General features: G+C 33.9%; 23 protein-coding genes and 9 long non-coding RNA genes across 71 annotated transcripts in view; 15 read left to right on the plus strand and 17 right to left on the minus strand.

Moving 5' to 3' along the window:
• LOC105342740 (hypothetical protein) overlaps positions 1–5,114 on the plus strand; it is a 10,343-nt gene extending 5,229 nt beyond the window's left edge. For 2 of the 3 annotated variants that reach the window (XM_034453948.2, XM_034453946.2), the window contains exons 2-4: positions 763–938; positions 1,350–1,442; positions 4,277–5,114. In XM_034453948.2, coding sequence (XP_034309839.2) covers positions 763–938; positions 1,350–1,442; positions 4,277–4,579 — 572 coding nt within the window. In that variant the 3' untranslated portion in view covers positions 4,580–5,114. The remainder of the gene's footprint in view (positions 1–762; positions 939–1,349; positions 1,443–4,276) is intronic. The other variant, XM_034453947.2, reaches the window with a different exon arrangement.
• Positions 5,115–8,325: 3,211 nt separating this feature from the next.
• LOC105342756 (PAT complex subunit CCDC47) lies at positions 8,326–21,698 on the plus strand. Its single transcript, XM_034453944.2, has 14 exons — positions 8,326–8,399; positions 9,605–9,715; positions 10,017–10,144; positions 10,595–10,711; positions 13,274–13,448; positions 13,764–13,948; positions 15,021–15,122; positions 16,858–16,965; positions 17,266–17,348; positions 17,727–17,785; positions 18,022–18,131; positions 18,589–18,756; positions 19,371–19,440; positions 21,374–21,698. The coding sequence occupies exons 2-13, from the start codon at positions 9,607–9,609 to the stop codon at positions 19,437–19,439; spliced, it is 1,413 nt and encodes a 470-aa protein (XP_034309835.2). The 5' UTR covers positions 8,326–8,399; positions 9,605–9,606; the 3' UTR covers position 19,440; positions 21,374–21,698.
• Positions 21,699–24,124: 2,426 nt separating this feature from the next.
• Positions 24,125–136,097, minus strand: LOC105343045 (uncharacterized). 3 transcript variants are annotated; one of them, XM_066072883.1, is made up of 82 exons: positions 135,916–136,091; positions 134,073–134,095; positions 89,520–89,567; positions 87,110–87,182; positions 86,880–87,001; positions 86,436–86,531; positions 85,813–86,001; positions 85,396–85,410; positions 84,942–85,149; positions 84,537–84,708; positions 84,132–84,309; positions 83,453–83,562; positions 82,694–82,856; positions 82,051–82,288; positions 81,307–81,652; positions 80,857–81,163; positions 80,311–80,481; positions 79,722–79,968; positions 79,102–79,410; positions 78,336–78,583; positions 77,851–78,035; positions 77,139–77,404; positions 76,724–76,854; positions 76,003–76,309; positions 75,459–75,577; positions 74,846–75,184; positions 73,749–74,564; positions 72,884–73,525; positions 71,910–72,409; positions 70,849–70,993; positions 70,119–70,199; positions 69,728–69,851; positions 68,799–69,124; positions 68,471–68,515; positions 68,086–68,224; positions 67,294–67,688; positions 66,982–67,117; positions 63,235–66,506; positions 62,650–62,779; positions 61,919–62,286; positions 61,456–61,606; positions 60,968–61,225; positions 60,232–60,647; positions 59,603–59,950; positions 58,625–58,823; positions 58,064–58,260; positions 51,126–57,809; positions 50,621–50,953; positions 50,012–50,065; positions 49,241–49,476; positions 48,699–48,813; positions 47,822–48,106; positions 43,949–47,659; positions 43,575–43,661; positions 42,978–43,300; positions 42,129–42,264; positions 41,505–41,864; positions 40,948–41,340; positions 39,872–40,264; positions 39,051–39,440; positions 38,233–38,628; positions 37,783–37,959; positions 37,340–37,507; positions 36,656–37,053; positions 36,355–36,505; positions 36,170–36,250; positions 35,477–35,767; positions 34,779–34,966; positions 34,550–34,645; positions 34,196–34,346; positions 33,389–33,520; positions 32,801–33,085; positions 29,926–29,976; positions 28,782–28,991; positions 27,972–28,018; positions 27,646–27,700; positions 27,111–27,187; positions 26,661–26,768; positions 26,268–26,354; positions 25,444–25,569; positions 25,196–25,247; positions 24,125–24,632 (listed from the first exon to the last, which is right to left on the minus strand). In XM_066072883.1, exons 1-82 carry the CDS (start codon positions 135,978–135,980, stop codon positions 24,289–24,291), a joined length of 30,534 nt encoding a protein of 10,177 aa, XP_065928955.1. In that variant the 5' UTR covers positions 135,981–136,091; the 3' UTR covers positions 24,125–24,288. The 3 variants fall into 3 exon arrangements, with proteins under 3 accessions (XP_065928955.1, XP_065928953.1, XP_065928954.1); XM_066072881.1 differs by lacking the exons at positions 134,073–134,095; positions 135,916–136,091 and adding exons at positions 89,863–89,885; positions 92,280–92,452; XM_066072882.1 differs by lacking the exon at positions 39,872–40,264 and having other exon boundaries at positions 135,916–136,097.
• LOC117686789 (uncharacterized) lies at positions 108,871–113,348 on the plus strand. The gene is made up of 5 exons (XM_066073650.1): positions 108,871–109,138; positions 109,214–109,275; positions 109,483–109,602; positions 110,527–110,581; positions 111,729–113,348. Exons 1-5 carry the CDS (start codon positions 108,897–108,899, stop codon positions 112,114–112,116), a joined length of 867 nt encoding a protein of 288 aa, XP_065929722.1. The 5' UTR covers positions 108,871–108,896; the 3' UTR covers positions 112,117–113,348.
• Positions 116,503–128,164, plus strand: LOC105324007 (uncharacterized). Its single transcript, XM_066074298.1, has 7 exons — positions 116,503–116,618; positions 117,188–117,250; positions 117,558–117,647; positions 118,771–118,862; positions 119,481–119,641; positions 126,967–127,084; positions 127,436–128,164. The coding sequence occupies exons 1-7, from the start codon at positions 116,516–116,518 to the stop codon at positions 127,508–127,510; spliced, it is 702 nt and encodes a 233-aa protein (XP_065930370.1). The 5' UTR covers positions 116,503–116,515; the 3' UTR covers positions 127,511–128,164.
• On the minus strand, positions 128,331–132,160 carry LOC136272068 (epidermal growth factor-like protein 7). Of its 2 annotated transcripts, XM_066072891.1 has the most exons (5): positions 131,845–132,151; positions 131,475–131,516; positions 129,633–129,705; positions 129,377–129,498; positions 128,343–128,591 (listed from the first exon to the last, which is right to left on the minus strand). In XM_066072891.1, exons 1-5 carry the CDS (start codon positions 132,029–132,031, stop codon positions 128,524–128,526), a joined length of 492 nt encoding a protein of 163 aa, XP_065928963.1. In that variant the 5' UTR covers positions 132,032–132,151; the 3' UTR covers positions 128,343–128,523. The 2 variants fall into 2 exon arrangements, with proteins under 2 accessions (XP_065928964.1, XP_065928963.1); XM_066072892.1 differs by lacking the exon at positions 131,475–131,516 and having other exon boundaries at positions 128,331–128,591; positions 131,845–132,160.
• LOC136272069 (uncharacterized) lies at positions 129,413–132,934 on the plus strand. The gene is made up of 3 exons (XR_010709955.1): positions 129,413–129,547; positions 131,859–131,966; positions 132,704–132,934. It is a non-coding gene; the product is annotated as an uncharacterized lncRNA (long non-coding RNA).
• Positions 136,098–141,836: 5,739 nt separating the features above from the next.
• LOC105343044 (cytochrome P450 3A11) lies at positions 141,837–156,396 on the minus strand. The gene is made up of 14 exons (XM_034462528.2): positions 156,186–156,396; positions 152,824–152,920; positions 151,722–151,774; positions 149,530–149,626; positions 148,547–148,663; positions 148,239–148,327; positions 147,782–147,927; positions 147,316–147,443; positions 146,243–146,354; positions 144,781–144,938; positions 144,129–144,217; positions 143,294–143,431; positions 143,001–143,163; positions 141,837–142,169 (listed from the first exon to the last, which is right to left on the minus strand). The coding sequence occupies exons 1-14, from the start codon at positions 156,257–156,259 to the stop codon at positions 142,092–142,094; spliced, it is 1,539 nt and encodes a 512-aa protein (XP_034318419.2). The 5' UTR covers positions 156,260–156,396; the 3' UTR covers positions 141,837–142,091.
• Positions 156,397–159,396: 3,000 nt separating this feature from the next.
• On the minus strand, positions 159,397–169,579 carry LOC105342825 (fatty acid-binding protein). 4 transcript variants are annotated; one of them, XM_011449881.4, is made up of 4 exons: positions 162,019–162,242; positions 160,835–161,016; positions 160,260–160,376; positions 159,397–159,831 (listed from the first exon to the last, which is right to left on the minus strand). In XM_011449881.4, exons 1-4 carry the CDS (start codon positions 162,089–162,091, stop codon positions 159,778–159,780), a joined length of 426 nt encoding a protein of 141 aa, XP_011448183.3. In that variant the 5' UTR covers positions 162,092–162,242; the 3' UTR covers positions 159,397–159,777. The 4 variants fall into 4 exon arrangements, with proteins under 4 accessions (XP_011448183.3, XP_065929922.1, XP_034318422.2 ...); XM_066073850.1 differs by lacking the exons at positions 160,260–160,376; positions 160,835–161,016; positions 162,019–162,242 and adding exons at positions 166,664–166,780; positions 167,262–167,443; positions 168,514–168,742 and having other exon boundaries at positions 159,428–159,831; XM_034462531.2 differs by lacking the exons at positions 159,397–159,831; positions 160,260–160,376; positions 160,835–161,016; positions 162,019–162,242 and adding exons at positions 165,535–166,181; positions 166,664–166,780; positions 167,262–167,443; positions 169,431–169,579.
• Positions 169,580–172,210: 2,631 nt separating this feature from the next.
• Positions 172,211–179,789, minus strand: LOC105342835 (cAMP-responsive element modulator). 3 transcript variants are annotated; one of them, XM_011449890.4, is made up of 7 exons: positions 179,648–179,789; positions 178,165–178,340; positions 176,904–176,986; positions 176,159–176,295; positions 175,752–175,916; positions 174,829–174,982; positions 172,211–174,317 (listed from the first exon to the last, which is right to left on the minus strand). In XM_011449890.4, exons 2-7 carry the CDS (start codon positions 178,336–178,338, stop codon positions 174,173–174,175), a joined length of 858 nt encoding a protein of 285 aa, XP_011448192.1. In that variant the 5' UTR covers positions 178,339–178,340; positions 179,648–179,789; the 3' UTR covers positions 172,211–174,172. The 3 variants fall into 3 exon arrangements, with proteins under 3 accessions (XP_011448192.1, XP_065929925.1, XP_011448200.1); XM_066073853.1 differs by having other exon boundaries at positions 176,165–176,295; positions 179,541–179,700; XM_011449898.4 differs by having other exon boundaries at positions 179,541–179,700.
• Positions 179,790–179,925: 136 nt separating this feature from the next.
• LOC105342862 (17-beta-hydroxysteroid dehydrogenase type 6) lies at positions 179,926–201,712 on the plus strand. 4 transcript variants are annotated; one of them, XM_020073114.3, is made up of 5 exons: positions 179,926–180,065; positions 196,774–197,097; positions 197,952–198,213; positions 198,804–198,967; positions 200,456–201,711. In XM_020073114.3, exons 2-5 carry the CDS (start codon positions 196,785–196,787, stop codon positions 200,665–200,667), a joined length of 951 nt encoding a protein of 316 aa, XP_019928673.3. In that variant the 5' UTR covers positions 179,926–180,065; positions 196,774–196,784; the 3' UTR covers positions 200,668–201,711. The 4 variants fall into 4 exon arrangements, with proteins under 4 accessions (XP_019928673.3, XP_065929923.1, XP_011448232.3 ...); XM_066073851.1 differs by having other exon boundaries at positions 179,937–180,082; XM_011449930.4 differs by lacking the exon at positions 179,926–180,065 and adding an exon at positions 192,253–192,485 and having other exon boundaries at positions 200,456–201,709.
• Positions 201,713–202,099: 387 nt separating this feature from the next.
• On the minus strand, positions 202,100–207,591 carry LOC109620483 (uncharacterized). 4 transcript variants are annotated; one of them, XR_010710363.1, is made up of 5 exons: positions 207,425–207,591; positions 206,077–206,873; positions 205,894–205,935; positions 204,457–204,607; positions 202,100–203,292 (listed from the first exon to the last, which is right to left on the minus strand). It is a non-coding gene; the product is annotated as an uncharacterized lncRNA (long non-coding RNA). The 4 variants fall into 4 exon arrangements; XR_010710365.1 differs by lacking the exon at positions 205,894–205,935 and having other exon boundaries at positions 206,077–206,236; positions 206,442–206,873; positions 207,425–207,590; XR_010710362.1 differs by lacking the exon at positions 205,894–205,935.
• A 1,300-nt stretch (positions 207,592–208,891) lies between these two features.
• LOC105342874 (alpha-amylase) lies at positions 208,892–213,919 on the plus strand. The gene is given in 8 exon segments (XM_011449947.4): positions 208,892–208,994; positions 209,706–209,842; positions 210,493–210,644; positions 210,892–211,413; positions 211,532–211,650; positions 212,121–212,341; positions 212,663–212,993; positions 213,802–213,919. Coding segments are annotated over 8 exon segments (1,563 nt in total). The 5' UTR covers positions 208,892–208,951; the 3' UTR covers positions 213,840–213,919.
• A 1,785-nt stretch (positions 213,920–215,704) lies between these two features.
• On the minus strand, positions 215,705–221,055 carry LOC105342880 (alpha-amylase). The gene is made up of 8 exons (XM_011449962.4): positions 220,896–221,055; positions 220,064–220,200; positions 218,357–218,508; positions 217,680–218,201; positions 217,471–217,589; positions 216,853–217,073; positions 216,156–216,486; positions 215,705–215,837 (listed from the first exon to the last, which is right to left on the minus strand). Exons 1-8 carry the CDS (start codon positions 220,936–220,938, stop codon positions 215,800–215,802), a joined length of 1,563 nt encoding a protein of 520 aa, XP_011448264.3. The 5' UTR covers positions 220,939–221,055; the 3' UTR covers positions 215,705–215,799.
• Positions 221,056–224,286: 3,231 nt separating this feature from the next.
• LOC105342885 (melanocortin receptor 4) lies at positions 224,287–280,480 on the plus strand. 7 transcript variants are annotated; one of them, XM_066072887.1, is made up of 3 exons: positions 224,287–224,410; positions 271,003–271,207; positions 277,851–280,480. In XM_066072887.1, exon 3 carries the CDS (start codon positions 277,883–277,885, stop codon positions 279,416–279,418), a length of 1,536 nt encoding a protein of 511 aa, XP_065928959.1. In that variant the 5' UTR covers positions 224,287–224,410; positions 271,003–271,207; positions 277,851–277,882; the 3' UTR covers positions 279,419–280,480. The 7 variants fall into 7 exon arrangements, 6 of the variants coding, with proteins under 6 accessions (XP_065928959.1, XP_065928961.1, XP_065928958.1 ...); XM_066072889.1 differs by lacking the exon at positions 224,287–224,410 and adding an exon at positions 232,121–232,217; XM_066072886.1 differs by lacking the exon at positions 224,287–224,410 and adding an exon at positions 258,843–258,920.
• LOC105342900 (DNA mismatch repair protein Mlh1) lies at positions 224,555–302,209 on the minus strand. Its single transcript, XM_066072884.1, has 20 exons — positions 302,102–302,209; positions 300,169–300,312; positions 299,553–299,643; positions 298,860–299,032; positions 298,424–298,496; positions 296,901–296,992; positions 293,105–293,147; positions 292,406–292,494; positions 256,493–256,605; positions 254,449–254,542; positions 234,087–234,240; positions 232,712–232,787; positions 230,256–230,421; positions 229,780–229,880; positions 229,415–229,523; positions 227,053–227,116; positions 226,242–226,406; positions 225,679–225,771; positions 225,291–225,407; positions 224,555–224,742 (listed from the first exon to the last, which is right to left on the minus strand). The coding sequence occupies exons 2-20, from the start codon at positions 300,282–300,284 to the stop codon at positions 224,578–224,580; spliced, it is 2,094 nt and encodes a 697-aa protein (XP_065928956.1). The 5' UTR covers positions 300,285–300,312; positions 302,102–302,209; the 3' UTR covers positions 224,555–224,577.
• LOC136272343 (uncharacterized) lies at positions 237,013–241,511 on the plus strand. Of its 2 annotated transcripts, XR_010710324.1 has the most exons (4): positions 237,013–237,978; positions 238,373–238,471; positions 238,866–239,485; positions 241,190–241,511. It is a non-coding gene; the product is annotated as an uncharacterized lncRNA (long non-coding RNA). The 2 variants fall into 2 exon arrangements; XR_010710323.1 differs by having other exon boundaries at positions 237,015–238,471.
• On the plus strand, positions 247,655–249,327 carry LOC136272348 (uncharacterized). Its single transcript, XR_010710332.1, has 3 exons — positions 247,655–248,139; positions 248,533–248,623; positions 249,031–249,327. It is a non-coding gene; the product is annotated as an uncharacterized lncRNA (long non-coding RNA).
• Positions 302,210–302,414: 205 nt separating the features above from the next.
• Positions 302,415–312,901, plus strand: LOC105328686 (cilia- and flagella-associated protein 221). Of its 3 annotated transcripts, XM_034462538.2 has the most exons (22): positions 302,416–302,696; positions 303,047–303,234; positions 303,509–303,604; positions 303,833–303,933; positions 304,274–304,377; positions 304,612–304,768; positions 305,178–305,316; positions 305,868–305,985; positions 306,115–306,164; positions 306,543–306,695; positions 307,289–307,315; positions 307,786–307,974; positions 308,307–308,403; positions 308,717–308,844; positions 309,076–309,264; positions 309,523–309,714; positions 310,212–310,364; positions 310,594–310,694; positions 311,104–311,193; positions 311,695–311,808; positions 312,000–312,071; positions 312,406–312,901. In XM_034462538.2, the coding sequence occupies exons 1-22, from the start codon at positions 302,552–302,554 to the stop codon at positions 312,530–312,532; spliced, it is 2,730 nt and encodes a 909-aa protein (XP_034318429.2). In that variant the 5' UTR covers positions 302,416–302,551; the 3' UTR covers positions 312,533–312,901. The 3 variants fall into 3 exon arrangements, 2 of the variants coding, with proteins under 2 accessions (XP_034318429.2, XP_034318430.2); XM_034462539.2 differs by lacking the exon at positions 307,289–307,315; XR_010709953.1 differs by lacking the exons at positions 312,000–312,071; positions 312,406–312,901 and having other exon boundaries at positions 302,415–302,696; positions 311,104–311,262.
• Positions 312,902–316,157: 3,256 nt separating this feature from the next.
• LOC117686786 (uncharacterized) lies at positions 316,158–319,086 on the minus strand. Its single transcript, XR_010710182.1, has 2 exons — positions 318,800–319,086; positions 316,158–316,994 (listed from the first exon to the last, which is right to left on the minus strand). It is a non-coding gene; the product is annotated as an uncharacterized lncRNA (long non-coding RNA).
• Positions 319,087–320,543: 1,457 nt separating this feature from the next.
• On the plus strand, positions 320,544–322,924 carry LOC105334090 (membrane progestin receptor beta). Its single transcript, XM_011437413.4, has 2 exons — positions 320,544–320,694; positions 321,063–322,924. Exon 2 carries the CDS (start codon positions 321,233–321,235, stop codon positions 322,229–322,231), a length of 999 nt encoding a protein of 332 aa, XP_011435715.2. The 5' UTR covers positions 320,544–320,694; positions 321,063–321,232; the 3' UTR covers positions 322,232–322,924.
• An 8,378-nt stretch (positions 322,925–331,302) lies between these two features.
• LOC105328612 (tyrosine-protein phosphatase non-receptor type 4) lies at positions 331,303–400,605 on the plus strand. Of its 13 annotated transcripts, none has more exons than XM_066073531.1 (27): positions 331,303–331,463; positions 345,551–345,705; positions 346,086–346,238; positions 346,729–346,771; positions 347,404–347,478; positions 348,172–348,273; positions 348,593–348,713; positions 349,020–349,107; positions 349,529–349,570; positions 350,336–350,380; positions 351,990–352,078; positions 352,304–352,367; positions 352,631–352,791; positions 357,083–357,151; positions 358,369–358,644; positions 377,067–377,208; positions 390,067–390,156; positions 390,471–390,614; positions 390,887–390,956; positions 391,280–391,440; positions 392,262–392,352; positions 392,705–392,778; positions 394,890–395,165; positions 395,295–395,443; positions 395,683–395,818; positions 396,960–397,005; positions 397,905–400,605. In XM_066073531.1, the coding sequence occupies exons 2-27, from the start codon at positions 345,562–345,564 to the stop codon at positions 397,940–397,942; spliced, it is 2,889 nt and encodes a 962-aa protein (XP_065929603.1). In that variant the 5' UTR covers positions 331,303–331,463; positions 345,551–345,561; the 3' UTR covers positions 397,943–400,605. The 13 variants fall into 13 exon arrangements, with proteins under 13 accessions (XP_065929603.1, XP_065929596.1, XP_065929599.1 ...); XM_066073524.1 differs by lacking the exon at positions 331,303–331,463 and adding an exon at positions 338,399–338,608; XM_066073525.1 differs by lacking the exon at positions 331,303–331,463 and adding an exon at positions 338,405–338,608 and having other exon boundaries at positions 347,404–347,479; positions 348,176–348,273.
• Positions 353,162–355,035, minus strand: LOC136272255 (uncharacterized protein KIAA1958-like). Its single transcript, XM_066073534.1, has 3 exons — positions 354,136–355,035; positions 353,936–354,002; positions 353,162–353,846 (listed from the first exon to the last, which is right to left on the minus strand). The coding sequence occupies exons 1-3, from the start codon at positions 354,812–354,814 to the stop codon at positions 353,297–353,299; spliced, it is 1,296 nt and encodes a 431-aa protein (XP_065929606.1). The 5' UTR covers positions 354,815–355,035; the 3' UTR covers positions 353,162–353,296.
• A 1,380-nt stretch (positions 400,606–401,985) lies between the features above and the next one.
• On the minus strand, positions 401,986–405,982 carry LOC105328611 (isopentenyl-diphosphate Delta-isomerase 1). Of its 2 annotated transcripts, XM_011429556.4 has the most exons (6): positions 405,871–405,982; positions 405,062–405,231; positions 404,552–404,644; positions 403,166–403,296; positions 402,662–402,854; positions 401,986–402,266 (listed from the first exon to the last, which is right to left on the minus strand). In XM_011429556.4, exons 1-6 carry the CDS (start codon positions 405,918–405,920, stop codon positions 402,127–402,129), a joined length of 777 nt encoding a protein of 258 aa, XP_011427858.3. In that variant the 5' UTR covers positions 405,921–405,982; the 3' UTR covers positions 401,986–402,126. The 2 variants fall into 2 exon arrangements, with proteins under 2 accessions (XP_011427858.3, XP_065929798.1); XM_066073726.1 differs by lacking the exon at positions 404,552–404,644.
• A 41,682-nt stretch (positions 405,983–447,664) lies between these two features.
• Positions 447,665–452,179, minus strand: LOC117683805 (uncharacterized). The gene is made up of 3 exons (XR_004597684.2): positions 450,456–452,179; positions 449,604–449,712; positions 447,665–447,981 (listed from the first exon to the last, which is right to left on the minus strand). It is a non-coding gene; the product is annotated as an uncharacterized lncRNA (long non-coding RNA).
• Positions 452,180–457,560: 5,381 nt separating this feature from the next.
• On the minus strand, positions 457,561–459,503 carry LOC109621017 (uncharacterized). The gene is made up of 2 exons (XR_002201618.3): positions 459,281–459,503; positions 457,561–457,901 (listed from the first exon to the last, which is right to left on the minus strand). It is a non-coding gene; the product is annotated as an uncharacterized lncRNA (long non-coding RNA).
• Positions 459,504–465,185: 5,682 nt separating this feature from the next.
• On the plus strand, positions 465,186–469,593 carry LOC136272149 (uncharacterized). The gene is made up of 3 exons (XR_010710097.1): positions 465,186–465,322; positions 469,007–469,409; positions 469,530–469,593. It is a non-coding gene; the product is annotated as an uncharacterized lncRNA (long non-coding RNA).
• A 1,558-nt stretch (positions 469,594–471,151) lies between these two features.
• Positions 471,152–499,084, plus strand: LOC105346394 (adenylate cyclase type 5). Its single transcript, XM_011454937.4, has 19 exons — positions 471,152–472,168; positions 474,418–474,567; positions 475,689–475,810; positions 483,021–483,260; positions 483,640–483,798; positions 484,147–484,291; positions 484,627–484,745; positions 485,255–485,411; positions 486,055–486,152; positions 488,037–488,121; positions 488,589–488,705; positions 490,010–490,162; positions 490,503–490,678; positions 491,502–491,643; positions 491,889–492,008; positions 492,457–492,603; positions 493,211–493,412; positions 494,152–494,276; positions 497,627–499,084. Exons 1-19 carry the CDS (start codon positions 471,407–471,409, stop codon positions 497,807–497,809), a joined length of 3,402 nt encoding a protein of 1,133 aa, XP_011453239.3. The 5' UTR covers positions 471,152–471,406; the 3' UTR covers positions 497,810–499,084.
• A 3,476-nt stretch (positions 499,085–502,560) lies between these two features.
• LOC117683712 (uncharacterized) lies at positions 502,561–506,186 on the minus strand. Its single transcript, XM_066073224.1, has 7 exons — positions 506,046–506,186; positions 505,346–505,457; positions 505,137–505,195; positions 504,603–505,013; positions 504,413–504,500; positions 503,295–503,433; positions 502,561–503,070 (listed from the first exon to the last, which is right to left on the minus strand). The coding sequence occupies exons 1-7, from the start codon at positions 506,077–506,079 to the stop codon at positions 502,603–502,605; spliced, it is 1,311 nt and encodes a 436-aa protein (XP_065929296.1). The 5' UTR covers positions 506,080–506,186; the 3' UTR covers positions 502,561–502,602.
• Positions 506,187–514,217: 8,031 nt separating this feature from the next.
• On the minus strand, positions 514,218–515,525 carry LOC136272107 (uncharacterized). Its single transcript, XR_010710013.1, has 4 exons — positions 515,430–515,525; positions 514,863–514,974; positions 514,643–514,701; positions 514,218–514,510 (listed from the first exon to the last, which is right to left on the minus strand). It is a non-coding gene; the product is annotated as an uncharacterized lncRNA (long non-coding RNA).
• A 6,960-nt stretch (positions 515,526–522,485) lies between these two features.
• Positions 522,486–571,742, minus strand: LOC105334499 (uncharacterized). 2 transcript variants are annotated; one of them, XM_066073078.1, is made up of 8 exons: positions 571,566–571,742; positions 532,784–532,885; positions 532,560–532,618; positions 532,060–532,434; positions 525,127–525,238; positions 524,906–524,964; positions 524,408–524,782; positions 522,486–522,957 (listed from the first exon to the last, which is right to left on the minus strand). In XM_066073078.1, the coding sequence occupies exons 2-8, from the start codon at positions 532,798–532,800 to the stop codon at positions 522,833–522,835; spliced, it is 1,122 nt and encodes a 373-aa protein (XP_065929150.1). In that variant the 5' UTR covers positions 532,801–532,885; positions 571,566–571,742; the 3' UTR covers positions 522,486–522,832. The 2 variants fall into 2 exon arrangements, with proteins under 2 accessions (XP_065929150.1, XP_065929151.1); XM_066073079.1 differs by lacking the exon at positions 532,784–532,885 and having other exon boundaries at positions 522,488–522,957; positions 571,566–571,732.
• LOC117684866 (uncharacterized) lies at positions 550,158–552,505 on the minus strand. The gene is made up of 3 exons (XM_066073745.1): positions 552,262–552,505; positions 551,726–551,895; positions 550,158–551,408 (listed from the first exon to the last, which is right to left on the minus strand). The coding sequence occupies exons 1-3, from the start codon at positions 552,424–552,426 to the stop codon at positions 550,355–550,357; spliced, it is 1,389 nt and encodes a 462-aa protein (XP_065929817.1). The 5' UTR covers positions 552,427–552,505; the 3' UTR covers positions 550,158–550,354.
• Positions 571,743–576,716: the final 4,974 nt, after the last annotated feature.

Here is a 576,716-nt window from a genome sequence, read left to right on the forward strand (position 1 = left end):
GTGAGCTAAAAAGCGAAGGAAAATGACTGAACCCTCAAGAATTCATAAGCATATTAAACATACACTCAAGACATTGGATGAACACAGTCACACAAGTCTTACTTATGAATTTGGGTGCCCACTGGATGAAGCTCTACGATTAAGTCTACTGAAACGTGACTGAAAGGTATCTAAAAGATGACACAACAACAGAGTTTTGCCAATCACTCACCTTACAGACCTTTAACTTAACATTCAGTTGACTGAATGGCATGGTCTCATCCGGTGGTGTTTCGTAGTTTTGTCTTTAAGGTGCATAAAAGTTAATTGGGTATCAGCCACAGAGAACCAAAGACTGGTTCACTTTCGGTATTGTTTGAAACAAATTGCGAATTTTGCTTACTAGGTACTTACCAAGCATGGATCAGAATGTACCTGTATTTCCTTCTGATGAATATATATCTCGCCATGGCGTAAATGCAACTACTCATGTCTACATATTTTTCATAGCGTAGTCTAATCTTAGACATGCATCTATATATTCAAAACTAAACATTTTTTTTTTCATTCATGATATTAGTATATGTTTTCATAATTATTGAATTCATTCGTTGTCAATACGCATACGCTACACTGACCTTAGGTTTCAGGATTCAAATAACTGACAAAGTAACTTCCGCCAGAAAAGTCTTAGAATTCACAGATTTAACGTTTTTTTTCTCAACTTATAATAACTTTGTAGCAGTTGGTTCTACCTTTATAGTTTGATTGGGTTTTTTTCAGAAGCACTTCTTGCACGCCGCAATGCCTCTGTGGTCGTTCTATGGAAGCACACCATGGTATCCGCCGGCCTGTCCCTGTTTGGGGTTGCTGTGGGGATAGGTAACATCGTGGTAGGGGCGGACTCGGACGACGGACGCTGGCACCTCTCAGGGGGATCACTCGTCCCCGCCATCTTGGTGAGTCACATTCTCAAACGTTTTGCAATACATATGGTCAACTGTCCATCAGTACTTGATACATTTTTTGTTTCACAAAAATGAGATTCAAATCTTCAATTTCCTTCAGTAAAACAAATTAAGGAGGATGTCAACCAACATTCCTTGGTGGCGACCATCTAACCCCAGTTAGATCAATAACAAAGCAATGCATCTGTAAACAACGCTACCGTATCACAAAAGACCAGACAGTGCAATATGCAACATCTACAGAAAATGAAAACAAAATTATCGATATTAAATTATTTATCATCATATATAATCAAACTCAATGCAAATCAAGGCATAAAGCACATGCTCACGTCTTTATTTAATAATAATTAGTTATAGTTGAAGTTTGGGGGTTTTTTGGGTTTGTTTTTTTTTTTGTAGATGGCTGTCTGTGTTATTCATGGATATTTTCTATGTCAGATCGGGAAGGAGAAAAATTGCGAACAAGATATAGGAACAACGGCAAAATGCTTGGTATGCAATTTTTTTTTTTTTTTTTTACCAAAGAACTCTTCTACATTTCCATCAATTTCTTGCCTTCAGCCATAAGGGGATGTGTGGCCATCTTGTACATTTGAGGGTGAAAATGTAAACATTTCTCGAAGTGGTTTGTTTCTGCTAAAAACGGACTAAAACTTTTGTCAAAAAATAAAAAAACAATAAATACATGGTTCTACATGTTGTTTTGTATGCTAATTACGCATACAAGAGCAGAACAAATCGTTTTAATCACTTAGAACTGCGCAGCTACAGACTTAAAATCAAGATTTAAAATTCTAAAAAAAAATATGAAGGAGGCCATTGGTGACCACTCTACAACCATTTGTTGAGAAAAAGGTCTAAAATTGCTTATTTAAGTTGTAACTTTGTCTCAAAAGAGGGTATCCTATTCTTAACAGGGGTTTCAAAACCCAAAAATTTCCCACGAGATATATTTGTGTCTAAGGTAGAACATTTAAGTTATATTTTTATCAAAAAATTAATGTTTTTATATAAGACAATTAACTTTTTGGACCCCAACTCCTCTTCTTAAATGAATTAGATTGAATTTATACACACAGAACTGAAGAAATCATGAAACTGGTATTTAGATGTCTGTCACATTCAACACAGATTGTTTTGAATTGATATTTATTTTTTTATGAAAAAATAACTTCAATGTGCCTCCATAGACACAGGTGTTTTAAGTATAGACTGGATTTTTCTTGTTCTAAAAATAGATCCCATGCCTACTGGTAAAAAATAGGGAACCCTATTTTTAAGCAAATGTACTTCAATATTGTGCAATATTCAACCTTTTTCTCAACAAATGGTTGTAGAGTGGGTAGCAAGACTTTTAGGCCCCAAGATGTTTAGGCCCTTCATTGATAAGACGCTTAGGCCCCAACATGTTTAGGACCCAAGATGTTTAGGCACCAGTCTACATTTTTCTAAGTTAATTATAATTTTCATTTTATTTTTTAAATGAATAATGGTTTAGGCACCAGCATACATTTGTATAAGTTAATTATAATTTACATTTTATTATTTAAAACTTCATTTACTTTAAAAATTATACAGAAGTATAATCTGCATCTTATGCATAATTTATTATTTTTTAAATATCATATTATTTTATCACATCATATTATTTTCTATAATTAATTTTCTAATTAGAAATCAAAGAAACGGTAAATACTTTCATTTACTGCTTTTCATGTAAAAATTATGTTGAAGATGAATTCCGTTTTATTTTAGTGTGTCCAGTATATATTGAATACCGTCAAAAATACATTAAAAAGTATTTTTATGAGAAACCATCGATGTTCAAGCTGTTGCAATTGTTTAATAACGAAAATTTTAAAGATATGTGTAACCTCGGCAAATACATTTATTATAGTATGAAATTAAGAAACGATATCTGTAATTAAGGTTAGATGTTGTTCTTTTTTATTCTTTTCGTCTTTACTTATGTCAATTTTTCATATTTATGTATGTACAGTGTAATAGGGTCTCCTGTAAAATACCCACTTCTGTACTTTAATATGTTAAATTTGTAAAATCTGATGAGCTGCAAAGCTTAAAGAAAATAAAGAATGAATACTTTGTGTATGACATGAATGAAATTGTTAAAACAACACCCCCACCGTATCCTGCTCCCTCTCTAGATAGGTGCTAATTAGGAGAAGATAATGAAGAGATCCTCTAGTAATACAATAGGGTTTCACACCTCACTTTGGAAGTAAACCATGAGGAGACGGGTCTCCAAAAGAAGACAGGTCAAATACAAGTTAAGCTTCATTGGCAGAAAAATTACATAATTTGGGGAGATATCCTTTAATTGTACAAATATGGTCACAGAAATAATATTTCACTCATGAATACTTTTAATGTACATGTAGAAAAACTTGTCAATATTTATTAAGAAAATTTTCGAAGTCTGTTCTTCCAGAAACCAACTTTAACAACCTATTGTATTGTGATTTTAACCTTTTTTTGTCATTATTACTCCTACTGTACATGTGATCCTTGACTGTGTTCGTGTACATTTGTATGATTTGATCACGGTATTAACTGAATTAAAGCACGGACACATAACCATGCTGGATGATACTATCATTGATAGCGTGTCCATGCAAGTTTATAGCATAATGTTTTTCGTGATTAAAGTTTTTCAAGAACTTGTACATAAAGTAAACAACGCCATGTTTGCGTAACGATTGTTAGTTTACTACAAATTAAAGTAAATTGCATTTATTGGCTCCAAAGTGCTTAAAAGCCATGTTCTTTCAACTATCATTTATTATTATAAACAACAGGTGCCTAAACATCTTGGGGCCTAAACATCTTGGGGCCTAAACATCTTACCTGGGGCCTAACCGTCTTGGGGCCTAAACATGTTGGGGCCTAAACGTCTGCAATTCGTAGAGTGGACACCAATGATCCACTTTCTTACTTTTTTTTTTTTTTAGATTTTTTAATCTTAAAAATAAGTCTGCGGCTGCGCAGTTCTACAGCTGTTCTATGTGATTTAAAAGGCATTGTCCTGTACTTGTATGCGTAATTTGCAGAAGCATCAACATGTATTTATTACTCATATTCACATTTATTGCTTTTTCATCTTTTGACAACAAATTCGGCTTTTTGGGGGCAGAAACTAGGCAGTTAAAGAAATGTTTACATTTTAATTCTCAAATGTACAAGATGGCTGCATATTCCCCTAAATAGAGCCATATTTAGCTAGTGTTCCTGAATATATTTAGGATAATTATGTTGAAAAAGTTATTCTCATTAATCAAAATGACGAGTTATTTCCTTTTTTGAAACAGTTTATAAGTCACTACACCATGAACTGGATAGTCCTACACGCCGGCCTGGCTTTCTTCGCTCTCTCCATTGTCGGCATCCTCTGGTGTAGTGGAGCTGTCACCACCTATACTACCACAAACAAGAAAACCCGCATCACCACTTCGCACAATACCACGTGTCCTAACGACGAGACTGCGGCCATAGCAACGGCTAGTTTGGCTGTGGTTGACTGTGTGGCCATTACTGTGTGTAGTATTGTGGGCCTAGTTCTGTACCATTTGTACTTCCGGTACTACGGCATCAAAGCAAGAGGAGAGTACTAGCAACTGACCAATTTGTTGTTTGGATTTTCTTTCAGTCACTTTGCAATGACTTGGTTTTGTTTGTGATGCAATCCGTCTCAGCTCCATCGTTCAAACAGCTGTTTTTTTATTCATGTGTGTGTGTGTGTGTGTGTGTGTGTGTGTGTGTGTGTGTGTGTGTGTGTGTGTGTGTGTGTGTGTGTGTGTGTGTGTGTGCGTGCGTGACACTCTGGAGGCTTACCAATTTCATTTTGGATCCTTCGTTAATATAGGAAATGGTCGGTTCAAGACTTGAAGTTCAAATTCACGATCATGCATTGTCAGTCTGGTAATAAATTTTTGTATTTCATGTATTTATGAATAATGCATGCTTTATTAGTTCCGATTGGTTTCTCTTTGCTTTTGGGATGAAAGTCTCACCAGTCAAAGGATCGCTAACCGCTAACATTTTACGTAGGAACTTTTTATGGTATTGTGACATTTGTTTTGTTTTCTTTTGTTATCTAGCTTTGTTTTCACATGGTGAATTTGATAGTAAACGGGAGGAAAATTAAAATGAGTTTAATTTTTTTCATCCAGTTTCTCTGTGGATAATCTTTTATTCATTTTTTTTTATTTCATGGGATTTCAACTTGCATTTTTCATGAGAATACTTTTAATGTTCTTATTTTAAACGCGTGTAAAAATGTTTGTTTTTATCGTAAGATATTGTCACAATTGATTCTCAGCTGTGTTTTAAAGCTTAAAGTATTGGAAAATAAAAACATAAAGTCAAATTTTCTTATATAAATTTTACATTATACAGATACTTGTATTACATGTGTTTTGAAAATAAAGTTGCTTTGTGATTTTATATAGTTCATTGTTTGGCCCTGACTATAAGCATGATTAGTACAAAATTTACATGTCAAATGGAACTTAGACTTTTTCGGTGTAAAGAATTCCTGCTTTTATTTTACGTGTACTCTATCTGACTTAAATGTACCTTCTGAAGAGGGTTTTGTAGCAAAACGAATATAATAATGCATAATGTAATAAACTCCCATTATTACATTTTGCGTTGCATGTTACATTTTGCACTGATATCGACGCACACTGTTATAAGATAGAAAAAGTAAATTCAGAATTGTAATAGCTATTTGTAAATATAATACCTAATGTTAACCAAAGATATTTAAAGTGGCATGGTCACGATTTTGGTCAAAAAATATTTTTCCGTTTTTGTTTACAATGCTTTCAGTAAGGCAATTTTAATAACCAAAATTTGAGTTTTAAGCTAGTTACTAACAGTGCTTACAATTCCTACTATGTAAACAAAGCTTTTGTTTATATTTTGAATGTTGAAGTGAAAATTCCATTTTCAAACCTGAAATAAATGTTATAAACGTTAGGAACTGATAATTTATGCCTACGATGAATAAGAAGATAGACAAATCAGCATGAAAAGGTCTAGTTTAGTTGAAAAAGTTTACTGGTACATTGAACCTATGTAAACAAAAACAGGGCACGAGTCTTGTTTACATGACAAACAAATTGTGAGCCATGTAACTTGCTTATACGACTGACTCTTAAATTTCACTTGATCATTAGAAATGCATTTCTAAAGCATTGTAAATGATTAAAACAGTCAAATTGAATTCGACAAAAATCGTTACCATGCCCCTTTAAACAAAACCCGAGGTAGCGGGTTATATTATTTTTTTTCTGAAATGATCGCCACCTTCATAAACCGTATCAATCATAAAAAAGTGAACTATTGCTGACAAGTTCACAAAATTAATCTTGGTATTAATCTTATTCTATATCTATTTACCTCCCTTAAAATGATTTCTATATCAAATTAAAATATCTAAATTAAAATCAAGAGTCGTAAATATTTATTACGTTATTGGGCAAGCATATTATATATAATTAAGCTTTCACTGCTTTTGCTAGTTGCTCTTTTAATATTTAAATTTTCAACCGTCTTTGTCTTCGATAACATAACGAATTAATTTTGAAGCATATAGCTTGATAATTTCATAACAGATGAGCGACACAAAACAATGCAAAATGGGCGTGTCTTTTAAAATGACCGACAGACGGTATTGGCTGTGCCGTGTAGTTGTACATAGCATGTGCTACATAAAGAAAATAGTGGTTATAATTTTAAAATGTTGTTTTAAGGTGTATATACTAATTGGAATATAATATAAATATAAGTAAGCATGAATGATAATTTTTGGTCGGGGCGAGGTCAAATCCAATAAAGCCCGAAAGGCTTTATGACAGATTTGACCACGCTTCGACCGAGATTATCACCTCATAATATTCAAAGAACAATTCCTCAATTATTCCTTAATTGTTATATTACTTTTAACATTTATTAAATTGCAAGAAAGCAGCTATTTGAAACATTTGGCAAATAACTGTAGATCATCATGATGGCTTGAGGAAAAAAGGTAAGTAGACATGTGGGTTGTCATTTTATTAGTAGGCAATCATTTTTTTAATTAAAAGTACAATTTAAAAGTACACAATTTAAAAAAGTTTATGTTGTGGTTTTTTTTTTAGTAAAGCGATTTATTGGATAGATTCTTAAGTTCTTAAATATGATTAAACTAGATATAAAGATTGAATACAGATCTCTACAAGTAAAACAGCGCAGCGCTGTCTGCTGATGTAAATATATATGTATTGTAATCAGATTGCCCCCCCCCTCTCTCTCTCTCTCTCTCTCTCTCTCTCTCTCTCTCTCCGGTGGCAGATTCAAGGGGTTGGGGTGGGGGGGGGGCGGACTCGGCACCCCCTAAAATTGTCAAAATAAATCATAAATCATACTTTGAAAATGAACAACTTCCGAGTTTTAATTATCAACATTTTACAAAGTCATGAGGTTTCTCTACATTAGGCTTTCAACTGAGTAGTTTTAAGAAAACCCGTGGATTCATTGATGTAAGGTATACGTGTACATAGAGAGTCCATTTTAGTTACGCTCTTCTAGGGTTTAAATGTGACCCGTCACCCATCATTTTTAAAAACTGATTAATTTGCAGCCATGCATTCGTAAAAATAAAAATAAATAAATGTTTCTTCATATTTCTGCAAGGCAGATGGTTTTGATGGGATTTCTGTAGGTCTTAAATCTACAAACCTCTAAGATTAAAAATAATTTTATTACTTTCAGTATGATCACGAGAAAAAATATCAGAAAAGTCTAAATATGAAGAGTTCAGTTTTACCTTACAAAATCTCTAAAATCCATGAGCTTCCGGATCTTAGCCCCCCTGGACCCCCCCCCCCCCCAAAAAAAAAAAAAAACTAAAAGGAAATGTTTCTTTGTACATGTATTTCTGCAAGGGAGATGGTTTGGATTGGATTTCTGTAGGTTTTAAATCTACAAACCTTAAAATTATAAGTCATTTTATTTCAAGTATAATTACGAGAAGAAATATCACAAAAGTCAAAACTTAAAGACTTCATTTTACTAAAAAAAACTGGTGCCCCTCAAACTTCGATTCCTGGGGATCTCTCTCTCTCTCTCTCTCTCTCTCTCTCTCTCTCTCTCTCTCTCTCTCTCTCTCTCTCTCTCTCTCTCTCTCTCTCATTACAAGATTTGCCTTTCAGAGTGGTGAATATATTTTTGATATATTATTATCACGTTTGAACGTGTATTATAAAAACAACTCATTTATGTGACGGTGCATATATGAATTTCAAAGTAAAATTTACGTTTTCCGGATTAATTTACCGCAACTAGGGTGGTTCTAGTATTTAGAATTATCATTGGTTTGGAAACGAGGCTGTTTAAGGGAAAAAAACGACGCACTGTCAGGGCACGCGTCGAAAGTCATCTTTGAAGGTAGAGAAAATCAAAATATATTTTTATTTTCGTAAAGAAAACCTTAAGTAATGCTTTCGACCATTGATTACACCAGTAAACGTTCTACAATGGTAGGAGAAGAAAATGAAGCAACCGGTCAATTTTGCTCGAATTTCCTCAATATTCCTGTCAGCAATCTCGCGTTTGGAAAGTGGAAATATATTTACGACCAATAAGTTTCCATATATTGCGTCTGAAATTAGAGTTTCGGACATTTACAATATTTGTCAGATCACTTGCAACAGTTCCTTGCTTTTATTCTTTAAAAAAAATACTCTTGTGATGATTTGTTACACTTATAGTATAGATATAGATCATGTTGATCCTCATACATCCTCATATCCTCATTCTGGGAAAAAAGTTTAAATATGAATTTTAGATGAAATTTAATATTTTTGATATACTTAAAAATATGTTATCGTAATTAATGATCATTTTTGAAATACCTTATAATAGGGAATGAGAATTTAGTTTATGAATTTAAAAAACGCACAAGCATGACATAATTGATCAATGACAAGACATCAAAATTCTAACGAATAAGTTTTACAAAAAATGTGTAATGTATTTGAATGCGGTGATTTAGATTAGTCAGGGACATTTGCATTGTCAGTGTTTTCCCCAGGCCGTTTTTGCATAGTGGTACTGCCATGCATTGAAGATCCCCCGCCATGCATCACACAGTGCCACCATGCCGATATGCACGCTTATTTTAAAGCAAAAAATCTTAATTATTTCACATCCTAACAGTAATTAAAAGATATAAAATTGTACTCTGTTCAAACTTCATAAAAACGCTTGCACCCGCATAGTGTGATGCTAACTTCAACATTGATCTCAGCAAGGGGGCACACGTGAGAAACAGTTAAAGGACCTAGCTAATGATTGGGATGTATTTAAACTAAGTTTATTTATCGGTAATAAAGGTAAGGACTAACAGGGATGTGATCACTTTTTGTTTTTAACATAGTGTGGTTTTTTTTACATTGATCTGAATTTTCCCAGATCTAAAAAGCACAATGCCCATTGGATGGTTTTAGCTTGGTTTTGATATGCTTGAACTGTTTAATTGGTGTAAGGATATTGGAATTTCTGACTTGAGAAAATATATTCAAATATGAAAAAATTACCATTATTTGGAGTAATACACAGAAACAATGTCACATGCTTATTTTTGGCTGTAGGCATGAAGCTGTGGGTGTTATTATGCCTGCTGGCTTGTCTCACTCCACTGACGGCTAGGCAACAAGATGTCGAGGTCGACGATAACGAGTTTGCTGAATTTGAGGATGAAGGTAAGAATACTGAATTTGTCCCTTTCCTGGTGAAAAGAATGACTTTGAAAAATTCTTTGAGTTGCATACTCATAATTAAGATATGAAAATTTTTCACATTGCTATGAAGATGAAACTATACTGTTTAAACTTGAAAGTTAAGTTAAAGAAATCTTGCCAAATTGAAATTAAAGAAAACGAGATACACCATATACATTTGTTAGCTTTTTCAGTCATATAGTATGATATGGTTGTTAGTAATATAAATATAATTATTAGTGATTTCCAATTCAAAATTAATGCCCAATTATATTCTTTTCAGAGGAATTTGTGATGGAGACAAACAATGAAAAATCGGAACAGGCTGCTGGGAACACAAATAAACCGACCAGTCAAGATCAAAAGAGTGCATCGGTGGAGGACCCCGAGGAAGAGGAAACCACTGTAGAGGTATAAATCTTCAAATAGAATGCTGCCGTCTTTCTTTGTCAAACAACATTACTCTAGATATGTTTCTCAAGACAGAGATTTTGATATGACAGGCTGATGTTTTTATTCTTTTCTAAAGATTTGAAAAGGGACAATATTTAATGGTGTTTTTTTAACTTTAAACTGAAATTATATTTACCAGTACTATGCCTATTGCAATTTACGTATTAAATTTAAATATTCAGTAATTCTTCTTTTCAAAATAGCAAAAATATAATTTCGAGAAGCAGAATTTGATGCAATATAGTGGTAACAGAGAAACTAAACATTAAATATTTTTTGCTTTTTGGTTGGAAAAGTTTTTGTTGTGTTGATTTGTTTCATCCTCAAAATTTTATTGGAGTGTACTTGAACAACTGGTATAACATCCTATGGGAAAACTCACCCATTGGAATATTCTTGACATTGTAGACAGAAGATGAAGAGTTTGAGCACTTTATTGATGAAGACGAGTTCGAAGGTTTTGAGAAAGACAAAAGCCAGTCCAGTAAATCTAAGGAAGGACAACCAGAGCTCAAAATGGCTGACGTAAGGAGTTCGCCCAATGGGATATTATTGCCCAATTGGGATATTATACCCCAAATGGGATATTAATTTGTTTTTTTTAAATTTTATGTCAAATTGGTAATTTCCTGAACATTTGTGTTACAGAAAAAATTATTTACATTTGTTTCAATTCATTTATTCTGATGCAGATTTACCATATTTATACCAAAATCAAACATTTCTAAAAAAAATTTAATTCAAATTTATATCCTATATGTTATAATACCCCAAATCTGATATTATATCCCATTTGGGCAATTGGTCCCAACCAGATTAATATATTAATACATGTCTGATTCTGATTTTTATAAGATTTTTTCTTTAAAAAAATCATTTTAAAAATATTAACTCAAACACTGAGCATTTAACTGGATATTCATTATAGAAGGTTCAAAAGAAAATAACAAAAAACATTTGGATGATAATAGGCTAAACTGTAAATGAAACAAATGATCATTTATTTCATAATGGAGAATAGATTTTCAATGCAATCTGACCATATAGCAATTTCTGATAATTGTGGATCATGAACTTGATCTTCCTGATCTTTTATTAGGTCACCTGAGTCACTCAGGTGACCTATTGCAATTGGTCTTCGTCCGTCGTCGTGCGTCGTGCGTTAACAATTTTACATTTTTAACTTCTTCTTGAAAACTACCAGGCCAATCGTTACCATTTTTGGTGTGAAGCATCTCTATGGTAAGAAGAATCTAAATTGTGAAATTTATGGCTCTACCACCCCTGGGGTGCCACGGGCGGGGCCAAATATGCAAAAAAAGCCAAATTTTCAAAAATCTTCTTCTCTACTTCCACACATGTGAGGAAAAAACTGAATGCATGGTTATGATGTCCATGAGGCCCTCTACAAAAATTGTGAAATTCATGACCCCTGGGTCAGGGGTTCTGGCTCTAGGGTGGGGCCAATATGGCCATATAGTAAAAATGTATTAAATCTTAGAAAATCTTCTTCTCTACTACCATATATATTTGTTAAAAACTAAATGCATGATTATGATGTCCATGAAGCCCTCCTCCTAAATTGTGAAATTCATGACCCCTGGGTCAGGGGTTCAGGCTCTAGGGTGGGGCCAATATGGCCAAATAGTAAAAATGTATTAAATCTTAGAAAAACTTCTTCTCTACTATCATATATATTTGTTAAAAACTAAATGCATGATAATGATGTCCATGAAGCCGGGTTAGCCCTCAACCTAAATTGTGAAATTCATGACCCTTCGGTCAGGGGTTCAGGCTCTAGGGTGGGGCAAATATGGCCATATAGTAAAAATGTATTAAATCTTAGAAAATCTTCTTCTCTACTCTCATATATATTTGTTAAATACTAAATGCATGATTATGATGTCCATGAAGCCCTCTACCTAAATTGTGAAATTCATGACCCCTGGGTCAGGGGTTCAGGCTCTAGGGTGGGGCCAATATGGCCAAATAGTAAAAATGTATTAAATCTTAGAAAATCTTCTTCTCTACTCCCATATATATTTTTTCAAAACTAAATGCATGGTTATGATGTCCATGAAGCCCTCTACCTTAATTGTAAAATTCATGACCCCTGGGTCAGGGGTTCAGGCTCTAGGGTGGGGCCGATATATGGCCAAATAGTAAAAATGTATTAAATCTTAGAAAATCTTCTTCTCTACTCCCATATACATTTGTTAAAAACTAAATGCATGATTATGATGTCCATGAGGCTCTCTACTAAAATTGTGAAATTCATGACCCCTTTGTTTGGTGTTCATGCTCTAGGGTGGGGCCAATATGGCCATATAGTAAAAATGATTTAAATCTTAAAAAATCTTCTTCTCTACTCCCACACATGTGGGCAAAAAACTGAATACATGGTTATGATATCCACAATCTCCTTTACCTAAATTGTGAAATTCATGGCCCCTGGGTCAGGGGTTCAGGACATTAGGGTGGGGGGGGGGGCAATATGGCAATAAAGTGTTAATGCATATAATGTTTAAAAATCTTCTTCTCTATTCTCACACATCTGTATAAAAAAAAAAACGACAAATAATTATGTTTACCAGGAAGTCCTCTACTGAAATTTTAATTTTCATGTCCCCTGGGGTATGGGTTTTGACTCTAGGGCAGGGCCAAAATGGATGTATAGATGTTAATGCATATAACGTTAAAAAATTATCTTCTTTACTCCCACACAGCTGAAAGGAAAACTGAATTCTTTATTTTGTATACCAGATCTTTTAGTTTTTCACCAAAATTATAGGTTTCACAGTTCTTTTTGAATTAAATGTGGTTGTCATTACAAATTTATAATTTTTCTACTCCATTATGAAACCTAATTAATTAGATGCATATATGAGACTCCATGACAAGTTTGTGTATTGGATATATGCTACTCAGGTGACCGTTATTGGCCAATTGGCCTCATGTTGCACAATGCATTTAATAACATGTAGGTCATCACTCTTCAACAGCAATCACATTACCACTGTTTAGATGTTTAATTACTGGTATTTACAATTCGGTCATCAAAATGATTAGCTACTGTATATTATACAGGTGCCTGTCCACCTGCGGACAAACTGGGACAGTTTCTACGTGGAGATCCTGATGTTGGCCGGACTAGGGGTCTACTTCCTGAACTTCCTGCAAGGGAAGAGCAAGAACCACAAACTGGCTCAGTCATGGCTGAGCGCCCACCGCGACATACTGGAGCAGAACTTCAGCATCGTCGGTAAGAACTTAAAGGTTTTGACGACTGTACACTGCCTTGCTTCTATTAACTTTCTCTTTCTGAAGTTTTCAAAGACTGTGACTTATAAAATGTAGCACTTTTTTTTATTTCTGCCTAACAAACTCCGTAATTAATGACTTTGCCCTCAGTCTCTATCGAGATTTGTAGAGTTCATCAATTATAACCTTGATTCATGATCATTTAAAAATAAACCCAAAGAACGACTTGCACAAAGTGGTTGCTGTTTGTTCTGTCAATAATGTTAAAGATTAATTACCACTACCAACATCCTTGCCATTTGACCTTCATTTGTAGGAGATGATGGCACCTCCAAAGAAGCCTCGTCAGGCACACTGATGAAGGAATCGGAGAATGTCTACGCTCTCTGGTGCAGCGGTAGGACGTGTGTGGAAGGCATGCTGGTGGAGCTCAAGTTCCTGAAGCGACAGGACCTGATCAGCTCCATATCAAACATGCTCAAACCCTCCTCTGATCAAATTGTAAGTACATGTATTAGTAACCATTGAGAGGGTAGGGGTTTCATTTATTTATTTTTTTTTTTTTTATTCAAACTTTCATGTACAAGTTATTTACATCTTGTTATATATTTAGTTTACAGTGCATACACATCACATATTCACTTCATTTGAGATTTAGAATATAAGTATAATATAAACACAGTCACATACCGAAGATAACAAAGCACATGTACAGACAAGTGTATACACCGACAGACAGACATATACATGCACAAACAATCTCGAAAACTTGCTTTTATCACCCATGAAAGTTTGAGTATTTTTAGTTATGAGGTTGGGGGGGGGGTGAAAGAGGGTAGAGAAAGAGAGGGGAACATCAATCAATCTAATCTATCAAAAACTCATACATATGCAAGAGGATACATAAAAGTAGACTTATATTTTTTTGTCATTATTTGCTTACAATTTCCTTGCAGCTATTATAAACACATTTTATAACAAATCGCAAATAGTTTGCCAATACTTTTCATACTCAGCAAATTTACTATTCTTCAACAACAGTAGTTTCTCAATATGTATTCTGTCAGTGACAGTTTGTTTTAACATGAGCGTCGAGAGGTTTGGGACATTCTTATATTTACTGGCAAAAATAAATTGTTTTACGGTAAGAATCAATATGTTTTGAAGTCTATACATATTTCTGTTTTTGAATTTACCAAAAAGTATAGTTTTTTTATCAAATGTCATTAAAAAATTAAACTTGCTTCTTAACCATTCATTTATATTGGTACCTGGTTAGCTCTTTATGAAACATGCTCAAACCCTCCTCTGATCAAAATTTAAGTATATTGGTAACCATTGTCAATTGAGGGGAAATTTGTTTGTATCTTAGGCCTTACTACCCTACTTAAATTAAAGTGTTAAAGAGATAAGAATTCTATAATAGGATTTTCATTTTTGTAGGTTTAGTAATTTTTTTTTTGAGAATATACCCTTAGGAACAAATAAGGGATCCCCATAAAATTCAATTATCATGGTTTGTAATTGAACAAAGTGGTTGAAGGTACTGTATAATGAATTTTTTAATTAACAGGTGATACAGGTAGATTTGGAACCCAAGGTCATGGACAAATTTGTGTTTGCCATTGTTCAGAAGAGGAGCAGTGGAAAACTCCACAAGGAATTGCTGGATCTGGTAAGTTAGTGTTACGTAGTGATCTGTGAACTGGTTTGTCTGGTAAGTACTGATCTGGTAAGTTAGTGTTAGGTATTGGTAAGTTTGGTAGTCAATGTTAAGAACTGATACATTTGGCAAGTTAGTTTTAAGAACTGGTACATGTATATCACTATATGAGGTAAGTTTATGTAAATTACTGAGAAGTCGTTTAAGTAAATTTCTGGTATATCAGGTGAGTTAGTGTTAAAAGAATTTTTATACCCCCGCTCCGAAGGAGAGGGGGTATACTGTTTTACCCTTGTGTGTCTGTCTGTCCGTCTGTCTGTCTGTCCGTCTGTCTGTCCGTCCGTAACAAAAATTTCTGTCGCATTTATCTCAGGAACTATTTATCGCAGATGCTTGAAATTTTTACACAGTGTTGGTTAAGGCATGCCATATCGTGGGATATATTTTTGTACCAATCGGACGTCAACTTCCTGTTAAATGACGACTTTGCTTATTTTTTAACCAAAATTTTCATACAAATTTTCGTCAAAGATTTCTCAGCAACTATTTATCGCAGATGCTTGAAATTTTTACACAATATTTATATAGGCATGCCATATCGTGGGATGTATTTTTGTACCAATCGGACATCAACTTCCTGTTAAATGACGACTTTGTTTATTTTTAGCAAAAATTTTCAAACAAATTTTTGTCAAAGAATTCTCAGCAACTGTTTATCGCAGATGCTTGAAATTTTTACACAGTATTTGTATAGGCATGCCATATCGTGGGATATATTTTTGCACCAATCAGACGTCAACTTCCTGTAAATGACGACTTTGTTTATTTTTAGCCCAAATTTTCAAACAAATTTTTGTCAAAGAATTCTCAGCAACTGTTTATCGCAGATGCTTGAAATTTTTACACAGTATTTGTATAGGCATGCCATATCGTGGGATATATTTTTGCACCAATCAGACGTCAACTTCCTGTAAATGACGACTTTGTTTATTTTTAGCCCAAATTTTCAAACAAATTTTTGTCAAAGAATTCTCAGCAACTGTTTATCGCAGATGCTTGAAATTTTTACACAGTATTTGTATAGGCATGCTTTATCGTGGGATGTATTTTTGTACTAATCAGACGTCAACTTCCTGTTTAATAAGTACTTTGTTTATTTTTAGCCAAAATTTTCAAACAAATTTCTGTCAATGATTTCTCAGCAACTGTTTATCGCAGATGCTTGAAATTTTTACACAGTGTTTGTTAAGGCATGCCATATCGTGGGATATATTTTTGTACCAATCGGACGTCAACTTCCTGTTAAATGAGTACTTTGTTTATTTTAGCCCAAATTTTCAAACAAATTTTCCTCAAAGATTTCTCAGCAGCTATTTATCGCAGATGCTTGAAATTTTAACACACTATTTGTTTAGGCATACCATATTGTGGGATATATTTCTGTACCAATCGGATGCCAGCTTTCTTTTAAATGTCGACTTTGCTTATTTTGCATATTCACATCAGAGCGGGGGTATCACTAGTGAGCATTGGCTCACAGATATCTTGTTATTTCTGGTAAGTTAATATAAAGTACTGGAAAGTTGATATAAAGTACTAGTAAGCATAATACATGAAAGAGTTAAGTAATGCTGCATTTAGTAAGTTTCTCTGCTTAAACAATTTCACTGTTCGCATTGAATAGAATTGATATTTTTTAATGCTGTTTTCTGTGGATAGATTTGATAGTTCTGAATGCAATTTTCAGAGTCAGTTCACAGAGAAGAAGAATATGGATAAGAAGCTCGACATTCCGACCTGTTTTCAAGTCCTCAGCGAGATCATGGAGGCCACAACAGCCGTGCTTGACAAAAAGGTACTGCAAGAACTGAAAAAAATAGCTTTACTGTAATACTGTGTCTGTAGGAAATATTACCAAGTGAGCAAGAACAGAATTAATGGAAGCAAAATGAACCACTAAACTGCCTTAAACGGCACAGACTCGACATATTTCTGTCAACAATCGAGCATACTTTTTGGTTGAAATCCATTTGTTTTGAGATCTTTTTCTATTAGACTAAAAAACCTTCAGTTCTTTAATATAAGTCTTCTCTATAGGTGTGCTATAATATAAGTCTTCTCTACAGGTGTGCTATAATATAAGTCTTCTCTACAGGTGTGCCAGGTCCTACAGAAGTACGAAGCCTGCGTGGAGTACATCCACTTCTCTGACCAGTACTCAGGAATCAAGTCCACGGAGTATGTACTTCTCTATACAACAATTATAGTTTGTGCTTCTTGGTTTGGCCAGAAAAGTCTCATGTTTAGCCTCTGTGGCATACACCCCTACCCCTCTCCAGGGAAATAACTCATATATTCACTTTTAAGTCCAAAAAATAAATGTTTTGTTTTTTTTCTTTTTCAAATTTAGCAGTAAAAGTATACATAACCGGCCTACTGTGTTTTATTTCAAAATGTTTGGTCCAAGAAACTGAACATTTATTTTTGGGGCCTTATTTGGGAAATCTTAAGAAGTGTTGCCTGTAGATTTCTCTGAATTAACTAAAGAAGCATGTGTCTTCTATGATGTAATATATTTATGTGTCTTGTATCAATGCATTCTGTTTTTGTTTTCAGTGACAGCCAGCCCACTAAGTTGCCTCAAGTGAAGCCAGTCCTGATGTTTGTGTTCAATGGTAAACGTTTCATTCATTGCTATCCTGTATTCATTGTAAATCTCCAGTTTTTATAATGTTTATTGACAACATATTTAACTATTAAATAAGTCCAGATTATATAATTCATAACTCAATTATTATATTTTTTGTTAGGTTATTGAAAAATTACATTATAATTATATAACTATGTATTTTTTCAACAAGCAACATATCTAATTCTGATTGGTTCCAGTAATCATCCAATCATTTTTCAGTACCTGGTAAGGGGAAGAGCAAGCCATCCGACATGGAGTCCATGAAACCTCTGCTACAGATGGTGTTTCACTGCATTGACAAAGTCAGCCGCCTCCAGCTCAGCAGAGAGGTAGGCTCAATCCAGCTTATACTGTAAACGTATTACATTTAGCTGTGTATTCTATTCAACATTTTTGGCTTGTGGCTTCCACTCGAGTACATCACTAAATGCCATGCAATCCAATTCACTTCTGTAACATGAATTGTGATCAGGCTTAAATTTTACTTGTTAATCCATTATAATTCTCTTATTAGAGAGAGATATACTAGCAATCTAGTTTTTCATACACTATGAATCAATATTATTACATGTTTGATGAGGTTTGAATGTTTCTTGCCAAATAAGCATAGTTCTCTCAAATACAGGGTTTTGGAGGTGTAAAGTTCAACAACTTGGGAGGATTTTCTATTGATAATTGGTTGATACATGTATTTCTATATCTTCAGCTTCTCTGTTAATGAACCATTGATATTTCTATGTCTTTAAGATTCTCAATTAATCCATAATTAATATTTTCATGTCGCAGGCCAAACAGAAAGCGGAAAAGAACCGACAGAAAGCAGAGGAGGAATATGAGCGCCTGACTCACAGCCAGCGACAGGAAGCGGCCCAGCTACGCCGCGAGGAGAAAAGACGCGCAGAGAAAGAGCGACTCCTGAACGAGGAGGATCCGGATAAAGCTCGCAAGCTGGAGGTGCGCTTCATAATTTATGATAAAGTCACTGATATATAAGCAATCTTATAAAATGATTGCCAAAAAATATTTAAACAATTTATTCCATACTTTTTCAATCTATTTCTCAATATTTTACTGGTATAAGTGAAAAGTAGCTGATTAAAGAAGTTGGTGAATTATTAGCAGTCTAAATTTTTGAGTTGTTAGTTCACATGTAAAAAGCTGCTCAGGAAGTTGAAGCAGTGTTAGTTTGCACTCCTTCTCAATATTCTTTACAGTTACCAGTTGCGTTCATATCTCAATAAATGCAATGCTCACATGAAGATATTTTATTAAATTATTGAAAAGTTTTTTAAACGAATAAATACATATAAAAATTGTATGCTTTTTTTTTTGCAGTATTAATAGATAAATTACATAAAATGCTAATTGATACACTAGAGTGCATCATCAGGTACACTATACATATGTAGATATTTCAGCAAAGTGATAACTATTACCGATCTTCCTGACATCACAGTAAAATCATAATAAAGTTAAGTGTTATTCTGATTTCAACAGGAGACTTGCTAGCTGTTCTTGCTTGAAATGACAAGAGAATAGATTTTCCAACTCATTTTTAATATTTTCAGGAAAGAGAAAATCGCAGGGAAATGAAGCGTAAACAGCCGAAGATGAAAATGATGAAAGTACAAGGCTGAGGTAAGTACCTTAAACTGAAAATAAGTCATTAATATATATAAAGCCCTTATTCCTTAAACTTAAAATAAGTCATTAATATATATAAAGCCCTTATTCCTTAAACTTAAAATAAGTTACCGTATTTTTCGGGGCATATGTCGATGTGGGGCATAGGCCGAATTGCTAATTTTTAGACAAAATTCAAGAAAAATCATTAGACTAGCCGAATTGGGGGATAGGCCGATTTTCAATCGATGATTGCTTTAGTGAAAGTATGACCGCTGATTCAGGAAGTCATCATATTAAGTATATACATTCAGAATATCGATGTAGAAAGTCAAAAGAGTAATTAAAGTTATTAAATTTGCTTAACATATATATTTCAAGCAATTTTTAAAAATTAATCTGTGTTTTGTGGCTGTTTGGTCTCTTCCGTATTCGTCGGTGTATCGTTATGTATTGTAATTTTACATAGTGTAAATTTTTATTGCAACACCAACCTCCGTGGTTCTGTCTGGAAGAACTAAGTATTAATTAATATTTTGCCAAACCTTTTATATTTTATTAATACCTTATTGCTAAATCTCATTTAATCAAGTTATACTTTGAAAGCCACTTGTATATACGGGGTATGGCGTCCATTAGCTTAACACGTGGTTTCATATTCAAATAGAGTTATCCCCCATAATCGCTATGAATGAGAAAACGAAATACCAAACATAAAATATTTAATTTGTGTTCTTTCCATTAATTAATTAAATAGTGACTTGCCGTTATGCAGAGAAGTTGTAATGTTAAAAACACTGTAGTCAGTTAATGCAATGAAGTGTAACGGTGTACACTAGACTACGTGCCCCCAGGCTGTGTTTTAGTCACAGGTTTCACACCTTTGTATATACACACAACACCAGAATACCGTTATTTCATCCAACAGAAAATTAATTGTAAAAACACAAAGCATTTGATTTATTCTACACCCAAGACCAGTGATTCCCATGAATGCAGACATGAAGAATTCACAAAAATTCCGTCACATTACATTCTATCTGGTTTCGTTTTCTTTTTTACTACGCAATAATAGTTTCCAGGGTTCATACACGAATGTGGGAAAAATTCTTTTGATTGGGATTGTAAAGAAATACCTCGTACAGTACTGTACATTTTATTACTCACGATGTCATTACAAAAATTATCAACGGGACAACTATCAAACAATAGTTCAAACGGATAAAAAAAAAACCAACCCTCATAATAAACTGCTACAACAGTACAACGGATAAAAACAGTGCATTTTATATTTTACTGTTAATTTTTTTCAACTTTGAGTCTAAGAATAGCCGATCCCGGGGGATAGGCCGGGGCTCGCTCATCGGAGAAAAAAAATACCGGCCTATGCCCCGAAAAATACGGTATTAATATATATAAAGCCCTTATTCCTTGAACTTAAAATAAGTTATTAATCAATAGTATAAACTCCGTATTCCTTTAACAAATAATCTAGAAATAATTTTGCAGGATATTTTGTTCAAATATTTATAGATAGTTTTAACTAAATCTATGTTAAAGAAGCATGACCTGTTTACAGTTGAAAAGTTTTCATTATAACAAAATGCCATGTTCTGTACTTGAGCTGCATCAACAGAATAACAATACTTCTTGTGGTATAAAACTAAATCTAAAAAATAAAAATTAGCACAGTGAAGAACTGAATATGGTGGCGTATGCTACTTCAGCAAAACTAGTATGCTTGTATGAGTTATTCCCCCTAACTACGCATATAGAATTAATCAACAGTGTATTAATGCTGTATTAGTTGAAAGTAAAGCAAATAACTAATATTTAAGAAAAAATACTTTTCGGGAATTAAATTTATTTAGTTTTTCGGATACCGGTAACAATCTTTCAAGCTCTTTCGATCCAAAAAATCTAATCTCTTTTTTTTCTTCATTTTCAGACAGTCAGATTTTGTGCAATGGAGAAGTGTTAGAGACCCTATTAATAATATAATATTTTTTAACTTGTCAGTGAGTGAATGTATGTATGTTTGTATAAGCTAGAGTGGCAAAATGATCAATAATTACAGCTTTTATGACTGTGTCATGTAAAGCAAAGTTTATGAATGGTAGTACGAAACTTTTTAAAATAACCTTAATTTTATAAAAAATTTATGACTTGTAGTTGAGTGCATTTCATGATAAAACTAATGCAATGATATCATGCTCTATTTGAGAAACTTTCATGTTCACACACATTGCAATAAAATTGTGTTTTTAAAAACATTGTATTCTTTTCTTTTCAATTGCTGTAGCATGATCAACTCAAATACTGCTACAGGGGTATTATCAACTAAACTCAATGCAAACAGTTCAACTTAAAATTATTTAAGTGCTCACAAGAAAACATTTACTGGAAACGCATCATATTCAGCATGACATTTGATGGAAATACATGTAAATTTTTCAACATGATACATGTACTTTATTTAGCAGGATCAAGATGGAAGTTAAGTGGCAAGAATATGCCATATAATTGCTTTTAACCAAAGTTATGGACCTTACATGGAAGTGAGATTGACATACTGATACGTAATGGAAATAAAGAGACTGATAACTAATGGAGATAAAGAGACAGGTTGATTTCATTACACTAATTTTTATATGCATACTAGATACTTGTGGGATATCATGTCAACACAAAATCTTTTATAAAATTTCAAGTAAAATGTTCCAATAATTAAAAACCAACCGTATAATTAAGAGGACTGGATGGTGGTGGCCATTTTTTGACTATATCAGTCTCTTTCAGATAAAGAGCTTTGTATAAAGATAGAAAAAAATATTCAAATTTAATAATCTAAAATATATGGAAATTTATTAACTAATGAATTATTTATGGCCCAAAAAATCATAAAGAATTTTAATAGGTAGCTCTGATGGGTGTAACAAAAATGAATACTGTAGATTCCTAATTAAACGTGAGGAATTAATACCTTGGTGAAATTGCGAGAAGCACTTCTTGCAAATTTTAATATCTCACTTATCTATTTTTCGAACATGTAAACTACATGAAACTACAATTAAAATTTGGCCTTCATGATTTTATTTTCTAGTAATTTGAATGAAAATGTTTGAATAGTAGAATTAAGTACTCGTGTAAATTAGAAATCTTCAGTAGGATAATGAATTGATTTCATAAAATTAAGAAAAAATCCATGCCATGGTTTCTTTATAGATGTGAACCAAAATCATGTGTATAGACAGGTGAGTGTGGTGATTCCAATATATACCAGCAAGCTTTGTTTGCAGGGAGGTTAAAAAGTTTTTATCTCTGTAAACTAAATAGAGTATTTAAAAATTTTGGAGGATGCCTTGATGTCCCGATAGGTCCTTCGCCCTTGGAAGCTTGCGAGTTTTCAGAATATCAGACACTTCATTTTGTGTATCCAGAAAAAGAAATTTCATCAAAATAACCTCAGTTTTTAATGTGTAAAATACTTACTTCATCACCATCATAAAATCAACAACAAAGGAGGAAAAGTAGTGCCTAATTTATGATGAGATTAATTTAATTACATATAATTATTTAATAAGTCTTGTGTTCTCTCTCTCTTACTGGTATATAACATTTTTGTCTACAAAAATACTCTATAGCTTATAAAACAAAAAATCCCAACTATATATTAAAAGTTTAAGATTCCGTTAATTCTCGATAATCTAACCATAATTATTGTCAACCTGTCACTGCTCAGGTTATGAAATGTATGCAAATAATAATAGAAAATATCAGAAGAGCAATTCATTATTTCTTTAGATATAGAAGAAGACAGGCAAGTCGTCTTTGTTTTGTTTTTTTTTTGTTTTTTTTTGTTTTTTTTTTTTGTCAGCATATTCTGAAATAATTTAATTCTGGTTGTAACGCACTTTCTGATTGGCTAAAAAATTATTTTATATCGTATAAAGAATGTTGCCTACGTCATAGTTAGACTAACGTCAAAAACGTATCAATACGCCTGACGTTACGTTTGAGTTTTGTACAATTTTAAGTCATTTTTAAAGGTCAAATGACCGTTTTTATCTACAATGAAGAGTAAAACAATTAAATTATAAGCAATGAATTCAATATTTATTAGTTTAATACGATATAAAATGGTTTAAAACAGTTTACGCTTTTTTATAAACTGCTTCGCAGTTTATAAAGCGTAAACTGCCCCAAACCATTTTATATCGTATAAAACTAATAAATATTGAATTTATTCCTTAAATAACAGCAGCTACATTGACTGATCGGTGGAATAATAAAATTCCGGGATTAATAATATGGTTTAGTTTAATTGTTATTCACACAACAGAGTGTTTAATTTATCAGCATTATAATTTAAGTTTTATTTTTATTTTTTATGTGATAATGATGTGGAAGCACTTGTGTATGCCTAGCTACATGCCTGCCATTATAATTTGAATGAGAAATTCTGTCCCTATCACACTGACAATGAGTCATTGTTATTTTCAAGTCACAGTTTATGGTCTATATTCTTTCCTTGCTTAAGTATGATTCCAATGGGAGGGTAAAGTTACCTGTAAGTGTTATAGTTTTTTTTTTTATATTAATAACTTATACATGTAACTTATCACCATTATTAACACTCCTTAAGTCAAAAAATGTCTCATGATCTTTAGTAAAATAAATAATGATGGTCAAGAATAAGTAATATGATTGCATTTATTTGATAAACGCACAACTATACATAAAAACAACAATGCATAAAAGAGGAAAATATTCAAAAAGCAAAGTATAACTGGTTAAAAAATATAAATGTTTAACAGTGATGTAAAATGTCTATGAAAAAGATGCCATTATAAAAGTTCAAGGTCATGTAGTTCCAGAACACGCACTACATCCGCACGCCTCGGGCACAGAGTACGACCTACTTCTGGTGGATCCGTCAGAACACGTAAGCACCGCTGTTCGCGTGACAGTCCGCGATGGCTGACAACACTGACAGTTACTGTCAAAGCCCTGCATGACAGCGGTGTAGGTGGCTCTAGATTCGCAGTGACCGGAGCACTGCTTCAGGTCGGGCAGCGGTTCCTTGTTCTGACAGGTGGTGCTGTTACCCTCCACCACGGAGAAGTACCCGATGGTCAGCGACGGGCTGTCAAACTGAGGGACGGGCTGACATGTGGTACAGGTGTTAACCAAGCTGGAACTTGTGGCTGAAAGGAAAGAAAGTTTAAGGTTAATTTACTATACATTTTGATGTATGATAAAGAAAAGGTACATACTGTAAATGTTACAGGTGTTAACCAAGATTGAACTTGTGGTTGAGGGAAAGAAAAAAGGTGTATAAATTATGATATACCGGTACATGTATCATAAAGAAAAACCGTGTATACTGTAAATGTGTTCTGTATGGCTGTGTATATATATTACATGTATAAATTATACAGTTATCGTGATCCTCAAAGAAAATATGTATATGTAAATATCAAATACTGGTAAATACATTTATATGCTTTAATGGAAATTGACAACAAAATGAAATATTATTAAATAGGCGAGATGGTTTTGGCCTTTTGTAATACAGGTAATTGTTTAACCTTCAAAGAAAAAGTTGCCAAAAGTAATTTGATGAATTAACAAGGAATTGGACAAATAATTCAGCTGAGTGCAAGGAATGTTTACTACCAGGTATGCCAAGATGTCAGTAATTATTTGAGGAGTGGATATAGTAATGGAGATGATGTGATCTGTACATTTGGTTGCTGTGTATACTTACGAGTGATGACACACCTAGGGCAGCATCCGGAACTGTCGTATTCTAAAGATTTCTGTCGAAAGAAAAAATGCTTTTATGAAAAACTATAAAATACAGGGAAAATGATGATTTCTTACAAAATCTTTATTTACAGGGACTGAGGATTTCTGCCATGTGCTTGTACTCTTTCAGTAGACAAAGTATACAATTTCAGATTTTACATAGACAGTACTGAAATAAAGAAATTTGGTTTCATTAGGATATCTTACCCCAGTGCATGCTGGGAGATTGTCGTTAGGACAGGCTACTTGAGTTTCCCTGATGATAAACCCAGATGTGCTAGCGGAACAAATCTTCTTGTAACACTTCATTGGGTTTGGCAAAGCCTCACCATCCTTTGGAAAATAAATGGAGCTCATTTTGAAATAAAAGTTACAAGCAGAAAATAAATAAATACAACACTGAAATCTGATATGCTCATTTGAATTTTAAAATATTTGAACAATAAGAATGTCACAAATGACATTAAAAGTGGAATGAGATCCGAACGAGGCACTGTGGAATCATTTGATATTGTGAGACCAATAAGACGGCAAAAATTAATTACCTGAGTATTACTGTGAAATCATTTAAATTTGTGGGGGCCAATTTTTGTGGATTGTGGATTTTTGCCAATTTGTAGGGATGTAATTCATGGATGCGTTGATTTTTAGTTTCAGTAAGAAACTTACTCTTTCCAAAGTTTCTGCCTAGGATGTAAATTTGTGGGGAAGGACTATATAACTCTTTCAAAATTTGTTTTTGTCAAGGATGTAAATTCGTTGGGGAGGCCTACTCATGCATGAATACCACAAAAATTGAGCCACCACAAAATAATTCCACAGTAAGCGTAGGTAAACCATTTTACAAGTGACTGTTTGGTAAGGAAGATAACTTCTAGGTGTATAATGCTGCAATATGTAGTAAATTCCAGGAATGTATATTCATGTGTAAGTTGGTTACTTACTCATCAGTCTACAGTACATGAGTACTTACTCATCAGTCTACAGAACATGAGTACTTACTCATCAATCTACAGTACATGAGTACTTACTCGGTATGTATGACCGTCCACCACACACCCGGTCTGTCGACAGGTCCCACAACAGCTGCTGGAGTCACTGTGGTCAACAGTCGTACCCTGTAACCAGACACGTACAACACAGTTTATAGCCAGTGCCTTTACCAGTGCTCAATATGGTTGCCTCTGGTTAATTTATTACAAAAAATTGATTTATCAATTATTATTTGATGTAGTTACACATGTATCTAGACCATTCACCATTGAAAATGAGTGAATAAATATGTCATTTTATTTACGGTAATCTTAAGTATAAACTTATGATTTTTTTTTTTTTTGCATTTACATTACCTCTATATTTTTGCTAATAGTATTTCTGTGAATTTCACTATAGGGAAGAGTTATTTCTCCTAGTTAGCTACTCACTAGGGGGCAGGCTGAGCATCGCTCGGTGTGACACACCGTCTCCACCCCTCCTGACAGACCATGACATTGACACGACCTACACACTCCCTCCGTCCAGCTCTGATTGACCTGAAGCACAAACAAAACACAATCAGGTAATGCATCCTTAATCTATACAATAGGGATACTTAAATCCAGTGAGGTTTTAAGGTTTTTTGCATACTTTTATCTATGTATGTCCTATAATATGTGCAATTATTGTTTAAATTCAAAGATTTGTTTCTTTAAAAATCGTATAAAAAATATTGGGGTATTGCTAATATCTTTTTCCAATCTGTGCAGATAAGTTATGTAAAGAGCACAATCAAAGAAAGATAGCGCAATTGCTTTGCACTCAAATATCAAATGTATGCAAAACTGATTTCCACTTCATACAAATCATAAAAAACAAATCTTATGAAGTATTCTTACTTGGAAGGAAAGGGAAGTCCCATTTGAGTATTTGTACCAGCAGAGTTGTGGGCCTTGATGTAGAGGAACTGGGATGACTGCAATTAGAAAACAATGTTCAGCACACAGCACTAAATAATTAGAATGGGAGACAACTCATTACAGGGAGTAACTCATTAAGTACTGTAACAAAGGGAGACAATTCTCATTAAAAATGGGAAACCAATCTGTAAGGGAAGCAACTCATAAAGTACTGTAACAAAGGGAGATAATACTAAACAATCTATTGAAATGGGAGACAACTCATTGCATGGTTCATTCAGTAATGTGACAAAGGGAGCATTTCTCAATACATGTATTTAGTTTCCTTACTGTAACAAAGGGAGAAAACTCTCTCTCTCTCTCTCTCTCTCTCTCTCTCTCTCTCTCTCTCTCTAATATATATTGTTTACCATTACCATTTGAAACTGCTTAAAAAAGGAGTTTTGGTTTTTTTTAACCGTTTTAAAAGCATGGAATTCATATATAGTTATGTAAAAGTCTTAGAAGTACTTACGGCACATGTAGGTGGAACAATTACAGGAAGTATCTATTACCACAGGAATCTTCCCCTGGAAATAAATGTTTTAGTGTGGTGATACATGAATTGTGGGAATCAATGGCACAGTGACAAAACAAAAACTTATCCTTAAAAATATCATTATCTATTGATAAAATTGTCCTCATGGAATATTATTTACTTCGAAATGATAAAACTCTTGGTATAAATTCTTAATCAGTTCATTATTTTCATCAAAGTCGTGTGTTTGATAGATTTGCCGAGTTACAACAGAATTCAAATTCCTCCAGCTCTGTCTATAAATGTAACTAGTATATACTTACTGTTGGACATGATGGCTTCACTAACATTGGACATGCTAGGGGGCACTCTAAAATGACAGGTTACAGATATATCATTACAGGAACTGTTCTTGTCTGTCTGAGGTACATGAAACTACTTACTAGACTGGCTATTATAAAGTACATGTTTCGTATATCCCGTAATTTTGCGATGACCTAATTCTAATTTTCACTTTTTTCTGCAATCTTTCACCTTGCAAAACATATCCAATGCACAAAATTATATCCCGTTTTGTTTGCAATAAGAATTTTCTGTCGCTAATAAAAAAAGTTATGTTTGAGATATCAATATTCATGAATTACAAAGTTCTTCATCCTAAAGAGAGGCATTATCATTTTAATTAGTTCTTGTCTGTCCCAGGTACATGCAATTATATAACTATTCAACTCATTCTGATATATTCATTATATTTCATTAATTTACTGGCTAGTGTCACTTAATTGGTACTTGCAACAATTACTTATTTATTTATTTATTAAGTATTTAGAATAACTGAACTTTCAACACAAATATAACTACGATAAAACTATTACATGTAAAACTTTGTAATCTTAAATTCAAAAGGACCCAATAAAATCATTGAGATATTTTATTGTATATTTTATCAATACATGGAGGATAACATTTTTAAAGAATAAACAGTGGAGGAGACTTCATCTCTCAGAACTCTCAGTACATGACATACTTGTGGAACATGGCATTTAAGATATCAATATTTGAGAGATATCTAAGTTCAACTGTGTTTCATCCTTCAGAGAATGGCGTTAAAATGCCCCGATTGAGTCACTTACCACACTTGAATGTGGGACAGCAGGCCCCGGGGTTAGAGTTCCTCATGACCTGGGGGGGTGAACATGTCGGGGGCTGAACAGCACAGGTCTCTGGTTTACACACCACTTCGTACTTGTCACAGCAGCCGTCGGTCGTCTTGACAACGTGGGCCATCTCCCCCGGCATTAGGGGAGGCTTTACAAGACTTTGACAGTGGATGGAATCACAGGCTTTGTAAAAAAAAAAAATGCATTTAAAGAGCTGCAAGGAAGTTCCATAGCTTATCTATTAGTATCAGATATGTCAATTTGAAAAAGTTTACTTGTCTAAATGCTTGCATTAAATTTGGGGGTTGGGGCGGGTGGAGGGTATTACAGTGATTGTACTTTATACTCATATGATTTGTGGGCTTGGGAAGTGAGGGTATTTATACAGTAGTAGTTCTCTTATGATATACAATTAAGTCATTATACAGTACTTACATGATTTGGGGGTTGGAAGGGGGGATGTATTGAAGCAGTTTTACAGTTACTTTACATACTTGCATGGTTTGGGGACTGGGAAGATAAAGTAAACTGGTTGTAAAGTAACTCTATGTACTTGCATGGTTTGGGGACTCAGGAGATAATGTAAAGTGGTTGTAAAGTAACTCTATATACTTGCATGGTTTGGGGACAGGGGAGATATATTAAAGGGGCTGTAAAGTAACTCTTTATACTTGCATGGTTTGGGGGTTTTGGGTTGAGGGGTATATTACACCTATTGTAAAAGTTAAACCCTTCTCTGTGCCATGAAGGCACATAGGGCCGGTGCTTATCTCCAGTTTCCGTCATCGTGCTAAATGGACGAGAGTCATTGACCTCTCTTGGATGGGACACCCATCCATCACAGGTTAACCCCCAGCGTAAGCAGTACCCAATTTCAGCTGGGTGGACTGAGACAATGTAGATATAGTGCCTTGTCTAAGTGCACAACATCAAGTGACCACAGCGGGGGTTTGAACCAGAGACCTTTTGGTTACTTGCCTAACGCCCATAACCACTGAGCCATATGCTCCACATATCTTATATAGTTGTACTCTGAATATTACTGACATGGTTTTGGGGTTGGGGGAGGGGAGATGTATTAATTAAAAGTAGTTGTACAGTAACTCTGTATACTTACATGGTTTGGGGGCTGGGGTTGTCAGTGGGGAGACCCCTGGAGTGCTGATAGCTAAAAACAAATTTCAAAATATATTTCATAAAAGGTTGTTAATTTAAAAAAAAAAAAAAAAAAAAAAAAAAAAATTTCATGACATTAATGAATATATTTATACACTTCAATAAATTTCAAATAATTTTGTTGAAATTGACTGGTAAATTTCTGTGCTAAATTTTGAGTTTCCTTCTTAGTCAAGGCTAATAGAATTATAAAATATTTTGATGGACTAGCTAAAACAACTAATTTAAAACACTATACAAGATTTACAAAAGACTAAGACAAAAGGAGTGGAATTCTGTGAATTTTCAACCAATGGCATATAAGCGCCATCAACAGAACTCAATGTCCTTGTGATTTCTAAAGTTAAATTTGCTTTTGAAAATTGCAGTATTTTTGTGAATTCACATTGATTTCCAAAGTACCATGGAATCATAGATTTCGTGGTGGCTCAATTTTCGTGGAATTCGTGGATACCTCTCATCCACAAATAAACATCTTCCACGAATTAATAAATTAGGATTTCAAAGCTATATTTCCTTTTGTAGGTAAAAGAGAAAACACAAAATTACGTCCCCATGAACTTGTAAATTTTAAGCAATCCACGAAAATTGGCCCCCACAAATTTTAATGATTCTATAGTGTTGATTCTGACATGCTGATATTCAATTCATTATTTCTTATAACTTATATATATTTGAAGACTTCAAATATAGAGAGATCGATACACAGTTTGTAATGTACTCATTAAGACAGAAAATGTGATATTTAGACAATATATCAAATGGATAACTGATAAATATTTGTTGCGATCAATTTGTGATTATCTTGGAGCAATTCAGTATTTACATGAACAGTACAAACTGATTTTTTTTTTCACTGAAGTTTTTTTCAAATCACTTTGCAAACTGCAATTTAATCATTCATTACAAGAGATTGACATGGATAAGAATTTGCTAGGGATTCTTCATTGTTGAGATTAAAACTAGCCAAGGACTTCAAATTCCAGACAAGACACAGTTGAACTTCAATATCTCAAACACTGATATCTCGAACACAATGGATATGTCGAAGGGATTTGTAAGTCCAAACTACTTATTCTTTAAGTATTTTACCCTCAATATCTTGAATACTCAGATATCTTGGAAGTTTTTGAACAGTCCGAGATAACAGTTCGAAATAATGAAGTTTGACTGTATATAGTTATACCTATATAAGTTCTATACAAAACTATACATTGAAAAACATGCACATACATTCACAAAACTATATATGTATATATTATCTACTAACTATCCCTATTACTTTTGCCATTGTTACCTTTCAAACACTGGAGTTTTTCCGTCAACAGCATGCAAAAAAGTTATAAACATTAAACAAAAGTAAATCAAACTTTTCAAAGATGGCTTCCACTTTAATTTTAATTTGTTAAATTTCAAAAGTTCACAGGCTTAAAATTTAAAGGTATTTCTACCTAAAAAGTATTGGATAAAATAATTAGACTTTTTTCTAGCCTGAAATGTAAGTTCTTTATTCATTTTTTTCATATGACAAAAACGTTTGAATATGTTATCGTTATCAACAAAATATTTGCCTTTTATTTTAAAGATCATGTTAGACAACTCTGTAGGGTAAAGTGCAATGTGACTAGATGTGACTACAAGATAATCCTAGCAATACATGTACAATAGGGATAGGTGACTACAAGTGACTACCACTGTGAGCTAATGTGACTACTACAGACTAGAACACACTAATTAAATTGAACAGTAATATTTGTGGTTATTTTATACCATCATCTAGGAACTTCTCCGCGAAACCAAGCAGCAACTTCATCTTGTTGCAGCAGCCTTACTGCCAAACCAAGCAACAACTTCATCTTGTTGCAGCAGCCTAACTGCCAAACCAAGCAACAACTTCATCTTGTTGCAGCAGCCTCACTGCCAAACCAAGCAACAACTTCATCTTGTTGCAGCAGCCTCACTGCCAAACCAAGCAACAACTTCATCTTGTTGCAGCAGCCTCACTGCCAAACCAAGCAACAACTTCATCTTGTTACAGCAGCCTCACTGCCAAACCAAGCAACAACTTCATCTTGTTGCATGCCCGCTTTGCCACCAACCAAACTCTTAAGTTCCAACAAATCTGGTTTTGCCATGTACAACTGGACAGCATCTTTGGCAATATATGCATCTTCATCTGATTTTTAAATCTATTTTTCTGTTTGTCTTTTTATGGCAATTTTTGACAAAGATCCCAATTACCATGCACTACATGAACACTGCTTGTTTGAAGTGAGGGATGGAAACAAATCTTCCAAAAGTAATAATGTAAATGTAATAGAACACCTTGACAGTCCTCGTGTTTACGTACTGGGTACTCTCGTTTTGTGTATGTTTATGCACAGCATATGCTGAGAGATTAGGGATAACACCTTTATACTTCTGCACCAGACACTTTTAATATTTTTACTGAAGGTTAAATAAAAAGATTTTCCTCCCATTTTTGAGATTAAAAGAAATTTTTTCCCCCTGATTTTTAGTGCAGTTCTTACTATGCTGTTTGTAAACTTTGAAATATCCTTTTCTTGAAAAATTGATATTGAAAAAAAATGAGAGACTGAGGTAAATAAATTCTTTTATTGTAAAAAATTTATATTTTTACAAGGTAGCCATCTTGAAAATTGACATACTTTTGGCACGCAAGTGTCCATAGGTTGTATGAAAACCTTGGTACAATAATAATAATAACTGTAATAAAATCCCTAAAACATTGAAACAACGTCCGTAATTAACGATTATAACAAGTTAATGAAACTACTTCCGATGGTTTGACGTACCACAATCACAATAATACCGGATCTTGTAGTCCCCGCACGGAATCGGGAAGTTATCGGAGTCATCGCACACGAGTCCTTTACTGGGAGTACACACCAGGATTTCCCCGGACGATTCCGCCGGAGCCTCCATGGATACAGAGTAACACTCCACTTTGGTGATGTTGCCACCGTTACAGAAGTGGTAGTTGGCTGCGAATTCGGCGGCGCTCGGTTCGTGGTCCCCAGTGCTTCCTGGGTCTCCAGGGTGATGAGTGTTCATCCAATCTGACCATCGTGGTCGGCATACTGAAGAATATAAAGCACCACAATTATTACTTGAGTATGATGCTGTATAATACAAAACACCTTATTTAAATTTTGAAGTACACATATAATGCTGAATAATACAAAGGGCCACACTTATCACTTGTAGCATAATGCTGACTACAGTACAGTAATATGATAAATATATGAGGAATTTTACAGCAGACAAAAGGGAATACCATTTCTTGAATCAATCATTCTGTCTACTGTTGACTGAAATAAGTCAAAGTGAAATAAAATGATTACAGAATGTAAAATGTATCATGTTTCTTTTCTCTTACTTACCTGGGTGCTTTGTGTGAGTAATAGCAACATGTCCGTCATGGAAGGGTGTGGTCTGATGGTTGGGTGGGGCGTGAGATCCGGCCTGGGGGGACAGGGTTGGGATCATTGGAGGGGTGAAGTGAGGCTGGACCACTGTAATAAGGAGAGAGACAGAATAAAATAACGGAACCACAGTGTAAGGGAGGAGAGAGTCATAATTAAATATCAGAACCACGATAATGATTCAACAGTGCTGGACTGATATTGTGGACAGATATGATTTACTTTATTCTGTTACATGTATTTCATATGTGAAAATATATATGAGGATCTAAATTCATAAGGAATTACTGTATACAGGGTTATATTCGCCCCCGTTTTATTTTCGCCCTTTTCGTCCTTGTTGTCAGAGGGTGAATTTAAGACTGGGTGAATCCCAAGGTATCAAATTTTCTCTCTTTAAACACAACTGTGTCTAGGCGAATTCAAGACAGGGCAAAACTGTTTGCAAGTGTAGAGGGGCGAAAATAACTCAGGGAGAAAATAACCCTGTATAAAGTATATGTACATATCTGACTGTTGATCGAGCCATCTAAAAAAAATTGATCTTGAAAAAAATGGTTCCTTGTGATGGGATTGCTTTAAAGAAACACTGAATCATGCCCTATCATCATACTATCAACTTGTCCTATCCACAGAAAAAAGATGATGCACAGTCTTCTTAAAATGTGGGAACCCTGGCCCTTTTAATCTTAAATGCCACCAATATCAATTGAGACCTTCAACTTAAGCTACATACACATGAAGTAGAACATGTAAGAAACTTACAGCATCCAACTTCATCGTTATCACAGTCGATGACGCCATCACATCTGGATGAAGATGAAATACACTGTCCGTTTCCGCATCGGAACTGGTTGGCATCACAAGACTTGCATGAACAGCTACAGGTGGTCATATTCACAACTTTTGTCTCACCCTGTAAAAGGATATAATTGACAATTTATTCCATTGTGTATTTATATACACACAATCCAGCATCCTTAATTTAGAGAATTTTCCTGATCAACCCTTAATTGGCAAATTTTATGGTAACTAAGGCTTCAGTGATGTTCTTTGAGTGATGTTATTTCTAAGACATTCTTCGGAACACATCTAAGTTTATGTAATACATGTACTTACACTAGCACAGGCTGGGCAGCTCTTCGGAACACATCGGAGTTCTCCACTGTAGCACTGGCAGGTCTCGCACGTGTCTGTTGTGACAATGTCCGTTTTCTGAAGAAAAAAAGACAAAACTCTTAGAGAAAGAGTTATATGGAGAGGCCTGATGAGAAATAGATATCGAGAGAGAGAGAGAGTGAACGAGAAAAGAGAAAGATGGGGAGAGAGAGAGAGAGAGGTTCCGTACCATGATGATTTTGTTCTTGTACTGACAGGTGCAGTCTGCTTTCTTCACACAGTGCAGTCCATCACAGTATAATCCACCAGTACAGTTGGGGCACTGGGAGGTGTCCAGTCCCTCAAAACAAGGCATGACGTGGGGGTTCAGTGCGGGGGCATCTGTCTTGTGAAGGTTGGTGTTGGGGGTGGGTGGTACTGTAAATGAATTAAAAGTATATAACACTGAATAAAAAAGTACAACACTAAATCAAAAAGTATAACGCTGAATCAAGAAGTATAACGCTGAATCAAAAAGTATATAAAGCTGAATCAAAAAGTATATAACACTGAATCAAAAAGTATAACGCTGAATCAACAAAGAGTCAACCCCAGCCCTGTGTGAGGAATGTTTCCCTGTTTGAGCCTTTAGATTTTCCCCATCCCTTGGGTGATATTGTAACCTTAAATTCATATCCACACTAAGGTATTACTGTTTTTCTGATTCATTATAAACTTAAAAAATATATATTATCAAACATTTAAATAGAAACTCAGAAGTTTGTAATATTCCATTTCTCAGTGCTTCATAACTATTACCATAAGAGACAAACAATTCAAGTTTTACCATTTAACCTTCCCCATGCCCATGCATATCAAGTAGTGTATCAATTCACCAGATGAGCCCAGCTTTGGCCTAGTCTGTGTTATAACTGGGTGAAGACTTACCACACTCGGGGGTCTTCTTCAGACAGCCCAGGCGGACCCTGTAGTCCAGACAGCCCGTGGGGTCAAACTGGTCCATATTGTTACAGGTAAGTCCCTCCCACAGGTTACAGGTGACGATCTGACCGGTCTGGTCGTAGTCCACGCCCCCGACGGTCTGACACTGAATCCTGAGGGGGTTCTGACAGGTGTGAGAAAGCTCCTTTACCTTGGCGATGGGCTCGATGTCACCTGAGGAGCCAGGTGTGTTGTGACCTACATTGACCCAGGTGTCATACTCAATGCAAGAGTCTCCTGTAAAAAAAAAGTGTAACAAATGAATGTAGTTGAGCCTTTGCGCTTTGTGGAGAGAATTTTATTTTTTTTAGGGGGGGGGGGGGGGGGGGTGTGGGTGGCAAATTTTTATGGATGGTAATCTTAAAGAGTAGGGATATGATTCTATGAAAAGGAAAATCTTTTGTATGTTATTTTTTTAGGCTGTTGGTATTTTTCAGGAGATGGATAAAAATGTCAGATGTGCCAGTTAGTTTATGTATTATTCCAGCTCTCTATGCAACTCTTTTATATTAAAAATATTGCATTGTATTTGTGTGATTACCTGGGAAGACTGAGCATTAATAAATTCAACTCAAAAAAAATAATTGAAAACTATTAACCAGACAAATGATTTATTTGGTGTTGGTGGAACAGACTTACTGATGGTCGAGGTGACTCCAGGTTTCAGGGCTGGGGTCACGGCCACTGTGGTTGGTTTAGGGGTAGGTGGGGGTGTTGTTGCTGTAAGTGAAAAAAACAAAACAAATATGAAATCAATTTTTCATACTTCATTGCAAACAAAATTAAAGTTTCACTGAATGTAACTAAGAATTTTTGGAACTTACTTGGATATGTTACAGGACATCCGATGACTTCTACTCTAAGTGCTATTTTTCCTTGCCAGGTCTGTGGAAGGATACGCAAGTACTGGGCGTGAAGAGGACTAGTGAAGTAATACGTCACTGGGGTTGAGGAGTCAAAGTTGCCACTGAAGATCTGAAGTAGGAGAGTTTGCATACATCTTAATAGGCAAAGAAGATCTGCATTACCAATGAACAAAAAAATTTAAGACAAGTTTTAAGTATTCTGATAACTTCTATAGAGAGAGAAAGATAAAGACTGTTAGAGAAGGAAAACTAGTCCTACCTTCTCTGCATTATTCTCCCGATAAGTATTCCAGTTGATTCCGTCAGTGGAGAACTGTAGTTTATAGGAAGTGATGTACGTAGGAGCGTCAGCACGGCCCTGTGTGGAGATTCCGGTCAAGTACGCCTGCTGTAAGAAGTCGATCTGTAAATACTCTGTCTTGGAGTCGGTAGCCGGCATCCAGAAACCGTTGGTGTTCAGTCGCGCTTTTTCAGGACTACTGTTTCCGTCCCGGAAGCTGGAAGCGGTGATCATCTCGTCCCGGATCTGATTGGACTGCATTCCCATCGGAGCCTTACACACGGTCGGGATGTGAGTGGCCGGTTCGGTGGAGGTTCCTGATTGGTTTGGACTCGAGGTGGTTCTTGAGTTACCACCAGGCTTCACTGGAGCCGACGCTATTAGAAATAGAGTTTCATACAGTAAACCAACTAAAATTTATTGCTTGTAATAGAGAGGCAAATATTTCCTGCCAGTCCATGCATATCTTTAAATATTGATTAATTTAAAACTCTTTATAAAAAAAGGGGCCAATAATCAGAAACACTGAATACTTATCTTATAAACGAAATTTTCACTAATGTAAAAAATCATGGAAAAGCTTGTATAAAAAATCTTCATCTCAGAGAGAGAGAGAGAGAGAGAGAGAGAGAGAGGGAGAGAGAGAGAGAGAGAGAGACTCACCACACTGGCAGTGGTAGCGAATCTTGTAATCCTGACAGTCCACGGGGAAGTTATCAGCGTTTCTACAGACGAGTCCACTGTCGGGGTAACAGGTCAGCATTTCTCCGGAGCTGTACGACGGAATGTCTCCGTCCACGGTCACACACTCAATCTTGTCCACAGTACCACCTGATATCAAATAAAAAATACCGGGATCCAAAAATTGACAATGCTGGTTTTCAACAATTCATTTCAACAAACACCAGGATTACAATTTAAAAGTTTACTCCAAGCATTTCTATTAAGCACCGGTGCATAAAGCTTGCTTTGAGTATTCTAATGCAACAAGATTCTACTTTAAAATTTGTACACCTTGCAACGGAAATTTCCAATCAATAAGATTGCATAAACTTAAGGCAAAAGACTGAGAGTTCTTTTTACACTTTTTTTCATGTACTACAAACCTGGGCAGAACTGGAGTTTCTGAACAGCAGTCCAGTGTTCATATTCCATGCCCTCTGATGTCGGATTATCCGTGTTTATCCAGCTAGACCACTGAGTCTGACATTGCGGCGCCTGTGTGGTTGGGGTCGATGTTGTTTTGACAGTCGGAGCATGTGTGGTTGCACCACTTCCATTGTCTGAAAGAAAAAAGGTTAGATATAAAATTCATGGGCAATTTTTTTCAATTTTCATTCATTGGAGTAGAATTTAATTTCAAGTAAACCTTACAGAAGAAAAAAATTACAAATTGATATTCAGTGAATATTAATATAAAAAAAAAAAGAGTCCTTTTTGAATATCTTATATTTTTAACAGAACTAATGAGTTTTTATTAATAACACTAAGGAAATATTTTTGTTTTCAAAATTATATCAAAGGATGTCTTGTAGTCTGAACAGGTGATTTCTTACCTGGGCACTGACAGTAATATCGGATCTTGTAATCTGTACAGGTAACTGGGAAATTATCGGCGTTGTTACAGGTGAGACCTGTGGCTGCATCACATGTGAGCACTTCTCCTGAGCTGTAGGACGGGATATCGCCCGCCTCAGCGTAACACTCCACCCGTGTCATGGATCCTCCTGGACACCGGTCCGCCTTCTCCGCATCAGTCAAGGCCTCATGGTCACCATTTCCGGATTCAGGACGGTCCCGGTTGATCCAGTCAGTGAATCCAGTCTTGCAGATTTTGTGGGGTGGGGGTGTTTGGGTAGTGGAGGAAATGGGTCGGCCACTGGAGTCTGTCACCACTGGCTTGGTGGTGCCACCGTGAAGAGCTTGTGTCCCTGTGGGTCCTGCTGTAGTTACTGTGGATTACAAACACAAATCATTTTAAAATGATGTCATGTTTTTTTAATCCATTTTTAGTAAAACATGCTTTAAACGAAGTGCCAGGGAAGGATGATTTTGCTTTGTTATTAGCGTCATTCGTTATATCCATCAAGTTTACAAAAGATTAGTCAGTCACAGGAAATGAAAATCACTTCACTGTAAGTGTCAAACCATTATATGCATGTTTGCTATATCTGTGTTTTACTGTATTTTACTTTAAGTTTCAATTCTGGATAAGATGACAAAGTGAAAATGGCAGAGAGGTTAAAAAGTAGACACAATTCAATGACCATCATCCTCAAGTTTTAGAAAATGAAAGTACATTAATATCTGATATAATTTCTCCTTCATGCAGCCATTCTTATATAGAATAATGGATAAAAAAATCATTCCCTACCTGGACATTGGCAGAAGAAGCGAGCCTTGTAATCGGAGCATGGGATGGGGAAGTTATCCGCATTATTACAAGTGAATCCGCGATCTACAGAGCACTCGGCCACTTCTCCAGAACTGTAGCTCGGGATGTCCCCATCTACCACGTGGCACTCGATCTGGGTGAAGTTACCGCCGGAACAAAGCTGGAGTTTCTCTGCGACGGTCAGCTGTTCTCTGTCGCCGGTGCCACTGCTTGGGTTGTTGTTGTTGATCCATGGGGTCCATCCAGCTTTACAAGGGATTGGTGGTGGTGTGTTTGAGGTGGTGGATGTGACTGGTCGACCATTGTCTGTCACTGGCTTGGTGGTGCCACCATGAAGAGCCTGTGTCCCTGTGGGTTGTGCTGTTGTTGCTGTGGGTTATGATTTATAATTTTAATATTTCCTATTTTTCATAACTTTAATGACAGTATGTAAATTTACAAATCCATCCCCCCATTCCCTTGTGTATGTTCTAATTTCAAGGTAAATAAAAATTCAAATACAACTTCATGATAACCATGCTTGCAAAAAATCTAGCCTCACATCAAATAGTTAGGAATGCTGTATTCCCTCCACAACAAGTTGCACAGGGGGATAAAAATCATATATGTGTTTACGTTATATTCTCATTTCATTCTTACGCGTGAGATGTATTTAAGGTCTACAGAGAGAGTCAGAGGCTCTGAGATAGACAGATAGACCAAACACAGTATGTCTTAAATCCTCAATCCACAGAACATAAATAAAAACAACAATCTGTGATCAAACATCAAAATACTTGATGGCAAAGATCTCTCCCTACCAGGACATTTGCAGAAGAAGCGAGCCTTGTAATCGGAGCATGGGATGGGGAAGTTATCCGCGTTATTACAAGTGAATCCACGATCTACAGAGCACTCGGCCACTTCTCCAGAACTGTAGCTCGGGATGTCCCCATCTACCACGTGGCACTCAATCTGGGTGAAGTTACCGCCGGAACAAAGCTGGAGTTTCTCTGCGGCCGTCAGCTGTTCTCTGTCGCCGGTGCCACTGCTTGGGTTGTTGTTGTTGATCCATGGTGTCCATCCAGCTTTGCAAGGGATGGGTGGTGGTGTGTTTGAGGTGGTGGAGGAGATTGTTCGACCACTGGAGTCGGTCACTGCTAGCTTGGTGGTGACGTGATGGTTCTGGGTCCCTGTGGGTCCTGGTGTAGTTACTGTGGTGTATGATATATAATTCATTTTATTTAAACTTTAAAAAAGATACTGTAGAATCATTTAATTTTGTGGGGCCAATTTTCGTGGATTGTGGGTTTTTTGCTTGTTCATGGGGATGTAATTTCGTGGATGAGTCAGTTTTCAGTTTCAGTAGGTAAACTAAACCTTTTATAATTAGTTTTTTTTGAGGATGTACATTGATGGGCAAGGGCTACCCAGGAATACCACGAAAATTGAGCCACCACGAATTTTAATGATTCCACCGTAGTATATAAATTTATGAATCCACCCCTTTTGCTTCCTATTTGAAGGTATACAAAAATTTTGATACAACATCAGGTAAAATGCTTGAGAAAATTGCAAAGTTAAATGCTTCTAAATGCTAAGGTTTCTTTCAATCTTGCCAGCAAACTTTTCTCACTAACACACTCACATCTTATAGTTAGTGCGCTATATCCCCGCCACAACAAGTTGCACAAGGGGATACAAATCATATATGCATTTACCCAATCTTCTCATTTCATTCTTACTATGAGATCAGTTAAATTTCTACATAGAGAGTCAGAGGATCCAAGGTAGAAAGATAGACCAAAAACAATATGTCTTAAATCCTCTATCCATGGATCATACAACAATCTGTGATCTGACATCAAAATACTTGAAGGCAAAGAACTTTCCCTACCTGGACATTTGCAGTAGAAGCGAGCCTTGTAATCGGAGCATGGAATGGGGAAGTTATCCGCGTTATTACAAGTGAATCCGCGATCTACAGAGCACTCGGCCACTTCTCCAGAACTGTAGCTCGGGATGTCCCCATCTACCACGTGGCACTCAATCTGGGTGAAGTTACCGCCGGAACAAAGCTGGAGTTTCTCTGCGACGGTCAGCTGTTCTCTGTCGCCGGTGCCACTGCTTGGGTTGTTGTGGTTGATCCAGGCGGTCCAGCCCTCCTTGCAGGGTATTGGTGGGGGTGTGGGGGAGGTGGTGGCAATATCATGACCGCCCGGTTTTGTTGGTACCAGGTTGCTTGATTTGGCATTGGCATCCGTTCCAGATGTGGTTGGTGCTGGTGTGGCTGAAATATCACATACAAAGGAAATGCAGCTTTAGATAATCCATAAGCACACAATTCTATTGCTCATCAGAGCATTACTAATCCCTCTGCTTTCCTTGTATAAATTTTAAGGGATCTAGAGATTTAGCAAAATTCTATCATTTTCATGTTTAAGCCCAGCTTACCTGGACAGCTACAGAAGAATCGAGCCTTGTAGTCAGAGCACGGCATGGGGAAATTGTCAGCATTGTTACAGGCCAGGCCTTGGTCGGGATAACAAGTCAGGATCTCCCCGGAGCTGTAGCTGGGGATATCCCCGTCGACAGCGTGACATTCTACTTTGGTCACATTACCGCCTGGGCAGAACTGGGCCTTCTCAGCGTCGGTCATTTTTTCGTAGTCTCCGAGGGCACCCTGGGTGGTAGGGCTGTTCTTGTTCAGCCAATCAGACCATTTCTCTACACACTGGGGCCCGGGGGTGGGGGTGGAGGTCACAGCAGGGGTCACGGTGGAACCTTGACCTGTTACCACTGTTAATGGTGCAGCTGCAACAGAATAAAAATTGATTTTAAAAGCTGATTATTCTATTCTTAAGTTAACTTTAATAATTCATAATTCAAAAATCTCTCATAAAAATCATAGATAAAAATTAAATCAAATATGTAGGAGAGATGGAAAAATAAAAAGAGTGTGCAGTAAGTTCTAGTTACATGAATTTTTTTAAATTTTTCTTTGACAAATTTTAAATTTCATTGAACAATTAAAATTGTGATCCACAACCACTAAGAAGTAAATTCAAATTTGATTACCTTTACAACCAATCAGTTGCCAGCGGAGTCCGATGCCTCCATTCCATCTCTCAGGAACAATGCGGATGAATTTTGCAGCGAAAGGATTCAGGGTGTGCGTATTGACAGTGTCAGAGTCGAAATTTCCAGAGAACACCTTAGAATATAGAATTCTCTAATCAAATATAATGATATTGGGGGAATATACAATGTCATGTACTTTGACATCATATGGTTAATTAGGCAGTTTTCCCAGAATGCTCAAGTCCTATGATCGATAACTTTTGAAAAATGAAAATTTAACAAGTAAATCTTAAGAAATTTTGAAGCGTGATTAGAAGGAAGTACCGGTAATACCAGTATATGCATACACACAGATCTCATTGAACTCGTATGTATAATATTAAAGATCTGATTCACTTGTATTAGGTACTCATAATGAACTAAAACATTTAACTTGTTTGATTTACAACTTAACTTATCATACTCAATTTGTTTTGCTATCAACTCTGACTGCTTTTAATTCACTTTCTAAATGTATATTTTCACCAAATACTATTTCAGACATTTTTCAATCAGATTTCAGAAAACAACATTTATACTTTGAGATGCAGAGTTTATTAGCTGTCAAAGATTCAGTATACATGTGTACCGTAAATTCCTTTTTAAATGCAAGGAATTAATATCTGCATTAAATCGCGAGAAGCAGTCCTTGCAGATTTTAAAATCTTACTTTTTTTCCAGACAGTTATATGAAATTATAACAAAAAATTGGTGCTTGCGATTTTATATTCTCGCGATTTAATGCAAAAGTGCGGAATCGAGAAATAAAGAACTCGTGTAAAATAAGGAATTTACAGTGTATTGTACCTTTCTCTGGCCAAGCTCCTGGTAGAAAGTAAAATTCAGTCCATCCATAGAGTACATTAGGTAGTAAGCCGTCACCCAACTCTGGCCCCCGTTCAGGCCGCGAGTTGAGACGGCGTAGATAATCTCAGGCTCAGTGAAGCTGATCATGAGCCACTGGTTCTTGTCGTTGCTGGCTGGGACCCACCCACCTGACAGTGAGGTGGTGCCAGTGGTGTCTAGGTGAGATCTCTGGGGACCAGACTCGGGGCGGAGACTTGAGGATGCAGATAATTGGCTATCGTCCATGTGGATAGGAAGTTGGGCGGAGTTACCATCAGCACACACTGCAGAACCAAAGGGGCAAAAATTATCTATTATACATCCCTACCCCAGATTGGATATACATCTACAGTACATCCCTATCCACAAAATGTGTTAGTTAAATTATACTACAGACTAGCACCCCTATACCAGAGTAGGTTTGTCTTGTCAATCTTTTTTTACATTTAACATATTCAACTTTTTTGGGGTACTGCTTTTAATACAAGCACAGTTGCAAGGATCATCAGAATATTTCAACCAATCAGAAATAATATTTTAATCAATGGTAGAACATACCCAGTGAGGTTGGCTTGGGTGTGCTGGTTCCCACGTTGATTGAGGTAGATGGGACAGGTGTAACATTAGAGCCAGGTGTCACAGCAGCTGAAAACAGAAAGATAAAGGTATGGACCATATGTATGGAAAGACTGCATGAAGAAACCAACCTAATTCTACAGAAAAACTCTGCTGATGATATCTACATCCAAAACCTTTAACATTTTTTGGGTTTTTTTTGTGTTTATTATAAGATCAAAACTTTAGCTTCCAAAAAATATTTCTTAAAATATCTGTGTATATATCAGTTAATGAAATTAACACTGTACTACAAGGAAAATCAGAATCTAATTTATCAATAGTTACAAAGGTGGATCACAAGAATAAAGACTTACAGCAGATGTCACAGAAGTAGCGGATCTTGTAGTCGGTGCATGGCATCGGGAAATTGTCCGCATCAGTGCACTCCAGTCCAACCTTGGTGTCACACTTAATGATCTCGCCTGTGGAGTAGGATGGAGCATCCATTGTCACACTGTAGCACTCAACCCTACTGATGGACCCACCCTGACAGAAGCCAGTCCGGGCGGTGTACTCTGCAGGGGTTAGCTCTTTGTCCCCGGGGAAAGATCCTCCTGGGTGGTTCACATTGGACCAGTTGGACCAGAATGTGGCACATGTGGTGACCACCACGCCAGGAGTGGTGGTAGGTGGCAGGGTTTCCAATTCTGTCACAAGCTTGGTGTGGCCAAGTTGGTCAGTTACAGGTATTCCATATCTGTCAGTTTCCGGGAAGAGAAGTGGGTTTCCAAATTTGTCTGTTTTTGGCACTGCGGTAGGTATTCCCTGGGAACTTGGCACAGGTTCCAAGATGGTGACCATCTGTGTGTGCCCATTGGCATCAGTTACAGGTATGCCAAAGGCATCTGTCTTTGGTACCAGCAGAGGATTCCCATAGGCATCTGTCTTGGGTCTGGCAGTGGGAACTCCTTGGGGCCGAGTGAGGGGCTCCAACACTGTGACCATGATTGTATTCTTGTTCTGGTCTGTGACTGGTTGTCCATATATGTCAGTCTTTGGCTCCAATACAGGCTTGCCATACTTGTCTGTCTTGGGGACTAGCACAGGGGTACTCTGTCCATGAGGCACAGGCTCCAATACAGTGACCATGATGGTGTGGCCGTTTGCATCTGTGACTGGTTTACCAAAGGCATCTGTCTTTGGTATCAGCACCGGGTTTCCAAATTTGTCGGTTTTTGGAACTGCTGTAGGAACAGCCTGTGAGCCAGGAACTGGTTCCAACACTGTCACCATTACTGTGTTTCCATTGGTGTCTGTCACTGGTTTGCCATAAACATCAGTCTTTGGTACAAGGACTGGGTTTCCAAACTTGTCAGTCTTTGGTACAGCTGTTGGCTTCACCTGAGTACCAGGCTCGGGGACAAGGACAGTCACCATTTTAGTGTGCCCATTACTGTCAGTCACTGGTTTACCAAAAGCATCGGTCTCCGGTTCCAATATTGGGTTTCCTTGTGCATCGGTCTTTGGTACCAACTGTGGTGTGTTAGTTCCTTGGGGAATGGGTTCCAAGACTGTGACCATCTTTGTGTGCCCATTAGCATCAGTCAGTGGTTTGCCAAAAGCATCGGTCTCTGGTACCAACAATGGATTTCCAAACTGGTCAGTTTTGGGACGAGCAGTGGGGATACCTTGTGATTCAGTGACTGGTACCATCACTGTGACCATAACCGTGTTTCCATTGATGTCTGTCACTGGCTTACCAAAGGCATCAGTCTTAGGCACCAGTTCTGGGTTACCAAACTTGTCTGTCTTGGGAACAGCTGTGGGCTTATCGGTCCCTTCTGGTTTGGGTTCAAGGACTGTGACCATCTGAGTGTGCCCATTTATGTCTGTCACTGGCTGTCCATAGACATCAGTTTTGGGAACCAACAGTGGGTTTCCATATTTATCTGTTTTGGGAACTAACATGGGTGTATTTGTGCCTTGTGGACTTGGTACCAAGACTGTCACCATCTCTGTATGTCCCTGTAGATCCGTTACTGGCTGTCCATAGATGTCTGTCTTTGGCACAAGGATTGGATTTCCTTGAGCATCTGTTTTAGGCACCAACATTGGTGTATTTGTACCTCCTGGACCTGGCACCAAGACTGTCACCATCTCTGTATGTCCCTGTAGATCTGTTACCGGCTGTCCATAGATGTCTGTCTTTGGCACAAGGATTGGATTTCCCTGAGCATCTGTTTTTGGTACTAGCATTGGTGTATTTGTACCTCCTGGACCCGGCACCAAGACTGTCACCATCTCTGTGTGTCCCTGTAGATCTGTTACTGGTTGTCCATAGATGTCTGTCTTTGGCATAAGGATTGGATTTCCTTGAGCGTCTGTTTTTGGTACTAGCATTGGTGTATTTGTACCTCCTGGACTTGGCACCAAAACGGTCACCATCTCTGTGTGTCCCTGTAGATCCGTTACTGGCTGTCCATAGATGTCTGTCTTTGGCACAAGGATTGGATTTCCTTGAGCATCTGTTTTAGGCACCAACATTGGTGTATTTGTACCTCCTGGACCTGGCACCAAGACTGTCACCATCTCTGTATGTCCCTGTAGATCTGTTACTGGCTGTCCATAGATGTCTGTCTTTGGCATAAGGATTGGATTTCCTTGAGCATCTGTTTTAGGCACCAACATTGGTGTATTTGTACCTCCTGGACCTGGCACCAAGACTGTCACCATCTCTGTATGTCCCTGTAGATCCGTTACCGGCTGTCCATAGATGTCTGTTTTTGGCATAAGGATTGGATTTCCTTGAGCATCTGTTTTTGGTACTAGCATTGGTGTGTTTGTACCTCCTGGACCTGGCACCAAGACTGTCACCATCTCTGTGTGTCCCTGTAGATCTGTTACTGGCTGTCCATAGATGTCTGTCTTTGGCACAAGGATTGGATTTCCCTGAGCATCTGTTTTTGGTACTAACATTGGTGTGTTTGTGCCTTCTGGATTTGGAACCAAAACGGTCACCATTTCTGTATTTCCTTTCAGGTCTGTAACAGGTTTTCCATAAATGTCAGTCCTTGGCACAAGGATCGGATTTCCAAACTTGTCAGTTTTAGGCACAGCAGTTGGAACAATGTGTCCACCAGGAATGGGCTCCAGCACTGTCACCATCACTGTGTTTCCACTGCTGTCAGTGACTGGTTGTCCGTAGATGTCTGTCTTGGGAACAAGAACTGGGTTACCAAACTTGTCGGTGGCCGGGACAGCGGTGGGAGTTCCTTGATGGGAAGTCACAGGGACCACTATGGTGTGCCCATCTTTGTCAGTCACTGGTTTTCCATAGATATCAGTGAGCGGTACCAGCAGTGGTGTAGCATTTGGCTCCGTGGAAGGGCCACATGGCACACCTTTTGGTTCACACAGCACGCGGATCTCGTAGTCATAGCACTGACCACCGGTAGCCAACTGCTTGGTGGCGTCACATTTCAGGCCTCCAGCATTGATGTCACAGATTACGCCACTCTGACCCGCCTCCATAGAGGAGAGGCCAGTGATGCTGTCTCGGCACTCAATAGCAGTGATTTCATCAGTGTGGCAGAATCGGTACTTGTTCTCAAGTTCAGACAACAACTCTACGTCTCCGTACTTATCTGGATGGTGGCCATTCATCCAGGTGGTCCAGCCACAGATGTCCACTGTCTTGGTGGTAATACCACTGATAGGCCTGGTGGTACCTCCTGGTGGTGCGGTGGTGACATTGCTACAATCACAGTATGCACGTACCTCATAATCCATACACTTTTTGTCAGCTTGAAGGGCATTTTTACACCTCAATCCGCGGATCCTGTCACAAGACAAAGTTTCATTTGTCCTGTCTGATGGAATATGCCCATCTGCTGTGCGACATTCAATTCTTGTCATGATGTCGTAGCCACATGTCTTTTCTCTGATGGCTGCCATGGACTCAATGTCACCTGCGAAGGGCTTCTCAGGTTTCATAACAGAAGGATTGTCCATGTTGATCCAGTTAGACCATCCGCAGATCGATTTGACGGGAGCTGGAGTTGTACTTATCCTTGGACTGGGAGTGCCTAGTAGTAGACCACAAGAGCGTTACTCAAAAATTATCATACTCCACTCTAACATTAAATCAGAAAAGCAAAAGATCAAATCAACAAAATATCAAAGGCACTAGATTTACTGTTACTGAATTAATGTTTACTCTGGTGACTACAGATTCTTAATTTGCTTACTTGCACATGGACAGTAGAAACGGACTTCATAGTCACAGCAATGACCACCATTTTCCCAGTTCAGACATTTTAATCCGGACTTAATGTCACATGAAACCGATTGTCCACCCTGTGTGGAAGCCATTTTTGTTTCTGCATCACGGCATTCAATCTGGACAGGGGCGGAGCAGAATGAGTGGATGCTGCGGATCTTGGATAGAGTCTCTAGATCCCCATCTCCACTCAGTGGTGTATCCACATTTATCCAGTAAGTCCACTCGCATTCAGGATGTGTCACTGGGTTTGCTTAAAAGAAAGAAAATTTTGTTCACAGTAAAATCTGCAGTTGAATTCCACTGATGGCTGAATTCTCTGATTTAGATTCCATGAAAGAAAGATCAGTAACTGTTTGATAGCCTTGAAGAACCTGTTTTTAGATTTCTTTCTAATGAAATATTAACTTCACAAATTTTGCCAGCCACATTTTTAATACATTTCTTCCTGTCTTGTATATTAAATGGAGTAAAAATTTTGTCATGAAAATTGAGACACAAAAATTAAAGATAGAATAGTGTCAATATATTTCATGTCTTCATTAACTTTATCAAGATGTAAAGAATTCACCTAGTGAAGAAATCGAGTCAAAACTCCAAATTCTTTACTTTACGCAAGTACTTAATTCTGCTGTGATTCCGCTGCTTTGCATTAAATCGGGACAATATAAAACTGCAAACACCATTTTTTAATTTAATTCTATATAGCTCAAAACTGTGTAAAAAATGAAAGCGAGATTTTAAAGTCCGCGAAGACTGCTCCTCACTATTTTCAGCAAATATTAATTCCTCACTTTTAATAATGAATTTACAGTGTTAACTTCATGAAGGTGTGAAGACCTTACCTGGTGTGGGAGCTGGAGTAGTTACACAGCTTTCATCACGTGAACAGGTAACAGTGTTATTGAAGCAGTGACAGGTGGTGCATTCATCATAAGGGTTCGTCCAAGTCTCCATAGGCTGAAAGTATGGATAATATATTCATTCTGTTATTTCATAATGGCCCTTTAATTTCTTATCAATACTAATACATGTATATGCAAACAACAATTCAGTGAGAGAGGTGGATTACTTTTATGTTGACAAATACTAGGAGCAAAGATTAATGCTAGAAGTGTGGATAAAAATCAGAAATAGGGAATAATGAAATACAAATTCATGGGGGGCTGTCAAATTAACAAGTCCTTTATCAGGGTTGTCTCTAAGACCCTGGGGAAGGGAATTCTCCAACCTATAATGCCTTAATTACCCAGCTATTACTGCATTTCAAACACAATCTAGCTATAAGCTAGACCCCCAGACCCCAGCTCTACTTTTTTATTTCATCCTTCTACTTCAATTTTTAGAGACAACCCTGCCTTCATGTAAATATCCTGCTGGTACTTACACCAGCGATGGTCCCGTTCTGCATGCGACATGGACAGCGACTTGCGGGTACACAGGTGTTCTTGTCCTTCAGCTTCTCCCCGGGGGCACAGGTGAGCCCGGCGGGCCTACAGTAGGGCACACAGGGGTTGGTGGCAGGGGAAGTGGTACAGGCCGAGGACTGCTGGGCAAGAACATCACAGAGGTCATCACATCGGTATGGACACGCCTCATAAACCTCACCAGGGGCACAGATCGCTGAAAGGATACAATATAATACCTCATCATTAGATTTAGGTTGAAGTTAGTTCCAAAGGTGGATACTCTATTTGATGCTTCAAGCAATATGAGCTGTATTTTTAAGAATTTTATTTTGTTTCAAAAACCTGCTAGTATGCTAATCTGCATGTAACTTAAACTTAAATGATAAATAAGATTTGAAAAATCTTTAATTTTTGTCAGTAGAAAGATTTCTCCTCTTAGGAATAAATAGCAGATCAATTTTTTGTACAGGACGACAATAATTCATTTTTGCTTCAATTAAGGCTTCTTAATGGCTTTTACCACAAAAATAAGGCTGACAGAAATTTAAAAACCATGATATTTTTTGTCATTTTAGTAGAAAATAACATTTCAGCATGAAAATTGCAGCTCATATTGCTTTAAACAAAGACCCATCAAAAGATTTACATAGGAGGCAGTAATAGTTTGTTATTCTATTGGATGCTAAAGGATGAAAAATAACATGCCAGTAGATATCATATTAGTAATGTAGCAGTAATATCACACTTACGAGTTGTGGAGTGCAGAACATCTGGAGTCGGTGTGGTCAACAGATCAGGGTTGCCTTGGAAACAAAAATTACAAATAAATTAATAAAATGTTCATATTCAAAGCATATAACTGGTACCCATTCAATCCTGCAAGTTTTACTTTCGTTACACTTTTTCCTTTTCTTTTACAATTATTCAAACATGCTCTGTCATTTTATAATATTAAATGAAAATAGCTATAAAAATAAAAAAATAATAAAATAAATATTTGCCTTTTTTCAAAGGACCAAATTTATATGTCAAATGAAATATGCTACTTGTATATACATCAATATTTTCTTTTATGGATCACAATTTATTAGATGTAAGGTAATTAAAAAAAATTGCTAATAATGATTTTCTTTCATTGCAATATTATTTTCTGCAATGATATCACAACTGTACACAATAATCTTTTCTACAGTTATTTACCATATATTGCCAAAAAATACAAAACTGGGAATCATTTTGTTTTGAATAGTTGTATTCTGTAAAGAGTCTTATCTATTATCTTTTGGCTTCTTCATAATTATGCAATATATAAAAACACAGTGATCTATCAATAAAATCTAAATTGCTGAATATCTTACAAGTATCAGCCCAGCACAGGACTCGGACTTCATAGTCGTAACAAAGACCGGATGGTTGGTCACGATTGTAGCATCGCAGTCCATTTCTGACATCACAAGCCACGCTTTCCTGACCAGCTAATGAGAGTGGGGTTTTACTTCCGGCCACTCGACACTCAATTTTCCTGATTTCCTTACAGAGTCCGTACTTGGCCTTCAGATCGTAGATGGACTCAAAGTCTCCAGAGGTGAGCGAGACAGAGGGAGAGTTTGTATTTAGCCAAGAGGACCAGCCGCATTGTTTAAAGCTTGGGGCCACAGTGGGGGTCACTGCTGCTGGGCTTACTGTTGAATCTATCACAAAATAATTAAAACAATTCAATTATTGAAACATAAATGCTGAGGCTGTTTGGCATCAAATTCATAATAGTATTACACATCCAGATAATGATTTAAATATCACTTCCAGAAACATACTGAGGTTAAATACAATCTTAAGTTTACATTTTTAAATGAGAAATCTTACCACGATCACACTGGCAGAAGTACCGAATCTTGTAGTCTGAGCAGGGCACAGGGGCGTTGTCAGCATTCACACAAGAAAATCCCTTCTTGACGTCACATGTCACGATCTCGCCTGAACTGTAATGGGGAAGTCCTTCGTACGTCATGCACTCAATCTTGGTTATATTTCCTTCCTGACAGAACATGTGCAGCTCTTCAGGTGTCATTTTTTCATAGTCTCCACCTCCGAGCTCTGGCTTGTCACGATTCACATAAGGTGTCCAATGACTTTGGAGACAGCTGGAAAGTACTGGATTTCCAAAAATGTCTGTTTTAGGTGTCACCATGGGTGTGTATTGTGTGGCAGGTAAGGGCACCATCTGTGTGTGTCCGTTGATGTCAGTATAGGGTCGGCCATATTCATCAGTTCTAGGTACCATGATGGGTTTTCCAAAGCGATCCGTTTCTGGGGCCGGGGTCGGGGTTCCTTGATATCCTGGTAAAGGCACCATTTCCGTGTTTCCAAATTTATCTGTGTAGGGTCTTCCATATTCATCAGTTCTTGGTACCAAAATTGGGTTGCCAAATTTGTCGGTCATTGGTGCTGGTGTTGGTTTGCCCTGTTCATTTGGCAGTGGAACCATGACTGTGTGTCCATGTTCATCAGTGTATGGTTGGCCATATTCATCAGTCTTTGGAACCAGTATTGGATTTCCAAATTTGTCTGTTTGAGGTGAAGGAGTTGGTTGCTGTTGTTTCACAGGCAGTGGCACCATTGTTGTATGTCCCTGTTCATCTGTCATTGGTTTTCCATAGGAATCTGTTTTGGGCACCATGATTGGATTACCATGCTCGTCTGTCTGTGGGGCTGGTGTGGGAACACCCTGCGTTTCTCGGAGTGGAACCATGACAGTGCTACCTTGATTGTCCGTCATTGGTTTGTTGTAGGAGTCTGTTTTCACAACCAGGATAGTGTGGCCTGAAGCGTCAGTGACAGGTTTGAGGGTAGGAGAACTCTGCTTGTATGGTACTGGTACCATTATGGTTCTTCCCTGGTCATCTGTCATAGGTTTACCATAAGAGTCTGTCTTTGGCACCATGATGGGGTTTCCATATTCATCAGTCTCAGGAGCTGGAGTTGGTTTTCCCTGCACATCTGGAACAGGAACCATCACAGTGTGGCCTTGAGCATCTGTGAAAGGTTGGCCATATTCATCTGTCTTGGGAACCAAGATAGGGTTACCATATTTGTCAGTTTTTGGAGCTGGTGTAGGCAGACCTTGAGTGACTGGTTTTGGAATCATGATTGTATGGCCATTCTCATCTGTCATGGGCTTACCATAGGAATCAGTTTTTGGAACCATGATAGGATATCCAAATTCATCTGTCTCCGGTGCAGGTGTGGGTTGAGTTTGTTGGTATGGTTTAGGTACCATTATAGTGTGGCCCTGTTCATCTGTCATAGGTTTTCCATATGAGTCAGTCTTTGGAACAAGAACAGGGTTTCCAAATCTGTCAGTTTCTGGTTGAGGTGTTGGTGTAACCTGCTTCATAGGACCTGGGATAGTCACAAGGATGGGGGTGCCGTTTTCGTCTGTCATTGGATGTCCATAAGAGTCAGTCTTGGGGACAAGAATGGGTTTCCCTTGGGCATCAGTCAAAGGAGCTGGTGTTGGGCTTCCCTGGTTGTATGGCAGTGGAACCATCTCTGTCTGACCAAACTTGTTTGTGTATGGTTTGCCATATTCATCAGTCCTTGGCACTAGGATGGGGTTTCCAAATTTATCTGTTTGTGGAGATGGAGTAGGTGTACCCTGGTGATAAGGAACGGGTACCATAACAGTGTTACCATGCTCATCCGTGTATGGCTTTCCGTATTCATCTGTCTTTGGTACAAGCTTAGGATTACCATATTTGTCTGTCTCTGGAGCAGGAGTGGGCACACCGGGAGTTTCTGGTAGAGGAACCATTATAGTTCGTCCCTGATCATCTGTCATTGGTTTACCATAGGAGTCTGTCTTTGGCACCATGATGGGGTTTCCATGTTCATCAGTCTGAGGAGCAGGTGTTGGTGTACCCTGTGTGGCAGGTAATGGCACCATTATAGTGTGTCCTTGCTCATCTGTCATGGGCTTGCCATAGGAGTCTGTCTTTGGCACCAGGATTGGTTTACCATTCGCATCTGTCTGAGGTGCTGGGGTTGGTGTGCCTTGATAATAAGGAAGAGGCACCATAACTGTGTGACCATTGACATCTGTGTAAGGCTTGCCATATTCGTCTGTCTTTGGTACAAGTATTGGGTTTCCAAATGCATCTGTCTGTGGTACAGGTGTAGGTTTGTCTTGTCCAGCTGGGACAGGCACCCATTCAGTTTGTCCAAACTTGTTCGTGTATGGCCTTCCATACTCATCTGTCCTTGGCATCAACACAGGGTTTCCATATTTGTCTGTTTTGGGAGCTACAGTGGGCAGCTCCTGTGTTGCTGGCAGTGGAACCATCTGTGTGTTTCCGAACTCATCTGTGAAAGGTCTACCATACTCGTCAGTTCTTGGCACAAGAATTGGTTTTCCAAACTTATCTGTTTGAGGTTTTGGGGTTGGGACAGTTTGAGTCTCAGGAAGTGGTACCATCTCTGTTTTTCCATAAATGTCTGTGTATGGTTTTCCATATTCATCTGTACGTGGAACCAAAATGGGATTGCCAAATGCATCTGTTTGTGGTTTTGGTGTGGGAACATTCTGAGTCTCATACAAAGGCACCATTTCAGTTTGTCCAAATTTATTTGTATATGGTTTACCGTATTCATCTGTTCTTGGCACAAGAATGGGATTTCCGAATTTGTCTGTCTGGGGCTTGGGTGTTGGTTTTCCTTGTACTTCAGGCAATGGAACCATCACTGTGTTTCCATTCTTATCTGTATATGGCTTACCATACTCATCTGTTCTGGGAACCAAGATTGGATTTCCAAATTTATCTGTCTTAGGGGAAACTACAGGAGTACTCTGGTGTTCTGGAAGAGGCACCATGATAGTTCGTCCCTGTTCATCTGTCATCGGTTTTCCATAGGAATCTGTTTTTGGCACCATGATTGGATTTCCAAATTCATCTGTCTGTGGAGATGGGGTTGGTGTACCCTGGGTTGCTGGTTTTGGTACCAGAATAGTGTGTCCTTGAGCATCAGTCATTGGTTTTCCATAGGAATCGGTCTTTGGAACAAGGATTGGATTTCCAAATCTGTCTGTTTCTGGGACTGGTGAAGGTGTGCTCTGTCCAACAGGTAGAGGGACTAGGATGGTATTTCCAAATTTATCTGTCATTGGTTTACCATAGGAATCTGTTCTTGGAACAAGAATAGGTCTTCCATATTTGTCTGTCTGTGGGGCAGGTGTAGGCAATCCTTGTGTTTCTGGAAGAGGAACCATTATAGTTCGTCCCTGATCATCTGTCATGGGTTTACCATAGGAGTCTGTCTTTGGCACCATGATGGGGTTTCCATGTTCATCAGTCTGAGGAGCAGGTGTTGGTGTACCCTGTGTGGCAGGTAATGGCACCATTATAGTGTGTCCTTGCTCATCTGTCATGGGCTTGCCATAGGAGTCTGTCTTTGGCACCAGAATTGGTTTACCATTGGCATCTGTCTGTGGTGCTGGGGTTGGTGTACCCTGTTTCTCAAGCAAAGGAATCATTATAGTGTGACCCTGGTCATCTGTCATTGGTTTGCCATAGGAATCTGTCTTTGGCACCAAGATGGGGTTTCCATGTTCATCAGTCTGAGGAGCAGGTGTTGGTGTACTTTGGCCATAAGGCAGTGGAACCATTACTGTGTTGCCATGTTCATCAGTATAAGGTTTGCCATATTCATCTGTTTTGGGAATCAAAATGGGACGTCCAAAAATATCTGTCTGTGGTGATGGTGTGGGCTTGCCTTGTGTGTATGGCAGAGGCACCATGACTGTCCTTCCTTGGCTGTCTGTGTAAGGTCTACCATATTCATCTGTTTTTGGTACCAAGATGGGATTTCCCTGAGCATCAGTTTGTGGGACTACTGTTGGTGTGTTAGGGTTTTCTGGTAGAGGTACCATAATGGTATGACCCTGTTCATCTGTCATGGGTTTTCCATAGGAATCTGTCTTGGGTACCAAGATTGGGTTTCCATGTTCATCTGTTTTTGGCACTGGTGTTGGTATACCTTGAGTTGCTGGTAATGGCACCAAAATAGTGTGTCCTTGGTCATCTGTCATTGGTTTGCCATAGGAATCTGTCTTTGGCACCATGATGGGGTTTCCATGTTCATCAGTCTGAGGAGCAGGTGTTGGTGTACTTTGGCCATAAGGCAATGGGACCATTACTGTGTTGCCATGTTCATCAGTATAAGGTTTGCCATATTCATCTGTTTTAGGTATCAAAATGGGACGTCCAAAAATATCTGTCTGTGGTGAAGGTGTGGGCTTGCCTTGTGTGTATGGCAGAGGCACCATGACTGTCCTTCCTTGGTTGTCTGTGTAAGGTCTTCCATATTCATCTGTTTTTGGTACCAAGATGGGATTTCCCTGAGCGTCAGTTTGTGGGACTACTGTTGGTGTGTTAGGGTTTTCTGGTAGAGGAACCATAATGGTATGACCCTGTTCATCTGTCATGGGTTTTCCATAGGAATCTGTCTTAGGCACCAAAATTGGGTTTCCATGTTCATCCGTTTTTGGCACTGGTGTTGGTGTACCTTGAGTTGCTGGTAATGGCACCATTATAGTGTGTCCCTGTTCATCTGTCATTGGTTTGCCATAGGAATCTGTCTTTGGCACCATGATGGGGTTTCCATGTTCATCAGTCTGAGGAGCAGGTGTTGGTGTACTTTGGCCATAAGGCAATGGGACCATTACTGTGTTGCCATGTTCATCTGTATAAGGTTTGCCATATTCATCTGTTTTTGGTATCAAAATAGGACGTCCAAATATATCTGTTTGGGGTGATGGTGTGGGCTTGCCTTGTGTGTATGGCAGAGGCACCATGACTGTCCTTCCTTGGCTGTCTGTGTAAGGTCTACCATATTCATCTGTTTTTGGAACCAAGATGGGATTTCCCTGAGCGTCAGTTTGTGGGGCTGGTGTTGGTGTGTTAGGGTTTTCTGGAAGAGGAACCATGATGGTATGACCCTGTTCATCTGTCATGGGTTTTCCATAGGAATCTGTCTTGGGTACCAAGATTGGGTTTCCATGTTCATCAGTTTGTGGTGCCACAGTGGGCACATACTGATCAGACGGTAGTGGAACCATGATGGTGTGACCCTGTTCATCTGTCATGGGTTTGCCATAAGAGTCTGTCTTTGGCACCATGATGGGATTTCCCTGCTTATCAGTGGCTGGTGCTGGAGTGGGTGAACTCTGCTGGTATGGTTTTGGTACCATCACAGTATTACCATGTTCGTCTGTGTAAGGTTTACCATACTCATCAGTCTTTGGAACTAGAATAGGGTTTCCGTATTTATCAGTTTCTGGTGCAGGCGTTGGTTTGTCCCCAACGAATGGGATTGGAACCATCTGTGTGTGCCCTTGTTCATCTGTGTAAGGTCTGCCATATTCATCAGTCCTGGGAACCAATATAGGATTTCCCTGAGCATCTGTTACAGGAGCAGGTGTAGGTTTGCCCTGTGTGTAAGGCACTGGGACCATCACTGTGTGTCCATTCTTATCAGTGTATGGTCTTCCATATTCATCAGTCTTTGGAACCAGTATTGGGTTGCCAAATTTGTCAGTCTCTGGTGATGGCGTTGGATTGTTTGTGACAGAGGGAAGTGGCACCATGATTGTTTTACCGCTCTCGTCTGTCATCGGTTTCCCGTAAGAATCTGTCTTGGGCACCATTATTGGGTTTCCATTCTCATCGGTCTGAGGCGCTGGGGTAGGTGTTCCCTGATACTCAGGAAGAGGCACCAATATTGTGTGACCCTGCTCATCAGTCATTGGTTTACCATAGCTGTCTGTCTTGGGCACTAATATTGGATTGCCATGTGCATCTGTCTGTGGAGCAGGTGTTGGGGTGCTCTGGTCATATGGTATTGGAACCATCTCTGTTTCCCCATATATATTGGTATAAGGTCGCCCATACTCGTCTGTCCTTGGAACTAAGATGGGTCTTCCAAACTTATCAGTGACAGGAGCAGGGGTTGGGGAACTCTGAGTGACTGGTAGAGGAACAAGAACTGTGTTTCCATTAGCATCTGTATACGGTTTACCATATTCATCTGTCTTTGGTACCAAGATTGGGTTGTGGAATTTGTCTGTTTGAGGACTTGGGGTAGGTGGACTCTGTGAAGCAGGTAGTGGAACCATTATAGTATGTCCCTGCTCGTCTGTCATGGGCTTCCCGTATGAATCAGTCTTTGGCACCATGATAGGCTTTTCATTTACATCAGTCTGGGGAGCAGGTGTGGGAGTACCAGTTGGAGCTGGTTTAGGCACCATGATAGTATTACCATGATCATCAGTCATGTGATTGCCATAGGAGTCTGTTTTGAACACCATGACTGGGTGACCCTGTTCATCTGTTGCAGGTTTTGGGGTTGGGGTGACTTGTACATAGCCGATAGGAACCAGCGTGGTATGGCCATTCTCGTCAGTGTAAGGATGGTGGTAGGCATCGGTTCTTGGAACCAGGATTGGATTGCCAAATCTGTCTGTGACTGGGACATACAATACGGTGGGTTCTGGTGCTGTCGAATTATAAAATAATTAAAAATAAAAATTTGGAAATAGTGCTTACCTATTGGTTATCTTTTATCTTTCACACAATTGTATTAGAGATTCAACAGGTCACAATTGATGGATAAAATGAAAGAGTAATGATTTAAGACAGAAAATGAGGGAGGGAAAATAAAAGGAAAGAGAAAGACAGAGAGGAGAGAATGAGAGAGAGAGAGAGAGAGAGAGAGAGAGAGAAAGAGAGAGAGAGAGATGTTGAACTCACTTGTACAGATCTGTTGACATGTGTATCGGATCATGTAGTCCTGACATTGGACAGGGAAGTTGTCGCTGTTCAGACAGACTGAGCCCAGTTCTTTGTCACAGATCATGGTGTCCCCTGTACTGTAGCTGGGGATCAGGCCATCCACTGCCACACACTCAACCTTCTTAATGTAGCTCCCTCTACTAGCAGGGCAGAACCTTCAAGACAAATCTCACAGTATGAAAGCATTCAGTGATGAAGTTACACTAAAACTTATAAATGGAAGGATATTTTTATGTCCTCATCAGCAGCAGAAAATTTAGAACATTCAGATATGTTTCTTAATAAGGATTGTTGGAAATGGATCCAAAACAAAAAAGTCTTTTAGTGTTGTTGGGAAAAAATTGGGGATGGGGGGATGAGAAGGGGGGAGATGACCCTGCACATTATAATAAACACCAAATGTGACCGCAATCAAGATTGGGAGGGGGTCAATATCAGGCACATAATGAATAAGAAAGACAAAACATCCCTGGACTTTGACTGTGAGGACACATGGAAATGGTTGAATTCATGCAGTACCTTTCAAGCTCCTGTGGTGTCATGGCTTCCTTATCCCCCTCGCCTTGGTAGGGTTTGTCCCGGTTGATCCATGGTGACACGGTTATTTCCTCGACACACTTGGTGGTGGTAGGAACAGTGGTGGTAGACTGTGTGGTTGGTGTGGTAGGACTAGCGGTAGTGATAGTGGTGGTGGGTGTGGGGCTTGTTGTGGGGGCCTCTGTAACAAGAAAGATAATTATTGTATAATATTCTACAAAAAAATCATTGTGTGGTGTTTGTTTTAGGGGTCTATGTAAAACACTTATTAGTAACAATTAACCTAACGTCTTTGTAATATTTTATAAAATAATCATTATGTGGTGGTACTGGGTGTGGGGCTTGTTGTCGTGGTCTCTGTAACAAGTAACATAATTATTGTGTAATATTCTACAAAATATACATTGTGTGGTGCTTGTTTTAGTGGTCTATGTTTAACACTTATTGATAACAATCAATGTAACGTCTTTGTAATATTCTACAAAATAATAATTATGTGGTGGTACTGGGTGTGGGGCTTGTTGTGGTTTCTGTAACAATCAACATAACCATTGTGTAATATTCTACAAAATAATCATTATGTGGTGGTACTGGGTGTGGGGCTTGTTGTTGTGGTTTCTGTAACAAGTAACATAATTATTGTGTAATACTCTACAAAATCATTATGTGGTGCTTGTTTTAGTGGTCTATGTTTAACACTTATTAGTAACAATTAACCTGACGTCATCGTACAAAATAATCATTATGTGGTGGTACTGGGTGTGGGGCTTGCTGTGGTGTTTAACAATTACCACAGTAAACAAACATATAATTCATGTAAAACTCTATATACATGTATACATAATCAATACCAGGTGGTTTCTTTTAAACAAATAATCCAAATGGATGCTAAAATTAACAAGTACCGGTAGAGTCCATCTCTAGATCCTATTATTGAGCAGAATAGTTTTTCTACAGTACCTTTACAGATGACTTGACACTGGTAGCGGATCCTGTAATCCTTGCACATGTCTCCGAAGTTGATGCTGTTGTCACAGTTCAGTCCGTCCCTGACGTCACAGGTCAGGATCTGATTGGTGTCAAACCACGGTTGACCGGTCACGGTCTCACACTCGACGCCATTGATCACACCCTCCGGACAGAACGCCTTCTTCTCCTCGGGGGTCATGCTCTCAACTTCACCGCCCGGTCCAGGGGACTGCTTGTTGATCCATGGGGACCAGAAGCTCTTGTTTTGGCATGGCTCTTTGGGGGTGGAGCTTGGGGTGGGTGTTGATTGGGTGGGCGGGGCAGATGCACCTGTTGTGGCTGAAAAAAATAATGCTATTATATTTTTGGACGAGTCATTTACTTTTGATAAAAATACACAAATTTTCTCTTGCTAACTAACAATAATTATATAACTTATGACAAAATTTCAAATCAAAATCTATAATGTGAATTTTAAATAATTATTATAATCTGAGAAATCTCAGCAGCTGTAAATATTTTACAGTGTAGAAGAGTTTAATACACAATTTTTTAAAAATTTGTTTAATTCTGAATAGAAATAACCTGATAACTAAGAGAGCCTGATTTGGAGTTCTTACTTGGACATTCATCACAGAAGACTCTGATCTCATAATCCTGACACTGCCCACTTCTCTGCACCTTGTTGAAGCACAGAAGTCCTTGAGAGTCAAGGTCACATTTGACGTCCATGTCACCCGCTTCATTCCAGGACTTCCTGCTTCCCACTGTGCGGCACTCAATGGCTCGGATACTCGAGCTGTTACAAGACTGTACCAGGGAATTCAGATGCATGATCGTCTCGTAATCACCAGTGGCATCTGGTGTGTTAGTGTTGACCCACGGGGTCCAGTACATACAGGTAGCAGGTCCTGGGCCGGTAGTGGTTGTTGCTGAGGATGGAGGGAGAGAAACAAGTGGGGAGGGAGTGAGTTGTTTGCAGCCCACAAGCTCAAATCGCAGACCAATGGCCTCAAACCATTTGAGTGGAACAATTCTGGAAAGATTTCATTGGAGCAACTCAAAATTAAGGAAAGTTCAAAAGATATACAAAAACAAAACAGGAGCCACTTTAACTTTGCTAAATACTTCCCAGTTTTTTTTTTATTGTACTAGTATTTGTGTATTCAAAATAAAAGAAATTAAATGCATTAAAATTAATGAAATATCGAATAGGTTTATCCCAAATTAAGGATAGTTCATAAGACGTGCAGAAAAAAAAAATTCAAAAGCTACTAACAATTCTTTATAGTACTGGTTCTTTACGCAATTATTTTTTATAATTAACAACACTGAGTAAGTCAAACATTTCCATACCTAATGAACCTTGCCTGGACTTTCTGGTTGAAGATATTGGTGACCGGGTTATGGTTGTCAGAGTTACCGTTGAACGTTTGGGGCGCTTTGTCCGCTGGACCAGAGGTCACCGGTAGGAATGATTTTCCGTCCGTACTGTAGTAGACCTGGAACTCGGTGACCCAGTAAGGAAGGTCGGAGCGACCTTGTGTGACGACCCCATAAACCTCTTCTGTGGACAGAAGGTCAATTTGGATCCATTGGCGGTTATTGTTCACACTGTAGGGAAAAATTATTCATGATATTTAATTACATTTACCATTTTATTATTTAATTACCATAGATGTTTTAATCATCATGCAGGCATCTTTATATTTATTTCTATAGCAATCTTACAAACACATAAACTCTATACAAAACCAAGAATGTAAAAATGTAAAAAAAAAAATCTCTTTAAAGAAGTCCGAACAAAGCAGTTGTAAGATTGGATTTGATTGGTGAATTCTGACCTGGGAGTCCATCCCCCTGTGTAACCTCCATCTCTGTGGCTGTACAGGCGAGCGCGCTCAGGCCCGTGGAAACTGTCCAACACACTGGATGCTTTGAACTGGGCGTTTGATACGATCAATCCGTTAGACAGGCCCATCTTGACATCACAGACTACATAATAGAAGCATTATATGTTAAACCCGTTGTACCATACAGCATGTTTAGAAAATTTTCCAAAAATAATGTATTTCACATAGTTTGCTTTAAACTGGTTTCAATTGATGAATCACAGTTAAAAATTGAAGCATAAATCCTCTGATAAGAAAAATAACTCCGAGATAAATGACATTTGACCTCAACAAATTTTTCAGGGTAATCATTATCACTGAAGAAAAATTCAACAAGTCATATACTTGAAATTGCAGAAAGATTTCCAATTCTATATTTACAAGGAACTTCAATCACAAACAATTTGCTAAATACCTGGTGTTTGTGTTCCGGATGGGGTTGGCTGAACTGGTGTTGATGGATTACATCCAAGGATATTCAGTCGGATTGCTGTTCCAGCAGCAGAGGTGGATTGTGGGTAAATTCTGACATACTGGGCTGTCATGTTCCTGTTGAAGAGGTTCCTTATGGGGGTATCCCCATCTTTGTTGGCACTGAAGACTTTAGGAATTCCTGCCCCTGGGGTGTCGGAGTAAGGAACGAAGGTCTTTCCGTCAATGCTGGTGTAGACTGTGTAAGTCTTGACAAACTTCCTGTTGATGGTGTCTCCCTGGGTTACCAGACCAGAGATCAAGGACAACTTGCCAAGGTCAACCTGTATCCATGGTGATGTGTCATTTGACCTGAAATAAGATATAAAAACAGATTGATTCAAAGACTCTCCTAGTAGTACATGTATAACATTTCATTTTTTCATTCACTGAAAGATTAAAGTTTTACATAATATGAAATTCAAAAAGAATTTCTAATATATGTACCATTAATTAGTTTTTCACAAAAAGTAAATCAAAAATATTTTCTATGATTATAGACATGTCTTCTTCTTTTACATTTCATTTCATCAGGAAAATGTATAAAAAACTTAAAAAACGTAGTCTTGAGAAATAGTCTTTGAAAGATGAATGGATAAAAGAGTTATGGATATTTCAAAATGTTAAACATTTCACAGAGATTTTTTGCTGGAAACCAAATCTTTAACCACTGACCTTGGTTGCCATGAGTAGTCGCCAAAGAGACGGCCTTGACCTGGGGTATTTGTGCCGCTGAAGGAAGAGGCAGACATCTGGCTGTTCTTAATAACATAGTTGTCGTCTACTCCCATATAGGTCAAACAGACTGAAAGAAAACACAACCAATCAAATGTAAAACCAACTATAATCAATGCAATCATCTAGCTCAGAACAACCAAAACATTACAAACTTGTTGATTTAAGGTGGCCGGGTGGTCAACAAATTAACCATCAAACCTATCTTGAATTATTAAAAATGATTTATTTGGCTATAAACTATTATGTTGAAAGAAAAATTCAATATCTTTTAACTTTAAAATTTGATTTGTTTCATACGTCTTTATATAGAGAGCTTTTCTTCTTAAGGAGATTCATATAGTCTAAAAATGGCCACTACCAACGGGTCCTCTTAATCCTGATTATAGCAATCATTTCTTATATGTAATTTTGTAACTAAAACCCAGTGAAATTATAGTACATCAAAAAAATGAAATGCCAGTATGAAACTTAGATTTCCTTTTCTCTTTTCTAATTAACAGAATCTTTTTCTTTTTTTTTTACCTTTGGGCACCCTGGTTGGAACTCCTTGCGAAACAGGGATCAAAGGAATCATTGTTGTTGATCCAAATTTGTCGGTGTAGGGGCGGCCATATTCATCCGTCTTTGGAACAAGGATTGGTCTTCCAAATTCATCTGTCATTGGGATAACAGTTGGAAGGCCAAAAGTTCCCGGTTTTGGAACCATGACAGTGTTGCCATGACTGTCTGTGTAAGGTTTGCCATATTCATCAGTTTTAGGAATGAGGATAGGTTGTCCGTATTTGTCGGTTTCTGGTGCTGGAGTTGGCTGACCTGTGTAACCTGGTTTTGGAACCATCTCTGTGTTACCATGTTCATCTGTATAGGGTCTTCCATATTCATCGGTTCTTGGAACTAGGATTGGGTTACCGAATTTATCTGTTTCCGGAGCTGGCGTAGGAAGGCCTTGTGTGGCTGGTTTTGGAACCCATTCTGTTCTACCATACTCATCTGTGTAAGGTTTTCCATATTCATCTGTTCTTGGCACCAAAACAGGATTACCAAATTTGTCTGTCTCAGGCTCTGGTGTTGGCTTCTGTGGAGTGGCGGGTTTTGGAACCAGTACAGTTTTGCCTTGTTCATTAGTGTATGGCTTTCCATATTCATCTGTCCTTGGTACCAATATTGGGTTTCCGAATACATCCGTCTCTGGGATAATCTGTGGCGTGCTACCATTGGCTGGCAGTGGCACTAGGATGGTGCTGCCTTCAGCATCAGTCATTGGCTTTCCATAGGAGTCTGTCCGTGGAACAAGGATGGGGTTTCCATGCTCGTCGGTGGCTGGTACTGGTGAGGGTGTAGCCTGTGTGGCAGGTTTAGGAACCAGTATTGTGTTACCATGATCATCCGTCATGGGATGGCCATAGGAATCTGTTTTTGGAATCAATATTGGATTTCCAAATTTATCAGTTTCTGGAACAGGTGTAGGCTGACCCTGTGTAGCAGGCAGTGGAACCATGATGGTATTTCCCTGATCGTCTGTCATTGGTTTGCCATAGGAGTCTGTTTTAGGCACCATTATTGGTTTGCCATAACTGTCCGTCTGTGGGGCTGGAGTGGGGCTCCCCTGATTGGCAGGGACCGGAACCATGATAGTGTGGCCCTGTTCATCTGTCATTGGCTTTCCATAAGAGTCTGTCTTTGGCATCAAAACTGGGTTTCCAAATTTGTCAGTCAAAGGTGCTGGTGTTGGTAAACCTTGAGTAGCAGGCAGTGGCACCATGATGGTATGTCCCTGCTCGTCTGTCATGGGCTTCCCGTATGAATCAGTCTTTGGCACCATGATTGGGTTTCCATGTTCATCTGTCTGTGGAGCAGGAGTTGGATTTCCAGTTGGAGCTGGTTTAGGCACCATGATAGTATTACCTAGTTCATCAGTCATTGGTTTGCCATAGGAGTCTGTTTTTGGAACAAGGATAGGGTTTCCTTGTTCATCAGTGAGAGGCGCTGGAGTGGGAGTGTTCTGGTTTTCTGGCACTGGAACCATTTCTGTGTTTCCATGCTCATCTGTATATGGCTGTCCATATTCATCTGTTCTTGGAACCAAGATGGGTCGACCATTAGCATCAGTTTGTGGTTTTGGAGTGGGTTTGCCTTGAGTGTATGGAATAGGTACCATCTCGGTTTGTCCAAACCTGTTAGTGTATGGCCTTCCATACTCATCAGTTCTAGGAACCAACACTGGTACTCCAAACCTGTCTGTGACTGGGTTAGGAATAGGGGTGCTCTGTTCATAGGGTATAGGAATCATCACGGTATTACCCTGCTTGTCTGTGAAAGGTCGTCCATATTCATCAGTCTTGGGGACCAACAATGGTTGTCCAAACTTGTCAGTCTTTGGTGAAGGTGTTGGTTTAGCAGTTGTTTCTGGCAATGGAACCATGATTGTGTTTCCTAGGTCATCAGTCATAGGTTTTCCATAGGTGTCAGTTTTTGGAACCAATATTGGCTGATGGAATTCATCAGTCTGTGGTCGAGGAGTTGGAGGTCCCTGTGTGTAGTAATCAGGCACCATGATGGTTTCTCCAAAGTCGTCTGTCATAGGTTTACCATAAGAGTCCGTTTTTGGAACCATGATAGGATTGCCGAAATCATCTGTCTTTGGGATTGGAATGGGAGTCTTCTGTGTCACATACAGAGGAATCATTGTTGTGTGACCTTGGGCATCTAAGATGGGTTTTCCATAGGAATCTGTTTTTGGAATCAGCACAGGGTTCCCTTGTATATCAGTCACAGGCTCTGGAGTTGGCTTTGCTGTTGAAACTGGAAGAGGTACCATGATGGTGTGGCCCTGCTCATCTGTCATGGGCTTGCCATAGGAGTCTGTCTTAGGCACCAAGATTGGATTTCCAAATTCATCTGTCTGAGGTGATGGGGTTGGAGGACCATGTGTATATGGAATAGGCACCATTACAGTGTTACCATGCTCATCTGTCATTGGTTTTCCATAAGAATCCGTTTTTGGCACCAAAATTGGGTTACCTTGAGCATCTGTTACTGGCACCACAGTGGGTTTCTCTGGTGCCTCAGTCAAAGGAACCATTATTGTATTACCTTGATTGTCAGTCATAGGCACTCCATATGAATCGGTCTTAGGTACCAAAATGGGATTTCCGAACGGATCTGTCTTGGGAACTGCCTTTGGTGTGGCTTGATTCCAAGGGAGTGGGATCATTATAGTATGCCCCTGTTCATCGGTCATTGGTTTACCATAAGTATCGGTTTTTGGTACCAAGATTGGATCACCATGTTCATCTGTAGCAGGAGCAGGTGTGGGCTGACCCTGGGTGTAGGGCTTTGGAACCATGATCGTCTGGCCGTAAAAGTCAGTCAGAGGTCTTCCATATTCATCCGTTTTTGGAATCAAGATCGGGTTACCGAATTCGTCGGTCTCTGGAACCACTGAAGATGGTGTAGTTGGACCCGGCTTCTGGGCGGGGTTACATCCCAGAACATTGAACTGTAGGGACGTTTCTCCATTGACGGACTTGGGATGAATTCGTACATACTGTGCAATGACCTGCCTGTTGAAGAAATTAGTGACCGCTGTGGTTTTGTCTTCATTGCCGTTGAACAGCTTGGGCTCTGGAATTCCACCATCGCTGTACGGAGAGAAGTTGGCTCCATCAATGCTAGTGGACACTGTGAAAGTGCGGACCCAATTCTCGGTTTTTCCATCACCCCGCGTCACAACTCCTGTGATCAGTTTTGGCTCCAAAAAGTTGACCTCAATATATGGAGTCTGGTCAGATGACCTAATTTTAAAAAAATCAAAAATAAGTTTGATTCCACTTTTCAACATACTGTAAAAACTGCAGTATTGCTGTTATTTTCCCTAAAATAACAATAATTCTTATTACTGATCAAATTTAAATCTACCATATATGGTACGTTTATGATGTAACAAAACAATATGCAAAATTCTATGAATATGTAATAATATATATATACTCGTTATATTATGATTATGGAAATAAATGTACCAGGCAGTTTAATTAGTCGAATCATGTCATAAAGAGTAAAAATTACAAAAATACATTAAATTGAATTAAATTAAAAGTATGTCTGATAAAAAAAAAAGATTGCACAAATTTCAACATATCATCAAAAAATAGGGAAAATTTTGTATTTTATATTAATGATATAAATAATTTGCATAATAATACTTGTATTTTAGAAATAACAACTTGATACCTAGGCCATTATGTCAGTTTAAAACAGGGTACTTACGACGGTTGCCAAGAGTGACCGTCTCCTGTGATGCGTCCCTGCGAGGCTGAAAACGTGGAATCTTTCTCTGACGAGGCTGTCAGTAATCGGTCTGGAATTATTTCCATATCTTGAACTCCCATCAGCTGATTGCAGACTGAAAACAATTAGTTATCTTATAATATGATTCTATAAGCCAACTATGCTATGGTAATTCATTCTGCTAGATTAAGTTCCTGTAAATTACTGAAGTTACTGAAAATATCATTCTGTCAAGTGACAATTCTGCACTTGTATCAAAACCAAGAAGTCTTCCTTCTCTGGGGTACTTACTTGGCTCAATGGTTGACACAGGACGTGGGGTGGCGGTCGGAATGGGTGTTGTTTGAGGGGAAGTCTTGGTCGTCTCAGAGCTACAGCCCAGTAGATTAAAACGCAGTCCCGACCCTCCGGACCCAGCTTCGATCACGACGACGCGGACATAGCGCGCCAAGATCTGCGAGTCGAACATGTTCTTCACCACAGACTTCTGATCCACATTCCCGATAAACATGGCCGCCTTGCCGTCTGCTTCCTTGACGACAAAGAAGTTACGTCCGTCCAGACTGTAGGACACTGCGAAGTTTGTGACCCAGCGCTCCTCTCGGGGGCTTCCCTGGGTCAGGATCCCCGAGATTGTCTGGGGCGACCCCAGGTCCACCTGAATCCAGCTCTTTTCTGCATTGTCCCTGGAAAAGACATATATGACTTAAACCACAACTCCTGGTTATTTGAGCATCATTTTGAAAAAAACCTCCATCACCTTTATGAATGTATGATATTCTGCTATCAAATACTGATTAATTCTAAGAAGCCTACAACTTTCTTCCTATATCCATCTCAACCACCCTGCCCCCTCCCAATAAATAAAGAGAATGAAAGGAATCAAAAATAAATGAAATAATCAATTTTGAAAATATTTAAATGTCAACCATTGATTAACAAAACAAGTTACCCCTCCCTCCCCAATAGCCCTGAATCTTGGATTGAATGTCACCCTCATTGCTTTATTTTACAAAATTAAAGTTCCCCATCCCCACACTCTGTGACCCACTAACTCTAACTCTGAGTGAGAGATTTACTTACTGTGGTACCCATGCTCCAAACTCATTAAACAGACGTCCCGCTGAGGCCCCAGACAGGGAGTCCCGACTGGATGACACCAGAAGCTGACCGTCAGTGACCTTGGCACCGTTCTCAATGCCCATAGGATCCAAACAGTCCACTGAAATACAACCATTGCAAAAATATGGTAAAATATCGTGCTAAAATCAATCAGGCATACAGTTTCAACATCTAGTTACTTCACTTCTTCACTCTTTTCTTCATGCATTCTCTCTCTCTCTCTCTCTCTCTCTCTCTCTCTCTCTCTCTCTCTCTCTCTCTCAATATAATTACATAATTATTTACATGTATGCAAAAATTTTCTGATTGCAATCATACAAAATCAGATACATAATAGGATGCTTACACTTAGGGGTTGGTGATGTTTGAGAAACTGTGACTGCAGGTGTTTCTGAAAAATTAATGGAATTCAATCTTTTACATGTATATTCAAAAATAATGCTGAAATTTATCAAATTGTTGGTTCCCAAAATGTTCTGTACAATATGTTTAGGGAGGCTGAATGAACAACAAGTTATGATAAACATAAGATCTTCCTTAAAATTTTAGCTATTAGCTTAAAATTTGAACATCTTTCTATATATCTTGATACAAAACTCGAGACTAATAAAGTCTTAAAAATGGTCCTGACCATTATGCCCTCTTAGATAACACAGTTTTTTGAACATTTATACCTGTGGGAGTCGGACATTCCAGAGCCTCAAACCGTAAGGCGATTCTGTTGTGCCACTCTTGCGGGACAATGCGTAGGTATTTAGCTGTAACTTCCCGATCGAAAAATGCAGAGGCAACATTATCCTTGTCCATATTTCCCTGGAACACCTTAGGCTCAACAGCGAAGCTCTGGTAATACGGAGTCCACCTCTGGCCGTCATTGCTGAACTTCACAATGAATTTGGTCACCCAAGATTGGGAGGCGGGGTCGCCTTGAACTCTGACCCCAGTCATTGTAGTTGGCATCTGGAAGTTGACCTGGATATACTGGTGTTCATCACTGTACCTGTAGAGTTTGGGACATTGTTAAAGTAAGAGGTTAAGTTCATGGTTAAAAATAAAAGAATGAGCTAGCACAGAAATTTGTTACAATTTAATTCAAAAACAAATGAAGATGAAAACAGGTTTTACTGTCTGTGTTTTTTACAAAATTAATACAATGAGTGGTAAAATGTAGTGCTCAGCTTTTACACAAATATATGCATTTCAATAGCTTTAAATTTCTGTTTAAAAAAATCATTTATTAACTTTGCATACAATGGATTTTTCAATAATTTGTAATGACCATTAGACCAAGCTCTGGTTTAAAAATGTCATTTCAAAAGCAACATTTAGTTCATTGTTTTGGTTTTACAATGGCTTACTTTGGATAAAAGCAGAAACAAAATTCAACGTAATCATGGAAGGATACTCTAAACCAGCATCATTTTGAGATTTATCAAAGATAATTTCCACAATCGAGATGTAGATTATATGGAAAATGAAAAACCAGAAGGATTTGAGGACTGGTTCACGGCGAGAATTATTCAAAATGACAGGGCTCCCGCGAACATTGCTAAAATTTCCCATACATGAATAAAAGTTGCTTTTATTATAGAGAGATACGAACCTTGCGACCCAGGCGGTCGGTTTGCGGAGCCTGGCCTTGTCTGCGTCGTGATCAACGTCAACAGAAGAGGAAGCCTGGAACTGATCGGGGGCAAAGTCTGACACCCCCACCTCATGGTCGCATACTGGAATTAAAACAGAAGAGTCAGGTAATACAAATAAAATCTCAATTTTTACATGGTTTCGAATCCATAATATTAAAATATTTTGTCTCACTAATATGATTTAGCATTTTGATTTTTAGATTTGGATAGTAATCCATCGTTATCAATCAATAAATCATCCTAAATGCCATTAAAAATTGACTAAACAAATCTTTCAGAGTAAAATCCTAACGTATAGGATAGAACAATAAACACAACGATGAGTTTATAAATAATTCTAAATGTTACCTTCGTGGCCAATCGTTGGAGGCATTGTTGATGTTGTCACTCCAGGTGTGGCAGGGCTCGGAGAAACCGTAGAATTCACATCTACAATTATTAATTAATTGAGGAATTACATGTAGAAATCACCATCTACGACAGTTATTTAATCGGTAAATCAGGTGTAGAATTCATTCCTTCGGTCAAAGAAGTTTAAACTTAATGTTGGCTTAACCTTTAATTTGCGCAAGTTATCAATTCAGTAAATTTAGTAATAGAATATTTTTTTTTTATAGAAATAAGATCGATATCAAAATATCTAGTGTAAATATAATCCGACTCATCCTCGTTAAGCTTTACAAAGAAAATTGTCACTGAAATTGAGATTAGAAACGTAAAAAAAAATGCAGCAAATACAAAAAGGCCACCATGTTAAAAAAAATCATAATAAGGAAATGGAGAGAAAGGGAAAAGGAAATACATTTAAAGTATTCCAAAATAGCAGAAAGTAAATACTGTAGATTCCTTATTCTTAAGCAAGTACTTAATTCCGCGATTCAGCCATTTTCCATCCATTTGCAAGAACACAAAATCATAAATGCTGAATTTTTATAATAGTTTTATGTAGTTTACATATGTCCAAAAAATAAATGCGAGATTATAAAATTCACCACGATTCTCGGAATTTTATGCGGATCTTAATTTCTTGCATTCAAATAGGAATCTACAGTAGTTGTGTAGTTAATTGGGACCTTACCAGGCTGTTGTTTACAGCTACAGTAGAACTGTACAAGGTAGTCGTGACACTTGCCGCTCAGTTGATTGGCATTCACGCAAACAAGTCCGTTCTTGTCGCATGTCACAGACTGACCCAAATCAGCTGGAAGCAGCCCACTGTCTTTCTGTTTGAAAAAAATGAAATATAATTAATAAAAACACAATATACTGTAGAAGCACATATTTTCGTTGGGTCAAAATTTTGTTGTTTTTAAATGAAATAAAATTACGTTGGGATTTAATTTTGTCATATCGTCATCTCTTAAATGTATCACGTATCAACTCTGTATTTATTAATACACGTACTTGGGTTAAAGATTTAATTGTCATGGATTTAATTCTATTGATATATACTGCTAACGAAAATAACAAAATTTAATCCTCATCAACTATTTCTGCTCCTACATTATATTCCTAAATCTCAGCCAAACATCGAATACTCAAATGGGAAAGTTATTTTCCTGACTGTTACAACATTTTTGATTATCATTTTGAGTCCAACATATTGTAGCTGCATAAATAAAGTAAATTGCAAGATAATCAATTTTCCTTGTTGTCATTGTTATGATTTTCTAAACAAAAAGAAATTAATTTTAATTTAAAAGTCAGACCAATATCTGTCTTTCTGTAAATAATATGCAAGAGATATTACAAACATTGCTTTTAAGCAAACTCAATTGCCTCCTCTACAAAAATAGGGTAATACAGTGTGGAAACAGAGTTCTACTTTGATTGAATTTCATGAGCCACCTTCTCTAACAAATTTACTTGTACATATTCAAACAATTTTTACTTCTGAAACAATTAAAAAAAACTGCCCCCCCCCCCATTTACCAAAAAAAAAAGTTTTGTGTAGAATTTGGTACTAACTAATATGAGCAACCACAAATTAGAATGATTCCAAAAGCAAGTATTAACCATAACATAAAAGTAGAAAGTGGGTTACTTGATTGTAAATGTACCATCTTTTTGGAATAAAGTTATGGAAATTTGTTAATTATTGAATCATAAAAGTATATAAAGTGTGTCACATGATCCTACCTCTGTGCATTTAACAGCAACAATGTCATCTTCGTGGCAGAAGGAGAACTTGGTGCGGAGTTTAGACAGGGTCTCCTCATCCCCCGCCCCTGAGGTGGGCGAGTCTGCATTCATAGGGAAGGTCCAGCCCTGGTTGCACACAATTTTCCCTGGTTCCGGGGTGGATCCAGAGGTTTGTGGAGTGGTGGTGGGCGTAACTTGAGAGTACGGTTTTGGAACCATGATGGGGTTTCCGGATTTGTCGGTGACTGGTTGGCCATACACATCTGTTTTTGGTACTAGCACCGGGTTGTGGAAAGCATCGGTTTCCGGTTGTGGAGTTGGGTGGCTGCCATTTGAAGGAACTGGAACCAGGAAAGTGCTTCCTTGGTTGTCTGTGATAGGCAAGTGATTGTAGGCGTCTGTCAGAGGTCTCAGAAGGGGGAATCCAAAAGCATCCGTTTTAGGAACTGCGATTGGAATTCCAAAAATGTCCGTCTGTGGAACTGGTGGGTTGGAACCTATAATCAAAAACAAGGGAAATTGCAGGTATTCATATTTCAGTCATTGGGCACATTTCAAAACAAGATCAATGTCAATTATAATACATATATTAGCATTACCAAACACATATCAATGAATTGAAAGAAATCTTTCATTCAACCTCTATTCATATTAGTATATCCACTTATTTTCCCGATTATCTAATTTTCGTTCTTTTCGTGATCTCTTTTACATTACAAATATTCAATAAGCAGAAATTACATCTGGTATTGTTTGTAATAAGGAACTATTTAAAATCGCTGAAATTGACTCACAATTTTTTTTAAAATTACACATTTTCCCCATTTTTGCAAATTTTGTGATGCACAAAAATAACAGATATATTTATACGATATGCTCTGACAAATAAAACAATCATGAGGAAAAAAGGACCTTAAGCCACAGTATTTCCAGACTAAGCGTCTGGTCTGTGCTTTTGCTCCAAAACTTACAGTCACAGTAGAACTGGACCTGATAGTCCTCGCAGGTTTCGCCCGGTTTGGGGGTACACTTCAGTCCGTTGGTGGTACAGATCACATTCTCTCCCTTACTCTTGTAGTCCAGACCAGTAGCTGCCACGGAGCACCGCACAGCAATGACGTTATTACAGGTGTCTGGGTATCCCAGAATACTTCTGGGTACTTCCACATCCGTTGGAAAATCTGAAGATGGATGGACGTTGTTGATCCAATCCGTCCAGCCCGGTTCACAGCGAGGAGACACGGTGGGTCCGACAGTCGACTGGCATCCGTCCGTACAGTACACTCGAACCTCGTAGTCACGGCAACCCTCCACAGAATTCTGGTAGAGATCTTCACAGATGAGGCCATGGTTGATGTCACAGGTGACCGCCAGATCCCCGGTTTTGTCGAACGTCTGTCCAGTCTTTGCGTCGCGGCATTCGATCTGGGACGGGAATTCGCAGAAGTCGTAGTGCATGCGTAGCTGGCTGAGGGTTTCTGTCTCGCGGACGTCCCCTGGCATCCTGCGGTGGCTGTTCATCCACTGTGTCCACTCACAGGATGGGACAGGGGGGTGGGGCTCTCCAGGCTCGGGGGCCTTGGTTACTTGGTCTACTGGTTTTGTTGGGGTTTCTGCAAAGAAAAAAATGAGGAAAATTGAGATCCATTCTCATATCAGTGTTAAACAGCTTGTACCACAAACAAACAATTCTTATACTTGACAATGGAAAGATAAATTTCACATCAAAACTGCATTAAAAAAAAACACAAATATTAGGTTTGTTCTAATTACCCTATGTTATCATTTTGATATTTATTTTTCTACATTTATTTAAAATTCAAGATCGTTTTCTACCTCCACAATCGCAGTAGACCGACACCTCATAATCTTCACATTCCCCATCGGCCTGTTTTCTGTTCATACACAGCAGTCCCTTCTTGACATTGCAGATGACGTCAACATCTCCAGTCCGTGTGTACGGGTACTTGTCATTCACTGACTGACACTTAATGGAGGAAGGCTCGGCACAGAAGCTGTATTTCTGTCTGAGTGCACTCAAACTCTCGATGTCTCCTCCCCCGAAAATCTCACTGGCCACACTCTTGTTCTTGGGGTTGTCCACATTCATGAAGGGGGACCATCCCTGAACACACTTATAAGGCTGAGGGATCAGGGTGTTGTTTGAATAATGAGGCTGACCAAAGGCATCTGTGACCTGAGGATTCAACAGGGGTATTCCAAACTCATCGGTTTTGGGAGACAGGATGGGGTTTCCAAATTTGTCTGTGGGTGGTTCAACAGTTGGAACTCCTTGAGTCACATACTCCGGGACCATTGTTGTTCGGCCAGATGCATCCGTTACTGGATTTCCGTTCGCATCTGTTTTCGGAACTAAAATGGGATTCTTGAATTCATCAGTTTTTGGATACATGATGTATGGTCTGCCAAACATATCGGTCGGTGGGGATGGGGTGGGTCTTGTTTGGGTGATGTACTGTGGTACCAAGGACACCGTCTCTCCAAAGTCATCCGTCACTGGTTTGTGGAACTGGTCCGTCAATGGAGCCAAAATAGGTTGACCGAAATCGTCAGTGATTGGGATTTTTCCGGTGAAGAAGGCAGTGGTTGGTTGGGTGCTTGCGGGAGACTTTGTTGTTACTGTGGATAAATCTGAAGAGGAAACCAAAATAGTAGTATTGTTCAGCTTACACACTAGATGGATATAATTGGCCTTCAAAACCATACATATCTAAGCTTGTACATTAAAAAAAAAAAACCCAGTGTCTCTTAGTAACATTTGATTGGATTTGATGACAAAAATTTATGCATGTCTAAAAATTTCTGCACACAAACGGCAAGATTTGAATTCAAACAAATTTCTGAAAAATTGATTGTGATTTGCTTAAAATCTTCAGTTTTCAACAGCTGAAGATGTACAGGTTAATACTTACGACAGTTGCATTCAAAGCGGATCTCATAATTTGGACATTCAGTTCCGTTTTTACTCGTGCATTGTAAGCCCTCCTCTAAGTCGCAGAGATAATCAGCCCAGACCGGCGCTGTTGTCTTGGTTGGCTGGTTTGCCACTCTGCACTCAATAGCAGTCTGCTGACTGTCATGGCAGAATGAATACATCCTTCTCAAATTTTCAGATGTTTCCCGATCATTAGGGTCGCTTGTGGAAGGAGAGTTGCCACTCATCCATTGAGTCCATCCATCAACACACCTCACTTTGTGGTGAGGCTTCGTGGATCCATCATGACCGAAATGGCTGGTAAATGTCGGAATTCCTGAAAGCAAAGAATTCCATCATCAACCACTAATCAGATGAACTCCTCCTAGATATGTGCAACTAATATAAGTATCAATGTAGTGTAAGCCTTATATCTAAAAATGGATGTGTTTATCATGTTACAACATAAGCAGTACGAAGAGAGAGAGAGAGAGAGAGAGAGAGAGAGAGAGAGAGAAATTTCAAAACATTATTATTCCTTACCGAAAATGTTGAAATAATGGATAATGGTGTCAATTTTTTTAATTTATGTAGTGTTAATACATTCAAACCTTGAGGGTAGGTGTTGGGAGCCAGGGTTTTGTAGGTCACAGGTGGGAATCGGGTCACCGGTGGAGTGGTACTCTGACAAACACTGTTCCTCATGACATCTCCATCTGGACCACAGGTACTGTAACAGTTATGTAATCATTACATGTAATGTAATAGCTATGTAATCACAACATGTATTATAACAGTGATTTATTTTAGTCATGTAATCACTACAGGTGTTAGAACAGTTAATCAGTTCATTACAAGTGCTGTGACTCATGTAATACACTGCTGTAACAATTATGTAATCATTACAGGTATTGTAAATAAAGTCATTTATTAAATACAGGTGATGTAACAGTTATGTTACCATTGCACGTATTGTGACAATCATGAAATACAATACACTGTCAGGTGCTAAAACAGATATGTACTGGTGTTGTAAGAAGGAGCTGTTAACATACATGTATCCATAATTCTCTGAAGTTCTTCTCTTAATAGTTTTAATTTTTTTTCTTCAGACCCATGAGTCTGAGATCAAGATGTTTGACTGTATACACCTACCAGACTTCACAGTCTTGTCTACACACATCCGGGTCTTTAATCTGCTCATACAGACGATACTGTCGGCCATTAACCATGCAGGCGGGGGTGTTACAGAATGGCTCAGGGATACACTTCATGGGGGAGGAGTCTTTGTCATAGACCATCCCCGTGGAGCAGGGCTTGACGTCGCACCCTTCCACACAGCTCTCCTCCTTGCAGCCCGAGTCCTTTGTGATCTGATCGTAGGTCAAGTAGTTCTTGCACGTCTTTTTAGGGCAGGCCGAGATACAGGGGTTGTAGGTGGCGCATTCCTCGCACTGGATGGCTAAAAATAAAACTCAGGGTGAGAGAGGTTTAAGCTTACTTTCAAAATATACTACGATACATTGAAAACTTTTTTTCTTTCGAGTATAAGGTTCTTATATTTCATAATATCATGAACAAGATTTTGGTAACTTTGATCTTGAATTGCTTTAAATCACATTACATTACTAAATGTCATGGACATAAAATTCAGAAATTTGCAAACTCAAATTATCCACACTAACTTGTTGGAAGTCAATTTTCTCCAGATATCATAAGCACTAAATATAACCATGAATAATTTGTTTACAGTAAAAAACACACAATATTGAAGTCAAATATCATGGACATGCAGAGAGAAAGTCTCTGCAGCTTATAGATAGATTCTTCCAAATCAAAAACTGCCACTAGACCAAACAGTACGGCCACAACTTACGACAGAGGGTAGGAGTTCTCCACTTTATGGGGACGCCCTGAGCGGCACACTCATGAGCGAAGGCGGCAATAGCGGTACAGAGACACTCACAGTCTCCTCCAGAGTCACAGGCGCACGCATCAAACATACATCTGTAACACACACAAATGTAATACATGTAATCACAAATGGAACATACACATTAAATGTAACAATACAAATGTAATAGACACAAAAATTTAATATGCATACATGTGATAAATATAAATGAAATACACACATCTGCAATACACACAAATGATATAATCACAAATGTTATAAACATAAATGTAATACACACAAAAATGTAACAATCACAACTGATAGACAAAGAAGCTGACGATGAATTGACCTGCTGGGGATCAGACAAATCCTCTGAGAGGGCACCAGTTTTTACCTGGCTTGGTAGGCGAGGTAGTCAGGCATCACGCTGTGACAGGGCTGAAACAGTGAGCTGCTGATGATGCTACACTTGCTCTTGGCCCATTGCTGCCTCTCAGGATTCTGCTTACACGTGTCAGTCACTATCTTGGAGGGGTTACAGAAGTCCGGGTTCTCCTGCCAACCATCTGCAAAGGTCGTGACATTGACAGCTTGGAGGCCACCCTGGGTCACAAGGTCGTTTCCTTGGTCTCCGTCAAAGTTACCACAGAGACCTTCCACCTGGTGAGGATATCAAAGATTAGCAATCAATCTAATGACATCTTAATGTGCATGCAAGTTTTTATTTCATATCAAGTTAACAACATTAAGTAAAATTAGATAATGAGCACCAACTTTTATTCACATGCAAAAAAAAAAATCTCCCTAGTTTTCAAGAATCTCTAAATGCTGCAAAAAAATTTTATTTTTTGGTCTTACATGTAATTTGTTTAGATTTCACAAAGACTTTTAATCAAAAAAACAAAATTGTTGCCACAAATCTATATATCCCGAGTCAATCACAATATGAAGTCGTTCTGAATTCAAGTTGGTTTACAGTTAAGTACCTTTAAATTGAGATCATTACTGAGGTCTAAAGTCGGATGAAGGGTAAGGTAAGGTTTCTGGTTGTAGAGAAAAGTTAAGGAGGGCGTGGGGGAGTGTGGGTATGGGTAGGAGGGTCTTACCTTTCCTCTGTGCTGTGTGCCCAATTTGAGGTACACTCGGGTCCCCTTGTCCCATGTAAGGGTTATTCCCGTGGGAGTCTTGATAACAAAGAAGCTCCCGGTGTCCTGTATAGAGAATGGGGTGTCTGAGTCTACCTGCGGGGATTTCCCACGTATCAGGGTCAACTGGAAGAAGCTGGATGTCCCTATAAAATGGAGAATGGCATTGTAAGGAAATAGTTAGGAATGGCATCGTTTGGAATAATGCTAGGGCATCATCATAAAATTTATGAATGACTTTGATTTCAATAGCCTATGTATTAGAGAACCTTGAACACTTTCACAGTCGAAAGCTTTCATCACCTTGCTAAAACTAACTGTAAACATCATACACAATAGATTAGTAGTAACATGAGGGAAGAGGCACTTCTAAAAATCAACAGAAAAATCATTCCCAATGAATTTGACTATGCATTGAGAGAGATAAAATTTTGCAGAAATCATACCTGGTTCTCCGATGTTGAAGTGGATGGATTTGGTGCAGGCAACCCCTGTACTTCCGCAGGGCATATTCTCTGTCGTGATGACAAACTTGTTGGGATTATCGCTGGTGGACTGGGCCAGAATGTAGGTACAGGTGCCTTGGAATTCGTAGTGCTTGCCATCAAAGGTGGTGTAATGGCTGTCGCCAAACGCACTGCAGACCGCGGGGCACTCCTTGTGGGTACACACCCAGTTCTGACCGCTGCAGGTGCTACAATTACACAAGTATATGTACATGTAATGAAGTTAACCTGGCAAACAAATTTATACATTCTAATTTCAGCCATCCCCCCCCCCCCCCCCCCCCAACACAGATGAATCTCCCAATTCATTCCTTTCACGTCTCCACCCAACACAGATAAATCTCCCAAACCATTCCTTTCACCCCCCCCCCCCAACACAGATGAGTCTCCCCATCCATTCCTTTCACCCCCCCCCCCCTCCCACACACACAGATGATTCTCCCTATCCATTCCTTAAACCCCCCCCCCCCCCACACACACACACACGATTCTCCCCATCCATTCCCCCCCACATGATTCTCCCCATCCATTCCGTTCACCCCCCCAACACAGATGATTTTCCCCATCTACTTCTTTTCACACACACAGAGATGATTCTCTTTATCCATTCCTTTCACCACCCCCCCCCCATCCCCCAACACAGATATTTCTCCCTATCCATTCCTTTCCCAACCCCCCCCCCCTACCCACCACACACCCAACTCACCATTCGTTACACTCCTGATAGTACTTTTCCCCCTCCTTGTACGGCTTGCCGCCATGGTAACACGGACACTCCAGTCTTGGCACGCAGTCTTCCCCGTTCCATATGTATCCGGCCTTACAGACACACCCAGGGACACAGTCGTCACCGGTGGCGGGCAGACAGGTTGGGGGAGCTCCCATGTTCTCACAGGTGAGCGGACACAGAGAGGTGCAGTTGGTGAAGATCTCCGTCTCCTTGCAGATGTTGGGGACTTCCACTTTGGTTGTGTTGGTGATCTTGGTACAATTCCAAACAGCGTTCTCACAAGTACTGTAAATAAATGAAGTTTTGGTTTAAAGGATGACTTCCACACTTGTACTTTTCCAAACAGCTTTCTCATCAGTACTGTTAATAGAAACAAGTTAGTTTTAGTTAAAAGCATGTCCTCCCACATGCATACAATTTGGCACTATATTCTTGGAATTCTGAAAATGAGAGATTGCCAATCTACTAACTACAAGTCTACAATGCGAATTCTCCATTTTTAGAATTCAGTAGACAAGAAAGAGTTAACTTACCACATCTAACAGATCTACAAATTTCCAGTTTTGGAATTCAAACAAAGGGGGGGATCAACTTACCAGATCTTGTCCTCCATTTTGGTTTGTACCCCGGGAGCATACTGCTGGTTACCGAACTCACAGGGGCACTGGCTGATGGGGATACAGTCTCCGTTGTCATTCAGGGCCTGACCCTGGGGGCAGGAACAGCCCTCAGCACAGCGGGTCAGGTCTTGGGTACAGACTGGGTTGTTAGAGATGATGTGGCAGGTACGCACGCACTCATTGGGACAGTTCTGGTACACCTGACCTCCCTTACATGGCAACTCTAGAGGGGAAAGGTTAAAGTTTATTCAAACTATGCTAAGGAGGTGAAAGGTCAAAGTTTATTCAAACTATGTTCTGGAGATAAAAGGCCTTAACCAGTTTAATGCGTACAATCATGAATAGGGAATATCTGGTACATGTATTACATGTTACATGTAACTACTTAGAGTAAAATAAACTTTAAAACATATTTCCCAATATGCAGCCTTTACATGCAGTTACCAAAAATGAAAAAGTAAACAAATTCATAGACAAGGTCTACAGTTGCACCTTAATGTAGCCCCCAAACATTTTATTAAAGGGCCTTTGATTTCAGGTTAAAGGTTGCATAGAATTAACTTACGACACTCTGTAATGTTGGACCGCCATTGTAGGCTGATGCCTTGGGCGGCACAGTCCTTGGCGTACTGGGAAAGCATAGGACAGAGACAGTCCTTGAGGTTATCAGTGCAGGCACACATGTCAAACATACAGTTGTCATATATGTCGGTATAGTCCACTAACGTATGGCACGCTGTCAACAGAATCAACAATTTAAACAGAAATTAATATTATTAAATATACGTAATGAATTGAAGAGACAAATGGAGAGAGATAGCAGAAGAAATAGATAGAATGAGAAAAAATCAAATTAAAATGGCAATTAACGACAAAAAATGAAAAACAAGTACCTGTAGGAAGAGAAATTGAGAAAAACAAAGAAAACAAGGAAGATAGAATTTGATATAAAAATCGGAAAGAGAAAAATAGCAAGGAAGAGAAATGGAAAAAGCATGAAAAAATGATAGAAAAATGGAGAAAGAGAGAGAAAGCATAAGAGATAGAGAGAAAAATGTTTCTATATGTCTACAATGCATTAATGAACACAGGACTACAGGTGATAACTCACGCTTAAAGACGTCTCCTTTCAGATAGGCGCAGTACTTCTTGGCTTGTTCCTGGCCCTTGGGATTGTTGTCGCATGGATTGGTGAAATTCTCCGGTTCGTCACGACAGGTCTTCTGAAGTTTCCAGTGGTTTCCGAACAGGTTGGTGTTTGGTTCGATGGTTCCCTGTGGAGTCAGGTATTCATTCGTCCGGTCGTGATCCCAAGTACCACACATACCCTTGGTGTGGTTAAAGTAGGTCGTTGGCATAGTGATGTAGGCTCTTGTTCTTCCGTCCCATAGGATTTCGGCACCATTTCCGAGGACAGCCTACATACAACAGAAATAGTATTTCATTTGCAAACTTTCTTTATAAAGGAAAAGAGGGCAGTAAGTTTTGCAAACAATGAGATGAAATATTCATTCAAATCACCAATTGGAGAATAAAACCCTTTTTGCTAAAGCGTCTTTACCTTCATAAACAACGAGGACACCATGAAGATTTGAATTCCGTTTTGCTTGTACGGCAGTCGTGTGATGTCGTTCCCGTCAATCGTCAACACGTGGTTGTGGTCCATCGTGACGAAATGGTTATTGTAGTTGAAGCTGATGGACTTTGTACAAGAGGCGTGGCCGTGCCCACAGGCGATGTTGTTGGCAATGATGTCAAACTCAGGGTCCTGGACCATGTAGTAGCTACAGATGCCCATGAAGTTGTATCGCACGCCGTCGAAGGTCAAGTAGTGGGGATCTCCAGTAGCAGCACATGTTCCAGCGCAACGCTTGGTGGTGCACTCCCATTTGGCAGATTTACATGTACTGGAATATCATTATGTTTATATATTTACATTTGCAACTGCAAATAAGTTTCCCTATATGAACCTATAGAATAGCGAAAAACGTTCATTTCTGTATGAACTTTTCATGATTATTGGATTATTGTAAACATAATATCTCTGTAATTTTAACATTTGTGAAAGGTTTGTCTTTTTCAAACGTATATATATTAAGTAATAAACAGCAATGTTAAAAAGTTCACCAGGATATGAACTTGGTTGGTATTTGATCAAACTAACTGCTATAAAAATAATGGTACAAGGTTTCAAAACAGGCACATAGAAACGCAAGAGTTTTTATCCCAGACTTGAAGTCAAGAAAATCTCCAATACACAACTTCTCAAAATTTTAATTCACCCCAGTATCCAGTTGAAACTCACCATTTGTTGCATTCTTTGGGTACGACGGACCCGGCTGGTAGCATCTTGTCTCCATGGAGACACGGACACTGCTCGGGGTACACACAACGCCCCTCGTTAAGGACCATACCTTGGGGACAAAAACATCCATCAAAGCAGGTGGTCTCCTTACACCCCGCCACATTGGAGCCGGAGCCACATTTCAATTGACAGTTGCCGCATTCTTTATGAATCAGATTGTTCGGACAAGCTGGTGCAGCTAAAAAGAGAAATTTACATACAGTATGAAAATGTGCCTGTTGTAAGAGAATGTCTAAACGTCTCCACTGTTGATTTGGAGACTTAGTTTCTTATTTTTTATCACTGATATTTCTATATTATTTGCGATAATGCATTTCATATCTTTATGGTATGCATCAATGTACGTGTATAGATATCATTGTCAAGTAAAACTTGTAAAAAACATTTATTTTGTGATACATAAATGCATTAAGTCTAGTATACAGCTCTTGGGAAGGCTATCCCATGGTTTTTATTTCTGCTCTCACATCTTAATAACAGAGCATAATCCACTTGGAATAGATTAATTATGCCCAGAGAACAGAGTAGCATCAACCGGAATTGGATCCTGAAGATACCAATGTGTCCAGCATAGTTTACTTACGACATATCTGGTCCGACCTCCAACTAAGGTCACGGAGTGTTGGGGACGCATCCATACAGGCGCGGGCATAAGCCTCGAAACTCTTACAGCCACATGTAACGGCATCACCTCCACCACAGCAGTCTAGCTTACAAGCCTCCAGGTATGGCGTTGGGTCAACTTTCTGATGACGGAAATATTGAGATAAAAAGATATGAAGTTTTATTCTATAGCTATCCTTATTTTTGTTTTTTCCATATACTGAAGTTCAATGCAAAGACACCTTGTAATAAATAAACACTAGAGCAGGAAGCTATTGTCAAGATCAATTTTCTCCTCTTTCTGCTTTGACTGTTTACTTAAGTTTTAAGTTTATGAAGCAAAATTAACACTCCATAACCTATCTCAATAGTTTTTAAGGTCCATAGGGTGGAACCAATGTATCTTTTGCCCATATTAAATCCGTAACGAAATGATGTGGTTTTTTGAACTCTTATTTCTCCTTACAAAACAAGATACTGAAAACCAACTTTTATTCGTGTGCATGAAAAATTTTGCGATGTTCGCAAGAGTCTTGTTGTTGCAAATATTTCTCATCACGAACAAGTCCTTCTGTATGGTTATATCATAACAATCTTTGTCTAGATAAGGCTTGGTCGCAAACATTAGTCGTTGCAAATCAGTTTATCGGAAGTAATTGTGAAATCAAGTTGTCGCGAATAAAAATTGGTTTCAAATACTACAGTACTGGTGATATATGAATTATACACATGTACTTACAGAATTACACGGCTGGAAACTCCCACTGGTCAGATGGCTGCACACACTCTGTGCTTGTGTGCTGCCTGCGGCTGTGCATGTTTTCTGTGCGCTGTCTGGACAAGAGCCAGCTGATGAAAAAATAAAAATCACAATTGTTGTAATGTATTCAAATGATATTTTTAAGTCCTAAGATTTGTTCAGTATATTCCAACTTTGAGCAACAAAATGAAACTACATGCAGTACATGCTACACAAAAATCAATCTAACATACTATACTGATCATTAAGAAATAAGTCATAAATGTTTCATTTCTGAAGTGTTCTATTTCTGTTATAAAATTATCCTTCATGATAAATAGAACTTCCAAAACTGTAAGGTTAAATTCATGCATATAAGCCAAATAAATTTGACCAGCTATTTCTTTAATTTAATCTCAATCGCAATTTTACAAAAAGAGTACATGTTTATTAATGGAAAAGTGGGACTGAAATAAAAAGTTATCTTTTGAAAATGTGATGACCCATTGGTCTGTTATTCAAAGGAATTCAATTAAACATTTCAATGAAAATACGAAATTTTTTGTGAAAAAGTGAGACTATGATCAAAAGTGAGCTTTTTAAAATTGGATGGCCCCAGTGTCTGTCATTTGCAGGAATTTACGGCTAGTCGTTGTCAATGCCGAAATACTGTACTCACCTCCTTCCTTCCATGAATTGCCGAAAGTTGCAATGTTAGCGTTGGTCACTGTTGCACCCTGGGAAGTTTTGAAATCGTTGGTTTTGTCCCCGTCGTTCAGACCACAGAGTCCGCACATCTTTCCCTTCAGATCCGCATTAATGGAAACAAAGACAGACTCGCGCCCGTCCCATCGCACCTACAACAAAAATAACATTACCATACTAGTAATGAGAATTCAGAGGTCTGGGTGATTGTGGCCAATTTTAGACTATGTTAATCTCCTTCAGAAGAAAAACTATGTACATGAATAAAGATACAGCAAACCATTCAGAACATGGATTTTTTCTTAAACAAATTATAGTTTCTTGTCAAAAAAAAATTCATATCTTTAAAAATATGGTTTTAATTAATTTTTTTCTTCACCTTGAATCCGAGTGTGGCATGAGTAAGCAGGGTGTAATGGCCGACTTTGACGATCTCCACTTGATTCTGACTGGCCGGAACCGATAGTTCTGCTCCATCAAACAAAACCTTTGCACCAGATGCCTCAGCACGGAACTGCACTTTGTGAGAGCCGAAATAAATGTCTACGCTTCTGTGAGTTTAAAAGAAAAGTCATGCTCTTATAAATTTACTATTGTTCATAAAATGAATAATGTTCCGAATTTGTTTTGAAAATTTGAAGAGTACGGTTTGTAGATTTAGTAAAGGTATACGACAGGAGTGATTTTTATTATTAATTTAAAAAAAAAAACATGCCACTGTTTAAACACAGATAAGTTGAGCACTTAATTGAAAAAAAAAAATCTTCAATTTTTGGGATGTTACCTATGACACGGAGCCGCCTGAGTACAACTATGGTCGTTGATCACGTTCACGTGGAAGGAATCGCCGGTACAGTCTTTAGCTAACACATATTCACACTGTCCCTGAAAGGCGAACACTGTGCCATCAAAGGTTCGGTAATGATCCTGGCCCCAGGCCACACACATCGCGTCCCTCACAAAGGAAGGTACTGGCTGAGTGGGGGGGCTCACTGCTCAGAGAAGGGAGGAAATATATAGGTATTACTTATATTTAGACCATAAATTATCAGTTAAAAATCATTTTCTATGTTATAAGTTACTTTAATTAAAAAAATTAAGTATTTTGGTTACTTCTTCAATTGACTGATATGTAATGAAGATTTTTACATTTAGATTTATAACGTACATTCCATTCCTTCTGAAATCTACTTTGATATGATGATAAAAGAACATTGTAATGAAAAAAAAACAATTACCTGTTGATTGGCTAGCTGTGAAAAAAGAAAAAACATTGAGAGATTATAAAACTTACAACCACACAAAAACATAATACATTTAATCTTGGAACTGGTGGGAAAAGGGCAGAAATTTCTTATGTAGTAGTAATCAATACATGTATCTATCAGCCATAAAATTAAAGTTCACATAAACAATTAAACCTGTTTATACATAATCTTTAAAGAAACTTTTAAAGTTAATTTTCCATGAAACCATGCTCAGCTGTGTATCAACAGTACTATTTATTAAATTATCAAAAATGCCACGGACTTAGGAACTACGTGCAATCAAATTCATATGAGTATATCATGTATATGCAAAACCTATCTTTGTAGGTTTATTCTTAACCTGAAATTTCACTTTATGTGTACTTAGGTACAGGTGAGAAGTTTTACCTGGAATACACCTGGGGAAGGAAGGCTGGGGGCTCCAGGTCCCGTCCCTGCATACATACTCGGAGGGGGGTGAGTACTCAAACTTGAACCCGCTCTGACAAGAAATTGAACACTGCATCGTGGTGGGAGTACTCTGGCAGGTGGCCACTCCGTTGCTGGGGTCAGCCGGTTTGATACACTTCCCATCAGCTACAAACAACACAGGAAAATCAAGTCAGAGCTGATACAGAACACAAGAAAGTATTGTACATGTATCATTCAATGACAATATTTAATCACACGGTGCATAACTTCAGCGATTCAAATTTATACATATCTAGTACATTCAAGTTTGTTTTGCCTTAAAAATTAATTGAATCATATAAAGCTTCCTTTCACTAACTGACTATCCATAGGTGTTCCATTTTTACCTTTTTTCTTCATGCAACTCTCTTTAAGAATTTAACCCCTTAACGGTTTTGAGCATTAAATTTTCCCTTTCACATTTGTTTCAGTTAGATATAAACTTTGTTGTCTATCTCTGATTCAATAATAACACTTAGCAAATCTTCCTTTTTACATCAAGCAAAATAATTCTCAGTGGTGATCTAAATAATAAGACGGCTTTGCGATCGAGTACTTACGACTTTCACAAAACGTCCCCCTCCAGCCCGGAGCACAGGAGCAGACATTGGGCTGAACACAGGTCCCTCCATTTTGACAGGCTGGGCTACAGGTGGCTGAAATCATAACAAATGAAAGCAAGGTCATAAATAATATATATATACACAATGTTCATTTTATAGACTGTTCCCATGTTACTGAAAAAAGATGAATTCATGCATACACTCATTTGTGCAACTTCTGCATCATTTATTTCATTACAATTACCTAGTACTGTATATACTTGTTACTTTTATTGTATCATATATAACTATCTTAATTTCTGCTAAAAGAAATTAAATCACCATATATATCTTCAGGGTTGTTGGAGCAATTTTTGGACTAATCAGTACTGATTCGATCAGCAGTCAACATTTGAAACCCCTGATTTATCTACGAAGGGTCTGTTTTTAAAATTTACTTACGTATACATTTTGGAAAAGCCGGGCCATCAAAAAACTGCCCTGTCATTGGGTCACAGTCTTTTTGTATGGTGGTGTCGCCATTATCAAATTCATAGCCAGAGTTACACTGGGCCGTACACCGACTGAAAAAAAAGTACATATCACACATGGATACATTGTAGCCAGAGTAAACATATACATTATGTGACAATCATGCTTGTGCAAAAATCCTGTACATATATAGTACTCACTAAAATATAGTAGAATCTCCGCAGTTTATTTGTCCATCTGTCGGAGCGGCTAATGGTTTACAAGCACCTGAGGCTGAAGAAAAAACAGAAACCAATATTTATACAATATCTATTAAATGATTGTATAGCATTTAAATATATAATTATCACTGGTCAACTTGCCCATCTAGAAATCGTATTTATCAGGTTGGGACCAATTGCCAAAATGGAGAATAATAGCCCGTTTGGTATATAGTATTCCAAATGGGATACAAACCTATTTAAAATGCATGCAAAAATATAATTTCCTTTTGGTTAAAAATGGTAAATCAATTGATCCGCATTAGACAGTTAGAGTAAATGAAATAATTGAAATATACAACAAATGTAACCCAAATGTTAAGGAACTTCACTGCTTGATCCCTCAGTACAGCTGCAGAATATTAAAAAATCTTACAAACTGATTATAAAAGTCCATCATGTGAAACCTGTGAGAGGCTACTCTTCATCATTGCACGATATTGCCAAATAGTTTACTCCGTTTTCGATTTCAGAGTCCGCCCAAACTGTTCATCGCAGTATTAAGCTGTTGAGAGAGAGAGAGAGAGAGAGAGAGAGAGAGAGAGAGAGAGAGAACGAACTGCTCAGCGACAATAAATTAACAGGAATTATATTTTCCCGCCATTTTTAAACCGGATGCTGGAGTAGCAATGTACACGATTAGATCGTACCATAAACGATTCGGGCATCAATTTCCGTATTTCTTTCTATTCACTTTATCTTTAATAGATTATTTCATATATTATCAAGTTAAATTGTTCGTGCAGTTATCCGTTGATCTAAATCATCTGATTTTTTTTCAGAATAGATAAACGACACCAGGGACACCCGCTACCAATTTAAAAAAAAAACAAAAAACGCCAAGCATCGATGATATAATTTTGATCATATAGCGCACGGGTACATGTGATAAGAAGATTTCATTACCTCTAAAATAAACTTAACCTTTAGAGATAAAAATACATCGATAAAATCTTAAATCACGCATTTTGTAAAACTGTGAATTCAATTTTGCCGGTGATCTAAAAAATCTAGGACAAAAAGATATTTTTTGAACTACATTCAAGTGCATTGAATGTCAGAAAGCACTGTGTTGTGATGTTATTGATATCATACGTCTAGATAGTAAATGAGCTCTTGTAAAAGGTCGTATTGCGATATCTGAAACGGGATTTTGGTCTGTCGTTCTAAGCAAATAATGATTCATCCATGTTCCTATTTTATAAAGCAATTTATTTTCGCCGAACAATAACGGGTCCATTCTTGAATCTCCCGACTATAAGGCTGCGATTAGACGGTCTCTGAGGGGTATTGAAAATGTTTATGGAGACACGGCAAACAGTGTTTAGACGGTGGAATATGGAACAATCGATACCAAGTGATTTATCTCAGGGTCCTCTAAACTTAGGGTCTAGGGCTAAGGCGAAGAAACAAATATAACACCTGATAAGGTGATACTAAATACCCAATACACAGTCCCACAATCCACTGTGCACTCTACCCTCACCCCTGACCTGAATATGATTTTAAAGTACTTTTTTTTTTTTTTTTAGCTTTTTTTGGAGTGAAATAATTAAAGCTGAAAATAAACGGTTACTCATGTATATATGTTATGTACATGTAACTTATAGCGAAAAAGAATTATATATTTATGATTTATCGATATAAGAGGACGCAATGACATGGTTTTTCATGCAGCGATGATTGCAAGGTTCCAATAAAACAAAAACTCATATATTTTTTTCATCTTTAAATCCTTTGAAAATATCGCAAAAAAAAGAACGCCGCACAAGTAGTTCCTTTCTAGTAAAGAGATTTTATGATTTATTATTTGAGACAAAAACATTGGTCATTTACTTTATTACTGTTTAAATGTTTTCCAAACTTCTTGGCACATGATTTACATAGAATAAAAAGGATATGTTCAAAGTAAGTAGATTTTAGACCCTATAACTTTAATCCACTCGGTTTTTGTTTTTAATTGCTGTTTCTTTGTGTGTGTGTGTGTGGGGGGGGGGGGGGGGTGTTGCAATACAATCTTTCGTTCAACAATTTTAAACATATTCTAATAAATGGGGACATTTGGCAAAAGGGCCAACTATAGCTGCTAGAGGCCGGAGGCGTGTCTTACATTTTTCAGAGGCGGGTTTTAAAATAACTACCTACGCTATTCATTCAAGGGTGCATTTTGCCGAAGTAATAAGATGCTTTTTTTTTATTTTTGCGTTTGAAATGTAAATCCTATAAGTGGATAAATTGTCCAAAAGACGAAAATATCATCGACCTCGTGGAATGCATTTGTATCATTTACCGGAAGTCAGAGTAAAAACTTCCTGTTTCCAGTAATTGGACCGGTATTAAAATTGCTTACTTCCGGGTCCAAATGGATTCGATCCTCCTCCTCCGAAGCCACCATCAACTATAAAAATAAAGAAGATCTAAAGTATAACCGTGCACGTATGACATAATTGTACAAGCTATCAAAAGTTCAGTCTCGCTGATAAATGTGTCATGTTATTGATTTTGAATTAACTGGGTGGGTGTAAATACAAAAATTTTTTGTCATGTTATAAATTTTGTATTTACACCCACCCAGTAAATTCAAAATTTACAAAATGACAAATTCAAAATTTACAACATGACAAATGTATGAATAATAAAACTGCATGAAAAATCGTAACTTGATTTAAATTTGTTGTGGTAAAAATACTTACACTGTCTTTTGTGTCGTCCTGCCCTGGAATAGGAAATATATAAGAAAATAGTTAAAGGAATCATAGTACTATGCTATAGTTTTTAGGAACAAAGTACGATAAGAGATATGTTTTAAAAAATGATTTAGAATGGAAATTTAAATGAAAGCGGTTGTAGACCCAACAAAATCAGCTATATATGCACAATCGTGTATATTTTTAAAGTTTAGAAATGGGTCTGTTCTCTCTTTCATTGAAAATATGTGTTTGATAATATGACTTTCTTTAAAGAAATATTTTTAAGTCCATAATCTAACACGATAATTAGAATGTTTATGTAAATGCTCGCGGTTTCATCGGACTTTTCTTTATACGTCATTATTTATCAGGTAGTTCCTTTTTTTTCAGATCTATTATTACGGGAGTTTTAGAGACCAATAGATCTTTCTTTGACATTCTAAACACGTATTTTGTTCATGTAATGAAGACTGGACGTAAATTCACAGTTTGAATTCTGCGTTATAACGAAATATGAATTCATTTAAGTTTAATTAGTTTCTGTGCAAATCATACCATAATGAATTCATTTTTTGTGTGTAGAGGGTTCGCCATTTCATTTTGAAAATTGAAATACGATGCACATTAAAATTCTTTCTTTGGGGTTCATGCGGCAATGAACGTAGCAACATTGCAGAAAAGGTACATAACCCGCGTCAGTAAAAGAAGACATCTATGAACAATGTAGAAATTATCTAATATAGCCACTTGAATTGAAATTGGAATTCGTTATCTTTTATGCAGTAGCATATATAGATATTTTCCCTTAGAAAAAAGCGTAGTAATAAACAATGGATGTGGATATATACTGATAGGTTTTTTTTTCTAAAACAAGCACATGGCTTGCGCTACACGTTATTAAACATGTCACATGATCAGTGATCCGTGCAGACACTTACATTAATTATGTAACGTTTTATATGTTGTATTTTATCAGATTTTTTTTTTAATGAAATATACAACAATCAAATTTTGTACAATAATTAATAATTTTAACCACAATAATGTAATTTTGCAGCGAACAGTCTTTAAATATAGCACTACCCGTAAAAAAATGAATTACAGACACACCGGGATAGTTTTAATCATTTTAAAGTAGTGTATCACTACATGACAATAAAAATTACAGCTCACAGGGCTTATACACTGTATGTATAGGGCAAATTTTCCATTTTCGTTCTGGAACTTTCATCACTATTGATTGATTTTTGATTAATTGATTAATATTTAAGAATTTTTCTCCAGCATACACGTGTACTTAAAACTTAGCAATAGATATTTAAAAAAAAGTATAATCATTCAAGTAAATGCGTCAATTTTTGAACTGTAATCTAAATCTTTTATTCTTTTTATTTCCACAAAAAGTCTGAAATATGAATAAACCGTTAACTCTTTCTATTTAACAACTCGAATCTTTGCAGGCAAAAGATTAACGACCTACTTCCCTCCAACAAGGTTTTGAAAGACTGTAAATCTCTGACTTGCAAAGATGTAGCTTTTAAGACAAAATATAATGTTTCAAAATTCTTAAATATATTTTGAAATCTACCAAGATACGAACGACAAATCAATATTCAAATTTTTTGGGTGAAATCCTTTAGATTTATAATATCAAAAGCAAATCATCTCAAATCAATCATTGCGTGGTCACCGGTATCCTACGATCAAAACTACTGCATCTGTAGAATACAACCCAATACATAAAAAGGGATGGGCGACGGTTCTACAGAAAAATAAGAGATTGAAAATGCATGCAACTAGAACTAAAAGGGGTTTGGGATCAGGTGTTTAAAAAAAGAAAAGAAATCATTATTAATGAGTTTATATATTTTTTCAGTCCTAGTTCGTTGCCTTAATTTGAGTCACGTGACGACTTTGTGGGTTCTAAGCAAGTTCTATTGTTGGAATCTCTTAGACCATATATATTGTACATGTTGTATTCACTTTATCCTTTTTGAAAGTTTTTTTTATTCATTCTAAATATCTTCCCATTCTACTATGGCAACTCAAAATGAAACACGTGTTTTAGATCTGAAAACCTTAAATGCGCAACTCCTTTAAAAAAATTGACAAATCAATTCAGCGATGCAGATCATCTTATTTTTTTCTTTATGTAAGAAACATTAAAATTGTTTTAATGAACAACTTATGTAAATTTAATCTATCGTTTTCATTGCAAAATCAATGCAAGAACAAGTATTATGTCCTTTCTAGGGTTTTCTTCTCTTTTCTTTCTTTTTTTTTTTTTTTTGATTAATTTCTTTTTTTTCTGATATCAATATAAAACATATACAGTTTTCCAAATTTTGAATCATGCAAACTTTCCTGCGAAAATGAAGAAAAAATCTAAAAAGTTGAATGCACAGTAAAATAATTCCTACCTTGCATCTATTTGGTTGATGGCGGCACCTAACACTATAGCCCAGGCTAGGGCCCCTAAATTCATGACTCGAAAAAACAATCACTCCTCTTTGGATTTGAAGCAGGGACCAAATCTTGAAAAGAAATTGAAAAACCCGTTTTTTTTCTTTCGCTCTTTTGGGGTCGAAAAATATCAGAGTTCTTACGAAATCTGTCCCTCTCTTCAAAATTTAACAGTATATAAAGACCCTCTCAATCACGTGACTTTTACCAAAATCATAACAAAACGTTTATCTCTCCCCAATACCCGTCCGTCCGAGATTTCATTGAGAGCCTGCTTTTGGTAACACACAGGGGTTGAAAAGATTTTGATATCACCGTTATGTCGCTGGGTGATTAATGGATTTGATCGCGGATTTGGATTTTGAGTGTGTACCCCCTGTTATTATGTGAATCGGGTACATCTCAAAATAGCCGTTTTGTAACTCTGTTACGAAAGTTCTAATGAATTGAATATATTTGATATAGAAACATTTTATTTTCATTAACTTCTAATGATTCATGCATGTACATAACCAATAACTATGTAAGATAAAAAACAATTTTATTACCGTTTACAGAAAGTCTCATTTTTTTAAAGATTATTTTGTTTAAGTTTTCCTTTTTCATTTTACTTTACAATGGGGTAATGAAAACCTAGATTATAAAACTAATGTTAGAATGTTCACTGCTGTGCAGAACTTTATTACCAATTATCGCAGATTTATATAAGAATGCTATTTTGTGCTTTACCATTTTTTCCCGATATATATTTATGTAACATTTTTATGACAATCGCAAATAACTTGTTTTAGGGTGAGAACCTAGTAAGTTGCAAGAACTTGTGTTCGAACCCTTTGTATTGTATATATATGCATGCAATAAAATATGTTCAAACCAATCCTTTTTCATTCTTTTTTTTATTAGATTGGATTTTTTAGGGGGATGGGGGTGTGTGTTTTCGTTTGTACATTTTAGTGAAAATAAACTTTCGACAGGTCTTTAAGTATTTGAAATATATTTTTTATTTTTCGTTTTGTTAGAATAATAGAATTTATCCTATTTATCTACTGAGAGAGAGAGAGAGAGAGAGAGAGAGAGAGAGAGAGAGAGAGAGAGAAAGAGAGAGAGAGAGAGAGAGAGAGAGAGAGAGAGAGAGAGAGAGGACTTATCAACCTTTATATTTATTACAAATAAATCACAAAACGAATTCTTAAATAAATATCTACAAATATTACCACATTTATTCTAAGAAAATTATTTATATATACGTATATATCTACGTTTCAATTTTGATCATCAGATAAAATTAAACTGCGTTTTGTAAGCAGAATTTTAAGCATACCAATAGCTGTGTAGCATAGCAGATATGAAATCGATACTAAGGTGGTAAAATTATGTGTATATTAAATGGAACATCAACCAAACTATTTCTGATTGATAAACCTTGTTTCACAACCACACTGCGGGACAAATTCCCCTTTTATAGATAAACAGATACGATAGAAAAACTTGACAGACAGAAAGAATCATTATGGATAAATGGGTAGATAGATAGACAGAAAGACACATATTGGTGTATAGATAAAGGGATATGCAGACGTGATATGACAGACAGATAGACAGACATATTGGTATATAAATAAATAGTTATACAGACGTGGTAAGACAGACAGATAGACAGACATATTGGTATATAAATAAATAGTTATACAGACGTGGTAAGACAGACAGATAGACAGACATATTGGTATATAAATAAATAGATATACAGACGTGGTGAGACAAACAGATAGACAGACATATTGATATATAAATAAATAGTTATACAGACGTGGTAAGACAGACAGATAGACAGACATATTGATATATAAATAAATAGTTATACAGACGTGGTAAGACAGACAGATAGACAGACATATTGGTATATAAATAAATAGTTATACAGACGTGGTAAGACAGACAGATAGACAGGCATATTGGTATATAAATAAATAGTTATACAGACGTGGTAAGACAGACAGATAGACAGACATATTGGTATATAAATAAATAGTTATACAGACATGGTAAGACAGACATATAGACAGACATATTGATATATAAATAAATAGTTATACAGACGTGGTAAGACAGACAGATAGACAGACATATTGGTATATAAATAAATAGTTATACAGACATGGTAAGACAGAGAGATAGACAGACATATTGGTATATAAATAAATAGTTATACAGACGTGGTAAGACAGACAGATAGACACACATATTGGTATATAAATAGATAGTTATACAGACGTGGTAAGACAGACAGATAGACAGACATATTGGTATATAAATAAATAGTTATACAGACGTGGTAAGACAGAGAGATAGACAGACATATTGGTATATAAATAAATAGTTATACAGACGTGGTAAGACAGACAGATAGACACACATATTGGTATATAAATAGATAGTTATACAGACGTGGTAAGACAGACAGATAGACAGACATATTGGTATATAAATAAATAGTTATACAGACGTGGTAAGACAGACAGATAGACAGACATATTGGTATATAAATAAATAGTTATACAGACGTGGTAAGACAGACAGATAGACAGACATATTGGTATATAAATAAATAGTTATACAGACGTGGTAAGACAGACAGATAGACAGACATATTGGTATATAAATAAATAGTTATACAGACGTGGTAAGACAGACGGATAGACAGACATATTGGTATATAAATAAATAGTTATACAGACATGGTAAGACAGACAGATAGACAGACATATTGGTATATAAATAAATAGTTATACAGACGTGGTAAGACAGACAGATAGACAGACATATTGGTATATAAATAAATAGTTATACAGACGTGGTAAGACAGACAGATAGACAGACATATTGATATATAAATAAATAGTTATACAGACGTGGTAAGACAGACAGATAGACAGACATATTGGTATATAAATAAATAGTTATACAGACGTGGTAAGACAGACGGATAGACAGACATATTGGTATATAAATAAATAGATATACAGACGTGGTAAGACAGACAGATAGACAGACATATTGGTATATAAATAAATAGTTATACAGACGTGGTAAGACAGACAGATAGACAGACATATTGGTATATAAATAAATAGTTATACAGACGTGGTAAGACAGACAGATAGACAGACATATTGATATATAAATAAATAGTTATACAGACGTGGTAAGACAGACAGATAGACAGACATATTGGTATATAAATAAATAGTTATACAGACGTGGTAAGACAGACGGATAGACAGACATATTGGTATATAAATAAATAGATATACAGACGTGGTAAGACAGACAGATAGACAGACATATTGGTATATAAATAAAGACGTGGTAGAAAGTTCAACAGACAGAAAGAATGGATATATGAATATAGATTGATAGATAGAAATAATGGATCAAAGATAGATTGATTGATGGATAGATAGATAAAGAGAGAGAGAGAGTCATGTAGATAGATAGATAGATAGATAGATAGATAGATAGATAGATATATAGATAGATAGATAGATAGATATCGACATAAACAATAACCGTATTATCAACAATATAGAGTATCAAATATTAATTTAAGAAAGAAAAAAAGACCAACCAATTAAAAAACCAACTCAAAATGTAGAGAATATATTCACCCATCAAACAACGATTTTATTTTGTTTGCATCTAAATATTCAGTATCTTTTTAAACCCCTTAAAATTCTGATTACAATTGAATTAAGGATCTTAAAATGTTTAAAAGTTCGTTGTATAATTGCTTGATATATTCTCTACATTCTAAGTTCGCTGTTAAATTGGTTGTTTAATTGGTTGTTTGATTGGTTGATATATTTCTACATTTTAAGTTTGTTGTTCAAGTTGGTTGTTTAATAAGTTGATACATTTTCTACAATTAAAGTTCGTTGTACAAAGGATTCCCGTTTAGTAATTATGTTTGTTTATCTCGTTTCAAGATCGTTGGATGATTGGTTGATATATTTTTACATTCAAAATTGTTGTTTAAGTGATTAATTCAAAAACTGAATATTTTATATTGATTGACATGTCAAAGAAATAACTGACCGGTACAATGAACTCTAAAATATAGAAAATATATCAACCAATCAAACAAAAAATTTAAAATGTAGAGAATGTATCAACTCATCGAACAACCAATCAAACAGGGAAATTCAAATGTAGATGATAAATCAACCAATCAAACAACGAACTTAAACAACGAACATAAAATGTAGAAAATGTATCAACCAATCAAACAACGAACATTACAACAACGAACATAAAATGAAGAGATTATAACAACCAATCAAACAACGAGCATTAAATATAGAAAATGTATCAACCAATCAAACAACAAACTTAAAATGCAGAGAATGTATCAACCAATCAAACAGCGAATTTAAAATGTAGAAAATGTATCAACTTATCAAACAACCAATCAAACAGCGAATTTGAAATGTAGAGAATGTATCAACCAATCAAACAACAAACTAAAACAATAAACATAAACTTTAGAAAATGTATCAACCAATCAAATAACGAATTTAAACAATGAACATAAAATGAAGAGAATATTTCAAACAGTTAAACAACGGACTTAAACAACGAATATAAAATGTAGAGAAAATGTCAAACAACCAACTTTAACAATGAACATAAATTGTAGAAAATGTATCAACCAATCAAACAACGAAACTTAAGATTATATCAACCAATCAAACAACGAAATAAAATAAAGAATATATATCAAACAACAATACAACAACTTGAATTCAAATCAAGGGAGAAAGTAACCACAGAATGAACTTAAATAAAGAGAAAATCAATCAATTAGTCAATCTTCAATCAATCAGTCTTTCAATCAATTAAATAAACAACAAAATCATTGCAATCCACTCTATGACAAGCCAAAATGGTCTAAATATATTTCCCAATCAGCCATTAAAATATATTTTAAAAATATATAACTATTCAAAAACTGAAAATAATGTTTTATTGAAAACATATTACTTATTCAAGCAATTAAATAAAAAGTTAAATAATCAATCATGCAAAGAAAATATTTTGAATTGGTTCAAATAACAACCATTCAAACAGCTACCAAAAATTAAAACTCATCAACAATAGCTTCTACATGTTAGCAATTAATCAACAACCCCTAAATTCACGACACCAGACATGTGTCTGTAAAAAGGACAGCAAACCAATTATTCAAACATCAGTGACAGCTGTAAACACCAATCAAATCTGTAAACAGCAATCACAGCTGTAAACACCAAACAAAGCAGTAACACCAAACACAGCTGTAAACACCAATCACATCTTTAATCATAAACACAGCAGCAAACACCAAACACTGCTGTAAACACCAAACACAGCTGTAAACACCAAACAGTTGTAAACAGCAGCAACGGGGGGAAACAGTAGCAGTTAATATATCTATAGGTACTATGAACAGAATAAATTTACAAAGTAAAGAAACCATGCAAGCACAGAATGAATATATTACATAAATGACAGTGACCTTTTGCCTTTGCTAATATCATTAAACTGTAAGAGTAATGTACCCGTTCAATCCGTCTCATTCTGGAAAGGGATATTTAATTGATTGTTGTTTATTAAATATTTTCAAAAAATATCTATATCATATAGATCATGTAATTTAAGTTGAATGCGGATAAGACGAAGAAACGAGTTAAAACGATTATCATTTTGGACACTTCTAACGTGTGAAAGAGAACTACGTAAACAAATAAAATGTGCAACAAAACATCTTTAAGTAAAAGACCGTTGCACCAAAGTGCGCAAATTACAGAGAAAAAAAATATTTGAAATTGCATAACAATTTAACACTTTTGTTTATCTTCGCTAAACAAAAAAAGATAAGAATATTTTCCTTCGTTGTATAACTTTGAATTGATATTCTAACATTCGCCAACGATTCTACCATTTGATCTCATTACATTCACACGACACCTTCGGAAAGAACTGCGTCGCTTTATTGTAACTACAGCGCAATTCACAGCTGATACTACGATATGTTAAATCACGTGGATTTAAATCTGTTAATATACATGTCCATATCTACGGGACATGGATCTACATAACCTTTGCTTTTTTCTCCTTTCGTATCTTTAAAATTCATAAACATAAGATTAATGATGCATTATCTCTAAACATAGATCAAACCCGTTTATTAGGTGTTTTGTTTAGTTTTCTTTCATAAAGAACTAAAAAATGTTAGCAGTTGTATTATCAAGGAGGCTGAATAGTCCACAAATTAACCGTCAGATATATCTTTAGAATATTAGAAATGATCTTTAAAGCTATGTACTGATGTGGGACCAGTTCTCGCCAAGTACCATTTTTCATTGAAGCTTTAAACTTTTATGTGGTAAAGAAAAATTCTAAATGTTTTAGATTTAAAATTTGAATATTTTCTCATATATTTTTTTTCTTCTTTTTTATGGAAATCAAATCTGTGTTATAAATTGTTTAAAATCTAAGATGAACTTTTCGATAAAATTTTTTATAAAATGCACCAATTTCAAAAGGTAGTTGAATACCTATTATAAAAATATTTATTAAGAGATGCTTTAAAATTTCATTGTATTCAATCTTATCAAATAAGCGTTGTTAAGAAAGGATACAGTCAATTTGGTACAAAATAATTAGAAAAAAAAATGGAAGATCTTGATACATATATACTAGAACTGGAGTTAATCGTCATCCTTTTATACGCTGTAATTTCTAAGATATCATGTTGAAAGGGTTCGATAATCGTGGCCATTTTTAGAATGTATTGGTCTATCTAGGAGTAGAGCTCTATACACAAATATAAGAAAATACCAAAATCTTGGCAGTAAAATGCATGGATTTTTTTCTTTACTTTATGACACATGTAGTTAATAGCCGAATAAAAGACTTTTGTAGGTACACCTGATAGTTAAACTGCCTAAAATATGATCTGTCAAGATCAATCCTGCTCTTTTCTATTATACAAGTGCTAGTATGTTCCGTTTTAATTTCGATGTATTTTGTTTTTTAAGGGTATTATACAAACATTTTCCACAATCTTCAACATTTTGAGTTTTATACTTCAGCTTGTTAATATACAAACATCGTATATAAGTTGTATTACAATGTACTTAAGGGATAAGGAACCATTCTGTTGTCAATCGTGTCGTCATGTTGTAAAGGATTTCTCACTTCAGGTAACTTAGTGAATACAAAATTCTATCACGTGACGTGTAAGCTAGAATGTTATGTGCTAACAAGGACAATGTTTTCGAACACGTTAAGTTGTCAAGCATTGATTTAAAGCCTTCTGTGCTTACATGGGCGTGGTCTTATTGTTTAAGCCATTGTAAATAGTATACTTGTACCATATAGAATGGATAGGGTTATGGTGAAAGAATGACCACATAAATTTATACATGACATTGTTATTCATGCTAGTCTAATTTTAGTATCATTCTGATAATGTCAGCTCCACCTCTCATGCATATTAATATCAATCTTATGATTGATCAAGGCCAGATAAGCGAAAATTCTCCTTTTTTTCGAAAGTTGTAAAGAGAAATACATAGAAAGAGCGTATTGTATCCCAGTCTAAAATCTTAATTGACGTGGAAATTGACAAGACTCTTTAAAAACTTTAACAAGAGTGATATTAGGTTAGGAAATAAACGTATTCTCAGCCATTTTCTTTCAAAAATTTTGGAATACTAAAACATATATCATAGTGTACATCCACACCAAACAGCATTTCTTTAGGAGGGTTCGATGGTAGTGACCACTTTTAGCTGTATTTACCTCCTTATGCTGAAGAGTTATGTATAAATATTACATTTGATTATTTTCTTTATTGAATAATAGTTTATGGCCAAAATATGATATGACGAAGTTTTAAGGCAGATCTGATGGCTCCTTTGTTGACCACCTAGCTTCCTTAAAACCGTAGATTTATTCTTATCATTATCTTGTTTGATTAAAAGAGTTAAAATCCAAAGACACCCTTACAACTGTTCAATGATTTTCATTATTAAATAACGATAACTATGTATATATTTATGTAGACATATCTTTTGCACATTTTGCTGAGCTGTTTTCTAGAAACGATTTTGTAATGTACTGATAATCCTTATTGATCACGAAGAGAATGGTTGATCCAAAATAAAGTGCAAAGACGACGGCATGACCTAGATTGGAGTTTTATCAGGTGAGTTGGTGTAAAGGTGTCACAGGTGGGGGCCTTACCTGTCGATTACCTGAAATATCAAAATAAACTCTGCAAGGTAACGGATCTACAATGAATTTAAGTTAATAAAAAGTGATGATTGACAGATTCATGGTGACAGAAGATAACCGAATTGCTGTATCTTTTATATTATCATGAAACATGACCAGGGATTTGGACATCCCATTCTTTAGAAAATATGTATTGTAATTGAGCAGACATATATTATCTTGTGGCTGTATTAAAACTACAACACAATTTCTACGAGCAAATCCATGTAAAAATTAAAGATTAAAATTATACTTACTTTCCATAAGTACAGGTGTATACATCCTATTTAAAAAAATACAGTAAGGACAGATTTTAATTTTTAAGAGGATAAACAAAAATCAAAATTTGATTATTTTAAAGTAGTAATGTTTGGTTAATCAGAGTTTAATTATGATTTTAAGAATTGGTAAACATAAGCACAGGGGACTTTTCATTGAAAACAATGTTAACATTTGACAATAATAATAATAATAATTGCATCAAAACTTTCCTCTGAGTTATTATATGGTCATTAATATTGCTGAAACTGATGTCTGGAAGCTTTGTGCATGTACACCTAAATAACAGTTCAATTCTGATAACTATTAAATCCTCGATCATTTGCTCTTCGTAGAACAAATATTTTGCATAATAACCCTTTCATATCGTTCCTAGAAAATAAGATATGTACACTAAGATTTGTGACAGGTCAAGCTATATGCGGAGAAAAATATCTATTTTTAAACACTTTGATAACAGCAAAAAGTATAACAGAAAGGGTTTACAGCTTGCCCGACATGACCTCATTGATAACATTGGATAAACTTGGAAGACAAAAAGGAAGGTAATCAGTTCACATAAAAGACAAACTTATAGATACAATGTACTTGTTGAACTTTGTTTTTAACAACAAAGGAGCTCTTGTACATATTAGGGGGTGGAACGCCAAAAATATGAAATATAATAAAATGTTACTTTGTAAGTTAAAGAGAGTTTACTATGATTTTTGCTGAGGTCACCAAATATTGCGTAGATTGTATTATTATTCATTTTTTGTTAGGTATATCGACGAGTAATCGACTTCTGGACTATTGCTCAGCCATCATCTTCGACATATTTTTTTCTTATTAATTAAGATGTAAATACTTGTATATATGTAATTGGAAATATTCATTTTTAATGCTTCGTAGTGTCATAAACGGATGAAATTTCCTGCTGTGAAATTCAATGGAACCGATTCTTTAGCATAATCATGGTTGATAAAGAAATAAAGATAATTTGCCTGGCGAATTTTTTCTTTTTTGTTGATACATGTAAACACTCAGAACTTTAACCAACATTTGCTCTTACACAAACTAAAGCTGTATTTTATTTTTTATTACTTCTAGAAGTGAAAAAAAACCGAAGAAAAATTTAACACCAATTATAAGACATTTTTTTCGATAAAGTGACTTTGTTTGACTTTTTAGGTGGGATTCTGTTACCCCCACATTCATAAGCATTATTTATTTGTAAGTCACTACCTGTAAATGTCACCATACAGAACGCTGATTTTTATTTTGCTGACCAGTTTATTGATATTTAAAGTTTTTAAAATTGCGTAAATTGTTTTAAAGGATTACTATTGTTCAAAATGCGCAGAAATTCCTCTTATGGCAATAATAAAAACTAGTACCGATTGTACATTTAAACCTTACTTTTGTACGTAGTGCCATTAATGACTTTCAAATAACTAATTACTTTTCATGCTACTGACCTCGAAATGTTTTTTGATAAATCACTCTTCTACATTCTACATTGCCAAGGTTTTTTTTAAAATGTAGAAATTATTAAAATCAATGGAACGCTTGTAAGATTGGAAACAATTAAATGTATATTAATAAACTATTTGGAGACCAAAGTTTAAATTTAGTATCCATGTACTCCGAATATTATCAACCAAGCTTATAAATCGTCTAATTTTCAATTAGATATTATAAAAAAGATTACTAATAGAAACTATAAACTACTGTATTATTTGTCTTGAATACTTATACTGTCGGTATTAAAATCATCTGAGGTCAATGGTAAAAAGTTTTAGATTTTATGTATTTTCAAACTTTGTTCTATTGCATGTAAATTAGTTGACTTAAATTATACTAAAGATTATATTGTACAAACACAAAATATGCAAAATGATATAAAAAAAAACACACATAGATACACACAGAACGATCTACATTATGTCGCTACAAAAGGGGAAAAAGTAACGAAAAAGAACTATATATGATATAAGTCTTTGGCCACTGTAATTCTCTATCTTTAAAGTGTTTCAGTCACATTAATTTGTGCTATTTTTTTTTTAGAAGAGTTGACATAAAATATGTTTTCACCTATATATTTGATTTATATGCACTCACTGGTAGTATATGACGTTCGAAATGACGCTTTTTTATAATTCAGCCAAAAATTGAAATTTTTCTTATCTTTTTTTCGAATGGGAAATAAAGAACGACTCTTTGACCAAGAACAAGCTTGTTGTCACTTATAAGTACTGGAGAGATACATCTTTAGTGAAAATATTTTTTTTTCAAGCAATCACTCACTATTTTCTTGAGGAGAAAAGGGCTTGAAACAAACCGTTCTACGTTTAAAATGCGAAAATGGTGGGAAAAGGTAAAATTTATTATGTCATATTTTAAATTTTGGGCACTTAAATCTAAATAAAAGTTATGAAAAAAACTTCAAATGTAAATCTGTACAAATAAAACCAAGAATTTCAGTAAAATTAAAATATTCATTTAAGGGGCCATTTTAGGCTCAATCTATAAATAATCCTCTATTTCCAAATTCCTCTGTTTCATTTTAAATCTACCTGTTGCTTCAAATATTCTGCAAATATATAAAAATTTGTATGTGTTAATAACATTATTATTTTGTGTTTTTAAAAATGCTTGATGGCGATGGCCATTTTAAAGCTATTTAAATCTTCTTTTAAAAAGAGCTTTAATTGAAGATATAGAAAACAATTAAATTTTAAAGTGATAATAAATAAAATATTTCTTTGCTAAATAATAGTTTATAGCTAAACAAATAATTTTCAAAAATATGATGCATAACGTTAATCTAAAGTTTGGAAGTTTGAACCAAATTCTGTTTACACAGAACACCGATAATTTTCACATTTTCCTATTAATTATTCACTACTAGTACTTGGTTCCTTTGTCGACATCTTCTTGAGTATTGTTTATTTTAAAACACGTTTTTAACATTAATATTAACTATATAAAGTTTGAGATAATGATTACAAATTCAAATAACTTAACGCTCAATCGACTGTATGTCGCTTAAAGTCCTGATTATTTGAATAGGTTATCCGAGTACAATTGAGACAGAGATTGAGAGAATACCAGTATGTCCCTAAAAAATTCGCAATGTTAAGTACACAATATAGAAGGATAAACCAAAATGACCCCAGCCATTTGATAAGAAGACAGATCTGGAAAAGGTCATTAGGTACACATTGCCGGTGTAATGAAGAATAATGACCCCCGTAGAATAATGACCGGGGGTCATTTTTCTACGTAGAAAAATGACCCCTTTGCCTGAAGAATAAGTGTCATTTTTATAAAAATGAGCACACTCCACATGAAGAAAAGTGACCCCTGTAGAATAATGACCCCCTTGTAGATTTTTCAGTATATTATTTTATTATTTGTGAAATAGTCTTTACACTATTGTAATTTTTACTGCTGTAGTTTACAGAAAGTAACAGAAATTATAATTCATATTCAAATAAACTTCAAGTGAAAGAAGGGGTATATCTTAGAAAATAAAAATCCTTCCGTTATAACAAGGTATTGAGGTATTGCATCGGGGTATGGTTGTCATCTTAACAATTACATTTACATATATCTATGGTGTTCCGATAGGGCCACTTTGACCTAAGTTGCAAGGGCGATAGTGCGAAGGCGAAGGAGCAAAAGTGCGAAGATGCGACGACGAAGCGCGAAGATGTGATGCATAAAGTGCGAAGGCGAAGGAGCGATACTACTATCGCTTCTTCCCAACTTTGCACTCTGGCCTTCGCATCTTCGCACTTTCGCCCTCGCCTTTTTTTATTGCATTCAGTAAGTCTCGGTCGATTACATAGAATTTAATACAGGCACCGTACTCGCCAAGTTTTTCCGATTAATCCATGCTATTATTGGTACGCATGCGCTAGGCCATCGCGCTTACTATAAATGTTTATAAATATTTTAATGTGTACATGTAACATATATGTTTACCAGTGCTGGCTATGCCTAATCATTATATACTCCACATAAAATGTAATGTCCGCCATAATGTATACACATGCACTTCCAGACTCCTGTCACTTACCAGCCGTCTGATTACCGTGGACCAAACACAGTAACATTCTAATTTCATTATGCGACACTCCTTGCTGATGTATGGATCTAGAGGCGGAGAGGGGGTCCCCCCCCCCCCTGGAAAATTCAATATTAATAATTTTACGCAGTAAAACAGAGATAGTCCGGACCCTATCCCCCTGGATAATTTAATTTTATTAATTTTATTTTTTAAAAATCCCAAAATATGCCTTGCAACCCTTTAAACGATGGAGAGCTCCGCAATTATAAAACATAGGTAATCACAGATTACAAAGCTCACCGAGACGAGGCACCACCTTTATGAGGCATCACCTTTATGAGACCACCTTTATCATATTATTTGAAAACCATCCTTTATGATCTTGGATATTCATGGATTCTGTTTTGACACAAAATCGTATATCATCTGTTAAAAAATTGTATGATAATCATATGTCCATATGTTAATCAATACAATAATATACAATTAAAAGTGCATCTAATCATACTTACAATATATATCATATAAAACCATAAAATACCGTAAAAAAATGTGAGATATGATATTGTAACGTATGATATGACATTGTATTGTGTTATACATTATAATTGTTTTTGATCAAATAATAGAATATCATAAAACATAATACAATATAGTATTATATGAAACAATATCATATTGCAATAATACATCATAACATTGAAACATATGATATTATATTGTATAATTAAGCATTGAATCATTATTTTTTGAAAGATGTGGTCTCATAACTGCAACGTATTTAAACCTCTTATCAACGCTTTTAGAAACAATTTTTTCTTATTATAATCGATTAGTGTTTATTATTTATTTAGATTTACTATAGTCAGATACTCTTCACAAATTTGCTCCAAAAGAAAAAAGTCTATTCATGATCACAAAACAACATTACAACAAATGTTTAGAATATTGATGTTCAAGTATTACGTAGAAGAAAACAAAACTAACGCAGAATGATTTTTTTAAAAATCACTTTCCCCAAGAAATGTAAATAAGAAGTATTCATATTCCTACGTTACCTGCCCCTTAGTCTTTTTTCATAAAGATATATAGATGTATCATTCTTCGATTGACAATTCATTCACCAATGAATATTGCTTATATCATTACAACAATTATTCTTTCATGATTATCGTTCGTTCATTACCACACATATCCTCATTGTGTATGAATTTTTCTTAATTTGCGTCATTTCCCGCCGTATGTCGACGAGAGAAGTAACGTAACTGTTAACAATCATGCAATTTGTGGCAATGTCAGAATGTTTTGCGTGTCCTTGCTACGGATATGAAAAACTATATACAGCGATATATTTACAAGTTCGGTGTTTATAACTTCAAAATCAGTTGAACAAGGTGAAAAATTAAGTAACTTCAAAGTCATTTCTTGGATACGGGGTAACCAATTTCTATTCATATTTACGGGGGGGGGGGGTCATTTTTCTATGGGGGTCATTTTTCTTCATGTTTAACATGAAGAAAAATAACCCCTGGGTCTTTTTTCTTCAGAAAAATCCAATTATTCTTCAGCTAGGGCGGTCATTATTCTACGGGGGTCATTATTCTTCATTACACCGGAAAACAAACAAGCGAAATCCTGCTCGGTTCTCTCAACTTAGCTTTGAAAAAATAATTTAGAAAATATACATGATAAGAAACTATTTTGGTCTCCATGATTCAACATTTTTTATTTTATTCTGGAATATTTCTTTTCAAAATTAACCATGTTTTTGGACTGTCTTTTCATTTTTAACAGTCCTGAGGAAATGGGTCTTTTGTAAAGACTATTCTTACTAGCAAGTACTGGATACTTTCAGGAAAACATGTTGCTGTTGAAAAATCATATAGAGTTTTGGGGCGATTTTATCAAGTCAATTGGATCTGAAGTCAACTCAAAAACTTTTAAATCCATTGTACCTTCCATAACATTTGTAGTAAAAAAATCTTTATAAGAGAAGAGCAATAACCAAAGTATGCAAATTCCGAAGAATAATATATTTTTGATTGCATAACATTGTTACACTTTTTGTGTATCTTCGCTATTCAGAAAAAAGATAAGAATATTTTCCATTGAAATTTACTGGATATAGATCTGTATATTAAATAATCGTTGTATTTGTTCTTTTATATCTAAAAACGTTATGACCAATTTTTACTCTTTCAAAATATTTAAACCATACTCAAAATAAGATAACTGAAATCCGGATTTCTTAAATGTCACATATTCACATTTAAGAACTAATCGTTGAATGCAGTGATTGTGAAGAAACAGAGGCTATGAGACGAATTATTTCATGGCAGCTGATTGACACCAATCTGCATGTCATGTCTAGCCCATCAAAAAAATAAAGGTTATAAAAGTTACTCAGAATTCAAAATTAAAGAAGTTCTAAATTGTTCTAACACCACTAACCACTTACCTCAGTAACTAAAACATGATAATTTTACTTGTGCAACATTTTTGTGTTTAAGTTCACCTAATGCTGCTGGAAATTCACAATGAAAGCTGATAATTGATTTGATTATTTCGTAAAAAACGATATTCTCTCGAACACAGAACATGCAAACTGAATAATATCATTACTATTATTACGTAGACTACTTTAAAAACATTGTGAAGGAGAGATGCGTAGTAGGGGACTTGCACTTATCGGGACTTGTCATCAAACATAAAAAAAACCCACTTCCATGGTCTTAATGATAAAATGTAGTTTTCTTTCTCCTTTTTTATGTTTTTCTTATTCAGCTGTTCTGTTTATTCAACTTTCTTCTCTATTTATGACTCCCCCTCTAATAATGAATACAAGACCAAACAAGTAGACATAGGTAAATCTGATCTATTAATAACCATCGAATCTATCCAGTCAAAACTTCCAGTGCGTTTTAACTTCCTTGTCGTTGTTTTTTGTTAGGAAGTATATTAAATAGTATAAATAAAAATGAAGAAAAACCCTGCAAAAACTGTGCAAAATCTTAGCGTTGATTTCAAACAGAGAATTTTTGGATTGTAATGCTGTTGTAAAATTAAGTTTAAATTCATCAGGTAAGTTGTTTTATTTTTAAAGAATATCAATGATATTGATGTTTTATTTCTATTTTATAAACAAAAGCCAGTTTTTACCGAAATAAAATTATTTTTAATGTTTTTGATTTAAAAAAAAATTAAAGTTATCATAGTAAGTACAACACAAATATATTTGGTTTCTCAAATCATATGAAATAATTAAACTTTTGGCTAAGTATATATTTTAGGGCTACTGTGTGTGGTTGTTTCCGAAACAAATTCACTCTCATTTATTTAATTAGTTTATCATGGAAATTACTTTTCAAGCATTTCCAAAAGTCAACAATCAATAAAAAGGACTACTTTTTAAACAAGACGATATTCATAGACTATTGTCTTCAGGTGTTCCGTCTCGGAATGATACACGATGAGAACTGGGTGGTTTACCTATGTAACGTTGGTGGCGCTGCACAAAGTCTGTTTCCCTGTTACCAAGGCCCGAAAGATGCGACAGTGGGTCCATACACCTGTGAAGTGTGAGGCAAGCTCTAACACGTTCTATCCTTACAGGCGAGGGTGTGCATGTACTCTGACGCTTGTACTGAGAGATAATCTCAATTTCCTGCAAATGTTCAGTTTAGTACCTCGAAATTGAGGGAAATCTGATGAAGTCGTATGTAGTTATAATCATTTTTATGTCTGCTTTATTTATTTACAATAAACTATATATATAATGCTGATAGAAAATCTAAATAGTGGCGTAGCATATCCAATCACAGACGCTTGAAAAATAGTTGAAAAAGTGAGTATCTCGGAAAAAAAGATAACCTTGAGGTACATACTTTTTTAATGCTGTTTTCACAAGCCCCTGTGATAGAATATGATACGTCTAGATCTAATGGTTTCCATGGTTTGTTCACAGGAGATAGGTCTGGAAAGAAACCCCAAATACAGAGTAACCCATGGTTTTACATGCAAAATAAGCAAACTAGGAACTCATTACGACAAACGAACATTTGAGTTCCGCTGTAGAACTTGCAGGAACTGTACCACTTTATGGAGAGTCGACAAGGAAAGCCGATGTACACACAGATCTGATGCTGCATGTGGAGACACAATAGAGTAAGTTTCTTAAACCAAAGGATTGATCTGTCACCTCATAAAACGGAATTAATTCCTTTTAATTTTAACATGCAGGTTCTTGAGTATACACAAACTGCAAGCGTCATCAGATGAAGTAAAAACAAGAACATATCAAGGTGATATACCAATTAGTTTATTATATAGATTGATGTCTTATTTAGTTGCAATGTACTGGCTTCCGCTCTACCCTCTCACTAAAAAAAACAAATGCAAAAACTACAACTAGATACGAACGTTATATTCAAATAAACTACATTGGTGATTTTGATAAAAGCTCATTTTTCATTGAAACGAAATTCGGCAAGCTGTGTTTTGTTTTTTAGACCCGTCATCTCAAAACGTTATACTCCTCATTTTACTGAGTCTTCTGACGCTTCTCTTCATCACCACTATTTTTGCGGTCCTATGCCTAGCTTACAATCGCGCATCCATGCGGCACTGCAGTAAGTAAGACAATGATGTTTAAAGGTGTGCAAATTATGATAAACTTTGTAGAGAGGGGTGTCAAGAAACATTTATTCATTAAAAAAACGTTTTATTCAATATCACATAATCTATCAGATTAGGCAGCAGATACCGCCTTTTTTAGCTTTCTCCCTATATCAAGGCCATCAAAATCAAAGTACTGAAGTACTGTCGGGAGTTGATTTTTTTATTATTAAATTTAAAATTAACGAAATGCTATTTTTCCTGGCAAGTAGTTTTTAATCTGTATTTGAATTTCGCACATTTTTATAATATGAATTCTCGAACTTTTCCGACAAGAATTTCGAGAAAACCCCGTATGAATCACGTTGTGTAATATTTGAAGATAGAATTAATTCCATCAAACTGTTAATCAGTAATCGAAATGTTTCTAAAAATTGTACACGTTTGGATCCAAGCAATATTGAACTCTAGTCTCGTTCAACCAGACGCTCGGCTGTCTCCTCTGCTTGTCGGAAATTTACGGAGACAGCCGAGCGTCTGGTTGAACGGGACTATATTTAACTATGGCGTAGGAATACATGCAACTACAAAAAACAATTAAATTGTTCGTACCATATAAAATCTTACTATTTTCAAGGTATTTATAATAACGTTTCTTTTGAAAAACAATGGTACAGCATACAGTACACCGAATTTATCTATTATTTTCAAGATCTACGTCTTGTAAGCGGTGATGATTTGTGCTTAGGTCCAAACACTGTTTCACTTTCGGTTTGCCAGAGTAACTGCATAGGAGATTTGATTAAAATCAACTCCCAATAAAAAAGATTTAGTTATAATTGAGGAATCTTGAAATTGTACATCACTGGTTTTTAGGTTATAAGTGTGAACTGGTGGACGTTTCAACTTGAATAAACGTTTAGCGTCCTTTTTTGTAGTTAAGGACGCTACAAGGGGAAGTGGACACAAGGAGACTCTTCAATGTCTGAACAAGTAAGGGCTGCAATCATATACCGGTGTAATATATGGGTATACGTTTCTTCGTATTTAATGATTTACCTGTGTATCCATGTGATATATTTTGTAATTAACTAATTATCGTGTACATGTTCTTCACCGGACATTCAATAAATTGTTAAATGTTATTATATTCCGATAGTTTTTAAATTTCAACGGCGTTAATCCAACAAGAGACACGTGATAGTTAATGTCTTAATTTACGTCTGAGTATATTTGCTGACACAATCTTTCGCTTAATTGATTCTTTTATGTAAAGTTTACTTAAATATCATAAGTTTTTCAAAAGCTGTTCGATTATTGATTTCTTTACACTTTTGAGTTCATTGTAATTGTTCACTTTGTATGAAGTCGAACTAGCAGTCATATGCAGTTGAAATCAGATATTTGGTGTTGATACACCCCAAACTCATATAAAAGTATCTTTCATGTAAACAAAAATAATAAAACCCGTGTCGGTTTATTGGAATATTCACGAATCTTAGTTCATCAAAAAGAGAAAAAGGAGGATTAGTTTAGTTTTAGTTCTGTACTGGAGAGAGCATTCCGATATACCTGCTGTATTGATTTTTATTTTTTTATTTTATTTAAGTGTAAAAATATTTCGTTGTGTATATGATTATTGAAAATTGTTAGGAAAACACTGAAGGGGAAATTATTTTTTTGTTAAGGGGGATGTGCGGCCATCTTGTACATTTGAGGATAAGAATGTAAACATTTCTTGAACTAGCTTAATTGTTTCTGCCCGAAACTGGCCAAAAATGTTGCCAAAAGATATAAAAGCAATAAATATGAAGTCCTACATGTCATTTTGTTTGAAAAGTATGCATTCATGAACAGGACAATGCCTTTTTAATCATTAGGAACAGCTGTCGAACTGCACAGCTACAGACTTACTTTGAAGATTTAAAAACCTGAGAAAAAAATTGAAGGAGATTAAATGGTTTCCTCTCTACAACCATTTGTTTATATCTTTTGGCAACCGTTTTGGCTAGTTTTGGTCAGAAATAAGACAGTTTAAGAAATGTTTACCTTCTTATCCAGATGGCCGCGCAACCTTTTCGAAGATTCCCGACTTTATTGATATTATGTATGGTAACTTATACGTGAAACTGCTTTCCAGCTTTCAACCAAAGATCTTTCAACCTTTTTCGTCATCAGAGTCAACAGCAATCGACATAGATGTTCCGAAAGAAAACGGAGAGACGCGTCCAAAAGGAACAACGCACAATGCTCAGCGCAACGTTGTAGAAAATGAACGAAGGAACAGACCCCCAACTTTACACCTATCCTCGGGGTCTACCATAGAGCCCGAGTTCAATTGTAGCTCGTGGAACTTGGCTGCTTCCGATTTATTATCAAGAACACAGTTCACCGTTGGGAACACGAATATTGCCCTTTCACGTTCTGTCATTTGTCAGTTCAGCGACAGGCGTTCTGAACCTGGCAACGAAGACGAATCCTTGGATATGTTATCTCAGTTTTCCTCTGTTTTAGAATTAAGATATTAGCCTTTAGAAATGATGGAGGAAACAAAAGTGACATAACATGAACATGTTTATCTGGTTTATGCGGTTCTATTTTGGTCGTATATTGAAATAGTTACATCAAACAGGATTTTTTTAAAAAGATAGGTGCTTACTGACTGGCTACGGAAATATATCTTGTTTATCAATTTCATCCTACCTCCAATGTTTTGGAGGTCCGTGTTGGCTCAAGGTTTGTATTTTGACCATCACAAACAAACAAAATCATCAACGTTTCGTTTTTCCCTTTTATGACACTTTCCCGATTTTGACATTTACCTCGATTATGACATGTCCAGTTGTGACAAGGAGCATACGGCGGGTGCGACCGGTCAGCAGTGGATGCTCACTCCTCCCAGGCACCTGATCCTACCTCTATCTTTTTAGAGGTCCGTGTTGCTCTGCTTTAAATTTGTACTTCGTTTTATGGATTTTTGAGATGGTCGACAGTTTGTTATTGTCATTTTTTCACAGACGGCGAAGATTTTCACCGCGCCGTCTTTCAGATTATCATCTCGATATATTTCCGTTCTCAATTCATTTTCTCCAGTAAGACTTTTAGCTGAAACATTTATTCACCAAAAGCGATTATCTACGTAAATCCACGCACATGATGAATGACCATCTTTAAGTTATCCGTAAAGGTGGCTTAAAGATGCTTAAAGGTAGCTTAAAGACGGTCTCTCTGCCACCTTTAAGCTACCTTTAAGTTTCAATGTGGCTTACACGTGTACATATAAGCTTATATAACTTAAACGTAACATGACCCTACATCCGTCCAATTTTACAAAGTTTGAATATTACAAGTCTCACTTTTTAAGTTAGTTCACTTAAGTTGAAAGCTCAAGTGAGCTTTTCTGATAAATTTTAGCCCGGTGTTTGTCTGTCTGTCCGTTTGTAATTATTATTTTTTATTTTTGAAGTCACCTTCAGAAACACTGGGTTTAGTTTAATTAACATTTTTCATGCACATCAATTTTTTTCAAATGACAAAGACATATTTTTTTATAGCCTCCGCTACAATTTTGAAAATGTCTACATCTAATTTGCCGCAAAAGAGGTCAATGCATTATAAGAAAAGGTATTTTATGATTTAATATAAAAAGAAACTTTTATATTAAGTTGTGATTTAAGATAATATTCCGTTTGTTTAATAATATTTGTTATAAATTTTATGTCTTTTTGTCCGGAAGTCCTGCTTTCTGGATTTACAAATATTCGGGCAATATTTTAAGTTTTTTCTTTAGTTTAAATGTTTTTCTACGTTGATTTAGTTTTATATTGTTTAAGCTAGTAAATTTAATAAATATTAAAACAAAAAAACAACCTTTTTAATTTTTCATTGCTGCCTTTTCTATGTTCAATCCTTAGTTACGATGTTTGTGGATGTACTTTTTGGATTGAATTACCATAAATACAAAATGAAAAAAGACTACTGTGCAAAGTTTGATTTCCTTAATGAAGGTTGTTTTTCTCTATAAATCTAATGTAACAGTATCCCTCAACTCTTAAAATTGTTTTCCATACTATGGTTTTGATTAATGTATCATAACGACACCATTACTATTTTATAAAAGTCCACTGGCGGTTATATGGAGTGTTATGATATTTAATTTATTTTGATTCTCGACGTCTTTGTTCCAACATGTCCACACCTGGCGGGTGCCCTAGCCAAGGTGTTTCCGGAATGTCTCCCCCTTTACCTGGGGAGTAGCCCGTGTCTCAGTCTGTATAAAAAGAGGTGGCAGAAAGAATGTTCCCAGATGACTACTTTCATTTAGATATAACAATTTAATATGACATTTTAACAATAAATATCAATATTAATTACAATGAAATTTATCAACATTTATATTTATTACAAAAATCTCTGAAAGTAAATATATTAGAACCCTCTGAATTTATTAACTTTACATTTGAGAATTCGCACAAGCTTTATAATATATCTTACCTGTATAAAAAGAGATGGCAGAAATACAGCTTCCAGATGACTACTGGAGAGCCGTGTTTCCCGCACCCCCATTTTACACGCATGGACACTGCGCTACAACATTCTCCTCCTAATAAGTAAATGCGATCAAGTGCATACTAATTATCTGACGCACCGTGGTCAGTTGTAGCGTTTTAACTAGATTTCTGACCCGGCGTCGAAAGGCTCATCACTGGACTTAATAACACATTTCTCCATAAACATAAATAAACATACGTTATCCATCTAACATGTACTTTATCAATTTCTATAGAATTTCCGTTATGATACATGTATGAATTACTGTAAACGTACTATATTTGGCTGTGTATTCTACCTAGCGTTTTATGCGGAATACGGCTTCCGCTAAATCAAGTATATCGCTAAATGCCATGCATATATGTATAAAAGTAGTCACATTCAGGAATAAGCTCATTCAAATCCACCCCAACTTGTTCAAAAACTAATTTCCGCCAAATATCATACAGGCCAAATGGGTACCTTGAGTAACCTCACAGTCCTCTTCAATTTGAATGAAAGGCAGAGGTTTGTCTTCTTCACTTTATGTTTTAGCATTTTAATAATAATCTGCTGATATGAATCAATTTCTCTGCAGAAAAATCCAGCGAAACAAGCAACCCTCTAAATATATGTGTGACGTATATTTAATGTTTAAACTATAAATTTAAAATCTTAATACGTGCATTATAATTGAAAAACAAACATCAACACCATTTCAAAGGAATTTAAAGACAAACTGACAGCTAATGTAAATGTTTACAAATCCAATGATAAACTGGCCAATTTTGGTATGTCAATCATAATATTACTGGGTATATAATTGTACACGCATGACATATACGCAGTAAAGGTAACAAATCCGATCCTATTTGCTGACGTTATATGCATTCTTATCCATGTCAGAAAAGATTAAATAGTTGTCTTCGTTTGGCTGTTGAATTTGTCCCAGATTGATTTAATTCTTAACTGTAAGGGGGTAGATATAATCTACCTGTTGTACGTCATCCACGATTTATATTTACATTTACACAAAGTTTATGACTATAAATGAACTATGTTAAACATATTAATTTATATTTTATGTTATTAAAAATTCTTATGAAGAAGATTTGCCTTGTCAGCTTAATCTACAATTTTGCAAACTATCTTAAAGCAGCATGATAAGATAATGTCCCAAATGTAAAAAATCTCCATAAGGTTATTTTAAAAGAACTGGCTCCATGAAAAAAGACTATAACAAACTGTCAAACAATTTCTTCCTTTTATATTAGTCTTTTATTCAGGATATGTTTTATGACAGGTAAAACCAATCCAAGATGTTTAAGTACTAAACATAAATTATACAATTTCACTATTTGTGATTCCTTTTTGCTCAGTTTGTGTGTGGTTTTTTTTTTACAACGTCTGTTTAGTTTTGTTGTTGTTTTTTGTTTGTTTTTTGAACATGTGTTTTGTTTTTGTTTTTTAAATTATTTTTTTTTATATTCTTTACAACGACTGGAAAACGTCCAGAAGTATACTGTTAAAACTGTAAAAATATTATAAGATACATATAAACGTAGATCTATTTAATATGTTTGAATATGTCTCCAGTTTTTTTTTATTAATTTAACACTGTCTATTATGATAATTGTCTTGAAACATAATCTAAGTATCAAATAGCTAAAAGAACACCTTTTTTAGCCAAATATGAAATTACGATTTTTTTATTTGTCCTTAAGCTGAATTTTATATCGATTGAAATATGATTATCAAATCAAAATATGACTCCTGAAAAAGCATTGATATATAAATGCCCTTTCATTTTAACCCCTTCCCCACTAAATTATCTTTTTGTAACGATGTTTGTTGTGTTTCAAGTTCTCATGCTTGCCTTTATTTATTTATTTTTTGTTTATATTCCCTATTGTATGATAATTTGAACAAAAAAATCATTACAATTAACTTAAATAAATTTATAGCATAAGAAAATAAGAAATAAGTAAAAGAACTATCTGTAATTGAACCTAGCTAACTTGCAGACAAATATACTAAAGTATTTTAAAATAGTGTCAAGTTAGATGAATAACTAATAAGTAGATTTAAAAAAAAACCCACAATGAATAGCATACGCAGAGGCTGTATGGGTCAAGTGTGTTATAAGTACATACGATATGTAGTACGGATTAGACAGATACTGCCCAAGAAAACAAAGGTCAGTGTGCTCTTAATGATGTTATATAAGTACTTTTCAATGTCAGAATAGTAACAGTTAATTAGTCAGGTCTCTGAAACAAAAAAAATTAATCCTATCATTGACCGAACAAGTGCTTTTAGTATGAATTGGCAAAGGTTGGTGAACTTGAATGGAAATGTTAATCGTTTAATCGTATAATGTTGACCTCATTACTTAAAATGTATATAAAGCATGAAATGTTGATTCGGTGTTTATTTTCCGTGTTAGAAATTGTAAAGATGTTTAAAACAATTGTTATAATTTCATTGGCGTTAATGGCAGGTATGTTACATTTTTAGTCTCAAACCAAATCTGAATTTACATAAAGTTTTATAATAATATTTCTCTTATTCAGACTATTGTCGTCTTTATCGATTTACTAATTTCAATATTTAAAAAATGTATTAATTATTGGAAAAACAACGAAAAATTAGTAATCTGAAATTTTTCGGTTTGGTATTTGAGTTTTTGGTTTCTGATTTCAACATATCAAGCGCACTTTTTAATGCAAATTAAGAACTGGTGTTTGTCATATACTTTGAAATTCAACTTTCCCAACCCTTTTTCCAACTTTGTGACTCTTGTTGTCATATTCATAAATATGAACAAATATTTTTATTATCACTGGACATAAGTGCGAAAAACAAGCAAATATACAAGTATGTTAACATTTTAGTAACTATAAATACGTGTTTTATAAAAAAAAAATTCTGACCGAGTCTAATTATTATTTTGTTTTGGTTTTAATTTGTTTATGCTGAATTTGTTGTTGTAGTACATAAGCATCTAAAGATGTCACGATCTTTTTTTTTCTATGCTTGAGTTTAGTATTTGTTGTATGTTTGTTTAAGCCGCAGCCTATACGGAACATAAGAGTCATAACAACCACCATCTTTCTTCACATCACAGAAATGGTAAAGCGTATTTTATATCCGTTCAGTTTAATGAATAATTGTTTTAACATTTAATCAGTATTTTAATAAACAAACCCTAATAGTTGAAATGACTTTATTTTGAAATTTGAGGTCCAAGTGTAACCAAAATTTTGTGATATGTGTGAAATATTGTCCAATGGGCATATAAATATAAGCAGACTTAACTTTTCTTTAATATTTTAAAGAAAACAGGCAATAGTTTTTCCCTTCTAGACCAACAATTTATTATAACCTATAAATATTTCTCATATCTTGTTACACACTATACTTTTGATCTTGTGCGCAGCTCACAGAGAATTACACGTTCATCTTCACGTGCATCAAGAGGAGGACCATCACCATTCTTCGGATCACGAACAATGTCACGAGGCCGCAGGTACTTGTATACAGCACTTCATCTATGTCAATAACTTTTTGTCGTTAAAATTTAAAGAATGAAACCGTTCTCAGAGTAGTAATAAGCTAAGCTCAATCATTTGACAATACACTAAAAGAAAGAGACACAACTCAATTAAATAGAATTTAACTGTAAAAACTTATTGGTGCATCCTGATGATACACTTATACAAGCGACTTCATATAATTAATGCTCATTGTTATACCGGTTCATTTATGCACATATTATCATATTCTTATCAGATCATGAATGAACTAGATGACTTAACCATAATTGCTAGCGCTCTCGAGCGCTAGTAAATACGTTAGTCTTTTTCACTGGAATACGCATGCTCGACTCCATAGTGGGGGATTCTGGGAATACTGTACTACCGTAGATAAACTGTACTATTTGAATTTCGTTTTATCATCATCACATGAAGTTTTGTGTTGTATTGAAAATGTCAAAAAATAACAGTAGCTTAGGTCTTAGTGCAATTTTTTTTTAAATATAATAAATAGCTGGCTTTATCTTAAGCTCGGAAAACAACCTCGGATATGTTTTTCAAGCTTGCCGGAAAGGCCCGAGAAGATACGATTGCTACACAACAGTACCAATGGTTCTTGAAAATTTTCACTTCGAAATTGAAAGGACAGTAGAAACATAATGATTTGCTATGCCATTGCCGATGTGAAGCCCACTCTAGATTCACAATTCTAATCAAACTGAGACCCACTCCAGCACAGTTCCAGTACACCACTGTGCCTTCTTATTGTTAATTAATCGATTCAGGAATTTTAATCAATGATTTAAAAATCTTATTCTTGTTTTAGGGAGGCTACTGCACTAGCTCACCAATCTTTTTAAAAGATAAGCTTGTTAAGATATAAGCTCTGCCCCCCTCCCCACCCAAACATCCATAAAAAACTATACAAAGGAGTGAAAAAGTACTATAAGTCGTCATGAATTCATATAAAATAATGTAAAAATGAAAAAAAAAACTAATATAAATCTATAATAGAAATGACGACTTTAACCCCCCCCCCCCCCCCCAAAAAAAAAAAAAACAACTGTCGAATTTATCATTGTTTAAAATAACTGATATTGTTTATGTTATTTACAGCCGAGCATTTTGCTCACTGTGAAGTTAGACCGAATTCTCTCCTCAGTGATTCTGTTCATCAAATACACGGAAGTATTAAAATGTCACAGAAGGTACGTTATATTCATGGATTTGGATTACCGTTCAAGCGCATGTAACACTTCAGTTGTTTAAAAGATTAACACATTTATTTAAAATCAATTTTAGGTAAAGTAAAGAAGAAAAAATCAAATAAAAGTATAATACATACTTATATTGTAAATCATAATGAAATAGAGAAAACTGATTGAATGATGTGTTGCTTAAATATGATTTAAAGGAAGATTAAAGATGAACATTGTAGTTAGGTCTGGTGTTCTAAATATCTGTTTTCATTATGACCGATAAGGTTTTGTCCAAAATTTGCCAGCAGGTAGCAAAAAAATATTGCATTTCCAATGTTTTATATAAAGAATACTAACTTCCTATAAATGAGCTCAACAGTTTATAGTTGAGCTGGAAGGTAAACAAAAAAATATCTAATTGAAAGACATCTGCTGTTTACTTTAATGTATAAGTACTGACAGTCTTCTTAAGTACTTAAATGGATCTAATTTATATATCTGCGAATCTATTTCTCGTTCAATTTGGCTACTAATTTCACACAGAATATGTTAAAAAAGAAGCAGACATCTAAATCAAGCATCACAATTATAATAAATTTGCATTCACTCTTCTATCCTCTTTTTCAGGGCCACGGACCACTGACCATGAAGATTGGCCTCAGCGGTTTTAACGTTAACGCAGAGTCAAACCATAAACATGGCTTCCACATTCACGAGTTTGGAGATCTAAGTAACGGTTGTGATTCTGTCGGAGAAATGTATCATGTTCGAGATAGCGGATACCATAGGTACGAAAAATAATATTAACTTTTATATCATGTGAGACATAGTGAATATCATAGGTAGGCAGACTATTGTAGACCTTCGTATCATGTGAGGTATAGCGAAGACCACAGGTAGTAAAAATAATTTAAAACTTAGTACCACGTGCGACGATAGGAAAATTATGGAAATTTAGAAATTTGAACGTTTTTGACTCAAATACTTCGTCGCATGAGAACCATATTGTTCTATCACCAAAAAGTTGATTTTGAGAAAATTGAACTCAAAGTTTGAGACCCTATATCTTTTAATGCATATGTCCAATTGAATTAAACCTTTAACATTTATATTTGTGGGAGTTATTTCTGTTAAAATAGACACTGTAGTTGGCTGTAAGGGTTCCAAAAATATCAAATTCGACGTTGTTCATTTGGAGATAGAACACTGTTACATAACCTTTTTGCATATCTATTGATAGTTACATTGTATTTGGAAATAGCACAAATTGGTTTTATGTATTATATCAAAATAAAAAATATATTTGGAGATACACCATATTATATGAAAATAAAAAGTGACTAATTAATAAATAATACTTTTATTTTTAAGAAACTAATATATTTTCATAACTGGAGAATGGTATGCAGTTAGGTTATATAGCTTAGTTTTCTATTTTTTATTTAAAGTCGGGGGGGGGGGGGGATAATATGGATTCAAAAATAATTGAAAAAGAACCACAAAAATGTTTTGTTCTACTTTAATAGTAATGCTCAGAACAATGAGTTGCTTTTCTCAACATTAAACATAAGTTTGAACATCTAAATGATGCAAAATTGCAAAACTCAAAATGCTAGAAATTCAAAAATGCAACATTTTCTCATAACTAATTTCTACGTAGGAACAATTCAATGTTTTTCTGCTTGAAATATAAGTAGGTAGCTATTACTTCCTTTTCAAATGGCAAAATACCTCAAAGAATTCACGGTCTTGAAGGGGCATGAATCTTAACATAGATTCGAAATCATGTTTTTTTTCTTTGGAAAGAACAGGAGACTTTGAGATATTCTTTGGCAAAGGAAGATAAATATTTGGACATGGGTCCTTGCTTCTCGTAGTCTGACTTCTTATGGAAACATCTGTAAACTCTATGTCTGCAAAGGACATTTTGAACTGCACATGAAAAGGTTTCCCTGATACATACTGGATATGCTTTACTTTTGAGTATGGCACGTTACTAAATTTCAAAGTTGATGAAACTCTCTGAAAATTGTAGAAGTGGGATTTTTGTAATTGTATGACCTTTGAGTGCTTAGGCCTGATATTTCTTAAAACTCGTAGCAAAGAAACAGGACTGTAAATTTCAGATATTCGGAGGCCTTTTTCCAGGTGACTGTGAATATTGTCAACTTCCTGGATGGAAGAGTGTCCAGGTGTACAGAACTTTTGAGCTATCTTATTTATGCTAGGGTTTTGGGACATAAAGGTCTTTAAGGCTAGAGACATCACAGAATTACGATTCTGTGGGACACAGGAATCAGACCACAGAATTATCGAGTTGACTTGTGGATGGTCCTTCAAGACAGCACTAAGGATAACTTGGAGGGCACTTGCAATTTCATTTGCGCCTCTACCGGCAATGCATTCTGCCCATATTGCATTATATGCTGTTTTATCTAATGAACAATGGGCAGTTAAATTGAAAACATTCAGTTTTCGCTTGTAGAAAAAATTAGAAACATTTGCTCTCGGACAAGTCAGGACATTCTGCAAATCAAAACAAAGGATGGCCTCTGTTTTGTTAGTTGATTTTCTGTCACTTTCACGTGTTTCAGATTTATCTTTTTGATGCGCATCGAACTTTTCTTGCAATGTTCTTGTAACCTTGTTTGCCGCCTGATACTCCATACACTGATTACACCTATCTTTTTTTGGTACATGGAAGCCTAGGTTAAATTCTGTATTAAAGATATTGCGATACATGTGAGACTTCACAGGTACAACATCATTCTCAGCACACTTCTCAACGTAGAGATTATACATTTTAGACAAATTAAGATCTGAAGCAAGGTATTCCTTTGAAGAGGATGCTCTACAGTAATGAGATGGCATCCTAGGGAAGGACTCAATATGCTCTCTTATAAAGGTCCGTGCATCATCTGTAGTTCGTGATTTTGTGAGTTTACCTCTTTTGTCTGTGAACTCATTTCTAGCTGCCTTGTCATGAAACCACTCAATTCTTCTTTGACTTATGTCAATGGAACTTAAGTAAAATTCCTTACAAACTCTAACTTTTCCTCCCCCTTTACAAAAAAGTATCTATATGAGTATTTGCGTCTCGATTTAGCAGCTGTAGTTCTCACACGTTCTTTCACCGTCCGCTCTGTTGTTTTGGCATAAAATGCATTCTTTCCATCATCTGATAAATTCCAAAACTTGGTGAATATAACATCCCTTTCCTCGGATGTAATGTTTAAGCTACATCGAAATTTACATTTTCCATTACAATCTCTTCTGTTCTTTATTTCTCTTTTTCGCTGGATATTTCCTTTTGAGTCCTTGTATTCTTTCCCTGATTGACGTTGTCTCTTTCTTATATTCTTTTTCCATTGATCTTCATTTCGTGTCCGCTTTCTGCTTTTTCTTGCACCTATATCCTCTCCTGAACTGCTATCACCAATTAGAGTATTTTCTTCAGTATCATCCCTAGTGGTGTCTTCTGACTGAACATTTTCTGAAAGGCTTTCTTCCTCAGTGGCTGTTGACGCCTCAAATTCTTCCTCAGTGGCTGTTGACGCCTCAAATGCATCCAAATTATTGGCCTCTCCATCTGATGAATCGCCATTCTCCTCATTTATGTTAAAGTCTGGATCGTTGGGATCTTCAATAGAGCTTTCTTCTTCAAGACTTTCAAATAAGTTTTCAGGATCCTCGATGTTAAACAAATTGTTGTTGCTATCAATAGTACTTTCAATGTGACTATCAGAATTAAAATCTGTTGTTTGCTTATCTGGATTTGAATTCAAGTTGCTTAGAGATAATGTGGCATCAGAAGACAACGCTATGACAGGGTCAACTTCGTAGGTCTGATTGCTTGAGTTGTCATTTTCACATAAGCGATCAAGCAACATCAAAGCTTCTTCAACATTCATATTTTGTAAATGTTAAATTGACAGTCACAAAACACTGATGTAATCTCGCTTTCAAACAAATAATGGTTAACTGAAGCAGCTAGAGATAAAGAAAAGTACTGAAGATATCTGCAATTTTCTTTTAGAATCCTTTTACACTGTGACACATTCAATTCTATTCCACACCCATCCAGAGTAATAAGATTCTGTTTTGATGCTACTGCAACAAATGTATATGGCGTTATATTTGTAAATGATAAGAATAGGTGGTCCAATTTTGTGCAGTTATGAATTTCAAGAAATTCACTGTCATGCAGAAGTTTGCAGCCTGTTAAGTCTAACACATCTAGTTCTGGGGTCTTCCGAAGGAATGAGAGCGAAGTAATTGTACTGTCAGATAGATCCAACCAATATAAGTACCTACACCTCTCCAAGGAACCCTCAATAATTGTGTTTGGAATCTGGATTTCAAAATTTGAGCGTGGTAATAAAAATCTTCTGAAGCAGCTCGAATGTTGCAAAATTCTTTCAAGATCCGATGATTTTACAGCAAGTTCTATGTCAAATTCAAAGAAACGCCACAGTATTGAATTCTCTTCAATAAGTGAATGTAGCCGCTTACATGTTCTATTGACTACTTGGAGTAAAAATTGTAGATCAAATAATTTGAAAATAGACACTAATATGTTGTCTGGGAGTTCCGTCAACTTTAACCTATAACAGAAATACATAAATTTATTAAGTTATATCAGAAATTGTTTAAAAATCCCACATTTGCTTCAAATCAATAAAAATGAAAAAGCATCACAATATTGGTTTAATGTTCCAATTTCTAACAAAAGATAAATATGTTTAAATTCAGAATGTTCTATCTCCATTTGGAAGTTTGTTGCCTGTTAAAACTGCTTTTTATTGATATTTTGAACATTATGTGAATATTATTTAACGCTGATACTCCTCCTGTGTCATAATATTATAAGAATTATGATAAACAATGAAAAAAACATTAAAAATAATAGAATTATACTGACCCAATCTTGTTGTCGTCCATCTGCATTGAAAACACATAGCCACAATGTCATGTGGTCAAGACACAATGCCATTGGTCAATGGACATAGAACATTTTGGTTCTGATCAATTTAAGGGTTTTGGAGATAGAACAGAAAAGAATTGTTTATACCTTTGTATTTGATCATTTTCTCCATAACTTTGTATTGTGTTAAGAAAGAGCTGATTGTAAGGATATCAGTGATGTATAGAACTCATTTTTTTCAAAAATGGCACATAGAACATTATGGTTCTCAAGCGACGACTTGTCGGTCGTATCCTGAAGTAAACTCCAGACTCATTTTCAGGTGTTCCTGATCAAAATTTTAATTACGTTTTTACTAAAGCATAAAGTAGTTGTTTACAATGGATTCAATGTGTAATGGAGGATAGTTCAAGAATTCAAAACTCGTAAATACCGACTGAACAACTCTTGTTGAATATTAATGAGAATTAAATGCCTTCAGAATAGCATACAGTTAATATTAACTGACGAGGACTGGGTGGTGTTTGAAAAAATTAGACAACTGTAGACGTGGAAAACATTACGATGTTATGAATTTCACTATGTTTGCGATTAGACAATTTTCCGTGAAGATTAAGCCACAGTGAATGTTGTGCATTAATAATTTAATATTGTTTTCGTATCAATTAAAGGCTTTAAGGGGTAAAGACAGTTACTTAATCGTGTAATTTTCACACGTGAAACTAAGGACGTTTACAGTGTATCAATCATCGTGGGAAGAATAGCTTTGTATAAAAATGATATGTGGTGACAGGCTTGGGGTTATGCTAAATATAATGGTAATGCATTGCAATGCATTACATGTTTTCAAAGTAATGCTAGCAATGTGTAATGCCACAAATTTAGCATTACAAGGAATGGTATTGTAATGCATTACTTTCCAAAATCTAGTGTAATGCTGGCATTACATGGCATTACTTTGCATTGCTATGCTTATTTATGCATGTTTATTTTTAAAATTGTGATGAATTAAACAACTTGAAATTGCATTTGATTAAAACTTATTTGAAAGAAGAAAGAAATAAAACTTGAGATAAAAATATTTTAGTTGTATTATTTAAAAAATATAAAACAACACATTTTTAAATTGTCAATATTTTTAGTTATAAAAACATAATTTAAAAACATTCTTAAAAATGTTGTAACAAAGAGCATGAAATCATTTGAAAAATTTACTCCAACTAATTGAACATTTAATTAATTCTGCATTGTGAAGAATATGTCAAAACAACTCATTTAGATGACCTCTGGGTAGTCTTAACATCAAAACAAGCTGTTGTTTTAAAAAGTGCTAAACACCCCGATCCCCTCTTTTGGGCTGTGACCCAATTGAACAGAGGACAGACATGCACCTTTAAAAGCTAAAATAAACGAATGCGTTGTCCAACCATTCTTTCTGGAAGCTTTGAATTCACTTCCATAAATAATTACCTATTTGAAAATAATTTCTCTCTCTCTTTAATTTCTCTCTCTCAATATATGTGTTTCATATTAAATACATTAGTTTGGACTGATAGAAAAGTGATAAAGATTGCCAAACAGTATCTTTTGATTCCACTATTCCTGTAGAAGTTTATTTAATACAACTGGGAAGATTTTCAATCCCGACAGAATGCAGTTAAAAGATAGAAACCTTTGAAACTTTGATGATCAAAAACTTCAACAGTAATCTTGTATAGGTTATTTAGTTTGAACCTGATAGTAAACATGAACCTGTAGATATGTTAATCTGTGCTTTATATTTGAAACATTTGCTATAAATCTCTAAGGCTTTAGTTTTTAAAAAACTTACTATTGACTTTTCACAAAGTAATGGTAATGGTCATTCGTTACTTTACTCAAGTAATGGTAATGTAATGCATTACTTCAAGAAAACTAAGTAATGGTAATGGTAATTTAATGCCCAAATCCATGAAATAATGGTAATGTAATGCAAATACTTTACAATGTAATTCGCCCCAAGCCTAAGTGGTGATAACGAACAGTGTTTAAAATCAAAAGTCCGAAGGCAAATACTAAACAGGAGCAGAGCAAACACGGACCTCTTAAAAAAATTAGAGGTAGATGCATGATCAGGTGCCTTGAAGGAGTGAGCGTTCTCTGCTGACCGGTCACATCCGCCGTGTGCTCCATGTCGTAGTCAGGAACCCCCCCCCCCCGGAAAAGTCCGTATACAATTAGGTGATTAATTATGGTCTAACAATAAGTATGAAAAATGTCAGTCAGCATGCTACCCAGTGGAAGATTATATTTGCTGACAAGGTCGTTGTATCAACCATAGAACTTAAGTAAAGATGACTTCAAACGAGAATTTTGATAGTCCTGTTTTATCAATTTGTTTGTCGGTAGCTTGCGTCGCCTTAGAAATTGTTCATACGTAGAGCTTGCCCTTGTGTATCGAAATAACTGAAAGACAAAAACTCCATAAAATATAGGAAAATATCTAAATTTAAAGATAAGATATTTGGATTTGTTCTTTACTGAGTAGGTCATGACTAAATAAATCATCTCTAAAATTTTAAAGTGGATCTGTAGGGTAGTTGTAGACTACCCAACCTCCTTAAACTAAAATGTACGCGTTTGAAACTTTTTAAACATTTATGCCTTTCATTAAAGATATATATCCTACTTTTGAAAGCATTATCAGTCAGTTATCAAGTGATGGAGAGAAATCGAAAGAGTATTGCATAAAAGGATTAGTAAGAATTTTAGGATATTATCTTCGATTTCTTTCATCCATAGATCTTGCTGTAGACCACAAGGCGATAAATTAGTTTTTAGACGATCAGAAAATTTCAACTATGAATCGAATGACATAAACATTTGATGAAAACTTAAAATGATAAAAAAAAAAAGATGCAAATGATAAATACTTTCTGTTTCGTGTGGCGTAGAAATCAGAAAACCGTCATCATACATTAAATAAGTAATAAGTTCTACTGGAATGCCCTTGTGTATCGAATTAACTAAAAGACAAAAACTCCATAAAATATAGGAAAATATCTAAATTTAAAGATAAGATATTTGGATTGATTCTTTACTGAGTAGGTCATGACTTAATAAATCATCTCTAAAATTTGAAATACACTGGAAAATTGAATCAATGGTTACTGTCGGTAATTTGAAATATTTTTTTGGTTTCTTAAACAGTCATTCAGGCGACCTTGGGGATTTATTCCATGATGAATATGGATACGTCAATGATACCAGAAGTTTTGATTGGATATCAATGGACCACCATGACGGAATCTTAGGACGGTCATTGGTTGTAAGTCGTAAAAGTGCATGTTTAAGGAGGCCGAGTGGTCAACAAATGAACCATCAGATCTACCATAAAGTTTCACACGTGGTTATTTTAGCCATGAACTATTATTTAGTAAAGAAAATTTCCTAATAGTTGAGCTTTAAAATTTGAATATTTTCCTATATCTTTATATAAAAAGCTCTCCTTCTGCATGTAGGAGTTTAAAATAGTCTAAAAATGGCAACAACTATCCATCTCTCTTTAATCATGTTATCAAAGGTGCGTCACACTGAATTCGTTGTGAGTACAATTTTACTTCTATAACTATTAACAAGATGAGTACCTTAATTACAATATTTTCGAATTTCATTCCAGATATATCAAGGAAATCATAGCAGTCACACAGGAGCGCTCGCTTGTTGCATAATTGGTCGCTGCCATGGTCACTAAGTGATTGTTATGAACATATTACATTAATAGTGTACGGGGTTTGGCAAAGATTGATTCTTTACCCATCTATACACATATATGTATTACATTTAACGATGTATATTTGTTAACGGACGTCAAATTCCATCAAAACCGTTTGATGAAATACTCAGGTTTATATGATACGTTCACACTATACTCATATGAAAAATTGTTATTTGATTTTAATCATTTTCATAATATGTATACTATATTTTTCTTTATATAATTATCATATTTTCTTATATTGATATCAATTTAAGGGTGATTACTAGAAATTTGTTTCTCGATTACCTGCTCAAACGTTGATCATAGTGACATTTTGTTTATTATCTTATCTTGTAATTTAATTTTTGGTTTCTTTGGGATTTAATTTTGAATTTCTTGCAACTTGTTTGGAGTTTATTCCTTCATGGAGTCGGATTGCCAGAGCTGGGCGGACGTTGTAGGAAAACAACCTTACAATTCGAGAGTGATTACTTTTGACACTATTAAACTGCTAGATCGTTGAATGTATTGACGGATTGTTCTGTACTTCACATTAAATAAATATTCAAGTTTAAAGATGCTTTTTTTAACTCTTTAACTTGTTTGAAGTGTATTTCTTATACTCCGTATTACCATATGGTCAATGAATTCTAGAGGTTGCCAAAATTGATATACTTTTTTCGGGGGGGGGGGAGTGGGGTTCGCATGTTAAAACATAAATTGACGATCTTCTATAATAATACAAGTAAACTAGGAAATATGCAGTATATGCAGCTAAATAATAAAACAAATTTCAATAGTTTACCCTTTAAAATTCTCCACTCATTCGCTTTTCACTTTGAATAAATCCATCGGTGTTGAAACAAATTATTTAAAATATTTCTCGCCCCTTGATGATCCTGAGAATTTCATTGGAGAATTGAAAAACCTTATCAAGAAATAACCGTACCCTTTCCGTTCCATCAACCCCTCTTTATTTGAATGAAAACTGATATACATGTATTATGTTAAACTCTGGAGCAGACATTGGGCTGTACACAGGTCTTTCCATTTTGACAGGCTAGGCTACAGGTGACTGAAATTGTAACAAATAAATGCAAGGTCATTAATAATATATATACACAATGTTCATTTTATAGACTGTTCCCATGTTACTGAAAAAAGATGAATTCATGCATACACTCATTTGTGCAACTTCTGCATCATTTATTTCATTACAATTATCTAGTACTGTATATACATGTCATTGTATCATATATAACTATTTTAAATTCTGCTAATAGAAATTAAATCACCATACATAACTTCAGGGTTGTTGCAGGTGGCTGAAATTGTAACAAATAAAAGCAAGGTCATAAATATATATATACACATTGTTCCTTTCATAGACTGCTCCCGTGTTATTGGAAAATTATGGATCCATTAATAGACTTACATGTGCAAATGTAAATCATTTTTTTCAATCATTTATTTTACAAAGTTACATATCGTAACTAATAATGTTTTTTCTCAGAGAAATTGAGGAAGCTGTAGGTGGTCAACAAACTATAGCCAATGGATTTACCTTAACTTTGGATATGATCTTTAAAGCTCTAATCTATTATATAGGAAAACATTTCATACATTATAGCTTTAATATTTGAACTTTTGATTTTCCTGTATCGTTATACAGAGCTCCTCTATGTGGTCTAAATACAACCATGGCCATACAGTTCTCTTAACCACCATATAAAATATGTATCGTCAGGGATTTAACAGGAAATTAAAAGGGGTCAATCAGTAGTCAAAATCTAAAACCATAGATTAATCCTAAAGTTTGTCTCTCAACGTGCTTAAGGTCTGATATTTTAATTTACTTACGTATATTTTTTGGAAAAGCGGGACCATCACAAAACTGCCCTGTCATGGGGTCACAGTCTTTTTGTATGGCTGTGTCGCCGTTATCAAATTCATAGCCGGAGTTACACTGAGCCGTACACTGACTGAAACAAAAATGCCACTCAAGAGTTTTACAATGGACCTTTAGCTAGGGTAAGTGTTCACTTTATCAATCATATTATGGCAGACTAGTTTACAATCATGCTTGTGCAACAACATGTACTTCTATATTACTCACTAAAATATATTAGTATCTCCGCAGTTTATTTGTCCATTTGTCGGAGCGGCTAATGGTTTACAAGCACTTAAGGCTAAAGAAAAAAACAGAGATCAATGTACAATATCTAATAAATGATCCTATACCATTTAGATATAAGATCACTTGTCAACATGCACTGTCTATATAGAACTATAGATCCTATATCTGAATGTCCATCATGAATGTGAAATCTGGAGAGAGAGAGAGAGAGAGAGAGAGAGAGAGAGAGAGAGAGAGAGAGAGAGAGAGAGAGAGATTGTGGAGATGCAGCTTAAAAAAACAAGTGAAATTTCACAGGAAATTTATATTTTCCCGCCATAGAAAACTGGATGCTGGTGAAGGTAGCAAGGGGCAGTTTCGATAAAGTCAATATATTTGTTAAATTAACAATTGCTTTATTTAAAAACTTTTGAGTTTTGCTAAAATTTATGACTTGATATTTAATGATTTTCATTCGTTAGACGGATGTCTCTTGTTGAAATTGGTATGCAATATGAAGGCAGCTAATGTTTAAGGGGCTTAGTCGCGATTTTGATCAAATATTATTTTCCCGATTTTAAATTGTTAACAGTGCTTCAGTAAGGCATTTTTAATAGGCAACCAACTTTTTTTTAGTGTTTTGTTTACATTTTGAATGTGAAACTGAAAATTCCAGTTTTTGATCTAAAGTGAATGTGTTAAAGGTTAGGAACTATCTATTCATGCATAAAATTAATAAAAACATAGACAAATCAGCTATAAAAAAGATTTTTTACTGGTATATTGAACCGATGTAAACATAAACAGAGCACGAGCCCTGTTTACATGACAAAGAACTGAGATCCCTGTATCTTGCCTATAACTCTACGACTGACTCTCAAATTTCATATAATCATAAGAATTGCATTTCTAAAGCATCGTAAATAATAAAAACAGAAAAAAAGAGTTTGACGAAAATTGTGACCATGCCCCTTTAATTAAATGAGAATCAGAGGTAAAATGCGGAACTGACGACTATGACGGTTGTGTTGAATTTTACACAGTGAAATTACAAGTTACAGACTGGCGGTAAAAAAACAAAAAGTAGGTAGATGGGACAAAGGAAACTATACACAAGCATGTAAAAATGCAACATCCACACATTGCGGAATATCAACCCTTTGCAGGGAATGAGCTAAGGAAGGTCTAAAAAGCTGAAAAATCATGAAAAATGGGCAATATGAAAGGGTTGAAATTCATTTGAGGCGGAAACATTGGTAATTGACTGAAGTATATCTTTTAAAACTTCTTTGTATATGATTTATAAAATATATATACGGTGTTCAATGTAAGAATATTAGGTCTAAACGTTGTTGTACTCTGTTTTTGTTTCAGCTATTATTTTTAGGGGGGGGGGGAGGGAGGAGGGATTCTGCGTTTTGCAATATATATACAAAGAAGTTATATACTTCAGTCAATTCTCAATATTTCCGTTTATTTTTTTTTTATACATATATTTATTTTATTTTATTTTTTCATATTATTTATTAATTTATATATTTTTTTTTATAATTTTTATGTTAAGGTCCAAACGTCGTTTTGTTTTAGTTAACATTTTAATTTCGGGGGGGGGGGGGGTCTACGTTTTGCGATTAAAAATTAATATTTTCTTACAACAGTCAATTATACGTTAAAATTTTGCGATGTTTAGCAAATGAAAAAGACCATCAAGCAGAAAATGGGCGTCTTCATTTTTTGGGGCGCGTTTTTAGAAGGGGCTCTAATCATTTATTGAACTAATTACGCAATTCATAGTACAAATTTCCCGTTCTTAGTCATTGGACTGGCACTATGATTACTTTCTTCCGAATCCAAATGCATTCGAACCAGGGCCTCCACCATCAACTATGGGGTGAACAAAAAAGTAATAAAGTTTCATAGTGCATCTATCACATTGTACAAGCTGTCAAAAGTTCGGTGTTCACGGTTCCACACACGGGGGTTAAGGTGGGGAATGTTCATTAATGGGAACATCTTCGAAAAATTAATTAAAATGCGGTTTTTTTCTTTTATCACAACATGATAACATCTTATGAAATTTGCGTTACAAGAAACATTGCAAACAAAAAAGATTTTTTGTAAAGTTGTAAATTATATCTAAAATAAAATGGGGATACATGTATGAATAATAAAACGGAAAAATAACAAGATGATTTAATTTGCGAGTACTTACGACTTTCACAAAAGGTCCCGTTCCAGCCAGGAGCACAGGAGCAGACGTTGGGCTGAACACAGGTCCCTCCATTTTGACAGGCTGGGCTACAGATGGCTGAAATCGTAACAAATAAAAGCAAGGTCAGATATTCAAACAATAAAATGCTTTCTTTGGTGATCCATGCGGAATATGAAGGCAGCGACATTGCAGAAAAAATACGTAACCCGCGTTAGCGTGTTATGTAAACTTTTCTGCAATGATCGCTACCTTCATAACCCTCATGAATCATCAAAAAAGCATTTTATCCTTTATAATTACATCTTCCTTTTAAATAATTATATAATTGATTTTGAAAAGTAAATAAAATCTACTAAATAACTGTAAGGGTACAATAGTACGTTAATTAAAGAAGCAGCCAAATCATTTCGTTTGAGACATTGCATCTGACATAATCATGATTATTTCCTGCAGTCCGTGATCTTTCTTAGGTCGCTGTAGTTTTTTACCAATGTATGAACGGGGCGTGTAGATTTCAGTCCTGTCAGTTTCCCTTTCAGTTTCAGTCTCTGTAGATTTCGACCAACCGATAAACAGGGCGTGTTGATTTCAATGTGGCTGTTCTCATAGAACTATGACTTAACTATAGGTTTCCGTAATAAATAAATAGAGGGAATCATACTCGGTAGATGTAAATATAATATACATACACATTGTTAATTATATATAAGACTACTCCTGTGTCACTGCAAAAAGATGGCTCCATACACTCATTTGTGCAACTACTGCATCATTTATTTCAATATTACCTAGTACTGTATATACATGTATCATAACTATTTTTTACTAATAAAAATTAAATCACCATATTTATCTTCAGGGTTGTTGCAGCAATTTCAAAAATGACCTGGGCTAATCAGCAATCGAAATCTGAAACCACAGACTTAAGGGTCTGTTTTGAAAATTTACTTGCGTATACATTTTGGAAAAGCCGGGCCAGAGAAAAACTACCCTGTCATGGGGTCACAGTCTTTTTGTATGGTGGAGTCGCCATTATCAAATTCATAGCCGGAGTTACACTGGGCTGTACACCGACTGAAAAAAAACATATCACAAATGGATACTTTGTAGCCAGAGTAAACATATAAATTATGTGACAATCATGTTTGTGCAACAATCCTGTACCTATATAGTACTCACTAAAATATAATAGAATCTCTGCAGTTTATTTGTCCATCTGTTGGAGCGGCTAATGGTTTACACACACCTGAGGCTAAAGAAAAAAACAGAGATCAATGTACAATATATTAAATGATCGTATAGCATCTAAACATACAAGTAATTATTGTCGACATTCCCATCTAGAATTTGAGATCGCATTTAATTATCTGATTGGGACCATTTAGCGAAATGAGATATAATAACCCGTTTGCTATATACATGTAATATCCCAAATCGGATACAAAGTTGAAATGAAATAATTTTTCCCCTAAATATGGTAAATCAATTGATATGCATAAGAATATATGAAATATGCAACAACTTTAATTTGGTTAGCAACATTTTCTGTAAACCAACTGCTACGGACATAGATCCCTCGGTATATTCAAAACTTCTTGGGGGTCAATCTTACGAACTATAACGTTAGGCTGATAGGAAAACTTGCAATTTAAAAGTTGCTTTACTACAGTTAATTGTTGAATGATATGCATTTATCATGTCTATGCAGTTTCAGGTTTTAGAAATTATCAAATTAAATTTTATTACTTGTTACGGGCTATTTGACCAGTTTGGGCTAATGGTACTGAGGCAACCTGTTTATGAATATCCATCATGTGAAACTTGTGAGAGTCTCTTCTTCATCGCAGTATTTATCTGTTAAGAATCAGAGAGAGAGAGAGAGAGAGAGAGAGAGAGAGAGAGAGAGAGAGAGAGAGAGAGAGAGGTTTTGGATCTATGTCTGCTGCTCACTGCTCAGCAGTATAAAATCCAACAAAAAAATCACAGAATTCTAGTTCCCAGTAATTGGGCTGAGGCATTACGATTACTGACTTCCGGGTCCAAATGGATTACAACCTCGTCTGAAGTCACCAACTATAAATTAAAAAAAAAAGTAAACAATAACCGTCAACAATCAATGATAATGTACACTGCAAGCTGTCAAATGTTCAGTGTTGCTGATAAAATGTATGAATAATAAAACTGAAAATTGGTAACTTGATTAAATTTGTTATGATAAAAATACTAACACTGTCTCTTGTGTCGTCCTGTCCTGAAATAGGAAATAAACAAGTAGATAAATTAAAGGAATCATAATACTATGCTATATTTTTAGTGACAAAGTACAATCAGCGAATGCACAAACGTGTATACTTTTTAAGTTTAGAAAATGTGTTCTCTCTTTTATAGAAAATATGTTTTTTAATAATATGAACATTTTCTATGACCTTTCTAGAATCCATAACCTATCATGATAGTTAGAATGTTTATTTAACTGCTCGTGGTTTCATCGGGCATTCCTTTAATTTTACTTCATCATATGCATCAGACATTTTTTTTCTTCAAAGCTTTTACGTTTATCACGGGGGTACTCAAGACCAATGAATCTTTAGTATTCTAAAAACGTAATTTTGTTCATGTAATGAAGACTGTACGTAAAATCCTCTTCTGAAGCAGTTTGAATTTTGCGTTATAGCAAAATGTGAATTCATTAAAGTTTAATTACACTTTTTTACAAACCATACGCCAAATGAATTCTTTTTTGGGTTTTTTTTTTGGGGGGGGGGGATAGGCTCGCCATTTCATGCATGTATGCAGCTTGTTTTTGCATGAGTTAGATACAAATAATTATTGCAAGACTTGTATTTACATTCATTTGTAATTGATAAAAAAAAAAGTATTCCAGTCTTGCGCAATTGCTGTCGCTTCAAATGCGTCAGTATGAACAATGTCGAAACTTTGATGATTTCAAATGAATTAAGAGGAATTTTATCGAAATATCCGTTAGATAATGTCATAACATACATTTCTTTTTTCTTGTGACGCTTACACCTAATTGAGCTCCATGTCATCTTAAGCAAATCAAATATGTTATTTCATTGTCCCGTGCCGTGCCAAATCAACAATTAATCGTGAGCCCTGGACCGATAAATGTCCGAGTAAAAATAAACTGGCGACTTCGAAAGAATAATGACGTATATCTCCGTTATTTTAAGACCCATCAACTTGAAATTCGGCATAAGTATATCTTAGACATTACTTTTCTGAAAAATACATGCATATTGAAAGTGTTATAAAAAATAATTGATTTATTAGGCTTTTGAAGCGAGCTGGTAGTTTTTTTTTTATCTGGGTCAGAGTTCGACCCCTTTCTCTATTTATGGTAACATTTAAATTAATGTTAAAACGGGCTTGGCCCCTGTGATATTGGGTTGTATTTTAGAGACACAGACGTTTTGACGTTTTGATTTCTGGATATCGGTAACCATGCATTGGTTGACTTTAGATTATAAATCTAAAGGGTTAAAACGGTCTTGGCCCCTGTGCCCAATATATAAAAAAAGAAAAGATGATTTTACAGAACAATAAAAGAGTTTGAAAATGCATGCAACTAAAACACAAGTGATTTGGATTTTTTTAAAAAATCAATATTACTGCGGATATTTTTTTCAGTTCTAGTACGTTGCCTTAATTTGAGTCATGTGACGATTATCCAATCGATTAAAACACGTGTTTTAATCCTTGTATGCGCAACTACTTCTTAAAAATTTTACAAAACAAATCAACAATTGCAAAATTGTCTTATTTTTTCTTCATTTAAGGAATAGTAAAGCAATTGTGATGAACAACTTACGTAAATCTAATCTATCGTCTCCTTTGCAAAATGAATGCAAGTACAAGTATTATTTCTTTTCTATGCTTTTCGTTTCTTTTCCTTTTTGAACAAAAAAAAATAGTTTATTTTCTTTTTCGTATATCAGTGTAAAACACCATTTCAGTAATTCTGAATTTCAAATGTCACGCAATGCAAATTTTCGTGTAAAACTGAACCAATAAGCTAAACAGTCTAATGTAAAATGAAATGAGTCCTACCTTGCATCTATTTGGTTGATGGCGGCACCTAACACTATAGCCCAGGCTAGGGCCCCCAAATTCATGACTCGAAAAAACAATCTCTCCTCTTTGGAATTAAAGCAGAGACCAAATCTTAAAAAGAAACTAAAAATCTCGTTTGTTTCCTTTCTCTTTTTTGGGGGGTCGAAAAATATCAGAGTTCGTACAAAATATGTCCCTCTCTGAGAAATTCAACAGTATATAAAGACCCCCTAAATCACGTGACTTCTACCAAAAACAATAAAAAAAAAGTTAATATCTCTTCAATACTCGTCTGCCGGAGGTTTCATTGAGGGGTTGAAAAGATTTTGATTTCCCCGTTATGTCGCGGGTGATTAATGGATTTGATCGCGGATTTTTGATTTTGAGTGTGTACCCCCTGTTATTCCTTACTTTGATTTATGAATCTGGTACACCCTAAAAGAGCCGTTCTGCAACTCTGTTATAAAAGTTCTTATGAACTGAATATGTGTGACACAGAAACAATTTTTTCTTATATATCATTTTTGTTTGGTTTATTTCTCATATATATAATCCAAAAAGAGTGAAAGAGAAAATGAACAGTTCCAAGGTTTCTATTCACTAGCGCTTTCTGGAATATAACATTCCTCTTCAGGTGAACATACATAAGATAAAAAAGTTTATATCTCTTCAATATCCTCCGATAATTAACTGTGTTTTCGTTTAATACTTAGAAAAAATGTAATGGAATTCATCAAATTTATCTACTCTAATCTAAAGAGAGACAGAAGGCAAAAGAAAGAGAGATTTCAATTGTCAACCTTCATGTTCATTACAAATATGACAAAAAACAAATTTTCGAACCAATATCTACAAATTTCACCACATTTCATTCCAATTAATGTTATCAAAGTATATGATTATATATATCTACGTTTCAGTTTTGAACTTCTGATCAAATGAAATTGCGTTTTGTAGGGAGATAGCGTACCAATAGCTGTGTAGTATAGCAGATAGGGAATCGGTGTAATCGGTACTTAGGTGGTTAAATTATGTGTATATTAAATGGAACATCAACCAAACTATTTCTGATTGATAAAGCTTGTTTCACAAGCACACTGCGGGACAAATTCCCTTTTTATAGATAAACAGAGGAGATAGAAATATCAAAGACAGAAAGAATGAATAAATGGATGGACAGACACACAGACATATTGATAGATAAATAAATAAATATACAGACGCGGTAGAAAGTTCGACAGACAGAAAAAGTAGATATATGAATAGATAGATAGATAGATAGATAGATAGATAGATAGATAGATAGATAGATAGATAGATAGATACTGTTCAGAGTTTGATGTAGGTTTATTCCCATAACAATTGTTTAGAATCTAGAATCTGTTTGAGAACTACATTGCTCAACACGTGAAATGACTGAAAAAATCATCCTGTTAGATAAAGGAACTTGATTTTAAACCTTAGAATATTCAAGGGAAAAATGAATTTTTATTTATTCAAGTTCTGCTTGTATCATACTATATTGTCCAGATATTTTGTATTATGACTCCATTAAGCTGATTTTATCGTGCCTATTGTTGCTCAGGTGAGCGATGTGACCCATGGGCCTCTTGTTCATATTATTCTTAGACCCTAAATAACTTAATTGTCTCCGGATATTTTCGTTTTTCCCGATTACGATAGAAGCACACGGCTGGTGTGACCGGTTAGCAGAGGATGCTCACTCTTCCGTGGCACCTAATTTGAACAAACCTCCAAATTATAGTGTGCTCAGTCCTGTTTTGTATTATTCCTTTTGACTTCTGATTTTGAAAACCTTTCGTTATCAACATATGTCATTTTATTCAAAATTGTCATAGACGTAAAAGGACGTATCCAAATATGGAGTGAAGCCTGAATATACTTGTTATCACTGCTCCCTTAAAACAGAATGACACACAAAACAAAAAACACAAAATTACCAATTCCCCGTGTTTACAGGGAGATTCTTCCTAGTGGTTAATGCCCCTAAAACATTTGAGATTTTAACAGTATAGAATTCAACCATTTTGGATGAAATGTCTAATTTTACCAACTTTTCGACAACAATGCCAAAGTTTATGTTCATTACAATCTGCTTGTTCCAAAGAGTTTTTGTAATAGTTTTTTTATTAATTTTTAAATAGAGTTCAAAAGAAAGAAAATCATCATTTTAAAGACTTTCCGAAATTATATTGTTGGTTTGCCCTAACCTAAATATTTTTTTCGAAATTCCTTTTATTTTATTTATAAAAGATACTAATATGACTTGTTTTAATAAAATTGTCTTTTTTATTCCGAATAGTAGCAAAAATCACACACTGTCAGACACAACTTAAAGTTTTTGAAAAAGACAAAATAATTCCAATTTCACCTGATGATTTTCGCTGTTTTTTTTACTGCGATATATGATATTTTAATGAGAATATAATTACAATACTAGGTGTCCTATTGTCTCATATTCCTAATAATACGATGTCTTTTTAAATTTTTGATTTGAGGCCCGAGGATAAATTTTTTAACACGCACATGTTCAACCTCGATGTAAACAAATTATCTTGCCACACTGGATTGGCTTGGGGTTTTTATTGTATTTGTATCGTTTTATGCCTTTTAATTTACTTTAATTTATCATGTCTTTTATATCATAATATTTACTTTTCCAGTGTCTTTGCCTGTGATAACACTACATATCGATTTTGTACTATATAACCCATAATACAAATGACGCACCGGCGGGGTTTGCTTATTAATATTTAAATATATAATCGTACGATGGCTTAAAATTATATAAATATAAGTAATAAGGAATCATTCTTTGAATATAATGAGATGAAAATTTCGGTCGGGGTGTGATCAAATCTATCATAAAGCCCTTCGGGCTTTATTGGATTTGATCACACCCCGACCGAAATTATCACCTCATGATACTCAAAGAATGATTCCCTATTCCTTATACAGTAAAACACGGTTATAGCGAACACGCTTATAATGAATTGACGCTTACAGCGAAGTGAATTTCATTCCCCAAGTCTCTTTTTCATGTAGAAAACTTGACGGATATAACGAATTACGCTTATAACGAAGTTAAATTGGCCGTTCCTGGGACTTCGTTATAAGCGTGTTTTACTGTATAAGTTTGCATATCACTTTATGAGATGCATATAGTTTTTTTATTTGTATCAATAAGACTACACTTAGGATAACATTATTTTCATAACTTATGACCCGTAAATACGTATTTCATTTCTATCCAACAAAGACGCATTTATAATTCTTATCCAGGCGAGCTTTAGTTGTCAATGCTCGTACAAATTATTGGGCATTAATCATTTTGATATTAATTAAAATATGTCGATAATTAAGTAAAATATAATTTTCTGTTTGAGTACTCTCGGTACTTTGAAGAATTTCCTTATTGGCTGCTAGCTTCTACGGGCTTAGTGGCTGCTGTTAATGGCTTCTAGCTTCAGCCTGGTAGTGGACTATACCCATACGTCATCCATATGAATAGTTGTTTGTTTTTGTTTTTTTTTCATTGTTAAAATGTCCCTTGAATCAAAACAACTTTGAAAGTCTTAAAGGTTTAATTACATTGAAACTAATATTTAAATGCTTATAACAAACATGGTAAATTTATCAACTATTAAAAGATTATTTATGAAATAAAGTTGAAAGTTTTTAAGTCCTTAAGATATTTATTCGATAATTATAGAAACCCCTTACGGGATCTTTATTATTTAAAAAATATTTTTTATAAAATTTGTATATTTATCTATATTCATTCATTAAAATATGCAGTAAAGTAGTATTTAAAACTTATTGACATGTCCAAATCCTTTAAATATTCAACCGATACATATGTAAGAATTATTATTATTTAATTTAGATATCTATCAAATCATAAATTCCTCTATATTTATGCAGTAAATTAGTTATTAAAACTATTAAACTCTATGTTTATCATTTTTATAGGGTACGTTTTCTCCTGGGTCGTTTTCTCTTGGGTACGTTTTCTCGTGATTGTAAAAATCTGCAATTTATGTTGCACAAAAAATGCACTAGTTTTCGACTGATTAACCTTATTTTTGCACTCATTCTCTACCAATTTTCGATGCCAAATATTTCCTTAGACATTTTACTCAAAATATCATCACTTTACTTGCCTCTGATATTCTTTTAAACACCATCACCAGCCCAGTAAAAAGAAGAGGTCCAGTTCGTTTACATGTAAAAATAGCGACCGTTTGTTATCATCGTGAATTTAACAATTTTCGATGTTGGTTTGCGTGTTTCAGAAAAAGTCTTTGACAAGTTAATGACGATATCGTTAGTAAATTGGCTGACGAATTATTTTACAGAATTTGTGTGAAAATCAGGTCAATCAGTCTCAAGCCAGAGCAATTCTTTGTGCGCCGTCAATTGCAAAATTTTACAATGGGGGGCTCCCAAGTCGTCCATCTAAATTTTTTCAGACCAGGGGCTACAGACTTGCAACTTCCTTCGATTCTATTCCTTCACAAGATCTAAGATTATCACCTATTGGTATCGTACCAAAAGAGATGGTGGTTGGCTCCTATTTCATTATCTGGCTTATCTAGCAAATCTTAGCATCAAGGATTTTATTAACCTAGATTTCTGTTCTGTTACTTATCAATATGCATCATTTGATGATGTATTGTCAATGATTTGTTCTAAAGGTAAAAAATGTCAGTCGGCGAAAATGGATGTTAAGTCTGTATTTCGTTTGCTACCAGTACATCCTGATGACTATCAATTATTAGATTTATAAATTCGACAACATATATTACTACATGTACAACATGTGTTTACCCATATGTTGTTCGATCAGTTGTGCGTTGTGCGAAAAATTTACACATTTTATTCAGGAGTTATCTAAGTTAAAACAGGTTTAAAGCAAGGTATTATTTTATTTCGGAAGATTTCACCTTTTTCCCTAAAAGCCATAGTTACATAAAACAGAACATTTTCTTTGAGAAAGTGTAATTTTAGCATTTACAGGTGTAATAGAAGAAAATACACAAATTGCTATACTCTGTATTTATTTCATTAATTTATTTGTTTTAAATTTTATTGTTTTGTATATTGTTTGTTTGTTCTTTCTTTGATAAATTTTCATTTGTATAAATTAGATTTGTATGACAAATATCCTAACATCATCCGGTAGAAAAGGGTTGGTTAGTTTCTCACCTTAAAAAAAACCCTCCCCCCCTCCCCCTGCCCCAATTATCCAATTTAGATATGAATATTTGATCTGTAATACGAAAATCATCTACACAAGCTGTAAATCTACCACTAAAACATCGATGAAATTGTCTGGAAGCAACAATCCTCCAATCTGAATTGAAATTGTAACGAAGTGAAGGCTCAGGTATGTGACAATGCGAGGGAACGAAATTCTGGCTATAACGAAATGACTACTATCAACACTAACATAATCCTATATCCGGTCACGGCTTTAAAAAAAACTCACCGATTCCCGATTTACAATAGAACATAATAGCCATAATTTGGGCGTTAAAAAAGTTGAAAACATTTAAGATTTTAACAATGTGTTGTTAAGAATTCGACCACTTGGAAGAAATATCTAATTTCACCAACCTTTCGACAACAAAATTTATGTTCATTACAATTTTCTTGTTCCAAAGAGCTTTTATATTAATTTTTTTAATAGAGTACTTAAGAAAAATACATCAGCATTTGTAAGACTTTCCGAAATTGTATTGTTGGTTTGCCCCAACCTAAATATTTTTTGAATTCCGTTATATTTCATTTAAAAAGAAACTAATATGCCCTGTTTTAATAAAAATGTCTTTTTTATTCCGATTGGTAGCAAATATTACACACTGTCAGACACAACTAAAAGTTTTAAAAATAGATGGAAATGTCATATTTATTTCTATTGTTTATAAATGTATAAAAATAACTGTCAATATTACATGCTACCTGCTAATTGTACAAAATATAGAGGCATCTGTACTATGTTAGCTACGAATATTGCCGTGCCAATATATAAATGTCTATTCTAATTGGTCTTTTTATAGTGTTTCTTTATGCTTCGCATTTGCTAAAGTATTCATAAACAACACGACTCTTGCGTTTTTCTGATTTTAGACGAAATCTTATTTCGCCTTTCAGGTGCGTGGTTCTAACAGTAGCTTAACTCCATTCTCTGGCTTCAACAGCCCGGCTTTAGATATTTTCAGTGGAATCTGAAAAAGAATATACAAAATGGTTTATGAATTATCAGAGAGATGATATCATGTATGGGACATCTCCATATTGTGACGTACATGTAAATTCAATCGAAATAAACAATAAAATAAAGTATGATTTTATGATTCTTTTCTTTCTCAAAATTGTTACCTAATATTTAGCTTAACTGGTTAGAGCGATAACTGCAAATCTGTAAGCCAAGAGTTCGAAGCCCACTTGGGCTTTTATTATCTAAACTTTCAAAAAAAATTTAAACTTAATTTTTTGGTCAAAATATTGTAAAATCTGAAAAATTTAAAATAGCAAAAGTATTTTGATTTTGTGCTCTTTTATCGACATTAATATCGACACGTGTCTCATACCACCTTAATTAAAAAACTCAAACAAAATCATTATGATCAACATTTTTTTCACTATAAAAAAAATAAATTATTTACATGGTAAAGAGAGTAAAACAACATGATTTTACACAATGTAAACAACAAGTATTTTGAAAACAATATTTACTTTTATCTGTTCTCTAAATTCTATAAGGTCTTTACTAGTAATTAATACATGCATCATCACAAAAAAACAGACTGGTATTCGTAATATTGTTTTTTCAATATGATAATTACTCTGTTGAGGTGTATTGTTTGTTTGATTTCTGTGGGTTGATTAATCAATAAGTAAAAATAAACTAATACATGTATTCTCCTTTCATGCATTTTGATGAAGATATATTTATATATGATTTGATCTTTTTGCAGTGATAAGGATTTTTTTTAATAATTATTGGTGTATTCAATGTTATTGCTGGAGAAATTTCATTAATTGTTTCATCTCACCTCTGTTTCTGAGCAAGTCCTAAATCGAAAATGTTGAAGGATGTAAACCATGGCGAACTTCATCTCAACTTGAGCCAGGCGCATGCCTATACAGTTGCGGGGACCGTGTCCGAAGGGCAAAAATGCGTACGGGTGTCGTTTGGCCTTGTTTTCTGGTGTGAACCTATTTTCCATAGAACAAAATTTTGAATAATTTCAATCATATGCTGTATTTATTCTTTAAGGCATAGAATTTAGAACTTGAGTAATAAATACATATAATATAAATTTATAAAGTCACTGTTTATATATACCTCTCAGGGTCAAACTTCGTCGGATTTTCCCAGAAGCGTGGATCCCTGTGGATACTGTAGATTGGGAAAGAAATGTCTGTCCCTTTTGGAATAGTGTATCCTTCGATAACAATATCGTTCTCTGCAAGGCGGTTGGTTCTTTTAAAAATAAATATTTTTGAAAATGAAAAATCCAACAGTAACATTGGTTTAAAAATACATACAACATTTACTCAATATTGACGTAAAAATACTTCTTGTAACAATAATAATTACTGTAGAATCGTTAATTTTCATAGGTGCCTATTTTGATGGGATGACTAATTTTTTTTTCAGGATGCTTAATTCTTTTCGTGAAATAACTTGTTTGTGATATATCTTTTGAGTATTTATTGTTGTTAATTTACTTGTTTTGGATTAACAAGTAAATTTGCAATTTAGTCTACAACAAGTAAATTCACTGTGACTTTTTGTGAATTCATTGGCCGCAGTAGATTTAGTTGCTGTGGATTAACTTGTGAATCATACGTAACTTGTTGCGGATTATATTGTTGTTGGTTAACTTGTGGTTGATTTACTTGTTGTTAATTTACTTGCTGTGGATTTATTGTTGTGATTTTTGCTTACTGTTAATGAAATTCTTTTTTACATGTTGTGAAATTACTGTTGTGTGTTTACTAGCTAAATGAATGGATGACTACTGTGTTTTATATTAATGGTTAATAATTTGAATTTGTGAGTAAGGAAGAGTCTCTCAAAATCCAAATAATAAATTACACCAAAAAGAATTTCAATTTTTCTTCGGTTCTCTGTATTATGAATGGATCACTATTAGAGGTAAGTACACATGGTATACCTGGCGGCCGATGGATAGAGCCTCAGAGATTCACAGAACACTCTCTCCAGGTAATCCAGTTTCTGGACGTTGTCATAATTGGGGCATTCCTATCAGTGTAAAAGAAGCTTTGATCATTTAACAATTTAAGGAAACGTAGCATGATCATCAAAAACATTTTCTTGTCGCCGAATCTCATTTCCTACTTTTACAACAAAACTGTAAATTTAAGCTAGAGAGGCAAGTCAGCTTTCCAACGTTAGATTGCATTAAGTACATAGCTTCCAGTTAAAATCTTGCATTTAGTTCAAATATTTATGTAAATCTAAAAACTTAAATGTAATTCACCCTTTTTGCTAGACAGCACCAACGACATATAGTGTCGTTCATATAGTGTAGAAAAGTATAAAAGTATATGCAAAAATAGTTCAAGTGTTCTGTAAAAGATATACTGTATACTGGGTTATTTTTGCCTCAACGTGTAATATTCGCCCTTCTACACTTGCAAACAGTTTCGCTCCGTCTTCAACTCGCCTAGACATAGATGTATTTAAAGGGAGATATTAAGAATTTGCCGTCTTAAATTCGCCAGCTGACAACGAGGACGAAAGGGGCGAAAATAAAACTGGGGCTTATATTTCCCTGTAAACAGTATCTTTAATTCAGCTCTGACCTTGCCAAGAACAGTGTCAATTTCGTCGATCAGTTTCTCTTGACATTCAGGATTTGTAGCCAGGTTATACGCTGTGAACGTCAAAGCATTTGACGTTGTATCGTATCCAACCAACATAAACAGAATGGCGTGACCAAGGACCTCGTCCATTGTTAAACCTGCAAAATAGGGTGGGCTTTTATTTACAGCGTAATTGAACACTAATCGTCAAGATGCTTTAGAATTTTAATCTTAATATTTGAAAAACGTAATATAAGTTCTCTCAGAGTTTCAACATTTATATACACATGTTTTGGTCAAAAAGTATGTTTATGTCATGTATTGAACTATTTTTGTCGCAAGGTTCCACTCTAATGGCCGCAAACTTCCATTTAATCGCTCATGGTATACATGTATCACTGATGCCTGAACGGGTCTTTTTGAATGGAGAGTGTTAATTGATTAATCATTTGACAAATTACTCGGGTCAGTTATACGACAACCCTTTAAAAAGATGCATTTTTTTTAAAGTTGTGTTATTTATCGCGCTTCTATTTCTTGTATGTCTATAAAGTATGCAGTTTTCTGTGCCTTTTTGTCTACCGCTTTGACTGTTTGCCTAATTGGGCCTTACCAATTAAAATCTGATAAGTTTTATCATTCAATCTAGAAACAAAGACCATGCGACAATATGGTTGTTACAAGGTTGTCTTGTACGTGCAAAGTGCACCCTAGTCAAGCTGTATAACAATTCACAATTAAACTTGAAAAACTTAAAGGAACGTAATTCCAAAAAAAAAACTTCAAATAAAACATATTTAAGTTTAAAATGTTTTTATCACATGGTATTATATATAAAATTACCGTACCCTTCTGTATATCAAACACGATGAAACAGTCTTATTCGATGAAATACATGTAGCAATGTACTGTACCCTTAAGTATATCTAATCGATGAAATAGCAATTTACGGTTCAACACAATAAAATAGAGATGCGCCGTAACTCTCTGTATCTCTAATACCATTAAAAAGCAATGTCTGCATGTCTTGTATTATGAAATAGCAATGTACCATACCCCTCCGTATGTCTAACACTATAGATAGCATTATACCGTACCCCCTGTATGTCTAATACGATGAAATAGAAAATACACCGTACCCCTCTGTATGTCTTATCGGTGAGATAGCAATATACCGTACCTCTTTGTATGTCTCATGCGATGAAATAGCAATATACCGTACCCCTCTGTATGTCTAACACGATGATACAGCAATATACCGTACCCCTCTGTATGTCTAACACGATGAAATAGCAATATACCGTACCCCTCTGTATGTCTAATCGGTGAGATAGCAATCATTATCATGTTTATTACAATGGAATATCAATCTATGGTACCCCCTGTATGTCTAATACGATGAAATAGCAATGCACCGTACCCCTCTGTATGTCTAACACGATGAAATAGAAGTATACCGTACCCCTCTGTTTCCACTTGTCGGCACCTTCCTCGTAAGTCTGAGCTTTCTGGTCTTCATTAACGTCAGTATCATGGTGAGCATTCAACATTAATTGCAGCAGATCTTTTCTTGACTGTAAAAAAATTGAAATAATTTACTTACTTATTAAGTAAATTATTTATTTTACTAATTTGGTTAGCATGATATGTAACCAACACAATGTATAGATATTGAATAACAATTATTCCCTTTATCAAAACAAAACGAACTAAAACAAATTATTACATATAAAAATGACACTATGAACAATAAACAGATGAAACTGCCAAAAAAATCCTTCCTGAAAACCTAGATAAACACGTACCGGGGTACCCCCTGCCTGATATCTTACACAAATCACGTACAGGGCTATTCCTCTCTAGCTATCGTATATAAACATGTAATAAACTATCTTCTTTTCTGATATCACTCATAAATAACGTTTCAAAATATCCCTCTCATGATATCTTACTTAAAACATGTACCTAACTATATATTCCCCTTCCTGATATCTGACGCACTGACATACCTCTTTTCTGATATCTGACTAAAATCACGTACTGATCTACACCCTTCCTCATATCTCACAATATCACGTACTGATATACCTCTCTCCTGATATCATATACAAACCACGTTCTGATCTACCCCTTTTCTGATATCTAACAAAATATGTTGTACTATTTTCTACTTGTACTGAGCTACCGCCTTCCTTATTTCTTACACGTAAGAAGTTCCCATAATGAATTACTCCTTCCTGATATCTCATAAATATCACGTACAAAACCGTTCCACTTATTTCATTTAATTTACGTATTGAACAATTACCCTTCCTTAATTCTTACCTAAAAAAAGTACATAACCCCAATGTCGTCGCTGAAATTCACATACAATACGTAATTAACGTTGTTTCTACCTGAATTTTAACATAAAATACGCATCGATTTATACATTATCTCACATTAATTACAAACAGAACTATATCCCTTCCTGATATCCCACAAAATCACGTATACAAATATCCCTGTTCCTAATATTTCACATAAATCACGTACCGAACTATCCTCTTTTCGGATAGTGACCGCCTGACTGGCCACGCTTCGGAAGAATGCCATTATGCTCCTGCGATTCAAAGGAGAGATGTCCAGAAAGTTTAATAGTCCGTCTATTTTGGGAAACATCACTGTTAGGGAAAAAAAGATTCTACATTTATATGAAACACTTTTCACGAGAAAGCCTTTCACCAAAACCTCAACATGCACTCCTAGCCAGTATCATAATAGAAAAAATTAATCGTGTTAACTTTTTTTCTGTAAAGTGCCATTAATTTTTATTAATAATGCATAATGCATAAAAATTTGTCACTTTTTGTTTAAAAAAATATATGTAAAGAAATTGGATTTTCAAAAATAGGTAGTGAATAAAACACTATCTTTGCTTTCACATTCTCACACATTCATCTGCACCCAACCCAACCTCCAACAAAAACATATATACATGCATACTCATTAAGAAACTTACATATCAATAATAAAAGTGGGTTGAAGGTAATGTTGAAGAATTTCTGGGCATTTTTCACGAACTCGCTGTCCGGATTTTTCTGGGAGTCGATGTCCACACCAAAGCCAGTGGAGGCAATGACGTCCAAGGTGTAGGCACCGAAAACCCTAAAGGAGTTACGAAAAAACGAAATACATTATCCTTATAATTATAAGCGGAGGATAAATATATTTTGGAAGTATAACTATCTTGCGTAAAAAGAAAGGAATTTTGCTTGTAAATATTATTCATGGCAGTAAAAAGATATAACAAGTTAGATAAAGATTCAAGATAACGTAAGGGACGCAGTTTCATTGTGTTATCAAAAGTGGTCAATCAAATCAGAGAAAATTTTTAAATCATTGATTTAAAAGTCAACAAAGATGTAAAACATGTTAACAGATAAGACACTATCAAGGGTTGACGATATAAATCTCACTCTTTGAATTCTACTGGCTCCCCAGTCTTTGATCTTTCTTTCAGATTGGCCAAAAGTTGTTCATATTTTGCTTTAAACAAGGGTTCCATCTGTAATGTAACATTACTTATAAATGCATTTTCATAAAACAATTGATGACATCTTTGATTCTAATCATCAGTAAAAGTCGATTGTTGCTATTTTTGGTAACGTCACTTTTGCTATGAATTGAAATATTTTTTTCTGAGATTTTCCAGAGCTAAAGGGTTGACAACGTTTCTAGTTTGAAGTTGAACCACCGGAAGTGTTTTGTGACACGTGACACTCACCATCCTCATCTTGCCGGAAGAAAATGTTGGTAGCAGCGTGTTTCTAAGGAAACGCCAATGATCTCCGTCTGTATTTAGAAGAGTGTGCGCCATTTCATTCCTGGGAACAAATGTTTTCTGTAATAATAAAACACTTTAACATTACACACATATATAGGTATTCAATGGCAGCACGTTTCACCTCACGATAGCAAATCAAACAATATTCATGTATATATCATGATAACAGTTGTCTTAATACTAGAGTTGTCAATTATGTCTGCATAATCATATTATACACTTGCTGTAAATTCCTTACCAACAAATTGCGTTCATAGCTTCATAAACGCAAGCGTTTCCAATGAAATGTTTTTAGTAAAAAAAATAATCAACGTAGAAACACATGTAATAAGCAGTTTGTTTTATTGATTGTGCATTGCACTTGATCTGCTTGATCATTTTACATGCTAATGCGCATCATGTAAATCTCAATGTTGAGGTTTCACACCGGTAAATGACCAAACATAAATAGTTTTAGTTATATTATTCAAAAGTTGTTTTTTAACTAAAATTTTACTCTTTTTGTTACAAAAAATTGCATTTTTATGTATCTCGTTAGATTACGACTTTTTTTTATAAAGACTACTTCCTGATCAAAAAATTCTCAGTTATATGCACCAGCTTCCCTGAATTGAACATATTTTATTGATTAAATCAAATGGATTAGACACAAGTTCCTTCAGAAAGTGCAAGCTGCATTTATACAAACGGAAATGCGTGGTTTAGTTGGTGGACCTGTTTAAAGCTACATTCTTTAAGTAAACTGTCTATCTATTGCCCTTTTTGTAAAAGCTGGAACAGATCTAATGTAAAAATTGTCGAACAAACCTACTTATTTTATAGATTTATTAATCTCAATTAGTCCTTTATAATGAGAACAATTACCGGTGTGTAACCTTTTAGCGTCACTGCTAAATGTTGCTCAATGTTTAAGATAGACTTACGGGTCGATTTGGGGTCCTAGAGAAATCTTTGACCATGATTTCCTTGATGGTTTCAGGGTTCGAAACCAACAGCAACGGTGAGTGTCCCATGTAAACACTGTCAATTTAATTTTGTAACAAATTAACGTAACAAACTTGAAATCCAAAAAAAATTTTGTCTTATAAATAACAATCGTATTTTCATTACAATATACATTAAAGTTGGCTGGATGCATATGGTAGGCCAATTTTAGACTGTAATAATCTCCTATATAAGAAGAGCTTTGAATAAAGATATAGGGAAATTACTCAAACGATAAAATTTATGGAAATTTCCTTTGCTAAATAATAGTTTATAACTTTACAAATCATTACTAAAAATTTCAGCTAGATCTGATAGTTAACCTATTGACCATCCGGCATCCTTAATAAAATACGAATTAATATTTCAAAAAACCAAAATTATAAGAAAGTATTTTTTGTCCTTCCAAGTTAACTATGACTTCAGATTTGATTTTAAAAAATCATTGTATTCAAAAGGTATAGTCAATATACGATATTATTTTTATAATCCATACTTTATACATTTAATTGGAATGTTTTATTTAAAAACCTCAATTTTATTAGTGCTAATTGCAAACTTTAGATAAGACAGAGTAGAGTTCGGACTAAGTGTTGATGGGCATTAAGAAATAATATTATATTGCAACCAATAAAAATACGGAAGCGTATTAGTGCCACTTTTTTCTTTAAAGTTGAAATTTTTATCTCTTAAGTCGGATTTTCCAATGTTAACCTTGGAATTAACAACTTTTTTCTTTAAAATTCCAACTTTGATTTCAAAATTTCCATCATTTAAGTTTTCATTGATTTCTTGTAAATATGTCATTATACATTATATCACAGGCAAACTGGGCATAAACTTATAATCATGTCTGTTTGAACTAAAAATAAAATGAAGGTTCCATGTAAAAAAAAATATTGAACCGTACACATGTATACAATTTCAGGTATCAAATATCAAAATAATATTGAAAATTTAGCATTATCTTAATAAGTTTTTTTTTAAAATGTGTCGTTGATCAACTGTAATATTAGAAGAAACATGCAAAAGGACAATTAAAATCATAACAAAGCCGTATGATTTGTATATTTACTATATGTCGTTGCTAAAGATGACTTCTGTAAAAGCATTATTCTGAAATTGAGAAACTTATTGTAATATATGTATCATAAAAAGATAAAGGTTGGAAATTCCAAGATGATGAAATACCATAGGTTTCTAACTTTCAAGTTCAAGAAAATTTAACTTTAAAGTTGTAAAAATAAACTTTAAAGTAAAGTTGGTAAATCCAACTTTATAATTGGTAAATTGAACTTTAAAATTCCAAATTTAAATTTGTGAATCTAACTTTAAACATGAAAAAATCAAATTTAAAGTTGGAAATTCTAACTTTAAAGTTGGAAATTCCAAGATTAAAGTTGAAAAATCTAACTTTAAATTTTGAAATTCTAATTTTCAAGTTGGTATTAAAAAAAAAAAAAGAATTATAACATTGCACTTCCGTAGGATTTCATTAAAATATGTTTTTTTCAAGATTTGCAGGCAGTGTTAGGGTTGACTTGTACAATATTTTCTTCAATTCTAAAATTTTGAATAATAAAGTGATTTTTAAAAGAACGTGGATAAAGGATTTACCTCTGTTGACTTGACCTGGATTAGCCTTTGTCGTATTGACCTGGATTAATCTTTGTCCTATTGACATAGATTAATCTTTGTCAGATTGACCTTAAACTTTTTTATAATGACATGATTTTTCCCTTATTGAATTACTTGGACTTTTTTGTCATTTTCCATGATTTACATATGTTGTATAAACCTAATTTTACTTTTGTTTTATTAAACTGACTTAACTTTTGTTGTCATGACCTTAATTCACATTTATTGTATTGACCTTGATTACCTTTGTTGTCTAATCTGCATTTACCTTTGTCGTATTAACCTGGATTCACCTTGGTTGTATCTAAATTTACCTTTATTGTGAGTACTTTGTTGTACATCTTCGCTAGCCAAAGGTTTACGATCCTCTCCTCTCCTCTACAACTCTTGTAGAGGAGAGGATCGGATCGTAAACCCTTGGCTAGCGAAGATATCTGTTGTTTTGGTCTGGATTTAAGTCTGCTGAATTTTTAAAAATTTTATGTTTACTTACCCAACCACGTCTCCATACGTCTTTGCAAGGTCTTGGTCTGTCAGAGCCAGTCCCTTTAAAAAACATGTAATGAAACATTTTGTAAATATGAAAAAAGATCTAAAATCTATATAGATTGCAAATATCTGGAGCACAAAATATGAATTTTGGATGTCGTTGAGATTGCTAAGCAAACAAAAATGTGTATTCAGTTCGCAGAACGTGTGGTTTTCTGATAACAAATACAGTCTGATATATATAAGTTGTCTGCTACCGACTAAATACCTCCATTTCCAGACCTTTTTGTCCGTCTGTCTGTCCGTAATTGTGTCAGTCTGTCTTTCTGACCTATTGCATGTGTCATAATGTTCAATTTTCTGTAAGTCATGATGTGTTTGTCCATCTTTCTTTGTGTCATTCTGTATTTATGTCATCAGCCATATTTAAAAAAGGCTATGTTTATCACATTTTAAATAGCAGTCTGATTGCACATAAAATTATCAAATAGTCTACTCTATCAAACACAAAAGAGTAATAGTTTCTTCTATTCCAAAAAAAAATTAACTTAAATAGAGCATCATGGCCAATATTTTGTTGAGGATTAAATTTTTAAGTTTGAATCTATAGCCAAAAATCCGGAAATGACGTCGCCAGCGAGGGGCATCTATATACATGTATTCATATCTTACGTTCTATAAAATATATCTGCAGAAATTATAATAATATTGCATGATAATTTTCACGTCTAATTTGACATAAAAGTTTTAAAACTAGAATGTTTGTCTCTTTAGGCGGATTTTACACGGTTCCATTGCATATGTGATTTTTGTCATTATCTTACTTCGAAATGTTTAGAACCCTTCTGTGTACGGATGTGTATCTGTTCAAATCTCATAGCATACCGTAGCATTCGAATTTATTAAGCCATTTACATCAATTTTTTATAGCATAGCATAAAAATCTCATCGCATTGCATTAAAATTTCATGCATAACATATCATTAATATCCCATATCATGTCATAACTTAAAATTGTAAAAGATATGCATAAACGTTTATTGCCCATTGAAATAGAAACTACATCCCCACTTCACCACTTCCCCAACCCCGTATTTGACTCTTACCTCTCTATTATATCTCAGGGAGACCCCAAAGAACGGTGTGGGCGGGGGACCGGGGATTCCATACTTCCGGAATACACTGTGCTTCCATCGCGAATATCTGCCAAAAAATAAAAACAGTTGCAATGCATCTTTGAATATGTTGTTTCCTGTTTTCATCCTAATTTAAGGATTTTCTCATTTCTTTTGTCATAAGATGCTGGTTTATACATTATAACAATTATCGGTACATGATTAGTTAATTCTTATATTACGTAACATTTTCTCCTAAAGCAGAAGGATAAAGCTTGCAGCCATTTAATGCAGCCACAAAGCTCGTTGAGGCTAGAAGCTAATAAAGAAAATCATCAAAGTACTGAGATTTCTCGAACAGCAAATTATATTTTACTTTATTATCGGCATACTTTAATTAATATCAAGAAGATGTATGCCTGCATAATTTGTATGAGCATTGACAACTTCTGGGCAGTAAAGCTCGCCTGGATAAGAATTATATATGCGTTAATTTTGGCATTTGTCTATAAGTGTGTTTAAAAATTGATCCCTGGGTCTGTTTACTTTTTTTTGGGCTATTATTTCCCGGTTTTAAATTTGGGCTGTACCGGTACCACCAAGTGGCTCACGAGGGTACGGGCTCATTCCAGGGGTTAATTTTTTACCATTACCCAATGACATAGGGTCAGTTTAAAAGGTTGGCAATAATTTCCCTTGTCTTCAAATTGTTTCTAAAAAATTACAGGACAGTGTAGGGGACCTTTTGGGCTATCATTTGATTTAGATAAGGAATGTAGAGGTACCATCGAATTATTCCAATGGGTTCGGGCACATTTGTAAGGCTGGTGCCATCTTAATTTTTTATCACAAGAGCTTTTAATGGTAGGGCTTTATAATAAAGACCTTTGATTATTTAATGATAAGCATTAAAAGTCATCTTAGACCCATAAAAATGCCCATACAGTTCACCCAAACTTAGCCATCATTTACCTTTTTATTATGATATACAGGTAAAAGGTTAATAATTATCTCCTTATTTTCAAATGTCCTTCAAACGAATACCAGAGTAAATGTAGAACTTCAAAGATAAAAGAGATGATGGCCCACCTTTCACCCATCTATCATTGTGAAATGCTAAAATATGACAAAGTTCGGATGAGCTTAACGGACCCTTTTAGGGGTCGGAATTGTATTCCTTCGAAGGTTCCCGTCAAAACATGGCTGAGACAAAATAATCCAACTTTGCCGTTTTTGACTACGACAGGAGCTAATTATTTTAAGAGAATAACATCACAATGTTATTATGTCTGAGCGGCTTATTTTCGTATTAATATGAAGTCTTTTCGATTTTCAAATGATGTTGTTTCCGGGGAAGTGAAAAGACCCGAGGATAATTTTTTGAACACACACAAGTTTAACTTCGGTGTAAACAAACTAGCCTGGCTTGCCACACTGAATGGCTTGGGGCTATTTTTTATGTGTCTTGTGTCGTGTTTGATAGATTGTTTGTTTGGAGTTTTGTTGGGGGTGGGGGCTAATTAGATGTATAGCAAGTTTCGTATTTTTATCATTATATTTTTTTCCAAACGTTCGCTTTGAATTGAAAAAGTTTATTTGTGTTTTTGGTTCAAAGATACAGCGGATATTGTTGTGTCCTTTTAAGTTACTTTAATGTATCATGTCCTATATACATATTACTTTATACGATGCGTTTAGTTTTTCTTTTTTTAGTAATAAGGCTACACTTAAAATAACACTATTTTTATAACTAATGACCCATATAGACAAATGTCAATACTGATTTGATTTCTATTAAACAAAAACGCATTTATAACTATTATCCACGCAAGCTTTACCGCCTCCAAAGTTGTCAATGCTCGTTTAAATTATTGATGCATTAATCATCTTGATATCAATTAAAATATACCGTTGATAAAGAATAATATAATTTTCTGTTCAAGTACTCTCAGTTCTTTGATGATTTTCCTTACTGGCTGCTAGCTCCTACGGGCTTAGTTGCTGCTGTTAGTGGCTGCTAGCTTCAGCCTGGGTCCTATATAGAACTTATTTCTGTATGCATCACAAATGACAGTCAAATGTTACTAGTGCTTGGAAGTGCCTTATTGAAAAAAAGTTTTATCTAGCTATTAATGTCATGAACCTCAGTGTGTCAAAAACAATGTACAAAGATAGAAACTTTGTATGTTAAGCTTGCGACATGATGAGAGATTCATCCTTTTTCACAAATTTTGCTTGTAAATCAGTAATATATTCTTCAAACATGGTTTCAGTATAAGGGCTCAGAATTTTTGCGTTGTCTTATCTTATTCACTGTATGTATATGTTAAAGCGTGATCTGTTTACATTTTGGGGTTGCATGGATACCTTAGTGACTTATATAAACATATTAATGGTGCTACCTTAAGGTTTGCTACATAAATAGTGACGCAATAGGAGGAGGTGAAATGTTTTAATATACCGGGGAAGAGAGGAAAATATCACAACACCAGTCATAATCTAAAAATAGTAAGGAGATAGTTTTTGGCATAACAATTTCTAATCGCTCGGGTAGGAGGAAGCTGATATGAGACCAATCTGCATTTTACAAAAGTTATGTCTTTGAAGAAAAGCCTTAGCTTTTTCAATGTAGACTTTGCAATTTAGAAGTTTGAAACTTTGTCATTTGACAAAAGAATTCTGTTTTAAGTATATTGGTTAGTCCGAGATGGACAATCCACACATCGAAAAAAGAAATCAAATTCAAAGAGATTTCACCACAAGGCTTTCAAACATTTTGTTTAATATGGATTAAGCAATTTATAGAAGTGTGCGAAAATGGGGAGGAAGGGGTATTCCAATAGGATATGAGTTACGTCCCCTTAAATTATGAGTAAGGTCTTGTGGCATAATTCACTAGAAAGTTGCAATAATTTATCGCTATGAATATCATCATCATTGTAAGATGAGAGAATATTGTGTAAAACCACATGAAGTGCCAAATACTTACATGCAAATGTTTACATTACCCTTAAATACTGATTATGTAAAAATCGGGCGGGGGGGGGGGGGGTCGGATTTAATTATATTTGCGAGTTGTTTTGGTAGCTTAATTCAGGTGTTTTTGTAAAGCATCCGAATACAAAACAATCATTGGACCAGAGATTGCCTATATATAAGTAGTCTAGACAAGGTTTAAAAGAACTGCGTATTCATAATATCTTACTATCAAGAAGGGTCGGGGAGCGGGATGGTCCCCTATAAAATTCAAGTAGTAACATTATGTTAAATAGTCCATGAACTTAAACTAAATACTTGACCATATTTAATATAGAATGTACATCAACATATAACATAAGTATATAAATACTTACAAAAGCACGGTCACACAGAGGAGTACGGCGGTTAAAATCCATTTGTTTATCTCCACCAGGCCAAGAATGTCCATTTTTCTAACTGCCCAGCACCCCGCGGCTATATATATATATCAGATAGATAATAAGCGAAATCTCGACACGGGCTTATATATAGCAGTGACGAAATAATCATTCAGATTGGTCGACCTCTATTCTTATGTCACTTTCAAGCTGTATTTCGTAAGCTTATGAATATGTAGTTATTTTCATATCCTTGTGAAAACAGGCTGCTAGCTATATTTTCAAGGTTCACTGTTCTAGATATTGGCCTAGTTATTGGTTCAGTGTGAACGTGCATTACCCAGGCAAAGGTTTTTTTTCTATTCAGCAATTTTGTGTAAACACGAGGGTTCACAGTACTAGATATTGCCCTACTCTGCATTGTACGGCAGTGTGTATTTACCAAAGTCTCAGTGCATGATAACGTACATTTAAACTTCCCAAACAAGAACTGGAAGGATTAAGTATGTTAGCCAAAGAAACTAGATTGCTGATGTATTCCAATTACTGTTAGTATCCCCTACCCTGCTCCCAACCCCCACTCCTACTCTAACGGCCCTCATTGTTTAAAATTTTATTTTAAATAAAATTTTTGATACATATCAAATCATAAATTTGATTGAAAAATTACCAATTTCTTTTTTCTAAAATGCTAGAGCTAGAGCTTTATATAGTGATCGTAATCAATTCTGGAGATTAATTAGCACTACATATAATTTAAAACAATAAAATAATCTTTTAAAACTGCATAACATTTTATATACAGTTTTCTTTTTGTTTTGATACATAGCACTATTTTTTAAAAAACTCATTGTCTAAAACATAAATAACAATTCAAAATGACATTAAGTTTTAAAAAGTATAATTCATACCAGTATATATATAATATTTACACATGATTTGAACATATTTTATTGTATACATATATAAAAGATACATATACAAATGGTTCGGACACAAGTTCTAACAACTTACTAGGTCTTTACCATTAATTAGAAAAATTATACGAAACTTACAACTGTTATTGCATGATATAGAATTATTATTACGATAAATAAAAATAAGTGATATATACGAAAATAAGAAATCTGCACATATCTTTTATATATGTATACAATAAAATATGTTCAAATCATGTGTAAATATTGTATATATACTGGTATGAATTATACTTTTTAAAACTTAATGTCATTTTGAATTGTTATTTATGTTTTAGACAACCATGTTTTTTAAAAAATAGTGCTATGTATCAAAACTGCTCCCAACCCCCACTCCTACTCTAACGGCCCTCATTGTTTAAAATTTTATTTTAAATAAAATTTTTGATACATATCAAATCATAAATTTGATTGAAAAATTACCAATTTCTTTTTTCTAAAATGCTAGAGCTAGAGCTTTATATAGTGATCGTAATCAATTCTGGAGATGAAATAGCACTACATATAATTTAAAACAATAAAATAATCTTTTAAAATTGCATAACATTTTATATACAGTTTTCTTTTTGTTTTGATACATAGCACTATTTTTTAAAAAAAAACTCATTGTCTAAAACATAAATAACAAATCAAAATGACATTAAGTTTTAAAAAGTATAATTCATACCAGTATATATACAATATTTACACATGATTTGAACATATTTTATTGTATACATATATAAAAGATACATATACAAATGGTTAGGACACAAGTTCTAACAACTTACTAGGTCTTTACCATTAATTAGAAAAATTATGCAAAACTTACAACTGTTATTGCATGATATAGAATTATTATTACGATAAATAAAAATAAGTGATATATACGAAAATAAGAAATCTGCACATATCTTTTATATATGTATACAATAAAATATGTTCAAATCATGTGTAAATATTGTATATATACTGGTATGAATTATACTTTTTAAAACTTAATGTCATTTTGAATTGTTATTTATGTTTTAGACAACCATGTTTTTATGAGTTTGTTATGAAATAATGCTATGTGTCAAAATAAAAAGAAAACTGTATATAAAATGTTATGCAATTTTAAAACATTATTTTATTGTTTTAAAGTGTATGTAGTGCTAATAACTCAAATAAATATATTAAAATTGATTCAATGTTTTCTTTTTATTTATGCAACAATTTTAATTAAAAAGACATTCAAAATTTAACAAAAATTACAAACTGTTATATTATTTTTTATTCAAGGAAACACGGGTAAAGTTTACCTGTGCCCCTTTAGAAGGCCCCATATTGCCCAGTATAATTGAATAATGATCATTGGGCAGTAGGCATTCGGAGAATCAGCCCTATCTTTTTGCTGTCCTTCATTGTCAAAAGAAATTAGTTGTGTTCGAGTTGTCATATCTTTACTTCACAGCTGAACCAAGTATAAAAAAAATAAACTATACCTCCTCCGACAGCAAACTTGTTAATTGATCAAATCTGAATGTAACTGTAGGCTGCTGGGACAGAGTTGCCTGATTTTTTTTTCGGCCATTAAAGACATTTTCATATACAATCACAACCTCTCGGGCCTTTCCAACAGAGCGCCGTAAACACTGCTCTGCCGGAAAGGCCCGGCAGTTCGAGCTTTTATCCGAGCTCTGCCGGAAAGGCCCGACAATTCTCGAGGTTTTTCCGAGCTCTGTCGGAGAGGTCCGAGAAGTTCCGATTGATACTTTCTACAGTATTTTTTTTTATTTAAACAACATTTTATTCAGTGTAATATATTGAATGGGATTAGGCAGCAGGCACAGCCTATTTTAGCCCTCTCCCTATTTTCTATCGTATTGATCAGTGTATAGAAAAATGAAATGGAAACGAGTTTGCTTTCAAATACAATGTATTTTGATTTTTACCTTACAATTCAAAATCATATGTTAGACTTGCAGAAAAGTCCTCGAGCTAGACAATTCTGAATGTATATTGTCAAGACTCATTAAACGTTTTATTAAGAACTTATGACTTACAACCAATAAATGAATGCTTATCAATCACAAACTGCTCATTATTTCAGTTAATGTCAATGAAATATAATTAGGAAAATCAAAATATTTGTGAATTAATGATTATATGTAAATTTTGTTAATGAAAGATCATTTCCCGATACTGAAAATATTTACAATAGCTAAAGTACTGTAACAAACACCAGTTTGATTAAAACCACCCATTTATTCTTACACACGATTGTAAGGGTGGTTTTAAGCAGATTGTTACAAAGAAAACACAAAAAAAAATTGCATATTTCTATTGATAATTAATTGATTATACATAATATATAAAACTGGATTTTAGAAAACTGAGGAGTTGGTGTGTATGACACTAATTAATTGTTCAAAACCAATATGGAGGCCGGATGGTCAACAAATTAACCATTACATCTGTCTCTAACTTTCCAATATTTCAGCTTTAAATTTTAAGCATTTTCCTGTATCTTTATACATGCAGAGCTCTCCATGTAAATGAGGTAATTATAGCTTGGAAATGGCCACGACCATCCACCTCTCTTAATATTTCCTTCTGTCGATGGCAGATCGAGATGAACTGTTACACGACATTTATTTCAATCTTCTCTGTTTGCTGATCATAGTTTTTCCAAAGGCTGATAAAGTCTGCATAAAGAAAGGAAGTGAAATCAATAAAAGATAGGAAAAAACCACTGCTATGTATAAAAAGATTCATTTAAAAGTTTTTATTTAGTGTCTGGTATTAATACGTATGCTGGTATGATATGCATGAAACGAATTTTTAAATTAAAATTGCAATACAAACTTTTCAAGGCATCAAACTCTTAATGAAAGAAGCTTGTGTTATCTTTCCAGTAGTACTATCTGCTTTTACAGTATGCGATATCAAATTGTCTGAGACTAATACCTTGATTCTTGTAATTAAGCTCCAGTTTTATTAAGTCAATCAAAAACTAAAACAATTCAAGGATCGATCGATTGTTTTGTTAGATTTTTACTCTGTTATTGATCCCCTTCACCTTGAATCAATCAATCAATTCAATAATCGATCTATCGGTTATTAGACAGTATACCGTGGTCATTGTGTCCCCGTCCACCTTCCTGGAGACCTTATAGTCCTTCCATGGGTCGCCCATCTTTACCTTCAGGTCCTCAGAGATTTCGTTGTCACTAACCACCGTTATCACAAACTGTATCCATGGTAAATAAAAAAATCAACATATATTTACTTATTATATAGTAAACTAAATTGTGTATGCATTATGCAAAAGCTAGTTGCCGAGCTTTGACAAATAATACAGGATGCCTTCTATTATATTTATTGAATAGTAAAATACGTAACTACTTTTTCATTCCATGAAGTGTATTCGTCTGCTACCTTCAGAACTGGTCCAGGATATCTCCAGCGTCTACTTGCTATTTAGAAATTAAACGCTAGAGATCTACCGGAGATCTTTATACTGCAAGCGAGCAAATAAGAATTACTCTTGCAGTTCTCCAGTGGACCAAACGATTACACCTATGGAATAAAAATATCTTGGTCTTATGTTTATAACCAACGTCATGGTGACGTCATTATGCCAACTGGATTGCGGATTGGCAAGACTCATTGAACAAAATCGCGACAGACTTAATCAAAGAAACTCACTTTAATGGGATTGCCATCTAAACCAGTATCATTCACTTCTTTCCCGATTTCGAAAGTGTAGACTTTCTCCTTTCCAGGAAAGAGAGTGCTAGAGGGATTCATGGTCCATGTGTTGCCATTGATGCCGTACTGAATTGTTTGTTTGGTCGCCCGGTATTTCTCCAACATGTCTGCCGGCAAATCTTCCAAACACAGAGATTAGTAAACAATTAACAGAGAGAGAGAGAGAGAGAGAGAGAGAAGAGAGAGAGAGAGAGAGAGAGAGAGAGAGAGAGAGAGAGAGAGAGAGAGAGCTCTTTTTATTGATCTACTGGTACATCGCAGAAACACAAAGTTACTATGAAAGATTATATCGTTGCAAAATTCATGAATCACAAATGCATATGTACGTAAAGTAAACCATCAGTAAATCACTTCCAACAATTCCTCAGCAGATTGATAATAGCGATATACGTGGATTGGTAATCAAACTAAGTGAGCAGATTTGAAGTAGTTATCTGCGTGCGTGTATTGGTAGTAGCTTTCTATGTGAGCAGATTTTTATTAGCTATCCCGTGAGCAGATTGGTATTAGCTATATATCTACTTGAGCAGATTGGTAGTAGTTATCGACGTGAGCAGATTTTTTAGTAGCTATCTATGTGAGCAGATTGGTAGTAGTTATCTACGTGGGTGGAGTGGTAACAGTCCTACGTAAGGGGATTGGTAGATGTTAAAACAATTAACGTTAGTAGTAGGTAGTAGCAATCTATACCGGATCCGCGGTAGCGATCTATACGTGAGCGGATCCAAATACCTGATTTTAGGCAGACTGACTTCGAAGTTTAGAAAATAAACATTGCCAAAGTTGTAAGTGGAATCATAATTTTTGTGGTTTTATAAAGTTCATTGCAGAAGTAAGTATGTATCTTTTATGTAATTGTTGTCCCTTAGGTCATGCCCTTGTATTATAGAAAGTACATACAACTTTTGACCAAAATGTAAACTAAAGAAGATTTTTTAAACGCGTCTTACATTTAGTTTTATTTTGTTACTTGATACCTCACTTTTTAAGCAGTTACTTTAAACAGCGTAGGAGATAAAGATTTCCCTGCATTGGTTTAATAGCTTCTCTCTCTTTATGATGTATTTCTCAATAACCGTTTTACTTTAAATAACGAAAGTTTACATTCATAATTTTCTTACTCATGGCGGTGGCAAATTCGTCAAAGTTCTCCCTTTCGCCGGTGTCTTCCCATCGTCCCACAAAGTTAGCCATCTTGATTTTTGCAATTTTCGTCTGCAAGTCAAATGCTCGGAGTCCCCTTCAGGTTTCTACACGGTGATATCTGCGACAATGTGCTAGGTCACTGTGGGCCTTTAACTGGTGAGAGCATTTCCCAATCACCGTCCTCTTGCATGCCCCCCCCCCCTCCTTTCCTTAATTTTGTATTCATTTAACATGGGCATGTTTGCATATAGTCGTGCTCATACGTGTGGAGTTGTCTGTATTTAAATTCATTGATCGTTTGAGGTGTAGATATATACCTATTCCATATATAAGTCTAGTGTATGGTTCATGCCCACTATACAGCGGCAAAAGCTGGAAAAAATTTAATCCAGATACAGCTAAATCAATGCTCAGAACAATGGCGGTCAGAAACTAGTCCAATCTGACGGACGATTTTTTTCGTTAAAGTTTTTGATTAAAATCTTGTGTCTTTTTAAACGGAAACCACTAACCACGATTCCATTATTTCCATACGTTTTGATGTCACTTGTTAAATTTTGATTTGCAAAATGACATTCAGGTGTAATTACCAGTAGTCACACATGATACATACAATTGATACAAAAAGCTTAAGGTTGCTGAATACTGGTAGCGCTATCTACAAAAACATTTTAGGCATGATTATATGGCAATAATGTATCATTAAGTAAAGGAAAAGTCTAAATATTTTAACTGTGAAATCAAATTATTAATCTTTAAACAGATCCTTTTTTTCTTAAGGAGATTATCCATACAGGTTATCCATAAATGGACATAACCGTCCAGTTCTTTCACATGTAATTTTCACTGCTAATTTTTGTGAATTGGATTAGTTTAAAATTCATATTTCTCTGTACAGCTAGGTTTTGTTTTGCTGGGTTTTTGACATTTTCCATTATCCATCATTGTCAACATCTTTCACATATCTTTTGTTTAATGGCTTGAAGGACAAATGCAGCAAACATCATTAAAGGGAAGTTATATTAAAAGTATGAATCATTCGATTTTCTTTCCTCTGAAAGTTATCTTAACGCGTATATCGGTTTTTGCTATAAGCATTTATCCATTTATGCATTTATGTTGACTTAAACTGCTTGCATGTTAACATAATTATCTCGCATGTTGACATCAAATCTTGCATGCACATGTTACCATAATTAACTTGCATGTTCACATAGATAAGTTGCATGCCAACATAAATAAGTCGCAGGGTGTCATAATTATCCTGCATCTTGCATCTATGATATCAGAAACTGGCATTAGTAAAGTCATTTTACCAAAAAAAAAATCATTAAAAAGATTGTAACTTGCATGTCAACATAATTATCTATGATTAGAACCCCCATACTTCACATTTGTATTAACGAGTCAGAGTTGATCTTGTACATGTTTTATTCTCTCTCTCTCTCTCTCTCTCTCTCTCTCTCTCTCTCTCTCTCTCTCTCTCTCTCTCTCTCTCTCTCTCTCTCTCTTACATGCGTTGTTAATCAATAAGAAATACAGCATGTTGTATCATTATAATATCTGTTTACCATTGTACGATGGTGTTGAGATCAAAATAAATGAATGCATTTATACATAATTATCTTGCATGTTGACATAATCATCTTTAATGTTGACATAATTTATCTTGCATGTAGGGCGCAGAAGTATGCCACTATAATAACACAACAAATGAGTATATAAAAATCAATATTGTCGTTAGACTTTTTAAAATACAAATCTTTATTTCATAGTTTACCAATGTTCTTAAGAGATACATGTATGAACCTCTGCAAAGGCTCTTTCATGATCCACACCTGCAGGTGCATTGGATGTACCTGGTAGGGTGTGTGCAATTGCGTAAAATGTACATTGATATTATTTAGAGTAAATATACGCATTAACAATGAACACTTTTATCTAAGGATGTATAACAATAAAGCTACAAAGTATATAACACACTTAATACTGCTTGTCCTAAAGTAAATTTAAGATACATTGGAAGTATAACAAACGGTCAAATCGATAAGTTTCCGTGTGTTAAGATGTCGTCTGTAGAATTCATACATAAAACACATTAATGATAAATATAATTAAAGCTAGAAATATTACATTATATATATTATGTCAGGTAAGTTATAGGGTTCCAATTCCAGAGCCACACAGATCTAAGAGGGACTCATGCAGGAGGAGGATGGGTCTAAAAAATCCAAACTCAACACAAAAATGTACCGGAAATAGGCCGTTTAACCCCGTGGATAACAGAATTATCCTCTGGGACTTCCCATGGGAAAATTTCTAGACCCGCACAAAACGTTCCAGGTCACTTATTTTTCAGGTGATCTATACCATGTACAAGTATAAAAGCAACTCTTACAATCAGATCAAGAACTGTAACTCTTATATGATACGTGTTAAAAATGTTCGAACGACGAGGGTGGAAATTAAGGAGGCTGGGTGGTCAACATACCAACCATCAGATCCACACTATAGTTTGTAATGTCATGTTTTGGGTCATAAACTAAGTTAGGACCATTTTAACAAGAGCTTGGACTTTGGGTAGTTGTGTCAAACAGCAATGTGACGTAGGCCTGTCTATTTCATTGCCGGCCACTCAGCCATGATTTTTTGAAATCAACAAGATTTGTCTGGTTTTTGAGCTAAGACTACGCAATCGGTGCATATTTCGCTTGAAACCGTGTCATTTTTAACTTGTTTTGACGCAAGAAATAGATAGCTTCGCCCTTCTTAAAATCCAAGGTCTTGTTTAAAAATGGTTCTAATAAAGTTTGCTTAATGTGACTGCTTTCAAATACAATGTATTTTGATTTTTTCCGTACAATTTATACCCATGTGAAAAACGTGCAGAAAAGACCTCGAGCTAGTCAATTCTGAATATATATTAAACGTTAAACAAAAAATTTATGAGTTATAACCAATGAATAAATGCCGATTAATTACTAACTGTTCAATATTACAATTAATGCCGATGAAATATAATTAAGAAAATCAAAATTTGTGAATTATTTGTTTTATATAATTTATTTTATTCGTTAAAGATTATTTCCCGAGACTGAAAATATTTACGACTTCTATTGGAAAAAGCAGCACTGTTTTATCTATAAGTCTTGACAGCATATTCAAAATTTCCCATAGCTAAAGTACTGTAACAAACACCGGTTTGATTAGAACCACCCATTCCTTTTTACACTCGATTGTAAGGGTGGTTTTAAGGGGGCATGGTCACGATTTTGGTCAAATTCTATGTTAAGGTTTTTATTATTTACAATGCTTTAGAAATGCATTTCTAATGATCAAATAAAATTTGATACAGGGCCCACAATTCTTTGTCATGTAAACAAGGCTCGTGCCCTGTTTTTGTTTACATAGGGTTCAATATACCATTAAAAATCTTTTTCCAGCTTATTTGTCTATCTTTTTATTAATTTTAGCATAGATAAACAGTTACCAACGTTTAAAACATTCGTTTTAGGTTTAAAACTGAAATTTTTACTTCAACGTTCATAATGTAAACAAACGGTTTGTTTACATAGCGAAGAATTTCAAGCTCTGTTACTCGCTTATTACTCAACAAATGACAATCAAATTTTGGTTGCCTATTAAAAATGCCTTTATCATTCATTGTAAATATTAAAATCGGAAAAATAAGTTTTGACCAAAATCGTGACCATGCCCCTTTAAGCAGATTGTTACAAAGAAGAAAACAAAACAAAAAAAACCAAACCAACAACAATTGCATATTTCTATTGATAATAATTGATTATACATAACTGCTAGGGAATTTAGAAAACTGGAGATGAGGAGTTGGTGTGTATGACATTATTTAATTGTTCAAAACCAATATGGCGATCGTATTTAAAGAAACTGAATGGTCAACAAATTATCCATGCTTTGAATTTTAAGCATATTTTTATATCTTTATACATGCAGAGCTCTCCAAGTCAAGGAGGTAATTATATAGCTTGGAAATGGCCACGACCATCCACCTCTCTTAATATTTCCTTCGGTCGATGGCAGAACTAGATGAACTGCTACACGACATTTATTTCAACTTTCTCTGTTTGCTGCTCATAGTTTTTCCAAAAGCTGATACCGTCTGCAAGAAAAACGGAAGTGAAAACAATAAAAGATTTTTTTTAAAAAATGCAAAAGTATAACAGAATTTCTTCAAGATAAACGAACAATTATAAGTGTTAATTATTTGCTTTACGCTGATATAATGCATCTGCTAATATGATATGCATCAAACTATTTTGAAAATAAAAATTGCAGAAAAAACTTTCTAGGTATCAAACTCTTAATGAAATAAGCTCGCGTTATCTTACCCGTTGTACTATCTGCTTTTACATTTATTTATACAATATCAAATTGTCTGTGACTAACACATTGATACTTGTAATTAAGCCCCAGTTTAATTAAATCAGTAAATAAATTAATAAGATAAATGATCAATCGAATGTTTTGCTAGACTTTTTTATTGATCTCCTTCATCTGACAATGACAATGACAATGACATCTTGAAGAAATCAATCAATTAATTCAATGATTGATATATCGATCAGTTAATAGACATTATACCGTGGTCATTGTGTCCCCGTCCACCTTCCTGGAGACCTTATAGTCCTTCCATGAGTCGCCCATCTTTACCTTCATGTCCTCAGAGATTTCGTTGTCACTCACCACAGTTACCACAGACTGTATCCATGGTAAAATAAAATCATATATATTAACTTATGTATGGTGGCATACTTGCCCCTTGTGTGCAAGTTATTTTTCGGTCAAATATGTCGACATGCTAGATAAATATGTTGACATGCAAGATAGTTGTCTAAACTAGTTGCATGTTGACATAAATAAGAAGCATGTGAACATAACCATGTTGCATGTTGACATAAATAAATTGCATGTCAGTATATTCATCTTGCATGTCAACATAAATAAGCTGCATGTCGACATAAATAAGTAGTATCTAGCATCCAGAGTGCCCACACTCCAAACGAGCAAATGAGGATTGTTCTTGCAGCTCTTCAATCGACCAAACGAATACACCTCATGAATAACAACATCTTGGTCCTATGTTTATAACATACGTCATGGTAACGTCACTATGCCAACTGGGTTGCAGATTCGCGAGATTCACTGTACAAAAACGACAGGCTTAATTAAACAAACTCACTTTAATGGGGTTGCCATCTAAACCAGTATCATTCATCTCTTTCCCGATTTCAAAAGTGTAGACTTTCTCTTTTCCAGGAAAGAAGGTGCTGGAGAGGTTCATGGTCCATGTGTTGCCATTGATGCCGTATTGAATGGTGTGTTTGGTCGCCCGGTATTTCTCCAAGATGTCTGCCGGCAAACCTTCCAAACAGAAAAAGTAAACATTATTTCACAGAGAGAGAGAGAGAGGGGGGGGGATTGGGGAGAAGGGCTAATGGTGATCTACTAGTTCATTGCAGAAAAATAGAGTTACTTTGAAGAATAATATCGTTGCAAAATTAATGGATCACAAAAAGCTACGTGTACGTTAAGTAAATCATTAAAAATCATTCCCAACAGCAGATTCATAAGTGTTTTACGTGAGTGTAAGTAGAAATCTATGTGAGCAGATTGGTAGTAGCTATCTACGTGAGTTGATTGGTAGTAGCTATCTAAGTGAGTGGATTGGTAGTAGCTATCTAAGTGAGCAGATTCATAGTAGCTATCTACGTGAGTGGATTGGTAGTAGCAATCTAAGTGAGCAGATTCATAGTAGCTATCTCCGTGAGCAGATTCATAGTAGCTATCTACGTGAGTGGATTGTAGTAGCTATCTACGTGAGCAGATTGGTAGTAGCTTTATATCTACGTGAGCAGATTGATAGTACATGTAGTTATCTTCGTGAGCAGATTCGTAGTAGCTATCTATCTACGTGAGCAGATTACATGAAATTGTACATGCAGTTATCTACGTGAGTGGATTGGTAAATGTATGAACGATTTACGTGAGTAGATACTAGAAGGTAGTAGCAATCTATACGTGAGCAGATCCGCGGTAGCGATCTATACGTGAGCGGATCAAAGAACTTGATTTTAAGGCAGACCTACCTCGAAGTTTAGAAAATTAACATTACAAAAGTTAAAAGTGGAATTATCATTTTTGTGGTTTTATATAGTTCATTGCAGAAGCAAGTATGTACCATTTATGTAATTATTATCCCTTACGCCCTACACTTGCATTATAGAAAGTATATCTTTTGACCAAATTGTGAATTAAAGAAGAATATCTTAGACGCGTCTTACATTTTTTTTATTTTGTCACTTGATATTATGCTCTTTCAGCAGTTACTTTTAACAACGTAGGAGATAAAGAAAATACCTGCATTTTATAGGGTCTTTTATATAATTTATCTGTTAATTACCATTTTACTTTCGATAACGAAATTTTCTTACCCATAGCGGTAGCAAATTCTTCAAAGTTTTTCTTATCGCCAGTGTCTTCCCATCGTCCCACAAAGTTCGCCATCTTGATTTTTGCAATTTTTGCAAGTCAAATGCTTGGAGTCCCCTTCAGGTTTCTACACGGTGATATCTGCGACAATGTGCTAGGTCACTGCGAGCCTTTAACTGGTGAGAGCATTTCCCAATCACCGTTCTCTTGCATGCCCTCCCCCCTCCTTCCCTTAATTTTGTATTTATTTAACATGGGCATGTTTGCATATAGTCGTGCTCATACATGTGGAGTTGTCTGATTTTAAATTCATTGATCGTTTGATCTGAGGTGTAGATATGTACCTATTCCATGACAGAACATATAAGTTTAGTGTATGGTTCATGCACGCTAACTATACAGCAGCAAAACCTGGGGAAAACTTAATCCAAATACAGCTTAATCAATGCTCAGAACAATGGCGGTCAGAAACTAGGCCACTTTGTGTTTAAAATCTTGTGTCTTTTTAAACAGAAACTACTCAAATCCTGGTATGCCACGATTCCATTATTTCCATACATTATTTTGATGTCATTTGTTAAATCTTCAATTGCAAACTGACAATCAGGTTTACTTTGCAGAGAGTCACACATGATACACACAATTGATCCAATAAGCCTACGGTGGCTGAATACTATAAATAATATCTACCTTAAAATTTTAGGTATGATTTTTTGGCAATAATGTATCATTAGGTTAAGCAAAGGTCTAAATATCTTAAGTGTGAAATTAAATTATTTATCTTTAAACAGATCCTTTTTAAGGAGATTATCTATACAGGTAATTCAAAAATGGACTTAACCGTCCAGTTCTTTCACAATTAATTTTCACTGTTAATTTTTGTGAATTGGATTAGTTTAATATTCATATTTCTACGTACATCTAGGATTTGTTTTGCTGGGTTTTTGACATTTTCCATAATCCATCATTGTCAACATCTTTCACCCGTTTCACACTTTCATGATAGGGTCCGAATAGCCACATGCCTCTTGTTTAATGGGTATAGAACAAATGCAATAAACATCGAACAGTGAGGATTATTAAAGGGAAGTTATATTATTACAAGTATGACTTATTCCGATTTTCTTTCCTCCGGAAGTTAATTTAACGCGTACACATGTATATCAGTTTCCGCTATACATCCACTAAATAAACAGCAGGTTTAATAAATGAAGAGCTGGTGCATCTCAATCGTTCATGTCAATACGGTCGTTTGTATTTGTTGTTTTTGTTGACTGGTTGTCTTTGTTGTTTACCTTGTTATGGATGTTGACTTTATTGTCTCGCTGTCTTTGTTGTTGTTGTTGTCTGTGCTATTGTTTTCTTTGTTTTTAATGTCTCACTGTTTTTGTTGTTGTCTGTGCTATTGTTTTTTTTTTTTGGGGGGGGGGGGGGTTTGTTTGTTCTTTTTTTAATGTCTGTTTAACCAATGTTTCTGTTTTTGTTGTTGTCTATGTTGTTTTCGTCCTGGTTATTGACTTATTGTTTCTGTCTATGTTATTGTCTTTAGGGGTGTGTGTTATTGTTGTTTTTTTTCTTTTAACTGTTGTTTTCTTTGATTTTGTTATCACATAATCATAAAACGGACCATCCTTATTAATATGACTTACCATAAACCGGCATCACCGGATATGCCAGTCAGTGTTACTGGAACGTCAGTCGCCGCCGAGCGATGGCGGCAACGCATTTTACCATTTCCGATTAGAAAACGATATGGCGTCGAAGTATCCATATTCTACTAAATAGGGATTTTATAGGAACGGTCATTGTCTAATCTTCAGGGAGATTATTGAGAAAAGGTAAAATTGGGCGGCAAGTTCAACTTCAGAACTTAGAATGGGGGGGTTAAAACCCTCTTCTTCGAATCTGAATAAAATACAGATATCTACATAAGCGCATGGCGCAGAGAGATTCTGATCTTTCTGATCTGTGTGCTTAAGAATCTGTATTTTAATCAGATTGTCAAGGAAATCCACCCATCACACAAACTTAGTAACATACCGGATATAGGCCGTGTACCCCCATGCTAACAAAATTTTTCCTCAGGACCACCCATGGGAAAATTTCTGGACCCGCACAAAACGTTCCAGGTCACTTATTTTCCAGTTGATCTATACCATGTACATATATAAAAGCAACTCTTACTACCAGATCAAGAACTGTAACTCTTATTTACTACATGTTAATGTCTGAACGACGAAGTGGAAATTAAGGAGGCTGGGTGGTCAACAAACCCACCATCAGATCTACACTATAGATTGTAATGTTATGTTTTGGGTCATATAATATTATTTGGTAATAATCTAATTCTGGTTAAAAAACTTCTATGACGTCACCCATTGTATTTAGTCAACGTTATTTTCACTATTCAATCATCAGTTGTTGGATATATAAATATCCAACTGATAGGAGTTGGATATTTTTAATATCCAACCGTCAATCAGTTGGATATTCAAATATCCAACAGGGCATTAAACAAAGAAAACTGAAAAAATGTTGAAACGTGTATTTCCAACATAAATCCAAATTTATAAAACAGAATTTTGTCATCCATAAATGTATATCCGATAAGCCACGAATAAATTTTTTGCAGAAATATCTCCTTTTCTTAATTTTGATAGATTCGGTATCACATATAAATCACTTTCATAAACTTTTAGACTTCCTCTTTTAACCTTGAACCATATCACTCCTTCTAATTGGTTTCACAATATGGGAAATATTGTCGCACTATGACTTCATAAGACTTCTATCAATTTTTTTTTAGATAAATCATCGTCTGTTAATTGACGTCAAAATTCTGATTTTTCCTTTCTCCTTGCAAGTTTAAAATATCATTCAAACGGTATCCATGTCTTTCCAGGAACTGTGGATCTCTATATATACATTGTACAAGTGTGTACTTTGCGTTAAAAAATTCATCTTCTAAATCTATGTCTGCTCAGTACAGCGGTATGGTTTTCTATAACATGCGCACCTGTTCACTTGTCCATGATTAAAATGGTGTGTTTGGTAAGGCTATTGTGTATGGTATTGCTAGAATTATACTTTTGTATGACATTACAGTTGGATATATGAATGGGTCAATGCTTCTTAGAGGCTCAAATGGGGGAATTTTTTTAAGTAAGATAAATAACTCGATAATGTTGAACAGTTTAGAGAAAACATCCCCTCCTCGGGCCTTCGGCCCTCGGAGGGAATGTTTTCTCTAAACTATTCAACACCATCTCGTTATTTATCCATTACTTGTAACGTGGCATTTGATTGGATAAAAAAATTAAGTTCAATTTTTATATTAAACCTGGGTTGCAAGTCACAAGACACTTCAAAGTGCGCTAACGTCAATAACGTACTAATCCGCTTGATGTTACGTTTGAATTTTGAACAGATTTATATCATTTTTTTTTTAGTAAAGCGCACTCAATTTGTACGGTAAATTACAGAAAACTAAATTATTAGGAATGGACTCTACCCTAGTTATACTTGTATAACCTGGGCTGGAGCAATTTACGTTTTTATAATCCAGCGTAAACTGTCTAAACCCAGCTTATAGTTGTATAATTTGGGTAGACATTGAGTTTATTTCTTTAAAAAAAAATCCAAATATATTTAGCTTTGAAACATGAACATTCATATCTTACTAAAAACAAAACAAAAGCATTTTAAAATTTTGTTGACGTATTTTATTAAAATATCAAGTGATTCTCTTCATAACATACATAACAATATCAATGGACAAAGTTTCATCCAAGATATCTAAACACACAAAAATATGTATTCAACAGAGTCACATCCGACACTGCATTCTGACTAAAAATTCCCCACTCACATTTGGTTTCCAATGCCTCTTAAAAATGAGAGCTACCTTTTCTTACCGACTTGTATCTAGATATCAAAATGTTTAGGGTTTTGAAACATGTAAAGAAAACATCAAGTGTTCCTTTTTTTATGACACAACAGAATACAAATAAAAACTCTACAAATCTCATGGCTACGAACTCAAACTAAGGTTCATTGTCACCTGTAAAATTCTCTTCCTAAATATATACAAATTAAATCTTCTGCCCAGACATTTCATTGTGAAGTAAAAGACGAGTAAAGAGAAAAATTTTATGCAGTGAATCAAAGCAACCACTAATTGAAACATTATATTAGTAAGCTACTCTGGTCTTCTCTATCACATTGTAGGAGTCAGTAACATCAATACCAGATTTAATGCACTTCACAATACAATTGCCAACTTATTTCCTCATCAAAAGTGAGCTGGGATATTTAGGGATTTGATTGAGGTGGGAAATGCATTTACGGTTGCACTTATTACAATACATTTTATATTCATCTTTATATATATAATAATAAATGAAATTCTAACAATGGTGCAATTACACATTGCATAACAAAAACAACATGAACCTAAGACAACAAAACTTAAGACTGTTATTAGTTGTCACCAACAAAATGTTGTATGCTTGACAGATATTGATCTAAAATTTGCTCTTTAGTCAACCAAGGCAGGTTTGTTCAAGCATCAGTAAGTGCTGAGAGGACAGAAGGTCTGATGGGGGAAGTAAGCAATGAAATCAAATTCATCTTTTTCCCCTTCATTAAAAGCAGACAGAAACAACTAAAACTCCAACTGAATAAACCAAGTGATTTCTAAATAGTTTTCTTTCCTAGAAGCATATGAAAAATGCATCAAATATTTTTTTCCTCAGTAAAAAATCAAAAGGCCTGTCATGCATTCAAAGAATCAAAGTAACATTTAAAAAAAATTCTCCAATATTTAAAGGTAGGGTGTGAAAAGAACAGAATTACATGGGGATGCATTGTCTAAAATTAAATCATATTCCTTCCAAATAAAAATAAACTAGTAAGGCAAACATCACTGAACTATCCAAAATTGGCAGGAGAATAATATCTATAAGCATTAAACAGGAAAAAACATCTGAGCAAATCGCAACAATAACATCATTTAAAGCTGCACATGAATTAAACATGTCTCTTTTTGAGGGGAAAATGAGTACTGAAAATGCTTTACACAACTTTTCTCTCACCCAAGCTACTGGGCAAAGTCTTTAACAATTCTTTTTCTATTATGCGAACTTTTAAAAATAAATCACATTTAAACATCTTAATTTACTCTGAATATCTTTTAACAGACCAACAGATCAGAGCAAGAAAGTACCGTAATCTTGACAGGAAATGAGAGAAAAGTTGTCTAAAGTATCAGCATGCAAAATACGAGATCTTTCAACCCGAATACCTTCTGTTAATGGGCAATATTTAAACCTTGCATTCAGTACATCATACTCAATACAAATTATTTAAAAAAATGAAATATTCTGATAAAAATGAAGGCAGATGTATACATATATGTATTAAATGCATTTTTATCTTGCATTCTAAAAACCCCAGTGAAGAATCTTGAAGAAATATGTACGCATGATGAATGTAATGCTTCTTTTGGCCTCTCTTTCCCTCAGTACAAAAATACAGACTATATCTCTGGCCCGAATTCCCCTGGTGTCGTCGCATCATAACGCCATAACATGGACACGCGACATATCTGCCTTGTTCACATTAGCACTGTCAGACTGAAGAGTGATCTCCCCCTGGCCGCCGCTACCCTTCCTTTTGACAATAGAGTTCTTTCAGGGCCTTCAGTTCCTCGATCAGTGTCTTGTTTTGATTTTCTAACACAGCCACACGGTTTTCCAAACACTTGACGTAGTCCTTCTTCTTTCTCCTACACTCTCTAGCCGCCTCTCTGCAACAGAATAAAGACTTTTAACCAACCATGCAACCAACATTTTAAACTATTTTCAATATAGTACCAGTAGACAGTACCCATAGACCAGTGACCATAACACAGACTTATAGTGTTACTGTTGAAATAACATTATAAATTAAAAACATAAATACACAGTTATGTTAATGAATCTGAGCGAGTTAACTTATAGAAAATGGAAATATAAGTAATAAACGGCAATGTTGAAAACTTCAACAGGTTAAGAACATGGTTTGTACATGATCACATCTTCTGAAAAGCCCTTCAGGCTTCGCAGGATAAGATCACTTGACTAACCAATTTCATATCCTAGTGCTCCTGATTTCTTTATTAAAAAAGTACCACAGAACAGACCCTGTAGCAAATCTATTTGTGTTTTGAATAATTCCCCCCGCCCCCCGACAGACCCTGTGGCAGTGTATTTGTGTTTGGTATAATTTCCGCCGCCCCTGACAGACCCTGTGGCAGTGTATTTGTATAACACACAGACCTGTTCTTCAGTAGTCGTAGCTCTCTCTTTCGTGACGCTTCCTCAGACAGATTCTGCGGACTGGACATGGCACTTCCTGTGGTTGCCATGACTACCCCCTGTGGTAATGCCCCCGACGTTGCTATTTGGTATGCTTGTACTGTTCCTGACATGTCTGAAAGAATAAATAACATTGAAAATACAGCACAGCCTCTTTTCTTCTGCAAATCTTCGCAAATTTTTTTTACTAATATTGGTTTGGTACATTTATGTCTCATAACATATCAAACACATTTCAAGAGAATACTTCAACTTCTGTTTTTTTTTAAAATCTTGTTTGAAAATAAATCTAGATGCATATCTTGGAGACATCCAATTTCTCGCATTATGTTCGGTGTGAGATCGGTTTGTCCAGTGCAAGATTTTTCTGTCTTACACTGTGTATTACTACGCCACTTTGACATATAAACAAATGTTGTCTGCTGTCGGGAAATGCAGAAAGATGAATTGAGATTATCAATTAAGTATTTGTTTTGCTTAATTAATTACAATTTATTATATGTTTATTAAAAAAAATTTTGTATGCTCTCATTTTAATTTGCACTATTAGAAGCATGCAGAGGGATAAACCGAAAGTAGTGTTTTCAATGTCATTTCAGAAAGTTGTTAGACATCATTTCTTAAAATTCCACTGAGGGGACAAATTTCACAGTCTAGGACTCGGCCAAGCCTCATCCTAGACCGTGAATCTTGTCCCCTCGGTGCAATTTCACTATCCCATACTCGTTATGATAATATTAGTCCCTTTGTAAATATACTCATGTAAGACATTTATAGTGAAAATTACAATGTCAAATCTGTAGTAAGGAAATTTTGCCACCATCAATACAAAAACTTGAAGGCTTGATTCAGGTGCTGCATGAAAATGAACATGGACAACGTACCAGGGATGAAGAACTGTCCGTCAGGTCCCTGTGCGTACTGAACGATGGTGGCGCCGGTGGCGGAGGTGGTGGATGGACTGGCGTTGGTCATGGTCAGTGTCTGAAGGCCCTGGGACACTGCCACTCCATCAGAGTTAGAAATCTGTATGGTGCCCGCAGGTAAAACTACAGAGGGATCAATGAAAATGTCAGAAAAACATGTTGGCTTTGAATTCATTATGTACATTCTGCATTTACACAAAGAAAATAGAAAATGGATTAAAAAGCATATAGTTTATATCTGTCAAAAAAATAAAATTCTCCAAGGTGTGCTTCTTGCAATTTTCAGCCTATATAAAATATCAAATCCTGGTGTTTACTAAGGAATTTACTGTAATATTGTAATTGTGAGTAGTTTGTTCACTTACAACTACCTTGCTGGTACTGCACCCCGGACAAGTTAGAGGTCCCCTCGGGGGAGTCTCCATCCTGACTCTGGCTACTGTTGGACTCTTCCTCTATTTTTGACACCGCAACCGGTGAAGATAGCTCATTCAAAATTTTTCTGGAAAACAAAATGAGATGAAAGTCAAGGAATACTCCATAAAAGACACCTGACTTTACATGTTGTAAGATTCTGCCATCTATTGATGATTATACAGTCTAATTCATTCAAGTTTAATGTCAACTTCTAAGTATTTGTTTAACATTTATAATACACATAATGTGAGTATTCAAGTTACATATATAGATAGACTAGCTGTTTAATGGTCTTTTTTGTCAGTTATAAAGACAATCCAGTTAGTATCTGTCATAATATATATTATGTGACCTAAGTATTTTGGTTTTTAAAAGAAAGCAGTTTCTTATGTTGCAAAAGGAAAAAACCCAACTAGAAATGATAAAATTAATCAGAAACATGATAAAGGGCTTTGGATTTATTTTGTTCTTTTTCAAAACAACAATTAATCCTTTATGTACAAGCAGGTGACATTTAAACAGAAATTAACTTTGATGAACAGACTTATCCTATACCCTGAATTCGTAGCGAGATAATTTTTGCACTGTGATATCATAATTGAATATGATACCTTTTTTTATATATTACAGTGTATGCGTAAATTATTACGCTGTTATGAGTCGGGACATGTTGTGTATTCATGAGTACCATACCTGTATGAAGGTCTTCTTGAGAGCATTTCTCGTCGCTTTTTATTTTCAGAATCATCTGACAAATCCTCGTCCACTGGTGCTACCTGGAGGATAAGACAGAACAATCAGTATTGTACAACACTTGTTTATTCTTTTACCAAAACCGCACTCAATATACAAGTTGTAAATTTAACGCAAATCACAAAGATTCCTGTTTAACAAATAAACATTGTAACATGTAATATAAGAGAAACATACACTTGACATTGTTTCATACTTCTGTTCATATATGATTTCATATCAAAGTACACAAACTTGTTTAGCAGTACATGAATTTCTCCTATTCATTTTTTTCTTAACTATCAATGTAACTTTCATTTATAAAAACAAGTATTTTTCAAATATACCTCACTATCAACATGATCAAACAAGCAAAAATACCCTCAATCTCCAATTTATTTACACACAATATGATATCTCTTCTACATTCAGGGAGGTACTAATATCCATCAACAATAAACTTGTACAACACAGAGTTGCAAGGATGATGGTTAATGATTCAAAGCCCAAAATTCCAATATGACAGTCTATTTTATAAAAAACTGACTGAGCATACACAGAGAAGCAATTTAACAACTTTTAAATTATTAATAATTCTGTCTATATTACACTAATAATTCATTCATGAGATATTAATTGTTTGATTGATTGATTTGGCACCAGAAACAGCATTTTGAACAGATTCCCACTAGCTGGCCTTTGAATAAGGGGAGGCAGAAGGAATTTTTTTTCAAAGTTTCAAAAAAGTGATTTTAAAGGAGTAATTCATCTCTTCCCTTCAAACTTGCTTAAAGCCCTGCATGAAACCTGATATGATACATACCCTGACCCCATGAATGGTCAGAATATTTGCTAACTTTTATATCTTTCTCTTTTTTTTAAATTTGAAAGTGCAAGTAAATAAAATGGAGTTACGGGTGGGGTATTGTCAGATTGTTCTCAGTCCGACAGTCACAGGTTTTGTTTAATGAATACCCACAACTCACATGACATGACACGATACGTTAGAGTTGTAACCATGATCAATTTTTAAATCGATGATCAGTTGGAAAGGTTGTCGATATTCGATAATCAATTTGAGATTTTATAATCAATTATAATTGGCTTACATAACAATTACCATTTGATTATTGGCCGATCATCAGTTGGTAAGAGACAACTGATTCTGCCGATTAATCGATTATATGATTTTCAACCGATTTGACAACACTCCAGTACTTACCCTGACCACCTGAATGGTCTGAACGTTTGGTCCCGCCGTCTGAATGACAGATGGTGTGTTGGAATGAATGACAGACTGAACTTGTATGGGCTGACTGAGCGAGGGCATGTGTACAACAGATATTCCCGAGCTTGTCTCTAAATCTCCTGCTTGTGAGGAACTTACTTCAGTCATCTCTGAAAATATAAATACATGATGTAGCATACAAAAAAAGAATCAATTCAAATAATTTGCAAAGGAATAGAGATTTTACTAAGTTCGGTAGGATTTCAAGAAAATAAGTACACTGTGTCATCTAAGGAAAAGTGAGAATCAAATAAGGAAAAGTGAGAATCAAAGCTTCAAGATTCCATCAGGGTTGTCTCTAAGACCCGGGAGGCGGGGAATTCCCCCGCCTAAAGTGACGTAATTACCCGGCTATTATTGCATCTCAAACACAATCTAGTTATAAGCTAGACCTTCAGATCCCCTTCTACTTTCTTATTTCTCCCTTCTACTTCAATTTTTAGAGACAACCCTGTTCCATGGTTATACAATTTTCATTGTAGCGTCAGAGTTGGATTTTTTAATTAACAAGTGTCATTTAAACAGAAGAAACAAAGATATTTTTCATTAATCACAATGATGTCGGACTCAAATTCCCATAGTAGAAGATTTGGCTGTTTCTTTTATCTAACATACTGATGTATATCAACAGTAATTTAGTTAATTAACTTACTTTTCACAATCAGTTTATTAATTTGTTAACGCTGTTATCAATTTTTCTGCAATGTCACCACTTTCATATCAGCAAGAATCACCAAAGAAAGCATTTTATTGTTTAAGAATATCAACAATAATCAGATATTGCATCAAGAACTCTGTCAAGAAACACATTTCATATTACCATTCATAATCTGTTTTGTCTTAAAGAAACGAAAAATGTTTCCAATAACATTCACAAATTAAAAAAGTTTTGTTTTTTTTATAATTTAGTGTATATATATATACATACATAAGTATATGCATATCAGGCTTACAAAAGCCAAAGTATTACATAACTACAAGTGCACTGTCGAGTTATATCTTAAATAAACACTTTCACGGTTAAAATTGGAAAGAAATTATTAAAATGCACTTCTGAGTTTACGTCCGTCAAAATTTGTATGATTTATAAGGCGCGCACTTTTTACAGATTTTCCATGAGCAAACAATGGATGTCATTCACTAACAACGGTGTCATCGGGGTGATAAATCCCAAAACAAGAAATTGATAATAAATATCTCCTTCAAAACATTGAATACGGGTGCGCATCTTTAACTTATAAACAATCTGAAAATTCCCGGGAAAAAGTCAGCTGAAAATTAGATTGGTAGGAAATACCAAATTTACATACATTTTTCTTCATCCATGTTTGAAAAAATCTGCAGATCTCGCCGTAGACTTTTTTCACAATTCACCGATTTTTGCTCAGCTGTTGTATTTCGTCAATCGAGTACTTACCACTTACGTACTTTTCGTCACCAATTTTGCAGCAATCGGACTGGATAAATTTGCAGAATACGTAGTCGCCACGTCAAATTACACGATCAGCGTCACAATCCCAAACAACAAGAACCGCATACTTCATATTCATACACTAGAGTTTCCGCAGACGAATAACGTGATTGGTTAACAAATATAGGATGACGTCATTTTACTAGTTTAACGAACTACTTTTTCTTGCGGTTTTCGTGATTTGGATTGCGATATAAGAATTAGCGTTTTTTATTCGTTTATAGTATGCAAGAACTGTTAACTACAACCAAAAGATATTAGAAATCTAAACAAAAATTTTGAGGATGTACAACCTTGTTCATTCAACGGAAATATCACAGAGAACTATTTACACGTGTAATCTTATCTAGTTGGCGGTAAATAGGTAGGTCAACTGAGAAGGTGTGTATTCATAAATTAGAACAGGATACATATTATTTATCGCTGTGTTATTCAACAGAGCGTCAATTTCATTTTGACAATCGAATCTAACATTCAATGATTACACTATCATGACTTTACATTTACAATTAAGTCCCCAGTAAACGGCATTACAAAGCGCGGATCTTGAATGGTGGCTGTGCGTGGTGTAAACAAATTACTTTATAATTACGTAATAATACTCTATGGAATTCCACTAGAGTATTTATTGATAGATTAAGAACAAAGTCCGTAAAATATCCTAGGGTAGGGGTAATAATTTCTCTTTAACACTTTTAAGTAGATAAATAACCTCCCTTTTTATTTTTTTATTTTTTTTTGGGGGGGGGGGGGTATGTAACGTTAGATTTATTTACTTTTTTTTTTTTTTTTTTATGTTGACCCTATGTATTTAATTTTTAATATACTTTATATCTTACCCCCCAAAAATAATATTAATATAATAATTCACAGTCATGTAGTGGAAAATCGAGTCGGTCTGGGCGGAACTGTTGAAGGTTTTTTTTTAACTGTTGGGGTTTCGAAAAAAAGAGCTTTCGACATTTTTATTAATGTGTAAATATGGGTAATCCTATGGAGGCGTTCGTGTCTTAATAACAAGTTTGCGCTCAAAATTAGCTGAGTCTAACATTCTTTTATAGCTAATGGCATATACTGTATTCACACAGAAATTAATTCAGTTTTTTATATGTACGTGTGTCATCGATTGATTAATTCATTAAATCTTATATTATATAAACTGACTTTTTAAGTAAGTCCATTCTTTCCGATATTTTCTTCACTAACGTCATAAATGATTAAAGGAAAAATATTCATGTGTGAAATAGATGTATAACAACAGCTTCAAATTCGAGACCATCTTCCATAAAGTTCTCTCTCTCTCTCTCTCTCTCTCTCTCTCTCTCTCTCTCTCTCTCTCTCTCTCTCCGACTCTCTCTCTCTCTCTCCATCAATGGACCGACACCCCTTGGCCGACGATATACAATCGATTTCAAACAGGTGGTAAAATTTCTCTTCTGGATGAAAAGTTTTACGCCTGTCATTGAACAATAGCATTGCAAAAGGTAACGCCCACCGATTCCGAAGAAAACGATTGACTGTGTTCACCCATCAATACACAAACTCAATACAAAATTCGATTTACGTCTCAATGTCATAAATGCACCCAAAATCCCGTCAGCCACGTGACTGATCGAGATAATCTCCCCCCGAAGAAAAGAAAACTTAATTTAAGACTTCGATATTTTCTGTTATTACTTTTCTGGTTGATTAAAAATTAAAAAAACTAGAGCAGAGCTCGTGGCAAAGCCACGAGTAGGTCTTCCGTTGTTGCTGCGAGTTGAAAATGTATGTGTGTGAGAGAGAGAGAGAGAGAGAGAGAGAGAGAGAGAGAGAGAGAGAGAGAGAGAGAGAGAGAGAGAGAGAGAGAGAGAGAGAGAGAGAGAGCTAACTGGTTAATGGAGTAAATTATAGATGACGCAGATGAGTGAACTATCTATCAACAATAGTTATAGTATAAAGTGACAAATCACGGTCTATAGTATGTCCCAAGTTATTGCTTCCATCAATTTTTGATGATTTTTAATAAAAATACACATACCTATGAAAGAAACACAACTGATATTGATGAAAGGGAATATATCCAAGATATCTTCATTGAACAATTTTCACTCATAAAATTTCACAGGAACGAAAACAATTTTCTTACGGAGATTTATAATGGGAAATGTTTACATCTTTCCTCCATTCGGAAGTACTCGGGATACCTCGCGCAATTTTTTAACGTTATCATCTGGGCTTATTAATGGCTGATGCAATGCAAAATCCCTGTAGACTTTCAATATTGGGATGTGTATTGAAACCTGAAGTGGTATAGTGGTATATTTCAACACATATAATCTGGACATTTTTCATATAAGTGGATGAACGTAGTTTGAGCACAAAGGCATTTACTATTATTGAAATATCAAGCAAAAAGTGGTGGAAGAAAAAACTCGGGACATGGTATAGTATATTTTATAAATTTATGAAACTTTGAAGTGTTTTGAAATCCTTTAACCAGGGAACAACGATGTCTATATATAGATCAGAAATAGGATAAGGTAATGTCAACCATCGAAGACTGTACGAATATTTAAGAAACTGTTTTTATTACAAGTGTTACCGTTAATAATCAAATCAAAGTTTGCCGAATCTTCCTGGAATTAAACATAGGTTGTAAATTTATTTCATGGTTACTCAGTGTGAAACATTCTTTACCTTAGACGTTTTACTTTTCCACTAAGCATCCGCCTTCGTTGCCTTTCCTTTACACTACATCTAAATTCATCATGTTCATAAGTGATCATTCGTTCGCATTTCAAAATATTTAATGTCCGTATTCTCGGACTCCATGCTAGGAAATTTAGTTGGATATAAGCTACGTCATTCTTATCCATGTGCATGTTGTCGACGGCGTGCGGCCAAAGAAATTTTCACAATCGTTCTTTAAAGCGCTTTAAAGTTATACAATATAGGATATACATGTAATTTTTCTATACAGACCTTAATTAATTTGTTTGCAAGTTTATAACTAATGATTATTCCGTTATCGGCACGCACCACTTATAATTTACTCAATTCTCTCTCTCTCTCTCTCTCTCTCTCTTCTTTCTCTCATTCAAGTCACGAGCGGCAATGTCTTAACTCCGCCCAGCTACGATCTGATTGGACAAAGGTCAGTCAAAACATTAGGTAGAAACTTTTCTGGAGTAAACCCCTATTAAATGCTTCAATGTACTTCGCTGTAACTTAAACGATCATGTTTTGATAAGCATATATATTTTTTTATTTATTTATATCGATAACTCTTACTGAGACCATTTGCCTTTGTACAAGCAGCACACATAACCTCGGACATCGGGTGTCTCCTGCACTTGGCTGAACCTGTCAATCAAACTCTGTGTATTTGTTTTCATTGGATGGTCAAGCGTATCTTTTTTTTTTTGTCAATAGCCAATGGAAAATTAATGACTTCAATGTAATCGGAATCAGTATTTGATGAAGCATACAATTTAAATGACATAAAATTTACTAATTATATGAAAATTATTAAAACCACTGTTAACGGAAAACAAAGAGTCTTAGAAGTAATTAACACACAGGGATTTGCCTACAATGTACACAGTCATGCAATTACTAGTAATTATTATGGGAATCTTTACGCATGGTATTTAATTCGAACAGATTATAATAATCTATACACTGTACGCCGCTACACATGTACGAAGCGCCGGTAATATATACGAATACTGAGTCAAAAATTTAAATCATTTTTATTTCTTGTTAATTCTTTTCAATACAATGTGAAATTACTTTCAGAAAAAAATTCCGAAGTACTAATTACAACTTTCTTTTTTGTGTAATCATTTCGGTTTTTTCTGAGGTACATGTACATAACATGCTTATTTATGCGCGAATGATACGACATAGGAAAAAAATTATCGGTTGTTCGTAGAACATTTTTATCTTACGAATGTGACTAATTAAATTTTAAATATTTTTCAACATAATCAATGTAAATTATATCAGGTGTATTTACTGTTTGTGTTTTTACATCGTAATCTCTGAAACCAATAAAAATACTAATGTTAGCAGAAAAAACAAATCCCGCCGAATACTGAAAAACCGATTTCAGTTTGCAATCATACGGATTTTATTTTTGGTATTGACTATTGAGTAACGGTAACTTTTTTTCTGGATGATTTTATTATTTATTATTTTATGTAAAAGCACCATTCCAACTGTTACTCAATTACATAACAACTGATGACCTGGGGCTATATATGTTCCGAGCTGTATGCGTTGAAGCGCCACAAGATTCTCGGTCGCACGTGGCGATTGAATTTACACAGACTGACCGAATAAACAAACAGGTGGGAAAGTGAAACAAAATGTTACACATGAGAAGAAGCCACCAAATATGATTTTCAATAGATCTTGATATCGTTTTGACAATTAAAAACATTCAGCGCGAGCTCCTGTCAGCGGGGTGGGAGGGGGGGGGCAGCAATGAGTTCGCTTCTACAAAGAAACGAACGACCATGTAGAAAAACTATACATAAGTGTTTAATATGTGACCGATAGAATCTAATCTAAAGTTGTTTAAAATTCATGTGAATTTTTTTTTTTAAATCATTGAATGCCTCAATTCAGGACATTTTTTTATCGTGCTAGCACCTACCGCAAACATGTTACATGGAACTTTGATTATAAATTGATTTTTAAACTACCTTGTACGCTATCTATATATCAATGCTTAATCAATTGTACAAGTTTAATGAATTTATCTTTTCATCTTAAACAAATATAATAGTTGAAAACATAGTAAAATATAGTTGTGTCCGTGCAAAATATGAAACATGAACGCGTGATAAGGTACATGTAGAAGAACACGAACCGACCGCGGATTACTTGTCCACTCGCGCCGGTTCTCCTCAGCCATGTGCGAGGGATGGTTTACTATTTGTGTGTGTGTTTGTGTGTGTGTGTGTGGGGGGGGGTTGATTAAAGACATTATTTGAGCAGTTTTTAAAATATTTTACATAAACAAACTAACCATTAATTTATGTCTTACGATGTTTACAATATGGAGTAATATCGATCATTAATATTCATTTACACTCAATTGTTCAATTAAATAAATACAAGATGGACAAACTTTTATAGCATTAAATTAAAACAGTTCCTGTTTTTACGGCTATATTAACTCAAACACGTTCATATGCATGTAAGTGTGCGTCGCGGTGTGAGAATCTTGTGTATTAAATAACCGCTTAATTACCGCTAGGTAGTGCAGCCGTGGCTGATCTCATCGGCCGTGGGCGAAGGGTATATTACGTAAAGGTACATGTACAACGCACAGACAGGCACAGCTCAGAACCCAGGAAGATTTGAAAAGTTTGCAGTATAATGACCATACTCTATCAAATAGAAGTTATTTATTTCAAACTTAAAACCCACAATTGATCTGTGTCTATTATTGCTTTAGATTGAGTATGACATTGCTTTTATTAATTAACTGAACGATTTCTTAATTGACACCCAATCGTTTAATCCATAAAAAAATTATGTGTAATCAAAACGAAACCAATTCTTGAGTTCGCGGCTAAATAAACTCGTACATGTATATGAGAGACACAGCTCTCGTGTATTAGATAACCGCTGACCGCTAGGTAGTCCAGCCGCGAGCATGGTGACCGAGTTTCTCGGCCGCGGGCGAGGGAGAGCTTACGTAATGGTACACACACACACAGCTCTGATTCAGGTAGATTTTAAATGCATGGAGTTAATAAATAAAATGTAATGCATAGAGTTTTTTTAATTCCATATTTTGTTGTTTAATAGAAAAGAAAAAGAATGTTTTGTTTTCCAATTGCCGTTTTTAATGATTGTGCACTATAAGAACTTAACAACAATGACTTAAACTCCTAAAAAAAAAAAAGCATGTACTCCAACAATAAAAAAATTCTTATAAATTAATGCCTCCTGTATAAACCAGCATACTTTCTGTGGCAACTTTATGCCAGTTGTACGCACAAAGACTTTCGTTAACTTGTCAAATGAAAACAGGTACATGTCAACATGTAAAGCTTTTTACACTCATACTACACAAATCACTTACAAAAAAAATATTGTTACGACCTTTATGAGATCCCAACAAACAACTTTTCCAGCGACAGCCATATCAAAATCCTAACCGTTTTTGAGTTATCAAGCAAAAACTTTTAGGGGCTGTCGGCCCTTAATTTAAGGGGCCAGCCCTTTTTTATTGGTGTCAAATGAAAGCCCTTGATATTCTGCACAACTTTTATTCTACATGTTTTAACAAATTATTTTTTGTTTAAAAGATACAAAGGAAAATATGACTAAATTTTCGCACTCTTCCGAATCCTGTTTTTTAACCCCCTACCTTTTCCTAAATAAGGAACGAAATCCAAAAACAAAAACCGATGTATACAACTTCAATGTCTTTGCTATCCAAATTCGTTGGATTCCCATTCCCTGCTATCATAGTCTCGGAGCCTTTGTCTGGAAACCAAAGGCCCTAAAAACATTTAAAAGGGGAATAACTCGTTAACGTAAAGGGAATTCTAACTTTTATGAATTGATGAAGATAGTGTTTTGTAAAGTCCATTAGCCCTGAAAATTTGAGCAGAAACCGTTCAGAAACTAGAGCAGAGCTCGTGGCAAAGCCACGAGTAGGTCTTCCGTTGTTGCTGCGAGTTAAAAATATATGTGATGTGGTGTCAAACGATTATAATTACTAAACTTTCAGTTCTGTTTTTGTTATAAAAACGTGTTGTGATTGAAAGCCTGCATATACAACGTGTATTGAAAAAGAAAATAAGAAAATGTTTTAGGAAAACTATTTGTCGCACACAGTTTATGTAATCGTAACAAACATTATTTAAAAAATGAGATATTTATTGGCGAATTACATTTTCAGAGGGTAGCAAGCATTGTTGTAAACAGTATGTACTCATGGGTCATGTCAGGAATTGTGGGGTTTTTTTTAAAACCGAACCCGTTTACAAAACACGTAACCTTTTCTCTAAGATAACTTCTTTATCTAAATATTTCTAAATTTTTGAAAACAGTGTACAATTTAGAATTGTTGCGTGCTGACAAAATTTACAGACCCTGAAACTTACTACTACACCAAAAAAGCGTGCGACTTACGTGCAAGAAACGTTTCGCGTTAACCGTTTAGGTTTCGTGTGAATCGTGAAGCGTTTCGTGTAAACCGTTTAGCGTTTCGGACAAAGCGTGCAGAGTTTCGGACAAAGCGTGTGAATCGCTTCGAGCAAAGCGTGCGAGAACCATGTGAAACGTTAATCAGATTTTATTCGGAACTCTCTGACAATTTGTTTCATAATGGCGCCCGTGTTTTACATTACATGTACCTTAAACTGTTTGTAATTGGCAAAACTCTTTTGTAGGTATTTTCATGAAATAAAATCTAGAGGAAATTATATACTTATCTTTTTACAACGAATATTTGCCAGAATCGAATAATTTTTAGAAAAATTACTAGTGGAAGACGAAGTTGAGGTTTTAAAAAATCCTAGCTAGGTAATTATAAAACAGAAATAAATATTCTATCAGTGCGTGAAGTTGTTTGCCATTTGCACGATTATTTACCGAATTGTTTACAAATTAAAAATGTGACCCAGATATGAGCTGCCGGAAGTTCAAAGCAGAAAAAACGAAAATGTGAAAACAATTAAGCCTTACTATGAAAATAAGTTTGTTATTGATCCCTATTTAGTGGATAATAAGTAAATATAATTCATTTAAAAAGATAATGCATCATATCAAATAATAATGGAGCTTTGAATGAAATTACGACTTCAAATAGAACCACGTGTAGTTTTCCTAGTTTCGGTTCATTGCGACAGAAGTATTATTTGGCTTCATATATTGATAGATATACGGGAAAAACAAAGGAAAATGGCATCTACTTATCATCAATTACTATTATAAAGTGTTTTTATGATAATTCAATATTATAAAGTAACGCAAATGAAAACTGTTCAAGTCCAGTTTTAATTTGACGGGAAAACGGTATGATAAAAATAACGATCATATTATTTGTTTAAAGGACATATTCCCATTATTGTTTTTTCCTTCTTCATTTATTCTCTATTAAAATGTACCTCTAGTATATTTTTGAAATTAATTCGCCTCAAAATATTCGGTCAGAAGTGATAAAGGGCGCTTAATTCGATACTGGGAAACGAATTCAAAACTAGGAAAATGGAGGGGGTGTTGAAATTACTTCCTTTATATTTTTGGAAGTTTGATACTACAGTTTAGAAGGACAAAGAAACGCGATTTAAACATAAAAAAATAATTATTTGGGATTCCGATAATAATAGTTGCATGCACGAAGAAACCGCATACTGATTCGTTACCGGTAAAATGACTGTACAATATTAAAATTCGCTATACATAAAAAATATTAAATACAATTAGCAAAACATGATTTCTGTTGGAACAAGCCTTAATCAACTTTAACTTACACGAGCATGTTTTGATAAGCATGTATTTTTTTTTTTTTTTACATCGATAACTCTTACTAAGACCATTCGGCTTTGTACAAGCGGCACACATAAACACATAACCTCGGACATCGGGTGAGACCTGCACCTGGCTGAACCTGTCAATCCAACTCTGTGTATTTGTTTTCATTGGATGGTCAAGCGTCTCTTTTTTTGTCAATAGCCAATGGAAAAATTAATGACTTCAAGGTAGTCGGAATCAGTATTTGATGAAGCACACAATTAAATGATAGAAAATTTATTAATTATTTGAACAAAATTAAATGTAAACATAGAAAGAAAACATACTGATCATTTCTATGAATTGCGATAAGTAAGTTCTTTGGAATCCCGATTATAGATATTTTTACAAGTAATTATTATAATTATTTAAACCACTGTTAACGGAAAACAAGAGGTCTTAGAAGTAATTAATTCACAGGGATTTGCCTACAATGTACACAGTCATGCAATTAATTATTATGGGAATCTTTACGTATGGTACTTAATTCAAATAGATCATGATAATCTATACAATGTACGCCGTTATACATGTACATGTAAGGGTCGCACGTGGCGATTGAATTAACACAGACTGACCGAATAAACAAACGGGTGGGAAAGTGAAACAAAATGTTACACATAAGGCGAAGCCACCAAAAATGATTTTCGACAGATCTTGATATCGTTTCGCCAAAATAAAAAAATACAGCGCGAGCTCCGGTCAGCGGGGCGGGAGGAGGGGGGGGGGGCAGCAATGAGTTCGCTTCCACAATAAAACGAACATGTAAAAAAACTACAGAAGTGATTAATATGTGACCGATAGCACTAATCTAAAGTTGTTTAAAACTCATGTGAATATTCTTTTAAATAATCATCGAATGCCTCAACTCAGGACATTCTTTTATCGTGCTAGCACCAACCGCAAATATGTAACATGGAACTTTGATTATAATTTGATTTGATTTTTAAACTACCTTGTACGCTATCGTATACATCAATGCTTAATCAACTGTACACGTAAAATAAATTTATCGTTTCAACAGTTGAAAACATAATAAAATATAGTTGTGTCCGTGCAAAATATGAAACATGAACGCGTGATAAGGTACATGTAGAAGATCACGAACCGACCGCGGATCACTTGTCCACTCGCGCCGGATCTCCTCAGCCATGTGCGATGGATGATCATCATTTAAATGTTTAATATTTAGGGTTTGTTGTTGTTGATTTAAAGCATTATTTGTACAGTTTATAAAATATTTTACATAAACAAACCAACCATTAATTCATGTCTGACGATGTTTCCGATTTGGAGTAATATCGTTCATTAATATTCATTTACACTCGAATTTAATTAAAAAAATACAAAATGGACAAACTTTGATAACATAAAATTAAAACAGTTCTTGTATTTACGGCTATATTAACTCAAACACGTTCATATGCATGGAAGTGTGAGTCTCGGTGTGCGAATCTTGTGTATTAAATAACCGCTATGTAGTGCAGCCGTGGCCGAGATCCTCGGCCGTGGGCGAACGATAGATTACGTAAAGGTACAACGCACAGACCCGCACAGCTCAGAACCCAGGAAGCTTTGAAAAGATTGCAGTATAATGACCTTACTCTATCAAATAGAAGTTATTTATTTTAAACTTAAAACCCACAATTGATCTATGTCTATTATTGCTTTAGATTGAAAATGACATTCCTTTATTAATTAACTGAACGATTTCTTAATTGACACCCAATCGTTTAATCCATAAAAAAATATGTATAATAAAAACGAAAACAATTCTTGAGTTTGCGAATAAATAAAGTCATATATGAGAGACGCAACTCTCGTGTATTAGATAACCGCTGATCGCTAGGTAGTCCAGCCACGACCATGGTGACCGATTTTCTCGGCCGCGGGCGAGGGAGAGTTTACGTAATGGTACACACACACAGCTCTGATTCAAGGTAGATTTTAAATGCATGGAGTTAATAACTAAAATGTAATGCATAGCTTTTTTTTAATTCCATATTTTGTGGTTTACTAGAAAAGAAAAACAATGATTTGTTTTCCAAATCCCGTTTTTTGAGGATTGTGCATTATAAGAACTTAACAACAATGACTTAAACTCCTAAAATAAAGCACGTATTCTAAAAAAAAAAAATTCTTATGAATTAATGCCGTTTGTATAAACCAGCATACATTTTTTGCGGTAACTTTATGCCAGTTGTACGCGCAAAGACTTTCGATAACTTGTCAAATGAAAACAGGTACATGTTAACATGTTAAGCTTTTTACACTCATACTACACAAATCTCATACAAAATAACATTGTAACGACCTTTATGAGATCCCAACAAACAACTTTTCCAGCGACAGCCATATCAAAATCCTAACCGTTTTTGAGTTATTAAGCAAAAACTTTTAGGGGCCATTGGCCCTTAATTTAAGGGACCAGCCCTTTTTCATTGGTGTCAAATGAAAGCCCTTGATATTCTGTACAACTTTTATTCTACATGTCTTAACAAAATATTTTTTGTTTAAAAGATATAAAGGAAAACATGTCTAAATTTTTGCACTTTTTTTAATCCTGTTTTTTGACCCCCTACCTTTTCCTAAATAAAAAACGTAATCTAAAAACAAAAACCGATGTGCACCACTACAATGTCTCTGCTATTCAAATTCGTTGGATTCCCATTCCCTGCTATCATAGTCTCAGAGCCTTTGTCTGGAAACAAAAGGCCCTAAAAAATTTTAAAAGGGGAATAACTCTTTAACGGAAAGGGGATTCTAAATTTTATGAATTGCTTAAGATAGTGTTTTGTAAAGTACATTAGCCCTGAAAATTTGAGCAAAAACCGTTCAGAAATGAGCAAAATATGAAGCCTCAAAGTTCGCGTCTAGGAAACAAAAAAAAAAAAAGAAAAATAAGAAAAATCTTAACCCGCACAATAATAGAAAGGTCTTCCGTTGGAAACGGAAGACCTTAATGAGCACGATATGAAGCCTCAAAGTTCGCGTCTAGGAAGAAAAAAAAAAAAAAGAAAAATAAGAATAATCTTAACCCGCACAATAATAGAAAGGTCTTCCGTTGGAAACGGAAGACCTTAAAAAGACGTGTGTGTATCATATAAGACACTTAGTCTAGACATTTAATATCAATAAACTAACAGGTAGTTACTTATATATTATACGAATTGCAAAATTATCTCTCTCTCTCTCTCTCTGTCTCTCTCTCTCTCTCTCGTAATGGCTACAAAAGATTGCTTTTAAAATTGCAAGTTTTACGTTAATCACCTATTTTACTCAATTGTAAAATATTTGCTTTGTCCAAAATGCAATGCAAAATAAAATGTACGACTTTGAATTTTACTTTTGCATGTTTCAGTTTTTCGTTTTAGAGGGGTAAGCTACGATCTTCGTCTTCTTCGATCTTCTGCATTTGTTGCTATGTTCGCAGCTTGTTGAGGGGACTGGGATATGCGCGGGGCATGGAAAACATATACGGAGAAAATATCGGTATTTAGCTTGTGCCCACATTTCGAGGGTCCGCAGCCCTGGTTGTGTTGTTTAGAAGATGAGCGGCTCTGAAAGCATTGTTACAAGTGTTGTTTTCCTCGTAATAGAAGAAATGGGCGTGTCTTATGTAACAATTGACGTTCGATACAAAGATTAGGACATTCCATTCAAACGAAAATTGTTACCACTTCAATGCTCTTCATTGTAAGAAAGCGCAATTACACATTAATTTAAAAATGACTTATGGAAAAAGATATTATGTACGGGTAGCACTGTGGTAAATAAGCACATTCGCATCTCTGCGATCCGAGTAGGATCCCCGTGATCAGTAGGGGTTGTACGTGAGAGGGTATGGTAGTCGCCCGCTCGGACACGTGGGTTTTCTCCGGGTACTCTGGCTTCCTTTCAATTTTATACACCGAGTGGGCTAGAAAACGTCTTCAGTTTCTTATACATTCCAGTGGGTGAACACAGTCAATCGTTTTTGCTTTCTTCGGGATCGGTGGGCGTTACCTTTTGCAATGCTATTGTTCAATGACGCGTAGAACTTTTCATCCAGAAGAGAAATTTTACCACCTGTTTGAAATCGATTGTAAAAAGAGCAGTGCGCGTAAATAACCAGTGAGTCACTCGTGTCGTTGTGTCTGGCCGTTTTGTATATATAGGTACAATTCACATTATCAATGCATGTCACAAAGGTGATATTCAGCATAAAACGTATTTGATGTAAACGAGTAAACAACTTGACAGGTGTGCAAACTCTTGACAGGTGAGTGAACATTAATTAGTGTAGTCTAATTAATATAATTGGGTCTCCGCGGCTTGATGTTTAACACGCTAAGGTCAAATCTGAAAAATATTCATTCATTCATTCAATGGTCAACCTTTTAAAAACTACTGGGGTCACCTAAGTGTCAGCAATATAATGTGTTGGACATGTAGTACGATGAAATGTGATTTTTACAATTCATGTAATTTGAGACACGTTCTATTTTTAGCTCACCTGAGCTGAAAGCTCAAGTGAACGTTACTGATCACTTTTTGTCCGGCGTCCGTCTGTCTGTCTGTCTGTCTGTAAACTTTTTCATTTTCGACTTCTTCTCCAGGGCTGCGTTTTACAAAGGAACTTACGACTTACGACCACATTAATGAATGCTAATTAATCCCTAACAAATCAACGCTTTATTCAAATGGCTGTAAAGTATATTATGTAAAATAAAATAATTTTAAATAAATGGTTTTAGTTTTAAAAAAAAATATTCTATGAGACTGAAAACATTTACGACTTTGTTGTAAGTTATTTTGTAAAACGCAGTCCAGAACCGCTGGGCCAATTTCAACTAAACTTGGCACAAAGCATCATTGGGTAAAAGGGATTCAAGTTTGTTTAAATGAAGGACCACGCTCTCTTTCAAGGGCAGATAATTAGGATTCACTGAAAATTTGTTGATATTTTTCAAAAATCTTCTTCTCAGAAACCATTTGACCAGAAAAGCTGAAACTTGTGTGGAAGCATCCTCAGATAGTGTTTATTCACGTTTGTTAAATAATGGTCCCTGGTGGGGCCACAATGGGGGGGGGGTCAAAGTTTTACATAAAATATATAGAGTAGATCTTTAAAAATCTTCTCAGAAACCAATCAGGAAGAAAAGCTGAAATTTGTGTGGAAGCTTCCTCATGTAGTGTTAAGATTGTGAAAATCATGACCCCCAGGGGTTGGGTGGGGCCACAATGGGGGATGGATCTACTTTAACATAGGAATATATTGTGTTAATCTTTCAAAAGATTTTCTTCTCAAAAACAATTGGCCAGAAAAGCTGAAACTTGTGTGGGGATAAGGTGGGGCCACAATGGGGATCAAAGTTTTAGATTGGAATATATAGAGTAAAAATTTAAAAATCTTTTTCTGAAACTTGGGTGGAAGCATCCTTATGTAGTGTAGATACGTAAAATTTGTGAAAATCATGACTCTGGGGGAGGGTGGACCCACAATGAGGGGGGGTCGAACTTTTACATAGGAATATAGTGAAAATCTTTTAAAATCTTTATCTCAGAAACTAATCAGCCAGGAAAGCTGAAACTTGTGTGGAAGCATCCTTATGTTGTGTAGATACAAATTTGTGAAAATCATGACTCCGGGGGGAAGGTGGAGCCACAATGGAAAGGGGTCGAACTTTTACATAGGAATATAACGTGTAAATCTCTTAATTTTTTTTTCTCAGAAACTAATCAGCCAGGAAAGCTGAAACTTGTGTGAAAGCATTCTCAGGTAGGATAGATTCAAGTTTGTTCAAATCATGGTCCCCCGGGGGGGAGGGGGGGGTGCAAAAATTTACATTGGAATATAAATAGAAAAAAATTAAATAATTTTTTGTCTAAAAACCATTTGCCCAGAAAAGCTGAAAGTAACCTCAGATAAGGTAGATTTAAATTCTTTCAAATTAAAATCTTGAGGAGTAGGGTAGGGCCACATTGGGATTCCAATTTTACAGTGGAAAATATTTTAATTATTCACAAAAAATGAAATGTTATCATATATGGTTTTACTTATATGTAAGCATTTTGACATATTGCTGATTCTTTCAAATTGTTTAGACTTTGGCCCTTGGACGATTCTTGGGCTTCACAAGGGGTTCAGAGTTTGATGTAGGTTTAAATCCTTTATATATCTTTTATATAAACAATTGTTTAGGATTTTTTGAGAACTGCAATGCTCAACGGGTGACATGACTATAAAACCATCCTTTTAGAAAAGGGACTTGATTATAAACATAAGAGTATCCAGGGTAAAAAATACAGGATCTAGATGATTGTATTATACTACATTGCCAAGATTTGAAGAATGACTGTTAAGCTGATTTTATCATACCTATTGTTGCTCAGGCGAGCGATGTGGCCCATGGGCCTCTTGTTTTTCTTTTTTAATACAGAAATCCATAAAGCATAAATCGTACTCTAAACTTTGCATTTAAACTACACTGCTTTTTAAAACTGCAATAACGCAGGTAATATAATATCTTGGTATTTTTAGTCAGTCAAAATAAAATTTAACGTCAAACTAATTGCAACAAAATATTTTTTGTGTATGAATTTTGAATTAGAAATTATGTTAGAACAACATAGTAAAAATCACCAATTAATGCAAGCACGAATTTAAGCAATCGTAAAATAGGTGGATGGGAATATTCGGACAATTTTGAGAAGCTAAAAGAAAATTTAATTACTTCACTAAATCTTAAGATTTCTAGATTAATTGGTTTTGAAAAAAGGGTGTCGGACGCAAGTGTTTCTGGATAATTAATCGGACAAAATTACTCTTTGAATCCCCTCTCTCGCGGAGGGTGATTTTTGGATCCACGCATGAATAATTACAATAGGCGAAAAGGAGCAATATGGCTTCATGGCTCACATGGATATTAAGGAGAATAAAAACGTACAAGAAATGATTGGCGGAGAGGTTTAAATTTCTAATGTTACGAGCAAAGTATTTTTCTGTATTGCATGCTATATAAAGTGCAAGTCAAGAGGAACGCTACGACTATTTTTTATGAGAAAATACGTTTAAATTGTAATCAGGCAAAACAATTACTTGATGGATTAGCACATTCCATCATTTATCGTTTTCATACAACAGGCGTTATTAAAGCGGCATAAAAATGCACAATTAGTGTAAAACAAAAATATCACACAGCATGATGTCTCATGATAATGCGAGAAGTAAACCATTGCTAAAAGACCTTTGACTTTCGGTAAGACATAACTATCTATTTCTACAATCAAAACAATTTGAAAATGATGTTGGTTTCGAGTGAAATATGAATAGATTGCATTGTCTTAGCTCATAAGCCTTGTTATCTTGTTGATTTGATTGAGAGCCATGGCTTAGTCCTCAATTGGTTTTCAAAGGTCCACGAGACCCGCCTATTACCAATACGCGCGGTGTTAAAATTTGTCTGCACGGCCTCGGTGTGTTATAGAACCGACGACATCCAAAATAAGCATTCAGTGCTTATTTTTATAATTAATGTGATGGTGATAATTATTTGTATATCAATTTTTGTATCGTCGAATTTTTGTATCGTCGATTTAAAACCATTCAATATATAGTATATTTAGAACCATTTTAACCAGACCTTGGACTTTCTCTTAGATGTAACTAATATCTATTTCTTGCATAGAAACAAGTTAGAAATGATGCTGGTTTGAAGGAAAATATACACAGATTGCGTTATCTTAGAACCATTTGAACAAGGCCAATGACTTTCAGTAGGATGTAATATCTTTTTCTTGCGTCAAAACAAGTTAAAATGACGCTGGTTCCAAGCGAAATATATACCGACTGCGTAGTTTTTACTCATGAGCCAGACATATCTTGTTGATTTCAAAGAGCCATGGCTGAATGGCCAGCCATGAAATAGACATGCCTACGTCACATTGCCGATTGACACAACTATCCAAAGTCCAAGCTCTTGTTAAAATGGTTCTAGCTCAAAAGCCAAACAAATCTTGTTGATTTCAAAGAGCCATGGCTGAATGGCCTACAATAAAATAGAGAGGCCTACGACAAATTGCTGTTGAAAATAACTTCCCAAAGTCCAAGCTCTTGTTAAAATGGTACATATATATATATATATATATATATATATATATATATATATATATATATATATATATATATATATATATATATACGCTCTTTGTCTGGATATGAATAAAACATGGAACGGCCATAAAACACGCAAGTTAGTGCGCTACATATTGTGCCAAAAACTTTTCGGGGGAAAACTGTTTTGAGAAAAGATGGATATAATTTAACAATACTTTTTGAAAAGTGCATATTGAATTGGTTCGTTAAGTTTCAACATTTCATGAAATCTAACAACAATAAATCTGTTCAAAACGCATGATGACGTTAAATTGCGCGCATATGCCGTGATCAGGTTTGACGTGTGTTATTGAACATGCATTAAACGTCACAGATTTCCAATGCAAACAATTGGAATATATACTGAATTTAAACATCTATTTTTAGGATGTATATTTTTGTATAATTACAGGCACAGCCGCTATGTTCCTATCACTAGGTGTCGCTGTAATTGTTGTGTTTCTTACACTGAAGTGGACGTTAAGTCGCCTAAGGATCAAACAGAAAAACAGTGACCTTTACGTACTTATAACCGGATGTGACACCGGGTTTGGCCTCCTAGCGGCAAAGTCTTTTGCCGAAAGGGGAATAAATGTGTTTGCCGCCTATCTGAAGGAGTTTGGTGCAGATACGGAATTAAACCAGCGCTTGATTCCGATACAACTTGACGTCACTAAGGAAGATAATATAAAGAATGCTGTCAAGACGGTCTCCAACAAGTTGCCCCCAAACTTTGGTATACAATCTTTATAACTATCTTACATGTATTTTCAAATCATTTGATCAAACTTGTTTTTGATCCATTTGCCTTTAGAAATTAAATACTGTGTTTACTAATTCTTTCAAACATTTGACATTTAATGAAAGAGATGAAGTTCGCGTATTATATGTCATGAAAAAAGTCTAGACTAATAATTTTGTATTTGTTCAAACATGCTTAAGAGGGTAATACACTGTATCAATTAATCAAAAGTTTTAAATGCACGCAGTACTAGTAAATAAAAATTTTACGAAGGTTGCTTGTGTTGCGCTATTTTCTATCCAGAGTTGTCGTTCCTTCAACGCCCCCATCTGGTAAGAGAATGACGTTGCATGTCATAAAATGTAATGCTTTCAACATTTTCGTAACGTAAATGTTGTAAACTTACCCACCAAGAAAATTTAAAATTTATCATATATGACACAATTATAAGTCGCGACTTGTCTTTGGTTATGATGACCTTTGGGCTTTTGCTGATAATTTTTAACGTTCGATGAAAGAATTCAAATATCTTCCCCAGAAACAATTTCCAAGATATGTGAAACATATTTCTACTGTATTGCAAAATTACTGCGTTGGACGGATAACAATGTAAAATAGTTGTGCGAGAGTGTTCGATTAGTTTATCTTGTATATGCATGTATGTGTGTACCTGGATCGATCCATGTTGTTGATTTGTATTTAAAAAAGGATCAATGCGCAGGATTTTTTTATTATTATAAGTCCACTACTATCCTCTATTAAGAAAGTCCGTTCATTGAAATAATATGTTTTATAATCATAAGATCCTGGGTGTAAGTATACATGTTTATTTCTCGAACTTTTTATAGGACTTTGGGCAGTAATCAACAATGCAGGCGTGTCTCTACATACGGGTCTCTGCGAATCTCAAACGGTGGAGAACTTTAACGATTGCCTCAAAGTGAACTTGTTTGGACAGGTCTTAATCATTAAACATTTTCTTCCGCTACTGCGGAAATCCTCGGGACGTATTATCAACACGGCAAGCATAGCGGGAAGATTCGCTTTTCCATTTTCATCTCCGTATGTCGTTTCTAAATTTGCTGTGGAAGGTTACTCAGAATGTCTAAGGTAGCGTGCCAGCTTCTTCTTCTTCCTCTTCTTCTTCTTTACTTTGAAGAATAATAAACTGTATACCTTGTACATGTGTATATATATGAAGGTGTTTTTTGCAAATCGCAAACTTTGCAGAATTTAACATTGAAATTAATCAATCATAGAACACATTTGCAATAAATGCATTTGTGCGTAAAAGTTTATGCCCTTTGTCAAGTTAGATTGGGTTTTCTTTTTGGATAATTTCCTGTGTCGAAGGAGTCATGGCTGTATTATCTAATATATATCCCACTTTTTTCTCAGCTTTGTTTAGTTCTATACTTTCCAGTGTCTTTGTTTGTGATAACACTACGAAACGATTTTGTATTGTATAGTCCAATACATTTCACCAATGACTATTTATATATTTTGTCGTACAATTACTAAAAATTATATAAATAGCAGAATTAAAGAATCATTTTTTTAATATTTTGAGATGATTACGACCAGGCATGATCAAATCTATGGCAAAGCCTTTTGGGCTTCATTGGATTTGATCTCCCCCAACCGTATTTTATCATCTCATTATACCCAAAGAAGGATTACTTATTCCTTAAACTTTGCAGACGCGAGTTGTATGTACAGGGTGTGTCGGTACACGTGGTGGAGCCCGGGGTCTTCGACACGGGGATGCTGAACCGCGCCAAACCCACCGAGTTCTTCCAGAAGTCATTCGATACACTCCCGGATAATGTCAAGGACTATTATGGCAGAGATTACGTACAAAAATGTAAGATTATTTCTGGACAAAGTTCACTGTAATCAAGCATGCCTGAAAAGTCTTTCCATTCTTTAGATCAGAGATTACATACAAGATAGACACACTTAAGATGTATACTGCTCGTGCAGATTGATGTTGTGAAAAATGTAAGAATTTTTCAAAAATTGATTTAAATCTTTTTAAAATAAGGAACTATATTTATGATGCGGATTCATTGATCTTATTGGGTCAACATCTCTTTCGGTTCTAGCGATGGCATTGAGGGGTTGATTTTGAGAAACAACTGAATTATCAAAATTACTACCATAATTTTATAGTTTATTATCATTTTAAACACTGCAAAATGCCTTTTTACCATTCTTTGTTTTAAAAAATCAAAGTAAGCTTACAAATTGAAATCGATTTTCAACGGCGATATTGTTTTTCAAAAAAGATAGGGCCTACTGAATAAAATATTCGTACATGTATGGCATTTCTCACCAAAATTCAATCGATTATCTCATCTTCCTATCAGCTCGATTTCATACTGTATGCAGAGAAATTTTCGCCCCATTTAATTTTTACTGTCTTCGTCAACGAGCGATTTCAAAAGGAAGCTTATTAACAAATGCAAATTGAATTTATTTCTCTTTTATCCTTACTGTCATCGTCGCAAACCACGGCCAATATATATATGTACGATCCTCTCCCATCTGGAGGTCGCGGGCTCCAAACTGTGGTTTGAGACGATACCCGGCCGTGTAAGAGCAAAGAACTATATATGATAAGAGTTAAATTTAGCCCCCATAATTCGACATTTTTAAAAGTATTTCGGGTACAATAAAATGTTAAGTTTAATTTAGAAGAGTTAATGTAGAATATAATTTTTCACCTATTTATTTGATTTATTTGCACTCACTGACAGTATATGACGTCAGAAGTGACGCTATTTCTAAAATTCAATCAAAATCGGTCAAAAATGGACATTTTTGTTATCTTTTTATAAATGGGAAATAATGCTTGAACAAGGAAAAGTTTTTTGTCACTTATTAGTTTTGGCTAGATACATCTCTGATTAAAATATTTTCTTTGTTCAAGCATGCGCTCTATGTTTTCTGAAAGAAAAACTGCTTGAAAACAAGGTATTTTATGCTAAAAATGCAAAAATGGCGGGAAAAGGTTGTCTATACGATGTTATATTTCTAAATTGTGGGCAGTTGAATCAAAATGAATATTATGTAAAAACATCACATATATATCGGTACAAAGAAAACAAAGAATTACAGTAAAATGATGATGTTCATTTTAGGGGGCCATTCTAGGCCCTTATCATATATAGTCCTTTAAAACGGGTAAAACCATTTACAAACGTGAGCGAAAATTACTCCGCGACGAAAAAAAACCTCTTAATAATTGCAGTGTTTCTTGTCAGGTGGTTTTGTTCAATGTCGCTATTTCAAATAATCCTAAAACGTCAATGATGACTTGCAATGAGTATTATTTATATATTTCTTGCAGTGTCTAAAGGGCTGTCCAAATTCAAGGGGAGCAAGGACTTTGGTCAGGTGACGGAGGCTTATTACCACGCGGTGACGGGGCGGTACCCCCAAGCCTATTACAGGGTGGGCTGGGACGCCAAGACTGTGTTCACTCTCCTCATCAACCTCCCCACGGGGGTCACGGACTATTTGATTGCGCGGAGTCAGACCAAACCGGCTGGCGCAAGATAATGTCACTAGCATAAGTATGCAAAAGATTCAGACGTCAATCCACTTAGTGCATGGAAATATATAAATGGAACATTGCAACCTCGGAAAATACTTATGTCACGCATCTACTAGAAGAAGTAATTTTACACACGCAAGGTTTCCTCTTTTTAGATAATTTTCCTCTTTTTAGATAATTTTTCTTGATTCTTTATTTCCAATTAAACCTGTTAATACTTGTGTCACGCACCTACTAGAAGAAGTACTTTTACACACGCAGGGTTTCCTCTTTTTAGATAATTTTTCTTGATTCTTTATTTCCAATTAAACCTGTTACCACCCAAAAATTCAGGGTTCATAACCAGACTATTTTTGGAGTTATACTATTTTGATATTTTATTTTAACACCATGCAAAATCCACTTGAATGCTTGTTAATAAAGTCGTAGTATATAAATATATATCCAAATAGAAAAATATCATATAACATGAAAATATAAATTTGAAATCATGTAGTGGAAATCTTCACATTCCGGAGATAAGAAAAAAAATAGAAAATAATGAAAGATAGGTCGCGTCTGACCTTAACCCCAAAAGTTAACGATGCACATGTTTACCTAGTGTACATGATGTATATTATAGTACAAGTACTTGCTAGTTAATCACATTTACATGACACTGTATTACATGTAACACCGTTTTTAATATATCACTGTATATATTTACTATCTAGTGTATCATATGGCACAATTTAACAAAATAAAGGAATTGAACGAAAATCATTTTTTTTCTATAGTAAACGCAAGTTTTTTCGGATTCAGTATGATTTTCTTTATGTTTAGTTAAATAGCCATACAATCGCGGGTTGTTGTTATTTGATTTATCACAATGCATATACTTTTTTTTACTTAGTTTGATAGATTTGGAATCAATGCATAGTTTTATGAGTTGTTGACATATTCTTGTAGAAAAAGGTATTTAGCAAACACGAATATTTTATGACGTTGTATTTAATGAATTGATGAAATTCAACATATAATCTGTCAAATTTTTTTTCATTTTAAATCAAATATTAACAGAAGTATATTATATGTGTATATTGCCTGTATTAATAAAACATTTCTTAGGGTTTTGTCATAAGTAGCATAGTAGGGCCATTGCGACCCCTTTTCCGGAGCCAAAATCAGCGCCAAGATAGCGGTCATTCCGCTTCCGGCAAGATTGCGGCTTTTCCGCTTCCGCCAAGATGGTGGCTTTTCCGCCAAAATGAAGGTCCATTTTGAATTGCTTCCGTTAAGATGGTTATTTTTAGCTGCTACAGCCCGCCACTGGGTTTTTCCCCGCGTTTTTTTTAAATATCCGTTTGCAGAAGTAGCCATCATCCTTTACCAGGACCTCACCCCTCGGGTATGGTGATCATGTGCCATTGTTAGCCGTGAGATGTGGCACAGAGATTTGACATTGGGGACATTTTAAATCAATTTGACAATTTTTCCATGCTTTTTTTTCAAATCATCCTTTCTTTTAAATTTTTTGTACATGTATCGCATGCATACGTTTGCCCTTCATGCGCAGATTTATTATGACGCAATAATTCCTTATTGTATTGGTGTGGCTTACCACAAATATCGCAAGTAAACATGTTGCTGTCTGATCGAGAATAACAAATGATTACTTAAACTTTAAGCTCCCGCCCTTCCTAAGTGGGGCTTACGGAGTGGTTACTCAAGTCACGTGACATTGTTCGATTGGTGATCCAACTCTAGTGGCTCCATCGTCTAAGTGGGATTATCTTTTGCGAAATAGTTGAGTCAGCATTTTATGGATTAATCGATTAATCGATTACAAAGAGGCTTTCAGATTTCCCTTCCGGTCTACCATTTAGATGACACGTTAATCCGTTTGAAAAATAACAAAGTCAGCAATGCATTATTATCATTTATTTAGGGGTCAATTCCCCTGATTTGTCAAAAATAAATACATATCAATAACAATAATGATATGATATTTGAGTGATGCGTTGTTTACAAATATTATCCTCTACATATTACAGAAGCCTGATGGTCTGTAAGTCTCATTGATTCACACCTGCATAAGACAGGTCAATTTCCTGTGAATGTAAAAAGACTTAATAAACCTCTAAATATTCCGACGAATTTCACCCCATGATCTTCATCATCCGTAGTCTCTAACACGAGGGCAAATTTGATGATTACATTCATTTATCCATAAACTCTGGATAGGAATGATGGGTTTTTTTTACATTTCGTACCGATGTTGCTTATCTCCTATGATGTTGACGATGGGTGACGCCGAAATCCCCAATTTCAGTAAACTGAAATATTTTGGTATTGTTATGGCATCGTCGTCTTCCAAAATAGGAAATAAAAACTCTACAAGGTCCAAAATGATTCGTCGACACATATCTGGACAAAGGATGGTTACACTAGGTATTGAACGAACAAAATGACTGAATTTTGAGTCCACCACGTAACGAGAATTTTGAATGTCTTTATCCTGCGGTAAGAATCTTTTGAAGAAATGGAAGAGAGGGAAACTTAGGTCCAACTTAATTCAGATTTTGTAGTTTTCGATGACCAATTCCACGCTCCCGCAAAAAATTCAACATCAGTAGCACGTCCACTGTCATCTGAAAAGCACATAATTATAAATTACTTAGATGGAAATAAAGCAATGTGACATTTATTCATTTTACTATTTTTGATAGCGTTTTATTATCTTGTAATGAGAAGCTTTACTTTTGTTTTATTTACTTGTTGATATAGTACTTTGTAGTGTGTGTACACAGTAATACATTCTTATAAATAATCCTAAGAAGATGAATATCCCTTAGTAAACATATCCCCCAGAGTGACAGCATCCGCTCAGATAAAGAAACACTAAAAATGTTGTATGAACTGTCGAAGGCATCCCTGTGTTATCAACACTTAAAGCTAAGCTTATAACGCTTAAACAGACCAGCTGCTTTCAGAAAATTTAGTAAACGAGCCTGCCACAGAAATTTGATGGACATATCAAGCTAGCATTTCCTATACATGTCTCAAATTTGCATGTTAATCTCTTCTACTTGAGCTGACCATTGTAATTAATGTTAATTCTTTTGATCTTGGGGGGAAAATGTCATTACCACGAGCATGTCTTTTGCTTGTTTACATGTACTTGAATTAACCGTTTATAATAACATGAGCACAACAAAGCGGATCATCCCCTAGCAAAATGAAATATTGTGCGGGGAAATGCATTACATGTAATTGTGGACACCATGCAAATACTTATCTTCTTATAAAGCTGCTTTGAATTAAAACTATTTCGTTTAATTAGCAATATGAGCTGTATTTTTTTTTAGAATTTTTACTTTGCTGCAAAAACCTGCTAGTATGATAAGTCTGCATTTGACTTTAAACTTTTATGATAAATAAGATTTGAAAAAAAATCAAAGGAAATATTTCTCTTCTAAGGAATATAAAGCAAATCAATTTTTGCACAGGACGACAATAATTCAATTTTGCTCCAAATAAGGCTTTTTAACGGGCTTTTCCACAAAATTATGGCTAACAGAAATTAAAAACAATGATATTTTTGTCATTTGAGTAGAAAAGAACATTTTGGTAAAAAAAAAATCAACATGAAAAATGCAGCTCATATCCACGAGGGTTCTACAATTCCTTCCATTGTATACTTTATTCAAAAAATTTATTCTCCACACTCATACTAATTAAACAGTTTTATCCATTATTAATTTATAGCCTTAACCTTTCATTTACTTATTATAGTATAAAAGAGAATTACTTACAGGTCTAAGTGTAGAATTTATCGGCAGTCAAAAAGTTGACAATATATTCATGTCATACCCGTCTTCACTCTTCACCAAGTCTTGCAGAATTAATTACAAATCCAGATCACAAAGAAATTTATACTCCCGCCACTGTCAGAAGTGACCATTACTGACCAATCAAAGCATAGAATAATAAAACATCTTTATTCATATAAAATATTCCAATTTCTTTACTTTTTGTATATTTAGACTGAACCATTATTTTAAATAGGGGTGTTTGAGTTTAACCACACAACATAGTTAGTATTGAAGTGCAAAGAGTGAAAGATTGAATAAATAAATGAATCAGATGTGAATCAAAATACCTTAAGTAAAACTAAGTCAAAACACACCAAAAATATATAAACTATTTGATACATGACATACATGATAAGTGTAAAGAAATTTATTTTTTAAGTTAAATATGAAACGTAGCTAAAGGTCTAGCGATATTTCAGTCTGCTTTATGGGAAAATTGAAGTTCACGTGTCCTAATTTCAACTCGAATTTCCAAGTAGAGAAACGTATCCACAGCGATTTACAGGGAATGAATTCCCAGTTGATAATCTGATAATGTTGACGATATATCTTAATATGAATCTGTTCTTCTCTAAGTAATATTCAGAAAATATAATACCGGGTTGCACAAAATTTGGCTCAGGCTGCTGCTTGTTTTGATAAAGCTTAAATTAGGATGAACTTAATCTTCTGCTCGCTTCAGTATTTAACATAGGACATCTCTCTAACCCCCATTTCTCAAAAAACGTTTGTTTTCTAACTTTACAAGGCCTGATTGAATCAAACAAAATATCAAGATATTTACTTTCAGGAACCGGAAATGTCTATTGTCAAGTCGTACATAAAATTTCTATTTAAGTGCATGTTGTAATTTTAACGATATTTTAATAAATGATCAACAGAATTCCTTGAAAATGTATAGGGTTTGTCCTTTTACCCTATACTCAAGAAGTGTACGAAGTTTGATAAACATGCATGCAAGGTTTTCCTTTGAATCTTGCTAACATGTTAATTTCTTAATCTTGGAGATAAATGTCATAACCACTAGCATGGCTTATGCTCGTCTACTTGAGTTAATTGTTTAAGAAGTAAGATCAGAGAAATAGGGTCTTGTGTTAAATGTGATAAATTCAAGGAAATGGGGGTGTTAAAATATATACCATTGATATAAAACATAAAAAGAAAGAATGAATGAGTTATCTCACTTTAACAATCAGCTCATTTTCATAATCATCATCAAGGTTTAGAATTCGTAAAGCGGGTCACAAAATTATATCCAATACAAAGTACGGATCGGGTGACATTAGACAGACCAAACAAAAGATGAAGAAAAGCAAGAAAGAAGGCATCGTATACAGAATAAGTTTTTTTTTTTTAAATTGAATTAAAACAACTAACCTCTCTCCTCCATTCCCTGCTCCCCGCCTAATCATCGTCTTCCTGATAATTAAAAAAAAAGCATTAATCAAAAGTTTTAAAAAATTACACCAAAAAATTTACAGTGTTCATTTGTTCTTTAAACAATTATGTAATTAAACTGCATGATTTGAAACTTGGGTGAATTTCAAAACCAGTTATTACCTGATTGACAAATCGGGTATCCCTGTGGTACCTGGTATTAGTTTGAAATAAAATTTTAGAGTGTCAGACATTTTCTGCAGGTCTTGTACACGGATCCATAAAATGCAGGCTCTGTGTACATCATAAAGTTGCGGAAAAGTGTCTTGCAGACACCAACTCTCTGCAAACATACGATGAAACAAACTCTGAATCCTAGTGATCAGACTGATATACCTACACTGTTGTACATTATTTTAACTGATCTAAGTTTGAGTAGTTTAATCAGTGAGGAAAGTATCAGTAGTTGACAAAGACTCAAAGTTCTATATATAATGTTAATTGGACTCTAATGAATGGCCGCAACAATTACAGTTACGCAACTGTACCTTGATTTCCCCCTGCACACAAGGAGCACCTCATTTGTCAATGTCATTGGCACCGTTTTTTTCAGATGTTTATGAAAACATCTTTAACAGCAAGATGCATTTTTTGCATGTTTTGCACCTGTGGGCGTAATTTTGCTTTTTCTAAACAAATCACACATTCATCATCCTCCCGCTGAAATTCTGGCGTACACCATCAATTGGAATTAATTCCAGGAATACTGTAGAAGGTCCGGTGCTGACCGCTAGCTCTCCCACAGAGTAGGCCCATTGTTTTAATAGGGGTGGAATGCATGGATCGGTATTTCACCTTTTCATTCTTTAAGTATGTAATTTATATACTTGTATACTTCTTGCTTGTTGTCGATCTTGTTTTGAGTTCGGACGTGGCTTTATGGAGGACTAGATGATGTTGATTTAGATTTGATTTGAACCCTGTAACAATTGTACAACATATACACATAACTACAATAGAACTTCTAATTATATACAATCAGTATTGTCAATAGTAATTAATCCAACTGCAATTGCAATTGCATAGATTGTAGGTAAACAGATGTAATAGAGACACGTTTTGTCTCTGGAGGAGTTTGAACCCGGGTTCTCTTGCATGCCAGTCCAGCACTCTACCGATCGAGCTTAAGGGTTAATCCATTTGCCAGAACTAGTAGGTATGCCATGTATCTATCTGACTCTACCACACAAATATAAGTCTTCCAATCATACCATTCTATGTGACAAGGGGTACTCGAAATATATATATTTTCTGAGCTACATTTGAGAACCAACTCCAAGGCCTTGTTATGGAATGACACTGAATTTATTTTTGTACTTTGAATATTATTGAGTATATGGTTTCCGCAGATGATCTATAATCATATACAATCATAATATTACTAAAACACTCCCATTCTCTACATTCACTTATTAAATTGATCTGTAGTTATATAATATTTAAATACATATATTTAATTAAGATAACTCACCAAGAACAACAGCGATTTAAACCACCAGATGAATAGTTAGTTGAGTTGACGAGCGGAAATCAACCGTCTGTCTTGGGTGGCGTCGTGATATTAATTAATTCTTGAAGTTCGTGCTAAAATTAGATATATATAAACTGACATGTGCACTCACTTTCTCAAACCGGAAAAACCAGTCTAACACACCCATTCAGATACTGATTCAGCCGCCAAACGTAACCACGTGACTTCTCGTAGTACTGTGATAATATGGATGATTGTAGGTGTGAATGGATACAGATGAACAATGGGAAATGAAAACATGAAATGTTGAAATAAATGAACGCAATTATGATGAATAATTAACTAAAATAATTAATCCTGTGACATATGGGAATAGGCCATGATCATTCTGACAAATGATATATCTCTCTTATATATCTATGTACGTACAGCATGAATAATTGCAATATTGCTAAATATCTTAAATACCTTTTGTTTTGTTATCATAAAACAATATTTAAATATAAAATACCACAGTGAGACAAAGGTGTTCTTTATTATTTACATGTAACTCTTATATTTACTACCTCACTCTCACTTTACATAAATATTCCAAGAAAATTATGTGCCAAGAAAATTCTCTAATGCAAAATTACTGGATAAAAATTTTAATAGATATATTAGAAGTAATTATATAATGATAATATTAATAGTAAGCATATCAACTTACCAATACAGATGAAATGTCAGTCTAAATGAAAAGTAATTTGTCTGCCAGTCTAGCTGTCATATACAACTACCAAAATCAACCTCATGACAAAGAATGACCAAAAACGTCAAACTTTGGAGGGAAAGCAATTCTACCCAATCCAAACACTGAATCCCAAACACTAGTACACGGCTACATGTAATTGAGCAACGCACGTTTCACAAATGTTGGAAATTAACACATGTACAACATACGTTAAACATACGTAGAACACACGTGAAGTCACGTGAAGTCAAACCGTACGTTACACATACGTTGAGAAATGCATGGTTAACATACGTGTGATAACATACGTTCAACATCACATTCGTTTGACATACGTTAGATTTTTGTAAATGTAAATTTTGTTTTACTAATGAATAGTTTATGGCCTATTATTTTAAGACAGATCTCTCGGAAAAATTTTTTATTATCCCGTCTCCTAAATCTATATTAACAGATTAACTGGTAATATAAGGTTTTGATAACATTGGGATCAGATCACTTTAGACATTGTGTAACTTTTGTCTTAATGTGAAGTCCATGACCCTTGTTGATTTCGGGTGTGTCCCCCAATCGTTTTTTAAAAATGAACAATTGCCCCCTTTTGGCCAAAAAGCGAGGTACCCCTGGAAGAAACACGCGTGTGTCATTATTGATTGCGAATCACATTGCACCAAAAATTGACCCGGATTACAATGTATATGACCGTCTCCTGATATAGCTACGTGTATATATAGCTGAGATAGTCCCTTCGTTGCTCTCTCACAGACAGATAAGAGTCAGGCAAAAGAAAGGACATGTTCCAAGTACTGCTTTGGTGCCCCCTCTTTGTTGGTATTGGTTAGTAAAGTTTATGGACTTTAGTATTTTTTTTTCTAGCTAAATAAGAAGCAATCCTGAGGTTTAACAAATGTGTTTCCAGTGTCCAACAATAATGTTGATAAGTCGACCCAAAATGTTATCATCATGTTAATGAAGAGTTATCATCATGTAAAAAAAAATCCACTTAAAATGTTCAACGACACAATTTTGTTTGTCGAAAAGTTTTCCTTTTTTAATATATGAAACACAGTCAAAAGCCATATCGTAACTTAGTAACTTAGTAATTAGTAAAACGCTAATACCATCAGGGATTTGCATGGTTTAAAAAATGTTTAGTGAAGCGATCAAAGACTTTCTTATCTTATTATCAACAAATAATAAAAATTAAACGAGATGTAAAATATTTAAAATAAATCAACCAGTTATGGTTATTTAGATTTGGATATCCTCATCAAAAATGGACAAATTGACATGACCCTAAACGGCCTTCTTGATTAATCCGCGAGAAAAAAGATATAACATTCAGGACTATTTAACTTTGTATTATTTTTTTCTGAATACGTGAAAACGAATACTATTATAGATAATAAAAAACAATTGGTAAAAAGTCCGCATGGACAGCTCTTGAGAAACACAGTGTTGTATTACAATAGGTTAGTGTCGTCAAAGTCACATGATCCCTCCAGAACTAGCTCCCATCATGCAATAGTTTTGGTTGTTGTGTTTCAGTCCGCGGTGGGACCTGGAGTAACCCGACCTGTGCCCCGGGACGTCACACCATCACGCACCTGTTTGAGTGGAAATGGAGCGACATCGCCGCGGAATGTGAGCGCTTCCTCGGTCCCATGGGGTACTGCGGGGTCCAGGTGAGTACGTCATAATAGTTTCTCAATAATATATCATCTCATCATGTCAATTACATACATGTTAACAACTTGCACACATATATATCAACTATGAATATGTTAGCATATTGTACACCCAGAAATTATCCCACACATACATGTTAACAAATTGTCCACCTATATATTTCTTACCATTTACATTATATACAGGCATATATATCATCTCATCCAAGGACATGTTAACACATTGTAAACATATACATCATTTTAACCATGGCTAAATATAGCCCATAAACCATCTCAACCATGGACCTGCTAAATATAACACATCTTAAATCATCTCAAACATTGGCATGCTAACTCATAATACATCTATATATTCTCAACCAAGGACTCGTATAATACACTTATATCATCTCAACCATGGACACGTTCACTCAGAAAATACATCTACGTGTTTATCATCTTAGCCAAGGGCATGTTAACACGTTGTGGACTTGTTAAATATAGCACACCTTAAATCATCTCTACCATGGGCAAGTTAACTCATATAATACATCCATATCATATCAATCTAAGACACAAGAAGACAAAATATCTATGCAAATGATAGGCATGGCATCTCTAGTAATTTATCGAATTTTTTTTCTTCAAACTGCTGTTTGTTCTAGATTTCCCCTCCCAGTGAGAACAGGATAGTGACTAATCCTAACCGACCCTGGGAGGAAAGATATCAGCCCGTGTCCTACAAATTGGTCACCAGAAGTGGAAACGAGGCTGACCTCCGAGATATGATACAGAGATGTAATAAGGTCAATGTGAGGTAGGCCTTTCAGGTTATTTCTGTCATTGATAAAGTCAACGTTTTTTGTTCTTTTTTCTATCAACTGTTAAAGTATTGCAAATTTGACATCATTTAATAAACACTGTTATTAGGTACAATGTAATTGCATATTTAACACGCTGAGGATCTTGGTCTTAAACAAAAAGTTTTGTACCAAAAATGTAAATTGAATATCAAAGGTACTCTGCATTCTCCGATCTTTGTTCAAGTTTATCTGGGCATGTAGAATCTATGCTGACGTCGTGTTTAATCACATGACCGGATCTGGAGCATTCGGAACCGGAACTGGTGGTTCTCATTGGGACAGCGGCACCCTAAGCTATCCCGGCGTCCCTTTCTCTGCCTGGGATTTTAATGGTGGTACCGAATGTAGCACAGGAGATGGCGGCATCCATAATTACAACGACCCTAACGAAGTGCGAAACTGTCGTCTGCTGGGTATGGCCGATCTGAAACTATCCAAGGATTACGTACGTGACACCGTCGCGGGATATTTGAATCACCTGATAAGTTTGGGAGTGGCTGGTTTCAGAGTGGACGCCGCTAAGCACATGTGGCCCGGAGATCTTCGCGCCGTTTTTGAGAGACTGCATGATTTGAATACCGCCTATTTTACTGCAGGAACCAAACCCTTTATATACCTGGAGGTGATTGACTTAGGAAATTAGCCAATCAAATCCGCGGAATATACCGGTATTGCCCGCGTCACAGACTTCATTTATGGCATAAAAATAGCTGAAGTGTTTAGGTAAGATTAATTCTTGTCTGAATTCTCTTTCTCTTTAACTTTCTGTCTCTCTGAGTAAGTATGTGTGTTTGGGGAACGGGGGAGAGTACAGTTTTGCAGTCATATGTTTATAAAACAGACACCACAATCAAGCAAAATGGCTGAGGACCTGGGGGGACCATTGGGGGATGCCTAACTCCAATGACGCTGTTGTTTTCATCGATAACCATGATACACAAAGGGGACACAGCGGGGAAGGTAAAGTATATTATATTCATTTGATAGTTCATTCTGTAGTGTTATTTTGTAAATTTACACTGTATTCTATAGGGTTAACAATTTCTTTAAATTTGCAAGTATCAGCCGATAATTATCAGGTACGTGAGTATGGGCCTATTGCTTACATGTAATATGCGAACAATGGTTAAAATATGGACATGTTGGTCCATATGCCAACAATGTTCAAATTAAGCATGGGTTAATTGGTCAATATTCTAGCAATGATTAAAGCATGATGGTACTTTTGCCCAGTTTGCCAGCAATGGTTTGCTTATGCAAGATTTCGAGTGAGAAACAGTATGAAGTTACTGTTATTAAGAAAAATGTTGAAAATTGATTTATTTACTAGGGTTTTTTTTTCATTGTTAGGAACATGTTGCTTTATAGATATGATGTTTACATGTGCCATGTTTAGAGTCTTTGACGATTTTACATGGTTTCTAAAACAGGTGGCGTTCTGACATTTTACGAACCACGGTCTTACAAAATGGCGACAGAGTTCATGTTGGCGCATCCTTACGGCTTTACGCGTGTGATGAGCAGCTACCGATGGAACAGAGACTTCCATTATGGTAGAGATCACAATAGCTGGATGGGACCCCCTCATAATGGCGACATGAGCATCAAAAGTCCCTCCATACAACCAGACATGTCTTGTGGAAATGGATGGGTATGTAACACAAAGCATTGAGGTCAAGGACCTGACATTGTTAAAATCAAGATAGATCACTTTTTTAGGGATTCTGGGGTCCATATCGTACATTAACTTGTTGAACGGTTCGAATCACAATTTGATTTAAATATTAAAAGATAACTTTTTTATTATAAGGTCTGTGCGCACAGATGTCGTCAAATACACAACATTGTTGCCTTCAGTAACGTTGTCATGGGAACATTTTTTATTAAATAACTATGCACGTGCTTACATTTTGAAGATTTCAAAGATACCATCTCTCGTAAATAGACTTTAAACAATGAACCTTTTCTTAAGATATGTGAGCACAGATGGCGTCAAATATACAACATGGTTGCCTTCCGTAACGTTGTCATGGGAACGACAATGACAAATTGGTGGGACAACGGTGACTACGCCATCGCTTTCTCTAGAGGAAACAAGGGTTTTATCGTCATCAACGCGGGAACTTCAGATATAAATGTAAACTTACAAACTGGCTTGTCACAAGGAATGTATTGTGACGTAATTTCCGGTAATTACGAAAATGGCAGCTGTACCAGAAATGAAGTTCACGTTGGTGGTGATGGAGACGCCCATTTTCACATCAGTTCCGGAAGTGAGGATCCAGTGATCGCTATACATATAGGTATAAAACGTTATTATTGAAAGATATCAATCATTTTTAATCGTATCGCCTGATGCTTTCGATTAATAATTTAATTAATTCATTTATTTACGTTGTTTGGTGGTTTACAAGAGAATGGAGGTAGCCGATTGTGCAGCAATGAAACATAACTCCATCAGCAACCTCCATACTCCATCAATGAAAGCTCAAGTTTGTTTCTGTTCATTTACAAACAGAATGGTTACATAGCTGGAAGGTTTAATATGCTGGGTCCGGGCAATCAGTTTTTTAATGTTGTTAGAATTGTATCAAACTTCAAAAGTGTTAAAAAAAGACATTATGAATCAAAATGAATATTTCCTTATTAATGATAGGTATTTGAATACGAATACTCACCAGCTGACTGCTCTCTTCGGGATGGTTATAAACAAATCTATTGATTTTGTATTAGGATAACTCTGTCTTTTAGATATGTTAAGGGGGCTTGATGGATAAAATTAACCATATGTCATGTTTACATTTTTATGATATGATTTGTTTAGATATAAACTATTACACTGTACATGTATTTAGTCGAGAAAAAATCCAATATTTTACCTTTTTTTTAATTTTGGTATTTTCATGTATTTTATATACAGCTTTTCTATTAAAGGATCAGTAAAGCCTAAAAATGGCCTCGACCATCGAGCCATCCTAAAACAAACTTGAAAACTGGTTATATGAACTGTTATAAAAATAATTAAGATAGTTTCGGTAGATCGTTAAGGGTACCACCAAAAGCAGTAACTTGCTTGACATTAAAAAAAATATTTATCATTATTTTTCCCAGGTGCAAAGAAAGGTTCGACAAAGAAGGTGACAACATAGTGAAATGAAGGATCATATTAGGTGCCTCATATAAAAAGCATATTTTTATATTTACTTATTAAAAAATGACAAACCATCAATGTTGTTTCGTTTTTTAATTTACTTTTATTTATTTAATTTTTCATTTTTAATCAATTTTAATTTTAATAAACATTTTATAATTTTTATTTTACCATAGATTTTAGGTAACCTCACAACAATCTCCCTTCAAAGCAGAATGATAATTGTGATATATATCGAGAATTGAAAAAGATGACTCTTGTGACGTTACTACAAAACTCAATCTGATTGGAGGATGACAGCTGACTTAAATGAATAAGGAATCAATCCTCGAGTATTGTGTGGTGATTAAATACGGTCGGAGTGACCAAATTCAATAAAGCCCTTCGGGCTCTTTGATAGATTTGATCACGCCTGAGCGTATTTGAGCACCTCATAATATCAACAGAATGATTCCTTATAATAATTACTTATATAGTTTTCAGCAATTGTACGTTTTGATATTAAAATAGTCATTGACGATCTGTATAGGGCCATATACATTACAAAATCGATTGGGTGTTGTTATCATAGACAAAGACACTACAAAATGTAAAGACATTTGATTCATCAAAATATCAGCGCATATTGTTTTCACTAAGCAATTCAGATACTGGTATAAGTTTGCTTGTTACAATCAATCAACAGTCGCGACAGAACATTTAGCGTATTTTTGCGAATAGTTTTCAGCATGATACACATTAAATTTTAAAGTTTTTTTTAATTTTCTTCAATATCCTCTTTTGAAAAACATATACATGTACGCTGACCAAGAATAAAAGGTTCATTATGATAAATACAATAATTTGAAAACCATGGTATACAATGATATTAAATTTTCTCAATTTTTGTACCGGGTTTGTGTTGACGTTCCTTATAGTAGCGTAGATAAACGAAACCTTGATACTAGTATTTGGTGATTGGTGTTAGCCTCAAGTAACAGTCTCAAACGAAAATCAATCTAAATGGACTGGCATTATGAAAATTTTCAAATTAACTTATTTATTCTCTTAAAACCATATAAATAGTACAAGAGGTGCAAGACATATAAACATATATACATACCATACATACAAACAGTCTCGATGAGCAGAGCTGGATCATTTTTGCTTATGGAGAACAGACAATCTCATAAATTTTAATTATGAAGATAAGTAAGGAGCCAGAGCTTTCGGAAGGTTAGTGTCTAAACTGTTCTAACGACAGGTTTTATTAACTTTCAATCTAAAAAAAATGGTCATTTCGTCCTCGATATTGTTCTAAATACAATTTGTTAATAACTATATATTTACTATAAATAAGTGGCGCGTCATCGACAACTACATGTAGATCAATTGATCCGAAAACACTGGGCAAAATTCAACCAACTGCAAAGTGTTCAACCGGAAGTGTTTGTGTTATCCAGCTAAAGCTCAAGTCGCGGGTCACAGCCAGAGGTCAGTGTCGTTTCATCAGTCTTCACCACTTAATATTAAAGGTGTATAGGAATCATATACGGCAAGTCAAACGAATGTTATTTATGGCCTCTTAGGGGATCTCATACAGTACGCAACTGCCTTTAAGAGGTACATCCGGGCACCAGACCTCCGAACAGAGGTAAATTGAAGTACTGACTCAGAAATATCGAACAGAACGTCCGACATCTTTTAAAATTATATTTCAAAATTTGACGTTGCATAAAATGGTATGTCGAAATAGCATTCGTTTGACTTGCCGTCGATGTGGCTGATTTACCTAACGCCAGGAATTTCACCTAGATTACGCAAGGTTTTGACAGAGAATTGACAAGTTTTAAAAAGCATGTGGTCGAATAAAAAACAAGAACAAAAGGTAGATTTTGTGTTATCTTATTAAATTATTAAAAAACAAACAAAAAAGTGGATTAATGACACACGAAACACTTCAGTCTTCCCTTAATATGTTATGTCGTCACCTTCTTTGCCGAACCTTTCTTTGCACCTAAAAAAGTGATTGAAGATATTTTATGATTTAGATATTTATGTGGATTTAAAACATACTCCTTTGTCTACGAACGATTACAAATGTAACTAATGGCCATATCTGTTCCCATTCTTGAATAAGAAGTTGAATTTGTCTTTGAATTCTTAAATACCTTAATGCATTATATCAATAACCCTTCAGACATACACACTAGATAGTTGTCATTCCCATTCTTTGTTTCTTTGGTGTATATAGAGCGATCTGACATTTGATGCATAATAGAATAAACATGCAAAAGATGAAAAGACGCTGATAGAGAAAGTTTCTTATTTTTACCTATATGTATAGCAACCACTGGGTCATCACTTCCGGAACTTATATGGAAATGGGCGTGTCCGTCACCACCAACGTGAACTTCATTTCCGGTACAGCGGCCATTATCATAATTGCCAGAAATTACGTCACAATACATTCCTTGTGACAAGCCAGTTTGTAAGTTTACATTTATATCTGAAGTTCCCGCGTTGATGACGATAAATCCCTTGTTTCCTCTAGAGAAAGCGATGGCGTAGTCACCGTTGTCCCACCAATTTGTCAATGTCGTTCCCATGACAACGTTACGGAAGGCAACCATGTTGTATATTTGACGCCATCTGTGCTCACAAATCTGTAGAAAAGGATCAATGTCAATGTTAAAATTCTACAAAAAGAGGTGTTATACAATGTGATTTTTGAAATGTTAGCACATGTATAATTATCTGATCAAAATTTCAGTACTTCTCGTATTGTATCTCAAGAAAGTCCTATCACATTTTATACATGAAAGTCCCTTCACCTATTGATGCGTTGCGTCAAATTTAGTTGATATTGTAAGTCGTTTATAAGAAAACTATTAAAAGTTATGCCCGACGAAAAGTGACAAGCACAGCTAATTACACCAGATGTTGAGTCTTGTGAAGATTTCACAAGTAAAAAACTTTAAAACTTCTGTCATGATTTGCCCTTGTTTTATTTGCTTTGTTCCAATACGTACCCATCCATTACTACACGACATATCTGACTGTATGGAGGGACCTTTAATGCTCATGTCCCCGTTGTGAGGGGGGCCCTGCCAATTGTTGTGATCCTCCCCTCCGTGGAAGTCTCTGTTCCAGTGGTAGCTGCTCATCACACGCGTAAAGCCGTAAGGGTGAGCCAACATGAACTCGGTCGCCATTTTGTATGATCGAGGTTCGAAAAATGTCAGAACACCGCCTGTATTAGAAACCAGATCAAATGGTTAATAGAACATGTTCGAGACAACGATCCATTCGAAGGAAAGTTGACGTTATGCATGTACGCCTAACTCCTTCGTCAGTACTTGATTACGTTATTTTGCATCAATGTGTCTTGGCCATACATGTATGTCTGGCATTGAAATTTTTTTTTAGAAATTTTTTAAGAATGTAAACGAATTATCTAAACATGTTTATTATCTTTGAAAAAAATGAAATTATTATAGTCTTAAATTTAAGACCGATCAATCAGAAACTAAATTGGTGGATAATTGAAAGCCATGTTGGTTTAACAGTATACGACCCGGTATGAATTGTACATGTGTATATTTTACTTATATTGAGTTTAGGCTTGGCTGTAATTTCTCTAATTTTACCTCCTCCGCCGTGTCCCCTCTGGTTGTCATGGTTATCGATGAAAACAACAGCGTCATTGGAGTTAGGCATCCCCCATTGTTCTCCCCAAGTCTTCAGCCATTTTGCTTGATTGTGGTGTCTGTTATTTTAAACCATCGGGAGAAAATCACTAATCGCGTAATAAGAGAGAGAGAGAGAGAGAGAGAGAGAGAGAGAGAGAGAGACTTACCGGAATACATCAGCTAGTTTTATTCCATAGATAAAGTTTGTAACTCGGGCAATACCGGTATACTCCGCAGCGCTGATTGCTTCATGTCCCATGTCAATCACCTCCTGGAATATAAAGGGCTTGGTTCCTGACGGGAAATAAGCAGAATTCAAATCATGCAGTCTGCCGAAAACGGCGCGAAGATCTCCGGGCCACATGTGCTTGGCGGCGTCCACTCTGAAACCAGCCACACCCAAACTTATCAGGTGATTCAAATATCCTGCGATGGAGTCACGAACGTAGTCCTTTGAAAGTTTAAGATCCACCAAGCTGACCAGACGACAGTTTCGAACTTCGTTAGGGTCATTGTAATTATGGATATTGCCGTCTCCTGTGCTACATTCCGAGCCACTGTTGAAATCCCAGGAAGAAAAAGGGACGCCGGGGTAGCTTAAGGAACCACCGTCCCAATGAGAGCCACCAGTTCCGGTTCCGGACCCACCAGCTCCAGTCATGTGATTGATCACGACATCAGCGTAAATTCTAAATGGCAGGGATTTTTTTTAATAAATAAAAAAGAAATATTTATCGTAATACTAAAATTGTTTATTTTATTTCAATTTCACACACTAATATATCTAAAATTACAAATAGTTACAGCTATGGTTGAAAAAAAAAGTCTTAGAGCAAAATCTTACCGGACATTGACCTTATTACATCTCTGTACCATATCTCTGAGGTCAGCCTCGTTTCCACTTCTAGTGACCAGTTTGTAGGACACGGGCTGGTACCTCTCCCACCAGGGTCTGTTGGGACTTGTAACTATCCTGTTCTCATTAGGAGGGGAAATCTGAATCGCACGACAGAAGAAACTCAATGAAATGAGACCACGTGTATGGATGTTCAGTAAGATGATACAATGTATATGATGTTCAATGAGATGATACAATGTATATGATGTTCAGTACGATGATACAATGTATGTGATGTTCAGTACGATGATACAATGTATGTGATGTTCAGTACGATGATACAATGTATGTGATGTTCAGTAAGATGATACAATGTATGTGATGTTCAGTAAGATGATACAATGTATGTGATGTTCAGTACGATGATACAATGTATGTGATGTTCAGTACGATGATACAATGTATGTGATGTTCAGTAAGATGATACAATGTATGTGATGTTCAGTAAGATTATACAATGTATGTGATGTTCAGTAAGATGATACAGTGTATATGATGTTCAGTAAGATGATACAATGTATGTGATGTTCAGTGAGATGATACGGGGCTTATAGATGTTCCGGTAATGATACAATGTATATTACGTTCATTGATTTGAAACAATGTATATGTAATTGTTCACTGAAGTGATACAATGTATATGTTCATTGAAAAAATACAATGTATGTGTTCACTGAGAAGATACAATGTATATGTTCACTGAAGTGATATTATGTATATGTTGTTCAATAAGATGATACAGTGTTTACAGGTGTTCAGCGAGATTAAACAATTTATATGATGTTCATCGAGATAGTGCAATGTTTAATATGTTTCTTTGAGATAGTGCAATGTTTATGATGTTCATTGAGATAGTGCAATGTTTATGATGTTCATTGAGATAGTGCAATGTTTATGATGTTCATTGAGATAGTGCAATGTTTATGATGTTCAGTGAGATAGTGCAATGTTTATGATGTTTCTTTGAGATAGTGCAATGTTTATGATGTTCATTGAGATAGTGCAAGGTTTATGATGTTCAGCGAGATAGTGCAATGTTTATGATATGATGTTCATTGATATAGTGCAATGTTTATGATGTTCATCGAGATGATACAATGTATAAAGGTGTTCAATGAGATAAAACAATTTATGTATATGATGTTCATTGAGATATACTATGTCTATTGTTGTTCAACGACGTGATACAATGTATATGTATTCAAATGGTTCTTATATATAAGTGCAATATGATTAAAGAATGAATTTGATAAATAAGACTTGTATAAAATGGGTTGGAACAATAAACCTTTTTCTAAACTGCCAACCCATTTTATATTCGTATAAATTGGGTAGCTATTTAATCCATTCCTTGTAATCTAACTTTTCGCTATCAATTGTACGTTAAATCGGTCATTTGACCTTTAAAATGGCATACAATTGTTTAAAATTTAAACATCATTTATGTCACGTCTTGCGGATTGATACGTTTTTGTCGTTAACAAGTATGTCACATCATATAATATAAAATGATTTTTTAACTAATCAGAAAGCGCGATACAACAAGAATGAAATCATTGATGTATGGGTGTGCAATGTGATAATATAATGGGGTGCAATAAATAATTATGTACATTGTTAAGAGATATACATCAACTGTTGTGACGTACACACCTGGACCCCGCAGTACCCCATGGGACCGAGGAAGCGCTCACACTCCGCGGCGATGTCGCTCCATTTCCACTCAAACAGGTGCGTGATGGTGTGACGTCCCGGGGCACAGGTCGGATTACTCCAGGTCCCACCGCGGACTGAAACACAACAACCAAAACTATTGCATGATGGGACTGATTTCGGGGAAATAGTGAGCATGTCCTGATAAGCCCAAAATTCGAATATAAGCCGTCTTGGTGCCATATAGTTTACGCTTTTAATAATCTGCAAAGCGGTTTATAAAACATAAACCTATCATGTCATATCACTGTCATATTGTAAATTTTGAATTAATATACTCGGTGGGTGTAAATACATAATTTACAATATGACATTATACTCTTACCAGAGGTAGAAATTAATTAAAAACATTCTATAAAAACATGTATTTCTAAAAAAAAAAGTGACCCTCGCGGCCGTTACGAATGGACCCAGGGAAGACCCAGGGCCCTTGATGTTGTAGTGATTTGGTCAAGGATCGCTGTTTCACTCGGTCAGTGGAAATGGGCAATACAAGAGAATGTCGATTTTACTCACGATTCAGACAACAGATCACTGTTCAAAACACAGCGAATGTTTTATGCATATATATATTTATGTAATTATCAATATAAAAAATTATATGTATTGACCAATGTTTAAACCACAGCGAATGTTTCATGCATATATATTGTTTACTTATCAAAATTAAAAAAATATATATATATGTACTGACCAACTTTCAAACAACAGCAAACGTTTCATGCATACATATTTATGTAATTATCAAAATAAAAAAAATATAATTACTGACCAACACCCACATAGAGGAGGCACCAAAGTATTACTTGGAACATGTCCTTTCTGTTGCCTGATTCTTATCTGTCTGTGAGAGAGCAATGAACGGGGAAAGAAAGATAGCAGTCCCAGGAAACGGTCAGGTAATCCTAGTCACTTAGTCTAGATTCTTGGCGATTTCGTAATTGTAATAGAGACGTTCGCATGCGCACGTCTTTAAATAAACGAACAAAATTAAAAAACAAATAAGTTTCGTCATTGAACTGACTATAATTTGGACTTTCCATTTCAGGTTTGTTTCTTAAAAATAATACAAATTTGGGTTTTCAGTTATCTATTTATTATGTTGCGCAGAAAAAATCATGGTGTACACAATGAACTTGTCTGCATATTTAAGACGCATATATAAGTGTTGTTACCTTGATGGTTATGTAATGCGTTATGCGCAGATAGTTTATCGAACAAAATTAAGACCGCTGGTTGCCATATACGTATACGTTATATGTTCTCTGGGCAGTAAGAACTGTGCATATATATCAACAAGTATCATCATAAAAGAAGACTGGTTTATAATTGGTTGTTCATTTAACCATATCGGCGATAGACCTACATTAAAATGTTCATATACTAGTAGCATTGTTCATTTTGTTTTCTCTGTATATCACTAATAAGATAAATTTTGCCAAATTCCATGAATCATTGCTACATGTATTTGTATTTGAATATCACATTAATTGCTGTAATTGTTAGAAAATAATTCAATTAACTTCCCTAAAGTTTTTTTTACATTTACTATTCAAAAAAGCAATTTTAACTTATATAATAGTTATTATACCCATTATTTATATACAGTAATAAAAACTAACTATACTAAAACGGTATTTGTTACTCTGATTAAGGCCGATACCTTTTTCGACTTATTTAAGAAATGAACTCAATGTCTACCCAAGTTATAATCGTATAACCTGGGTTGGGGCAATTTACGCTTTATAATCCGCGAAGCGGATTATAAAAGAGCGTAAATTGCTCCAACCCAGGTTATACGAGTATAACTTGGGTAGACATTGAGTTCATTCCTTATAATTTAATTTTCTGGAATTTGCTGTACAAATTGAGTCCGTTTTACTTTTAAAAATGATATAAATCTGTTCAAAATTCAAACGTAACGTCAAGTGAATTAGTACGTTGGTGCATTGTGACGTGTCTTGTGACGTGCAAACCAGGTTATACAAATTTAACTAAATTTTTCTATCCAATCAAATGCCGCGTTACAACCAGAATTAAATTATTTAAAATTAACGACGGTTATTTCTTCAAATTATTGATAAAGCTATGACAGACCGCCACGGGAGGGGTTGAGTTTAGCGACTAACACCATTGACTTTTTTAGCTGAAAAAATAATAATTTTGCAAATTATTTGCACCAAATCATGTCAATTATTAAAAAAAATTAATAATTTCGAGGAATTTAATTCGAAATATTAAAAAAAAAAATCTAAAAATTACTGTGGCAGGATCTGTCAATTATTTTGTGTAAATTGTTGACGTCATTGTTTACAGAGTTCTGTTACCAGTAGACAACAGTAATCTCCCCAAGAATATATCTGATTATAGATGTAGGAAAGTGTTTAGTTTGTATAGCATTGTTTATCTTTACACATATATAATGAAAAATAATAAATGCTGAAAAAACTATCCATTAATTATGATAGACTGAACACCCAGCCGCCATGTATCTATCAAATCCACGCATAATTGCAGAGTCAGATCTAGACAAAAAATCATCCAGCAAGTGTGGAAAACTAATATAATCAACCGTATAATTACATTGTAAGAGTCATTTTAACGTAGCTCGCGGGTTTGCTGACGTCACAATAGGAATCGCCGTAAAGAGTTGACCGTCATAGTAAACTCATAATTTTATTTTAAAATGACAAATGAGATATTTAGAAGTATAAAAGAAAATATTTTAAAAAGCTTATATGCGGTTTATGACTGTTTATACAAAGATTTATAATATCAAGTGCTGAAAATTAAAAGATGTCACATACATTGTCACATTTTGTTTTATAAAGATAAAGAATGAGTGTGCGTTAGAACTCTTCCATTTAAAATCATGTTTGAAAATAGAATGTATGCAATAACTTCGCTTTTTTTTTTTTTACAATTATAACTTCCGTAATTTGTACTACAGATTAAATTCTTAAATTTCTTTTGGCTTGAGATAACTGTTTTATTCGATTACTTACTTATAATGTCAGTAGTTGCCTGGCATTTTATTTTTGCATTGATTGACTCAGAGTTTCATAAAAACAAAAATAGCAATTTTCTGTATCTTTACAGCCTTACATTAATTGCATTTGATAACATTCACAATAATGTCTAATAAGCATTTACATGTTCTAAAATGTGTTAAACAGCTAGTCTTGTCAATAAATGCATTTCAATTTTGGTGTTCTAAGAAGTAAGGAAATGATAACGTCGTAATGAAAATATAAGGTTTTGAGAAATCTTTTAAATCTTCAAAGTTTTTTTGCCAAAAATTGGCCGAGAACACATACTGATATTTTTTTATGAATTGATTCATAATTATCTCCTCTGTTTTTGTGTTGAATATGATTAATTTCGTCTGAATCGTTTAAAAGTTTGGAGCATAGTTTTGTAATGCGTTTCTCGGTTAAAATGTGCATTTTACTATATATTTCATTGAAATTGCGTTGCTTTATTTTATTATTGACACTGTATTTGAAACACGATAACATTATTACCGCGCAGACGAATCTTAAATAAATTTTAGAAATAAAACTATGAAACCTATGGATCACGTGGACAAATTTTCAAGGTAGGTTTTCTCACAAGCAGGTAAACCCGCGAGCTACCTTAAGACTGTATTAACCTTCTTCAGACTGATATCTCTGTAAGATATAGATTTTTTTAAAAAAGATTTTATATTTGGATTTTGTCATGTTGTAAATTTTTAATTTACCAGGTGGCAGTAAATTCAAAATTTACTGCCACCCGGTAAATTAAAAATTTACAACTAGTTGTCATGTTGTAAAATTTGTATTTACTGCCACCCGGTAAATTCAAATTTACAACTAGTTGTCATGTTGTAAAATTTGTATTTACTACCACCCGGTAAATTCAAATTTACAACTAGTTGTCATGTTTTTAAATTGTGTTTTTACTGTCACCCGGTAAATTAAAAATTTACAACATGACAATTTGACGGGTCGTTAGTTGACCATCCAGCCTCCTTAACTCAATCAGCACTACCTGACTACACCCACGCTGGAATTATGCCATGCCAATACCAAGGAAACGACACGTGGACCATGTACGTGTACAACCCTAAGTATGTCATAATATATATAATAATTATCAATTTTCTCCTTTCCCCACTCATTTTATCACTCAACACATTATTAACTGAATGTCTAGCTTTTCACTGTAAGATGTAAGGGAAAGGACGGCGATCGTATGACAGCCATTTTTCTTTCATTCAACGACAGTGACACACAAATCCTGGAGGTTGGTATATTTCCTTTTAACTTTATCTTATATACATTATTTTTTTATTTACGATATGTGAGTGATGGAAAACTACGCTTGGTGCTACAAAAAAACCCATTACAAATCATCTTGAACTTGATAACTATGACAAACTAAATTGCAATAGGTTTACGTTTTTTTTATTTTCAACATCTTTCAAACACTTTATATAGATCTGGTAAATTGGCAATTTGTAAAATACTAGAATCTTCAGCAAATGTCTTGGGTGGGAAAAGAAAGTTCCGGAAAGCACTGAACAGCGTGTGTTCAACTGTCCACTTCCAGGTTTTCTCTTCAGAAACCTCTCCATCCTGTGCCAATGCATGAAAAAAATAAATAAAAGTCAACCCAAGACGTTCAGGGAATGTGATCGTCAAACTGCATGAACATTTAAATTCAGTAACAGTTGACCACCTTTTATTATTGACAAATTCATTTCATGAATGGTATAGGATAAACCTGTTTGTGGCGCCTAATTTTCGCAATAAAAATTTAGATTATTTGGTAAATGCAATGCTACAGACATTTGAAGCCAGTTTGCGGCGAGAAATATTCGCAACGACGAGACTCTCGCTAATCTCGTGAAAAATTTTCGCATGCGAATAAATGTTGGTTTACAGTCAATCTATTGAACTTTTCTGTACTTGAAGATCAAGTGCCTGTAGTTTAAACGTCGATATCTTGTTACAAAATGCTCTTTTTAATGCATGTATATTTTATCAACAATTTGTTCATTACTTCAGGACTTGTTTCATACTTCTGGATCACTTAACTACTTATGAAAAGAATTGATAAAAAGTTATAGCAGTGAATATTATAATACAAAATCTTAAATATAACAGTAAGTTATTCAGAATACCTTTGAACCCTCTGTCTCACTTTGGAGGTCCTGAAACATACTGGGTTTGAAACAGTAAAATTCACTGGTCTCCTTACAAAAAGTGTGGAAACATTCCTTCTCTTTGTCCCAGTTAACCTGTGTAAGAAAAATTATCCCTCTTTTCAAAAAAATCTTTAAAACAGTTATTCCCCTTTTACAAATCATCAAAATTAGTTTTGAATGTATGTCTTTATCTTTCATCTACAACATCCATGTTTTTGTACAATCATGCAATTTACATGTATGAAAAACAATTATTAAGACATACAAAATATTTCTTGCTAATCTTTAAATCTATATCTAAAAAGGAAGATAAGTAACTTTATATTTCACTTTGAATAGAATTATCCACTATGAAATAGCTTGCCTCAGTAGCCAGTCTCAGTACAAACATAGGAAGTCCTTCCATGTTGGGGATGTAGTGATCCAGCAAAAGCGGCAAAGTACATAGATTACCATCCTGTAAATAAAAGTTGCATGCTAATTTTTCATTCTAACATACACAAAATTTTTCCTCATCTTATTCATACCGGATTTTATTTACAATATCACACAATGAACCATATACCCAGATATATTTGCATCGATCATCATTTAGGACATGTTTATAAAGTCTTCTATGTTCCCGAAAAATAGATATACCCCAGTATATTGGTAGTAGTATTAGAGCATGTAAAAAATTAATTTATGATATTCTACACGTACAAATAATAATAAAATACATGAAAAACACAATTGATCAAGTTTTTAAATATAAGCTCAAAAATGTTTCAAAATGTATGTTCAGCATATGTTGCTTGTTTTTCATGTTTAACATGTTTGAAACATGTTGACTACACGTCAACCATGTCCTAAACATTTATTCCATCATCACACAGGTACAATGATGACAAAAAAGACGATACAATTCATAAACTTTGTCGTACGTACTTCATCTATCTCCATGGAGAAATAGTCAGACAGCATCTCTGCCTTTGACTTCAGGAAGTCCACAATGTACTGGGCCAGGTCAGTCTTGGGTCCGTCAGCCTCGGTCCATCCACTCTCCTCAAGGTCAAGGGCAAGCAGGGCAAGCTCATATATAGGGGCCGGCTCCTAAAGACATAACAAATTAAACAATACTACATCTCTCTTTAAAACTAGATGATATCCCACACAAGCATGGGAAATAATGTGTTACACATTATTGCTTTGTATGTTGAACCAGACTTCTTTTTTTGTTCATTTTTAGAATATACTCTATCCTCTCTTTCTTTTTCTCTCTCTCATCATCATCAACATCATCAAATAAATGTAAATCATACTTGTTATTGTTTCACAACTTATTAAAAACTTCATAAAAATAAGGAAAAAAATTCTATCCTTCACAATCCTATATTCTCCAAATTCGATGCATAATGGAAGAATCACTATTTACAAGTACTGGCATAAAAAGCAAATCTTGAGTATTTTTCATTCAATTACCGGTAATGTCAAATAAATTAACATTAGGTGACACATGCAAAAATGTAAATATTTATTTTCTCATACAATATCGAGATCTTGCCATTGTAGTCCTTTATGTACCTATTAGTCTCTTCACTTTGGCAATCAATGAATATTAATGCAATTTTTCTCTTGGGAGTAACAAAATTTAAATATGAAAAATGTTTCCAAATAATCTGTCACAATCATATACGCAAACTCACTGACTGACCAAGTTCAGAATTCCTTTGTAAAACTAGTGCAACAATTTACTCACTGACAGGCGTAGTATTCCGTAATTTCCAAAGTCAAAGATCATCAGCTGATAAAACAGCTCACGGCTGAAAAACAGGGTAATTAGTATTATATTACTTCCGCAGATAATGCCATCCTTACAAAAGTGTTTGGAATTGCCAACCAGGGTGTTTTCAGACCCAGGAGGGAGGGAGGGATTTTTTGTTTATTTTTCAAACTGGAAGTTTAATTAATTGAAAATTGGTAAAAATAAAAATCTCAATAAACAGTAGAAATTTAAAGTTAATTTTTTTGGTCATTTTTTTTTTCAATAAAAAAGTTCTTTTATTTTTTGCTAATATAATTCAATAAGTGGGGGGTGTTTCAATGGGGCGGGAGGCAATTCCAAAAAAACAATTGTTTTAATTTAATTGGCCTTACATATGGACACATAACACCAATCAGATCTTCTCCTTCAAACTCAGAGAAATGGTGGATTTAGATTTATAAAGTCATCCATACTATTTGCTTTTTGTACGAATTGCAAATTGATAATTGTTGCAAAGTTTTCTCTGCAGCTTTATAACTTTAACCCTAAATATCATGTAAATTTGTTGACAGAAACAGATATATTTAAAACCTTGATTAAGTTGTCTTTACAAACTTAAATTCAGCTTTTGATTTTAGCTGAGTGATATTTTTAAGAGAAAATATATTTAGATGAAATTCTGACATACGGCATACAGGAACATTTTGCCCATTTTATTTTTGCCCCCTTTGCCCTGTTTGTTAGTGGGCAAATTTAAGACTGGGCAAATTCAAAACAATTTTCAAAAAACTGTGTTAATAGTTCAAAATAGTGTCTAATTTTTACTGTGTATCTGGGCGAATTAATGACAGGGTGAATCTGTTTGCAAGTGTAGAGGGGCGAAAAATACCCACAGGCGAAAATAACCCTGATTGTTATACCCCTGTAAAACAGTTACTATATAACTCTATACGAAAAAAAGTCCAGCATTTTTACTGTTGGACTGGAATTGTTAGATTGGAACTGTTAAAATTGACTGTTAAAAAAGACTGTTGACCGGTGACGTCACATTCCGCGAAAACGTGTTATTGGTTAGAAGGGGTATAACAAAACAGTTGTTGACTGTGTCTCGGGCAACAGTTGATCTGTCGGACCGGCTCGCAAACTGTTGCCCGCGGCCTCCAGCCTTGGGCAACAGTTTGCGAGCCGGTCCGACAGATCAACTGTTGCCCTCGACCCAAGTCAACAACTGTATAATACAGTATGTCTGAAATACACATCCTGCCAAAACAATGACTATAGGATGCATAGCAATCACATATCATAGGATGATATTTTAGGCATAGTCACTTGTATTAGGTCATGTGCAGTCATACATTTCTCCAGATAATTATAAGTCCACTCTATAGTACATTTAACTTAGAATATTGTTAGTTTACTCTATAGTACAGTTACCTTTTTGTTAGTTCACTTTATTGTAGAGTTACCTTTTTGTTAGTTTATGTTTTAGTACAGTTACCTTATTGTTAGTTCACATTGTGGTACAGTTGCCTTATTGTTAGTTCAATTTATAGTACAGTTACTTTATTGTTAGTTCACATTGTGGTACAGTTGCCTTATTGTAAGTCCTTGTATAGTACAGTTGCCTTATTGTTAGTTCACATTGTGGTACAGTTGCCTTATTGTTAGTTGATGTTGTAGTACAGTTACCTTATTGTGAGTCCATGTTATAGTACAGTTACCTTAGTTTAAGATCACGTTATAGTACAGTTACCTTATTGTTAGTTCACTTTATAGTACAGTTACCTTATTGTTAGTTCACTTTATAGTACAGTTACCTTATTGTTAGTTCACATTATAGTACAGTTACCTTATTGTTAGTTCACTTTATAGTACAGTTACTTTATTGTTAGTTCACTTAATAGTTCAGTTACCTTATTGTTTGTTCACTTAATAGTACAGTTACCTTATTGATAGTTCACTTTATAGTTCAGTTACCTTATTGTTAGCTCACTTTATAGTTCAGTTACTTTATTGTTAGTTCACATTATAGTACAGTTACCTTATTGTTAGTTCACAATTATAGTACAGTTACCTTATTGTTAGTTCACTTTATAGTACAGTTACCTTATTGATAGTTCACTTTATAGTTCAGTTACCTTATTGTTAGTTCACTTTATAGTTCAGTTACTTTATTGTTAGTTCACATTATAGTACAGTTACCTTATTGTTAGTTCACTTTATAGTTCAGTTACTTTATTGTTAGTTCACATTATAGTACAGTTACCTTATTGTTCACTTAATAGTACAGTTACCTTAGTCCATCTTTTGGTACAGTTACCTTAGTAAGTTTAAGATCATGTTATAGTACAGTTACCTTAGTTTAGTTGTGTTGACTAGGTAGAGCTTTGTCTGATGTTGCATTAAGGATAACTCTTTGTTCACACACCCCACAAACTTGTGAAACTGGAACATTTCCCTTAAATCTAAATTTTAAAATTTTTAATTTGAGATGTTTTCACAAAATGGATTGACACATATCAAGTGTTAAAAAAATATCCTGAACGTTAGGCTGAGTAATAAGTGAAAATATGAATAATGTGATAAAGCCAATGCACAGTTTTCATCATAAATTATTTCTGTAATACAGTGTCACATGAAAATCAAATATTCCCTGCTTAGAAACATAAAATTCTTTTTTCTCCCTCTGTGCAAATATGTCAGATTTCAGTGAGCACTGACTTTTATGCATGCTTTCTTGGACTTCCTCTTGAAGAGACAAAATACTGGTGAGCTTCACAGGCCTCTTCTTCTGTTGGACTCCACAGCTGGGCATCTGCATCCTGTAACAAGAAATACATGTACATAATAATTGACTTGCTTCACATTACTCCCCTCTCCCAGCCCTATCCATTTGTGAAAAAAAGTTACTCTGCATATGTTTTGACTTGGTTTTTGCTTTTTTGTTTTATTGTAAAACTGAACAAGAAGCAAGCAATTATGATGAAACAGGAAAAAAATTAAAGTAACTGAATTTTTTTAAAGGAATACTCACAGGATTTGGACGTGAAATTGTATTGTATCTTATATGCATGTAGTGAAACTTTATCAATATTGACTCCATCAGATGACATTGCTGAAAGTGAGTGATGTGGCCCATGGGCCTCTTATTAAGACATGAGGAATAAATGCCTATTAAGAAAGTTATTATAACATACGTTTGGTCACTGGTCGATGTTTCCATTGGTTGGGCAGAGTCAGACCTGATTGGCTGAGTTGTTCTGTCTGCGGAGGAACTGGATGGGACCGGTTTCACAAAGGCGTCCAGCTTCTGTTCTCTACTGTCTGTTCTGACCATGTGATGAGCATACGTCTTCTCAGCTCCTGACATATTTGGAGAAAAATCATTTACAAAAAGATATTACAAGTACATCAAAATTTCCATTTTTATTCCATATCTATTTACATTGTAGGATGTAAAAACCCAAAACTTCATTTTTTTATCATCAGCATAGGGGCACCCTTTTAGGCACCCGTTTGCCCACCTACCCACCTGCCCGCTATTTTCACCAATTCAATAACCAGATTTTTCATTTGAAAAACTTGGTTAAAAAATAATTGTTTCCTTTGGTTTACTGAAACCTGCCTTAAGAGTGATAGCGTAGTAATATATATAGGCAACATTACATACAATGGGTTAATAACATCAAGCCCTGTAGCTTCATTACCGTCAACAACAGTTTTATTTGATAAGTAATTGAAAATCTCATGTACATGTACTTGGAAAATGGCTAAATTGTAAAACAAAATGAATGATCAATACTTAACAAAATTTAGTAAAATAACATACTTATCATTTTTACTTGTTTCAAGATGAAATATTAATTCTACAGTAAAACACAAGTACATTATAATTAACATATTGATAAATAGCTCTTTTTAAAAATCTGAAAAAGTTAGCATGGTTAAATCCAAAATTCTGCAAAAAAGCTGTTTCTAACTTTCTAACTTTCCATTTTACAAGAGTTACTGTTCCTTGTTTGAAAACAATATAATATATTTAAAAATTTTTAAACTAAGGTCAAGATCTAGTAAATGAGTCCAGGGGCTTTACAATTTTCACAATGCATCCAAAAAATAATGGGTCCATTAAGTTTATGGAAACATTAATGGGTGTGGCTGTTAAAATTAACCTAGTGTTTTATGAACATCACCATTAGCATTCAGTTTATGGGTGCACTGAATAATGGACGTTTTGTGAATACCAAAATAATTTTTTATTATTATTAATTTGGCAGGTGAGTTTGAAAGACCCATTATCTTACAAATGCTTTTTCAATATGGTCCCAGAGAGTTTTTAAGTGCCAGAACCATTATGACTTCATAATTAATTTGATGAATCTTTTTCCCATGCATACTTTGCAGCTTTAAAGGAATTCTACATAAAAAGAAAAAAATTCTTGACATTCTGTATTTATCATGAGAAAAGAATTCCTTGCTGATACCTATATTCAAATTAACATAATTTTGAAGAGGGGGTCAGGAGCTTGTTTAATGCCAATTTTGGAGAGACTGTAGGCATTCTAGATATATTTCATTAGTAAATAATGGGCAAAACTCTTATTTCCTTCATATTTCATTGAAAAAAGACAGTTCAAAACATGATTTTTCATTGTTTACCCGATACATCCTACAGAACATTCTAAATTATTGTTATGAAGCATCATTAAAAGAATTTATATCATCATGGAATTTCACAATACTGTAGCAACTTTCATTTACTAGATCTTGACCTTATATGACACATCTGAAGATGAATTTGAAAAGCCCTTTCAAAGAGAAGCAGACTGTGTGTGTCCTTTTATGAATGACCTCAAGTATCTACATCTTCTAAGCATTTAATTTCATCCATCGACTGTTCTCCATTCAGTCAAACAAAGTAACAAGTGTTTGAGAGTTTCTGGTCACTTAAAACAAGCTATTTGTCCTCATCAAAGGATGTATGCTCTTTAAAATGTTCTAAAAATAATTTTGCTGATGACCTTTTATGACATTCCTCAGCCTTCTGATGAAGGGCTTTACACATGAAAATTATTTATAAATAATAATTAAATTCCAATTTTTATAATACTAATTTCAAGGAAAAATATGTCAAAAAACAGCTTGGGCTTCAACAAAGGGTGAGTAAGTTTTTGTTTCTTTCAATGTTTATTTCTCTCTGCATTCAAACTTATTGTTTGCAGAGAGAGAGAGAGAGAGAGAGAGAGAGAGAGAGAGAGAGAGAGAGGGGCACCAACCAATAAAAATATTTCTGGACACTACAGTGTGCTAATAAATTAATATTTCTATAAAGTATTGAGAAGAATTGATTTGTCAGCACTGACAAGAATGGTCACTAATATAAACATATTTTCTCAAATTAGATCACAAAATTAGGATGAGTTTGTACATTGAAATGTAGATTTCTCAGTATAAATGCTGTGACCTGTACTGCTAGATTTAGAAGAGCTTGGATCCTCCTCTTTACCAAGTAATTTAATGCACTAACCTGTACCACTAGATTTGGAAGAGCTTGGATCCTCCTCTTTCCTGATTAATTTAATGCACTAACCTGTACCACTAGATTAAGAAGAGCTTAGATCCTCCTCTTTGTTAAATAATTTAATATACTAACCTGTACCACTAGATTTGGAAGAGCTTGGATCCTCCTCTTTACTGTCCAGAGACACTGGTGCACCAGGAAGGAGAGCCTAAAGCAAAAGAAACTGAGTTATAAAAACAATTTGCAAAACAGGACCAATTTTGAAAAAAAAATTATTTACCATAAACATATACTGTGGAATCATTTTTATTTGTGGCGGTCAATGTTTGTGGGTAGCCAAAATTTTCCTGGTTCATGGGGGGCGTTATTTCTTTGGTAGCATAATCGGGATAATTTTAATTCCATACCTGTTAACCCTCCCGCATTGCGCGGGAGACTCCCGCAAAACGGCCTAAAAATATAAGATCTCCCGCATCCAACCTATGTTTATACAAGCTACCGATAAAAGTGAAGCTCAAGAAAAAAGTGTAAAAGCATTTCACAACAGCTTTTAAAGTTTATAGTATCGGTACTATGAATTACAGGGATGCTATAGACATTACAACAGAGATCATTTTTAAATGATACTGGAGAAATACATGTTGTTTAGTGAATTAAAAATCTTTCCTATATATAAGGCAAAAAATAATTTTAATGAACATTATTTACTGGTATTTTCTTAACTGGGTTTCACTGCATATTCAAAATAGATTTTCTGTGTTTACCCTTGATGTCAGCATGCAGTGATGGTTCAATACTCAACAATAAGAAGACTTAATATAAAAAGTGGCACTATTGACTTCTTGTATTGTACTATGCAAACAAATTAATAGTTTTCTGAACACAACACAAGTTGTAATTGCACACTGGTGTTCATAGAAATAATAAAATTTAAAATGATTGCAAATGCATTAATTACAATGGTAAAATAAGGTATCTAACAGTATTTCACGTGAAAATACGTCGTTTACGCAAAATCTCCCCCTTAGCCAAGTTGGTAAGGGGGAGATTCTCCCACATAGAAGCTTCGAAAGGTTAACAGGTATGTAATTCCGGTAAATATAAAACAAATGATTGTATATAAGTTCGTGGGGATGTAAATTCGTGGGGGCAAGGGTTACCCACGAAAGCCACAAACATTGGTCCCCTACGAACAATGATGATTCCATAGTATATTGGTTATGGTACTACTTCTCTCTGGTAAGAGAGATAACTCGTTGTAATCAATGATTTGGTTATCATTTCTGTATGAAATTTTAATCCATAAACACTGTGTAGCTGGATAATATTCAGGCAGAGGAAGTACTGGCAAATTTATCGAAACCGAGTCCAATACATTGATAAAACTATTATAATAATAAAGAATTGTTGACATGAATATGGAAAATAATAGTCAAGAAGTGTAGACATGAATTTGGAAAGTAATATTTTTCATCATTGATCATGAAGCCCATGCCCAGTTTTTCACCTGAGTGTAGTAGGTCCGACTTGAGTTTGCTCCCAGTAGTTTGGTCTCAATGGCAGCTTGGATGCTGGAAATAATGGCGTCCTCATGGAGGAAATGGACCTCATGTTTTGTAGGGTGCACATTCACATCTATATTCTGTGGCGCTATCTCTACACTGAATAATGAAGATCAACATCTAGTAAATGACAGGTGCTTATACAGGTTTATGAAATTCAAAATATTAAATCTTTTAGATAATGATGCTTCATGAAAATAGCTTTGTTTGATACAGTGTACTAGGGCTTAAAATTTTTGGTAAACACATTGAACAAGAGGTCAATAGGCCTTAACGGTCACCTGAGTAGCATATAACCCATAACACAAACTTGTCGAGGAGTCTCATATATTCATTTAAGTCTTTCATTTTTCGTTTCATTCTGGAGTAGACAAATTATAAATTTGTAATGACGACCACCTCCCTGTCTGAAATCTTTCAAAAAGAACTATAAAACCTATAATTTTGGCGAAAAACTTAGAGATCTGGTCTATAAAATCATGAATTCAGTTTTTCCTTTCAGGCGTGTGGGAGTAAAGAAGATAATTTTTAAACATTATATGCATTAACACCTATACATCCATTTTGGCCCTCCTCTTGAGTCAAAACCCATACTCCAGGGGACATGAAATTAAAAATTTTAGTAGAGGACTTCCTGGTAAACATAATTATGAAGTCAGTTTTTCATACAGATGTGTGAGAATAGGGAAGAAGATTTTAAAACATTATTTGCATTAACATATATTGCCATATTGACCCCCCCCCCCCCCCCAATGTCCTGAACCCATGACCAAGGGGCCATGAATTTCATAATCTAGGTAGAGGAGTTAGTGGAAATCATAACCATGTATTCAGTTTTTTGCCCATATGTTTGGGAGTAAAGAAGAAGATTTTTTAAGATTTAATACATTTTTACTATATTACCATATTGGCCCCACCCTAGAGCCTTAACCCCTGACACAGGGGTCATATATTTCATGATTTTGGTAGAGGGCTTCATGGACATCATAATCATCCATTTAGTTTTAAACAAATATATATGGGAGTAGAGAAGAAGATTTTCTAAGATTTAATACATTTTTACTATATGGCCATATTGGCCCCACCCTAGAGTTAGAACCCCTGACCCAGAGGCAATGAATTTCACAATTCTAGTAGAGGGCTTCATGGACATCATAACTATGCAACCAGTTTTTCCTCGCATGTGTAGGAGTAGAGAAGAAGATTTTTGGATTTTTCTTGCATATTTGGCCCCAAGTGTGGCACCCCGGGGGTGGTAGAGCTATGAATTTCACAATTTAGATTCCTCTTACCATAGAGATGTCTCACACCAAATATGGTAACAATTAGCCTTGTAGTTTTTAAGAAGAAGTTAAAAATGTAAAATTGTTAACGCACGATAGACGACGCACAAGGGCGGATGAAAACGGATAGCAATAGGTCACCTGAGTTTAAAATTGATTTTCAACAGGTTTAAGTTTAAGTCTAGCCTAATGATAATGAATCCGAATAGTAAGGTTTCAGCGCGACTGAAACTATATGTATACATGTAACTATCTTCAAATGTGCCAAATAAGGCGATTAAGAACCTTACTAAGTAATTAATTGAATTTGAAAAGAAAAACTGATGTCTGATCTTGTTTAATGCATATGATGAAATCATTAATCTTAGGTACTCGGGCACGTGTATACATGTGTATACATTCTTTGTCCAGGTGACCTCCTCTGTGATTTTCCTGTATATTCTGTGTGGATTGCAAGGTTTTTTCTGTCAGGAGTGAACAAAAGACTGTTACATAACATATACACAGTATGAAGCGTGAGTTTATATCTGGAGCCCGGCGGGAATTTTTTTTCAATTTGTGTGCACCTGAGTTAGTAAAACTGATAAGTAAATTATAATTATTTAGTAAAAGAATCTAGCTAGTTGTATATCGCAAACAGTGTATGAAGAAGTATTTTACTTAATACACTCAATAAATTAATATACCTATTTTGTAAGACTCCTTCTTAAATCATTTAGTTATCATTTGAATGAACCTTGCGGTACAGTAACTAATTAAGCAAACAAATTAAGGTAAAGTCGTTGTAAATTTTTACAAATCGTACAAAATATTCGTACAACCTGAAGTTTAGAGCTAATTCATTTCTTTTTTAATACCACGCCAACAGATGTACACAGGAATTATTTTTTACAAATTGTACAGTTGATAATAACAAGTAAAACCCACTTGGAGTTTGAGTCTAATATAATAATTGTTTAATTATTTACATGCATTTCAGACTTTACTACATGTATGACTGTATCATGATTCACTGGCGTCGGAAGCAAATTGAAAGTGGGGGGGGGGGGGGGGGGGGGGGGGGGGGGCCTAGACTTATCCTCAGAAATATTGAGGAAAAACCCTAAAAAAAAAACTTAATTCCCAAAATCATGAAAATCCTTATCCGTGGGGGGGGGGGGGGGGGGGGGGTATACCTATACTATATACTTCCGAAAATAAATTTCCCTACCCAAATTTTTTTCCCCCAATCATGAAATTCCTAATCCGTGTCGGGGGGGGGGGGGGGGGGGGGGCCTAGTATATCTATTACTCCAACTTCGTAATCTTTCAAGGTAAATTTTGGAACAATTACATTTCCGGCGAGAAAAAGTGGGGGGGGGGGGGGGGCTATGTGCTTATTGGTTAAGTCTAACTTTGCACTAAGCCCCCCCCCCCTCCGGTTCGACGCCTATGTGATTCGTGCATTTCTATACTTTGTATTTACTTTCTGTACTGTAAACACAGATATTGATACATGTTTATGGAACATGCACATGTTTCTGCTATAAGATATAATAAGCATTATTCATAATTTTACTGAAGTTATACGTTATATTACAAAATCAGTTTAAAATCCAGCACTAGCCATGTGGTGCACGTGATTTTAATCCCATTTTTAAAATTTGATTATACATTCGTATACATTTGATGTAGAAAGTATACCAAATAATTAAAATTTTATTTTGTTTATATATCAGTCCGACGTGTACATCTTACTTCCCGGCTTGTTTAACGCGTTTGTATTTTAATTTCATAAGTATTCTTAACGTACTGTTCATCGTATGACCAATCAGTGCACATGTTTAACTGTAAAATAATTGCCATCAATTCATCGTAGTTGTAAATTCACCGTAAGGGGGGAAAAACTGTTAACCGGACCCCGTTAATTGATCGGCATCTAATTATATTTGTGATTTCTGTGTGTTCATGCAGAACCTGCTCTGTGATGAGCATAATATTTTCACACCTCTATATTTTGAATAAGAATATGACCGTGCTTAGAATCGCGGTGAAAATTGGACAAGTCAAGACTAACTTGTCAGTAAACTATATATGGCTCTATTATAATCATCAGTACATGTAAATAAAATATAGTTAAAGACAAAATCTGATACATATGTCTCATTAAAACATGTTTAATTTCATTAGACATTTGTAAACAAACGGTCGGCCATTTTTTTTTTGGTTAATCACGTGTTACAAATACAATTGTAACAAACACACGCCAATGCTTTGTCGTATTTAACCAGGAAATACTGACTCCGACAGTTCTTATCTAAAATAAATATACATGTAAAAAGTATACTATTCGGTAAAAAATGATAATTTTGATTAAACATTATTCATTTTAAACTATCCCAAGATGCACTTTTCCAAGATTTAGGGGGTTCTGATTGGTCAGTATTGGCGCACTTTACGATTCCGAGCGAAGGTTAAAATGGACAAGAAGGTGCTGTTGTAAAATGGAGAATTGAGAAGCATTAATAGCCTCTACAACAAGGAGATAATGCAGGAACGACGAACTCATGTCAAGGTAACTTAATTCACAATATAGATACTCCCAATAACATTTTCAAGGCTCTAATTTATCTCTCATTTGTAAACGAGATCTCGCGCCATCAAATCAAGATGGCGTCATTTTTTCAAACTTGGTTCGGCGTTTTAATTTTTATTACCGTATCTCTTTTAAATATACGTTTTGACCAAGTTAACCATTAACCAACTTTATATGCATGATAATCATGATTATCCAGGGTATACACATATATAATTATATAAACGTCCCTAATATATATGAATGCTTGGTTGGTAAACAAGACGAACAATGAATCTTTCGCACATTATACAATTTACAAACTCTAAATGTAATGAAAAAAAATTATTAATTAAATCCGGAAAATGAAATCTTTCACGTTTTTCTTTTTCAGCATTGACAGCATACAAAGTCAATGTTTCCGGTGATTAGTTGATCCTCTGTTCGGTGATTCGGGTGAATGTTTTGACCAGCTGGACGATGTGAACGCAAGGTATTGCTTTGAAATTGATTATTTTCACCATTAACTTATACATGTGTTGGATGTTTATAATTTACTGAAGTAATTTTTGGGAAATCCAGGTCTAAGTTCTTGAAAAGGAGGTTGATGGGGTGGGGGTGGTGAAGCACACTTATTGTTAATAAGTTTTTCCATTGTTCAACAAACAATAATTGAATCAAAATGAAAATAACATAGCTTCAAACTTAAAATGAAACATTTTAGACCAGATACTACTGTAGCCATTATATGACATAGTTTAAACAGCAACTGACAACTGCATAGTAGCTTCTGTATTCAGAATTTTATTCAGAATGCTCTTATTACATGTTAGGCTGAATGTTTATTGTTTAAAAATCTAAATGAAACTTTATTATTCTTGTTTAAGATAAATAGAACAGACATAAAGTACAGCCCAGTGAAAGGAACAAGTTCATCGCAAGAAGAAGAATTTTAATGCTACCACTGTCCAGAACTATTAAGTCTGCGGTAACCATGATGTGATCATGTGAGTGCTTCACCGGTCTGGACAATGCTCGAAAATCCCCCAAAAAGGCCTATTTCCATAAACTACGACTCGGGTTACATCAACAACAGCCAAGGACACTCCTTATTGATTCGAATGGACACATCTCTACGACCCGACTAAACCTCTGCAGAACAAGACTTTTTAACTGTAAAGTATTCTCATTTCAAAAAACCTATAAACTATAAAAGTACTTTTTTTTATATGATCAAATACCAGTATATTACAATGTCTGTCTGTAAGCTAGAATCTTAGAAAATCACATGGTTTTGACTTATTAAATAATTGATTAGATTCTTAAATAATTTGTTATATTTGCAAATATTGCATAAAATATTAGACTCCATGTAACATTTATCCTCATACCTCCAAGTTGATAAGTGTTAACTACTTTTTTTTCCATTTTCTTTGTTTAAACATTTATTGATAACTTAGTTTTTATTTGCAGCAATATATGAAAAATTAAGAAACCAATCTTAAATGTAACAAGAGGCCCATGGGCCACAAATCGCTCACCTGAACAATAGTCCTTGCATCATTTTTTATCGAAAGGGTTTATTATGATGTGAACTCTTAATAAATATTGTAAAACTTATATATTTCAAGATTTTGCCATATATTAAACAATACATAAAAAGAAGATAATAACAATTTTATCTTTCGCATGTTGTCACTATTCACAATTGCTCCACCTGTAAAATACATTTTATTAATGTATAGAAAAATCATATGCTAGGAAAGGGGAAAACTGAAAAGCTCATAAAAAAAAACTACCTACCCTATTTTAAAATCTGATGAAATAGGAAACACACATATTTGTTTTTCTTGCCTTAGCAGTGTCCGAGAACCTTACTGGAGTGCGACCATTTCTCGCCGAGTACCATTTCTCGCCAGTATATTGTGACGTCAGTTTTCGTATATAATTTTATGTGTTGATAAAATGACGCCACAATGTCCCGGCGAGAAATGGTACTCGGCGAGAACTGGTCGCACGCCAGTAATATAACAATAAATATTGTTCTTGATAGTTCATATTTTAAAAATAAGGGTCCATAAAAATCAGTCTAACAATTTTGATGTTGATTGGCCTGACAATTTATCGTAAAAATTGTTAGACTGCTATCACAGCTTAAAATTAAAATTATGTTTACTCCAAATGCAATACAGTCATGCAAACTAATTATTAATAATAAACAAAACATTGAAAAACAAAAACAATTTCTTTTATTTCATTTTATGCTTGTCAAAATGTAGCATCAACATGATATAAACGTCTGTAGAACATCTAACCCCGATTTTAATCTTTCATTGCAAAAACAAATCGTAGTAACATTGTTCTCCGATATCAGTACCATTCATATTTACCAAGGTCGTGGTTGCACTTGTTTGATTCGATCGGTAAACTTTACAATTGAATTACGCAACAATTATTCCAATAATCGATGACAAATTAAATAGCTTTAAGTATAAAAAAAAAGAATCTTGAAAACGCGGTGTAAAAACAAATGGCATGGTGATTATGCTGATAGTTTACTGTAAAGCTGAATTCGGAACTTCGATTTACCACTATTTCATAAAATATTCTTTATATCATTCTTCGTTAAAAACGTTACTTTTATAGTTAAACCGGCAAATCACAAACTTTTCTTTTATCAAAATTGACGTCTGAAATCTTCTTCAAAATGGCGGTTAGTTAGTACAAACAAAGAGCTTCCGTTTCGTAATTCCGAATAACGAGCCCGATCTTATATAAATGAACACACAATCAGAACACGCTTACAACACATAGTTTGAACCCTTCTAAGGGTCCCAGTATTAGACTGAGGGTCACCATTTTTACAATTTAGAATCTGCCTTATATATAGAAGTTGTCATTTAAATATTGGTAATATTGGAGCAGCGGTTCTTGAGAAGAAGATTTTAAAAGATACCCCCCCCTTTTTCACAGTTTCATGATTATTTCTCGTTTAAAAAGGGATTGCCCTTTGATTTTTACAATTTATAATCTCCTTAATATAATAATGCTTTCTGCCAAATTTCATTAAAATTGGATGAGTGGTTTTGGAGAAGAAGTTGAAAATGTGAAAAGTTTACAGACGGACGGACAGACGGACGGACGGACGGACAGACGGACGACGGACAACGGGTGATCAGAAAAGCTCACTTGAACCTTCGGTTCAGGTGAGCTAAAAACACTGCATTAGGAGATGAATGCATGGGTCATAGAAATGATAAAATACACCAAACAATATTCAATTATGTCGTATATGAAAATATATAAAGACAACAAATACCCCATGTATTACAATTTTTATTACTTGGATGGAAAGTTGTTTCCATGTGGGTTTTATTTTAATCTGTGTTATGTAACTAATATTGGAATTAGCTTTTATATCATAAGTAAAATGCTGGTATTGATGAGAATTGTAAGGTGAATGATCTGTGTGATACTTTGTATTTTATACATTCATGCTACAAAAAGCAAGTACATGTACATGTAGTAATACTTGTCATCAGGCTTGGGGCGAATTACATTGTAAAGTAATGCATTACATTACCATTACTTCATGAATTTGGGCATTAAATTACCATTACCATTACTTGATTTTCTTGAAGTAATGCATTACATTACCATTACATGAGTAAAGTAATGCATTACCATTACCATTACTTTTTTTTTAAAGTAAACCTAATAAAGAGTTTTTGCAAATGTTTCAAATATACAACACTCTTTAACATATCTACAGCTTCATGCTCAGTATCAGGTTCAAATTCAATGAATAAACAAGAGTCATTCTTTATTTGCTCAATATATAATCATATTGTGGCAATATGAACAACATATTACATAAGTAAAATGATATTTATAGACATTTGGCATGATACAATATCAGATATGAAATAGAGACGCAGGATAACATGCGTAACAAAAACAATTTATGAAATAATGTTGCGGTTTTTAAAAGCTAAATATAGATATATCCCCAGATTACACAAATCTTTATAATTTTGGACACTTGATTTTATTAATTTATAAACAGATGATTTTTCCCAGTTATATTTCTTAATATATTTTAATCGTATTTCTTTTTACGGAGGACACTTTAAGACAAAAGATGGCTGTTGCACTTATGATCGAAGTTTCAAAGGGTTCATCTTATAAATGCATCCATCTTACGGGCTATACTAAATAAATGTTTTGCAGGAGCAGTCAAAGCTTGGGCTGGAAAATACTGTTTGACGATCTTTATCTTAGGATATATAGTGCAATAATAGATTAAAAACATAAATCTTGTATTTTCTATCAGTCCAAACTAATGTTCAGTGTAATTAATATACAAGAGAGAGAGAAAGACAAAGAGACAGAGAGAAAGAGAGAAAATAAGTAAGATTATTTTCAAATGGGTTATATAATATTGGAAGTGATATTGATTTTCATCATGGATGGACAAGGCATTCATTTTGCTTTTAAAGGTGCATTCTATTGTGACATAGCGAAGGGAAGGGGATTGGGGTGTTTAGCACTTCTTATAACAATAGATTGTTTTGATACTTAGATTATCCTGGGGGCATAGTGTGTTGTTGACACATTTCTTATTGAAGTGCAAACTAATTGGAGTAAATTGTTTAAATGATTAAAAACTCTTAATAACAACACTCTTAAAAATGTTATAAAATTGTGCTGTTATCTTTAGTAATATAAACAATTCAAAAATGAATTTTAAAAAACATTTTTTAATAAAACATGTACAATTAAAACCTTTTTTTCTTAATTAGAATTATTTCTTTCTTCTTTAAAAATAAATTTAATCAAATTCAATTTCAACTATTCATTTATTCATCACATTTTTTAAAGTGAACATGCATAAATATGCATAGTAATGCAAAGTAATGCCAGCATTACACTAGATTTTGGAAAGTAATGCATTACATTAGCATTACTTGTAATGCTAATTTTGAGGCATTACACATTACTAGCATTACTTTGAAAACATGTAATGCATTGCAATGCATTACCATTACATTTAGCATTACCCCAAGCCTGCTTGTCATATATAAACAATGTATATTTGACTTCATGTCTTGGATTTAAAAATATTAATGTAGGTAAAGTAGTGAAATGTAGGAAGGTAAACCGTGTGTAAAGAAGAATATTCATCAGGAATGAAGTGTGTTGCAATCAGCATAATTAATTAAATGTGTACATCATATTCTTGCACATGATTTGACAGACTGCTCCATTGTTAGCTTTTTATATATTGGCCAACAAGCTTTTCATATCTCCCTCTGGGTCATCTATTAAATACTGACAGGCTTATGATATTAAAATCTGATCAGTTGGTACATCATGGGTGGAAATGAAAAGTTCACTTTGGACTTAATGGATTATCAAAAAAATTATATCAAATCCTGTTCTATTGTAAAACATTAGATTATATTACTAACAAAGAAAAGGTTTATCCCAACTTGTAAGTGGGTCACTTTGACCTCATTTTGGAATTTATTGACATATTCAAATCAAATCTGGGTCATACCTCTATAGTCAACTACTATCTTGTAGTGTATTTTTTTTTTTTTTTAAAAGATGGATACTATAGACTTTTCAAAAATATTTTATGGTGTACATATTCATTGTAGTTCAAAACAAATTGAGACAAGTGTATCATGTTCATGTAACAGTGAAGTTTTCTTTGTTTATTCATGTACGTGCAGTTATTTTGTAAATTGCATTCATATTTTTAAAAAAGTAAGATCTTTGTTTCATTTTTAAAGGTAGATTTGATAGGCATTTAATCGAGATGAAAAAAAATACAAATGTAAAGATTTCTATGGGAATTTTTTTCTTGTGCAATTTTATCATTTTTTAGATAAAAGTCCCTAATAAGGGAATTGCCATATGGATGTTTTTCCATTATTGTATCTTGGCTGTATTTTATTTATTATTGGAAACAATTTCAGATTTATGAACAAAATAAATTTGGAACTGTTTTAAATTGTTTTGTTTTTACATAAAGTAGAAACCTTGCTCAGCTTTTGTGAAAGCAAAAATATAAAAAGTTTCAGTAAGTTTCAGTTGCGGAAACCCTTTGTAAACAATATGTATCCCAATTGTATATGGAGGTTGAAACTATGCAGAAACTTCAAGTTTCAGTAAGTTTCCGTCGCGGAAACCATTTGTAAACAATATGTATCCCAAACGTATATGGAGATTGAAACTATGCAGAAACTTCAAGTTTCAGTAAGTTTCCGTTGCGGAAACCATTTGGATTCATGGACAGCCTAAGTTTCACCACTGCGGAAACTTAATGAAACTTGAAGTTTCCGTGCTGAAACCTGTCGGAAACTGAAAGTAACCTTAAGTTTCCGCAGAGTTTCCAAAGGGTTTCCGCAGCGCTGAAACCAGATATTTCATCCAGTGAAAGTTGTAAACTAAGGGAGAGAGATTCATCACATCAGTTATGACACCATTATGGTTCTAGCACCAAAAAGACACTTTAAAATCATTACTAGATCTTGAACTTAAGATATATACAGCAATGTACAAAGGTTTACCAGGATATGAACTTGGTTGGTCATGTGATCAAATAAAATCCTTTGATGTGATCAAATAAAATGGTCACCTAACTCCGTAGCGCAGTGGGTTAGAGGGTTTACTACGAACCTGTAGGTCATGAGTTCGAATCCCGCTGGGGGGTTGACAATTTTTACCTTTTCAAATATTTTTAAAAGCTAGTTTTTGGTTAAACATTGTAAAATTTGAAAATTCTAAACCAGTAAAAGTTTTTCAATTTCATAGTACTATAATCCACATTAATATCGACAGATGTCCCATACCACCTTAACCTTTTGTTTTTCTTTTGCTATTCTATAGGTTTATTTGCAAAATAATGTTAAATTAATATAACTTTGAAATTCATACAAGAAAAAGCTGGGATAAAACAACTTTGCGTTTTATAAACCACTTCACAATTTATAAAGCATAAGCTGCAATAAACTAGTTTACAACTTATATAAATCATGTAGATATTATATCAATTTAACATATAAACTTTCATTGATATTTATTATTGTGAATTTGCCATTCCACGTATAAATCTTAATTAGCAAAGTTTCAGGTCAGATGTTTTGACATAAAACTACCACCAATTAGTTACTATTAAAATGATTTTAAATATAAAATTTACTCATTTGGTAAAAAAAACCTCTTTTGAATATTTAGCTGATTAATGTGGTCGAAAAGAAGTTAATTTGTATAGAGTGCCCCAATAATTCACATTCTTATCGTAGATTCACTGGATGAAAAATCAAGTTTCAGCAAAACTGAAACTATATGGAAACCTTGCTGAAACTTGAAGTTGAAGTTTCATGTATAGTTTCCGCAATGCGGAAACCATTATATCGATTCAGCAAGTATCCGTTAGGTTTCAGTCAGCAGAAACTTTAGTCTAAGATTCCTGATGGTTTCCGCAATGCGGAAACTAAATTTGAATCGTGTGAATAGTTGTGTAAATTATTATGGAAATATCAATCAGTTTCAGAACATTTCCGCTAGGTTTCAGTATGCTGAAACTTTAAGTTAAGATTCCTGATGGTTTCCGCAATGCGGAAACTAAATTTGAATCATGTGAAAAGTTGTGTAAATTATTATGGAAATATCAATCAGTTTCAGAACATTTCCGCTAGGTTTCAGTATGCTGAAACTTTAAGTTAAGATTCCAAATGGTTTACGCATTGCGGAAACTATTACTAAAACTGATTTGAGTTTAATAGTGATATCATTTATTTTCAACAGGTTTAAGTTTAATCCTAGCCTTATGATAATGAATCCGTACATACTAAAATGTATAGTAAGGTTTCAGCGTGACTGAAACTATATGTATACATGTAACTATCTTCAAATGTGGCAAATAAGGCGATTAAGAACCTTACTAAGTAATTAATTGAATTTGAAAAGAAAAACTGATGTCTGATCTTGTTTAATGCATATTATGAAATCATTAATCTTAGGTACTCGGGCACGTGTATACATGTGTATACATTCTTTGTCCAGGTGACCTCCTCTGTGATTTTCCTGTATATTCTGTGTGGATTGCAGGGTTTTTTCTGTCAGGAGTGAACAAAAGACTGTTACATAACATATACACAGTACGAAGCGTGAGTTTATAACTGGAGCCCGGCGGGAATTTTTTTTCAATTTGTGTGTACCTGAGTTAGTAAAACTGATAAGTAAATTATAATTCTTTAGTAAAATAAATTAATATACCTATTTTGTAAGACTCCTTCTTAAATCCTTTAGTTATCATTTCAATGAACCTTGAGGTACAGTAACTAATTAAGCAAACAAATTAAGGTAAAGTCGTTTGTAAATTTTTACAAATCATACCAAATATTCGTACAACCTGAAGTTTAGAGCTAATTCATTTTTTTTTTAATACCACGCCAACACATGTACACAGGACATTTTTTTAAAAATTCTACAGTTGATAATAACAAATAAAACCCACTTGGAGTTTGAGTCTAATATAATAATTGTTTAATTATTTACATGCATTTCAGACTTTACTACATGTATGACTGTATCATGATTCACTGGCGTCGGAAGCAAATTGAAAGTTGGGGGGGGGGGGCTAGACTAATCCTCAGAAATATTGAGGAAAAACCCTAAAAAACCCTAATTCCCAAAATCATGAAAATCCTAATCCGTGGGGGGGGGGGGGGGGGGGGGGGGGGGTTTACCTATACCATTTACTTCCGAAAATTAATTTCCCTACCCAATCCCCCCCCCCCCCCCAAAATCATGAAATTCCTTATCCGTGTCGGGGGGGGGGGGAGGGTTCTAGTATGCCTATCACTCCAAATTCTCAATCTTTCAAGGTAAATTTAGGAACAATTACATTTCCGGCGAGAAAAAGTAGGGGGGGGGCTATATGCCTATTGGTGAAGTCTAACTTTGCACTAAGCCCCCCCCCCCCCCCCCCCCCTCCCGCTAGCCCCCCCCCCCCCGGTTCGACCCTATGTGATTCGTGTATTTCTATACTTTGTATTTACTTTCTGTACTGTAAACACAGATATTGATAAATGTTTTTGAAACATGCACATGTTTCTGTTATAAGATATAATAAGCATTATTTATATTTTACTGAAGTTATACGTTATATAACAAAATCAGTTTAAAATCCAGCACTAGCCATGTGGTGCACGTGATTTTAATCCCATTTTTTAAAATTTGATTATACATTCGTATACATTTGATGTAGAAAGTATACCAAATAATTAAAATTATATTTTGTTTATATATCAGTCCGACGTGTACGCCTTACTTCCCGGCTTGTTTAACGCGTTTGTATTTTAATTTCATAAGTATTCTTAACGTACTGTTCATCGCATTACCAATCAGTGCACATGTGTAACTGTAAAATAATTGCCATCAATTCATCGTAGTTGTAAATTCACCGTACGGGTGAACGCTGTTAACCGGACCCCGTTAATTGATCGGCATCTAATTATATTTGTGATTTCTGTGTGTTCATGCAGAACCTGCTCTGTGATGAACATAATATTTCCACACCTCTATTATGAGCTTAGAATCGCGGTGAAAATTGGACAAGTCAAGACTAACTTGTCAGTAAACTATATAGCCTATGGCTCTATCATATTTAGTTTGGCAAAATCATCAGTACATGTAAATAAAATATAGTTAAAGACAAAATCTGTTACATATGTCTCATTAAAACTTGTTTAATTTCATTAGACATTTGTAAACAAACGGTCGGCCATTTTTTTTTTGTTAATCACGTGTTACAAATACAATTGTAACAAACACACGCCAATACTTTGTCGTATTTAACCAGGAAATACTGACTCCGACAGTTCTTATTTAAAATAAATATACATGTAAAAGGTATACTATTCGGTAAAAAATGATAATTTTGATTAAACATTATTCATTTTAAACTATCCCAAGATGCACTTTTCCAAGATTTAGCGGGTTCTGATTGGTCAGTATTGGCGCACTTTATGATTCCGAGCGAAGGTTAAAATGGACAAGAAGGTGCTGTTGTAAAATGGAGAGCTGAGAAGCATTAATAGCCTCTACAACAAGGAGATAATGCAGGAACGACGAACTCATGTCAAGGTAACTTAATTCACAATATAGATACTCCCAATAACATTTTCAAGGCTCTAATTTATCTCTCATTTGTAAACGAGATCTCGCGCCATCAAATCAAGATGGCGTCATTTTTTCAAACTTGGTTCGGCGTTTTAATTTTTATTACCTTATCTCTTTTAAATATACCTTTTGACCAAATTAACCATTAACCAACTTTATATGCATGATAATCAAGATTATCCAGGGTATACACATATATAATTATATAAACGTCCCTAATATATGAATGCTTGGTTGGTAAACAAGACGAACAATGAATCTTTCGCACATTATACAATTTGCAAACTCTAAATGTAACGAAAAAAAAATTATTAATTAAATCCGGAAAATGAAATCTTTCACGTTTTTCTTTTTCAGCATTGACAGCATACAAAGTCAATGTTTCCGGTGATTAGTTGCATCCTCTGTTCGGTGATTCGGGTGAATGTTTTGACCAGCTGGACGCAAGGTATTGCTTTGAAATCGATTATTTTCACCATTAACTTATACATGTGTTGGATGTTATAATTTATTGTAGTAATTTTGGGGAAATCCAGGTCTAAGTTCTTGAAAAGGAGGTTGATGGGGGGGGGGGGGGGGGGGGTGAAACACACTTATTGTTGATAAGTTTTTCCATTGTTCAACAAACAATAATTGAATCAAAATGAAAATAACATAGCTTCAAACATAAAATGAAACATTTTAGACCAGATACTACTGTAGTCATTATATGACATAGTTTAAACAGCAACTGGCAACTGCATAGTAGCTTCTGTATTCAGAATTTTATTCAGAATGCTTTTATTACATGTTAGGCTAAATGACTTATGTTTATTGTTTAAAAATCTAAATGAAACTTTATTATTCATGTTTAAGATAAATAGAACAGACATAAAGTACAGCCCAGTGAAAGGAACAAGTTCATCGCAAGAAGAAGAATTTTAATGCTACCACTGTCCAGAACTACTAAGTCTGCTGTAGCCATGATGTGATCATATGAGTGCTTCACCGGTCTGGACAATGCTCGAAAGTCCCCCAGAAAGGCCTATTTTCATAAACTACGACTCAGGTTACATCAACAACAGCCAAGGACACTCCTTATTGATTCGAATGGACACATCTCTACGACCCGACTAAACCTCTGCAGAACAAGACTTTTTAACTGTAAAGTATTCTCATTTCAAAAAACCTATAAACTATAAAAGTACTTTTTTTATATGATCAAATACCAGTATATGACAATGTCTGTCTGTAAGCTAGAATCTTAGAAAATCACATGGTTTTGACTTATTAAATGATTGATTAGACCTTGCAGATATTAACTTTCATTTTCTTAAATAATTTGTTAAATTTGCAAATATTGCATAAAATATTAGACTCCATGTAACATATATCCTCACACCTCCAAGTTGATAAGTGTTAACTACTTTTTTTTCTCCATTTTCTTTGTTTAAACATTTATTGATAACTTAGTTTTTATTTGCAGCAATATATGAAAAATTAAGAAACCAATCTTAAATGTATAAACACTGCATTAGGAGATGAATGCATGGGTCATAGAAATGATAAAATACACCAAACAATATTCAATTATGTCGTATATGAAAATATATAAAGACAACATATACCCCATGTATTACAATTAATTTTTATATAACAAAAATTACTTGGATGGAAAGTTGTTTCCATGTGGGTTTTATTTTAATCTGTGTTATGTAACTAATATATAATTGGAATTAGCTTTTATATCATAAGTAAAATGCTGGTATTGATGAGAATTGTAAGGTGAATTATCTGTGTGATTCTTTGTATTTTATACATACATGCTACAAAAAGCAAGTACATGTACATGTAGTAATACTTGTCATATATAAACAATGTATATTTTACTTCATGTCTTGGATTTAAAAATATTAATGTAGATAAAGTAGTGAAATGTAGGAAGGTAAATCGTGTGTAAAGAAGAATATTCATCAGGAATGAAGTGTGTTGCAATCAGCATAATTAATTAAATGTGTACATCATATTTTTGCACATGATTTGACAGACTGCTCCATTGTTAGCTTTTTATTGGCCAACAAGCCTTCATATCTCCCTCTGGGTCATCTATTAAATACTAACAGGCTTATGATATTAAAATCTGATCAGTTGGTACATCATCGGTGGAAATGAAAAGTTCACTTTGGACTTAATGGATTATCCAAAAAATGATATCAAATCCTGTTCTATTGTAAAACAATAGATTATATTACTAACAAAGAAAAGGTTTATCCCAACTTGTAAGTGGGTCACTTTGACCTCATTTTGGAATTTATTGACATATTCAAATCAAATCTGGGTCATACCTCTATAGTCAACTACTATCTTGTAGTGTATTTTTTTTTTTTAAAGATGGATACTTTAGACTTTTCAAAAATATTTTATGGTGTACATATTTATTGTAGTTCAAAACAAATTGAGACAAGTGTATCATGTTCATGTAACAGTGAAGTTTTCTTTGTTTATTCATGTACGTGCAGTTATTTTGTAAATTGCATTCATATTTTTAAAAAAGTAAGATCTTTGTTGCATTTTTAAAGGGAGATTTGATAGGCATTTAATCGAGATGAACAAAAATACAAATGTAAAGATTTCTATGGGAGTTTTTTTTCTTGTGCAATTTTATCATTTTTTAAATAAAAGTCCCTAATAAGGGAATTGCCATATGGATGTTTTTCCATTATTGTATCTTGGCTGTATTTTATTTATTATTGGAAACAATTTCAGATTTTTGAACAAAATAAATTTGGAACTGTTTGAAATTGTTTTGTTTTTACATAAAGTAGAAACCTTGCTTAGCTTTTGTGAAAGCAAAAATATAAAAAGTTTCAGTAAGTTTCAGTTGCGGAAACCCTTTGTAAACAATATGTTTCCCAATTGTATATGGAGGTTGAAACTATGCAGAAACTTCAAGTTTCAGTAAGTTTCCGTCGCGGAAACCATTAGTAAACAATATGTGTCCCAAACGTATATGGAGATTGAAACTATGCAGAAACTTCAAGTTTCAGTAAGTTTCCGTTGCGGAAACCATTTGGATTCATGGACAGCCTAAGTTTCAGCACTGCGGAAACTTAATGAAACTTGAAGTTTCCGTGCTGAAACCTGTCGGAAACTTTAAGTAACCTTAAGTTTCCGCAGAGTTTCCAAAGGGTTTCCGCAGCGCTGAAACCAGATATTTCATCCAGTGATTATCAGAATGTATTCTCCTTGGGCCTTTAATTCAGGACATTTCCTTGATTACATTTTAGAAAATAAACCTTTCTAGAGCAACACCTTGTGCAGAAAGCTTCGAGTTTTACTGATTTAAAATCTTTCATCATGATGAATCAAACTGGATTAATTTTAACAAAGTTTCATCACAAAATCTGTCCATTTGGGTAAATAGACTCTCTGTAATATTGACAGGTTTCCGATGATTTCATTATCTTAGAGGTTAATTCTAAGGACGGGGGAAGTATGTAGAGTGCTTGTACCATGCTAAATTAATTTGAAAAACTGCGTCTTTCAAAAAACTATTCGCAAAAAACGTATTCATGAGAATTAAATCTTTTGAGTTTTTCTCCATTCTTTCAGGTCTTCGTTTTGTTTTTAAATAAATATTAAATTAATTGAGCCTGTTTGTAACACAACTATATCAAAGGATGTCCTATTTCGAAATATTACAACTGTTGTTAGATTAAAGCATTCATCATTCTTGGCAATCACTTATTCATGTGATCGTATTGACAACCTTCCATCCCTACCTCTGTCAACTAATCTTGACCTAAAAAAATAAAATCAAGAAACCAATTACAGTGATCAAGTTGCTCCCTTGGGTTTTGCTACCCTTTGTATTTCTGTCTTCTGATGTTGGAAATGTCACATATATTGTGTACTTAACACAGAGATAGGTCATTACATTAATTAAAAATTAATTGGAAATAACAAACAAAATACAAAGTCACATATCAGCTTAAAGGACTGCGCAGAAGAATTTTTACAGTCAAGAGTAGTATTTTCTATTCAATAATTCATTAACCTATTTGTGGCATAAAAAAAATAAAAGAAAGATTGGCATTCATAGGAACTGAGGGCCTCATTAAGAAATTTAGTTTCATAGATATTGAACTAGATATAGACCAGTCATACATTGCTTCAATACTCACACAGGGTTGAATATTTGGTCCATTATCATGGGTCAATCCACATCATTAATCCATATCCCCAATACAAAAATCCTTCAAAGGATGTACTTTTAAATTAATGGACAAACAACTTCTCTTGAATAATCATTTGAGCGTAAATGATATCCAAGTATACGGTAGATCAAAATCTATGACTTTTTACTCCTTTATAAACTTATCAATCCCAGTGTATTTCTAATATATCTATCCATAATGGACCTAAATTCTCATCACAAATTGTGAGTTTATCTTCCCTCATGCACCCCTCCTCTATCCCTCAAAATAAAATGTCATAGTTCGAGTTGCATTAGGATATAAAATAAGCATTTGGTCATTTTTATAAAATAATAAGTAGTAACATCAAAAAATTATAATAGCTCCAAGAGAGTGAGTGGAAAAGACCAAAAAGGAAAAAATCAAATCAGTCTGGGGACTGTAATGATTTTAAGAATGATTATTTTTATTTTAAAATCTGCAGAAATCTGTGCTTCAAAAAATAGAAAATCACATTTCTGATACCTAATAAATCTATACAGGTAAATATTCACCCCCATTTTTTTTTTCAACCCTTTAGCCCTCATTGTCGGGGGCAAATTTAAGACTGGGAAAATTCCTATGTTCCAAGTTATCTCTTTTGTACACAAGTGTGTCAGGGTAAATTTAAGAGGGGCGAAACCGTTTGCAAGCTATAGAAGGGCGAAAATAACATGGGGCAAAAATAACCCTGTATACAGTATATTATTACAAACTACATGTCACATGTAAAATCATTGATATTTTTAATACATCTCTTTTTCTTAATTGGAGAGCAAATGACAAAAGTGGTGGCTACACATTATAACATATGGTTAAATGTTTGTCATGCAAAATTCAGCCTCAATTTTGAAAGTATTTTCATACATGTAATAAGAAAATCATTGTCGAATATAAATACAATTCGACATCAAGAACTAATTGCCTAAGTAATGTGCTCCATATTCTTGAGCAAATGTTTGATGATAGGAGCCACACCATTTTCTATCCAATTTTACTGTCAACAACTTCAAAACATTTGGTAATACATCCATCTGGCTTATTACAAAATGGCCTACTTATTGCCACTAATCACATGTTGCAACTATAACGTACGTGACAAAATGCACTAGATATGTTAGAAGGACATCAACTAACTGATATCTGATACGAAACAAGAAAGTTGATTGCCCTATGTTGAATATTAATGAAAATCAATATAATACATTTATAATGACTAGCTTTGTCAGCAAAATATGATTTTTTGAGCCATCAGACAGTATAAACTGCTGAATGAAGCAAAAGGTTGATTGCAAATCTCCATCTTCAGGATTTGTTTTGATTTTTTATCATTTGAAATTGATTCTGTTGTGCAAATTTTCCAGAAACATTAAACAAGGATTCTATAGATGCAAGAAAAATTTATACAGTAAAACCCGCTTATAGCAAACACGCTTAAAATGAATTGACGCTAATAGTGAATTATTTTTATTTCCCTTGGGTTTAAAACATATTTTGAAGCTAACAAATATCTTGAATGACTGGCATGAATGCTGATTCATTTCCAAAGCAATACAAATTGGCGCAAATTTCTAGTTTAACATTTTAATTGAGAAACTAGCTAATAAAGTGAAGCAGTATCCAAGATGGCATCCTCCCTTGTTTTTTTACTTCGAGATACCCACTTTTTTAACGATTTTTTTTTTCTACACAAGCCCCTGTGGGCTTAATGGGTTTGACTTTAGATAACATAATTACCTAATATTGGTCACTGTGCCGTAATTCATGAAAATTTGATGATACAGGTTCAAGTGAGCTAAACAACAAGGGCCACATCGCTCTTCTGACAAGTCAACAGACACAATACATATAACTCTTGTGAAAATTTTTTTTTCTAGCCTTCACCTCAGGTGACCTAGGTTGCAACAGAATTCAGATTGACCAAGCAATGAACTGTCCTTTCCATGCATGCCATCAACGGATCAGGCCGAAGATCATTGTTTGCCATGACTGTCACTGTGTTTAATGCCTCCACAGAAAACTTGCTCATTTCTGCAAAAGTTGTGGTTTCGATGCTTACCTGAGATAGATAAAAGGATGCATATTTTTGGGGAGATAGGCTTGGTAAACAGAGTCTAAGGCTTTTCGAAGTGAAGACGAGTCGACCAATCGATCTACAACAAAAACCAAAATGTTTCATATGCATAATGATTTTTATTTGGTATAATTTTGCAATGATGCTCACTTCACTCAAGTTAACCGAGGTTTTGTTCCATTAATGTTTTTTGTTATGTCTCTCTTTATCTAAATATGGAATAACGGTACCACAAGTGTCATATCCTATTAAAGTCAATATCAGCACATTAATGCCCATTCTGAGAGAAAGGTAGTAAAACAATGAATACATGAAGATAACTGACCACCTTGATTGCTACACATAACCATTCTGGACTGTCAAAGGTAAAAATAATTTTTTCAAAGACACATATGGTTGCAATAGGAAACTAGGTTCCCAGAGACTTATCATCAATCAGGGCACTAGGTTGCCATGGTGCCAGTAGAATTAACTCTCTCCATTATCATTCTATGTTCTTCCCTCAGAGTGCCAATAATTGTCATTTTTGTATTCATCTTAAGAGTATATATTAATCAATCAAATGAATTCAAGGCACGATTTATCTGTTCTCTAAAAGAAATCAGTCGTAGCGTGCTTCCTAAAACATTGAAATGACACCATTCCAACACAACTGTATAGTCAGATAGACTTTCAGTCCATTTTGTATTTATTTCCCACCTATCATATTTAACATTTTTTTAAAAATAGAAATTCACCTACAAAAAATTGAGCCCTCTCAAATATACTTTTTTTTTCATGTGGACATATTGTAACAATGCTGATCATATAATGAAGCCTAAATATCACTTAAACTGTCACAGTTTCTGCTTAAGGTACCTCACTACATTAAGGCTTATACTTTTTATAAGATGGTGATTTAAATGTTTTGTTAAATTGATTGTAACAATAGATTTGGTTGAATATCACCATAGCTCATTGATTAAAGTATTCGGCTTGTGAACCGCAGATCACAAGTTCGAATCCACGTGCAGATTTTGTTCACAATTTCTGAATGTTTTTTTTTTTAACATCACAGATCTTTATTCGAAACTGCAATTTTTTTGGCCTATTTGACTATAATGTATACTTCTTATGAATCATACTATCTTTCATTAACATGTACCGGTAATTTTCTGCTGATTGAGAAACTTCTTCAAGGTGTTGTGGTCCACCTTAACAAATAAGTTTGATATTACCAATTGTCATATAATGTTTCAAATATACACCGATAATCCAATTTTATTGCAGCAGTTTCAAAACTTTGATACAATAAGGACATCTATTCTGTGAATGTCAAGGAGGGTGCAACATTTTGCAGATTAAATACAGTACTGTAGATTTCTCGTTGGTAATACGTGTTGTGTGGCTACACGTACAGAATCACATCTTAATCTGTCGAAATGCTTCATTCTTTATTAAATTTCCGTTTATTTGAATATTTATCCATTGTTCCTTGCTCGCCATTACGTAATCAGCCACCTTTTGACTTGTCACATGGTCAATGTTTGTTTAACAATTTTCGGTGATTCATGCACCTGTCTCGTCTCAGACTTCTCGGGTAAATCGGGTGTTTATCAATTACAAAGATTTGATTGAAAAGTATTTCAATCGTAAGTATTCCGTTATGCAATTAATGTTTTCCAAATAAAAAAATGAAAATCGGCATTGTAATCACGATCAAGGAGGGCTAAAATATTTCAGAAGAATTATACATTTTGCAAGATATTAGATGATCAAGGCCTACTAGTAAATACTAAAATTAATTTGCAACAATGTTCTCCAAATCTTCTAATCCGGTCAAATTTTTCAGAACCACCCTCGGCGGGATTAGACAAGTTTTACTGTATATATTTTGATTGTAAAAGAGCATTTCTTGAGACTATAAATATGTACAACTTTGTTGTAAGTTCTGTAAAACACATCCCTGAATTATAACCATTTCTTAAATACCAAGACTTTTTTAAAAACTAACTCCATTCTGCTTTTAATATAATATATTTATACTTACGGTTTATGAACAAGAGGAAGATGCATTTTTTCATGGAATAATTGGCATTGGTTACGTAGCCATGGCAACTGAAGGATAACTTCTTGTCTTCATGCTCAACCTCCAACAACTCCCTACAAATCATTCAATCTCTGCTTGAGTTCATGTCATGGCAATATTTTTCGCAAATTAAAAATAAATTATATTAGGATTAATGTAACACTCATTTTTTTTAAAAATTAAGAATCACACATTTGTGCTATTTATAATACAATCTTTCATAAGTAATAATAGCATCCAAGAGAGTATTTTTAGAATTTAAAAAAAAATTATAAAAAAAAGCAGAAACTGTCCCAAGTTATGTTACAATCATAAAACATGTATTTTTCCTGTCCTCAGCTACTTGAGATTTTAAAATTTGAAAAAGTCTTCGATGTAATCATGAGTTACAAGTCACAATTTAAGAGGGTGATGCCTTCCATCTCGTACATAATTTATGTGGAACAAAAATTTAAACAGTTCTTGAACTAAATTGTTTATGCCAAAAACTGCAGTCAAAAGATACAAAGTTATGGTCAGTTTTTGGCAAAAACAAATTAGCTAAAGAAATGTTCATATTTTTGGTCCATATATATATGTACAAGATGACTGGGCATCCCTCTTCATGCATCTCATTATCATGAAGACTTTAAGAAAGAGTGAATGGATGAATGGATGGAAGGATGGATGAATGGATGGTAGGATGGATGAATGGATGGAAGGATGGTTGAATGATGGATGAATGGATGGAAGGATGGATGGAAGGATGGATGAATGGATGGAAGGATGGATTATGATATGACAAATGGTCTGAAAATAATTCAATCCATGATCCTTGCAATAATAATAGCTCTAACAATGCATAAGGTATCCTTCAGAAAGACATTTTTAACATGTTTAAGTTCAATGCATTAATGTTTGATTTTCATGATACAATTTAAAATGAAAGAGTGCAATGCCCTTACAAAATTTTATTAAAGTAAACACCCTGTTTTTACTACTCTGTCCTGATGTAAAAACAATACGAGAACACAATACAATGTCGTTTATGATAACCTATGAGTATACATCATTAAACATTTAAATAAATACTTAATTTGGCTAAAAGCATTGCACTTTTCACATTTTTACCAGAAAAAATAATAACCCATTTAATGACTAATTTTGGAATGAGAAAAGCATTTAATGGAGTTCACTGTTATATAGGACATGGCAATAGAGAAAAAATCTTGTCTTTGTCCAATTATTATTCATACAACAACAATCTCTCTCTCTCTCTCTCTCTCTCTCTCTCTCTCTCTCCAAACATCTGACAAGTCAGTAAAAATATATTTTTTCTATTTCAATTATGTATACATGTGTTATATAACTTGATGTAATATACTATTTTCCAATCCAAGGACAACAGTTAATACCCCACCTGACAAAATAATAAATGAAGCAAAGTCATGACCCAATTACTCAAGGACACAGTCCCACATGTCCCTTATTTCCTGTCACAATACAGAAACAAAACAGAGGGACATGGCCAGGTGAGAGAGGTAAATGGTGACCCACCATCCCCATGGCGTTGCTCCATTTTAGACATTTATCACATATATAAGGCTGCAGTAGATGCAGTTGAGGGGTAAATTTTATAAACAACACCAGGTACAATGTACTTTTTTGGTTAAATCAAAGCTTGGATGTTGAAAGACTAATTGGAAGACGCAGAGGATCGCAAAATAATTTCAACGATTGAGTTTTATGCAAATTCCAGCTAATGTGATATTTTTTAATAAATCCAAGATCTCCAGGAGTCAATGTGAACCTTGTGTATCATTAGGCAGAGGGTATATTTTTTTATCATGAGTAAAATATACAGGTGCCCCAGTGATAATGGTCTGTGGGTATGTAAATTTGTGGCAAGAGGCATTCATGAACTCTATAAACATCATGAGACACCATAAACAATGAAGATTTCATGGCTTTTGTTAACATTAATAATACAGAATCGATTTTTATGTTGTAAATTGTGTAATATTCTACCAGGACTTTTTTTACAAAAAGATATTCATAGTGGTTAACACAAAAAATCATGCCTTTCTCTGTGTCGGAGGTTTGTGCGTTAAACTCTCTAGTCTTTAACCACACTGATTACACCTTCCCTTTATATTCCATACAACATGACTGCAAAATCATGAAGGTGATAAACAATGTATATTCATGACATCATGAACTGCAATTGCTCTTCTGTCATCTTTCATGAACTGCATCAGGGAACCTTGGTTATATGTAATATATCACCATAGCAATACTGTGGATCCTTATGGCATGAACACTGCAAAATGTTTCTAGTAAGAACATTTTATGTAATTTGTCTTGCAGAACTGGTGACTGATAGGAATAATTGCAAGCACTGCTGCAATAGGTATGCTGCTCAATATGTTTTAATACACTACATTATTAAACAATTAATGGAATATGATATAGAATTTCTTTTGATTTTCATACTAGTGTAATTGCAAAAAAAAACCTTACGGTTCTCAAATTTTGATAAATTTAATCCAAAAATAGTCTGTTCTTTGTATTTTATGTACAAATTGAAATCAAAAGAAATTTTGTCACACTTAGTAACAATTTAAAGTGTTTAGCAAAGTTTTATCATGCTTTTCAAGTTGAATTGTGATGGATATTCCTTTATATAATATACAGGCCAGATTTATTGGATTCAAGTGAAACCAATAATTCCCATATTTATAGGAGTTATCTAACATTGCAGAGGATTGGGAGTCGTTACTTAGTGAAAACTGACAGTCTATCAACCTTGTAAAAGCCATAAACGAGCCCCACAAATAAATATACATAAATTTGTAATTATAAATAAACACAGCAAAGACAAATAAAAACATTTCCATTGGCTCTTTATACTATTGTCAGGGGCCAGAAATAGAGTCCATTAAAGGAAAGTGCTGAAAACGTAGGTTTTTTATGTGGCCCTTACTTGACTAGCTGTGTCTATTTTTAGCATCGGCTTATGATCTTTTACACTTTCTGTGACAGTCAATACTAACCCTAACATGACACACAGCGACAATTTATACGACAGAACCTTATCAAATCTTGGTGTCACTTTTCATGTCACTTTGCATTCTCACTAGGGATTTTTATTCTCTATGTATATTTTTTTTTCTCCGACTCCCCCCACATATACCGCCAAAGACGTCTTTTGCATTTCCGCTTGCATTTTTGACTGCATGAAACGTGATGATTGAACCAATTTTTCAGGAGTGAAATTTCTGTGAATCTGATATTTTGGTTTGGAGTATACGTAAATCTTTCTTATAATAACAGCAACTTTGATTATATACACTCTGTTTTGTGAATATTTGGACTACTTTTTACTTTTTCACCAATTTTATGGTAAGATTTTTTTTTTTTAAATAATTGCATTTTAATGTACTTTTTAATGCTTTGAATTCAGTTGAAACATTCAGACAACAAATTTCAGGTTAAATTTTGCCTGAATCATTTCTTTCCAGATTAAGTTTATTTTCTATCATAATATAACAAATCAATTTAATAGTGTTCTGACATCATTAAGAAAGATGACTGAGCAGGTATGAATTCAAATATGAAAAATTTAGAATTGTAAATTTAACTATAAAGTTAGTAAAAAAATTCTAAAGGCCCATTTATAAGCTTCATGTACTTTTAATAATTTTTATAAAATGTTACATTATTTAATTGTATTTCACAAAAATCTTCATATAATTACACTTATAAATCAGTTAAACTGACATGCCAATAATTGTTCCAATGCCAAATTGTTCAACAATACTTCTATAACATAATCAATGATAAATGTATATTCCTTGCTGAACACCCAGGCTATTGATTATATATAAGTACACATACTCACCTTGGATATTATCCTCAATTTATGCTTTAAATGAATTTTACAAATTTTTGAAAAAACATTCATAAGCAAATTTATAGGGATTTCTAAAGAATGGCGTCATTTTATTCCACATAATATATGATAAAAATAGTTTAAAACAGAATAGGTTAACAAATGCATATCCACTTCCTGGTAATTTATTTTCCTTTTTCTGTTCTGACATTTTTTTGTTAATTAAACAAAACAAATCCACTAGTCATTCAAAAAGTGATAATTTATATATAGAGCACTAAAGTGACGAAAAACTTATCTTATTGGCTATTCCAACAAACTGCTAAATTTAAGTTTTCGCATTTAATTCTTGTGGTCTGCATATTTCATTCAACTACTTGGTTCACATTGTAAAACCTTAAAGAAAAAATGACTTGTCCTAAAAATGTTCTGTGAAACAAATGAAATATATGCATGCATGTGGTTTTGGTGGTATTTAACTTTTGAATTTAATAAAATAGTTTTTTTTTTTTTTACATCAACTTCACCTGAAGAGTAAAGAGTAAATGTAAAATTTTAATTTACAAAAGAAACATCCCAATTTTGATTTTATAAAAAATTTGCCATGTACTGATATCCCCTGATAATTAATATCAAAATTACTCAAACAGCGAAAGAAAAGATATTGGGATAAATTAAAAAAATTAAGGTCTCTCTACCAGTAGACCGAAGAGGCATAAAAAAATGTCTTGAACAAATATTTCCAGATTAAATTTAAAAAATATCTATCCTTAATCTGCCTCTTGAAGAAATTAAAAGAAAAATTCTAATTAAGTAAAACAATTAATTATAAAAATAATTGATCCAGTAAAACTCGACAATCCATCAATGCTCTAAGATATAATCAAATTTTTCTTCATTTTTCACGCATCGATGTAATAGAACCATTTAAACAAGACCTAAAATGGACTTTCGGTGGTATCTATTTCTTGCATCAAAACAGGTTAAAAGTGATATCAGTTGCGAGTGAAGTATGCATAGATTGTGTAGTCTTAGCTCAAAAGCCAGACATTAACCTTGATGATTACAAAGAACCATGGCTGAGTGGCCTACAATGGAATAGACAGACCTACGTCCCATTGCTGTTTGACACAACTGCCCAAAGTCCAAGATCTTGTTCATACAGGAGAATTGGGAAAGGTCAGAGGGTGCAATAGCTATTGGAAATCCAGTTACCAAAATAATTTCTACCTGTGAGGTTTTCAACAACTGTCCACAAGAATGCTACTCGATACACGTATATCATTTATAATAACAGTTATAACTTGACTCCATTAGCTGTCGAATCTCATCAAGTTGTCATGAGTTTTAATATGATGATCCGCGCCTGGCTACAAGACGTGAGCAAGTGGTGTTTTGGATCAAATATATACATCTAAGGTCTGGGCATATCACTTGACTTCAGGGGCAGAAGGACTATATTCCTTACCACATATAGTATTACATTAATCTTGTCACACAAGGCGGTGGTCATATCTCAGTAAGTCTGGATCAAGAGCCGGTCACTGTTTAACTCTAACGTTACTAAACAGAGATGCCCATCATTCAAGATTTTCTAAGAACTGCTATTTTTTTTATTTCATAAATTAGAAAAGAATTATGAATAAGAACAGCATGTATTGCAAACCTTTTTACATCTTTTTTTTTTAAATTATGAATTCTTGATACTAGAGTAAGAGAGTTGGTAATGAGATTTTTTTTTCTACAAGAGTTCGGGAATTGGTAAGTGAACATTGATTTTTCATAAAAAGCTGTAAAAATACATTTTTTTTTTTATAACATATCCACAGATATCTATTCAATTCAATGTGATTTACAGGTAATTGGCATTAAAATCTAGTTCTCTTAGTTTTTTCCCTTGTGTATCTATCCTGTATAGTACACAAATTTCTTTATTCTTTTTTTTTTTTTTAAAAACCCACTTAAACTCCCACAGAATGACCTTAACAAGTTAATCTTCCATGCAGATTTGAAATTAAATATGTACAGACATGTTATTCTTAACTACACCTTCTTTAAAATACATCCACACATGATTAAAGAATATCAAGATAATTTATATGGAATATTCAGAGCAGACATATCGGTCTTTAATGAAAGAGCAATAGGCATTACCACCTCCACACACCATATCCAACCAGGTGGGAACATATTACAAAATTGACCCACAAATCAGACTGTCACTGACTGTGAAAACTTGGTGTAGATGTCCCGATGACAAACCCAAATTCTACAAGTGACGAAAAAAATGCATAAGGTAGTTTGGGACATCTGTCATTATTAATGTGGATTAAAGTACATTATAATTAAAATTCTTTTATCAATTTAGAATTTTCAAATATTACAATAGTTATTAAAAAAAAAAGAAGCTTTTAAAAATATTCTGAGAGTTAAAAATAGTAAAGTGGGGTGGGATTCCAACTGGTAATCTACAGATTTGTATTGAGTTACTTAACCCACTGCGCTACGCTGTTAGGTGACAATAACCGGAAAGAGACTACTTATATAATTACACTTGGTTTCGTTTTTTTTCGATAAAAAATACGTCACAACATGGAAGTGTCCCATACCACCATAATCACATTACACTATAGACAAGTCAACACAGTATCTCATATTCCAGTATTTGATTTGTCGGTCAGTTTGATTTCAAATACAAATTTTACCCCCCCCCCCCCCCCCCAAAAAAAAGCCTTTATATAAAATAAAATCATTAAATTCCTGAAATTTAACTTAAAATATTATTTATTTATTTACAACTGATTCTATGATTTAAAATTTATCCAAGATTTATCTAAGACAGATATTTCAAGATATTTTAAAATAATGTAATACAATATCATTTAATTTTATAGTATGTGATTTAATCCTTTTTGTTTATAAAAACAAAATAACTCCATTGCAAATAAAGTAAAAGAACTTAAGGAAAAAAAGGGATGCGAAAGGATTCATAAGACACCGTGTTGTTTTCAATAAGTGAACATGGCCATTCAGGAAGAAGTTGCCAATTACGTTACTATATAAATCGCTGTGATTTATTATCCTGACAGGGCTGGCTTGAAACTGACCCTACGTTGGAGGGTCGATCACTTTGTCTTAGTGACATATAAAGCAGCTCAGAATTATTGTATGTCTATACATGTACTGTTTCTTCAGAAAAACACTGAACACATAGGCAGCTAGTGACACTGCACAGGTAGAGTTTAATAACATCTGAAGCATAGATATTAAACACTGAATGCACCAATGGACATCTAGAGGGGGCCTGGATTCAAACTTATCAAAATTCAAACAGTAAAATTACAACAAATAGGCCTCAGTCAACCCCCCCCCCTTCCCACTAGAAAATATTTTGAGGAAATATAAGCATGCAAAGTATTGTTTGATAGGATAAGAAGCCCTAACAAATACATGCACTAGGAAATATCAATACCTTCATTCAGTGCATTGCATTCTTTTTATAAAAGATTTTCACTAAAGATTATCATATATCTTGAACACAAGATCTTTAAAATGCGCGACATGATCGATGGCCAAAAAATGAGACAAGAAAATGTTGTGAACTCAATATTGAACTAATACTTTTTTGAGAATTCTGTCAGCGCTTTATCAAATATGTAAGGGTGTAATTTTATCTCAAGCAATCAATATATAATTTTAACATTACTGTAACACTTAAGGCCTTTCAATTCATTTTTAAATTAAATGTTGGGGGAAAAAGAGAGCAAGGAATTTGGTATTCTTTCACTGTATACAGGGAAATATTCGCCCCGTTTTATTTTCACCCCTGTTGCCCTCCTTATCAGAGGGCGAATTTAAGACTTATTCCAATGTTCCAAGTTGTTTCTTTAGTACACAAGCGAGTCTTAGCGAATTTAAGACTTGGCGAAACCGTTTGCAAGTGTAGAAGGGCAAAAATAACCCTGTATACAGTATACAAAAGTAAAATACATGTACCTTGGTTTTTGTCTGTTGTCCAGTAATCTGTCGGTCAGTATTATATAAGGTCATCCTTTCACTATCCTTCAGGATTTTGTCATTCAATGAACATTCTTTCTACCTTAAGGTGGGATTCTGTTATTCAGTGTAATACTGTAGATTCCTTATTTTTCGCGAGTACTTAATTCTGTGATTCAACCGTTTTGCATCAAATTGCAAGAATATGAAATCACAAACACCTGATTTTTATCATAGTTTCATTAAGTTTACATCTTTCAGAAAAATAAAAGCGACATTTTAGAATCCGCGAGATATGCCTCGATCTCACAATTTTACGCGGATATTAATTCCTCGTGTTTAATTAGGAATTTACAGTATATATATTGTGTTTCCCCAGGACTCCTTAATGCTATAATTGTGTACATGACTATTGCTGAGGTTTATACTTAAAAAAAAATTATTTTCTAATTTCAAAATATATTTTTATATTTTAGAAAATATCTTAATTTTTTCTACTGCATCAATGGAAATCCATTAATTTCTTTACATTATTTCAGGTATGTGAATAACTTCCAAAATTTAAATAATATCGTAGTTCAAATACTGAACTTTCTATCTGAATCACATACATTTGAAAAATATCACTCATGCATGATTCGCTCGATTAGCAAATTTCGGCAGTTTTCTTCATTAAAAAGTCATCTCGATCTTTATAAAGAGAAATATCTGAGACATGACATTTTAATTTCAGCAGAGCATTTCTTTTCATTCCCTCCTTCAATAAATCTACTCAAATGATCCGATGCATAAGTATAAAAAAAATTGTGAGCTTTAGATATAATTACAAATAGGGTACTTACAATTATCATTTCAATATTGTGACCTAATTTATGTCCCACAAATTGGAATATAATCCTGTGCCCTTTGAATCATAACTCTTTTGGTGTGCTTGGTGGCTTTCAGTTACTTGGGACTGCCATTTTGAATTTATTTTATAAGTATATGTGCCTCAAAAGGTATATATCAAAATCTTCTGATACACTCTATAATCCTCATTCTGTTTAATAATTGGTTATCAATTTAAGAAAAAAGTTACTTAATTGTATCAGCATTTCATAAATATGGCAAATATTTTGCCTTTCATGGGTTTTTAAAAGAATAATTTTAGTATGTAGCATCTTTATCAAACAATCTTCAAATAATGCCCAGATCAACTAATAGCAGGATATTTTTGCAGCGTGGTGTAAAAATTGGTCATTTATAATTAACAAGATTAAGGGTAGCAAAATACCATTCATTTGACGCTTGTGATTTTGACATTTTCTACAATTTCCAATGACCTTAAAGAAATGATTACTTCTAGTCAACTCAATTTTTATAATTTAGTCTAACTGTCAAAATTAATCAAATAAATATTGTATACAGGGTTATTTTCATGTTTTTTCCGCCTTTCTGCACGTGAAAATGGTTTCACTTAGTCTTGAATTCACCCAGGCACAGTTAGAAATAATAATCTATATAATAAATATAACTAAAGGCCACATTAAATTAATTTTTAGATTCTCATCCCCTCTGAAAGTGGCCCGCCCCAATGTATTTTATTTTTTTTAATCCATGTGGGAAAAAAAATTCGGGAAAAATAAACTGCACTCAGTATACAAAAATGTTGAAACATAATAATAATGGCTGCTTTAGACGTGGATTATCGTTCGATTCCAGGCAGTCAGGTTGTTTATCATAAGGATACAAATGTCTCCATGGATTAACAGTTCAGTTATAATAAAATAGAATTAAAAGAATTCAAATTGGTTTATGTACTAATGTTTGCTTTAATAGAGCAGATGTTATTTCATGAACATGGACAGTAAAATACTGGTAGATATATTAAAAAAAATGAAAAATAAAACCTGCCCACCCACCCAATATACTTTGCAAATCTGATGAGAATGAGAATATAAATATAAAGGGGCGAATATTTCCTTGTATTCTGTACCTTAAAATTAATTGCCAAAACAAAAGGCTACGATGAATTAATTGCTCTGTTAAGGTACTGGCTATGGGAAAACGTCACTGAACACTAATAACCTTTCTTATTATTTTCAACTGATTTTTAATTGCACTGAATTGTAATTCAGCAAGTGTTTTGAAAAGAAGAGTAATTATTTCAGTTAATTTTCATCATGACAAAAATATTGTTTGATTCCATCCACATATTTGCAATGACAATGATGGCAGGATTTATCATCCAGCTGTAGTTCAATTTTTAATTTCAATTGATCATGTTCATTTCCCAAAATGAATGAGTTAAGGGTGGACATGAGACCAAAATTCTGCGATAATTTTGATTTACACAAATTTCTAGTAAATGTAGCTGAAGTTATCAAAAATTACGACCCTCCTAAAGAGAACCAATCTACAACCTAATCCCACAGTTAACAGGTTCTAAATTATGTGATTGTAAATGAACAAGATTTGATTTGACCACATAAGCTTCGGAGCGAAGGGCACTGTACTCATCTGTTACAAATTATAGTGACTCAACACGCCCATTTCACAATGACACAATAATTAGCCCTTTAATTAGATTCCATGTAATACATTTTTGTAATTTTGTTTACAGATAAATGGCAAAACTTGTTTTTTGGTTGTCAGATAAAAATGTCAAATGCTTAATATATAATTATGGGGTATTGGAAGTTCGTTTCTAGCGATTAAATAACACGTGTTGAAGAGTCCAACACACCAGTTAATTAAAAAAAAGTATTTCAATTCAATTGAAAAGCTTTATTCCATTTCTTTTTTTTTTTTGGGGGGGGGGGGGGAAGGAGGGGATGGTTGGGACCAATAAATAAATAGGTTTGTAGAGCAATCACCGGTATCAAACAATCATTTAACTTTATTGTATAACAAACTGAATAATTGTATTAAAATGTACAATTTAAGAAATATTACAAATTTTTGAACTCAATTCTTTGTCATAACTAAACCGATTTTGACTGGAATTACCGCATAAGGCAGCATAATGTTAAAATTCTAGGTTGCTTTTAAATGCTGTAATTGGTTTATAGTTCAATTAGCTTGAAAGGCAAATAAATTTCTTCGTGGAAACTGCGTTGACATTGGTAATATTTAATTTTGTAATAATTAATTGATCGCCATCTGCTTGCATGTGTATAATTTATATATATAAATCCCAAGTGCAACACAATTCCACAAATAAAGTTCCACAAAATGATAATGGTTTAAGATTGTGCAAAAATCACTGTACATGTATTGATTGATTCTGAATGTTTATTAGTTAGCTGGATTATTGGCAAACCTTATTGATTTTCATCAAATCACAAAGAACACGGCCATACATAATACACTACAATATGCACCATAAAATATATTGGCTACTAAAAAATTGACACCTGTGAAATATTACATACTGATTCAGTAACACCCTGTAGCATCCGACTAAGTTAGTGAGATTCAGGTAAGAACAAAAAAAAAGCTTTTGAAGGATTGATAAAAAATTAGACTAAGCTACCTAGCTGAATAATGAGTACTACACTTAATGTTCCAATGATTGCAATGCTATTACAAGCAATGTATGAAAATAAGTATTACAAGCGAAGTATGAAAATAAATATTATAGGCAAAGTATGAAAATAATGATTAAAGGCAATGTATGAAAATAACTATTACAGGCAAAGTATGAAAATAAATATTACAGGCAAAGTATGGAAATAACAATTAAAGGCAATGTATGAAAATAACTATTACAGGCAAAGTATGGAAATAACAATTAAAGGCAATCTATGAAAATAACTATTACAAGCAATCAATGAAAATAACTATTACAAGCAATGTATAAAAATAACAATTAAAGACAAAGTATGAAAATAACTATTACAGGCATCGTATAACTGTTTCGCAGCACTTATGTTCCACATCCTTTCTTTAAAATGCTCAAAAAAAAAGAGAAAATAATGTAATGACTAGATTAAAAATATTTGGTTACCGAAGAAAACTACCGTAATCCGGTGAATATAATACGCACTTTTTTCCAAGCATTTTTTACCGTGAGAAAGGGGTGCGTATTATACATCCCTATAGGATTTGGACATATTTTTCCCTAGCTGAAGCACGGGGTATCATACTGCCGTATTACCTATGCTGTTCACAGACAGGACCGATACCCCCCTATACATCGTAACATTCCTTCATTATCACATATATATTACTATGTAACCCTTAGGAAATCATTGTTATAGCATGTAATTAAAGAAAATGTACACTTTAAGTCTGTTAATAAATAAACTGTTTCAAAATGGCCTTTAAAAATTAATTTGAACTGCCTATTCTTTATCTCCGTGTACGCCGCCATTACAGCTGTTATTAATAGAATGCGGACTTCGATGGCCACGTGCTATTTGTAGCCGATCTTTAAAAACAGCTTACACATCATTTGGCTCATTTTTAACCATTTTCAAGTAATGCTAATTAATTTATAGCAAATAATTATGAATATAAATAATTCTGTAACCTATTCCGTTAATTGAAGCCTGTGAAACAGTTGTGGTCCCCCACCGCTAACGCTTGACACCTTGGGTATCTCAGACACCCCCTTAGGCTATGTGTACTATACACAACACAACTATTTGTGCATATATTTTATTATGTTCCAGGCCTCTAATTGATCACTTTGATTGGAGTCATTTAAGAATTTAATTAGGTCCGTTATCTCCATACCTGTACATCGTCTGTTTTTCACTTCACAGGGATTGTAATGACTAAACAATTATATCACGCTTGTTAAAAGTAGTTGATTTTTTCACAGTAGAATATTTAATACAAGGCCTATTTCAAACATTGATTATGAATTAAAGATATTACCGCGATGTATTAGTTACAATAAATCCGTATCTAAGAAAATATTGTGTTTTTCTTATTTCCGGTAGCGTATTCCCGCGATGAAGTTGAGCATGCATACAAAGTATAACTGCTTTGTTGATACTCAGGATTACTGTTTGGTCAATTTTTTTGATGCGTATTATACATCCCAACAAGCTTTTTTTCACCACTTTCGGGGTGCGTATTGTACACTACTGCGTATTATATTCACCGGATTACGGTAGGTATTAACAGGCATCATTAGTCTGAGGATATTTAAAAAAAAAAAACAAGATTAATCAAGGTTTAGATATAAGGTTTTATTCCTTGAAAAAATAGCAAATTTTCTCTGATATTATTCATATTATATAAAATATCTAACATAACCCCATTAGTGGCACCCCAAAGGCTTGAACTACATTTATATAGTATCAAGTAACTAGGAATCAATAATGTACTGATCTTATATTTTTATTACGAGCAGCTCACAGTTTAATGCATAGGTTAACCCCGATGTCTCACAACATTGACCTCATCTTTTTCATATCTCTTTGAATACATGTATCATAAGCAAAATCTTCCACACAGAAAATCGCTAATGGTTAGATGGTTAAATGATTTAGTATCTTAAGTCACTTTGAAGGATAATTACTGATAAACTTATGTTCATTTTCAGAGAGTGAGAAACTGCATGACCCAAGCCATAACTTCAAATAAAATTAGTTTGTAGTGATTTCCTAATGGCCAAAGAATTTCCCCTGAAGCTATTGTTTTACCAAATTCTTTTTTTAAGAAATGCAATTAAGTTTTTAGAAAGAAAAAATAACTTTTACAAAAATGGAAATTCCAATGACATCACTGTCGTGAATGGTATCGTAAAAATTGTCCAGTTATAGGAGATTACATAATCATTGCAGCATCCAGAACATGGGGGCATCATATACAACAGCTTGAGGGGTTGTATACCCTATTTTATTTTCTCTCACATGCATGCATAACCTCATTAAACAAATGGAAAGGATGTCTTTTAAAGTCATCAATTACAAAAAAGGTACCATAGAAGTGGGAGAAAACAAGGCCTTTAAAATGCCTATTTTATTTTTTTTTTTTTTAATGATTGAAAAAATAACCTTAATAGCAGTGGGATCCTGATTTTACAGACATGTTACTTCATAATGATGTCATTTGACATATTCAGTAAATTTCCGTCTTGTTTCGTTTTTCCCATAAATGAGCATTTATCTTTTTAAGACCACAGCATTGGTTTAAACAGAACTATCCATGACAATTTAAGAATCAATTAAAGTACTGATAACCAAAATTTACTTTCCAGTGGTCATTATCATTAATTGAATGAAGTTCAGGAATAACAGAAAATCACCAACTTATGCCAATTATAGAGAAGATGAAAAGTCCAGAAGGAAAAATAATAGTTTGCAAATATAAAAAGCATATGACCTCAAAAAGACAGTACATAAAAAATAAAATCAAACGCGATCTGACAATAATTTCGATGATAAACATCAGAGTCACTCTGTTTATCAGAACCAGACTGTGTAATTTTTATCACAAAATATTGATGTTAACCAAGCATGAATGTACTTGCGGCACATATATGTAAAGATCTTTTAAAATTGCACACAGCAAATCCCACACATCCACAGGAGGAGGGTTATAGAAGCAACAGACTGTGAGAATCGAGCCTAATAACCAATAATTCAATTCACGTCACCTCATTTTTCAGGACACACAGTGGTACACCACTGGATGAGTTGCTCGACTCCTGAAACGGATTCTTTATAAAGCCTTGCGCTGGAAACTTTAAAACAAAAGGGGATAGATTTTCTGTGGATGAAGAAATGAAGCAACACTTGGAGAATGCAGTGGATTCAATTTATCCAGAATGGATGAAAAAGATTAAAGTCTAAGAGGGACCTTGCCTGTCCCAGGTAAGGAAAACAAAATCTGTCATGCAATTTTGCAGAAAAATTCTTTAATCATATGAGTTAATTTATAATATCCTTAAATTAATGCTTGAAAGATCCTGTGAAAAATTGAAAATCCTTGAAAATTGGCCCCTACACATTCTAACCTATTAAAAAATAACTACAAATTTTGGATGCTTATTCATTTTGGGTTTTTTTTTCTGTGTTTGTGTGGGGGTTTTTTTGGGGGTTTTTTTTTGGGGGGGAGGGGGGTACAGGGGTTTAGTGAGTAGAGCAAAAGTGTACATATTGAACCTTGTTGGTTAAGTAACATAACATTTCTACAAACAGTAAGGTAACAGAGGAGTGTTACAATATTTCTAATGGTTAGTGACTGCGCTAAGTATTCAATAGGATTTTTCCTAGAACTTTATTTCTCACAATTAAGAGGGCTGGATGGTCATGGCTATTTTTAGACTGTTTTGATCTCCTTTAGAAGAAGAGCTCTGTATGAAATAAAATACTCAAATTCAAAAGCTAAAATTTATGGAATTTTTCTTCACTAAATACAGCAAAACTCGAATATAACGAACACGGATATAGCGAATTTACGGCTATAACGAATTATTTTTTATGTCCCGGCAAATTTCTTATATAAACCTATAGAAAATTGATGTATATAACGAACACGCCTATAACGAATTTACGGCTATAACGAAGTAATTTAAAAACCCCCGCTGGCAAAATTTTAACGTATTTTATCATTTTTATAACGAATTTTTTCCATTTCAAACTTCATTGAAGAAAATATGCAATTTTAAGATGCATATATAAAATACTCAAATTCAAAAAGTATACGGAATTTTTTTAAAAATTAAAATGAAATGTTTATATTCACATTTTTTGTAAATGACGGTAATACTAATTTTATAACTTACGATAGTTTAGAAAACTGTTAGCCGGAAAAACCCTTAATTTTTTATAACGAATTCGCTATATTTTTTTTACGAATTCGTTATAAACGTATAGCGAATTACGGCTATAACGAAGTTTTTTCTATGGTTCCTTGAAATTCGTTATAAACGAGTTTTGCTGTAATGGTTATAGCTTAACAAGTCATATATAATAATTTAAAGCAGATCCTATGGCTATATGATTATTGTTGACCTGAGCTAGCCTCCTTAAATGTGTTTGTATTTTTATATCATCCAATGGTTCAATCATTGAACATCACTCCAGAGTCTATAATTGAACTATTCATTTAACTGTGTGTTTCTTTTTTATATTCAATCGTTAATACGGGATCTTATCACCTTCATTATGAGAACAGTATAAAATAATGTTTGTACAGTAGAAAACTCTGCAAACTCATTCGATCTGATAACATATAGAACATTTAACAATGTAAGGGAGGACCGTGAGGCCATTAGAATTTCTTTATTTGGTTTCATTAATTATCCTGGGAATGAATTTTTCATAGTTTCAAATAATAAAAAAATTCCCAGACAATAAACAAGCCACTGAAAATTACTCTCCCAATTCAAACTTCCATCATTACATCTCATATGATGGATCAGCTCAACAATAATGCACCCATAAATAGCTGTTCAAAGAATAATGGTGAAATTTTCCTATAAACAATGCAGTAGTTTTACTATTAATCATTTTAACTACTATTAATAAAACCAGGATACAGGGTGATTTCTATCTAAAGATACAAAACATGTACATTCCTGACATTATCCAGCTTCAGTGATTACCAAAAGTAAACCTTTGAAACTTTTATTGCAAATCGAAACCACACTATGGACTACGTAGTTTTGTTGAAACTGTTTTTGCTAATTCAGCTTTACTATGGAGTGTTTAATTTTTTTTTATTCCTTTGAAGTTTGTAGATCGAATTAAATGATGCATATATAGTATTTAAATCTAGAGAGAATGCACACCTGCAATTGCTAAGACAATTAAAAAACCTGTGTATTTAAACACAAACATCATTCTCATTTTTTGCATACAACTGAAACAATTAAAAGAAATAAGAAATCTTTTTCTCCTGTAAAAACAAATGTGATTTTAATTATGGAACACTTATAACACATGGTCACTGTGGTAATTCATTCGATGTTAAATAAAAGTACAAACTTGAAATAAAACCAGAGGTCATTAACACTTACATGTGTTGAAGTGCTATTAAAACACCTATTTATCTAACAATTTTCCGTCGGCATATATTAATACCAAGGATTTAATTAAACAGAATTCTTTTACAGCTTGACTGACTTTTGGCCCAAAATATTTTTATAAGAATAGTTTTTTTCATCGAAAAAACCAAAAGACCGATATCTGCTTATAATTGTGTCAGCCGTACAAATCACAGAGTTCTTTATGTAAAACTACCACTCTCGTAACTCTTCATAAATCTTCTGATCTGGTTAATTCAATTCACCTGACATATAATCAGCATTTGAAATGTTGACATGCTGCCATTAATCACACACATAATCACAGAAAAGTTGTCCAAAACATTTACGATAATCAACAAATCGCTCATTTCATATTCTAATTGGAAATATAATTATAGAAATGCTTTTGTTGAAAATAAATCAGAGAAATTTCAACAAGTGCACCTGTTGGCTTGTGATGTATAAACAGAATGTTGATTGAACAGTAAGAATCTCTTTCTTCTATTAACTCTCTAATCAAACTAAAGACCAGTAATTACTACAAATTATCATATGGTCTTTTCAGAAATAAGACGACTACCTTAATTTTCCTCCAGATTCAATTTTGGGGGGTGGGGGGGTGTATAATTGTCTTTTTTATTATCAATTTTCTGATTCAGAGGATTTTTTTTTCTTTTGAAATCTAGCATAGTATAATGTCCCTCTTTCATCATCAAGTTTGAAATTCATTGACAAATCAAGCGTTGTGATTCAGTGAAACATGTATTCTAAATGTGATCAAGCTTAACCCTTTTTCATGGAGTATGATGGCACCAATTACCTGTGTGATTATTAATTAACTAAAAAAATTAAGGATTGGGTACATCTTAATATGTTTTTTATTAGTCCCCTCGATTGTTTTGCTTCCACACTGAAATGAAACAGGCGCCATTGTCTTTTTTTTTTCACCATAACACAGACAAAAATAACCCAGTGTATATCTAAATAAATCACCCAATTAACAAAAATAGTACCCCCATAAAAAAACTTTGTTGACCTATAAGTGAGACAGAAATTGCTACCTAGTACACTTTATTGCCTCGCTATCATAATATTTTTAAATATATATACCATGAAAAATCTATTTTCATGCATTGACGGAAGTGTCTTAACAAAAAACACTCTTAAGGTAGCTTGTACTATTATAATGGTATTCTACTAATGTTCCTCAGAACAGAAATCCCTGAAATAACCAATTTTAACTGTAATTATTTGGGCAATTCAAAATTTTTGAAATACAGAGAAAAAATAGTAATGTTATACATTTATTTCCCATGCAGATATAGTAAAATCTTAAATTACACAAACTTTGTAAATCTGAAAGCAATTGAGATTCACTCTTTTATTCATTGTAATTGCTAAATAGACGCATTCTATAATTTATAATTTCCAAAAAAAAAAAATGTTTAAAGGCAAAGAGGAAACATCATTGTAACATAAATTAATTAACTCTTTATATGCATTGCAGATGAATTTAAAGTTATTTGTAAAAATAAACAAAAAACTTATGGTACAAACAAAGAGTGGAAATCATCTCTGAGTCAGTTTTATTCATGGCAAGAAGAGGAAATTTCTTTTTTAATTAAAAATTAAGATCTAATTTAAAATAATCTTTTATTTTTTTTTTTTGGGGGGGGGGGGGGAGTATAACTCATAAATTATCCTCAATGATTTTAGCTAAACAACTTAAAAGAACTTGATTAAAAGATTGCATTGCTTTGTAGTTTCAGAGTCAACAATTAGGAAGACTAGATGGTCATATGGCCATTTTTAGTCTAATTCTATCTCCTTGCTAAAAAGAGCTCTGTATTAAAAGAAGAAGAAAAATATTCAAATTTTGAAATTTAAAATTTGCCATTTTTCTTTACTTAATTATAGTTTATGGCTAAAATGGGCATATCTAGAATATTTAAAGCAGATATAATGGGTAATTTGATTATCAAGCCTCTTTAATCCATGGACAGGGATTATCCAGCCTCTTTAATCCATGGACAGGGATGGGTTGGAATAGGTCACCTGAGTCACAGAAGTGACCTAAAAAAACAAGGAGAAAGCACTTGTCTCTGACAAACTAAACAGCAGAGCACTATGACAAGATCTGATGTGGGCATGAAATAAAAACAACTATTAATTGCCAATAAACAAGTAATGTGGTTACATCGCAGAGTGATGATTATGGCCAGTATCAGATGGACTCCTCATTTTAGAAATGACGGCACATTGCCGTATACTGGCCGCCCAAGGCACATCACCCATGGCCCATTATAGAGAGTGTCCAGAGTGTAAAAAATGTGTTTGTTTTTCTAAAAATAATAACTCATGGCCCCTTCCCTATTTAGTTGACAAATAAGCCTTCAGCAGTTTCGAGAACGGAAAGGTTAAAAATAAACACCACTAGGGCCTATTTGGCGCAATCTTATGTCCATAGCAAGGTCATATGAATGGACGATTGCCGGCCAGCTTGTAAAGGCAACAATTGAGAGAGCGAGGACATTATTATTATATCTGTGTCAACTGGACATTATTTTCCTGATTTAAGGAATGGAATTCTTGTTTTGGAGTCATTTTAACAGTTTATTTTCAACAAAGAATTTAAAAGCTTGAGGGAGAACACCATGGTATGATATGCATCTTATATATAACATATGCTTTTATGAACAAATCTTCTAAAACTACTGGTCAGAGTACATTTTTGTAACATAAATTTTCTTCAACATTTTTCTAAATTTAACTCAACCATTGCGGTTTTATTTACAATTTTCAAATACAGTGACAGTGGCTTATTTATTTGTTTGCCTTAAGGAGTTTAGATGGTCAACTAGAACTTCTTAATGTTTTTATAGCTATAGTCTACCAAAATCCCAAAGTTTCCAATTTCCAATTTGAATGAACATTTTATTTACTAGCTTCTATTTATCTTATTTTTTTAATTACAAAACTCTTATTTTTAAAAGGGATAATAACAGCTAGTTTAAGATTGGTTATAACCATCTCTCCGTTTCTCTTAATATACATGTATCTTTTGAGATTCAAAACTCTAGATTTGAAAATAGGATGAATGCAGAAAATTTGATTAGTTTGTCTTCCATTGACAAGATTTTTTTTTTTTTTACATTAATTAATACTGCCTAACATTCATGAAGAAAAAAACATCAACAAATTTGTTATTTACACAAACATTTGAGAATTTAATGCTTCTAATTTATCAGTGATTTAACTATTGAAAGACTGAACTGATTTAACTAAGGATAGATGTTTATATACCGGTACCTGATACTTTTTATCAACAGTTTTATACATTTGTATATTGAAAATGCAGATTCGAAAATTAATTCAACTAATTTCAACAAAAATCCAAAATTCAATTGCAGCTCTTTTGTTTTTTAAATGATGTAACTGCATGTACTAGCAAATTTTTATTAGCAACTTTTTAATCAAGCCTATGTAAGATACTTTGCATAAATTTAGTTTTGAAAAAAAAATGATAACAGTGTATTCAATAATTTGATATTTTTTGGATATTAAGTCAGTGAAGCATTTTTTTTAAATTCAAAGGCTAGCTAGCTGCCTTACATGGATATAGAAATCACATTTGGTAATGCCTTAAAAAGGTTTTTTTTTATTTTACATGAAATCAACAAAACAATTCTATAGTTCACTTAGGAACTTCTAGATTAATTTCATTTTTTGCAAGTTAAGCAATACAACCAGCTAAATTCCATTGATCAATATTACATTGAGTCTCCAAGGTAGAGCTCAAGAAATGGAATCCCAGTTCTCGGGGGGTATAAACAGTTTCTGAGTCTTTAATATAGTTAAATATTAGACCAAACCTTGTGTGCTTAGAACACATTATTGCACAAACATTTCCACTGATGTCGAACCCAATCTGATTATGTGGAGGGCATCTGTGGCATCTCTAACCTTTGTTTTCATGATGAAAAACACATAGCTAGTACAACATATTGACAAGATGGATATATATCTTGTTATTATGTCATAGAGGTCAAAGAGTTGGGGTTAATAAATAGTTTGCAAGACGTTGGGCTATTCAAACAGCTTCATTTGCTTTTTAAAGCACTTTTTAAAACTGTCTTTATATGTTCTTTTCTTTTTCAGTTATTTTACAATGAACATTCTCATTAACACTGCTGTTCAATACATAAAGATATCTTGTTAAATGTTTCACGATAAATGATAATTTTTTTCAAAATATTTTAAATAAATGCAAACTTTTTTCATTAAATCTTTAAACTACGCATTTTGGAAAATTTATAATAATAATCTTGTTTGTTCCACAACTGGATATTTTTTTCCTTTTAACTGCTGATAATTGTTTAATTCTTCTGTTTACTCCTACAGCTAATTATGAAACCACCTGTTATTTAACAATAAGTTTTTGTATTGTTTCCATTGTCTTATCATTTGTCTGTCTATTTTTACAGCTGATCACTATGGCCGAGGTGGACTAAGTACAATGGATTTGCCTGACAATTTGTTTCCATTTGATCTAAATACTCTGCCAACGACTCTCAACACTACTGTGATCCCTTACAACATTAACACCACCGGCCTCTACACTGAATTCCTCAACATCATCAACTCAACCACATGGGCAAACCTACAGCCACAAAACATCCACGAAAGAGCAGACGACATCTTCAACCAACCGGAGAACATCATCACGTTGATCCTGTGCTTCCTGGCGCTGGCGGTGAACATTTTGTCTATTGCGGCCACCGCACACATCCCCCACGGACTGACCCACCACTCGAAGCTGATCATCAGCCTCGCGGTGTCCGACATCCTAGTCACACTTAGTGTTTTCATGCATATTTTGATCAAGGTCCTGGTGGCGCCAGTCATCCCGCCAACCATGGACAAGATGGAAGAGAGACTGACCTCAGCGTGCATGTTTCAGTTCGTGAACTCGATCAACATCACGGCCCATCTGATCTCCCTGCTCAACCTTTATGCCATGGCTCTTGACCACTACATCTCCGTCATGCAGCCACTACACTACTACCACATCATGAACAATTTCCGTGGGAACCTGATGATCACAATTCTCTGGGTCATTGCCGTGATTGGGGGCTTCTCCAATTTTTTCGCTGGATTTGGCAAAACCCAAAAAGACAGTTTTGTGAATTTCTGCGAGTATACACTTTACACAGAGTATCAGGCTGAGTACATTGTTATAATAATGGCCCTGATCTGCCTGGTTTCGATTCTGGTGATCTACATTCGCATATATCGTGAAGTCAAGCAAATCAATGCAAAATGTGTTACTCTTCTTAAAGATGGCTTGCACAATAAGAAGGCATTCAGAACCACTTTGTTAATCATAGGAACGTTTGTGGTGTGCTGGTTGCCTAGCATGACATTTCAGCTAGCCATGATAATCCAAGTTCACGTGAACACAGAATCGGTCCGTAAACTCTTTAGCACCCTGATTCGGGCCAATAAATACCTCTATGCACTGCTACTAGTGAACTCTCTTTGTGATCCTATCATCTACGCTGTGCGACTCAAGGAAGTGCAGCACGGATACTTCAGACTGTTATCCCGCTGTTCCAAATTCTATCGGGAGAAAGTGAAGGAAGAAATTTACAATCAGTCCCGCGCTGCCTTGAGCACAAGAAGGCGTTCTACAGAATGCACAATCAAAATACTCCTTACAGACTGCAACTGGAACCAATCGTCTTCCGGTCTCCATAGAGACGCGTCTGCTTCTCAGTTATGTGAGTCCAAAAGTGTCAGTGATCAGCTTTCTCCCAGACAAACTAAAAGCATGAATTTTAAGGAGGGGGCTTTAAGGCAAGACAATAATGAACTTCTCCCTCTATGCTCAAATGATTCGGAATCTGTTGTGGATGTGACAAGCAATGAACAGGCTTCGCTATCTCTGTGTACACCAAACGGTTGTGCAGATCAAGCAAAGAACTCTACCAAAAGTGATATTAGTACTGTGACTTTAGAGAATGGAGAGATTCAGGTTGAAATGAGTGTTTAAAAGATTATAGTATTGATTTGATATTTTAAAAAAAAATCTTGGGAAGGGCTAAGTTTTACTAGTACCATTTCCATGAAATTATCTATTTGTCATAAGAACAATAAAATGGGTCTCTATATTTTGCAATTAGTACGATTATTTAGACACAGGAGAAATACTTCATTATTTATACTACAATTTCAAATTTATATTTATTTTCTTTATATATTCTGATAACATTCTGGTGACTTTAGTTACATAGTTTAACAGTAAGCAAAGCTATTGATTACATGAACATGTAGATACAGAAATTTCTCATCACATAACAACAATTTTTTCAAGTTTAGGTAGCTGAGCTTTCTCTTCCAATAAGTCCAGCACACTACATCTGTATTAGTCAAACAGGGTGATTCCAACTATTGTGATATTTTTTCATGTTCTAGTTAATGCCAATCTGTGAGTGACACTGTGGTTTCATCAGTATTTGTTGAATACCAATTTTCGTGGATTTCGTTGTTAAGTTGATCCACGAAATTAAATGTTCATCGAAGTTCAATTTCAACTAACATTTTGTATTGATAGGATCATTGGCCATAAAATTACGTATACTTGAAACTGTAGTTTTCAGAAAATCGATGAAAATTGGTACCCACGAAAATTAATGAAAGCATAATATATGTCTTTGTTCTGTTCTCAAATCCTCAATTATATAAACATTCTTCTGTTTAAAGTGGTTCGGGTGTTTGTGACCATTTCCATCTTTATTTACCACTTTTAGACAAAGATATAGAAAAATGTTCACCACTTTTAGACAAAGAAATCTGTATAGAGATATAGAAAAATGTTCATCCAAATTTTCAGCTAATATATTTGGATTTTTTTTTTTTACTGAATAATAATTCATGGCCAAACATTCCATATTTAAAAAGTTTAAGGTAGATCTGAGGGTTGATTTATTGACCACCCAACCTCCTTAAAAGTTCAAAGCCCTTTTAAAAAAGGGACTTAACTCCTGGAGGATTATAAATTTATCTTAATCTCTATTTTTCTTGAATAGATAAACTGAATAAATTTCAAAAACTCTATTGACTCATTTTTCTTTTTTTTATATTATGTATAGTGTGTCACTGCTGTCAACAAACAATATTAAATTTTGTATATTTTAAAGAATATTTGAAAATCTGCAAGGGCTACTTCTAACAAATATATGCGAGTAATAATAAGGCTTCTAATGAACACATTTTCACAATTGCATTTCTAGAGTGTCAAAAGTTTACAGCTCTCAAAAAAATTAAAAGCAATTTATATCTGGAAATCTACGAGTAATGCATCTCACAATTGTACACTGATAATAATAATTTTGTGAGTTTAAGATTTTAGGGTACACATTTTGATATGATCCTCTCTGACATTAAGCTGAATGTATCTGGGCTGTACCCCCACGAAACACCACCAGAAATGACGCACATGCTGACACTAGGCCGACCTATCAGACACGGACCAGAGACTTGTCAGGTCCCTCATCTCTTTAGTGTTACACGAAATCACATGTCTTACCAGATCCCTTCCTAGCAGGTGTCACATACACAGACAGACGGACGGATGGACGGACAGACAGACTGATAGATAGATAAATAGACCGACCGACCAATCAATCGATCGATAGATAGAGACTTTATAAATCTCCCTAAGGAGGAGACTTGTGTGTAAAAATATAGGAAAATATTCAAAATTAAAGCTGAAATATACAACTTGTTCTTCTCTATATGGTAGTCTCCTTAAATGCATGTATTCAATGACATATAAAAAGGGAAAATACCCCATTTTTTTTTTCTCCAGCAATAAGTAATTTAAATTGAATAAATATAAATAGCAGGCTTTTGTTTGAACTATCTGAAAATTAATGATAATTTTCTATTCTAACAATGTTCAAACAACATATAAATGGTTTATATATCTGACCGAATGTATAAGTTCAGTTAGGTTGATCATTAACCATCAGATAACGATAAAATGTTTCAGCTATTTATAATGACAATTGTCAAATAGGGTCCAATTTTTTTTATTAATTTTAACGGAGTGTGTTGCAGGATGGACAAACCATTATCCAATTTGTTTGAAACACCAAGCACCCGATTGTAAAGACATCAGAGACCTGTTCAACAGAGCGAGCACTCACAAGCGCTTGCCATTTCAGTTGCAGGTATAGGTAATTTTGGTGAAGGCTCGCCAGCGCTCGCTCTGTTGTACATGCCTCATCAGTTGGCTAATGTGTTTGTCCAAAAACTGGGCAAAGGGGCTTTGTAATCAATTGTACACCCAGGTCTTAAAAGGAAGTGTCTCTACAATTATACTTACTCTATAACTGACCAGTGAGTATTGAGTCATTTTTCACTAAACGCAGTGGACCTAATTCATTTCTACAATAGATTTTTTATTCAAAGTTGTATATAATGTTAATCAATTAATGGTGAGTGATAATCAATAAAAAAAATACATGATCATCATCTTCCTTATTATACTAAAGGTGTTTCAAAATTTGGGTACAAAAATCCTAAGATTAATTTATTAATTAATTAAAGTTTAAAAAGAAAACAATTTTATGTTACTCAATAATATTTAAATTATTCTTATCTATATTACATCCTCTTAGCAGGTTTACTTACACATACAAAAATATAAAAGAACAAAGAGAGAGAGAGGAGGGAAAAAGGAAATTTCGCCTCCAGAATATCATTCCATAAATGCAAACGTGCCAAATATTTACCTATTATACCTGTTTAACACCTGACCTGGCAAATTCTCAGTATGTCCAGGAGTCATGTGACAGAACTGTCCAATACAGAGTGAATAAAGAGCCATCCTTTTTTCTCATTCATATTGTCAAGCTTACACATGATTCTAGACTATTTCCCCATTATTTTCTCTGCTAATATCTGAACTGAACAAGTAATAAATCTTTCTAATTTTAACCCTGTGGATGATACCTCCCCCTCACCCACACTACTTAAGAGGGCTGGATGGTTTTGGCCATTAGTAGGCTAAATCAATTTCCTTCAGATGAAGAGCTCTGTAAAATTTTATGGCAGAGACTAAGAGTAAATTAGTTGACCATGTATCCAGCCATCTTACAAGTGGGATAGAGCATTACCTATGGATCTGTAGGTCATGAGTTCGAATCCCACTGGGGATTTTGTAATTTTTACTTTTCAAACAAATTTTAAAATGTAATTTTTGGTACAATTGTGTAAAAATTGAAAACTCTAAACTAGTGAAAGTATTTTGATTCATAAGTACTTTCATCAACATTAATTTCAGAGGGTGTCCCATACCATCCTAAACAAATTGCAAAGGGCAGACGAGTCTAACTTCCCAAAAGTACCATGGAGTCAGTCTTTAGGTGTGTAGTAGTGTTAAGATAGTACTTCATGCTCTGATAACCCGATACTAATATAAATCCTGTAAGGATTTACACCGGCTAATCCCACAAATCTTGCATAAATGACCAGAACTTGACATAATGCCTCAGCATATATGCTCAGGACAACTCTGGGCATTGGCCCCAATCATTAACTAACCACTTATAACCTTGATGAGCGTGTTTAATACCTGGACTATAAAGATCAATCAAATGGCATAAAGAGAGCCCACAGGTAGTGCATGTGTGGGTTGCTAATTATTTATGGTCTCTAAAGACATTAATTCTATTGGTTCATCAAACTCCTTATGGGTCTTCCAGATCCTAAGACAATTTTCTCTTCTTCTTTTTTTACTTTTTAGGACAGTATGTGACGACATACTAACCCAAAGATTCTGAGTTGGAATAGGACTTTTGTTTACATGTATATTGCATAAACAGTTTTTTTTATTGTTGTCATGATTTCAAATGGTCCTCGTACATGCTAGAACAAACATGCTTGATCAAACATTTTAAATTTTTTTTTCAAATTTCAGACTAGATAGTATTTTATAAATTTATCCATATGTATGTGTTTGTACAATGAACAATCTGAATTTACTGCTATCATAATAATCGGATGGTTTATAACATTAATATTTGTTATGATTGCAATTTTGCTGGAACTTCCGTTTTAAGGTGGAATGGGACACCTCCATGATATGACTGACTTCCTATCGAAATAAACAATAAAATCAATAATGATTTTATCAGAGTTTTCTTTTCTGAAATTGTAACCTAACAGCGTAGCGCCATGGGATAGAGCGTTAACATCGAATCTGTATGTCATATGAGTTCGAATCCCGCAGGGGTTTTTATATTTTCTATCTTAAAGTTTATAAAAAATCTTTAAAAACATGAACTTTGGTAAAATATTGTAAAATTTAAAATTCTAAATTGGTGACAGTATTTTAATCTTAATGAACTTTTATTCATGTTAATATCAACAGGTGTCTTATACCATCTTCATTTAAGCAAAAACAACATTTGTATGAGTTATTTCGTCAAAAAAAATCATTACTTTTATTTTATCTTGTGTCTCACTGTGACGTGTTTTTCACGTGATGTGTTTAACTGCATGCTCTAAGGCATGCCGATTTTCAACAACACAAACGATTATTGTCTTCTTGTAATTAAGTTAATTATGAATCAAAAAGATTGATTCAATTGATCTTACAAATAAAACTGTTTATGGTTGGCAGCATGTTGCACTGCTTTCCTACTTTTGTTTATTTTCAGTTGATAGCTGTAACAATTTCTAGCTGTACTATCTCCATGGATTCATGACGGGATCTACAGCTTTACCCAATGAAGTACATGTTTCCATCTCTCTGCCATATTATACGGTCCAGCCAATGTGCAGGATTTTTCCAGGAGGAAATGCTTATGAACAAACCATATGAATGATATATGGCAAATGGTGCATTTGTAAATTTCATTGAAATTGCATCTTTGAAGTTTGAATTCAAAAACAATCTGGGAATGTTTTCTTTTTAAAAGAGCAACACACTGAACTCCATGCAATGTGAGGTGACAGATAGACAGTTGGATGTAAGACAAACCTGAAAAACACCGTCCATCCTAGTCACATGACTTGACATAAAATATCATTATTATAACTGCTGATCCCTTCATGCACTTGGGAAACCCAAATATATGCAAAAGAGGAAACACCTACTCATAGCCATGCTTCCATGCTTTATAGCTTAATTGTCTGTCTGTAAATCAGTATGAAAGAAGACTTTTTCTGATATTACATCAATTTTCACAGTCTTTTGCAAAACTCAGTCACCTTTTAGGGTGGGTCATGAATTTAAAAAAAAAAATCATTTTATAACTAGGCCTTTTACAAACATGGGTTTACGAGTTCCAGAAAAGAGTTTAAAATGTTCAAAAGTTTACTTACATAACAAACAAGATATCTGTGAGCCAATGCTCACTAGTGATGACCCCGCTCTGATGTGAATATGCAAAATAAGCAAAGTCGACATTAAACAGAAAGCTGGCATCCGATTGGTACAGAAATATATCCCACAATATGGCATGCCTAAACAAATAGTGTGTTAAAATTTCTAGCATCTGCGATAAATAGCTGCTGAGAAATCTTTGAGGAAAATTTGTTTGAAAATTTTGGCTAAAAAAAACAAAGTCATTATTTAACGAAAGTTGACGTCCAATTGATACAAAAATATATCCCACAATATGGCATGCCAAAACAAATAGTGTGTTAAAATTTCAAGCATCTGCGATATATAGCTGCTGAGAAATCTTTGACGAAAATTTGTTTGAAAATTTTGGCTAAAAATAAACAAAGTCGTCGTTTAACAGGAAGTTGACATCCGATTGATACAAAAATATATCCCACAATATGGCATGCCTAATCAAATAATGTGTTAAAATTTCAAGCAACTGCGATAAATAGTTGCTGAGAATTCTTTGACAGAAATTTGTTTGAAAATTTTAGCAAAAAATAAACAAAGTCGTCATTTGACAGGAAGTTGACGTCTGATTGGTACAAAAATACATCCCACGATATGACATGCCTATACAAATACTGTGTAAAAATTTCAAGCATCTGCGATAAACAGTTGCTGAGAAATCTTTGACGGAAATTTGTTTGAAAATTTTTGCTAAAAATAAACAAAGTCGTCATTTAACAGGAAGTTGACGTCTGATTGGTACAAAAATATATCCCACAATATGGCATGCCTAATCAAATAATGTGTTAAAATTTCAAGCAACTGCGATAAACAGTTGCTGAGAAATCTTTGACAGAAATTCGTTTGAAAATTTTGGCAAAAAATAAACAAAGTCGTCATTTGACAGGAAGTTGATGTCCGATTGGTACAAAAATATATCCCACGATATGGCATGCCTTAACAAACACTGTGTTAAAATTTCAAGCATCTGCGATAAATAGTTGCTGAGATAAATGCGACAGAAATTTTTGTTACGGACGGACAGACAGACAGACACACAAGGGTAAAACAGTATACCCCCTCTCCTTCGGAGCGGGGGTATAATAAAAAACAACATTAGATAGGAATGCTTCACATCAGTTACTGGGTTTTCTTGAAAATAACTTGAAGATTACTTTTAGAATGTTTGAGGTACCAAGTGAGTTTACTGACTCAGACTCAGACTTGGTTGTTACAGATGCAAGTTACAACATTTGATACAAAACTAATAAGTAATATTTCACCATAGGAAATTCATTAGAAATGGCTAAGAAAATCAAAAGCTAATTAAGGTGGTATATGGGACAGCTCCATGTTGTGATGTACTATTTATCAAAGTAAACAATAAAATCAAGTGTAATTCTAAAAAAAGTTTCTTCCTAAATTTCTCACCTAACAGGTCATGATTTTGAATTCTGCAAACAATTTTAAAACTTTCACTCTCTCAAAAAATTTTCAAATTTATTTTTTGGTTAAATATTAAAATTTAAAAAATTCTAAAAAAGTGAAAGTACTTTAATTATAATGTATTTTAATCCATATTAATATTGACATATTTCCCATACCACCTTCAGCTATATATTATATTTGTAGAATCAATTATATCATGTATATTATATTAATGGCAATAATATAACATAGAAAACGGTGTGTTGCTGTAAATGAACAAAAGTTAGTGAGAAAGATTAGAAGAAGACCTGACAACTTAGATCATTTAACTTTGCATCCTTATTCAGCATTGTAACAATTTGAACAATATTTATTTTCATAGTAATCTGAAAATTATTTCTCTGGAAACCAATATGATAAATTGTGTACAATTAAATTTTTATCTACACTTTATCAATAACACAGAATAAAAAAAAAATTCGGGTAAGGTATACAAAAAATTCAAAACATTTTACTGGCTGCTGAACATGTGGATTACCGTTTGATTCCAGTCATGATTTTTTGCAAATCATGATGAGAATCTGCATATTATTTTTATGTGGCCTAATAAATTAAGGAGATATTTTGAATTGACATTGCCCATCCTTGGTACTTGCAATAACTGTCTTTTATTGTAACGCAAAGGCATAACCCTTCAGCTGATACTCTTTCCTTGCCCTTCTGGCTTATAATATGTCATTTATGATCTTATTTATACTCTATAACTCTGTCTACACTCTAAATATAGCTTCTCTTTTTTCTTTCTTATAACTTATATCACAGCCATTCATCAAGTATTTAAAGTAAACCTGGAAGGAAAAAAATGCAAGTCTCTGTGCATGTCAAGCACAGAGCGAGCTTGAACTCTTGATCTTTGTGACATGGACAGTTTAAGGCAGTTCAAGGCAGTTCAAGGCAGGTCTTCTGCCAGTAAGAGGGTTACATGTATAAGCACAGTTATGAACCAATCTAAATCATAAAAATTGTCACGACGTTTAGTGCCAACTAATTACTACTGTAACCATAAATACACCACCAATGGTTGTGTCCCCTTAATAGCATACAGCTTGACTTCAACACTGCAAAATGTAGCCTTTGTACATATACCTAGTCCTTTGCATACCACAATGTTGCAAATATCGCACATACTGTACATACAGTATGATGCTATATATATTCGTACAAAATGGCGGCGTGTTTACATTCGCGCTTCACCTCACAAATTTAACATCGAATAAAAGGGTTTATCAATAGCATTGGAATTTCGTTAGTTACTGTAAATGTATTATATTTTGCGTGTACGATATTTGGCGGAAATTAGTTTTTGAACAAGTTGGCGTGGATTTGAATTAGCGTTTTCCTGAGTGTGACTATTCTTATACATTTATGCATGGCATTTAGCGATGTATTTGATTTAGCGAAAGTATCGTTCCGCCAAAAGAGCTGAATAGAATACACAGCCAAATGTAGTATGTTTACAGTATTAATAACAATTTTTGGTCATGTGACATTTCATATATCACATGATTTTACTGTTGTCTGCTTTGTAAACAAATCATGAAAGGAATTGAGTAATGAGGTAAAGAATGGTATGGCAAATGTTACAAGATGGCAAAAGTATTACCAATGTGTCAGAAACCTTCGGAATACCCAGATCTTTAAGAAGCATGAAGAAAGACGAGGTTCCATAGAAAACATCCTCAGACGAGGCAGGAAATATACCGTGACATCCCGAGATTATCGGAAACTTAAAAGGCTTGTGAAAACCCACAGGAGAGAGTTTGAAGGATATTACAAACCAATTTAATGGAAACAGAGAAAGGCCAGTATCTTAACGAACTGTGCATGAGAGGGGTGGCAAGAAAGAAACTAGTGATCAGAGAAGTGAATATTATTTCCTTTAAAGTGCTTGTCTTGGTGCAGAGAAAAGAGAATATAGACTGTTAGGAACTATTTGAGAAAAGTTATTTTATCAGATGAGTCAAAAATCATTGTAGGACAGAATTCTCGTGTCTATATTTGGAGAAAACGGGGCGAAGGCTGGAGACCTGACTTGTTTGATTGATTCATACGAAGTTATGATCTGGGGAAGCATTTTGTGGCACGGAGTAGGTACTATTACAGCTGTTAATGGCAACATCAATGCAGAGAAATACCAGCATGTACTGAATGACAATTTGTGGCCGGTTATAGTCTGACATTTTCCCAATGAATAGTACATCTTTCAGGATGACAATGCGCTGGTACACCATGCCCGTTCAATAGGGCTGGGACGATACTGTACTTAGCCGATTCGGTACATATCACAATACATGAGATGCGATATGATACATATCACAATACATTGCAACTAAATGAAAACATGAATAAGGGCTTAAAATTTATTGAATCTGTCAATGTATTACCGCATGTCCAAAGTGATTTCATTATATTTAAAATGAGCGTTGCACAATTTACAAATTACTCTAGTCTCATATACACTACTTTTTCATAAACAAGTAATCCAAAAGTTTTCCACACTCCAGATTTAACTTCCTAACAGTTTTGACAACTTTACGAGGTTTTCCGCCATCTTTGTACTTTCATATTAGGCGCGCGGACTAAAAATAGCTGATATATGAAGCTCGGATATTTTTGGAAAATAAAAAAAAATTCGCTATGGTATCGTTGTATTAATGGTAAATGTATCGATCCAAATATCATCAAAATAAATACTGTGATGCACCGGTGCATCGGTGGATCGTCCCATCCATAACGTTCATCGCAAGATTTTATCCATAGAAATGGAATAAGAAACATAAGTTGGTCTGCACAAAGTCCCAACTTAAACATAATTGAAAATTTATGGTATTTACTGAAAAGAAAGCTGCAAGCACATGTTGGTTGTAATGAAAAAAAGGACAACCTGTTCCGAGAGATACAGCGGGTATGGACATCTATCACACCTCACTATGTACAAAGCCTCTATAACATAATCCCCCAAAGATTGCAAAGTGTAATTCGGCTGAAAAGTCATCTTACAAAGTATTAGGTAAGTTTTAGTTAACAAGAATATTTTTTAAAGATGAAAACTAGAGGTTAAAGTTTTACCTAATTCTGTCACAAATGTAAATATGCCGCGATTTTGTACGAATATATATTGCATCACACTGTAGTTCTGAACACAATACAATGTTGTCAATAATCAGCTCAAATTTGCTTTTTGATGAAAACTCACTGACCAAAGCATCCACTTTGTACATAGTAACTATATATATACAAATTTCCAATGGGTAATCATGATGGTCAAGGTATGATCTGGACAAGATTTGAGCATGAATAGATTAAAAGTTCAAAACTGAAAGCCAAAGTGACTTACATGCTATTTTGACCACACCTCCCAACAAGATGCATCAACTGACCAAGTTTGATGGCCCCAAGTCTTACAGACACAGAAAACCAGAACTTTTACACCAAAATATGCCCTTCGATTAATGTCTGTTTTTACTACCGCATGTATGTAGATGCAAAAAATGTAAGGAAAAGCAAAGATTTTCTAAGCAGGTGATAATTTCTGGTCACTTGACCTCAAATTCACCCACTGCTAGCCAGTGTCCAGTGTCCCCAAAACAAACCCATTAATTCCTCCAATCAAATGCTGTGGTGCCAATTGGTACTATATCAAGAGTTTCACGTCATTGTCAAATCCTCCGTGTTCAAAACTCAAGCCATGTGGACGGTATTGAAGTACAAAGGACTATAAAAACATAGGTATAATTACAAATTATTTACAGGCTACAAAGCTCGCCAAGATGTGGCATCACCTTTATGAGAACACCTTCATTATTATACATGTACCAGTATATAATAATCCTAGTTAATGATCTTATTTAACAAAATATTAGTCTAAGATATTGTAGCATGATATGGTTGCACTCTAAAAAGCGGTCACCTGTCTAACATGGTCAGCGGTCATCATATTATGATCCAAGACTATTTTTTTGACATGCATTAGACAATAGGCCATATGATTGGTCACATGATTTAAACCGGGGGATTTAAACATGGCTTCAAAATGTCAGGTAACTAATGTACACAATAGTTATATACAGTATAAACTCGTTTAGTACGAACACGAATATAGCGAATTCTCCGATATAGCGAAGTTTTTTTGAGTCCCCGGTAAAATTTTCAACAAATCTTTGAAAAATTTTACATTTATAACGAATCGGATATAACAAATTTACGGATAAAGCGAACTGATTTTATAGAGGTGAATAATAACGAAATTTTACAATTTTATATCGAATTTCTCTACAGTTTAAAAAGTTTGCACTACCATTTAACATAATAGTTTGAATGAATTTATTTTCATATAAATTTTTCAATTCACAATCCGATTATTAAAGGGATCAAAAGAATGTATTTTCATTTTAAGCCTCAATTATCGAAAATTATAGTCTGGTGAAAGAAAACATGTATATAGTGAATCAGCTATAGTTAATAATATGAATTCCTTATATGGATATTATGAATTACGGATATAACGAAGTAAATCAATTGGTCCCTAGGACTTCGCTATAACCGAGTTTTACTGTACCTGAGGCGAGATTAGCCAAATCGATTGATGCAATTATATAAATGGCAGTTCAGATACAGACAGTAAATAAGGAAATTGTTTAAACATGTATTTACAGTAGTCGTTTTATATATAACTTCATGAAACAGGTGTTAAAAAGTCTGCAACAAAGCAAGAAAAAATCATTTAATTATATAATAATAAGATTCTGAGTAAAGATATCGTCGGTTAAGATATAAAAATTGTATTAACATTGTTTGTTTTCTATATAAACTCATGAAAAAAGTGACTGTCCGTGTTATTAATGCAAAAATGTGAGCGGCATGGAAGATTTTAACCCTTAATGATTTTTTTTTTTTTAACATGAACAGACATAAATATGTCAAATAACCCCTCAAGGGGCCTCACTCACAAAATTAATTAAGTTTGTAGCAAATCCTGTGATAATAACGCAAAATACATGATTACAAATTTATAATTGCGGTTACTTCTAAAACTTTCCACAATCATTACCTGGGAGAAGTAGAAAGATTTATTTCTATCAACCAACTTGTCCAGGAGAATCTTCGTGAGCCCTGTATATGTTTTGTTAATAGTAAACACGTATGCATAATAGTTTTAAAACTAACAAACTGCTATGTATATATTTATGGTTTATGAATAATCATTAATTTTTATTAAATAATTAGATAATGAAGAAATTTGTAATTTTTTGAAAGTTTATACATTGATGAGCGGTACAAAAATACCGAATCCAATCAGAATTTTTTTTTTCTAAGTCAGTTTTTTAATAAGATGCCCTGTACTATCTCTTAAATTAATAATCTCTGTTAGGATTACCTCCCTAATTTTTCAACATCAGTGTAAATATATAGGATAATGAAAATGAAAACTGTCATAGAATCTTTTCAAATCTTAATAATCAAAGTACTAAAGTACTGACGGGAGTTGATTTTATCGATTATTATTTATCTTAAAATCAACGATATGTTATTTTGCTTGGGAAGTAGTTTATAATCTCTATTTGAATTACACACATTTTTATAATATGGATTCTCGGACTTTTCCAACAAGAATTTCGAGAAAACCTCTTATGAATCATGTTGTGTTATATTAAAAAATAGAATTGATTTCATCAAACTATGTATCAGTATACGAAATATTTCAAAAAGTGTATGGATCCAACCAATAATGAACTCTAGTCTCGTTCAAGCAGATGCTCGGCTGTCTCCGTTAATCTCCAACAAGTAAGAGATACCAGGTCACGTGATAGCTTGATGATGCGACCTCTAAATATAGACTGACTCTCTGCTTGTCGGAGATGTACGGAGACAGCCGATGGTTGAACGAGACTATATTGAACTCTGGCGTAGGAATACATACCACTGCAAAAAACTTCTAAATTGTTCCCAAAAATTACAGGTGCACATCTTCAAATGGTGATCAACATATGTACAAATTTTCAGACTGTTCCATGCAGTAGTAAAAATTCTATAGGGGGGACAAAATTGCGTCTACAGACAGACAGACAGGCGGATTGTCAGGGTGAAACCAATTTATCCCCCTATGTTTCGTTTGCGGGGGTATAATGAAGAATGAGAGCTTACTTGGCAATGCTGGGTCCATAGATAGTTCTGATGTTGTCTACAAGAGTTGATTTGGCTGATGTCCGGACATCCGCAGTGTTCTCCCCTTGCTAATATACAAAAATTCAACTAAAATTGTCATGATTGAAAACCATGGAATCATTTTATGTCAGCTCCTTCACAAATTATCATCTTTATCAAATTATGAAACAAATCATTGTGTTACTAATCATACATTGTCAATTACTGATAAAATGTCGCCTATTAGGTAATGATTTTAAAATCAGTCATATTTCATGAGCGGATCCAGAAAATTTTTCCTGGGGGGTTGTGAGGTGTCTGACGGTTATTTGTGTCAGGGGGCTCCGAGGCATTTTTTGGACAATTTTATAATGTATTTTTTAAATATTTGAATTTTGAAAGTGGGAGGAGGGGGGTTTGGACCCCCTCTAGATCCGTGCATGCATTTACAAACAGATAACGACTAGGAACAGAGATGGACCACACCTTAAAACAAAGGAAGAGATAAAAGTGACCGGTCAAGCGAAATTCCTACGAGTCAAATGTTTATGCAAAGTATAGCATGACTTCAGAGGCTTGTTTAGCAAAGCCTGTGCTAGCAAAAGCCTAAGATTATTTGTGTCTAAGAAGTAGAAAATCATGGTAATGTTTATCTAATAAATAATTTACATATCAATGAAATGTAAAGCCAACACTTACCTTTTTCAAAGTGAATCCAACATTGCAATTATGAACAGCATACCTGGATAAAACAAAAATTACAACCTTATTACATACCCATATTTTCTTATGGTAATTTTTTTTCAGCTGATTTTATAGACTATCATCCAACCAGCTTAAGAGCACATTTTATTTTCTTGGTCAACACATCACTTTCTTACTCTATCTAAGCAAGGTAGTTTAGTTGTCCATCACCATAGGCGACACATTTCTCTATCAGCTATAACTTTCCTTCTCTAGTACATGTACCAACTCTCCCCCTTCTCATTCATCCCGAGCATCAGCTACCCCACCCTTTCTACATAAATGCACCACAATCATTCTCTCCAATGCCATAACAAGAGGCCCATGGGGCCACATCGCTCACCTGAGCAACAATGGGCGTTCAAAAGATATTGTGCCATATGGTCCCTCGGTAGAATAACAAAAAATAAATATTGTCAAGTATTCGAATTTTACACTTATTTTTGCATACATGTAATCTTTGCCATTGTACCTTCATGAAATACTATTTTTTACTAGAATAAGAAAATCCTACGCAAGATTTAAACTAAACATTTGGTAGGGGTACACTGTTAAGTTGTTAACTTCCAATTCCCTTTATTTTCGTTCTGCCCCCCCCCCCCCCCCCCACTTTGTAAAGCGATCAAGATATATGAGAGCATATAGGTACATTTTTTTAATCAACTACTTACTAGTTATTGTATTTAAAAAAAATATGTAATAGTTATTGTTTTTTTATTTAAAAAATCCTACATGTATAGATGTAAAGAAGAAAATTGTACCTCAATGTGCTCAATTCCTCAAATTAAAAACATTCAAAAATTTTATTTGTCTTCTCCATTATAATTGAATGACTGTTATTTACTTCGCAAACAAACCAGGATAATTTTCCTCTGTGATATTCTTAGGAATAGCGATGATTACTTTATCCCCGCAACAGAAATGTGTCAGAACTATGGAAACTGTTTTAAAAATGTCGTTTTTATTTATTCGTGTCTGAAAAACTATCAAAATTGATGTATTTATTGTATAAAGAGGGGGCCCCAGAGAGTAGGTATATACAGAATATCATTCTTTTATTTTGTTTGTACAAGTATTTAAAATACTCTAATTCATATAGAATTTCTAATGTTCAACCAAAATTTCAGCGTCAATCTTAGAATTATAAGCAAGATACAGAGCTAACAGTTCGCCTAGGTTTGAGTCATATTTTATTCACATGAGTTCATTACATTCAGCTTATGATTTTTAACTTGGTATTTCCTATTCAGCATTTAAAATGGAAAAAAAGAATGTCCTAAGATTTTCAATTCTTTTATTCACTCAAGACCAGTTCACTGGTATTTGAGGTTCAAAATCAGTTTATACAATGTACACAAACACAGTGAAGGATCACATGTACAGTAGGAGTAATAATGACGAAAAAAGGTTAAGTTTACAATACAATAAGATGTTAAAGTTGGTTTCTGGAAGAACAGACTTTGAAAATTTTCTTAATAAATATTGACAATTTTTGTACTTTTTTAATCTTTAGTTTTTAAGATCTGTGTACAAACATAGAATTGTGAGCAAATCTCTGTATCTTGCTTATAATTCGAAGCTTAACACTCAAATATGGTTAGTAAATAGAAATTGAAAACAATTAAACACAAGAAATATTCACTATTACAAATAAAGAACACAATTTATTTTTTGAAATGAATCATATATATACATGTATATACCCACATATTTCCGTCAGCGATATCAAACTCTATTTAAACTGAATAAACTCGAGAAAATGCCGAGCATCGCAACAAAACCTATTGCATTAATCTACCATTACGCAAAAGATAATCCCGATCGAATTACCGATAGAATGAATTGTATTTCAGTACTTTTTTGATACATCAGATTTTGCTTAATTTGCGCAGGTAAACAGTTAACTGTTTGATTTACCGAAGTCTCTGTTTGATTTGATACGTAAAAATCACGAAATACAGACGATAGTTCCCAGGTTACAAAGCATAAATAATGAAAACGAAACGAAAATCAGAACAAGCTTACAACAACGTCATGTGTGAAAACTGTCAACGCATTGAAATATTCAGCCTCAATTTACTTCACAAAATCGGCAACAATATATTTTGCATGTTTCAAAAATTTCCCTTCATACGCGAACTGTTGCACAACAAGCAAATTCATCATAGTCAGATCGACCCTTTTTCATATAATGTCATGGCTGCTTTAAACAAAGAACCTCGTTTAAGAAGTATGGAATATGAGTCTTGGTAAAATGGGTATGCAAACCGGGGCCGTGGCAAAATAAAAGTCAAGGCAGATCGACAATCGTCTATTCCAAATACGCATTATTTTGCAGCAATATTTATAGCGAATACAAATATACTGGTCCATCAAATATCCTGAAATTCTAATGAGATTGGCAGATTAATAACTGCCAATCTATGTTTTGCCCAGGCCAAGTCTTGCCTACCCATTTTACCGAATGCCGAACCCGAAGCTATTAAACTGATTGAAACAAGCCTTTCCTTTATTATTATTTTCGTAATAACTCAGATTTGAAACAGAATTAGACCTTAATTTTTGCAATTTATATTTTCCTTCCCATAAGGATAGTTTATGCTAAACTACGCTGAATTGGAATCAGCAGTTCTTGAGAAGAAGATTTTTAAAAATGCACCCCCCTTTTTCTACAGTTTCGAGGTTTTCTCCGCTTTGAATACAGATTGGACTTTTATTTTTGCAATTTATATTCGCCCTCCTATAAGGATGCTTTGTGCCAAATTTGGTTGAAATTGGATAAGCGGTTTTAGAGAAGAAGTTCAAAATGTAAAAAGTTTACAGATGGACGGACGGACAGACGGACGACGGACAAAATGTGATCAGAATAGCTCACTTGAGCTTTCAGCTCAGGTGAGCTAAAAACCCAAATATTTACAAAATCCCTACCCTCTCTCTATCACTGCACCACAACCACTCTCTTCCACACACACTTAAGTCTTCACAAAATCTCCGAGTGAGGAAACTCCAAGGCCTGATAGATAAGTCAGTGAAAAATTAAAAATCAAGAAGCCCCATGGCTTTGTAGGTTTTTTTCAAAGTCTCTGATCTAACATAATGTATGTAAGCATTTATTTTCATTTCCATCAACTTACTACCAAAATAAAATGTTGGCCATTAAAGTATGTTCATCAAAGATCAATAACTCTACCAGTACTATGAACAGCCAAGATAACTCATAGTTTAAAGTATAACAAGAGCTTGGACTTTCCGTGAGATGTTACCATCTAGTTTGAAAACAAGCTGTCAAATATTAACCTTCTTTCTTCAATTTCACTAAGAGAACCTCATTAATATTCAAAGATAGTCAAAATTGGACAGTTTTCCCCCAGGATCTGCTCTGTTGTGAGGAATTAACACGATTTCAACTGAAATATACAGCCATAGATCTAGTGAGACAAGCGTCATTGCATTCCATGCATTCATATCTATTAGCCAATGACTGGATAGTTAACTATAAGTACAGATCCCATCTTCATCAAATTGGCATTTATCTGCCTAAAGTCCAAGCTTCTGGTTGAAACTCAAATAAGAAATGATCCATATTTCCAAATTACAGAACACAGCTAGGATGCATTATCTTTTGTAAGTACAATACTTTTTATGTTAAACATGATATAAAAATCTAAGGGCTAGTTAATTTGGATTGTCTATTAGTCGGACTTGCCAGACAGTTTGAAGTTTTTGTGAAGACTGAACCCCATCCTGTTACCTGCTGACGACCTCTGCTATTTTGGAGTGTTCCTCTGAGGGACTTTTCAATGCTTTCCTTCTGGTTGAGATGTTGTAAAACAAATCCTCTACCTTGTAACAGAGATTAAAACATTTGTAAAATAATGGTGTGAAGCTAATGTGAACATTTAAACCAGGGTTTAAATTTTGCATTTAAAATCATATATAGGGTATAAAAAATAAAAGAACTCCTCCATAACTTGACAATGCTACACGTAATGAATTGCAGGGTTCACATCAAATACACAAAATAATTTGATAAAGAGCACAACTTGCAAAAAATCATCAGATAAAAACTTCCTACAAATATGCACATTTTTCCGTTCGTAAAAACTGTTCATTACTAAAATTCCAACTTCAAAAGGGCCAAAATTCCCAGAAAAATATTGAAATTGGAATTTCCTGGTAATATGCACATCTACAGATTGTGTCCAAAATACTTACAAAGTTTTACAAAATTTTGTGCAGCAGTTTAAGAGAAGATGCACTTACCAAAAAAAATGAATGAAAGGTCAAATATGTTAAACCTGTTGCAACTTTGTTGCAAGATATATAAATATATAAAGGCACTTATGTTGCTCATCCAGTCATGGTATGTAATTTACATGAAGAGGAAACCTTACATGAGGGGAAAATCAAGGTGTAAACTATATATAAAGGGGAACAAGGTGTAAACTTTACATGAAGGGAAACAAGGTGTAAACTATAAATGAAGGGGAACAAGGTGTAAACTTTACATGAAGGGAAACAAGGTGTAAACTATAAATGAAGGGGAACAAGGTGTAAACTTTAAATGAAAAGGACATCACAATGTTAATTTTACATAAAGGGGAATCAAAGTGAAGTAAAGTCTTAACACAAAATGAAGTTGTAGATTATGGGGAAATCAAGGTGTAAACTTTACACCAGGGAATCATGGTGTAATGGGAAATCAAATAAAGTTTTCAAACAACTATGCTATAATAAGTGTTTTCAATACAAAGAGGTCATGCAACATGAAAAATTTATACATGAACTAGATATCTGTGAGCCAATGCTCACTAGTGATACCCCTGCTCTGATGTAAATATACAAAATATGCAAAGTTGTCATTTAACAGGAAGTTGACATCAGAGAGGCACAAAATGGATCTCACCTTATGGCTTGCCTAAACAAAGAGTGTGTTGAAATTTCATGCGCCAAGAAAAATATGAGTGATAGATATATGGTGGTGCTATATATACTACTGATGTCACATGATTTGAATCCTTTGAAGAGCGAGCCCGAGTATAATTAGTCAAGAATTATGCTATTGATACTCCGATATGCCGAAGGCTGTATGAAAAGAATGGATCTCACCATATGGCTTGCCTAAACAAAGAGTGTGTTGAAATTTCAAGCATCTGCAATCAACAGTTGCTGAGAAAAATTACACAGAAATTATGTTACAGACAGACACACAAGGGTAAAACAGTATATCCCTTCTCCTTCAAAGCAGGGGTAAAAAAACTAGGGCAAGCATACTGTAATTTGAGTTCCAACATTCCCTGCACATGGTTTTACTGGCTCTTTCACTTTACCATCCACATAACTTCCTCTGGAAAATACAATTAAAGCAAAATAAACAATTCAAACATGAAACAGACTATATATACTCTCATGAAAGTATAATTTACAAGTATAATATTTTTCGAAAGTCGAACATCTCGAGGATTTCTATGTATTTTTAACAACCAAATCTTATTCTTATGCAAGGATATGTGTAAGGTAAAGAGAAATCATATTTACTTAATAAACTGCATTAATCTCTATAGTATAACGTAGATAGTTTAAAAAGTCAATCATGTTTATGTTGAAAATACATAGAATATTGCCACAATGTAGCTGCTTATATAAAGAATTATTATACAAAGTATAGAATTGAAAGATAGACAATGACTTCAGTGACAAAAAAACTGACTTGAAAGCACATTTTGAATCAGTCGTTTTGGTTGTTATGGTGACATGTGCCACATGACTAATACTGGCCAATGCTTCGCCTCGAAATCCATATGTAGCGATAGAGTTCAAGTCCTCAAACTTCTGCAGTTTACTAGTGGTAAATCTTTCACAAACAATGTCCATATCTTCTTTCTGTAAATAAAATCATGGTGAAATAACCAAGAGGTGACAAACCAACAAGTGAACAACACATAACCAACCATGGAATGAAATACAATCTCTGTACAACAGAAACACATTTCAGCTTCTTTCATAAGAGATATCACAACAGTTCAACAAATTTGTAGTCAATGACCCCTAGTTAATGATTTCACTGTTAAAAGGCAATAGGTCATCAGTTGCAAGACCAATCCATTAGAAAACATCACTTTGAAGAGGAGAATTCATTAAACTTTACAGAAGTAAAAAATAAATGCTGTCCTCTCTTAAAGGTAAAATAAGAAGAATACTAAAAGAGAACTATCAAGACAAATACAACAGAGCAGATGATCATCAATAACAAAAAAAATAAAATATTTCTCATAATTTTGTTACTAATTTTAGTTTCATTTGGCCTTATCAATGTTTATTTTTAGAATCACTTGACCTGATAACTGTGGGTATTTTTAGCATCACTTGACCGGTTATTGTGTCTATTTAAAGTAACACTCACCCTGATCCCTGTGCCGTTATCCTGAATCTGTAGCAGTTTCAGGCCACCTTGTTTGACAGTGACCTGAATGTTAGAGGACTTGGCATCCAAACTATTAACATAAAATTGTATGTTATATCTTATTACCTTAAGGTACTTGATATGTATTATAAACCTTATAACAAACTTTTAAAGTGGGTTTCTCTTTAAATATTACGACTCTAAAAAGGAGTCTTAACAAAGAATTCCTTGGATGGTGCCACAGAGAGTTTGGCATTTAGTAATCAAAAAGAAAAACCAAACTGAGAGGCCTGCAGCACAATCGCTCACAAGCACTTGCCAAAACTGGTTTTTCAGGTAAATTTGGTAAGCACTCACAAGTGCCTACTCTGCTGAACACACCTCAGGTGTTTTTCCCTATCAGTTCAAAAAGATTTCAATCTAATTAAAATTAGATCCTTCAGGCTCTCGTATTAATATGTCCCTGTGACGTATCACGCAAGTGACGCAACGTATCAAAACTACGGAGCAGATGGAAGTTCTTATTTTAATTAGATTGAAAAGATGCGGGCTTTAAGAGTTACGTGGTAACAAGTCAACCCGTTCATGTTAATGTGTTTGCCCTATCAGTTCTCACCTGTTTTCTATCATTTCCTTGAGGGCGTTGGCCGGCCGCTGGATGACTTCTCCGGCAGCAATGCGGTTGACCACCACTTCATCAAGGCGTTTTATTGTACCAGGCTGGGAAGCCATGACACTTTTTTGTTAGGCTTTTACCTGCCTGTAAAGAGCATTATGTAATTACGTGGCATTTGTAATCACAGTAAATTGCAAACAACATTTGAGAAATCTTTAACCATGTTAATGACATTAGTTACATTTAGAACTTTCAAAATTTTTCATTTTTAAGCCATTTCAATGCAAAACAGCAGTTTTTAAAAGCCTGAGTGATACAATCACATATTATGATTTAAGTATTAAAAATATTGCAAAACACTCCTTATAATATGGTAAGACAAAAGAAAAACTAATCTAAAAAGAGAACAAGAGATATTTGGGAAACATAAATGCCTCCATTCCTTAGAGACATCTGAGAAGAATAAGAACAGAAACTGCAAATAATTTTTCAGTCATAACTCTGTCGAAAATTGCTCGATCATACCCCAAATAAAACTTAACCTAGATATCATGAAGATAAATCTGTATACCAAATTTCATATCAGTAAGTGCAACCTCTGCAAAGAAATTGAACGGAAACCGCAAATAATTAGAATTTTTTACTTTGTACAAGGGGCACAACTCTGTCAAAATTGCTCAATTGTACCCGATATCAAACTTGACCTATAAATTATTATGATAAATCTGTAAACCAAATTTCATTTCAATCAATATGTGCAACCTCTGCGAAGAAAATGAACGAAAACTGTTGATAGTCTGACAGATAGACAGCAGCAAAGCAATATGCCCTCCCTTCTTCAAAGAGGAGCATTAATATAAAGACTAATATAACAATAAAAAATAGTAGATGAATATCAATTACAAAAAATTACATGTACAGAATAATCCATTTTCTTAATTTTGTACACCTGCTTTAATTCTTTCTTAAATTCTAATTTAAATGGCTAGTTTTTTAAAGTAATTTGCAAAACGTCCTTTTTTTCTTTCGACATTCACAATTTTGTTAACATTTATAAAATTAAATCCTTATATGCGACTGTGTATATGAAAAAAAGAATTCTCCTGAGTGTGAATGAGAACGTCTTCAACCCCCCCCCCCCACCCAAATTTAGTAGTACATATACTGGCACAATATTTATAGGCATATTAGAAATGTTCCCAAAATATTTAATGAATTATCATGGTTTATACCAAAGTTTTAAGAGTTTGAAGCGATGTACAGTGGAATTAATGTTTAGTTTAATTGTTATGAGCATTATCCCCTATACCCCTCTCCTTTTATTTTTAATTTAATTAATCCTATAGCTTGATCTGTAGAGTGCTGAATTTGTATGTCAAAGGATCTGGGTTCAAACCCAAGCAGAAGCAATAGGTGTCTACAGGTAACAGTTGGTATCCCTGTACGCATGGTAAGGACCTTGGTATTCTCCTGAGTGTGAATGAGAAAGTCTTCAAAATTCCCCCCCCCCCCCCCCAAATTTCGGCACTCCTGAGATAATAATTCAATGATGACTCTTTTCTATAGAAGGGGGATAATGTGGCAGAGTCAGGTACCTAGCATCCTTACAACCTTTGCCTACTGCCAGTAGTGGGTTAATTAACCCTTTAGTTCGATTGGTAGAGTACTGGATTTAGTGGATTTGTATACCAAATGACCTAGATTTAATCCCCTGCAGAGGAATCTTCTGGTTTCGGTGCTCACACTAAACTAAACTATACATGTACATACCACTAAATTTATCCTATACAAATATGTATATGATCTTGGAACTGTCACTTCTAATGCTATAATCGTCCACTGACATGAGTAGTGCAGTGTAGACAGATATAATTCTCCGTTTTATTTTAACAAAGTCGAAACAAAACTTAATAAATAGAGAAAAATACACTACCCCCGGAATATGATTTTCGTGTCAACAAACTTTTCTTCCCGCCATCTTTGACATGAGAATTTTTATTTCCACTGCACAGAAGATTAATTTTTAGGGACGATAACTCTTTAAGCGTATTTATCTCCTTGGAGATGGTTACTTCTTAGAAAGTAGTTCCGTATTTAAAAATCTATAAAAACAGAATATTTATGCAGCCATTATATTTTCTCCAACTTTTAACAATGTTGTTTGCAATAAAATATATATGCAGTTTATCTTTTTGACTTTCACGAGGAAAATAATTGGCATTAAGTCTAGAACTCTTTTTAAGCGGAAGGTTTTTTTAGATTGCCATAAACAACATGGCGGACACCTTGCGAAAAACGAAGATGTAAACAAATAATTTTCGTCGTAAGATGTAGCCGCTGCATTTAACTATTGTTTCAGTGGACAGAAGAAACAAAAACAATCATGCCTTCGGTGACTGCTCTAAGCCGGACCATATCGGGTCCTATAGGGCTACACGAGGGCTCTAAAGAATTGCCACTTGTGGAAACTATGCAACTGGTAGAGCCCCGAAGAGAGAAGACTGTACCTAATCACCTTCTTGAAACAAGTAATTAGGTTTTCCACATAAAATGAATTGAACTTACAATTTTTTGAAGTTTATTTTATTGATAACTAAACTGTCAAAATACCAAACAACAACAATGCTCATTTTATTATACACTCAGTGTTGCAAAAATTAAGCATGTGTACAGTTTGTTTTAATCTATCATATAAGATAGGGTTAGCACACAAATTGGTTTTTTTTTTAGGTATATAAGATGAGACCCAAGCTCAGGTCTTTAGATACATAATCATCGTGTTGCGCTTATCAGATAAAATGTTACAAAGTGAAGTTATGTATCAAAAATATGATATGATATGAAATAAATTTTTTAAATCCCATTATTTTTTTTTCAGAAATATACTCCAAAGTTTCTCAAAATGCCATGGTCCTGGCTAAACCTGCAATCATACACTTTGGAGGTTTTGAGGTGGATAAGAAACATGTACAATCCTTGCAGATTGTCAATGCCTCCACCGAAGTTATTAATATGCATATCATTCCCCCACAAACGAAGTACTTCTATATCAAATACAAGAAAATGGTAAGAGTCATACATTAAATTTCTATGTTCAGCAATTCCAAGACACTAGTCTGAAGGGGGGGGGGATATTACTCAATTTATTTTCTGTATAGTTTACATTGTTTCCCTTACATATCAAATTTGTGCAGATTGAAGTTGGTACAATTTTTGTCAAAGATTTGACAATTTGTGCATCTTTTGAATATATATTATCAAGTCAGAGATATTTAACAACTTTGAATGTTTTTCAAAATGTGTTTTTAACATCTTAACATCTGTTCTTTTTCCTATTCAGGAGCGCTTGGTGCCCGGGCTAACCATTGATTGTACGATAGAGTTTAGTCCCGATGAGTGGAGATATTACTATGATAGTATTAGAATCAACTGTCCAGTAAGTATCAATATAACTTAGACCAATTTATTTTCTTGAGTTATAACTCTCGTATCTCAAGATCCAGGTGTTTCGTGGCTATGCATCTTTAATGTAATATTCAGACATCTGAAATCTTAAAAAAAAATTATTCCTTTGTGTTCACCTTGAAGACCTTATCCAGGAAAAAGAAGGGAACATAGCTTTAGATTTGAATGCGATATTTCACTCCTGGGTATTATTTTTCAGGGGGAGGAGAATCTGGTGATTCCGATTCATGCCTACCCTGTGATGAGTACCAAGGACTTCCCCACACAGTTCAGTTTCCCGCCGGTGCCTGTGGGACACAAGTAAGTTTTCCTTTATCTCCACTCCCTAGGGGGATCCTACCACATATCAAAACAATTATCAACAATAGGATCTCGATCTTGATCTCTCTCTCAGTCTCTATATATATATATTAATTTTTCTGTCTTCCCTCTTTATATCCAATGTTTTCTTACTGTTTTCCTCAAATTTTATTTTTTTTTATCTCTGCTACTGGATTACATTCTTGTTTTTTCACCTTCTTTATAATCAAGCTAAATAAAATGGTGAAACTTGATTTATTACTTAATCTTATAAGTACTTCAAATTTATTTACAAGTGTCACTATTCTGTCTGATTTCATGGTGATTATTTTTTTTCTAGAATGACACAGTTATTCCCCTTGAGGTGTGAGGGACCAGTTGATTTTGAGTACCAGCTTATCTATGTACAACCCCACCCTTCTTTTACAGTGCACCCAATGAATGGTAAGCCAAATAATTGACACATGTAATTTAAAAAAATTTGATGGAATTTTTTATATTCATTGCTAATAAAATCAGCTTTCAAATAGTCAAAATACTATCAAATAAAACACACACACAACTCTCCTTCAACTTTATTTTATTTAGTTACAAGTGCAAGTATAGTCAGGAATCTTACAGCTCAATCAATCCTATTTTTTTTCTGTACATTTGATTAAACTATACTTGTTTTGACAGGAATCATTCCGGCTCACGGACAAACGGAGGTCTCTGTAACGTTTGCTCCTCTGGAGTTCCAGACAGCTCTCATGAAGATCCAGCTGACCATTTCTCAGTTTAACTCTCAGCCCATTGTGTGCACATTTACAGGAGTCTCTACCCCTGGGCTGCTGAAGTAAGTCACAAAATTGGATAGAAAATTATAAACTTTTTCAATTGAAGGGATTCAAATATTTCTACAGAACAGTACATTCTTTTTTTTTTTTTTTTTTTTGGTAAGAAATCATCCACTTTGAGAATTGCTTTGAATACTATTCCCAATACAGTTGAACTTCGATATCTCGAACACCGATATCTCGAATACAATGGATATGTCGAAGTCGATATGGATAGGTCGAAGTCCCAACCACCTATTTTTCAAGTAATTTACCCTCGAATACTCGGATATCTCGAAGTTTTTCAACAGCCCCCTCTAGTTCGAGATAACAAAGTTTGACTGTATTTGACTTTTTCACTTTTCCTTCTTTCTTTGACTATTATTTGTAACAAATTATTAATGCCTGTATGTATGATGTGGTTTGTAGAGATATCTCCATGCAGAATCAGGAAATTGATGACAACGTCCTTGACCCCCGCTGTCTTTCTCCGCTAGACAGGTCACGGGAGAAGAGGAAGCTGGCCTTCAAGATCAAACCCAAAGCTACAAAGCAGCAAACTCCACAGGTATAGAAGGAGCACATTATTGGAGAATCATTTAGCTTTTGTAAAGCATAGTGAAAATATTATCTATATCATTTATGTATTCCTGAATGACACTGATACATGCCCTTGTGTTTTGAAATTATATGTAAAAAGTGCGATTTATTTTTTATTCTCTTATAAGTGCAATTTTTAATTTCAATGGAAGAAAAAGAAAAATTGCATAGAGAATTTCTTTGTAATGAAACAGTGAAAAAAAAATTAAAACTTTTTGTTAATCTGAATGCCCTTATTCTTAGACTATTGAAGAAGGAGCACTTAATGAGGATTATGGTTTTACCTAGTAATGTCTGTTAATGTTAGTAAGCTTAGACAAAAAAAACAGAGTAAAGAGAGAGAACAGCAGGGAAAATATTAGAATAACAAGAGTAAATATAAAGGAACATAGAGAAGTGATTTTGGTATATATACTATAAAAAAGTAATATTGGACAAAAAAGACAGGAGAAAATGTTAGAATAAAATGAAAAGGGTATATACATTTTCAAAGTTATATCTGTAAATTTATTTCACTAGATTCAGGAAGTAGAGTACAATGGTGTGAGGTTTCCTCCCAAACTGAACACTCCGTTTGCTGTGGCACAAGTTCTGAACCAGGAGCCCGGGAAGCTCCGAGCCAAGGATCTCCGGGATAGTAAGTGCTGCAAAGCCATTTTATCATAGTACTGTCTTTACTTTGAATTTTTCCACTGAGAGAGAGGACAGGAAATTTCAGTGTGTTCCATTATCAAATTGCATGGATTTTTTTTTATTTTCAAAACAGCTGTGTTGGCACAGAAACAGACCAATAAGCCAGCCACTCGTCAAATGAAGGTTAGTCTTCTGTGATTTACTCAAAAGATGGTATTATGAATGTTAACATTTCTTCCACATAAAAATTAACTTCCAGGGATGAGCTTTGCCAATTATTTATCATTAATGTTCTTTGTCAACCTATAAAAAGGTAGACCTAAATTGTAGATTTATTGTTTGTAGTTCATCATATCTTTATCAACATAAGTTATTGAAACTCTAGTACATGTATTAGTTTTTGAATACTTATTCTGTATTAGGATTGATTTCCTTCTGCAAATTTTTAACTGAAAGTGTGGGTTTCTACTGCATATTACACTAAATGGTTCCTGTATGTTTAAGAAATTTTATATTTTACACAAAACACCTTTATTTTGTTGTATCTGTTGATTGCATCAGGAAGCCATGTTTGAGCACAAAGTGAGACAGAACGTCTATGAGGAACGACAGAACCAACTTCGATGGCAGGTCAAACTCGGGGACGATCAGATCACAAACTCGGACCGAGCCCAGATCCTGGAGGACCGAGATCAGTCCTGGAAGGAATACAAAGTAAGGATTCAGTCAAGTTTACAGAGATATAAAACTACAGGGTACAGGCATGGCCATCTTTAATAGGGGATTGCATAATTTACTTTATTCATATCTCTGATACCTAAAATTGTTAATTTTATTGTGTGCATGCGTTGACATAAAGATACTTTCAGTTGAACCTGGGTATCTCAGCAGCCTTAGATGCATTTATATATATATATCAATCAATAGGATGCCAAATCAGTGTCTCTTTACATATTTTACCCGTAATATCTCAATTCATTTGATACTTTTATTTATATTTTATATTCTTTTTAACTCCATTAAATTAAAGAAAATTGACTGTTATGGTATGCACATGTATATGTGGTCTAATCTCGTAGTGCTAATCTTGCAGGGGCTGAGAAAAAAGTTTGAGATTATTAAGATTAATTAACTTTAAGATACAGTGTTTGGGACTGCCAATTTGCTTTGATGAAAACATGGTTTGAAACCAAGATACCAGTTTTAAATGTTTGAGATACCAATATTTAATTTTATTAAAAATGTTTTGTCTCTGGCATTGTATAAGAACAACGTGACAGGATGAAAACTTATTCTTTGATATACAGGTTTCCAGACTAATTTCTGATCCTGATGTAAGATTGAAAGTTATTCTTGGGAAAATTTTGTTAATCTGGAAAATGTGATGTTTTAATTATCTAGCAAAGTGATGTTTCAGATCCAACAACATTTTGTCTGTACCTAATTATCAACATCACATTTTTGTTCAGAACTTTTTGTGAAATTTTGAAGTTGAGTTTTATTCTTTGTTCCAATTGTTTTCTCGGTTAATATGCTACTATGTCATTCCTAATGTTTCTTGATTGAAGACAACAAAAGAAAATTTATTTGAGTACTTTGAAAACAACCTCAGAGTATATTTTATAGGATAAACTTTTATATATTGTTACGATATATATATGTTTTCTAAAAAAAAAAGTAATAAGTTTTATATTTAGACAATATTAAATTTGCTGATTATCTTTTCAGTAATAAAAAAGTAACTGCAAACAGTATACTTTTTCTATTTTGTGAGCTTGTTTATATCAATTCTCTATTTTTGCAGTATGATAAAAGGGGAGACCCTGTGATAGAGGAGGAATACAAGCGGACAGAAACCAAATGTACGTTTCGACGTACGTTTCGTGACCACACAGATTTAGCCCCAGAGACGGCCATGTTTGATACGTACAGTAACGATCTCTGGGCCACTCGGCATGCTGCACTTGGAAAATTTGCTCAAGCTGCCAGAAAGGTAAACAAAAGATGTCTGAGGGTACCTGTAAAAAATATGTCTAGAATACCTGTCAAAATAGGTTTCTAGAGTACCTGTTTAAATAGATGTCTAGAATACCTGTAAAAAAAATTGTGGAGTACCTGTTAAAATAGATTATTAGAGAACTTGTTATTTCCCATCTCAAATTTTCTGTTTGTTATAGAATTTGATAATTATTTCTCTTAAAATTTATGAGACTTGTCAGTAAACTGGCAACATTTACCTGTATTTCAATCTAGACCGTAGTTCGGTACATGTAGATTGGAAGTAAAAGTGTCATGTTAATTGAATTCTTTTATCATATGTTATAGGTGGTTATACATATGAGAGCCAACTGGAAGGTCAAGGTCCTGAAGAAGGTCGTCCAGGACATTCTGGAGCAGGAGAGGAATGTGGAGACAAGGACAGGTGAGAATTGAGGCACTCAAGGGGGCAGTATATCATTAGATATAAAAAAAAAAAGGTGGAAGGGAGTCAAAACAAAAGTGGGCTAAAGGTTGCTGTCTAAATTTTAACCTTTCAAAAGGTGCCCCAGTTGTGTTAGAGTTGATATGTTTTTACAACCATTGTTTAAGTCAAGTACTTTTTAATTATAAAATTTATACATTTGTCCTGAATATTAAGAAATATATTCTCTACATAGCCACTCTTTTTATGATGTGTAGGGGTACTTTGTCGCATGTAAAATGTTGGAATCTATGTTAAATCATTAATTTTACAGCCCTGTTGGAAAAGAAAGAAAAGGAGGAGGAGATGGAGTTGATCCCTCACGAGATCCAGATCACTGCCGATAAAATCAAGAAATTCACCTTCCCAATCTATGTCCCTCCAAATGTCAAAGACGATATGGTGAGAGACTTATTTTCTCTTTTTATACAAAATTCTAGATGTATGAAACAATTTTTTTTTTTTAAATTTTAATTCATGACATTAAAGATGCTTTAAATAATGTGCGAGATATATTTTTCATTTTTAAAGAATAAAAAAGCACTGAAGGACTGCACTCCTAATAAGAATTTCAAACAGTTTATCAATTTTCTCCCAAAAATGTATTGATGATTTTGTTCTTCTTTCATTTAGGCCCCTGATGCTCTCGGTAAAGTCCCGTACAAACCCTCAGAGGTTGTGGTCAAGAGGAAAGTGCCCTTCTTTGGTCTCAAAGTCCCCAAGCATTATTCGTTACTAGGTTATGACAAACACCTTGTGCATGAAGCCTCGCGGGGATATGTGGCTCCCAAGCTGCCACGCCCTCTCAGGACAGGGGCTGAGGTATGTACCTCTTTCTCTATCTTTCTCTCTCTCTCTCTCTCTCAACATCCTTTTTCTTATGATCCAAGATGTTTCAGTTATATGATCAGATAATTTTCAAGCAACTCTTCTTTGTTTGCCAAAGCAAATATCCCTGTATAGTGAATATTTGTCAGCAGCTTTGTATAGTACTATAATTGTATTTTTTTCTTGAAGTCATTTACACTGCAAATTTTACAATATTTTATGCATATTCAACCTGACATGTTTTTAAAACAGGATGAGAGTATCAGGATTTCTGTGCCAGTGGAGGAAATAGAGGCTCCCCCCACAGAAGCTGCGGCAGTGGAAGACGCCACACAGGACGTGGTCCGCGAGGGGTCTGCCGTGAAGAAGACCCAGCAAGTGGTGGCACTGACACCACCAAAGGCTCTGTTCCAACCAATAGAATATCCTTCCCTCCATATATTTGTAAGTCAATGGAATAACCATCATTCCATATACCGGTATGTGTTATGAGGTCAGTTGTTGAAATAACTGTCCCTCCATATATTTGTAAGTCAGTCAATAGAATATCCATCTATCTATCCATGTATTCATGTAAAATAAATAAAAAGTTCAGTTCACATATTTTTAACCCTTTTTGAGATGTCAACCAATATATATGCAAGTCAATGAGATTGCTCAGTGTAAGGCGCATCAAAATTGGTGCATACATTTATGCAGAGACTAGATAATCTGGATTTTTTAATTTGTCCATGCTCTTCATTTATAAAAGTTTTTAAGGTTAAATTTGTGCTTAACACCGTGTGAATTTGCAAAATGTGGCGCATTTAAATTTGATTTTTCAAAAAAAAGCATACAGGACCAGAAGAACACTCCAAATTGTTCAGAGACTATACACTCTTTCACAGTCTGATATCCCTCAAACTTTGTCCAGAGACTTTACACTTTGATTTCTCTTACAGAACCCCGCCCCAGGGCTACAGGTGTTCCAGGCCCCGGTCCCTTACTCGGAGACAGACTCAGACTTCCACCTGTGTCCTATACCTACCTACTTCAAGAAGGACCATGCCACTAATCCGCACTCCGCCACACAGAGGCGGTACCTGGACAGAGAGGTGAATATCATTGCTGAAATCTACTTATGTGATTATGAAACTCATGTAGACAATTTCATTTCTAAAGTGTACTTGGTCTTAATTTCATGGGAAAATGAATTAAATCTGTAATCTACTTTTCCAAATTTGAGAATTGTAAAATCAATTTTTTTTTTCTTTCAAAATGGAAGACCAAAAATTTTAGCACTTCAATGTATAAACTTTAATCATTGTTCCATTTGTTATACAGGACACAATCAGGGGCATTATGGGATGGAAGAAGTTCCCCTCCCAGGGCCTGACCTCCCTGGCCAACACCCCCACTCTGACCAGTGTGTGGGTCCCTCGATGGTGAGTCTGACCTACTTATGGTGAAGTTTGACCTATTTCTGATGCCTTATTCAAATTACAGTTAAACACAGTTATAAAGAACATGCTTATAATGAATTGACTCTTACAGTGAAGTAATTCTCATCTCATTGACTATATTACATGTTGTAAACTTCATGATTATAATGAATTTTGCTTATAACAAAGCAAAATCACCCATCTGTCTGTCTACTACTGAAAACCTTCTATTTTCACAAGACAAAGAGACTTCATAATTGAGGTTAAGGTTATTTATGACCTATACTCTGGGGAATACAATACTTTTGTAATGTATAGAAGTTTTTCTACAAATTACAGTATTCTATTATTTGTACTCTGTTTAAAGAACAACTTTTTTACGCTCAATATGTCTGATTTTCTTTGTTGCCAGGGACGACCAGTTTGGCAGTGACCTTCTCCCAGAGGAAGTCCCCGTTCTTCTTGATCAGTTACCAGAGGATGACAGGCAAAACATTGAAGAGTAAGGGGTTGTACTAAATTCTGTCAACCAAAAATCTGTTCAAATTCCTTATCAATCAAACATTGAAGAGCAAGTTTCAATCAAGAATCTTTACAAATTTCTATTGAGTCATTGACGAGTAACAATTTGTACAAATTTTTGTTAATCAAACCTTAAGGAGGAACAATTTGTATAAATTTCAGTCTAATTCCTGACCATGTTTATGACCTTGATGCTTTTCCTATTATACAAATTACCGCCTGCAGGTCCAGGTTTGGGGCGAATTACAGTGTTAAGTAATGCATTACTTTGCCATTACTTGTAATGCTAAATTTGTGGCACTACACATTACTAGCATTACTTTGAGAACAAGTACAAGTAATGCATTGCAATACAATACCTTTACATATGACATTACTCCAACCCTGCCCTAGTCACCATTGATTTTTTTACTGCTATAAAAAGAATAAGACATATGAAGAGAGATGTGGTTATATCTGAAGTTGAAATTTTGTTTTACAGTGAAGACCATGAGAACTTCACACAAAGTGTAGAAATGACCTTGACCCCTGATATGGTGGCTGCCCAGTTCTCAATTATTGACCCCAAGGTTCCAACCGAGGAAAAAATAGCACCGTAAGTGTGGAACAGAATCACGTAGTGTGAATTTGAGTTTCAGTATATAAGGTTGTTCTCTTGTTAGTAGTTTTTTTTATCATAATTATTCAAATATAGTTGAGTCTGCGCCAGCCAATCAAATAGCATGTTACAGGTAAGATTATTATGGACTGTATTTCATATGAAAATATTTTTTTTTTGCTATTCAGAGATTCTTTCCCTCATGGAAATAAGCTACCGTCTACCAATATACCTGTGTCTACATATGGTCCAGTACCAAGGTATGTTAACATAACATGCACAAATGAATTAAACTAGCTGTCAGTCTTCATACTAGCTGTTGCCTTCCTTGTTTTTTATGTGATTTTTCATTAGGAATGGCATTTTAGCTGGGATTTATTATATAGTAATTATATGTGTCATATTGATTTTTCTTTCAAACTGTCAAAGTTGAAATATTAAATGTGTGTAATGTGGTTTTGGTTTAATAATTTTAAGAGGAGGTTTTTTTGTGGATGGAAGGGAGTTAATCATTCAGGAGCATTGAACATACATACAAATTTTCCCCATTAATTTTCATCTTTCTTAAAAACATGTTTTTTTTTATTTTTGCAGAGAAAAAAGAGAAGAGGAATTAGAATATTTTATGACCAAGAAATACAACCGTTTAGGATCCAAGATTCAGACACGAAATACCACTCTGTCCAATATTGTTACAGACCCAGATCTTCTTCTGAAGTGAACAAAATTATTATTCTGAATTTTCTCTGTTTACACCTCATCAGTGAATATCTGTGCACAGTAACTATATCAAACCTCAATACCTTTTAATTTTCTGTCTTGAAAGAAACCTGTTAAAGAGAATGTTTGTTACAAGTTGTTTTGAAAAATTGATGGAATGCTTGAAGAAAACTTTTAGTGTGGGACTTTTGAGATAGAGAGTCGGAATATCTTATTGAAGATTTATAATAACTTGATTCAAATACAGAAATGAGTGTAAAACTTTTAAAAAGAGTGCTCCAACTTATGATTTCAGCCGTCCAAACCTTGTGAAATCTGTGATATATGTATGTAACCATACATTTTGTAAATAAAATGTCTATTTATATTTGATGGTATGTTGTCTCGATATTTTGATGTTGTCTAGTTTGTATATAAGATATGGAGTGTGTGCCGGACCCAATTTGTTGATAACTGGCAACACTAAAACATCCCCATTTCCCAGTTTGATGTTTTGCTTTAAATGTATTACATGTGGCTGCATATTCTATTTAGCATTTTTGCAGGAAAGCAGTTTCTGCTAAATCATGTACATTGCTATAAAATGCAATCTAAAAAAATAGGAACATTCAAATATGCTAAATCAGATCCATGCTAATTAACTTAGTAAAAAATCATTTTCAGCCAAAAATATTGTACACACTATTAAATATTTACAGTAAATTTTCCAGCAATCGTTTACCCAAAATTTGATATAAAACTTGCATCTATATACTCCTGCATTCACTGCATAACAAAAGGTCAATAAAATATTAGAAACTTAACTTGAAATATGATATTAGTATTAATTTTGTCCAAATCATCCCAAATACATTCATTTGCTTATATTTGGAGTAGGATACTATGCTTTTTTTAATATGATTAATACACCATTAAAGTGTTACAAAATTCACAATTTAAGTAGAGGCTCCTTTGCTTATCATAACCTTGCAATATTTGTACAGGCTAAGGAAAAAGATTTGTAAAAATTTGAGCATATTCGTATTCAATTTAGTCCTCACTCCTGACCCAAGGATCATGTATTAATTAAAACAATTTTGGCAGAGGCACTTTTGCATATCATATCCATTTACTTTCAATAAGACAAGAAGCTGATTTTGAAAGATTGCATTAATTTTACAGTTCTTATCAAAATTCTGAATCTTTTGTTCACAAATATCTATTTAGTTTCCAGTTTCCATTTTCCACCTGATGTTACACACCAAGTTTTGGAAAAGGCTCAACAGTTTTTCAACAATGATGGTCAAACACAGCAATTCAGAAGTTCATTTACTAGGCAAACCACTGTAGGTGACCTAATATAAATCCTTGATCGTCTTTGTGTGGCCTCAGTCAAGTTGAATTACAACCTCCACAGAAATTTTATTGCAAAAAGATTTAATAAAAACAATTTGCCAACAAAAATATCTGTGGGGGCAACCTGAAAGTATTCCAAAAAAAGCAAAGCAACAAATTAAGCACATTGCACAAAACATGGGTGTATCTCCTCCTTCAGAGTTCTCAACTCCAGCGTTGGCCCCCTCTTTGTTTTTAAGACGTTTGTTCATCATCCAAAGTAAGACCTTGAGTTGGCAGTGTCTGATCCAGTGGTTTGGCCTTATAGGGGTGGTTCCTGAACAAAATAAGGTATTAAAACCACTTCTACTTGGAACTGAATGACTATGCTAGTCGTATATACAGAGATAAATTAAACAATTTGTTTTATAACAAAAAAACCTACTCTAAAAGTACTCAAAATCATTGTACTTGCAGGCTTTACAAAACAAAACAAGAAAGAGATATTCTTTCAAAACAATATTGTGTACAAAAGAACTAATCTAAATAAACATATCTAAGAAACAATTAAACTTGACTATTTCCAAGAAACCATACATGATTACAAATGACGCCCTAGAAGGTGGACTATACTCACAAATTCATGCACAAAGAATTTTTAGGTAAATATACACTTTTCTATAGCGTCTGGCAGACTTCATTGGCCTCTGTAGATGCTGCATCCACTGCAACTTTGCAGAATATTAGAATAGGATTAAATTAAAATTAGAATACCCATTGGCAAAAAGAAATTGCAGCATATAAGACATCTCATCAAAATCATCACACATTGATACAACAAGCAAAAAGAACCACATAAAGCAAACTGAATACATACCTTGCCTTAGAGATATAAACAATGCCAAAAAATATGTTCAAGTAGACAATGAAATTACTGGGAACAAAATTTAGCATGCATTAAAAACAACAACACACAATTAAAATACATACCTCACAACAGGACAACAAACAAATACATGTATTAACAATAAAATGTCTTACTCTCTCTGTTAGCAGATATCGTTTCCTTGCACCTTACCAGGAGGAGGGCAGGACTAGTAAAATAGAATTCATCAAAAACAACAGAAATACATACCTTGCATATCCCAATCACATACAACAATATTTAAAATTAAAAACATATCTCACTTAATACAACAAAATTAATTAAATAAATGCTAAATACATGTAGATGATTAATTACAGTAAATCTTAATCTCCGCCACCATCAGATATGAGAAAAAAACACAACATTAAAATTTTTTTAAAGAAAAAACAATACAAGTCATGTCAATTTTATAATCCCACTATATATTACAAATATAATCCCAATATACATTACAAATGTAAACAACACAAACAATGTCAAACACTATTTTTAAATACAAACCAATAAAGGACTTTGTCTTCATCTGTTGCTGGCTTTGCATACATCTTAGATATGCTGCATGATCATGGCCATGTTAAGACTATACTTTAGAATTCATAAAGAAGGAGAGTTTTGTATAAGGATATAGGAAAATATCGGTATTCATTTAAAGGGTTATTCAAATATTAGAAATTCTTCTCTACCAAAATGATAGTTAATATGCTTACAAATTTATTGTAATTTTCCCAAATTTTAAGGTAGATGCAATGGTTAAGCCTCCTTAAGCCTAATATTACCGTAGAAATTCTTTATTTTCCAAAGACTGATCCATTCTGATGTCACCTGTGTACCATACATGCTGCTGCCACCGTCGATACTAAAACCAAACAACAGCCCCAAAACACAACACACAATTCAACAACACAAAGATATGCATCATACACAACAATACAGGATAAACCCAACAGAAACAATAATGTGCACACCATCAATTATAACTCTGAACAATAAAAAAAAAAGTGGCAAACACAAATTACAAAATTACTCATTATACACAAGATGTAATATTATATGAATAGAAAACAAACACAGCTGCACACAATGAATTTTAGGATAAAAAAACACATGCAAGAATTTAAAATACAATCATTATGGAAAATGACATACCTTTTCTTTGCTGAATATTACTGTTTGTACCTTTGCTCTGGCAGTTCCCTTCAAGAACTGGGGAATAAAGCTGATGATTCCCATGTTTACTGATGAAGGGCTTCCCTGTGTTTGGTTATGTGCTGATTGGTCCTCTGTGTGTTGGTAGATCCTTTCTGTGTTTTTTGGTTCTTCTATGTGCTGATGGTTCCATTGTGTGCTGGTGGTTCCATTGTGTGCTGGCAGTTCCTCAATGTGATGATGGCTCATCAATGTGCTGATGGTTCCTTGATATGCTAACAGTTCCTCAATTTGCTGATGATTTCTACCCATGCTAAATTGCAAATGGTTCCTTTTTTAGCTAGTGGTTCTTCTATGTCCTGGTAATTTCTCTGTTTGTGATGGCTCCTCTGTTTGTGGTGGATCCTCTGTGTGCATGGCTCTTAAATGTGCTGAAGGCTCCTCAATATGCTGGTAGTTCCTCTGTGTGTTGAAGGCTCCTCAATGTGCCGATGGTTTCTATGTGTGCTGCTGGTTCCTCAATGTGCTGCTGGTTCCTCAATGTTCAAATGGTTCCTCTGTGTGCTGCTGGTTCCTTAGTGTGCTACTGGTTTCTCTGTGAGCTGCTGGTTCCTCAATGTGCTGCTGGTTCTTCAATATGCTGATGGTTTCTCTCTGCTATTGGTTCCTCTGTGCTGATAGTTCCTCATTGTGATGGTATTCCTCTGGGTTTTATGGTTTCTCTCTGCTAATGGTTCCTCAGTGCTGATAGTTTCTCAATATGCTGATGGTTTCTCAATATGCTGATGGTTCCTCTGTGCTGATAGTTCCTAAATCTGCTGGTATTCCTCTGGGTTTTATGGCTCCTCTATGCTAATGGTTCCTCAATATGCTGTCCCTCTAAGTGCTGATGGTTGATCAGTGCTGTTAGTTCCTCAATATGCCAATGGTTCCTCTGTGTGATTATTGCTCCTCAATATGCTGATGGTTCCTCCTTGTGCTGATGGTTCCTCTGTTTTAGCGTTTCCTCTGTGTGATAAAGGTTCTGGTTGCTTTCCTGTGTTTCCTCTGTAAATTGTCTCCACGTTTAAAGTATCTAAAAAGTAACAAAGAAATTTTACATCTCGCATCCTAAATATTATCCATCAAATATAAATGTTTTGTTCTTTACATCATGTATTTTCATATGCTCCCTCCATGCATCCACGCTTTGAGAAACATTATTTAATGATGTTTAAAAAAATTATATAAACAGTTTCAACTGTCTTTGTCTGTGATAACGTTACGAATCAATTTTGAACCCTAAAACCCAATGATTTTATAAAACATGAGTGACACAAAATGGGCGTGTCTTATAGCATAACCGAAAAAGGGTATTGGCTGCGCCGCGTAGTAATACATGTACATAGCATGTGCTACATAAGAAAATAGTGATTTTAAAATAATGTTTTTTGAAGTGTACAAATTGGAAATAATATACATTGGCGGATCCAGAGGGGGGGTTCCGGGGGTCGGAACCCCCCCTTTCTCTGAGACATATGTTTTTTTTGAAAACTTGTAATGCCTATTTAAAGGCAATTTTTCCCATTTATACCATAAATACTTTAATTATTTCAAATAAATGCTTTTAAAATTGCTCATCTAAAGAATTTCTTATGCGGGTTATGCTATTTTTCTGGAATGCTAGCTGCCTTAATACCTGAATCACAAACGAAGCCTTCCCAACCCCCCCAACCCCCCATGAATCGGAAATTACGTTACAAAAATACCGTGTAAGGGGTTTATATGTAAACCATTATGTAAATGCACAACTTTTCACAACTTTCTTGAATATGATCGCATCTGTACTAGTGCCGGGTGATGTTGCGCACCCATTACAGAGGTCACATCAAGTTCCCTGGGACGACTATTGCTTGTACCATTGTATTACACATGTACAATCTATTCAGCACATTAAGTATCCCAATTTTTTGTCATATCCTATCATTTAGACCTTTATTTAAGAAGGCAATCAATAGAAATCAAAATCGATAAATAGTTTAGAATTTAAACATCAAAGACATAAAAAAATTACCAAAAAATTTATATTTATAATAGCTTGTCGTAATAAGTCTGAATCATTTTTTTTTTTGTTTTTAGTGTTTCTTTCTATTAAGCATAAACGTACGTTCTCATTGCTGGAGACTTGTTTTTTTTTCTTAGGCTAGAAATTGTGCAAATCGTCCTTACCTAACCCAAAACGCTTAATAAATGCAGTGCACTCTGATATTAAGATAGGTATGAAATACATGTAGATATTGACGAGATAACTGTTAATTAAATTTACGCATGGAAAACGTTCAAAAGGCCTTGTTTGTTGAAAAATAATGAATTTTGCACGTATTGATTTTCATTAATTGGAACCCCCCCTTTTCCAAATTGCTGGATCCGCCTCTGATATAAATATAAGGAATAAGGAATCATTCTTTGAATATGATGAGGTTATAATTTCGGTCGGAGCGTGGTAAAATCTATCATAAAGCCCTTCGGGCTTTATTGGATTTAACCCCGCCCCCGACCGAAATTATCACCTCATAATACTCAAAGAATGATTCCTTATTCCTTAAATAACAACTTGAAACAGTGATCACGTGCTCACCCTCAAGATATCAGTTTTAGTCTAATGTTTATATTCTTTACCATGGCCATAGTTCGGTTTGTACAGAACAACGTACTTCTGACTTTTCGCCTGTTTTACATTTTAGCCTTTTCGATTTACGTCAAACTAGACAATTATTATTTTATCTGAAGACCGTGTGATGAAGATTGGCCTAATTAAAAAACAAAAACAAAGGGTATTTATATATCAAAGAGGAAAAAGATTGATGAAGCACAAACCAAACTTCCATTTTTGTTGCGTACCTTGTCCAGTTTCTTCATTGCCGTATCCGGGCATCTTTTCTTCTGTATCCATGGAGGAGTTTTTCTTTCTTACATTTGTTAAAATTCATAATTCTGGACATATTCTAACTTATATTGACAAAAATAGTCATGTATGAATGGATACCAAGTTTGTTTTAGCGAACAGTTATCCCTATAAGCCATATTCTTTTCTATTTCCATACCTATATACACGTGAAAACATCTTGAAAGAAGTTGAATGCACCCTTGTCTAAACCACCCAACCAATGAACTCCACAGGGCTCAGAGATTGTAAAAAAAAAGTTACAAATGTGCTTACCAGCTGGATCGAGAAACACGAAACTACCAATGTAGTTCACTCACAGTAGTTCACCAATTCAGTCAGGCTACCAGTTTCCTAGTATATGTGCTTCTAAGGCAAAAGTTATGAACAAATGCATTGGTACAATTTTGAACATCACTCCTCGTCGAGGTCTGGCCCGGGACTGCACGAGTTCACTATACTTCGCGACTGGCCAAACTGGTTTACTAAATATAGTTTTAATTGCTGACTAACACTCATACTTACGGAACAACGCACTGGCCAGAATTATAACTTCAAAACTTGAAACCCAACAAAATAATCTCGATAGTACTATATTGCTAATTACCAAATATTTTTTGTCATTACATAAGATATTAATTTTTGGGAAAGATCTTCAAAACTTTAGTGCATTCTGCGTAATTTCTTTTAAAGCATTCAGCGTATTATCGACCATATTTGATAAGTCACACAACAAAAAGGTTCCGGGCCCGCTTGACCCCCCCCCCCCCCCCGTGAATCGTAAACTGTTGGCTAGCGAAGATGGTGAAACTAAAATTCATTTCCTTATATTTTTTTTGGTGAAAGAAATCTATATCTGTCACATAAATATATGTTTTGTTAAGTATGTTCACTCCCAACTTGGTTTCCTCGGCACAAAAATGGCTTTATAGAAGAACCCCATCCCTCCTCAAAAACTGACGTAAAAGTCCCTAGATAATTCAAAACGACACTATTATTTATAGAATAGTATGCCTTATATATATATTATTCTGGCTTTCGTTTGAGTTACATGTATATCATCATTCTATTTATATCTCAAATCAATATATACATGCACCTAAAAATATAACCAAAGCTAAAACTTTATAATATATATCTATATAACTATAATATACCGGTAATAGTGGTATTTGATCAAACATAATGTCAAACTAGTATATAAAGCTTCAACATTTTCCATGTTTCCAAAAGCACGTGCTTGACCGACGAAAACCCGGTTTATATAGAAACATGATTTTTGTTTTACTGCACACCCTTGTGTAAACCTTCTGTATCTTAAGGTGTCCCCTAAAGCTTCACGGGCTTTGACCTTCTTACATCCTTACTGACCGGGATACTAGCTAGTATCCCGATCTAATAGGTATTGTGTGATCCGGGTGTGACGAAGAGATCAACTGATGCATATCCTGTCTCTTATTAAGCTGTTTTTGGTTGTAAATTGTTTGTTTGTGTGTTTGTTTTGAGGGGTTGGAGGGAGGGGGTAATAATTTGTGCATTTTCTTTACATAGAAATGAGAAGCTTTGAATAAAAACTGTAGTGACAAAAAGGGGGGTGTTCATTACCTATAGTTATATTAATTAAGGTATTGTCCAATATTTCCTGAAAGACACGGATTAAACCCTGTTGGTTCCCTGTATGCCGGACTACAGTGCATGTTTACACGGGTTCATTATCCCTGTTCAGATAGCCGTGAACAATGTATATATACACGGTCCCTCGGGTTTAAATATGGACAAGAAATCAATGTGTATATATCTACGTATATCTGCATTGCCAACACACCGACACTCCACCTTCTTTCGAAATCGGGTGAGTTAATTGAATTACCAAGAAGATTCAATACAATTAATTTTAAAATTAAATTCAATAATATCTCGAAATCGCAGTAATTTTTGTTGGCTCAACCTGCATTGTGATGTTTTATTTTGCTGAGTTTGCAGAACATTTATATAATGGTATTTTTCGTGACCCCTGCCTATTAGCTCAGAGATTTTCTGAGTGCAGTTGAATTTATCGATCTAGATTTGGAGTCTCGTCGGTTTTCTTGGTATTCACTTTCGACCAGTGCATTACATGCACGCGGTCGTCTCTGACTGCGGATCAATGGTGTATTGTGGAGTAGATATCTATGTTTTGGTCTCCGTCCTCAATCAATGATGTATTGAATATCTTTGTAGATATAACTGTAAGACTGGCATCGACTCATCTTTTATACATGGAGTGCGGGCAGGTGAAGCACCGGCAGTCAGCTGTATTGATCCATTACTGAGTGGAAAAGGACCGAGAGTATCGAAATAATCCCTCAGATATCCTCGGGAATTTAGCTTCATCCCAACATTCTCCAACAATGGTGATTAAATATCTCCGGGAGGGGATGCCGAAGACGGTGTCCACAAGTGAAGTCCCGGTGTTGTATCACGAGCCGCACATTGAGGAAGGTTACCGCCAGAGTGGCCTGCCGTGGATGTATTACATATCGAGTCTGTTCCAGATGCACAACGAAACGCTCAATGTCTGGACCCACCTCATCGGGTTCGTCCTCTGTGTGTACAACCTCCTGTCTTTCCAGGACAAATACGATCTGATCGACGATCCTTACATGTGGCCGCTGGTTGCTGGGTACGCCGGAATGAGCGCCATGTTTTTATTTAGCGCATGCGCACACCTGATGGCCAACACGTCCAGTGTGGTGCACTATACGGGTTTTGGCGTGGACTATGCAGGACTCAGCTTATATGGGATCGGGAGTGTGGTGCTCCATTTCAATTATACAGTTCACCATTCCGTCAAAGGTTCATTCATTCACGAGTACTCCGTGCCAATAGGCTGTGTGCTGACCATCTTCGTCTGTGTATGTGGATGTGTTTCTAAATTTAGATACAGCAGACCGTATCCATTCGCGCGGAAGTTGTGGATCATCGTTCCGGTCGGGCTTGTGTTTATTCTAGTGGAGATTCCCATACTACATAGACTGTACTTATACCTCCTACACCGAATCCACGACGAGAGTCTTATACACCACCTAGGTCACATGACCTTCTTCATCGTGGCGGCCGTGTTTTTCGGGTCCCACATTCCCGAGCGGTGGTATCCCGGGAAGTTTGACCTGATTGGACACAGCCACCAGATCTTTCACGTGTTTATTGTCCTTGTGGCCATCGAGCAGACGGAGGCCCTCAAAATAGACATCTTTAACCAGAGACAAAATGGCCTCTCTCACGTGACCGAGTCCAAGTCCAGCTTCATTCACACGTTCGGTGTGGTTCTGTTCGTCCTTTTTGTTGATACATGCAGCGTGTATTATTTTCATAAGTGTGTCAAAGACAGGGAAACCAAGTCAGAATGACATCAACGCGTACCTGTGTTTGTTTGTTCTCATTAATTTGCATTGATTCTGTTATTTATTGATACCATGCAGTAACCTAAGGCATCTGTAGCAAAGTTTTATTTCTCACTGTTATACATTTAATTACCACACGTGTGAAAATGTTTTAGGAAGAATGGAAAATTTACATGTTCATATCATTAGAAGATAAACCTAATATGCAGCAATTCAATTTAAAACATGTTTCATCTTAGCGCACAATGAACAGTTATTCATATTTATCGCAATCAGGCTGGGTATTTACTTGGCTTTTAATGAATCGTCGTGCCGAACAATAAGAGGCATAACGAACGCACATATCTGATGAGGAATTTTATACATGGATCAGATGTATTTTTAATTAGCGTACATTCCCATCTATCTAATTAAATTTTCATGCAGTGCTTTGATGTACATACGATTGACTTTGAACTTTTAAAATGAAGGTCGGAACGAATAAATTGGCGTGCAATAGCAATTGCCCAAATTACGCTTAAATCAATTCTAGTTTTGCAATATTGTATTTTCTTTTCTTATGACGCGCAAAAATCTGTTTATTTCGGCTACATGTAACTGCTTACTAAATACATGTTAATTTGTATATTATACATGTAAAAGACAATAACACTTTGTATTAAATATTTAGTTCCTGTTTTGGAGAGTAACAGTTGAAATTGACACCCCGTGAAAACCATTGTCCATCGACGCGAAGCGGAGGTTGACAATGGTTTTCAAGGGGTGTTAATTTCAACTGTTACCGTCTTCAACAGGCACTATTTGTTTTATTGTAATTTTAGAGAAAAATTTTCTGCGTTTATAGAAATGACATGTATTCTACGCGAACCGTAAGCGCATAATTTACCTTTATGTAACAATTCGTTGTGTTACCCGTTGCCCAGTGTATTGCTAACGCTGAGGGTAATAGAACAGATTATCAACTGCGTCTAAACCAATCAGATTTCAGTATCTAACATGAAAGTATAATGATATCTTTTGTGAATAACGATGAAGAATTAACGTACGTTAGTAGCAACTGTTCTTATTAACTGGGGATTTGCTATTTATAATTTGTTCCCTCTTTGGCACTGATTCGCGTTGAGGCCGAAATAATCGTGCGATCCCCGATTTCAATGTTTTATTACCGTACTTCACTGGATGAAATCCATTTTCGTTTATAACTGCAAACAAATTATCATTATCGATCTCTCTCACCTTAAAAGAAACACTTACTCCTTCAACAAAGCTCTGTCAGCATGTAGTACTACAATTAGCTCATGTTAAGTATAGTAAGTGTAACAATTTCATTGACACGTGTAATAATTTCATTGTCACGTTGATCTATTCTTTTTAACAATTAAGTGGGCAAGTTTATATCGACCTAACCTAATCCCAATTGGAAATGGTTCGAGATCGACTATTCCGTTAAGATATAGAGCCGAAACAAACATTACTACAAGACCGACATCATACGTATGTATAATCATGAACATCATAAATATGTGTAATTAGCTGCTGATATAGGCTAGTTATATTTTGAAGACTATTTACTCTCATCCATGCACATTGAAAAATCAAAGTGTCTTGAAAAGATTCTTTCCTTCCTTTACTAGTAACTGTTATTATTTTAGTTACGACTGATTTCTCCGTGCAGTGAGCTAGACTCCTACTTTTGTAGTCCAAAATATTTATTACCACAGGTAATTTTATAAAAGACGACAGATGAGCCAGTTAAATGTTGAGGAGGCCGGAAGGTCGACACAATACCCCTCAGGGCTGGTCAACAAATTACCCCTCAGTGGTGGTCAACACATTATCCCTCAGTGGTGGTCAACACATTACCCCTCAGGGGTGGACAACACATTTACCCCTCAGGAGTGGTCAACACATTACCCCTCAGGGGTGGACAACACATTTACCCCTCAGGGGTGGACAACACATTATCCCTCAGGGGTGGACAACACATTACCCCTCAGGGGTGGACAACTCATTTACCCCTCAGGGATAGACAACACATTATCCCTCAGGGGTGGACAACACATTACCCCCCCCCCTCAGGGGTGGACAACACATTTACCCCTCGGGGGTGGACAACACATTATCCCTCAGGGGTGGTCAACACATTACCCCTTGGGGGTGGTCAACACATTACCCCTCAGGGGTGGTCAACACATTACCCCTCAGGGATGGACAGCACATTTACCCCTTAAACCACAGGACCGTAAAACTTAGATGAGCTCATTTTTGATCTCGGTCTCACTTTTCCACTATATATTCCTTGTGAAAAAGTGAGACTGGGATCAAAAGTGATCTCGTCTATGTTTTATGGCCCCGGGGCCAGATTTACCTTAGGGGATTAAAACATAATATTTTGGGCCAGAAACTGTTATATAGGACAAAATTCCAAATATTTAAGATTTAAAATTTCAGCATTTATATATCTTTATACAGAGCGTTTTATCTCGGAAGATAAATGGTCAAATTATGACCAAAACGATCATGGTCCTATTAAGATGTAATATTGTAGGAAATCTAGATTGTCAAACATCTGTGCCACAAATTCATTTAACCATACATCTTGAAGTTTTTTTTTCTATAGATACTAGTATAGTATAAAATACTATCATGTAGTGAAGAAAAATACTGATCATCGAATTCATAGATACATACATTGAAACCGCCAGTAGAGACAACTCTATTTACAATGATGTATTGTATGCTACCTTGGATTACTTACTTTGTTTCGTAAGACAGTTATTCATTTTGGTATTGATTTTACATATCTAATTCATTTCATACTTACTAAACTCATTATTAATTAAGTTGTCCATTGCATGCGTGTATGAGAAAAAGATTGTAAAGAAATTTAAACTGTGGTTAGCCATGGCATAGAAGAACGCACAGATTATTTCAAAACTACTGTTAACTATGTGCCGAAAACTGATTGAAGCCAAATTGCATTTGTAGTACTGTATACGTATGTGAAAGTTTTCACATTATATACATTTTTTTCTTTTGTCCCTTTAATCACAAGGGCCTCATCTGTGTGCAAAATTATCATTAAAGCGTATGTTTACTACAGAAACTCTTGGTTTTTTTATGGTTATAGCTAACTGAAATTAAAAAAAAAAAAATATATATATATATATATATATATATATACATATATATATATATATATATATATATATATATATATATATATATATATATATATATTGTTTCATATAAAAAAAACCACGTTAATCTGACATATTTATCTCGTAATTAGGAGTAAAAAAAATAGCGTAAATCTCGTTCATGTACATAGTGTAACTATATTAGGCCAGCATTTTTTTATTTTTAGGTTTACAAACAACAAAATGATAAAGTTTCGTAGGAGGAGGAAATAAAAAAAAAATCTCTTTTGACCTACAATTTTTTTACTTTTAGGTTTACGAACCATAAAATTGTAAAGTTCTGTAGGAGAAAAAAAAACTTTTATGACATCATCTTTATTCTAATATTAATATAATGAATGACAACTTCATGATAGTGGTGTATAACTGCACCAAGTGTAGCATGTGAAAAGTATGTCATCTGTGTAACATATCTCTGAAATAGTACAATAGAATATTAGACATACAGCTTTGATAATTACATGTACATATAGCAATGTCAGGGGTTTGCAATTACAAAATTTGGCCACAAAGTTACTAGCCCGAGATTCAAATTTACTAGTCAGACTATTGTCAGACATGTCAACATTTCATTTTTTTAAAAAAACCTAAATTTTATGTACATAAAGTAATAATGTTTTCTCCTGTATGATACTAGTATTTAATATAGCATTAAATGATTTATTTTTGACGTCGTCGTGTCAATAACTGCCGTCAGGTGAGCAGACAAATTGAATAACGCGCGTTAGCGCGTTATGATAATTTGTCTGTTCACCTGACGGCAGTTATTGACACGACGACGTCAAAAATAAATCATTTAATACTTATATTTACATTCCCTTACTGAAGAAATCAATTGTTTACTTAAATAAATCGATATTAAGTGCAGATCACGGAGGGAGTGAATAAGTAACAGCAAGAACTGCTGTTTTGTAAAACCGGTTTAAACTGGTTTTCACATAGACCGTTGAGAGGAGATCAACGAGCATGGAAATATAATCCATGATACATAACTCTTGAAATATTGCTTTTTACAATAAAGTCAACTTTTTTGTCGAATAATTATAAAACATGGTGTTTTGACAACATTCATAAAATACATTTTTTAACCGATAACATAGAAATCACTGTTTGAGAACTACTTATGTAAATTACTCGTAAATTCATACGCAGTGAATAGGTGTTGCATTTAGAGGCATTTAACCATCACTGAATTTAATGGAAAAACACAGTAGAATGTAAATATTTATTAATATACAAAATATTTAGTACTTTTACGTTTTCTGCAGTTAAAAAATATTCAACTTCATTGATCTCACATTTTATTTACAAAATTGGTTTGGGTGTTTATATGTGAGAAAACTCAAACATAACATTGTGAATGTGAACAGACGAGCTATAAAATCACTGCAACTATATGTGTGCATGTATTTTATCCTGTTGAATTTCCATGTTCAAAGTACAACTATGCAATGAATAATGTAATGGTAAATTTTAATTGAAAATAACGGAAAATGCACAAACAATAATATGATTTTTTTAATTCACTAGGCAGGTCACTTTAAAATGTGTTCATGAGAATAGTTACTGCAGAAATTTATAATATACCTAATACATCTCTCTCTCTCTCTCTCTCTCTGTAAAATAAATTTTTAAAAAAGCCAATGAATACATATGCCAATTCAACACATAAAGAAAGGGAATCATTTTACAGTGATGTACATGAAAACAGCTGCACAGGTAACTATCAAAGCCATGTTCAGTGAGGTGTGACTATCTCGTCTAGCCACTGGTCAATACTGTCGGTAAAACTTCAAAGTATGAAACTCACAGCAGAGTGTTTTTAGAAGCTTCTCTGAAGAATGTAGCACGAGAAAAAGATGCGTAAGAAATTTTTAGGCTATCATGACACAAAAAGAGCAGATTTTATGCCTCTGTGATAACAATGACGATATACTTTTCCTACGAGAAAAAATTTGCTGTCGGGGAGAAAAAAAAGGTCTTTTTTGTAATTTTATTTTTTTTCTAAAAACTCAGAAAACCGAGCGGCGGGTTTGTAAACCTAAAAATAAAAAAATGCTGGCCTTAAGGTCTTTATGAATCTGATCTGGCTATGTTGGTCTAAGAAAATTTGAGATAAATTACAAAGAAAATTATACTACCAGTATCTTTCTTGATGTAATGCTGATGTAACTCATGCAGTTACATGAAGACTCGTGATGTAATACTGATGTAACTCATGCAGTTACATGAAGACTAATGATGTAACACTGATGTAACTCATGCAGTGACGTGAAGACTCTCTAGTTGTAATACTGAGGTAATACATGCAGTTATGTGAAGACTATCTTGATGTAAAACTGATGTAATACATGCAGTGACGTGAAGAATATCTTGATGTAATGCTGATGTAATACATGCAGTGACGTAAAGACTCTCTTGATGTAATACTGATGTAATACATGCAGTGACGTAAAGTCTCTCTTGATGTAATCCATGCAGTTACGTGAAAACTCTCTTGATGTAATACTGATGTAACTCATGCAGTTATGTGAAGACTCTCTAGCTGTAATACGGATGTTTTACATGCAGTTAAGTGAAAACTCTCTTGATTTAATATAAGAAGTTACATGTGTGTGAATACTCTCTTGATGTAATACTGATGTCATACATGCAGTTACGTGAAGACTCCTTGATGTAATACTGATGTAATACATGCAGTTGCGTGAAAACTCTCTTGATGTAATACATGCAGTTATGTGAAGACTCTCTTGATGTAATACTGATGTAATACGTGCAGTTACGTGAAAACTCTCTTGATGTAATACTGATTAGTACAAACAGTTACGTGAAGACTCTCTTGACGTAATACTGATGTAACTCATGCAGTTACTAGTACGTGAAGACTCTCTTGATATAATACTAGTACTGATGTAATACATGCAGTTACATGAAGACTCTCTTTATGTAATACTGATGTTACTCATGCAGTTACGTGAAGACTCTCTTGATATAATACTGATGTAATACATGTAGTTACATGAAAACTCTCTTGATGTAATACTGATGTAATACATGCAGTTACATGAAGACTCTCTTGATGTAATAGTTATGTTACTAGTTACATGAAGACTTTTTTGGTGTAATACTGATGTTATACATGCAGTTACGGGGAGGGGGTGCATGTATTACATCATACGTGAAAACGCTCTTAATGTAATACTGATGTAATACATGCAGTTACGTGAAGACGCTCTTGATGTAATACTGATGTTATACATGCAGTTACATGAAGACACCAGAGTATGGATGGAATAACTACATGTCATTTATATCACTGTATGCGATACATCAGTCAAGAAAAAGCACCCCACCATTGGACAATATTTAATGTAAAATCCATGCGCGGATCAAGAAAATTTTCCACGGGGAGGGGGGTGATTCCGAAGAACAATTATGTTTTTTTTTCGGGGGGGGGGTTCCAAGGCCTACTTTCATAAATTTACTAGATGACTTAAATAAGTTTGAAGCTTTCAGGGAGGGAGGGGGTCACGATATCCTTTCTTGCAATTACCAATAGTAATTTAGAGATATGCGTGGTGTTTGATAATGATATTTTTTAAGGCACAGTAGCAATGGGATATTTTCTTGTTATTGCGATATCATTTTGTCGGTACTTCTATATCCCTTCTCGTAATTATAAAATAGAATTATGTGTCAATAATAAGATATTTTCTATATTGTATAAATACTTCGGAATTGAGAGATCTTTCCGTGTGATTACGAGATTTTATACTTTATTGGTATTTTTTTTTGCCCAGAAAGAAGAACTTTAGAATTTTACCTAAGCAAAGAGGACCCTTGGTTGTTTATGTTTTATGAACCAAGCTCGCTCGATCGAGAATATTTATCCCTAAATAATATTTTTTTTTTTATAATCGAGGAAGTTTGGTGCATGTGGGTTATCTCTCTTTACTGCATACATGCATCTGAAACACACACACACACACACACACTCTCTCTCTCTCTCTCTCTCTCTCTCTCTCTCTCTCTCTCTCTCTCTCTCTCTCTCTCTCTCTCTCTCTCTCTCTCTCTCTCTCTCTGGCGTCAGAAGGAAATTGAAAGTGGGGGGCTAAACTAATGATAAAAAATCTTGACAGTAAAGATTTTTTTTTTCAAAAACATGAAATTCCTAATTCGGGGGGGGGGGGGGGGGGATAGCGTAGTATACCGCTTATTCCAAATAAAATCTTACAAAAGAAAAAATCCGAAAATCGTGAAATTCTCAATCCGTGAAGAAGTCTTATGTTTGCTGCGCAAAAGAGAAAAGAGTGGTGGGGGGGGGGGGGGGCAAGTCCCTCCCTGGCGCTGTGTGCCTGATGGTTAGGTATAACTTTGCGAAAAAAAGTGGGGGGGGGGAGGAGGATAATAATGAATACCTTTTTCAATTCATTTTGATCAGTAATCAAGGTTCAGGCGGATTTGGTTGAAATTTCTCCTAGTATGGCATTTGTTGTGTACATATTCCTTTCCTCTTTGTGTCCTCTTCTAATTTTCAATCTTAAGTTAAAAATTATTACATGACATAATTTTTAACTTTAGGTTGAAGATTAGTAAAGGACATCCTTTCGAGTTATATATATACAAATTATTGTAAAATATCATCATATATTTACATTACAAACTGTGAAAGATATGGTTTTGAATTTGTTATTATACGTGTATAGGGATAGCCGCGGGCGAATACGTTTTTATAATTTTTGCACATGGAATACTTTTGTAACAATTTAATACATTGTACAATATAATGTATTCAAATCAAATCATAGACTAATCTAATTAAGATCTCAAACTATCAGTTTATCAATGTTTGGAAAGAAAAAAAAAAATAACGATTTGTGTCAAAAAGCCGTTAAAATTTTCAGAAACAGAGAGCAATAAAAATTATAATTTTGTAAACAATTTTAGCAATCTGTGAATACCGAGGCCTGTTTTTACTTACTGTTCTTTTCAAACGGGCTAGGTCATGAAACTCCATTCTCATGTTTATGTCTGTGGGTATCGGAGACATAAATAAAGTTATTTATATCTCTCTGGTGGGTATGAAGGAGGTGGTGGGTTTGTAGATGGGGGTGTGAATAAATGAAGCATATATGTTCTTAGAAATTATATCTTACAATTCATTATGGAAAAAGTGAACATTATTTTTTAATATTCAATTATCCCTCGTAATATAACATTCTATAGATTATTTAGTGTAACTACTGCTTGACTTTGTTTTTTGAAGAGGGACTACATAGGCTCAGTCTGTTGCCCAAATCTTTTGAATCGTTAATAAAATTCGTTTAAATTAATCAATTATGTCAATGGCACGTCTGTTAAAAAAGGATAATAGAAATCTAAATGTAATGTATATATTAAAACATTCTGTCATCAATTTCATTTTAGTTTGCAACGCACAGTCAAGATACGTGCTTTTGCTTTAAATTATACGTGTTTTACCGAACAATTTTAATAAGAGTACATCTAAAACGCCTTTTGGCATGAAAAGCCTTTCAAACAATCCCATTTTAAAAGGCATTCTTTTTAGATAAAAGAAGCACTCCCAATGTCTGAATATTTCTACTATATGATATTACATGTACCCCGTACATAATATCAATTAAATAATCATTAAAAAAAAACAACTTTTGAAAAACGAGTTTTTTTAATAAAATAGAGTAAAGTATGAAAGCCATTATTTGTATTTTCATGATTTGTAACAAATTTTTGAGAAAAAGGTGTATAAAGAAGATATATATGTAATCTATTTGAAATATTTAGAGGCCGCATTCCTTTCACAGGTGCGTGATCACGCCGTCTCGCGGATCACAATTGGAAAATTAAGTCACGTGACTTTGTTATTAATAATCAATCCGCCATCTTGAATTGAGCGACTAGAGAACTTCCGATTCACACAGAAAATCATGTTTAAAATATTGCAACCCAGTTAATGAGAATGGATTGACTAGGACAAGGGGGGCTTGTTGATCCAAGGCAGCAAGTCACATTAGACCAAGGTTTGTTTTTTATTGTAGAATTGCCCTAAGCTGAAACGGGCACCTGTTATAATGCGACTTCACGGCACTGTATGAACAGTGCACCCAGTGTAGTACATCTACCTGTATACACACGTGTATATTTATTTGCATGTATCGTGGAGCTTATTAGAAGTTATCCTCTGAAATCTTTCATTTAAATGTTTTTAGAAACCGATTTGTGTATTAAAGTTGTCGTCGAGAACATAAAGTGACAATAAAATACATTTTCTGTTGCACATAACAATAATTGTGTATTTAAACACATCTACGGACATTAAACGATTTAATACCTAGATGTGTAATGAAATAACGCCATTTGTTTGATTTTGTGGTGTTCTTTTCAATGATCCAAGTGTCCGGATGTTAAAGACCTCCAATTTGGTCAACTGAGATTCATTTCCAGTGAGTCATATCTCGTCCATGGATTACCTCCCTTTGTCAGTGAATGTAAATAAAAAGATGCCATGCATGTGGCATGTTTTACAGATAAATGCCCGAACAATTCAGTTTGATAGATTTTTTTGTGTGTTCTTAGACTACAAATATTGTTAACTATTGTTAAATAATGTAAAAGTTCCCTAGAAATAAAATGAATTTATTGTGTCTCCGATTTAACTAGTCTGGTGCTACAGGTTAGTTATATGCTTGGAACTTCAGGTTTATTGGTATTCTGTCATATATACCTTCTCTTGATAGAAGACAAATGGCGTCTGTGTTATTCTTGTGGACGGAAGTACTTAGTGTTGGTTTTTATTAGTCTGATATCATAGTGATATGCGGAAAAAGATTAATCTTGACAATATTGAGTTGCCCAACCTGTACATGTACAGTGTACATGGTGTAACTACTGTTGGTGATAGTTGATTACTTTGTCAGTACCTGAATACCTACTGCATGCATAGTGCATATGACTGATTTTATATTGTTTTTAGATTAATACATGCAACAATGAAAATGTGTACTAGGCTACACTGCACACACTAATTAAGTAGTGAATGGAATTATGTGTGATTGTTATGACATGAGAATATACCTAAACATTGTGTATTTCATTGATTTTCATTGTGTCTGCACTGCATGCAATATATACAGGATCTCTAATGATTTGTGATAGTAGGAGAATTTTATCCATCGCAGGAGTTGTGAGTTATCCATTCCTTGAGCCTGGTGAATAGGATCAAAATTAATCATCATGAAGCATTCTTATTATCACATGTTTTAACACCTCCTGACATTGTATCATGAATTCAATTTATGTAGCCTTTTATTTTGATGCAAAAGATCCTTAATATTTGTAATGCATGTAAATCCAGAATAATTTTATTGCAGTGTTGTATTAAAAATTAACTTTTGATGCATGGGTGAAATTCACTTTATAATGGTGCAATCATGTTATAAACACCTATGCATAATGCATAATGCATATAATTGATTTACATTGTATCTATACATGCCATGCAGTTACACCTGTCCATATGACTTACGACTGCGGCCACATACGTTTCATGTGCCATACTTATACAAAATGCATATAATGTGTTATTGTGTGTTTAAAAATGTATATATACTTTATATACTTGCCCCTTTATTTATCATAATGCATGTTACTGGTTACAAAATTGTCAGTGTATTATTACAGTACATATACATGTAAAAGTGATGTCACACATGCCATCAATCGATTGTTAAGAAAGACAATCGTATTGAGGATGGTTAAAAGATTCTGTAACAAAGATAAGAAATCAATTTTGTTAGTGAAACATCTTGTGAAACTCATGTTAACATTAACAACACATGTTGCATTTGGCCTGGATAAAATTTGAATTAAAATTACCATCCAGTAACAATAGGCAATAAAACCCAGCCCCCCTGAAAAACCGGTGTAATAGGCCACAGAAAATTAATATTTAGATTCTCATCCTGATTTGCAAAAAATATGGGGCGGGTGGGCGGATTTTATTATTATTTTAAAAAAAACCCCACTTTTTTCATCATCCATGTTCTAGAAATAACAACTGCATTCTTTTAAATTGTTTATGCTAATATTAGTACACAAACCCACTTGTAATCTTTTAATTCCATTTTATTTCAACTTAACTGTTAATGCACGAAGACATTTGTATCCTTATGATAACAGACATGACTGGAATCAAATGGTAATCGGCCACATGCCATTAAATTGTTTTTGATTTTTTATATACTGAACCAGATTTGTTTCCCCAAATTTTGTTTTTAAAAAAATGCATCGGGGCGGGCCATATTCAGAGTGGCGGGCAGAGATGAGAATCTTAAAATTAATTTTATGTGGCTTTCTATAGAATGACAATAAGTTATGCCCTGAATTATCTATTGAGTACATGCAGACTAAATGTCATTTCCATTTGATTTGAGGATATTGTGAGCTTGTTTATCTGAAATGCACATATAGATCAGATGTTTGAGCTAGAGCACTTAGATATACAAGCAGTGTAAAAAATAATACCCTACATGTAGATCAGTATAATGCAGGTAAATATTTGCCCCTGTTTTATTTTCGCCCCTTTCACCCTCGTTGTCAGTAGACAAGGTGAATTCTATGTCGCAATTAAATAATATCTCTGTTAACACAACTGCATTTGGGTGAATTGAAGACAAGATGAAATCGTTTGCAAGTGAAGAAGGGCTAAAATAACATGGGGCAAAAATAACCCTGCATGTATACGGTATAATATGTATCTGTTTTTCTACATCTTCTTAAATTGTCTAAGACAATGACTTTTTGATAATGGGGATATTTACTTTCAAGAGACAGGGGTTAGGGTGTCTTTGAGATGCAAGAAGTGTAGGGGTGGTGGGCTGGGGGGCGGGGGGGGGGGGGGGGGGGGGCTCATGGGGGTAGTAAGGTTGATGTACATTATGATGTCATTGAAGTCTCCCTTGAGTTATCAGCCTGGATGCAATTTCGGATTTTAATTCATCTTGAAGAAAAAAAAGTAGTTTTCACAAGGAGATAAGAAATGAAATGTTAAAAGTACATCCCAGTTAGTGACTACTAATTTAAAGATTAAAAATTTGATCCAGTAGTCACTATATATAGTGACCGCTAAAGCCTTCATCAATGGCCCCTGCTTCCTTACAAGATTCAAAAGCAAGCAACACGGATTCTTCTGCAGAGTTGGAAAAAAGTCACCTTATATTGATTTTGAAAATATGCTTTTGTCATGGATTTTTATATCATATTAACAGTCTGAAAACATATTTTTTTTTATGTATTTATGACTCACATTCATCTATATAACCTCTGTAGTTTTTATACTTATATATAATTTTACTTTAGAAAGAAATTTGTGTAAATGTGCAAAGGATTCTTCAGCGAAAAGCATTTCTATCACAGTTTTCTCCCAGAAAGTACTCGACAAATTAAGCATAACTTTAATTTTACTCTAAAACACTGTGTCATTTTATATGAAAACTTTTTACTCCCTTACTCCAAGACATTCCCTCATTAAGAATACCCCTCCAAGAAACCCCTCCCCTAAATAATAAGTCACCTCCCCCAACCCAGTCAGACAAGAAGATAAATTTCTACCTAATATGGCAAATGTAGATAACACGCATTACAGCATATTTCATAAAGCTACATTGACAATGCATGTTATCTTTGCATGGTCCTTTTATCAAATTAATGAATAATGTATGCATGATTTGGATATGTTATAATAGATTGGACCATTTCAGTTGGTATTTGTGATCCCAATAGTAGAATATAAGGAATTTACAGTGTTTTTGGTGGAACTATTGATAGCAGGGCACACATTTGACATGTGCAGGAGATTTTTTTCTTTATGATGGAGAAATATACTGATTTGGAATATTAAGTTAGTTGTAGTTTACAGGGCTGTAAATTTAAATGGCTGAAAATGTTTCCTAGTTAACCCAAAGGAATTTCCAAAAACATTTTTTTTCGTATGTGATTATATGAAGTAGTTTCATCTAATTCAGATAAAGTCAGCTTATATGGAAGGAAGATATGGATTTGATTACAAGATGTTCAAGCTTGTGATTTTTGTTTCCCTGGTACTGTAATTTATAGGACTGTGAACACTAAATGGTACAAAAGAGCAGACAAATATATGGGACCTTAAAAAATATAATTCTGTACCAATTTGACTTAGTGGAAATACCAGGGTCAGCATACAATACACGGGGAGAAATTGAGGCTAAAAATTTACCCCACTGTGATGGAGCGGAAAGGTCTCATCAGGTTAATTCGTTACCTATCTGCCAGGGTTTCAGGTAGAAATTTGTTTTACCTGTGTGATATTTTCATACTTTTGTACTATTCATATGTACATGAACTTATATCACATTTATCCTTTTCCTTATTATTTCTCACCACACCTACCATTCGCAGAAGAATGATAGCTAAAATGATCATCAAGATTTTTTCATCTTGGCATAATGGATTGGGTGATTGCCCTCAGTTGATAATTTGTTGTACCACATTATTGTTTTGTTTTGATTCTATACTGAGAGAGAGAGAGAGAGAGAGAGAGAGAGAGAGAGAGAGAGAGAGAGAGAGAGAGAGAGAGAGAGATGTATGTTAAAGTTGTGCTTTAATCTACAGAAGATTATGGATATTTTGATCAGTACAAAAAACAATCTTGAAATCTAATTCTTCAAGAGTATAAAATGATTTCACGTTGTCACAGATAACAGTCAGATGAAGTAATTGTTCTCCCTATATATATAATTCAGAATTTCATAAAAGTTAATATCAATTTAACAGTATTTTACAGAAAACTGTTCATTATTGCTATTAAAATGGAAATTTGATAATGTTTGTTGGTTCAGAGTGTATTTTTATCATATTTTTACCTTTCGATCTTTCTTTTACCTTAAATAAACGGGAGGGATATCATTCATACATTTTTTGTTACTTTTTGGGCGTATCTCAAAAAATCTGACTGCTGATGGTTATCTGAGGAGATTATCCTCGCTGATTTACGCGGCAGGCAATCGCTAATGACAGCCATGACCTGGTTGCTATGGAGTCCGGGTTGGCCTAAAGGGGAGTTAACTCTGTGGTGTGAAGAGTGATGAATGTAACAAGTGTCTCTTTGTGTTGAAGCAGACGCTAGCAGCTGTGGAACTGAGACAGTTGATAGTGTCGAAAAAATATATGTAGAAAATGTCTGTTTAGATTTTTAAGCAAAATGAACAATCTATGAGTGGAGGAATTTGTCTGTCCCTACTGAAGAAGAGGATAGCATGTGTATACATGTGATCATTGTCATTGAGGTGTTCTACAGTTTTTTTTTATTTTTTTCACTGTTAGTGATGGAGACTCTAACAAAGTGTTAATTAAAGCCTTGACTGGAAATCTCAAATTATACAACTGTGAATAAAGGGGGAAGTTATTGGTTTGTTTCGTGATGACAAGATTTGAGATGAATACGTTTCTGTAGCAATGACATGAACAACTTGTCAGTGTTTTCAGATGTGAAAACATAATTTTTTTTCCTAGCGAGGATTAACATTATGATTCGCCGCCAAGTCTAGGAGTAAAAAACTTTTGGTTTAAAGGATGGCAAAAGGAGAGAGACACACAACATAGTCAAGATTAAGACCACATACAGTATGTGATATCTTTGGAAATGATGCTGATCATTTTTACCGAATATTGAGAAAGCAACATCTTTTGGAAAAAGGGAAATGGTCATTGGTTTTGTTGAGATCTTTAGTACACTGTGTTTTTTTTAAAAGTCTCTAACTTTTCACTGGAGAACAACTATTTATTCATTTTATGCAATCTTATCAACCATTGGTTCTATTTGAATAACGCATCACGGAGTATACAGATATGTTGAAAGTACATGCAACAAGTGATGGTTTTTGTCCAGAATTGGCCTGTTACGACATTGTAACAAGGTTATTATTGAGTATTGGATGAAAAAAAAACATTGGAGGCTTGAAGCACAGTGGAATATCTGTCAGAAAATATGACAGCTGAATTAATGAATTTCTTGCAGCAAAATAAATAATTAAGAAAAAAACCCAAAACAGAATGGAAAATTATGTGTGTGTTTGAACTGCACCTTCCCAGGGTTGTTTGATCTGGGTATAATGATGCAGCTTAAACAACTGCACATGTGATTTTGTCAGAATATATCAGAACGTAGCCAGCAAAGGATAGACTCTGTACCAGGTGACTGCGGACATTTTTACTGTATGTGTTTTTAGGAAAAAGTCATTTATTTCTTTCCCTTATGTTATAAAGGTTGTACATGCAGATAAATTTTCTGAGGGGGGTGTATTTTGTGCTTATCTTGAGCAGTAGTTTTAAGTTTCATAATATTTCTGTGCAACAGATAAAGTTCGACTTGGCAAGTGCTGCATATACATTTGCAGATGGCACATAGATGAAACTATGATTTTTATAACTTCCTTCAGGAACTCATAATCTGAGAGTTTAGGGCATAGATCAAGTGACTGTGAAATTTGCCGATCTCGGATTAATGTTTTGTACAATCGGACATCCACGAAAGTCTGTCGTGATCGCTTTCATGCAGACTGTATACTTTCGGAATTTGTGCCGAATTCTGTAAAGACACAAAATTTTAAAACCCTACGAGGATTTTCTTCTGAAGATACAGAGTTATGGCTGTTTGTGAAGAGTAGAACATTGGTGAATTGAGTGTTTTAAGTCTTGGATCACTGGTACCGACAGTTGGGGATACTAAAGCAAGGCTCTTCTTGGTTGCCAGAAGTTTGGATCTATAGATGCAATAACAAAGAAAAGCTTTGTATCATAAGTGCAACGTAGTTGCCTCAAATTGACCGAAATTATGTGCTAATTCATGATGCAGTTTATCAAAGAAATGTTACCATCCTGCAGGCTCAGTGTGACCCAATGTTTATACGTGACTGATCCAAATCACCTCAAGGTTTGATCAAATTGTTGAACTCCCCCCAAAAAAGGCCATTAAGTTTCGATTGGTCAGTGAAAATTTTGAAGTGTCCAATGGCTGCTCTGTTAACATCCCAGTCCTGGAGGGCTTTGTGGGATAGATTTATTTCCCAGATGGACGAGAAACTTGAGATCTTGAGGGAATCCCGATGGAGTCCCAACAGATTATTGCCAGGTAATACAGTAGAAAGAGTAGTCATATGACAGGTTAGCTCAGTATTAATTAGCTAATTAATATTAATTAACCCTGCCTCCCCTTGCAGGGCCTTTACCCCCAAGCATCTAAAGCTGATGAGTTTACAGTAGGTCTTTCAAAATTCAACAGTCTTGTCTACTTTATTCATTTGTCTTTAACAGGGCACGGTCACGATTTTGGTCAAGAATTATTTTTCCAATTTTAATGTTTACAATGCTTCAGTAAGGCATCTTTAACAAGCAACCAAATTTGAGTGTCATTCGTTGAGTTATATTAAGAGAGTTACAGAGCTTACAATTCTTTGCTATGTAAACAAAGCTTTTGTTTACATTTCGAATGTTGAAATGAAAATTCCAATTTTAGACCTAAAATGAAGTCTTAAATGTTCGGAACAGTTTATCTATGCTTAAAATGAATAAGACAATAGAGAAATCAGCAAAAAAGTTTTCACTGCTATATTGAACCAATGTAAACAAAAACAGGAAACGAGCCTTGTTTACATGACAAAGAATTGTGAGCCCTGTATTTTGCTTATATCTCTATGACTGACTCTCAAATTTCATTAGAACATTAGAAATGCATTCCTAAAGCATTGTAGAAAATAAAAATAGAAAACAGAAAAATAGAACTTGATAAAAATGGTGACCATGCCCCTTTAAAACTTGCAATGGAGGTGAATGTAGCTGTCACACAGTAACTTTTTCAAAGGTTAAAGATTCATTTAGAGTATTTTTTGTGTACCGTTCAGAGTATTCAAGGAGAGAGAGAGAAAGAGAGAGAGAGAGAGAGAGAGAGAGAGGAGAGAGAGAGAGAGAGAGAGAGAGAGAGAGTGTTGACATTTGGATTTGGCATGGTGGTTATTTTGAATCATTTTATTATGTAATCCTTGTCTGTTTTCTATGGAGAGATCCCAGAAACACTCTTGAGGATCTAAAAGGGAGAATTGTTAATGAGGAAGTAAAGTGATTGAATTGCATCATTTGTATTTTAGCAGTTTATTTACTGTTATACTGGCAGATAATTTCCTCACACTGTGCTTCATAACACTGATTGTCTGACATTCAAAAAGTGGTCTTTTAAAGTCACGGGTAAAGTAAAAATGTCAAGGTCATTCTGTAAATTAGGATGAAGGTCACTTTCAGGTAAAACTTATAGAAAATTCAAGGTCACTTAGATGTTTACAGAAAGATGTAGATTTGATTTAATGTCTCACTCATATCCATGACTTAACCTGTGCAAAGTTTCTCTTGTCAGTGACCTTATTTTATTAATTAATAATGAACATTATAAAAAAAAAATCACATTGGAAATGGGATTGTCTAATCATTATTTTCTTGCTCTATAATGGGTAGGCATCCACTAAAAGTCAAGTGGAAGTTTTGAAGAAAAAAAAAATTGTAAAAAGAAAATTAGATATATTTACTTCAATGAAAAACACGTGTGGAATCTGAAGTAAAGGAAGAATAACAGACAGACAGTCATGTAGACTTGAAATATTGTTTACATTAAAAGAGAGAATAAAAGGCCAAAAAAAAAAGTTTGAGAATAGTTGTTGGTGTATGGAGCTTGTGTTTTAATTGATTCGATTAGTAAGCCTCTGTACAGCTGGGGAACTCTCGGAGCTGTAACAGTGAATTCTGGGAGGAAACGATCAGAATAGGAGCGCTGCTATTTACCTTCAAGAATGAGTCGAACAGAAGTTTTTCAATGTGTGTGTGGTTTTATAACCTGGTGCATCTAAAGATTGGATGATTTTGTGCAGTTCCCTATGTTGTTAAACTAAGTGTTTTTTTACATCTCATTCTGAATACCAGAAATGGATTTTACCTTCAGGTTTAGGATCAAGAAATGGATTATTTATTTGTGAGTATTGTGCTTTTAACTTGAAAAGGAAAAAAATCAATGTTGAATTCTTTTTCAAAAAAGCGCACCATTTTTGTCGAGCTCTCTCTCCCTCTCTTTGACAATGCGCAACTGGAAGATACTTTTGGTCTGAAGCGTATTGATCCAGATTTCTGGTACTGATATCCTTGTACGGAAATAATGCCATTTCTGTTTAACCTGCAACTGTTCACCAGCGGTGAGAAACGCAGTAAACTGCTGCACGCTGCTGCACGCTGCACCTGATGATATGCACTTTCGCAGTAGCCATGTAATGGACTCACCTCCCCACTTTTCAAACAACCCCACTCTCTCTATGAACAGTGAAGCCCCAATTGATGTGACCTAGCCCTAACTAAATCTACAGAGATATAATCATTTCATGTGGGTTAAAATCAGATTGTTCGGAGACACGGTGTATATTTTAAGTGTCTTTTGACGACTCTGATAAGATGTCATTATTTTAATGTGTGTGAATGCGTCCTTGAAGTCTGTCGCTGCAGCAGGGAAACATATTACATGTTGTTATGTTATTTACTTCTTCGACTCTCTGTTGCTGAAAAAATGGATGTCCTTAATGACCTGGTAATTTTTGTTCTGTTACGCATCTACCGTATGTAGTTTATGTTTGGATTATTTAAAGTTCCCATACGTTACCTCTGTGTGAAGTTGGTTAATTGAAATTGTCTTTCTTTTAGCCTTGATTTTTTCATTTTGGATAATGGGGATATATACGATTGAGTTGATCTGTAACACTGTACATTATGTACATTATGTTGCTCCATTTGTCCAACGATCTTTGGCGTAATGTTTTTGACTTGATTTTTTTTCATCTGTGAGTCAAATTCGTTTGTTTTTTGTTGATCTGTAACACTGTACATTATCGTTGCTTCATTTGTCCAACGATCTTTGGCATAATGTTGGCATAAAATCTCCGTTTTAGAAGAGCAGGTTGATGCTGATGCCAGCCTGTCAGACTGCAGGAAACATCAATGTCATCTTCTTCCATTTTGTGATGGACAATTTTTTTTTGCGTGTCTGTGAAAGCCTTGATGAATATTAATTGTAACTGACTGTCATAGGGGAGAAATTGAGCCGAATGTCCGTCCACCGTAGCACAGGATTTTTTTTTTCAAAGAGAAATCAATTTTTAAAGAGAGTTGTGTTGGTTTTTTTTCTTCCTTATTTTTTTTCCTCCTCCGTTGTATAGCTGTGGATTCAGTGCTTGATGAAGATGGAGTGATTGAAGCACAGTGATGTGAAAGACAAGTTTTACAGAACGTTTATATTGACGGGGAAATTTTGTGCTACTCTTGTGACTCTGGAAGCACTGAAGGGAGATGTTTTATGTCCAGCTCATGTAATTTTACCAAGGAGAAAGTTTTACTTGAACTCACTCTGCTGTTTGATACTGATGAGTCCATTGTATCCCATTTTACTTACTATAGTTTGTAAAACTCTGAAGTGCATGTAAAAAAATTGTGAAAATTCAATTTGGAATGTCAGAGTTCACAAATTTAAAAAACCCAGAAAGAGATGTGAGAATTTTAAGGGGAAGTGTCATTGGAGTACTGTCTGACAATGGTGCTTGAGAGGATGTTAAACGTCGTCCTCTGAGATTGAATTGTTGTAGCTTTACCTCTGAGGCTGGGGTTCAGTAGGGGGGTCGGGATTTCATGAGTAGCTGGTGTAGAGGATGGATCTAACATTACAGGATGAGGCACAAGTGGGTGACCAAGTCGGTATGTCTATAGCAACGGAAGGGCAAGGTCAAGTCACAACTATTTTTGACATCAAAATCAGATGACAGTGGATATATCGGATTTTATTGATTGCTCACAATCTTTTTTTTTTTTTTTTTTTAGGTTTTTTGGATTTGGTATATTAAATGTTGTTTAAATTTAACATGCTAGGAGTAAGATTTTCTTCAGTAATTTTGTACTTTAATTGTAAAAAACTTTGTACATTTTAAATATGGGTTGATGCTTTTGCAAGTTAGTTTGGATTTCGGTTATATGAGCATATACATGATTATGTTGATGCTTAGAGCAAAGTGATTTTCATTCCCAGTGACTTAATTACAAATTGTATACTCGAAAGATATAATGAATTATGCTTATAACGAAGCAATATCGCCAATCCTTTGCACTACTTTATAAGCGTGTTTTACTGTTAAATGAAGAACGAATTACATCTTAAATATGAAAATATTTGAGTTATCACAAGCAGAAAAACAGATAATCTTCAACCAATGTGGACTTGGAATTAGCACTGTATTCATCTCCTTTAATCAGTTTATCACAGGTCTCTCTTCTCATTCTTTTTGTTTCTCCCTCTCTACACAAAGATGTTTAACGATAATAAGCAGATATTCAGAATGTTTAGTAAATTTCAGAAGAATTTGTTGATAGGGTTTGAGCTACACCTTACATATCATAACCAAATGATTGAAATTGTTGAGAGATAATTGAATTTACACCTGCGTGAAAACTCTGATGCCTCAACATCACACTGTGGCAGTTGTTGGCTAATTACTGCTCTCTTTCAACTTCTTCTTTCAGCACATGTTTTTATATTTTTTTCCGTAATATGCAATATATCTCTCTCTTTTGTTTTTTCTAACTTGATCAGTTTCTTGAATATTCTCTCTCTCTCTCTCTCTCTCTCTCTCTCTCTCTCTCTCTCTCTCTCTCTCGGCACCATACGGGTTTGCTTTGTTGTAATGAATAACATTCTTATACTTGAAGTAGCAAATGAACTTAAAACAAAGTCGGAAAGTCGGAAGCACATGATTTAATTACTTCCATTGCGTGAGGCAAGGCTCATCCAGAGACTCTTAATACCTATCTTTTTCTTCTTTATTTCTTCTCAAGTTAGGAGGAAAAAAATTGCAGCTTTTAAAAAGCAATCATATTAAGTAGTGATGTTCTTTTTTTTTTTTCTTCACTGCTGTTTTTAGCATCAATGGAAAATAAGGCAGCTTCATTTTCTATGGATCTGGAGACTTGTAGTAGCCATTATAAGGTTGTTGTCAACTTTTCACAGACCCAAGTTCTTTCTTCCACATGGCCCCAATCCACTTGTGTCTTGTCTTCTGTATTTTTATTTCTCACTCTCCTTTACTTTTACAAATAATGTTTTTCCTATAAAAACATTGATTAAAATTGAAAAGAAATTTGAAATGCATGCACAACTATTGGTCTTGAAGGTAAAAAAAATAATTACCTTATTGTTAATTATGAGCTGCAGTCCCGTTTTTATGCAGAAAACAATTAAAATAGAATGGAGCAATGGAGCAAGTGTTTCTAACCAGACCAAGGTTATTTTTGATATATTTATGATAAGAGAAAGAGATTAACTTAAGCTGTTTGGGAGATAGGAAAGAAATAACCTTCTAGATGAAGAATACACAGGAATTGTGATTGATTTAGAACCAATTATAGAGTTGGCAAAGTGTAGAGTGGGACGTGTGAGAGGGCTGCAGAGAGATTGGATCACAGAGAGAGAGAGAAAGAGAGAGAGAGAGAGAGAGAGAGAGAGAGAGAGAGAGAGAGAGAGAGAGAGAGTGAGAGAGAGAGAGAGAGAGAGAGAGAGAATCAAAGAGATAGACAGCCAGACAGACAAGAGAAAGAGCACACAGAAAAGTGAGAGAAGACATACAGAGAGATGGACTGACTACAAAATGGACAGACAAAGGATAATAGACATGGATACTTGATGCAGGGAGAATTGTTCATGAAATGCTGTGGGATTATATGAAGTTCCATTATTATTGCAAGGTGTAGGTTTAAGGAATAGGAGGAACTGACAGGAAAGTGAATCAATAGCTGCTAGAACATTAAGTCTGCCTTTTACTACAATTGACATGCAAGCTCTGGTTAAATGTTCTTTGGGAATTGCACACAATAAAATGGCATGTCCTAGTGTGAATCCTTATGGTTTCGTACAAGAAGTCACCAGAGTATCTCATGACAAGGGCCCAGAAATCCTTTGGCTTGGTGGAGCAGCCACAATGAAAGATTTTTGTCGTGACTTGATTCACCTTCCTCTGTCTGTCTGGATTCCACCCAACCCCTTCATCTTATTCAATGTGTCACTTTTCAAAGAGACTGTTTGTCTGTCTGTGTATTGGAGATGTATATCTAAAGCTGCTCATTATCAGACTGATGACCTGCCGCCTCACTTTTCAAAAAGACTTTATCTATATGTCTGTCTGTGTATTGGAGACATATTCTCTCTCTCTCTCTCTCTCTCTCTCTCTCTCTCTCTCTCTCTCTCTCTCTCTCTCTCTCTCTCTCTCTCTCTCTCTCTCTCATTGTCCTGACACTAACACATTGATTTTCAGTCAATAGAGTCTCTCTCACTCTCAGACAATGGGTTGCATATTTTCAAGACATTTGTTGCATGTTTATGGGGAAAGAAATTTCATTCACAATCAATATTTGCACACAGTCAAGTCATCCACAGCATTGTTAGAAACCTGTTTCGCTGTAATTGTCATAGCTTTTCAAGTGCAGGTTTTAAAACTATCAGACGTAATTTCCTACCAGGAGTCGAAGCTCTAAATGGCTTGGTGCTTTTAGATAGCGTTCCTTTACAGACAATGCCTAATGGTTAAGCTCTCTCATTACACCTCCATTTCCCACACCTTTTCCTTGACAAATTCTCTAATTATTGATATGAAAAATTTTTTTTGTTGGTTTATGGTTTGTTTTTTTTTTTTAGTTTTCTTGGTAAGTGGAGAGTTCACAAATGTGCATACACAGAATCTCTCATCTTCTGAATCCTTATTTCTGACGTTGATCTTCTTTTAAAGTTGTCATGTTTATTGAACTTGTCATTGTTGAATAACTGTTCTTCAAAATAGTTCTGAATATAAATAACAAGTTGTTATATGGTGGAGTTGTAAAGAGAGTGCTCATGTTTCTTTTTGTTGTAGATTTGTTATACAGACTAAAGAAATTTTGTTTTGTTGTAGATGTATTTTATAGTTTATTAGAGAAACCTCATATAAATTTATACCTTGTTGTTTCGTTGTAGAGCTGCACAGCATGTCAATGAGGCTGGTGTCGGCCGGCGGTACCTATAATGTCCGAGCCTCGGAGATGTCCTCCCATCTACAGGATAGACAGCCAAAGATGGTCACCTGTATCGTCCACTTCCTGGACGACAGCCAGCAGGACTTCGAAGTCGACGTGAGTACTATTCAGCTTTCTATCTACCGGTATCTCAAAGTACTTCACATTCACAGTTTTGGTATTAGTACACTGTTAACGTTATTGAAAGCCAAAGGGTTCTAACTTTGTAACTGTGTATTACAATTAAGGAATTTTAAACATATCATAAGAATGGACCTAACACTATATTCTGTTACTGTGAAATCTTTGAAATTTGTTGGGGCTCCTTTTTCATGGATTTTATGTGTGTTATTGAGTGTTATTGAATTGAAAAGAATTGTCAGTTTACATAAATTAGCAATATTTAGTCTGATCTCAAGTCATAAGTTTCCTTCATAAAATGCCCCCCAGGAAAAATAGATAATTTGACCTTGACCTCTGTTTTTTGACTTTGACAGAAGAAAGCCAAGTCGCAGGTGCTGTTAGACAAGGTGTTTGGTCACCTGGAGTTAGTGGAGAAGGACTACTTTGGCCTACAGTTTGTGGACCTCTCCCCCGCCCCCGACGGAATGATCAGCCATGCTCACCACCCTGTGGGGCCCTACGCAATGGTATGTGGGGTTTTCATTAAGGTGGCTCACTACACCTAGCAATACTTTTTCAGATCAGCAGAAAATTTCTTGATTATGATAGAGAGCATGATGGATTAGATGTGTATAAGTCAAATAGGCAAAAAAAATTGCAATTTTGGTTGAAAAATTATCTTTTTAAAAATTTAGTTTAGTCAATATGAGCAAAAGCCCATGGAGGATTTGAACTCGTGATCAGCGGTTCACAAACTTGAGCTATGATGATAGTCGACCAAGCAGATTGATACAAACAATCTAACAAAACATTTAAGTTGCCATCTTGTGACGTAGTGTCTTAAAAAGTATCAGACTAGGTGAAGTGGGGTACCTTAAACAAATGGTCAATTTACATTTTGAGAAAGTTACAGTACAAGTTATAATGGATTATTATGTGCTTTTATCCATTAATATGGCTATTTTTTGTGTTCTTTTAAGTTCTTTAATAAATGAATATTTTCTTTTTTGTTAACAGAGATGGCTGGACCCGTTGAAAACCATTAAAAAACAATGTAGGGGTACGTATTGATAGATTTTGATGGAGACATCATATTTAATGAAGAACCATGATAATATATTAATGTGGTCCAAACAAAAACAAAATAGATAGATGTGAAAGAATAATCATAAGATATTATATAAATAGTGCCTGTTTGGGAGGGTAACAGTTGAAATTGACACCCCGAGAAAACCATTGTCAACCGACGCGAATTTATTTTGTTATACTGAATGTCTTTTTTTAAAGTTTTAAGAAAATTTTACTGCTTTTATATAGGAATAACGTGAATTCTACAGCGAACCGTACGCGCATAATTTTCACGCATGTAACATTTTTTAATGTTACCCGTTGCCAAGTGCGTTGCTAACGCTGAGGGTAATAGTAAATATTATTAACTGCGTCTTAACCAATCAGATTTCAGTATTTAACATGAAAGTATAACAAGACAATATAACATTAATTCAGCTTTACTGTTGGCTCAGAAATCAAATCGTAGGAGATTGTCTATATTTCTGATATTTATGTTCAGAGGATTTCTGTTGTAATTTGTTGTAAAGAACCAGGAAAGATTCATGCATTTACTTGATTAAAAGAGTTAAGTTTTGCAAGACAAATTACAATGTTGTATACCTTTCTGTTATGTCTTTGCAGGCCCTCCCTATGAATTTTATTTTCGTGTGAAGTTTTATGTTTCTGATCCCAGCAAGCTTGAGGAAGAATATACGAGGTATGGGAGTTCTGTATATTGTAGATTCCTAATTTTACGCGAGGAATTAATATCAACGTGAAATCGTGAGAAGCACTTATCGCAAATTTTTAAACTCTCACTTTTATTTTTTGGACAGACATAAATTAAACAAAAGTATGATAAATAATTTGGCGTTCGCGATCTTGTATTCTCATGATTTGATGCAAAAAGGTTGAATCGCAGAATTAAGTACTCGCGTTAAAAAAAGAATTAACAGTATTATGTGCCAACTATCTTTTCAATGAAAAGTTGTTTTTGATATTGAGCTATTTATATGAGAAATTTTTTAACTGGTTATCGAGAATGTGTCTTCATGTATCGTTGTAAAGAAAAAAGAGAGCAAACTTGATTTACTTGATCTGTCAAGTAAGAAAGTGTATAAAATGATTAACTGTTAAGTTACTTACTGAAGAAGTGATAAGACTCGGCCTGTCCAACCTTTCATAGGGAATTCTAGTACAGAAGATTAGTTTTTGTCTAACATGTAATTAATGGTAAACACTTAAGGGATAAGATAGTAGATAACAAATAGTTGTGTATCTTTAAGTTTAAAGACTAAAGTTTAATGTTTCATCATGAATTATTTTAAAAGATTGATTAGCGTCTTGTGGTATGCTGTAATGTTTGTTTGTATTTCATGTGTTTTGGGTTAATTTGTTTTTCCGTTTATTGTAGGTATCACTTCTTCCTACAAGTGAAGCGAGATATATTAGAAGGTCGTCTAGTCACCCCTCCCAGTACCGCCGCCCTACTGGCCAGTTTTGCCATTCAATGTAAGGGACATTACTCTGTATTATGTGTCAAGCAAAGGGAGGGAATTCTACACAGTTTGATTTAGTATGATTGTGTATTTTATATAAGAAAGCAAGCATGTTATATCACATGTCAATGAAATTACTTGAGAAACTAAGATCTAAAAACACCAACTTCTTGTTTGAATTGTTAGGAATACTAGTAATTGAGAGCAAGGACAAATATAAAAATTAATGCAATGAAAGGCTTAAACATTGAAGTATTTAGATTTGATGCAGGTATTTTTTTTTTTAAAATTTATGATATTTGTCTTATTTGAGCTTCTTTTTCGTTGAACAGCTGAGCTTGGCGATTATAACCCTGATGAACACAAAGGCAACTACATCTCAGACTATAGGTTCATCCCTCACCAAACCGAGGACTTCGAGAAGCAGGTCTCAGAACTTCACAAACAGCATAGGTCAGTGTGTGTGGAGAGAGAGAGAGAGAGAGAGAGAGAGAGAGAGAGAGAGAGAGAGAGATGAAAAATGTAAGACACCAATGGGAGACTGAGATAGAATTTTAGTATAGACATCAGATTTGTTTGAATTCCGGACATTTCAGTTAGGACCTAAGACTCTATTTAAAACATCCAAGTTGTTCACCAAAACAGTTTTACCAAACTGTATGACTGTTTTGCTGCCTCAACTTGCTAATTAACAATATTGTGTCTCTGTGTTTGGTTTTGTGGCATTTTATGTGTAATTTTATAACACTCTGTTTACAGAGGGCAGACTCCTGCTGATGCGGAGTACCATTATCTGGATAAAGCCAAGAGACTGGAGATGTACGGAGTGGATCTCCATAATGCTAGGGTAAGGGCAGCAACTCCAGACAAACAAAAATTAAAGTTCCAATGCACAAAGCTAAAAATCTGACCGTACACTCTAAAACCTGATGAAACCTTTTGGACAGGCCATTATAGCTCTTTCAGTATAGACTTTGGAATTCATGCACTTTTATTTACTTGCTGTTTTTTTTTTTAGATAATTTTTTTTTCATTTCTCTGTTCAGCTTTAAAAGGGGGTGGGGTAGATGGTAGTAGTATAAACCTATGAGGATGGATTTCTACAAAAATTATTTACAGGGAAAGTTATTGATACACTGTTTAAGGTTAAATAATAAGGTCACTTCCTTTACAAGGATTTTATTTATTTTTCATTGACTTTTTCTGGACATTGGTCAGTGACACCGTGATGTTTCTGTTGTCAGTGATGTGTGATGTTTTTTTGCTAGGTGTTGATTGATCGGGAGATCCCCATAAACTCCCCGTTCTATGTAAGTTTTGGACACACACTCTAATAGGGTGCTGCTAATACCAGGAGAAAAACCTGGGTTTGAACATGCACACTCATAGGGTGCCGCTAATGCCAGGAAAATATTCCTGGGTTTGGCTTTTCTTTGCATCTTTGACATCATGGTTTTGATATTTGACATGTGTGTTAAAAATTAAATAAAAAAGAAAAATAATTATTTAAAATTTCTGAAATGTGATGTTGAGAATTTTTTTTCTTCATAACTTTTTTTCTTACCAGTGAAATTACTTGGAAAAGTTTAATTTTGATTTGGAATGTGAACTATTTGATGTTGTTAATTCTTGTTTTTTCAGTTTTTGAATTGAAATATCTTTTGGAGATGTGTAATTTAACATATTTAACAATGAATGATTTATTGTCTGAAAAATCTTCTGCATTTTGAAGCCAGAATCTTCAGCTCAAACAACTATATTTTTTTTTCTTCATCTCAACCAATAACACCAGCAACGTCTACAAATACGAACCCATGGAATGAAAACATATATTTATATCTCAAAAAAGCTTATTTGCCTGCCTGAAAGCTTAATGTAGATTTTAATTACTTAAAAAATACCGGTAATTGTATGCTTTTGATTTTTATTTCAAAGAAATTGCACAAAGATCTTTAATTAAAACATGGCGGCCAACCTTTTGGTTTTTACAGGAAAATGAATTTCTTATTTAGAGGGGAACTGATTTTTTTGAAATCTTTTTGAAATCTTTGACCCCCTGACCTGTATCTTTGTAGGGCATGTTTATTGATGCCAATGAATTGGGACAGTGCAATACAGGAGTTAGTATGATTTCTATCTCGTTAACGCTATAAGTCAATAACGACTTAATTATCTTTAGATAACACTGGTAGAGGGATACGTTTTCTCATCAGCAGTTGATCATTTGCATTAACCTGTATCTCATATATAACCAATCACAAAGCACAATACATCCAACAGAATGGGTTTGAATTTTAAAGCAGCCTTATGATTTGTTAAGATTTTATACCTTGATTTTTTTTTTTTTTTTTTTTATAAATATTCATGTCATTTAATTAAAATTTCTTTTGTAAGATCTTAGTTTCTTTCATACATAATATGACATCTAAATGCAGATTTTATTTAAAATGTTTACATTTAAGAACAGAGAGGTCTTAATGAGTCTTTATATTTATAATCTGCTTCAAGAAAATATTTGCGCATAGAGTTGTTGTCCCCTGAAATAATCTTCAATGTGAGTGAAACTTTATGAGAAAATGAAAAAACTTTATGATGACATGCTCATTCAAAATGTTTTCTTAATTTTATACCCTATGTGTTAGATCAGCATTATACCCTTAATGTTAGATCAGCTGATGGGGAATTTATTCACATAATGGAGACAAAAGAGAATAAATATTTTATGTATAATAGTTTTCAAGTGAAGAAAGTTGAGCATAAAATGTTTAACGATTCAATAATTATGTTTATTCATGACTGTATACAAATAATTGTATACAATAACATGGAATGCTGCATGTATCCCACATGTTGGATTGCATTACCCTATTTTTTTTTTTGTCCCTGAAAGTTTCTGACATAATTTCAGGTTTTTTGTTTTTCAATATACTATAATAATATATCTACTGACTAGGAATGGTTGTTTTGTAATTATTGATATTTTTAAGACTATATGCCTTGAGATCTATTAAGCAATTTTGATTAAAAAAAATAACATATACACACATTAGAATTTCCATGGTGATTGCCCTGTAGTAAATTATCTCCCTTTGAGTTCTAGTGACTAACCTTAAAAATTCTTACACACTACTAACATTTTACTTTTTTGGTTTAATCAAAAGCAAATATTATGATGCAATTAATTATAAAATTTTATAGTATTAAGAATATCGGTATAAAGAATACTTGTAAACATTGTTTTCTCTAAAAAAAAAAAAAAAAAAATTATTATAATATTAAGTTTTTTATATTTATATTTAAAACTCTAGACGACTTTCACATTGTTAGTTTCCTCCCTTTGTCAGCATATTTGATGTATTTTTTTTTATCTGTTAACGTCTAAATATAACTATGTTTTCTTTTATTGTGAAAAATAAACATTGAATATTTATTCCCTAGAGTTGTGTACAGAATGGAAGCAGGAACTTGTATGAACTGCATCCACAAAAGGAATTAACTTGATGTGAAAGTTGTCTATTTTTAGAAATAAAAATATATTCATTTTCATAATCAAGTCGTTTATCTCTATTTTATTACTTAATGCAAGATTTTTTTTTTAAAAATTTAAAAAAAGAAAAAATTGAATGATAGTTGAATACTACTGACTGCAGAGTGCATAGCAGGAGTCTTTGTCAGTTTTAATGAGCAGTTCATGACTCGGGAGTTTTAACCAACCTTTTTCTCCTGTAGGATCAGAGCAACATAGACATACAGCTAGGCGTGACGTCGGTCGGGCTGGTGGTCTTTCAGAATAATGTCAAAATCAATACATTCCCATGGTGAGTAATAGCAGTGTGTTTGAAGAGAATTCTCGCATTTAAATATTAAAAGTTGTGTACATTAAAGAAAGGGGTTTTAATTTCTCTTTATAAGAAGTTAATAAATAAGACCCCAAAAAGCCATTAAATCAAGTAAATTTTGTATTATATAAGATAAAACATTTCCTAATGATTTTTTTTTCAGATGTTATTTAAAACAACCTTAATTTTGCCAAAATTTTTCAGGGCAAAGATTGTCAAGATATCATTTAAAAGAAAACAGTTTTTCATTCAACTTCGAAGGGAGATGGTAAGTTGACACTAATTTGAATGATTTGACAACTTGTCAAAAATGCATAGAATTTCACATAGTATATTTTTTCATATTAACAATTCAAACCTATCTTGTACATAAAAATAAAAGTTTGACCTTACTGTGATGTTCTTTATTATTTTGATTTGGTCACAGAAATGTTTGCTTTTATGACCAACACGCCTTGACATCAAAGAATCTTGGAGATAACATTTAGTCAATGAAACTTTTTGAAGCAATGTAGATTTGTATGGTTACAGAATGACTCGGTGGAGAACCTGATCGGCTTCAACATGGTGAGCTACAGGTCGTGTAAGAATCTCTGGAAGTCCTGTGTGGAACATCACACGTTTTTCCGCCTCTACGTCCCGAACCCTCCGTCAAAGAAAATCTTCTCCATGGGATCCAAGTTCCGCTACAGGTGAGTGGGCGGCACAGACAGGTTAATCATATACCTGGCCAGGTGTTATATACCCAGGTGATGCTGTGTTGTGTGTATTAGCTGAGGAGTAGACCATCAAGTGTAGAGGAACGATAGTTGTAACTGAGATGACAGGTATATTATTACTTATTAGGTTAGTTACTGACACACTACGGAAATATATTGGGTTGATCAATCTCATAGATGGTGAGGCGAAGCCGAACCATCTATGAGATTGATCAACCCAATATATTTCCGTAGTGTGTCAGTAACTAACCTATTAAGTGTTTTGTTTTCCCAAGGACTATCTAGTGATACATTTACTGATTTTACTCCCAAGAAGTGTTGATCACACAATTAAATTCCACACATTTTTATTTTTTCAACAGTAAATAAAGTTCAACAATCTTTATATCAGTAACAAACAGTTTTTCAACAATAAAATATTTTAAACATTTAATAATAAACAATTAAAACCACTCCAATCTCTGCATTTTTTTCTGAACTATTTTGTGTTAACGTTGATGTTACCGATATTCACGGTGCAGTTACTGAAGCATATTGGTCTGAATGGTCGTTTCTCTTCAACTGGACTCTGCGTTTCAAAATCTGCGAAAAGTTGATCAATTTGCCACCCATTAAGATCGCATTCCACTATTTGAGTTTCACAAACCGTTGATGAAGATGATGAATTAGCCATAATAGCATGCCTCTTGGTACTTGGTAACATTGGCAAGCTGGATGTTGGTGCAAGATTTTCGCTGATAGACTCACCCATCTGAATTTTTTCTGCATCACTAACTCGCTGATAGACACTCAGACTCTGTACGGACTTGTGTCCAGTGACAGACATTACTTGTGAGGGTCCATACATACACTTGGACAGAATGGATGCTCCAGTTGCTCTTATGGAATGGTTTGTATATACTTTTGACAAGTTAGTAGCCTTGCTCAAGGAGCTGAGAAAACTCCTCAATTTCTTTTCACCAACAGGGACATTACAGAACCACACTGCATCAGATTCGAGAAAACTCTCTTTTGGTCGCTGCCATAGCCTGTAAAAGGGAACATTTCTAACTCAAAACAAGATACACATAAATTTTCAGTCATAAAAATTTATATATTTTGTGTCAATCAAAATTACCTGTCACATTCTGGATGGAGCTTTGATAAGTACATCTCGAAGGACAAAACTGGACAGTAGATTGATCCTACCAATAAAGATAACAAATACATATAAGTATTGATAGATTTTTAAATAAAAATTTATAAGTATGATAAGATTTTCTCTATGACTCAATTCTTTTAAAAAATACAGTAGACACAGTGAAAAGCAAAACAAACCTTTAATTTCTGGCATAATTCCAGAAGAAGTTTCTTTGTCCAAACGATGGTTTTTAGTTAATTCATCAACGACTTTTTTCACGACTTTTCGACCAGTGTCCTCGTCAGTTTCAACTCGGAACATATTTTTGGTCATGTTATGCATGTTTTCATTCCCCCGCCTGCAGAAAAACATTCGGATGTCAAACTGCACTTTATTGAAGAGACCCTGTGGTGTATTGATAGACAGATGCATACTTGTATACAGCGATTTCAAGTCGGTGTCTGAGATAATAGGATGGTGAACCACGTCTCCCTTCCCCATTCTTTTGGCTTCGGCTAAAACAGCCTTAAAACAAGTGTTGCTATCGGTAAACGAGGAATCCTTCACTATATCCACTTTTCTGTTGAAGGGGGGTGACTTCAAATATCTGTTTATGCCATGGCGAATTGTCTCCAGGGAATTTACTTTGTAATGTGACCCATCTTCTCTACGTAGATCCATGTAGAAATGGCCTAGCATCTCGTCTAATTTCACGTTGTCAAAGTCTTGAAAGTTCTCATTTTCGCCTTTTACTTTCAAGTATTCCTTAAAAACTTTAGCCGCTCCTTTGTTTACCTGTAAAGTTTTGCTACTGTTCAATTTTAATCGCTTTTCCTGTTTTTCCTCTGCAGTGCTTAGCACAAATCTGGATGCCATTCTACACGAACGCAGCAGACACAACAATATGTGACGTCAATTCAAAGGGCAACTACTCTAATTTTAAAAAAATTCCAAAGGGCAACAACTCAAAATATATTAAGAACTTACGGAACACGGTTTCTGTATCAAATAATATGAAATGTTGAGATGAGTAGGCGAAGCGGCGGCCAATGACGGCCATATTGCCTACTATTAATCCTCACGGAGCCTACATAGAGATATATGAGGCAATCACGTGCCATGTTTAAACCAATGAAAATGTGACATTTCAGTCCGAGGGAAAACAATGTTATTTATAGGATTTTTGATTTTTAAGATACAAGTATTGTCAAAATATATTGCCTTTGAAAATTAATAAATCGCAACCATTTAAATGCAACCTTTAAATGTTGATATTTCCGATTGTCAATTAAAAATTCCAAGATCATGCAGAACAATATGCTAAGGTATGATTGCAATAATAATCACAAAAAAAAATATAAGTTTTGAAATGCAAGTAAGTACCCAGGTGAATATTAATTAAGGAAATAAATTCTTCTTGCTTATGTACCGGTAGTGTAAATTACCCCAATAGGACAGAGATTTCCATTTTTACAGTATTATTGAACTGAAAAGAGTATTAAATGGAGAGCTAGAAAAAATTGTTTTGTAGAAATAAATGATTAGGATTAATAAAAGAAATTATTTTAGGAAATAATGTATAATTAAGTCATTCATATTAAATTTAGAAATATTTTGCATTCAGCGTAGTGTTGTCAGATAAGAGTTATTTTCCTTTACCCACAAAATATTCACATGCAGCATATTATGCATGTACATGGATCAACATCTATGGTTAGATTGTACTCCATTGATATGAGATATTCCAACCACACCTCATCACCAAATTGTTTGATTTTGTAGCGTTCATAATGCATGGTGTGTTCTGTCTCAAATTTTCTCAGCATTATCACGGTTTGTGGTTTTTTTCCCCCCCACTCTAACGATTGGTGACCAGAACCTTTCAGGAAAACCCCCACCCCCCTCCCTTTTGATCTCATTATTAACATGAACACATTCATTCACTCACAAGGGTTACATATGTCTCTTGAGTGAGCAATTTGTTTTGCCCATCATCCATTTTGTGTGACGGAGATATTTCTAATCGCACGTGAGCACAAATTTTCACTTGTTCATCTTTTTATCAGTAATTTAAAGCATATTTTTAATCAGAGGGAGAGAAAGTGAAAGGAGAAAATCTTGGTTTCAGTTTAAATGAAATAAATATCCACTCTCTCCATCAAACAAAACAACAATAATAAACAAATAAATAAAATGGTATGCATTTCTTTTACCATAAAAGATGCAGGGTTTTCTTGAGCTGACAGGTCAAAATGTCATTTCTAGAGCTAGTAGAGCTGACCATCTCTCCAGTTTCTCTGTCTTTTTCTGCAGATGCTAGTTGCTTTCTAAGTATCCAGGCATCAGAGTTGTTGTAGGAAATCCAGGAACCACCCCCCTTTCAATCAAATAGATGAACATCAGAATTTGTCACTCTAAAATTCCTAGAATAACTTAAAAATGCTAGGGAAAAACTTTGAAATTTTACTTTATTGTCCAAAAATTAGAAAAAAAAAGGCGACATAGGATTAAAAAAAAACCCTCACAAACACACAGTTTTAGATTACGGTACATAAAATCATTTATATATGATTACAATATATATATCATAACATGGTATTACATTTGAAAAAATTCAAAAATGGGATAGAGAAAAGAAAAGGTTTATTTTATATACAAGTAACATCTGGACTCCCACACATTCTGTATATTAAAGATGCCAAACTTATTCAAAGGACTGAAAAATATTCAACAAAACACAAAAACACTCATTTTTCACACAGATTTGACTCCAGAAGCAAATGTTATGGTGAATATTATAGAATTCACAAGCAGAAACTATTACAGACAATAGAATGTGTGGCAGATGTACATAATAGTAACTATAGATCCATTTTACAGCAAATTTAATGCCATAAAACACACAACTTCACACTAAGTAGCATAAATTATTACAGACACAATAGAATGTATTGAGAATGTAATTACAGAAGCTCACATATTGGCAGTTGTCATAGAAAATACAACTATACCCTTGATAACAGAATAAAATTTAGAGTGATTGCATAGAAAATACAACTACCGTACACATTCAATAGCAGAAACTATTACAGACAATAGACTTTACAGTGAATGTAATTACAGTACTTGCTATTGTAATTACAGCGGTAAAACAGAGTTCCAAACTTTGGAAGAAAACAAGAGGCGAGCTAAAATTGAGCGGACGTTCTCCAGGTGAGCTTTACCTTTCTGTGCCACAGAAGTCAATCAAGTCTACGTGTTCTTGCATTAATTAATTAATTAAGTGGCGGTTCAGATTATTATAGGAAAATAATTGACTATGACATAAAAATCAGAATTTTTTTTTTTTACATAAGGGATTAATTAATCGATTTATGAATAAAAATCAGAAAAAAATTGTATGAAAAATGGAACTTTCAGCATTTTTGAAGCTGCATTTTAATGCGTATAATTTTTTGGTTATAACTAAGCTAGTAGTCTGCAATGTGATCAATCAGTTGGGGCCATGTTTACTGACATTTTTGCATGCTTGCCTCCCTTGACTTCATATTCCCTGATATCTTAGTTTACCCTGTTCCCTAGATAAAAATGGATGCCTGGGCTTTTACAGTAGTTACCTACAATCTTCCTGACACAGTCTCACTGCATTTTGACACTTCTTTTACACTAATTCTTGCACATATTTACTCAGAATAACATAGACTTGTAATCTTAAGGCTTCTTTGGGAGTTACAAATTCAGTTATCTCCCTTTGGAGATCTGATTTCAGTTACCTCCCTTGATATTCTAAATCTAGTTAACTCCCTTGGGAGTTATACCTTTGTATATTCCCTGTGTTGTGTTTCTCATACTCTGTGTTCCATTCAAAAGATGATATGATGGATGGCATTTCATTATAAGAAAAAATTGTATTTAGAAAGTTTTACTTGTAGCAGCTGCACAATTGAGAATTTGTTTATTTGAGATCATGGGGATTTTGTATCTCTTCCTCTTAATTTTGTTAAATACACATTTTTTTTTTAGAAAAAAAAAAACATTACAGCTTTATAACAAATAAAAAAAAAATGAAGAGTAAAATATTAGTTAAAGTTTAATTTCCTGTTAAAAAGGGGAATTAAAACTTGTATTGTGTTGGGCATGAATTGGTTGTGTGTAATTAATGGCTAGAATCTGATGTAGAAATGATATGATACAACTAAAAAAATATCTATTCTATCAATTGAGAACTAAGATAATATTTTTAAAGCATTAATTTCAGCAAGGAATATTGGCATAGCATGAGCTTTTTACAAATTTTAATGTAGCCGGTGACTATGTATTGAAATGCTTGTTTTATAATTAAAAGAAACAAAATCAAAAGATAAACAATTAGCAGTGTTCTCAGCAAGGAGAATGAACATCAGAAGTGATCATTTTTGGTTTATTTTTAGGTCGCCCAGTAAAAAGTTTGCACGGCGGACGGTCAGTGGACACACGAGAGACCAAATCATCCAAGAACGCAACTTTATCGACGGCCATCGCAACCTTCCGAAGTCGCAGACGTTTGGAGGAACTCCGTCAACGGCTCGACCAAAGAGCAGTAACAGCGTTAACCATTCGTTCAACCGCTACGAGAGCATCAACAACCAGAAACGGGCCACGCTCCCCCACGACTACAAGGTCGGCTCAAACTCAAGGTCGTCCATACACTCCAGCAAGTCCGACGAGTAAGTACTAGAGGATTGGGGGGGGGGGGGGGACTTTTTATTTCTTCTTCAGGAACAGTAGGTTAAAGTGTCTGACATATAATACGATGAAGATTTACATATACGAACTGGACAAGTAAGTACTCAGGAAGTGGGCAGACATTTTTTGTTCTTTTCAAGAATTGAGTCCGACGAGTGCTGTATAGGTGGGAGATTGGCTTTTTGTGTGAGTGATTTCAATGCAAATTTTCTCTAAGTTTAATGTCAAGGTTTTGAAATGTAGTGATTATCGATCGGTATATAATTTAGGGTTCTATGGACACTGTTGTATTTAGTTCAATTTCATCTTCTTACAATTGAAAATAATAAGGCACAATGGCATATAAATGCAAAATTTGTCATTTTACTACTGTAAGAGTTATGTAATAAAATGCATATCACTAAATATAAGGGTTTTCATGAATGCATAGATTTTTAGGATGTGAATGTGCTGTTTTGATGAATCTTTTTATATCTATTGAAAACTGGAAGATCGAAGTTAAAAAATGGGTTTGCAATTTTATTTATTGAATACAAGATTCTTTTTATGAGTACAAAAGAGGGTAAAATAAGGGACAAACATTGTGAGATTTATTTAAACTCATGACTCGGTTGGAAATTTGAAGCTTTAGGACGGCCATATTGACATAAGTTATTTATGTGGAACTGATAACCATATTTCATATATAAAGAAGAGGAAAGAAAAAAAAAGGGGGGGGGGGGGTAATCTTGATAGTATGAAGGGGACAGAAGTATTTAAACGTGCTCTCTAGAAGAATGTGTTGTGTTTGTACGGGTTAGGTAAAATGACAGTTGTACGAGAAGTGTCTTTTATCGGAAGTTTGGGCTTTATCACACATATATGTAAACATTGTGTGAAGGGAGCTTGTGTAAATCCAGATAAGAATGTCCATTTCTTGTCCATTATGCCTGATTGTGTATTATCTCTCTCCAAAACCTATTGAGGTAATGGCCACTTAGGGGTTCCCCTGTCAAATACAACAGGGGGTGGGGAGAGGGTATGAAATTCTCTCGCTGATGAAAAGATAACACTGTTTATTTCACTCTTTGAGATTTTTAATTGACTGGGCAGTGTGAAATGAGTAGTTTTAATTCTCAAGTATTTGAGAAAAATTAAATTTTTGGTGATATGAAGGTCAGATTGGTATGTTTACACCAGGGTCAGATGAGTACTAATGAGTAAAATTTTGATTATATTATTTTCACTCACATTTTGTTGAACAAAAAACATTTTTTTTTTTTTGAAAAGTACTCTTTTATATTTGAACCAGTGTCCTTGATGAACTGTTTTGAAAATAGGACATCGACTGGTGTCCTAGAATTCTAACTTATCAACATGGCCTTGGCGCTAGCTTCTTCCTTAATATATTTAGAAAACAAGGGACATTATTGAATCTCTGGTTTGTTGAATTAATAGATGAATGGATGGATGGGTGGATGATGTTGGTTATGGGTGTTGGACATTAACCCAATTTACTCTGATTTTTTTCTTCAAATTAAGTCTTTCTTTTGAAATCTTCTTTGTCCTGGTTCAGGAAGAAACTGTCATTTAATGGTGATTTATGGTGTCCTGTTCCTGATGACCCATTGCTAGAGGGTAGAAAACAGTGGTCATAAACGGAAAGTTGATTTGAGGGCCCCCCTTATTTTGGTTGCACTTTTAAAACTCCATCTGTGAGAATATGAGGGTCCTTAAACAATCATGAAGTGGTTTTTCTCATGTGGATTCTTGGTTTGTGATTTATGGGAGAACAATAGACAATTTGTCCCTCTGCTGGGTAATGGGAGAATGCATAGACCCAAGCACTGTTACTTAAAAGGCCCAGAGTATGACCCTTGGGAGGGGTGGGGGATAATCAGGCCAGTCTGAAGAGTAGAGACCAAAGTGGGGTCAGACTTGTTCCTTCTTTGCTAAGAAACCTTGGGGAAACATTGGCACTGTTGTATGATTTCAGTAGAAGGTGGATGCATCCCATTGATGGTAAATGGGTGAACAATTTGGCCTTTGTAAGGTCTGCAGTGTTGAAAAACCCATTTAGAGGAAACTCTTGTAATGAAGAGAAAGTACCAGCAGAATGTTCATGAGACATTTCTAAGATTAATATATTTTTACTACTCATGACATTCTTATATTTATAATCAAGTCCCTTCTCTAATAAGATGATTTTATAGTCACATCACATTCAGCATTGCAGTTCTCAAAAGACCCTAAACAATTGTTTATATACAGAATATAAACCTACATCAAACTCTGAACCCCTTGTTGGTGCTAAAGTTTAAACGATTTTAGAGAATCAGCAACATGTTATAATGCTTGCATGTAAGTAAAAACATACTTAAATTATTTCAGTTTTTGTGAATATTTAAAATGTTTTCCTTTGTATAACAGGATCATCATCTGGCCATAAATTTCCCAATTTTGGTAGAGGCCTTCATGGATATTATAAAAAGGCATTCAGTTGTTCTTACATGTGAGGGAGTAAGGCAGATTTTTGAAATTTTGCCTTTTTTGCATGATTAAACATAGGTAGATTCTTGACAATGATGGGAAAGGAGATATAAATCAAAAATCGTTAAAGAATAAACAGTATCTACTAGTAGCAAGTGCATACACGAATCATCAGAGGTTTGTTCTACTTTTGGTCCAACGCTTTGTTACTGTGGTAATTATACACACCACCTGGGTAAAAGTAAGCAATCAACTTTCATGGGATTACTGGACATTTACAGAGTAATGGGCCTCCATTGGTTTGTTGCCATTCTAGCATCTGGGGACCCCACAACTACTTTTGAGATCCAAAGCTGTTGTCTCCATTTCTGCTCAAGAGTACCAGCATGGCCCCAAACAGTTCATTAGCTTGAAGGACTTTGTTGGTAAAAGAAAGTGATATTGGGGTGGAAGGGGGGAAGGGAGAGGGTTCTTTGAGATGGTATGTAAACAGGGAGGGATTACTGTAGCGGATTCGACACAGAGCTCTTGGACATGCTGGAAATCTCATGTCCTCGTCAGCATTCTTTGTCAACAAGGCTCTCGCAACAAGCTCTTATATGTAACAGTCCTTATATCACGGAGAAATTTTATCGATCGTGGAATGTTGAACGGCTTGAAGAATGAAATTGAAAGTTTTACGTCTCCTTGGCTCTGAATTTTTATAGAGATCTGTGCCTCCAATTTGTAATGGCCAGAATTAGAGTTACTGTAATCTGATCTTTTTGTTAAATGGTGGCTTCCCTCAAAATCAATGATAATGAAAAAGAGACTTCCTTTTATTAGATACCTATTAAATGTCTCACCCATCCTAACGGTTTTGAATATTAAATCAAAACTTGTAAATAAAAGCCGCATCAAAAAGTACACATTATACTGAGCAATTTTGATTAACTTTGATAAAATTTGCTAATCCTATTTTGAGGGTTTTAAATTACTTGGACCTTTCTCTGTTTCTTTTCTTTAAATTTGAGACTCATATTTACATAGCATGGAGAAAATTTACAGCATGAAAGTTAATTAAAAAAGCTTATTCATTATTGGGATCTGATATCGCTCGATTTTTTATTTTGATTTTACGAAAGCTTGAGTTAAAGTTCATTCTCATTTCTCTAAGAAGTCTGTTTTCTGTGGAAAATTATTTTAATAGATAGGTTGTACTCATAGTGTTTAACCTGGAATTAATGAACATAAAATTCTTTGAAGGGGTATAATGAACATTCTCTCCCTAGAACGTAGGCCGATAATGTAAAAGAAAATTGAATGAAATCATTCGCAGCTTGATTAAACATGGCATTTAATTTCTTGGGTGTAATAAAATTTGGATTAGGTTTTTGAGGGGTCGCTTAATATCAATTATTGAAAATTTTTATCTCCCTCAATAAGCACCGGGGGTATTAGCAGATAGAAGGGTATGAAAACTGTGGAGATAAGCAAAGAAGCAGAGATATGTCGGGAGATGTTGTTATTTGGGATCAATAAGGAGGCCTCCGGCTCTTCAGTATATTCAGATTGAAAATATCTGGTACCAAGAATTTTGGTCCTGGTTTTTACATGTAGAAATCCCCATTTGGTATTAAAAATTGATGTCTTAACAACTCTTTGGTATTAAACATTGATATCTTTGCCTTTCTTTGGTATTAATCAAGTATTAATGTCCTTCAGAAGTCCTTATGTCAAATTCTTGTCCTGATTCTGAGGTTTAGAGTTATAGTTTTAGAAATCTTGAAGTATCTGATGGATCCATTCATATATCTGGTTGTGATATCTGGTTTTCTGGTTCTTGTTTTTCATGCAGTGTTGGTTTAAGGATGTTGGTTTCACCATGCATACGGTTGAAACAAAATGATCCACATTTGAAAGAAGAGAAAAAAGAACATTTACAGCAATAGTCCTATCATCAATCTAATTCTATTGCTTTTGGAATCTGATTAATTATCTAGGCATTAAAGTGAAGAGATCCATGTTTTGTTGGATTAGCTTTACATAGGCTTAAAAGTTTGTGTAGATTTGTAGAAATGTTACATTGCAATAATCGGGCCTTAGGCCGGACTGATAGCTTCTCAGTGGGATCCTAATATATGATGTATTTTTTAGTCTTCTGTGACTATCCAGAAGTGATTATGGGATCTGTTTTCAGGTCCATATACATACAAAAGACCATCCGTCTCGAGATAATAAATATCTCGCTGTGACAAATTGACCAACTGATAGGGATTCTCAACCATTTTTTTTTTCTGATCACTAGATTTTTGAGGAATCAATATTAATAAGGAAACTGATTAGAGTAGAAGAGTTTTGTAACAAACGATTTGTAGACGACCTCTCTTAGGTTACCCAAACATGCGCTGGTTAAAATGTGACGGGGGTGATAGGTAGAGCAAGTTATTGGCATGTTCTTTGTGAATTGGTCCGTCCATTATATGGAGTTAATATCATTCTTGTCCCTCCCAGCAGGATATTAAAAAGATGTCCTCCTCACTCTGTGGAGATGTTTTGGTTTCCAGAGAACCGGGTTATTATAGTGTCAACAGTCATCGAGTCTTGGAATAAATAAAAAATGCAACGGAATGCAATTTGAAAAAAAAGATCGGAATCCTGTTAATTAAAACACATTTGGTTACCAGACAAAATGTTATAGTAAATTTTTTGAAACGCAATTAAAGCTATACTTTGAATATTTCATGGTAAATTGAGCTGCAATCGTTTCGGAATTTTTTTTTTTGGTATGCATGATGATCAATGAGAGAAGCATTGATTCAATACCTGGCAAATTTTTAACAGGAGATTAGCAACTCTGACAGTGTAATCTTAAAGCCATAAAACCATTTTACACCTTTAGTATCCCTAATTATAAAAAGAAATTTTTCCCCTTCCATAATGAAAGCTCCACCTTTTAGACTTGGTCTTAATGTGCCAATATAGGTAGTTGTGTTGTTAGGGTAAATGATTTGCACAATTACGCCTTAGTTTTCAATGGGGGTCAGGTATTAAAAAAAACACCTCATCCCTTACATCAACGTTATTAGGACCTCAACGGGTCACAGTCAGACACTAAGAACACTCTTTTTGCAGAATTAAAGAGAAATTGATTTTATTTGTTGAGAAGTAAAATAAACCGATTCAAGCCATTGTAAAGTGAACATTGATTTATTTGCCCTGAGTGAGTTTTGTGTCCTTTTTTGTCTCCCAATAAAGTCCTGAAATTGGGGTAGTTTTAAAGCCATCTGAAATTTGCAGGGGGTGGGGATGGGGGGATTTTCCTTTCCTGTATCTAAAAGGATCTAGAGCCAGACCTAATTATAAGTTGCCATGTTATTCCTTTCTCCCTTGATCTGTTCAGGCATGAAGTCTGAAACAACTTTGATCAACAAAATTTATCAATAATTTGCAGGGAAGAAAAAATTTATTCAGAAATGGATATTGATTTTGTTTGGTATTTTATTTAAAAAAAAAAGGAGAGATGTTTGGTGATGAAAGGTTCTTTTCATAAATATTGCATGAAGTCAAGCTAGATAGGACGAAATCCGGACTCAGCCGACGTGACAATAAAGATGTGTGATGCTGAACGAAGCATAGGGTTCATCGTTCTTTTTTTACGTTTTTTGCGTGTTTATACGCGGTGTCGTTAATGATTACGTACGTACACATCAAGGAGACTTGATTTAGATAATAAAAGAAGACCTCCATACATCTTTCAGATCCAGGTTAAGTGAAAAAGAGAAGGAAAAAAAAAAAGAAACCTAGGGATTGCAAGTTGTTATTGATTTGATTTGATCTGTATAGGCTCATAGTATGTAACTAAATTCTGTACTCAGTAAATGGTCTATAGTATAGAAACTTGGGCAAGGATTGTTGGCAAGAGAGGACTATGAGCTGATGGAGGTTTTGGCTCACTTTTTTAAAGCCATTTCTTGCTTAACTAATGAACAGAAAGCTGTGAAGCACTTACACATGATGCTTGCATGATAAGCTTGCAACATCTATCCACTGAGAGAGCAGGAGACTTTTTCATTAGATATGTGCCATTTTTTTGTGATGGTGATAATTGATTGATATTTCTGATGAAGAGGTGTATCAAACATTCATTCTGTGGGTACACAACTAGGCCTTAGCTGTAGGCAAACTGTGAGGGTATATATTCATTGGGATGTTTTTTAGAGGCGTATATCCTTTCAATGTGATTATCAATTAGGCAGTTAGATGTGATCTACCAGACTTTTGAATTGTTCCTAAACCTTTGGACAGCCTTATGTAAGGAATGAAACTGTGACTTTTGATTACCAAAGGTTATACATGGAGATATTCACCATGCATTTGTCATTTGAAGAGAAATTATTTTTCTTCTTGTGGAATTGTAAATCTTCTGAAAATTAAGGTTTTTTTCTGTGAGGCAAATTTTCATGAGAGGAACACAACTGAGATTAAAGCATTTTGACATTGTGTGCATGCAACAGAAATTCTTATGTGAACCATACCTTCCCTCTGGAAAATTACCATTTTGACCTTTTTGAGAGGAGAAAGACATGTATAGCAGAAGGAGGGCTCTCAACGCTAAAGAGTTAAACACTTGGGTAAATGACGATCAGGGAAATATTGACTATTGACGACATGGGAAAGGAGAATGTTTAAAGTTCCATCCCAACACACCTGAGTTCCCCAACGCTGTTAAACAACTAAGGTGTTCAATGGTACAGTAGTTCATTACTATGTTAAATAGATTAGTCCCAGGCTTGGGGAATTTAAAAATGTCCGCGACAGTGTTCAATATGCCGTTATTATTAACACAAACGAGAGCGTTTTCCATTGAGTGATTCCGACCATGTAGATAATCCTGCTAGCGTGTATTGTTCCTGAGTTACGAGTGAAATACACATAATATACTTTAACTTATTTTCCCCCACTTCTCAAAACGTTTGATATGGAGTGCTATATGTAACGGACTAACACGGAGTACAACGGGCCTGCTTATATAGTCATGGATAATTATTTACGACTGAGGAGAAACACTGGAGGATTTTAAATTTTTTTTCTATTCTTTATGGGATTTCTCTTTCCTTTTGATTTGGTTTACGTTGATTGACAACCGAAGTAAAAACAACGACTTGATTTCTGTGTCGTAAGCCAATGCTGGATATACACAGACAGTGATTCTTTCTTCTTTACGTTTTTTGTTTTTTTTTCCATGGGATTTGTGAGACAATTGTTTTGTGTATTCATTAGTTTGAAAAAAGCGCGATTGATATTTTAATCTGATATCAGCTGGAGGCTGTATGTGTCCATATTCCCTCTGTCCTTTTTCCGTGGATGTATTTTGTGACGTTTAACAGTGAGACAGGAGGGGAAACAGTGATTAAAAACTTGACTCTGGATATTAAATGGGGAAAGCGCCCAGTCTCATTTGTGGAAGGTAATTATCTGACTAATTAACATGATAATTAATTGTCATAGAAACAGGAGCAGAAGAAAGAGTTATAAATTTCACGGTCCCGGTCATTTAATTCATCTCCTGGGTCCTAATACATTACTCTTTTTCAATTTAACGCTCATTCCACTTAAACATCAATAAAATTTGCATGAGCAAGTCCAAATAGGAATGAAGTTTTCATACACCAAGTAGGTAAACCTAGGGGATATATATGTTAAATATGAGAAGAATTGGATTCATTCAGGTATTGAATTTCTTCAAGTCTGATCCCATATTGCCGTTGATTGGAGTAGGATCATAATGCACCAAGCATTGAACCCCAAGCCATTAAGTCCGAAAAACAACTAAGAAGGCCTCGATAGTCAAAAGCCACAGTAGCTTATTATAATTAGCTGGAGAAAGGAGACCTGAAATTTAAAGTTTGTCATCATGACAAGTTTCATCTGGCACGAATCAGCTGTCATGGAGAGCCCCCCTTGGAGAATGACAGTCGGAGAATGACAGTCGAGAGAGTTTTGGAGACAGTGAGCGAGAAAGAAAGGTTATGCCAATAAAAAAACCTCACCATGACATTGATTTTATGGCTTGATGGTAGAAGAGATAGGGATGTCAGATATAATAGAATTATTTAATGGAGGGGAAGAGAGAGTTTTAATTTTTACGCTCCATTGGAGCTTTTGTTTTGCTGTAGGTATATGTCTGCTAAATGTTGTTTTGAAAGTAACTAGATATTCTTAAAAGATTTTTCTCTATATAAGAATAATGAAAACCTGTATAAGTATATAGGAGATATGGTTATTTTTAGAAATTGCATAACAATCTGAATATTTTATCATAAGAAAGAGTCATAGCCTATCATTTAAGATTAAATCCCCAATTGCTGTCCTCCATTGTGCAGCCATTCTGTAATTTTTTGATGGAATTCAAAGAGAACTCTTGAATTTCACAGTTATACATGGTACATGTATTGAATTTACTCCAATTTAACGGAAAATAGCTTAAGGTAAAACAGGGAATGAATGAAGAGAAACCTGTGGTCTGTTGAATTCTGAAATAGAGGGTAATGAAATATCTTTTAAATGTTTGATTGTGTAGCCTGTTATTATTTCACAAAGAAAGTATCATGCATCTTCATTCACTGAGGATACAACGCAGATAAATAGATAAATATTTGATTTTTTTGTGCCGTTGCTAGTCTACTGTATTTTATGTTCTGTTTGCCGTTCCACCCTCGCAAAAATGTGCAAATTTCATATATAAAATCTATCGTCATATTTATTTAGTAGTACCGATTGTCTTTTTTTTTTTTTTTTTAAATGTGACATTCGTTGTAGTATTGAAACAGGAATCAAACTGAAGAATATCGGAATGAATTAAAACCTTTATCTGATATTTTGCTCTATCAGCTGGATTTCTGATGGTATCGACCTCAGGAAAACTATTGCAGGATTATCAGAAGATAGCAGGGCTTTAAACAAAGGTTTCTTTAATTGCTCTTGTACGTAGATCTTGTCAAGTGACGGGTTACAGATATAAATTGGAAGATTCTTCTACTCAAATGTGACCGAATTCCGTGTCAATACAAGTTATATGTTGCTCTTGTAATCAAGGTTTTTTTTAAGGTGAATAAATACAGATATGAATTGAGTGGATATTTCAATCTGAAATTTTGACTAATCTTTTAGTAAATACCAACCCTTTGAAGAAGTATTAAATTAGCAAATTCATATTCTCATTAAGTTTTTCAGCATTATTCCGTAGAAGATGGAATGTCCAGTTCTATAAAACCTTGTCGATGGTTTATAATCTAGCTTACTACAGGCAGATGATGAAATCAATGAATCTAAAACAAGTGTCTTGTTCACTTTATGTTAATTATAAAAAGAGTTTTGCTGATCTTATGAATCCCTCAGATTTCAGTAGGTCTAGCAGGTACTCCTTGCTGAACCTTCTCCCTGTGTGATAACCTTCATCTTACTCAACACGGCAGTACCCACAGGAACCCCACCCACCCTCAAACTTTATTGATACCCTAACATTATAGAAATGAAGATTTCTTCACACCCTCTGAACAAATCTCGGTCAACTTTTGACCATTTCCTTTCCATCAAAGCTCCCATCATCTTCTGATTTAGAATTTACTGTAGAGAAACTGCAGGTTTGCCAAGATTAACTTTCATAGAGTCTTTTCCATTAGATAAACCATAAATACAATTGATGTAAAATAACTGATTTAAATGCAGCAAGAAATTTTTGCCATGATGAGTTTCTCTCAAACCATTTGAATTTTTTTTGCATTCAAATAAAATTCGGATTTACAATAATAATGAAGCCCTTCAATCTATTTGATTATCCTCCCTTTAGTACTTCCCATATTTCCCAGCAACCCCCCCCCCCCCTTGCATAATCTTGAACACCCAAAGAAATCCCTTATTTGTTCCCCCCCCCCCCCCCCACCCTACATAATCTTAAACACTTGAAGAAATCCCATATTTGTTGCCGAAGACAAATGTAAACAATAATTGTCGGAATATGTTGCTGTATGACTTCCTTATCATTATAGATTTCTGCTGGAATGCCGCAAAGTTAACGTTCATTGTGATATCATTGATTTTTATTACTTGCCTGTAGCTTTTTTGTCTGTCACTGGAATCGTTTGTTTTTACTGACTGATTTAATTAAACTTTCCTCATTAACGAGCTATTTCATTCATGGTCTCTTCAGCGTTTGATGTTTTCCTGTAGCTAAAAGGTTTCTTCTTGGTTATTTAGGTGGCATGATCAACTGATTTATAAACATCACTGAAATGAAAAAAACTAATAATTAGGAAATTTCAATTTTGTCATTTTATGCCCTGAAGCTATCAATTAATGTTCGTTAAAATTGTGATGCTGAATTTTTTATATATTGACAAATATTGATTTTAGAATCCAAAACAAATGGGTTGTTTGTGTTGATTTTCTATATGGTTGCTATGTTGGCTAATAAACAATGATTTTTCTTAAAAGGAAAAAAAGCAATCAAGGTATTTGTACAGGAATGCAGATTATAGGCTGATAATTCTCATTTTGAGTAGTCAAAATTGACAAAATTCTTTCCAAAGTAGACCTTTCAGCCCTATCTGTTACAAATGAATCGGTAGTTATTGCTTGTACAGAGACTCTTAACAAAAGTTCAAAGAAGTTTTATGAGTAGTTTGTTTTAAGATTTATTTAAAAGTTTTAAATTGAAATAGAAGGAAGCCATTTCTGAAAAAGTTCAAGACTTTTTAAGTGTCACTGTATGAAGAAGATCAATAAACATTAAGAACAATCGAGAATTTCAAAATGTATCTACTTTTGAAATAGAGCTTTTTAAATTTTTTCATTGTATGCAGAAAATTGACATCAAGTATTTGAAAGAAATCAAGTAAGTGTGCCAATGGAAGGGCTCTTTATAAAAGAAAAAGATATATTAAAAAGTTGTTATTGAAATTTTTGACAGTTCTCGATTATAGCAGTAGTAAAGAAATGGTTAAAATTCAAAGCTGTGTCCTCTCATTTTTACAGTCATTGAGGGTTGGTGGTTGAGGCTTTGAAAAGTTATTCTAATTTTCCTGTATTTTATAAAGAGGTTTGTTTCTTTATATTAGATAGTTACACAAAAGAAAAAGGGGGGGGGGGTGATGAATCACATTTTTCATAGACTTTGTAACTGCCCAAGACCCCCACCCTCCTCCTTTGCTCAGGGTTAAACTTGATCAACATTATAGGATGTTTTATCTTGATAGATCTTGATATTTAATCCTGGCTTGAAATAAAAGTCTGTGTATTAAAGTTCAAGTTAGTCTTAATCTTGATGGAGATTAAAGACTCAATGGTAAGTCAGGATTTCATGGTGGTTTCTTGATTTAAAAATGCTTACATGACACAGTCAGATACAGATAAATGATTTCAAAAAAGATTGGTTAAATCAAGCAAGACCAGTTTGTCTGATGTGTCTCAGAGAGAGAGAGAGAGAGAGAGAGAGAGAGAGAGAGAGAGAGAGAGAGAGAGAGATCCAATAATTGATCAATTTATAGATTTATCCTGAATATCTAAAATGCCCTTTGCCATGCACATACCTACATCACTTCTATATAAACAATTTTCTTTGCAAGTCTATAGGAAATTTTGGGGACAAAATGTTAAATAAAAAATTATCAATAATACCTTTGCTCCATGCAGTTTGGATTAAAGTTTACATTTAATTAAATTTGATGTGTTGTTCTTATGTCTTTGCTGTTATGTAATAGATAGTGACATCGTTTTGGGGTATTACGGGTTAACTGATCAATAAGCAGCCTTGGGCTATCACTGTAAGTAAAAAGACATCTAAGATTGTGAGTGCAAAGTAAATAAATGAAGGTTCTTAACATATCTGTGTTTTTTAATGGTGATGGGGAGCTACACTGGGATTCAAATTGTAGAAAAATCTCTTCTGCTTTTCTCAATATTTAACCTGAATTGTGTTCCGACATACAAAGATTCACTGCAAATCCCAATTTATGCAATCCCTCCTCAATTTCCCCAACCCCCACCCCCATACCCATACCCATTCTACCAAATCAAACTGTCCTGATGCAAGTTCAACTGTGTAATGTACCAAGTAATTGTTGGTCATACTGATTTTCTTATAAAAACATAGAAAGAGAGAGAAAGAGAGGAGAGAGAGATTCCGTTTTAAAGATTTAGATTAACATTATAATGCTAAAAGTCTAAGACAGAAATAGATGCCAATGTAAATGAACTAGTCTCTGTAGACTCTTCCTATATGAGCTTAGAATTGGTATGTCTGTCACAGCAAGGGTAAACATATATAATAGGTAAAGTAAGCACTCTCTATTGTACGACCATGTTGACACTTGGAAGGGTGCTGGCTTTTTTACAAGACTAATGCATCCATCATAGCCAGGACTTTTGTTGGATATTATTAGGCCTGCCATTGTGTTTTTTGGAGAGAGAGAGTGGAGACAAATATTGACTAGAGGAATCTTTGGGGAGACTCTTGCTATTGTTGCCGTGATTTATCCTCCGTTTGTTGCTAGGATTCCAGCTGACTTTTTATTGTCCGTGGAGTGTTGCTGGAATATAGCTTATGTCAATTTGTCCTTTACGAGATAAAAAAAGTCAAGTTTTTTTATTCATACAATGAGAAGATGATTGATGGATTATCTTAAAATAATATTATTTCGTGTCTTCAAAGAAAATTTTTATATTAGTTTTTCGGTGGGGTATATTTGTGCTCACTTTGCTAAAAGTGAAAAGCGGAAAAGGATGATTGATTTTAGTGACATCAAAAAATTATTCATTGATCAATGATTTTAGTAACATCAAAAAATTATCCATTGATCAAATCTTAGCTATACACAGTGAAATTTTCATCCTCATTTTAATTTTGTCCTATTACATGTAGCCTATAAAATGTCTCTGGGTTAATTAATATAAAACTGAACTTAAAATTAAACTTAAACTAATAAATCAGCAAGATCTACAAACTTTCATCTAGTTTATCTGGGTATATTTAAGATGAAACAAAATTTACTTGTGTGATTAGGTCAAAAATATCATGGACCCTATATACAATATTATACATTGTACAATGAAGTGTAGAATTCATAGTTATTAAGATGACCATGGCCATCTTTAGACCATTTCAATCTCCTAATAAAGAAGATCTCTGTATAATGATATTGGAAAATTATCAAATTTTATAATTATATTTTAGTTTTTTCTTTACTAAATGTTAGCTGAAATATTTGGATTTCTACCTCATTAAATGTTAGTTTATGGCCACAAATACCATATGTCAAAGTTTAAGGTAGATCTGATGGTTAATTTGTTGACCTTCCAGCCTCCTGAATGGAAAAATAAAGACTATTATTGTCATAAGAATGGGAAAATTTATGATTGAATATTATAATTGAAAATGTGTAAAGTGGCTGTGCGTGTGTGTATTTTTTTTTTTTGGGGGGGCATATTTTTGGGGAAGGGTGTGGGGAGTCAAAGGCATATAATATAGAAAGCTATAATAAAACTGTCTAGCTTTTAGATAATCAGATGATATGGAGCAGACTGTTCAGACTTACTGATTTATGGTAATACTTAAATAACATGATAACGATTGTCTGTGGAAGAAAACATTAGACTCTTCTTCTCGCAGCTTGGTCTCCAATTCCTACACATAGATATTCATGATATAACAATATGTATTTAATAAAGGCCCCTCAAGTGAATCTGAATGAAAATGGCTACATTTATTATACATGTCCCGCTGCTTTATATTGCATAATAGCCATGCACAGTATAAATGGGTCCTGCCAGAATCGTCTTGATTTTATTGAGGATTCAAGCATGTCTTTTGTTGCGTCAGACATACCACTTACAACTGTAGTCCATGGACCAGCCTCAGCTAGCGTCATGTTTGAATATTCACGTATTGTCCTTTTTAAAAGTAACAGACCGCATGGCTTGACTAAATAAAATATCGTACTTGTTCTTGTACAAATATGTATTAATTAAAGTGGAATGAATTGTGAACAATGCAGTGAAAGTTATTCAATATTTTCGGAACTGTGGATCGAGAGAGATTTTTGTAATTGATTTGTTTTTCAGGACAGCTGGTTTTGTTTTGAGAATAAAGTCAATTGATTAACCCAAGTGAAAATATTCAAAGTTCTAGTCACTGGAAGTTGCACAATAGATTGATTTCAGCATTCAGGGTATGCTCCTGGAAACTCATTGATTGCTTAGCAAATGGACTGTTGCCATTAAAAAGATGATTTACACTTGTTTTGCTGCATTTACATTTCTGGATTATATTTTATCAATTCTCTCTAAAATTGGTTTTTTTTAACCCAGCGAGAGGTTAAATGATTGAAAAGATTCAAAGCAAAAAGAGTTATCCATCTTGCATCACACAGTTTATCAAAATATTGATCTTAGAGGGAGTCAGAAGATTTTGGGTTTAGGTAAATAAGGAGTCAATAGGGCAGAATTATTTGGTATATTTATTTTTGTAGTTCAGAGAGGTGTAAAGATGCAGTTAATAAAAGACACATCTACACCGACTCTATAGAAAACAAAAAGAAAAGTTTCTGCTCAACTAATTATCTGATTTCAAGCAAATGGAAACCTCCCAGGAATGGTCCACCAATTGAGAAATGCTAAGTAATTTGACGAGGTGATGGAACAACATCAGTAGTTAAAGTTCATTCCCCTCCATTGTCTTCCCTCTGGAATTTTTCTGATGAATTCTGGAGACTATATTGAGTTCCCCTGCAGTTCCTATGTTTTAACAGCCATGTTTTAAAAGACATTCCATTTATCCCAGAATTAACCTTTTTTATTGGATTGTAATAAGTTGCTTTTCTTATTCTTCTGGGAGATCACAATCTAAGATTATGTCTGTCTGTCTGTCTGAAACTTTCACCTGACCCTTTTATAACTTGTGTATAAACAAAGTATAGAAACTTTGTTTTTTGTGACCTGTAAAGGTCAAAGAAAGTTAAAGGTCATCTGTTCAAAAACATCAAGGTTAAATTAATTAAATTCTTGTGTTAATTAACATTCTCGTTGTAAGCTTTCTGGGAGAGTTTCTATTTTCAATATATTTTTAGTTATTAATTAAAAGATATATGCTTTAGTTCTTAACATTTTGTGTTTATGCGTAGTTGTTAACATTTCACGAAATATTCATTTGCAGACAGACAGATGCTGAAGGTTTATTGAAAGTGTTTTTTTTTTTTAGACTGATTAGTAAGAATTCTTCATAGCTGATATTTGTTAACAAATTGATTAGGGAGTGAGACTGTTAAAGGAATATCATATACAATAGCAAAAGCAATAACTACCAGAGCTAACAGATATTGTGGATTTAGGATTTTCCTATAATTGATATATGATCCTTGTTGCATGTATTGTGGTTTTGTGCCAGCTCTTGTTCTATATTGGATAAATGATCTCCCTATTTTAGAATTTTAGATGTCTCAGAGAGAGAGAGAGAGAGAGAGAGAGAGAGAGAGAGAGAGAGAGAGAGAGAGATTATATGATAGCTTAAATAGGGGTGGTGGATGATGGTGTTTTATGTGCATCAGTTAATTTGAGTTTATTGCAGAACATGAAACCTAATCTATTTAACAGATTAGCATACAGAGAGCTTTAGGTTGACTGTCAAATACAATAAGTGTAGGACTGTAAGGATTGGTTCCAATTTGTGCAGAATCTTTTGAGATTGTTGGCTTTGTCTTTCTTATTGTATTCCATTGCATCAGACAATGGGTGCAGTTCTGAAATTTTTTTATTTGAAAGTTTTTGGGAGATGTAGGAGAAATGAGGGGGTTTAGCGTTCAATTTTACTAATGTCATCATAACATCGACTCTAGAGACCTAATACTCGTGCGTCATGTGACTCTCGTGTCCGTGAATTTAGGATTCTTATTAGCCAGAGCTGGGTAAAGTCAGGACCTGGGAGACAAAGTGTGATTATAGCAAGGAAAGTAAAAACGTCAGCACAAAAAAAACCTCCAGATTATTATAAAAATTAGTTTGTGTTTGAGGAAAATAAGTCAGTGTGAGACGACCATCTTTCCTGACAGAAGGCAGTTTGGGTCTGAGTGGGCTGATTATTTTGTCGAGGGCAGCTCCCAGTGTTATACACAATACAAGCACGCCATATAGCTACAGCAACTTCTAGGGTTTCTAGGGACTTTATGTTTCACTGAGAAAGATCACGGAATTTGTAAAAGTAACAATGACGGACTTATAAGGAAACGTTTGGAAATTTATGTATGTTGATGAATATTCCTTGGCAGCAGAGAAGGATTTTTAATAATAGAAGTCTAAATTGGGAAAAAATTATAGATGTGCATAGCATAGTTTTTTAATGGAGACAGACTCGATGTACTGAGAGACGACAGTGAATCGGGTTGAGTTTGTGTGCGTGGACTCGTTATATGACTCATAGATCCTGCCCTGAGTTCAGTCTGGTTATGTAGAACATTGATTTTCATGGAACAGCAAATGGAATTTTAATTAAGGAACTGTCAAAGGGACTTTGATTAATGAAACATTTTTGTATATGAATTATGATTAACGTATCCTAGGATTCTTGATGTAATTAGTACTTCCATATTCGGAACGAAATTTAGGATGCAATAGTGATCACGAGGATGATGAATTTAGATGGCTATTTTTAACGTTTGTGAACCACCTTCTGGATAATTTGATTTGGGTTCCATCCATTTGTATGTGAAGGCTTTTAGGATAGAAAATAACTTGATTCTGAGGAATAACCCCATCTGATATTAGTGTAACGATTACATGGCTTTCCAATACTCACGGTTCGACATCTTAAAACTCTTCATGAGCTGTATGAAATGTTTGATTCGGGGAAAAGCACAGGCTGAAAGGTATCTGGGTTTTTTTCATAAAAGCTTAAAGAATGGAATATTCCAAATGAAATAGTCTTTTTGAATAGGAAAATGGTTATAATACTTTTTAAAAATAAATATTGAAGTTTGTAAGTTTGAGCTATCGTCATGGAGACTGGATGGGGATGTTGTGGTGGTCAAGTTTAAATCACATAGAATATACTTTTTTTGACGAAAATTTTTTTGGGAATAACAACACAATAGTTCATGTGAATATTTTTATAGTTCTACTGGTGGATCAAATTTTGCAATTAATATTTTATTTAACTGATAATACTCTTCTCAATAAATTTCTTTTAAATAGTTAAGAAAAAAATGGGTGTCCTGTAGTTTTAAGTAACTAGTCAATTGATATCGTATTTTTCTGACATGACTAATGTATTGATCGGCGTAGTAACAGCATATTGGCCGGGTTCACCTCGAGTGTATGCATTCCCTGCCGTCCCTTCATCTCTGTGATCTTATCCCGTCTCGCCTACACTAAATCGGTCTGACATCAAAAGATTCGTCATAATACAAGGACTTTGTGTTGAACAGCAGTTACTGATATTTTTGTGTTTTGATTTCAATTATCAAAATCAATATCTATTTTTATTTTAGATTTTTCCTTAAGGTACTTTCTGGTTGAATAAGTTTATAGTTACATTCGATATGTAATACAATTTTCAAGGAGAATGGTTTAATTGATATCTATATTTGATATCTTCATACATGTGAGGGTTTTTGTTTTTGCATGCATATTTGTCTGATTTTTGCAAGGTTAAAAGGAACCTTAGTGAATCTTATTCTTTTCAAATTCAGAGATTAAAGAAATCTCAATTTCATTGGAATCAATTTGTATTTTAAAAGGTTAATGCATTAAAAAGATTAAGATTATCAATAAAGAATGCTTCCCTCTGACTTTATCTTTAATTTTTATACAATAATTATGTCATTAAGATCCATGTAGATATATATAAAATGAAAGTAGAGACAGCTGTTGACCCTTATATTAACTTTTTAACCTTTGACCTTTTCAGTGATGGCGGCTTCATTTCACACAAAATCTCAGCAAACACCTATCCTCAACCAGTCCCGATCAAGGTCGTCGATGTCAATATCCCAGACAAGGACAACCACGTGGACCCCAACACTGACCTTCCTGTCTACGACGATTACCTGGTAAGTTACCATGGCAACCAGCCATCGACCTTGACCTGATGTGTTCATGGTTCTATGAACCACTTTCAGATCATATGACCTTTTGTGGTTGACATGGAATGTCAATCAAATGTCTGTAAATTGAATGCCACTGGTTATATGTGATGTTTTCCTCACCTGTAAAGAGTAATGGTAAAATATTTTGAATAATGATTAATGGTTGAATTTCACTGGGATAATAATTTTCTTAAATACTTTAACATAAGAAGTTTGGATTCTGTGTTCTATTTTTTCCCCCTTCTTTTTTTTCTTTTTTAAATGAATATTACTAAACTTACTTGTACACTGATATTAAAAATGGGTTGAAATTAAAAGTTATTTGATCTGGGATAAATAAGTTCAAAATTAAACCAGCTCATTGAGAGCTAGTAACACTAATGCATGTACCTGGTTTTGTGTCGTGTATGAGACAGAGGCTATAGGATCAAGAATTACTGTGTACGGGGAAGTATTCGCCCCGTTATATTTTCACTCTGTCAGCCGATGGACTGGGCAAATTCAAAACAACTTTTATATTACTATGTTAATAAGAATGAGCATTAAACACACAACTGTGTCTGGATGGATTCTAGATGGGACGAAACTAATATTAAGGGGATATTGACTGAAGGTACTGCAGAAGTGCAAAGAGAGATAACTCTGTTATCTTTATATGATTTCCTGTATATGTGTTTTGTATTGATCCTTTATCTTTTGGAGAAGACTTTTAAATTTGTAAATGATCATAAATCAGTGTTAAGGACTGACTGGCCTTTCCTGGAGATTTATTATCAACAAACATACACAAAATACAAGATTAGAACAGAAGTAAAATAGAAAAAAGGGTAGAGAGGGAAAAGAAAGGGGAGGGGGGTGTTGTGGACAAAAGTTCTGCAGACCTAATGCTGTCATGATTTGTGGAGGATGATCAAAACGATGGAGAAGTCTTAATAAAATAAGAAGAATTATAGAAGAACAGTTCTGCGTAAAAACTAATATGTGAAGGATGATTAATAAAGGATGGGGTTGAATGGAGGGAGTAGAATTAGAGGAGGTCCTTGGGGTTTATTTATTGTTTGATCATTAAGTGCCAAACATAAAGGATAGTGTTTATTTTGCAGAAGTGATGTTGTTATTTCAAAGGGGGGGGTGGTTGATTGGGATGAAGGGATGGGGGAGTTGTACTATACGAATGATGGTTGTCTGTTTTCTCTGCCAGATGCAGGTTCGTGTGGGCGAAAATCCACCGGGTTTGTTGGGGAATGGGTTGTTGTTTACATGTATACACTCCAAGGAAGATTGTATCCTTCAGTACACCTAGGCAAACGGGATTGATTTTTCCTTTAAGGAGTTGCATTGATTTGCGGAATTTAATTCAAAGTTACCTTGCTTGCTCAGGTGCAGATGTATTGTGCGTTTGAAGTTGTCAAACCCGATTTGTTTAAGTGTTGATGTAACTTAAATTTTTACATGCTTTGTTAGTCTCTCAGAGAGAGAGAGAGAGAGAGAGAGAGAGAGAGAGAGAGAGAGAGAGAGAATTAAGCATTCTGTTTGTCTGTCACTTTATCCCTGCCTGAGGCTGTATATAAGGCCATTGTCCAACTCACAGTTCACTCACCCTGATAGTCTCCATTGTTATTAATGCCCTCACCACTACAATGACTGAGCAATAGCTCATCCCATGATAAACATGATAAGCACCAAACAACACTATCAAAACTACAATGGAGGAAAGAAGCCTACCTCTGACGTGGAACTGGATTTGCCCTTCTCCGACTGACCTTGCGGGGATACAGGATGTTATGGATTATGTGCCTGAGGGGTTGGGACTGGTGCGGGAGGGATGTTGGGAGGAAACATGTCTCCCAGACAGAGGAATTCCTCCCTGTTTGCATGAGTTACTTCTTCATGCTCAACTCTGTGACCACTTCTGGCAATACTGGGGTCAAGGTTACAGGTCAAGGTCATTTATGTTATATTCTGAAATAGCAGTTACAGTGTATAGACAGTTTGACACTGTCATCTTTCATTCAGCTTGATCTCATTTCTGTCAATGTTTTTATAGAGGTTTTAGATCTGGGTTTTCTGTCTCAGCGATGCAATTTAACGGAGAATGCCATTTGATTTGAGCAGCCTTTTAGCCTAGATTGTAATCACACTGCATATTTTGTAATGACTCTGTACAAGGATATTTATGAGTGAGCTCTGACCCTAAAGGGCTGTACTGTAATGGGTATCCATAATGGAAGGTGGACCAAGGGGAATAACCAGTATGATAAACCTGCTCTCAGGGGATTCCCAGTAAATCTTCTCCCATTAGATAATAAACGGGATCTTGATGAACAGCATTATTGCTACAGAATTTGTCTAATGAATTGACTTTTTTTTTGGATCCAACATAGTAGATGAATCCACCATTTGATTAGGAAAATACTAGTATGGATACAACATTTTGATTAGTAACATGGTCATTAATTTTGAGGCTAGAAAATAGATCCCCTATATCCCCATCACTCACTCCCCCAAAAATGAAAGAAACAATACAAGTAATTGATTAAAAAAAATAATTTATCTTTGATAACTGATTAGATATTGAAGTAAATCCTCCCTGTGTCTACCCACCTTACCCCCACCCCCTTCACACCACCCACTTCACCCCCACCCCCTTCACCCCCACTCTCATCTTTTTATAAAAAAAAACATTACATGTTTAAATCAGAAAAGTGTCATTATTCTTAGAAATTGAATGTCTCAGATATTATAGATTTAGTGGAGACCACATATTAAAGGAGACAGGTTTGGTGTATAGAGGTGGAGAATCTACATTGCTAAAAATATCAGTATTAGGGGCAAAAGGGCAGACATGTTCAAATTACACCCTCAATAAAATTATATTGAGGATGAAGGGTATTCACCATTCATGGAAAAACAAACATCATGAATGAAGCTTAATGTAGGTAAAACTTGACTATGTATGATAGAAAAGTAAATACTCTCAAGGAGAAAGGAATTTCTATGAGAGGGAGACACATAGAAAGAGTTAATATCGGAGACTAGATTTTCTATATAAAAGTATGTCCCTGTGTTATGTAGACAAATTGAAAGTGAAGGTAGAGGGTTTAATATTTGTTGGTCTAGACTAAAATTCCACCAGAGAGAGAGAGAGAGAGAGAGAGAGAGGTTGGTTTATATTGTTAGGTTTCTATTATAACAATAGGGATGTTAAAGATATAGGGGAAATTAGATACCAGTTTGCCGACATTATGAATTGGTGTCATCAGATCTTCAATGTCTAGATGTGTATTGTAAATTGCTCCATAAATGTTTGGGTTGTTTGAGTAAAAATTGTGATATGATGAACTAGGGTGCAAATTGGGATGGTGAGTTCTCCATATTAGTGTATCATAAAATATATCCACCCATTTTCCCCTTGTCACTCCCTCTTTTGATAGGATGGAAAAATTATCAAAAAAATATTCAAAAAATGATCAAAAATATTTGAACAATTGGAACAATGATCATCGAGGTAACTAGGGCTAGCCATAATTGAAATTCTCGGCATGCCGGGATGTGACACCTCATTAAATATGCAGCATTTGCAAAAGTAGGTCATAGGAGGGGACGATTTTTAAGGGTGGGGGATGGGAAGTTAATCTGGGTACTGTAAGGTTATTTATTTCAACTCTTGAGATGTATAAAAATGTTTGGTTTGTTTTTAGTACATATTATGTAGATTCATAAAGGTTTTTTTGCTGACTCTTCAGGGGTTTTAAATAAAATGAAAAGAATCTTGATGGGTGAAATTTCAGTCAGGTTGCACAATTCTTGTTGAGGGGTTTTTTTTTTTATTCGTTGGGAGATAGATGATCCTTTTTTTCAAACCTGTGCCCTGAAATTCTTGCAAGTGTTTAGGATGAATTCAGTTGCGCAGTTTTAATATCTCAGGATTTAAAGAGACATTGAAGAGAGAGGGAGAGAGATGGCAGTACACATGTGCCAAGATTTATGTGTGGACGTCAAGATTTTTAAAAGAACAGGGCCAAGTTTACACTTTATTTTTAAAAAAAGAAGAACCAAGAGAGAAAAAGGAACCCCTAAAAAAATATAAAGATAATAAGAAAACCCGAAAACTTGATTTCACCTGAAGCATGAGTCACGCTTTCTTTGCTGGGTATTAAAAGACAAACTTCCCTATGATATTTCTCATTGCAAAACTGCACGGCTAAAATGGAATGTAAGGTGGCAGTGTTAAACAAATACAGAAACTTGTACAAATCAATGAGGGAGAGGAAAAGACGATCAAGTCTCAAAAACAGGTTTTATTGCTTCCTAATCTAAATCATTAGGAAACCAAATTATCATTACATAGAAGAAGGACTTTGTCTAATTGTCATATGGTTTTGGCTTTTAGTGGTTTTCTGTTTTTTAGATGGGTGAAGAATATTTAAATCAACTTTACGTCACAGATTAGGTGTTTTTTAAAAAGTGTGAGGCGAATTCCATTGTGCTATGTGAACTCAGAAGTGATTAATCAGGATTTATAACTCAAAGTTTTTCCCAAAAGAAACGGAAAGGAAATATACATCCGTAATGTTTAACTCTGAAATTTGTTTTCCTTCTCGGTGAAAAGATTGTGTGCTTTTTTCCCTTCTTTCAAACCTGTACAATAACTGCCCATTAAGTACTCCTGATGCTTTCATTAAAACACCCGCTAATTTCATATACAGTTCACCTCCTTGGTTTTTTTTTTTTTTTACCTGTGCCGCAAAATGTCTGGCAAAAGAATTTGTCATTAATTTTTCTTTCAACACCATGTCATATTTCATACGCATGACGGTCTGCTGTGGAATTTTAACTGTAGCGTAGCATTCAACGATCCCGGTACATAGTCTGCCGAGTTGCACCTTAACAGAGATAGGGACGAATACCAACCCCAAAAGAAACTTTTTTCGTGGCTTTTTTTATCCACCCAGAAAACAGGATCTCAGTGTCTCGAGAGGAATGTGTGTACATGTTTGTGTATTTAGTTCGATTTTTTTTTCCTTCCACACCTGAGATTCAATTTTTTTTTTTTTCGTGTGGACTTAACTGACATGGAATTTACTTAAAAGGAACTAGAGGTGTTTTATTATATGACAAGGTTCTGTCAACAAAGGAACTGGATTCATGGCTTCAACCTGTGTACAACTGTATATTCATTAATTTTTTTTCCTTTTACTGAGTGAAAAAAAGATAATTTCTTTTGATTTTTCCTTTTTTTTTCCTCCCAATATTCTACCTGGGAAAAATGCAGATCTCTGTGCTCTATTCATAACAACCAATGGAAGGATTATTCACACTTGTAGATTAATGGAGGAATTTTTTTCTTTGGAATTCATTTTGTGATTTGATATAGATTATCATTCAGAGATTTTTTTCATGTGTTGATTAGCATGGTGGTGGATTAAACCGGTGTGTGTTTTTTCACGGAATCCTTTCCCTGTAAAACTTCCACACTCTAAGAGTGGTTTTCTTGAGTTTCGCCGGTATTATGGAGAATAGGCAGAAAGTTTGGTCACACTTCATGGAGCAGGTTTTATGGAAATGAGATCAAGTTTTAAAAGATGACAAAAATTCATACTGCATTTAAGAGCTCAGACTGAATAATAAATGAATTCTATTTTCAGTAGGAATTTCGTTAGTAATGCAGTGCGATATGGTGCAATCTGACTGTGATTAGGCTCTGGTCGTGTCATCAGTGTACTTTCTTTTCATTAGATTTACAGTTTTAAGGAAACATCTCTTTCATTATTTTTTCCTAACCATCCAATTATAATTTATCGGTGGGAATTGCTTATGCAGTCTAACTGCAATGGTCGTTTGCATGGCTGCCCCTGTTTCGCCTCGATTTCGGAGAAATAGGGAGAAGCCAGCCGTGAAGACGGTGGAAGCTCACGGTAAAATTCGTCGTCGTAGGGTCTCAAGAAGCGAAAGTCTAGAATCTCGACCAACCAAAAAAATCTCGCCTGAGCTGGCTCTGGCTGTTAAGCATGATCTCATTGCTGGTCATCACGAGCTGCCACTAGAGGAGAGGATTAAAGCAATTGTGATTGGAAATAGTCGGGCAATTCCTGGACGTCTTGCAGAAAAGGACATGAAGAACTTGTGTTCATCTGTGGAAATCCAGGACTGGATTTGTAAATCCTTCGTGGAGAAAAACTTGGTTAAGGGAGATAAATTAGCAAAGGGAGGGAACTGTGACTCAGGAGAGCCCTCTGAGGATAGTTCATCTCGGAGAGGAAATCAGAATCCTCAATTGACACAGAGTGATGTTGACTGTAAGAGACAAAGTAGTCAGTCGCAGTATGATCACGGATTAAGTACACTCGTACCTAGAAGTAGAAGTGTTCATATACGTAAAAGTGATCAATCTAGTCAGGATAAAACCATTGCTCAATCCCATGCCAGTTCTTGCCAAAGAAATACAACAGATCCCAGTGGACTCAACAGTAGCACCAGTGATAAAGGTGTCACAATGAAACAGAAACCAAGTAAGAGTGAGAGAGTTCAAGAGGTTGGAAGCTCCAATATAACGGATGCCGAAAAACTCATGTATAAACTAAGATCGTCGAGCATTGTCAGACACAAGAGCCTGTACAGTCCCTCGTGTAACGTCACCATGTTGTTGCCTCATCCACAATCCGAGAGGGGACGGTCTGACGACTTTCTAGTGCGATCCCCTCGGAGCAAGTCAGAATCTCGGACTTTGAGCCGTAACTCGCAGGCTTCCAATTCCAATCTGGCGGAGGACCGGAGAGAGAATGCAGGATATCAATCAGCCAGGGAGATGTCTAAAACATCTACCACAGCAGACACCAGAGAGGCGAGTGTCTCCGAAAAACCCAAATCCCCACGCTCAAGTAGAATAGTCAGGAAAGGTTCCAGTCTTAGCAGAAATAGAACGGATCTTTTTCGAGCTGCCAAGGAGCATCCAGGCAGCATTTCAAGGTTAAAAGAGAAGTTTGCCAAGTTATCTGCTGCTGCCTCCCAGCGGAAGCTGAGCAATAAACTTTCAGTCACCAGAAGGAAGAAAAAAGATATTGCGGAACCTTCCTCCAAAACGACCTTAGATAAAGGCTTTGAACAATCTGTATTACAAAGTGCCAAAGAATTACAATCCTATAGAGTAGAAGAAAGTCCAAGTGACTCTAAAAGTTATTACTCTAAGATTCCAAATGATCTGAAGCCAAATCATTCCCGGTCATCTAGCGGTATAGAACAAAATCATTCCAGGAATTCTAGCGGAATAGAGCAAAATCATTCTCGTAATTCTAGTGGAGTAGAAAAAAATCATTCACGAACATCTAGTGGAGTCGAACACCATCATTCACAATGCTCAAGCAGAATTAACTACAATCATTCAAGTATACCAAGCGACTATGACTATTATTTAAGTACTCCCAGTAGAGGAGAAAAACAAAGTGCCAAAGATATTCAGCCCACGCCATACAGAGGGGCCGAGAGTCAAAGGGACGATAAACCTAGCCATTCCAGAACCCCGAGTAAAGAGGAGAAAGTTAGCGGCGAAGCACGCAGGAAAACTAGTCAGACTTCCACAGAGTCGGGGTCAGGAGGTCATCTGATCCTCAGACAGTGTCTAATTGGAACCAACCTGGCCTTCGGATTGGTCCAACTAAACACAGGAGTAAGTAAAAATAGAAAAAGGAGGGGGGAGGTGAAATAGTGGCATCATATAAAATAAAAATGTGAATAGGGGTGGGGAAATTATAAGAATGTTCAAAAGAGGCGTCATATTTACATACATACATTGGATTATTATAATAGAATTGAAACGTCATTATTTTTGTGAGTGAGTCAAAGTAGTATTAACAACTTATGAATTGGTGCAACTATAAACAGTAAAATTGAAAGAAAACCATGAAAGGGTTAAAATAGAGGTGTCATATGAAAACATGTATATTGTGTAGGGCGACAAAATGATAATGTCATTATTGTGAATGAGTCAGAATAACATAGGTGACAAGAATCTCTCATGCTTGACAAGTTCTTTCACAGGTAGGCGATGAATAATACACAACCTTGACCTTTGCCTTGTGCATCTTAATGTGCTAATTTGTATGTCCTGTTTGCGATAGATACATTTTCCTGTTGATAAAATGCAAGGAAGAGGTTCTTGTAGAGTTTTGATACATTATTATGTCTTTGAAAATGGTCCACAGTTGTGTGTATGGCATGCAGTATCAGAGTAAATCTGATTTTCTGATAATATTCTTAGTATACGTGATATGTTAGTGTTTCGTGATTTTGTATGTGAGAGTTGTTAGTGTTTGGGTGTATGTTATCATTTTCAAGTGAATGTCAGTGTTTTTGACTTGATGCCAGTGTTTTATGAGTGTAGATATAAGTGTTTGTGAACCGTTTAGTAGTGTATGGTTAGTGTTTCAAATTGTTTATGAATATATATGAGTGCTTTTGGAGTGTTTGTTGGATTTTCGGATTTTCGAGTGTTTCTGAGTGTATGTTAGTGTTCCAAATAAAAAATGAGAGTTTATGAGTGTGGAGAAGTATTTCTGAGTGTAAGGTGTAAATCTTAGTGTTTCCACATGAAAAGATGTCAGTGTGTTGTGAGTTGATGTGATTGTGATGGTGAAGAACTAAGTTTTTTTTGGTGTGCATTTGAAACTACAGAGGTAAGAAAGCTTTAAAAAGGACAAGTGAAAGTATTATCACTAAAAGGTTATTGAGGAGTAAGTTCCCGTGTTTACTGAGACTAGCAGGTTGTCACATTCTGCATAACTGGGCAGGTGGATCAAACAAACAATGAGTCAGCTTGACTGTGATCTACCACCTGACTGCTACATGGAGAGTTTTTACCAGGTCTGTCTGGTCATAAAAGTGTCTCTGTGTACCAAAGGACCAGGTCCTATCATTTCTTGTTTTCCCATGACTTGATTAAAGGAGGACAACAATGAGTTTCACTGGTCGTAAAGCATTACATATCTAAAATAATAGTCAAATGGTATTAAAAAAGATTGAAACAGAAAATTAGTTAACAGAGTTTGGTGGACCCTGATAAATGAATCTATGATACAGTTTTCAGTTGTTTAGCTGGGAGATATAAAGATCTATGGGGATGTGGTTGGTAAGAAATTTGCCAATACAGTCCAGGAAGAATGGCTTATGGCTCTTGTGTTTGAAGGTGGGGGGGGGGGGTGTATGATGGTGGATTGTTGGTATTAACATCTGTTAAGCAATAACGTCGCTGCATCCTATGGTACCTGACATAATGAGCCGAGGTTTTATACATGGCTTTTGACAGTGTTGTGATGGTTTCTGTGTAATATGGAATTCCATTGGATGAGCACTGAGGCACTAAATGTACCACAGTGTGCCATGCCATGTTTTCCTAACTGTCAGCATTCCTTTGGTGTATTTTCTGGATGTACACAGAGAGGCCACATGTCACACAGAGTGGGTATTGGTTGTTGTGTTGGTTCGTGTACTCAGGTATTTTTGTTTTCAGTCATATGGATCTTAGGAAAAAGATATTAATATAACAGTGTAATAATATTTGTGGCTCATTTTCATCTTTCTCACCTTCCTTAAGAATCAAATCCTATTCCCTTTACCTAAACATCTCCCCTCCTCCCCCTCCCTCTCGCCCTCCCCCTCCCTCTCGCCCTCCCCCCTTCTCTCTCTCTGAAAACAATAATATTCTTTAACTCATTAACAGCTGTATAATCTGACCTAATTTGATCAGAGGTAGATACACATGTAGGTGTTTCTGCCCTGCTCACCTGCTCACTGACCTAATTACCACCATTACCTGTACACACACGCTTCCTCTGTCTGATTTGGTTGTATATAAATGTCATTACGCTTGTGATTATTGGCAGTCTTGTTTATGTGCTGATTTCCTGTCTTCATAAAAGCTGGGGGAGAAATATCGCTTACATATGGCAGAGCATCCCAAAGCCTGTTAGGAGCACCGGGCTCAAACAGAGAAAGATGTTTGACTCCTCCTAATTCTGGTGGATGATAATTGGGATTTTGAAGGTCCGTCTGTCCTTGGTTCGTGGAAGAACTTCAGGAATAACCGGTGTGGAAAGATTAGTGCATACATTAGGAATAATCTGTGGGAAAAAGAAAAGTTGAATGTGCTTTTGATTAGTATAGAGACTTGGAATTTCTCCCCATTCATTTGAATCATTGAAGGTTAGAAAAAGAAGTGTTATTGACTCCTTAATACATATAGGATAATCCTGCCAATGTGATGACGGAGAGATTGGAATAGAGTTTGTGACAGATAGATTGAAATAGAGTTTATGAAGGAGAGATTGAAATAGAGTTTTGGGGAATAAATAGAGGGTGTGTATATAAAGTGAGGCGTATGGATTAATCGCGGAGGAGAGCATCGCGTGGGCTGCGTGCACTACAGTAGCATCTTGTTGACTGCGTCTTTGGATCTGTGACAGTAATAAGTGTGGGTATAATTACATCAGCTCGACGGCTCGTTGGAGTTCGCATTTTTTTTTTTTGTTTCTCTGTGATTGGATTTTGTGTGCATATTTGCAGTATTAACCTTGCAGTTCCAATAAGAAATATTTTGTTCTGTCTTTTTCCTTCTCTATATCTCCATCCAATCTGCTATCTTGGATTAAAATACAGAATGTTTCTGTCTGGATGAGATATTAATTTTATTGGAACTTCAGGTATGATAGATTATGTTGATTACAAAAATTGTGTAAGAAATTCCTGGATTTTTTCTGGAGTGATTTTTTATTCCAAACTGAGAGGAAGCTGGGATTGAGTGTAGAGATAGTAACTATAGAGTTCATATGTCTAATGGAGATACTTTCCAAATAGTGCTTACCAAAACAGTGCCTCACTGGGGGTTGATTAATTATTTTAGAACTAATTACTGATGAACATGAAGAACTTTACATGGGAGTTTGTGAATGGATGCGTTTCTGTTGAATGGGATGTGTATTGAGGACACTCTGATTTTGGAAGAAATGTCAGTTGATGCCTTAATTTTTGTGCCCAAACGACAGGGAATGATCAGTTGGTGGAACTCCAATGTTTGTAACTGTTGTAAATTTTGAATAGAAGTTTATTTAACAGAGACAGTCGTTTACATATGAGTGCAACTGGAAATCTATATTAAAGCATGGAACATCTTGTCGTTTAACTGTTGGACACCATATTGCATAATTTTTATAGAAATCTGAGGAAGTGACATCTGTTTGTTTAAAAAAAAATCATAAAAAAAGGCAGTGCAAGATATAAAAACTCAAAATCAGTTATTTTCGTTTTTTCCCAAAATAGATGAGGTTAAGGTGATTTCATTCAAATTAATTAAGGTTGAACCCCACTGTTTTTCTTTGCTAATTGTAATATAAATTAGCAATCGTAATGAATGACTTTTGATCATGCTGACATTATAAGAAAAGCACTGTGAATGAAAACATGGATACTGATATATCAAAAGCATGATAGCTGAATCTGCTTCGTTTGATGAAGTCATTTCTCCGAGGAAAGTGAAAGTTTGCTCGGATCAAGCAAGTGAATGTTCTTCGTCGTCAGAAAGCGAGTTCAAAACCATGGGCTCTATGTTTAATTATGAAGAAATTCTGTTTACTGCTTTCAATGAGTTGGATTTACCATCCAATAAGGTAATGTGGGCCTCAGAAAACAGAATAGGTAAAAAAGCTGAATTTAGACATAAATTTGTCATTCAATCCAATTTTTTAATAGTTTGTATTTTTTAACATATTTGTATGAACCTTTAATTTTCCATTCTTATAATGAATTTTGAGAGAAAGAAATATTTGTGCAAAAAAGGAGAGAGAGGAAAAACATAAGGCAAGAGAAAGAAATTATTTGATGGACAAGATCTGATGTTTTAGTGTTGACAATGAAAGGAAGAAAAAATTAATAAAATGAGAAAGGGCAAGAGAAAAAAAGCAAGAGAGAGAGAGGGAGAGAGAGAGAGGGAGAGAGAGAGAGAGGAGAGAGAGAGAGACACACACACGTATAGACATATAATATGATAAGACATCTGTTCTGCAGAGTCTCAGTGATGGGCCCCCTGTGTAATTACTGCTGCAGACATTGCATCTGAATCTGTTTTGGATCAGAACGCTTAATTCCAAGGCTCTCTGCTGATTGGGTCATCCACTTGTTTTTCATTCAGCCAAATTAAGGGCAATAAACCTGTGTTGTTGATTTCTGAGATTAATTGCAAATCCAGTCCAGATGAACTCCAGTTAATGATGAATTATCCCCCTCCAACATAGTTTAGTAAATACTGCTGGAATTGGTGGTTCTTGACCTTGTGATGACTTTGAGAGATGACTTTGGAATTTGGTTCACAGATAGTGATGATGTAGTTAGTGATTGGTTGATCAAAGTTGGAAGTGCATTTGCACTAAAATGATCATTTATTCATTGTTAACTGTAATGGGGGGGGGGGGGGGGGGGAGATGGGTATGGACTTGCTTACATCTAGCTTGCAATTAACACTGAAGTTAAATTTTATGATGAAGTTAACACCAGGTACCTGCAATTTTACCTAAATTCATACAATGTTATTTATCAGAGGAAAATATTGCATTGTGCTGGTGGCATTCTGTAAAATTATTGCCCATATGGTTAGCTTAACCTGGCCATATTATGGCCATTTTAACGCCAAACACGGGGTACATTTATTGCTATATCTATATATTGGATATATCATGGCAAGGCCAAACTTTGGGGTAGTTTTATTGCTTTTTTAAGGTCATCCAGGGCTTTCTTGCTATTTATAGACTAAGCCGATATTTTTATTGCTATTTTTAGCCTAACGGCAATAGTCACACTGATGGACATGGTCTGGTTACCATCCGGATGAGGCCGGACGACCAGGGCCGATTCGGATTTAATGTCAAGGTAAAAATCTAACACTGATTCAAGGGAGCTAACACACAAAGATTTGTTTATAAGGCATTTCATGATCTAGCATAGTGACAAGCATCTTTTATTTGCGACAACTTTATATCAAGATTTTCCTGTGTTAATTCCCATTATGGTGACATATTGTAATTGAGTCTATATATGAAGATAGTATTGAACATTAACAAGAGACATAAAATGATTGATTTGTGACTAGAAATTTTTCTAGTTAAAAAGTTGTCCAAGCAACAATTATTATGAATCTTACAAATGGTAGTTAAGACTTTTAAGAGATGTCCTATTTTTGGCAGGGTGGTGCTGACCAGGGGATGCCCATCATTGTGTCCAGGGTGGCCCCGGGAACGCCGGCTGACATTGCCATACCCCGCCTCAATGAGGGAGACCAAGTGCTATTTATAAATGGACGGGATGTTTCTCAGCATACACATGAACAGGTGAGAGAAATGACCTTTGCTTGTCCTCTACTTATGATAAATGCTTGGTGTAATATTCAGTAGTTTTCAATTCATTTGTCAAAGTGTATTTGAAATATGAATAATTGTAATGATTAGTCGTCAAGAAATTTAATCAAATTAAAGTTTTTAATTTTGAATATAATTCCTATCCATTAATGTATTGTTGTAAAAGTTTTTTAAATTGTTTGAAAAGTGAAAAGAGTTACGGTTCCTTATACAGGAATGATGTACCCTAAATTTTTTCCTTTCAGGTGGTGATGTTTATCCGGGCGTCTCGAGAAACCCACTCAGGAGAATTAGTGCTCATAGTTAGACCAAATGGTAACCAAAATCCTCATTATTATCTTCACTGAAAAGACTTTACTTCAATATTATACTCCTCTCACCCCCACACATTTTCTACAATTATAGAAAGATAGTAGGATGTTACTTGAGTTCTTTGTGTGGGAGCAAGTTTCAATCTTAATCTTTCCCACCCTCGTAACTCGAAGAAGCAAGCCTACATTTTGGTCTAGAAAAAAATTTATTATATTGCTCCCTAAATCATTAGAAAATCCAGTAACAATTTTCCAATATGTTGCATAAGTTTTAACAACTGAATGTCACTGAGGCGTTGTTATTAAGGCAATGTTGTCATTTTTCAGTGTATGTGGGTGAGGAGGCCCAAGAGGAGCCCAATCTAGAGTATTTACCGGACAACTACCAGATCATCGCCCCACAGGGGACGGGGACGAACGCGCTGGAGGCCTCTCTCATGTTACTCCAGGAGAGTCTTGACAGTGGAGCTGCCCTGGCCCAGTTTGAGGTAGTTAGCCCTGCCCACCTGCTTCGCTCGGGCAATATTTCGTCCCTCAGGGGCTAATATATTCAATGTTGCCCTCAACCCCAGTCAATATTTGTATAATATAGCTCAGCCCCCCTAGAGTATATAGCCCAACCCATGTACAGCATTTCATGGTATTGCAGAATCATTAAATTTTTGGTGGGGTAACTGGTAAATTTTTTGTGGATTGCAGACATAGCAAAGTAAGTGAAGTGGTCCCAATAAAACTATATTCAAGTTTAATTTTATAGCCTGTGTGAAGCTAACCCCAGTATATACCGGGGTAGTATTTGTTGTTGAGATAACTATTCTCTTCCAATTTTCCCTGTGGAAAAATTTATTCAATGTTTTATGTGAATTCAGTAAAGTAACAGAATCAAAGGGCAATTTATTAGCAATGCATAGAAATGTTTTGTAAAATTCAAACAAATATAAAAGAGTTGTAGTTTTCTGATGGTTCTTCAGATATACAGAAATTGGAGGAACATTGAACACTTAAAAAAATTAGAGGGTACTGTGGAATCATCATTGTTCGTGGGGGACCAATGTTCGTGTCTTTTGTGGGTAAACCTTGTCCACGAATTTACATCCCTACGAACCTATACACACCATTTGTTAAATAATTATTAAAGTAATCCTTTTTACGTTACCATCGAAATTACTTCACGACAAACCAGAAAAATTTTGGCTACCCATGAACATTGACCCCCACAAATAAAAATGATTCCACAGTATTTGTTGTTCATAAGTATGTGTATTGACAGTGACTTATATTGGTCTAACAATCCTATCTGTTTCCACAGCAACTGTACAGGAAAAAGCCAGGCATGACGATGAACGCGGCTCGCCTCGATGACAACATCGCCAAAAATCGCTACCGAGACATCTCACCATGTAAGGCTCGATCTCTTTTCCTAATCTCGCTATAAATAGTATAATGACTGTTCCAAACAGTTTACTGTAAACATTTGGTGGTGTATTCTATTTAGCGCTTTTGGCGGAGTATGGCCCTCCACTAAATCAATTTAGTACATCGCTAAATGCCATACATCTATGTATATGAATAGTCACATTCAGAAATACGCTAATTCAAATCCACGCAATCTTGTTCAAAAACTAATTTCCGCCAAATATTGTACACGCCAAATACAATACGTTTACAGTATCTCTTAACAGAGTTTGAATCTGATTAATTTAAATAATGGTGGTAATTAAAAGTATTTGATTTAAATATTATCTATTTCAGACGACCAGACCAGAGTTATCTTAAAAGAACAAAATACGTCAGGGGGCGATTACATCAACGCTAATTATGTCAATGTAAGTGTCGCCATGTGACAAAGATTCAATCTTTGTTTATATACACATAAAGAACAGAATTAGTCAGAGGGTGATTATATCAATGCTAAAGATGTCAATGTTAGTGTCGCCATGTAAATCAAGTAAAAAATTTGTAGATACAACACAGAGCGGAATATGTCAAGGGTTGATCATATTGATGCATGGAGAGTGTGACTGTATGATTTAAATATGATCTATGTACAGTAGATGTTGGATGTTCTGATGCAAACTCAATGTTATTTTAAAAACAGTTCTGGATTGATCTCACACTTTTTAATAAAGTTTGCGTCAGAACCTTTTCTTAAAAATGTTAATTGATTAAAAATAAGCTTTTTTCTATTTATTTGAAAATATTTAACCTTTATGATAAATATTACTTGGCCCATGTAGCAGACTTTTAATTAACAAGTCTGCCAGACCCACTCACAATTTTTAAATAATGAGTCTGGTTTTTTTATCAGCTGACTTGTTAGAATGTTCAAAGAACTTGAACTTGAACTTGACTTGTTAGAATAGATACAATTAGTTGTTTGATATTAAAAACAGCCTCAATGTCTAACTAGTCATTTTAATCATTTTTATGTAATTAAAGGTATAATTATCAATATTCATGTTTTTTTTCTTGAAAAATTAAATAAATGAAAGTGGGAAGAATTTAATATCATTTAATATTTATTCGTTTGATGAGATATCGGCGCTTCTGATTGGTTGAAAAATTTCTTTGATACCTGCATCAATAAAATTTTTGCCGGATCTACTTTTCTCAACTGCTCTGTTTTAACACTATTTATAGAACGGGAATTTCCAAGATAAACACTGTCAACAAAATGTAAAGTTGTGTCCGTTTTATTGTCAGCAAACAAAATGCAAACTTGTGAATATAAAAACTTGAAAGTTTAACCTTCAAAAATAAACAAAACACTTTGTTTGATTCACGAAATAGAAAATTAAGCGTCTTCTCACGATTTCGTCTGCTTGAGATCAATCAACATTTACAGCGAGGCTGGCTGTTCCTTTTCCAGGAATATTATAACGAACATATAGGCCTATAAACTTTCACGGTAACACTGCTGTTCAAATTTGGTAACGATAATTTTTACATTTACACACGTAGATGATCGGTCATCAAAATAAGCCGTCGTAAAGAAAAGCTATGAGTGATGCATCAACTCCTTCTGCGCATTCCAAGCGGCTGATACACCATTTAAGGGCATCACTGGCTATCTAGTTACCACAAAGTTTACAAAAGTCGCTTATACATACTATTCTCTGTCGGCATATCAGCTATTTTCGTCCACGATCGCTTTTCCTTGGATGGTTATGTCCAGTTGCATATTCCAGCGATCTCACATGAAAACTAGTTTTAATACGAGTTTTTCTGCACAGTGAATGATATCACAAGCTATCGCATGTATTTTCCTTTCGTTTTCAATTCAGCTGGTTCAGATTTTAACTCACTATTTGTGTTTAATCCATTAAATTCAGCCCAGTAGCTCTGCATCAGCTGAAGGCGAATCCATTTTGAATAGTTGCTGTTGTTGTTTTGTATTCATACGCGCCGCTTCATTTACATTATTTACATTTTTGATCAATGACACTTCACATTTTTTTATTTGAAAATGTTTTATTAAATGATAAGAAATGAAGATAATAATTTTTCTATTGATCGACGTATCAAAGAAAAAATTGACCGGAAAACTTTTTCATCAATGCGCTACGCGCATTGATGAAGTTTTCCGGTCAATTTTTTCTTTGATACGTCGATCAATAGAAAAATTATTATCTTCATTTCTTAAATAAATATATATATATATATTTTAAATTCCATTCTAGATATAGAGTAATTAAAAACAGTTATTATTTAATCATATATGATAAATATCATTGACAAGCAACCATCGCATGTAATGTTTATCTAAACTTACAAGTTGTTCATTTCTGTTTGCAAATTAAACAAAAATGTCTACATGCTGGGAGAAACAAATCTTTAGTAATGCAATAATGTTATTAACTGCAATAAAACATTGCTAATTTAATAATGAAAATTGATGTTGATTATTAGATAAACATTCTCTCTGTCACTCTTTCAGATGGAAATCCCGGGCAGTGGAATCGTCAATCGGTACATTGCCGCCCAGGGACCGCTCCCCAAAACCTGCACGGACTTCTGGCAGATGGTGTGGGAGCAGCATTCTTCTCTGGTTGTCATGTTAACCACAAAGGTCGAAAAAGGTCGGGTCAAATGTCACCAGTACTGGCCAGAAATGTATGAAACAATGGATTATGGACTATTACAAATTACGTGTGTGAAAGAAGAGGAAACGCCTTCATTCGCATTTAGGGAATTTAATTTAACACATGTAGAGGTGGGTTTTTTTCTCTCTATGTCAGTGATGGGTCAATTATGCATATAGGGTACATAAAAAGTGAAAATATTTTTTAGAGTATGTTTCTTCATCACTGAAATAAAAACTACCGTATTTTCCCATTGACAGACCAGCGAGGAGCGACACATATCACACATGCAGTACATCGCCTGGCCCGACCACAACGTCCCAGACGATCCGGCCGACTTCCTGGAATTTGTTCTCAAGGTCCGGCAGCGCCGCATGGGTATGGTGGAGCCCACGATAGTCCATTGTAGGTAGGTACACAAAACGGGCACAGTGTGATCAAAGTGTGAAAGTTCACTGTATACAGGTAGACAATTTATGGTCAGTCAGCATAGGCAAAAAAACTTATACAGTCAATGGAATGGGTCAACAAGTGGTATATTTACAAATTCCTTGGTTTTTTGGGGTTTTGCTTTATTTAAATAAGCTTTCTTTTTTTTTACTGCAGAATATGTACATTGTCTAATATTTTTTTCTTTTCTTCTTTCAGTGCGGGGATAGGAAGAACCGGAGTATTAATTACCATGGAGACAGCGATGTGTCTAATCGAGGCCAACCAGCCGGTCTATCCTCTGTCAATAGTACGGCAGATGAGAGATCAGCGAGCCATGCTTATACAGACCGCAGTAAGTGATTGAAATGATTGAAACGCCTCCTGTTATTTCTTTGGCTAACAACCTTAGAAAAGTTTTGTTTCATATAATCTGGCTGACCTACCAAAGTCATCAATTTTTTCAAATTATTTGATTCCCTTTTTTTTTTTATATTTTGGCATACAAAACCCACAGATTCTGTTTTTGATTATCAAATTTTTACTCGAGTTTAATCTCAGTTTGTGTTTTTTTGGACCTGGTTTTCAGGGCGACAGTTTTGAATAGGATCGAGGCTCTTATTTTCAAATTTAAAGATTTTTTTTTCCCTTTAATTTGTCAGCATATATTGTTGTCTTTATTAACTCAGATGTAATGAGAACATGCACTAATTAGTTGTACGTGCCATAATGCTCTGTTCATATTAAATCGGATTCTTAAATTACGAGGTTTTAAAATCTAAAATGGAAGACATGATTAGTAACTACACCCAGTACTTTTAATGTGGTAGCTTACTTGTTAATGAGTACTAATTATTTCTATGTCACATCACAGTTGATTCCATTACAAACTTTAATTTTTTATATTACTAGAATACATGCATACATGTACATATTGTGTAAGAGACCCTTCAAAAAACAGTTTACAAAGACGATAATGAGTTCTTAATATCTGCATCTCAGTGCCATAAAAGGGTGTGCAGATTTAGAAGTCAATATCACTGATCAATTTTATATCAGCGTATTAAAAGTATTCTAATCTAAACCAGAAGTGACTAAAGTTTCAAACTATGATTATTTCAAATGGTAATTTATATTTTCATATAAACAATTTACACTCCTAGATGACCAGTTATCCTGTAAAGAAATTATGTTAATTAATAATAATTAAGCTTACTGTGGCCACATCTGGCCAAGACAAGACAGACAAAAATGGTGGGAAATGCGGCAGTTGTTGACTGTTAATTTTCAGATGCAGATATTTCTTTAATACGCTGATTTAATTTGGGAGTTCCTATGGTCATTAGGACATACTAAAACTGGAGTTTTGCATTTACATGTATTTGACAAAATAAGTTTTTTAATTGGTTGTAAAGAGGTCATGTTTTAGAGAAGTTATTGTGTTAATACATGAACTAGATTTGTGTTAATGCTAGATGTTTCTTTGTATTTTGTAGACTCAGTATAAATTTGTGTGTGAAGCCATCCTGAAGGTTTTTAGTGGTAAGCATGTTTTCTTTTTTGATACAAATAGGCACCAACGAATTTGCAATTGTCTTCATGTTATATTTTTTATCTCGACTCGACCCCCCCCCCCCCCCCCCCCCCAAAAAAAAAAAAAAAAAAGAAAAAAAAGAAGAAGATAAAAACCAAAACAAAATTCAAGATATTTATAGTTGTGTATGTAAACAAACAATACCAAGTATTCTGGATTATCAGTACAGCAAAACTCGGATATAACGAACACGGATATAGCGAATTTACGGCTATAACGAATTATTATTCACGTCCCGGCAAATTTCTTATATAAACCTATAGAAAATTGATGTATATAACGAACACGGCTATAACGAATATACGGCTATAACGAAGTAATTTTAAGACCCCCGCTGGCAAAATTTTAACGTATTTTATTAATTTTACAACAAATTTTTCCATTTCAAATTTCATTGAAGAAACATGCAATTTTAAGATGCATATATAAAATACTCAAATTCAAATAGTATACGGAATTTTTTTAAAAATTGAAATGAAATGATTATATTGACATTTTTTGTAAATGATGGTAATACTAATTCTATAACTTACGATAGTTTAGAAAACAGTTAGCCGGAAAAACCCTTAATTATTTTATAACGAATTCGCTATAATATTTTTTACGAATTCGTTATAAACCTATAGCGAATTACGGCTATAACGAAGTTTTTTCTATGGTCCCTTGAAATTCGTTATAAACGAGTTTTGCTGTACATGTATTTAATATCAAAATTTTTTCGAATTGTAGATTTAAAATATAACAACAGAAAATACCTGTAAAAAATTATTTGAATTTTCGTATATATTGCTAAGATTGATGATACTAAAACAATTTGAATTGAATTGATTTCTGTTTTTCTCCCTAGAAGAACTCGTGAAACCTTTAGAAGACTATTCCAGGTGAAATATGGAAATGGATTTATTTATTTCTCAAAACCAGAAAAACAACTTTATATCCAGTACTCAACAGTGAAAATGGATTAGTCCCACAACAATCCAAGAGACTTATTGGAAAGAAATCCACAATCAGTTTGGGGCTCTCTGTTTTCAACAATGTTGAGAAAGATGGAGAGAATTTAAAAAATCCATTTTTATCTTCCAAACCTAAGTGACTTGAAGAAATTCATGTGGATGATCCGGCTTAAAATCCATGTGGATAATCCATTGGGATGATCTGGAGTCCATGTGGATAATCTTGATCTTGAGCTATGAGAGTGAAGACAGGTTGTTCCGTGTGGAGTTGGCTGGATGTGGAGATGTTACACGTTTGTGATGCATGGCTGTGTTAGGTGGAGCAGTGGAGGGCAAGTGGAGAAGTGGAGACTGACACTGCTCTATGTGCGTTTGTTGCTTCCTCAACTTGCCCCAGTTTTCTTTTTAGTTCTGAACGGAGAGAGAAAATTACAAGAAAAAGACAGGGACTTTTTCAACTCTCTTCTCAGAGAAAAAGAGATCTTTATAAAGATTGCATATCTTGTGTAAATGTTAAATTATTGCATTATTTCTATGTCAGTGTTAAATCCAGCAGTTTTGCCTAAGCATTTTCAAGTATTTTTTTCTCCTTTGTTGTTGAATGAGCGATACTGAATAATAACATTTGTCAGTTGGTACATTTGTCTTGTAATGTTTGCTTATGGCTTAGGTAATTACTTAGGTAATTAATTTTTTGTTTTTAAATATGTTAATTCTCAGAACAGACATGACTGAATGGAAAGCAATTTTTTTTTTTGAATGGTTGCGACAATATTCTTGTTGTTTTTATTTTATTTTTAATATGTTAAAATGGTTGTATTAATTTGAACCTTCCTTTTATCCTTCAAATCTTCTGTGAAAACTTTTTAATATTTTAATAGGAGAAATTCCTTTTATCTAAATTTATCTGTGTTTTTTGCGAAATAATATGGAAATAAGAAAGTCAAATTTCATTTTCATTAAAACAATTATATTCATACCAAATACATGATAGATGCAGAAGCAATACATTGACCTTTTTTGCAATAAATTTCCTCCACATTAGTGTCTAATAAAGAAGTTTTCAAACTATAAAACCCTGATTTTCCAAAATACTACCTCATATAGAAAACAGTACACCCTGACTTACTGAGTTATTGCCCCTGGTTGCTGCCTTATGTATTACTATAATGGAATCTTGTGGATTCTTAACGTCAAACAAAATTCTAATAAATGACTAATTCTAGATTAAATGATGTTTATAATACTTCATTGACAATCATTTCTTTGGGGAGGGGGAGGGGGGAATTTATGTTAATATTCATTTTATTGTGAAAATGCCTGAAATTGTGAACGTGTTTTCTCTCTTTTATTCTGCTGATTTGGGTTGTTACCATGGTTACAGTAAAATGATGTTGTAATTTTTTATTTTTATTTGAGAGAAGGAGTGCCCTTATTATGTAGTATTTATCAGTTTTAAAAATTTTCTTTTTGTTTATTTTACATTCCACAGAACGATGTGATTCTATTAATATCCTTTAATTTGTTAATTTATTTTTATCATTATTATATTGTATTTTTTATGTTGTAACTAATATGCAGTGAAAGAGATTGAATTTACAAAAAAAGAAATCAAAGTTAATACACCAGAGATATTGTAACACAACGTTAAAGGTTGCACATCTTTTGGAAGACCCGCTGTTATAATTTTACATGTGGTTTTGTAATATTTTCTCAGACATTCGAGTTTTGTATTTGGAGAACATTTCGTATATATCTTTCGAACTTGATAAGTGATAATCTGCGTAAAACAACGTATTATGAAAGATCAAGACTATTCAAAGTTTTCTCCCTTTGCATTTGGAAAGTCTGCCTTAATCACATTACCAGCACTTAATCTTTGTCAACAACTGTGATTATTATTTCAACACGTGGATATAAATGTTTGTGGCAGAAACGAATGAAAGCATCTCCATGGAAAAAAAACTTATGTGCTTAACATAATCTGGGTTGTGTTCCTATTTGGAAAATTTATTCTTGATGTTTCAAAAAGCGAATATTATCACATTATGTTAAGTTATTCATCCATATTATTTTTTCGGATTTTGATATATGTATGTTTTATTTGGGAATTGCAATACGGAAGAAAACTAACCAAATAGCCACATGAACTGATCAGTATTTTAGAGGTGTAGATATCATCTTCCAAAGACCACAGAATATCACTTATTTAATAAGCAACATACATGTATTCCATTTGGACAATTCAGATACGTTTCTACCTATAATGAATATATTCACACAGCACACATTAACTATAAAGGCTGCAGGAATCTAGTTATTACAAAGGATTTTTTTTTTCTCACAGAATTTTTTCTTTCTAAAAATCTTCCAAGATTTCATTCAGAAGGACTGATTGTGTGCATCAGTTTGTGTGTATGTGTACGAGTGTGTGTATGTTTCGAAAGATGAGCTGGTACGATGTTGACCAGACTTCTTTCCATATTTGCATGATTTAATGCTATTGTGTATATAAATGTCTACCATTGTCCAGAGAGAAACATGTATTACATAAAAGATTTTCTGGGCAATACATAATAAAAAGTCCTTTTCTAACTGTCTGTTTGTTTTGCTGATTGCACTGGACCCGCCTGCCTGTGGGTGGAATTAGGAAGGTCAAACTCAGATGCATGTAATATTAGCTACATAGCCAGGTAGGGACCAGGTATGGAATTATATATATTTGGTAAACTTCACAACCAAGTGGATAAATGTCTTGTGACATGCTACATGTATTTTAGATCCTAGGAAAGGCAGACTCAGATGTAAGTTATATAAGTAACTTGTCCAGTGTGAGACGATGCCTGGTCAGTAAATACTGCCATAACCAGGTGGAGCAACATTGCTTTGACATGCTGTACCAGTATTACATCTTCAAAGAGACACGACTTAAGGGTGTATTGAATTGTACAACCCAAGGTTAATCGTGGTTCATGCATGGTTAGGTCTGGACAACAGATTTTGTCCTTTGTTGCTCAAGGATATGATTTTTTTTTATCTTTGCAGACTTAAATATAATGTTTGAAATAATGTTCAATGAGATAACAACACATGAAAAGAGTTTCAATAATTGGGTTATTATTTATTTTTTATCATTTTTGTTTCACAATCAAAGAAACAACAAAATTAGTTTTAAAATCATTTATAAGATTTTACACACACATATATATATCTTCCAATTAAAGGCTCATGTTAGACATTAATTATCTTAAACATATTCTTACATTATTTGATGGTTCTATAAGAAATCTCTTTTGAAATATGATTTTACATCTAAAAGACCCACCCACTTTCTTTGTTTAAAAGAAAGTACATTGTATATTGTATTAACTCGGAGAAACTGATAAAATTGTTTTGGTAAGAAATTTAAGAGCTTGAAATTTAGCTTAAAAATAACCAGTATAACTATCAAATATAACATACATGTGTATGTCGAGATCTCATGAATTAAGTTTTTGTCATGTAAAGTAAATAAAAATTTAACATAAACTAAAGTCAGGCAGTGTAAACACAATTTCAGAGAAATATATATAAACATGGGAAAAGTTATGTATGTTATGTATGTATATGCATATAAATATTAATATGAAGATATTGCAAAATATATATTGAGTATCGGTATGATAAAATAAAAAAAATTCAGATTCAAAATATGAATTTTGTGAATGTCTGAAACATATGAAGCAAGAAAGACAACTCATGAAAACATCATCGAACACATCAACATTAATATATAGCAGTTTTATATATATTACAGAGTAGTCATTAGTTTATAATGCTGTGCAATCAATTTGTTGGGCTCAGTTTTTGTGGATTGTAAAAAAGATGACACATTCATGGGGCATATTATCTTAAAGATTTCCCATAATAATTTATCCTTCAATCAAATCATTTTCACATTATTAGTGAAGATGTGCACTCACTTTTCTGGAACTGCGTACACATAAGGTTCAAGATTCAATAAGTTTTACCCAAGACTAACCATGGGTTTAGAATCCCCAAACAAATTCCACAGTAACCTTTATAATGGAATTTAGAAATTCTTTCATAAAAATCTCTATGAAATGCCCATCGTAGTCACTGATCACAGAATCTGTGGATCTGAGAGTCTCTGCACTGCTGTATGTTGTGTAAGTTGTTCCACCATCCCATCAGAAGTCTGTCTGCTATTAGTCTGAACCAGGGAGTTATCAACAAGTTTCCTTCCTGTGATTTCTCTGAAGAAATAAAAAACTGAAAAATTAATATGATTCACAGAAATGATTCACAGAATATTGATATCAATTTCAAAGTTTTTGTCATTTTGAGAAATGTTTGACCAAGAAACTTTTACAATATATAACCAAATAATAGCTTTAAAATTTTTTTGGACAGGTTAAAATTGTAAACCCCCAGCAGGATTCGAAATCATGACTTACAGATTCATAGTAAACCCTCTAACCCACTGTACTACGCTGGTAGGTGTCAATACTGGGAAAGAAACTACTTATATAATTACATTTGGTTTTATTGTTTATTTCAATAAACAATACGTCACAGCATGGAAGTATCCCATACCACCTTAATGAGGGGCCCAAACAAATCTAAGAAATGAACAACTTAGAGAGCTTACCCATCATCTTCCTCAGCTGTTCCTGACTAACGTAAGTGTAGCTCTCGACTTCGTTGAGGTTAGGCGTGACATCTACATCTTTCTGGGCGATCAGTATGTAGTCGATCTCGTGTTCCCCCCACGTTCCCCGGTCTGGGGCGTTCTCTGCTAAATAGTGCACTCTAGTCAGGTAATGGAGGTCATCTATTAAAAGCTATCAAAAATCAAAGCACTGAGAGTATTGAAAGTTGTTTATGTAATGAAAAGCGTACATATCAATGCACCGTCAGTAAAGATAGATAACTGTTTATGTGATGAAAAAAGTCAAAGTATTGCAGGTACATATAGAAATCTGTTGATTTGAGGAGGTTTAATTCTGCTTGTTTTCATGCTGTAGTTTTTGACAACATGCTTTTTCTATTTGGAAATTTCCCCAAACTCTACATTGTAGTTTTCAACAATGTTGTGTTCCTTTTTGGGATCTAACCAGAGCTTGCACTGTATTTTTTTCACAATGTTTAGTACCTGTTTGGGATCAATCCCGAGTTCATGCTGAAGTTTCCTTTGTGCTGCTCTCTTCACCCCTATTGCTCCATTGTCCTCAAGCTCAGCTGGGGTATGGAGAGGATGACTACAACAGGTGTTGGTAAAGTGACCTGTAAAAAAAAATTGACAAATGGAGACTGGGAGAGAAATGAAGTTTAAAGATAAAGTGCCATGTCAACAAACAATCAACAGCTACAGACTGGAAAAGAAACGGAATCAATGAATAAATGTAAACTTTCCAAAAGTTATGTCCCTTGCCCCAATCTTTAGGAGAATTTGTTCTTTGCCATATTATTCCTAATAAGTGCCCCTACTCTAATAAGCCTCCCCTCTAGCTTTTTTTCCATTGTCGGAAAATAAGGGCCCCCTTTGGTTACCTTATAATTATTTTAAATTTTTTAGGCTAACCTTCATTAAGTGTTGCTGGTCAAAAAAACCCCAAAAACTGTCATCATACATAAAACTTCTACTCGATCCCCATATATTTAAATCACCCAATTTTCTGTATCCCCTAGAAATGAATCGAAGTCAGCCAATATGAAAAGAAAATGAAAACGAAACTATGTATATACATAAAGTAGAGACTCTATTGATAATGACAAAAGATAAACAAATATTCTATCAACGACTCAATTAATGATGAATATTTCCTGAAGGTGAAGCAGACCTACCAGTTGTGTATTGATCTAAAATATTTTTTTTTTTTTTCATGGAAATAAATCAATAAATATGACTTAAGTGGATTATCTTATAGTGAAGGATTGAAGAGTTCTCTGAATTTATATTTTTTTCCCAAACATTCTTGAGTTGAAACATATCACAGAAAATATTTTTAATACAAATACCAAATAACTGCCCTCTTTTTGCAATTTTTATTATATTAAGTGCCCAGAAGCTCATTAGGAATAATACGTCGGTTGGGTTCTCAAATACTTGCAGCTTTTTTTTTAAATTTTAAAATACACAATACTTTGGACAAAGATATAAATTATTTATCATAATTATTTATAATAAGTAAGTGAACACTTCAGAGAAGGATCAATTTATAAATGAGTATATCAAGAAATATCACATTATGTATAAGGAAGATTAAACAAAATTCCTGTTAACTGTATTTAGACTGAGACACTAGGAAGGTGAAGTAGACTGAGAGATTAACTTAATATCACAGCAAGTGTTAAAATCCCAGAATGAGGAAGTATTATTGATAATCTGCATATTGGATGACAAGAAGTTTAATGATAATTGTGAAGTTTTTACATGTAGATAATACCGAAAACCTTTACTACCTGAGTTGTTTCACAACAATCTTACAACAGGACAACAGGGAGATTATCTTACAACAGGGAGATTATCTTAAATTACCAGGAAATGTGATTTTGGCCTGGGATCTTTGCTGCAGTAGTAGATGGCCATCAGAGTTGAAGAGAAAAACACTGAAAGCCCGATGCAGCATACCTACAATAACATATCAATGAAGTTCAAAATGCATCATATGAAATCAACTTCTCAATTAGTAAAGTAATAACTTTTGTTGTTAATTTAGGGGGCAAATATACTGCATCAAATATATACCTTTCAAGACCAAATGAAAAGTATGGTCTTTTTTCTGGTCATCCTATGGGGTGCTATAGATTTATCTGCCAACTTTATAATTTTTGTTAGATATTTTTTTAACTTTTCAATTTGAGATATACAGTTCCACGCAATATATGTAACAAATTCTTAAATTTTGTTAATCTAAATTTGTAATTTATGCATGCCTGTACTTATTGTTTAAAAAGATCGAGAAAGAAAGATTATCTATAGTTTGTCCCGAGTTATTGTTTCTGTTTTTGAAGAATTTCAACAAATCAATAAATGATCTTCCGATACCTTTATTTATATTTTCCATCAGATGACATGTTTTCTTTGATGCAGACCCTGTAACGTTGTCGTTCCTGTCAATAAGGATACACTCCTCTCCCATCAATGCCACCTGAGTATCATCATAACCATGCAGGACTGAGTCAGTCATGGTGGATAACGCTTTCTTCAAAGTGCTCCTAAAAATATAATAGTAGAAGAAACATTGAATGTTGACGACAAAAGAGGACATATTCAGTCATCATAAAAATTACATGCATAAACTTTATGATTTATTCATTTTTTTGTAGCAGGCATGGATTCATAGATTTTCTAACAAAAGAGCCTATAAATGCATTTTTTGAGTTAATGATTTCAACAATGAGAGAGAGAGAGAGAGAGAGAGAGAGAGAGAGAGAGAGAGAGAGAGAGAGAGAGCTTAGTTATGTATGTAAGTAAGTAAGTAACTAAGTAAGTAAATGATTTATTTTAGTGATATGTGTTTTATAAACAAATATAGAGACATGTACATTACTACATTACATAATAACTTAATGAATAAACACCCGGCCCATCGGACCTATTGCACACTTTATCAACATGAGTATACACTGCATTGTATGCATTGTAATTTTTTTTTATGCAGGATAGATTGTCTGCACATAAAATTTTGCAGTTTGTCTAGGAAAGTTTAGATAAGAGAAAACCAGTGCAGTCCGAGTCTGACATTTAGTAATCGATTATCAAAGCCAATTTTAGTAAAGAATTCGGTTCTAAGTTTTGAATAAGATTTACCATGTAATAAAAAATGAAATTCGTTTTCTATTATGAATACTTGCCATGTGATTTCTCTGTTTGTCAATATCCACGTCTTTTTACACAAAAACATGGTTTTACTTTCGTTTTTATTCAAACCGAATAACGATCCCGATCTGTTTCGAGTAAAATTTCAATATTTAATATTTTTTTCGAAAGAAAGAGTAATATTTATCAAACTGATAATATACATGTATAATCTTCACATAAAACAAATTATTTAATTTACGAAATTTTGCGTCTGAAACGAATGTCTTGTTAATTAACGTTAGGTTTATATGTCGATCACTAACGTACGATAACTCAGTCAATATAATTTTTCGATATATCGGAATTTTATGACCATTAATCGTCAATAACTTTTTGAAATAACAATAATTCCTATCTATTTACATCCTACAATTTTATTTTAACATAATAATTATACATTTTTTTGTAAAATGAATCGTTATCACAAAATTTAATAAAATATAATGGATTTTTTAAATGAAAGAAATATAGCGATGTATATTTACTTTTAAAGATATCCCATGGTTACCTTCACGTGGGCACAGACGACAGACAAATTTTGATCAGAATATAACACATTCGCTCACCTGACGATATGTCAGTTATATTTTAAAAAATTTTGAAACCTGCTTATGCAGGTAATAAATCAAATGTGAAATGAAAGATGAAAGTAATTTATTCTGCCGAAAGATAGCCCAATCATAAACGATTGGTCGATCCAGGGACATTTTGTGTGTCCAGAATAGGAACACTTTCATAAAAATAAAATATACATATCTGAAGTATGAACGGATATTCAGAATAGTTATTTTAGTTGCGACGGACGATATCCACATGCCCAGTAATGGGCGCTAACTCTTACAGAAGAATTTTTAGAAGAGCGACGTGTTATCATCAACTATCTCTGTTATCTTGTGAAATTTCAATCAAATATTCCCCGTTTTTGACTCAGAATTAACATGAAACGTAATTACTATAAAAGCGACGATATATAAGAGAAAAATAATCTTTAGCTTAGATAAGTAATGAAATTTTGAGATAATAAGTTAAGTCGATTAAAATATTTTTTGATCCAGTCGGCAACACTTGGAGTAGTAGGTATGGACGACAGACAAATTGTGATCAGAATATAACACATTCGCTCACCTGACGATTGTCAGTTATATTTTATGAAATTTTGAAACCTGCAGATGCAGGTAATAAAACAAATATAATAGAAAGGTCGGATGAAAAGAAACGTAGGGTGGAGAAAAATCTGGATTTCTGATGGGTGGCAGGTCTTGTCGTATATTAATAAGTTGGATAACAATGTGTAACACACAACTCCTCCTACAAATTCATGGCATTGGGTAAATTTGAGAGATCGTACGATTATAAGTTGGTATAGGACACCTGTCAATATTAAACTATATAGATAAAAGTACTTTATTATCAAAATATTTTCACCGTTTTAGAATTTTCAAATTTTACAGTATTCATTATGGTGACATATTTCTACCCCTAACATATTAGATGAATTATGCTTACATCCAAGATAATTATGTCAACATGCAAGATAATTATCTCCTTATGCAAGAGACTTATGTCAACATCTTTTAAGAGAACCTGGTTTTTGTATAGGCAAAATCACTAACAACCGTATCTGACATTAAACATTCAAGATGCAACATAATTATGACAAAATGCGTCTTATTTATGATGAAATGCGACTTAGCGTATGTATGTAAACATGCAAATTAATTATGTTAAAATGCAATTAAGATATTTAGTTACGTCAACATGCAAGATAATTGTGTTCACATGTAACTTATTTCAGTCAACATGCAAGGTAATTATTTTAACATGCAAGGTAATTATATGTCAATATGCCAGATAATTATTTTTACATGCAAGTTATTTATAACAACATTCGGGATAACTTGCATGTTCACTTTATTAAACAATACATAATTTTCATCAATCATTTATTGTTTTCTGTTCTGTCACAAAGCTGTTGACATTTTCTGTTTCTTCGTCCACAATATTCTTTGCAGCCATCGGTTCTGAGCGAGCATTTAAACGGCTTAAAACAGTGAGAGTAATCCTGCCAGCACCGGAAGTAACCGGACTCCTACACGGTGGAACCGGAAGTCAAAGTTTTGTTTGTTTTCCTGATTAGCTGACACCAAGTTTACCGCCACAAAGGTGACCATCTGGGAATAAAAAAAATAATTGTTGAAATGTTGGAACTCATGATATGAAAAAGCTCAGGAAAAAGATGCGAACTTACACAAATCTTCTTGTCATATGTACATGTTCTTTGGAAGCCATGATGATTCGAACAGGGACGGTAATTTTGGATGTTAATAGCGGGAACGAGCTTGTTTCTGAAGAGATGATAAATAACATCACTGCAACCAACGCTATAATGGTATATTTACGTAAAAAGTGTAGCATCACGAACCAAAAAGTTATTTTATTCGGGTGCCGTAGTATAGTATTGGGGGTTGGAGAATTTCAATAAGACCAGACTCTACTGTACCCCCCCCCCCCCCCCCCTGTATATGTACACACTATCATCTGTTGAGGTGAAGAATGAAATGAAATTATATATTACAGATCAAAACATGATTTGTCCATCACTAAAAAATTACACTCATAAAGTGCTTTGTATAGCAATTTGTATAACAATTTATTATTTCAATACTAGTACACAATTATATGTATTTTAAAATTCTATGTTCTAACAATCTTCAATGCAATTTTATTTTTCAATACATAGCAATAGATTTCAACACAAATGCGATTGCCATGTCTGGTAAGTTTTCTCGGGAAAAAGTTAACCATCTGCATTTTTTACTGACCAAAAAACAGCTTGAAAAGAAATATTCAATATTTTCATTGTGAAATAATTGTCAGGAGCAATATGATAAAAATGTTGAAGAACAATTAAAGTTTAATTAATAAATCATTTTAGTGTTACTTTGTGAATATGAATAAATAAAATATCGAGGATATATCGACTTTACCGTGTTTTATAATTCTGTCATCTATGAAAACAAAGAAAATGTTTTGAAATGTTCGCCGAAAAAGTAGATCTTATACAATTTAAAAATTTTTAAGTATCGAGATAAAAAAATTCCATAAAAGCAGGTTTTAAAACTTTTAAGTACCGAGATATTTAAAAAAATAGAAATACCGAAAATATGAAAATTTGTGCGCAAGTCTTTGCCATTTTTTGTTCAAAATCTCGTCTATATCTCCGTAAAGTTACAAAGCTTCATCAGTCCATGAAACACTAAAACTTATATTGCATAACAATAGAAATATCATCGATGAAATCTGACCCAATATTGCCTGAAGCTCGACAATTAACAAGAAGAGTCAGAAATTTTAACGTACTCTAATAATCCAATTTCGATAATTTCAATAATTAAGACCGTCCAAAATCAATTTCAGTGATATTAATTATGTTTACGCTCAGACACGACTAAGTAAACAAGCATTCAAAGTTTCATATCATTTCATCATAGTTTACAAAATTTAATAAAGATGAATATTACTTTATATTACATGTTATTTTCTTTAGTTTTAAGAAATTTCCAGGATATATTTTGCTATCGTTTGCAAATATTTTGGATTAAGTTGTTTTAAATATACACTACATTACAAAGTCAGGAACACACGAGCCTACATCTTTTGTTATAATCAATGTTTATTCAGAATGTTCAACTTTGGGCAGTACAGCCTATCAGTATATAGTAATTATTGCTACAAATAACAAATGTACAGTATTTGGACTTTACGGTAAACTCAAATCATGCAAAAACTTTCAAGAGATATCATGTTATGATGCCAAAGAAAAATTTGGATCCATAACATTTAATGATTAACGAATTTGTTTTATATAAAGTCGGTTACGAAACAATAAGGGAGAAGGACGGAGGTCCATTCCCTAAAAAAATGTACAGATTTCTTGAATCTTATATTGGACATGTATATGTTAACGTAATTTATGGAGATGAACAGACTTAAAAACAACTTCGGCTACGCCAACCTGAATTAAAATATCGTTTCTAGTGTAATAGTGATAATTCTCTAATTATTTGTCTAATTACGGACAAATGTCGAAATATTAATGGTGATAACCATTTACATCATAACCCATATTCTGCTCCACTAAAGCAATTGGTTTTATTAAGTAATTGTTGCATGTTCGTTGATAGAAAAATAGGTTTAGCTTTTGTCAAACTTTTGGTATAATACACGTACATAGTAAGTTTTGTAATTTATAAGAAATAAATCCTACGTAACAAGGTTTTTCGATGTTACCATAGAAGGAGAAACGATACTAAACGAGATCAATACACACTCAAATTTACTGACTTTATTAAACAGTACACAATTTCCATCAATCATTTATTGTTTTCTGCTCTGTCACAAAGCTGTTGACATTGTCTGTTTCTTCGTCCACAATACTCTTTGCAGCCGTCGTTTCTGAGCGAGCATTTAAACAGCTTAAAACAATGAGAGTAATCCTGCCAGCACCGGAAGTAACAGGACTCCATCACGGTGGAACTGGAAGTTTTGTTTTTTTCCTGAACAGCTGACACCAAGTTTACCGCCAAAAAGGTGGCCATCTGGGAATAAAAGAATGATAATTGTTGAGATGTTGGAACTAATGAAATTAAAAAAGCTCCGAGAAAAGTAAGAACATCAACAAATCTTCTCAATACGTGCACGTGTTCTTCCGGAACCATGATACTAGTAATTCGAACACCAACGGCAATTTTTAATGTCAATGGTGTAAATGCATCACTAGTATTTTTAGAACATTTCACCTAGATTATGACGTCTTAAGTCCTGATAGTCAATACAATGATTATACACCAACAAAAAGTTGTTTCGGAAGACATAGTAAACAACGTCATTGCAACCAATACTATAATGGTGTATTTCCGTAAAAGAGCAACATTACAAACAAAAAATTATTTTTTTCGGGTGCCTGATTGGGGTTAGAGAATTTCGATAAGACCAGTTTCCAGTAGTCACCTTTCTCCCTGATATATGTACACACTATTTATATCATCTGTTGAAGTGAAGACTATTAGCCATCAAATGTAATGGGATTTTATATTCAAAATCAAGATATGTGATTTGTCCATCGCTAAAAAATTACATTCATAAAATGCATTTTATTACAATTTATTATTTCTATACCTAATTATATATTTTTGTACAATGTTATGCATTTATTAAGAATCTTCCATGCATTTTAAAAATATCATTTCTATTTTTTTAAATTCATAGCCAAAGATTTAAACACAAAGGCAATGGCAATATAACTGAGATATTTTGCCGAAAAATGTCAACTATCTGCACTGCTTCACTGACTGACAAAAAATTGAATTTTTTTTGTTAATATTTTCATGATTATATAACAGTCATGAGCATTATGATAAGGAAAAACTGATGTTAAGATCAGCTTGATCGCTCGATCTCCAACCTCAAACAATGTGATCTATCATTTGATAAACTTGATGGGAGATATGTTCCTAGTACGCACCAAAGACCAATAATTGTTATATCGAGAAAAATGAACAGTTTTCTAATGAAACAATGCTGTTAAATCTAAGTACTAACTTGACCGGTTCACTCTTGGGTATCGTTATCGTGTCGCTATACTTACATCATGATCTTTGCAATTTAGATTTGCTCCATATGATTAAATATAACACATTTATATCTATTCAGTTAAGGTTTTAATTTTATCGTATGGTATGGTTAGTGTAAGTTATAATATTACGAAAATATATTTTGTACATTAAGATAATCATGTGAGACTTGTCTATCAGATACTAAAAATGTATTATATTTAGCGTGTACGATATTTGGCGAAAAATGATTTTTCAACAAGTTGGCGTGGTTTTTCTTAGTGTACTCATTCTAATGCGTATATGAAAGGTATTTAGCGATAAACCTGAATTAGCGGAATCCCCTTTCCACCAAAAACGCTAAAACACAGCCAAATGTTATTCGTTTACATTAGTTTGTTTACCATATTATACCAACTAAAGTTTAGATAAATAGTTATTCTTGTATGAATAAGTATGTAACTGTGTTTTAGTTAGATACATTAAGTATAATTTAAGCCACGTGTAATCCGTTCTAAAATTAGACAGAAGAATGATAATATTAAGTAGTATGCCAAAAATATTAAGAATGAAAAATTTTAAATTAAATTTGACATATTTATATTTACATCATTCTCACAATGCATGCGCATGTACTATTTTATAAAAGTACGATTAGTAATTTTTTTGTGTGAATATGATGAAGTTTACAAATAAAAGTAAACAGAATATCGACGTTCAATTCTGTTATCTAAAAATATAAAATATGTCTTAATTTGTTCGTCGAAAAGCAGGTTTAATTCTATATTAAAACTCTTTAGTATCAAGATAAAAATGTTTTTCTTTACAACAGGAATTAAAACTCCTAAGTACCGAGATATTAAAACAAAATTGACTTACCATAAATATTAAAAGCTGTGCGCAAGTTTTTGCCATTGCAATCTTTCAAACTCTTGTCTATATCACCGCGATCAACGCTTCAATCCGTGAAACACTTAAACTGGACAGCAAATTAAATATCATTGGTGAAAACTGACCCAATATTGCCTGAAGCTGGAACATTAACAGGAAGAGGCAGAATACGTCACGTACTCTAATAATCCAATTTGAATAATTTCAATAATTAACGCCGATGTCCAAAATCAATTTCAATATGACATTAATTATGTTTACGCTCGGATACAACTAAGTAAACAAGCATTCAAATTTCAAATCACGTACTCTAATTATCTAATTTAAATAATTCATAAAGCCTATGTAATTAACATTGATGTCCAAAATCAATATCAGTATGACATTATTCATGTTTACGCTCGGACACAACTAAGTAAACACATATTGAAAGTTTAATATTAATTAATTTATCAAAAGTCATACTGTTTATCGCAAAATTGATTGTTTTATCAACATGTGCAAAATCACCTTATTCATGTAACAATAGACAATAACCTATCACGTCATAACCCGATTTTTAAGTTAAAGATCTAGAAAATGATAGGTGCCTACAGGTTTATGAAATTCAAGATAGAAATTCTTTTAGTGATGTTTCATGATAATAGCTTTGTTGTTTGAAATGGTGTATCGGGGCTTAAAAGTTTGTAATCATGTTTTCCACTCTCTTTTTCAATGGAATATGAAAGAAAAAAGATACAAAAGATTTTTTCCCCATTTTTGACTGATGAAATATCTCTAGAATGCCTACATTCTTCCCCAAAACGATTTTAAACAAGAATTTTCTACATAATTCCTTGATTGCCGTTAAATGCGGTGAAAAGATTAATCAAATCAATAAATATTATAATGTCATAATGCTCCAGCACCAAACAAGACACTCTGGAATCTTGACCATAAGAACTATTTTTTTCTCCAAAAATATAAAGATTTTTTTTTTTGGTCATTATTTTTCTTTCCATTGTCATATGTATCTCATATTTATAATATGCTCCTTTGTATGCCTCTTGTTGAACCCCTCCGAACATTTCCGAAAGCATATGTACGCCCGTATTGTGCGTGAAATAGCTCTTTCTGGTGTATACCATCCGTTCGATAACAAGTGCTCTATCCAGTGATATCAAATGTTTACATACGCATTTTTGTAAACTAATTTTTATTAAAAAAAATCAACTTTGTTTGATTGCAAGAACATTTTACAATGTTTGCAGGAATATCGACATAATAAATGAATATAAACAGAATAAAACGCATCCCTTGAACTGATAAATTTATGTCTAAAACTGGCCACAACCGTTGTCAAAAGATAGAAAAACAATAAATATGATGTTTAATACTGTGGTTTCATCAATATTCGTTGAATACCTATTTTCATTGAAGGGTAATTTCTTTAACATTTTGTATAAGTAGGGTCATTGGCCCCGAATTTACGTATCCTTGAAACTGTGATTTTCACTTTTTCCACGAAAATTGAGACCCTTGAATATATATGAAACCACAGTATAATATTTTGTATGCCTTTATGCTACAGCTTAATGTGGAAGGTTTAACATTTTTCTTCGGCATTAATATTCAATAAGCATACACCGTTTTAAACTATCAAGCAGTTTCCTGGTAAAAAACATATAAAGTAAATTAAAATCGACAACCAGCTAATCATTTAATTCAAGATCTAGAAATAATTGCATCAGTAAATGTTTAATTATGACTTCGTAAATGGCCTTATTCAAAAGATGAGAAAAATGACCTGTAGTGTATCTTTAATAATAGTTTACAGGTGCTGAATCCATTGTGACATCACATTTGATTTGACATACCTATTTGCCATGCTTAATACACTATCTAAAAAGGAATTATGTAGCAGTAGAAAAAGAAACATTTTGTCTCACACCCTGAAAGTAGGTAAAAGTAATCTTGAAACACACTTAATTTAATACCACTTTGAAAAAAAGTCAAGAACATATTAAATATTCTATGACATACAGTCTGAATATAGTTGATATTGTATTAGAAATGACATTTTTAAGAGGTTCGGTGGTGTACAAACTAATGATCAGATCTATTTAAATTAATTTTAAAATATGATGTGTTTACCATTAAAATATTAATAAGAGACACTACAGCCCATTTTTCTCATCTGTTGAATGAGGCATTTTACGAAGTCATGAAATAAAAATCCTTGGCGGATCTGGACGTTAAACATTTTCATAACAAAATAATGTTTCGATTCCAAAAGGAAGCTTCTTTTTTTTTTTAATTTCTTTCAAAATACATAGTTTGCACTTATGTTTCGTTTCCATCTCTTCTGGCCATTCTCTAGCCAAATCTGTCGAAATTTGTGACCTTTTTACCCTCTTGCTGAAACGTTTACAATCGATGCACATGCGCTGTTAAAAGAAAGACTGGATTTGCAATATTCTTTTTTATGGAAAGTCAAAAATCGTTACAGTGATAAATTCAAAATTTTAAGTTAATACTTTCAACTCAGCAAGAAAAGTCATATGTCAAGAGAAAATTGTCACTCATGGAATTTGCTCAAAATGTCTCTCTCAAGCTAAAGAAAAAAAAATCAATAAAATTTGAGTTTTCTCTTTGGATGTTTTTCGATATTTGACATCGAGCTCTTCTAAAGAAAATTAATACAGTTTGAAAATGACAACGAGCATTCAGTTCATTTCTTAATTAAACTGACTCTTATTCTGTATACTATAACTTAAGTGATATTTTAATAAGTTCAAGTGAGCGTTATTGATCAAACTATGTAATAGTATCTAGTGCCTTTAATCATGATAGGGCATGCAAACATTATTTATCGTTAGGGATATGCGTTGTACATTTGCTTATTTCTCCAATATAATTTTCCAAAATTCAGTGATCAATGTGGAGAAATATGTCGTTAATTATTTGTTGTTCTAAATCCTCTCAAGCTTCATTTTAATCATCATCAAATATTCAGACATTACAGATAAGATGCCAATGATGGGATTATTTTTACATATTTTTCTACACTTTATCCAAAACACACCACGACACATACATTTTTTCTTTTAGAATACACACATAATGCAAAGCGTCTCATAAAATCACTGGCATCAATCGAGAACAAAGGGATTTTAAGTAAAGGCGATCAAATAAAAAATGGTAAGAGTTTGTTTGTGATTGCAAGATTTTATTTGAATATTTTACGACATGTTATGATCAACGTGGTTTCTCCTAAACTTTGCATTCAGTATCAATACAGCTGTTGTGCTCCTTGGTACAGAATAAAAAGCACCACTGTCGTTCAGATTCTCTACGACCCGAACAATCGTAATACTTTTTGCATTCGTCCAATTTCGTGACACACCGGTTGTAGCAGGGGTAAGTCATATGGTCATAATCAATTAATATTTCTGGATCCTGCGCGAACACTTCCAAGAATGAAAGTATTAGGACCAAGAAGACAAGTTTCATCATTTTTAAGCCTCTGGGGTTCTGTATAGCAGCAGTTTCTGGTTCTGCAGGATTAAAAAGTAGGACGATTTGAAATTGGAACAAAATCATTCTCTAACATCGTAATCACAATACAGTAGGAGTTTATCGGGTTTTCTCATAATTTTAAGAAACATCAAATTGCATGACAAAAATTTGATACAAATCGAGATTAATATAAATTTTCTCAGTATCTGTTAAAACACTGACTTTATTACACTAAGCGAAAAAAACATCAAAACATTTACTCATAGAAGGGGGAACCAAATAAAAACCTTATCTACCTAAAATCCATGGAAAGTGAATACAATTTGTAAACAATTTTGACAAAGTAGGTCAACATGACTTTTTGAACATTTTCCTACATCTTTACATCTCTATGTAGAGCTATTTGTCTAAAGGAGGTAAGCATAGCGTGAAATTGTCACAGTCACATCTCGTCCTCTTAATTTTAAACTGTAAACTTAAAAGACGAATTATGCGTGGTCTCATGCTATGATTTCTTTTTCTTAACGTAAATTGTTTAAAGTCAGCTACGTAGCAACCTTTGTCAATCTGACCTCTTTACGTTGTAAATCAATTTTATGTGTTTGAAAGCAGGGCAAACTCCTGATTGTATGCAGGTAAAAAATAACAAAACCTTTTATCTCCATGCATTTGATGTACATCTTATATAGAAACTACAGTCACATGACGTGTGCTTTACAAAGTCAGATCGATTTTAAGACAAGACACAAAAAAAGAGAATTTGAACTTTTTCACAGAAATCGAAACATAAACAGCAAGGGAATAACATTTCTAAAGACACTTAATCGTGTATGTTATTTTTTTTTTTAAAAAACTTCATGTCTTTACAAAAATATCTTTGAAAAATTGCTAATTGCATTGCCACACAAAAATTTTACCTACCTTGTATACACAACCCTGGACAACAAGAATTGTATGCAAAAAGGCTTTGTTTTCTTTTTCATTCAAATTCGGTTGAATATATACCCTCAAGATTTATTAGTGTTAAATACCAAGCCAATAATTGTTTATTAGACCCTAATTTTATGTAATACTTTTTATGCAATTGATATGGACATAATAAATAGAGTATAATTTGTGGTTTGAAGGGGATACAGTGATTTAAAAATCCGGTGACGTTAACATAAATTAAGAAACTATTACTCTTTAGTTGGTTGACAAAAATTAGTTTACTTTTTATTAAATTTTCCTTATCATACACGTACATGATTAATTTTGTAATTTACAAAAATACGTGTAATACGTCATCAGCTCAGCAAGAGACCAATGCACACTAACTGATCTGGAGTAAATTTTTGTGTTTTTGTCTTAATATTTCACCCATAAAATCTGAACTCGCAATTCATGCATGGAAATCCTGACTTTAGAATCATCAACAAGATACCCAGCAGATCTACTATGATATAAGGTAAACTTGTAGCCATATACATCAAATAAATAAAATTTAAAAACAGGTTAACTTCAAACTTTTAAATGAACCCTTTGTCTCTTTTGCAGGGATATTTGAAAAGTCTTAAACGGACTTCGACCAACAATCCATTTTTAAGGTTAACTTATTTAAAGATTTCTTATTTTTGTCATATTAGAAAACATTCCTCAATTTTAATTTCATTTACAGCGACCTATTGCTAAGAAGAATTGATTAAAAACCCACTGTCAAAGCATCTTTTATATTATTATGTTGCAATCAAAGTTTAAACAAAATATTAATATAAAATGAAGTCCTAGATGAAATCGAATAACATGTTTCAAACGGTTTCTCATCGTTGGTGTGCTTTATCTTTTACACAGTTTTGTGTTTCTACATGTAACATGGTCTTTGATATTTTTTGCTAGTTAAAAAGTTTTATATTCTTGTTCTTTTTTTTTTGCATAACTGTTTAGATGTTGTATCATTACTTAATTTGTTAATTGTGCATTATTGGCTTCCAATTTTGTGTTGTTTTTTTTTAACTTGCCATTTATTTTTATAATAAATGACTTCTTCGTTTCCTCAATTTGGTGTTATATTGTTTATTTGAGATTTAGGAGTTGTATCCATCAGGTATCCATAACTCCTATATTATCTTAAAGACTCTTTCATCAGTTGATGCCAAAAAAATATTAAAATCAAGCATTATCGATTTATTAGCATTCAAACATTATTACACTATTGTAATCTTTTGTATGTATACTATAAGATTTTTTGTTGTTTTTGTATCTTTTTATGCTAGGAACTAATAAAATGCCAAAAAATTAAGACTGCTTATACTAATAGTGTTGACATATGGATTATCATAAACTACATATTCTTCTTGACGGGAATAGGGTTTAGGCAATTGATTGTAATAAATACATAATTTTGATCCACGAAGTCTCTGTATAATTATGTCAAATAGTTGCTGTTTAATGGTATTATAATTATGTCTGGGATCTGAGATCACTAGATACTGGTGAAGTATCAAAGGATGTGACCGGTCATCTTTTACATATTAAAAGCAGAAATATAAACATTCCTTGAACTGACATGTTCATATCCGAAGCTGGCAGAACAGTTGAGTTGTAAAAAGATAGAAAAGCAGTAGATATTATGTGTTTATATGGTGTTTTGCTTATGCATTTACGCTGCAACTTAATGTGGAAGGTTTAACTTTTTTATTTGCACTTAAATATTTTTATCATGAATTGTATTAAACTATTGAACAGTTACCAGGCCAGAAAGCAGATAAATTGAATTAAAATCGGCATATTCTCCTTATCATCATCATGCAATAAATGTATAAAGAATATACATTTTTGTTTTTAATTATCGATGATTTCTTTTGGGGGAGAACTCTTTTTAAAACTATAGCCAGATACCCAAATTTAAAAGGTAGAATAATAGATTGTCTACTCAATAATAAATATATCACCTTACAAATTATATCTCAAAATTTTACGCAAAACTGATTGTTCATTTGTTTTACACACATCCTCCTTATATTTGCCTCTTTATATCTGTAGAAACGATATCTACATAACGTATGTTAAACAATGACAGTTTATTTTTTTCCGAGTTTGAGACAAGATATCAAAACAATTGAGTATTTATATGATACAGCGGATCGAAACAGATTATTTTAACTTTGATTGTAATGCTATTTTCTAGAATAGTTTTTGAGTTAGTTTGAATATTTTTTTCATTGACTAAAATTTTTTTTAAAAATTCCCATATTGATTGAGATTTTCTTATATATAATTGTCACAAATTAACTTCTTGAAAAATGAAAAACAGTTCAAGATTAAAAGAAACTGACAGCACTAAACATTCAAAGCTTCTTTTATTAATAATATTCCCTCTGCTTTGTTACAAGATTATGTTTGGTTTTAGTATTATTTCCATAAAAATTTCAACCAAAATTAATAAATTAACAAATTTTATTTTTTTAAAAGAAATGACAAAGGCTGAGAATTTTTTATTCGGGTATGAGTGCATGTATACAGTCCCTAAAACATTTTACCTTCCCACTTGAAAGGTAATTGAACGGTGAGTGCACGCTGAACAAAATTTGGAGAGCGCCGATGGACTTTGAACAGTGGGTGAACGCAGAGCGCAAAGTGAATGATGAACACACAGTGAACGATATGTGAACGCTAGATGAACGATTTATTTGGAGTGCCTCAAGAGTTTACATGTATGTATTGTTATCAGCCTAAATATAGTATCAACTGACTGAACGATAAATGAACGCCGAACGTACGGTGAGCGCAATGTGATCGTTCATTGAACGCACTGTGTACGGGAACGGAGCGGAGAGCGGAAGTGAACGCACTGTAAATGCACAGTGAGAGCACGATGAGCGCAATGTGAACGCACGGAAAAATGGGAAAGTAGAACGTTTCAGGGACTGGTCATTGCCGAAATTAAGAATGAATTAATCTTAGGTATGTGTTTATTTGTGCGCCTTATATTATTTGCGGAAATTGAAGGGAAAAGAATGAAGAAAAACTAAACATTAAGTTCGTATCGTCATTGCAAGACATTTTATTTGACCTCTTCAACGTAAAAATCTTCATAATATCTATGACAATTTGCACCGTTTTAAACATCCCTTGTACCCTTCGACGCAGAAGGTCAGACATCTGTTCTTGTCAGGCTGGGGACGACCCATACAGCTGAAAAAATCGTAACATTCCTGGGTCTCCCTGGCACACTTGGAACAGTGACTTCACATTATGTTGTAACCAATCTTCCGGTCTTGCGCGGACTCTCCGAAAAACAAAAGTAGAACGACAATCAAGACAACTTTCATTTTCAGGTCTTTGTGTAATATAGCGTTTGGATCTGTAAATTAAAAGAATGGACACAAAATTTATGACTATTGAAATCAAAAATTGTGATTCAAAAAAGTATAAAAACCTTGAAATTTCAATCCTCGTTATTAATTTCTATCGCATTTTCTAAGGGTTTCATATGATTTCTATAAACACTATTGTACATAACTATGATGTTACAAACTGAAATTCTTGTGTTGTTGTTTTATAATTCCCCTTGGTTCACCTTTTCGGTTTATACATAACAATCCTTTGGGGAGCTCCTTGTTTTAATACTTTAAAATTATGAAAGTTTGATATTTATAATTATAGAATTTGTGTCATTTGAAAAACTTTATTCTGCATATTGAGTTTATTAAAAGAAATTTCCATCGGCGTGAATCAGGCCATGGTAATCTACATCACCAAAGAAAACCTTCGTTTGATGCAGCCTCGATAGACGCATGCAGCATGTGATCATTCTAAAACAACTTAGTTCTGGCTTTTGCCGAATGTACATGCACCTGAGTATTCTTCAAAACCATGTGCTCACCTGAGGGTTATTCAAAACCACGTGCGCCGGAACTGGGCTTAGAAAATAGACCCCTACTTCATTCATTTATTTCATTTGTATATTTTGTTTGTTTTTTTGTTGAAATTTCTGTTTAATTCTTATTCAGTTTTATATTAAATATTTTGTTAAAAAATTTATACTTGTTCTTTTGTTTTATGTAAGCTCATGAGGATGCATAACCACTCATCCTCACATGTGGTATAAATTGTAATCATTATTATTTTAACTATTGAGTATCATTTTAAAATAGAGCTAACCTCCATTAAATTTAACAAAATAACCCCTTATTCAAATTAAAAAATGCTATTTTTAGGAAACGTTCAGTGTTCTTTATCTAGTGCTTCAATCGTTGGAAGGAAATCCACTTTGAAAAAGATGTAACGTTTGACAAATCCAAAGAGTTATGTACATGCATTCAAGACAGTCTAAAAGTCTTTAGAATTACAGGTACCCCGAAGCAAAACAAGAATAGGGATCACATACTCTTTACTTAAATATTCGAAACGTATATTTTTAAAATCAGAATTTAAAAAAAAAACCTGTTAAGGCTTGAAAAACGTACTGTTAGGCATCATTTATCATGGAGTTTTGAAAACATATTTAGATCTTTGGGTGAAATTAACCTAAGACAAATAATAACAAATATACATACCGTACGCAAGAGACACAGGAGAAAACCTCGACCAAGAGTTGTGCTGCAAAGGTTTGCATTACTTTCTTTTCAAATTCTCTTAAAATATATACTCATCCGAACTAGTATTACAATCATTTCAGTTGATCCGACATTTCATTCATGACCATTTTCATTATTTTGTTGACATTAGTATATGTATATGTAGTTGGAACAGGTAATTGAGCAAGAAAAAGAAACAATTAGGATAATGCATATATATATTTTTTTTTTTAGAAATAATCCATATTTTTGGGTAAATCTCATGAATAATATGTCAATGTCAATTTGTCCAGATGTTAAATAAGTTACAACATTTTGACTGTGCTGATCAGTTGATTTAGTCCTTTAGAAATCGTAGCGTTGTGGCATTTCTGCAGACCGGGCTTTGTGATAATGGTGAAGACGGTATGTTGTTAGGTCATTAGTATAACAATCATTTCAGTTGATCCGATATTTGTTTCATGATGATGATTGTCATAATTTTGTTGACATTAATATATGTATATTTAGCTAGAAGGGGTAATTAAGCAAAAAAAAACAACAAAAAACCAATTTTGATAATGCATATTTTTTTTTTTTTTTTTTAAGAAATAACCCAATTTAGGTCAATTTCCAGATGTTAAATAGGCTACAACAACTTGACTGTTACTGTTGATCAGCTGATTTTTAGTACAGGGTGTTTCAAAATTTCTGATACCAATACCCCTTGATTAACTTTTGAATGAATTTATTTTACAAAATATCAAAGGCATTTTCATAACTGTATATGATGCAGATTCTTACTCAACAAATTTCACAAACGTTTATAAGTTTGTTTTTTTTTACAAAAAGTACATTGTTTTTAAAAACATAACAAAAAAGAGAGTTAATCAAAATGACGGCCCTTTTATCAATTATAACGTCAATAATTAATCAGTAAAATTCGTCTCAACAATCACTGTATTGATCCCATCTTCTCAAATCTTCCCACTATTTAAAGAATAACTTTTTGTGTTGTTCTTCCTCAGAGTATTATTATTTCATAAATCGTACAAGTATACCTGTTGTTTGTGTTTGAAAATAAAGTTTTTAAATGGAAGATGCCTGCTCTCTTGTCTGATTCATTTTGATAAAACTGAATTCAAGAAAAGAAATATGCTGCAGTTTTCTGGCATCTAATAACCCAATAAAAGGCACGTTTGTTAGAAAAAAATCAAACTATTTCACTTTTTGTTTTAGTCACAATTTACAAGTTTTTGCCAAACATTATTCAATTCATATAAATTTTAAATGGTATCAGATGTTCGAGGACACCCTGTACTTTAGAAATGGTAGCGTTGTGACACTGTTGTAGACCGTGTGTTGTGACATTGGTGCAGACTGTATGTTGTGACATTAGTGCATACTGTACGTTGTTACATTGGTGCAGACCGTGTGTTGTAACATTGGTGCAGACGGTATGTTGTGATATTGGTGCAGACGGTATGTTGTGATATTGGTGCAGACTGTATGTTGTGACATTAGTGCATACTGTACGTTGTTACATTGGTGCAGACTGTACGTTATGACATTGGTGCAGACTGTATGTTGTAACATTGGTGCAGACTGTATGTTGTGACATTGGTGCAGACTGTACGTTGTGACATTGGTGCAGACTGTACGTTGTGACATTGGTGCAGACTGAATATTGTGACATTGGTGCAGACGGTATGTTGTGACATTGGTGCAGACTGTATGTTGTAACATTGGTGCAGACTGTATGTTGTGACATTGGTGCAGTCTGTATGTTGAAACATTGGTGCAGACTATACCTTTTAACATTGGTTCAGACTGTATGTTGTGATATTGGTGCAGACTGTATGTTGTGACATTAGTGCAGACTGTATGTTGTGACATTGGTGCAGACTAAATGTTGTGACATTGGTGCAGACGGTATGTTGTGACATTAGTGCAGACTGTATGTTGTAACATTGGTGCAGACTGTATGTTGTGACATTGGTGCAGTCTGTATGTTGAAACATTGGTGCAGACTATACCTTTTAACATTGGTTCAGACTGTATGTTGTGATATTGGTGCAGACTGTATGTTGTGACATTAGTGCAGACTGTATGTTGTGACATTGGTGCAGACTAAATGTTGTGACATTGGTGCAGACGGTATGTTGTGACATTGGTGCAGACTGTATGTTGTATCATTGGTGCAGACTGTGCGTTGTGACATTGGTGCAGACTGTACGTTGTGACATTGGTGCAGACTGAATGTTGTGACATTTGTGCAGACGGTATGTTGTGACATTGGTTCAGACTGTATGATGTAACATTGGTGCAGACTGAATGTTGTGACATTGGTGCAGACTGAATGTTGTAACATTGGTTCAGACTATATGTTGTAACATTGGTGCTGACTGTACGTTGTGACATTGGCGCAGACCGTTCGTTGTGACATTAGTCATGGAGAAGAGCCATTGAAGGTACTCTATTGCACCTACCTTTACCTCTTCTACTACGTTGTATTAAGTCCAGGACTATAGCCGCGGAAACAATCACAGTGAACAGAATTTTACGATGCAAATATTGTGAGAACAATCGTCAGTATACTCAAGAAGGTGTTCATATAAGTGAATACAAGAGTCAAGACTAGGCTGAGACAAAAGAGGTTTGCATGCGCCAAAATGCGTGAGGCACCGGCGGAAGCAGTGTTTCCCCATAGTAAGATCATCTGCAATTTCTCGCTCCCGTGCGAAAACTCCAAAAAATGATAGCAGTACGACCAACAACAGAAGTTTCATCATTTTCAAGGCTTTGCGATCTCCTTAGCCGTAGTTTCTGGTTCTTAGGGACATAAAAGTAGGACATTTAAATTTTAATTAAAAAAAATTCCTTAGTATCTGTTAAAAAAAAACCCTGACCTTTATTACATCAAACCAAATAACTCAAAATATACTCAAATAAGGAAAGGGGGAAATACATACTTTATACTTAAAAACAGAGAATAAGTGAATAAATGTTCTAAAAGATTTTGACAAAGTAGTTTAAATTAGAATTTGAACATTTTCCTATATATTTACGCAGAGCTTTTTGTTTAAAGGAGTTAAATATAGTCTAGAAATTGCCATGGTCATCTGGCTCTCTTAATTTTGTTCTATACACTCAAAGACCAATTATGCGTTTGTAGGTATAAAATTAACAAACGTAATAACTCTAACATTTTGATGTACTACTTTGAAATTATAATCACATGACGTGTGATATCCTATAGCAGAACATTTTTCAAGACAAAACACCAAAAAAAAAAAAAAAAGAGAAATTGAAATTGTTAACAGGGATCGAAATATACACTTGGCAAATATAATAAAAAATTATATAGATTCTTTATCGTGCATATAATTATTTTCCCAAAATACACATTGCTTTTTTTACTTTTGCATCTTTAAAAACCAAGTTATTGCATTGCTACATACAAATCATTGCACCTACCGTGTATAAGATACTGGACAACAAGAATTGTTTGCAAAAATGCTTAGTTTACTTTTTTATTCAGATTTCGTTGAGCATATACCCTCTAGACTCATTAATTATAAATACCAGGCCAATAACTGTTGATTAGAGTCTAATTTTATGTAGTACTTTTTATAGAAATGACATGGACATTAATATGAATAATATGTAGTATGAAGGGGATAGATTGACATTCAATTGAATTATTAAGGTTAGACGACATGTTCCTCAATTTTAGATATTATCTATTCAAATTCTTCCAGGAATTTGTTAATGTTTTACTACTACTTTGACAAGCTTTCTTGCAAAAAATTAGGGTACCTTACCAGGCATTTCTGCAAAATACTAGAGTATGCATTTTCCTATATAATCTTCTTGAAAATACACTTGAATTGCTGATATAAAAATAAATACATCTACAGCACAGCGAAATTCACTATATTAGAACAATATCTCCGCCGGGGCGGGGCTTTCAATTCACGACCTCTAGAACCTATACGCTTCTGGCAGTGAGCGGCCACGGTTCTAACCACTCGACCATCTATACATATAACCATATCCAAGTAAATTTTGATCTTTTCAAAGTAATTATAAAATTAATATTTTTTATCGGAACTCTTTATTACGAGGAGATACAAAAAAGATTCTCGAGGAACGTGTCGTCTGACCTTAAACTGACTCTTTTGTTTACTACAAACTTTAGTGATATTCCATTTTGATCAAGTGCGCAGAATTGATCAGAAGTAAAATTATCTAGTAAAGTTTCGTCACAGCGCTTTAATCATGATACAGCATTCAGATGTTATTTGAGGATATATTCTCTCAAGCTTCTAATCATCGTCAGACGATCGGATATCACACAGAGATGCCAGGGATGTGACTCTTTCATAGATTTCTCTTCACTGCGTCAAATAAGCGCTACGACACATATATTCTTTTTTCTTTTGAAATACGAACATACACCTAAGCGTCTTATAAAATCATTTGCACCAATCCAAGACAAAAGAATATTTTTAGAAAGGCGAAAAAATCAGAAATGACATGAGCTTGTTTGCTGATTGTACAATGAAAGATTGTTTAATTGAATTTATCTAAAAAAAAATGATAGGATCAACATGATATATCTTATATTTAACATTTCATACAGCTGTAGTACCAGTCCGTGCAGTATGCCAGGCACTCTTTCCGTTTAGATTGTCTACGACCCGAACATTTGTGAAACTCTTTGCATTCGTCCAGCTCCCTTTTGCACCGGGGGTAGCAGGGGGTCGCCAGGATGAAGTCATCTGCAATTTTTCGATCCTTCCCAAAAACTCCAAGAAATGAAATTATAACGACTGTCAAGGGAATTTTCATCATTTTCAAGGCTCTTGGAGTCTGTTTAGCTTTAGTTTCTGCAAAATTGAAAAAATTGACAACCGGAAATTGAACAAAAACATTCTCTTACTCCGTAGTCAGAATATAATAATAGTCATTTATTGGGTTCTCCCATATTTTCCAGAAACATTTAATTTCATGACAAAAATTGTAATAAATATAGATTTTGTTCGTATCTATGAAAAACTGAACATGATTACATCAAACAAATTATCCAAAATATGAATAAAAAGTGGGCAATCAAATTTATCTACAAAATACTTAAATGAATGAAGAGTGAATATAATTTATAAAATAATTTGACCAAAAAAATTTCGGAGATCTTTATGCAAAACTTTTTTCTAAAGGAGGTAAATATATAGTTTGGAAAATGAATTGATCATCTGAATCTCTTTATTATGAATTGTAAATATAAAGACTAACTATGCGTAATCTCGTAATATGAAACAGAGGGATCATTTTGATTCTTAACGTAAATTGTTTAAAATCAGCTACGTATCAACATTTGACAATGTGACCTCTTTATCTTATATATCATTTCTACGCGTCTGAGAGTCGGGTTAGTTTTCGATTGTATGCAGGTATAAAACTAACAAAAAATTTGACATCCACCTAATTGGTGTACATCTTATATCAAAACTTCAGTCACATGATGTTGGCTTCCCAGTGGTAGGTCGTATTCAAGACAAGACACAAAATAGAAAATTTAAACTTGTTAACAAGGATTGAAACAAACACATAATAGAATTAGGAAAACAATTTTAAAGACTCTTAATTGAGTATACTAATTTTTAATACGTAATGCATCATATTTTTACAGTTTGCATCTTTAAACTTGCGTATTGCATTGCTAAATACAAACTGTTGCACCTACCGTGTATACAGGATACTGGAAAACAAGAACTGTTTTGTAAAAATGCTTAGTTACTTAATTTTGTATTCAGATTCTGTTGAACATATACCCTCGACGTCTACAAATACCAAATACCAAGCCTATAAATGTTAATTAGATCCAAATTTTATGTAATAATTTTTATGTTATTGACATAGACAAAATATATATAATTTGTTGTTTGCTTGACATAAATTGACTCAAATTACTCGCAGATGTCGAACTAGTGATAACCTCATACCATACCCCTGGCCCACATTTCGCTCTCCTAATGAATGTATTTTTATATTAAAACATTGTTGACGTTCGTCGATTGACAAAACTTTGTTTGCCTTAAAATTTTATTAAATATTGTTATCTACATAATACGTGCAAAAACGCCTATGCTTACACAACTAACAGTTCTTGGATAAAGTTTCGTCTTTTTGTCTGAATATTTCACCAAACAAATTTGAACTCCCATTACAACTATGCAAACCCTAATCAATTAATCATCAAATTACCCATCATATCAACTAACAGTTGATATTGATTTAAGGTATGATTTTTATCCATATCCTATATAATTAATTATTATAATAATTCCAAAGAGTTTAACTTTAAAGTTTGAACTGATCCCTATGTCTTGATCCAATTTTTTTTAGGGATATTAAAATTGTCTTAAAAGTTAAAATTGCTCCGCCACAATTCAATTTTTAGGTTATGTTAATTAAAGAAATCTTTATTAAATTTGAATAATTTAATTTGATTTATTTAGTTTAATTAATAATTGAATTTCTATCTTTCCTCGATTTTATTTTCAGCCGCAGTGAGTGCTGTGGAGATTAGAAGAGGAACCCGTTTCCAAAAGCACCACGAATATCATTGTGTTGCAATCTTTGAATTAAAAAGAATATTAATATAAAATGCTCTTGGCGAAACCGAACATTATATAAATAGTGCCTGTTTGGGAGGGTAACAGTTGAAATTGACACCCCGAGAAAACCATTGTCAACCGACGCGAAGCGGAGGTTGACAATGGTTTTCGAGGGGTGTCAATTTCAACTGTTATCCTCCCAAACAGGCACTATTTATTTTATTATACAATGTCTTAATTTTAACGAAACTTTGCTGCTTTCATATAGGAATAACGTGAATTCTACAGCGAACCGTACGCGCATAATTTTCGCGCATGTAACAATTTGTAATGTTACCCGTTGCTAAGTGTGTTGCTAACGCTGAGGGAAATAGAACGGATTATGAACTGCGTCTTAACCAATCAGATTTCAGTATTTAACATGAAAGTATAACAACATATATTATCTTAAAATATATTTAATTTTTTGGTATGAAAAGATATTAAACATCAAAAGTTTACTTCAAAGATTCACAACCATTGAAACATTATAACACTATTGTAACTTTTTTGTATATGTACTTTTAAAACTATTTTTGTGCTGGAAACTAATAATATGCATAAAACTAGAGCCGAGCTCGTTGCAAAGCAACGAGTAGGTCTTCCGTCGCAACTTCGTGTCGCGAAAGGATTGTCCATCAGTCTGATTAAAACACCTCCTTCTCCTGACATTTGTCAGAGCCTAACAGACCCTGTATTGATAAAAGGTCATCTTTACACGACCATTTCTTCTTACCAATTAGAGCTTTAGAAAATTGATTGGAACTCTTCAAATGGAGACAAACAAAATTAATTCATGCCTGTTTTCTATGTAACCTCTAGTATTGCACCACTCGTGAGACAGATAAAGGCATATCTTCGCTAAGTAGGTGTTTATTTAGATTGTATGCAAATGTGGAGGTCAAGTGGAGATATTCTGTTATTGATACAGGTCTATCAGAACCCGGCGAGTGTAAGGAGAAGGGAAATGGTTTTTAATGATACTGGATTATCAATATGATAATAGTTAGTTCAAGAAATCGAAAACGAGACTCAATTTCAAAGTATTATTTTCATACCAGGCAAGTTCTTCGTTTAACTTACTTCATGTTTAGGATAACTTTAAAAAGTACATCATTTACAGGCACGTAGCAGCGTTTTTGAAAGTGGGGGGGGGGGGGGGGGGGGGCAGACTCATCCAAAAATCTTGACAAGCAAACAAAAAAAAAAAAAAAAAAAAAAAGGAAAAATTTTAAGTTTTCCAAAATCTTCAAAATCCTAATCCGTGGGGGGGAGGGGGGGGGGGGGGGGGCTGGCGTGCTATATAACTTCAATTTTACTACTCATTTCCTTATTTTCATATCCATTTTTTTCATACTCCCAAAAAAGTGGGGGGGGGGGCAACTCCATGATAATTCCATTTTTTATATGTAAATTTTAAAAAATTTGTTGCTGCGTGCCTGATTTATGTACATGTATATAATTAATTAATTTATAATAAAAGTGTGGATGTGGCGGTGGGGGAAATGACCCAAAAATCAATGTTCTAAGCGTTAACTTAAAGGACATATCGCATGTTTCTAAAGTATACGACATTTTACATTTTTTGGCTTCCTTGTGTATCTAATAATTTTGGTTGAGAGAAGGGGGGGCATTGCTCCCACTGGACCATCTAAAAGGTACTGTTAGCAAGCTCACAAATGATATCCCCGCTAAGAAAGAAGTCATTACTCATGTATTTCTCTATTAGAGAATAATGGATGGTTCTTTTTCTTTAGTGAGTCAGACAAGACAGGGTATATTTACAGGTCACAAGTAATCTTTATGTCAAACTCTAGCTTTTACTCATTTCCATTAATACAAGATATGACACATGTTTAATATGACTTTGAACTTGCGCAACTGACCCTGGGTCAAGTTCATGACACATCATCGGTCATCAGGAATCTTTACATGAAATAGAAACTTCCAATGTTTCTCCTTAAATTACTTAGGGACAAATCATTACACACCCTCAGATCATAAGCAATCTTTGTGTGAAGTAAAAATTCCAAAGTGGACCGGAAACAAATTTTGCACTTTTCCTGCCAGTGACCTTTACTTTGTCCAAATGACCTTGGGTTTAGGTCATGACGCTTTGTCAGGTAATGAGTAATATTTGTATGAAGTAAGAACACTTCCAATATTTCTCCATCGGAAAGATATAGACCGGACACGACGTACGGACGGACAAGGTGATTCTTATCTACCCCCCCCCCCCTCAATTTATTTTCGTGGGGTATAAAAATCCTTTTCGCCCGTTTTGTGCGGCACCAAAAAGACCTATATTTTTCAATTATTTCTATCATATCACATATAAATATACATGTAAATGTATGATTTGTATGCACATTTGAGTTCTTTTCATCATCGTCGGAAAGGATAAGAAACCCTTGGGGTCCAATATTGTCTTTTCATGGGCATTTGTCAATTTGCATCACTAAATGATTTCCAAGCGGTAAGCTATCAAAGCTTTTGAGATGTTACATGTAGATATTGAATTTCTATAGATTTAAATTTAAGGTTAGGGAAAACACTTTTTATACAGTAAAAAAAAATCATAAATAAGAAGATGTAGCGAAAGCTATAAAGACTTTATTTCTTCTGTTCTAGACTTTTCCAGAGTTAACAAGCTACAAGTTAACAATCTCCCATTTTGACAAGCTAGATTAAAAATAAAATATTCAGCTGAGTTTTAAGTCACTAAATCTGCATTACAACCTCATACTACACAACTTCAATGATTTTTTTTATCAATGTGCATATAGCAGTAAGTAAAATCCCCAAGAACAAATATCTATCGCAATTAAATGCATACATTTTTGGGAGGCAAAAAAGTCGCTATATTATAGTCTGCAAGTCAGTTGAACTACTACAATTATTTCAAAGAAAAGAGAAACTGTCGACACTTGCAGTACTCTGATGATTTAATGACGATCGACCGACTTTATTGCTTAATGTAGTCGTATATCATTACTTCTAATCCTGAGAACAAATTTTATTTAATCTTTGACTTAAAACTGTTAACTTATAAAACCAGAGACATAAATAACTTATTAAGTTATTTATGTCTCTGATAATATATATTTTATTCTGTTCATAACTATATATAGAAGTTTAGCGTGTTCAACAGGTTAATTTTTTAGCCACATTCTCAGATTACGATATCGCACCTTTAATGTGAGGTTGATTGACATCGAATATTTAGACACTTATTGTTTAACAATTGACCGCTGCAGTGAAAGCATCCTTCCAAATGTTACTCAATTATTTATCAATTGCTGATCTGCAGCCCGGGGGCAATATTCTGAGCTATGTGCGCTGACGCGACACGAGATTTTCGGTCGCACGTGGAGCGGATTGACTTAGCATAGACTGACCGAATAAACACACGGGTGGGAAAGTGACATACATTGAGGAGAAAAATGTACACATGTTAAGTAGTCGCCAAAAATAGGTCTTCGCCGCATTTTGAAAAAAAAAATAAAGCCCTTGCACTGTGATCATGAAACCGATAAAATCTAAATAAATCTTGTTTAAAAACTCATGTGAACATTCTAAAAATAATCACTAAATCCCTCAATTCTGGACAATTCTTTTATCGTGTCAGTCTCTACCGCCAATCGCAACTTCTCGGGCCTTTCCGGCAAGCTCGGAAAAACACTTCGAATGTATTACCTAGGCGTCCATGACAACCCCCCCCCCCCCCCCCCTGTTTATAAAACTTGATATACTGTAATTACAACACATTTTATGATCTGTTGAGATGTGAGCTATACTTCATTAAAGGTATCAATATACACTAAAATATAACACAGAAACGACATACAAAACTTCTTGCCGATACTTATTTTAACGGGAAGCGACTCCATTTTGTATAAAATTCTAACATCCGGTGATGTTAATACATTCGAGGTGTTTTTCCAAACTTGCCGGAAAGGCCAGAGAAGTTGCAATTGCCTGTACCGCATGTGTTAATTTGATATTTGATTTTTTTTTTTTGAACGCTTGGAGACTGTTTCATTTTCTAAATTCGGCTAAATAATGCTTCCAATTTTGAGCTCTCTCTCTCTCTCTCTCTCTCTCTCTCTCTCTCTCTCTCTCTCATTTTATGTGCAACCTTATGAAGACGTCAACTACTTTCTACGATATCTATAAAACCTCTCAGCAGTATTTAGCGGAAATATTCGTGGGTAAATAAAAAAATCTTAAATTGAAACACAAGTCAATCTTACATGTACCGGTCAAAATCTCGAATAAACAAATAGTTGGAATCGTACAAAAATATCAATAAACATGCACGTGTGATAAAGTACATGTAGAAGAACACGAAGCTACCGCGGATCACTTGTCCACTCGCGCGGGATCTCCTTGGCTATGTTCTAGGGGTGATCATCATTTTAAGGTGGTTTTTCGTTGTTTATCTATAACATTATTAGTACATTTATAGTTTTTAGAACATTTTAGAATTACAAATTCACTATTGATTTATGTCTGATGATGTTTCTGATTTGGAATAATATCGCTTTTATCAATTTTTAGAGGGGCTTCTCAATTCACATTCTAATGTTTAATTAAATAAATTGAAGGTGAGCAAACTTTAAGAACATAAAATTGAAACAGTTCTTGTATATATATATCTTGTTATTAGATAACCGCTGACCTCTAGGTAGTGCAGCCGCGACCGATTTCCTCGGCCGCGGATGAGGGATCGGATAATTTACGTAAAGGTAAAACACACATTAAGAGCTCAGAACCCAGGAAGATTTACAATGTTTGCAGTATGATGACTAAACTCTAATTAATATAAGTTTTTTCCCCTTTAATCCCACAGTTGATCTATCTGTCTGATACTGCTTCAGTTCGAGAATGGCATTGCTTTAATGATTAAACAGAACGATTTCTTATTGACACTCTATCGTTTAATTCAAATTAAGAAGAGTAAGCTTTAATGTCATTGTGTACGATTCTTGTGTTTGCGGCTAAATAAAATCACATATGACACACGCGATTCTTGTGTATTAGATAACCGCTGACCGCTAGGTAGTCCATCCGCGACCTTGGCGATCGATTTTCTCGGCTGCGGGCGAGATGGGTTATGTAATGACGCACACAACTAAGAATTTAGGTCGATTTGAAATGCTTGCAGTAAAATGACTCAAATCTATTTTTTTTAATCTAGTTTATGTATCTCACTAGATAAGAAAAAGAACGTTTATATTTTCTCGTTTTTGTTTTTCTTAACGGTTGTCCACTATAGGACCTAAACAGAGGTGACTCCAAAAAAGGCTGTAAGAAAAACATGTACACGTATACTTTTTAGACACTTTTTCAAATGAATCAAAGCATCCCGTATATGCTGGTACACTTTCAGCTGTTAATTTATGTACGTTATGCGCACGAAGACGATTCGCTTACTTGCCAAATGAATACAGGTACATGTTAACAAGACAAGCTTTTTACACTCATATTACGCATTACCGGTACAAAATAATTTTGTAACGACATTGATAACACAATAATGAACAATTTTTCTATCGACAGCTATAGCGAAATATTAACCATTTTTGAGTTATAAAGCGAAAACTTTTAAGGGCTCTAGACCCCTAATTTAAGAGGCCAGCCCTTTTTCAATGGTGTTAAGTGAAAGGTCTTGATATTTTGCACATATTTTGTTCTATATGTGTTTAGAGAAAATTTTAAACTAAAGAGCTACATAACAAAAACACAACCAAAAATCAGCATTTTTTGAAACAAAAATTCAAATTAATTTTTTGAAACTTTAAAGGAGGAAAATTGTAAAAACAAAACTCGGAGGACAACGTTCAAACTCTCTATTTTTAAGATTTGTGACTTTGTAACACATGCTGTGAGCGGTTTCAGAGCCTTTGCGTGCACAAGAATGCCTATATTTTTGGGAAAAAGGGGAATAACTCGGTACCGGAAGTGTCGATTCCAACGATTTTCCTTAGATATTGAGAAATAGTAAGTACCAATACGCTCTGAAAATCTGAACTTTATAGGACAACAAACAAGCAAGATATTTGAGTTTTAAAAAACGTCTAGAAGAAAAAAAAGAATAAAAAGAATTACCAACAGAATCAGTACAAGGTCTTCCGTTGAAAACGGAAGACCTTAATAAGTCAGTCAATACTTAAAGTGTGTGTGTGTGTGTGTGTGTGGAGGGGAGATATATATATACTATTCATCCATGGAGCTTCTGTATTATTATGTCGAAATGTTTCTGTTTTTAGTCTGGAATCAGATATCACCAGATCATGGTAAGTATCTAAGGGGGGTGTTCCGTGACCTTGTATGAAAAGCAAAAATTCAAACAATTCTTGAGCAGACATATTTTTGACAAAAACTGGCTAGAACTGCTCTTAACATTAATGTGAAGTTTCAGAGTATGTTCCCGTTTTGGTCCAAAATCATTTTTCCGATTTTAATGTTTACAATGTTCTATCAAGGCATTTTTAATAGGCATCCATAATTTGAGTATAATTTTTTGAGTTTTAAGCGAGTTACAGAGATAACAATTCTTTGCCATTTAAACAAAACTTTTGTTTACATTTTGAATGTTAAACTGAAAATTGAATTTAACCAAAATCGTGACCGTGCCCCTTTAATGTTTTTAAAAAAGTTTTTTTTCCTGAAATAAGAATTATTGCGACGATTTACAATAATCGTAGGACCGCACATAAAAATACCAATATGCCTTCAAATACTTTAAATCGCCTTCCGTGAAACATAATCATTCAAAGTTATACTTTAATTTAAAAAAAAGAATCGCATCCATTTCTTTTCTTTATATATATATATATATATATATATATATATATATATATATATATATATATATATATATATATATATATATATATATATATATATATATATATATATATAATGATCATTTTCTGTGTACTTTAATTTAAAGAACTATATCCATGAAGTGCCAAAATCAGCCCTATGATTATGAATAAGATGACATTTCCCCATATTGCAAAATTTATTATAATATCCAGAAGCTTGGGTGATTTTGGCATTTTTTGTTACATGTCATCAAATTGGATAAACATTTTTATATCGCCCCACGCCCCAATCTTAGAAGTATTGAAAAAAATCAACAATAAAAACCGTGTCCAAGAAATATTATTTGGATCGAGGCTTGGGGGTTATTTGCATTTTTAACTTATACTTTCTGTAAATAACCGGAATTTTTCATTCAATGCTTGCATATTTTTGTATGTGTCATCAAAACGCCGAATAAACAGAGGAGAAATCAAATTATTGCAAGTACTGATAGGCGGAAACGTGATTGTTATTAAAATTACCAAGGAAAATTAAGGCAATATGAGCTGCAATTTTGATGTTGAAATTTAAAAAAAAACATGTTATTTTCTCCTAAAATGACAAAAAATATCATGGTTTTTAAATTTCTGTGAGCTCTATTTTTGTGTGAAATGCCATTAAGAAGCCTTAATTGGAGCAAAATTGAATTATTGTCGTCCTGTATAAAAATTGATCTGCCATATATTCCCTATAAATGAAATATATATTTCTCCTGACAAAAATTAATGATTTTTGAATCTTATTTATCATAAAAGTTTAAGTTACATGCAGACTAAGCATACAAGCAAGTTTTTGCAGCAAAATGAAATTCTAAAAAATACAGCTCATATTGCTTTAAGTTGCTATAGAAAACCTGTCGATATTGATATGAATAAAATTCATTATAACCAAAATACTCTTACCTGTTGAGTAATTTCAATTTTTACAAAATACTATTTATATATTTATATAATGTTTTAAATATTTTTGGAAAGGTTAGAGTTATAAAAGCCCAAGCGGAATTCGAACTAACGATTAACAGATTGTAAATAACGCTCTAACCCATTGATCTATACTAATCGGTATTCCTTTGATCATTTTGCTTGAAAGCCATAAAACTTAGACAGTTTATTGAATTTATATTTTATACGTAACTGAGAATTTTTTAAGCTATAATGACTTCAATAAATCTTAAGGTACGAGTAAACACATACGATCAATTTTGGGGAAAACGCGTGAATAGCATGGTATGCATCATTGTCTCAAGCCACGGTCCGTAGTCCGCATAGCTTTTTTCAGATGGGTAGATGATCGTATATATTTGCCGTGGTTTGCAAAGATAGGTATGCATTAAATATGCTAAAAAAGGACAATATTCCTCAAAAGTTATCAAACCTGAACTTTTAGCAAATATACACATCTGTACCTTTGTCTTTAACAACAGTAGGATTTTAAATGCAGAAGTGCAAAAATTCGCAAAAAATGATTTCCAAATTCCGTATAAAGTTTTGGAAATCTTGTGCAGCAGTTTAAGAGGACCGCTAACAAACTTGTCATAACTATAGTGATTACACCCAATAAATGACAAAAAGTCTGAGTACGAATTCCCGGAAAATTTATGAAACCGTACGTTCCTGGTTCCTACATAGTGTATATTTATCCTGTAAATAGTTTCTGGAAATTTCATGGAGCAACATAAGAGATCTAGAGTTGCACTTATAAAAAAAAACCTCAAGACAGACTAGCGGGTTGACTAACTGATAGTCATAAATATTACATCCTCGCAACTAGTCGGGTTGAGTAAAATAAATTTGTTGTTTTAATTAGCATCTATCTGAACTGATTATTGCGCGGAGCAAATAATTCTATCATTCTAACCTTCTTTTTTCAAAGAGAACTTTACAAATCGTTGTTTTAAAAATAAACCATTCATTACCTGCGCATCTTTTAATTATTTCTACACATATCTTGAACTTTCTCCCAAGCGTAATCAGACCACGTGCGTTCCCTTTCCTTGCATCGCATACCAAAGCAGGAGTTATCAATCGTTCCTCTACAGATAAATGTAAATTCTTCTAACAATTAAATGTACTATAAATCTTTACTATTGGGCATTTTCACTTAAATCGAATTGATATTCATAAACGGATAAAGTATTGATTTATACCAGTGAAAGTTTAATTGCTAAAACAAAACACGGCTAACGGGAGTCGAACAATGGAAAGAGGGGTGTCCTTTGGCGAGTTGTATGCCCTTCGTTTGAGTAACATCCGTTGGAGGTACCCTAAGTAGGGGAGGATTATGACATGTGACGTAGGTCATGAAAGCAACTGCAATAGCAATAGCTTCCACTTAAAAACAGGACAATATAGCATCATTCAGTGTTCATACTCAGGTTGCACGGACTTTTAAATTCATGAACTACACATTGTAGTTAAATGTTTGTAAAAAAGAATAAAGGAAACTACAATCAATAAAACATAGATATATATAATTTTTGAGAGAATTCTTAAGGTATCCGGATTTTTTTTTTTGCACAAATAGGACCGTCTTACGCATGCACATCGAACACGTGTGTCGTTCATACAGAGTGCATAAGGTCTGCATTTTTTTAAGACCCCCGCGGCACTACACCCAACACAGTAGATAAATGATAATGAATCCAACGTAACATCGTTTCCACCTTCATTTCTAGAATCCATGCGGTCATTGTTATTGCTCGATCTGCCACAGTGTGTGGATTGCGCATGTGCGATATTGTCACATACACAGGAAAACGTTCTGCAATTATCGAAGATGTGTGCCTTGATTTTAGTCTGTCTTGTTTCGTCGTTCATTTGATATTCCTGACCAGTGCAGTGGTTGTATTATTTTTGTTCAAAACGCTTTTCTACAAGTCTTTTCGTCCAATGTAACGTGTTCGGGTAAAAAAAATACATGAATGCGGTGAAGTATGAATAGAGTTATCTGCCTTATATAGGGGGTTGTTGCGATGAGCAGAACAATAGAAATCGACAACAAATATGGCGGTAGAAGGAGATAAAAGGGAAACAATGCGTATTTATGAATTCATGTCAGATTTAAGGTCTGATTGGATAAATAATTAGATTAAAAAAAAACGTATCATATCCTAAACATTTCATGACTGAAAATCACTTCTATGTAACGTTACTATTGAAAAAAAATTAAAAGATGTAAAGATTATTAACGTTCACAAACCATGACAAAATGAAGAAAAATTTAAAAAAAACAACTATACAAGATAAGTAGTTTTCTTCATCGATTTAACCACATGATATAACATTACCAAATATCCTGCTTATAGTTACTGAGTCGACACGTGTGATCGCACAAAACGAATTGTGTGACTTCTCTTTGTTCAAAAGATTGATCTTAATCAACAGTTATGACTTTGAAGGCATCTTGAATAATTATCTTGTCTCTTCTTTTCTATTTTAATCGTTAAAGGTAATCTCTATACATAATTATACATGCATGAAAAGTCTGTTTTGGTAGGGGTTACCCCATATAAAAAACCCCCCAGAAAAACAACAACATTCACCATCAGTAAAACATCATCATTTAACGTAATATTTCAGTAAAAAAATAACTGCATTAATTTTTGATTATTTATTATTATTCATAAAACTGATTATTTTCTGTGTTTTCTATTTTAGTGATAGTTTATTAAGTTCAAGTGGGTGCAATTGGCGAGACATTGTAATACCATTTAGTGGCGTGTTGTCACATTGCTTTATATCCTAACATGAAAATATGATATGGTAAACATTATTTGACGTTAGAGATATGATTTGCACATTTGCTTATTTTCCCAAGATAAAATTTACCAGAAATTAGCAAACAATTTCGAGAAATTTGTTGGTAATTGATTGCTGTTCTAAGTCCTCTCAAGGTTTATTTTAATCATCATCAGACAATCATATATCACCTCTGAGATGTCAGTGATGTGACTCTTTCACACATTTTTTTCTTTTAAAATACGTACATTTTTAAGCATAAGCGTCTCATAAAATCACTTGAAGCATACGAGGACAACATTTTTTTAAAAGGAGAACAAATTAGAAATGTCTTGAGTTTGTTTGCTGATTGTGAGACATTTTATTTGATTTTTTTATGGCATGTTAAGATCAACATGATGTCTTTTGTATTTAACATTTTATACATTTGCTGTACTGGTCTCTGCAGTAGTCCAAGCACCTGTTCTGTTCGGAGCTTGGACGACCGTAGCAATTGTAATACGTTCTGCATTTGTTAAACGCATCGAGACACCGGGGATAGCAAGAGGGCATCATCGAAAGGTCGTCTGGAGTTTCTCTATTCTGCGCGAAAACTCCCAAAATTGAGATCAATGCGACAAACAAGACAAGTTTCATCATGTTTTAGGCTCCGTGAGTCTTTTTTGCTGTAGTTCTTTGGTTCTGCTGAATTAAAAGAAAGGAAAATTTAAATTTGAACAAAAGCATTGATTTCTTTAACATCGTAATCAAAAGATAATAGGAGTTAATCGGATTTTTTCCATTATGCACATAAATATCAAATTGCACGAAAAGAAGTTGATAAAATTTAAAGAAATTGTCATAGTGTACACAATCATCTGACCTTTTAATTTTGAACTATAAACTCAAAGACTAATTATGCACGATCTCATGATATTAAACACAAGGGGTATTTTGATTCTTAACGTAAATTTAAAGTCAGCTAACATTTGTAAAATTTGTTTCTTTGACCTCATCACTTTGTAAAACAATTCTACGTGTCTGAGAGGGGAGTACAATCTCGATCGTATGCAGGTATGCAGAAAAAACGAACGAAACATTTTACCTCCATGCATTTAATCTTATATAGAAACTACACACACGTGGCGTGTGTTATCCAATGACAGATCGTTTTAGAGAAAAAAAACCAGGGATCGAAACATACACGTGACAAATGTAGGAAAAGAATTTTTCAGAGTCTGGATCTTGTTTATAATTTTATCAAAAAACTTAAACATAATGCATTACTATTTATCTTTTAAAATGTTCGTCTATAAAAACAAATTAATTGCAGTGATCCAATAAAATTAATGTACCTACCTTGTATACAAGATACTGGATAACAAGAATTTTTTGCAAATAGGCGCAGTTTACTTTTTTATTCCGATTGTCTTGAATATATACCCTCGATGTTCAGCAATTCGAAATACTAGGCCAATAACTGTTAATTAAACCCATTTTTTATGTAATACGTTTAATGTTATTGACATAGACGTAATCTGTAGCTTTGTAGCTTGATAGGGATAGATTGACATTTACACTACGTCAATATGAATTAAATAAAGCATTTTTCTGATGAAGAAATTGTTGCTCTTTCGTCATTTGACAAAAATCAGTTTACTTTCTTATTTAAAGATCACACTCGTACATCGTTAATTAGGCAATCTACGAAAATACGTCACTAGCATAGAAATACCCAAAAGCTCACACAATAAACTTCTTTCTTGTGTATGTTTCTGTGTGTGACTCTCTGAATAATTCACCTAAAACATTTGAAGTCGCATTACATCTATAAAAAATAACCCATCACATCTACTTAAGTATAAGGCAACTAACCATATACTATATTGTTAAGAAACAACAAAATTCCATTCCAAATAGTATAACTATAAATTCTAACGGATCCCTATGTCTTCACCCAACCTCTTTCCGGGATATCAAAATAGTCTTTCACGGGCTTTGACCATCAATCTTTCTAAAAGATTACATTTTATAAGGAAATTTTTATCTACGTGATATCAAGAAACATTCCTCGAATTTCATTTCATCTGCATCGACGGGTTGTTCAGTGGAATTGAATAAAGATACGTTACCAGAATCACTTTTTATATCACTGTGTTACAGTCTTCGTTTTAATGAATATTTAAATACAAAATGTTCTTGACGAAACCGAGTATCATATAACATCTCAAAATATCTTTAATATTTTGATGTAAAAAGTAAATAAACATTAAAATGTTACACTAACGATTTACTAGCATTCAAACATTATCACACGTTAGTATTTTTTGTATATATACTTTCTTTTGTTATGTTGTTGTTTAATCTTATTGTGCAAGGAAATAATAAAACACATAAATAAGTCAGTTAAAAATATAAGGTTAACATAAGGAACTCAAAGAACTGACAGATTGTTCAGAGGGGGAGGTTAAATGGCAATATAAATTTATACTATTTACTGTTGACATTGATTATCAGAAACGAACCTATATTTTTGAAAGTTTGATAGCAATTGATTACTATGAACACATGCTATTGATCCACGGCGCCTTTGTATAATTATGGCAAACAGTTGCTGTTTTAAGTCTGAATTCTTTGATCACCAGTTGCTTGTAAGGTATCTAAGGTGAATGACCGGCCATGTTTAACGTATGAAAAACATCATCATAAACATTCATTGGACTAGCATACTATACTAATTTCAAAATCCACTGATATTCCCAAAAATTGATTGACATTATCTGACATCTACTGTACATTATCTGTATCTCACTGTACATTTCACTTACCCAACTGTACCCTACTCTACATTTCTACTGAAAAGCACTGTACCCCACTGTAAGCTACTGTACGAGTATAGTTCTAGTGACCTACACTGTAACCCACTGTACGCCACTGTGCAGGGCACTGACCAGTACTGTACGCCACTGTACAGGGCACTGACCAGCACTGTACGCCACTGTACAGGACACTGACCAGCACTGTACGCCACTGTACAGGACACTGACCAGCACTGTACGCCACTGTACAGGGCACTGACCAGCACTGTACCTCACTAAACGCCAATGTTTCTCAAAATATCAAGTATAATATTTTCTTCGATATTCTTATCCTACAATAATGCTATTAATTTCACTACACTTTCCTTAGTTTGAATAATTTAACTGTGTCTCGGGTAAGGCCCTCACCACAGTTAGAATGCCTCCCCTATGTACCCGTAATGTAGCAGAAAATTGCAGAATCGCTCCGGAACGATTTTCAGTGGAGAAAGTTAATGAAGTTGTCTCGAAAATAACAGTCAAATTCATCACAACAAACCTTTTTCAGACTACAAAGACCTTTCAACCACAAATTTTAATCCAAAGAATGGAAGAATTCAACACCTTTTCACCAACGTACACGTATTTTCTTTGTAAAACTGGGTCCGTCGGACATTATTCATTTTTACGATAAAATATATTCTATCTTCACTCTCCTTACAAATACAATGTAAGTTTTTTTTTCATGTAATCAAATATTTTCTGTCATCACGAAGACAAAATAAGTACTTATAGTTGAAATGTATATTTGTTATTTATACATGTACTTTCTCTCATTAGAAATCATTAATATGTATGAACAGAATATATAGCAAAAGTCAAATGAAATTTTTTTTATGAAAATTATTTGTATTATCATTTTTGAGTTTATTCATGCAGATGTGATATTGTAGAAACATAAACTAAAGATCCCGTTAGCGTGAATGTATTGCGCAAGCGCAAAATTTTAAAATCCAAAAAATCCGGGATTTTTTTAAAGGAATTTTCGTTATTAATTAGCGAAGCTTAACTGAGAAAAAATAAAAACAAATTGGTAATCTTCAAGTATCAATGATGTTTAAAATATAAAAAACAAAAGACAGTATTCTTCCCATTTCTCGGTATTAAAGACAAAAAATTCGAGTCTATTATTTTAATATAGTAGTATAGATATAGCATTAACATTATGTTTACAAATAACCTGACAGAAAAAAACAACAACAGGTCATTGAATGTATAATTAAAATGTTTTATTGATTAACTTCTATTAACTTACTTTGTTAATGAATGTTACGATCACAAAATAATGAGTTTGTTTAGATAAAAGATGAAAATTCTAAATTTTATATGCTGAATCTGATTTTTCAAAAGTACATGATTTTTGTAGAAGATTTTGACTAACCTGTTTGCTATGATTCAATACACTGATTTCAGTGAATGAAAAAAAAAAGAAACCGAGTGATCATACACAGAGAGAACTTGTTTGCCGATTTATTGAGGTGTCGCTTCTAATCGAAGAAATGCTCACTTCAATTGTGATGCAGTAAGAATATTGGGGAGGGGGGCTTATGCCTTCTTGACTTTCGACCATAAACATTTATGACAAAAGTTACAGGAGAGAGAGAGAGAGAGAGAGAGAGAGAGAGAGAGAGAGAGAGAGAGAGCGAGAGAGAGAGATGTATCTAATTTAAAATTTAAAATAAATGGGTGAAAGATTTTCTGTATACTGTTCTTTATCACCACATTTCATTCAGTTAAACACCAAACTTATTTTGATTTCAGCGACCAGGGGGTTATAAATGTTTAATGTCCGACTTGATTTATATATAAAAAGTCGCATCTAAAATGCCGAACATAAAAATTATTTCGTTAATTTATGTAATGTTTATAATTAATATACATTTCATTTGGATTTAATAATATAAAGATCACAAATAGCCTAAAAGGGAATAACATAATATCTTGAACAAGGTGTCAGACTGACAAGGTTGAATATTGCATATTCACTTTTTATCTACTGAAATTATTCATATGAGACACAGATACTGCCTCGCTGAACTTCCTATGAAGGAAAACTTCAAAGGTATTTTGAAGTCCTGACCAGTAATCTTCTCAATTTTGAAACTAAAATCGGTATGTTGAGCAATATGGTGGTTTTTTCATTGTTGATAAAATTGCTCCCCCCCCCACCTACCACACACATATATCCTAAAATTGACCGTACATTCTATATTGATTAAATTAAATACATTGTGAAAAAACAATAAATATCTTAATCATTAATAGTGAAATCGATGTAAATATTTTTTCCTTTTTATTGGAATAAGTAGTTATACTATTCGGTATACTAATTGGATTTTTTAATTAGTGCGCGGATTGTCCCCTCACATGGAAAAAAATTTTGACCTCGCATTTAATTATGAACTTGAAGAAATAGAGCCCATTCTTTGTCTTGTAAGCAATAGGAAAGAATCAAAACAAATCCATTTTTGGATCTCAAATATGCATTTTAAACGATATCAATGGAGAGAGAGAGAGAGAGAGAGAGAGAAAGAGAGAGAGAGAGAGAGAGAGGGGGGGTTATTTCAGTCTTTACTACACAACATGCATAAAGACACGCCAAAGAGTCCTGCTTTCAGTACTTCAGTACTTTGATTCTCATCTTGGTCATTTCTTTTTTATTCAAACACAGTTCATTAAAAAAATTAATGTTATCCATGTACCCAAACTTGGTTTTTTTTTTAAACAGAGTTCAGTAAACGAATAGACGCTGTGCATGTGCTCAAAGTTTGAATATTTTTACTGCAATAAGTTGAGATTACATGTCAAAATTGTTGCAGAATTCAGAATGTATGTCAAATGGACTCGAACTTTGAAATTCTATTTACATCACGTGATTTTAAACGAAAGCAATTGTCAGAGGAAATTGTTTTTAGAAATAAACATGTAGTTTATAGGCCATTCATATGAAAGATAAAACGTCTTTATTCTTAATGTTAAGAAATTTCTACACTTCGTATGACCTCGAAATGTTTTTTAATTTGGCACTTTACGAAGACAGGGAATAAAAACCCTTGGCGGATCTATATGTTAAATTATTGTTTAATGTTTATTGATTATATGTTTTGGTTACAAAAGTAGATTTATTATTTTTATCTCTTACAAGATATAGAGTTAGCACTTGTGTTTTGTTTCATCTATTTTGATCCTGTTCAAGACAAATCTGTCGAAATCCATGACCTTTTTCACCCTGTTGTTGAAAGCCAAGCTAAAATGATTACAATCAATGGGCATGCACTGTTGAAAGAAAGACCGTGCTAGCAATATTTATATTATGGACCGTATAAAATATTACGTTTTAGCGACAAATTGAGAATTTTTTTATTTCACAAAGTGTTCATACTTTCAACTCAAAAAAGTCATATAAGTTTAGATAAAAAAAATTGTCACTAACTGGATTTTGTTCAAGCAAAATGTAATGTTTTATCTGAAGAAAATATTCAACAACATTTTAACTTTCTCTTTGGATATTTTTGATTTATCTATCTCGAGATTTTCTTCTAAAGAAGATCAATACAGTCTGAAAATGGCAACGAAAATCCAGTTCAGTTCTTGGTTAAACCGACCCTGTTTATCAAAAACTTAAGTGGTGTTTTATTTTGTTCAAAAAAGCATTATTGATCAAACTATGTATTATCCAGTTACGTTTTGTCACATCCCTTTAATCACGATACGGCATGCAAACATTGTTTACCGTTAGGGGTATGTGTTGTTACTTATTCTTCCCAGAAATAATTTGCCAGAAATTTTCGGTAATCGATTGCTGTTCTAAGTCCTTTCAAGCTTCGCTTTAATCATCATCAGAAATTTAAACCTTACCAGTGCCAATAATGAAAGTCTCTTTTAATTCACATTTGTCTATACTTTGTTCAAAACCACACAACGACACATACAAATTTGTCTTTAGGAATACGCGTATGCCTAAACTTCTTGAAAATTACTTGCGGTAATCAAGGACAAAGGAAATTAAAAATCAGGAGATCAAATTAGAAGTGGTAAGATTCTGTTTGCTGATTGTAAGATATTTTATTTGAATGTTTATGACATGTTAGTATCAACATGGTATCTCTTTAGACTTTGCATTTCAAACAGTTCTGGTACTCGTCGATGCAGTATCCAAAGCAACTCCGACGTTGCAACGAACATTTGAAATACTTTATGCATTCTTCAAACTCCGTGATACATCCGGGAATGCAGGGATAGGTCCTCATTAGGTCATCTGGAAATTTTCGATCCTGCGCGAAAACTCCTAAAAATGACACTATAACGACCAACGAGATAAGTTTCATCATTTCCAATGCTCTGGGGTTTCCTTTAGCTGTAGTTTCTGGTTCTGGAAAATTAAAAGTAGGTCAACTAAAATTTGAACAAAGTCATTCTTTAACATTCAAATCAGAATAAAATAGAAATATCGCGTTTTCCCATAATTTCCAGAAACATCAAATTACATGTCAAAAATCTGATATAACTTAAAATAAAAATAAATATTATCAGTATTTGTTAAAAACACTGACTTTATTACATCATACCAAAAAACAAAAATAAATATAAAGAAACATTTACTCATAGAAAGGGGAACCTAATTGATATACCGTATTAACTTTAAATCTATGAAAAATGACTACAATTTGTAAACCATTTTGACAATATAAATTAAGTTCAATTTGAACCCTTCTTTTAAAGGAGATCAATTAAGTCTTAAAATGGCCACGACTATTGAGCTCACTTAAGACTCTTTATTCTGTATATTTCTTTTTTTCCAAAAATTTTCATGCATCATTTTTTTTTCACATTTTTTACTTTTCACATTTTTTACTTTTAAAATCTATCTCATTACTTTGCAACATTAAAATTATTGTTCCTACCTTGTATACAAAAAACCTTGACAACAAGGATTTTGTAAAATTATTGTACCTACCTTGTACACAAAAAAGCTTGACAACAAGGATTTTGTAAAATTTTTGTACCTACCTTGTATACAAAAAAACTTGACAATAAGGATTTTTTAAAAAGGCTTATTCTTTTGAATATATATCCTCGATTATTATCAGTGTTAAAAACCAATCCAATAACTATTATTTAGAGCTTAATTTTATGTAATACTTTTAATGTAATTAATATGGACATAATATGTAGAGTATAATTTGTAGTATGAGGGGGATAGATTGACTTATGAAAAATTCGGTGACGTCATCATAATTAAAGAGATTTCCCTACACTTCGTCCAAAAAACACAACAGCACACGCAATGAACTTATTGGTCTTGGAAAATACTCGTATATGCCTAAACGTCTCGTTAAATTATTTGCAGCAATCAAGGACATAGAAATTTAAAGAAAAGGCGATCAATTTAGAAACGGTAAGATTCTGTTTGCTGATTGTGAGATATTTTATTTGAATTTTTATAACATGTTTAACTTAATATCAACAAGTTATCTCATAAATTCGCATTCCATACAGCTGATGTACTCGTCGGTGCAGTATTCAAAGTTCCAACGTTTCAACCATTTGAAATACTCTATGCATTCGTCCAACCTTGTGAGACATCTGGGATAGCAGTGGTTAGTCCTCATAAGGTCATATGCAATTTCTTTATCCTGCGCAAAAACTCCCAGAAATAAAACTATAAGGACCAAAGAGATAAGTTTCATCATTCTCAATGCTCTGCGGTTCTCTTTAGTTGTATGTTAAGGTTGTGGAAAATTAAAATTAGGACAATTGAAATCTGAACAAAATCATTCCACCGTAATCAGTATACAATTGAAATTTATCGTGCTTTCCCATAATTTCCAGAAACATCAAATTACATGACAAAAATCTGATATAACTTAAGATAAATATAAATTTTCTCAGTATCTGTTTAAACAATGACCACATTACATCAAACAAAAAAACCCGAAAACATTCACTCATAGAATAAAATTTTTATACCGTATTTACCTTAATTCCATGAAAAATGAATACAATTTGTAAATCATTTTTACATTTTCCTTCATCTTTATATACCTAAACGTCTCGTAAAGTTACTTGCGGCAATCAAGGATAAAAGAATTTAAAGAAAAGGCGATCAACTTAGAAATGGTAAGATTCTGTTTGCTGTTTGTGAGATATTTTATTTGAATTTTTATGACATGTTAATATTAACATGGTATCTTTTAAGATCTGCATTCCATACAGCTGTCGTATACGTCGGTGCAGTAATCAAAGCACCTCCAACGTTGCAATGAACATTTGAAATGCTCTATGCATTCGTCCAACCTCTTGAGACATTCGGGATAGCAGCGGTTAGTCCTCATAAGGTCATCTGCAATTTTTCGATCCTGCGTGAAAACTCCCACAAATGACAGTATTACGACCAACAAGATAAGTTTCATCATTTCCAATGCTCTGGTGTTCTTTTTAGGTGTAGTGTATGGTACTGGAAAGTTAAAAATTAGGGCAATTGAAGTAATCTGAATATAAATTAAATTTATCGTGTTTTCCCATAATTTCCAGAAACATCAAATTATATGACAAAAATCTGAAATAACTTGAAAAAGATATAAATTTTCACAGTATCTGTTAAACCATTGACTTCATTACATCAAACAAAAAAAACCCAGAAAACATTAACTCATAGAATCAATTTCTTATACCTTATTTACCTTAAATCCATGAAAAATGAATACAATTTGTAAACTATTTTGACAATATAAATTAACTTAAATTTTTGAACATTTTCCTTCGTCTTTATGTAGAACTCTTTATCTAAAGGAGGTAGATATAGTCTTAAAATTGACACGGACATTTAGTCTTCTTGATTATGAACTGTAAACATTACAATTTATTATGCGTGATCTCATGCTTTTAAGGAGGCTCAATGGAAAACAATTAAACTATCAGATTTACCAAAAATTTTAAGATATGGGTTGTTAATAAACTATTGTTAACTAAAGAAAACCATCCATTCATTTTGACTTTTAAATTTGATACATTTCCAATATTTTCATATAGAGTTCTTCTTCTAAAGGAGATCAATTTAGTCTAAAAATGACCACGACTATTGAGCTCACTTAAAGACTCCTGTTTATTTGTTATCTAATAAACTTTAATGCATCATTTTTTTTTCACATTTTGTATTTTTCAATTTTTTTAATTTTTAAAAACTAGCTTATTACTTTGTTATGTTAAAATTATTGTACCTACCTTGAATACAAAAAAACTTGACAACAAGGATTTTGTAGAATTATTGTACCTACCTTGTATACAAAAAATCTTGACAACAAAGATTATACAAAAAGGCTTAGTTTATTTCTCTATTCAGATTCTCTTGAATATATACCCTCAATGTTTATCAGTGTTAAATATCAATCCAATAACTATTTATTAGAGCTTAATTTTCTATAATACGTTTTATGTAATTGATATGGACATAACATGTAGAGTATAATTTGCAGTATTAGGGGGATAGATTGACTTATAAAAAAATTTTTGACGTCAGCATAAATAAAGAGATTGTTGCTCTTCGTTCGACAAAAATTAACTCACTTTTTATTAAAAGTTCGTGATCATAAATGTACATGGTTAATTTTGTAATTTAGAAAAAATATGTTCAATACCTCATAAGATTAGCAAGAGGACAATGCGCACACAAATAATAGTTCTATGGTAATTTTTGTGTTTCTGTCTCAATATTTCACCTACAAAACTCTGAACTCGCATTTCAGCCATGGTAATCCTGATTGTAGGATGGTGAACAAGAAACCCATAAAAATATACGATAATAGTGGGTAAGCTTTGTAGCTATATACATGATTAATTTCAAAATTTTACTTTTAAGTGATCCATATGTCTTTCTGCAAAGTTCTTTTTTCCGGTGATATTTAAATAGACTTCAATGGACTTGACCATCAATCCATTTTAAGAGTTACGTTATTCAAAGAAATTTCAAGTTGTATCATATTAGAAAACTTTCGTTGATTTAAATTTCATCTGCAGCGAATGATTATAGGGGTAGGGATGATGATTAATCCCAATTGATTATTATAATTAAATATATACTTTTCATCCTTAGAGTATATGCATACGTCAGATAGTTGCTGTTTTTAGAATCAAATACCATCAGATGCAGGAAAAGTATCAAAAGCCTATGACCGGCCATCTTTTACTTCTGGGAAAGAGAAATAAACACATATATATTGATGTCAAAAACTGCCCAGAACTGTTGTTAAGAGATAAAAAAGCAATAAATAGGATGTTTAATATGGTGTTTCGTATGCATTTCTTCCACAATTTAACGTTTTTGTTTGGTCTTTAACATTCATCAATCATACATTGTATCAAAATATTGAGCAGTTCCTGTGCCACAAAGCACATACAGTGAATTGGAATCGAAAACCAGCTAATCTAGATCTCCATTAATTTAAGTCAAGATTTAGAAATTGTACGTTAGTAAATATGCTGTCCCATGTTCAGAAATGAGTCACAGACAGCTAGTAAACATCATTTATTCACTAGGAATAAACTTTAGATACTACAATATAAACAAAATCACTTATTACACAATTGCATGAACTTGTCATTACATAATATAGGTTGGGGAGACAGTTACACATATGTAAAAAAGTCTATCTATTTAATTCTATTCATTTTATTGTCACAATATATAAAAAAAAACCGTAACCATGAAAGTAAACAAGTATGCAATGAACTTCATGTGAATTAACTGACATTAAATCTAGTAAAGGCTCCAATACATATCGTAGATATGAAAAACATGTTTGTTTACTGCACGAAGTACACATAGCCCATTCAAATAGTAAAATATACCTTAATGGAATTTTATACAAGTCAAAGTGCATAAGAAAGAAATATACTGTTCATAACTCTATATGTTATATAAAAAATACATACACTGTGGGGTCTCTAAGTCACCAAAAAACTGAAGGAACGTGGTTCCGAGAATTTGTGCATGGCGCTCGTGGAGCGGAGGTACTACTATAAACTCTGAACCGGTTATGTATATATAAATCCGGATTATAACTGAACATAATAAACAATTCCGGAATGATTTCAGAACAGTAAATTATTAAGAGTATCTTTATGGTGCATAAGCCATTGATACATCACATCAAATTTAAATATTTTTTCCGGTCCTTTATACAGTAACAAAAAAAATATTAAGTAGCAGTAGAAAAGAACCCGTAACTTCATACCATGAAAGTAAGTTAAGATTAATCTTGAAATATTTATTCGATTTAATATCATTCTTAAGAAGAGGTCAAGGGCATATAAATTATCCTTCAGATAGACTGTAGGTAGTATGGGTATAATTGATACTTTATTGGAAATGGCATTTTAAAGAGGTTTGGTGGTCAATCAATTGATCATTCTTAAACCCCCTTAAAATTTAATACATGATGTGTTTACCTATACAATTCCTCATCTTGGTCTTTTTAACACAGTTCAAAACTGAAGCTGTGCATGTACTGAAAATTTGAATCATTACTGCAACAATAAGCTCGCAATTGTGTGCCAAAGATATTCAGACATTCAGAATGTATACCATATCGATTTTATTTACATCACGCGATTTTGAATGAGTTGTCAGATGTAATTTTATCAAAATAAACATGTTGTGAAAAAATATTTCTACACTTGATACGACCTTGAAACGTTCTTTTAAACGAGACACCTTACAAAGAATAGAAATGAAAGTTCTTGCCGGATCTAGATGTTAAAATATTTTTTTTTATAAAATGATCTTTAGATTACAAAAGTAAAATTGCTATTTTTATCTTTTCAAGTTCGCAATAGTGTTTTGGTTTTGTCTCCATCAATTTTCATCAATTTTAAGCCATATCTGTCGAAATTTGTGACATTTTCACCCTCTCAGTGAAAGCCGTGCTGAAGGGTTTACAATCGATGCGCATGCGCTGTTGAAATGAAGGCTGTGGTTGCAATGCTTATTTCACTAACCATGGAATATTATTAGTTATTCGATAAATTGAGAATTTTTAAATGTAACAAAGCATAATTTATTAGTTAAGGAAAATTGTAATTTCATAGAATTTGCTCAAAATAAGTTACAGTGTCTCTTAAACTGAAGAATAACATTTCAGATTTCTATTTGGACATTTCCTAATATTTTTATATCGCGCTCTTCATCTAAAAGAGATCAATACAGCCTGAAAATGGCTACGACAATTCAGTTCTGTTCTTAAACCGACTCTTTTTCTGTTTACATCAATTTTTTGTGAAAGGACTTTATATGGTTTTGGCCTAAAATGGCCCCCTTATATGAACATCGTCATTTTACTGTAATTCTTTGTATTATATGCACAGATAAACATTTGAAGTTTTTTTCATAATTTTCATTTCGATTTGAGTGCCCTTAATTCAAAAATATGACATCATAAAGTTTACCCTTTTCCGCCATTTTTGCATTTTTAGCATAAAACAGCTTGTCTTCAAGCAGATTTTCTTTAAGAAAACATTGAGCGATTGCTTGAAGAAACAAAACAATTTTCACCTAAGATGTTTCTATCCCGTATTTATAAGTGAACAAAGAGTCGCTCGATATTTCTTATTCGAAATATGATAAGAAAAATGTCAATTTTTGATTGATTTTGATTTAATTATAAAAATAGTGTCATTTATTACGTCATATAATACCTATAAGTGTATATAAATCAAATAAATAGGTGAAGAACATATTTTTGTCAACTCTTCTATATCACAATAACACAACAAATTAATGTACCTGAAACACTTTTAAAAAAGACGAATGATGGGGGCCAAATTTGACTAATATCATATATACTAGTAGTTCTTTCATTTTATTCATGAGAACGTAATTGATCATACTGACTTTGTTAAATTATCAAGCGATGTTTTGTCAGAGCGCTTTTATCATGACACGGCAAACAAACATTATTTGACGTTAGGTATATGCTTTGTACATTTGCTTATTTTATTCCTAATATATATCTTGCAATAAATAAGTAAACAATAACCAGAAATTTGTTGGTAATCGATTGCTGTTCTAAATCCTCTCAAGCTTCGTTTTAATCGTCATTAGACGATCAGATATCACCACTGAGATTCTGAAGATATGATTCTTTAATGCATATCTATACATTTTGACATTAGCGCTATGACAATCACTTTTTTATTTGAAAAATTATTGCACAAACCTTAGCGTTTTATAAAATACTTGCAGCAATCGAGGACACCATTCTTTTAAATAGTGGCGAATAATTTAAAAAGGTGGGATTTGTTTACTGATTGTTAGACAATTTATTTAATTTTTTTTATGATATAACATGTTAAGTTCAACATCATATCTATCCTACTCTGCAAAATCCCATGCAGCTGATGTACTGTGTGTTGCAGTATTCCAGGCAAGTCCCCCGCTCCGCCTCGGTACGATCCGAACATTTGTAGTAATCGTAGCATTCATGGAACTTCGTGAGGCATTTGTTACAAGGATTCCGCATATAAAGGTCATCTGCAAGTATTCCATCCTGGGCAGATATTCCCAAAAATGAAAGCAGTGCGACCAACAAGACAAGTTTCATCATTTTTTAAAACTTTTGGAGTCTCTTTAGCTTCAGATTCCGGTTCTGCAGGATTAAAATATGACCATTGGAATTTGAACAGAAACATTCTCTTACATTGTAAATAGAAAATGATATTGCTATATCAGGTTTTCCCATAATTTTCTGAAACATAATATTTAATTACAAATATTCAATAAGAATGAAAATAAATTTCAATTAATTAAGTATCTGTTAAAATAACTAAACTTTATTACATCAAACCAAATAACCCAAAGTAATCTCTCAACCTATTACATATTAATAAATCCTAGGACAGTGAATACAATACGTAAAGCATTTTGACAATTTATTTTAGCTTGAGATTTACAACTTTATGAAGAGGTCTTGGTGTAAAAAAGATAAATTAATATATTCTAGAAATTGCCATGAAGACTAATTATGTTGGATCTCATGATACGAAGCACAGATTATATTTATTCTTAACGTAAATTCTTTAAAATCAGTTACTTAGCAAGATTTGTCAATCTGAACTCCTTATTTTAAAAATTAATTCAACATGTCTGAGTGCGGGGTAAGATCCCTGTCATATGCAGGTATAAAACTAACGAAACTTTTTATTACCTTCACGCATTTTATGTACCTATACATTGTCAGTCATATTTAGAAATTATCGTCAAATGACTTGGCTTATCCAGTGACAGAAGTTTTTTGAAACAAGACAAGTTAAGAACATTTAAGCTTGTTAACAGGGATCAACACAGACACTCGACAAACATTGGAAAAACAATTGTAAGGAGTCCTAATCTTGTATATCATTTTTTTTTCAAATAAAAGAATACATAATTTTTATTTACGAAAAAATTGTAACTTTTAAAACTAACTATTTGCATTGCTACATAAAAATGTTGTACCTACCTTGTGTACAAGATGCTAAACACCAAGATTTGTTATGCAAAAATGCTTAGTTTACTTTTTTATTCAGATTCTGTTGAATATATACCCTCGAGGTCTATCAATCCAAATGCCAAGCCCATAACCGTTAATTCGACCACAATTTTAGGCAGTACCTTTTTATGTTATTGACACGGACATAATATGTATAATATGTAGTTGGATGGGAATAACTGACTTTTTAAAAATTGGTTATGTCATCATAAATGAAAAAATTCTATCGAGCGTAATTATTTCAAATTTGTCAATTCCCTGACAGCAGACAGCAGACAAATGTCGAACAAATTCCGAACTGGTGATTACCATTTATTTACAACATAATCTACATTTTGCTTCCCTAAAGCAGTTTTTTGATATTAAGAAATAGCTGTTCATCGTCGTTTGACTAAAATAAGTTTGTTTGTTTTTTTACCAAAAGATCGTTATTATACATTCTCATGGTGGATTTTGTAATTTAAAAAATTCGTCAAATTCCTCAATATCTTACCAAGAGGCAAATGTACACAGAGCTAACAGTTCTTGAGTAAGTTTAAGTCTTTCAGTCTTAAAAAATGTACAGGGGCCTGTATACAATTATCATTTTATCACATATCAGTATAATTTCATGTTTTTCTACTCTAAACATTTCAACCGAGTTCTTTTATTATTTTATCTTTATGAACAGTGTTTTTTCCTAGGGATATTAAGATAGTCTTCAATGGGTTTGACCACCAATATGCTTTTAATGTTACATTATTTAAGGAACTTTTAATTTTTATTATATTAATAAAGTTCCTTTATTTGAATGCTATCTGCAGCGACTGAATGCTCAAGGGTATTGATGTAAAATACACATCCAAAAAATCCTTTTATTTGATTGTGTTGAAATAAAAGTTTTTTAAAATATCAATATCAAATATTTTATAGAATTGCTGTCCTTGATCAACCGTATATCATAATGTGATATTATCTCAAAATATGTTAAATATTTTGGTGTAAAAATCAAAACATTGAAATTTTACATTAACGATTTACGTGCATTGAAACAACATACTATTGATCTTTTTTATTTGTCTTTTGTTTTTGTATCGGTTTATACTGGGAATAAAATGCAAAAATAAGTCAGGTCAACATTATGAATAAAAGTAACTGATTTTTTTTTATTGAAGGGGGGAGTCGCAATTGATTATTATTATAAATACATGTACGAATTTATACTATTCTTCCATGGAGCTTCTGTATTATTATGTCAAAATGTTACTGTTTTAAGTCTGGAATCTGAGATCACCAGATGATGGTAAGTATCTAAGGGGATGTCCGGTCTTGTACATATTAAAAGCAAAAATGTAAACATTTCTTTAACTCACATATTTATGCCAACAACTGGTCAGAACTGTTGTTAAAAGATAAAAAAGCAATATATGTTTGGTTTCATGTGTTGTATTGTATGCATAGTTGCTTCAACTTGATGTGGACGGTTTAATATTTTTCTCAACAAATGGTTGTAGATCTAGAGTGGGCCTTCTTTCATATTTTTTGAGATTTTCAAATCTGAAATTTAAGTCTGCAGCTACAGTTCTAAAGCTGATCCAAGTGAGTTTTTGTCAGTTTTGTATGCATATATGCTATTTAAAACTTAATGTAGAATGTTTAATCTTTAAAGTCGGGTTCTAGAAATTGTATGGTAGTAAGTGATTTACAGTATATTTTTGTTGCTGAAGCCATCGTCGAAAATCGGACGTGATCTGAAACTAGTATTAGTACTGGTATTAGTACTAGTGATGTAAAACATATGTGAAGTGGGTTTTACTGTTCATTATAAAGATAAAATAAAATAGTTGATTTTAATTTTGAATGCATTAGAAAATCCAAGAAGTATGAATACTTAAAAAATTAAATTATTGTTTGAACAATATCTGTACATTACAAATTTAGTGTCAGTGGTTACATGTCATATCATCTTAAAGGGAAGTCTTTGGATATTCTCAGTAAAATATTGCATCTGCTTTTTTTTTTACTCATGAAAGGCTGTGCTTCAAGCTTAAGAGTTAATATCCAATATTTTGAAGAAACAAAATAAGCAATGTTCGACTGGTGCAATTATCAAATAATCTGCCGAAATGAGTTTTTGTCATTTACACCGAATTATCTTTAAATATAGGAAACTCCTTCCAATCGAAAATAATGCACTAGTAAACTGTAGTTTCAGTGCTTATTTTTAATTTCAAAAATTTTCTGTGCTTATGAAACATTTTGAAACAAGGGCACCGTTAAGCGGAGCATCCCCTAGCGACACAAGTTATTGTGTGGGGATGCATTATTTAGGAATATATAGTTATGTAAATTTAAATGAGGAGACAACATTCTACTAACCCTCCATTACGACAAAAACTACTTTTTCTGTACATGTACTAGATTTAAATCCAAAAAAATATCAAGTTGTTGATTTGAACTGCTTACTTTCACTTTGGTTTCACAGAAGTGAAGCGTAAGTAGTTATTTTCATGATCAAGTCGTACATAAAAATTGTGTTATTTTCACGATATATTGAAAAGCACTCAACTAATTGACTTGAAAATTAATAGTGTTTGTCCTCTTATTATGCCGAATAAGTGTAAATATCCGTGCAAGGGTTTTCTTTTAAACTTGCTTCCAAGCTGAACACACACATACACACACACGCACAGCAGCGATGCTATATCCCCTTCGCAACAAGTTGCCCGAGGGGATAATAAAGCTGTCATGTTGTAAATTTTATACTTACAACCACCCAGTAAATTCTAAATGTACAACATGACAAAGCTGTAAATTTCCATTTGTTTAAGGTGGTATGGAACACCTCCATGTTGTGACGTATTTGTTATCGAAATAATAAATCCAAGAATAATTTCATCAATAAATTTCCAATTATTGTCATCTAACAGCATAAGGCAGTGCGTTAAATGTTTCGGTGGATCTGTTAATCATGAGTTCGAATACCGCTGTGGATTTTAAAATTTTTACCTTTGCCAAAAAAGTTTAAAACGTATATTTTTAATAAATTTTGTAAGATTAGAACATTCTAAATCGGTGAAAGTATTTTAATTATAATGTACTTTAATCCATATTAATATCGCAAGATGTCCCTACCACCTTAAGGTTATTTTGCCTAAATTGATTTAGATTTTGAACACAGTTTGAATACCCATGTTAACTTTATGTTTTCAATCTATAACAGACAGCATCTTATCTTCTCTTTTTTCAAAAGAAATAATGAATGTTGAGGCTTAATGATTATGATTTGAAAAAAGTCTTCATGACTATATATATATATATATATATATAATATAACAATGAGGTGTTTTTTTACCGTGCCACCCCCTAACATGACACGTGACCTTGTTTTTAGGTCCTTAAATTTTGCATTTTTGATTTCATTTGCCTGGCGATGAAACAATGGATCCCGTTTGGCAAAAAATAACGCAAACAAAGAGAACAAACAAAAAGCAATTACATGTTTTAACTGTACAGAAATGATACACGAAATGTTTTGGGCAGCTTGCAAGATTTTATTGCTTTAATGGATATTCAGTATACATTTTCTTTTTTACAAAAAAAAGAACTACATGCATGTTTATACATGATATATTCAATATCTTTTAGATTTGCACAGATCCATACATCTCGTGTACTGGTCGTTACAGAAAGCCCGACATTTTGTCGCATCACGAGGTCGCCCCGCACAGTCATAGTATGCATGACATTCCCGGAACATCAGGGTACACTCATAACAAGGGTTTTTGGTATCGTCAGCACCGGAAACTTCCAGGAACGAAAGTAGAAAAAGAAACAAGACGATTCTAATCATTTTTAGGTTTTTGGGGGGTATCTGTTAAAAAAGAGAAAACGAATTATATTGAAGATGATCGACTACTGGTATTGGAAACGATTCAACAATTACACATCTATTACACGATTTTCCTGCATATTAATACATGTACATGTAACTAACTGAAATAAGTTATGACATTTGTTGGTCAATAGTTAAAAGTATGCAGGTCCACTCTTGAAGGTGCCTTTGTAAACACTTCAATGACCTTGATCAGTACCAACCATTACATAATATAAGACAACGAGCACAAATTTTATCATTAAGCGTTTAAAGGTATATGTGGCGTATTTGGAGTAAAATTTTGACATGAGCTTGAGTAAAAATATACATCGTGCTTCTTATAATTAGACGTTTCACAAACTCTTGGCCCGTAAAACATGTTCTTTCTTTAGTTATTTGTCTTTAAAATTTGCTACATGTCTGATGAATATTAATGTGATCCGCCATTTGTAACGCCACTGCGCATGAGTGCGGGAAAACCTAGCATTGAAAACACGATGGAAGAAGAGTTTGTTTACAAATTAGAATCACGTTGTTCATGTCTTAAATTAGATAATTCTTATATCAGATGATACCTGAAGCATTATTATTCCGTTATTCATTAATGTAAAACGATATAAAATGCTAATTATGTGTAATAAAGATGAAACACGATTTCATCACCGACACTGAGTGAATATCCCCTCTCCCTGAGGGATGCATGTATTGAGAGTGTTTATTTATTCTTTATTTAAAAATCCCTGTACTTGTGGTTTATAACTTATAAGGTAAAAACATGGAACACGTGGAGTACATGTACGTTCGAACCTGACTAGCAAATCCCCGACAACTTCACGATAAACTTAAGTTTAATTCGGCTTTAATTCCTATTACATCATTCTACGTGGTCTCCGATGACAATCATCCCTTTGTTCCTATCCTTATCAGTCTGTCTCTTTTTTTCGTTTTTTGCCAAATCTGTCAAACTTAACGGTATATCTATCTTTCTTGTCGTCGCCATTGTTGCGTGGTATCACGTGACCGATTTAAGGCGGGGTTAATTCAAATCCTGGATTTACTATGGACTCCATAATAATTATGAAAATTTTTTCTTTATTTCTATATCTTTTTAACCTGAATGATATAAATTGCGTAATATATTGTGAAGACATATCTTTATATAACTTATTTAAATAAATAGTAAATCAAATATTTCTTAGCATGAAAAAATACGCCACATATACCTTTAAAATCTGTATTAAATTTGAATGCTTTACACTTGTTTGAATACCATACCTCAGACCAAATAACCGGTTATGAGCGTAATTGGTGAAATTCATTACTGTTAATTATTTCAGGGTTAAAAACCTCTTTCTTTTGTAAATATTAATACATACCGTGTGAAATGATTAGAGGAGTAAATTTCTCTGACGTCAAGAGCTGTTTTGCAAAAGGTTTACATTATTTTTTCACACTGTGCTTAATATATACTCTACAAAAGGTCCATAAATTCAAAACTAAATGTCAAACCCATCTCATTGAATTTAACCTTCATTTTGATGGCGCTGATCTGGTGGCTATTGGCACGGACATTATACAGTTATAGGTAGTTTAGGGGGTAAACTAGTATAAAAACAATTTCGGTGAAATAAACAGCTCAAATAATAGCAGTATATGAAGTGTAATTGTCCTCAAATTAGTCGCCAATTGTCGGACAGATGTCACAATACATAGAGACCCCAGCCTGAATCATTCACCCGAAGGCGCCATTTTAATAAAAATAGCTCGTTTGTTGGGATATATATGGTTATGGAATTAGTCATGTGTGCACTAATTACCATACAGTGAATATTATAATACTGACCAATGCTTTTCATTGGTCAGCTTCAACATTAATTTTCATGATAAAATGTTTCTATTTTGATATGACCTAAATTTGAATTTATCCAAATTATCTCAATTGAACAATTACACATGTGATCAGAGTTCAGAAAGCTATAAAAATTACATGTCACGTTACCAACCCCAAATACTTTGAAAACTTTTGACAAGTAAGAACGGGCCACATTTTCCCCGAAAAACCAATGACCTCGTCAAAAATGGTGAGTATGATATGTGAAATAACTTTAGAAATGATAAAAACTGTATTGAAATCACAGAAAGGGGCAATGCTTTAAAAAAGAATTTTTTTTATGAACTTATGCCTATAGAATTGGTTTGTTGTTATTTTAGATTTTGAATTGTACCGGTTTCTTCGTTACATTAAATCTTACACTTTTAATAAAAAAAATGATTCACAACAGAGATGTGTATTTATTTATTTTAAAAATCATTTACAATAGAGAGGTGTATTTATCTGTAACTTTGGGACTGCTGGAATTTTTTTTGTTGGAAAAAAGTTTGGATACCATAGTTTTTTTAAAAGAAAAAATGGTATGAAAAAAATTATCATATTAAGTAAATTCATCGATAAACTTTCAATCCTTAAAGGGACTTAGACAAAATTTGAGCTCAAAATTAAATTTTGTTTTCTATTTTTAATTAATTAAGGTACTTCACTACACCGAGCCTTATACCGGTACTTTTTAAGACACTACGTCACAAGATGGCGATTTACATATTTTGTTAAACCGTATCAATCGACTCAGATGTGTATCGTCATAGCTCAACGGTTAAAGTATCAGGCTTGTGAACCGCAGGTCATGAGTTCAAATCCACCTGGGGCTTTTGTTCATGTTTACTGAATGAAATTTTTGAAAATATCATTTTTTATCTAAAATTGCACATTTTTTCGCCTATCTGACATAAATACTTCTTATCCATCATGCTTTCTATCAAAATCAAGCAATTTTCTGTTGATTTGAGAAAATATTTCAAGGTGTAGTGAGGCACCTTAATGTTTAGAATGGTTAATACGGGTATTTCTAATGCTTTAAAATTCTGTTTGGTAAATAAAGCTTGAGCATTGTTATTGTTTACGTATGTGTTTTATTGTTTAATCAAATGTTGCTTTCTTCGGTTGATGACATTATTCATGAACACATGGATCAGTTAACTTTGTTTACCCCGAGTCATTTTGCCAAAGTAATAGTTATTCCATACTTTACATTATTTGTAAACAAATATAAGAATCGAAATTTGTTTACATAGCAATGAATTTTTACCATTGTATCTCTCTGATAACTTGACTTCTAACATTTAAATTTCGGTCAATCATTCAAAATCCGAAAGGTAACCATTAAATTCATAAAAAATAGAAAATACATGTAAGATTTTGATCTTAAATTGTGTCTTTATTAGTATTAGATTATTATCTTACGAAATTCCCAAGTTATATCCTAAAGAAGCGTAGTCACGATATTGGTCAAAAATCAATTTTTCGTTTTTATTGTTTACAATGCTTTTTTGCATATTTAAGCATTTTAATGGTCAATTAAGATTTGAGGGTCAGTACTAGTTATCGAGATGTAAGCGAGATGCAGAGCTCACAATTTTCTGTCATGTAAACAAAGCTCGGGTAATGTTTTTGTTTACATTTTGAATATTCCTTGTTTAGACCTAAATTGAAAGTAGCAAACACTAGGAGTCGTTTATTTATGTATCCAAACGAATCAGCAGATAGAAAAATCAGCTTGATAAAGAACTTAAAACTGGTATATGTACATGTAAACATAAACAAGGCACCAGCCTTGTCTACATTGCAAACGATTGAGAGTTTGTTTCTTGCTTATAACTTTGTGACCAACACTCAAATTCTGGTTGATCAATAGAAATGCATTACAAAAGCATTGTAAACCACAAGAATTGAAAAATAAATTTTGGCCAAAATCGTGACCGTGCCCCTTCAACTTAAGTCAGGTACTAGTAAATCGATGTCTTAGGAACAAACTTAACATGGCCGTGATGGCGACTGTTTATGTTACATTGACATTTTTTACATATATAAAATATGCACATTAAATTCCGTCTTGGCAAACATCTTCGAAAATGTTTGTGAAAAAGGCTTCTGTTATGCAGTTTTCACTAAACCTACAAAAATTGATGTCCACAGACATTGATGAAACGAATGCAACCGATTAACAAATGTCATCCCTTTATTTTATTGAGTCTACCTACAGTAACGTGTCTATATCATTGTCCTCCCCTACAGAACTACCTGTTGGTGCTCGCCCTGGCCTCGGCCCTTGTGTTGGAGACCTCAGCCCTGGGGAGCTGTCCGTACTGTGAGACCAGCTACAACCACTGCCTGGAGCTGTTCGGCTGTTCCAACAGAATCTCCGACTCCGACCGCTGTTACAAGTACTGCTTCTACAGGTTTGAAGTCTGCGAGACAACCACCAACTGTAAACCGCAGGCACCACCAAGTCTGGAGGAATTCGAAAATGCCATCAATTCCTGAAAACCTGCTATAAAAAATATAATTCAAATAAAAATCTTCATGTAAATACGCATTTTTTCTGGAGTATTTTTTTTTTATGTTTTCAATGTGTCCTATTACACATAATTTTTTGAGTCATTTTCAATCTTTGATTTTCCAATATTCGGATTTTCTTCGATTTTACATCAATATTAGTCTTTTCAGTATTAAACCTAGGACAAAGTCGTGTCAAATTCTTATTCTTAATGGTCAGTATTTTATCATTGTTCTTCAACAGTGAAGACAGCTTTGCTTTGCATTTTATGAGAAAGAATATAATATGCTAGTACTCAGGGAAATAGCTTTCGAAATTTCAGTGTCTTCTCATTTAACTGACAATTTAAAAACATTTTAACCAGCAAAACTATAGAAAATAGGTATCGCTCAATTAGGAATAGGGTGTAGTTTGAGAATAATAAATTCTGATAGCATTTAAACATTTAATTTTTTTCTATGTAGAGTTAGTGTAATTTGAATTTATAGTTCAAATACCTAAACAGAGTTAAACCATTGAAATTCGTATTTATTAACTCATTTCTGTGGATTTCTTTGGTACCTGTACATGTACGTGCCCCTATTCAACAAATTTCAACCTTAAACGAATTTCAAATCTGTTATATAATTGTAATTCTTTAAAGTGAATCCATAAAACCAACTCCACACAAAGCTGTAAAATAATATGAAATTCGATAGTTATAAGAAGCAGTTTGCACGAATAAATAACCGCGAGCATGACCCCTTACCAATGCGTACACGTAAACAGAGAGTAGTGTTTCCGGAAGTTAACGTTCATAGACGGACATACGAGAGTCAACGACCCACAGGACTCTCCCGTCACCAGGGGTCAGGTTGGCGGGCTGACCAAATTACAGATAAAAGTGTCCACTCTGATATGACATTAAGTTATAACTTGCAGTTAGATTGTTAGCTTCTGTATCATTCGATCATAACTGAGTTTCGCTGACTCTGGTGGCGGTTTTGTTGCATATATTGTAAGTACAGCACGCGCGAGCTACATGTAGCTTAAACAAATTTTTCTCGTAGGGAAAATTTACATAGAAAAGTAATGAAAACTTGATTAAGAAAGTTCAACTATTTTGCAAATTAACAACCTTTATATATTTCCTCTGTACATTTTTAAATCAAATTTCAAAATTTTATATTTACCGATATTTAACAAAGGGAGAATACCGAACATGTACATGTATGAACAGACTGCTAGTATATTATAATAATATATTCTTATTATCAGTGTTAATTTAAGTAATATTTATATAGCTGTACACTTTCTGTATAAAGTCTCATGTGTTGAAGTCAACACCTAACGAATGAAAGAAGCATGCAGAGTTATGAAATTTGATAAAACCTTAATTATGCTTGCTAAAAATTTCTTGGTCATAAAAAGCGAATTGAGGAATAATCTGCGAACACTGTGCGAGATAATTATGCCAGTGCCAAAGTGGCATTTTTGCCCCTGTCTAAGCTGCATGTATCGAAAAATTCAAATATATACTGTATAATAGACCATTGCTTAAAGAGTTTACAGCCACCTTTGTTATTAATATATCTCACCTGTCAGGTGAGATATTTTCCTTTCAAAAATAAATTCCTAAAGAAAAAAGAATTTTTCCCATTGGAAATACAATATTCCTCCGGGATGTTTGAAATTTCCTATTGGAAAACTACCTGTCTGAATCAAATTCCTACTGGAAATACCATTCTCCTATAGGAAATATAATTCCTATATAGGATTTTTAGAAAATCCTTTAGGATTGTTCATATTTCCTGTAGGAGAATCATTTCTCCTACGGTAAATATCATTTTTCTCAGGTGAAACACTAAAAACAAAAGTGGTTATATACTCTCCATACAATGGTCTATCATTTGGTATATATGAATTTTTTAGAAACTGCGGCTGCAAAAATGCCACCTCGGCACTGACATCATTTTCTGGCAGAGTGTATATGGTAAAAACAACAGAAAGGTTGCATTTTCTTTTTTCAATGTTACAAGAAGAAGCCGTTAAAATTTTTTATATGTTTTTTTTTCATGGCCGACCCTGAGTTTGACTTCAAAATGGGCTACAATCTCTCAGAAACGTTTTGGCCACCTTTATTTTCAATGTAAATGTATGGAACTTAGACGGGGATCAATACTGAGCGTCAATATTTAGGGGTCTTTCAATTCAGAAACCAAACTGAGAACGTTATTGCTATCTTAACTGCTATAAATTCCAATGAATTATATACAAACTTTTTGTAAACATTTGCACAACATCATTTGCAAAATGTAATTTTAGTATCACCATAAATATCTTTCTATACATGATTTTGTAGTACGTGGCTTAAAAGAAATATTCGTATCCAACATTAAAATATACTTCTTGTTTTCGTGTTATTATTTTTTTAAGTAAGACCAAAACATTTTTAAAAAATCGAGGGTTTGATGACTGATTTGATCTTGTCTTGATCTTGGGTTGTTCATGGGGTTATTACAAGAACAAATCACAAAACTTGGACTTCTTTTAAAATGCGTCGAACACCACTGCTTTCTTTAAGATTTTGCGTTTAAATTCCTTGAGTTCCAAAACATCTTATAGCACATCCTTTTTAGTAAAATAATCTCTTGGTGCATTTTTATTTAAAGTACTATAAACTGGAAAAACTGCTCACATGTAATTTGATAATGAACTATATATTGACTTTTCATTGTCAAAAGAAATTGAAAACGTCATCCCCTCAGAGAGAGAGAGAGAGAGAGAGAGAGAGACGCATGTTATAAACTCGCGCCATTTTCCAGTCAATAACTATCTTTATTTATAAATTAGGTTACATTATGCGGTGAGGTGGTTGTCGTCTGTGATGAAATGTCAAGTCATGGCTAATCAATCGATTTAGTAATGTTGCCAAGGGCAACACTGAAACACACCTGGTTATAAATACGTTCTGGCCAATCGATTTTCGGTTTAGCATTCGCGCCTGTGTGCTGTATTTCCGGAAAGAGATAAACAAACGGGCAACAGGTAAGATTTTGTCAAGCGTGTCTTAGACTGTTTGATATTTAAATGAGGTGAAAGATTAACCTTTAAAGACGCTAAGGATTTAAAAAGATTTCACAGAGGGAGAATTTAAAAATTCTATTTACAATTGCCTGTTTCTCGGGTCGTACTTGGATTTGACAGGTATAAATGCCGTACGTGCTTCCCACGTGGTTTGGGGACAATTTTGTTTTACACAGGTAGAATATTCTATATGGGCCCGAGGTGTCTGTTTACTTTATAAGAGCTGTGATAACAAACGAACATTATTAATGTTGATCGCTGTCATGAGAGATTGAATTGATTCTTCACTATCAACTGGGAAATTGTAAGACCCTGTGCGAAAGCGCGGGATTATGGAGATTTTGTGTTTTAGTATTGGGAGTGAGTGAATTAGAATGGTTCATAAACATACGTTATTTACATGTATACAGTAAAACAATAATATGTGGGCGTATATACTAATATATATACACCTTTAGGTAAGTTGGCCGGGGGGGGGAGTGGGGGAGTAAATAGTAAATTATTAGCAAGGTATATATCATGTAGCAGGTAAAAATAGAGGACCTTATCAAAAATTAAGACTGATTTGACAATGTGTACGGAAAGAGCTGTCAATTAAATTTATATGTGCATACATTCATAAAGTTAGTGTAACCATTCTTTAATTTGAATTAACTTAATATTTAGAAAAACTGAAAAGTTTTTCTTACCACAAAGTGAATTAAGTACATAGTACTGATTTAAAGTAAAATCCATTAAATGTTATTGAATGTCATAACGTACATTGGTATAGTAATTAAAGATAAAATTTTTGTTCAATGCATCTCAGACTTTTATTTCACATTGAAATATTAACAATAATAAGGAATTCTCATGTGATTTATCAGTCTTTATCATTATGAATTCACATGTGGGTTAATATTTTGCTGAATTGGAAGATTTTTTTTTTTTCATAACTTATTAACCCCCCCCCCCCCCATTTGCTGCACATTTTTGGTCTAATTGAAGAGATCAATCTGCAGCCATCTTTGCTAGCCAAGGGTTTTAGTCCACTCCAATCTCCAAACCCTTGGCTAACGAAGATGATCTGCAACTAATGCAAAATATTTTTAATGTTTTACATTATGTGTAATAGATTCAAGAATTCTTAATAACATAGATTAATTAATTGTAAACTTCCTTCGTTTGGTATACCCCCATGGCACTGATAAGTAAGCAATAGCAGTTTTTACTAATCAATACCTATCATGAAGAATAATTTTAGTGTAAAAATTAAGGCATTGACATGGTCATACATTGCAAAAAATATATATATACTTATGAAATGCATGTTGTTCAGATGATATCATGTTCTAAACCCGGATTAGGAGGTTATGTAAAAAAATTTCTGTAATGATCAATGCTGCCCTCATAGCCAGCATGAATCATCAAAGGTAGCATTTTATTGTAAAAATTTACATCTTTTATTTAACAATTTAATAAATGTATTGTTAAGAGTAAAATTAATTTAATTATTGTAATTAATAATTATGTATATATATAAATCTATTTAATATGTTAGATGAAAGAAATAGGCAAGTGGTCTTACAATGTTTAATGGAATTTGAGTCTAACATAATCATAATAAATGCTATTTCGTGTAATGTTCCTATCAATACATTTATCTCATATTTTGATTTTCATTATAAAAAGGTGTAGGATTTTGATTTTTGATAGCCTTTAGACTCCCCTCTCACTTTTTTTTGCAAAGTTAGGCATAACCATAATCCTTTTTTTTTGCTTGTCAAGATTTCGAATGAGTCTAGGGCCCTCCTCCCCCCACTGAAGATTTCTGATGAGTCTAGCCTCCCTCCCCCTCCCCCACTCAAGATTTCTGATGTCAATCCCCCCCCCCCCCCCCCTTTTTCAATTTTCTTCCAATGTCACAGCCACTGCGAGTCATCACCAAGTCCCATCAGCTGTGACAATTGCACTAATCTAGAGGGTGAGAGTGGTGAGGAATCCCTGGAAAATTCAAACTTATTAAATTTATTTAATAAAAATGAAAATAGGCCTTGGACAACCCCCCCCCCCCTTCAACCTATAAATCAAAATTATCCCATAGACCCCTGTAAAAAGTGTCCATAGATCCATGCATCCTTAACCCCACCCCCTGTAAAAATTGTCTGGATCCATGCATGTCTGAAAGAGTGCTGATGATGAAGTAGAATGCGCCTCATTGTAACATATTGCCCATTGTCTAGTAACAGAAGGATGCAATTTCTGAAGTGATATTAGGATCAATACACCATGGTTTTATGTTAATTATCATCTGATTGACCGGCTGATCCATGTCAATCCCACTTGTGGGATTTGAACCCTGATCCTAGGCTTATGTAGGATCTAGGCTTATGATCCTAGGATTTAAGGATGAAAGGTTGTGATCTTAAGATTAAAGGATGTAAGCTTGTGTTCTGTTACTCAAAGAGACAATGTTGTTTAGATCTCTGCTTTTATCCATGGTTTGAAGTGATGCATCATCTGGATTAGAGATGTTCTACTGTATCTGTCATTATCTTCCACTATCAATTATTGGATTTGATTTTGAAAAGCTTGTGTTTGAACACTTGAATTATGAAAGCCTGCATGAATGCATGTTTAAAACCAATTCCTTTTATCAAGGCCTGATGATGATACATGCGCAAATCTGTGGAAGGGGTGCAGACTCCTCTGCCCAACCCCACCCCCGGAAAATTAAAACTTTTTACACACAAAATAAAAGTACCAAAAGTAGGCTCTGAACCCCTTGTGGCACCTCACCCACGTGAAAAACTTTTGAATCTATGCATGTGATAGCTTGGTCAATATGAAGGTATTATCAGGGGTCTGGCTCTGAAAATAAATAGAACTGTCAATCATTTACCTAACAAAGTTTTCACACATTATTTTAATGTTTTACATTTGAAGTAAATAGTTGAGTGTTTGAATATATATAGAACCATTAATTGATATTTCAAGTATTTCTCCCACATCATGCTCATTGCTTTGAAATTAAATGCTTGGCAAACAAATATCAATGAATTATTCAACTGTTAAGAGACCATTTTTTCAATTTTCAAATGGAACCTTTTAAGGTGTACTGCATGCAATTTCAGACTAGTAGAAGCAATTTGACTTTATGTACCACTTAGTTTCATTAAGTGCATGGCCAAGACATCATAGAGAGATAGTGTCATTTATTGCTTTCTATCCATCTGTCCTTTTGTTACTTCCACCTTTCTTTTAGTTAAGCTCATTTTAAAAATAAAATCAAGTGGCAATTATAAGTTCACTTTCGGATAGAATACAATATGTAAATTGTAAAATCCCCCATCTTCCCAAAAAAAATTTAAAAAAAACAACAACAGTTAAATTTCAACACAGTTAATGAGGCTTGCTGGCCTTACCCATTTTAATATTTTTTGCTTGATGAATTTTGACCAAATGTATGTATTATGTATCATGAAACAAGATGTTCTTTTTGTGAATGCAAGCCTTACCAACTCCTTTAAAGAATTTCCAAAAGAACTAAATTATCGTACAGATTAGGAGTAAATGACTTAATTTTCAAACTTTATACACAGTCATGGTTTCTGTGATCAAAGTGAGTGATGGAGGAATTCATCAATTAATTCATTTTCATTACAGATCTCCACAGCATTACAAAAGAGAAGGAAACTGATTAGAATTAGCGGTTGCAATGTGAGAGATTAGAAATGGATGGAGTTTCTTTTGGTCAGGAAAAGTCTTTAATGAATGGTCTTTGGTCTTTAGTGTGAAATATCTGCCACAGTTGTCTATCATCGATGGAAAAGGTGTGACAGAAGGCGGAAACGGACATCAACGGTTGCTAGCGATTAGCGTGGAGAATTTAAGGCAATTTTTTTTATCAGATTAGATTACAAGTCTGGATGGTACGTACATGACTTGCTGCCTCGTGAACCTCGCAGCTTCAGTGTTTGCTGATCCTGACTCGGAGATTAGTCCATAGACCATATGGTTTTATGAATCTCCAAGCTCCGAGGCGGAAAATTTCATCCAGTGGGATAATGTAAGTATGAAGGTACATATTAATTATTTACAATTCCATTATTGAGGATTAAAGATCATCATTGTGACCGTCAAAGATAGCGATATGAAATATGACAGATTGGCTTGTTTTGTGTTGCAGCGCACCAGAAAAAAAAATCAATTTTCTCCTGTAGGATTTCCTCATCTTGTCACCATTGTTAAGGTAACATCTCACCTCAATTTGTATCTGTCACTGACTGAAAATGTAAATTTGAGATTTTTTATTTAATCTCATGAATGCTATTGGTCTTCTGTGGATTATTTTTTGTTGGAATTTTGCATGTTCGTGACAAAGCTGTCAATAGAAAATATATTAAAGGATTAAAAAATAGCATATTTTATCAGATATGAACTAAACACATTTTTCATTTTTGTTTTTTTTTGGTTATAAGTATATATTTACATTCCACATATATTTGGCTTGTAAAGTGTGTTGAAAGCTACAGCAGTTTTAACACTGAAATGAACACAGGGTATTCGAAGGTTAAAATGGTGAGTTTTATTATGACATCACAAACGTTGGATGCTGTAAACTGCAGCATCACAAGCAAAAATCAAAGTTCATGCTTGTGGCTGTTACAGTGGCTCTTCCATCAATATGAACTTACCCATAGGATAAGATAGGAATTTTAAGGTAAATTCACATTTGCAGACAAGGCAAGAAGTTTAAAAAATGTAAATATATAAGCATTAAATCATAATTTTTTGAAAGTTACAGTTTCATAACTGCAGCAATGTGTGCATACAAATTTTCATAACGCACTAACGCGCGTTACTCATTTTGTATGCACACACCGCTGCAGTTATGAGACTGTACATGTATCTTTAAAAAAATCATGTATATATACTTAATTTAGCAGGTACTTTAGACTGTGTGAAAGCAATTAGAAGAGATTTAATTTATCTACCATTTATTTGACCCTTGCGATTTTGGTTACCTCATTTTTTTTTCACTTTCTTGACATTAGATATTTTGAACATTGCTTATGAATATGCATTGATCCAATGAATTTGGTTAATATCCACATCCTTCACATTGAATCAATGCAGAGTCAGTTTACGCAAATTAAATTCATGACAATCTAATGCAAAGCCAACATTGCTATGTTACAGAGTATTTAGGAATATCAAAATATTCACCAAATTAGGCAAAAATTCATTGCAAATATGGGACATAAGGAGAACTCTGTTTGTCTTGAAGTTTTCTATTTATTTACACATTATGATTTGTAATTCAGTAGGCTGATGCTAAATTTTCCATCATCTCTTAGTTTACATTGATATGTCAATTGTCCTTGAAAAAATATCACTTTGAAGATCATTTTGTTGCTTTGAGGCACGCACTCAATACATCAAGACTTTTACTTTTTAAGACACTTAGTGTCACAAGATGGCAATTTTAATGTTTTGTCAAAGTGTAATGTATCAATCAATTTGTATGATCATAGCTGATTGGTTAAAGTTTCGGGGTTTTTTCAAGGTGTAGTGAGCCACCTAAAATAGAAAGCTTTTAATATTGTTTCATTTTTGTTGATCCAGAATGAAGTATAAAATTGTTTTTTTTAAATCCTTATAATTATTTAAGCATAATACGCAAGTCTCCAAAAAAAGACTTAATTTGAAGATTGGTTAAATTACTGAGAAATAAAATATTGTTTTACTTCATTAATTTTACTTACAATTATTTTGAGGTTTAATTTCCTTTATTTTCACAGGGTGATGGAGTATTTCTATAGAATAGCAGGACATCAACAGCATCATTGGAAGTAAGGAGTTTAAGAAAGTAATTTTCATCACAGCTAGAACAAATAAGAAGAGGAAACCATAGTGATGGGCTAAATCAAAGATGGAGATGTTTGGGAAAATGATTGAATCAGGGAAGTTCTTTCAAGAGACACACATATTTATTGTTGATATACAATGCTATTAGAAATTTTCTTGAATTGAAAGCCTGAAAAAAAAGAAAAGGAATTCAGAATGGCAGAAAAACCTGAATTTACTGGTATTAAACCGCACAAGGAGAATAAGGGTAAATCAGTTCATGTACGCAGTGTCAAGGTGGCTCCTCTGGATCCAACCCAGGGGTCCCCCTCAGTGCTTGGCCAAAAATCTGCTTGGGACACAGTGAGAGCCCGGTACAGGACAGGCAAAGGTCCGTCGACCGAAACGCAAGTCAAACCTTTCAGTGACCTTGAAAATGAATCAGATCGGACGGCAAACTGTCCGAATATTTCCACCGTCTCACAAGTGTTCCGATCCAAAAGATTTTCTGATCCGAAGTTGGAGAGATTATATCAGAGATATTTTTTCAAACTCAACCAGAACAATTTGACGATTCTCATGGGCGTTTTAAGCGTGATAAGTGTTCTTCTGATCATATTTTACTATGTCAGCGGTGCCACCCTCCCGGCCCGCGGAATTAACCTGGGCATTATTTTCTTTGCGTTGATCGTGCTACAGGTGGTGTGTAACAAGGGCTCCTTCGACCAGCAGCAGATGGTCATTGTGTCCTACATCATTCTCGCCCTTGTCTGCGGAATCACGATTCTGATCACTCTAGACAGCGACCCCCGGACGGTCAGTGACGGTGTGTGGTGCACCATGATTTTCATATATTTGATCTACACAATGCTGCCAATCAGAATGAGGCTCTCTGTCCTCTCGGGAGTCATCGTATCTGTGATTCATTTAGGATGTACTTTACGACGGAACTTTGGGGATTCGTTTTTATGGAAACAAGTAAGTAGATTTAATATATGTAAGCACTTCCCACCAAAACTGTGTTCTCCTTCAGTGTGTTTGAAATCAAATACAAATTTTTGGGTTAATTGTCTTTGAACTATATACTAGAAGTAGTGTATTTTTTTTGGGGGGGGGTGGGGGCTAGTACAGTCTGAGAGGGTAGTAACCAAATAAGCCCTTCTGAAGAAATGGAAGCTGTCGTTTTAATTAATGTAGAAACATACAATCCTGATAACGGGGGAATATTAATAAGTTTAGCCACCTTGTTACAGACCCTGAAACGTACTACTGCACCAAAAAAACGTGTGACTTTTGTGCGAGAAACGTTTCGTGTAAACCGTTTAGCGTTTCGTGTAAACCGTTTAGCATTTCGTGTGAATCGTGAAGCGTTTCGTGTAAACCGTGTAGCGTTTCAGGCAAAACGTGCAGCCTTTCGGGCAAAGCGTGTAAATCGTTTCGAGCAAAGCGTGCGGGAACCGTTTGAAACGTTCATCAGATTTCATTCAGAACTCTCTGACTATTTAATTGTTTTAAAGTAGCGCCCGTGTTTTACATAACTTTAAACTGTTTGTGATTGGCATAACTCTTTGGTAGGTATTCCCATGAAAAAATATATATTTAAAAAATTATATACTTATCTTTTTACAAAATTGAATTAATTTTTAACAAACAATAGAAAGGTACGCGTATTTAAAAGAGAAGACTAGTTACTGAGACTATTCGGCTGTGTACAACCAGCAAAAATAACCTCGGGCATCGGGTAAGACCTGCACCTGGCTGAACCTGTCAATCAAACTCTGTGTATTCGTTTTCATTGGATGGTCACGCGTCTCTTTTTTTGTAAATAGCCAATAGAAATCTAATGACTTCGAAGTAGTCGGAATCAGTATTTGATGATTCAAACAATTTAAATGATAGATTATAATTTAACATATATTTGAACAAAATTAAATGTAAACATAGAAAGAATATTTACTGTTCATTTCTATGAAATGCGGGAAGTACATTCTTCGGAATCCCGATTAAATATTTCTTCAAGTAATTATTTTAATTTTTTTAACACTGATAACGAATTTGCCTAAAATGTACACATGCAATTAACTATTATGGGAATATGTATGCATGGTACTTAATTCAAATAGATTATTATATACTGTACGCCGTTATGCAGGGCGCCGGTTATGCATACGAATATTGGGTCAAAAATTTTAATCATTTTAATTTTTTTTTCTTTCCGAAATCCGAAATAGTGATGACAACTTTATTTATTGTTTTTATCGATATGTTTATTTCTGTGGTTTCATGTACGTAACATATTTATTTACGCGAATGATACGACGTAAGAAAAAAATTAATCGGTTGTTTTATAGCATTTTTTCTAACATTATGACTAATTCAATTTTACATAACTTTCAAAATTATCAATGTAAATAATTACAGGTTTATTTACTGTTAGTATTTTACATCGTATTCTCTGAAACCAATAAAAAAACTACTGTGAGAAAAAAAAGCAAATCCCGCCGAATACTGAAAAACTGATTTCAGTTTGTAATCATACGGATTTTACTTTGGTATTGAATATTGAGTTACGGTAACCTTTTTCTGGATTTTTTAATATATTTACGACACGAATAAGAATAATGGATATTAATTCAATTTCCATTGAGCAATAAATATATTTTTAGAAGTAGTATTTTTTGCTAATTCTGTGAATAAATATTTTCTTTTGCTTTGTATATTAGTATCAATTTGATTTAATTAATCAATTCAATACTTATGTACATATATGTTTCTTAAAGCGTTTCGTGTAAATCGTTTAGCGTTTCGGGAAAAGCGTGCAGCGTTTCGTGTAAACTGTTCAGCGTTTCGTGTGAACCGTTTAGTGAGCGTGCAGCGAGCGTGTGGTGTAGTAGTACGTTTCAGGGTCTGTATCCTATATAGGGCCATACAGAGGCCACAAACTGAAGTGGAGGTCACATTTTGCATACTAGGATATTATACAAAAATAATTCTGACAGAAAAAGTTAGGCTACATTTGAAAGAGGAATATCACAAGCTCATTAATGGAATTAACGGTAAATCTTTTTTTAAATTTCATTCCTTCGTGTGTGACAAAGTTGAGTTTGTTTGAGTTGAACATTGCATGGTACTCAAATGAGTTATGTGGGTCTTTTGTTCAAAGTGATGACAAAGATAGTATGGTAACATAGATTCGTAAACTTCTAAATTATCTTTTACCATTTCAGCTGCTGAGTAATGTTTTAATTTTCATCGCTGTTAACACTGCCGGGATTTTTACCCACTATCCTACTGAGCAGGCTCAAAGACAGGCATTTCTCGAGACGAGACGCTGTATTGAGGCTCGACTCACGACTCAGAGAGAAAACCAGGAACAGGTCGGCACAAAAGTCAAATTTACCAAAAATCTCACAATCTGATCCATAAAGCATTCAATGCATTCTAAAATACTTAAGAATCATATTAATCAAAATTTCCTTAACTTTGGGCAAATTTTCGTGGACTAATATCCAAATTTTTATAGGTGCATGTGGATGCAATATTGTGGATTTATTTAAATGATTAATAAATTAATGTGTCACAGGGTGATTTATTCTTGGATCCAATATTTATTTTAATATATTGATACATAATGGACTAATTCATATATCATTTTCATCATCATCTATAAACATAGTGAATTACAGATCACATCATTTTTTGCGGGCCTTGTAAACTCTCTTATGAGCATGCAAGATTAGCCAGTTCAAAATCTATGAAAAATTAAGCATGTCACTACGAATTGTATTGGTTCTATAGTTACACTAAGGCTTCAGTGTTTTGTAAACGTACAAAGTATAATGTATAACATTAGAAGGTATCGATATCTATTTCTTGCATCAAAACAAGTTTAAAAAGACACTGGTTTTAAGGGATAATATATTGTACACAAATTGCATAGTCTTAGCTCAAAAGCCAGACAAATCTTGTTGATTTCAAAGAGCCATGGCTGATTTGCCAACAATGAATAGACAGGCCTACGTGACATCATGTTGCCGTTTCACACAGCTACAATTCATATGTCAAGGCTCGGGGAAAGAAAACACACAACTTGTTGGATAAAAGTCATCTACCGTCGCAAATCAGGAGAAATCCTGTATAGATTTATATGTGTAAAAATTGGGTATTGTAGAATCATTTGGGGCCATTTTTTTGTATGGATTTATGGAAACATAACAGTAGTTTTGTAAATTCATTGAATGAATAAAAATGATTCGAAGTTTGATGATATGCTGAGGTTGCAAAGTAAAGGGTACATGAGAAATACTCTAACTTGTTAATCTACAATAATTGCGCCATTATGAAATTCTAATGAATCAGATTTTAAAATATCTGATTTAATTAACAAAAAAAGCTATTAACAAGAAAACTGAATACTGATATATTAAAAATCTCACCTTAATTTGGTAGTTATATATATAAGTATATATATATGAGAATGTGTTACATTTTTTTGCAGGAAAGACTATTATTGTCTGTATTACCGAGGCATGTTGCCATGGAAATGAAGGCTGATATTGCTGGCAACACAAAGGACACCATGTTTCACAAGATCTACATTCAGAGACACGAAAATGTCAGGTACTGAAACAGTGATCAACACGGACGTGTATGTGTTTGATTAAATAAAACATACAGAGTGCAAAGTGGGGAAATGTAATAAGCTAAACCATTTTTTTAAGGAGATCAATACAGTCTAAAATTGGCCATGACTAGCGAGCCCTCTTAATTGGATCTGCGTATTAACTTAACAAAATAATGCTGTTACTAGATATGGACTCAATTAACACTTTCAGATAAAATGTTATTTGAATTATAGTCTCAAGAAATTTTCTGATCCAAATAAGAGGGCTCAATGAGGTGAACAGTAATGAAATTACACACTTTTATAACAAATTTCTTTACAGTTTAAAAAGTTTGCACTACCATTTAACAAAAGTTTGAATGAATTTATTTTCACATAAATTCTTCAGTTAAGAATCCGATTATTAAAGGTATCAAAAGAATGTTTTTTCCTTCTAAGCCTCAATTAGCAAAAACTGTCGTCTGTGAAAGAAAACATATAACGTACTATACATATATATAGTGTATTTGCTATGATAGTTATTATTATGAATTCGTGATACAGATATAACGAACTATGGATATAACAGATTAAATCCATTTGTCCCCAGGATTTCACTACAACCGAGTTTTACTGTATTTGCTGCTGTTTTTTAGCTTTGCTGATGTTGATATCAATATTATGAACAAGATGTAAATTGAAGATATCAACTCTCAAGTTTTACTACATGTATATATATAGAGTTGATACAAAAAAAATTTTCATCTAAACTAGCTTAATTTATACCTGCCAGTGTACGGTTTGTGAGAAAATTTAGATTATAAAACGTGCACATTATTTACTGGTAATTTTAAAGCATAGCAAAATTTCATTACAACATTTAAAATAAGACATTTGTGACAATTAACATACATTTGTTGGTTTAGAAATAAGGTGCCTTATAAGAAAACTTTAAGCGATATTGTGTACCATTTTTTGATCATCACTGTACAATTTTTTCACCAAAATTCCAGTTTGTTTACGACTGCTTTACAGTTTTTTGGTCTTCAATTGATCACCTGTATGCATCATCGTAAAGCCTGTATAAACAGCAACCAATTAAAAAAAAGCAATCAAATTATCTGTGCGTAGTTTGTTATTATCAGTGGCACTAATTATACATTAAACTTTGTTTACTGCGATGTTGTTAATAAATAAATTTTTCCTTGGGGGGGGGGGGGGGGTATATGGGTCAGTATTGTCTTGGTGAACAAATAGAACATGTAAAATACACAAGGGATCTTGTATTTAATTCTGTTTTTGATTGATTTAGCCTTGATGAATTCTTAAGAACTAAATCTGTCACCAGAGTACAAATTTGTAAGTTTATAATCTCAGAGAAGACCTTATTTAATTCATTAGCAACTAGAGTTGTTTATACATTATGGATTTTAGTGATATCCACAAAACATCGTAATTAATTGTTGAAATTCCGTGTGGAAGACTATATAGCTTTAGAGGGTTGCTTGATCATGGCCATTTTTAGGCTATATTTACCCTTATAGACTAAGAGCTCTGTGTAAGAATATGAAAAAATTTTCGAATTTTTTTAGCTACTGTAATGTGCATCTTGTGTATTATAAGTATATGCTCTCATGCAGGGGTTCAAATTTTTTTTTTATGATGGTCAAGTCCAGGACTTAAAGAGTAAATTTTAGGCAAGTCCGAGAAAGAAATTCCCAAGTCCACATTGTCATGATTGATAGATAAAATTATATCAACTAATATCACTAAAACTTATGTTATAATTTATTTTAATTTGTTGCAATGAATAAAAACTATATGTTTGAAATTATGTTTTATTTTATTCATTTTATCATTGTATTAAAGCCATGGCATATCGTCAAGCCAGTGGCTTTTGGAATTCGCGAATTCTCTTCTTTTCATAAGTTTTGTCTGAGGAATTATTATTTTTATCACACCTCGAGTCACCCCCGGCTTCATGTTCCTCACAGGGTCTTTCATTTGTCGTTTCTTTGTGTATATTACTGCTCGTAAGTCCAAAATTCAACAAACTTACTGCCGTTTGTCATAGGGGAGAAACATGAGAAAATGTGTAAAAGCAGGTCATACTGCAACGGAAAATAAAAAGACGGATTGTATTTTCGAAATGTTTGTAGTGCTTATGTGTTCATTAATGTCAAAAAATAACAAATTGTTATTAAATCCATGATGGAATTTGATTTATTTTTAATTTTACGAACTTTATTTTTAATTTAAAAAAAGATAAGCAAGACACAATGCCAAGTCCCTGGACTTCGGCGATTCTAAATGCCGAGTCCGGATCCGGAATTTGTTAGTCCAGGACGTCGGGCTTGAGGAATTTTGAACCCCTGCTCATGTATATACACACCCCTAAAGTTGCATGGGTTAAAAAATGCTGGAAAATACACTGTTTCTGTGTATAATACTGACCCATTAAATGAAAAAATTTTCAATCGAGAATTTTTAAAAGTCATCGATAAGCATGCATGATAGTGTATTTAAATACATAAAGGTAAATACATATGCAGATAAAACCTAAACAAAACAACAAAAGTAATTTCTTAATTGATCTTTGATTATTGTGATTAATATTAATTCCCTCCCTTCTTATTCTTACTGTACATGCATGCAAAATTAGCTTAAAAATGGAACGATATGACAGTGAGTTTAATATGGCTCTTGCTTGTATATTTATACCCATAGAAAAGTGAACTGCCTATTTTAGCAGTAGATAAGCAGTTCTTAAGCAGTTTTCAAATTATTTGGCAGTTTTTAAGCAGTACCAAGCAGTAAGGATTTTAGTGGCAGGTCAAAACTGCTTAGGTAAAAGTATAAGCAGTTATTCTAGGCAGAGTAATCTCTCTATCAAAGTTATAAGATTTTAAAAAACATATCATATGAGGCAGGTATCGCAGTTAATTCTGAAATAATTTGTACATGCATTACAGATGTTTAATCTACCTCTTAATTTATCTCTAAAATTATCTTGGGGGAAATATAGCGTGAGATCACTGTGATGTCATCATTTGATGTTCACTTATCTCGACTCAATACGAAGGAATGGAAGCATGTAAAAAATCTCTTGGGTCTCACCAACGCATGTGATTCTCAAAACATGTCACCAAACCTCAAGAAACCATAAATTAAGTGTTAAATGTCAGCCATTTTTGGCATAGCACTACAGGAGAAAGCATTAGAGGGCATTATGGGATGCTGCCAGAAAAATTTCTTGATGAATTTGTAGGTTTAGCTTGTTCTTTTTGCACGCACTGTTTCTTAGAGCTTGGTTTGCTAGCTGGCATTGTGTGCTGGCTAACTGCACTTGCTGTAATATGCACTCCCACTTTTGATCTTATTTAGGCTAAAAAAAAGTACATGTATGTGCTATACATGAGACTTTGCGGTATAATACCGATTTGTTTTTTTTTTTTTAACTATAAATAATTATTTTTGGTCAAAAATTGCTGTAAAATATTTGATTTTATTTTTAACTATAAATAATATTTTATGGTAAAAAAATATCATAGCAGATCTGATGGGAAAATTGTTGACCACCCCTGCATCGATCTTCTTTATTCATGATGCAAGGATAGGGCACTAGCTGTTATCTGTGACTACTGGTTGACAGTTTTATAACTTTAGGGTTTATTGGAAATATTCTTATGATTATTTCTGTGACTCATAATGTTTGTAACAAATAATGATATCTGTAATATAGAGTAAAACATTGCATTAAAACAATATATTTGCAGCTTTTATGAGTGGTAAATCTACATCATTGATACAGTATTCAGCAATAAATGTCAAAGAACTCATTTATTCAGAGATTATTATTTTCTGTCATAAGATTTGGTCTTTATGTCCACTATGTGAGAAACATTTACATTAAATCACAATAGATGTTGAAGTGCAGATCTGCTGGAAATTTGACAGGATTATTGTTATTGTGAAATCCATCATGAATCCTTTTCGTATTGATGATGCAAAAGCAAACTTTTTAGCTCAAATGAGCTTTTCTGATCACAATTTGTCCGTTGTCTGTCGTTGTCATTGTCTTCGTCATCGTCGTTGTTGTAAACTTTTCACATTTTCATCTTCTTCTCAAGAACCACTGGGCAGATTTCAACCAAATTTGGCACAAAGCACCACTATGTAAAGGGGATTCAAGTTTGTTCAAATGAAGGGCCATGCCCTCTTTAAAGGGGAGATAATTGAGAATTATTGACAATTTGTTGGTATTTTTCAAAAATCTTCTTCTCAAAAACTATTAGGCCTGAAAAGCTTAAACTTGTGTGGAGGCATCCTCAGGTAGTGTAGATTCAAATTTGTTCAAATCATGGTCCCCGGGGGTAGGGAGGGGCCACAATAGGGGGATCAAGTTTTACATAGGAATATATAGAGGAAATCTTTAAAAATCTTCTTCTCAAAAACTATGAGGCCAGGAAAGCTAAAATTAAAATGGAAGCATCCTCAGGTAGTGTAGATTCAAGTTTGTTCAAATCATGGTCCCTGTGGGTAGGGTGGGGCCACAATAGGGGGATCAATTTTTAAATAGGAATATATATACAAAATCTTTAAAAATCTTCTTCTAAAAAACTATCAGGCCAGAAAAGCTCAAATTTGCATGGAAGCATCCTCAGGTAGTGTAGATTCAGGTTTGTTCAAATCATTGTCCCTGTGGGTAGGGTTGGGCCACAATAGGGGGATCAAGTTTTAAATAGGAATATATAGAGGAAATCTTTAAAAATCTTCTTCTCAAAAACTATGAGGCCAGGAAAGCTAAAATTAAAATGGAAGCATCCTCAGGTAGTGTAGATTCAAGTTTGTTCAAATCATGGTCCCTGTGGGTAGGGTGGGGCCACAATAGGGGGATCAATTTTTAAATAGGAATATATATACAAAATCTTTAAAAATCTTCTTCTAAAAAACTATCAGGCCAGAAAAGCTCAAATTTGCATGGAAGCATCCTCAGGTAGTGTAGATTCAGGTTTGTTCAAATCATTGTCCCTGTGGGTAGGGTTGGGCCACAATAGGGGGATCAAGTTTTAAATAGGAATATATAGAGGAAATCTTTAAAAATCTTCTTCTCAAAAACTATGAGGCCAGGAAAGCTAAAATTAAAATGGAAGCATCCTCAGGTAGTGTAGATTCAAGTTTGTTCAAATCATGGTCCCTGTGGGTAGGGTGGGGCCACAATAGGGGGATCAATTTTTAAATAGGAATATATATACAAAATCTTTAAAAATCTTCTTCTAAAAAACTATCAGGCCAGAAAAGCTCAAATTTGCATGGAAGCATCCTCAGGTAGTGTAGATTCAGGTTTGTTCAAATCATTGTCCCTGTGGGTAGGGTTGGGCCACAATAGGGGGATCAAGTTTTAAATAGGAATATATAGAGGAAATCTTTAAAAATCTTCTTCTCAAAAACTATGAGGCCAGGAAAGCTAAAATTAAAATGGAAGCATCCTCAGGTAGTGTAGATTCAAGTTTGTTCAAATCATGGTCCCTGTGGGTAGGGTGGGGCCACAATAGGGGGATCAATTTTTAAATAGGAATATATATACAAAATCTTTAAAAATCTTCTTCTAAAAAACTATCAGGCCAGAAAAGCTCAAATTTGCATGGAAGCATCCTCAGGTAGTGTAGATTCAGGTTTGTTCAAATCATTGTCCCTGTGGGTAGGGTTGGGCCACAATAGGGGGATCAAGTTTTAAATAGGAATATATATACAAAATCTTTAAAAATCTTCTTCTCAAAAACTATGAGGCCAGGAAAGCTAAAATTAAAATGGAAGCATCCTCAGGTAGTGTAGATTCAAGTTTGTTCAAATCATGGTCCCTGTGGGTAGGGTGGGGCCACAATAGGGGGATCAATTTTTAAATAGGAATATATATACAAAATCTTTAAAAATCTTCTTCTAAAAAACTATTAGGCCAGGAAAGCTCAAATTAAAATGGAAGCATCCTCAGGTAGTGTAGATTCAAATTTGTTCAAATCATGGTCCCTGTGGGTAGGGTTGGGTCACAATAGGGGGATCAAGTTTTGCATAGGAATATATAGTGAAAATCTTTAAAAATCTTCTTTTTAAAGACTGTTTGATCAGAAAAGCTTAAACTTGTGTAGTGGCATCCTCGGGTAGTGTAAATTCAAGTTTGCAAAATCACAGTCCCTAGTGGTAGGGCGTGGCTGTGATGGCGGTTTGAATTTTTATATAGCAATATATAGAGAAAATCTTTAAAAATATTCTGGGAAAGTTTTCGGTCTAAAACTCAGTACTTAGTGTGAAAGCACAGGTTATGCATATTTAAGTTTGTTGAAACCATGATTCCCAAGAGAAAAGTCGGGCCACGAATTGGGGGGGGGGGGGTATATAGGAATAGAGAAAAATCTTCTTACAGGTACAACAACAAAAGGGGCTTGGTATTTACCAAAAATAAAAAGAGGTGGATAAAAATTGACAGATTTTCATTTTTTTTTAGCAAGATATTTTGATACTGTAGTGCTAATTTGAACAGAATTAAGGCAATTGTTGCTCAGGTGAGTGATGTGGCCCCTGGGCCTCTTGGTCCACTGTCTTGATTAATTCAAACAACAGTATTAAAAAAAAATAGCAGGAACTCTTTGACATTTGCTTTAATACTTTTGGTTATGAATATCTGTAAAACATAGCTGATGAGAAAATTAGAAATTATGCTTATTTAATTTAAGTGCAATTAGAAAAACCTAAGGTCAGACACTCTTTTTTTACATCCTGTTTGAGGACCAGGGTTCAATCCCCAGCAGCCACAATATTTGTCTCTCTTAAACTATAAGATCAAAGTTTTCCTAATTTTCATCTTCCTTTTCTTGTTGCTTAAATTTTAGCCTCTCTAATTTTCAGCTTCTGGTCTCTTTCACACTTAAATAATAGACTGTCTGATGTCCAAATCAGGGTTCAAACCCCAGCATTGACAATGAGTCATTGTCTACTAAGAATACTCTCTCTTCAATTTTCAGCATCCTTTTTTGTGGGTTTAGGCCCAGTCAGCCTCAGGCAATTTTTGTCTCTATTACACTAAGGTCAAACAGACTCTCTAATTTATAGCTTCTGGTCTCTGTTTCACTAATTATGTTAAATTTTTATTTTCAGCAACCAGTTTTTAGGGTTCAAATCTTTGCAGTGACAATATCTGATAATACTAAGGTTGCTCTCTATTATTTCCAGCATCCTGTTTGCTGACATGTGTGGCTTCACCCAGCTCTCCTCCCAGTGTACGGCCCAGGAGCTGGTACAGCTTCTAAATGAACTATTCGCCCGTTTCGACCGCTTGGCCGCTGACAACTACTGTCTGAGGATCAAGATCCTGGGCGACTGTTACTACTGCGTGAGCGGTCTCCCTGAGCCCCGCCCGGACCACGCCCAGTGCTGTGTGGAGATGGGACTAGACATGATTGATGCTATATCGTAAGCAGGCTCAGGGTCCATAATACTTGGGCGAGCTCATTTTTATCTAAGTCTCACTAATTTAAAAGGAATACATTTTTGTAGTAAAATTAGTGAGATTAAGATCCAAAGAGAAAGCTTGTCTATAAGTTTTATTATTACTTATATTAAATTAATATGAACTACAAATGTTATATTTTTTGTTCTTTATTTTCTCCCACTTTGATTCTGTACATAATTATTTTAAAATTGACATTAAATTACTAATTATCTTCAAAAAGCATTAACATAATTCTTTATCTATAATTTTACAACTGTCAGTTTTGACACTTGTCTTTGTTAATACATGATTTCATGATGGTCCTTTGGAGTATTTGACCTTGACATTTGACTTTTGTAGATTGGTGAGGAATGTAACAGGGGTGGATGTAAATATGAGGGTGGGGATACACAGTGGGCGTGTCCATTGTGGGGTCATTGGTCTACGGAAATGGCAGTTTGATGTCTGGTCAAACGACGTAACACTCGCAAATAACATGGAGGCTGGAGGAGTACCAGGGTATTATTTTTTTTATTGTGTTACATTAATGTAAATTCCTAATTAAACGTGAGGAATTTATTTCCGCTTAGAATCGCAAGAAGCGCATTTCCCAGATTTTAAAATCTCGCTTTAATTTTTCGAACAGATTTAAACTATTTGGAATTATGATAAAATTTTGGTGTTGCAATTTCATATTCTCACAATTTGATGCAAAACCATTGATTCGCGAGAAAAATAGAATTTACAGTAATGTACGGAAAAAGTTTGACTGTCCAACAAAATTACTGATTTAGCTAGAGTTTCTATTCTTTAAAGAGAATTTTTGTCAAAATATTTGAAAAGTAATGAATGTAGTTTCATTGGCAGACGAGTACACATCACCAAGGAGACATTACACTGTCTCCATGGAGACTATGAAGTGGAGCCAGGTAATGGAGCGGAGAGGAATGCATTCATTAAGGAGAACAAGATTGAGACGTTTCTGATCGTAGCGGACCCCGACAAAGCAAGGGTCAGTCAAACCGAAAATGACAGTGTCAATTTGTATACTTAAGTAGATTTACACAGTCCAATAGAGTCCAACGAAGCAAGGGTTGATCAATTTGTTCATAAAAAAATATCATCCTAGTGTTATTAAAGAAAGAAAACATTACAATAAAATTGCAGAAACTACGCCAATACATATTGCTTAATTATCTTTATTGATTCATTTCATCAAGAGGTTGGCAAATCATATTTTTCTGTTAAAGTTAATAATTTAATGTAGGAGAAAGTAACAGACTTATTTGAATTTCAGTTTTTTTAAAATTGTGTTCATAAGGATTTTCTTGATTTTATTCCTTACAGGAAAAGCCCAAAACCTTGCCGAACATGAGAAGTAGGAACTCTTTAGCTGTACATGGGACGTCCAAGGACATGAAACTGATGGGATACAATAACGACAGGAACGCAAACATCCACAATAAGTAAATATTTATCAGATAATTATATCTAGTTCATGCACTTTTGAGATCAAATTTGGAGAAGTAGATAGGGGGGATGAAAATAATTATCTAGTTTATGCACTTTCAAAATCAAGAAAGGGGGGAGGGAATGATGGTGATTGTTAAGCTCAACAAGTATTTGAGTTATCTCTACGGTGACCTGTAAGGTCAGTAAAAATGTATTTGGTGAAGTTCAAGGTCATAACTCAATTAAGCTGAAAAGAAATAAGTGACTATGAGAGGAGTAGAAATATTGAATAGGAAAAATGGTTGATTTAATTGTAACAAAAAAATCAACTAAATATGTTAAGTTACCAGATTGGAAAAAGCTCTCTGTTATTCATGATGTTATTAATAACATTATATATAATTGTCATAAAATGAAAATTGATCTAAGTTAGATTTAGATTAATTAAAAAAGAAGCATGCTGAGTGTAAGCCCACATTATCACCGGTTAATTTAAACTTAATAAGAGTTTCTTGTTTTGTAGATTGGGTTTTGGAGATAACATGGAAGTAAAGGACCCTGATGAAGAGGTCAATGAATATCTAGGTCGCGCCATTGATGCCCGCAGTATTGACCGCCTGCGTTCTGAGCATGTCAACGTCTTTCCTCTCAAATTCTTGAAGCCTGATTTGGAAGAAAAGGTAAAATGTCCTTTAATTCTTTCAGATGAACACAAGTTTTCTTTTTTTAACTTGTCACTAACAGTAAGACTGTGCTTCGTGATTTTTTTAACAGTTTAGAAATTACTAATTGTAAGTCCATGTTCTATAATTATTTGTATTGTTTGTTGTTTTATTCACTAATAAGTATTACTGACAGAATTTTTCATTTTTATTGAGAATCACCAGTGCTAGCAATAGGAATTAGGAGAGATTGCTGCTACATGTAATTTCATGTGACTTTTATCATATTCTGCCCCAGATTTTGCTTTTGCTCACTTTTTTTTTTAAATTGTTAAATCTATTATTTTCATAATTACTAGATTCATTTACTGGAGATAATAAAATGATGGAAAAAGAAGTTTTCTGTTTGGTAATCAATCCACACTCAAGTTCTAAACTAAAGGCTTGAAGTTACTATTTTACATATCCATGTAGCAGTCACAGTCAAACTAGTTTCTGATCACATGATTGTAATCACTTTTAATTTTTTCCACGTGTATGGGAGTTTAAAATAACACACCTTTAACACACTAATCACCTTTGTTGATTGTTTTTGATTTGAATCACTCACCTGTAACTACTAACCTGCACATGTTCTGTTTTTTATCTTTTTGGTTTTCAGTTCCACAAAGTGCGAGACTCCATGTTTGTGTCCCATCTGGCCTGTAACCTTCTGTTGCTCATACTAATCTGTGCCATTCAACTTCTTATTATACCCCAGTAAGTATCTTTCTAAGGGAAAATCATTTAAAATTCCATTTTTCAGAAGGGATTTTTAAGGGATTAGGATTAACCAAATATAAATTTGAAAAATTTGGGATTAAAATAATAATAATTATACCTCCGGTCTGAAGAAGAAGGGGGTACCAGTATACTGTTTTATCCTTGTGTGTCCGTCTGTCTGTCCGGATAAAAAATTCCTGTCACCTTTTTCTCAGCAACTATTCATCGCAGATGCTTGAAATTTTTAACACACTATTTGTTTAGGCATGCCATATCGTGGGGTATATTTTTGTATCAATTGTACGTCAACTTCCTGTTAAATGACGACTTTGGGTATTTTTAGCCTAAATTTTCAAACAAATTTTGTCTAAGATTTCTCAGCAACTAATTATCGCGGATGCTTGGAATTTTAACACACTATTTGTTTAGACATGCCATATTGTGGGATATATATTTGCACCAATCGGATGCCAGCTTTCTGTTAAATGACGACTTTGTTTATTTTGCATATTCACATCAGAGCGGGGGTATCACTAGTGAGCATTAATTGGATCACAGATATCTTGTTTCAGTAGATTTTTAATCAAACTGAAGAAAACTATCAAAGGGTTTTGGGTTTAACTAAAGGTAATATTCAAAGGATTTGGGTTTTAAATGAAAATAATGCTCAGGAGCAAGAACAGAAATACAAAATCCTCATTGGCTTTGGAAATAGATAACAGATGTTGTTCAAAAGATATATGGGATGAATCTAATTTGAGTTTTATTCAGAGGGATTTGCTGCATAAACTTTTAACATTTTATCGGTGTATTTTTGGCTTAATATGAAATTTCAGTGATTTTTTGATTAAGCCAAACTTAAGTTAATTGTCAAGAAATTTAGAAATAAAGCAATTAAGATACGATTTTAAAGATTTGTGATTAAACTAAAGTTTATCTTCATTTTCATTAATTTTAAAATCAAACAAAGACGATAATTTTCAAAAGATTTTTGGTTAAACCAAAGGCAATGTTAGAGGTATTTTTTGGTTGTCCTTAAGGTTTAAGGAATTTGGGATTAAAGATAATGCTCAGATCTATATAAGATAATTAGTTCATGTAGTTTTAAATCTTTATTTGTTCAATCATTGCTCATTATTTTCAATTTGGATTGAGTAAAATAAACAAACAATCATTGCTTATTAGATTTAATTTGAATAAACATGTAGGACAATTAGTTTTTTAGAGCTGTATATGGTTCTTTAGTTTGCATGTTATTCTTCATACAAACACAAACAATTTTGATTTGACGATGTTGACCTATCAAACTTTTTTTTATGCATGATCACTCTAATATACCCATTATTTAACCTCAGTATATCATACTATAACAAACATTTGATGTATCTGGACAAAACTTCATATTAAACCTAAGATAAAAATTACATATTAAGTCTCCATTGCACAGGTGGCTGTTGTGGCCCAGGGGCCTCTAGTTATAATCTAGTACCAAACTGCTTTTTAAAAAAAATTTAATGACTAAAAACACTAATTGGATGAAAAGTAATGCTCTGTCTTCTATTAATATAAAATATAATTAAAGTAAAAAATAAATAGAAAGGAACAAATGAGTTCCAATACTGTGGAATCATTACTCTAGGGGCCAATTTTCGTGGATTGCTGAAATTTTATAGGTTCTTGGGGATGTAATTTCATGTATTTTCTTATACCTACAAAAGGAAATATGACTTTATAACCCTAATTTATTAATTTGTGGAGGATGTAATTTGTGGTTGTGAGGTAACTACGAATTCCATGAAAATTGAGCCACCACGAAATTTAATGATTCCATAGTAGTTACTTGTCTTATTGTTGATTTGTTTATTCTTTGACTTTCAACAGTTCCATGGTAATGTCTGTACTTTTCCCCTTCACGATCACCATCAACGCTTTCTGTTTCCTGCTGGTGTTCAGCGAGAAGTTCACAGTAAGTCAAGGTCATCAAGGACCCATCCAATTCATTAGTAAAAAAAAAAAAAAAAAATGTTTTTTGGTTGGAGAATAGGAAGATACATCAAAAAAAATATCGCATATAGGGGCAGATTAAAGCCTTAGGACTTGGCAAAAGATGACAATTATATCAAAAGCATACAAATTTGTTTGCACAAATAAACAATTATTTGTTTTACAAGGTAAACTACAAGGATATCTTGTATCTATTTAATTAGCAGTTTACTGCTATCTTAGCTTCCTAGGATGCCATTAAACCGGATGAATTTAGCATTTTATTTCATTGCTGAGGTATAATTTTGATGATCAATAGAATACAAAATGATTGTGATATTTTTTAGTGTTTTTTATTATAAGTTTGTTGTTTTCAGATTTTGTTCAGTTGCTAGAGTATCATTAATATATGATGATCACAGAAAGCGAAAAATGATTTTGTTTTTACAGTGTTCTCCGCGGTCGATACGGCGGACAGCCTCCTTGATCACCTCAAACAAATGGCTGAATCAGATGGTTTATATCCTGGCAGTTCTGTGTCTCTACGCTAGTGCCTTCACAGCTATCGTAAGTTATTACAGTGTTAAGCCACCGCTATTGAAAGTTATAAATTGCTGATACAGATATATTGTAAATCACTACTATCATGGTATTTAAGTCACTTCTGTTGTAATTAAGTCACAGCCATTGTATGTCATAGCTATTGTAAGCCGCCACTTTTGTAAGTCTATGCTATCTTAATTTACAATATCATAATTAAGTCACAAAAATCGTTTGTCACTGCTTTCATAATTTAAGGTCACCACTATTGTAATTGAGTCACCACTATCATAAGGCACCGCTATTGTAAGACACAGCTTTGTAATACACCATTACCGTCTTTCTTGCTACTCTAGGAATTCTCAATAATTCAAAACATGATGAAGTTACCACACTGTTTTGGTTTTACAAAGTTTGCAGTTTTTAAAAAATAAAGCTCTTTGTGTCTGAAAGCATTTTTGTAGAATCACCTGTCTGTTATTACAGTCATTTTTTATATTATTCTGAAATTTTGTTACATAATCTTCATTTATGAAAACGTATTGCCTGGAAGGACTCGCTCATATTTCTTGTGGATATATTTAGACTTGGTAACTTATATGCTGTACTGTTGTGTTATTTTGTTTGATCAACATAAATTAGAGAATATTTCACACAACAAAAAAATGAAAATATAAAATATAGTAAGCAAAAGTTTGATTTTGCCTTTGTCGTGTCGAAATATTCTGTGGTAGATCGGGATTTTGTTTATATTTATTAGTAGATGTAATACGATCCTGATGTAATTTATTCTATTATTTTGGTAACGCCCACTTTATACGATAGCCAATAACTTTATGACAGTTGTCTTTGTTCTCTTTTCCGTATATAAACCCATGTAAGTCCTTATTTGAAGAGGGAGACAGCTGGTTTTGCTAGCTTATTTTCTCCTGAGTTCCCATCTTGTCTGTCTATTTGAGGTCCATGTTAAAGTTAGGTTCTAGAGTTGGGGGATTTTAAGTACTTGCTATTGACTTGTTCTCTTATTTTGTTATAATAAATATATAAAGGGTTGTTAATCTTGGTTTTCATTTACTTTGAGTTTGGTTCAGTCTCAAAACAAAAATAAACACAACGCAAAGTACTGATAAAAACTTATACGGCACAGACCTGCTACAATTCTTACTGTAGATACATGTACATTATTTTACTCTAGTACTTTAAATATTCTGTAATTGTGCTGTTTTGTATCAAATATATATAAATCGCCAGCATCAAACTTTTATAATTTAGAAAAATAATGAGATTTTTAATTCTGCTTAGGGTTAACTAAAACATAATATTTATTCCAGGTCGTGCTTGATACCAACAGTCTGACTTCCTGTCTACAGACATTATTTAACACCAACATGATCAACATCACCCTCATCAGTCTGGCCAACATCTCCATGGGAACGGAGGTCAATGCCTGTCACCCCTCTGTAGCTACCTCACACTTCCCAGAGGTAATGGGAGAGAGAGAACAGAGAGCATGAGGAGAGAGAGAGAGAGAGAGAGAGAGAGAGAGAGAGAGTAGGAGAGAGAGAATAGGAATAAAAATAATTTTTAAGAGAGAAACAAAACAAATGCTTGCAAAAAATAACAGGACAGGAAAATAAAACAGGAGAACAAGAAATTTTGAAAGTAAGAATACATTTATTAAGAAAAAAAAAGGAATATTAAGGGGGTGGGGTAGTAATATATTTGAAATCGAGACCTTTTTAGACTAAGTTTAAATTTTGAAAACATGAATATAGTTTTAAAACAGTTGTTTCTACAAACTGTGGTTTATTTCTGTTGACACAGTACTTTAGTTTCTGTGTGGTGCTCTCCATGATTTCCTGTGCTGTGTTTGTCCACAACAACAGCCTACTGAAGATTATGCTACTGAGCCTGATGTCCATCACCTACCTGGTCGTGGCTCAAGTCTTCTTCATCGCCATCTTTGATAACAGGGACATCTTGGTGCGATATAATGTTGGGTAAGTGTAGAGTTCTTCATGTCACAAAGTTTGTAGAGTTTGATAAATTGTATATTTTGTATAAATTTTCTTCTTTAATTTATAAAATTTTAAACTTCTGTCTAAAATGTAGATTTTATATTAAGTCATTTTAAAGGTCAAGGTTGGAGAAAAAGTTCAAGGTCATTCATTAAATTTGAGGTTGTAGTGTACGTTCATTTTGGTTGATTTGAATTAAAGTTATTAGGGAATAAAAAATATCTGAACTTATTTAACTATTTTTCAAATATACACAAATCGTAAACTTATAGAAAATTAATTACCTTTCTCTGCCCTGTTCAATATAAATCACAATTTTGCCTTCCTTTGTGTAATAAACCCTAGGGTTGTGTAATAAAATTAATCACCCACCTATATCTGGCAGTTCTTCAATCGATATTACACACTCTTTCCTGTTAATCATCGGCTATAATGATGTAGAAATGGGTATGCGTCATTCAGTTCTAATGTCCAAGAACTTGGAATACAAACAGCTGGTGCAAATTGACAGGAAAGTTAATTAGAGTAGAGTAATTGTCACCAAACGATTTGTTGACAATAATAATGTATCACATGATGTTTGGATTGTTTCTTTGATATTTTCTATGATATAAAAATCATGACATGACATTTCATATATCACTCACTGTTTATCAGTCCTTAGGCTAATATACAGCAACCTTGGGCTGATATAAGATGTAAAATAAAAAATGCCATGTATTAATCTATGTTTACATAGTTTCATAGAAAAGTGACATATTTTCAGTATTAATGTATTGTTACAAGTGTTAAGTTATTATAACAGGAGGAACTTGGAGGAGAAAGGCTCATCAATCGCCCTGAAGTGGGAGACGATCATTCTGTTTATTGTTCTGACCATCGTGCTCTCTATCCACGCGCAGCAAGTGGAATCCACGGCCCGACTAGACTTCCTGTGGAAAATTCAGGTGGGCCTTGAAATATTATTAGTCCTAAAAGGTTCTTTATCACATGTGATTTACCATGCGCGGTATGAAATTTTCATATTCGACATAACAATTTCTCTCTTATTTTTTGAATTTTATAACAAGTACATTTTAATGGCAAATCATAATAATTCTCAATGCCCCAGTGTGCCATTATTAAAAAACTTAACCAAAAATCAACTCCCAAGGACAGCAATTCTTATTTGTCAAATATCCTTTTTTCACAGGCCACTGAAGAAAAAGAGGAAATGGAGAGTTTGAGAGCTTACAACTTGCGACTTCTTGCCAACATTTTGCCTCTCAATGTAGCTGAGCACTTCCTGAAAAATCAGTTCAAGAAAGATGAGGTACCATCATCATTATTATATATTGTAAACAATAGGTTTTTGTACCCTAAACAGTAGCTACCAAACTGAAAAGCTTAGTTTTTTTTTGTTCAACTGCTCATGAACAATTTAACAAAAATGTTCACCAAAATCAGCACAATATTGCATTAAAACCAATCATGACAATAAAAGGTAATGAGAAAATAGGTTGAAATGTGTGTTAAAAATCTTCCTTATCTGATATTGAGGAAGATTTTCTCTGTTTTCCTTCTACTTAGTGGTACAAATGTAAAATTAAATAAAAATAACAGACATATATTTTGTAAAGAATTCATCAAATATATATTTTTTTATTTTAATACTAAGCATGATATTTAACATGTATTTAACATTATATGATTAATATTTTACATCAGTTTAGTTCTTTCCAAAAAAAGCTACAACAGAATTTTTTTTTAAATTTCTGCAGGAGATGTATTACCAAGACTGTGACAATGCCTGTATCATGTTTGCGTCCATCGCGAACTTTTCAGAGTTTTATATGGAGCTTGAGGGAAATAACGAGGGAGTGGAATGCCTTCGTTTACTTAATGAGATCATCGCTGATTACGACGAGGTTTGTTTTGATATTGTACACTGACTTCACATTATCTTACTTTTAAATTAGTGATGATATTGGAAACGCTGATCATTAATTATCCTGTTTATTTTCACTGAGGGACATACAAAGTCATTGACAAGTGGAAACGTGATCATAATTGTAAAAACAACATCTTCTGGGTTTTTCTCTTCTAGAGACATCAAACATTCCATATTTAAATCCTTTTGAAAATGTTTTCTAAAACAAGGTAAATAAATTAAAAGCAAGTTTTTGAAATAAAATGGGGAGGGGGGGCATAAAAGTGATTAGCGTTTTTTTTTAAAAGTTGTTTTATTTTCACATACAATACATAAAAATGATGTATGATAAATATATATTAAATATTTTGTAAAGTGTATTTTTGGCACACAAAATATTTAGATTTATTTAAAGTATCAAGACCCCTTCATTACTTTGCACACATGCAAAATGATATGCTTTCATATACTGAAAAGGGTATTCATTAATGTAATTAAAATCATTGTGTATTGTGATGGTCAAAGGAGAATGACAGGACCATGTCTCAGCACAGTTGTAACTATTATCTATTTACTGTTCGTGATTATTTTTATTCTGAATACAGATTTTGGGAGAGGAGAGATTCCGCTGTATAGAGAAAATCAAAACCATAGGTTACACCTACATGGGGGCCTCAGGCCTGACCCCCGAGACCAACTACTCGGACATGAGTCACGTAGTTGCTATGGCGGAGTTTGCCTTTTCGATCCGAGAACTGCTTCAGAATGTTAACCAACACTCATTTAACAACTTTAAGATGAGAGTAGGTAAGAAAGAAAATCTCGGTCGAAGGAGAAAGCTTAAGGGCTGGCCTTGTTCTACCATCACAAGGTTTTTGTAAGAGGTTGGCAATGTGACACCAGTACTGGTATTAAATACTGTTAATTCCTTATTTTACGCGTGTACTTAATCCTAAGACTCCACTGTTTTTGCATCAAATTGTGAGAATATAAAATCGCAAGCACCAATTTTTGTTATAATTTTATACACTCAAAAAATGTGTAAAAAATAAAAGCAAGACTTTAAAATCTGTGAGGACTGCTTCTTGTGATTGCATATATGTGGATATTTATTCCTCAGTTTAATAAGGATTATTATTATTTTACAGTTATGATTATCATTAAAGGGTATCTGTTTTGCATTTATTAGTGATTATAAGAATTTGTCACAAGTTAAGAGCCAGTCTTTATCAGTCTAATTTTAAGTGTAGACAACAGTTAGTTAAAACAGTCAAATAATTGCAAGAAAATTCTGTTTTCTGCAGCTGCCTTTAAAATCAATTCTTCTGTAAACATGTATTGAGTCTAAATAAAATAAAAATGGACTTTTATACTTGCTCCTCTTTGAAAGATTTTATGTATAGCACATAATTATAGCAGAAAAAGGACACAAGTCTAAACTTCATTAGATTGTTGTACTAAGCTTCATCAAATTTGGGAAAAAAGTTACAAGCTGACAAATGTCTTACAGACCTTGCTTGATAAAAATGAAACTGAATCTTGACAGGTATGAATGTTGGTCCAGTGGTGGCGGGTGTAATCGGAGCACGGAAGCCTCACTATGATATCTGGGGCAACAGCGTCAATGTGGCCAGCCGGATGGACAGCACCGGGGTACCAGACTACATACAAGTAAGGTTCAATTCATTGTGTTAACCTTAAGAGCATTATACTGTACAGTAAAACATGCTTATAATGAATTAATGCTCAGAGTGAAGTGATTTTCCTTCCCCTTGGGTTTTTAGCTCACCTGAGCTGAACTTCTTCTCTAAAACTGCTTATCAAATTTCAACCAAATTTGGCACAAAGCATCCTTATGCGAGGGTGAATATAAATTGCAAAAATTAAAGTCCGATCTGTATTCAAAGCGGAGAAAACCTTGAAACTGTAGAAAAAGGGGGGTGCATTTTCAAAAATCTTCTTCTCAAGAACTACCGAGGCAAATTCAACGTAGTTTAGCATAAATTATCCTTATGGGAAGGAAAGTATAAATTGCAAAAATTAAGGGGTAATTTTGTTTCAAATCGAAGTTATTACGAAAATAATAATAAAGGAAAGGCGTGTTTCAATCGGGCTCGGCATCCGGTAAAATGGGTAGGCAAGACTTGGCCTGGGCAAAACAAAAGATTGGCAGTTATTAATCTGCCAATCTCATTAAAATTTCAGGATATTTGATGGACTAGTATATTTGTATTCGCTGTAGATATTGCTGCAAAATAATGCGTATTTGGAATTGACGATTGCCGATCTGCCCTGGCATTTATTTTGCCACGGCCCGGGTTTGCATACCCATTTTACCAAGACTCGTATTCCATACTTCTAAAACGAGGTTCTTTGTTTAAAGCAGCCATGACACTAAACGAAAAAGGGTCGATCTGACTATGATAAATTTGCTTGTTGTGCAACAGTTCGCGTATGAAGGGAAGTTTTGAAACATGAAAAATATATTGGTGACGATTTTGTGAAGTAAATTGAGGCTAAATATTTCAATGCATTGACAATTTTCACACATGACGGTGGTGTTAGCTTGTTCTGATTTTCGTTTCGTTTTCATTATTTATGCTTTGTAACCTGGAAACTATCGTCTGTATTTCGTGATTTTAACGTATCAAATCAATCAGAGACTTAGGTAAATCAAACAGTTACGTTAACTGTTTACCTGGGCAAATTAAGCAAAATCTGATGTAGGGGTACTGAAATACAATTCATTCTATCGGTAATTCAGCATTATCTTTTTCGTAATGGTAGATTAATGCAATAGGTTTTGTTGAGATGCTCGGCATTTTCTTTAGTTTATTCAGTTTAAATAGAGTTTGATATCGCTTACGGAAATATGTAGGTATATCCATGTATATATATATAATTCATTTCGGAAAATAAATTGTGTTCTTTATTTGTTATACATGTAGTGCATGTTGTTTACAATTTCTATTTACTAACCATATTTGAGTGTTAAGCTTCGAATTATAAGCAAGATACAGAGATTTGCTCACAATCCTATGTTTGTACACGGATCTTAAAAGCTAAAGATTAAAAAAGTATAAAAAATTGTCAATATTTATTACGAAAATTTTCAAAATCTGTTCTTCCAGAAACCCACTGAGGCTAACACCAAGCTGAAACTTGTGTGGAAGCATCCTCAGGTTGTGTAGATTTAAAGATGTGAAAATCATGACCCCTGGCGGTAGGGTGGGGCCACAATGGAGGGTCGAAGTTTAACATATGAATATAAAAAGTAATTCTTTAAAAATCTTCTTCTCAGAAACTAATCGGCCAGGAAAGCTGACACTTGTGTGGATGCATCCTCAGGTAGTGTAAATTTTAAAGTTGTAAAAATCATGACCCCCGGGGGTAGGGTAGGGCCACAATGGGGGATCGAAGTTTAACATATGATTATATACAGTAAATCTTTAAAAATCTTCTTCTCAGAAACTAATTCGCCGGCAAAGCTGGAATTTGTGTGGAAGCATCCTCAGGTAGTGTAGATTCAAAGTTGTGAAAATCATGACCCCTGGGGGTAGGTTGGGGCCACAATGGGGGATCGAAGTTTAACATATGATTATATACAGTAAATCTTTAAAAATCTTCTTCTCAGAAACTAATTAGACAGGAAAGCTAAAACTTGTGTTGAAGCATACTCAGGTAGTGTAGATTCAAATTTGTGAAAATCATGACCCCTGGGGGTAGGTTTGGGCCACAATGGGAGGTCGATGTTTTACATAGGAATAAACAGAGTTATTCTTTAAAAATCTTCTTCTCAGAAACTAATCAGCCAGGAAAGCTGAAACTTGTGTGAAAGCATCCTCAGGTAGTGTAGATTCAAAGTTGTGAAAATAATTATCCCCAGGGGTAGGGTGGGGCCACAATGGGGGGGGGGGGGTCAAAGTTTAACAAAGGAATATATAGGGTATATCTTTAAAAATCTTCTCAGAAACTAATCAGCCAGATGATTCTTTATAATTGTTAAGACTTTGGCCCCAGGACAATTCTTTGGCCTCACGAGAAGGTTCAGAGTTTGATGTACGTTTATATCCCATATATAAACTATTGTTAGGGATCTTTTTTAGTTTTGCAATACTCAACATATGATATGACTATAAAATCATCCTGTTAGAAAAGGGACTAATGATTATAAACATAAGAATATCCAGGGGAAAATGGATTTTATCTATACAGGATTTACATGAATTATTGTACATTGTCCAGATAGTTTGTATTATGACTCCATTGAGCTGATTTTATCATACCGCTTGTTCCTCAGGTGAGCGATGTGGCCCATGGGCCTCGTGTATTATATTGATGTGAAGCTAACGCATATAACAAATTACGTTCATAACGAATGCAAAAGTTTTATATTTTATAGCAATAATCTATTTTTAATTGATAAACAGTAAAAATTAGTAAAAATAAAAAATTTAATGTAATAAAATAAAACATTTGTGTTTCTTAGGCCATTAAGTAACAGTACTTTTTTTTTAAACTTAAATTTATCAAATGAAGATTGAAAAATTTATGTGGAAAAACAATTCTTTAAGCAATACTGTCAATATGTATTGATAACTTTTAAAACATTATAAAAGATGAAAATTTAGTTACTTTTAACATGTAAGGAAAACAAAATCAATTTGCTATATCTGTAAATTTGTCAGAGTTTTTATAAGTAAAAATTTTACAAGGATTTGTTAAAAATTTTGCACAGAACTCTACAAAACTTTGCTTTGTTAGACTCTTCACTATATTCATGTTCGCACTAAACAAGCAATGCTGTAATGTGCTTTTTAAGTTTGGTTTTAGATAACGTAAGTAAATTTCCTTGGGTGTACAATACAAAATGGTAATTTAAGAATTTCTATATAAAAAGTTATCTTTTTGTTTCAGTTACAATTGTGATGATTCTTCAAAGTTATGGTTTGTTGCAAATGTCCCTTAAATGTGTTACCAGTGGATAATTTTTGTGAATTTCACAATTATTCTTTTTTCAGGTGACTTCTGAAGTTTATAACATCCTATCAGTGAAAGGTTATATAATGCAGTGTAGAGGGATGGTCAAGGTCAAAGGGAAAGGGGACATGTTGACCTACTTTTTAGTTGGTCGACCTCAACACCCACCAACCTCAATTCAAGAAACTTTGTCCCACACCAAATCAAACAATGAAAGGTCATAGTTCAAATGTGCGGATAGAAACAATCCAGGTGAAATGGAAGTTCAGAGTTCAAAGGTGAAGGCTGAGGTAATGTGATAAGATTATGTTAAGTGACTGTGATATATAAAGAATAGTTAATAACTATTCAAAGTATGTGAGCTGACCAACTGTACAGAAGATACCTGTAAATCCGGTTGATATTGAAGGACTTATTCATATAGTGCATCGTGTGATAAATGACTTGCACTAAATATTAAAGAGAGAAGTAACTCAAGTTGAACTGTCCAAAAATATGATATCAACTATGAATTGAAATATGAAATAGCTTGATATCATTATATTCCTATGGTAAATGGTTTGATAAATAGAGTATGCAGGATAAATGTCTGGGATTTAGATCCTGATACATGATTCAGTGCGAGTACATAATTAGATGTGTATTTGATATCTTGTAAAATAGGATATTTGATATTTGATAGTTGTTATCAGATAAAGTACAGTGTGGTGTATTGTTCCGTGATACATGCTTGTAAGACTGTAAAGTTCTTGTACATGAAGAATTTCCTTCTTATATCATGTGTGCACAAATTGATTTATGTCAATAAAAACTTTAATCAAAAACTGGATATCATGACAGCTGATCTGTTTTAGAAGACTCCTTGATTTATATATTATTGTGCTGTACAGGGCTGCGTTTTACAAAAGAACTTACGACTTACGACCAAAATTACACAAGTTCATTGTTCACAGGTTATTGTATGATTGAGTTGTTACCTGTAAGATTTACTAACGAGAATTTAAATTATTTGATATGCTACAAATTTTTCCTATTTATACTCATTCCCTGAGACTTAAAAGATATATGACGTAATTTATGACGTTGTGCTACGACTTTTTTCCTATTTACCGGTAATGAGAATAAAAAGATTTATGGCGTTGTAAGTTCTTTTGTAAAATGCAGTCCAGAAGTGTTGAGACAATGTTTACTTGTGATATCCGATATCTGGCATTACTGCAGTCTGTGAGATTCCTGATAATGCTGTGACAGTTGATATCTGTCAGATATCTTAATTTATATTATTTATTTATTTAATATTATATAATTTACAAAACTAGTAATTTGAGTGGTTTAAATTTTGTTTATATCTTTTGTTCAGTATAGCTGTTTTCTGATTTTTACATAATATATTCATTAATTTATTTTAAGAAATGTACATGGTTGACAATATGATTATACTTTATATATACATATCTTAAGATCTTTTGATTTATTTGTTTGATGTGGAAAGATCTCGGGGGGGGGGGGGGGGGGGGGGGATTAAAATTCACTATGTTTAATGCTTAACATACAGTTGCTCAATTAATTAATTCAAAGTTCATTACTCCTTATCAAAAATACTGTGACTTGATGAATGAGATGTTTCATATAAATTGAATTCAGATACTTCATACCATTCAATATAAACATTTAGAGCTCTTTCTTATCGAAATCATGGAGTAAAACTATTTCCTGATGATATTTAAAACAAGTAATTTAAAGGTATTTTTAATCTGTATTAAAGTTTTCTGTATACATGTAATTAAAAAAATGTTTAAACTTTGTTCTCTTTGGGTTTAACATTAGTTTTGTTCTGCATTTCATGATATTTGCATTCTGTTATTATTTCCGTCCAAACCCTTACTATCAAAAAAATAATAAATCTGGTTTGCCTAAAAACTCCTAACAATCTGTGTTTGACTATCTTTTCTTTTGTATATTATTGTCAGTATTTTGAAATGTAATACTATGCTTTTAGGGCTGCTCTCCGATATACATGTAATTTTTCTCTGTTAACCATACCTTCTCTCATCAGACATTATTTATGTCAATTTTTTTCATGGGTTAGGGTGTTAAAAGATTTTATTTGAAGACTGGCGGTAAATATAGACTATTACATTTTATTTTGAGCAGCATTTCTTTCAAATAACATAAATTACAAAAATTAGTGAGAAATGGGCTCTTTTTGTCTTGTAAGCTACATGAAGCATTAAATTTGTAATAAAAAAAATAATACGTTCAGCGACTCATGTGTAACAGAAATAGTATGTGACACGTAAAACTGTGGTATACCTTGTGGTACTCTTACCAGGTGTTTACGTCGTAGACTCGTTAATACTGTTCAAGGTCTTTCATTGAACTTTTTTCTCATGTATGAAATATTCCGTTGTGTAACATTATCTGTTTTACCATGTGATCTCGTTAATACTATTATTATTAAACATGTTTAAATTGTATATTTGTTTGGTTTTTATGTTTTTTATGGTTTTTTCTTTTCTTTTTTTTTTTGGTTATTAAGGTTCTCCGATCATCAGCCTCATAGTATTTTTTTCATCATAGAAATGTTATTTTTTCTTCAAACTCTATGAAATGAAATAAACAGAAATGTTTAAACGGTTTCCATGCATTTTACAAAGATATTGCAAAGAACTATATATGATATTAGTCAAATTTGGCCCCCAAAATTCGCTATTTTTAAAATGATTCAGGTACATTAATTTGTTGTGTTATTTTATATAAGAGTTGACATGAAATATGTTTTTCACCTATTTATTTGATTGATATGCACTCACTGGCAGTATATGACGTCAGAAGTGACGCTTTTTTTTTAACTTAATCAAAATCAATCAAAAATTGACATTTTTCTTATCTTTTTTCGAATGGGAAATATAGAGCGACTCTTTGAACAAGAACGAACTTTTTTTCACTTATAAGTATTGGATAGATACATCTTTGGTGAAAATATTTTGTTTGCACAAGCAGTCGCTCAATGTTTCCTTAAAGAAAAACTACCTAAAAACAAGCCGTTTTATGCTAAAAATGAGAAAATGGCGGGAATAGGTAAACTTGATGATGTCATATTTTTAAATTGTGGGTACTAAAATCAAAATGAAAATTATGAAAAAACTTCAAATGTTTATTTGTACAAATAAAATGAAGAATTACAGTAAAATGACAATGTTCATTTTAGGGGGCCATTTTAGGCTCAAACCATATTATATAGTCCTTTGCCCACTCTGGATATAATGGAATAAATGTACAAGTTGGGGGGGGGGGGGGGGGGGTAGGTTGTACCAGTGCGTCGGCGGCTCGCACCCCTTTTCCTATATGTACCTACACGAAGTAGGTCTTCGTGGATCCACTAAACCAAGCATTTCGTTGAAAAATTCATCGTTATACTAACACTTGACGACTACATTTGTCTACTGTGGTTTCATCAATATTCGTTGAATACCAATTTTCATGGATTTCGTTGATGATCCACGGAATTAAATGTTCATTGTAAGTGCAATTCCTATTAAGATTTTGTATTGATAGGGTCGTTGGCCTCGAATTTACATATCGTTGAAATTGTGATTTTTACTTTATCCACGAAAATTGATACCCTTGAATATTAATGAAACCACAGTATATAAAAGGCAGATTTATGGTACAAATTAAAAGATGTGGATAATTTAGAATTATCAAACATGGCCGGGGATCAGAGATCGTTAAATCTAAAAGCTTCTCTGCGCATACGTAAAGTCTACGACAAAATGTATGACCATATTACAGAGTAAAACTCGGTCCATAGTAACAATTACTGAGTTTTAAGAAAATATAAAAAGGGATACCGAAACGAATTTAATAAACCTGTTACGCAGGTGAGCAATATGGTTTATAAGTCTCCTCAAGATCTTGAACTGGTTGGTTCCATGCAAGTCCATGTTGCATTCCATGTGTGCTGCCACGATAAAGAGCCTAAATTAACACAAGTCACAATTTGGTGCTATATATTGCGAGTAAAATATGCTTGTATTATACGTTAGAAAAGCATTTATTAAACTTTGTAAAACCTTTGATTCACTTCTATACGCATTCGATCCAATATTTGTTAAAGTAAGAATACTGCTTGGATACAAGGACCTGTTACGCAGGTGAACGATATGGTTCAAAGTCTTCTTAAGTTTAAGAACTCGTTGGTTCTATACAAGTCCATGCTGCGCCGTTGTAGGTGGTTGCTGGCACGATGAAGGCCTAAGTGGCCTTCAGTCATAAAAGAAGACATATCAACATAATAAAGACAAGTATACATGTATTAAGATGGGAGAAAGTCTATATAAAATACATCATCGTCGCAAACCACGGTCAATATGTACGATCTTTTCCCATCTGGAGAAAGCCCTGCATGGACCTTGGCTTGAGGTGAAAACCTTTGACGTCAATTTTGTGTAGTGTAGTAAACTATACTGCAGATTTCTAAATACATGTAAACGCGAAGAATTAATATCTACGTAAAATCGCGAGAAGCACATCTTGCAGATTTTAAAATCTCGCTTTTATTTTTTTGACGAATTTAAACTGAATGAAACTATGAAAAAATTCAGCGTTTGTAAATTCTTGCGAATTGATGCTAAACAGTTGAATCGCGGAACTGAGTGCTCGCGTAAAAAAGGAATCTACAGCAAGTGATGTCAATTTGCGCTTTTTATGAATACACGTAATTTTTTTTTTACATGTGCATGGTTTAGGATCTGGTGTACAATGTATAGCGGACCTAAATGCAGAAAAAAACGAGACTTTGAAACATACTGAAATGTTTATTTATTTTTTTTATCAGGAATAATGATTCGTCGGATTTTGTCAATGTAAAATTGTCTTTTTTACGATAGACAGATCGTACCACCTTAATATCTTGTCTCTGTTCAAATCTAGTTTTATATATATATATATATATATATATATATATATATATATATATATATATATATATATATATATATATATATATATGGAATCAATGCACTGTCTTATTCTCATCTGCACTCAGCACAAAATAAGTAGCGTTACTATTGAGATTTTCCATCTGTACAGTATTCGTTTTCATTGTTGTGTCCTCTTCGTCTTTAGTAGCTAAATCCACGTCGTTCTTGTCCCTTGGATATTCTATACCAATATCAGGACTACCGGTATTAGTGACATCAATCATATTGGAAGGAATCAAATAAGTATCCTGTTCAATTTCGTTGTTAACATAAGATTCTTGTTGTTGAATATCAGAATTATCTGAGCTCCTCGAGGGAACTAAACCTTGTGTTTTCGCCAGTCCCCTGTCGTTTGTGTGTTCCCTTTCATATTTGTCTTCCTTCTGAAAACTCAGTTCAAATGTATTGTCGTGAACGACAAGAGAAGGAGATGCATGGAATTTTGTTTGAGTATCATGTTTAGGACTCCCTCGAGCTTTGTGTAAAGGGTCTTTCTGTTCCTATAATATAACACAAGTTTAAATTTCTTGGAGTGAAATTGCATCTGCAAAATTGATTTTCAACACCTTTTTTAATTCAAATTTTATACATGAACGTTATTTTTTGAAAACATTCAGGCTATACAAATTCAAAATTATCACTAAATTTTAGAAGTGATATTATTTTAGAAGACATGTAGCTGTAAATCAGCTTTTTGTACGAAGAAAAGAAAATATAAGCCTACCTCCGAACTGATCTTAATCATACAATCTGGTATTTCTGAGTATTCCGTGAAGTTTTGTAAATACAAGTTCTCATCTCCACAGATTTCGCTCTTATATACTGCATTTACCACTGATAAGGTTTTCGGCATAGAGGCTTTCCTATAGTGTACATAAATAGGACTAATAGATAGATGTACTGCTATCTTGTTAGTTACAAACCAAATAATAAACATAGTTTTGTCCTGTATGATACAAAAAAACCACAATGGGAATTCTTATTAAACCACTGTTGTGTATTGATCATAATTATGTTTTTTTACATAATCTTTATGTAAAAATTTTACATTTTCTTAATGTATTTACATGTATTAACAACTAAATTGAATCTGAGATTCTATACTTTCGTAAAGCATGTAAAACATATAATAAAACATATGATAAATACGCCACGATTCATCTTACACGTTATCGTAAGTCTGATATTGAAATTTCGGACTAATACTATACAAAAGTATTTGCATATACATTGCTTTGTCCATGGTTGTTTTTATGCCTTTTCAAATTTATCAATTAAAAACCAAGTGTTTTTGCAAAAATGGGCTTCAGTTCATTTATCTCAATAATTAAACTGCTTTGCAATCATTAAAAAATTATTTATGATTACATGGCCCTTAATGAACTGTTAAAAATTATTTCTGTCATGATAATTAAAACATGCATTTTTGTTGAAAATTATCCATTCATTTCATTTGTAGGGTTATCTGTTATGTACAATTGCATATTTGAACTTATCTGACATTTTTTATCTAGATGTCAGAAAATGAACAATGTATGTGTATTATAAAACCTATTTCAATCAAATTTGATTTAATTAATCATCAAAAATCTTTATTTGCATATAATCATAATTATTCAATTTTGTTCAAAGTCTAAAGTTCAATTTTCCTTAAGTGTAAATAGGATCCTGTTTTAATTGTAAAACACTATTAAAACATTCGTTGCTTAAGATTTTTAAGTGGTTGAATCTTTATGTTTTGATTTTTCCATGTATCTTAGGTAGTCCGACCTAAAAGAAAAAGGCAACAAGTATTGGTATGGTGAACATCACATAACACAGACGAGAGATAATACTGCTTACCTTTTAAACCAAAGAAAGGTTGCCAAACTTCCAAAAAAAGCGCCTACGCCAAATCCGATGAATAAAGTGTAAACCCAATTGTTATTACCTGTAAGTATAAATCGCAGTTTCCAATTCCTTCATCTTGGCCAAACTGAAAACATCTTTGTTGAAACTGCATCAACAAAGAAGAGAAAAGATGAATGTTTACCGTATGCTGGTAGCTTATTTGGCTCACTTATATTTTGCAAAGTGTTTAACTTGGTTTTGAATTGATGAGTAGTACAGTCCATTGGATTTTCCGATCTTTCATCTCTGAGAGTTGTCACATTTCTATGAAGGTTATCCGAAATATTTTCACTTAAAATGAGCTCCAATTTACACATGGCTTCTTGAGGTCTTGATGAAGGATTTGGAGTAAGTAAATGGGAATTAATACCTCGACGTGTACGACTGTTTGGGCACGTACAGGTGGACACAAAGCAATTCTTTGTCTCGTTTACGACTACACAAAGAGTCATTGTATTTTCTTTCTTTTTGTCCAGCATAGTGTAAATTCTACAGTCTTGACTCCTGATGCAGTCACTTAGAGTAAATGTGATGTCTTCTTCTTGACCTTCAACTTGATATCAGTATTTAAGTGACATTGTTGGATTTTGTTTGTATTTATATATATCATACGTTAGATTCAGTTGGCCTTGATAAGAATATTTAAAATGTTCAAAATACATGTTAATGTTCTTACCTGAGTTGTTGATCAAAAGAAACCCAGCCATAATTTTTGGTAAAGTCTTTAGGGACTCTCTTTAAAAAATCAGAAATATCTTTACACATTTAATTCTTGGAAAAAATTACGATGCCTTAATCCGATGCATTATATCTTATGTAAATGCAATAATGGAAATAACGCAATTCTTTTTAAATTCTTTGTGCATCTATGTCTTGTCCCCATACCTAACGGAGACATTCTTTACAAGACCGAAATCCATTTTACTTGGATGGCTGCAATCAGCAACACCTGACGTATTCTTGCTTGAAACTGGCGAACACTCGCTGTGGACTAAAACTGAAATAATAGTTTTAGGTTGACATGATCTTAATCGAATTTGATATTCAGAAAAAAATATAACGGCAATAAAATAAGGTTAAAACTCTCGAATCGCTCAAAAATGCATTCTTGGCAATGACATAGATATATGTCATTGAATTAGCAACAAGTATTCAGACTGCATCACCAATGATTTCAAAATGATCGTGCAGAGATTTCTATAAGCTAAAGCACTTCAAGTGTATCTATTTTAAAAATATCAACTCTGCCGGATTCAGTCTATTGTAGTATACCACATCAATACTCTAAAGGCAACCAGTAATGCCTGTATCAATTATATCATTTTAACAAAATTAATTAAATAATCATAACTGTTACTAAAGCAAGTAGTATATAAAAGACTTTCCAAAGTCAATAGATTTTTAATGAGCATTTATTTCAATTTGCTGATAGGTTCGGACTGATAACATGTATATATAGTTTGTTTGCTGCTAATCAAGATTACATTCTCTAAAATATTCTATGACCTGATTACAAAACACAATATCTCATAGTACCGAATTCAAAAAATTACTTGAAATACTAAATATCGAAAATTCACATTACCAAAAATGCAGATCAATTTGTAAGGGGTAAACATCTTTAGACACGCACTTATATTCCAGTCTTGGCAGCTTCAAAATTCTATTTATACTTAAACAATCCTATAAATATAGGCGATGTACCATGATATACCACAATATCAACAATAACTGTACATACATATACATTACACGGAAACGTTACAAAATTGATTGAAGTTGTTTTGTACGTGTAGTAATGATTCCCTAATAGGAAGTTGGTTTTCATCAAAGTTGAGGACTGATTTCCTTTTAAATGAAGTAAAACTTATATATATATATTTACTTCCTGGTGACCAAGATTTTTTTAGGATGAATAATTTGTTCTTTATCAAAGTTAGTGCGACTTTTTGTAATTATTTTAAAAGTAACTTACATAGGGATGCTAAACTATTTGAAGATAAACTTGCAAACTTTTGATTATTGTTTGGAAAGAAGGATTAGAAGAAAAAAGATATTATTTCTGACAGATTGAAAAGATTGTCATTGAGAGCTAACTGATTGCATACTATTAGCATACTATCAGCATATTAATGAATGACTTTTAATGAAATGTCGCGTAGAATAGCACCTATTAAACCTACAAACTGACTTCGTATAGTTCTAGGAGATGGTGAAGGTTTGGTTGGGTTTTGTTTGAAGATGTAATAACAGGCAAGTTCCTTAAAAGAAATAAAATGTATGAGTATCTAGCTTGTTATACATCTAATGGGGTTGTGATTGCAATCATTTCGAAGTGGCTGTTACAACCGAATACAGTTTTAACGAGAGACTGGTATATCTTTCCAAATCTGTATTGTTTCCTTTTTCAATGAGGATGGTTAATATTTTATGACGATTTTGTCTGAAAATGAAAGGTTACGTCACGTGAGAATGTGTTAAAGCGGTGTAAAACGAAAGCTACGCCCTTTTGATTGCATCTCTAATTAAACAGCATATGTCTATGTGGTTTGAGTGTTTGCTGTTTAATTCGCAACTTTTGGACGTTTGGACGCTTGTATTATTTTGATTGGTTTACTAATTAAAGTTTAAAAAATTTAAATGAGTGCAATATGTTAGCATTGTATTCATCACCGTAAAACATTACAATAATATTGATTTTTAAGTCTTTAGTTATTCATTTAAGGTTCCTCCACACACCAAAACTTTATCTAATTTAAATTTAATAATCTAAAGAATAACAAATAGTCATATAAAGCAATTATCAAACAATAATAATTTACAAAGAAATTGGAATGAAAACATCAAATGTTTGAAAAACTCCAATTGATCTTATTTGAACCGATCCCAATTTTTTAAAAAAAAGATCCCGATCAGCCTTATTTTAAAAATTGAAAATTTACAAAAATACTACAGTTTATTCTAAGTAATTTATATGCATTATAAGATCAGTAAATAAAAAAAAAACATTTTACAGCTAAACAATCTGAATTTTTTGCAAAATTGTGATTTATTCCAACTTAACATGATTTAGTTCGGGATCAGTTTAATTATAACCGGGATCGGTTCGAATTTAAGATTTTACAATTGTTCTTAAATTTTTCTCTTCTTGTTGAAATATGATTGTATAGCAATTGTTCAATGCGAGTAATAGTTATTGGTAATTTTATCCATTTAAAAAATATCTAAAATTCTTGATTTTCATTTGTATAATTTTTTTAATTAAAAAATATTATAAAGTTTATTTGACCGTCTTTGACATGTATTTATAGATAATTGTATTGAGCCTCAATTAAAAAATCCATTTTTCAAAAATGATTCTTTATCGATCCATCAAATGATATACTGGTGTATCGAGCCACCTTAACGACAATCATTTCTTAATAGAAAATTTGCACAAAATATTTTAAAAATATTAATTTGAACACTACAGTCTGCTAAGTCAAAAACTTTCAATAGTTTATGTATCTTAAGACATCAATGCCACTGCAACTTAAATTTGGTATCTCAAAGTTATTCATAGACAAATCAATAACTTTAATAATATTACTTTTAAAATTATCAAACCTTAAAATATCTATATTAAAATTTAGGTCTCAGTATTAGCGTATTTAGCTTAAGTTTTCAATTGTCATAATTTTCGATGCGTTGAGGCCTAGTTCAATAAAATTGGTCAGTTGATGCGTCTTAGAACTTATGATTTGATAATTCAAAAGGAAGTTTCCGTGATCTTCATCTTATGTTGTCTCTTTTTTATGTTCAAATCTTGGAATATGTGAAAATTTATTAAGAGTTGAAAATATTTCAGAAAAATTTCATTTTAAGCATATAGAAAGGGATAAAAGAACTACTCTTCAGGTGAGCGATGTAGCCCATGTGTTACTCGTTTAGTTAATATTCATTCTTTTATGCCTATTTTTGCTGAAATAATAATTTTAAAACATTTTAACAATAAATAATATGAACAGGTTAATGAACTGAAATTGGGTGATGGGGAGAGACGGATTTAACACTAAGAGTGTTTTGTTTTGCCAAGGTCTGGAAGAAAGAAATGACACAGTCATATATTTTGTTTTTATTCTGTAACAACGATAAATTTATTGGAAACCAAAATGAAAAATATTTGCCTAGACTTGGGTTGCTTTTTTGTGGTATAAATAGAAGCTAAATGCTTTATAAGAACTTAATCAAAGATATCACCTTATATTATTTATTGGGAAGAGAAAGTATCTTCCACTTTACCTGAAATTTCTCTGTATAATTAAGGAAATTGGAATACATGACATTGTATTGACATATATGGCCCTATATATTAATTAGTTTAAAATAAAGGTTATTTTTCGTTGCATTAAGAATAATATATTTTTTTAACAATGATTACACATTGTACTGGTTATGACCTTTAATTTTTTTCAATTTCATCTTGTAAACTTAAGGCAGATTTCATATGACATAAATTTCAATAAATTAAAAATCAGAGCGTTTCAATATAAAAGTGCAATCAACTACATGTACAAATATATATAATTATTAGTAGTTTTACGCCTAGTAATGAAACGTATATGGGCTTTGACTTGTTGTGTTGTAACTGTGTTGTAAACATCGATATACCCTTTTTCGGCAACATGTTTTTCTTATCTGCACAAACATCAAAAATTTCGCATGCACGGATGTTCAGGGGGCCAAGGGAGGGAATTGAAACTGCCTAAATTTATATGTATCATAAAATTACTAAAAATACTCCACGGAACCTCCGATCCTTATTAATCATAAATATCCCTCGCCCCCCCCCCCCAACCCCGGAAAAAATTCTGTATCCGCATAATTTTTCGTATTGTAATGAGGTGAGTTAAAGTTTGAAATACCTTATTGCAGATGAAGTTAAAAAAGTAGTAGTCATAGTAACAAACAAAATTACTGTTACTGGAGAAAAGTTAATTGATGATGATGGCCATGGATGCTACAAACAAAGTATAAACAAATACATGTAGATATGAAGGTAATTGCCACGAGGTGTACCCCGAGAACAGACGTTCACCTCGTATGGTGGCATATCTTTGAACTTGGCCTTACTAAAACTAAACTGTCAATATAAATGTTCTGAAATAAGCATTGATGGTGAGTCAAAATCTGCAATCAGCAAACAGCTTGAAGAACGCTTGACATCCTTGGAATAGCAGCCATGACGATTTGTCGGAAAGCCTGGGTTCCTAAAATGAAAACAGCCTGAGCAAAGAAAAAACAGTACGAGATATTAAACATATATTAAACAGTGTTAAATAGTATTTATATTATATCATTCACACGTTAAACATTTAAACACAAGCGTCTCCAATTTGTTTGAATAACAAATTATGTATATGTATATAAAAATGTATATGTAAAAACAGGGTTTGGAGGGAGGGTGAATTGTTCCTGAAAAAACCGCCAGAGAACCTTAAATATCAAATATGACATCTGGTGATAACGAATAGTGTTCAAAATCAAAAGTCCAAAGGAAAAATACAAAACAGGAGCAGAATTCGAACAAACACGGGCCTTCAAAATATTAGAGGTAGGATCAGGTTCCATTGAGGAGTGAGCATCTTCTGCTGACCAGTCACATCCGCCGTGTCCTCTTTGTCGAATCGGGAAAACGGAAAAATCCGTAGACAATTCGGTGATTATTTATAGTCTAACAATAAGTAAGAAACGACCCAGTGTAAGATTGTTTTTGCTGACAAGGTCGTTGTATCGACCATAAAACTTACGAAAGAATAACTTCAATCGAGACTGTTGAAAGTCATGTTTTATCAACTTGTTTGTAAGAAGCTTGCCTCGCCTTAATACGTAGAGCATGTCCTTGCGTATCGAATAAACCGAGAGACAAAAACTCCATATGCAGGTGATGAAGGTATAATGCTACATAAATTACGCGATCTGTCGGACCGGTTCGCAAACTTTTGCCCAAGGCTGAAGGCCGCGGGCAACAGTTGCGACCCGGTCAGATAGATAAACTGTTGCCCGAGACACAGTCAACAACTGTTTTGTTATACCCCTACTAATCAATAACTCGTTTTCGCGAATATGACGTCACCGGTCAACAGTCTTTTTAACAGTCAAAATGCTGATTGTTTTTGTATAAAGTTATAAAGTAACTTTTTTACAGGTGTATAACTATTCAAACTTTTCTAAAATTTTAATGATTTTATAAAATTTTAGTGCAAACTTATAATGTGAAATGTTGTTATTTGAAAAAGGTTGCATTATCATTGCATCAATTAATTTTACTATGCAAACGAACAGCTGTTCAATATGTAATGTGTATTTTAACATAGAGCGATAACGCTTTGCACGATTTCAAAGGTGGCGATACATGTACTCTAGAATTATATCTCTCCTTAATGCCTTTCAAATGGTATAAACACAAGCTTTCAGTTCAACAAAGGTTAAATTTATTGTCATTGAATAGAGACAGTCGTTGACCACTGATGTAAAAATAGTTGGAAAACGGGTGTAGAATATTAATGAAATTAGAGCCTATATAATTTTAAGTTTGCAGTCATTCGGTAATGCATATGTGTACTGAATTTTGAGTAGTTTATTGGTCTGATAAGGTATTTTATAAGACAGTTCGTTTGTGAAGAGAGAATTTTCTGACTGCCACAAATACACGATTCGTAATTTTGCAAAAGCTTTTGGCATATCGCTATTACGGGTGTATTTCATTTCAAAGCGCATTTTGAAAGTGCGAAAGATTTCTACCAGATAAATACCACATATTTTGACAAATGCTTAAAAACGGGTACGATTACAAACAATCAAACAATCAATCCAAAGCAATTTGCAAATATTGTTACTGGTGACGAAACATTGGTTCACTACATTTCGAACCAATAAGAATATTTGAAACAGAATCAGCTAATTAAACACGGTAGAAGCCTTGAAGTTGCTAAAAAAAACTTTCGCAACAAAATAAAAAAAGAATAAGCACAAAAACGTTTCTTTTTTGCACATTCTTCTCACGGGATGGTATAGCAGAACAAATTCCGGTGACGAGATGCAAAAGTGGTACACGGCGGTATTACGGAGAAGTTTTCCTAAAGAAGCTCAAAATATATCTTCATAAATAACGCCTTGTGTCAGCGTGTTCGTCTACTTCGTGATAATACTCCATCATGTACATCTGAACTTGTGAAGCAGTTTGAAGTCGGAGGTTGCCGTCTTGCTCCACTTACCATACTCTCCAGATTAAGCTTCAGGTGACTTTTTCCTTTTTCCAAAACTTAAAAAAAACCCGTTTACTATCCTTTGATTTGCGTTAATGTACATGTAGGTAGGACTAACTTGGAACCAAAATTGACATCTACCTAGATGTTTGACATTTATGAGGTTCTATAATAAATTATTTTAAAGAAATTGAGCACATGTAGGTTGCGATTTCTTCCATGTTAACATTGTAACTTAAAAACCAAATATACTGCACATAAAAGCAGAGGAAACTTTTTTGGCAAACATTACTTTTCCTTTTTACTAGTATATGAATCAAAAATTAAGAAGTCTGTATTTTACCCAACTGTCTCACTCATTTGTCAAATTAAAATAAACAACTGACATTTATATTTGAATGATCAATAACCTTAAAAGAATCGAGCACTCTATGTATTATCCTTCTCCTCTCTCCCTCCCTCCCTCCCTATCTCTCTCTCTCTCTCTCTCTTATTTTTTTTTCTTGTTTTATCTTTTTGTTTGCTTTGCGTTTAGACTATTTTTGTGTAGCGATTTAACCTACTTTAAAAATGATTTTACTTGCCTGACCATAGAGTAAATTTGAATGCAATTGTCACAAAATGACCAAATGACCTAGGGATAATAGAAGATCCCGACCCTCAAATGATAAAAAATACCGATTTTACATAAATGATTTCTATTTTCTTTCTACATTGAGTTATAAAATAAATTGAAACAATGATTTGTCCATGAATCCGGAATTGGAGGAGAGCACTGCTTATTAAGTTGATCATATAACGGTTGTTGCGAGACTGTCCTTCAGATATGGTTCTGCTGGTGCTGGTCCTGTAGGAGGCTGATGCTCCATTCAGTGACGAAGACGTCTACGATGTAGATAAGTGGAAAAAACACCAGTAAAGTACACGTACCAGGAAGACTTAGACCTGTTAATTGTTTAAATATAAATACATACTTATGTCACAAGGTGGACACCATACCAACACTTGGCATAAACACAAATACTTCATGTCTAAATGATAGACATTTTACTTACTCGTAACTTCTGTTACGCATTACATACATGACATACATGCATTACTTGCATTACTTTACACCTGGATTCACTTACACTTTACTCTTACTAAAATGAGACCAACGGAACATATGTCATTCATATACATAGAGACATAAACGGACCACCATAATAAGAATGCTTAATATAAGCAAACAGCTGGTAAAGCTATTGAATTATAAAAGTTGAAATTACCGAGAAACTTCGTAACTGGATGTTTTAAGACATTTACTGCATTCATGAAACAAGAACATTAAAAGCATAATAATTATGACAAAACTAAGGCTTACCTCAGAGAAGCTGGACCATAGGCATTATAAATAAGAATGCTTAAAGCAAAGTAAAAATGTGCCAGGACTAGTACAAGAACAAAGTACTGAAGTACTGACGGGAGTTGATTTTATCGATTATCATTTATTATAAAATCAGCGATGTAAGATTTTGCATGGCAAGTAGTATCAGTAATCGAAATATTTCTGAGAAATTGTATGGATCCAGGCAAGATTGAACTCTAGTTTTGTTCAACCAAACGCTCGACTGTCACTGTTTATCTCCGACAAGCAAGAGAGACTCTCTGTGTCGGATATTAACAGAGACAGTCGAGCGTCTGGTTGAACGAGACTAGTACATTGAAGTCAAGCGTATGAATACATACGACTTCAAAACATATCTAAACTGTTTGTACCATTTATAATCTTACTATTTTGATGGTATTGATAAATAAGTATTCTTGAAAAACAATGCTTCAGACTACTTTGCATCGAATTTATCGATTATTTTCTACGTGGAACTAAGTGTTGTCAGCGGTATTGATTTGTGCTTAGGTCCAAACACTGTTTCACTTTCGGTTTGCCCGATCGCGAGTAACTGCATAGGATAGTTGATGAAAATCAATTCCCAAAAACAGGAGAAGTCTTGGTTGCGTCCTTCCCCTTGGACTGTCGTGTCCAAATTGTGCACGGAATGATTATAATTTTAAAGGTCCAGTGAGTTGAGGCTCGTTACAGGTGAATTGTACAGGTAACATTCCGAAAGAGGGGCTCACCACAGGATAATTACAATTGACATAAAATCAAAACAAGTAATGTGTGGCTTTTATGTGACAGCAATAAAAAAGTTAATTTTATCTTAAATCAGAGTATTATCACATCAAGTACAGTGTACCCATTAAATTGAAACGTAAAGATAAATTCGTTTAAATGCATTGATAAAGATCAGTTAAATTAATGTTTATCTCCTTTATCACCCCCCCCCCCCCCTCACTTTCTTCTTTCAAAATTGTATTCATCATTTTAAAATATAAAAAATTCAAAAGATAAAATTTTACCGACAGTTGGTAGCTTATTTTACTCACCTTTATTTTTCAAAGTGTTTTTGGTTGGTTTCGCAGTTAAGAGTAGTACAGTCCATTGGATTTTCAGATCTTTCATCTCTTAGACTTGTCATATTTCCATGAATGTTGTCCGAAATATTCTCACTTAAAATGAGCTCGAATTTACACGTGGCTTCCTGAGGTCCTGATGAAGGATTTAGAGTAAATAAATGGGAATTGATACCTCGACGTGTACGACTATTTGGGCACGTACAGGTGAAAACAAAGCAATTCTTTGTCTCGTTTACGACTATACAAAGATTCATTGCATTTTCTTTCTTCTTGTCCAGCATAGTGTAAATTCTACAGTCTTGACTCCCGATGCAGTCGTTTATTCTCAATGTGATGTTTTCTTCATCTTCAATTGGATCTTAGTATTTAATTTATATTGATTTCATTTGATTTTTAATATTGTAAAAATTGCATTCAGTTAAATAATTGTCCTTGATAAGAATATATTGAATCAATAGAAAATTTTAAACGAACTAACCTGAGTTGCTGATCGAAAAAAAACCAGCTATAATTTTTGGTAAAGTCTTTAAAGACTCTCTTTAATAAAAAATCAGAAATAATATTACACATTTAATTCTTAGTAAATATCTTTGCTCTAGCAGCAAAGCCTTACACCGATAATTTTATTTTTATATAAATGCAAGAATGGAGATAATACAATTTTATGTAAATTCTGTATCTATGCCTTGTCCCCATACCTAACGGAGCCATTCATTTCAAGACCGAAGTCCTTTTTACTTGGATGGTTGCAGAGAGTATCAGCTGGTGTATTCTTACTTGAAACTGGCGAGCACTCGCTCTGGACTAAAACTGAAATAATATTTTAGGTTGACATGATCTTAATCGAATTTGATATTCCAAAAAAAAAATAAAAATATGACGGCATATATGGGGAGTCGACTGGGTGTGGTGGCGGTAAAATGTTTATTTTAAAAGCGCTAAAAGATTCATTCTTGGCAGTGACATAAATATATGTCAGTGAATTAGCAATGCCTGTATCAATTATATCATTTTAACAAAATTAATGAAATAACTTTTAAGGAAGTAAGAAGTATTTAAGACTTTCCAAAATCAATAGATTTTTAATGCGCATTTATTTCAATTTGCCAATAGGTTCGGACTGATTACATGCATATATATTTTGTTTGCTGCTAATCAAGATTACATTCTATAAGATATTTTATGACCTTATTACAAAACACAATATCTCATAGAACCGAAAAAAAAAATTACATGAAATAATAAATATCAAATATTCACATTACCCCAAATGCAGATCAATTCATAAGGGGTAAACATCTTGAAACGACCACTCCAGTCTTGAGAGTTTCACACTTCGATTTTTATTAAATGATCCTATACACCCCTGCGAATGTTATTGTCATTTAAATTTTAGACCACGTGATTTTATTTGACCCTTTCAGTTTCGCAGTAAAAATCATGCCTCGTGTTTATAGTCTATTTCATAGAATCTAGGTATTTGTAGTCAAATATAAATCTAGAGGTTTATTGATTCTAAACTTTATCTTCATTAATAATTGGTGGATAAAATGTGTTCTAGAAATAAATGCGACAATACAAAAAATAGTTCTTGTCTGCTTTTGCAACAATTAACATGCTAGTAGAGACCCCCCCCCCCCCCCCCCCCCCGATGATTAATTTTCGATCCGCGCCTGACCTAGTAATAGCATCAATAGTGCAACAGACTATACTATTTTATGCAGAATGTTCCTTGAAAATGGCTCGATATACTAAGTTTTTATGCAGAACAGACACCCATTATTTCTCTAAAAACATGGTATTGCACACCACAAGCATCAAACATGGCTATGATTTTATTAAGCAACCTAATGTTTATACTTTCAACCACTTTACACGTGGTTGAACACGAACGATAACGCTGTTCTGAATATTAGCGTTTAATATAAATAACCGCTAGATGGTGAAATAAGACATACATCTTGAAAGGTTTTCATGTTGTAACATAAATCCAAGTAGGATATGATATAAAAACGACCAGTACTTACGTATTTTGAGAATATTATCCGAGCACTCATACTTCCGCTCGAAATTTCACAGGAACTGAGCACATCTCGGTGAAGTCTCGTGAACTTTCATTCGGGCACCTCTGGATTTATTACATACTTAGCAACGATAAAGAAAACATCCCGAACACATTCGCAGGGGTGCTATAAATATACTGTGGTTTCATCAGTATTCGTTGAATACCAATTTTCGTGGATTTCGTTGTTAAGTTGATCCACGAAATTAAGTGTTGATTAAAGTGCAATTTCTATTAACATTTCGTATTGATAGGGTCATTGGCCACGAACTTACGTATCCTTGAAACTGTGATTTTCACTTTATCCACGAAAATTGATACCCTTGAATATTAATGAAACCACAGTAGGCGATGTACCATGATATCAACAATAACTGTACATACATATACATTACACGGAAACATTACAAAATTGCTTTAAAATTGTTTTGTACGTGTCATAAAATAGGTTAATAACTTGATTTATTATATAATAGGAAGTTGGTTTTCATAGTTAAGGGCTGATTTCCGTTTAAATGAAGTAAAACAAAATGGAAAAATATAAATATCTACTTCCTGGTGACCAAGATTTTTTAGGATGTATAATTTGTTCTTTATCAAAGTTAATGTGATTTTTTTGTAATTGTGTTAAAAGTAACATACAAAGGGATGCTTTAAGCAGATTATTTGAAGATAAACTTGCAAACTTTTATAAATATTTGGAAAGAGGGGTTAGAAAAAAAAGATATTATTTTTGACAGATTCAAAAGATTGCCACTGATGGCATACTGTTAGCATACTATCAGCATATTAATGAATGACTAAATTTCGCATAGATTAGCTGAGGCACCTATTCAAACTACAAACTGACTTCGTATAGTTCCTAGAGATGGTGAAGGTTTGGTGGGGTTTGATTGAAAATGTAACAATAGGGAAGTTCCTAAAAGAAAAAAATGTGTAAGCATTTAGCTTGTTATACATATTATGGGGTTGTGATTGCAATCTTTACATTCACATAAATTCGAATTGGCTGTTGCATCCGAATACAACTTTAACGAAAAACTGGTATAGCTTTCCAAATCTGTATTCTTTCCTTTTTCAATGAGGATGGTTAATATTTTATGACGATTTTGTCTGAAAATGAAAGGTTAATTCACGTGAGAATATGTTAAAGCGGTGTAAAACGATTGCATCTCTACTATGTCTATGTAATATGATTGTTTGCTGTTTTATTCGCAACTCTTTGGCTTTTTTTCTTTTCTTGTATTTTTTTGGTTGGGTTTACTAACAATCTGCTGAGTAAAAACACTTCAACATTTTATGTATCTTTAGGCATCAATGTCACGGTAAATTAGTTCGCCGGGGTGTTAAGGAAGCATATGGACAATTTAGCGTCTTATTTTGACTGTTATATTCAAAATCGTGAAATTAAATAAATATTTTGAATAAGATCAAAAACTTAGTATTATCCTTTAAAACAGATGTCCGTGCAATAAAATCGGGTAGTACATTACTGCCAATTTGTGCATTATCACGTGACAACTATAAATAGCTTACGTATATTCCTTAACGTAAAATGTGATAGAACAACACTACCCCGCGGTTTCTAAAATAAAATAAACATACCAAGTGAAGGCAAATCATCTCAGTTTAATCAAAACCGCTGCTAGAATTCTATGTTCTTCTTAATTAAATAGTTATTCATCCGGCTCTCGTAAAACCTTCCCAACTTTTATTAAGTTTGCACGGAAAACGGTATGTTCCATCAAAACAACACAAAACATGGGATTCTAGCAGCACTTTTCAAATAAAGCATTGATCAAACTAACGATACGTATAAAATTTCAAGTTCAATATATACGGGGTAGTGTTGTTCTAGGCGGATTTTTATATCGTAAACAACGACAGAGGAAAGCCTGGCCGATAAATAAAAGCAAATTTACATACCTTTTAGCGAATGATTGATAAAACTAACTTATTTCCCAGTATTCTTATGTTCAATTCTCAATAAATCACACCACAATACTTTATTAGAGTTCTTAGATTAGTTATATTTTGACTCTGTTTACAATGCTTTTCGATCAAATTCACACGACATTCAACTTTTAGTCATGACGTCATCAATGTGTAAATCTACGTAATACAAACTAATTTCTGAAAAAAAATTGTCTTCAGTATTTTTTATTTGTTTTTGGTCTACGTTTCGTTGCTTAGATATTTGAATATGTACATAATTAGTAAGATTTGTGATTTTACGGAATAACATGTAACTCAGATTCCATATGCTTCCTTAACACCCCCGCGTTTTGATATCTAATAGTTATTCATTGACAAATTTATAACTTTAATAGTATTACTCCTAGAATTATCAAACTTTGTTATTTGCTGTATCCAACAATTTTAAAATGTCTATATCAAAACTTAGGTCTCAGTATTCGTCTATGTAGCTTTTCAATTGTCAATTTTTTACGATGCGTTGGGGCCTAATGTAGTTAATCTTTTAATTAGTCAGTTAATGCGTCTTATAACTTATGATAGGATGTTTCAATAAGTTTCCATGGTCTTCATAACACGTTTTCTCTTCTTATCATTGTCAAATCATGGAATATATGAGAATTTTTCAGAGTTAAAAACATTTTAGAAGAGTTTCATGTTTAAGCATTTAGAAAGAGATGAAAAAACTGCTTGAAATATGTGAAGATTTATTCAGGGTTTAAAATATTTTAAAAGAGTTACATATTTAAGCATTTACAAAGGGATTTAAAAAACTGCTGTTTAGGAGAGCGATGTAACCCGTGGGTCACTCGTTTAATTATTTTCTTTCTTGTATGCTTCTTTCTGCTGAAATAATATTTTTAACACATTTTAACAATAAATAATTTGAACACGTTGACTTCATGAACTGAAAATATGTGATGGGGAGAGAGGGATTTAACACTAAGAGTGTTTTGTTTTGCCAAGCCTGGAAGAAAAAAATAACACATTCATATATTTCGTTTTTATCATGTAACAAAAATATTTTTTGTTGAAACCCAAATGAGAAATATTTGCCTAGACTTGGGGTTACTTGGTACTACAGAATCCAAATGCTTTCTAAGATCTTCATCAAAGACATCATCTTATATTATTTATTGGGAAGAGAAAGTATCTTCCACTTTATAATTTCTCTGTATAATTCAGGAAAATTGGAATACATGATATTGTATTGAAATCTATGGCCCTATATATTCATTAGTTTAAAATAAAGGTCATTTGTCGTTGCATAAAAAATAATATATCTTTTTAACATTGATTACACATTGTACTGGTTATGACCTAATTTTTTTTTCAATTTCATCTTGTAAACTTAAGGCAGATTTCATATGACATAAATTTCAATAAATTAAAAATCAGAGCGATTCAATATAAAAGTGCAATCAATAACATGTACAAATATATATAATTATAAGTAGTTTTACGCCTAGTAATGAAACGTATAGGGGCTTTGACTTGTTGTGTTGTAACTGTGTTGTAAACATCGATATACCCTTTTTGGCAACATAATTTTCTTATCTACACAAACATCAAATATTTCGCATGCACGGATGTTCAGGGGGCCAAGGGAGGGAATTAAATCTGCTTAAATTTATATGTATCATAAAATTACTAAATATACGCCACGGAACCTCCGATCCTTATCAATCATAAATATCCCCCGGGACACCCCCCCCCCCGGAAAAATCCTGGATCCACATAATTTTTCGTATTGTATTAAGGTGAGTTAAAGTTTGAAATACCATATTGCAGATGAAGTTAAAAAAGTAGAAGTCATAGTAACAAACAAAATTACTGTTACTGCATGGAGAAAAGTTAATTGACGAAGATGGCCATGGCTGCTACAAGTATAAACAAATACATGTAGATATGAAGGCAATTGCCACGAGGTGTATCCTGGGAACAGACGTTCACCTCGTATGATAGCATATCTTTAAACTTAGCCTTACTAAAATTTAACTGTCAATATAAATGTTCTGAAATAAGCACTGATGGTGAGTCAAAATCTGCAATCAGCAAACAGCTTGAAGAACGCTTGACATCCTTGGAATAGCAGCCATGACGATTTGTCGGAAAGTCTGGGTTCCTGAAATGAAAACAACCGGAGCGAAGAAAAAACAGTACGAGATAACATATATTAAATTTTTTTTATGTTATATCATTCACACGTTAAACATTTAAACACAAGCGTCTTTAATTTGTTTGAATAACAAATTATGTATAAGTATATATAAATATATAGGCCTATGTAAAAACAGGGTTTGGAGGGAGGATGAATTGTTTCTGAAAAGCTGGAGAAAAAAACCGCCCAACCGCCCAACCCCCTCCCCCGAACCTTGGGTGTGAAATATGACATCTGATGATAAAGAATAGTGTTTAAAATCAAAAGTCCAAAGGAAAAATACTAAACAGGAGCAGAACAAATACGGACCTTTAAAAATATTAGAGGTAGAGGTAGGATCAGGTGTCATTGAGGAGTGGGCATCTTCTGCTGACCAGTCACATCCGCCGTGTCCTCTTTGTCTAATCGGGAAAACGGGAAAATCCGAAAACAATTAGGTAAATATTTATGGTCTAACAATAAGTTAGATTGTTTTTGCTGACAAGGTCGTTGTATCGACCATAAAACTTACGAAAAAATGACTTCAATCGAGACCTTTAAAAGTCCTGTTTTATCAACTTGTTTGTAAGTAGTTTGCCTATCCTTAAATACTGTTCATACGTAGAGCATGCCCTTGCGTATCGAATAAACCGAGAGACAAAAACTCCATATGCAGGTCATGAAGGTATATTGCTACATGAAGGCCGCGGGCAACATTTGCGAGCCAGTCAGACAGATCAACTGTTGCCCGAGACACAGTCAACAACTGTTTTGTTATACCCCTTGTCATCAATAACTCGTTTTCGCGGAATGTGACGTCACCGGTCAACAGTCTTTTTAACAGTTCCAGTCGAACAGTTCCAGTCCAACAGTCAAAAGGCTGAAATATCTTTTCGTATAAGGTTATATAGTAACATTTTTACAGGTGTATAACAATTCAAAATTTTCTTAAATTTTAATGATTGTATAAAATTTTAGTGCAAACATATAATGTGAAATCTTGTTATTTGAAAAAGGTTGCTTTATCATTGCATCAATTAATTTTACTATGCACACGAACAGCTGGTCAATATGTAATTTGTATTTTAACACAGCGCGATAACGCTTTGCACGATTTTCAAAGGAGGTGATTCATGTACTCTAAAATCTCTCCTTAATGCCTTTCAAACGGTATAAAATAAGCTTTCAGTTCCACATTGGTTAAATTTATCTATCAGATAGATACCACATACATGTATTTTGACAAATGCTTAAAAACGGGTACGATTAAAAACCACTGAGCAATTACTAAAAATGTTTATCCAATTCAATCCAAAGCAATTTGCAAATATTGTTACTGGTGACGAAACAATGGTTTACAATTTCGAACCAATAAGAATAAAAAAAACAGAATATAGCTAATTAAACACGGTGGAAGGTTTGAAGTTGCCAAAAAAAAACCCCACCAAATAAACACAAAAACGTTTCTTTTCTGCACATTCTTCTCACGGTATGGTATAGCAGAACAAATTCCGGTGACGAGGGGCAAAAGTGGTACACGTCCGTATTACGGAGATGTTTTCCTAAAGAAGCTGAAAATATATCTTCATAAATAACGCCTCTTGTCAGCGTGTTCGTCTACTTCGTGATAATACTCCATCACGTACATCTGAACTTGTGAAGCAGTTTGAAGTCGGAGGTTGCCGTCTTGCTCCACTTACCATACTCTCCAGATTAAGCTTCAGGTGACTTTTTCCTTTTTCCAAAACTTAAAAAAAAACCCGTTTACTATCCTTTGATTTGCGTTAATGTACATGTAGTTAGGACTCTCTTGGAACCAAAAGTGACATCTACCTAGATGTTTGACATTTTTGAGGTTCTATAATAAATCATTTTAAAGAAATTAGGCACATGTAGGTTGTGATTCCTTCCATGTTAACATTGTAGCTTAAAAACAAAATATACTGCACATAAAAGAAGAGGAAACTTTTTTGGTAAACATTACTTTTCCTTTTTATATGAATATAAACTTAAGAAGTCAATATTTTACCCAACTGCCTCACTCATTTGTCAAATTAAAATAAACAACTGACATTTATATTTGAGTGATTAATAACCTTAAAAGAATCGAACACTCTATATAATATCCTTCTCTCTCTCTCTCTCTCTCTCTCTCTCTCATTTTTTTCTTTTTTTCTTGTTTTATTTTTTTCTTTTCTTTACGTTTAGACTATTTTGGTGTAGCGATTTAAACTACTTTCAAATGATGTTACGTGCCTGACCATAAAGTAAATTTGAATGCAATTGCTACAAAATGACCAAATGACCTAGGGATAATAGAAGATCCCGACCCTCAAATGATAAAAAATACCGATTTTACATAAATGATTTCTATTTTCTTTCTACATTGAGTAATAAAAAAAATTGAAACAATGATTTGTCCATGAATCCGGAATTGGAGGAGAGCACTGCTTATTAAGTTGATCATATAGCGGTTGTGGCGAGACTTTCCTTCAGATATGGTTCTGCTGGTGCTGGTCCTGTAGGAGGCTGATGCTCCATTCAGTGACGAAGACGTCTACGATGTAGATAAGTGGAAACAACACCAGTAAACTACACGTACCAGGAAGACTTAGACCTGTTAATTGTTTAAATATAAATACATACTTATGTCACAAGGTGGACACCATACAAACACTTGGCATATACACAAATACTTCATGTCTCAATGATAGACATTTTACTTACTCGTAACTTCTGTTACGCATTACATACATGACATACATGCATTACTTTACACCTGGATACACTTACACTTACTCACACTTTACACTTACTAAAATGAGACCAACGGAACATATGTCATTCATATACATAGAGACATAAACGGACCACCATAATAAGAATGCTAAATATATGTAAACAGCTGGTAAAGATATTTAATTATAAAAGTTGAAATTACCAAGAAACTTCGTAACTGGATGTTTTAAGACATTTACTGCATTCATGAAACAAGAACATTAAAAGCATAATTATTATGACCAAAATTAGGCTTACCTCAGAGAAGCTGGATCATAGGCATTATAAATAAGAATGCTTAGCGCAAAGTAAAAATGTGCCGGGACTAGTACAAAAACAAAGTACTGAAGTACTGACGGGAGTTGATTTTATCGATTATCATTTATTATAAAATCAGCGATGTAAGATTTTGCATGGCAAGTAATCGAAATATTTCTGAGAAATTGTATGGATCCAGGCAAGATTGAACTCTAGTTTTGTTCAACCAAACGCTCGACTGTCTCTGTTTATCTCCGACAAGCAAGAGAGACTCTCTGCGTCGGATTTTAACAGAGACAGTCGAGCGTCTGGTTGAACGAGACTAGTACACTGAAGTCTAGCGTATGAATACATACGACTTCAAAACATATCTAAAGTGTTTGTACCATTTAAAATCTTACTATTTTCGTGGTATTGATAAATAAGTTTTCGTGAAAAACAATGCTTCAGACTACATTGCATCGAATTTATCGATTATTTTCAAGAACTATGTGTTGTCAGCGGTATTGATTTGTGCTTAGGACCAAACACTGTTTCACTTTCGGTTTGGCCGAGTAAGTGCATAGGAGAGTTGATGAAAATCAACTCCGAAAAACAGGAGAAGTCTTGGTTGCGTCCTTCCCCTTGGACTGTCGTGTCCAAACCGTGCACGGACTGATTATAATTTTAAAGGTCCAGTGAGCTGAGGCTCGTTACAGGTGAATTGTACAGGTAACATTCCGAAAGAGGGGCTCACCACAGGATACTTACAATTGTCATAAAATCAAAACAAGTAATGTCTGGCTTTTATGTGACAGCAATAAAAAAGTTAATTTTATCTTAAATCAGTGTATTATCACATCAAGTACATTTACTGTGTACCCATTAAATTGAAACGTAAAGATGAATTCGTTTAAATGCATTGATAATGATCAGTTAAATTAATGCTTATCTCCTTTTTTTTCTTCTTTCAAAATTGTATTCATCATTATAAAATATAAAAAATTTAACAGATAACATTTTACCGACAGTTGGTAGCTTATTTTCCTCACCTTCATTTTTCAAAGTGTTTTTCTTGGTTTTGCGTTTAAGAGTAGTACAGTCCATTGGATTTTCAGATCTTTCATCTCTTAGGTTTGTCATATTTCCATGAAGGTTGTCCGAAATATTCTCACTTAAAATGAGCTCCAATTTACACGTGACATCTTGAGGTCCTGATGAAGGATTTGGAGTAAGTAAATGGGAATTTACACCTCGACGTGTTCGACTGTTTGGGCACGTACAGGTGGACACAAAGCAATTCTTTGTCTCGTTTACGACTACACAAAGAGTCAGTGTGTTTTCTTTCTTCTTGTCCAGCATAGTATAAATTCTACAGTCTTGACTCCTGATGCAGTCTTTAAGAGTAAATGTGATGGCTTCTTGATCTTCAATTTGATATCAGTATTTAAGTGACATTGTTTTTTTTAATTTATATATTTTATACGTTAAATTCAAATGGCGTTGATAAAAACATTTTAAATTTTAAAAATACATGTAAATGTACTTACCTGAGTTGTTGACCGAAAGAAACCCAGCTATAATTTTTGGTAAAGTCTTCAAAGACTCTCTTTAAAATAAATCAGAAATAATATTACACATTTAATTCTTAGTTAATATATCTTTGCTCTAGCAACAAAGCCTTATACCGATAATTTTATTTTTATATAAATGCAATAATGGAGATAATACAATTCTATGTAAATTATGTATCTATGCCTTGTCCCCATACCTAACAGAGCCATTCATTTCAAGACCGAAGTCCTTTTTACTTGGATGGTTGCAGGGAGTATCAGCTGGTGTATTCTTACTTGAAACTGGCGAACACTCGCTCTGAACTAAAACTGAAATAATATCTTAGGTTGACATGATCTTAATCGATTTTGATATTCCAAAAAAAAAATATAACGGCATATATTGGGAGTCGACTGGGTGTGGTGCCGGTATAATGTTTATTTTAAAAGCGCTAAAAGATTCATTCTTGGCAATAACATAAATATATGTCAGTGAATTAGCAATGCCTGTATCAATTATATCATTTTAACAAAATTAATCAAATAACTGTTACGTAAGTAAGTAGTATATTAAAGACTTTCCAAAATCAATAGATTTTTAATGCACATTTATTTCAATTTGCCAATAGGTTCGGACTGATAACTTGCATATATATTTTGTTTGCTGCAGATTACATTCTATAAGATATTTTATGACCTTATTACAAAACACAATATCTCATAGAACCGAAAAAAAAATTACATGAAATAATAAATATCAAATATTCACATTACCCCAAATGCAGATCAATTTATAAGGGGTAAACATTTTGAGACGACCACTCCAGTCTTGAGAGTTTCACATTTCGATTTTTATTAAAACAATCCTATAAATATAATGTGGTTTCATCAGTATTCGTTGAATACCAATTTTCGTGGATTTCGTTATTAAGTTGATCCACGAAATTAAGTGTTGATTAAAGTGCAATTTCTATTAACATTTCGTATTGATAGGGTCATTGGCCACGAATTTACGTATCCTTGAAACTGTGATTTTCACTTAATCCACGAAAATTGATACCCTTGAATATTAATGAAACCACAGTAGGCGATGTACCATGATATCAACAATAACTGTATATACATATACATTACACGGAAACATTACAAAATTGTTTTAAAATTGTTTTGTACGTGTCATAAAATAGGTTAATAACTTGATTTATTATATAATAGGAAGTTGGTTTTCATAGTTAAGGGCTGATTTCCGTTTAAATGAAGTAAAACAAAATGGAAAAATATAAATATCTACTTCCTGGTGACCAAGATTTTTTAGGATGTATAATTTGTTCTTTATCAAAGTTAATATGATTTTTTTGTAATTGTTTTAAAAGTAACATACAAAGGGATGCTTTAGGCAGACTATATGAAGATAAACTTGCAAACTTTTTTAAATATTTGGAAAGAGGGGTTAGAAAAAAAAGATATTATTTTTGACAGATTCAAAAAATTGCCACTGATGGCATACTGTTAGCATACTATCCGCATATTAATGAATGACTAAATGTCGCATAGATAAGCAGATGCACCTATTGAAGCTACACACTGACTTCGAACAGTTCGAGGAGATTGTGAAGGTTTGGTTGGGTTTGTTTGAAAATGTAACAACAGGCAAGGTCCTTATAAGAAAACAATGTGTGAGCATTTAGCTTGTTATACATATAATGGGGTTGTGATTGCAATCTTTCGATTCAACACCAATTCGACGTGGCTGTTACAACCGAATAAAACTCTAACGAGAGACTGGTATATCTTTCCAAATCTGTATTGTTTCCTTTTTCAATGAGAATATTTTATGACAATTTTGTCTGAAAATGAAAGGTTAATTCACGTGAGAATGTGTGAAAGCGGTGTAAAACGAAAGCTACGCCCTTTTGATTGCATCTCTAAACAGCATATGTCTATGTGATTTGAGTATTTGTTGTTTTATTTGCAACTCTTGGGAGTTTTTTCTTTGCTTCAATAGTGTATGTATCTTTAAGCATCAATGTCACTGTAACTTAGTTTTGGTATCTAATAGTTATTCATTGACAAATTTATAACTTTAATAGTATTACTCCTAGAATTATCAAACTTTGTTATTTGCTGTATCCAACAATTTTAAAATGTCTATATCAAAACCTAGGTCTCAGTATTAGTCTATGAAGCTTTTCAATTGTCAATTTTTGACGATTCGTTGGGGTCTAGTGTAATAAATTTTTTAATTAGTCAGTTAATGCGTCTTATAACTTATGATTGGATGTTTCAATCATAAGTTTCCATGGTCTTCATAATACGTTTTCTCTTCTTATCATTGTCAAATCTTGGAATATATGAGAATTTTTCAGAGTTAAAAATATTTTAAAAGAGTTTCATAAGCATTTAGAAAGCAATGAAATAACTGCTTGAAATATGTGAAAATGTATTCAGAGTTTAAAATAAGTTAAACTTCGATATCTCCATTGCTGATATCTCGAATACAACGGATATGTCGAAGTGATTTGTAAGTCCCAACTACGTATTCTTTTAAGTGTTCTACTCTCGATATCTCGAATATTCGGGTATCTCAAAGTTTTCAAACAGTCCCATTTAGTTCGAGATAACAAAGTTGAACTATATTTTTAAAAAGTTACATATTTAAGCATATAGAAAGGTATTAAAAAAACTGCTGTTTAGGTGAGCGATGTAGCCCATGGGTCACTCGTTTAAATTTTTTCTTTCTTTTATGCTTCTTTCTGCTGAAAAAATATTTTTAACACATTTTAACAATAAATACTTTGAACACGTTGACTTCATGAACTGAAAATATGTGATGGGGAGAGAGGGATTTAACACTAAGATTGTTTTGTTTTGCCAAGGCCCGGAAGAAAAAAATAACACAGTCAAATATTTCGTTTTTATTCTGTAACAATAATATATATGTTTGAAACCAAAACGAGACATATTTGCCTAGACTTCGGGTTATTTAGTATTTTAGAATCCAAATGCTTTCTAAGAACTTAGTCAAAGACGTCATCTTATGTTATTTATTAGGAAGAGTTCACTTTACTTGAAAGTTCTCTGTATAATTCAGGAGAATCGGGATACACGTATTTTAAAATATATATGGCCCTATATATTCATTAGTTTAAAATAAAGATTATTTGTCGTTGCATCAAAAATCATATTTTTTAAACATTGATTACACAATCATTGTACTGGTTATGACCTTTCATTTTTTGCAAGTTCATCTTGCAAAGGGAGATTTATTATGACAGAGATTTCGAGAAATTATTAATCAAAGCTTTTCAATATAAAAGTACAATCAACAAAATATACCTATTTATATAATTATTAGTTTTTTTATACGCCTAGTAATAAAGCGTAAAGGGGCCTTGACTTGTTGTGTTGTAAGCTTTACATCGATATACCCTTTATCGTCAACATATTTTTTTTCTTATCTACACAAACATAAAATATTTTGCATGCACAGATGTACGGGGGGGGGGGGGGGGGGGCGAGGGAGGGAATTAAAATTGCTTACATTTATATGAATAGTAAAATTACTATATATACGCCACGAAACCCACCGATCCTTATCAATCATAAATTTGCCTGTGACACCCCCCCCCCCCGGGTAAAAAAATATAGATCCGCACAATATTTAGTATTGTATTGAGGTGAGTTAACGTGATTTGAATCACCTTGTTGCAGTTGAAATTAAAATAGCAGGAGCCATAGTAAGAGACAAAATTACTGTTACTAAAGAAAAATTTATTGACGATGATGGTCATGGCGTCTACAGGTATATACTAATATTTGAAGGTAATTGCCACAAGGTGTACCTTGGAAACAGACGTAAAATTCTTGGTGCCATATCTTTGATCATAGGTCTACTGAAATAAAACTGTCCATATAAACGTTCTGAAATAAGCATTGATTGTGAGCCAAAATCTGCAATCAGCAAACAGCTTGAAGAGCGCTTGATGTCCTTGGAATACCAGCCATGACCATTTGTCAGAAAGCCTGGGTTCCTTAAATGAAACCAGCCGGAGCAAAGAAAAACAGTACGATATGGCTTATAAACATCATTTAAACACGAGCGTCTCCAATTTGCTTGAATAACAAAATTGATGTATATGTTCAAAAATGGTTTGAAGGGAGGCGAATTGTTTCTGGAAAACTGGGATAACGTCATATGGTGTCATTAATAACCAGACATGATGAAAATGCATCTTAGGATCGAATAATAAATGGAAACCACCCGAGAACCTGAGGTGTCAAATATATAGCGCGTTGATGGAAAAGAGTGGAAATCCACTACCATAAATGTATTAAGGCATTTATTGTAACTGATCAGGTTTTTTAGCTAACCGAGACGAAGTCAAGAGGAGCTTATGCTATACCCTCGGCGTCGGCGGTGGCGTCGACGTCCGGACCTGGTTAATGTTTTTGTTGCAGGTCCTGTATCTAAGCTAATACTTGTCCTATCTTCACCAAACTTGCATGGATGATGCATCTGGACCTACTTATGGACTTGAAAGACTTGGATGCTGAATCTGGGTCCTAAATTTCAGATGCTGGAGGAAGTTATGGTTGTTGGACCAGGTTAAAGTTTTTGTTGCAGGTGCCCTTTGATAGCAATATCTTAGTTACTGCTGGTCCTTACTTCACCAAACTTGCATGGGTGGTGTGTCTTATGATACTGATGCACCAAACAGGCTTGAGTGGTGAATCTGAGCTAAAGGTTTCGGATGCTGGAGGAGGTTAAGGTTTTTGGAGCAGGTTAAAGTTTATGTTGCAGGTGCCCTTTGATAGCAATATCTAAGTTACTACTGGTCCTTACTTCACCAAACTTGTATGGATGATGCGTCTTATGATACTGATGAACCTGACAAGCTTGAATGCTGAATCTGAGCAATAGGTTTCGGATGCTGGAAGAAGTTAAGGTTTTTAGAGCTGGTTAAAGTTTTTGTTGCAGGTGCCCTCTGATGATTATATCTTAGTTACTACTGGTCCTAACTTCACCAAACTTGTATGGATGGTGGGTCCTATGATACTGATGCACCTGACAAGCTTGAATGCTGAATCTGAGCCATAGGTTTCGGATGCTGGAAGAGGTTAAGGTTTTTAGAGCTGGTTAAAGTTTTTGTTGCAGGTGCCCTCTGATGATTATATCTTAGTTATTACTTGCCATTACTTCACCAGACTTCCATGGATGGTGCGTCTTATGATACTGATGCACCTGACAGGCTTGAAATCTGAATCTGAGCCATAGGTTTCAGATGCTGGAGGAGGTTTAGGTTTTAAGAGCTGGTTAAATAAAGTTTTTGAAACAGGTGCCTTCTGATGATGATATCTTAGTTACTACTTGTCCTTACTTCACCAGACTTCCATGGATGGTGCGTCTTATGATACTGATGCACCTGACAGGCTTGAATGCTGAATCTGAGCCATAGGTTTCGGATGCTGGATAAAGTTAAGTTTTTTGGAACAGGTCACATGTTTAATAGATGATAGTACTATTTCAAACTTGCATAGTTGATTTAACTGTAATATGAATGAATCGCAGAGGTAGCTTCAGATGCAGAGCTTGATCTCAATTATCAAGGATGCTAAAAAATAAATCTTAGTTATTACAGGTCCTAACTTCACCAAACTTGAATGGATGTTGTGTCTTATGTTAAACATTTAAACACGAGCGTCTCCAATTTGCTTGAATAACAAAATTAATTTGTATGTTAAAAACCGTGTTTGGAGGGAGGGTGAATTGTTTCTGGAAACTGGGATAACGTCATATGGTGTCATTGATAACCAGACATGATGAAGATGCATCTTAAGAATAATAAATGGAAACCGCTCGAGAACCTGAGTTGTCAAATATATAGCGCGTTGATGGAAAAGAGTGGAAATCCACCTCAATAAATGTATTTAAGCATTTATTGTAATTGATCAGTTTTTCTTCTAATTGCGAGTGCAGCGCAACGCCGGTGAGCAAAGCGAGCTCTAAGATCTAAGATCGGGAAAAAGAACTAGCTAAACTTATAGATTCATCCATAAAAAAAATTGGTAGCTTCTACTCCTAAAGTGCTATCCAAAATATGACTTAAAAACAATAAGTATGCTTAAAAACGGGTACGAGTACAAACCGCAGAGCAATTACTAAGATTGTTTACCAAATTCAATCAAAAGCAATTTGCAAATATTGTTACTGGTGACGAAACATCAGTTCACTATTTCGAACTAATAAGAATATTTGAAACAGAATATGGCTAATTAAAAACGATATAACGCATGTAGTTGCCGAAATAACCATAAGCACAATGACGTTTTGCTTCTGCACATTCTTCTCACGGAATGGTATAGAAGCACAAATACCGGTGACGAGAGGCAAAAATAGTACATGTCGATATTACCGAGATGTTTTTCTAAAGAAGCTCAAAATATCTCTTCATAAATAACGCCTTGTGTCGGCATGTTCGTCTACTTCATGAAAAACATCTGAGCTTCGAAGTCGGAGGTTGCCGTCTTGCTACACTCAGATTAATGAGGAACAGTCAAAATATCGTGATATATGTATATATGTTATAAATACTTATAATTGAATTTTGAAATTCACTCAAATATAATTTCTATTATGAAGAACTCAATATGTATGTTTTAATGTAATATGCTTTTCTGTTGATAGTTTTTACCTGCGTTTTTATTCATGTATCTCATAAAGATTAATTCCAATGTTTCATATAATGAGATTAAGTTTTGTTAATTAATATCATTAAATATTGTTTTACTTCATATAGTCAGTAAAAAAACGTATACCATCCTTGATTTGCTTAATGAACATTGTGTTAGAAATTTCTTGGAATCAAAACTGACATCTACCTAGATGTTTGACATTTATGAAGTTCTAAAAATTCCTTTCAAAGAAATTAGACACGTAGAGGAAACATTTTTGGCAAACAATACTTTTCCTTTTTATATGAATAAAAAATTAAGAAGTCTTTATATTACCTAACTGCCTTACCCATTTGTCAAATCAATATCAAAAACTGACATTTATATTTGAGTAATTAATAACTCCTTCAAAATTTTATTCATCATTCTAAACCTAAAAAAAAATTGAAAGATAAATTTTACTGACTTATGTTCCTCACCTTTATTTTTCAGATTGTTTTTCTTGGTTTCGCATTTAAGAGTAGTACATTCCATTGGATGTCTATATCTTTCATCTTTCATAATTGTCATATTTCCATGACGGTTGTCAGAAATATTTTCACTTAAAATGAGCTCCAATTTACACGTGGCTTCTTGAGGTCCTGATGAAGGATTTGGAGTAAGTAAATGGGAATTGACACTTCGACGTGTACGACTGTTTGGGCACGTACAGGTGGACACAAAGCAAATCATTGTCTCGTTTACGTGTAAACAAAGAATCATTGAGTTTTCTTTTTTCTTGTCCAGCATAGTGTAAACTCTACAGTCTTGACTCCTGATGCAGTCGTTTATGCTTAATGTGATGTTTTCGTCACCTTAAATTGGATCTCAGTATTTAACTTATATAGATTTCATTGTAATTTTAATATTGTGTAAATTACATTCAGTTGTCCTTCATAATAATATATTGAATTAATAAAATACTTGTAAGCGTACTTACCTGAGTTGCTGATCGAAAGAAACCCAGCTATGATTTTTGGTAAAGTCTTTAAAGACTCTCTTTGATAAATTAGAAATGTCATTACACATTTCATTCTTGAAAGCTATATTTGCTGTCACGACAACGTTATATCGATAATTTTATTTCTACTTGTATATAAATGCAAAAATGGAAATAATACAATTCTATCTAATTCTTTGTGCATCTTTGCCTTGATCCCATACCTAACAGAGCCATTCATTACAAGACCGAAATCCGTTTCACTTTGATGGTTGCAGGTAGTATCAGCTTACATGAAACTGCCGAGCACTCGCTCTGGACTAAAACTGAAATAATATTTTAGGTTGACATGCTCTTAATCGATTTTGATATTAAAAAAAAAAATACGGCAATAAAAAATTGGTTAAAACTATATGGACTAGTATATGGGAGGTCGAGTGGATAAGGTTGCGGTGTCAGTTTTAAAAGCGCTCAAAAATGCATTCTTGGCAATGACATAAATATATGCCATGCAGTGAATTAACAACAAGTATTCAGACTGCATCACCAATAATTTCAAAATGATCGTGCAGAGATTTCTCTAAGCTGAAGCTTTTCAAGAGTATCTGTTTTAAAAATATCAACTCTACCGGATCCAGTCTATTTTTGTACCACATCAATACTCTAAAGGCAAGAATAACCAGTAATGCCTGTATCAATTATGTCATTTTAACAGAATTGATTGAATAATTATATATATTACTAAATCAGGTAGTGTATTAAAGACTTTCCAAAGTCATTAGATGTTTAATTTATGCGCATTTATTAGGGCTTTTCGACTTTCGGTCGAAAAGACCTATTGTTTTCGTTCTGTTTTATTAGGGCTTTTCGACTTTCGGTCGAAAAGACCTATTGTTATTCTTCTGTTTATTAGGGCTTTTCGACTTTCGGTCGAAAAGACCTATTGTTATTCTGATGTTTTATTAGGGCTTTTCGACTTTCGGTCGAAAAGACCTATTGTTATTCTGATGTTTTATTAGGGCTTTTCGACTTTCGGTCGAAAAGACCTATTGTTATTCTTCTGTTTCTTATTATTAGGGCTTTTCGACTTTCGGTCGAAAAGACCTATTGTTATTCTGATGTTTCTTATTATTCTTTTTCTCGACAGAATTTCCGTCAGCGATTTTTTGAAAACGGAAAGACATATTAAAACAATTATGCAACAGTCTTAGAGCACGTTCATATGCCACGCGTATGTAAGGTTTTGGACTGCCAGTTCCGGCACTTCCAGTTTTGACAAAGGAAATGCAAAAAAATTATAAAAGCACAAAATCTGTATTATTTTTTGAGTTAGGGCATTCAAATTTTAGAATTAGATGCATCTTGTCTTGATGTACAAAATCAAAACCGTTGACATTTCTCTATCTCTTACTGTTTTCGAGATATTAAGGCTCAAACTTGAGAAAAGGGGGGATGAAAAACAAAAAAAATTCAAAAAACCTTAGAAATTTTATAAGACGCCTAGACATTGTTTAAATGGACGTATTCAAGATATAATCCAAGTTTCAATGATATATAATGAGTACTTCCGGTTTTATGAGCCTATAAAAATTGTCTATGGGAGTTTCAATGTTAAACTAAAATCACGCGTCGTTCGTTTTCTCAAAAAGTTAACAAGTTAACATTACAATATTTTAGATGTATAATAATACACACAATGCGCAGACCGGAAAAGTTTTTGGGTACACAATTCGAGAAAATTAGGGATCTGCAGGGGCCAACGTACAGAACAGCTCTTTAGCTGTAACTTTTTTATTTCTCTTTTGATTTTAAAAATCTTTTCAGTTTATTGTTAGTAATAAAGAGTACAATCTTAAAATTATGGTCCGAGCGGCCACTTTTTGACTCCTTATAGGGGTTTGGAAGGCCCAAAGATCATCACTTGTTTAAATTTCAATTTTTTTTTTAGTAAGAGTTATTTCGCTTTGCTGTAAGAATGTAGAGCATAAATACCATAGGCATACCAAGTTTTGTGTCCGTGGAATGAATACTTACTTCAATATGATTTTTTGAAAATATTTCTTTGGAAATAAGAAGTGAAGCTACCTGTAAAGTTCTGGAGTTATCTTTCTTTTCACATTGCACTACTCGTAAGTTCCTATCTAAGCAACTGGGGATACCAAGGCGTCTAGAATACTTGGAAATAAATTAGAGAATAATTTTTTTTGAACATTTAATCAAAAAGGGATAATGGGGCTGTCGAAAAGCCCTTACTTTTTGTTGAAGACAAAAAAAGTTCTAGTTATTCTTATGCTCGACAGAATTTCCGTCAGCGATATTTTGAAAACGGGAAAGAATTTTGAAACAAATATACAATAATCTTACAGCATCTATGAGTGACACGCGTATGTAAGGTTTTGGACTTCCGGTTCCGGCACTTCCGGTTTTGACAAGAAAAATACTAAAAATTCATTGATGCACAATATCTTTATTATATTTGTAGTTAGAACATTCAAGTTTAAGAATTAGATGTATCTTGTCATGATGTACAAAATCATAACCGTAGCCATTTCTCTATCTCGTACCGTTTTTGAGATATTAGGGCTCAAACTTGAGATAAGGGGGGATGAAACAGAATTTTTTTTTAAAAAAACCTTAGAAATTTTATAAGATGCCGAGACATTGTTCAGATAGAAGTATTCAAGATATATACCAAGTTTGAATAAAATATATTCAGTACTTCCGGTTTTGTGAGCCTTTGAAAAATTGTCTATGGGAGTTTCAATGTTAAACTAAAATCACGCGTCGTTCGTTTTCTCAAAAAGTTTACAAGTTAACATTACAATATTTCAGATTTATAATGATACGCACAATGCGCAGACCAGAAAAGTTTTTGGGTACACAATTCAAAAAAATTAGGGATCTGCAAGGGCCAACGTACAAAACAGCCCTTTAGCTGTAACTTTTTTATTTCTTTTCCGATTTTAAAAACCTTTTCAGTTTATTGTTCAAAATGAAGAGTATAATCTCAAAATTATGGTCCGAGGGGCCACTTTTTGACTCCTTATAGGGGTAAGGAAGGCCAAAAGATCATCATCTGTTTAAATTTCAAAATGTTTTTAAGTAAGAGTTATCTCGCTTTGCTGTAAGAATGTAGAGAATAAATACTATAGGCATACCAAGTTTTGTGTCCGTGGAATGCATACTTCCTTCGATATGATTTTTTGAAAATATTCCTTTGGAAATTAGAAGTGTAGCTACCTGTAAAATTCTGAAGTTATCTTTCTTTTCACATTGCACTACTCGTAAGTTCCTATCTAAGCAACTGGGGATACCAAGGCGTTTAGAACTTTTGGAAATAAATTAGAGGATAAATTTTTTTTGAACATTTAATTAAAAAGGGATAATGGGGCTGTCGAAAAGCCCTTACTTTTTGTTGAAGACAAAAAAAGTTCTAGTTATTATTATTCTTCTCGACAAAGTTTCGTCAGCGATTTTTTGAAAACGGAAAGACATATTAAAACAACAATGCAATAAACTTATAGCATTTTTAAATGACACGCGTATGTAAGGTTTTGGACTTCCGGTTCCGGCACTTCCGGTTTTGACAAGAAAAATACTAAAAATTCATTGAAGCACACTATTTTTTTTTATTTTTTGAGTTAGAGCATTCAAGTTTAAGAATTAGATGCATCTTGTCTTGATGTACAAAATCATAAGCGTACGCATTTCTCTATCTCTTACTGTTTTTGAGATATTAGGGCTCAAACTTGAGAAAAGGGGGGATGAAATTTTTTTTTTTTTTAATAAACCCCTAGATATTTTATAAGACGCCTAAATATTGTTCAGGTAGAAATATTAAACATATATTCCAAGTTTCAATAAAATATATTGAGTACTTCCGGTTTTATGAGCCTATGAAAATTTGTCTATGGGAGTTTCAATGTTAAACAAAAATCACGCGTCGTTCGTTTTCTCAAAAAGTTTTCATGTTAACATTACAATATTTCAGATGTATAATGGTACACACAATGCGCAGACCGGAAAAGTTTTTGGGTAGACAATTTCAGCAAATTAGGGATCTGCAGGGGCCAACGTACAAACCAGCACTTTAGCTGTAACTTTTTTATTTCTCTTCCGATTCTATAAATCTTTTTAGTTTTTTGTTAGGAATAAAGAGTACAATCTTAAAATTATGGTCCGAGGGGCCACTTTTGGACTCCTTATAGGGGTTTGGAAGGCCCAAAGTTCATCACTTGTTTAAAATTCAAAATGTTTTTTAGTAAGAGTTATCCCGCTTTGCTGTAATATAGTAGAGCACAAATACTATATGCATTCTAAGTTTTGTTTCCGAGGAATGAATACTTACTTCAATATGATTTTTTGAAAATATTCCTCTGGAAATTAGAAGTGTAGCTACCTGTAAAGTTCTGGAGTTATCTTTCTTTTCACATTGCACTAATCATAAGTTCCTATCTAAGCAACTGGGGATACCAAGGCGTTTAGAACACTTGGAAATAAATCAGAGAATAATTTTTTTTGAACATTTAATTAAAAAGGGATAATGGGGCTGTCGAAAAGCCCTTACTTTTTGTTGAAGACAAAAAAAGTTCTAGTTAGGGCTTTTCGACTTTCGGTCGAAAAGACCTATTGTTTTTGTTCTGTTTTATTAGGGCTTTTCGACTTTCGGTCGAAAAGACCTATTGTTATTCTTCTGTTTCTTATTATTATTCTTATGCTCGACAGAATTTCCGTCAGCGATTTTTTGAAAACGCGAAAGAATTTCGAAACAATTATACAATAGTCTTACAGCATCTCTGAGTGACACGCGTATGTAAGGTTTTGGACTTCCGGTTCCGGCACTTCCGGTTTTGACAAGGAAAATACTAAAAATTCATTGATGCACAATATCTTTATTATATTTATAGTTAGAGCATTCAAGTTTAAGAATTAGATGTATCTTGTCATGATGTACAAAATCATAAGCGTAGCCATTTCTCTATCTCTTACCGTTTTTGAGATATTAGGGCTCAAACTTGAGATAAGGGGGGATGAAACAGAACTTTTTTTTAAAAAACCTTAGGAATTTAATAAGATGCCGAGACATTGTTCAGATAGAAGTATTCAAGATATATACCAAGTTTGGATAAAATATATTGAGTACTTCCGGTTTTATGAGCCTATGAAAAATTGTCTATGGGAGTTTCAATGTTAAACTAAAATCACGCGTCGTTCGTTTTCTCAAAAAGTTTACAAGTTAACATTACAATATTTCAGATTTATAATGGTACGCACAATGCGCAGACCGGAAAAGTTTTTGGGTAGACAATTCAAGAAAATTAGGGATCTGCAGGGGCGAACGTACAAAACAGCCCTTTATCTGAAACTTTTTTATTTCTCTTTGGATTTTCAAAATCTTTTCAGTTTATTGTTTAGAATAAAGATTACAATCTTAAAATTATGGTCCGAGGGGCCACTTTTTGACTCCTTATAGGGGTTTGGAAGGCCCAAAGATCATCATTTGTTTAAATTTCAAAATGTTTTTTAGTAAGAGTTATCTCGCTTTGCTATAAGAATGTAGACAATAAATACTATAGGCATACCAAGTTTTGTGTCCGTGAAATGCATACTTTCTTCGATATGATTTTTTGAAAATATTCCTCTGGAAATTAGAAGTGTAGCTACCTGTAAAGTTCTGGAGTTATCTTTCTTTTCACATTGCACTGCTCATAAGTTCCTATCAAAGCAACTGGGGATACCAAGGCGTTTAGAACACTTGGAAATAAATAAAAGAATAATTTTTTTGGAACATTTAATTAAAAAGGGATAATGGGGTTGTCGAAAAGCCCTTACTTTTTGTTGAAGACAAAAAAAAGTTCTAGTTATTTTTTATTATTCTCGACAAAGTTTCGTCAGCGATTTTTTGAAAACGGAAAGACATATTAAAACAACAATGCAATACACTGATAGCAATTTTAAATGGCACGCGTATGTAAGGTTTTAGACTTCCGGTTCCGGCACTTCCGGTTTTGACAAGGAAAATACTAAAATTTTATTGAAGCACAATATCTGTACTGTTTTTATAGTTAGAGCATTCAAGTTTAAGAATTAGATGCATCTTGTCTTGATGTACAAAATCATAAGCGTAGCCATTTCTCTATCTCTTACTGTTTTTAAGATATTAGGGCTCAAACTTGAGAAAAGGGGGGATGAAAAAGAAAAAAATTCAAAAAACCTTAGAAATTTTATAAGACGCCTAGGCATTGTTTAGACAGAAGTATTCAAGATATATTCCAAGTTTGAATAAAATATATTAAGTACTTCCGGTTTTATGAGCCTATGAAAAATTGTCTATGGGAGTTTCAATGTTAAACTAAAATCACGCGTCGTTCGTTTTCTCAAAAAGTTTACAAGTTAACATTACAATATTTCAGATGTATAATGATACACACAATGCGCAGACTGGAAAAGTTTTTGGGTAGACAATTTGAGAAAATTAGGGATCTGCAGGGGCCAACGTACTAACAGCACTTTAGCTGTAACTTTTTTATTTCTCTTTTGATTTTAAAAATCTTTTCAGTTTATTGTTTGGAATAAAGAGTACAATCTTAAAATAATGGTCCGAGGGGCCACTTTTTGAGTCCTTATAGCGGTTTGGAAGGCCCAAAGATCATTACTTGTTTAGATTTCAAATATTTTTTTAAGAAGAGTTATCTCGCTTTGCTGTAAGAATGTAGAGCATAAATACTATAGGCATACCAAGTTTTGTGTCCGAAGAATGAATACTTACTTCAGTATGATTTTTTGAAAATATTTCTCTGGAAATTAGAAGTGTAGCTACCTGTAAAGTTCTGGAGTTATCTTTCTTTTCACATTGCACTACTCGTAAGTTCCTATCTAAGCAACTGGGGATACCAAGGCGTTTAGAACACTTGGAAATAAATTAGAGAATATATATATATTTTTTTAACATTTAATTAAAAAGGGATAATGGGGCTGTCGAAAAGCCCTTACTTTTTGTTGAAGACAAAAAAGTTCTAGTTATTATTATTCTTCTCGACAAAGTTTCGTCAGCGATTTTTTGAAAACGGAAAGACATATTAAAACAACCTTGCAATAGACTTATAGCATTTTTAAATGACACGCGTATGTAAGGTTTTGGACTTCCGGTTCCGGCACTTCTGGTTTTGACAAGAAAAATACTAAAAATTCATTAAAGGACGATATTTTTTTTATTTTTTGAGTTAGAGCATTCAAGTTTAAGATTTAGATGCATCTTGTCTTGATGTACAAAATCATAAGCGTGGGCATTTCTCTATCTCTTACCGTTTTTGAGATATTAGGGCTCAAACTTGAAAAAAGGGGGGATGAAAAAGAATTTTTTTTAACAAACCCTTAGATATTTTATAAGACGCCTAGATATTGTTCAAGTAGAACTATATAACATATATTTAAATTTTGAATTAAAAATATTGAGTACTTCCGGTTTTATGAGTCTATGAAAAATTGTCTATGGGATTTTCAGTGTTAAACTAAAATCACGCGTCATTCGTTTTCTCAAAAAGTTTTCAAGTTAACATTACAATATTTTAGATGTATAATGATACACATAATGCGCAGACCGGAAAAGTTTTTGGATAGACAATTCGAGAAAATTAGGGATCTGCAGGGGCTAACGTGCAAAACAGCCCTTTAGATGTAACTTTTTTATTTCTCTTCCGATTTTGAAAATCTTTTCAGTTTATTGTTAGAAATAAAGAGTACAATCTTAAAATTATGGTCCGAGGGGCCACTTTTTGACTCCTTATAGGGGTTTGGAAGGCCTAAAGATCACAAATTGTTTAAATTTCAAAATTTTATTTAGTAAGAGTTATCTCGCTTTGCGCTAAGAATGTAGAGCATAAATACTCTAGGCGTACTAACTTTTGTGTCCGAGGAATTAATACTTACTTCAATATGATTTTTCGAAAATATTCTTCTGGAAATTAGAAGTGTAGCTTCTTGTAAAGTTCTGGAGTTATCTTTCTTTTGACATTGCACTACTCATGATATAAGTAACTTGTTATAAGAAGTCTCGATAAAGTTTCGTCAGCGATTTTTTGAAAATGGAAAGACATATTGAAACAACCATGCAATAGACTTATAGCATTCTTAAATGACATGCTTATGGAAGGTTTTGAACTTCCGTTTCCGGCACTTCCAGTTTTGACAGGAAAACACTTAAAATTCATTGAAGCACAACATCTTTAATATTTTTTTAGGTCGAGCATTCAAATTTAAAGTTAGATTTATCTTGTATGGGTGTACAATATCATTGGCATTTCTCTATATCTTACCGTGTTTGAGATATAAGGGCTCAAACTTGGGAAATGAGGGAATGAAAAACAAAACAAAAATTAAAAAACTTTAGATATTTGACAAGACGCCGGAACATTGTTCAGAAAGAAGAATCTAACATATATTCCAAGTTTGAATAAAAAATATTGAGTACTTCGGGTGTTATGAGTATATGAAAAATTGTCTATGGGAGTTTCAGTGTTAAACTAATATCATGCGTCGTTCATTTTCTCAAAAAGTTTACAAGTTAACATTTCAATATTTCAGTTGTATAATGATACACATAATGCGCAGACTGGAAAAGGTTTTGGGTAGACAATTCGAAAATATTTGGGATCCGCAGGGGCCAACGTGCAAAACAGCCCTTTAGCTGTAATTTTTTTAACTTTTCATCCGATTTTAAAAATCTTTTTGGTTTATTGTTAAGATTAAAGAGTACAATCTTAAAATTATGGTCCGAGGGGCAACTGTTTGACTCCTTATAGGGGTTTGAACGGTCTAAAGATCACAAATTGTTCATATTTCAAAATTTTATTTAAAAATAGCTATCTCGCTTTGCTCTAAGAATGTAGGTCATATACATATCATGAATATTCTACGTATACCAAGGCTTGTGCCTGAGAAATGAAGACTTACTCTTATATGATTTATCTTTCTTTTAACATTGTATTACTCATAAGTTCTTATTCAGTCAATTGGAAATACAAAGGCGATGAAAATTTGGAGGGGGGTTAGATATGATTTTTCCTGTCATTTGAAATAAAAAGGAGAAAGGGGATGCCAAAGGTAAATATAATATAAAAGCCCCAGCGGAATTTGAGCTTATGGCTAAAAGAATAGTAGTTAACGCTGTAACCCATTGCATATAACATTTATAAAATCATACATGTACTTTATTTTATTGTTTATTTCGGTAGAAAGTACCTGTCCCATACCACCTACGTTTAAAAAGGACTATGAAATAATCGAAATTAAAAGAACAATTTCATTTTAAGGATAATGATACATTTTCTTCGGTTTGAAATATTTAACTGTAGCTCTCTTGTATAAGGTGGCGTTAATAGAGTGGACTCATGTAGTCCCTTATTAAAACTATGATCAATATGCATGATCATCTCCCATCTGCCTTTGAAGAGCTGAACCGTGCATGGTTAAAAATGATGCCTATGATCTGTCTTCCAGTACAAAAGCGAGACAAAACATGCGCGTGACCTAGAAACTTTGTGTTTTGTTTTGTCCCAGAAACTTTCCGGTTTTACAACTTGTTTGTATATTTCTTATTTTATCTAATTTTAATTAGCAATAAGAAGATGCATGCAAAAGCAACAGAGGCAGGAGTTCTTTATTACATTAGAAAATCTACAAATTAATTGGTAGATCATGGATTTTTTTTTTTGAGGGGGGGGGGGGTAACCTTTCTTAATTGGTCTAAATTCAAAATTATTTCTTTCATTCTTCAAAATGAAAATGTATGTTAAAAAAATCTTCAAATGCAGTAATTGTTATTTCAGCTTTCGTTTCCATGAAAATTATGACGCAGTTCGTTTAACCGCGTAGGAAAAACAGGGGGAGGGGTACGTATGTGGCATCAATATGCAACATATGAACACGTAATACAGAACTATACATAGAAGCGTTTAATAGGCATTAACTCCAGAAATGTGTTGACTAACCTTTGTCCAATAAGATCATAGCTGGGCGAAGCCACTCGTGACTTGAATCGGAGAAGATGAAGAAGAAGAGAGAGAGAGAGAGAGAGAGAGAGAGAGAGAGAGAGAGAGAGAGAGAGAGAGAGAGAGAGAGAGAGAATTTAGTAAATTATAGGTGATGCCGATGAAGAAATCATCATTAGTTATAAAGTGGCAAACAAATAAATTAAGATCTATATATTACATGTACATCCTTTTTTGGTGTCATTTAAAAGCGTTTTAAAGATCGAACGATTGTGAATATTTCTTTGGTCGTCGGCAGCAGTGTCTTCATACATATGAATGACGTAACTAACCAATTAAAGAAGATAGGGGAATAAGATGGCGCAAATGCCCATTCAGTTTAGTAGTGAAATACAATTTTGAATTTATCTATTTAATAATACAAGTTTGCAAAAGCATAATTTCTAACTATATTCAGTTTTTAATATATTTTAACAAGATAAGAAAAAAAAATATTGCCTGAAAATTTTGTGGTATCGACCCCATGACATAAAATCTTAGATAAATAAGGTTAGCTTATGTCAGGTACTCTAACCACTGAGCCATTTCAGACACAACAAAGTAGGCTGTTTTAATATTATGTGTGACTTTGACCACGAATTTAAGGACTTGTATTATTTTTTCAAAACGTTCGTTGAAATTCGTGTGTTTTTCAATAGACCTTATTTAGACTATGAGAAAAATATGGAGCAAAGACCCATTCTAGAAAAGAAAATGCCTTGAAGTTCTATAAAATGACAGTATTTGCAGGTTCTAATACGTATACGCCTATTTGAGTCAACATATTCCGGGTATTGAACATATCTATAAGTTGAAAATCAATGATATGTTAAATATATATTGTTGTACATGATTTTAAAAAAAAAATCAGATTTATTGATATTTTATTTTTTCAGTAGCTTGTCCGACCGTGTATGGGCATTTTACACGCCTTATCCACCCATCTTCTTTTATGTCATAGAGTCCGAGAATACGGGCATTAAATATTTTGAAATGCGAACGAATGATCAGTTATAAATATAGATATAGTGAAAAGGAAAGGCAACGCAGGCAGATGCTTAGTGGAAAAATAAAACAATGGTGGACAAATTCGTCCTAAGGTAAAGAATGTTTCACACTAAGAAACCATGTACAAAGTTTTTATACAAAGTAATGTTACAACCTATGTTTAATTCTAGGAAGATTCGGCATACTTTAATTAGGTAACGGTAACACTTTTAATGAAAACAGGTTCTTAAATATTCGTACAGACTACAGAGCAGTCTTGGATGTTCGACATTACTTCATTCCACTATCTATCCATCTATCTATCTATCTATCTATCATAGACATCGTTGTTCCCCGGTTAAAAAAAATCAAAACATTTCAAAGTTACATAAATTTACTAGGTATTTAGACTTTGCTGATTTGTCACTTTATAATTATTGATAGATATAGACGATCTCCGTCATCTATAATGTACTTCGTTAACTCTCTCTCTCTCTCTCTCTCTCTCTCTCTCTCTCTCTCTCTCTCTCTCTCTCTCTCTCTCTCTCTCTCTCTCTCTCTCTCTCTCTCTCTCTATAATGTCTCAACTCCGCCTACTACGATCTGATTCGACAAATCAGCATGATAATAACAAAATATAAATAATTTGATTACTGTTGTTATTTCTTTTTAACCAATTTTTAGGTATTCACTTTATTCAATTTAACACTCCATAAATATAACCACTGTACTAAATGTATCCAGAAATATCGCATGCAAAGCTAATGTGTCGTTGAGCAAAATCACTCCATCGGGTTCGGGATTACGGAAATAGCTCATATTCCTCGTGCAGCCCTTACACCATACATGCTGAAAGAGCAATTACATAGACGACACTGATAATTTGATTGAAATACTACAACGGTTAACCACAAGAGAGCCAGCGCTGAAGAGCTCGTAAAGCCAGTACTTTGTACAGTTGAGCCACAAGTAATTTAAGAGGAGACCTACATAGAAAACGAGTAAGTAAAATGCTATATTTTATTCGAGAAAGATGTCGACTTTTTGCGTGAAAATGTTTAAGAGATATAAAAATACTAGATAAAACTTACAGGATTATTTGATGCTTAACATGTTTTACGGTGCGACCGTTGGGGAGAGCGCAGCACAAATTTTGAATCAAATACACACAGTTTCATGTATATATATAATATAGGAGCCAAGTGAGGTCGTACCCAAACCGACTCGTACCCAAACAGACTAACATTCCATTTGTCCGGTGGTAGACAATGATACTTGGGTTGCAAAAGATAATCTGTAAAGGTTAGGTTTTAATATAATTACGAGAGTTTTTTAAATCCACCGGTCCCACCGGCAAAACCGGTAAATATTTCAAATGTCCGGTAATTATTCTTATTCAATCGGTCTTCATGACCGGTAATATAAAAATGACCGATTTAAGACTTTAACCTCTTTACAAGCAGAATGAAAATGTTTGCAACCAACTTCAATTTGATTTAACAAAGCGATTCACACTCTATCAACAAGATTGACTTTTACGCGCATTGGGTGCATTGTAAGGGAAGGCTAATTAACGAAAAAATGCTAGATGACATACTTGTGATGAGGTATCTAACTGCTATTAACCGACAGCTATGATTTTCAATCTTTTGTTAATGGACTAACTATGTTTACATTTTATTACTAAAAATTAAAAAACACCCAGAAACAAATTAAAAACCTAATTATTTGTTGTTGTGAATTTCTATCCTTTTCTCAGTTTCGTCATTTAGTACGACCGTACTTCGTAAACACCATGGCTCGTGCCAAACACGGGAAACAGTTTAGTTTGATTTCATTTTACGCGAAAATTTGACGGAGTTTGAAATATATTTGTAACAGTTTAGAAGTGCAAGTAACTTGATCAAACAGCCTGCGCATCAATTACGTTATTATATCTATAGTACTAATGAGGTTATCATATAACATATGATTACGTTTTTAATGTAAAGAAATTAAAAGTAAAGAGGAGAGATTCAGAGGAAATTCCCCATACTAACATGATTTATGAATATAAACTTGTTAGTTTTATTTAATGGTGTTTTGTTTCTTTTATATGAAAGTCAAATATTGACCTGTGAATATTTGTTCAGACCAGTAAATTTCATAAAATCACCGGTCCACTTGACCAGTGAATTTTTTTTTATTTCAAAAACTCTGAATTACAATAGTTAAGAAATTATGAGATAAATGAATATAAATATTTTAATAATATAATGTCATCTTTAAGTTCTACATGTATCAACATTTGATAATACATTTCTGTTTACATGCAATCTTCTGCTTAAAACACTGATTATTTAGATTGACAAATTTATAAATTCTTCTCACTGTTTGAAGGCAGGCATAATATTACAATTAAAGTAATACTGATAAATATAGAAGTTTATAATGATAGGTCAAAATTTAAAAGTCAAATATTAAGTTATAAGCAAAATACAGAGTTTGTAATTCTTTGTTTTGTAAACAAAGCTCAAATATTGTCAGTTTTTACATATGTGTTGTATTGGGGTAAGTTTCAATCAAATGTATCTTTCTTTTGTTGATAATACTAAATAGTATTTATGAAGATATTGAATTAGTTTAAATTGGTTTTTACATGTCATTTTATCTATGAAATTGTAATTCTCTACATTACATTTTTGTAAACAACTATAAGACTTGAGCTTTGTTTAAATGACAACCAATTCTTTTCTCTGTATTTCGCTTGTAACTTGACGTTAACATTTAATATTTTGGTCAATCATTTAAAATGACCAGTTAACCATTTTATACATAAAAAATAAAATTTTTGATCTTAAATCTTGTCCAAGTCCCTTTAACAGAGTATAATACTCATTATCACAAAAATATTATATAGCAGTTATTAGTTCTATTTTCCTGGTCAACTTACATAACAGTGGACATTAATATCGTAACTGTAGGTGTTGAATTCAGAAACAGAGGAAATTCTGCTTGATCAGACGAGAGCCTTAGAATTAAATCTTTTCAACATTTTTGTTTTAAATTAATTAATGGTTTAAGACAAATTTTAAAAATTTCATTTGCAATTGAAATGCAGCATTTAAAAATCATATTTATTATGTGAATGATTGTTAGGACTATTCAAAGAGTTACGATGTCTGCAGTCTCCACACCCATATATATATTAATAAAAAAAACTTTCCCTCTGCTTTTTTCATGTACATCTTTATATTCATTTATAATACATCACTGCCCTAAGGAACTATTTATTGCATTGATGATTTAGCTATTAAATTAACCAACTCATTAAAGGATAACTTTCATCCATGCTGTCAATCTGCACTTAAAAATCTTTAAAATGCTTTGATAAGTGGTGTTTTCTATTGAATTGTTACAAGCGTTTTTTAAACTCTGATTTGTAAAGACTCTATTGTTTAAACCAATCATGGTAATCTGGATTGGAATAAAAAGTGTTAGGGTCGGCGCATAAAAAATAGGGCCGGGTGGGAAACCGGAAACACACATATTTTTTTTTAGCCTAATAACAATCACAATGACCTTAATGCATGGATGCTGTTTGATTACTGTTCTTATCAAATATTTCATATCATTAATGAATATATTAATTATTATATTATTTTTTTATTACATTTTTTATAAATATAGCATATTCTAAATAGCGACATATCATATATATATCTATACCTTGTATAAGGCAAAAATTACAATATGAGCGATTTGACGTTATCATCAAGTGTGGTGCATAAACGCTATTGTGGATGAAAAAAAAGTGTATTGATAAGCTTAATAAAAAATGCATTACATGTGAAATGTTTTATCTTAACCTCTCTGAAAATGACTAACCACCGTAAATGATTGAATGGGCGCCCATGTCAGATATATTGATATTTAAGTGCATCCGTGAAAAAGTGTTAGCTGATTTCACGCAATTAATGGTGCATAAAATGAACTAGGTGTGATTTTGTTATGTTTAACACATTTTTTAATTTAATCGTTTTAATGTCTTGACATTCAATTGAAGATTAATAATGACATGCAAAAAATGAAGTCATAATCGCACTTGATTTCAAATGTTTAGGGTTTTTTGAAAATGAGAGAGTTAGGGTAGTGATGGAGTTAGAGGACTGTGCGATATATAAATGATATTATAGCATATGAAAAGGAAAATATAAATTGCAATTATTAAATGCTGATTCTTTTCCAAATTTGAATTAATTATGAAAATAACAAAAAAGAAGTGGACAATGACAATCGGTTTAAAACTTTAGGTTCGGTATTCCGTCGTTTCGATTGACGAGTTATCGCTCTTGAATGCAGGTATAAACACTTCCGGTAGAATTGAAAGTAAGCATAAAGTCAAATCCCCGCTATAATTTGAACCAAACATTATGCATTTAGATAGTAAAACAACGATAGAAGATATTCTTAATTACAAGAAAACCGATATTCAGTCGTATTTAAAGAGTAAAGGTAAAAAAATAAGCGGCACGAAGCTTGAACTGGCGAGAAGAGCGTACGAAACAAACAAGGATGACGATGTAAATATTAAGTCTGTTGTCAATTCTGAGCCCAATCTAGTCGATGAAAAAATAGTTTCAATAGACTCTTTAAAAACCGGCTGGACTTCTGAAATACAATTAATTCCAAAAATATCTCACAATGATGTTGAAAATTACCTATTACACAGCAGTCACAGGACGGAAGACAAGGAAAAGATGGAGTGTTATCGTCAATTTATCAGAGGTTTTAACTTTTTTAAGGAAGGATACGTACAAAAAATAATGATTAACTTAATTTCCGAAGAAAGCAAATTTTGCTATATCCGTTCGAAATGCAGCCCATCTATGAAACAGGGAATGTACAACCAATGGATATTAGTGTCACGAGATTCTCCATGCACTATAACAAAGGCATATTGCTCGTGTCCTGCAGGGTATAGTATTGTTTATTTTAATTTTTTGAGAATTTTTCCCCTAAAAATTAATACTAACGTCATTTTATGTTTAAGTATGTAGTAACCAGTTGAATTATACAGTGTTTGTTATCACTAGTATCAGCACATGGAAGCCCTTTATCAAGGAATTATACATGTAGCTATATGTATACATTTATACCGCATATCATTATTAATTTAAGGCATTTAAATTTTATTGACATGTTACTTTAAAACTTTAAATTCTTATCAAAATTATCAATTTCAGACTTGGTGAGGGGTGCACCCATATTGCAGGCCTTCTCTTTTCCCTGGAAGATATAAACACAACAGACAAAAATGAAGAGCCATGTACATCAAAGCCCTGCGAGTGGTCAAAGCCAAGCAAGAGAAAGCGAGAGGCGGACATGGTGAAAAACATTCAATTCAAAAAGCTTAAATATGGTAAAGAACCTTCAGAAAAATCAAGATGTGAATTCCCCCCTCCTGTACCAAATGATTCTTTCAGAACACAATTGTGTTGTAAGTTGAGCAACATCAATTCAAATGCTGTTTTATTGCAAATGATAACACCTGAAAAAAACTGTGAAGTTCATAGCGATTTAAATGTTGCTCGATTTGAAGAGGTGGAAACCTCTGAATACATAAGTTACAAGTCTGACAAATACATTGATATAAAAGAGTTGATAAGCCCCTGTTCAACAGCTAAGAAAGCAATAGAAGCAATATCTAATGTATCTCTTGACATAATTAAAGAGTTAGAAATTAGAACACGTGGTCAAAATCAAAATGAAATGTGGAAAACTGCAAGAAAATGCAGAATAACTAGTTCCAACTTTCATGATGTATATGTCCGTAAGGATTCAACATCCCCTGAAAAACTAATCGAAAAATTTGTTGGAAAAGGTCATGACTCCATAGATACCCCAGCATTAAGGTGGGGAAGGAAATATGAACCAATTGCTCGAAAAAGATACATAGCACATAAAAAGCTTTTTAACAAACAGAAAGTAAATGTAGTCGACTGTGGTTTGTTCCTAAGTGAGCATCATGCATATCTGGGATCAAGTCCTGATGGTATTGTGTATTGTGATAAAAAAGATTCAAGGAAATTATTAGAAATAAAATGTCCATACAGTGTTAGGGAAAAAACAATCATTGAAGCTTGCAAATTGAGTGGCTTTTGCTGTATATATGATGAAGATACAAATGAAATATCATTAAAGTCTACACACCGATATTACAGTCAGGTGCAAGGTCAAATGGCCATTTGCAAAATTGATACATGTGATTTTGTCTTGTACACTAAAAAAGACTTTAAAATAGTTGAGGTCTCCTTTGATGCAGATTATTGGGATAAATTAAAGAAGAAACTTCATGAGTTTTATATTGACAACATGATTCCTTCATTACTCTCTTGAGCCTGGAGGATGTATTAAAGATCCATGGAACATGTTATTGAATTCAAGTACCCGGTCCTGATGAAATAATAAATTAATGGACATTTCGATGTAAACCTTATATCATAATCAATGAAATCTATTATTACTATAGAAATATGTATTGCAATAGAAATATGTACTGGTATTGCAAATTTTATTTATAGATACATATGTGAACAATGAATTTGATTAAATTGATATTGATATGCAAATTCAATAAACACATGTACAACAAATTTCATTTGTCTTCTTATTTTCATGTTTGTTACATTAGATTTTATCAAAAATGCACATTTTAGATTTATAACAATGAGATGTGTGCATGTTTTATTTATAATAACATGATTATCACAGATACAACATATATCCTAGTACTTATTCCTACTTTACAAGAGGTGGTAAAAGATTTGTCAGAGATGCACACACAAAAAAAACTTCATCTACAATGTCACATAAGCTTATTGGTATAACTCCTTGCAGAATACGAAAGTTCTTGATCTGCTCCATTTTGCGCTCAACATGTATGCGTGCAGATGCAATCCTCCTGGTGCTTTCAACTTCCTTCTTGGTAAATTGATTTTTGGTCAGAAAAGGAGGGCAGTACAATTTAACTCCACGTTGTGATAAATCGCCCTTAATATGTATAAATCCTTTGTCCACCATAACAGCATCACCCTCCTCTAGGAGATCATATAGTCCACTTTCTCTGGTTATCTGGGTATCCGATACTGACCCACCCCAAAGACGAGATACAAAAACTACTGCTCCAATTTTGTCGATGCCAATCAAAGACTTCAGTGTATTGTGGCCCTTGTAGTTGGAAAAAGTCTGACTCTGGGTTTGTAGAGATGAAGGAGTTTGAACAAATATTTCTGTACAGTCCAAGACAATACGAGTATCTCTGAACTTCTCAAAACACTTAGGAATCGCTTTCATCTCTTTCAATGGTGGTAAAAACACAATTGTCTGCAAACACTGACACATTAACTGAATCCATGCCTTGAAGATCCTTGATATTCTTCCAGACGAAATTTTAAATCTAAATTCCAAATCTTTGAGTAAAAGACCAAGCCTTAATCGCATGAGAACCATAAAAAATTCATCCTCAATTCTAAGCTTCCTCTTGGCTCCCCCTTTCTTTGCATCAGTTTCTGTTTTCATAGCTGAAGAATCCAACACAAGCTTGTCTGCTCCCTGTTGTATTAGGCTTTCAAATAATGCTCTGTATGTGCCATAATCAGGGAGTCCAGTATAAAACAACATTTTGTCATTATTGTCCTTAATATCGTCAATGGTTATCTCTGGGAGTTCACAGTTCAAAAAGTTGTCCAAAGAGGATGGCAGAATATCCTTGCTAGCTTTGCTATCAGTAGAATCGATATCTAAATTTCGATGTTGGGGGGATGGTCCTTTCACTATTTGATGTACAGAATAACTGAAAAAATAAGATAATTAATGTTAAAATTTTCAATTCAATTTTTCCAATAGTAACGAACACTTGATTTTGTGTAAACTTTTCAACTACCATAGTCAAAGGATCATATTTCTGACATTCTCAGAATAATTGCATAGTTATGCTCATTATCTGACTTTTATAATAAATAATAAATATAAGTAAATAACACTGTTAAAATGTTCATTCAGGTTATTATGGTTACAAATATGTGTACTTGATTTTTTAAATAGAATATTTTTTTATATACATGATAAAGTATAACATGTTATTATGATACAAAGTGTTACAGTACTCACTTGTGGTCATTAACATCTACTGCCTGGGCTGGGCTTTCTATGTTCATCTTATTACTGTTCGTTGACAGTCTTACTTTTACTGATTTCACTGTCTTGTGAGGAAGGAAAAGGGTTGGAACTTGATTGTTCCAAGTCCTTCCATTTCCTTCAGGGAAGTGGTCAGAACACACCTGAATTCAATGAAAAAGTTCATAATCAATAAGCATTTGGAGAGAGAGAGAGAGAGAGAGAGAGAGAGAGAGAGAGAGAGAGAGAGAGAGAGAGGCATGGAGGTGGGTCTGATTTGTTGAGGAAACTGCGTTTTTTATAACATGTAAGGTGGCGACGATTTGTATGTGCCTCCAATGAAAAAGTTCATCATCAATACGCTTTCGGGGAGAGAGAGAGAGAGAGAGAGAGAGAGAGAGAGAGAGAGAGAGAGAGAGAGAGAGGAGGCAAGGGAGAGGGTCCTGATTTGTTGAGGAAAGTGCGTTTTTATAACATGTAAGGTGGCGGCGATTTGTATGTGCCTCCAATTTACTGAGAGAAATTCTTACCTGAGTTCGCTTGGGATTAAAGTGTTTACGGCTTATAGCTCTAAGCCACGCAGTGCGAAGGTGTTGTTTCTTTGGTAATTCATGCAGTTTTACCGGTTTACCAAATCTACCAATACGCCCAGAGACATTGTGACAGTCTTTAACGGCACAGTAATTTTTCCCCATGTTATTGTTTATAACCGGAAGTGAACAATACCTGCACTCACGAAGGATAACTCTTGCATGACTTGACTATCGAAAATCGGGAATTCCATTTATCAAAAATGAAGTTCTTTGTTTGAAGCAGCCATATTGGACGTATGATAAAAGGATCAATCAATGACAAGGATAAATTTGTTAGTGTGCAAAGGGAATTTTTAAAACATGCAAGATATAAAAGTGCTGATTTTGTGAAGTAAATTGAGGTTAACTATCTCGATGCGTTGATATTTTCACTACTGACAGTGGTTTTAGCTTGTTTTTATTTTTGTTACATTAATTATGCTTTTTAACTTGGGGATCACGAACTATCGGCTGATTGTTTATCGGCGAAAAATGAGCAAAATTGAAAATCTGATGCAATATAAACAACATACTAAAAGTCGGTATGATCATGATAAGATCATAGTGGTCTTTGTGTAATGGTTGATTAATGCAATGTGTTTTGTTAAAATGCTAAACAATTACAATCTAAACAGGGATTATTTTCCCTGATGGAAACATGTAGTTATAGAAAGGATTCATTTTGAGAAAGAAATTGTGCTCTTTCTTTGTTTTAGTGCATTTTTCCTCTGTTTTAATTGTTTACAATTTTCTTGTTACTAACTGTATTTGATTGTCAAGCTTCAATTTATAAACTAAATGCAGAGTATGTTTGTACACAGAGCTGAGACCATGCTTTAGTTTGTTTACATTTTAAATGGTGAATAGGAAATACCAAGTTTAAAATCTAAAGTTGAATGTAATAAACTCATGTGAACAAAAATATGACATAAATCTAGCAGAATTGTGAGCTCTGTATCTTGCTCATTAGTTTACGATTGATGCTGAAATTTTGGTTGATCATTATAAATGCATCGCTTAACATTAAATACTTGTACAGAAAAATTAAAAGGATGATATGCTATACATGTAACTACATGTACTTTCTTGAGCCCCTTCTTATTCGATGAGTCATATGAAATTTTCACCAATTTTTTTATTAATAGTTTTTTAAAAACGGGTAAACAAAAAGACATCTTTTAAACAGTTTCCATAGTTCTGACACCTTATTATTATGAGGATAAATGTATTATCGTTTTTTAAAAAAAATTGCAGCGGAAAATCATCTTTGTAACCATATGTTGTTTTTGATTAAAGATGAAGATGGGTGGGTCTTAATACTGTAATAGAAAAGGAGGAAATGAGCATATAAATACATTGAAAACATAATTATGGTTGGACCGGTAATCGAACCCATGACCCCTGCAACCCCAGGCAGGAGCTCTACCACTAAGCTATCCAGGCTGATATCAACGGTCCATGATATAGCCCCAACTACTACATTCCTCCTTCCTTAAATGTCTTTGCCCTCAAAGACCAGCTGTGGTTCTTTCCTTTGGCAGGTGTTCACCTGTTATTTCCATGGGTTGGTTCTCACCAATGTAAAGGAAAAAGAGGAAATGAGCATATAAATATATTGAAAACATATAGCTGGACTGGGAATTAAACCGGGGACCCCTGCAACTCCAGTCAAGAGCTCTACCACATAGCCATCCATTCATCCAAGCAGATATTCACAGTCTATTTAGCTCCAACTACTCAGTACATTAGAGTTATATGCTTGTCAATACTTTGATTAGAAAAGCTCTTTAACATATCAGGTAACAACATTTTCTGTTGAGTGTATTAATCGATTATGTGAGTTATAAAACGTCACACAAGTTACGCCAGGTAAATAGCAATCGTTTATAATGGGAAAGACCAATTAAATTTTTGGGCTAAATAAGGGAATTGTAAGTTAACCCCTACCCAAAATTTAGTCACATATCTTGCAAAGGATATTTTTATTTTCCGTATAAATGATATTCCATAACGGTACATATGTCAAAGATTAACTATATGGCCATATGGCACAATATCCTTTAAATGCCCATATGAAGCCATTGTTGCTCAGGTGAGCGATGTGGCCCAGGGGCCTCTTGTTTTATTCATTCGGATTTTACCTTAAAATAGAATCTGATATGAAAAATAATTTGAAATGAACGAAAAACCGCATTAGGCCTATAAAAAAAAATTGTGTGTTTAGGGTAATTACATTGATGGAAAAATTAAGTTAGGTAGGTAGGGATTTTGTTTTATTTTATCATATTTTTTTCTGCATGAATCCTAAGAATGTTTGTTTGTTTCATATTATAAAACAGATTTTTTAATAGAAATAATATAAAATTCACAATTGGATAAAAACAGACATCTAAAAATGGTAGGATTGGGGCATTTTTTTTTTTTTAGTTTAGGTTGGGTTACCCTAAACACACAACTTTCTTTTTTAGGCCTTATTTTACTTTTTAAGGCGTCGAGCTAATGCTGGGCAGCCTTCTAGCGATCGTCTGGATTGGCAATCGTCCAAAAATTCATGCTCTGCACTGCTTTTTAAATGCGCACAAGAAATCAGTTCCTTAAACTATTAAACGTATTACAAGATTTTTTTTCCATTTATTCAACTACATTGTGTACAAAAAATCCAACTTTGCCTCCCTGGTAATTGACAACTCACTGCATGAGTATAAATTTGCCTAATCAAGAATGGCTGAAGAATACAATAAGGTGTAAACATTCACTAAATATAGACTGGCAATGCCTGTCTGATATGCGTACGATAGAGACAGAGGACCAGTCTACACTAAATATTATTTTAGTTTATCGCTTACATTTTAATTGGAGACCGTGTCCGATAGAAATCAAATTTTATATGTAAATTTATTTGTTATCGGGCACGGCCTCCAAAAAAAATGTAAGCGATAAACGTATATAGTGATTTTGTTGCAATAAATAAACACGATAATGCAGTCGGTTTGGTCGAGCATTTTAAATAGCATGTGTTTTGGATTTGTTTGTAAACAACCATACCATAGGTAATCTTGTTTCAAACGGGAAATGAAATAAATAAAAGTATGTTTTATTATTATAATTAGGGACACACTGTAAATGTATTCAAATTATGAACCTTGAAAATTGTTCAAAGACTGTTTAAAGCAGAAAGAAAATATAATTTATTTTTGAACTTTGAAATTTCTTTGATATTTGTAACCATGATGAGTTATTGTATTATAAACGTATCGCAACCTAATTTATAAGGAAATATACTTATTTTTGTTTTTAAAGCACACAAAACATAATTCATTTACTTTTTAGCTCACCTGAGCTGAAAGCTCAAGTGAGCTATTCTGATCACATTTTGTCCGTCGTCCGTCTGTCCGTCTGTCCGTCTGTAAACTTTTTACATTTTGAACTTCTTCTCTAAAACCGCTTATCCAATTTCAACCAAATTTGGCACAAAGCATCCTTATGGGAGGGCGAATATAAATTGCAGAAATAAAAGTTTGATCTGTATTCAAATTGGAGAAAACCTTGAAACTGTAGAAAAGGGGGGGTGCATTTTTAAAAATCTTCTTCTCAAGAACTACCGAGGCAAATTCAACCTAGTTTAGCATAAATTATCCTTATGGGAAGGAAAATATAAATTGCAAAAATTAAGTGGTAATTCTGTTTCAAATCTGAGTTATTACGAAAATAATAATAAAGGAAATGCGTGTTTCAATCAGTTTAATAGCTTCGGGTTCGGCATCCGGTAAAATGATTCCATACTTCTAAAACGAGGTTCTTTGTTTAAAGCAGCAATGACATTATACGAAAAAGGGTCGATCTGACTATGATGAATTTGCTTGTTGTGCAACAGTTCGCGTATGAAGGGAAATTTTGAAACATACAAAATATATTGGTGCCGATTTTGTGAAGTAAATTGAGGCTAAATATTTCAATGCGTTGACAGTTTTCACACATGACGTTGGTGTTGGCTTGTTCTGATTTTCGTTTCGTTCTCATTATGCTTTGTAACCTGGAAACTATCGTCTGTATTTCGTGATTTTTACGTATCAAATCAAACAGAGACTTTGGTAAATCAAACAGTTAACTGTTTACCTGCGCAAATTAAGCAAAATCGGATGTAGGGGTACTGAAATACAATTCATTCTATCGGTAATTCGGCATTATCTTTTGCGTAATGGTACATGTAGATTAATGCAATAGGTTTTGTTGAGATGCTCGGCATTTTTTCGAGTTTATTCAGTTTAAATAGAGTTTGATATCGCTGACGATATATATATGTATATATATGATTCATTTCGAAAAAATAAAATTGTGTTCTTCATTTGTTATACATGTAGTGCATGTTTCTTGTGTTTAATTGTTTACAATTTCTATTTACTAACCATATTTGAGTGTTAAGCTTCGAATTAAAAGCAAGATACAGAGATTTGCTCACAATTCTATGTTTGTACACAGATCTTAAAAACTAAAGCTTAAAAAAGTAAAAAATTTGTCAATATTAATATTTATTAAGAAAATTTTCAAAGTCTGTTCTTCCAAGAACCAACTTTAACAACTTATTGTATTGTAAACTTAACCTTTTTAGCTCACCTGAGGGTGGGGCCACAATGGGGGGTCGAAGTTTAACAAATGAATATATAGAGTAAATCTTTAAAAATCTCCTCCTCAGAAACTAATCAGCCAGGAAAGCTGAAACTTGTGTGAAAGCATCATCAGGTAATGTAGATACAAATTTGTGAACATCATGATCCCCAGAGGTAGGGTGGGGCCACAATGAAGGATCGAAGTTTTACATAGGAATATATAGAATAAATCTTTAAAAATCTTCTTCTCAGAAACTAATCGGCCAGGAAAGCTGACACTTGTGTGGAAGGATCCTCAGGTAGTGTAGATTCAAAGTTGTGAAAATCATGACCCCCGGGGTACGGTGAGGCCACAATGGGGGATCGAAGTTTAACATAGGAATATATAGAGTAAATCTTTAAAAATCTTCTTCTCAGAAACTAATCAGCCAGGAAAGCTGAAACTTGTGTGAAAGCATCCTCAGGTAATGTAGATTCATAGTTGTGAAAATCATGACCCCTGGGGGTAGGGTGGGGCCACAATGGGGGATCGAAGTTTAAAATAGGAATATTTTCCTGGGTGTGTTTGAATTTTTTTTACACAGACATTAAAGTGGTAGGAATGATTGATTTCACAGTTGAAACCAAAGTAATTTGCTAAATATTGTTTTAAGCTTACTTTTTCACAAAAACAAGAAATCACATGCGGGGCCGATATGTCTATTTGCCTCTTAAAATCCTAATAATAATCCAATTTATCAAAAGGTAAATTTTTAGTATAATTATTGTTTGTTTTCAATAACATGTAAGAATTTGCTTTGGGAGATTTCCATGAGTTTCATAATTTTAGGTAAAAGATATCAAAGTGCTACTTTTTACCTCATCGAGACAAAGTCGGGGGGAGCATATGCTATACCCTCAGAGTCAGCGACCCACCTGGTTGGAGTTTTTGTTGCAGGTCCTGTTTCTAACTTATTACTTTTCCTATCTTCACCAAACTTGCATGGATTATGCATCTGGACCTTCTCATGGTCTTGAGAGACTTGCATGCTTAATCTGGGCTATGAATTTAAGATGCTGGATGAGGTTAAGGTTTTTAGAGCAGGTTAAATTTTTTTGAGCTGGTGCCCTCTGATGATCATATCTTAGTTACTACTAGTTCTAACTTCACCAAGCTTGCATGAATGGTGTATCTTATGATACTGATAAACCTGGCAAGCTTGAATGCTGAGTCTGACCCATAGGTTTTGGATGCTGGAAGAGGTTAAGGTTTTGAGAGCTGGTTGAAGGTTTTGGAGCAGGTGCCCTTTGATGATTATATCTTAGTAACTACTGGTCCAAACTTGCACTGATGGTGCGTCTGATGATACTGATGCAATTGAAAGGCTTGAATGCTTAATCTGAGCCTTTAAAACAATATTGTATAATATGATATTGGTTTCTATAATATATAATTATATCACATGTTGTAAAACTATTGATATTGTAATATATAATATTGTATCATGTGATATGATATTTTATAATATGATAATGTATTATATAATACATTACTACATGTGTATATTATACAAATGTTGAATGGGGTTTAGGGCAACATTGATTTTATAAGCCCCCAAGGGACGAAATATTGCCCGATGCAAAGCAGAGGGCAATATTTTCGTCTCAAAGGAGCTAATATAATCAACGTTGCCTGAAAACACAGTCAACATTTGTTTTGTTTTATGAAGAAACAAACCAAAATTTAAGAAAGTAATTGAAAAAGCTTAAATTTTTGTGGAAGCATTCTCTGGTAGTGTAGATATGAGTTTGTTTTAATTATGGTCCCCAGGGGTAGGGTTGGGCCACAATGGGGGGGTCAAATTTTTACATAAGGAATACATAGACTAAATCTTCAAAAAGCTTCTTCTAAAAAACCAATTAGAAAGGAAAGCTGAAACTTGCGTGAAAGCATCCTCAGGTAGGTCATAAACCCTGGGGGTAGGGTGGGCCATAATAGGGGGTGTTGAATTTTCACATAAGAATCTATATATATAGAGTAAACCTTCAAAAGTATTTTCTCAGAAACCATTTGGCCAGTTGTTGCAATTTTTGGTGTAAAGCATCTCTATGGTAAAAGAAATGTAAATGTTGAAATTCATGGCTTTACCACTCCCAGGGCACCACAGTCGGGGCCAAATATGCAAAAATGGCCAGTTTTCAAAAATCTTCCTCTCTACTCCCACACATGTGATGAAAAACTGAATGCATGTTTATAATGTCTATGAAGCCCTCTACCAAAACTGTGAAATTCATGGCCCCTGGGTCAGGGGTTCAGGCTCTAGGGTGGGGCCAATTTAGTAAAAATGTATTAACTCTAAGAACATCTTCTCTACTCCCATATATATTTGAGAAAAACTAAATGCATGGTTATAATGTCCATAAAGTTCTCTACCTAAATTGTGAAATTCATGACCGTTGGGTAAGGGGTTCAGGCCCTTGGGCGGGGCCAATATAGCCGTATAGTGAAAATGTATTAAATCTTAGAAAATCTTCTTTACGCCCACTCATGTGGGAAAATTACCGAATGCATGGTTATAATGTCAATGAACTCCTCTACCTATATGGTTAAATTCATGGCCCCTGGGTCAGGGGTTCAGGCCGTAAAGGGGGTTGGCAGTATGGCTATAAAGTGTTAATGTGTATAATGTTTAAAAATCTTTGTTTACTTTATTTTTTATTTTGATGTTAACAAGGAAGTCCTTTACAAAAACTGTAAATTTCATGTCCTCTGGAGTATGGATTTTAACTCTAGGTTGGGACCAAAATGAATGTATAGTGTTAATGCATATAATGTTTAGAAATTATCATTTATACTACCACACACCTGTAAGGAAAACTAAATTCATAATTTTGTAGATCAGGAAGCCCTCTTACAAAATTATAAATTTTATGTCCCCCGAGGGTAGGGATTCTGACTCTAGGACAGGGCCAAAATAATCATATTGTGTTAATGCATTTAATGTTTAAAAGAAATGTCTTCTTTACTTCTGCTGACATTGAATAAAAACTGACTGCATTTAAAAAAGAAAATATAGCCATCCATCAAAAATTAAAATTTCATGTCTCCCAATCTAGGGATTTGAATCTAGGGCGCAACCAAAACACTCGTATAGTGTATAAGGTAGGGGTTCTTAATGCAGGGTGTGGCCAAAATGGTCATTTAGTGTTAATGTATATATAATATTTAAACAAGGTCTACTGACAGAGTAAAGAATGACTGCATATTTAGAAGAAAAAAACATTAAGCCGTCATCTTTAATAATATTTCATGTCACCTACATGTAAGACAAGGATTATGGCTGAGAGGGGTGGGTGGGTATATATGTCTTACTATTTATTCTGCTCAGGAATTTCAATAAAAGAAATCAGTAATTTCACATATAAAAAAAAAATAAAGAAAGAATGGAACTGTCTATCAAACTTGCATATAGTGAAACCATTTGGAAAGAGTGCAAAGGGGGGGGGGGGGGTTAATGGAGTTATTACCCTTGATACATGTACTTCATAAAATTTTAGCCAATAGCTGGCACAGTGTCAGTAAACAGAAAAATATTGTAGAGTTTTAAAAACTAATAGTTATAAAAACTACTTCAAAACTCTATGTAAAATTTTGTAAAAGGATACAAAATAGTTTGGAACTGTGTCTCAGGTGAGCAATGTGGTCATGGGCCTCTTGTTTATTTTTTTTTAAAGTATATTGATAATCATATAGTTATCCATTACAAAATACAAATTGTTCAATGGTAAATAGCATAATAATATGCAAGCTAGTGATTGTTGAATGAAAGATTTATTAAAGATTGGGAATAACGAAGGTGTCAATAGGCACCTGAGTCCCGGAATGTGTGCAAATAAAATCTGAGAAATCCCAGCAAATAGCGAGATTTCTCAAACGTGAAACAGTGAGGGAGTGTGGTCTGCATGGTTGATGTGGAGTAAAAATAGTATCTTAAAAATCAATGTATTATGAAAATTCACAACAGACCCATGTTTTTCAAGGAAAAAGTACACATTAAGCATGGTGTGTTGCAACCACTATTGAAATAAAACCACTATTGAAATAAATTATTTCAATAGTGGTTGGGAATGCATTTCATTAGAAAAATCACTTTGCAACCACTATTGAAATAAAACCGCTATTGAAATAAATTATTTCAATACTGGTTGGGAATGTATTTCATCTGAAGAATCACTTTACAGCCGCTACTGAAATACAACCACTACTAAAATAAAATATTTAAATAGTATTCCAGGATGTATTCCATATTGAAAATCAATTTACAGACACTGTTGAAGTACAACTACAATCAGAATTATTTTTTCAATCGTAGCTTAGAATGAATTTCTTTATTAATTTTTCTTTGAAATTTTACATTTTTTTCTTTACATTTCTATTTCTACAAACATATCATGTCCTATGATATTGTGTATTATTTGCACAATATGTAAACATCTTGTAAATTGCCAGAACTTCTATTCAAACCCCCTGTATATTGAATAATTATTTATTGATAAATATTATTATAAATATCACTATTAATATCAATTATTTCCATAAGGGTTGGGGGTTACTTCACTAAGACCACTATTGAAATATATTATTTCAATAGTGGTTAAGGATGCAATTCATTTCAACCACTATTGAAATATATTATTTCAATAGTGGTTAAGGATGCAATTCATTTCAACCACTATTGAAATAATTTATTTCAATAGTGGTTGGGGATACCTTTCATTTCAACCACTATTGAAATACAGTATTTCAATAGCGGTTAATGATGCATTTCAGTTTTATGTCTATTATTATGTCTGTTTGTAGCACTTTCCTTTCTGCTAGCGGAGTTTCTTAAGAAAAGAAGTATGCCTTATGAGATGATGAATTCCTTTTTGATTTTTATGTTCTTTGATTTACCTCTATAAGGTCATGTTTACAATACCACCTGTCATCTGGAACTGAAAGTGTTATGAACAGTCGGAATAATAGGCATTAAAATAACATCCTACCACTATTAAAATATTTTATTTCAATAATGGTTGTAATGAACGGCATCCTTAACCACAATTGAAATAAATTATTTCAATAGTGGTTGTGATGAAATGCATACCTAACCACTATTGAAATAATTTATTTCAATAGGGGTTGAAAAAAAAAGCATACCCAACCACTATTGAAATAATCTATTTCATTCAATATTGGTCATAATGAAGTACATCCCCAACCATTATTGAAACTATTTATTTTAATAGGGATATTCATTATTACATAAATCTATAATGATATATAAGCTATAAATTATGTTTTAATATGCAGGGGTTTTGAATAGAAGTTCTGGCAATTTACAACGTTGTCTTCTAGTACAAATAATTTACAATTTCCATAAAACATGATATATCTATAGAAAGAGAAAGGTAAAGAAAAAATATGAAAACAATTTTATATGTTAATCTGCAAGGATTGGTTATTTTTGCAAACCAGTGAAAATCCTAAAATAAGTACATTTATATCATAGTCTTGATTACTATTACCATAAAATATGCAGGTCTTTAGTACCTTAATTGTGTATTTGAATTGTTTGTTAAATAAAAACAAATGTATATGCATGTTTATCTGCGAGAATTGGTCATTTACTTCTACACAGCAGTGAAAATTGTACAATAATTGTGTATTTGATATTATTCGTTAGATTTCTTGCATTTCAAAATAGTTTGCAAATATGATATACAACTTCTTTCTTTCCAAATGTGTAACATAATAGTGATTACATAGTTATATTTATAAGTAATTCATTCCCATCTACAATTATAAAAAAAATAATAGTAGTTTAACTTTAATGGTGTCTGTAAAGTAGTTCTTATCATGAAATACATCCCCAACCTCTATTAAATCATTACTTCAATAGTGGTTGTATTTCAATAGCGGTTGCAAAGTGATTTTTCTAATGAAATACGCCCCCAACCACTATTGAAATAATTTATTTCAATAGTGGTTTTATTTCAATAGTGGTTGCAAGGTGATTTTTCTAATGAAATACATTCCCAACCACTATTGAAATAATTTATTTCAATAGTGGTTTTATTTCAATGGTGGTTGCAAGGTGATTTTTCTAATAAAATACATTCCCAACCACTATTGAAAATTTTTATTTCAATACTGGTTTTATTTCAATAGTGGTTGCAACACACTTTGCAACCACTATTGAAATAAAACCACTATTGAAATAAATTATTTCAATACTGGTTGGGAATGTATTTCATCTGAAGAATTACTTTACAATCAGTATTAAAATACAACCACTACTAAAATAGAATATTTAAATAGTATTCCGGGATGTATTCCATTTTGAAAATCAATTTACAGACACTATTGAAGTACAACTATAATTAAAACAATTTTTTCAATTGTAGCTTAGAATGAATTGCTTCATTAATTTTTCTTTGAAAATGTACATTTTTTTCTTTACATTTCTCTTTCTACAAACATAAGTCCTATAATATTGTATATTATATGCACAATTGTGAACATCTTGTAAATTGACAGAACTTCTATTCAAACCCCCTGTATATTGAATAATTATATATTGATAGATATTATTATAAATATCACAATTAATATAAATTATTTCAATACGCACTGTCTATTTTGGATTGAAGATGCACCAAAATTGCATACAGATTCTGATTGTGAAGTAGCTGACTTTATTGATACGTATGTTACCTGTGAAATTCCTTGTGAAGATGATGAAACATATGAAATAGTTAAAAGCGTTCAATCACACAGCAAGTCGCATTCAAAGTCATGTAAAAAGGGTTCTAAAGAATGTAGATTCAATTTTCCACGACCACCATCAGAAAAAACTTTTGTGTGTCATCCACAACAGGAAAATATTAATATAAGACTGTTGATTTGAATCTCTCAGAAGAAGAATACGATAAAGTTATTCGTCACAATATTGAAGAGACCAACCGAAAAGATAGATCGAAAGAACTTTTAACAAGGATTTGGAATTATATTAAAGAAAATGACTCGACAGAAATGGTTGCTGAAGAACTGTTCCAGACATTAGGTATTACTCAAGAACAGTTCGAAGAGGCAAACAACTCTCTTACAAAGTCAACATGTGTTGTCCTTAAACGAAATCCTAAAGAATCATGGATCAATCAGTACAACGCACAGCTACTCGCCTGCTGGAATGCAAATATGGACATTCAATATATAACTGATGCATATGCATGCGTGGTCTATATAGTGTCTTACATTTCAAAAGCAGAAAGAGAAATGAGTCAAATTTTGGATTGCACCCAACGAGAAGCAAGAGATGGTAATCATGAAGCAAAAACTGCCATGAAGAAACTTGGAGCAGCATATTTACATCACAGAGAAGTTAGTGCTCAAGAGGCTGCTTTCAGAGTATGCAATTTGCAGTTGAAAGGATGTTCAAGAAAAGTTCAGTTTATACCTATAGGCGAAAATCCAATTCGTATGAGTCTACCTTTAAAAGTTTTGGAAAAAAAATCAGATGCTGATGAAAAAATTTGGATGTCAAGCCTTACGGAGAAATACAGTGCAAGGCCTATCTCTAATGAATTTGATAGTATGTGCTTGGCTGCATTCTGTTCAGAGTATAGAGTTTTAGCTTCATCACAAGTATCAAAAAATCCAAGAAGTCCCATTCATTCATTGCAAAAGAACTTGGGTTTCATTCGGAAAAGAACATTAACTGAAAAAGCTGTCATACGCTATCCACGATTTTCACCCGACAAAGCACCTGAGAAATATTATCTCAGTATTTTGCAATTATTTTGTCCACATAGATCAATCGAAGAATTTAAATCAAGAAATACCTACGAGAAATTTTATAATTCTCTAGGTATTAAACAAACAGTTGAAAAGAACCGTCGTTCATTTGAAAAAGATATAGACGCCTTAGAAAAAGCTGAAGAAACTCTAGAAAACGGTGGTATTCAGGAAAATGCATGGTCACAGATTTGTCCAGAAATAGAAGTTGAAAGGCTCGAATGTATAAGTGAGAAAGAAGCTCAAGAAACTGACGATATTGAATTGGAATTGCAAGTTCCTGATTTGCTAGAAAAGTCTTCGAATTCAGTTGAAATTTCCCAACCTTTAATTTCAAAAGATGAAGGCTCAAAGATTATACGATCTTTAAATGAAACCCAACAAAGGATTTTCTACAAACTGAAATCATGGTGTCTTGAAACAATTGGTGGAAGACAGCCTTCGCAACTACAAGTTTTTATCACAGGAGGTGCTGGAACGGGGAAAAGTCATTTGATAAAAAGCATTTACTATGAATTATCCCGATTGTTTGCTCCTTCCCTTGCAAATCCTGACGATATATCTGTATTGTTAACGGCGCCGACTGGTGTAGCAGCATTTAATATTGGAGGAGCAACTATTCACAGTACATTTGCCATACCTGGAAACAGCGCTTTGCCATTAGAATATCAACCACTTGGTGATGATAAGTTAAATACTCTTAGAACAAAACTTGGGCAGCTAAAATTGTTGATAATTGATGAAATCTCGATGGTTGATAAAAAAATGTTGACCTACATACATGGCCGTTTAAGACAAATTAAACAAACCGGAGATTTCACCCCATTTGGAAATGTGAGCGTTTTAGCCTTTGCGGACTTTTACCAATTACCACCAGTTAAGGGAAAACCCCTTTTCATAAACGATTGCTACTTTGATCTTTGGAATGATTCTTTCAAACTTGTGACTTTGACCGACATCATGAGACAAAAGGAAGATAAACAATTTGCCGAGCTTCTCAACAGATGTAGAATAAAGGTTAAGAAGGAAAACTTAAATTCGGAGGACAAAGATTTACTACAGAGCAGAGAAAATGACGAAATTGTTAATGCATTACATATATTTTCGACAAACGCTCAAGTCAATGAATTCAATGCACAAGCATTAGCTTCACTCTGTTCAAATAATGAAATAGAACCAACGGTTTTAAAAGCCGAAGACTGTGTCAAACAAAAGGCATCACGAGGAGAACAGAAAGTAAACACGCTTTCGTCGGTTAAAAAACAATTCAGATTAGTAAAAGAGCTTCAAATGTGTGTTGGTGCACGTGTTATGCTGATTTACAACGTAGATATTGCAGATGGTTTGGTTAACGGTGCATTTGGAACTGTTACAAAATTGGTACATGGAAAGGCGAATACATCGGAAGTGAAGTTGATAGAAGTTTGTTTTGACAATAACAATGTTGGTAAACGACGGGGAACAAAAGTAAATAGCGAACTTAGAGTTCTAATCGAGCGGGTAGAAGAAATGGTAGGAAAGGGCGGTAACATTGTTAGAAAACAATTTCCATTAAAGCTTGCCTGGGCATGTTCTGTTCATAAAGTGCAAGGTTTAACCGTTTCTAAAGCAGTTGTATCATTGAAAAAGATTTTTCAACCAGGACAAGCTTATGTTGCCTTAAGCCGTGTAACTTCTCTGGAAGGTTTAACGTTGCGAAATTTCAATGAAAAGTCAATATATTCAAATCCATGTATCCAGGAATCTCTAGCCTCGATGGATCAGTTTCTTGAAACAGAGAAAGAGGTGACTGAAAAGACACTGACAGTGTTGTATCACAACATAGAGGGCTTGCAAAACCATTTAGAAGATCTTAAGATTACTTTAAGAAACAAAAATATTGATTTCATATGTTTAGTAGAAACATGGCTCACAAATGAAATAGCTCCTAATACGGAATTGAATTCGTTTGCTTCAGTTCATCAACTTCGCAAAAATTCATACACTTCGGACAATGCGATACAAACTCAAGCCAAAGGAGGAGTATCTGTATACAGAGGGCTTAACAGACAATGCCAGTATGAACGAGTTATTCTACCTATTGACAATCTTGAATACATAGCTTTTAAAGCAAGTAATGTATTATTTATTACATTGTACAGACCCTCGTCGTATTCTGTTGAAGGCTTTTTGAAAACAATGAATAAAATGTTAGTAGTTGTTCAGACTTTGAATCTTCCTTGCCTTATTATTGGTGATTTTAATCAAAACATAAACAATGGGAGCTCTTCGATTAAACAGTTAATGGAGAGAAATGGATATACTCAACTAGTAACGGAAGTAACTACTGATAGTGGAACAATGATAGATCATGTGTATGGCAAAGATATTAATGCAAGAATATCAATGATTCCAACATACTATAGTTACCATGAAGCGCTTGAATTGTCAGTTTTTTGAGTTTCTTAACTCCAGTAAATCAGATTGTGTTTATATGAGAAAATGATATATAAGAAATTTATTTTATCCTCTTGATGAGACCAAAACGTTGTTAAAAAAAACTCCGGGTTTATTTTAAGTGTTCTGTCAAAAAGAAGTGTTTATTATAAATGTATATAGTTAAAAATCAATTCGTTTATTGGAATTCCATGTTAATTTAAGATCAAATCAAAGTAACTATAACAGGTTTTATATTTATAATAACTCGCACAATGTATATGTATAATGATACACACAATGCGCAGACCAGAAAAGTTTGTGGGTAGACAATTCGAAAGAATTAGGGATCTGCAGGGGCTAACGAACAAAACAGCCCTTTAGCTGTAACTTTTCGACTTTTCGACTCCTTATAGGAGTTTGGAAGGCCCAAAGATCATCACTTCTTTAAATTTCAAAATTTTATTTAGTAAGAGTAATATTGCTTTGCTGTAAGAATGTAGAGCATAAATACTGTAGGCATACCAAGTTTTGTGTCCGAGGAATGAATACTTACTTCATTATGATTTTCTTGAAAATATTCCTCTGGAAATTAGAAGTGTAACTACCTGTAAAGTTCTGGAGTTATCTTTCTTTTGGCATTGCACTACTCATAAATTCCTATCTAAGCAAATGGGTGTTCAGAAAATTTGAAAATAGATTACAGATTTTTTTTGACATTTTAAACAAAAAAGGGGAAACTGGGGCTGTCGAAAAGCCCTTACTTTTTGTTGAAGACAAAAACAGTTCTAGTTATTATTCTTATACTCGACAAAGTTTCGTCAGCGATTTTTTGAAAACGGAAAAACATATTAAAACACGAATGCTATAATCTTATAGCACCTTTATATGACACGCGTATGTAAGGTTTTGGACTTCCGGTTCCGGCACTTCCGGTTTTGAGAAGGGAAATACTAAAAATTCATTGAAACATAATATCTTTATTATTTTTTGAGTTAGAGCATTCAAATTTAAGAATTAGATGCATCTTGTCCAGTTGTACAAAATCGTAAGCGTGGGCATTCCTCTATCTCTTACCATTTTTGAGATATTAAGGCTCGAACTTGAGAAAAGGGGGGATGTAAAGCCAAAAAAATTTCAAAAACCCTTCAAATTTTAATAAGACGCCAAAATATTGTTCAGATAGAACTATTAAACATATATTCCAAGTTTGAATAAAAGATATTGAGTACTTCCGGTTTTATGAGCCTATGAAAAATTGTCTATGGGAGTTTCAATGTTAAGCTAAAATCACGCGTGTCACGTTTTCTCAAAAAGTTTTGGAGTAATTATTACAACATTTTTTTTTAATAATGACACAACCAATGCGCAGACCGGAAAAGTTTTTGGGTAGACAATTCGAAAGAATAAGGGATCTGCAGGGGCCAACGTTCAAAACAGCCCTTTAGCTGTAATTTTTTACCTTTCATCTAATTTCCAAAATCTTTTCAGTTTATTGTTCAGATTAAAGAGTACAATCTTAAAATTATGCTCCGAGGGGCCACTTTTTGACTCCTTATAGGGGTTTTGAAAGCCCAAAGATCATCAGTTGTTGAAATTTCAAATTTTTTTTAGTAAGAGTTCTTTCGCTTTGTTGTAAGAATGTAAAGCATAAATACTATAGGCATACCAAGTTTTGTGTCCGAGGAATGAATACTTACTTCACAATGATTTTTTGAAAATATTCCTCTGGAAATTAGAAGTGTAACTACCTGTAAAATTCTGGAGTTATCTTTCTTTTCACATTGCACTACTCATAAGATCATATCCAAGCAACTGGGGATACCAAGGCGTTTAGAACACTTGGAAAAAACTTAGAGAATAATTTTTTTTTGAACATTTAATTAAAAAGGGATAATAGGGCTGTCGAAAAGCCCTTACTTTTTGTTGAAGACAAAAAAAGTTCTAGTTATTATTATTCTTCTCGACAAAGTTTCGTCATGGATTTTTTGAAAACGGAACCGAAAAATAAAAATTTAATATTAGATTCTTTTAGCAATTGTTTAGTTCTCCCGTATGTCCGTTTTTGGATTTCCGGTCTATACGTATACTTCCGGTTTACACATGTAAAAAACAAAATATTAAAAGGACCTTTGTATCTATTTTATTTTTTAATTATTAACTATGAAATTTTGGATTTAGATACTTCATAGTTTGATATACAAAATTGTAAGCGACAACTTTTTTGTATCTCTTGCTGTTTTCGAGATATTAGACTTCAAACTATGAAAAAAGGGGGGATGAAAAAAGTAAAAATTGAAATAACCACCAAATTTGTTAAATGAGGAATGGGAAATGTTAAAACTGTCATAATTATCATATATTTAAAGTTTCGTTTGAAACCATTGAGAACTTCCGGTTTTATAAGTTGATTAAAAATCGTCTATGGGTGTTTTAATGTTAAACTGAATTCACGCGTGCCACGTTTTCTCAAAGAGTTTTCAAGTAAATATTTTCATATTTAATTTTTATAATGAAGGACCAAATACGGAGACCGGAAAAGGTTTTGGGATTAAAATTTTGAAAAATAAGGGATCTAGAGGGGTCAAAGTTGAAAACAACCCTTTAGCTGTATCTTTTTTATTTTTCATCCAATTTTCAAAATCTTTTCGGTTAATAGTTCAGAATAAAGAGTACAATTTAAAAATTATGGTCCAAGGGGCCACTTTTTGACTCCTTATAGGGGTTTGAATGGCCTAAAGATCATAACTTGTTTAAATTTCAAAATTATTTTTTGGAAGAGTTATCTCGCTTTGCTCTAAAAATGTAGAGCACAAATACTCTCAACATACCAAGTTTTGCGTCCAAGGAATGAATATTTACTTTGGAATGATTTTTTGAAAATATTCTTCTGAAAATTACAGGTGTAGCTATTTGCTAAATTCTGGAGTTATCTTTCTTTTCACACTGCAGTTCTAATAAATTCCTATCTAAGCAACTGGTTATACCAATTTGAAAATAGATTAGAGATATTTTTTTTGACACTTTAAATAAAAAAGGGAAACTGGGGCTGTCGAAAAGCCCTTACTTTTTGTTGAAGACAAAAAAAGTTCTAGTTATTATTATTCTTCTCGACAAAGTTTCGTCATAGATTTTTTGAAAACGGAACAGAAAAATAAAAATTTAATGATAGATTCTTTTAGCAATTGTTTAGTTCTCCCGTATGTCCCTTTTTGGACTTCCGGTCTATATACTTCCGGTTTACACATGCAAAAAACAAAATATTAAAAGGACCTTTGTATCTATTTTATTTTTTGATTATTAACAAAGAAATTTTGGATTTAGATACTTCATAGTATGATATGCAAAATCGTAAGCGACAACTTTTTTGTATCTCTTGCTGTTTTTGAGATATTAGACTTCAAGCTATGAAAAGGGGGGGGGGGGGGTGAAAAAAATGAAAATTGAAATAACCACCAAATTTTTTAAATGAGGAATGGAAAATGTTAAAACTGTCATAATTATCATATATGTAAAGTTTCGTTTGAAACAATTGAGAACTTCCGGTTTTATAAGTTGATAAAAAATCGTCTATGGGTGTTTTAATGTTAAACTGAATTCACGCGTGCCACTTTTTCTCAAACAGTTTTCAAGTAAATATTTCCATATTTAATATTTATATTGAGGGACCTAATTTGCAGACCGGAAAATGTTTTGAGATAAAAATTTTCAAAGATAAGAGATCCACAGGGGTCAAAGCCAAAGACAACCCATTAGCTGTATCTTTTTTATTTTTCATCCGATTTTTAAAATCTTTTTGGTTTTAAGTTTGAGTAAAGAGTACAATGTATAAATTATGGTCCGTAGGGCCATTGATTTACTTCTTATAGAAGTATTACGGGTGTGAATATTGCAACCTTTTAATCGAAAAATTGATTTAGAAAGAGTTATCTCGCTTTGCTCAATGAACGTAGAACATTAATACTCTAAGCATACCACGTTTTCTATTTGAGAAAGGAATACTTACTTTTTATGATTTTTTGGAAATATTCTTTTAGAAATTAATAGTATATTTACTTTTAAAGTGCTGCAGTTATCTTTTTTTGACATTGCATTTATATAAGGTTATATTTCTAATAGGCAACTGATTATACCAAGGCAGTAAAGAATTTTAAAATAAAAAAAAAGATACGATTTTACCTGACATTTACAATCAAAAAAGAGAAAGGGGATGTCGAAAAGCCCTTACTTTTTGTTGAAGACAAAAAAAGTTCTAGTTTCAATTTGCTATTAGGTTCGGACTGATTACATGTATATATATTTTGTTTGCTGCTAATGAAGATTACATTCTTTAAGATATTTTATGACCTTATTACAAAACACAATATCTCATAGGACCGAATGAAATATTACATGAAATAATAAATATCGAAAATTTACATTACCAAAAATGCAGATCAATTTATAAGGGGTAAACATCTTCAAACGACCACTCCAGTCTTGAGAGTTTCACAATTCTATTTTTACTAAAACAATCCTATAAATATAGGCGATGTACCACAATATCAACACTAACGGTACATAATATACATTACACGGAAATATTACAAAATTGCTTTAAAATTGTTTTGTATGTGTAATAAAATAGGTTAATCACTTGATTTATGTCTCCGTAATAGGAAATTGGTTTTCATAGTTGAGGGCTGATTTCCGTTTAAATGAAGTAAAACAAAATGGGAAAAATATAAATATCTACTTCCTGGTGACCAATATTTTTTAGGACGTATAATTAGTTCTTTATCAAAGTTAATGTGATTTTTATAATTTTTTAAAAGTAACATACATTATTTGAAGATAAACTTGCAAACTTTTAATAATTGTTTGGAGAAAGGGTTAGCAAAATATATCTGACAGATTGAAAATTGCCAATGACAGCTAACTGATAGCATACTGTTAGCATACTATCAACATATTAATTAATGACTAAATATCGCATAGAATAGCAGATTCACCTATTTAAGTTACAAACTGACTTTTTATAATTCTAGGAGATGGTGAAGGTTTTGGTGGGTTTGATTGAAAATGTAACAATAGGCAAGGTCCCTAAAAGAAAACAATGTGTGAGCATTTAGCTTGTTATACATCTAATGGGGTTGTGATTGCAATCTTTAGATTCAATTCACATCAGTTCGGAGTGGCTGTTACAAACGAATACAACTTTAACGAAATACTGGTATATCTTTCTAAATCTGTATTGTTTCCTTTTTCAATGAGGATGGTTAATATTATATGACAATTTTGTCTGAAAATGAAAGGTTAATTCACGTGAGAATGTGTGAAAGCGGTGTAAAACGAAAGCTACGCCCTTTTGATTGCATCTTTAAACAGCATATGTCTATGTGGTTTGAGTGTTTGCTGTTTTATTCGCAACTTTTGGACGTTTGGACGCTTGTATTATTTTGGTTGGTTTACTAATTAAAGTTTAAAAAAATTAAATGAGTGCAATATGTTAGCATTGTATTCATCACCGTAAAAACATTACACTATTTTCTTGATACAGACATTGATTTACAAGTCTTTAATTTTTTATTTAAGGTTCCTCCACACACCAAACTTTTATCTAACAAAGGATCTTTTTTGTAATATAATTTCACAAAACAGAGATTAATATGGGCCTTCAATTTTTTTATATGATTTTTTGGGGGTATTTTTAAATAATAATGGGGGAAAATATTTTGACTGCAAACAGGGTGTTTTAGAGCTTGAAACTTGGTGTCAGGTAGTGTGTAAAATATTAAAAATAAATACATGCCAAAAATGGTCTGGTCAAATTGTTCATTTTTTAAATAAAAAATATTTCTAAAAATTGAAATTGTTATTCTTTTATATCTTTTCAATCCACGAATGAAATCTGAAGAATAACAAATAGTCACATAAAGCCATTATCAAACAATAATAATTTACAAAGAAATTGGAATGAAAATGCTAAATTTTTGAAAAATTCCAACTGATTTTATTTGAACTGATCCCAATTAAAAAAAAAAAGATCCCAATCAGCATTATCTTAAAAATTGAAATTTTACAAAAATACTGCAGTTTATTCTAAGTAATTAATATGCATTATAAGATCAGTAAATGGAAAAAAGAACATTTTACAGCCAAACAATCTGAATTTTTTGCAAAATTGTGATTTATTCTTACTTTACATGAGTTAGTTTGGGATCAGTTTAATTATAACAGGGATCGGTTTGAATTTAAGATTTTACAGTTGTTCTTAAATTTCTCTTTCTTGTTGAAATATGATTGTATAGCAATTGTTCAATGCGAGTAATAGTAATTTGTGATTTTATCTATTTAAAAAACATCTAAAATTCTTGATTTTCATTTTTATAATTTTTTTGAATTAAATAATATTATGAAGTATTTTTCAAAAATGATTCTTTATCGATCCATCAAATAAAACTGTTGTATCGAGCCACCTTAACGACAATCATTTCGTAATAGTAAACTAAAAAATATTTATTTGAACAGTACAATCTGCTGAGTCAAAAAATTTCAATAGTTTATGTATCTTTAGGCATCAATATCAGAGCAACTTAAATTTGGTATCTAAAAGTTATTCATAGACAAATTTTAAACTTTAATAATATTACTTTTTAAATTATCAAACTTTGATTTAAAATTTATCAAAATCTGATATATCTAACAACCTTAAAATATCTATATTAAAATTTTGGTCTCAGTATTAGCATATTTAGCTTAAGTTTTCTATTGTCATAATTTTCGATGCGTTGAGGCCTAGTTTAATAACATTGGTCAGTTGACTCGTCTTAGAACTTATGATTTGATATTTCAAAAGGAAGTTTCCGTGATCTTCATTTTATGTTTTCTCTTTTTTATGTTCAAATCTTGGAATATGTGAAAATTTATTTAGAGTTAAACATATTTCAGAAGAGTTTCATTTTAAGCATATAGAAAGGGATAAAAGAACTACTGTTCAGGTGAGAGATGTAGCCCATGGGTTACTCGTTTAGTTAATATTTATTCTTTTATGCCTATTTTTGCTGAAATAATAATTTTAAAACATTTTTACAATAAATAATATGAACAGGTTCATGAACTGAAATTGGGTGATGAGGAGAGACGGATTTAACACTAAGAGTGTTCTGTTTTGCTAAGGTCTGGAAGAAAGAAATGACACAGTCATATATTTTGTTTTTATTCTTTAACAACGATAAATGTATTTGAAACCAAAATGAAAAATATTTGCCTAGACTTGGGTTGTTTTGGTATAAGTAGAAGCTAAATGCTTTCTAAGAACTTAATCAAAGATATCACCTTACATTATTTATTGGGAAAAGGAAGTATCTTCCACTTTACCTGAAATTTCTCTGTATAATTCAGGAAAATTGGAATACATGACATTGTATTGACATATATGGCCCTATATATTCATTAGTTTAAAATAAAGGTTATTTATAGTTGCATTAAAAATAATATATTTTTTTTAAATTGATTACACATTATACTGGTTATGACCTTTAATTTTTGTCAATTTCATCTGACATATTGAATCGCCCTGATTTTTAATTTATTGAAATTTATGTGCAATCAATAACAAATACAAATATATAAAATTATAAGTAGTTTTACGCCTAGTAATGAAACGTATAGGGGCTTTGACTCGTTGTGTTGTAACTGTGTTGTAAACATCGATATACCCTTTTTGGCATCATATTTTTCTTATCTACACAAACATCACATATTTCGCATGCACGGATGTTCAGGGGGCCAAGGGAGGGAATTAAAACTGCTTAAATTTATATGTATCGTAATATTACTAAATATACGCCACGGAACCACCGATCCTTATCATTCATAAATATCCCTCGGGACCCTCCCCCCCCCCCCCCGGGAAAAAAATTCTGTATTCGCATAATTTACAGATTATTCATCTGCAATAAGGTATTTCAAACTGAAGTCATAGTAACAAACAAAATTACTGTTACTGGAGAAAAGTTAATTGACGATGATGGCCATGACTGCTACAAGTATAAACAAATACATGTAGATATGAAGGTAATTGCTACGAGGTGTACCCTGGGAACAGACGTTCACCTCGCAGTGGCATATCTTTGAACTTAGCCTTACTAAAACTAAACTTATAATAACAATATAAATGTTCTGAAATAAGCATTGATGGTGAGTCAAAATCTGCAATCAGCAAACAGCTTGAAGAACGCTTGACATCCTTGGAATAGCAGCCATCACGATTTGTCGGAAAGCCTGGGTTTCTGAAATAAAAAACAGCCGGAGTGAGGAAAAAACGGTACGAGATATTAAACATATATTAAATAGTATTCATATTATATCATTCACACGTTAAACATTTAAACACAAGCGTCTCCAATTTGTTTGAATAACAAATTATGTATATGTATATATAAATGTATATGTAAAAACAGGGTTTGGAGGGAGGGTGAATTGTTTCTGAAAAAACTGGTTAAAAAAACCGCCCAAACACTGTCCGAGAACCTTAGGTGTCAAATATGACATCTGGTGATAACGAATAGTGTTCAAAATCAAAAGTCCAAAGGAAAATACAAAACAGGAGCAGAATTCGAACAAACACCTTTAAAAATGACTTCAATCGAGGCTGTTGAAAGTCCTGTTTTATCAACTTGTTTGTAAGTAGCATGTCCTTGCGTATCGAATAAACCGAGAGACAAAAACTCCATATGCAGGTGATGAAGGTATATTGCTACATAAGTTACGCGATCTGTCGGACCGGCTCGCAAACTGTTTCCCAAGGCTGAAAGCCGCGAGCAACAGTTGCAAGCCGGTCAGATAGATCAACTGTTGCCCGAGACATAGTCAACAACTGTTTTGTTATAACTAATCAATAACTCGTTTTCGCGGAATGTGACGTCACCGGTCAACAGTCTTTTTAACAGTTCCAATCAAACAGTTCCAGTCCAACAGTCAAAATGCTAAATTCAAACTTTTCTAAAATTTTAATGATTTTATAAAATGTTAGTGCAAAATTATAATGTGAAATGTTATTTGAAAACGGTTGCATTATCATTGTATCAATTAATTTTACTATGCACACGAACAGCTGTTCAATATGTAATTTGTATTTTAACACAGCGCGATAACGCTTTGCACGATTTCAAAGGGTGTGATACATGTTCTTTAGAATATCTCTCCTTAATGCCTTTCAAACGGTATAAACACAAGCTTTCAGTTCCACATTGGTTAAATGTATTGTCATTGAATAGAGCCAGTCGTTGACCACTGGTGTAAAAATAGTTGGAAAACGGGTTTAAAATATTAATAAAATTAGAGCATATAAAATTTTAAATTTGCAGTCATTCGGTAATGCATATGTGTACTGAATTTGGATAAGTTTATTGGTCTGATAAGGTATTTTATAAGACAGTTCTTTGGTGAAGAGAGAATGTTCTGTCACAAATACACGATTCGTGATTTTGCAAAAGCTTTTGACATATCGCTATTGCGGGTGTATTTCATTTAAAAGCGCATTTTGAAAGTGCGAAAGATTTCTACCAGATAGATACCACATATTTTGACAA

Source organism: Magallana gigas, chromosome 10, assembly GCF_963853765.1.
Source record: "Magallana gigas chromosome 10, xbMagGiga1.1, whole genome shotgun sequence".
In the NCBI taxonomy this organism is placed as follows: Eukaryota; Metazoa; Mollusca; class Bivalvia; order Ostreida; family Ostreidae; genus Magallana; species Magallana gigas.

Excerpts from the sequence above, each read along its gene's own strand:
- LOC105342756 (XM_034453944.2), top strand. The coding sequence starts at position 9,607 with ATGAAGCTGTGGGTGTTATTATGCCTGCTGGCTTGTCTCACTCCACTG. Across the intron at positions 15,123-16,857 it reads ACAAGGAATTGCTGGATCTG|AGTCAGTTCACAGAGAAGAA; the intron begins GTAAGTTAGTGT and ends TGCAATTTTCAG. Across the intron at positions 18,757-19,370 it reads ATAAAGCTCGCAAGCTGGAG|GAAAGAGAAAATCGCAGGGA; the intron begins GTGCGCTTCATA and ends TAATATTTTCAG.
- LOC117686789 (XM_066073650.1), top strand. The coding sequence starts at position 108,897 with ATGATACGTCTAGATCTAATGGTTTCCATGGTTTGTTCACAGGAGATA. Across the intron at positions 109,603-110,526 it reads CGCATCCATGCGGCACTGCA|TTAAGGACGCTACAAGGGGA; the intron begins GTAAGTAAGACA and ends CCTTTTTTGTAG. Across the intron at positions 110,582-111,728 it reads ACTCTTCAATGTCTGAACAA|CTTTCAACCAAAGATCTTTC; the intron begins GTAAGGGCTGCA and ends ACTGCTTTCCAG.
- LOC105324007 (XM_066074298.1), top strand. The coding sequence starts at position 116,516 with ATGTATATAAAGCATGAAATGTTGATTCGGTGTTTATTTTCCGTGTTA. Across the intron at positions 118,863-119,480 it reads GTATTAAAATGTCACAGAAG|GGCCACGGACCACTGACCAT; the intron begins GTACGTTATATT and ends CCTCTTTTTCAG. Across the intron at positions 119,642-126,966 it reads CGAGATAGCGGATACCATAG|TCATTCAGGCGACCTTGGGG; the intron begins GTACGAAAAATA and ends TTTCTTAAACAG.
- LOC136272068 (XM_066072891.1), bottom strand. The coding sequence starts at position 132,031 with ATGTCGCTGCCTTCATATTCCGCATGGATCACCAAAGAAAGCATTTTA. Across the intron at positions 131,517-131,844 it reads CGGGACCTTTTGTGAAAGTC|TTGATGGTGGAGGCCCTGGT; the intron begins GTAAGTACTCGC and ends TTCACCCCATAG. Across the intron at positions 129,499-129,632 it reads GGAGATACTAATATATTTTA|TCAGTGTACGGCTCAGTGTA; the intron begins GTGAGTAATATA and ends TTTTTGTTTCAG.
- LOC105343045 (XM_066072883.1), bottom strand. The coding sequence starts at position 135,980 with ATGAATTTGGGGGCCCTAGCCTGGGCTATAGTGTTAGGTGCCGCCATC. Across the intron at positions 58,261-58,624 it reads ACACCACAGGAGCTTGAAAG|GTTCTGCCCTGCTAGTAGAG; the intron begins GTACTGCATGAA and ends TTTGTCTTGAAG. Across the intron at positions 42,265-42,977 it reads AGGAGCTTGGCCAGAGAAAG|GTGTTCTCTGGAAATTTCGA; the intron begins GTACAATACACT and ends CTATATTCTAAG.
- LOC105343044 (XM_034462528.2), bottom strand. The coding sequence starts at position 156,259 with ATGGACATTCTTGGCCTGGTGGAGATAAACAAATGGATTTTAACCGCC. Across the intron at positions 149,627-151,721 it reads ACGTATGGAGACGTGGTTGG|TGTTTACATGGGACACTCAC; the intron begins GTAAGTAAACAT and ends TTAAATTGACAG. Across the intron at positions 148,664-149,529 it reads CTAGGACCCCAAATCGACCC|AAAACATTTGTTCCCAGGAA; the intron begins GTAAGTCTATCT and ends TTATTATTACAG.
- LOC105342825 (XM_011449881.4), bottom strand. The coding sequence starts at position 162,091 with ATGGCTAACTTTGTGGGACGATGGGAAGACACCGGCGAAAGGGAGAAC. Across the intron at positions 161,017-162,018 it reads CGAATTTGCCACCGCCATGA|ATTTGCCGGCAGACATGTTG; the intron begins GTAAGAAAATTA and ends TGTGTTTGGAAG. Across the intron at positions 159,832-160,259 it reads ACGGGGACACAATGACCACG|ACTTTATCAGCCTTTGGAAA; the intron begins GTATACTGTCTA and ends TTCTTTATGCAG.
- LOC105342835 (XM_011449890.4), bottom strand. The coding sequence starts at position 178,338 with ATGACTGAAGTAAGTTCCTCACAAGCAGGAGATTTAGAGACAAGCTCG. Across the intron at positions 176,987-178,164 it reads AGACCATTCAGGTGGTCAGG|GTAGCACCAGTGGACGAGGA; the intron begins GTAAGTACTGGA and ends CTTATCCTCCAG. Across the intron at positions 174,318-174,828 it reads CTACGACTACTGAAGAACAG|AGAGGCGGCTAGAGAGTGTA; the intron begins GTCTGTGTGTTA and ends ATTCTGTTGCAG.
- LOC105342862 (XM_020073114.3), top strand. The coding sequence starts at position 196,785 with ATGTTCCTATCACTAGGTGTCGCTGTAATTGTTGTGTTTCTTACACTG. Across the intron at positions 197,098-197,951 it reads CAAGTTGCCCCCAAACTTTG|GACTTTGGGCAGTAATCAAC; the intron begins GTATACAATCTT and ends AACTTTTTATAG. Across the intron at positions 198,214-198,803 it reads GGTTACTCAGAATGTCTAAG|ACGCGAGTTGTATGTACAGG; the intron begins GTAGCGTGCCAG and ends TAAACTTTGCAG.
- LOC105342880 (XM_011449962.4), bottom strand. The coding sequence starts at position 220,938 with ATGTTCCAAGTAATACTTTGGTGCCTCCTCTATGTGGGTGTTG. Across the intron at positions 218,202-218,356 it reads TGTAATAAGGTCAATGTCCG|AATTTACGCTGATGTCGTGA; the intron begins GTAAGATTTTGC and ends CCTGCCATTTAG. Across the intron at positions 217,590-217,679 it reads AAACTAGCTGATGTATTCCG|ACACCACAATCAAGCAAAAT; the intron begins GTAAGTCTCTCT and ends TTAAAATAACAG.
- LOC105342885 (XM_066072887.1), top strand. The coding sequence starts at position 277,883 with ATGGATTTGCCTGACAATTTGTTTCCATTTGATCTAAATACTCTGCCA.
- LOC105342900 (XM_066072884.1), bottom strand. The coding sequence starts at position 300,284 with ATGGCTTCCCAGCCTGGTACAATAAAACGCCTTGATGAAGTGGTGGTC. Across the intron at positions 254,543-256,492 it reads CTTCCTCTTGTTCATAAACC|ATCGATTGGTCGACTCGTCT; the intron begins GTAAGTATAAAT and ends TTTTTGTTGTAG. Across the intron at positions 225,408-225,678 it reads TACTGAGACTGGCTACTGAG|GTTAACTGGGACAAAGAGAA; the intron begins GCAAGCTATTTC and ends TTTCTTACACAG.
- LOC105328686 (XM_034462538.2), top strand. The coding sequence starts at position 302,552 with ATGCCTTCGGTGACTGCTCTAAGCCGGACCATATCGGGTCCTATAGGG. Across the intron at positions 306,696-307,288 it reads AGTCCTGGAAGGAATACAAA|GTTTCCAGACTAATTTCTGA; the intron begins GTAAGGATTCAG and ends TTTGATATACAG. Across the intron at positions 310,365-310,593 it reads GGCGGTACCTGGACAGAGAG|GACACAATCAGGGGCATTAT; the intron begins GTGAATATCATT and ends TTTGTTATACAG.
- LOC105334090 (XM_011437413.4), top strand. The coding sequence starts at position 321,233 with ATGGTGATTAAATATCTCCGGGAGGGGATGCCGAAGACGGTGTCCACA.
- LOC136272255 (XM_066073534.1), bottom strand. The coding sequence starts at position 354,814 with ATGGCATCCAGATTTGTGCTAAGCACTGCAGAGGAAAAACAGGAAAAG. Across the intron at positions 354,003-354,135 it reads AATTATGCCAGAAATTAAAG|GATCAATCTACTGTCCAGTT; the intron begins GTTTGTTTTGCT and ends CTTTATTGGTAG. Across the intron at positions 353,847-353,935 it reads CTCCATCCAGAATGTGACAG|GCTATGGCAGCGACCAAAAG; the intron begins GTAATTTTGATT and ends TCCCTTTTACAG.
- LOC105328612 (XM_066073520.1), top strand. The coding sequence starts at position 378,951 with ATGGAGGAAAGAAGCCTACCTCTGACGTGGAACTGGATTTGCCCTTCT. Across the intron at positions 390,957-391,279 it reads GCTCATAGTTAGACCAAATG|TGTATGTGGGTGAGGAGGCC; the intron begins GTAACCAAAATC and ends GTCATTTTTCAG. Across the intron at positions 395,166-395,294 it reads TTAATTTAACACATGTAGAG|ACCAGCGAGGAGCGACACAT; the intron begins GTGGGTTTTTTT and ends TCCCATTGACAG.
- LOC105328611 (XM_011429556.4), bottom strand. The coding sequence starts at position 405,920 with ATGTTTTTGTGTAAAAAGACGTGGATATTGACAAACAGAGAAATCACA. Across the intron at positions 402,855-403,165 it reads TCGGGATTGATCCCAAACAG|CTTTTAATAGATGACCTCCA; the intron begins GTACTAAACATT and ends GATTTTTGATAG. Across the intron at positions 402,267-402,661 it reads ACAGCTGAGGAAGATGATGG|AGAAATCACAGGAAGGAAAC; the intron begins GTAAGCTCTCTA and ends TTATTTCTTCAG.
- LOC105346394 (XM_011454937.4), top strand. The coding sequence starts at position 471,407 with ATGGCAGAAAAACCTGAATTTACTGGTATTAAACCGCACAAGGAGAAT. Across the intron at positions 472,169-474,417 it reads ATTCGTTTTTATGGAAACAA|CTGCTGAGTAATGTTTTAAT; the intron begins GTAAGTAGATTT and ends TTACCATTTCAG. Across the intron at positions 488,706-490,009 it reads CTAGTGCCTTCACAGCTATC|GTCGTGCTTGATACCAACAG; the intron begins GTAAGTTATTAC and ends TATTTATTCCAG.
- LOC117683712 (XM_066073224.1), bottom strand. The coding sequence starts at position 506,079 with ATGTTTACCCCTTACAAATTGATCTGCATTTTTG. Across the intron at positions 505,196-505,345 it reads GTAAAGAATGTCTCCGTTAG|AGAGTCCCTAAAGACTTTAC; the intron begins GTATGGGGACAA and ends GATTTTTTAAAG. Across the intron at positions 503,434-504,412 it reads ACCTTTCTTTGGTTTAAAAG|GAAAGCCTCTATGCCGAAAA; the intron begins GTAAGCAGTATT and ends TGTACACTATAG.
- LOC105334499 (XM_066073078.1), bottom strand. Across the intron at positions 532,435-532,559 it reads TCTTTCGATCAGCAACTCAG|GTGACGAAAACATCACATTA; the intron begins GTAAGTACGCTT and ends ATCCAATTTAAG. Across the intron at positions 524,965-525,126 it reads GAAATGAATGGCTCTGTTAG|AGAGTCTTTGAAGACTTTAC; the intron begins GTATGGGGACAA and ends TTTATTTTAAAG.
- LOC117684866 (XM_066073745.1), bottom strand. The coding sequence starts at position 552,426 with ATGGGGAAAAATTACTGTGCCGTTAAAGACTGTCACAATGTCTCTGGG. Across the intron at positions 551,896-552,261 it reads TTAATCCCAAGCGAACTCAG|GTGTGTTCTGACCACTTCCC; the intron begins GTAAGAATTTCT and ends CATTGAATTCAG. Across the intron at positions 551,409-551,725 it reads GTAGATGTTAATGACCACAA|TTATTCTGTACATCAAATAG; the intron begins GTGAGTACTGTA and ends TTATTTTTTCAG.